The sequence below is a fragment of the Larimichthys crocea genome, chromosome XIII, assembly GCF_000972845.2.
Source record: "Larimichthys crocea isolate SSNF chromosome XIII, L_crocea_2.0, whole genome shotgun sequence".
Taxonomy (NCBI): Eukaryota; Metazoa; Chordata; class Actinopteri; family Sciaenidae; genus Larimichthys; species Larimichthys crocea.
Window position 1 is genome coordinate 38,539,339 of NC_040023.1, and position 576,716 is coordinate 39,116,054.

Here is a 576,716-nt window from a genome sequence, read left to right on the forward strand (position 1 = left end):
GACTTTAAAAAAAAAAAAGATAACTGAGTGAAATATATAGATCCGTTAAAGGGAATGTTTATGTCTCTGAGTTAACTGCATGTTAATTAAACCCCTCCATCATATCACAGCAGCTCATGAATCACATTCCTTTCTAATGAATGCACCTCGCCCTCCCCGCCACTACAGCAAGTATCACACATCTTTTCATTTTACGCGAGGTGAAAAATGTCCAAACTGAAAAAAATGAACAAAACTGCCGCCGACCTACAAAAGATAGCAGCGTGTGGCGATAAGTGTAAAAAAAAAAAAAAAAAATCTCCGATGCTGAAACTTTATTTGAAACGACGCCCTATTTTTCCGAGTGCGGCAGAATACTGTATTTTCCTCCTTCGCCATCTTGGTGTTCGATCGCACAGGCGGAAGCAGCATCTTCGGCGGAGCAACGGCGGGTGTGGTTCGGACTTCCACGGGTGGTTCACCTAGCAGCCGTTTTCCTATTTTCAGCCGAGAGAAAGGAGCAAATCTCCCCCGACAAGAGCCACGGAGGAGCCGCTCGACTCTGGTAACGCTTGTATGTTTACTACATGTATTACACGGCGGGTTAACGGGCGCGTCAACGTTTGCTTCACCTAAAGAAAACCATCTTTCGGTCGGTGGAGGGGGGCTCCGGTGGGGTTTTCTGATTTGGCTGGCAGGTTTTGTACGGGTGGCGCTTTTTGGATCTACTTTTCATACGTCCTGCGTTAGCCCAAGCTAATCAAATCAGAATTAAACATTTTTTTTTTTTGGTAGGGGTCCGCTTTGAAAGTCACGACGCCCCGACAATGAAGCGATTGGAAACATTGCCCACTCCTCACGGTGGTCGTGTTCTCAGGACGAGTCTCGACGGTTTTAGACTTTGCGAGTGAAGCAGCCGAACAGTGTTTGTTTATGTTAGCTAGTTAGCTAACTAGCGGAGAGAGGGGGGGGCTAACCTAGCCGTGCACGTTAGGTTAGCCTAGCGGAGGTGGCTAACGCATGCTAGCGCGTCGGTGTTTTTAATTAACGCCATATGTGTGGTACAGTGTGGTTGGTGTTATTTAGTTTTTTTGTTTTTGATTAGGCAGCCTGTTACGCTCGTAGTCAGACCCACCACGAGAGGAGGAGTCATGGAAGTGATTGCGGGGCGGAGGGTGCCGTTGTGTGGTGTGTGTGTCGTGTGTGTGTGTGTGTGTTTGTGGTGTGGGTGGGTGGGGGGGTAGTTTCTCTCATTGGAAACCCAAGCTGCGAGGTCGGAACTTGGCCGTGGTGAGGGGGGGAGGGGGAGAAATATGCCTTTGATGTTTCTTTGCCGCTGAATGGTGAATTGTGTTCATGCTGGCCTGGAAATACCCACCGCTTTGCTCTCTCGGCTGGAGGTGGAGGCTCGGCATTTCCCCTCCATAGCTCTCTCTCTCTCTCTCTCTCTCTCTCTCTCTCTCTCTACGTTAGCGAGCCAAACAACAAGCAAGTCTTGAAGCTGGCACAGGTAGCGCAGGCAGAAGACATATATATATTTTATCATATTATTGAGACCACGTAGGAGAAACGGTTAGGTTAGGTTTGGCAAACGCAGAACTCAAGGTTGAGTTGTCTTATTTTCCCCCTGTGTACTTTTTTTTTTTTTTTCCTCTCCCCCTTTTTTTTTTTTTTACACAGACATATCTGCTGTGCGGGCTGAGGGCAGGCAAGAACAATGGCTACCCAGTGTAAGTATGAAAAACTTAAGTTTTGTGTTGATATGAAACATTCATAATTGATCCTTTTTCTCTGTCTGTGTGTAAGAGTTTCTCTGTGCATTTAAAAAACACGGATTGCTGTTAATCCTCGAGGTATTGTGGGAATGGGTAAAGTGGGAGCTAGGTGAGCACATGTCACAGTAACCTAAGAGGTTATAATTCGTCCTTTGTTACCTTTTGAGTTTCTCCTTCAGGGGCTAAGGGGGGGAAAAAAACGTGCCTGTGCATTGTCGGAGAAGTCAGATTTCTGATCATTTTCTGAAATTATCAGACATGGAAGAAGTCAAGCTTTGCTTTTTGTTCTGTTCGTTTTCCCAGCTTTTAATGACTCGCTCTAATTTTATGCAGGTTTTACACCCCCTATTTAAATTAACTCAACATTCTGAATGTTTTTAAAGCTTCACCCGTAAAAATGATTATTGGCTATAAGAGAGCAGCTGAATGAACTTTTCTCCTCGTTTAGCGTTCCGTGTGTTTAACCTTTTCTGCCCCTCTTCTTTGTGCAGCTGATCTGATGGAGCTGGACATGGCGATGGGAGACAGCAAGGCTGCAGTGAGCCAGTGGCAGCAGCAGTCCTACCTGGATTCAGGCATTCAGTCTGGAGTCACCACCACAGCACCATCTCTGAGCGGCAAAGGAAACCCTGATGCTGAGGAGGATGATCCAACTCTCTACGACTGGGAGTTCAACCAGCCCTTCACCCCCGAGGCTACAGGTATACAAGATTGATTTGATGATTGATTGTTTGGCCCATTTCTTTAATTATGATATTAATTATCATATCACCTTACTATCAGACATTGAGGGGTATGCAATGACTCGGGCTCAGCGTGTTCGTGCTGCCATGTTCCCTGAGACCTTGGAGGAGGGCATCCAGATCCCACCTACCCAGCTGGATGCTAGCCACCCAACAGCTGTACAGCGCCTGGCAGAGCCCTCTCAGATGCTGAAGCACGCTGTGGTTAACCTTATTAACTATCAAGATGACGCTGAGCTGGCCACTCGTGCCATCCCTGAGCTTACAAAACTGCTCAATGATGAGGACCAGGTGTGTACACAATTGAGTGAATTAACACTCAAACAGTGCAATGGTACTGACTAATTATGGTATCATGGAAGTTATTAGCAATCTCGTTTTCACCCCTTCCTAAACCATCGTCTCTGTCTCAGGTTGTCGTGAATAAAGCAGCTGTAATGGTGCATCAGTTGTCAAAGAAGGAGGCATCGCGCCACGCCCTGATGCGCTCCCCGCAAATGGTTTCGGCTGTTGTTCGTGCCATGCAGAACACCGGTGATGTGGAGACTGCCCGCTGCTCTGCTGGCACCTTGCACAATCTTTCCCACCACCGTGAGGGGCTCCTTGCAATCTTCAAGTCTGGAGGCATCCCTGCTCTGGTCAAGATGCTCGGGTAGGACACTGGAAGACTCGTGGTGCTCTTTACCACCTATGAAATGATCAGTGCACATGCATCCAAATGATCCGAAGCTAGCAACAGAAATGCAGAGAAGCTGTCTTAGAGTGGTTTGTGCCGGGGATTTTGTTTGCAGGAGGATCTCATAGCGGAGAGTGGTCTTGATGAGAGAGTTGTTTGATTTCCTTGCAGCTCAAATTGGTGTTGGTACACAATACTGCACCCTATCAGTGAGTGGTAGGCCCTCATACTATTTAACAGGCTTTAACTGTTTGTTTTCTCTTTGTGTCATGAGTAAAGGCTGGGCACAGTTTTAAAATGCAAAAATGTACAGCTACAGCTATGTGCATTGAACCAACTGCAAATAAAGCTAAAGGCTGGTTATGATATAGCTTTAACCTGATTAACTAACAATGACCTACACAGAGATATTGAATGCTTTGCTCATTTCATTACAAAGTCTTAAGGACGGCGACAAATCATCAACCCTGAATCTTCACCAAACCAGCTACAACCCCAAAGAACAGCATCCTCAACAGCGTGACCAATGTGGAACTTTTAAAATGTCTTCCTTCCTCACTTTACCCTTTGTGTTCTCCATGAAAAGCCAAAGCACACAGCCAAAACAGTTAGCTGGCTTGCAAGTTGTGACTTGTCGGAAGTCGTGTGTGTGTGTGTTTGCACCTGGAATCGCATTACCGCACTGCAGGATTGAAGAGCAGCATGAGAGTGAATGAACTGGCTGATTTTTATTAGACTGCAAGCAGGTGATCATAGATAGCTCTGGGAGCAGGTAGCAATTTGGATTATCTAACCGCCCCGAGTGAAAATTGTTAATCTTTTTAAGTGTAGTGATGGTCTACGTTATGAAGTCACTTCAAAGTTTTCGGTGATTGAGGGTTATTTTTTTTTTTATCTTTGAGCTTAAATGTGTGTCTATCAGCTTTAATTATTCAGCATTCAAGGAAAAGTTAATATTGACAGAGTTGAGCAAAGTGTGTTATGCTGATACTGGTGCTTCAAAGTACCAGCAGTAACTTTCAGATTTCTGCGCCGCACAGTGGTTGTGAGTAGCAGGTTAGTCATTCTTTATGGACGCATGGTTTCCTGTGGTGATGTGTAGTCACCAAGTTTTACTGCCTTAAACATTGTTTTGTAGTTTTTTTTTTCAAGCATTCCTGATGGGTAACAGAATAAAAGCTAGTGTTTTTTGTTGTTTTTTTTGTTTGTTGGTGTCTCCAACCATTGTCCTGACGATGCAAGCTGCTGAGATGAAGGTTTACCATCAAGCAAATGTATAATGTGCAAGCCTGATTGATAAGTCAGCTACTGAGCTGAGTCTTGATGGATACAGATCGTCTTCTGTCACCGCGTGGGTGTGAGAGTTGTTACTGTGTGTATTTGTACCTGAGATGTTAGTTTTTAAAAGGTGGCGGTGGTTTTGACTGTTCAGGTTGTCTGATTGTGGTTTTTTTATTTGGTTGGTGCATTTTTCCAGTTCACCCGTGGACAGTGTTTTGTTCTACGCGATCACCACGCTCCACAACCTGCTGTTGCATCAGGAAGGGGCAAAGATGGCAGTGCGTCTGGCTGGAGGACTGCAGAAAATGGTGGCCCTGTTGTCCAATACCAATGTCAAATTCCTGGCCATCACTACTGACTGCCTGCAGATCCTGGCGTATGGTAACCAAGAAAGCAAGGTATTTAAACATACGCTTATTTATGCATGCACTTACATTAATTGATTCAAAAAGGTCCCTCTGTTTGTAGCGTGTCTAAACACAAACCTGTCTTTGTTTTAGCTGATCATTCTGGCCAGTGGTGGACCCCAGGCCCTGGTCAACATCATGAGGACCTTCACATATGAGAAACTGCTGTGGACCACAAGCAGAGTGCTCAAGGTGCTCTCTGTTTGCTCAAGCAACAAGCCTGCTATCGTAGAGGCTGGTATGTACATACTCATGGTACAGAAATAGAATAGAAACACAATACAGTGAAGGAGCCACAAATTCTTCAGTGTCCCAGTTCTGGGATAGTTACAGGTCTTGGATATATTATGTATTTATTATTAGTAGCAATGGCTTGCTGCTCAGGTGAAAGTCCTTTGATGTAATGAATGTGGTTCTTCTTTGGTGTGTGTGTGTGTAGGAGGCATGCAGGCCTTGGGGCTTCACCTGACAGACCCCAGCCAGCGTCTGGTCCAGAACTGCCTCTGGACTCTGAGGAATCTTTCAGATGCTGCCACTAAACAGGTAAAACACACACACAGTCAGCCACAAATGCTAAGAATCATCATCTGTGTTAATTATAGATTGAGTATTATCTAAAGTACCAAACTTAATAAAACAGATCTACAATCAGGACAAGGCCCTTGCTTTAACTAGTGGACGATCGCCCCCTCGCTCTCTTCCTCCCATGGAGTCAACTTATCACGCAGCTCTATTGCAGAGAGAGAGAGAGAGAGAGAGGTGTCACCTGGTATTACACTGAAGTGCAAACTTAACATTTGTCTTACAAACACTGACGAGTAAAGCGACGGCGAACACAGCTGGTTGGTGCTCATGTCATTCAACACCACGCTGGTTTTGATCGGCTTAGTCATTAATAACAAAACACCAACATAGTACATAAACATAATAAATACAAATTAAGTGTGAAGATATTTATCACTTAAACAATTTAACTAGAGACATACGACACACAGCAGCTTTCGAGTTGTGTTTGGACAGTTTAACTCCTTGCTGATTCAAAGAATCCCATTTAATATAGTATAAAGTATTAATGTTATTATATAATCTAAGGACTGGATAACACAAAATGCTAAATAATTGAGACGGTGTGCATTCCCCTCCTCTGTCCTGTCCTCTGCTCTTCAGGAGGGAATGGAGGGCCTCCTGGGGACCCTGGTCCAGCTGCTGGGCAGTGATGACATCAATGTAGTGACATGTGCTGCTGGCATCCTCTCCAACTTGACCTGCAACAACTATAGTAACAAGCTCATGGTCTGCCAGGTACGTGTTACACACACTAGCTTTTGGAAATGTATCTTTGAGTGTAAGAGACACTTGACATTATCAGCATCACTACGTGTATCCTGATTTTTAAATGTATGCGTTCTAAGGTTGGAGGCATTGAGGCTCTGGTGCGAACAGTGCTTCGAGCTGGCGACAGAGAGGACATCACAGAGCCAGCAGTTTGTGCCCTGCGTCATCTGACCTCCCGCCACCAGGATGCTGAGATGGCCCAGAATGCTGTGCGTCTTCATTATGGCCTGCCCGTGGTGGTCAAACTACTGCACCCTCCGTCCCACTGGCCACTGATCAAGGTCATTAGCAACTTGTGCACTTATACATTTCCCCCAACTGCAAACACAATTCTGGATCAGCCTTGTGCGTTGTGACCTCCATTGATAAACAGGATTTACTTCCAGCTAACTAAAACATTTAATTTTCCTCCCTCTAGGCCACAGTTGGTCTGATCCGTAACCTGGCTCTTTGCCCAGCCAACCACAGTGCTCTGCGGGAGCAGGGAGCCATCCCACGACTGGTCCAACTGCTCGTCAGGGCTCACCAGGACACTCAGAGGCGCACCAGCATGGGAGGCAACCAGCAGCAGTTTGTGGTGTGTAACCCAGCCAACACCTCGACGAGCTTTCCTTATTTGAACGTTTCTACATTTTGGGTATTTGACTTCCCTTTTCCTCCACTCTGAACGCATTCAGGAGGGAGTGCGTATGGAGGAAATCGTGGAAGGCTGCACAGGAGCTTTGCACATCCTGGCCCGGGACGTCCACAACAGAATCGTTATCAGAGGGCTCAACACCATTCCACTCTTTGTCCAGGTAAAACTTATTACTATAGAGACAAATCCTACAGTCACGCATTAGCTGCTTATAAATGTATTTGTCCCAATCTTACCGTTCTCTCTGCTTTATCATCTCCAGTTGCTGTATTCTCCAGTGGAGAATATCCAGCGTGTGGCAGCTGGTGTGCTGTGTGAACTGGCTCAGGACAAGGAAGCCGCAGAGGCGATCGAAGCCGAAGGAGCCACTGCACCCCTCACCGAGCTGCTGCATTCCCGTAACGAGGGCGTCGGTGAGTATACGTGGACACATGTCTGTGTGTCAGTGTGTTTTTACACTCGGTTTACTTGACTTACGATGCTGTGTCATGTCACTTGTAGCAACCTACGCTGCAGCCGTCCTGTTCCGCATGTCTGAGGACAAACCCCAGGACTACAAGAAACGTCTGTCAGTGGAGCTGACCAGCTCTTTGTTCAGAACTGAGCCTATGGCCTGGAATGAGGTACAAACACGCATACAGTCAGCCACGGGTTAGAGTACAACATACACTGTCACAGAATGAATATATGTCAGTATTTTATAGTGATGTGCTATAGAGTTGGGACAAAGACATGCACTCCTGTACGTATGTCAGGCTTTACTCATTACTGTTTTGCCTTTTTATAGACTGGAGACCTGGGACTGGATATGGGAGCTCAGGGAGACCCCCTGGCTTACAGGCAGGATGGTGAGTGTCTGTTTTTATCTCTAATGAAATCCTTACTCAGTTTCTCACCTCTTATTTAATCCTCGTTTGCTTTGTGGAATTTGATCTTTTAAAGCTTCTGATAGTATGGTTTTATGTTGATGGAAAAATAAATACTGAATGTTGTGCATAGGCATAAATATCTCTTGGAATATGAAACTAATTGTATGTCGTCCTGCCTATTCTTTTCTATATGGCTGATCACTGCATTCATTTATTTCCCCCTTTGCCTGTCAGACGGAGCTTACCGGGCTTACCCAGCAGCCTACGGCCAGGACTCCCTTTTGGACCCCATGATGGAAGGTGCTGACTACCATACTGACACTCTGCCTGACCTGGGCCACCACACTGATCCATTGCCAGATCTTGGCCACACCCAGGACCTGATGGACAGCAACCAGCTGGCCTGGTTTGATACCGACCTGTAGGATTGGTAAGACAAACTTGGACAGAAAACTTCCAAGTTAAAAAAATAATAATAAATGTATAAATACCAAGACATTGATTTGAAAATGTTGTCATGTGCTCTTTTTGCAGTTGTATTCGGATAAAACCTGCATTGTGATTGGCCTGTATTGTCTGAGTCAACATTATGATTGGCCTGTAGTTGCTGAAAGTAAAGAAAGGATTAAGGGGTCTTGGAAAGTGCCTGACACAAGGAAAACAAAGATGGTTGCCACAGGAATGTTTAAGCAAGTCGAAGCCAGGGGGGTTAAAGTATCAGAGAGATGTGGAATCACACAATGGAGGTCTTGGAGCAGGTTACCTAAATGGATGAGTGCACATGAGGTGGATCTTAAAAAGTTTGAAACACATATGTTTTAGCCTTGCCTGTATTCTTATCAGTTTTTTGTTTCTATTTTTCTTATTCTATTTTTTTATTTCTTTTTGTATTACTCATTCTCTGTTATGGTACTGACCCAGCTTGCCTTCGCACTAGCCATCTTCATTTTCTCTTCAATGCTAATCATTTGTAATTTTTTCTTTTTTTAAAACGTATATTACATGTAGTGTTAAGTTATAGTGATATTATACAATGTTCCTTTGGTTTATGGCCGAATGTGTAGAACACTAATAATCAGTTGAATTGTACTCTGACTTAAAGTGTAACATTGTGTAGTTTTTTTTTATAATCTCAAAAATGGAGAATTATGCATTCTTAATATGTGCTTGTTTAAGCATAAAATATGTCAGTGTCACAAATGTTCTAAAGAGGGAGATGGGTAAAATTGAGGGTGGGTTGGGGATAAATCTAGAGACAAGTGTTTTATATACAGTATCACTGGTAGGTTAACAACTATTTTGTATGCTATCATTGGATGTCTGATAGAAAAGTCTTTAACTCTATCATTGGTGGTCTAATAAAACCCAGTTTTATGTGCTATCAAGGGTAGCTCAGTTGATGAACCAGTTGTAGTCCTGCTGTGCTTATTTTGGAGACGAGGTTATGACACGGCTGAACAATAAAATGGCATTTTATTTCATTTAGTCTCTGTCCTGTGTCTTCTGTCCATCCATGTGATGCAGTAGTTTCTACCATATGAAGTTGAAATGTCATGTATGGCCTGTGAAATGACCTTCAAGTTGTTCTGTCTTATTTCAACTAAATGATATTCAAGTAGTTTTTCTTCTAGTTTTTGCCACGCTTTATTCATTATCAGCACTCTAATAACACTAATTTAATAGTCAGATAAAATATCAAAACTGCAATACACATTCATTTTAAAATTAGGCAGAATTAGCATAACAAATACCAAAAAAAACTGAGCTGAATTGTGGGGAGAAATGGACGTGACCTAAATATATATCACTAAAATAAGTTCCACTAATACATTTAAGTAGTTGCTCTCCGGCTGATAGGGAGATCAATGATGAAGGTCAAACTCTAAGAAACATTGAGAATTATGGCCTCCACATTTGGTATTGCTAACTACAAGAACATGAATCAAGAACAAATAATTCATTTGGAGGTCAAGTTCTGACATGGAAAACATGAAGCTGCAAGGATGCTTGCTGTTTGAAGAGATCAAAAAGAGCTGTTCGTGTTTTGGATGAGTTCAGCAACATAAGGTGCTCTTGGTTTTGTGTGAGAGAAATATTTACACCAGTGAACACATCCTGCTTCAGTCTCTTCAGCCTCATCACTACCATTAAAGGAGTAATGTGTTGTCTCCTGAGCCTCACCTGCACACAGACTATTTTGGGGATACATAAGGAACATCTAACATTACAATAAGTGTTTTTCATCGTGCAAAAAGGATTTCTACAGCATTAGATAGCACCAGAAGATGTTGAAGAGTAGTTAAGTGATCTTACCACAGCCTATATCTCAAATACAAAGCCTAAAAACAAACCTCGTCTCTGTCATTATCCAGACAACTCTAAAAAGACTAAAAATAATTATATTTCATTCAGTGTTGTTGTGCGGCACCATTTTAATTCAGGTGAATACAGTAGTGATGGTTCCTATATTTTTTCCTGCATTTGAGTATTTTTTTAAACACTTAAGCAGCATTTGACTGAGACGAGCCATCTAAAGATATTTAACTCATTTGATGAGACCCATCTAAAGGGCACATTTATTCATTTCTGACTTTTAGCTTGACACTCTTGTACAAGTTCAGATGAGTGCAATAGCAAAGTAAATTAAATATTGAGATATCTTCAACCCCAAAACAGTCGTCCTCCAAGACGCTGCAGACAAGATGCTCACTTTTACTCAGGCAAGAAAGAGTCAAGACATTTTTACAATGACTGTTCATGAATATTCTCACATGAAACACACATGATCTTTTTTTTTTGCGATTAAATTTTTATTTTCATTTTCATTAGGTCCAACAGAAATATTCCAGGGAATACAATATACAATATTAGTAGGGTAGATTCTCATAGAAAGACAGTTGGGAAAGAACAACAGTAAAAATGATAATAAAAAACAATAACAACAACAAAAAGTAAATTAAAATAAGAAAAAGAAAAAGAAAATATAGGAATAAAAATAAAATTACATACATCATCTACAAAAATACATACATACATTGACAAGACAGAAGGGAGTTGACATCTAGAAGAACTGGATGAGGGGTGAGATGACTTACAGCATGTTTTTTAGAGAGTCAGCAGTGCTACGCCAGGTGTTAAGGGTGTTTTCATTAGCATCATTAATCCGAGCTGTGACATCCAAAAAAGAGAGAATCCAAGACTGAGTAGTCAGAGAATGAGGTGGCTTCCAACGAGATGCAATCAATTTCTTAGCTACTGTCAGACCAGCCAGGATGACTCGCTTTTTGAGTTTAGAAATATTGAGGATTGACAAATTATTTAGAATCAACACACATGTAGTTACAGGTACAGTGTCTTCTATCAAATCAGACAAAGTGGATGCAACAATGCTCCAAAACTGTCTGACAGGAGGACAGTCCTAGAACATGTGAATAAAGGCACCCTGGACTTGCATGATCTTTTTTAAACCTTTAATTTAATTTGTACTTGATGTTTTCTGGTTGATGGACAAGCTGACACCACTAATCTCTGAAGACAGAAAATCTGTTGAGAACAACATCAGAGTCTGTCTATCAACCAACAAATGTTTTGTCAAGGTAGGTTTTTATTCCAAAGGTTCAAATATTTCAAATGATTTTATTTTAATTTATTCCAGAAACAACTGAAGCTCTGTCTCTAAAAACCCTGTGTTGTGTTTTTTTTTTAGATTCCAGTGGTTCCAGATTCACTGGGCAGCAAGAGAAACTACTGGAAACTGGACCCCAGCCAGATCACAGCAAAGATGGTGCGTCGTCACTTCAAAGGAATCCTGCAGCTCTTCCCTGAGTTGGCCTCTAAAGTGGAAATGGAGACCACGAGCAGACCATCAGAGCACTGCTCAGCTCTCCATTCTCCTGAACCTGCAGCCTGTGGAGCTGTTGGAGAGAGACAGTCCATCTGCTCGAACCTCCAGAGCTTCGCCTCTGTCCAGTTTGTTAGTCAGAGCAGAGCAGCAGCCTCGGTCTACACATGGACGAGTTGGGACAAAGAGGAGCTTCACCTGGGACTCAACTGGAAGTTCCCCCATCTGCTCAACAGGAGGCAGCACACACCAGGGACTCACTGCTAATGGAGCTGCTAAGCCCATCAAGAAGAGGATGCATGTGTACACTGAGGCCTCATTCCCCGTCTACACAAGAGCCAGTGCTGCTCCTTATTTCAGCAGTCCACACAGCAGTTACATCACATACTCTGTACCCACATTTACCCACGATGCTCTCCGTTTTTGGCTGTAATGTGTTGACATGCCAGCTTTCTGGAACACTTTATCTTTTTAATAAAATGTAAAAGAAAAAAAAAGATTTTTGTGTTTTCTTCCCCCAGTAAGAGTGCAAAGAAAAAAATGCAAACAAATTCACATTATCCTGATGAAACAAACAAAAATAAAATAAAATAAATAAATAAAATGCAAACGCAGATGACATATGACACCAGGTGTGAAAAAATATTTCAAATTCTTAATTAAATACATCAAATCTTTTATTATCTAACAACAATCCAGATAGTGAATATAACAGTGAAGTTTTGTTACAAAGAAAACACAGAAGAATTTGATTTGCACAAATACAAAAAGGGTTAAATCATTTCCAACAAAAAAAGCTTAAATTAAATAAATGTATAGTTTATCATAATTTACTCTGATTTACATGAGAAATTGTCTGTCTTGTTGAAATGCAATTTTGTTCACAAAGGTTTGACATTAAGATAAGAAGTATTACTGTATGTTATTATTTGTATTTTTAAATTATTATTTTCTATCAGCCTGTTCATTTATGAAACCAAAACCTCATAATTGACACTGAATGTGCAACCTGCAGGCCTAAGAGTAAATGTGTGCACTTTAACTGCATTACAGTTTATTTTTGTCCTAGAGTAAACTTAATACATATGTAACAGATGTGAAAAAGAGTCTGTGCTTCCAAATGAGGTGACAAACACTGGAATGTGGGTGATTAAACAATAACAATGCTCTTAACTGAAGTTTTTAAGTGGAAAGCTTTTGGCAACATTCCAGTGATTTTCACCTCATTTGAGCCCAGACCAGACAAGTAGGAGCATTTCACTGACACACAGTAAACATGTATGTATGTATTATGTGAAGTCTTATCCTAAAATGTTGTTTGGAACCTTTAGATGTGGACACAGGATTGTCTGAAACGCTTTATTATCATGTTGGCTGCTGTGTAGGTCTCTAGAAATCATTCCTCTTGATTATCAATATTGTTATTGTGTATTACATAATGAGAATATAAGAGGAAATGTTTGAGAGTTATATTAACACTTCACTGTCTGGTGTGAGGGGAAAACAAATAATGTATTTTGCAATTTTATATGTAATAATATATTAGAACCTCTCTGTAATAATACCTAAGATAAGAGCTGTCTGGATCAGTGGTAATGAATGATGCATCACTTAGTGTTTTATCAGGATAGTGAGTGAGTTTGTTTGCAGTTTTTCTTCTTCTTTTGCACTTTTACTGGGAAAAACACACAGAAATCATTAGTTTTTACATTTTATTAAAAAAAAAGTGCTGGTTTGTCTGGTATGTCGACACATTACAGCCAAAAACGGAGAGCGTCGTGGGTAAATGTGGGTACAGAGTATGTGATGTAACTGCTGTGTGGACTGCTGAAATAAGGAGCAGCACTGGCTCTTGTGTAGACGGGGAATGAGGCCTCAGTGTACACATGCATCCTCTTCTTGATGGGCTTAGCAGCTCCATTAGCAGTGAGTCCCTGGTGTGTGCTGCCCCCTGTTGAACACATTGGTGAACTTCTAGCTGAAGCTTGAAGGAGGAGAGGCTCCTCAGAGTCCCAGATCAAGCTCCTCTTTGTCCCAACTCGTCCATGTGTAGACCGAGGCTGCTGCTCTGCTCTGACCGGCACATTGGACAGAGGAAAAGCTCTGGAGGTCCGAGCAGAGGGACTGTCTCTCTTCAGGAGGGATTCAATGGAGAAAGGACTGCTGAACTTCACCTCACATCTGATCTGAACAGCTCCACAGGCTGCAGGTTCAGGAGAATGGAGAGCTGAGCAGTGCTCTGATGGTCTGCTCGTGGTCTCCATTTCCACTTTGGAGGCCAACTCAGGGAAGAGCTGCAGGATTCCTTTGAAGTGACGACGCACCATCTTTGCTGTGATCTGGCTGGGGTCCAGTTTCCAGTAGTTTCTCTTGCTGTCCAGTGAATCTGGAACCACTGGAATCTAAAAAAAAACACAACACATGTTTTTTAGAGACAGAGCTTCAGTTGTTTCTGGAATAAAATAAAATAAAATCATTTGAAATATTTGAACCTTTGGAATAAAAACTTACCTTGACAAAACATTTGTTGGTTGATAGACAGACTCTGATGTTGTTCTCAACAGATTTTCTGTCTTCAGAGATTAGTGGTGTCAGCTTGTCCATCAACTAAAAAAAAAAAGAGTAAAAATTTAATTAAACGGTCTTAAAAGAATTATGTGTTTTTCATGCGAGAGTATTCTTGAACAGTCATTGTAAAATGTCTCTTTCTTACCTGAGTAAAAGTGAGCATCTTGTCTGGGGCGTCTTGGAGGACGACAGCGATCTTAGCCAGGTAGGTGGTGCTCTTCCTGAACAGATGCTGCTGAGCTCCAAAGTTCTCCATCCTGTTCTGCATCTTGTTTGTTGGAGAATCAGAAAGTCCCACACACAGAGCAGTGTGATCACAACCTCACTGAGTGCAGATGTGGACCTGAAGTGGTCAGCTGTGGATTTAAGTCCTGTTGGGACAAAAGGACATCAGAGGGTGTGTGCACTGCAGGTTAACGAGGACCTTTTGATAAGTAGATGAGCCATTACTGCTGGAGGTGGAGCCAGTGATCACATTGTGAGACTTCCAATTACTCCCCAAAAATGAAATAACACAAAATCCAAACTTTTTCTAAATATCATATGTTCTATCTGAAGATCAACTAAATGTTAAATCAGCTTTGAAATGTGTTTATTACTCTGGATGAATTTTCGATTTTGTACACCACCTTTACAGAAAGGTGGTGTACAAAATAATATACTCATGTTTAAATCTTAAATCAATGTTTTAAGTGTTACTGCATGTGACATTTATGGTCATTCATGTAAATATTTGTTAGAATCTTACAATAGTCCTAAAATTAAACTTAGATTTTCTTTGTTTTTCTTCATCTTTGTCATGCTTTTTGTATCTGTATCCAGTGAAGTTGTGTGTTTAAATTCAATATAGCAGTGTGGATGTGGTAGTGGGTGATGAGAATTTAAATTATTTCTGTGCTTATGTTGTTACTTTACATTACATAACTCATTATGACATGACTTGCAGATTCTTCATACAGAAAATAACAGTATAAAAAGGATTACTGTCGTAGTCCATTACAGTGCCACTGTCAGTGAGTGTTACTCACTCTAGTTGCTGGTGGACATTTTGTGTAAAGGTCTGATTTCCATCATCTCATTCTATACAGGTAGATTTCGAAGTGGAATTTATAAAACACGAATGTCTGAGAATTAAATAAAAAAGTTTAAGCAGAGGGTCCAAAACAATCTTATACCATTACCATTGTTTGCTTTAACGATGAATCTGAACACCTTTGAATCTTATTTTGAACTAGCCTGAACACATCAAACACCAACACTATGTTTCAACTGGAGTCAAGAGTGTGAGGACTTAAAACAGACTCACATCACAGACAGACTGCTTCAGTATGCCCATACAAACAAATCAACATACCTTCTTGAGAAAAGGTATCCCTTGAGATGAATGAGGATACTACAAAGATGTTAGGCATTCTTCATCACTTAAACAGCATAATATTGCTGTTTTAAATGAACAAGAGAAACCTAAAATAAGTATAAACTATTATTAGTAGACATTGTTTCATTTATCAAGCAACATTTTGACTTTGATATTTTGCAGATGATGTAAAGAATCCATAATAAATATTTAGTGTGCTCCTTCTCAAAGTAGATCACCCTCACAGAACAAAGGCCGTGATGAAAGAGGTGACAATCACAGTTCAAATGGGTGATCACAACAAACACAATGGTTTGACTGGTGTGTAACTGGAAAAGTATTTGGTCACATCTGAGCTTCATTCAAAACATGTTTCAGTTTCATGATAATAGTTTTTATTTCTAAAAAAATGTCTTTGAAATGGTGAAATATGATTAATATTTGTATATTTACTAACACTCGATGATTATATCTTGCCTGAATTCAGAACCAATGAGCCAGCTTCAATTAGTTGTTCTGAAAAGTCAATGTTACTGTGTCAAGAAATCTAAATGTCTAACTCTTCTTTATAAAGTGAATAACTCTTAAACTGTCAAACAATTATGTGCCTCTCTGTGGTGGTCTTATCTTATTCTAATAGATTATGTTTCCATTGCTCATTCACTTCACTCTGAAGGAGTATGATATATTCTGAGGGGAATAGTTATTATAATGGCAGAACACTGGGTCTTTTTTTGATAGTAATGTTTTATCATTTGATAATCTTTCTGAATAAAACACCTTTAAATCTAAGTTGAACCAGGTTCAGCGATATCATCCAGACGCTTTACTGAACCTGCTTCTTGGAACAGACCCCAGAGCAGCTGAGCAGCACAGCTTTAATCAAAGACAAGTGAAATCAGCTGGATGAGTGTTTGGTCAAAATGGAAACCTGCAGACTCACAGCCCTCCATCAGTCGAGTACTAAACTTGTTTTTGCACATGGCATTCAGCACAGGTAATGTGTTGATGCATCTGAATGGGGATCACTGATGTAAATGAGCTTTGTCGTTATGTGGGACAAAAAGGAATGGGTTTGACTTTAATGGAGTAACGTGCAAACTGCTGGAATGTGATTGGATTGCTCACTGGAATGTCGGTGTGTATTGTGGATCATCAGACCAGCATTTGAGCCTTTGAGGGGCTGAAAAACAACATGTTAATGTAGCCTCTTAACTTAAGAAAAAATGTTGAATAAAATAGAAAAGGATAGGTTCAAGTTTGTGAGATTTTTACTGAAGGCAACATTTCACAGTAGCAGAAACTGAATCAGGATCAACATACACCTGCGAACAGTTGAGAATCAGCTGTTTGTTTGCTGCTCCACTAAAAACAACTTCAATGTGAGTATTGCTCTGACTCGGATGGACCAAAAATAACTATAGTGATTTTAACTTTTCAGATCATCACAAGTTAACTATTGGAATATATTCTGATCATTCTGAAACTATAAATCACTTAAAATGATTGGTTTGTAGAACTTATTGGCGCTGCTAAAACATTATAGTTATATGTTGTGTGTGTATAACTGTATAGTAGTTCATTAATCTATTGTGGCTTGGATTGTTCTTACTTGTTCTAATAGATGCATATTATTGCATTACATATCCAATGTTCAATTGCCTTATTTATTACTAACAAGAACAAAGAAGCAGACATGCTGATGAACTTTTGGAAACAAACTATTAATGTGATCACTGGCTCCACCTCCAGCAGTAATGGCTCATCTACTTATCAAAAGGTCCTCATTAACCTGCAGTGCACACACCCTCTGATGTCCTTTTGTCCCAACAGGACTTAAATCCACAGTCCACATCTGCACTCAGTGAGGTTGTGATCACACTGCTCTGTGTGTGGGACTTTCTGATTCTCCAACAAACAAGAAGCAGAACAGGATGGAGAACTTTGGAGCTCAGCTGCCTCTCTTTGTTCCAGCCAGCAGCTCTCAGCAGCATCTGTTCAGGAAGTGCACCACCTACCTGGCTAAGATCGCTGTCGTCCTCCAAGACGCCCCAGACAAGATGCTCACTTTTACTCAGGTAAGAAAGAGTCAAGACATTTTTACAATGACTGTTCAAGAATACTCTTTAATTTAATAATACCGTTTTAATTAAATTTTTACTTGATGTTTTTTAGTTGATGGACAAGCTGGCACCACTAATCTCTGAAGACAGAAAATCTGTTGAGAACAACATCAGAGTCTGTCTATCAGCCAACAAATGTTTTGTCAAGGTAGGTTTTTATTCCAAAGGTTCAAATATTTCAAATGATTTTATTCTATTCCAGAAACAACTGAAGCTCTGTCTCTAAAAACCCTGTGTTGTGTTTTTTTTTTTAGATTCCAGTGGTTCCAGATTCACTGGGCAGCAAGAGAAACTACTGGAAACTGGACCCCAGCCAGATCACAGCAAAGATGGTGCGTCGTCACTTCAAAGGAATCCTGCAGCTCTTCCCTGAGTTGGCCTCTAAAGTGGAAATGGAGACCACGAGCAGACCATCAGAGCACTGCTCAGGTCTCCATTCTCCTGAACCTGCAGCCTGTGGAGCTGTTCAGATCAGATGTGAGGTGAAGTTCAGCAGTCCTTTCTCCATTGAATCCCTCCTGAAGAGAGACAGTCCCTCTGCTCGGACCTCCAGAGCTTTTCCTCTGTCCAATGTGCCGGTCAGAGCAGAGCAGCAGCCTCGGTCTACACATGGACGAGTTGGGACAAAGAGGAGCTTGACCTGGGACTCTGAGGAGCCTCTCCTCCTTCAAGCTTCAGCTAGAAGTTCACCAATGTGTTCAACAGGGGGCAGCACACACCAGGGACTCACTGCTAATGGAGCTGCTAAGCCCATCAAGAAGAGGATGCATGTGTACACTGAGGCCTCATTCCCCGTCTACACAAGAGCCAGTGCTGCTCCTTATTTCAGCAGTCCACACAGCAGTTACATCACATACTCTGTACCCACATTTACCCACGACGCTCTCCGTTTTCGTTTGTAAATATTTTTTCCTACTTCCATATTGCACTTTTATATGTTTTGTTTTTGAGTGAAGTGTACACATTTTTTTTATCAGACACACTTTCAAAAGAATTACAAGGTCCATAATGGGACTCATTGTGTCTAAAATAATTATTTTATTCGTGCCTTTCATTTTGTTGGTAGTTGCCTCATGGTTGAAAGTAGGCTTTTGTCCTGAATACTAGGACATTTTATGCATGTTTTACATGGTTTCTTTGTGTTTGGCGTGAGTATCTGACCATAAGAGGGCAGCATAGTATTTTGAAGTTTAACTTGAAATGCAGTAATTGTCAACATAATCTCTTGTATCAAACTTTGATTAAAGATGGTACTTTTTGCCCAGCATTTTATGTGATGTTTTTGGTAAACATCATACTTGTATTCCTCCTATTATCACCTTGAAACTGAGATCATGCCAAGTTTAGATTATGAAGATCATTGCACCTAATGGTGCATGCCACAATTACATGCACCAAAAACTGCAAACAATTCTGTTACATTAACCACGCTGAAGTTGTACTTCAAACTTTGTTCCCTGAGGCCATTTAGTTGGTGACATAATAACCGAGTTGACTGACCACAGTGGCAAGGTTAAGTTGAGCAAATAGGTAGTAGATGTTTGCTGTTCTATTTGCAGCACATCTGTGCCACAGGGTGCACTGTCTGAACTCTTACCTGCTTTGTCCATCTCAACACCCGAGTGAGCGAATATGAGGCGAGGCACTCACTCCCCTCATCACCACATCTTGCTATCAGGTCACTGGGAAGTCATGAAGGCAGAACAGATGTTAATTTATGAGTCACTCAACACAAGACAGTTGAATTCCACAAACAGGCATGTGTAACAAGTGTAAATGCAAGCTGTGTCGGAGATTACCTGAAATGTTAAAAGCCTGGAGAACACCAGAAGACTCAAAAACCTCAGAATGAATATAGCAAATATGTTGCAAACCAAACTTGAAACCACAAGCCCCCATGTACCATGAGATAATGTAAAGAAAAGATACAGTGCACATTCTCCACCATGTTGAATTTCAGTTGCCAAAGCTATTTTGTGGTTAATATGCTTGAAATTATATGGTGTGCTTCAGTTTGGAAAACACTGGGTTACATTCAGCACTTTTGATTTGTGAAGGAAATAACACACTCACACTGGGTGAGCTGAGGTCATGTTTTGATGTTAATTCCTATTCATTTTATCCCCCTTACTTGACAGCAGTTATCAAGGTCGAGGAATTTCTCACAGATAACATCAGAGCATGTGAGTCTTGTAGTTGAAGGCACACTGTAGGAGGTCTGTCATGAGACAAGAACTTGGCTGGACAGAGGGCAAAGAAGAGGAGTTGGGGTGAGCTCAGCATTTGGCATCGTATGCCCACGACATACTTCCACTCTGTTGGATTACTGGTGGACGACCTAGATTGCGTCGCAGCCCTCCTGCCTTCCATCTCGGCCCCCTCTCTCCCTCCCTCTGCTGACTAGTCAACAGAGATTACACTCAGAGAGCAGAGCCTGGCAGTCAGACAGAACAGCTGAGCATGTGACTGACTGAGTGACACACTGAGGGACGAGAAACAGAAAAACACTTCTCTTCTTTCATATTCTTCAGTGCTTCTCATTTTCCTCCACTCTTCTTTATTCCATACACAGATCCTTTCTATCATCCAGAGCAGCTTCTTTAGGGATATTATATTAAGTCCTATACTGGGATAAAGAAGGCCATAGCCAGGCACAGAGCCTGTTTTGTTATGAATGTTTACAAGCCTCTGAGTTTACTGTGACACAGAGAATTTAATGGAACTGTTGTGAAAATGATATCAGGACTTGGAGCTGACAAGATTTCCTTTAACTGCACAATCAGAGGAAACTGGAGCTTGTTTATCCGTCGGTCTGTCAAGGATTAACGTCAGTTGCTGGTTTGCTGATTGAGTAAACTGTTTCGAGCATTAATCCCCTGAATGCTATATTGTGCAGAGGACCCTAAATGTATTTACTGTACAGGACAGTATTGCTCAGGATGTTTTCCTGACCCTGCCTCTGTATACTGTGTGTGTTTTTATGTTACTAAACAATGGTGTTCTCTTTAAGAACACAAGTGCATGCACAGCACATCTGTTATTTTGATGATTATATCATAATGACTAAACTAGAATTTGCCTGATTGTATTTGGACCTCACCCCAAAACACGTGTATGTGTGTGTGTGTGTGTGTGTGTGTGTGTGTGTGTGTGTGTGTGTGTGTGTGTGTGTGTATGTGAGTGAGCACATGCAAGCTGGCTAATCCTAGACAGTTTCCCTGCAGCTTGTTTACATGTAGTCCAGGATACACCACGGGGGCCCGCTACACTGAGAACAAGTGTACTAAGATTAGCACTCAGACTTCCATTTCCTCTTATTTGTCAGCAGAGTCTCTAGAGTAATGACTTATATATTTACTTTCATTATGATTTACACATGCTCTGTGCTATTATAACAAATAATTACAAATAGAAATACTTAGAAAGACCAGAATTTATCCATTTGGCATATATTTTAAAATAAAATCAAGATCATACATTTTTGGGAATACAGTAGAATAAAACAGTAACACCCAAAAAAAAAAGCCTCCATTACTCATGTAAAAGTCGCAATACCACAAAATGAAGTTACTCAATTTATTTCATGAATCAAATCTATGTGCAGCTTTATATTCCTGTTATGTTCAGTAACTGCTACGTATAGTAAGGATGATTCAGCTTTTTTCTATACTGTGGAGTGGTTTAACCTGTAACACTGCATCGTGTTTTATGTGTAAAGTCTTCATCTCCAAGGTAACTGTAACTATAGCTGTCTGAGAAATGGAGTTTAATATTTCCCAAAGCCTTCAAAGAAACATAAAGTTGAATAGTACAATGACAAATACATTTGAAGTGAGGTTCATGTGAAACCAGGTGTTAGTGAGTGAACTACTACAGGTGTGTTGTGTTTGTTTTTCTTAAAGAGACAGTAGATTATAAAGTCTTAGTGTGAAATCCAGCACATCAGCTCACTCTGTACTCATGCTGTAATGTTCTGAGTGTGAGTACCGGACGGGACTTGCACGTAAGAGGATAAATAAACAACATGTTGGTATCCGTTCACAACAAACGTCAATCGAGGCAGTCACGTCCCCCTCGTCCTCCTCGTCCCGGCCCCGCCCTGCTCCGCCCGAAACTGACGGATCATCATTACAGTCTGCGGGGCTGTGCTGCGTTCAAGTGCTGCACATAAAAAAACGACATAATGCTACTTTAGGTGTATTTTTTTTATGTGTTTTGTTTTGACAGCTCATCCATCCATTTAATACCTATAACTTCTCATTGTTTGCATGGTCATGGATGACTGGAGCCTATCCCAGTTGACACTCAGTGAGAGGTCACATGACTGACACAAACAACTGTTCACACTCACATTCAAACCTTTAGAGTCACCGATTAAACAAACCTGACACAGGAAGGCCCCAGAACCTTCCTGCTGTGAGGTGACAGTCCCTGCACCAGTGACATGAAATAATTGTAACTGTCTAAATAAAAATAAACATTTAATGATGTTAAACTGTAAGATTTGAACTATGAATAGACAGAGTGTGGTATGTAGGTACTAAGTCAAAACATCTGGATTATTCCTCTACCACCCTCCTTTTCCTATTCAGTTGAGTTGCATCATACACAATGTATGAGCCCTTGTAGTGATAATTAGAAAGAACTTAAAAAAGAGCTAGGAAGTTCAAGCCCCCCCAGTCACAGAGATTGTGAAATATCTAATTATACTGTTTTGTTTTTTTATCTGTGTATTTTTGACTTTGTGCATCTCAAAGGGACATCTCAGTGGAATTATTCTTAATAAAATTGATGACCTCTTTAAATACACTAACCACACTTTATACTTTATAGCATTTTTTACAACTTTTATTGACAGTATTGATACATATTTTATGTAGCATGCACTTTGATTTATAACATTAATATTGGGCTATTAAATTAGAGGAACATGCTGTTTGTTTATGCTCATTATAAGGTTAATAGTGAATAATTAACAGCTGGCTTATCATCAACTACTTGCTCGCTAACTATTAACAACAACCCAGACAGTGAAGTAAATAATGCAATATCACAGTGCTCCAATTACGTGTCCAACTTTTCTCATAACATATTGTCAGAAATTGAAAACATGCAGTGTAGTCTGGTTTAGCCCACACCCACCATGCTGAGTTAATCAACTGTAAGTTTTCCTTGGCCTTGAAGGAATCTGTAACTTTGAGGACACACAGCCAGTCAAAACATCCTTCACAAACACACACAGTTAAGCAATAGTTTTCTCTGCATCACCTCTCAGATACCCTTTAAAGCAACAGCTCCCCATTTTGGGGACGCTAATTTCCTTTAATGTCAAATGTTAGATGAGAAAATCAATAACACTTTCATATGTACTCGTTAAGTATATGGATACAGCCAGCAGCTGGTTAGCTTAGCTTCGCATAAAGACTTGAAACAGGGGCAAACAGCAAGCGCTGTCCCTGGGTCTGTCCAAAGGGAACAAAATCTACCAGAAACATTCAAATTTACATTTCATATGTCATTTGTTTATTCCGTACAAACAAAACTTGAAGTTTAAAATAAACATTTTGTGATTTTACAGTGTTTCTGTGCCACATTTTTCCTGGAGAGGAGCAGTAACAGACAACACTAGATAAGTGAGCTTAAAAGATGCTGGGAGGTGGATTTTGTTACCTTTAGACAGAGCCCAGCAAGCTGGTTTTCTCTTTCCATTCTTTCTGCTGAGCTAACCAGCTGCTGACTGTAACATCATATGTAGAGTACGTAACAAAGAGAGTGGTATCAATCTTCTTATATCTCAGGTCTCGGCAAGAAAACAAATCATGCATATTTCCCAAAATGTAAAAAAAAAAAAAAAATCCTTGAAACAAGTACAGGAATATTCTGTATTTTGTGTTTTTCAGAGGCGATGAAAGGTGATGTGATCTTACCCCCAGTCAATAATCTTTCTCATCCTCACTTTGTGTGACTTCTTGCTCACTCTCTCCACCCCGTTCTTATTTTTACTGATGCCTCTCCCTTCATCCACAACCACCACCACCCTTTATATTTCTTTCGTCAGACAACCCCTCACCCCCACCCAATAATCCAAACAGCTGTGTCCACTGTTTATATATAAACCCTGTTGTTCCACAGTACATGAACTAATTTTCCTGTGTGGAGGACGAGTGAAAACAGGGTCCCACCTGCGACACAGCGGGGGCTGTTATCAAAGTTTTCCCTCTGTATGTCACAGGACACAGACCGACCCTTTAATACAGGAAAAAAGCCCATGACCAAGACTTTTTACAGTTAAGGTTGAATTTAACATGGCTCAGTCAGCCAGCTAACGTCCTGTCATCCTGACCTCACATATCTTTCCCAGGAATCAAAACAGAGGCCGGTGAGGTGCAGTTTCCACTTTAGCAACCGGTCCAACTTTATCTGCGCAGGCTGACCATCTACTACTGGAATGTGTTGCTCCTGCCAGGAGTAAATGTAGTAAAATACCTGTGTAATTAGTTGGGAAAGTGTTTAATACCACAGGCACAATTAAATAACAGCATCACTCTGTTGCCATTGTAAACAAATTCAATTTTCATCTCACCGGTATTTATATAAACATTCCTGGGTAGCACCAATTCCAAGCCTGCACACAGCTACAGTAGAGTAACACAGATTTAGACATGGCACATTGTAAAAACCTGCTGAGAGCGCTACTCCAGCTTTGTTCTAATGTGTCATCAGTAACCATGTGCTTTGGCATGTTTACCTCGTCTAAAATTGGCCCTGCTGATAAAGACATTAGTGGTACGGTAGAGAACTTGACGAACAGTGACTGAGGCTCTCGGGGGATTAGGCTAGATGAAGTCTACTCACTGTTTGTTTATCTTCTTCTCTTACGCAACACGGAATGCAGTCAGATGCATGCTGCCCATTCATACAATCTAAGATGCATAAGTGGATGGCGACTATTTCTTTTTATCTGAATGATTTACAGAGTTTTGGACTAGCATGGAAAGGCAACTATGCGTATCAGATTGCCACTTGACTGCATCTCTTATTGAGTCAGACAGCATGAAAACACTTACATTTATTACTGTTCTTGTGTCTTTGCTTTTCTGTGAAAAGTCAGAAGGTTGTTCACGCCTTTTTATGATACTGCGTTTAATAGTTACACAGACTTGTTTGTCTCACTGCTCTGAGAATGTGTCAGCTGACTGTCACTGTGTTTACGTGACTCCAAACAAGTCTGATAAATATGATTCAACTATGACAACGATTGAATTTCTTTATCCTAGTTTACATATTTTTAAGATTCAGATTAAGATCAAGGTGGAGAACGCAGTAAAGACTTGAGGAGCGTGTTCACATTTTGTATGTTTCCACTTAGTTTAACCTTTGCCCCCCCCGGAGCTCACAGACCAAACAAACAATGTTATTAAAACTTCACTGTTTAATGATGACTGTTACACATGAGTAACATTTACCCAGCCTGGTCACTCAGTAACAACCTTATCAACATCAAGAGAAAAGAGGACAGTCTTATCATAGCAGTAACTGCACCTTATTGAGATAATCAATACTGAATGTAGGTCGGGCTGAGAAAAAGCTTCACCTCAGAACCATGCAGGAGTGGTGCTAGTAAACTGACTTTATAGCCAAATAAAAATTTGCAGTTTGTTATTCTGTTGGTTCATGATAAGGTCGGTACGTGCATAAATCCATAAAACACTTGGTACTGACTGCTAGGGTGTAAAAAGATCTCTTTCTAGGACAGAGAATCACAAAAAAAAAATACCATGCTGTTATCTGTAAAAGGAACAAGATATGACTGTTTAGGAAAGCATGAATTAATCAGACATGATGGAAAACACCAAGTGTTTATGTAACACATTTTATGGCCATGTGCTGGTTTACTTTCTTGCTGAAGGTTAAATAAGAAGATATTTGTACATACAAACCCTGCTTGTAATGATTGATCTGAACAGCACAGGCAATGTTGGAAAGTAATGTTTCAACTTCTTTGTTAATTTTACAAAACGTTTATAAAGATTTACCACCGAGGTCAACAGACACCTTCTGTGCTACGTTAATGTTACTCACTTTTCACTAAAAATATGAAAAATATGTAGGCCTTACATGCACATTACATCACTTTACAAACCTTTTACTACGTGACCCCGGACACATTTCATGTCATGTGTGTCTGAATCATCCATTCTTGCACAAGCTTGTTGCATCACTGTGGTAGTCATGAATAGTTGATAATCCACTCTACTGGAAGGCCACACAAAGAGTCTGGGCATGTGTACTGAATAAAGATCAAGAACAAGTGGATATCAGGAAACAGCTCATGATCGTATTATATTTCATGTGAATACATTTGCTGCAGTTTACAGTGAGATCAAACAAACTTCAACTGACTGGCATATGTCAGAGAGAACATACAGAGGGCAGGAGACACTTTCAGCCAGTGCTAATACTGGGTGTACAGTGCAGGACTACTGTATTACTGGAAGAGGCAGATGGAGAAGAAGAAAAGAGGAACAACACAAAAAACATTGCTCAATGAAGAGTTCAAAAGCTGTACCATGTCCTTACACCACCTCATCTAATTTATGTCTTTTTCCTTAACAGCAAGCTCCCTGAAATCACTATACGTATTTTTTACTAAGAATATTGATAGCTTTATTTGTTTTTAGTCGACAAAGCGCCTCACAGGATGAAAATAAGATAATTCAATAAGACTAAATCAATAAGAAGTTACAATCATGCATAAGGTGGGTGAAGCCCATACCTGAGGACTTGAGGAGCTCTGGCTTTGCCTCATAAAGGTAAGGCTGCCAGCTGCTCCCACAAACACTGTAATCAGCCAGGTGAAAGTCCACTAGTTTTGTCAAGCATTGAGACACTCTGCGACCCACATATGCTGCACTGAATCTCCCACAGTTGCTATCTTGGTTTCATAATGATAGCTGGACAGGAGCTGTAGGGTCAAAGGTTTGAACTCACATGCGCACGCACACACACACACACACACACACACACACACACACACACACACACACACACACACACACACACACACACACAGATGTTCATTGTGAAGCCTTTTTTTATTCTTATTAATGGGCAGGTATGTTAGAATTTGTTTGACTTCTATCCATCAGTATCGCTCTCTGTGTTTGGAAATGTACTAAGTGACTGACCTGAAATTTGCATAATGGTTATATTTTTCCTCTCCAATGCGCCTATTGTCCCACGTATTCCTATCTAGGGCCTCACATTACAAGCCCACAGTGCGGCTATTGTATCTTGACAAGGACCTTTCACACACTCATTGCCAATACTAGCACTTATTGGCAAATTCACAGTGTGACAGTCAGACTCTTGCAGGTGTGGAAATTTCCATGGAGAACCCTACACCGTACTACGTGCTTAGTAAGTGAAACAAATGAATCTGGGATCACAAAGAACATGCTTAGAAGATGCTGAGGGATGCATTTATACTCACACACACCTCAGTACTCAGATTACATGTGCTGTGTGCTGTTAAACGGTGTGAAACAAACCCAAAGAGGCCATTCAACACAGGCATTATTTCAGATTAGATATCTATTTGAAGTCACTTATAAAGGGGATTGTTGCAGATAACGTGTCTTTCATGCTTTCTCTCAAAGTAACACCTGCGCAGCAGCTTGCACAGGAGCAAACTGTCTCTGTTGCCGTATTGATTATTGCATCTGTAAGACAAGCTCGGTTTGATTAGACAATAGCAGTGCGCTATCAAGGAAAAGCGGTGTGATCCAAAGAGGAGGGGAAGGGCTTCCCTTTGTACAGACTTATCTCATCTTGGCTTCAAATCAAGGTTGCAGGCCTGGCTGCATTCCTAACCCCTTTGCCTCACACAGTCTCAGCCGATAACGCCTCAAACACATCCTAAATACAAAAATGTCAGCTATTGGAGTGATTGCAAAAACACTGTCATGGATTTGGCAGTTGGAGTGAGATGAATTATAGCTTGGTTTAAAAAAAAAAAAAAAAACTTTCCAAGATTCCTGTCATAGAGGAGAAAGAAGGAACTGTTCTAATGTAAATCCCCACCAGCCAAAAGTGTCACATCAGACAGTGCACACAAAGAGTGTGATACACAAGAATGACATTTGATACATCCCACTTCCAGCTAAATTGTTTCGTCAGCATTCGTGAAAAAAACATGCACCACACCCCATGAATGATATTACAGGAAATATACAGGAGCAGAACTTGTGGATAAAAAGTATCCACAGTAAAGTATCACAGAGAACACTTGGCAGAGTGCTGGTGATAGAGCATGGAGAGGGGGATGTCGAGTAAGTTTCTTCCACCCATGAGTCGCTGTCATCAGCTTCCTTCAACATGCAACCGCTGGAAAGAGTTATCAATCCCACAGCTGCTTGTTGCCCAATAGAGAGAGCAGCGGGGAAAGTGGGCCGGGCTGCACACCCACAAGGCTTTATAAAATTCCCTCATACATCCGCCTTCACGTTATAAACAAAGCGACGCGACTGTCACCGCAAAGAGAGAGAGAGAGAGAGAAAGTTTTTGTGGACTTTTTATTTTCGGGTGTTTTCATCTCAGGACAATCAGAAGTTAAAGCAACAGGTAGGTTTTCATTTACTTTTTTACTTTCTGTTTTTATATATATTCATACCGATTTTTTTAAATAAGAGACTTTCTTTGTTTGCAGTTGTTTATCAGCATGTCTCAGCATGTTGTTATTCTTGTTTGGCAGTTCACTTTTTTTAAAAAAAACAAACAGGCTCCTGTTTCAGTTCATAACTCAAAAACTGAGAAAAAACATTGCACTTATTGAACATGTTTTAATGTGTTTAGTTTTTTATCCACATTAACAGAATGCACAAGGCGCGCACATGTTCATACTACTACTAATGTAAGGTGGGGCACTAGTGTGTGTGTGTGTGTGTGTGTGTGTGTGTGTGTGTGTGTGCCATGCAGGGGATCAGAGATCAGCATGCCTCACACGTGACACACGCACACCCACAGAGAAACAGGAAGCTTTTAGGGAAAAAAAAATACAGGAGCAATTGTAGAACAAATGATCCCATTTCTCCTTTCAAGACTTATTATTAATACAAAACAAAGTGAGGAATGGATGGGAGGGAATAGTGCTTCATCTAAATCAAAATATGAAAAATTAGTGTTTATTAGTTTGAGGGATTGGTGGCAGTCTGCCAAAATATCAGGCATTTCCTCCATTAGTTACTATCAACATATCACTGCATCCCTGACCTGTTTTCCTGCTGTGTTTAGTTCTCCAGTTAATTCCCATGTTGAGACATGAAGAATCAAAACCGGTCTGAGAGATTATGAACCTGATCCCAGGAGATCTGCTGAGCCGAGGTGTTACAGGAGGAGACGTCTCACAATAATGGTGTTTTTGAACAGTGATCCACCAACAGAGACCTCCACATTTTGATATCGACAATCTGAAAATGTAGGTCTGTGTCAGCTTAGACCAGCAGGCCTGCTGCTGCTCTGCTGATATTTCAGACGCAGGGATTTGACAGATTAAGTGAGTTCCCAAAGATTAGGGAAGCAGTCATTGTTTCTATAGATTAAATGCATGGATTTAACACATATGTAGGCAATAGAAAGAAGGATGGCCTGGCCTTGGCTCCCTAAAATTGAGACATATGTTTCTGTGTCAGCGAGCAGGAAAAAAAAAAAAGTTTGAGCTTGTGCTGTTTTGTAACTCAGATGTTCTGGTTTAAAGCAGTGTGTCGTATCTCTGGATTTACTGTGGAAAACAAGCACTAATGCGTTACATCGGCCTTCCTCAGTGCTGTTGTTGTTTTCCCCCTGAAGCTCAAACTACATTATCTCGCTCTCAAGTGGAAACACTGGGTTTTCAAAAAGTCAGCTTTTCAGGAATCAATGCATAAAGCCTGATCCTGACAGTTATGGTCATTGTCAAACAAAGGAGTAATAGATGGATGCAAAGGCTTTATTACAAAGCATGTTGTCATGATTAAATCTTGTTGAGCGAAACCGTACCGGAATTCAAATATTCAACATTCTTTGTTATGCAGATGAATTTTGGGTTCCACGTTTCAGATCATCCAGAGCCTATATCCTCCCCCCCGTTTCCTGTTCATGGTTGCATAACACAGTCTCACTTCTGCCAGGCCAAATCTGCTTCAGTGAACAGTTTGTCTTCTCCCCCCACAGCCTGACATTTTCTGTAAAAAAACAAAACACATGTTTCAACGGGGAATGTGGATGTCAGAACTGGTTTGACTTGGTTAAAGACAATGTGTGAATGTTGCCTATGACACAGAGAGCCAGAGTGAAGCCAGTTTAAAGAAATCCCCCCCGCTGCAACGGCAACATAAAATCCCCGTGAGGAAAAAGATGCACTGCAAAAGCATCACGTCCCGTTTTAATATATTATATCAAACATCTGACAGCTGAGAAATAAAACATAAAACTCTTTATTTTTATGCTTTTCTTTTCATTCTTATGGATGCTGCATCCATGAAATTAGCTTAACATATGGTTACATGAGAAATGTCAAGTCAGCAACACTCATATCTCATTGTCTGTGATGAGAAATCCTGTGAGGTTAAACTAACAGCCCCCCCGCCCGCCTCTCCTCTTGGCCAGGTGAAACATTAGCTCGGCAGGTTGAGCAGTCCGAGGCACACCGCTGCTATAAACAGCAGGTGACCTAGTTGTCTCAGCCTGCTGTCCATCCAGGCTCTTTCTCTCTCGCTCTCTCTCTCTGCTGCCAGCCTGCTAACAGACAGGTAGTGATGGTGGCCAAATGCAGAGGAACTCTGTTTGTTTGTTAATGAGCTCTCTGGGCTGGTTTAATTTAGCCGTGTTTGCAAATAGGTCTGAAAATAGGCTTAGAGGATTCCCTTCTACACTGATGCATGAACTGAATTTTTCTCTTCTTCTGATCTGAATCGCTCTGAGCAGTTTCGTTTCCCAACATCATGAACGTGCCCTCTCTCACACGTCTGTGGAATCTCAACGGGGGCTGATTTCTTGTCCTCTTCAACAAAGCTCCTGCAGTGTGATGGCCGCCATGTTTTTGAAGGCCTCAGCAGAAAAATGAACCTGTTGTTTGATACTCCTCTTCCTCTGTGCTATTGTGAGATCCGGCTGGCTCCGGTCTCTGTTCTCCCAGACAGAGGAGCATGTGTATGTGTTTGTGTCCAGGGCGTATTCTGCCGGACAACCGTCATCTCTACATCTGAAATGTAATGAATCACTTCCTCTAAAAAGATCCCCTCGATCTGACTGCCACGCAGCGGTCCAGTAGGTCCATTCGTTTTCTAGCTGTGAGCTGTAAACAAAAGACAGAGAGCACAAAACAGATGGAAGGAGTCTGGAAAGAGCGCACATGCAACCAGGCAGAAACCAAGACAAACAGAGAAGAGTGACACAGAGCTAGAAAGAGCCAGCTGAGGGATGAAAAGGGGCTGGGGTGTATTGATGGGAACCAGGGTGTCTGTTGCTTCCTGTGTATGTGGGTCAGTGAAGGCAGGGGGAGAGAGGAGGACAGGGTCCTGGTTTTCAGAAGCCACCGGTGCCAGTGGACAAAGAGCCCTCTTAACCGGCTAATTTGATTTGCATGCAGAGCCGCAGCCTGCCCCGCTCTCCTCCAAGACAGCATCATGACCCACAGCACAAGCCGACGCCTGGCTTCTCTGCACACTCCCTCTTTTTCTTTCTTTCCTCTCTACTTGTCTCTTTTTCGTCTTTCATCTTTTCTTGAGTTTTTCTTTATTAGTATTCTTTTTTAAAATATGTTGTATGTATGAAACTGTTATCAGCGAGGGAGTGCTCAAGGTTTTGGTTTTGATTACACAATCAACTCAGGTTGTTTGTGAGACCTTCTGTGCGTCTCTAGGTGTGGCCTATTATGTGGGCAGCATGTTAGCACAGATCAGCACCAGTCTCTGCATGCTCCTGTGTGTGCACCTTTGTGCAAGCATGATCAGGTCGCTTACTTCAGGCCTCTTTTTATTAGCTTTGTGTGAAAAAGAAACACGCCCACCCCAACGTTCACATACAATGTGTCATGTTTTTTTTTGTCTGTAAGTCAGCCTCCTTTGCCACACCTTTGTAAAAGAGGCTTTTAGAGATCCAGTGGGTAAAATGATAAGTTCATTAGTTCATTGAAAAGAACACACACAAATGTTTTTGTGTAATTTGGGAAAGCCATATATTTGCCCACACCTTTTTCCCACACAACTTCTCTGCTCTCTTTGACCGCCAGGCTCAACAAGCTCTTTGAAATGGATGACATTCGGGTTGAGGCCAAACCCCTGCTGGTTGACAGGGAACTGCCGGTATGTATTCTGAACAGAGCCAAGTCAAATAGAGTTTGAAAAGACTTTTCAAACTCTATAGAAATGTGTTTTGACCTACTTGAGTATTGTGTACCTGGAAAGTTGCCTGTACATTACAAACTGGTTACATTCATATAAGAATGAATGAATGAATGCCTCAGCTGTTCACAAAGAAATATATAAAATGATAATTTATTATTATTATTATTATTTCAAAGGAAAATACACCTTAAAATATGCCTGTATCAGCCTCACTGAAGAATGTATAAATCATATCTCTTTCAAACTAGTAAGAAAATGCATAATCAGGTACAATTAGAAATGTATAATTGTTGACCTGGATTTGGATCTGCACTGTAATATCAATGATCACATATCACACTGACCAATAATAAACTTGCCAAAAAAGATGTTTCTAAATCAGCTTATATGCTTAATATTACATTACTGTACATATCAGTTATTTATCAGGTGCTTTTATCCAAAGGTTGGATACCAGCCAAAAAAATCCAAGAATCGTGCAAGTACATCAGCTTCATCAAATATGTCAAATATATCAAGTGCTACATTTAGAAACACAAACAGCAGTATCTAGTACTTTACACATGTTCTTCCAAAATGTTTGACTTAAATGACTTATTTAAAATGTGTAAATGTTTCTGTTAGATGTAAAGGTAGGGTTAGCTGACCTTTGTCCTAAGGGTTACGAGTCCGACAGTTTAATCATTAATCAATTGTGCACAACTACAAAGTTGCACAGGTGAAATTGTACTCGTATGATAGAGGTCATATGGATGTGAAAATACATTCAGTGACAGGATGATGCTCTCAGGATATTAGATTATAGCATGCTACACTGTAATTGCATTAGTTTTATATTTTCATCACTCTGTTTTTTCCTTGCAGGGCTTGAGAGAGGCCGTACAGCAGCTCGTTGTCAAGGTATGTTTGCAGACGCAAGAAATATGATCCAGCATTTATTGTTACCACCAGCTGTAAACCCAGTTTTACTATTCAAAGCTGTGTTGACAGACAGTGGCAGTTACAGATCAAATAATTAGGTTTTATTTCTATATCTTATTATTTCAGCTTGTCTGGTACCATCTAGTGGCTGAAAAAATGAAATACTCTAATCAACAAAGCTGTTGCAGTGGCTCATTTATCTTGGTGATGACCTTTCATCCGCTGTGATTTCATTAGGACTGAAATCTAATTGGGCCTCCACTAATTCAGTCATCTACTGAAAGTGATGAAACACTCTTCGGACTCAGTTTGCAAGATACCAAAGCTACAGTGCATCAATCTTTTCACTTCCCTCCTGACATACACAAATGTTTTGGTTATTATATGAGTGCTGTTGAGTCTGGGGGCCTCTCAGCACCTTGGACAGCGCTCAGACCCTCCAGTATTCAAGTATTGACCTTAACCACAAACATAATGGTTCCAGTCTGTGATATCTGAGCTATCGTAGATCTTCTAGTCAGGCAGTCAGTGGGTGGAGCTCTTTCACAGAGCTATTTGCTTGAACTGACTTACTTGCAAGGCAGGTGTGATATCTCCGTAGTAGTGCCTAAGCTTGCAACAATAAGTAAACAAGGATTACTGTGAGGTGATGATATTGGTGTTTTACTGCTGTCACTGATAGTACGTGCACAATTATACCTTTGAGTTCACCAGGTGCATATACATGCATTCACAAATACAAGTGTGCACAATGAAGGATTATCTGGCCAGTGTAGCTTACATGCTTCAGTGTGTCCTGTAGAGGCAGCGGATGGGTGGAGTGAGGTGAATCCTTAGATGTTTACGGGTACTTACGTCCAGTAAATAGGTTATGCGCCTCCTTGGATGTTCCTCCAGAGCAGGTCCAATGCAGTCAAAGCAGGTTTGAAACCTACTCAATAGGTCATCTAGTACAGTGTGTTAGACCTGCAGGTCAGGGTCACCATGGGGCAGATTTGTGCTTGTTTTCTTCACACGAAGAGTTTAGAATGTTTTTATTTTTTTGTGAAAATATATAAAATATATATAAAAACATTTAACAAGGATATCCACCAAATATTCATCCTTTCAATGGGGACAGGAAGTTACACACAAATACACATTTATCAGGACAACAGACAGCTTCTACCTTGACATAAAACACTATTTATATAATTTGAGGCAATATTTAAGCAGCTTTAGAGATGAAGATTTTATATTGAAAAATATATTATTTCAGGATATATGTTTGTGGATATATATTTAGGAAATGTTGAAAGAAAGTCTCCTTATAGCCATGAAAGACAGTTTACTACTTTGTCAAATTTGTATATTTTATTTTCAGAAATTAATTTGAAATTGTGTCCCTGAAATATTGCTGAATAACGACTGGTGTCTCCCCCTCCCTCCCTCATTCAGCATGTTTTCCCATTGATCATACACCCGTACTCATCATGTTGACTCCATAGCCAATGGCCCTCTGTCTGACATTGGCTGATCCAATTTAGGGATCTTTTCATCTAGAGTTAGCTTGTTGTGACCAGCCTGTGGGCACGATGGGAGGCCGGGAGCTTAGGCCAACTGCTAAGCAGTGGGGGTATAAAATGCAGCTCTCAGAGCAGAGCTAAACAACTTTAGAGGCTTACCAGCATTTGGATCTGTAGCTCAGGGAACCAGTGCGAATACAGTTTTTCACTAGCGAGCAGCATTGGACCCCTCACCTGCAAACATGGTCCTGGAGGATTCGGATGTGGAAATGATTGTTGCTGAGATAGAAGTCAGCGTGAGTAGACTTGAAATGTTTGCACTGAGTAGTTTTCATTGGATTTTATTGGATCGTAGTGTCTGCTGTTGGAGCACTGAGAATCGTTTTCATATTTTTTTTGTTTGGTGGCTTATTGGAAATACTTGGAAGTGGATTGTCTTTAAAGTAGTTTGGCTGTTTTTGTAGCGTGGTTGGAAAGTTGTTTAAAAAATGGGAAGAAAACGAAAGAAAATGTTGATGCAGTTAATTAAATTTCTACAACTAGATGAGGCAATAATTAAACATTTTATGAATGCATGCATTGTAAACTTATTTAGGATGGTAGTGTTCAGGAGTAGTTTTCTTTTCTTTTCTTTAACATTTTGCGATAAGTCTGGTCGTTTCTTTGCACCTGTAGGAACATGATGTGGACACTCCTCAAGGAAGAATCCACTGTACAATGAAGGGGGTTCCCAAGGCCGAAAGACCGGTCATCCTCACCATCCATGATATTGGACTGAACCGTAAGCCTGGCTCTTATTCAGCTCTCCCTAGGTGAAACATCTGTTGTTGTCTCTAAAGCCTGGGGTGTTTTGAATGACTATACCACGTGGTATCAGATCAGATCCCCCTAGCTTTATATTGTTAAGTTTATTACATTACAGTATTAAAACTCTTCTAAACGACAGATTTTTATGATTGTGTCAAATCTTGGAAGATGATGAGACAAATGAGGATATTTGTGCTTATCAGCCAAGGATCACTTAACCACGTCCGCCTCCTTCTTCCAGACAAAACCTGCTGGGACTCGCTCTTCAGCCATGAGGACATGTCAGAGATCATGCAGCACTTTGCTGTTTGTCACGTTGATGCCCCTGGGCAGCAAGAGGGAGCTAACACCTTTTCCACTGGGTGAGCCAAACACACAAACAGACACTTAATGTATGTCAAGCAGTACGACCTTTGACTCGACAGGTAGATCACTGCGGATGTACTTAAGACGACCTAATTTGACTAAGTGTGTTGTTGGGACAGGTGTTTATCTCGTTCAGCCTAATCTCTGCTTTGATGGAAGGACTCAAGTTAACGCTACCTGAACTGAACGTGATATGAAAACAGATGTCTATTACAGGCTATCAACACCAAGGCGCAATATAGACAGACCAGTGATAAGATAGTGTTGTTCTTAAATATTTAACTAAAGGTTTGTAACAATGTCTTTTGTTTTCCAGATATGAGTACCCTTCTATGGACCAACTCTCCGAGACTCTCCCACTGGTGCTGAAGCACTTTGGGTAAGTTGAGCTTCAGTTTTCACACTGACTGTTCACACTCTATTTTAAGATTTTTTCTAACCTGTTGTTCTAACAGTATCCTTGTATGTATGCCTACAGGCTGAAGAGTGTTATTGGAATGGGCATTGGAGCCGGGGCCTACATACTGACCAGATTCGCTGTACGTCTCCCCTCTCAATCAGGCTTAATAATTACAAGTTTAATCATTTTAGGATTAGCAGAGGCAGCTAATGTGTTTCTTCTTTTTGCTGATTTTGGCAATATAATGCTGCTTATTGCTTGAGCCTGCTGAGCCATAAAAGCCTCAGGAATGTTCCAGATCAGCTCAAGACTAACACTGTGCTCTGTAGGAAGTCTCGCTCTGTTGACTCAAGGCTGACAGAGATACAAAGTGTTAACTCTTTGCTGCATCCCTCTCTGTAACTAAATCAAGTGTGCATCACTGCACAAAGTATTTAAATATATTAAAACAAGTACAGAGAGGTAACAGATTATGCCACAAAATCAGAATTTAACAGATGTGCAATCATAAAATCATCAAAAAAATTACATTAATGAGACCAACACCAAGATTTAAAGAAATTGGCCACCTGAACCCAGTTTTTGAACAAATATTTTGTTAAATGCAGCATCATGTGCTTCAGTAATGAATCAAAAAATTTCACATTGTGTGTGTTTTAGCTGGACTACCCGAACATGGTAGAGGGGCTACTGCTCATCAACATCAACCCATGTGCTGAGGGTTGGATGGACTGGGCTGCACACAAGGTAACACATAGCTCACACATCTAGTAACTATTTTTTTGAAACATCACCAGAATCCAACTGGAAACAAAAATATAGATAAATGTAGGTTTTCTGTCTGATTGCAGATCAGTGGCTGGACTCATGCCATGCCGGACATGCTCATCTCCCACCTCTTTGGAAAGGTACAGATTCTATTTGAGTTTCTCTGGATTTGATCCCTGAGTCTCACTACACTGAGTTTGTGTTGTGTTGTTAACAGATTTTGTGTTTGCTCAACACAGGAGGAGATCCACCACAACCAGGACCTGATTGGAACATATCGCCATCACATCCTGAACGACATGAACCAGTTTAACCTGCAACTCTTTGTCAAGTCCTACGAAAGGTAAGTCAACATGCCTTTTTCACTGGTGGTAGATTTTTTAAATGGGTATTCCAGGGCTCGAATGTAAAGAGCAACTTCATATACAAAGAAACTTTTAATAAACAAAAATTGAAATTTGTTGAAGATTTTCTAAAACGTGTCTCTGTTTACAGTCGGAGGGATCTGGAAATTGAGAGGCCGGTCCCTGGAAGCAACGTCAGAACCCTCAAGTGAGTCATCGTCAAACAACAATCATCAGCATATTTAAAAAAAAATCTAAATATCATTTGTAATACATGACGAATGCTGATTTGTAATTGAGCATTTCTTTTACCCAGGTGTCCTTCTCTGCTGGTGGTTGGTGACAGCTCTCCTGCTGTGGAGGCCGTGGTGAGTTGTGACAGAATCTTTTGACGTTCAGGTAGCCATTAAAAACAAGGCTCTAATGCTAATGAGTAGACTTCTACCTGCTGTTAACTGAGCTAACGTGCTGAATGTGTCTTCCATTCACTTCAGTCAGTTTAATATGAGGTAGGCCAGAACAATGTTTGGTACAGAAATCAAGAGACAGGGTAGTTTTTTCCTCTGTTGAAAGTCACTTATTTTAGGGAACATTCCTGATTTAGAAATAGTTGGTGGTTATAATTTATTTATATTTTCCTCCTGCAAAATAGAATCACTATCATATAAAATACTTCACTAAATAGTTTTCTTTGTACCCACAGGTTGAATGCAACACCAAGCTGGACCCAACAAAGACTACCCTGCTCAAGGTAAACACCTGTTTCTCCCTCTCCATCCCGCCCTCTCTGCACCTCCTGTCTCATATCCTCATTCAGATTATAATAGCCTTGATGGAAACGCATAGGCTGATAAGATTCCACTGGCTCAGCATTTACCTGGTGACATATTAACCAAGGGTTAGGACAGCTGAATGCGTCCTCAGTGGCAACGTGCGTATGCATGTCTCCTCTGAGGACGCAATCTGCTGCAGCTGACCTACTTGTGTTGGCCTATGGCAACCTTTTATGATGCGCAACTGAAACCAAATGGCTGTAAGAGCTAAAATGGGTGCCATTTATTGGGGTTAACTGTTAGGTGTGTAGAGGAGCACTGACTGGAGGTAGCAGGGACAAGGTGTTTGGCGTGTTCAAATGGGACACGTGGACCATAATGGGGGGTAATGGTGTGTGTCCACTGCTGTGCGAATGTACAAGCCCAAAACATGCTAAATCCTAATGGCCTCTTTTGTGTTTTCCCTCTTTTTTCCAGATGGCTGACTGTGGAGGCATGCCCCAGGTTGACCAGGTGTGTATGTCTGTGTTTGTGTGACAGAAACAGGAAAAGAAAAGCTTGTCGAGCAGGCTGCACAGGGCTGGATAATCAGTACAGAGGGTCAGGTGGACGGGTGGATGGCATAAGAAGGTTACACTTAAGAGCATTAGCAAGTGGCAGACATGAAGCACAGTTGTCAGGTTGTAATCCTCCACCCTGCGCAGCACCTGTTCATAGCAGCTGTCATATCTCAGACCCTGAGCAGTGAGCTGCTGGATGAGAAATTGAGTCTGTCAATGTTATGTAAACAAGTGTAATAATTAATGACAAGAGGACTAATTATCCCCCTACCCTCCCTTGTGTTTTTTTTTCTCTGCAGCCTGGCAAACTGACAGAAGCTTTCAAATACTTCATTCAGGGCATGGGATACAGTAAGTATTCAAGACATGCAGTCTTTTTTATTTTTGGTGACATGCACTTCTCAGGAATGTTGAGGTTAAATCTGCCACAAACGCCAGACAATTTTCTACAAGACCCTGCCAAAGATGAGTCTTCTGCCACCTTGTGGCGAGAAGAAGTTCTTTGGCCTCGCAGTTCATAGTCTCCTTTTCAACTCTTTCCATTGGTTAATGAATGACCCATGAACTCACTGGGGTGTAACAGCAGTAGAAGAATTGTTTAAGTCGTACCACTCGAGTTAGTCTTACATTCAAAACTGTGCTTTTAAAGCATGTATGTAACAGTAGGTATCAGTAAACTTTACATCAAAGTAAAAATATCCACTATTCATGTAAAGTGACCATTGTCACAGTTACAGAGTTAAATATTGTACCATTAGATTTGGTAGAGTTAGAACTGGTTCTAAATATTTTATATTCTTTTATAATTTTAATTGTAGTTTTCTATGTTAAGTATTGATTTTTAAAGCCTTAATCTTCAAAATAAGTAAAGCAATTCTAGCTCCCAGAAGTTATGGAGTAAAAAGTACATGGATGTTGTGGAGTAGAAGTATTGAGTAACATGAAATTTAAATACTCAAGTAAAGTCCAAGTACCTCAAAAACTTTACCCAAATAATCGTCAGTGAAAATATTTACTAAATCCTCCTCTTCCTCTCCTCTCAGTGCCCTCTGCCAGCATGACCCGCCTGGTCCGCTCTCGCACCGCCTCCGGCTCCAGCGTCACCTCCTTCGACGGCAACCGTTCCCGCTCCCACACTAGCGAGGGGAACCGCTCCCGCTCTCACACCAACGAGGGCAGCCGCAGCCGCAGCCACACGACTGAAAACCAGCACGCACGCTCCCACACAGAAGGCTCCACAGATGGCACGGCCAACAGCAACGTGGACCAAGCCGTGCCCAAGTCCACCGAAGTGTCCTGCTAAGTGAACCTCCACTCTCCAGACACCAAAACCTCTTAAGGTCCCTTCGGCTTGTGCTGCGTTGCCTCTAACTGACACACAGACACACACATTCCTAGGCACATACACACCGATGTGGAGAGGGAATCTAAGATAATATACCTGGAATTGTAAAAACGCACAATGGGCACTCGCCTGCTGACTATTCAGTGCAGCTGAGATGTCCCAATTTGAAAATAGATGTCTTTTTAGTGAGAGGTCAGGGTCAACTGTATGCCTGCTTCTGAGCTCTTTGATCAGGTGAGTGTGTAGTCAGGGGCAACGCAGCATCTGGGGACACCGAAGCAGAGAATGTTGGCGTAAGCTGTGGCTATGAGTAGGCCTACACCAGCTTGTATATGTATCTCACATAATCTCTCATACATATAAAAAATGTTTTAATTTCCATTTCTGCATCCCCTCGTCCTGTTTTTATCCATTTTTACCATATTGACACAGCTTTCTCAAATATACCTGACTGTAAATGACTGTTTTCTGTTCTCACTGTAATTGTTTGATCATTTATTCTTTATTTTCCATATTTGAAGTGTTGTCGTTTGTACGTAGGAGCAGATTTGTAGATGTGGAGGGAGGATGGGGAGGCACTTGGATAAATAAAAATGGCAGTTTGCCTCATAAATTGCTATGTAATTTTGAAAATTAAGGGACAGACTTCAAGTATATCATGTATATACAGCAAATAATATTACTTCATCTTGCCAATGTCCATTATCCTTTTTTCAAAACGTATAAATCTGTTCACTGGTGAAATCCTTTCAGTAAACACATGATGATTTTTAATACATTTCAATGATGCTTTGTCATTAATCAAAACACATTCTGAAACACAAATTCAAAAGCTTTTACATCATATGCTTTATTAATGGATCATGGCTTCAGACAAAAAAAAAGTTTTTTTTCTTCTTTTTTATAATGATTTCTATGCAATCAAGCACAATGGAACAAAGATGTGCCATGGAATTGTTCACTTTTTAGACGTGATGCTCCTATGTGGTTGTGGATTTTTGGGTGAGTGAAGTGATAGGTCCACATGTTAACATGAGGATAGCCATAGAACTTACCTGACACCTCCTACTCCTGTATTTTACTTGCGACATTTTGCTTTGTAGAACAGATACACAGCTTTGTAAAGATGTGATGCACAACTGTCTAATGCTGTAGAAAAGCATTAAAATGACATAACAGTTTGTATTTATTAAAAAAATGACAATAAAAACTTGTAACTGATCTTCCCTGAACCTGTCACTATTTCATATTTGAACACATGGTCCTAAAGGCTTTATCTTTGGCATCTTAGTCCATTTCTGCCTTTTTTAGCACGTATCATAGAGCAGATTTCATAAAATATAAAAGAAATATATATACAGTACAGCCTTTTTTATTTGAGCTGACTTGTGAGTCTAAGACAGACGATGTGAGACGGACAATGTAGAGAACATTGCATGTGTTATTACATATGCAAAAAGCTATATAAATAAATTAAGCCTTCAATATTTCACACACTCACTGGATGAATATTTTTTTCATTGGCATTCTTCAAAGGCACGTCATGCTTTATGAATCCATTCTGGAGACACATATACATTTCATATTTACAGATTTTTCCAATAGGAAAAAAAGACCATAAGAAAATCCCTTGTACATAATCATACACATTACAAATACAAAACAATGCATAAGAAAAAGAAGTCAGAAGAAAAGCAGGATGCTCCCACATGTCAAGAGCATGATTGACACCTGTTAGTCCATGACTTCTGGGTAACCATAGTAACTCTCCAACTCGGCGAAGATGTCATTAGGGTTTTTGCAGCTGAGGTTGCAGAAGCAGGCCTGGACCCACAACATCTTCCAGGTGAATCCTGTCCCATTAGGACACTCAAACTCTACGTCTATGGTTTTGGACTTGTAGGGGATGCAGCAGCGCTCGTCCGTGCAGACGCCACAGTATTTGGGCCTGTACGGCTTCTTGCTTGTGCAACCAGAGATGGTGAGGTTTGAGGGCTGTTCTTCCCTGTAGATGTTCAGACATTTCTTTCCAGGCTGATGAAAGAAGGAAGTGTAAAAATGTAAACGATAAAGTCTGAGAACCTTTTTAACATCCGATCCAACATATGCAACAGAATTGCTACCTTGATATGTTTGGTGATGTCGACCTCACACGGCCGCAGGTTGCAAAGGCGAGACTCTTTGACCAGCTCACACTGCTCGTTGGCGTTAGAGATTCTCAGGGACAGGCCACGTCCACAGGTCTTTGAGCAGGGGCTCCATGAGGTAGTCTGGGTAATGCAGTTCTTGTGCCAGCTCTTGGTCTCAGCTGGGGAAGCTGGATTAACATAGAGAAGGGACATAATTAACATCTAAAAACTGCTATAAATATCAATGTTCAACTTGGATCCATTTATGAATAAAAATGTCATTTGAAGATAAACCCAAAACCCAGAAAAATGTTTCCAAGGTTTTGAGAAACAACAGAAGGATTGTTACATATCCAATCTTTCATCTTGGCCAGGTGCAGGATAGGAGAAAGAAGCTGTATCCTGAATGGCCAAAGTTTTGTTACCATTACCTATTCACAAGCTTGGTTTGGCAGCTATAACCCAAACTTGCAGGATCAAAGTCATACCTAACATATTTGAGCCACATTGTCTTCAGTTCCTAGATTTGTCCTGCAATAATTTACCAGGGGAAACAAAGGCACCCTGCATCCCCCTCTACCATCTCTGTCTTTAATCTCAATCTTTAGGTTGTGTTTACCCAATAATCTGGATCTGATTAGTATCATTATGCAACACAAAGAGATCTTCGTTCACATTATTCCCTTTGCAGCACGGCTGCACTAAATAACTGGAAACTGGACATGATCCAAAAGCAGTGTGAGGGCTTACACAGAAAAGGTTTGGTCTGTCCCTGCTCACACACACCCAGACATCATTATCCTCCTCAAATGCAGCTGCTAGTATGGTATTTATAAAATCCAGTTATATGCATCCACTGTTTTAAATAAGTACTTGTAAATTTGCACTAATTTACTATCAGAAATATCTAAAGACTTATATTTCGCGTTCTCTGCCCTTTTACATGCAATCAACAGCTGTATCGACTCATGAACAAAAACTCCTCCAGATCACAGGAGTCCGTTAAAAACCTCCTGAACCAAAGAATCAGTTTGCATGAAACAATGACACTCCCAGAATAATGAAGATCCCTGATTTATTCCCTGGGATTTTGTGTTCTCTTACAACACTCAAAGCACTCCCTTTGATTTGGCTCGCCTTGATGTTTTCAGTTTTGAGCTGTGTTGCATTTCAGTGAGCTGGAAAGCGAGTTGGGAGTGCAATTAGGAATTTAAAAAAAAAAAAAAAAATCAAGGAGAGTTCTGCAAGATAAAGCCCAACTTCTTCAAACAACAGCAACATATATATCCACGGCATCGTACCATCTACTGCGTGTCGTGGCGCCGTCTTGCGTCCTCTTTTGGGTTCATCACAGATCCATTGCTCACAGCACTGTCCCCGGACTTTGACCCGGCGTGGGGTTTGGCACCACACCCTCGGAGGCTGGGACTCTCTGCACAGCGCCACACAGCCAATGGCACCGTTCACACACACACACTGGTATTTACAGCTGGGCTTAAAGCTCTGGCCATTGCGGTAGATCACACCATCATGCTCACAGCCTGTTCCCACCATATCTGGCAGAAAGGAACGACAAGCAGTCGCATATTACAGAGATGTGCAAAGCAAAATGTGACATTGTAGCATAAATATGACACAATATCAATCTTTTTTTTTTCTTTTGTGTGGAGTGAACACTCAAATCATCATCATCAAAAACATGAAAATAAAAACAAAACAGATCTACAGAATTACCATTTTAAACATAACGTATCATGATTACATTATTACAGCCTGCTTTTTTCCACAACTATAGAGTAATGTACAACCCAAACTTCTGAAAAGTGACACATACTGTACCGTAGGTAAAATTAGATTTAATTTTGGGCTAAGGTTAGAGTTAGGTCTGTGGCAAGTTAATAAGAATATTATTAATATGAAAAGCTTTTTTTGCATGTCCAAGAGTTAAATATTGCTTCCCATGTGTAAACATGAATATGTGGTTTGTAATATTATTCCACACTTGTGGAATAGGCAACTACAGACTACTAAAATAAACAATATTTAGAAGAGGTGAAAGAGTGCACGATGCTGCCTGTGGCATACAGCATTCAAATGCATCAGTATTCTGGTGACAGCTGTCTTGTTACCAGGACGACTGGGTGTTGATATGGCAGTAAACATAGGCTCTACTCAAATACAATCAGGTCACCTGCAGTCTGAACTGCGGTGTGGATGGTTAACTTAAAATACCACACATCAAATAATAAACAAAAATGTTTCCTGCTGTGTGATCTGTTGTTTGTTTTGTCGGTTCCGGTGAGTGACACTTACATGCACACACTCCTTTTTCGTACCTAGGCTTGTCCGAGCTGTAGTCACAGTACAGTCCCTTGTGGTAGTCGCATGTATCTGCCTCGTTGCACACCTCGCCCACCTGCCGGGCGCAGGCTTTGCAGCAGTCGCAGCCATCCATGAGGAGGCTCACGCCTGGCGGACAGGTCGGCGTGACTGCGGGACACTCGCAGGGCCATTTGCAGTACTGCGTCCGGTTGAGCTGGTCCACAGCTGAGGATGTGACAGCTGTGTCAGGCGGCATGGCAGTGGAATTCTGGGAGTAGGCCTGGAGAGAGGAAAGTGGACAAATGAATAACTTACTTAAAAAGAAATGAAATTTAGTGCAGCTATTGTCTTCTCTTTATGCAATTATTTATTCTCTTTGGTTACACAAACTCATAGGCTTCAGAGCTAATAGCTCTGTGTTTATTACATGAAAGGTATTTGACCCCTGTGGTGAGGCAATATTCTCAATATCCTGAATTCTTTCATATCCAGCTCTCTTTGGTAACCTTGTCTTGGAAAGCTGCTGAACCGAACACTTCTGCTTTACTGCCTGCATGGGTGAAATACATGGCAGCCGGTTAAAGTCGGGTCATGCTGTGCAATAAATCAAATAAGACTATAAAAATGAATTAAACACCCAACGGAGATAATCTTGTTAGATCAATCACAACATTAATTCTTGTATGTGCTCAACACTTAACACTGGACGTGTTCCATCCTGATATTAAGAAGCAACTATGCCGAGCTGTTCCAAAAGTGTTGCCAATGAAACTTAATCAACGGCTCCCTTTCAGTGTGTTTTGACTCTTACAAGCTGCTCAGTGTAGCCAAGCTCACACAGTAAAAGAGCTCTGCAGCTCTTAAAAGCAGATGTTCTCACTGAAACTGGCCACATGAGCCACATTAACAGCCTAGAGCTTGGGGGTTAGTGTGGATGCACGTGGAGTCTCAGCACAGGAAACTTTCTGACAACAAATATCACTTTTATAGTGGCCAAATTCAATTCTTTGCTTGTTTTGAGAACATGGTGTGCTTAAGAAAATTCCAGAAGTTGTCTCTGGGTCATTGAGGTTTGTTTCTTAATACTCTCAGACAAAACTGTACACACTTAAACATGTATTTTTGGCAAAATTGCAGAGTGAGTCAATTTGAACTTAACTCGCATGAAGCAATGATGATATAATGATCTTTATCTTTATGATTTAGACACACTGAAGCTGTAGCTGACACCACATCCATCATAGTAACTGCACTGCTCGAGACAGGGAGGCAAACAATAGGTCCAACATTTTCTCATAAATCATAATTTCATCCGTATGCTTGTAACAGCACAGCGATGCACTTTGATAAGGAGCTTTTGATCCATGCAAGACACGCACACACACACACACACACACACACACACACATACTGTACGTGCATGCACATTCAATTAATTGTCGGGAAACATGCTTAATCATCTTATGACGGCTGTACCTTATGTCACATCCCTGAGCTTGTTCTCTGCACTACAGTGGAATTACGGTCATATTAATAACACAGCATGCACAGTGTTGAAAGCTAATGCATGGTTTCCCACAAGACTACTCTCTACAAGCACTCATATAATATGGTCATCTCAAAGTAATCTGATTTTTATCCATTCAGCCGTGAATATTTGTGACACAACCCTTCTAGCTGTCATGTTTTGGTGATGGGCAGTTAATGAAAATGTTTTCTTTGCTGTGAGAGGTGACAAAGACTGATGACTCTCCTTTCCCTGCTGGTTTAATTATTTTCCTCCCGTCACTATCTGGTCACATCAGACGACCTCTGATCTGTGCATGGGTATGAACAAACCTTTCCTCAGGGAAGTGGGAAAACACTTAAAAAATTCCAGGGGGGAGAAAAAGCGTTGCTCGTTTTCCTAAATTCCCCAGCTAAAGGTTGTGACATTTAGGAGAGGCAACGTGACTTGAAACAGTTCAGAATAAACTTTTAAAGATGCAATGAAAGTTTATGTAAACTTCATCACTACATCACATCACATTATTAGCTATATTTATTATTATTATTATTAACAACAACAGTGTGATATAAAGTATTTATATAAGCTCATGTGAATGTTTAGTTTAGTTTGTTAGATTAATAGAGAGAAACATCGACAGTTGCAGAAGCAGTGTCCAACATGTGCAGCTAGTCTCCAACAGCAATTAATAAAGTAGTCATTAGAATAACATGTTACAGTTTAAAATTGTAAAATCAGCGCATATAATAATCAAAAACAAGAACGACCATCCCTGACAGCATGGGAACAAACAGATATACAATTATAACATTATTATATATTATACATATATTCAAGCATCCACTTTCCAGCTTTTGAAAAGTGGATGCCACAGACTAAAGGATGAATCGAGGACTGTGGAAAAAAAAACATGCAACCATATAGCCATATATACATATGTATAACCAGGAGGTGGCACTAAACTCTAACAAATGATAGAAAGTAAAGCTGCCAGCATCTCACACAGTAAATTTAACCCCGGGATGATTGATGACTGAAATGACTTCTCTCCAGGGATATCAGAGGCACTTAGAGGAAACAATGAGGGTCAGGTCAGTCAGGTTTAAAACTGCTCCAAGTCAAGCCCTGACTAATATTTTTGGAGCCACATCTACGGATAACCCTAATGAGTAATAATGGAAACCATGGAATAGGTGGAAGGATGTGCTGGATGATATGATGGATGATAGGAGAAAAAACAGCCACTAAAAAAAAGTTCATGATAAGGTCACTTTGGATTCAGAATTAAACATTAAGTTCATATAGGAACCCAATGTTGATGTCATTACATTCCTTACTTATATTTATAAATTCCTATGGATATATGCTATAAAAAGTCAAAAGAGTAAAAAAAGTAAAAGAAAAGTAAAAAACAAACTAACTCAGACTTATTGTGAAGGGCTGCAAACGTACTGTAAGTCCCTACAGGAACTGTTCATGGTGTAACTAGGTCCACTGACACTTTTACATGGGAAATAGAGATGCATATTTTCAGGATAATATTAATTCACCTCACTGCTCAAGTCTGCAGCTTTAAAATAATAATAATAAAAAAAATCTCTCCTCCATCCCACCTGTTGAATCCCGGCTGCTGTTAGAATCCACAACAGGAGCCAACTCATCACTGGAGAGGAAGTGCAAATACATTGAATCCAGAATTAGTCCCGTGTTAAACGCTCGACGCGGCGCTCTCCGCAGGTGTGCTACATCCTCGTCCCGTCCCTGTCATCTCTGTGTGTATGTGTGTGTTGTGTGTGTCCAGACCGGGACTGACAGCCTGTTAAAGAGTCCGGGCTGACGTAAGGTCTGAAAGGACGAGCCCTGCATATTTCTGACAGGGGACGTTTTTTCTCTCTCTCTCTCTCTCTCTCTCTCTCTCTCTCTCTCTCTCTCTCTCCTTCTCTTTTCCCTCCGCTCCACTTTCACCCGATCCTCCTCCGAGAACTGGCAGCCCCGGTGGTTAGGGCGTGTCTGCAAATCCAGAGACACCGAGGGCCAAGCAGAGGTCCCTTTGTTGCTTGACTCACTGTTGATTCATTTCAAATTAAAGGACAGCCACACGTGCCCATCGCTTATGTGCTTTACATGAGTTATTGCTTGCTTTGACAATTTCTCTTGCTCCATTCCTACCTCATGAGATCAGAGCGTGACAAGATGTCAATGGAAGTGATGAGGGACAAAGCCCTGAGTATTCATTCTGTGCAAAGAAACATTCAAATATCAAGCCAAAAAAAATCGGAGAGTTCAACACTCTCAATTATTCAAATCATGGTATTTTCTAAGTCTTCTTAGTATGAAATTCACTCTTCCCTCTGATTACAGCTGGAATGTACATTTATTCCAGCACTGCAGCCTACTTAAGTTCAAATTTGAGGTACTTGTACTTCCACTTTCTTCTACTTTCTACTTACACTATATTACAATCCGGAGGGACATATTATATGTTTGACTCCTTTAAATGTATCTGTTAGTTTGCAATACAAAACATAATGAACTATGAAAAATAAAACAATGCATCAAGCAACAGTATATAAAACAGTTCAAATCAGCTCCACCTCGACCAGCTACAACCAAAAAGAAATGTTAATTGCACTTAAAATACACAGTGAAAATACTGCAGTACAATATACAATAGTTAAACACTCACTTTTAAATATTATGAGTATGTTACGTGACTTTTTTTTTTCACCCACACTAATATTTTCAATGCAAGACTTCCTGTAATGGAGTATTTTCACAGTGTGGTATAATTACTTTTACTTAAGTAAATGATCTGAATACTTCCTCCGCCAATAACTCTTTAAAGGTACAGCACATGTAAGCGTTTGGGTGATGTTTCATGACAGTTTTATGCGCACACTAGCTGCACATCTGCATGTTACACAACATCATTTAAATCATACTGCCACAGACTCACAGTGCTTTATTGTGCACTGATGGTCTTGCACATGTTGCACATTTGGTTTAGATGTCCCCAAGCCATGACACAACTGTGAAATTAAAGCCAAAAGGTGCCACTTCTTCAACTTTGTTTGCAGTATTGTATTGAACTGAACTGGATCTTGTTGCTTTAATATATATTATTGATTCGAGATTGTTTACTCTCCAGTCGAGTCCCAAAGAGTCGCTGATGTTTCATTTACCGACACCTGATTCTATCTCACTTCATCTGATCTAAACGTGTCTTTAAGGCTACGACCTCTACCTCGAATGACTCAGCCGTAGCTGTTCTAAGAAGTGTTGAAATGATAATTTGCTTTTAGAAGGAGTGAATAAATATACGCTACAGGTTACCTACCTCCTACCTACAGCATCTATTTTAAGACTGGAGCTGTGTCTGGTTCACAGATGTTCAGTTTAAATCAATGATGTCATCTATCTCAAAGTCTGCTACTTTGCTTTCCTTTCATTTTCCTGGAAATTTGAATGTTTTTCTTTGAGGTGACGCAGACGGGGGCCAAAAGAATTCCACTTTACACTGCTATTCAACCATATGGAAAATATCTTTTATTTCAGTCAGGCTGATCCTCTTATGTCACTAAACTCTGTGAGAATTAGCCGCCGTAGGCCACAGAGAAAGAGCGCGCGAGAAATGAGCACTTCGTCAAGGAGAGAGTTGCCCCAGGTCTGAACCCCTATTATTTACAGGCAGTCATCTTATCCCTGTCAGAGAGCTGTCAGCCTCTGAGCTGATCTGAGCATTGCTTCTCTCTGCTCTGACTGGGATGACCTGACCCCTCCACAGCACAATGTATCCACTCTCTCTGTCTCTGTTGTTCTCTTTCTTTGTCCTACTTTAATCCTTTTCCATCCACCTCAGTTCAGTTCAGGTCAATGGTGTATTATTTGTTTATTCCTATTGCTATATTCTGTGCCATCCAAGATTTGTATTGTCATAGTTTTGAGGATCTAATGTGTATGAACTATTAGCTGGGATTAAATATAAAAAAAACCTTTATATAAACCCCCTTGTTTAGTGCAGTTACGACAGCAGCAGTTTTCAAATTTGATCCTGTCCTGTGCTGTTTGAGGATTTAATTAACTTTGATTCCTTTTTCAATAGTTGACTTAAATGATTGCTTGTGTATACAATACTAATTTGTGTTGTACTATTAATACAGTATTTGTTAATTCAGGCTTGCATATGTGAACTTTTCCAGTTGCAGTAAGAGTTTGTATGAGTTGTCTGTTAACTCACAAAGAGCCTATGTGGGCTGAAAACATTATTAATATGGCTCATGTTTCAGTTGCACAAGGTAATATTTTTAAAGACAAAATACACAGAAATACCACAAGTACTCTGTGTGTGCATGCTTGTGCGTGTCCTTGGGTAATAGGTGCTTTTACTTATGTCTGAGGTGGATGTGCACAATAAAAAAAGAGCTAAAATGAAAACCACGTCTCACACCAAAGTGCTTTGCCGTCCTCCACTCAAACAACAGAGAGACAGGAAAGAGAAGTTTCAAACCACAGGTGGTATCATTCACACTCATGTCAGCATCTGTCCTCCATTTTCTGGTCTGATACGATAGCGGTAGTTAGTGTTAACTGCAGAGCTTTACATGGACCAACAGTATACATCATTAGGTGACGTCAATCAAAGAGCTTGCTGCGTGCCAACGCGTCTGTGTTCTCCATGTGTCTGTTGTGGTGCATTTGGCAAAAATATCTCATAATGAAAGCCAGAGGCGACTACTGCTTTGCGCTCACATGAAGTGGATCAGTTTGTCAGCTGACTTGAATTCAGCGTGTTTAATGATTTAGTTGAAGTTTAAAACTGACGGCCGTTTAAAGGAAACGCTAACTGAGAGCAGAAATAAGTAGTGCAAGTAGACAATTCCTTTTTATTGTCTTTAAGCATTTTAGGAAACCAGCAGAAATTTAAGGAAGGCTTCAGGCCAACAAAGAGTTTCACCAAACTGTTTCTCTAACGTTTCGATTAATATGTTAGTTAATAAACTTTAGGGGTGCTGGTTGGTCTATTTTTAACACATAGCATCGCTGTTTTCCTCTGTTTCCAATCTGTCTGTTAAGATAAGCTAATCACCTGTCTTACCTGCTTTTTTAGTTTTTTTGGCATCACCAACTGTTTTTTTTTTTTTAAATATTGCTTTCTGTGTCTGCTGAGGTTTGATCCAGTTTCATTCTGTTCCATCCCAAGCCTTAGAAATAAGAGCCAGAGCAGATAAAGAGAGGACGTTTTTAAGATATAATGTCCCTCACAAGGTTACTTGTGTCCAAAGCAATTCTTCAAACTGTCCAAAAACCCCCCAAAAGAAAAAAAAAGTCACTTCATCATCAACTCAGTGGTATTGATCTTTTCATCTTTAAAGTGTTTTCTTTCATCCTCTTTAGGCCTTGATGATATTCCAGGATACATTCGGTGCAGAGCTGGCAGACGGTTCCCATCAACCATTCATTTATATTAATGTTAAGCTTAAAGTTCCACTTGATTTACATAAACCAAATGTCTGGCTGGAAACATGACAAATGGGATCAAACCTGAGGTCAACATTACTAATCGATAATCCATCCATCCATCCATCCATCCATCCATCCATCCATCCATCCATCCATCCATCCATCCATCTTGCAGTGCTAGGCACGTAGGGGCTGTAGCTGATCCATATAACACCAAAGAAGAAGTTATCTCATGACACTTTCCATATAGAGCAAGTCTAGACCTTATAATATTATTTACAGAGACACAACAATTCCCACCATGAGCAAGCACTTGGCAACGATAGCAAGGAAAAACTTCCGTACAGACTGTGTGAGCTGGACTCTTTGGATGAATCACATTCCCGTATGTGAGGCAGAATGACACACAGCCTGAGTACTGTGCAGTATCCATCCCACATCCCTGATTATGGGAGCTGACCATCTATGACTTTAGCCTTGCATAGCTGGTCAAATCTGCTCATTAAAATGCCCTGAACTCTCAGAGAAGCCTTGAAGTCAAACCATGTTTTGGAAATCTTCAACCTTCAAAGTCAAGTGGAGTCGGTAATCCGCCTTAGAATGGGAGAATGAATTTACAACACCTTGAGGCGACCACAATCTGCTAAGGTGATACATAAAAAAAAAAGATCCTTCATGGTGCACCACCAGTGTGGGAACATTTTTCTGAACATCAAATCATTCCTTTGTATAATAGACTATAAACTGCTTAAAACAACAGCGTGTGTTTTCTCTGAAGCCTGAAATAGCTCAAGAACAAAACAGTTAGCCCTGCTGCAGATACTGTCTGTATTGCAGTGCAGTGATTATTATAATACACTGAGGTGGCTTGAATATCTCTTAAATTAAAAACAAACCCAGCAGTCAAGTATGCTTATTTGTTCTTGTTGACATTTATAAGATTGATCCCACTCTCATGTTTGTACTTAATATATGTTTCCAGTCTGTATGTTAAACTAAGCTAAACACTTGCTGGCCATACCTTCAGAGTTACTGTACAGACATGAGCATGTATAGCAATTTTCTCATCTAATTTTCAGCAACAGAGTGTATTTGCATGTCCCCCGTAAAATCTCTTCCTTTAAACTCGATTGACCTTTGTGAGCCATATGTACGCCTACGTACCAAACTATATGAGTGTCTTGTTGTTTGTGTGTATGTGTGTGTGACAGAAAGGGAACGGCAGGCTGTAGCTCAGACCAGTCCAGTAATTATAATTTCTTTATATAGCTGTGGTATGAGACTCATGGACTCAGGAAAACATCTGCTGGGCTCCACAGATAGAAGAAACCTACATGAACTTGAAGCGGTTTAATAGTTCCTCATGTAGCTTGCTGTGTTGTACAATTTGTTAACACTGTTTCATTGATACATATAAAACTATAACACTGTTGGCCTGTAAAGCAAATGGCACACAGGTACAGTTCAAACAAGGCATATAACAGTCAGTTTTTTTTTTTAAGAATATTTTTTTGGCCTTTTCAAGCTTTATTTTGATAGAGACAGCTGAAGAGTGACAGGAATGTGGGGAGAGAGAGACAGGGAATGACATGCAGGAAAGAGCCACAGGTCGGATTTGAACCCTGGGCGTCCACAGCAAGGACTGAGCCTTCACACATGGGGCGGCTGCTCTACCAACTATGCTAAACACCGCCCCAGCTATTCAAACTTTTGATATATTACATGTAATGCTCTCAGCAAGAGTAAAGGCGTGGTCTACCCGATGGAAATATATACTCATCATTAATGTATTATTCATTTGACAGATTGCACAACTTTGTAAACAATCCTCCACCTTTAATAACTTACAGCTCTTGAAGAAAGATGTTTATAAAAACCAAATTTCCATTCATGCCTTTGTTGTTGTAGTTAAATGGAAAATCCTAACACATGAGGCAAACATTTAGCAAGTCATGACCCTGCCAAAGACAATTTTAGTTTTAGGTCCAATGCTGTCGGCTCTATGAAAACTGGTGTGTTACGCACACATGTACACTCAATTACTGAAAGTGTAAATGCATGCAGTCAATGCCCCATACACAGATCAAGTACACACTGGGGCTAAAATCTGAACAATACTTTGTTTCTGATTAAAATGTTTTATAACAAAGGCTTTTAATGTCTGTCATTATTCTCTCCCCGCAGGATGTTTCCACTGGCTGACAGGAATGATAGATTTATAGTTTTTGTTAATTGCCTACAGTTACCAAACTGCACTAGTACTATCCAGATCAATCTGGATAGTACTAGTCAAACTCGGATGCATTCTTTAGTCCAAGCCATATCTGAAAAAGTAATTTTGTTGTGGTTTTGTCTCTCTGACAGTAAGTTTTAAGACAAACACTTCAGTAGAAGTTAACATAAAATCAGTTTCAGTTCTTAATTTATTTTTCATTTTCGAAACTTGAACTTTTGGTCATTTTTACTTGATCATGACGAGGTAAAACCAAGGAAAGAAAAGAGTAAAGAAGAAAAAAACACCAGGTGATAAAGGACTTGTACAAGGAAGATACATGTTTTGCCAATCATCTGTGTGAATGTAGCTTTGGTGTCCAGGTAACTTAAGTTGAAATTCCTCACCTCATGTCAGGCTTGTCCTGTGATTTTTTTTAGTCCAGGCTCAGGCATGCCTTATCTTAATGTATTGGAAATGCTGGTACTGTGCCAGCCTACAAGCATTATAGCTGTACAAGCATTACAGTTTGGGTGAGTGTCAGAAGATGTCAGTGACTATGTGTCTGTATGAACATGTGTGCCTTGAACACACCCTTCACTAGAGGTTGTGGTTCACATCTCGAGAATTAAGGGGCCTCTAACACACTGGGCCTGCATCAAGCTTTTGTGCTGCTTTGTTCATTTGTTTAGCTTTTGCCAGACGAGAGGTGACATGAAGACAAAGCGAGGGATTTGGGATGCTGCGAGATCCCAACTGCTCTCAAGATCAGGACTTTTAACAAAAGCTGTCTTTTGGAGCATATGTGTGTGAGTGAAACAATAAGCAGCCCAGTGAGGCGTATACATTTCAGCTCAGTATGGCTTTAGCTGTAATTCAAACCAAACACTGGCTCAAGCTCCTTTGTGTAGCTTTTAGGTTTCAAAGACACAAATGTGACTGTTTTTGGATATTTCTTGGATATTAATGGCTGATTTGTTGAGGTGCTCTTATTTCTTGATCGCATGAGCCGAGCCCACTGTAGGAATGCTTTGTCTTAGCGCGTTTATCCTGGTTGACCTGCTATCTCTAAAGGCCTAGCCTCAGGATATGTGATTCTTTTAAAAGCATCCATTTGCAGCCAAGCACAAGGTGCTATCTGACTTACAGATGGGTACACAGCAAAGAGATCTGATGAGGCTTTCAGCAGCTGTTTATCACAATCCCTCTGGATCCTGCATATCCAAATGACTGACAGGGCTAAATGACTTTGAGGTATTCTCAGGCTTTAATGCCAGATCTCTTACATCAGCAACTAATCCCCAGAGCATTCGTGGAATCAGTCACTGACACAGGTATTTACCGTCATTCTGATAAGATCAATGGTTGAAAATGACAAATTTCCAAAATAGCCAAGTTTGATGGTAGATGTAAAGCTACTGTGCATTTCTAAAGTGTATGTCTAATTTTTGATAGGCCTGAAAAGCTGGAGGTCTTAAGGACACACAGAAAAGTAGAAGAAAAAAAAATATTATAAGGCTGCCTTATCTGCTCCATCTGTTGCGAAATTCAAAAGGTTAGGGGGAATCTTGGAGCCATCATGGCTGAACGGATTTTCTCAAAGTGAAATGAGGCCATAAATGGGATTTAGAGCTGAGCACATCACTAGAAGACTCGCCACAGCAGAAAACCACAACGTCCGTCTGGCTTACGCAATCACCTCCAAACCTGCAGGGACCAGTTGAAAGCGAGACGGTATGACAGGGTTTCTTTTGATGCCGTAGACTTGTATTGTATATATAAGAAGCCTGCAAAGCTGTCAGCAATCATTCCAGATAGCTCGAGTCTTTTCCTTTGACCTTTCCTGCTCTGTGAAGTTGGTAATGGGAGAAAATGAGGGCCAATTACACACTGGGATGAAACACAACCTCCACACATTGGACGTGTCTTCAATAGTGTCTGCACTTGACCATGAAATATGTTCCTACACAGCAGTTTAATAGCTAGACAGTAAATCAGTATACTGTTGTGACCCGGGCTCAGACTCTCCTCGGTGCATGTGTCTGCTGACAGGTGAAGTATGGCCTCAAGTGTTTCCTCTTTTATCAGGACAAATTGTTCTAGTCTTTGCTACTGAAAGTAGCTCATAGTTTGTATCACATTAACCTTAAAAAAGTTTGTTTAGTTTTTGATGCACCATCTTGGAGATTAAATATCTTGAAGAGGATGAGGGTGGAGAAGAACACTGCGACAAATAAAATGCGCCCACATTTTGAGCAGAAAATAGCAGTGTAATCACCTTATCCTTGACTCTGATGAAGGAACGCGTGCGAACACTGGTCAGCTCTGGCTCAATACCTTGAACACAGATGACAAGGTGAATTCCAAAGTTAAAAACATCAGGCAGGAATGTCAGGAACGAGGGAATGACAGGAATCACGTTACATGTATTCACTGACAGTTACATTAGCGAGAAACACAAGGAAGCATTTGCTCCCTTGCAGAAATACAGGTAAATGGAAAATGCTGTTTTATTATCAATAGTTAAATCAATTGTAAAACATACAAAGCATCAGCGTGTTGGTGAATGAAACTATTTTGTTTATCTAAAAAGTGTTTAAAGGTGTTTAAATGTCAGCAGAGAAAGTCAAAGGTCATCCAGAGAATAACATCAGTGCACATCCATGAGAAAAGGCCCTCTTTGCTTTAACTCAAAACCTGACAGCTGCTTCTTCCTGCATGTTAAAGCTGTATTATGAGCGGCCATATGAAAGATTTGACATGTTCATGTTAGTTTTTTGTTATTACTGTTACATTAAAAGGACTCATGTGTAGGATTTGGTGGCATCTAGTGGTGTAGATACTGATTGCCACACCCTCACCTTCCTAGCATTAATGAGAAACTACAGTGGCCACGAAATGTGCAGAAAAGTGTGGGGCTACTGTAAGAAAAAATAAAAATAAAAAAGGCAGCTCAGTATAGAAAAGGACAACCAGCATCTGTAGATATAAATGATGATTGATTGATGAATAATTAAACCTTTAAGAAAAAATAGATATATTTGGAAGGATTACTGAAATATTGGCCTAGTTCAAGATAGGCTAATAGTTTAATCTAGCCTATGCAACTTTTTCTAAACACTGTGGCAACAGGAGACAATTACAGGATAACAGAAAGTGCTAAAACTCAGTATAACAATATTGCAAGTAGACCAGAGTCATAAAGTCCACAAACCATCTCAGTAATGTCAGTTATATTGCGATATCTATCAAAAGTCTGCCTGTGGTAGCAAAAACCCAGAGTGTGTTGAACTGAACAAGGGTGTGTTTTACTGCTTATGAATTTAACTTTTTATTTGTGAGAGGAGGAATACGTTCTCACTTTAAAGACAAAAATAAATATGCTTTAACTGTTAAATTATGCCTACACACTCCACAAAAGACATTTATTTCACACATAAAGGACCTTTGAGTCCGGCCAGCTGCATGTGTCTTTATTTTCTGTTCTGTCTCACAGCAAAACACACCAGTGTTTGCGAGCGCATTGAGCTTTGCTCTACAGACATCCTACATCCATGACAGGATCTATATATTTCAGAAAGTCGGCAAGTTTAGACAGCCTTAGTTACGCAGTAAATGGACCGTAAATTTAAGAATTGTTGGCAATTAGTTTTCACAGTTCCATTGAGGATTGTTTCTGAGAAAAGTAATAAAGCAAATGATCTGCCTGGAGTGCTAGCAGGAGCTGAGTGATTTGGAGAACCAGCCAGTGGAAAAATAAGTTCAGAGTGTTTCCTTTATTATGTAACAGTTGCTTGGATTTTTTCTCTTGAAAAGGTACCATCATCAAGGCCCAGTAAATATCATTTCAATGTGTTTGTGTCACATCTTAGTTTTATTAAGCTGAATAAGTAAAGTACTGTTTTTTATGTGAGTGAACAAACTGAACATGTTGCATCTTTAATTCATCATCCCAGAAAGTCTAACCTTCTGTCAAGTGAAGTCAGTTTAACATGGCATCAAGATGACATTATCTGCTCAGGACTGTGAATTATTACATTCCACACGGTCACACGTCACTCATTACATGTTTCCAGTCAGCAAACATGTGCTTACGCCACAGCTGACAATAGAATTAAAGTCTTTATCAGATCTGGCTCTGGGGCTTTTTTAAGATTTACATGTCTTAAAAACAGCAGTGTTCCTGTATGTTTGTAGGGGGTGGATATACTTTCACAGGTGCACAGTGAAAACATGCATCATGAAAATAGCTCACTGGCCTGTAATGACTGGGTAATAGATGATGACGAAGCGGTAAATGGTAAACTCCCATCTGGAGCGTTGAAGAGAGCGATTGCGTCCACTGATGCAGACTCTCATTATGGGCTTGGCAGGGCCCGCTGGCAAGGTAACCGATAGTTACCCTGCTTTGGATGTGAAGGCTGGCATTATCTCTGAAGTGTGCATGTGTCAGCGTGCATGTGGAGGTGGAGGTGGAGGGCGGGGTTGTCAGAATACACAGGTGGGCTTCATGGAATCACTGATAACGGAGCTTGAATGACATCCTGACATTAGAAACACTTTCCCTCTTTGCAGAGCACACCGTTGGGTATTACACTCCAGGGAGTCTTGTTAGTTTAATGGCTCAATTAGTGCAAGACTGCATCTCATCCACTAATGGATGCATGATGTCCAATCTGTCCTGGAATAAGCTTAAGGCATCTTTGGGAATAAAAAAGTCTCTCCACAGATTTTACACATCAAAGTCAGTTTTCTCGACATGGGGAGTACTGCACAGCCAGAGAAAATAGTTAGAATGTCTCCTTTGGCTCTGGAGGGAGCTCACCCAAGTCTGAGAAAATAACCCTGACAAAGTCATCAGTGTTATCTTGGGTTCAGTATGAAGACTAGAAATTTATTTAACAGAATTCCTGAATGTTTGGAGTGTGAAAGACCAACGGCAAACACTCCCAGAGTAACTGGTTTGTCAGAACGACAATAGAGCGAGTTATAAGAGCATCTGGTGTGCCTGTTTACAGTGCAGCCAAACAAACGTATGCTTTTTTATAGTTATTATCGTTGTTAGCTTTAGCGCTAACCACGTTGACAGAAACATTGTGTTTCCTGTGGCTTACTTCGCAATAAAAGCCACACAGTATTTTGCCATTTGAAATGCTTTTAATGTGAACCAGCAGCCGTAGGAAATGTTTGGTCTGCGTGAGCTATGAATGAATAAAACTCAGACATGACTGTAGAGTGCAGAGTAAACAGTGAGACTCATATTCAAAAGACAGTAACTAGATTACATGCAGAACCATTTCCTGTGAATCCCTCATGTATGTAAAGAAATGTTATTCCAGGGTTGGACTAGCATACCCCGCCACAAACAATGAAAACTACTATATGGTGAGTTAATAACAGAGTTCAATATATATTAAATGGCTATTGGTAAAAAGCAAGAAGAGGCTGTTTCTGCGTTATTCAGTACTGAGTTATTTTGCCAAGTGGGTCCAGCCACAGTTCTCTTAAGTACTTCCAATTAACTGGCCTAACTAAGTGCCATCATATGGCTCAGTACTGGATTGTTCTAATGGTGGTCGCGGTTCACAGTGATGTTAGTGATGTAATTCGTATGAGTAATGTTTTCCTTGCATAGCTGAAAAAAACCCAATTAAGTCAGGTCTCATTATTGCAGCAGTCTGGAATTAATGTTTCAAGTCTGGAAAGTTTAAAGGTTGTTGTTGTTGTTGATCCACTGAGGAACTTTGCGTTCACTTCCCGGCCAGAAAAGACTAAACACGGGACGACTTTGCAGCCCTCACAAACTCTGCTGTAATGATGCAGCGGTTTGCAAGTACAGGCTCAGATTTCTTAATGCAGTTTCATCCAATTATGTAACCATTAAAATCACCAAAATGATTCTGCTGAAGTGTGCTTGGGGATAATATGCTATGTTATTATAGTTATTTTGAAATCACTAAATAAGCAAATAACGTCGCTGCCAAAATTCATCAAAAGATTAATCCTGAGGAATATTTGTGAAGGCTCGGAGGAATGTATTAATGGATGTGAGAAGCAGGGAGGGCTGATTACTTGTACAGATGGTTCGGTGGATAAGATGCTCCAGATGCCTGAATAACCCATATACAGTAACCATGTTACATTAATGATTACAGGCTAACTGGTGAAGGATTTTAAGGGTCCTTAATTTAAGTATTTTTGACTCTAAGTGTTCCAAACCTACAAAGTCTGTGGATAAAACTGTGGCTATAAAAGCTGCAGATACATATACATGCACACAGAGCCAAACACACGCCCCGTTCCTGTCTGTGGTTTCGAGTCCAGTGGGGTCAGCCTTACTTCTGTATTTAGATACTGCTCATTACAGTGAGAGAACATAACAACCACATAAGGACTAACTACCGGTGTCCGAGAATGTGGAATGTGTATTGTTTTTAGGAAAAGAGGAACCGTGGAAAGCTTCATTATAACAACACTCACCTCTTGCTTCTACTCCCTGCCAAAGAGCCGTAAAGCCATATGAGCACATCTTGATTTAGACTCGCAGAAAAAATAAATTATGATGGGAATTCCTAACAGTCAGTAATTTTGTAATTTTAGACAGAGGGCGTAGAAGTCACTTCTCCTTGAAATGTTCAAACACATCCCAGCCTCCTACACAGCAGTGGCTGGCAACTGTTGCCCAACATCAGCCACAGACAGAGAGCATCTGTCTTTAGGAGAGGCAGAGAAAGAGTGCGTTGCCCAGAAAAAAGTGCTTACAAATCATTGACCATCTTCAAAGTTGGAACCTTAAATTCCCCAACGCGTGTTATAAACGGACATTGGGACATCAATCATGCAGGCAGCTTTAGCATTTATCCACTTGAGGAAAGTCTATGACAGCTAAAATATCAGCTTCACAACCAGTGTAACACCTGCAAACACCTGCTGCAATGCTTTTATGAGTATTTTGCAAATAAAGAAGTGTCTTGACATGAACAAAGATCTATAAAAACAATGTTCATTCATCTTTTACCAATGCTGGTAATAGTATGTGTCAGCTTAATGCTCACATATGATTTAACTTCCTCTTTTTTCTTAACTGCACTAGCCTATAAGATGTTATTCATGCAATTTGCCAAATAAACACCTGCCTATTCCAATTTAAACAAAGATTATTAATAGAGGCAATTTAGCAATTTAGATTGGAAATAGTCTTGATTAATTACCTTCACGACCTGGGGAAGTACGTTTGTCATCCTGTGTAACAAAGGGTCCATTGAGCAGGAGGTGGATGTGGATGTGGATGGACCCACTAGTTGAGTTTTTCACCCATGTGATGTCTGCTAGTGACTCATTCAAAGGCACACATAGTCCTGGCACAGTTAGTGACAGAAGCCAGGACACTAACAGAAAAAAACATCAACTAAAAAAGTTGTGTTGTCAAGGGGAAAAATATTCCAGACTGACTTGCAGGCCTAAATAGTGTTTATTTGAAAACAAGTTGTGTCAAGAAAGTTTCCTTTTGAATCATTGTTTTATCATTAATTAATGGTGAAATGTAACTTCACACATGTACTCGAGTACTTAGATACAACTGTGGTACTTACTTTACTTGAGTATTTCTATGTTATGCTACTTAATATTTCTACTCCACTACATTTTTACAGCTACAGTTACTAGTTACTTTTCAGATTAAGATTTTACACATACAACATGGGCAGTTTATGGTGTATTGATAAAACTAAACTACACAACTGTGTAGACAGTAGTTCAAATTAGCTCCACAAAATATGAGTAAAAATGATGGTTACACATGAATGCATAAATAACAATTAATACAACTCAACAACTGGTCAAGAGGTCCAGCTCTGTCCTGGACTGCCCCTTGACTCTACAGAGGAAGTGGGGGGAGGATGTTAGCAAAGCTGACATCCATCATGAACAACTCCTCTCACTCACTGCATGAGACTGTGGAGGCCTTAAAAAGCTTCTTCAGCAACAGACTGCTACTCCCACCATGTGAGAAGGAGCGCTACCACATCAGGTCCTTCATTTCAACAGCTGTCAGACACCAGCACGACTTAATAACTTCCTTCAGCATGACATTTTTTCTATATATTTATATTTTTTTTAACTTATGAGTAATTTCTTGAGTATACGAGCAGCTGTAACTAATGAATTTACCTGGTGTGGGATCATTAAACTTATTTCTTAACATTGACATGCATCATTCCCTTAAATAATGATTACCTTACTTTTGATCGTTTAAGTACACTGCAGTGACACATTTGTGGGTAAGTGAGAAAATGTATGTTTTTTTTAATTTTATTTCTTTGTTTTGTAATGTAGCTCAACCAAATCTTTAACAGAAAATTTACAAAAGATCTTTACTTGTAACATTTCCACCACTAAATAAGGTAAATATACTTTGAAACATCCTACAAATGGATAAAACTGGACACCGGAAGTGTTACAAATTCTGTTCTAAAAACTAAACTGTGTGTCCTGTACACCGTCACCACAAGCTACATCTTGACCTTGTATTTATTTTCAGCTAAGGCTGATAAAGACTTCCTTCCTTTTTTGCAGCCACAACAGTTTGAGTTCTGGCATGTGTCACCAGCCACCACCCACCAAACCACAGCAGCAGCTTCATTTCTGCAGCTAGTATAAAAACTGTTCAGTTCACTACATAATGCAGTTTAGTTTAGACATGATGTGACGCACAATTCCTGCACACTTCCTTTACGGAATATTTATCTCAGAACTAACTCTCCTTCTCACAGTACAACAGGAAGCCAGCAAAAGGAACTGACTGCCAGCTCAAAGTTTTCTGCCTCCAACTAATATCTGCCAAGACTTCACAATGACGCAGCTATGAAATGAGTTTATATGACAAACTTATTTATCTACTTCTAAAAGTCCCTGAGGGGTTTCAAGATAAGTTTACTTTAATAATGATCTCTTTTTTTTTGTGTGTTTACTGCACCACCGTCCCACATTCAGAAAAGAAAGGTGGCAGAGGAAAGAGGCCTAATACTCTGCAGCAGTCTAATCCAGATTTTAATATGGAAAATACAGCTAAGTTGTCTTGAGACTAATACAGTGTGGCAGAGAGGAATCTTCTTATGTAAGCAGTGGTCTTTAGATATATACTCAATATATCGTTATCTTAGGGTTGAACTTGATAAATTGTAAACATGGTGAAGGAGGGTGTAATTTCTATCTAGATCAAATCAGGAGAAGCTTGTCAGACTGATATAATACACTGTGCACAAATCATACATTTTTATTCGTGATATCCAGAACTTTGAGTATTTTTTAACTCCACCTCTTTGAAACACGGCTGATTACTCATGTATTCAAACTGTATCAGTGAGGGGAATCAAGTTTAATGACCTTACATTTACCACAACGCCCCCAACCAGGATATTCTGTGTCAGAAAATCAGAGATCTGAAACTGAATGGTTAATGGTTCCTAAATCTGAAACTTCTGCAGTGTCATTATGGGATACTTTCAGATAGCAGATAAACACAATGGCTAAAAATAACACCACCGCACATCCAGTTTCCCCTCTGGAGACCGATAGGTTCATGAGAGATTCACTGAGCCAAATAAGCTATTTAACTAAAATTACATTTACAGTATCTATTAAACTACTATTAAACAACTAATAATTATTTAGATTACTTATTATTTCTTAGATTAATCGATTAGGTATTGTCTGCTCACGTCCGTACAGGAAATATAAAGCTACAGCCAACTAACAGTTAGCTTAGATTCGCACAAACCCTGGAAACAAACAAACAAACAAACAAACAAAAAAAACATTAACAGAAAACACAAGAGTGTGTTACAACAGTAACTCAAGTAGGACACAGTTTCATCTATCTACGAGGGACCGGTAACGTCAGGCACCAGTAATGTACTGGAGTCTTTGCTTGTTGATAACTGGACAAGAAACACGCCAAGAAATACAAAACATATTGTTTATTATTATGGTTTACTGACACAAAATGTCATAAAAGAGTGAGAAATGTCTGTTAAAGTTTCCTAAAGTTCAAGGTGACATCTTCAGATATTGTGTTCTGCCCAACCAAGAGGCAGCAGATTTAATATTATTTAAGACATGGAAGCAAATAATCAATAAAGATATTTAGAGTAAAGAAGCTTGAATAAGGTATTGTCATTCACTTTAAAACCCTCCAACAACTAAAACTGACAGAGAAAAACAAGTTATTGGTTAAAAAAATATGATGATCTCTAATGGAACATTACCAACATAAAACATTATGACCTTTACTCCAGCACCTATGATTCGAAAAACAGAAAAACAATTACAATAGTGCTTTCAGTTAGAGGACTGTTCTTTACTTTCGTGATCTGTTTTTGTGTGTCTCAACAACACTTTTGTGAGCCCTCTTCCTCATTTCATTACAGGAAGTGTGTTCGCTGCATGATGCAGAGCTGTCACCACAGTTTCTGACAGATCATTGCTGTAAACTCTTGTGAACATGGTGCTTCTCTAGTGGCAGTGACTCTGCTGCTTCCACCATGCCCTGTTTGGGCCATCAACTCTCTCAACGAAGTTGATGCCATCACAGCCGGCGAACTACAAGTCCTACAGGTATTTATCTACATTTTACAAAACTAACTCCTTCTACTATACGTACTGCTGATAGTTTCTGTATCGAGTACTGTTATTGCTTCATACCGGTCAACTAAGCTCGCAGTGTGATGTGCTCTAACTTACGTAAGTCGCACAGGATGTGCTGAAATATATTCAATGTAAATGTAATTATGTAATATCCCTTTGCAGTTTGGGAACAGGATTTTGAAATATGTGAGTTCAGTAACGCTAATCATTGGTAGCCTTCAGTACACAGAACTATGTGTTGCAATGGAAAATTGAGTCTGATAGCATCTAACCTCAGCTTCCCCAATCTGCAAAGAAGTCCGTCAGATGATTTTGCTTAATTGTTTGCTTGTAGGAAGTTATAAACTTGATGGTGCAGCAGCAGCAGAGAGACACTTGGTGATATAGAAAGACACAAGATAAGCACATGAGTGGAAAATTAGGACAGAATTCAGGGGTGCATTCACAGTATCTCTTTCTACCTCAGGCTGGAGGATGGGGAACGTGATGCGAGGTGTGAATGCGAAAAAAAATGTCAACACAGATACCTGTGACAGCTCTACAAAGGGTAAGATCTACCTAAGATTTCTGTAATGACAACATTTGTTTTGTTTATTGGTGAGTTAAACAGTGCAAGCATTCTCCACTTCTGTCAGTAACAGCAGTTGCGCAGTAATATTTCCACTACATTCAGCATAGTTCTCAGAATTCTCATTTCCCAAACATTAATTATTTTTATGTTAAAAGTTACGGTAACAGTCTGATGGTATCAGAGATGCTTTGATAAAGTGACATATGATCAAAAATAACAAAATCAGCTGGCAATATTTCCAAGGTTTGGTCTTAAGACATCTTTTCTGAATCACAATGTCTGTGTATCAGTATTTAGCTGTGTTTGCGAATGCTGTAAATATTGTTCTTGGCAGGTTTGGAAGATGACATGGTGGTGGTGCTTCAGGACTATCCATCAGCGGAAATCAGCGAGCCCATCTACAGGATGGGGGAGAAGCTCAGACTTATCGCCCAGTACGATATTTTTCTTGATTAGAAATAGTCCAGTTTTTTTAATCCTTACACACATTTGGTAGATAGAAGCTCTCAACTAACTATGAGGAAATACAGCCTAGAAAAACAAGTTTAGAGAAGCGCTTAGAAAAGGTCAGTGGTTGATTCCTCTTTGTCTGTTTTTGGTGGTCAGGGATGCCTACTGGTGGAGAGTCTGCTCTGTCCAAACAGGAATGGAGAACTACATACCCTACAGCCATGTGGCAAAAGTCTACCATGGGTAAGTCAAATTATAATGACACTATCCTCTTGTAATGACCTACTTTGATTAAGAATATCATATACTGGTACATATTTTTCCACTACCTCTAAGGTCTTTCTTTAACATCAGGGAGTTAACAGGAGATGTTAGTAACACAAGAGATTAATCATCTGTTGTGTGTTGTAATTTCTCTGGCATGAATTTGATCTCACTGCTAAGGTTCAAAGTGCAGCGAGTATTTAATGTGATCTGATGTTTTTTTTGTTTTTTTTTTTGTGTCAGTTGGCTGTTTGAAGGGGTGGAGAGGCAGAGGGCTGAGGTGCTGCTCAGTCTACCTGGGAACAGAGTGGGCTCCTTCCTGGTGCGGGAGAGTGCCAGAGAGAGGGGTGAGTAAAATCAGTTTGTATGGTTGGACTATGGCTTTCTGTAAAGATAAGAATGTCTACAAAAGGAACAAAATGCTTATCAACAAGCAGGCATGTACTAAAATTAGATCAAGATGGAGGTTAAGATGGAGGGCAGGGGAGTAAACAGTACGACAAGGTAATCTACTCAGATCTAAACCATCAAGTGTAAGAAAACAAATTGGGTTCTGGTATTATTATAGTGCTCTGATACCATTATGTGCTTGTTTTCTTGAACAGTGTAGCTTTATGTTATGATAGAAAGTTTAATTTTAAGTGTGTATGATGTGTGTCATACCCTCAGGTCAGTACTCGCTGTCAGTGAAGCACAGGACCATAAAGCACTATCGTATCTTCAGACTGGACAACAGCTGGTATTACATCTCTCCTCGCCTCACTTTCCAGTGCCTTGAAGATATGATTAACCACTACTCTGGTGGGTAAATGCACAAACACTTACATAATTTATCTAGAAAGACATAGGTCTAAAAATAAAAATGACAAACATTAGGACACACAAATAGGTAATCACACACGCAGACGCGCGCACACACACACACACACACACACACACACACACACACACTTAAGCACTGTAATTAATTTATCACGTTCTTAATTTAGAACCATTTCTTATCATCAGTGGTTGAGTCTTCATTTATTTCCTGCTCTGACAGAACATTTTTCAAACAAAACAGGAAATGAGATACAACATATGTATTAGATAATGACCACTGGTGCGTAGACAGTGAGCGTTAGTGTCATTTGCTGTTATAGTGCCATCATGAATTCTTAACTCACCACATCCAAAGTTTGGTAGCAGCAGAGCGTGAGAGTGTGAAAGAAGTTAATGCAAACTACGCACAATTTATTCTGTGTGTGCTTGGAAGTCTTTGAGCAATATCTGATTTTGCCTATGTTGTCATTTTTAGATTTTGCAGATGGCCTATGTTGTGTGTTAACGGCACCATGTCTGTCAGGCATGACCCCAACACCAGCTGCAACCTCTGAAGCTCCACCTGTGGTCATGAGACGCAACTTTGACTGGAAGAAAGTAGAAAGGTACCATCGAAGCATCATCACGATGTTAACTGGCTTTGATCTGTTAGCATGACAATGCAAAAATAATTCTGCCAGATGATAGCCTGTTTTATGTCATCTGTATGACACTCTTTTTTTATCACTTAATCTGCTGATTACTTCCTTGGTGAACAAATTAATTGTTTTGTGTATAAAATGTTGGGAAAAAATGAAAAATGTGATTTCCCAGAGCCCAACATAACTCCAAATTGCTTGTGTTATAACCAGATGAAATTAAAAAAGATGAATTTACTATCATATATGAGAAATACAATCATCAAATTATTGGAACCAGACATGTATAAATCATAAGTATTACGCTTATTAAAATAGTTTATTTAGTTTTTTTAATTAAAAAAAAAAGAAAAAGGAAGAAGTGACAAAGAAATTTGCATCACAAAGATGCTCCGTTTTCATTTCTTTTTCCATTTCCTCTCTTAACAGAGGACAGCTCGTCAGCACAGAGAGCTGCAGTGACAACATGGTGAGCTACGGAGTCAGGAACAGTATCGCTGCCTACCTGTCCTTTTCCGGGAATCAACCAAATGCAGAGACGGGAGCAAAGAACAGAAAGAAAAAGAGTAAATCTGTTTATGCGCTCCCTCAAAGCAGCCTTGGAAACATTGACTATGATGAAGACTTCTAGAAACAGCAGATGGACTCAAAAGACTGGAATACAGTAGAGGGCATCCTTCTCTAAATCCACCACATTTCTAATGTCGACAGTGGGCTGCGCTGAGCCAACATTTGTATTAAGCATCTCAAACTTTGAAGTGTGTTTTAGTTAATAATATGAGCACTTTGAAGTACTTTAACAATAATGCAAATTGCATGACCACTTACACGGTGACTCAGCTGATAAGACAAAACTTGATAGAGTTGAACTGGATGGTGGTACAATCGAACTGTGATGTGCGGCCTGCACAGAAGCTGGAAAAACAGCCTGGCATTATGATAGTAAAAAGAAGACTTGAATGCTGTGGGTACTGTTGGCTTATATCAATGTATATATGAGCATTAGTTATTTTCAAACTATGTTTCTGGGTTTTTAATAAATCCAAGATTGTAAAAAATATTCATCAACTTAAACATGTATAAAAAATGTTGGCATTTGTCACTTTTATTTTCACCTTATTAATATATAATACAAAATCCTTTGGGTCCGGCACGGTAGTGCAGTGGTTAGCCTCACAGCAAGAAGGTTCCTGGTTCAAACCACAGCTGGGGCCTTTCTGTCTGAAGTTTGCATGTTCTTTCCGTGTCTGCGTGGGTTCTCTGCCTACAACAAACTCTTCTTGTTTGTTGTTCCCCATTGGTGGAATGCACTACAGTCGTCCCTCGCTATAACGTGGTTCACTTTTCGCGGACTCGCTGTTTCACTGATTTTTTGTGTGTAATTTTGCATGCTTTTTTTTACAGCGTACTGTACAGTATGAGTGTTTTGCATCCTAAATTGGCTAGGGGAGAAACACACATGTGTTCTTACGGCTTTAAAAACGTGTATAATAATTGTAAAACTTACTTCGCGGATTTCGTTTATTGTGGGTTAATTTTAGAACGTATCCCCCTATACCTTATCGCACTATACCTTGATTATTCCCTTTTCTGTAAGTGGCTTTGGATAAAAGCGTCTGCTGAATGACTAAATGTAAATGTTCTCTCCGGCTTCCTCCCACAGTCCAGAGACATGCACTTAATAGGTTCATTTGTAACTCTAAATTGGCCGTAGGTGTGAATGTGTGTGTGTTGTTTGTCTCTATGATAAGCTGGCAACTTCTTGCCCAAAAGTCAGCTAGGAAAGGCTCCAGCCCCACCATGACGAAAAATGGATGGATGGATAAAACACATTGGCAGTGTTTGTTAACAGTTGCTTATTATAGATTCAGCAGATAGAGAACAACATGAACAATAATTTAGAGTTTACATCTACCTGCTTAGTGCAATATTCGCTCTCCTTTTAGATTTGGTCTCCACCAACTGAAATATCTGGCTCTTTAGCTACTAAATGCTCCACTATGTTCACTAGTCGCTAAATGTGTCTGTGGCTACGTTTACACATAGCCGAGTATGTTGAGAAACGAATATTTCCCTCCCTCCGTTTTCCAAAATAACATCGTGCACATAGCATCGTTTTCAAAAAGGTTTTCGTCTACATCAACCCGCATAACTACAGCATGGAGCGGCATCATAACTACACCAAGCCTATGGGCGGCTGCTTCCATGATCATCGTCATAGCAAAAGGTAAACATTGGTCGCACTTTTGGCGCATCAGCTGCCTAAAACTCTGTTTATCTCAATTTACATGCAAACGCAAGACCGTAGTTTTCCAGAATCTCCACTCTAGCCGGAGTTTTTAGAAAGATTCGTTTTCAGAGGCAAATTCACCGTTTGCGTGTAAAAGATAGGTACAAACGAAGGAAAATGTCTCCTTTTCTCGTTGTCTCGTTTTTAAAAATACCCGTGTACGTGTAAACGGGGCCTGTAAGCTGCAGTGCTGTGAAGGTAGTGTACAGATAGCTTACCAGAGCTTTTGCATTCAAAACAGCTGCCTGCTGTGACTGGACATTTCACCGAGTTGAGGACGGGAAAACCAAAACAAATATAAGTCTAGACGATTTACTAAAATCCAAAGCATGAAGTAGGTTCTGTAAATGGAGTCATTTGATCCATTGTTTATTCCGAAATATTGAATACAGCAGCTTTAAATCTTAAATATTTAGTTCTGAGGAACTTCTAAACTTCACTGCACTTTACTAGATTCACAGATGACTCACAAAGAGGAACAAACAACTTGTGGAAACTTGTGGCTGATATTACACCTATCTACACTGTGTTCCGTTTTACATAGCTTTAGTACTAAAGCCAATATTAGCATTTGTGCACAATGCATGAACTCTCCATTTAGTTACTTGGGCTAACAAAGTGTTACAATATCTCCAAACCTGAATCAATGGTCATAATGAAGTATTGTTCTGTCTTTCCGTGTTATTTGTCATCTTGTTCTGTGGTATGTCAGTAGCTTTAAACAGAACCGTTTGTATTTTTTGAACAACATCCAGGGTTAAGAGCTACAGTGACTACAATGGGCAGAGGTTCTGAGAGTTCCTAAATTTGAATTTCCTCACAAACAACCATCCGGCCAAACTATTGATATTTGTTGAACTTCCTCTGTTAAGCGGTGGCTCATATGACAGACTGACTGAGCAACTGCTATTTAACCTCCATGGGGTCCGAGCAATGCTTTTGCAATCGTGGTAGACCGCACAGATCCCAGAGGGGTAAAAACATGATAAACAACAACATATCTTTTATAACAGCAGGCAAAAAATAAACAATTATCGCCACTACAGAATTATTACCTAAGACCATATACAAATATTTTTATATATGTGCTTCAGCAACTTCCTCTTCTATATTTACAAACTTGATCTAAACATTTTAACCACCAACCCCAGAGAGCGGAGCGTATGTTAAAACATGAACCGAATAAAGAACAGTGTGTGTCGTTATCTATAGCTTTCTGCTCCTTGCTGGTGCAAGTGAGTCAGAAAGTAAAGCATGATAAATATGCCCAAGAATGTGAGAAGAGGCATAGCGGAGTCATTCAGTCAGTGAGGAGTTCCAGCTAAGGACATATTTGGCCTTATAGTTGAATCAAGTGTCTTTATATTATAAAACAACGGTTTCCATGATGACAGTTGCAAGAGATTTACCTGGGTATGAAGTAAGAAACTACAGAAACGTGTATTTTTCAAACTTATCTACAATCTTTGCATTTTCTGTAAACTTCTGGTTAGCATGATTGATTCTGGCCTCTAAAATATTCAAATGAAACAAAGAAAGTAACTCTGCTCACACCTCATAGACAAGCACTGTGTAACAAGGAGTGTAAAGTTAAAAATTGCTCTGTATTCTACAGGTCACAAGCAAAACGGTAGTGAATGATTGGTTTAAACAATCTGTAGCTTGTTAATCATCACCAGTTTCCATCCGTGGATGTGAAATTTCATTGCTGTTGTGTTCACTTCCCTGGGAAAATTCACAGTAAAAACATATACTTTCTAACACCAGTTCCAGGAAGTTGATGTACATCCCCAAAGGTGGCGGCTCTGCCAATCTAATTTATTAGTTTTCATTAAATTCACGAGCGTGGTGGTGCATGGCTAGTTAAGACGAGGTCAGCGCTTTCTTCTCAGTTAAAAAGCAGGATCAAATAACTTGTGTTTCCTGGTTTTAAGGTCTTGTAAAATACCTGCAAGTAACCAATTGTGAGGCACATCAAGCAATGTGTGTGTGTGTGTGCGTTGAGTGGAACAATGAGTGATGCACACACACACACATACGCACATCTGGTAGCCTACTGCTGCACCATGCAGAGACTGCTGTCCAGTCAGCATTACTCAGGCTGCCTCTGCAGACCATGTGGAATCAGTCTAGAAAAAACTGGCGAGAAAATCAGTGGAAGATCATGCTCTTGGTAAATACGCTGTTGATTCATGACTATTTACTGTGATCAACAGTTTAGGCAGATGTGCGTTACCAGTGAGAAACAAAAGGGTGAGGTTCAAGAGTTCATCCCTGTGTCAGATTGAAGACAAAGCTATAGAAAACATGTCATCAAAGGCCACTTATATATTCAAAATAAACTCTCCCTCTGACCGACTCATCCATATTCACATTCAACAAAAAAAACGAACAACTCTTCCCTGAAGTCCAGTGAGAATTTACTGTAACATCAATGCAGATAAGAAAGACAATACTCCATCAACATGCCAATCATCATACATCTGTGTGTGTACGTGACGAAAACAAAGTCTCTCAGTGGGACGAAGAGCGGAAGAATTACACCTCAAACTTTAAAAAAAGAAACAGACACCGTTGTCTTACGAGAAAACCCCATGTTCGACAGAAGGGATCTTAAGTTGAGTCCCTTGTTCTCCATTTGAATCCTGTCTGATGTTACAGTAGATGCAAGAACCAAGAAAAACACTCATGTACATACACAATGTGCTCTGTCCAGAGATTTATTTCCCCCTGAACGAAAACAAAAAGAGAAAGGAGAGTCAAGGCCCATCCGTGTCTCTGTCTCTAAGATGGGATCAAGGCATGGAGAGAAAAAGGGGGATAAGTGACGGAAATTAAGAGATGGAAGGAGATTTCTCATCCTCCAGCCTGTTTTCTGTTAATCAAGTACTTCTAATCTCGCCACATCCTCTCCTCTACTCCCAGACCCAGCTGTCCAAACCTCTGACTTCACCACGTCTTCACTGTATTCTCGCTGGTGATGTTTGCTTTGCTCAATCAAAAACCCCTTTTGTGCTTTTTCCTGCTTTCTCCCATGTTAATTAAAACTTGCTCTCCCTCTCCATCCCACCGCCGTCATCACATGAAACTGTGGTTGTTTCTTGAAATGGAGATCATATTCAGGAACAGCTTATATTGTAGGGTTTCCAGATGTAAAATGACTATATTTGTTGTTTGTCTCATTGTGGATGTAGGTTGGGTGTTAATTTCCTGTCAAATCCCCCCTTCAGACTATGAGCAATTGTTACACGCAGCTTAATTTGGTGCATAAGGTGACGCTCCACTAACTAACTTTAACTCTGGCCACTTCCTCCGCTTCAGAAACAAGGCATGAGAACATGTCCTTTAGTGCTGAACCAAGGGACTCAGCCAATACACACAACCATGTCCAAGGCTGTCCAGAGAGCTACGGGAAAACAAACAAAAACCCAACTCTTACGAAAAAAAAGAAAAGAAAAAAGGTCCAAATGTCCACATCTTTGCCAGGGAATGGAGTGTTCTTATGTGACCTGCCAGGAATCTCTGCTCTCATTCCTGAAGGCATTTCTCATATGTAATGCTGCAGAATGCTGCAGTGACGTTCATTCTGCTCATAAAGTCTCTCCTTTTTTTCATAGTCGGTATTATAAAATAAAAGTTCAAAGAAAAAATGGGCAAGGAAAAGATAGTGACACGCGCTACAGAAAGTGTTGCATGAGTATATGCAAGAGTATGCAGGTTTGTAAAATGACCATTGTAATTTCTGCATAAGGAAACTTTTACTTTGCTTGTAACAGCTTCTTTATTAGCTGGACTTGAGTGAATAGATGTGCCTGGCATTTTCCACTGAGAGCAAGCTAACACCACAATAAAGTTGAACAATAGAGGAACATTTCAACACCTTAATGAAATACTGAGAAGCCTGCTTGAATTGAATGAGGACAACCTGGCAGGGTACTTTTGAAGAAAACAATGATTTGGATTTGGAAGGCTTCGGTCAGGGAGAGGTATGAAGGAGTTTTTCTGGGAAGCAGTTGAAGGATGGATATTTGGATGAAAAGTAACAACCTGGCTGCGCTGTCCCTCAGCCGCCAGCTGAGTTAGAGTTCAGAGCATCCTGCCTGCTGCTGTGCTACAAGCAAACGCGAGAGGTGGAGAGTTCTTCTTTCCAAGCCACGTGGCTTCTTACAAATAATTAACACAAGCACTGTACGGGCACTTTCTAATTAGAAATGCTATTGTTGGTAAACCTAAATAAGCCCAGTTGGTGACTTAATGCACACATCCCTTTCAATGTCTCATAAAAAGGTCTTGTTAAATTTTACTGCTTTGGTGAGAGAAGGCTTGTGGGAGGAATCCAAAGTTAAAACCTCTTAATACCTGTAAATTATTCCATGTGTGTGCATGTGGATTTGGCATCGTACCTGGCAGCGTGCATGTTCTTTCCATTGCCCTCAGCTCCTGTTGAACCCCATTTGTCTCTGGAGAATGACAAGTGGGATGACAGCTATGAACAAATTAGCATCAGGAATGAGTCTGAGGCACGTGGAAGTCAGTGAAATGAAAGAGAAAAGGAGGGTGATGAAGACAAAAGGGCATCAGGTCAAAGGCAGAAGATTGATGTGTTTTTCAGACAGAAAATAATATGTGATTATTGTAACCAGGTCTGCTGGACTAGGTGCTCAAAATAAGTGGAACATTTATTTTTCAACTGACTTGTGACCTATCGGACTAAACATTAAAATGATTCAAACAAACACTGTATTTTACCCTGTAAAAAAAGAAGTTGCCCTTATCAAGTAGAGCATGTAGCACAGTGTCCTAAACTGACAGTCAGCAGTTGAAACAAACCAGTCCAGACCACTTCCTCTTGTTTTCACGCTTCAGAGGTCAAATGGTTCAGAAGTGAAATGACACCATTGTCGCCTGAGAACATTGCTTTATGAAATGATAACTTACGGGACATTAAAGATACTTTTTTAGCCACCATCTATCATGGTTTTATAATGTATTCACACAGCTAAAAATGTCATGGGCTATATGAGCATTTGGGAGTGTAATCTGTCACACATATACTCTTAACACACACACATATTTAAAATACTGATGTCTTTTTTTTTTATCCTCTTTTGAAGCATATCACTGCAGTGCTGGCTCCAGTCATACTCTGTGTCATTCTCTGTGCTCAGGCAAACTACTACATCTTTAAAGGAATGACATTTTGCTACATCAATCTTCAATTTTGTTTTTATTGCAAACCCGTCATCAGAACAAAGGAGCAAAAGTTCAGGGAAGAATAACAATGCTTAGCTGTTCAAGATAACTGTCCTATTTTCATGGTAACTATAAATCTACTGGTAATATAAGCTGGGGCCAAATAAAAAGCTAACTATGATCACTTGTTCAATATTCAGTTTGATCTTCAGCTGTAATTTGTTGTATCCTGTTCAATGTATTGCTACCACTGTGAATGGAGGGTGCACCACTCGATGCAAGCAGTTCTGCGGTGAAATACGTTTCAGCTAAACAGACTGATCATAAAGTTGACTTATACACACCCACATTTCTCAGGCTTCCTCAGGCCTCATTGCCTTTGGAGAGAGGCCAGAAATAATAAGAGACGCTCAGACAATGATTGATCGCTCCTTTGGCTGTTGATTACCACAGAGAAAGCTAATAATAATTTTGACATGGGACCAGCTTATCAGACTCATCTACAGACATGACATTTATAAAACCGAAGCAACAACTAGAATAACTCCAGCAGACTGGCAACATAATTTAAACTTTTTTTAAGGGGAGATTAACAATGTAAACTAAGGCTGTGACACTATAATTGTTGATCAATCCATCACATCATTAAATAAACTCTTGTTAAATTCTTGTCCTATGATACAAAATCACATTTGACAGGCTTTCAAAAGAAACAAGCGTTACCCTGAAATGACACCCAGTGTACATACCAGTAAACCAGGAAGCCTTTAGATGTGCATTTTGGAAGAATATGACTCGACCTGTGCCTCCATGCTATCCAGGAAAAAGTATTTCTAACTGCAGCATACCTCCCTCTGTTTTCCTCGACAATTATTAAATGACGAGGTTCTGAGAGTGAGTCTGGATTGCACGCAATTCCTCTTCTAAACAGCGAATTGCTGAAAGTGTTGCTGATAGCTTGTCTACATGAACCACTTAAGGGAGCATAAATCCCCTTTCTGGCAGTAATTCTCTCCATCTGCATCACAAACAGAAATATTTAATTTGTTATCTAGCTGTGTGCCACAAACCAGGAAATCCTCAGTTCTCTTTTCTGCAGCTTTTGCAGTCTTAATAAGAAGAGGAGTTTTCTACAAGCCACGCAGGCATCATCCTCTTTGGACTTAGAGCTTCTCTCTCCTTATCAGGCTCTCCTCTGGCACGGAGGACCAGCAACAGCAACAAGGTAGACATCATCCATGTGGAAGAAGAGACTACTGGAGCCAAACAGACACAAAGCAGGCCTGCTCGCTTTAGCAGTAGCTGACGTGGAGCATGCATCACACACACACACACACACACACACACACACACACACACACAAGCATGTGCAGCTGGAGACACTCGAGATGCCTGTGTGACGGCCAGCTAGTGAACGTCGACTCTGACTTTTTAAGAGTGGGACACAGAGCAATGTTCCATTCCACTAAGAAGTGGTAAACGGATGGGAATGTACACAGACTGACATAAAGGCAATGACTGATAATCACAGATACAAACACACTTGCAAATACAAACATCCAGGGAGGTCACCTGCTAGTTATCAGGACATACATGCCCAACTTGAAAGGGTCTTGTGTACTGCATGTGACCTGATCCACGTCACATGACAAATCCTGCCTTTTGGTATGAATTTGTTGCTCTAATAGCAGCAACTGTAGAGTTTTCTGTGAGACATTTTTTGGAAAAAGATAAGAGGTGAAGCCGCTGATTCATATTAAAGATGGTCTAGTCGAAATGCCTGATGCAAGATTGCATATCTATGAGATACTCCCATTGTGTCCACTGTTTCCACAATGGTTTTGTGTTACATCTCTAAATTAATTGCAGACCACGGCCTACCACAGACGGAGGAGTCATGGAAAACTCATTACGATGGGTCTTGACAGCAAAAGTTTCCAAGTCTTGGTAGTGTTGAGTAGATACATGGAAAAGTCGTTGTGCCCCCAAAGCTTCAGTTCTCGCTCTTGCATTCCCTTTCTCTCAATTATGTGACCAAGATGAAGTCATCATTTCTTTATCTGCTTTGTGCTGATATCCAAAAAAACTTCCTACAGCATTGTGCAAGTAGTACTTCAAGCCAGATATGTTCGGTATGTGACTGGTGTGGGTCAAAGAGGGGCTACTTGCCAGCTCTAAGGGAGGGGGGACAGTCCTTCATTCCTGCATCCATTCTCTCTCAGACCTTCCCGTTACATAATCCACTGGGATGCAGACTCAACATACTTTTATGTCTATCTGCCATCTGTGAAATTCATTAGAGCCAAGTGAGAGAAAAAAATGACACGTAGTTCAAAATATGGAAACTGATCAGATGATCAAATACGCTTTGAGATGACATATAACACTTATGCCAGGTTGGGACATAACATCTCACATTTTAAGACAAGATATTACTTCAGTTTAAAAATATGGAGATGTACCCACATCATGCGGAGGATTTGAATCCGAACAAACTTTGATGTCATCTGAGGTATTTGCATTTGCAGAGTTAAATCACATCGATTTTCCAGTCTACTGCAGTTATTAGCAGTAGTATGACATCTAGTGGGCAATGTGAAAAATCCCAAGTGACACCACTACAGATTAAACAGCATGAGCATGAGCACATGACTCTGCTACAGGGCTAAAAAGATTCAAAGTGCAAAGAGTCATTTCAGACCCTTAATGACCCCTGCATGTGGTCATTTGTTTAAACATGATGATGATCTTTGACACACTGTTGGGATCCTTGAGACAGGAGCAGGACAGTTAAGTCCCTAATAATTTTGAGTTAATCTAGTTTGTTATTGTTGTTCATGTATCACTAAGAAACCTCACTATTATTTACCAAAAAAAAAAAAGAGAGAAAAGGTGCTTTAGGAATACTGGCATGGCTCAATTAGTCAAAGTCAAACTACCTTTATGATTTAATGTGCTTACCTGTGCAGGAAAAGGAAGAATTAACTCAGTCACTATTTTGGCAGATGAGTAGATCTTTCAAATATCATTGATGCTGCCTCAGTTCAAATTAATTACTCAACTGGAGATGTTAGACAGGATGCTGGAGATAGTAACAGCAGGTAAAGAGTAGACAGTCAACTTCATATTAACAGATCTATGCTGCCCTTTAAAAAAACTTTTTATTGTGTGTTTCTCAAGTAGAGTAAGACTCACTTTTATTCATTCATTCATTCATTCATTCATTCATTCACTTCTTCATTCCCTAAATAAGCGAAAACAATATCCGGAACTCTCCCTCTTTTAAACCTTCGGCTTCATTTGAAGGACGGATCGCCCCGCGTCACATCATATTCTGTCCGTAAGAGCTAAGTAGCTACACGCGCAGCCTCTTTAAAATTTATTTTGTCTTTTTTTTCTGACACCGACCGTGTCTGTGAAAACTGTTCATGGACTGTGTGGAGCAGAAAGAGCCAGAAGCGACGGCGCCGTCAGTTGTGGACAGATACTACACGCGGTGGTACAGAGCAGGTAAATGACGTCATTGCGTGTTAGCTGCTAATGTGGCTAACGTTAGTTAAAAAGTCCAAACCACAGAAGAAGAACACGAGACATGTCTGATATTATTCATTAATATAATATAAACGATGTGTTTGCTTTCAACAATATGTATAAAAAAAATGATTGTTTCATTTAGATATAAAGGGGAAACCGTGTGAGGACCACTGCATCCTGCAGCATTCAAACAGGTAACCAGGTGGAGTTAATGACACATGATGAGTCATTGTTATGAATAATAGTAAACACAGTGCACATTTGTTGTATTGTGTCAGTGTTGTGTTTTCTCACATGAAGACGATAAGAAATATTTGAACACCTGCCATAGAGATTCAATGCAAATCAATCCAATCCACTTTATTTATATAGCACGATTTTAGCAAACACAGGGTTTCCAAAGTGCTGCACAATACGATAGAACACAATGAATAACAATATAGAAACACAACAAAACATCAAGTAGATGAAAGAAAGATAGAAAACAATAAAAATAAAATGAATAAAAGGCACTAGATAAAATAAATGAAAAACAGACAAAAATAAGTACGTAAATAACAAAAAGCATGTATGCACATAAAATCAACCATCTACATGGTGTTAGAAGCCAAAGAGAAGAGGTGGGTTTTAAGAAGGGTTTTAAAATGAGTCAGAGAAGAGGTCTGTCTCACGTGCAGCGGCAATTTGTTTCATAGCTCTGGGGCTGCAACGGCAAATGCTCGATCCCCTCTGAGCTTAAGTCTAGCTTTAGGGACAGTCAAGAGCAGCTGGTCAGCTGACCTGAGAGAACGGCTAGGCATGTAGGGGTGCAGCAGCTCAGAGAGGTAGGGTGGGGCAAGGCAATTCAAGGCCTTAAAAGCAAATAAGAGAACTTTAAAATGAATCCTAAAATGGACAGGCAGCCAGTAGAGTGAAGCTAAAATCGGTGAAATGTGCTCAAATTTGTTTGTGCCAGTTAAAAGACGTGCAGCAGCATTTTGTACCAGCTGAAGATGACTAATCGAGGACCCACTAACCTCCAAATAAAGTGCATTGCAATAATCAAGCCGAGTGGTCACAAAGGCGTGGATTACTGTCTCAAAGTGCTGTCTCTGAAGGACTGGTTTTATTTTTGTCAGCTGCCTTAACTGAAAAAAGCTGGACTTCACCACAGCTTTAATCTGGCTGTCAAATTTAAGATCGGCGTCCACTTTTACCCCTAGATTTTTAACAATTGGGACGCGATAAAACAACACAAAGCACATCTTTCTAAAGTACATCTGGTTACCCGCTATTTTAGTTTTATTTCCATCTGAATATGTTAATACTCTTGTTTTTAAATGTACATTTTAGATTTTAAAGATTTGTGTCACACTCTGTTTAACTTTTTGGGGGCGGCAGTAGCTCAGTCCATAGGGACTTGGCAACCGGAGGGTGGCCAGTTCAGGCACTGCCGAGTTGCCCTTGAGCAAGGCACCGAACCCCCCTCCTCATCACTCCACGCATCTCTCTCCACATCGCATGTCTATGAGCCCTTGTACTGCATGCGTGTGTGTGTGTTCTGGGTTAAAAATGCATGTAAATAAAAATAGAGTGAAAAAAGAATTTCCCCGTTGAGAGATTAATAAAGCATCTCTTCTTCTTCTTCTTTTAATCTAAGCCACACTTAAAGTAACCATACACACTGATGTTGTAAAGGTCCAGTTGTGTAGGATTTAGTGCCAGCAGTGAAGTTGCCAATTGAATCTAAATGAATACTCTCCCTCATCTTCCAAGCATGTGGGAAAAACTCCGGCTGTGAAGTTAACATAAAAAGCAAAAGGGCATATCTAGAGTCAGTGTTTGGTTTGTCTGCTCAGGGCTACTGTAAAAAGTTCAACACGTCTGACTCCATGAAAGAGGACCTGCTCTCTCAGTATATGTAAAGGGCTCATTTTAAGGCAACGAAAACATACATTACTGAAAACATACATAATATTGTATTCACTTCCTACCAAAAGATCTTCCAAAATGTTACACACTGGACCTTTTAACTTTTGGTAATCCTTTTTGAGGGCACATTTTTTTTAATGTGTTTGTTCTCTACAGACTGTGTGTCATCACGTTAGCAGACACTCATCCGATTCTTCAGAATGGGCGGACGATCAAAAGCATCAATTACCAGATCAGTAATGGCTGCAGTCGGCTGAACAATAAAGTGTCTGGGAAGTCCAAGCGGGTAAATTCATAAAACTATGTGCAGAAATTTGTACTTACTACTGTACGGACATTTGAAAATGGTGATCTCTATTTTTCCTGTTACAGGGGGGTCAGTTCCTGACTGATTTTGCACCTCTATGTAGAATAACATGCACAGACGAAACCGAGTACACAGTCTACAGGTGAGACAAGTTTGTTTTTCTAGGCATACATTCCACATGCTGTATTTCAGTCACACAAATTTGTCGTCTTTCTAGCTGCATCCGAGGCCGTCTTCTTGAGGTCAATGAGAGTATTTTAGAAAATCCTGCTCTCTTGCTGGAAAAGGTAAATATAGATTTTTAATGTTACTATCATGTGCACACCTGAATACCATGTGTATGTTTGGCAGTAGTGTATTTCAAATAATTCACAAATCAGTACATTATACATTTGCATAAATATATAAACACACTTTCAATATAGTCAATAGTATCATTTATGGCTGCAGGATTAGATGAGTTTTATTGTCCACATGGGGAAACTGTTTCAATAATGTTTTGTCTGTCAAATTCAAACAGCCGTCCACTGAGGGATACATCGCTGTCATCCTGCCAAAGTTTGAGGAGAGCAAGAGCATAACGGAGAATCTCCTGAGCAAAGAAGAATTTGAGAGTCTCGTCTCTAAACGTACTGTTGCTCAATCACAACCTACTTGACAGAGCAAGAACGTGTTCTTGCCTTAAATCAAAACTCACCTGGTTGGGTGAAGACTAAGGACATTATCCTGGAAAGTGACATTCACCTTCAAAGGGACCATTGCATATAATGCAAGTACTGCACTGTGCCTCTAGAATATTATACAAAGTTTTTCACAGTTTTAGAAATTGAGGAATGTTTCAGTTCAAGTTCTTAATTTATTTGAATTTTCTAATTTGAAAAATGAGGAAAAAGGAAAGCATGACGAAATACTTGAAGACTTGTTTGTTACACACCCTCAACTAATATTCAGTTTGCTTTATTTTTTTAGAATGTCAATAAACACAGACGGTGATTTAAGAAAAAATATTGTTTATTTTTATGTGTCACTTTTAACCTTTCAGTTGTCAAAAGAATACATGGTCCAAAACTAGATCTGATTTCTTCACATCTGTAGCGCCACTATAATACCCAGCATCCTTAGCTGCTCTGACTGTACAAAGCGTCTCTAAAGCTTAATTCATTTCAGTCATTATCACACCCTCACCGAGTTAGTACCAAAGTCATTACCTCAGGATACTTACTGTATATACTGTTTATATATATATATATGTCTATGCTTCAAGTACCATTTTATAGATACCATATACCATTTAATACATACTGGCCTACTAGGCAGCTTCACAATGATAGTCTTCATAACAAGTACACTTCAAGGCTCCATTTGGTGCCAGTTCAGAATTCAGTTTCATTTCATTTGTGAGAAAATGTATAACCGTATACAGAGAATGATTTAATAATACCTCGGACAGTATAAAGTGAGGTCCTGACATCCCAAAAGCATAGCGATGAGCTTTATCTGACTTTTCAGTGGAACCAGGCCCAAATAAAAATCTCCAGTTTTGTACACTGAAGGGATTAAGAGCTTTATAATTTTATACAAGTAGCAAGAAGAAGATGACAGCATCTTCATGAGGACAATCATATTTGGCATTAAATCATCATGATTTTTGCATTCTGTTAACTAACATGGCACATGAGACAACACTCCATAGCAAACTGTATGGGAATTAGATATTAATCATATGTCATGGTTGTCTTTTTAAAATACTTCTTTATCCAAGTGAGATGCTAACTGCAATGCCAGTGATCAAAGACAGGATGTACCACTATGGATAATATTACAGTGTTAACAATACAAACCTATGACACATTGACCATAAACAAACACAAGGTTTTGGCGATGATGGCTTCATGCATGGTGAGTTTTCAGCCATTTCACTGTGTCGTTTTCTTTTTTTCATTAGGCTTAACGTGCGACACGTTTACAGAACACCACAAAGCAATTAGGCTTGTTACACAGAGGCACGTAGTGAAGACAGATGTATGGCTGAGCATCAGCAGGAGCTCTTTCCTGATTTCTGAGCAGTTTATCAACTCAACATCCAGATCAGTGATAAAAGTGACTCTGAAATCAGGTTTGTGTCAGGCCCCTCTCGCTCTTTACAGAGGCTCACTGCAAATGGCAAAGTCATAGTATTGGCTGATTGTCTCCATCTTGTGGACTGGAATGGAACTGGTGCTTCAGGGAACAAGCTACCTTGGGGCACAGAGAGCTTGGATCTGCTTTTTCCTCTGTAAACCTCAACAATTTATCATCCAAAACAGCAAATACAAAACTCTGACTGACCCAGGCAACCATCTTCACCCCATGATTCTAGCCCACCCTCTGGTGGGTGCATGTGGATGAGGGGCGTGAAGTATTTTCTGGATTACACGTCCTCCAGAAAAAGGTGAGGTTGGCTATGTGCTGCTCCAAGGGAGAATAGTGGAAAAGGGAGGTGACTATTTCCTGGATTATTTGCTCTCTAGGAGGTTGAGACCGGCCATGTGCTGCTCCAAAGATTTGACACCAAAGCCGTTGCTATTCTTGCTGTTGAGAGCTCCTTCCTCTTTGACAGGTGTGGATGCATCCTGCCTCTCTCTCCAGTCCTGTGGGGAACCCAGGCTACTCCTCTCAGACTTGTACTGCAAATGAACACAGCACGGAGAGGAAATGAAAATCAAGACCTTGCTATCTTTTGAAACTTCGACCTCTCCTGTTTTATTTTTGTTATCTGGTTTTAATGAAATAAATACACTTATGCTGCTAGAATGAATATTTCATATTAACAATGGATTGCATAACTACTTGCAGTTCCCTTCAGCTTCGGAGTATGGAGTGTTTCATCTTTTAGCTCATTATATTGGTTTTTCCAACTCACAGTGTTGCTGTTTTGCTTCACGCTCACCACTCTAATCAGTGAAGAAACTCCACTGCTTTTTACCAGCCCAGAGACTAGCTGGGGAACACAGTGGAGCATTTAGCAGCTCAACAGTTGTTAAAGACCAAAACAGAAAGCTACATGAGAGTATTAATATATTAGATTAACATTTGCAAAGGGGCCAGAGACATGACTCTAAATGAATCCTAATCAGTCTCTGTGTGTAAATTGTCAACTGTTTACCAAGTAGGTTTCGAAGTGGCCAAAAATCTGTTATTGCCAGTTTAATTATACTTTCTTTGGCTGCAGAAACTTTTCTGAGCTCTCTCTCTCTTTTAGTTTGGATGATTTTCATGTAGATTGTCAAGCTAATGTCAGTCATGGGTCCTGTTTAATAGCTCTCACCTTTCTGTTGAGCTTGTTGCAGAATGGGAGGAGGGAGAGGACCACAGTCAAGATACCTTTAGTTGTCTGAATGGATGAATCCACCTAGAGGCAAAGAAAACAAAATAATATTTTAAAAGGGGTAGCATAGATACACAATCGATACAAATGCACAAGAACATAGAGCAGCCTCAAAATCACACACACCACTATCTAACATTTCCTGCTCAGTGCTCTACTATACCAACGCTTCGGTGGGAACCAATACATATCAAAGAGATGCTCATTAATCAGCAGAGGGGTACACTATTCTTCAACCCGTCCTTTTGATTCCAGCCGACACCTTTATTACAAGGTGACCTAAGGTGGCTCATCCCCGCCCCAAGATACTCATTAATTCCTCACAGCTATTCATTAATCCATCCCGTGTTTAATAATGGCGTTACTCACAGATCACTCAAAGATAATGCTCTGCCAAAGCTAATTAACGCTTTAAGAAGAAACTACAGAAAGTCTGTTCACTGTGATGTTACTAATTTAATTTCTACCAAACTAAACAGACTTTGGGCACAAAAAAATATGATACAGAGACACACAAGCGTAGTAGTATGGGTACCTTCTGGAAGGTGGCAGTCTTGCCTTGTATGGGAGTCTTGGCCCCCATCTGCAGCTGTTGGCACAATGCCACCAGTTTCTCCATCTCTGTCACCACCAAAGACTTTTCCTCATCAACCAGCTGGAACAGAGAAATAGACAGAGTGAGGAAAACATGTCTGTCAGGAAAGCACAAGTTGTTTATGGTGGTGTTATCCGGGGAGTCTGGGTTAATATGTACAGACATTGATAGATATACAGGTCTGGATTTACAATGCTCTTCAAACACAAATCACAACAAGGAAAAGGGAGGGTGGAATAAAATCAGATTTAGTGTTGTTTGATGTAATCCATCAGCAAGCAGCCAGGTCATGATCTACTGCTTAAGTCTGTTATCCAGCTGAGTTAATCCCTACATCTCAGTCACGGGTGCCATCAATCTACTTCAGTTATATGACACCAACGACCTAAAAACACAAGCTCTTTTTTTTAGGGTAGCTCCACTCATGACCGGCAAAAGTACACAAAACCTCAATTAAAAATGCTCAAACTAATTTGCATAAATAGCCTGGTAATTTAAACTCAGGCAACACAGGTGTGCTACAAGTGCATTTGGTGCCAAAAAATTAGTGGCGTAGAGGTGAGGCAGAGGGACTCCATTAGCACCAGTTTGTTTGATGTAATTAATCAGAAAGCTTGAGGCAAGTTGAAGAGCTGGGCGTCCCGATTATGAATTGGCGGTCGCAGTCACCTCCCCCAGCCTCACCCCCTCCGTACATGCACATGTGCACAAACATACAGATCTACAGACGCAGCAGTGACAAATGGCAGTCGTTAATGGCTGTCAAAGAGACCCATTTAATTAAACTTGGAGGAACCGGGTAAGAAGTTTTGTGGAGGGCAAGAGGAAGGAAGGCACTGAGGCCACGTTAGTTTGTTGGATCTCAACTCAGAGAGGAGAGGAAGACGGTGAAAGTGTGTGACAGCCTTAATTTCCTGCTCTCGCTGTGTGATTTATAAGGCAGACCTGGCACTGTGGCATGCCAGAATGGGTGATATGGGTGTGTATGTGTGTGAGAGGTGTAACGTGGGTGGGGGCACAGGTGCCAGTGTGTGTGTGTATGTGTCTGCATACAGATGGGTTTGCAGCTCACGGTGTGCAAATAAATAAATAAATAATTGGCTCCTTTCCTTTTTTGGCTTCATTTTTTTTTAGCTGTTACTTCTAAACTGATTGATATAGTTTCATAACACTTTACTGCAGTCAGAGATTTTAGTACAGAGGACAGAACATGCAGAAATGTTTATATGTATTATTTGTTTTTAATATTCTACTGTATTCATATCATTACTTATATGTGCTATAATGTTTAATGTGTGCTAAATGTGCAAAGATTTTAGATTTATATCAGTGGTTGTGGAGAGAGAGATAGATAGAGAGAGAGAGAGAGAGAGAGACAGAGAGAGAGAGATAGATAGATAGATAGATAGATAGATAGATAGATAGATAGATAGATAGAGAGAGAGAGAGAGAGAGAGAGAGAGAGAGAGAGAGAGAGAGAGAGAGAGAGAAAGAGAGAGAAAAAGAGTTTTATTAGTATATACCTGGGTGGAAAAAATGCGGAGAAATGAGCACAGTTGGAGCCCCTCTTCAGAAAGAACCTTTGGAATGAGTCAGAGAAGACAAAAATAATAAAAAAAAACACACAAATACAAGCAAAACAAGAATTCTTTTAACTTTCAGCAGGAAGCTGTTCCGCAGTTTAACAAAGCCTGTCAGTAAATATTGTAAATATGAGATTTTATTTTTCTCTGCTCTTCTTATCAGGATGCCTTCCCGTCTCTTTCACCTATCGTTCTTCTTCCTCTCTTATCTTTCTTGCTCACCCCAAATGGAATAAATCCCGGCTGACATTTTGGGCCCTCTTTCTACAAATTACGGCACATTATTGGCAATGATCCCAATTCAATAGGATAGACTCCTCCATACAACATTGTTTGTTGTGACCTTCTGTGTCCGACGTGGCACTGTATTGCCATAATGATAAGCCGTAGTTACGCCCTATCAGATCTCCAAGACGGAAGTGAATCAAGGGATTCTGGCATTTACTACTGTAACCTATCGATCTGCCAGTCCAGTACATCTTTGGTTTAATGGAACGAGATGTGCATTCATTTGTAACTTTGATAAAACAGGAAGAAAACAGAGGATATGGATGCACATACCTCTGCTTGATGAAAAAGATCTAGTGTTGTTTTCAGCAGTCCCTCCCCTCTGGAGAATCAATATGGGAAAAACAGAAAATGGGGGGGGGGGGCATGAATGAGGAAGATGGATGGGAACAAAATACATCCACAGCAAATCAACACACACGGTTACTTAGATGAATTGCAACGATTTTATTTTCAGAATGAGTCACAGTCATGTCAACTTTGCCAGTGTCTCAAACTATGCCTGGTGAATATCGATAGCTGGGGGCTCTCATTAACACTAAGCCTCTAAAGGAATAACGTGGATCTTAAGAGGCTTTACAATGCTGAGCTCTGAAATGAATGTAACAGAATCAGCAGGCTGCGGATCTAAAATCAGAGCACGTGTGTGCCCGTGTGGTGCGGTTTGGTTACCTGGTAAACAGGTGCATGTTGTAGGCCATACTGGCCAGGCTCTGACTCTGTCGGACAATGTCGTGCTCCTGCTCCTCCCATTTCTCCACCTCTGTGTCCACGTCTGACGACAGCAGACGAAGCTCCAGACCCAGCTTGGCAATGCTCGTCTGCTCCTGCAAACACAGAAAAACAAAGACTGAAATATAATAGAATTTATAAATGTACATTAGCAAACAAGTTTATTTTCATTCATTTCATTTTCAACACACAGAGGAGTTGTACAATCAGCATAATCCTGCTTCCTGTGGTGGTACAGCGTGTGAAAAACTGCCGGCCAGCAAAATTGCAGCCTATTACCACATGAACACCATCAATTTTGCATGCGAGTGACACCACGTTTCTAGAGATGAATATACTGCTGTCAGAGCAGCGTGCAAGATGTGACGTGATGTATTGTGCTGAAAGCCAGAGGAGTTTATGGTGTATGCTACCTCTGCATCCAACTTGACAGCCTTGGCAGTCTTCAAGTTAGTGAGTGAGTGTTTCTGTGGGAAAAGAGAAGGGCATTAATCAGAGGATTACAAACCATTGGATCATTGATATATTCATGGGGAAGGGTGGTGTGATACTCACTCCAGGTCTGGGAAGCGACAAATAAGGTCTTTTGTCTCCTAGGAGTAGAGAGTTATTGTGATTATTTGAGCACAAGGTCACAAGAGAAATAAATAAATAAGTCAATCATGCAGCTATCCACACTTTTTCCAGGCAATTAGAGTGGCAATTGTGGTCATTTAATAATTATGGTAATGAAACTGTTTTGTTTTTATCACTGTCAACCCCTGACGCATTTTTATCATTCATCATAAACACAAACAGCATGGTTTGCTTTAATGGACTACAGGAACCATCGCGTTCTTGGGGGAGGATTAGGAGGAAATAATAAAAGCAAATCTCTCTCCACAGTGTCCATATTTTTACATTTTAACGCAGCACTTTGGCTTCACAGGAATATAAATGTGTGATGGATGTGATCCTTTCACCCACTGAGCTGCACTTCAAAATATTTACTCCGCTTTATGCGAAAGTCACATTCTTGAGGGCAGCAACATCTTGGAAATATGTCAAAACATCTTTCCTCGGTCTTTAAAATGTCTCAGGCTTACAGCATTTGAATACATGATAACACTTATATAACCTGATATAAACATGCATCTGTGTGAACAAGGACACATTTAAAGCCATTACAAGTATACACACTGAGTATCTAAATGTACTTTGTGTTTAAGTCAGTGTCAGTGAGGATACAAACAGCAGATTTGTAGGCAAGGCTGTCCATGACTTGGACACTTCAGGTAACTGGTACAATGACGAATAAAGAGTGGGCGTACAGAGGAGGAATGAATGCATGGGTGTTTAATGGCATTGACGTTGTCCCTTTTACAAAAAACTTCCCACAGTACATGATGATTAATTTCTAAAAGATGTCCTCACACGGCTATTGAAGTGTTCATAGGAAAAATAATAAATCAAGGTTTTATCAAGCAATTTGATTATTTTAAGCAGCACATTTAGCCTGTATTCACTTCTGTTTCTCTCTTTCTGAAAGGCTTCTTGCTCCTCAAGCATCTGCTGACTGTTCTACTGTCACGACCCACCAAAACGCACACAGGTCAGAAGTGAAACGCACCTCGTCTGCCTTCAAACACGTCATTGATCTCTCTCAGCAGCAGGGCCATGTCGCAGAGCTGCGACTCCCAGGCCTCACAGAACACCTCCAGGTTCTCCTTGGCGATCTTACTGGACGGGTGGAGGGCAAGCGTCTGCGCTGCCGAGATGATCTGAGGTAGAATGTAAAGTAATATTTAAATAAAGTTGGTCGGTTACCAAGACGAGGAACAAAATGTGGTACAATTCAAGCAAACTGTATGTGACATTTTTGTTTGTGTTTGTGGGGAGCCAATCTAAACATGGATGGTGTGATTATTCTCGCTGCACCATTCATGCCATTACACTGTGTAATCAACATTCATTTCATAATTATAAGTTAAAGCAAAAAACTTGTGATCATTTCACTTATGTCTAATATTATCTAATAATATCTATTTAATATTATATGCCCCCTTCCTTTTGGGCTGTGGGTAATAACAGGGCTACGGTTCTCTCTGAATAATCTCCTTTCATCAACAGCAACACAGCGAGACAGTAAACACAGACTTTGCTCTCTCAGGGTTCAGAGCAAAGCCTCAGTTCTACTCTTGCCCCCCATGAAACAAAGGCAGGAAATAAGCAAGCAAGCAAGTTAAATGTTACACATAATTTACTATAGTTTATAATACAGCTTCATCACACAACTTACATTAGTCCGATAGCCTGAAGTAATTAAAGTAACCCAGCAACTACAGCCTGTTTACACTAGTTAAATTAAAAGTGGTTAAACTCCGAAATCACATTATGATTACTTGCCAAACAAAATGCAGACTTCATTAAGAAAAGCTGTATTTGAGAGTTTAGATCAAATTTATATGGTCGGAAAGAATCAATCAACTGAAGGGATTTAATGTGGATAAGTACAGTTCACCACACCTCTGGTGCATAACACATCGTGTGTGTAAACAAGCTCAAGCATGCAACATGTTTGAAACACATGGGACAGTTTAGAATATCTGTCAATCAAGTGTGGGATATAAATCAGTGGAAGTAAGACAACAGTTAGACAACTAAATCTTATAAATATAAATTAAACTCAAACACACACACACACACACACACACACACACCACCACCACCCATCCCCTACAGTGAAGTATTTAATAGCCAATTACCCTCTGGGCCACCTGTCTATTACTTTGGGCACACAGAGAGACATATCACCACCGCCGACCCATACTGCAACGTTATTGATTGGTTGACCTTTGAACTTAGGAGCGGAGTCATTACTGCGGAGTCATGCGGGGCCTGACATTAACACTGCAGGATGGGAACATTCTACATTGCTGGATAATTATTGGCATGGACGGTTTCCAAGAGCAAACATAATTAGATCTGGGATAGGGGGACTAGGTGGACAGCATGTTCTCAGCCATCTTGAATGGAAGTCAGATGTAGGAGGTAGACAGTGGAGACGTGAGATAATTTGTCCATTGTCCCTCCCAAATGCTTCGAAGTAGAATATTACTCAGGTTTGATTTCACTCTCAGACTACTGTGAGACTAGTTTGACTTTGCTGACATATGATTAAAGTGTTGAATGGAACCAAACAGGTCTCAAGTTTAATTAAAGTTGAACCTGAATGTCTTTCTAGATGCGTCATGCCGCCATTTACGCTTCAAGTCAATAATGTCAACTAAAAAATAAATACATTTAAATCTTTGCAAAAAGTGTTTGGAGGGTTAAAGTTACCTGTGGACCAATGACATGGAAGGTCTCCTCAGCATGTATACAGGTGATCTCCAGAGGCTCTGACCCAGACACGTGGCACAGCAGCCGGCACGTCTGAGGGCAAAGATGCAGGAAGGAAAAGAATGATTGACTGGAGATCCTCCTGACATTTAAAAGTTATACTGCAGGAAACGAATCAATCTTAATATTTTGTGCATGTACTACCTTGCTACCAATTTAACTCATACTGGCAAAAACACAGTCATAGGTGATCATTCCTAATTGCATCACAGTGGACAAATTAGATATTTTTAGAGGTTTATACAATAACCTAATCACTGCATAGTCATCTTATCTGGTTGACAAAAACCCTTAGCACAAAACATTTTGTGCTTTTTGTAAATAAACTGAAGCTTATCATTTTCCAAAAAGAGCACCTTTACTCTGACACAGTGTTTATTTGTTAGGGCCACTAGCAAAGACATAACAAAGTCTGCATAGTGTTTTCCTGCTCAGTGTTTGCAGAGCAAAACCGCATGTTGACTTAACTTTGGTTGAAGATTACAAGTGTAGTTCACGTTCTCATTCATCTCAAACTGTATGTTTTTACTCGTTTAAACAAGTGCTTGTGGCATGCCAGCTATTTTGTCTAAGAAGGTAGATTGATAAGTACAGACAAATAAATATAAAATAACAGAAAGAAATATATAACAAACTAAACGTCAGGTTAGCACCTCTACTAGATGGTACTACCACCAAGAACCTCTCCCAGTCCCCTTTGCCCCGTACTACCTCCACCAGCTGCTCCTTCTGCTCGGTAAGCGTGCGTGAATACTCTGCCACTGCCTCCAGGTTCCCCTCGGCGCCTGCAGCTTTGAGAGCCCGTAAAGGCAACGTCTCCCCGTGAACTTTCAGCAAGTCTGAGGCACGGCCGACTGCAACCTTATGGAGCTGCGGGTGAAATCAAAGATTAAATTGCAGAATTTAAAAAAAAGGAGGAAACACAAGACAAAGAAAGGCGAGTGAGAGGCAGGAATGAGGGTGGATTTTAACGGAGGAAGAGCAGAGGTGACACAATGGCCAAGCTGAAGAGTGATGTGAAAAAGAAAAGAGAGAGAGTAATGTCTGGGTGTTTTTGTAACTGAGTACATCTACTGAGACTCAGAGCAGACGGGCAGAGCAGACACACACTGCTACTTACCTCTCGCCTGAGGTCGTTGACGCTCTGGCACGTCTTCAGGATGGCCACCTCCATGTCCTCTGTGGCCTCTTTGGCGTGGATAGACTGCTGCTCCAATGAAACACGAGATAAGAAGACGGGAAGAAAACATGAGGCTACATTCAGGCTACATGCAAATAAAGTGGGTCAACATGCAATTTTGTGTAATCAAACTAAAATGATTTAAACTATTTATTTAACTTAAATACTCTAGAACAATTTTCTTAATTTCATATTTTTAACCCTTAAATCCAGTTGGATAGTATATAACATATGTATATATTCTACTAAGCTTGCCACAATAAGAATCAAGACCACAAACTGGAGTGGGCAGAAGAACCAAGAATATTTGCACATTCAGACACTGTTCTCTGCAATTTGAAAACTTTGCAGTGTTCTGGTCTTTTCAATTCTCCAGATGACCTTCAATTGCAGAGGCTAGATGAGGCACTACTGTACAATGATGTAGCAGCGGTCTGTACTCTGAGCACGCTGAAAAAGTTTAAGAAAAAAAGAAACTGCAACAGAATGACTTGTGTTTCATTCCATCAACTCTGAAGGCCAAGGAGACTGCTGAATGGCAGCAAGACATAGAACAGTATGTGATGTTTCTCTCTCGGCTGAACAAGTCTTATTTTTAAAAAAAAAAAAGGTCATTCAGGTCGGTTATTATACTCCTGTTGTTCCAGGAAGGGACGTGTGAAAATAAAGTGAGTAGGCAAAGTGAATGAGCTGAGGAGTGTTCGAGAGTCTGTCTGTATAGATTTCTGTCTGTGTAGCATGTTTGTGTGTGTCGAGCAGCACTGCATGCCACAGTGTTCCCACTTGTATTATAAAAATGATTAAAAAATTGTTTCCCATCATCTTACACTGACACCCCAATCCAGATCACCTGTTTGCTTGGTTAACTCTTGTTTTGCATCTTATTATCATACTCTGTGTCTCACAGATCAGGCACTCATTATTATTCTTCATATGGTAGCATATGATTATTATTATAATATTCCTGTAGGCGTATGTGTGTCTGTGTAAGCGTGCCTGTTTGCGCAAACATACCGCCTCAACCCAGGCGTGCACCAGCTGCTGAGTGTCCTGGCGTGCCAGCTGGCACAGACCGAGGATGGCCTGCCGCTGCTCATGGCTGGTGTAGGCCGAATCAGTGAAGTCCTCTGTCCTCTCCACGAGTGCCTCCAACTGGTTGCTCATGCTCTGGGGTGACAAGGAGTACAGGTTCTCCCGCAGGCACTCCACACTGGACTGGAAAGGAAGAGTGTAGGGAAATGGGAAGTCATTGAATTTGAAGGAGCATTTTAAGGATTGTCGTGAGAGCAAAAAATTGAGGTGGCAGTGCACAAATGTTTTACTAACCAATGTACCGAGGGAGAAAGCATGATTTATTATCGAATTATCACTATGCACTTGACCTCATCAAGGATTGTGGGATATGGGTTTAGCTTTAGAGTCATCTTGGGCCAACAAAGGTGCACAATATATTCTGCAAACAGAATCTCAAGCACAGAAACATAAAAAAAATATGCATTTCTGTTTTATCCTTTATCCTCTCTTCTTTTTTTAAAACAAATATCTGATTTAAGAGAGGTTATGGTCTCTGCTTATGTGTCCTGCGATGTCAGGTTTACGTAGGCTTTTAGTTAAACTCTATAAAGCCATTCATTAAAAGCAATAAGCATCTCGGGGTCCTTTCATTGAAATACTTTTTTTTCTCAGAAAAGAGAAATTTCTTTCATTTGCCAGCACACAAGAGGAAAGAGAAGATTTGTCATAGTTATGTAGGTAGTATAGATAAGTCTCTGTGTTGATTGTCTAGATTAAGATTTGAAGATTTTCACTTCAGTCATTATTAATATAAACACATTTTAACAGAACATTTTTTAAAGGCTGTACCACAGTGATTTTAAAACTCAGCATGACGCTTCACCCACAAGAGGATCATTACTTAACTCCAGCATCTGTCAGGCGAGCATCGCTAACCTTAAGCCTTTACCGAGATATGTAGCGTCTCCTTCGCTGAGACTCATTTCTGAACCTACCTTAAAGTCCTTGATGCCGTCATAGATGCTGGCAGGAAGGATCTTGTTCTCCCCGCAGCTCCGTGCCTCAGTGACTATCTCGATGACCTGCTCCAGGGCACAGCGCATTCGATGGAACACGGCGTCTTTGTTGATCCGTGCCGACTCACAATCTGGATGCCTCAGGCAAGTCTTTGGAAGGAATTCGAATTGAAATGTCAAAGCTTGCATCCTCCTCTACTCTTGTCAATTTCTACCCTTTTTATACAAGTATCTCAACCCCAATTATTCACCCTCTTACTTGTGATTTGAATATCACCATTGATCGCAGCATTTAAGAAACCTTGAAATCAGATAAACTCGAGAAGGTCCTAAATATTTCAACTGGACATAATCCATAACCCTTGCCCAGAGGTGCAGTGTTGGTGCACCAGCTGTTTACCTTGGAGGCTGTGAGGAGCATCATGGTGCATTTCTCCAGCACTGCTCTGGCTGCTGCCATCCGCGCTTTCTTCTTCTCATCCTTCAAGTCCTGTAGCACAAAGACATACACACCAGATGTTAATGGGTGGTTTTACTTTAGTTGCAAATTCGAAGAACTCTCGAGGTGTCCGAGGGACACGATCATCAAATGCAGCAAATCCCTTTCATGCTGGTATGAGGAGACATGCAAATGTGACTCAGATTCCTCTCCAAGTCACACACATGAAACTTCTGACATTAATTGTCATCTAATGACGGCAATGACTTGCTGCTTCCAAACAGAAATACAGCTTGGATTAGTAGGTAGATATGGGATTTGAATAAGGCAGCTGAATCTACTCCTCTCCCAACACTTTACTATGGATAAAAAGGAAGATGTGATGCCATTATGAGTGCCTCTGTGCTCGCCTGGTTTCAATAGATAAAGATAGTAGATTTTTCTAAAGGGCTGTGTGCTTGTGCATACTGTATGTGCACATGCGAGCACAGGAGTAGAAGAAGAAAAGATGATCCAGAAAACAGGGTGGCAAATGAGTAGAGGAGAACATGATGTGTGTGTCAAAACAGGAGCCCTGAGGAAAATGCAGAAAGTAGGGTGGTCCTCTGTCCCTGTCGAGATATCGCAGCCGTTGCACTTTACATCAGCTTCTGCAGGCAAAGCGCTTTAGTTGCAGAAGCTGAATGTGTGCATCAAAGTAGGATTATCAGTCTTTGACAGAACAAAGCTTAAATGCTTTGGGCAAAAGTTTTGCTTTGCAAATTAACCAGGGTATAGGTGATCCTAAAGCATAGGTCTGCTCATATCGCTGTAAATCGTGACGTACCGTGTTGGATGAGTGTGAGTCATAATTGGCTTGTATGTTTCTTTTATGGATTTGAAAAATTAATAGATACAAACTGAAATAAGAAAACTTCAGTTTGAGAAAAAGACAAGCCTGAGGACACCTTGTTACTTCTAATTATTTGATTTTTTTTGGGAAGTGTAAATATCCACCACCTGCTTGTACATTCAATACCATGTTTAGAAAATCCCAGCTTGTTAGAAGATTACATCTACATGAATAAACAAAATGTGCTCAGTGTTGCATAAATGAGGAAACAAATTACTGCATGTTTTATAAACATCACTATAACCACATGCAGCTTTTTTTTAATTTTTATTTTTTACATACACCACATTTGCATGGCATTTATTGGGAGAAATTTACAGTGTGCTGATAATATTTTTTTTTTTTACACTCTTAAAAACAGAAAAGCAGAGAGTTGGTTTCTTGACATGCTACTCACGTTCTGTCGGTCTCCAGTGAGGTGAGCAAACTCCACCATCTCATTGCCAAACTGGCTGAAAATCTGAACAAATTCCTGGAAGGTGCTGACTCTTTCCAGATGGTCGAGGGTAACCAGGACCTGCGAGGAGTGAAAAGATCAGGGTAATATGGTGAACGGCCTCAACCTGTTTCTGATCATACACTATGTTTACATCCCAGGAGTGACTCGGCAAGAGAACCAAGAATAATTTTTTTTTTAATTATTTTATTTCTGTTTTCTGTAGTAATAATGTCTCACTGTGATGCAGTTATATCAGTGATCTAAAACCAGCAGATTAAGAAGTTCCTAACCTGCACTTTAGTTAATAGTAGTCCATGTGGCTGCTAATTTAGCTGGTGAGGGTAGGCTTGCTGGCAGCGGTAACGTAGTAGCTTTTATCCACCCCAGACAAAGAGAGGGAAGGGATGTAATTGTGTTTGCCAGTAATGGAGAACAGGGAGCTGTCGACTGTCTGTACAAACGAGGCTAACCAGTCATGATTAGGCTCCCTGTTTCCATTCTTGGCTCAGTCTACAGCTACATCTGCATCATACTGTCTGGCTAAGAGCATAGCCAGGTACATTTAAGAGACAGTCTCTTGCTCTGTGTTTTTATGTGGCTGCTAAATGTGCTGCTTCCCTTCAATTACCTTCCGAGTGCTCTTTCAGGGAGCCAGTGCTCATCTATTAGAAAATAAAGGATTCAGGATGGGGTTTGCTAAGGAAGAGAGCGTATGCGTATCCTTAATGGTCGTGTCATCTTACATCTGCATGTCTCACCTTGTTGCGTGATGTTATTATCTGTTTGATGACGATGCGATCAGCTAAGACCAGGACCTTGGTGACTGAGGAGAGCAGCAAGCGGGCAGCTTTCACCATCCCTGTCCTATCGCTGAACACTGTGATACGTCCGTCTGACGGGGTCGGCAAAGCTGATCCCACATCTGTCAGCTGGGCTATGGCATCACCTGCAAGGGTGAGGAGAAGGGTTAGCTTGGTTCAGCCACAGAGCTTGACAGAAGTATTTTGCCTGATATTATCTTGCTTCCTCACTGCATGGATTGCCCACTGGCATCAAACTTCAAAGATGAAAACACATAATTTTGTAACTGTAAGTGGAGGCATTCATACAAAGCTTATGAGATTGCTTTATTATAATGCATAAAAAAAAGAACAATAAAAAACGGAAAAAAAAATTAATTTGGAGAGACGGTGCAAAAGGACTTTCGGTCAGACGTGAGAGTTTCCGGTTAACTGCCAGATAAATCAGGGGTCTCCTCCCAGTTGTACGGACAGACCCAGAACATGCTGGAGGGCGTACATATCCCATCTGGCCTGGGAGCTTTCAGGGATTCCCTGGGAAGAGTTAGAGGATGTGTTGTCGGCCAGAAAGACCTTTAGGCGATTTTGCTTGTGCCTGCTGCCACAGAGATCTGGACCCAGATAAGATAATGGATAATGGATAGATGGATGGTCAATTGATAATTTGCCAAATGCCCTCCAAGTTAGTTCAGACAGTGTGGAGGAATGTTCTTCCAATCTGTCACTTGTCACCTCCAGGAGAGCATGTATTCGTGGACAGGATGAAGCACAATGCTACTATATACAACACAGTGGGCCTGACAGCTATGTCGGCCTGACCTAAACACTTCTGGCATATGCTTTGGGGATTATGCAAGTAGTTTTGGGGGGCAGACAACTGAGCTCCTTATATACAATTGGCAAACATGCTATAGCAAATTTATACACAAAATATGCAAATTTTAAAAAAGCATTTCCACGCAGTCCAACTTTCCTTTTTTCTCTCTTTCTAAGCCTGCGTGTAAAAGCCCTGAAACGGGAAGAATACAGAGTTTTAGCCTGAATACACATCCCCAAAATAGTACCTATCAAGAGTAAAATGCCCAGAGTTAAGAGCAAGAGGGGGTGGGAGAGAAATTGCAGGGAAAGACAGAGCTCAGAAAGGAGGGGGTAGGGGAGATAGCTATGCGGGTCATGCAGCTTGGCTGTCTTTTTGGTTTGACTGGTCCTTAAAAAGAAGCAGCACTGACGAACTGATTGCATCCGACAGGCTGCTTTTCAGTGCCAGCTCCACTAACCAGTTAAAACATCTAGCCCTGACTCACAAAGACTGCTGCCTAACCCCCATGATACTAACAGAGAGGAAAGCAGAGTGAGCCAACTCTACCATCTGAATCCCAGATTATGGATGAGGATAGATTTTTCATTAAACACAAAACAAAGCTATCCCTTAGTTATCTTCTGTATTCACAATCTTTGTATATTTAACTCACAGTGAAAAGCAGTTTTGTTCCTACATGGGAAATCATGCAGCAGGTGTAATGAATTCTGCCTTTTTCTGTATGATAAATTTATTATTCATAAGTGAAAACTTGAAAAGGTGATTCTTGATGTGTCGCTACAGTGCTTGCAGCCAGTCGATCTCAAATGACTCAATGGATTGCAATGTTTGCAGGTGGTTGGCGATAAAAAAAAAAAAAAAAATCGATACAGATATTTATGATCCCCTCAGGATGAATTTTATTAACTTTGGTGATTTGTCAACTTCATCTAATGCCATCATTAGTTTGAAACGACTGATACTTTTTGTGGTTTGTGAGAAAATACCTCCAAAACAATCTCACCAGCCTCAGTTGTACTTTGTGTTGAGCACTAATTTGCAAAGCATGCTAACTTAAATAATTAATAATCAATTGCCTTAAAGACTTTAACCAATCAAAAATGTATAAACCAACAACCCATGTTGTGTGTTCTGTTTCTCTAGAGCTTAACTTTTAGGCCACAAGAGGGCGTACCTCACCTCTGCACTACTACTGGCACAACAATGGAAAGGTCAATTGGAGATGATGAGGCAGATGAAAGTGGCAAAATGTAGTCCAGCATGGGAGCATCTCACTGTAAAGCGGACCATGTAAATATTGTGACCTCATCTTTGAATACAGCTCGAGTACAACATCAGTGTTGTGCCATATGAAAAATGGCACCCAGTGGTGGACGTGGAGCACCAGCGTCCAAACAAACTATCACACCTGCGTTACCTAGAAGAGGCTGTAGTGATGTGTGCATGCAGACATAATAATGCACAAAATTGCAACGTCTCTATAGCAAAATAAAATAAAAACATTGCTGGAGACTTGTTTCTGTATCATTCCACAGTGAAAAGTTGCTGTGCTGGTACTGCACTTAAAGGCAATCATATCCCCTCTTTTTATTTTACCACCTTACTGCTATGCACACCCACTGTATGTGCTCAGATCATTTTGAACTACCATCTCACCTTAAATCTTTCTGAGGGAGAAAGAGAAAGTGAGACAGAAGCACGCAAATGTGAGAATGACACTGAGAGACTGAATGAAAGAGACAGAGATCCAACACAGATTGCCTTCACTGACCTGCCTCATTGGATCTGTCCACCGCTCTGATGATGGGTAGCATCTAATTAAAGTAGTGCTTTCAGCCTGCCTTTATTTCATTCATTATGGCGCACAAGGCTGAAGCCTGCCTGATTAAACTCTCCCTCTGGCTAGGTATTAGAGAAATGTCAATCCTTCACTAACTAGCCCTTTTCTCTCCCAGAGAATTAAAGACTCGAAAAATTCTCTTTTTTTTCATCCCTGAAGATGTCTCCATTATTTCTTTTTAAAAAGATGAGTTATAAATTTCTTCTTTTAAAAAAAAATCAGGACACAATTGTGCAGTGTCCATTAGGAGAAGTGCAAGGGAAAACTGTGTACACCTCCCTAAGAGGAAAGTGGGAACTGGAATAAATTAGTCACAGTGGGGAATCACACATATACTTTACTTGTCCTTGTGCTGCACACGCACACATTTTCACACACACACATTTTCTCATCAGTCTATTCTCCTCCTCCCACTAGCGCTCTCTTTGTCTGAGTTTTAGCCGTCTTTTCAAATCAGTGCCGTGTGAGGATTAAACGCTTTCCTACACAAGCCGGTTCCACCAAAATAAACCTATTATCACAGTGTTGTGTCTAAATTCCTATCCGATGTGATATTGTTTCCGGCCAGTTCTGTGGGAGGCTAAATGAGGTCCTTGTTTTGCCTGATAATAACTAAGTTTCCAGACATAAAGAAGAGTTTCTCCGAGGGGACTACTATCCAAACAAAGTTAAGACAGACAGGACAATACAGGGTTTTGAGTATGTGCGTTTTGAGTGTGTATTTTTAGCAACAGCAAAAGGTTACAACAAAGTGAGACAGAGAGAAGCAAGTTCCTGACAAAACCATCACCTATCGTTTCACAGGTTCAACAAAAGTTGAGAGTGATCCACACATTCTTGTTTCTTCACAGTGGTTGTCACTGTTTTCAACCCGCTACAATCTTTCGTACTTTTGTCTCTCTCACTTGTTTCCATACCTGACATATCCATATGTCCAAACAGATTTGGCCTATTGCATTTACACATGTGGATGTGGACTACACCCTGGACAGTTTGCAAGTCTATCACCCAACCTGAATGTTTTTAGAATGGGGAAAAAACTGCAGAAATGCAGACATGAGAAGAAATTTAAACTCCATATAAAAAGGCCCAGACAGAAAATGAAATTAGGGGTCCTGACCTCAGGTTGAAAAATATTTTTCAACGTAACACAGGAGCAATCTATGTGGCAGTGAATATCAGGAAAACTACTCCTTCAATCTCGCCAACAGCTTGACGCATAAAGTCCTCAAGAGCCTTCTATCAGAATCTATTATAGCTGTGCTTTTCCAAGCCAGTGCTGACACATTCATTCCCTCCTTCTAGACAGGACCCTTGGGTGAAGAAGCACTTTTTTCAATCTTTACTTCCAACCTAATAACAACAATGTCTTTAGATCACTCTGGAGGTCCTCTGGTATAATGCTGTTTGACAGCCAGGCTGTCCAGACAAATCGAAATTTGCTCAAATTTGATAACAGTGCGAAGCCTGCAGGTGATGCCGGGTGCTTTATGAGACTGTCACAGTTTGTCTTAACAAATAAACACTGATGAGAAGACAATAACTTAAGCCTTATTGGGTGACGAGCTAAATCAGCCTCAATGGCAATTTGTGAACATCATTAGGCCACGCTTGTGACAGGAAGATACAGTACCCACTATGAATTTAAAACAAAATAAGTGCCATGGCCTCCAAAAGAGAAGCATGCGACAAAGTGTTGAGTTGAAGCACGCTACCTGCTCTGCGTGCCTCGAAGCAGGCTTGACCCATCTCATTCTTCAGCTCATGGTTTTCTGTGGCGATGGCCTCCCCGACAGCAACAAAACGCCCCACAGCCACACTCACTGCCTGGCCCACCCTGTGTATGGCTGCCAGGGTGCGCTCTGACTTCTTTGGCTTGTCTTTATGGTTGATCAGAGTGGTGATCTGTAGGAATGTGTGGAGAGACAAAAAAAGAGAAAGACAGACATTACTTCCGTTATTCCATTTCATTCAAAGCTTGGAGGAAGATAAATGAATACACAAGTTGCATGTTGCCAATCTAGAATCATGACCTCTTGTTTAACAGTGAAAGTATGCTGTGATTACATCAATATCATAAAACAATATCTTTGATAAGGGACCATGTTGAGTCTGAAGCACACACTCCATTTGCTTATCAGCAGAGAGGAGTTTCCTGCCTGTACAGCTACGGGAGGAGATAACGTTCTGGAAGACGCGGCATGGATAACTTGCTATGCGTGTCAGAAAAGACAGAGAAAGTGAAAGCATATCTACAGCACAAACACACACACAATCTCAAACACACCCAACACAATACTTCACAAAATATGAAAAAAAAAAAAGAGAAGCACCAGATAGGCACACACATCCTCTGTGGCAAATACAAGACCAACAGGAGCCCACGAACACATACACCAAACTCAGGTGGGGCCTCTTAGTGGTAATTGAGGGTATCAATTATGAATGGATAGAGCCAATTATCATCAATTATTTATTGATTGCTTCCACTCTCCTCAGCTGTTATCATTGTGAGTGTGAGTATGCGTGCGTCGAACCATTTGGGTGGTGATTTTAATTGGTCCACAGCTGCAGGTGGTCCAAGTGGGGAATCTTTTACAGTGAAGTCTTTGTGGGCTACAGAACACACGCTGGTTCTGCTGAGCTCAGGCTGAACGACACAGGAATACAACACACTGAAAGAATCTGAATGAAATCCTTTGAAATGTGTTACGTGACTTGACTTTGAAAGTGGACACACTGTTAGAGCTCAGCACCTACCAGGTACAACATGGGCCAGATTGTTAATTGTTGCTTTTAGTTATCTGGGTGGTGGCCTGTGGCTCGCTTTGTAATTAATAAAAATCCAAAGACAGATAGACACTTTATTGATCCTGAGTGAAATTCAAGCATCCAGTAGCAGCATGAGACACAGTTAACACACATTAAAATTAAGCTATACTACAGTAATCCCTAGGCTTGACTAATTGATGTTTTATTTATTTCCATCCATTAAAATGTCAGAAAACAGTGAAAGTGACCATTACAATATCCTAGGTGAGGCAATTAAATGTCTTATTTTGTCCAACCAAAAGGCCAAACCCCCAAATTATTCAATTTACTATAAACGGAAGACCAAGAAAGAAACAATTTCTCACATTTGAAAACCTCAACCATTACATGTTTGCATATTTATTTGAAGGAATCTAATAGAATATCAAAATAGTTGCTGACTCAAACTAAACTCTACATTACAGTTTACAGAGTCATGATTGTTAATGGCAGACCACAAAACGACGACTGTAAACCTGCCACGTGTGCCTCCTGACTTTGAACGCCACAACACTAAATAAGGCTGAGTCAGCAAGCCTCTTGAGTTGCTGTCCTGTGAGACATGACCCACATTAAAACTATACATCACACATCATCCAACACTGACACAAAGTACCACCAAGTTTTCTTTAAACTGATATCATGACATCATGTTTAACACGCCTCAAGTAGATTCACAGAATCAAGCCTGCATGCTCATCAGCATTGCGCACAGCAAATGACTTTCTCTTGAGAAATACTTTTAAAAAATCCCTTCAGTAATAAAAGGTCATATCTGTATCTGCACAGTTCTGTTCAATCACAAAGTAGTTTGTAGTGTTGTTGTATGAAGTTTGTGATGGATTTAAAGAAAAAGTCAAGATATGAACGAACAAAACATGCATTGACTAACATAACTAAATTACTCCCCTATCACTGTAGGAGCCATGAAGGTGCTCAGAAGCATAATAAAAGACTGCAGTTGTATCAATGTGGTCTATGTGTATATGTGAGTATCACAGTGTAAGCTGCTCTGATGAGTAGTTGTTTAAATGGCACAGGCAGGCAGTTGAAATAAACTTTTTTTCTTCTTCTAAACTTTTCTTGCTCTCCATTGTTCTGCAGCAAGACCCTGACCCTAAAAGTACTCATAAAGCCCTCCATTCGCCCACTATTCAGAGCTTGTTGTCTGTCTCAGTATTAGAGCTTCCTTTCCTTGTGAGCCCAGTGTTTTTTTCCACTGACTCACAGAGTAGGCTACTCTTTAGAAAGCACCAACGCTGACTGGCTGGACATTGTGCGGCTCAACAGTGGGAATTAGGGCACCGTGACACATGATTCAGACCTACGTCAGAAAATGGACTGCTGTGCAGGAGACATTCACTTTATACAACAGACCTGATTTCTGTGATGGCAAATATATTTGTCCCTGCTTTTTTTTGGAAACCTGTGCGTCTTTTGTACAACCGAAAGTGTATGTGCAAGGTATTGCACATGCTTTTTTTTAATGTTTGCAGGGTGCATGCATGTGAGAATACAGAGAAAGGCGTGACTTTTACCCCAGAGGACTTGTATAAGCAAATGGTGACACTCAGGAACACTCAGGCTGGCGCTGATCCAGAAGCCAGTGTTCAAGTGGGGAGAGAGCATGAGAGAGGAACCTGTGAGTGTGTGCATGTGTGCATGTGTGCAGGTATACAAACACCAGCTGAGGCTCCCAGCGTGAGGGGAGAGGAAGAGAAAGTGACAGAAAGAGATTGAGAGACAGACACGGGAAAACAAAAGAGGGTCAAAAGTGACACCAAGAGAAGACCTGATAACAGATCTTCCTGTGTGAAAAGCTTTTTCCACACTGCGGCAAACGAGTAGAGGGTGAAGTTAGTTTAACACTGTGCGTCTTTGAAAGACAAACAGTGAAAGAGTCTGTGTGTGAATTACAAAGAGAGACGGGGAGAGAGAGAAGAGAATAACCACTGCCTGGGATATCCTCCATTAGGGATTAGAAGGTGGGTACATTTACAGGCCTGTGCAAACAGGAACAGAGCAGGGTGGAGAGAACATAATATTGATCCAGTGCCATCGCAGAAGAGAGGCCGTTGTGTTTGTGTGCGAATCAAAAGGAACTTGTGTCAGCCTTATTGTTCAGAGACAAAGACAAGTGCACATTTATTCTGCATGTTTGTAAAACACAGGAGAAACTGAAATTCAATTCCTTTTTACAACAGAAGCCACATTCTTAATGGTTAGATCATTATTTAAAGTATCACAATTGCAATTTTTATGCCAAAAATCAATCAAATGGGTTTTCAGTTTCAAAAATTACTGATTTGCCCATTGTCCCAGTTTTTTGCAAGTAATCTAGTGACTCTTGTTTAGCAGATTATTTGACCATAAAGCCTTTGTGTGGTACATTTCAAAAAACAGTCATGTCAAACTTGATACCATATAGCTGTTAGGCTGAAGCTGACAGTCATTCAGACATAAAACCATCAAATTTTGATCTTTATGAATCAAGACTCGACAGTCTAAAAATTGCATAGCTGCTTGTGTTGTATAAGAATAAAATAAATTTGAAATCAAAAGTCAAATCAAACTGTGGATTTCAAGAATTGTGATGCCCCTAGCAAATATCTGATCGATATATATAAGTAAACAAGATTACAAATATTCCCACACATTCAATGCCAACTTTCAGCCCTTCACGTATTTTTGATACTCCATATTCTTGGAGACATTTCAATTGATACCAAAAAAAGTATTGAGGTTCGACACCAAACCTCACTCTTTACAGGCAGCAGCTCAACCATTAAAGTTGCCTTCAGGCCAAAGGTTAGGGGGTGTGCTGTATATTTCACTGCAGTCTACTCATTTAAAATGTCTCTTCTCAGTTTATTTTTCATCTCTATGTTTCACACAAACACACACACACACACACACCCTCACCATGCTGCTGTGCTCTGCTGCACTTCAGCAGTGTTTGAATGCCAATGAGCACTCCCTACAAAGCAGCATCCGGCCCAAAGCCTCCCAAAACCAGTTGAGGATTTACATGAAATGTGTGAAATAAGCACAAATGTCGCTTTAGGTGCAAAGCCAGACATCCAACAGATTTGTTTACTGACAGGCCTAACTGAAAACTTCCCTGACCAAAAAACAAAACAAAACAAAAAAACTCCTCCCTCCTGGTTTGGTTGTGTCAACGGTCCTATAATGGCTTGCACTGAGAAGAGTTTGCTTCAACTCCAATAGTGCTAACCCTAGACCAACCTTCTATTTTTAGTTTTAAGTTTGAAGAAAGTTTTAATAGCCTTGTTAAAGCAACACACCTGTTGATTCCAGCTTGTTACAGGCACTATTGTGCACTTGACATTGAACGAGAGAAAAGCTCGAAAAAATGTCCTATCTTTAAGCAACATTATTTTTGCAATTTAGTGTTTAAGAAGGTAATACCACTGTTGCGGCATCTGCCTTTTAGCTTTTTATTTCAGTTCCAGATTTACTATTATCCAGAGGCTTCTTGTTCGGTCACCCTCTCCTTTTCTCTTCCTAGCTTCCTCCATCAACATACCCTTGGGTCTCTTTGTCCCTGCTGTTATGTCCATAGAGGCTGCCGAGCTCTGTTACATAGTTCCCCATTCACAACACTGGCTCTGCTCCCCATCAGGATTCGTTCACACCCCAGCCCAGGCCTCCCAATACGCCTATCTTAACTGCTAACACTCCCTCAGTGCCCATCTACAGTTGCTGTACATTACTGAGAGTTGAGGACAGAACAATTGGAGGGCATCAGAGGGAAAACCAGAAAACATTTTCTCCATAAAATATGATCCAGTTTCACCAAAATAAGTGAAATAGCTAGTGGTGTGTGACCTTAATTGTGGGTGATCGTACCCGTATACGTACTACACGTCAGTGTAGCATCTTTAAATAATTATTTTAAGGTAGAAAAGTTACATAATGTTGCTTCAAGATTTAAAATAACAGTGTAAAGACCACTTATGCACACACAACTCTGTATATAATCTCTTAAAAAGTAAAATCTCACATTCATTAACACATCAGAGTCTGTCCATCGCCTTCTTGTTACTTTCTCCCCTGGAACACAAGTCAATTCCCTGCCATCCACTTCTCATCTCTTTGTTGTCCATAATTAGGAGGACAATTACAAAGCCATATAAGCCACATCAACAGCTTACTCCAAGCAACACAATGCACGAAGAAAGCCCACCCATTGGTTAGCAGGAAATCTAGACTAACACCTCAAGGACACACTGACCGGCTATAAATCAGAGGGTAACAAAAGCTGGAAACATTTGTGGCTGCCTCCCATGGCTACTGACAAGAGTTTCATTGAATGGCTACGCCGGGAGAAAGTTATCAGAGTCATTCTTTCTCTCTGCATGTTTTCCTCCTCCGTCTGATTCTTGGATTGTGCGGCTGTATAAATGCGTGGATAAATGGGGTGCATTTGTGAAAGGAAAATCCAGTATACTCACAACAAATCAATTCAAAGCCTCTCTCTTCCAGTGGCAAATTTGCGTCATTCTTGTCATTTAATAACTGCAAGAAAATCCTTTCGCAAACAAAAGCAGTGAGATAAAAGTGAGTGCGAACAAGCTCATCCTGGAGGCCTGACTGGGCTTTTATTAAACACACATTGCAGCCATTTATCACAATAATTGCTTGCTTTGGCAAGTGTTATATTCGTCTGCTTATTTTTATAATTTATATCTCTGATTACTTTAGGCTTTACTCGGCATGCTGACGGGAGCAACAGCTCAAAAAGAACTTTTTCTTTTGTCTCCAAAGGAAAAAAAACAAACATTAAAAGAAAGGTTTAGATTAGACACACAATCCTTGTAAAGGAACTCAGATCACATTCAGCCATTGGCAGTCAAGCTCAAGAATTTCCACATGTGTGAATGTTAGGGTGTAAATCAAAGAAGAAACCTTATCAATCCATCTGTAGTAACAGCAGTTCTTTTTTATTTGTCTACTAAAGTGTGTGTGCACCGGCACATGTGCGTGTTTACTGCGGTGCTGTGTGTGTTTGTGTGTGTGCTTGAATAACCATGATGTGTATGTGCAGGAAATTCACTGGACAGTAGTTTGTGCGTGGAGATGGAGAGGAGGAAGAGAGAAACAAAACAGGAGGTGTAATGCTTTGGCCGTGTTTACTATAATGAAAACTGTCTGCATCGTTTTGTGTGAGTTTTAGTGTTTGTCCTCATTAATATCCCGAAGATTTTCTCCATTTGCCGAAACTTTGGTAGCCTCCTGTTTCTGTACACCTCAGGTTGTTCCTCTCATTACACAAACTCTACAGCATATGGATCACTTTGCTAAAATAAACAGGAAAAAGAACACTTCCAGGTCTCATTTCAGCCCATTAGAGAACAAAGGCATCATTGTTGCAGCGAGAACTGCACCCATAAGGACACTGAACGTTTGTCCTATCCATGCTAATTTCTCCTGCAGCTTTATAGTTTTGTAAACGTCACATCTACATCATGTCTTGTTTCTTCCTCACTGTGCATCTAGCACAATACTTCTCCCCTTCTAACTTAAACAGTCTCTGTTTTTGCCTCCTCACTTTCATTCATCTCTCCTCCAGCAGTCTTCTGCGTGTGCAAGTGCTTCAAGTCCCTGGAGCCAAACTCCTGCAGTACAGTACAGCCTGATATGATACAGTAGCAGCTTGTGATGTTTAAGCTGCATCCTTTGGGGTATGCTGTAAAATCATGAACAGCACCAGAACAGCCAAAATAAGAAAGAGTAGAACTACTGCACCATCCAACTCTTACTCAGAGAGCATATGCCTTTTCATTCCCCAGTGGAATAAGTTAATTTCTGGGGCCCCAATGTCAAGAATACAAAGCCCAAACTGGTCCAACTAAATACAGCCAGTTTTGTGGACACAGACTTTACACCAGTTGGTCATTACTGACCAAACTATTAGTAAAACATGCGGGGCCAGCAGCCCATTTAAACTCAATGTGCAATAATAACAATCTAGAAAATGTAAGCTGCACTCATTTTATGCTCCTTAAGCTGCCTAAAGACACAATGGAAAGAGTTACAGAGCCAGGTAATGAGAGCAGAATTTAAGTTCTCTGGTGTACCTGGTTCAATTTAGCATAAAAGCTCCAGCTATGCTGAACCACATCCATATGTAGTCTTGACTGGTTATGCATTCTTTGATAATGCATTCATCTACTCACACACACACACACACACACACACACACACACACACACACACACACACACACACCTGCAGAGACATTCACGCACACTCACCACAAGTCCACTTGAGTTGACATTTTAATCTTTACACAGCTTCTAAAGACTATAAGCTTTGCCACCAAACCAAAACAACTTATACATCTGGGAGAAGTAATAGAAAGAAGCAGTTTGCTGTTTGTTACGTAAGCCTTCAGTTAGTCTTTCTGGATGCAAGCCTGACAGATATATCAGTCGCCTGATATGGCCTATTGCAGACATGTTGATATCAGCATATATGTTATCCAATATGAAAAGAGTGTTTATTTCAGTATATAATGCAGAGCATAAGATTGGGGTTATATAATGGGAGTCACTGCAAAGTTTATCCAACTGTAATTTCCAACACTGTGTCAAGCAGCACAGTGTAGCTCGCCAGCGTTCTAGACAATGCTTGTGATTCCAGCAGAAACAGCTAGCTCTGCTGTGCAGAAAATAGCAGCACGGAGCAGATGAAGCAGGTCGGATATCAAGCACAGAAACAGCATACCTGGTCAATATTCAAAATAAAACACTCTGTGCAGACTCCCCATTGTAAAAAACAGATGGGAAAAGAAAAAGAGAAGAAGCAGCTGTCAACATTGTCAACTAGAACTTGACAATGTACAGTGTACGTTAAATTATTAAACATGTTTAAGTATATTTACTGAAATAAAGTTTTGAAGACAACCTTTTGAGTAACTAGTTCACATAGAATTTCCCACGAAGAAATAGTTTCATTCCAGCTCAAAAATCGATATCATTACTGGTCTCAAAGATCTCATATCAGTCGAGCTCCGGGATGCACAGGTATTTAAAGAGAGTAACCACAGTCTAGATTAGAAAGTAAAAGAGAAAGTATGTCTTATCAGCACAGACAGACTATACTGGTTGTAATGAGCCTGTGGAGGTCAAACAGAAAGCTCCAGCACCCTGCTTCTCTGGAGCATTTCCTAAGGAAAACTGACCTCAGAGCAGACTGATATAGGAGCCCAATTTATGCTCTTCAAACCAGTGATACCAGCCTGACATCATAAGACTGCATCAAACTATCGAAGCCCACTTCCCCTCTCTACTGCTTCCTCATACACGCACACACACACACACACACCTATCTAGCTGAAGCACCAAACTTCCCAGAGATAGAGAGCGCAGTGATTTGGCAGTAGTAGCTGTGGGCCTTTAGGGCGATTGAACACAGATGGTTTTACCCAGCAAGACAGATAATTCCAGAGAAAAGATCACCGTGTGTCTATACGACCACAAGATAACACGGATAATACCGGATGATTGCAAAAGAGAGTCAGAGGGGGGAGAAGGGCACAGAGGAGGTGATGGATGCAGGAAGACGACAGAGGCCAACAGACAGGCAAGCTGACAGCCATGCAGTGAAGCTACTGCCAACAAACTAATTAGCATCCTTGTGTATTTATGCCTATGTGTTTATGTCCCTTTGACACTTCAACTGCAGATGCATGAGGACGCTGCTTTTCTATTAAAGATTTATCTTCTTCGCTCTTATTAACACAGCATTAGTCTTCTGCAGTGAAAGGTTGGCAGGTGAACATAGTGAAGCGCTTCACAGCTACAAAGCCACATTTGTATAAGAGCAAAATGAAAGTGAATGTTGGACTTCCATTCAGCAGGTTGCTCTGTGTAAATGACAAGAGATATGTGAACCTATAAAAGGTGATAATATGCTGCTGTTGCATTCACAGTATTTTTCTGCTTTCCCCAAGTGGAAAAAACAAAAATTAAATCAAATGTATAGAAAATATTGATTTATTCACATTCCAAACTGCTAGTGGAGGAATTTTGCTAGTTACTCAAGATTTGTGTTTTGATGCTCGGGTAATTAAAGAGGAGTAGGTCAGTAGCTGTTAGCAGTAACAGATGTTAATCTATATTTTCATTGTCATGTTTTCATGATTCCATGTCGCTCACAGCTGTGAACCATGTGGCGTTTCTGAGCCACTTTTCACGTTCTGACTGATTGACGCACACAGAAAACATAGTGGATGAGGAAGTGAGTGACATGTGACAAAAGGTTACAGATGAGAGGACGAGCGCATGATGTGAACTTTAGCCCACTCCAGCAGACGTGCGGCCAGAGAGACAGACAAACAGGCTGATACAGATGGAGGTAGACACAGAGAAGTGTTCAGAGACGAAGGCTGACGGACAGTTAAGACAACCTGAACGGCATGCGGGCTAGAAGTTGAATGAGTTTGGATTTTTATCAGATTGTACCCCATTGGAGTTGTGTGGGAAAAGGGCACTGTTTGGCCTTCAAGCTTTGGCTCAGCAATCACAGCTGACATTTGAATATGTGGACGGGCAGATTGAATCCTCAGCAAACATCCGCAAGAGAGTTATAGCTGATGAATAATAACTAGCTGCGTCCCAGTGTGTAACACCAACTCCTCAAGAAGGACAATGACCAACATATCAAGTCTCTTTAGTGACTCTGTTGAGGCCTTTTATTCAAGAGCAAATAAATTACAGTCAGAAATAGCCCAATGCACATTTACTTGTGGACCAGTTACGGCTCGGTATTGTTTGAATTCTTTTTTGATACTTATGCCAATGCAATACTTTATAGTACCTTTTTTTCAGAAAAATTAATGTGTATATATATTCAACCAAAGAAACCAATCTATCAAAAGTTGAAGGCTGTCTAAATACAAGCAGCCACACAAGAACATTACCTACATAAAATAAAACAGTTTAGTTTAAAAAATAAATAAATAATTGAAATCATCAATCATTTGTCTGACAAGTAAACAAGATTACAAAATCTATTCAAAGCATTCAAGGCCAACTTTAAGCTTTTCCGATACTTTCTGCTTTAGGTGCATTTCTGTCAGCACTAAAGGAGTATTGCGATTTTGATTCAATACCTTGGTGCCTGTGAAGGCCATTCACAAAAAAATGTTAATTGCACTTAACAAGCACAAGCAGCCTTAATCGGTTTTCTTTTCTTCCTCTCTATAGGAAACAATTCAAATTTTTTAGGGCTCAGGTAAAGAGCAGGATGAAATACGCCTTCATTCTCACTGTGAACAATCACGTGAAGGATGCCAGAAAGAGGCCACACATAGGCATTGGTGTCTAACTACTATGTTATTGGACACTGTATTGTGGTGCTGGGCTCTGTTCCAAAGCATTATGCCAAGCTGTACAATGAGGCAATGTGTTATGTACAGTGCCGTTTTACTAGGCTGGGTTCCACTACCTACATTATTCAGTGAATAAATCAGTTTGTGTGCACGTAAAAATGATGTAATGGATTCTCTGTCTTCATAAAAACAACTTTTTTAGTGGCAAAATATGGCACTGCTGTAGTAGAGGCATGCGTTCTACAGTATGTGTGTTGCAAGTGAGATCTGACATACGGAAAACATGCTATATATAACACTGGTTTAAACATGTTCTCTGCTCCTCTGACCACCGTGGCATGTCAAGGCTGCGATGTCGGCATAGTTGCAAAGCGCTAGAGCAGAAAAAGACAGCCACTGAAACATAGTTACACACACACACAGCTTTGCAGTCAACAGAGCACAATACCGCTTTTCATTCCTTCTTGCTCACGTAATTCACTGGATAGTAGGTGGGAGGGAGAGAGTGATGGAGACAGAAACAGACAAAGAGAAAGTCAGGGAGGAGGAGGGGGGGGGTCAACCAAGGAGAGGAGAGATGTGCCCCAAACACAACGTGACTGCTGGGTCAAACTCCCTCTGGCTGTCTCAACTGTCCACCTGCCCCTTCTCCAGTGTACCTAGGGATGCATGTAGGAATGTACGGTGGGGGTCAGCATCAGATACAGAGCACCCTGAGGCGCTGGCTCACCTGCTTTTCATGCTGTGTCTTCTCCGTGCCCTAACCATTTACTTTACTGAAGAAATGGATAAAGAGAGGGATTTATATAGACTTATAGATTCACATTAGTATTATTTATTTTCTTTGGCTGCCATGACTAAAGCTGGGTATACATTTTGCATACAGGTGTCAGTACAATACTGTTTCATACTAAAACAATACTTATCTTAGTTTAAGGATTTTATCTTTTCCTGCAAATCTTTTCATTTAACAAATTATGCCACATATCTCAATCCATACACATTTCAATTTAATGTTGTCTTAAATGGAATAGTTTGACATTTTGGGAATTGGGCTCATTTGCTTTCTTGCTGAGAGATCAATACCACTTAAATGTCTACACCAGTGTCAGTATTTATGCTAAGCCTAGCTAACAATATCCTGGCTATAATGTCCTGTTTACCATACAAATGAGAGGGTGGTATCGATCGAAGAGTTTCACAAAATGTTTACAGAAGTAACCATATTAGAAATTTAACTAAACAAAACAAAAACAAAAAGTCCAAATCTAAAATTAGCCTGATTCCTGGATTACACCACAAAGTATCTGATGGAAGAATAAGTGAGAAAGACTGAAGAAGAATCTGACCAGGCATTCATCGCCAACTTTTGATATTTCTCAGCCCAGCTCCAGCCAAGACATTCTTCTTTTTAGTTTTAATCACTATTCTAGTACAGGACTAAGAGGTCAGCTGCTTTCACAGTGCATTTACATGGTCAAGGGAATAACATGATTTGCTAAATATCTATCTGTCCTCTTTGCTGTTAAACCTCTGTAGGTGACCATGACTTTCCCATTAAAGCTGAGGTGGCATCTAACACTTGAGTTGTCAACTGAAATGTTTGCTTCAGGCTCTTCGTATGACTCACAGTGTGGCGTACGTGTCAAATACTGTACTCTTTCTCTCCTGTTCCAGCTTTTGTCGCACCACAGCACAACAGTCAGTGGTGCTGCAGTGTGCATCATCATTTTTTTGTGTGTAAGGAATTCAAGCCTGGTCAGATTAGCTGACTCACCATGGAGCCCCTTGAATATAATGAAAAATGCAGATATGTTTTTACTGAACAAAGCACTTAAACCAATTTAAAAACGAGTGTATCAATCAAATTATTATTAATGCTGACAGTGTAGACTTGCTCTATAACTTTCTTCGTTTGTTGGTTTGCTGAGCCTTCGAAACAATGCCAAAAGTAGACTCATTTGAATTAAATAAATAATACAGCAAGTCTAATGTGGTTGTGTTACTTAAAACAGATTTTAAATCTCTGCTGCCTTCAGTTGCTTCTTCCGCGGGTGATTGTAAAGGGTGGCTGGCTCTACATTACAGCAATCTGATAGACAACCGGTTCAGCCTCCCACGTGTATGCAGAGAAGCCAAGACAAAACGAGAGAATAGATTGTAAGGTTGGCACACGATAGACCAAACCAATAAACTCAGCTCATATTTTCTAAGGGACCGTTCACTGTCAAATGAACGACAAATATAATCCCACTTATTGCCTGGCATTACAGCCTGGCATCGATCCTTGGTGAGCTGCCACGGTTCAAGTGTTCATAGCCTCTCTGAAACCTCTCGGAGACGGATTTCCAAACAGAGCGATGGAAACATGGCACAGGGTTTCCAGATTACATATTTGTGATTGTTTCACATGAAGAGAAGTATTCATCTCCAGGGCACTGCAGCAGACTGGCTTACCACTCATGTGCCATGGCGGAGTAGTGTTTCCACAAAAAGAGTAAAAGTTAAAGGGAAAACAGAACAGGCTGTGCTCTACCTGGTACTCCATCATGGCTGTCTGAAAATAATGGGAAATCTATCAAATCTTAAGTGGGCCCATTGAGGTTGCTGAGCAGAGAGCTCTCCAGAGTCACTCTGACCTGAGCTAGTTGTAGCTTATCATATGACACATGTTGTCAAGCAAAATCAAATCAGTCTTTATTAAAACATCTTTTAACGATACACTTTTGTTCAAATGCTTGGTTCCCAGGTAAATAAAAGCCATACTTGATATTTGAGGGGATACATTACTCATTCAAGTAAATAAATAATGTATTATGGGACCTCACTGACCTGGTTTGTTAGTGCACTGACTGTAACACATAATCTACAGTGTTATCAGTAAGGCTGATATGAGGTGCAGGAAGCCTAGAGGGACCAGCAGCAGCTGATAAGAGAGAATGATAAACCTGGGAGAAAAACAGACGGACAGCTGTGATGGAGAGATAGGCAGGAGAGGGCATACAGTAAATAAGGAAAGAGGGTGGACAGCTGAGACGGAGGGAAACAGAAGGCATGGCTGAGAGGAGTGTCACAGGAAACAACAGCAAAATGAGTCTTTCAAAGTTTTTAGATACTGCAGAGTGTGCTGGTAAATAATTTGCTCTCTATCAGAATAGGACCGAGGGATAGACGAGATGAGGAAGTGTGAGTGAGACTGACCTCTGATTCAATGGGCCTTGCTGGGGGGTAGACAAACAAAACATGGCTTTGGATCAATTTTTGCTCCGTTAACCACGATCCAAGGTTAACTAAGATGGGGAGGGGAGCAGAGGTAATCGATCTCCCCTGTTTGCAGAGCACCAGGCCATGACACAAATTACTGTTGTGGTACACCAACCTTGTTTCTGTTCAAAACCCCTTTTAAGGTCGCTGGTGTGGTGGTGTGGTGAAGTGAATAAAAAAATAATAATCAGATCACAGTTAATCTAATTCCAATATTGAATTAACACAGCACCAAGAGGCACTCAAAAAACTAAGCTCTTTATTACTGAAAAGCTGCATCATGCAGAGGACTCTAAACTGCAGGGTCTCCACTGCTGTGCACAAGCAGCCATTAGATGTTACAGTTGAATTCCTTGCCTATATTTAAAAACAAAAACAAAAAAAAATAGCTTGGCATATAGACTGGAAACAGGTAAACAGCTAGCCTGGTTTAAAAAAAAAAAAACTCACCTATGAGCACCTCTAAAGCTCACAAATGAACAAATTTGATTTTACGGTTTTAATCCATACTACAAACTGGTAAAAACTTTGTAGATTTGCAAAGAGGTTATGTACGGGGCCAGGTAAACAACCAACATATAATGTGTTAATTAGCAAGTATTGATGAGTGGATCAATATTCTCATCTAACTCTCAGAAAGAAAGCAAATAATAGTAATTACCAAAATGTATCATTGTGATTTTGGTCTAAACATAAATAAATTGCATTCTATTGTATTTCTTGTTTCCTATCTTATATGACATGAGTTTAGGGAGTGTGACAAGTCATGATTAAAATCTATACAACATTATAGTAATGCTTAAAACCTCTAATTCTAGCTAAATAACCTCAGAGTCAGTAGTTAAAAGGGATCTTTTCTGTGCTTGTTTTGAGCAAAAGACAAAAACAAGGGAGGTGCTGCTGTCAAATACATAATAAAATGAATAAATCAAACATGTTTCCCCAGGCGTTTCATTAGTGTATATGCTAGAGATGGGCTCAACTTTTTCCTACCAGCGTTTGGGTCATGATAATAGCGATGCGCCTGGAATAGTGGGCATCTGCTGGCAGCTGAAAACCATCTCATACCACATCTCATTTTAAGGGTGTAAGAAATATAACAGAGGCAGTGAACAACCGAAACATGCATCTTCTTGCTTATCTCAAACAGATGTACGATACTGTATATAGCCTAAAAAATCCCAAACATTGAAAATAGCCAGCAGGCAAATCAGATTAACAAGGTCCCAGAGTGTGAAGCAAGTCTGGTCAGCTTCTAACAAATCTAAAACTACCAAACAAAACAGAACAGGAATGCAGACAACACAAACAGACTTTTCTTTATTTGTATCCAACTGTTTTAGATGAATCTGAATGAAACTTTTATCATACTGAAACCAAGACAGTGAGCCTGACAGCAGAGACATCTTTGATCTAAGCAGGTTTTTACAAAACATCCAAGACATAATATCAAAGACATCTCTGGACCAGGCAGTGGGGCAATGCAGATGAGATCCCACCCATTTGGAAATGTACACCGTATGCAGTTACAAATTTCTCTAGGCTACACTGGGCTCTTTGTTCCATAGAAGCCCGGGTTATTTCATATAGACATGTCCTTCATACTTTTGCCTGGGAATAAATCTTTTACAAGGGTATGGCAGTTGTTTAATCTGGCAAGGGAACGTAACAAAAGGAAGCAAAACACAGAAGAAAAATACTGACACATCAAATATTACATCTATATGTGAGGTCTCCAATCTCTTCATCATGAATGCTGGCAACATTCAGGAGAACATTTTCTAACTTTCAGCCTACAGCTTTTGCCTGGATACCGAAGTCATATCTTATTTCACTAATTGAATGAGACTTGCCGGTCCGTAATAGAATATTCATATAATTCTATTAGGCAAGTGGTTACATTTCAGGAAGAGAAGAGGCAACGAAAGCAGCAAACAAAAACATTTCAGCAGAAGGTTTCATTTGAAGACATGTCCCGTTGATGATGTGCATAAACAGACAAACATTTGCAATTAATGAATAACTAAACCGAACAATCTTAAGGTGCATATTCAAAGCTCCACACAGTCAACCATGAAAACAACTTTGAATAATTTTACCTTGTGAGACGCATCAAAATGTACATACTAGACTATAACAACTTTGAGAGCTCTGGAAACCTCAATGTGGTCCTGTGTGCTGTGCCTACTTTGTTCTTGCTATCTGACTCCAAGCTTTGATTGTCCCCCTCCATGATTTCTTTGTGTTCCTGAAACTGGATATGAAAGCACTTGAAAAGAGCATACTCTAGTTGCTGATGAGGCTCTATTGTATTCTTCATTCTGCTCCTCAATTATCTCAGTAAGGATCTCCTGGGCCATCAGTGAAGACTGATGAGTACCTGTGTAAAACCTAAACAGGCGGAACTGTTAATTTGACGAAATGTGTCAGAGAACCAGATCCATCATCACTCAACATCATTAAGATGAAAGTCCAATCCCAAACGAACATGACAATTATAGTGAGCATCCTCACACTGTCATCATCATCAGCTGAGTTTGTAAAACAAGCCTATCCTGAAAGAAAATATCAGTGTCAGAGATTTCTCCAGACTCCAAAGAAAACTGTCTCAATGAAGCAGCAGCCATTGCTCAAGCAACATTTGTACCCGAGTCACTTTCTTGAATGCAACATTGCGTGACGACAACAACCCGTAGGTAGGAACACAACAAGCGAGCCACTGGCAAGTCGCCCCCTTCAGGTTGTCTTCACACTGAGCCCTGTTTAATGACTGGGTAATTATATAAAGTCCTCAACAGGATAATCCTAACTGCTTGCCAACTCAGCCTCGAAAACATTCCATCAGTCATCATGATGGGTAATTACAAGTAATGGACAAATAATAGTGTGCAGTGAACAGTGTGTGAAAGTGGCTTAACCAGGGTCTGTGACAGCCTCCCACAGCGATAGCATGTTCTGCAGAAAAAGAATGACTGCAGTGGCTGTTTTGGGGATGCTGACCTAATGCAGCTGACACAAAGGCACCGGCTTGTTTCTAAAATAATAAGCTTGCTTTTCTTAACTGAAGAAGCAACGTGACAAAGAAAAATGGGCTTTGTTCTTGAGTCGCCAACTGGGGCCCAAATCAAATAAATACACAAGTGTAATTCTCACAGGCTACCTCCAGGAGTTTTCGCCCTCCAAGTTTTTGAGCCAATAAAACATTTCTTACAGATGAAAGGCAGGAGATAAGAAGATAAGATGTTAGACGTGGAGGAAAGTCAATGTGACTGTGAGCTATCCCCAGAGCGAGACAAATCCTCACCCAGAAGGAGGAAAGAAACGGGGTTTCTATGAATGTGGTCTTGAAGGTTTGACATTTGCGAAGAAAGGAACTTTAAAAAGTGAACAACTGCATTAATAAATCAACCAAGTGTGTCAAACCAAACATCAAAACCCTCATTGCAGAGGGATAGTGGCTGAGCAGGATGATTCATTGATGAAAGTGGTGAGCGAACGAAGCGAGGCAAGGTTCAAGCCCTCAGGGTGGGAAAGGCACTAACTAATGCATACCAGCCAGTGTAGAGTGCATTAAGGTCTCACCCTTTGAGACTTTGAACTTTGACCCTTGCGGTGATGCTCTTAAGGAATACAGACACAATTTCAGACAGTACTCACACATATACACATTGTAGGAGCTCGAAATGTGAGCCCACTGAAGGAATGCAGCCCCCCCGACTTCAGACTGCATAATGGCCTGTGTTGTGACACACAGACTCTCTCATACACATTCATTGGGGGCTTAGGGAAAATGCTTTCACTACATTATTGCTATTGCATATCTGAAGTTCCGGTAGGGCTTCATGTGAACCTCAAAAGATATTTATTTTAACCACTGAACAAGCAGTAAGCCAATCTAAACACGAAAATAAAGTCCCACCCATTATAAACTCTCAAATAGTGCCAATCAATGCCTCTCACATTCAAACACAAGTGAAGTTATCATTAGTAGCTCAAAAAACTCTTTTCAGCCCTTCAGATAACAGACACGCTTGAACGTCCAGAACAACCGGAACATTATTTATAGAAGGTGAGTGACTTTAACTTATTTATAGGGGTTGGCGCTGTGTGTGTGCAAGTACACCCACGCTGGGTTGTGTCTTACCGGCTGGCTGGCCCCCAGCTGTCAGCCAGTGGCTCCAATCACCCAGAAATGGTGACGAGATGAGAACACCCTCTCCATACTGATGCATATCGGGTAGTTTCAGGTAATCGATCAGGGATGAGCATCACTATGGTTGGATGATAGGACAAGTACATTGTGCTGAACCTTTTTTTGGGTCTATTTAAATTGCTAAAATAACCGTCTTTGTCTGCCTCATCAGCATTTCAACTGTAAAATGTGACGCAAATGCGCTCTGTAAGCAAACTGGGACATTCTAAAGAGGAATCACAATGCTGCGTCTTTTCCTTGTTACAGTCCTGTTAAAAAAAAAAAAACCTTACTGAAAGATGTCATTTAAAACAACAACGTTAAAACTGTGAAAATCTGGCTACTTTAAATATAACTCCATTCTGCACAGTATGAGAACAAAACCTATTTGTTCAGAAAGCATACCACCTCTGTGTAATCTTATCAGTATCGGGTTAAAATGATTTTGTCCTATTCTTGGCACTAAGTCTTTCTGCAATGTTTAAGATCCTATCTTCTTACAATTGTGCTTTCAACACCACCTTGTCTTCCAAAAACATTTCCCCTGAAGATATGTGACGGTCAGACAAAAGATGGTGAGAATACCATCAAGTATTCTATGTCAAAGAAAGGGGGGAGCAAAATCTGGATGAGCTGGTTACATGCTGTTCCCGTTACTGTTCTTCAGAATAGGCGAATGGTTGAGGATTATGTCTCAGTTTACAGCACAGAAGAAAAAAAAAAGGTAAAAGATCCTATCAGAAATAGTAAGGCTGAACTTTCCAGCTCCGAGAACTACCTGCAGCCACTAGCCAGGGTTTCAGTAGGCAGCAGAATTAATGAGGTGATACAGGGACACTGGATTCTCTGGGGAGATTGAGATTAAAAGTAAGAAAACTGGGGGACTAAATGGAGAGAGATTGGGGAGAAAGTCAGCACAAGGCTGGAGATTGAGAACAAAAGAGCAAAGGAGTAAGGTGTGTGTGTGTGACGAGAAAACAAAATCGTGGAATTGGCTGGAAAGTCCGAGCAACAGAGGAAGGGTGCAAGGCATACAAACAAGGTGCTATAGCTTCTTACATACCGATACTTCCTCACACCCACGCCCTGAACCCACATCGTAAAATAAAAGATTGTCATTGTGGTACGTTTTACTCTCATGGCCTCACATTAAAAGTGATACTGCTGCACAAGGTCAAAAGTGACAAACCTTACAGTGCAGTGTAGGAGATATCTGCTAGTTAAACAGCATTACTCAACAACTGCAGTACAAATAGCACAGATAGAATATATTCTCATTTATGCACCTTAATATCTTGATACCTTGATATAAGTTAAACCATCAGAAGAAGTTAGGGTAATATAGCAAACTTCAAATATTTGAAATTTTTGCATATTAAAAATTAGAAAAGATAAGAAAACGTTTGGTATTCTGCGTTCTCTGTGTCCTTCACACTCTCTTTGTTCTGTCATGTCAAACCTCATCTCTTTAAAAGAACTCATTATCGAGAGGGGAGAGGTTCAAAGACGCTTGAAGAAAGCAATTAACACATACAAGCCAGACTGAAGGATTCCTCTGTGGTACAGTCAGCAATGTTGTTGAAGAAGAGGGAGAGAAGAACAAACATGATGACATGATGAGAGCTTTGGGGTGTACATCAGATATTTCTCTGTTGTATGACCTTAAAACCTTAAGAGACAATTATACTACGAATTTATATGATACTTACATCTAAAACAAAAAACTGTATTTACCAACAGCAAAGTTTCTTTTTCAGTATCATTCCAGATATCCTAATCCAACAGTTCCCAATACTTTTCTCCCCATTCTAGAAAACTTTGTTTTGTTTTTTTAGAAATGTTGCATTTTCTTTATGAAATATTGATGCTATGACAGGCCAGTGGAAGTTTACTAGTCATCCTGATCACGAAGCTTTATGAATTATTGGATTGACCCATTTCATAGAGCAGAAGGTTGTCAAACTGTGAGCAGCACCTCCTCAGGGGGGCGTGGATGGAGAAACGTGAGGCAGAGATACTGCACAAGGTGAAAGGGAAGTATGGTTTGCATCAATCTTCATACACCGAAGAGTCATAAGTCAAACCAATACGACTGCAGACATGATGCACATATTTTTAGACTTAATGTGACTAACACATCATCTCTGAAACTATCAGAACTTGCCTATGAATAATCACGTTTTTACATTGTCATCCGGTGATGGTTGTCTGTCCATCCATGGATAGATTGCAGGAGCTGCTAATAGATAATTAGGCTTTCCTTTAACCTTGCCCAAATGTAAACAAATATAGCCTAAAAAATAGGTCTGTCACCCACAGTTAAATTCTTTATATTTGATTAGAGGGAGGGGGTGTCGGGGGACGTAGCTGGCATGACATGGTTTTCTGCCTTCCCCAGGATTTGCGGAGCCTCCCTTTGCAAAGCCCAGATCCCACATTGTGAACAACTGTCCTCATCAACATCATGTACTAAAGAATGAAATTATCAGACCACCGAGCCAACAAACCGCCAACACAGTGGATACAAACAGTTGCTTGCCAAATACTGATCTGTTTACCTGTGGTTGTCTAGGCAGCAGACAATATAGATATCTCTGGCAATACATGACAAGACGAGTGGGAGGGTACATGCCTACAAGATTACAGTAAGTGGGCTGTCCTTTCACACTTCAGTCCTGACAGCATGTACAGTAACACCTTACATTTCTGTACATCCTTAAATCTCTGTATCTGCTTTCAGTGCCGTAAGCAGGAAGCCAGATAACTATATTTTTGCTGTCTCATCATATTAGGTGCCTCATTCATTCAATGACAGCTACAGAAAGACTGCTGTGCTGTTTTCCTTAAAGTTCACAGATGGCCTGTCTGCAACTGCAGAGTAATTAATGTGAATAAGCATGTCCTTGTCTCTGGCTCTGGGCTTGTGTTTATGCATCTGTTTCAACCCACAGGGTGCTTCCAGGGAGGCTGGACAACACAAAACATGATGCTACATTAAGCAACACATCCCTGCTGATAGGGATCTCTTCCTGTCTGCTCACGCTTATGAGACAGCCGTCTCTTCACAACATAAACTAAGAATATGCTGTAAATGCAGGCTGGTAATGGACCAACCAGCCACTTGAGCCACAAAAGGGAGTGCTACAGTAAGCTTCTAATAGCCCTTTTAGGCCTTTGAGGATACATAGGATAGATAGAATTGCTAATTAATTGAATTTTGTTTTTGGCGGCAACAAAAATCGCAAATGAAAAAAAATCGCATTTGAAAAAGTCAAAATCAACAAATCATTATAGAGATATTGCCTTGGTTTGTCTTCATAAGAACTCACTATCAACAGTTTTCCTTTGGGACTGTTTCTTCAGCTGAAGTCTTTGTGTCTGCCGGATGCATCAAAACCTGGACAAATTAATCTAAACTAACTGCGCGAGCAAAAGCCACTAGAGGACCCCGGTTTATAGAAAACAGGTTCCTGAAATTGCTTTCCATTTTCAGGTGACACAGAATGCAGTACCGGCAACGTGAGCACAGGTAATGCTACTCTGAGGCTGGCTGATAATGGGAAGGATGCTTAATCAATACTTTATCAACCTCCCAGCTACAGCAGCATGTCCTGGTCAGAGGCAAAAGCTTTCCTTGAGTCAATTAAAAGCAAGCGGTTTTTGCTATTAGCCGCAGCCTTCAGATAACTTAAACAGCAGAGGGTGAGATAGCTTTTTTCACCATTTAGTTAACTTGGCTGTCTCTGGGTGACTGATCCCTTCAGGGTGAGTTATTTGGAGGTTTCAGACGCAAATGTGCAATCACTCATGCACATAAACGAAAACACACACATAAATACACAACTTTCTCATCTGGAAGTATATTAGCCAAGGAGAGGTCAATGGATCGACATGTGAGACAGACCCTTTTATCGGCACTTAAAGAGAACAGCAGTCTGTAATGACTCCCCTGATAGCAATAGTGAGAAGAGGCGTAAGAAGGAGGACAAGGGGGAAACACTGGTCATGCAAGCCTTGCATAATGTGTGTTTGTGTGTGTGTGTGTGTGTGTATGTGTCAGAGAGAGTAAGGCTGGGAGGTTTAGAGGAGCGAGTGTAATCACCAAAAGAGAGAATCTGAACTCTCCAAACTGACAAAGTTGGCTGACTAACGCAACCACTTTAATAGAAAACAGAGGGAGCTGAGTGGAATTACATCTCATTTCAATTTGATGACAGAGGGTTGTTGACTGCCTGTGTATACTACCTACCACTGAGTTAGGGCTTGCCTCAGATCCTCATTTACACAACAATAATGTGAGTCAGTCAGGCTCAATGCAATTCATACATCGATGTTTGTACCAAGGGGGATCAGCTGAAACAAAACACTGAACCACAGGCTCTGCCAGTTTCAAACTCAAGCAGAAGAAAGAGAACCGCCGTATGAGAAATTGAATGAGCGAGAATGTTGGTGTGTACATTGGCCACTCTTCAAAATCTTCCACTGATGATGGCAAAACAGGAAAAACCATGGCCTTGTGGTACCAGTGTGACCCACACTGAAAACATGTTATCATCAGACACATTGTCGTTTGGATCGAGGCCTCAAAGCGTAACAAGGTGACAAAAAATGCAGGTGACGACACATGAAACCTCAAACATCGGCACTACGTTCATTTAGTTTCTGTCGACTGTGAGCAAACAATCACACACACCAAAGTATGCAGATACAAAGACGCACGAACCATGCTGGAATCCCCCACCCTTCTACCACAAACACACACTAATACACACAGCAAAGGATTATTTTGTCTCATTCCCGGGAGGTTAGTATATTTTGGTCTGTGAGTGTCTATGCATGCGCATTCTTGCTTGTGGCACACTGTAATCCTCATGTGGTTTCACCTTCATGCCAGGGACCCATTTGTCTTCATTATCATCATACGGCTGGAGGAAGCAGATCTGTTAGGGCTCGTGGCAACAGCAATGCCTCTCTGTCTGAGTGTAAAAAAACAACTTCACTACCTCGACGTTTGTCATGTCACCCCACCAATAGGACCAGGGACAGTGAGAGAGAAATAGTGCCTCATACCTCAATAAAACTCCATTTCCGATATTACCAAAAAGAGGGTTTTAAAATTTGACTGATGGTTATGCTTACAGCGCTCTTAAGTAAGGAGTATGTTTATGGGGTGCTTTTTTTATGTCAGCATTTTGTTTTATGTGGCATTTATGTGACAAAATGCTAATGCTCTGAGCAAAGCACGCCGTCAAACCCTGCGTTGAGCTTTTATTTTTGTAATAAACATGCCATTTTAATCAAGTTTGTGAACAAAATGAACATGGAAAAGCTTTTTTTACTCTGTGTTTTTAGCACATCACAAAGCAAAACTGCAGGCACCACAGAACCCCTGGAACCACGACAAAGTCGACGCTAACAAACTTGGGCAGAGAATGGATTTTCCAGGCCCAATTACTGTATAGTAGAAAATCTTTTAAAGAAACCCCTGGCTTAGCCCTGCAGAGAAACATTGAAGCCGGCATAGCTATGTGATCACAAGACCAGGGTGTCAAAAGTGTTTAAATGTTCACCAACCTGATCAAAGTGTTACATATTAGTCCCTGGCCCTTCATTCATTCCCACACGTCTTTACCTCAAAACAACACCCACACCCTGTCAGCCTTAGGACCACCATGTCCGCACCCAGACAGTGCTGGTGTGTTTTTACTAGGAACACACCTCAATTATAAAAACCTGGGAACAGAACTGCTATTTCACTAATTACCACTTCAAAACAAGACTCCCATCTCAAGGAAAAAGCAGCTAGATTATCGCTAATTGCCTTCCAGCTGACTACGGTGCATATCACAGGTAGGACACTCACAACGGCAGACACATTCACTTAGTTTCCCTACTCTCTGTGTGATGCTCATTACATTTCTGACCACCACCAGAGCAATTCATTACCCTCACTATGCCCCTCACAATGCAGGTCCATTGGTATGGAGATGGCTGTCTCAGAAAAGGTGAAGTAAAGCACAACAGTAAATTCCTAGCTGAGTAGAAAGCTTCTCTTTAAATCAAGTGAGAGCCCCCTCTGGTTCAAAAGGGTGAAGTGAACTGTCAAAATGATGGGGGTGTAGCTAGAAAACATCCACTTTACGAAAACAGAACTAATTCAGATGTAATCTGAATTACCAAAAAATCCAGAGTAATGTGTACACACAAACTCAATAAAACAGGCGAACATACAAGCACAAACAGAGAAACGCTGGGTGGGACTGTGTGCATGTGTCTGGTGTGTGTACGTACTGCAAGGCCGGGAGACTCCCAGGCCTATAATTACACCCTGGTGGGAGTGAAGCTGATAACAGAGGCCTGAGGATATCAACGTCATAGTGAGGAGAGGAGAGGAGAGGGATAATAAAAGAAGGGGATAGTGCACAACATGGCACCTTATCAAACACCAGCTTTTCTCACTAACACTGCTTTTTCATTTCCTCCTTGATGGTTATCTAATGACACCTACAACACATGAGCATGCATACACACACACACACACACACAAAGCTCCATTAGAGGAAAAGCCGAGCAACACAGCCCAGACTGTGCATTTACAAAGACTATAATAATTCAATTATAACCCATGTAAGGCAATACTGATTCTCAAAACCGTCACATAAACTCCTTAACTGAGTTATGTTACTCACATTAAGGATGTAATCTGAGTACCACAGCTGTGTTAAACATGAATCTTTTTAATGACCAAAAGCATAAACAGAGATTAGACAGAGTTGACTCTGTGGACATGTTTCATACACACACACACACTTAACACAGCAAGTGATAGGTTAAAATTGTTCTGTATATACAAAAAACTAAAAACAGCAAAATCCCTTTATTTTCCTGTTATATTCCCATTAGACAGCAGGCTACCACACATACTTCTGGACATTAACTCGACAATCATAGAACTCATGTGTTATTGTGTAAAATTGATGTAAATTACTGGAGAAATCAAGCTACTATAAAAATTGAGGAAAAATGTGTGAAAATGTCAATTATTTTCTCCATTATGCGATTCATCGTCTGTGTTATAGAAAGTCAGAAAACTTTGACTATGAAAATGAATATTCAAAATTCCCGGAGCTGATGGTGACACCTTAAAGTTTTTTGTTTTGTCCAGCTGTTCAACAAAGAAGTTTTATATTATACAAGACAAAGAGAAGCGACTAATATTCCCACTTGAGAAAATGCTTGACTTTGCAGGACTTAAAAAGAAATTATAACAAATGGTTTCAGAAACTTCTAGAAGTACATTTTGTGCATATTCACAGTAATTGAGCAATTTGTGTCCATGTAACCACGCTGGATGAAAAGTGCTCATAGCAGGTAAAACTAATGTACCAGTGAGTGACTGTCCTTCTGATGACATCCACAACAACAACAAAACATAACATATGGAGATAACGGTCCTTGGAAATGTTGATTCTTTCAGCATTGCAGAGCTCTGTTGCTATGGGGACATGCCTCATACTGAGCAAAAAAAAAAAAAGTTAGGAAAGACTGTCCTTGAGGCCCACTCTTCAACCATGGACAGTAATATTCAGAATGGTTACAGTGCACTGCACATTCTTCTATGCTATAGACTGGAGCTCAGCCAATCTTTCTCAGCGGGCAGGAGTGCACCACAAGTTTGCTGCAGCGTAAATATTATTAGGATAACGCAGAGTACAGCAGGTTCACTGTATGCTACATTACAGCAGTGCTTACTAAAAGTACTCCTACAGTAACTGCAGTTGTAACCTTACCTGAATTTGACCCTGCCTTCCTCCTAAACTTTCTTTTTTGGTGTACTTATGAATGATAACCAAAATGACCAGCCCACAGAGAAAGCCCATCCCCTAACAGATGTGCTTTTCTGATAACTAATCCCAGGTCCATTCAGTACAGGATGACCTTATATCTTTCAAATGAGCCAGTGCAGCGAGAGGGAGGAAGCAGGCTTTCAGCGTTCACAGGGGGGGAGGACAGTGTCAGGGACCTTCCATCATGGTATTGTCCAGACTCTGTTAAACCACCAGTGAGGTGCCTTTCTCTTTCACTGTCTCTCAGTGGAAACAACAGAACATCAACGGGTCTCTGGCCCTTAAGCCTCCTGCACAATAAGAGGATGTTAGCATTTCTAAGAGTGGTGGTCATTCTCCTATTCAGGAGATAAAACCCACCTCCCATCCTAGGTGACACACTGGAAACAACATAGAAATATTCTGTAAAATGAATCTGCCATTGTTCCTTAGAATGGAAATTAACAACATAAAATCATTGTTTTTTTGTTTAAAAAAAAAAGAACTAATTACAAAACATCCTAGGAGTGTGGTGCTATATACAAAAAAATCATTAATTAACTCTGTGACTTAAACTGCATGATTTTTAAAGGGACTACTGTTTCAAGTGTGTAAGAGAGGAGTTGTTGAAAGAGTGCAGTGGCCCTAAGTGGGTCTTTCATCTTCTTCTGTTTATTGAAAAACAAAACACGTGCCTCAAAAGTGGCCCAATTAGAGAAGTGGGAGTCACAATGCAGCTTAGGGCTGACACAGAGAGGAGAGGGGAGGAAGGGGGTGTCATACAACTCATGGGAAAAAAAAAAAAGTTTGTGCCCTCTTGAAACAGTGTTGGGGAGAGATCTCCAGTAAAACAAGGGTTTCACATGACAATTATTTCATTGTGTTTTTGGCTGGCTGACCATTCATATAATTGCTCCCATTATCACTTCCCAATTTGGAGCACAAAGTAGACTCTTATGTAATTATGTAATCTGCCAACTTCTGCCTAACAACAACAAAATCACTGTGGCTTCACTCTCACTTCTCTTTCTCTTGTATGTAAAAACATGTTGCTAATCCTTGCTGCGTACAACTTGGCAACAAGTCAGCCGTAATGAATTATTAACCACTGTTGATAACAACAACAATGACAGCAATAACAAACACAACAACTTTCTAGTAAAAACTCCCACACGTGAGACAGCCTTTAAACACAGCACGGGAAGGAAACAGGTAAACACGAGAGGTAAAGTTGGCCTCATGTGTCCGAAACACGACTGCTGTTGTGAAGTCAAAGTGAGTTTTTAAAGTACAATAGGTTCCGAAATAACAATACAACAACTTGTTTTAGGTTTATGAGCCACTCACCTGCGATACTAAAGGAATAAGCGTCTGCTCCACCGAGCGAGTTTTGATTTCCAGACCGGAATCAAAGTTACTGTTGCCGCACGGAGATGAAGCCATTCCCGCCGAGCTCTCCCTGCCTGACACACAATGCACGGCACCTCTTGAGTTCAACCAAGAGCCTTTTTTCTTTCTTTTTTTCCTTTTGCTGTTTCGCAGCTGCAAACTGGTGTAGCGGACTTGCTGTTACACACCGGGGTTTCGCAATTGGTTACACAGTCGTTTATCGAGTGGCTCTCCGCACACGCACACTGTTTTAATCCACTCCGGCTCGGTGGTTGTGCCGCTGCGCCCGCTAATGTCCATGTACTTTACTCAACAGCGGCAGGGAAGCGGACTGCAGCACACCACAGTGGGCAACCACACACACACACACACACACACACACACACACACACACACCTCCAGGTTCTCTCTGCTGATGTGCAGCTCGTTGTGCTTTCCAAAGTGCAGCTCATCAATTTGCACAATGATCGCTTTGATTTTAATCCACCTGCTCACTTCAGCAGCTAACGTTGGTTGGTTCATTCAGGGTAAAAAAAAACAAAAAAAAAACAATGTCAGTCAAGTCAAACAAATTTGGATAAAAAGTATTTGAAATGGAAACATTGGATGGGAACATTTGATTTATAAATTCATGCAAAGCTTTCATGCAAATTACAGAGCATAATGTAGCCTACAGGTGTTTTAGATTAAAAAATTCATAATCCATCCGTTCATGCAGATTTCAGAGGACTTTGCATACAGTGGCCTCCAGAGAGAGAGAGACAGAGACAGAGAGAGAGGAGTGATGCTTTCCTTGAAGCACAACTCTGGTTTGATCCGTGAAACAAAGAATCTCACATTATCCTCTGGAGTCTGAGAATCCCTTATCATCCTCTCCGAATGCACACTAGATATGCCAATCAAACTGGGCCGAACTGAGCCACAACAGCTGCACAGACTGGAAGAAAGTTGCCAACTTTACCTTTTGTCTGTGCGGAGGAAGCATTATTAGATTTAGATTCGGGCCCTTAAGCTATGCAGACTGAAGTGGTTGCAGTGTAAAGTGTTTGTTTTTATGATTTCTGGTTTTGCTTGAAAATTGCTAACAAATATTGTCAAAAATATAACACAGCAGCTGATGTTGTTATGACATCTAAAATAAACTGGAACACGCATATCTAGCTGGATTTTCTTGTCAGACTAAAGGAGAATTATCCTCTGTAGACACATTTTAAATAGAAGTGCTGAAAATCTGTTTACCAAAGCTTAGTGTAGAGCCCGTCAATAAAAACCCATCATTTCAATTAAAGGAGGGTCTGGTGTTGTGGATTAGTGTTTTCTTACTCTGTTTTCTTACTTTTTCATGCTGTATATGGATATAATGCATACAGTACACAAGGGTATAAATCCCCTGCTCCTCATTTAACGAACAGTCAACACACACCCACACCTCTCCCAGTTTCCCCAAGCTACTTTCACATTACAGATCTCATGATCTCAAAATTAAAAAGAAACTCATAAATTGCAAAAGGGATAAACCAAACATCAGCAATGCAATAAGCCTGTGCTAAACTTAGGGTTTTGATGCATGATAAAACAGATTTAATTTTGTTTAAGAGGGTATGTTCCTGAGAGAAATGGCAAGATGACATTTTCTTTCAGACAAAATGATTGACTTGGAGGTTACGGTGACTCATATGAATGTTTTTTCTCTGAATTGGTGTGAGGTTGAGATGATCCAGCATCGTCTGCCCAGCATAAGATCCATAATTTGTACCTAATACCGTTGTTAACTATTATCTGTATCTGGCATCATCGATATGTGTCATTTTTATCTGCACCAGGAGTTTTTTAAATCTTTCTGTCAACGAGAAACCAAAGTTTTATCCTGGCAGTACATTGTTTCTCTACTTATTTTGTGACCCTGCGACTTGTACCCATAATAGGACTCCAAATACTTTGTTGCCGACTGGATCCAAGCCTGACCAAACTATTGCCAAAGTCTCTGTACCCTCAAGTGACTCCAGTAGCTATTTCTAACTTTACAAGTGCAGCCACTGGATGACAAGTAGTGAGTAACACTTCATATTACAAACACACCAGATGGCTGTGAGCAGATATGGCTTATAAGCACTGTGGCACTGTTAGTGAGGGCTTTTGCTTTATCATCAGCCATGGTGGCTGGCTAGGACTCTGTGTCAGCAGTGGAGACAATGGCTGTGTGTGTGTGCGTGTAGATGGGTATGAGTATGTGTGTATGTGTGTGTGTCTGCCGCTCTCAGGCCCAGCCAGTATTTATTTAAAACCCTAGAGCTATGCTTTAGTTTAACCCTCCCTGTTTACATAGGTTTCACTCGACATACACACACACACACACACACACACACACTGCATCATTATGAAGGCATGTAAGCAGTTTGACTGCTATGGCCGGACAAGGCTGTGTTCCACTTTGATGAATGGCTCTACTACTAACTAGATAATATCTGTATGTTTTTTTGTTAATCTGCTCTCAGGCTCTCTTCTAAGCGATACGATGATAACAAGCTCCACTCTGGCTCTGCTTTCATTGTGCTGTATCAACTTCTGCTGGCTTAAATGATTCTGGTCACAGAAGATAAGTTCAAGAGGCAGAATAAGATAAGAAATGTGATACATTCTGTAACATTTCAGTGGAACATAGTTTAGTTATCATTTGGACAAATAGATTCCAATCCACAAGCTCAAACACAATGGCGTGCATATTCTCACTGAGTTTATCGTTTATTTCTAGCTGTGAAACAGGCCAGTTTTTCTAAACAGTATCACATTTGGTCTCAAATATTTGCTCCTTGGCCTGTAATCTCTTTTAGGCACATTGCATTTTGACAGTTTGCCTGAAAAGCCCATAAAAGCAGGAAGTCCCTTTTGTGTATACTCATCTGCACCATCCAAGGGTATTACTCATTAAATAAAAGATGCTAATGCATAGTTTGATTGTGTTGCTAACAGCTGCTACTGTCTCTTTCCGTGCTTTAGAAGTGATGACCCCCCCCCCCCCCCCCCCCCCCCCCCCATCTCTCCCCTCTTCTCCCTCCCTCTCTCCCTCTCTCTCTCCCTCTCTCTCTCTATCTAGCTCATTCTTTCTTGCTGTACAGCTCCTGGGACAGGAACTGCTGAGCCTAAAGAGATAGTGATTTTGCACACTGCAAAATGTAAAATGAGTGCACTCAGTCATATTCCCCTGTTGGATGAGTAGATTGAAAATTTGGGATGCAAAGGAAAGATTGTGGTGGAATGTTTTTTTTTTTTTTCTTCTGCCACTGCATTTTTAAAACGTAAAATCTCAAGAAAACAATTCAAGCATACTTTGCATATGCATATACAGTGTTCTTGACCCTCTTCATACATATTTTATACAATACTATTTTTCTTATGGAGTTTTTCCACCACAATTCACACATCAACATTTGCCTCAAGGGAAGCCATAACCCTGAAAACTTGCACCACAGGTCAGCGTGTCCTAGACAGAGACCTGCAGCTGAACTCACTTACAATGATACAGTGACCCGAGAGGCCCCTGTGAAGGAAAAGAGGTCAAACTGAGGTGAGGTATCCCGGCTGAATATTTTGTGGGCTGCACAGTATTTTTTTTTACTGACCCTAAATGGTTTTCCAGTTTAAAGCTTCAGGAGTTGTTTATAAAGTTGGATGAGTTTAATCCTTGCTGGCTTGCAGGTATTTATGTTAGTATGGAGCCTGCTCATGAAAAATGACACTGCTGCTGGTGCAAATAATACACACCAAATAATTAGAGACTGAACAGAAATCAAACACTAATATGATCAAATGAAAACAAAAACAAAGCAGCAATGCTAATATGGCTTGGGTCATCTGTCATTTACTAGTCTCCCTCTGCCAAGCAGGCACCCTCAGGGACCATGCTAATTTAATTGCACGTAAACAAAACCAGACAGCAGCAAAGTGCCATGCAGACACACATCCCAGTAATCTCGGCTTTTCTGCGTCTCTATTTCTGTTGTTGCATAATCCCGGACACCTCACATATACTCATTACATAAACTGTATCATTATCATTCAGTTTCCATCCAGAACGTCTTTGTCTGAGGCCAGCCTCATTTGTTAGAGATGCTCTTTGCAGTTTATAAAAACAACATAAACACACGGGAATATGTGGAGCTAAATGGACACATTATGCATGAGCTGTGTGTTTATGCACTGAACGTAGGCATGCAAACAGAAACACTCTGGGAATCGAAATTAACAAAAACAATATATTAAACAAAATATATAGTGTTGTATTATACTGAACTATATCATGTATTTATTTATTGTGTGTTATGAGTTTATGAGGGGTATAGCTTGATGAGAGAATTATCAATTATGAATCACTTAGGTGTAGATCAGTTTTGCTGCATTTATCTTATTTTATTTGGTAGTTTAATTATTTTCACTATTTAAATTCACATCATGTGCAGTTCATGGTGAATCCAGGTCTTTTTACACTTCACCTTTTCCTGAAAGCTCAGAAAAAGTATACACAGTGAAGTGCTGAAAAATACTGTTGTTACTGAAAAGTGTAATAGTATAATTATAGAGGCATTACATGCACTATTCTAGCCTGTCTCAACCACAAAGTTAAAATATGCTTGTTTGTAGCGGAATAAGGAAAAAGCATTGAATGAAAAAGACAATTTAAACTCTCTAAGAATATTTAAGTGTTGAAAGAAAAACAGAAGGTCCCTTAATCCCTTAAGCACGAAGTTCATTATAGTTATTGCTTAAATTACTATCCACTCTCCCAAAAAGGCTTCAGAGCTCCTCAGGCACAGTGAGTTATTCAGCTCTTGGTGCCAACATATGGCACAATGAAATGAATTAATAAAACATTTAAGGATGTTATCTACAATGTGAAACGTTTAATTTCCAGCTTTCATAAATCTTTGATACATACAGCAGTGAGGTGGTGATCCTCTTGTATACAGGACAGATTAGTTTGTTAAATTTGGGGTGAGGATCCTGCTTGAGGTCACTATATTAAATAAAAGATAAACTGATATAATCATATCACACTTTCTAAATGAACAAATTAAGTTTCCCTCCACGCTCTTATACAGCCTGCTATATTTGCTCAGATGCTACAACCAAATTACTAATCATAAATCCATACGCTACAAAGCCACCATTGTAGATATGTTAAGAATCTGACCTCCCTGTGACATATTAATTAGCAGGAACCTGGTTTTCAGTCTCTGTAATGAGGGCATCACAGTTGACGCAAAGTGTATCCACAGGCTAAATCAAAGTGCTTTCCCTGGATGACCCCATCATTAGTGGCTATGAGAAACAGCGCTATGTTTCTCCCTGGTACAAAGACATGTTCACAAAACTCACACAAAGGCGTGTCCTTACACTCTTTGGAGTGGAAAATAGGACAGGATATCTCCTAAATAAACTCTCTCTCTCTCTCTCTCTCTCTCTCTCTCTCTCTCTCTCCTGCAGTGACCTATTACATTTGATCAAACTAATCCTGCATTGTGTAAGCAGGTACAGAGATTTCACCACGAGACAAAGATAAATGAATAGCCAGAGCAATACAAAGATAATAGAGATGTTTTTGCACAGACGCAGCTGTTTGGCCACATCCCAGCTTTCGCCTAGCTGCCACTCCTGAGATGAGAGCCATTAGATGCATGGGCATCCTCCACAGAGAGGTCGCCTCACCCTGCCAAGTCTGTCTAAATTCTGTCTGAGGCTGAATGAGGAGGGACAACAATAGCAAAATGACACAATCTATTTTCTACTCAAGTGTTGATGACAGTGCATCTGTTCCGTCTTTGTTACACACATATACCGCAAGTCTGCACAGTCAGAGGCAAGCCAAAAAAGATCCTGACCTCCTCCCCCCCTTCTCCATCCCTTCTCACTTCCTTATTCTATTTGACTCTGTCTGCTGCTCTATCCGGCTCTGTCTGTCTTTGCTACATTGTCATTTATCATATCGTCTCAGGAGTTCACAGATGCCATCACATTTCTTCCCCTAATCATGTCAAGTGGGTGCCGCCAAACTCCTTGTGACAAAAACGTCGCCTCAACCTTTGAAATCTAAAGGGGCCCGGGGGCATTTTTTTTAAACAAGCAAGGTTGTCTGGCTGGCAGCTAGCTCAGCTGTGACCAGTCACCATGAGTCAATGCTTGGCATGGGGATAACTCAGTTCGACACAGCAGTGTGTGTAGCCTGTACACTGTGGCATCTTGATTGTTGATGGAGCAATTTCAAAATAATGCAAAATGTCATGAGCCATTTAGTTGATATGTGGTATATTTATCTGGTTCTCCTCTGGCTTTAGACACAGGTGAAAAATAAAAATGCAGAAGGCAATAACACTCACTCACAATTTAGATGGGACTTATAATAAATTATAACACGATGTGTCTTTGTGGATGCCCTTCACTAGTTATAAACTAGAGGTTGACTGCTGAACTCTGTGCTGACTGCAACAAGTCTTCAACCTGAGGGTATAATTAACTTTCCATTAAATTAAGTTATTAACATCAGCTGTGTGAACTTTGCTAGCTTTGTGTCTGACTAGCCTGCAGTTCACCCAGCAGTGTTTTCTTTAACAGTTACATTGTGGCTAAAACTTGAATTAACCCCCCTGCAAAAGAGTACTTATGTGTCTTAATTCCTGAGGGACTCCAGGCGCAACTGAAGGCTTGAGTGGCTTTTATTCCACAGTGAAAATAAAGCTTCTTTTTCTTACTTTCAATAGATCATTTAGGGTCAATACCTTACGGTTTCATTCCTAAAGCAGAACATTTTTACTTTTAAGTCTCTGCATTTTGGCTTCTTACATAATAAGCACTTATGATGCAGCATAAAGTTTTATAAATGCATGAAAAATGCCTCAGACTTGTGACAGTGAAATATACTGAAAAGCATGAATGTTTATAAATGCATCAAATGTGCTTCATTTTACTTTAACACATACAATAATAACTTATAACACTGCTACACTGTTACAGCACACTATGACATACTATTACAGTTGATTGTTGAGGTGCGTGTATAGGTGAGTACACATGGTCATAATGTATTATAACCCCCATCAATCAACCTATAGTTTTTAAAAGCATCCATAAGATAACTGAACTAATAATTAATTACATAACATCTATAATTGACTGTTATAGTGCATCAGAAAGCATTATGGATGTCTATGAGTGTAGTCATAAAGCATTATAAATGACTATGAATGCCCCCATCATGCACTAAAGATGCGGTCTTCAGTTTAAGCACCATAACCTGATAGATATGCACTTCTGCCATCATAGTCATTCATAGTATTAAAGGTATTAAACCATGTTACATCACTGTATTACTATGTGTATATTGTTCAGTAAATGCATGGGTTATCCACAGTACCAATTACCGACAGTGGACAGATGCAGCAGGGTGCTTTAATGGATGTGGGGACTGACCTTCTGCTATAAAACATCCAAACATCCATCCTGCTGAAATCTCTCCAAATAAAGCACCTCTGCTTTGACCTTTGACTCCCTGTGGGAAGGAAAAGAAGAATATAATCTATTCAGACTAATAAATAATCACGTTGTTATTACCTATTTACCTTCATATCAGAGTGAATTAAAATACATTTACTGGATTTTGTGATTATCTTCCCCCACCTAGTGGACATCACTCAGCAGTGCACTTTAGTCAGTCAGTTAAAACGCTTTAGTGTTTTCATTTAAAACACACACTATAAACAATACACGAACAGATAAATATGTTTATGACTTAATGCGTGCAAACGTTTAAAAACAAACAAACAAACAGACAGACAGTAACGTCTGTGGTTCAACCGTTAAACTGACGGTTGGATGCGGAACGTTTGTTAGCACGTGGCGGTTTAGCTACAGCCACATTCGCAGTGACGCCAAAACTACAACTGTGAAGATGGCTGCGCCCGTGATAGAAACATGCCATGTAGCCTGCTGTGCGAACAGGACCCCTCATGTTGTCTCTTGGAGCCGTGGAGGGACCATCGCCTTCGGGACATGTAACTCGGTGGCTCTGTACGACCCACAGGTATTAAAACGTGTCTTTACTTGTGTTGTAGCATCAGCTGTCGTCGCTAGTTGTCACTGCTAACGATCACCGGGCTTCACATAGTTGTAAATAAAGACGTGTATCTGTTTGTTATCTTTGTAAACACACCTTTTCACTTCAGGAGAGAAGAGTTGTCGCTTTGCTGAATGGACACACGGGCAGAGTGAACACAGTGCGGTGGATTCACAGACAGGACTGTGGTGAGTGTGCAGAGGGAGGAGCTGTCAAACTTAACTTTACTTAAGACTGGATCACTGTTGGAAATGACACTGGATTTCAAGGAGTGATGGGGTGGCAGTAACTCATCCATAGAGACTTGGATTGGGAACCAGGAGGGTGGCCGGTTCAAGTCCAAGCATGGAGCAAAGTATGGTGGTGGATGTTGTGGAGAAACTCCTGAAGTCAAAGGTCAATGGTGAGGTCAGGAGGGAAGAAAGTGTTCAGGAGCCTCTGATGTCTTATGCTGTATTATTTATTGACGCTTGGCCAAGGAGAACTAGAGACACTCTCAAAGTACACCTGAAGTGCTTGAGTCGGTCTCACATTCTGACGAACTCGTGATGGTGTATAATTTTTAAACCCAAAGATCACACCCCAAATACTATACGCCCCAGAATTAGTCAAGGAGAATGTCTTTACTCTTGGAGGTGTTATTGTCAACATATTCTAGTCTGGGGACACAGATGTCCGCTTACGCAGATTGGAACGGCAACAACAAGCTATCTATTATGACTATGAAGGCAGCAACAGGTCTCTTCGACCCTGGCCACCACAGTGAGATATGGTGGCACCTAGTCATAAGACAAACAGTTAATACTGCCGTGGATCACAAGGCTCACACGTGGCCTCAACTACTAAGGATAGAAAATTCCATAACAGTGGACTGGTAGCTGCACAGGTGCCAGTCCACCTCCTGGTGCCTTTGAGCAAGATACCGAACCCCCTCACACAACCGCTCGCAGGGCTCTGCTCTGGGTGGCTGCCCATCACTCCACCGTCTCTCTCCACATTTGCATGTGAACCATGTGTACATAAACACATGTGTTTTCCCCTCGAGGGATTAATAAAAGTATCTTCCTCTTAAGTCTTCTTAATTGTGGCTCTGAAACACTTTATGCAAAGTTTGCGTCAAACATTGTGTAATAATATACACCATGTGGTCAAAAGTATATGGATACCCTTGACATTACACTTGCGTGATTATTAAACATCTCATTCCCAAACCCAATTATTTTTCCGCTTTAAAAGCCACTCTTAAGAGAGAGAGAGAGACAGAGAGAGAGAGCGGCTTTAGACAAGATGCTGGCTGCAGGGACCACAAGAGCTTTAAAGAGGTCAAGCACTGATGCTGAGCGGTAATCCTGACCGCCAGTCCAGTTCATCCCAAAGGGTTGAACAAGGCTGCTTCTGTGCAGCTTGTTAAGGTCTTCCACATCAAACCTGAAAAGCACTGCTGCCACAGATTGTATGTTATAGCATTAAGTTTAACCTTATTCGTAACTAAGTTGGAATGACCATGAAAAACAGCCCTAACGCTAAAGTGCACATTACTTTACTGTGTTGTCGTTGTTGTTGTTGCAGCTCTAGAGAGTCATCTCGTCTCAGGCGGCTCAGACAATCGACTCATCGTCTGGGAAGCTAAAAATGGCAAAGTAAGCCACCTATTTCATCAGACAGACTGTTTCTGACTCGAGGTTTCCTGCCCGTCTTTATAAATATCTTTTTAAAATGTGCTCTGCTATTTCCAGTTCATCCAGTCAGTGGAGTGTAAGGGACATACTGGTCCAGTCTGTGCTGTGGATGCCATCTATGTGGAGGACTCAAAGATCCTGTTGGCCTCCACAGCATCTGACTCTACAGTCAGACTGTGGCTCTGCAGTGAAACCAAAGAAGGTAAGCAACACAGAAAACACAAAAAAGTCTGTGGACTTTTGGTACAGTACATGAAAACTTTATAATACTCATAATAATGCTGGAAGTTGCACCAAAGAGTAGTGTTTTGTACTACTAATTTGGGTGGGACTGATTGTTGTGACCCTTCTCTGTTCACAGTCTGTGAGTTTTGAGCAGTCAATCAAAGAGTGATTCTCCCTTCCAGGCTGTTTCTTTTGAATATTATATTATTATAATAGCACAAAGAGATAAAACTATACAGTGTTAAACATAGAGAAAAATCCAAAAGATTAACATATTCTTGTGTTTGTGTGCCAGTAATCATTTAACAGCCCCTTATGACCTCGTTTTTAGGGGTTCAGATCCTTAAATTAGAAACACTCAGGTAACCTCTAGGATATTGTCATTATTACTTAAAATTTAGTTTTGCAAGAACGGGCAACACTAGTTTTTCTAAGACACAGGACTTTATCTTTATGAGTAACAGAATGACATATTACTTCATAAATAAATAATCTATCTTCATTCATTTACAGTAAGAATATCTGCCCCCTAGTGGCCGGTCAGGGGCAAGGCAATGTTGACAAACATGATCATTTGCCTCATCTCTGCAGTGGGCCAAAACTGTTTAGGATGTATCACATGTATGACATTGTGTCTGTAGTTTAAACTTACTTACACTTATGATAGACTGTCTTTAGTTTAAAGTTCACTTGTCAGAAAAAACAAGAAGAAGTAAAATGCTGCATGTTGTTTGGACAGTAATGTTTTTTTTATTCCTTTATACTCTGAGATGTAAGTTGACAGAATCATAACAGCTTTTTTAAATGTAATCTTGCTCACACTTGTTCATATAATGGAATATCCAATATCAATGGTGGTCCAAGGTGTCATCCATATCTACTTTCCTTTTTTTTCCAGAGCTGTCACCCATAACAGCTTCCCTTTGTTGAAGGTTTTTATCCACCTGTCAGCGCAGATAAACACTGATGCTGCTTGACAGTCATGAAAAGCGTGTGTGTATGCAGACAAGACAAAACAACCTTGGGGTGTATTCCCAGATAAAAATACAATGTATCTATCTATCTATCTTGATGCCTGTATGCTTGGCCTCTACACATAAGGAAAAAAATGTAATTAAAATTACCTTTTGGCAGATATTTCCCACAGAGAGTCAAAAAGTCAGAGGAAGTAGTTGAACACCAGAAGCCATGTTGCTTACCATAATATCTTATAATATCGTATTTTTTAATTATACAGCAGTATTAGTTCTAGTGCATCAGAAAGTTTAATTCCATGTACATGTGTGTTCCTCAGCTGAGTGCCTCCATACCTTATCGTTTGGCAGTGGTTTCATGATGGATGTGTCTCTGGCACTGTTGCCAGGCAGCAGAGGTAAGCCTAAGCTGTTCCTACATAGACACCCTTTAAGTTGTACGCCATGCACACTTGTACACACAGATATTTTCCCTCTCATGCCATCCATCTCAATTTGCACCACTGCTTTAGCGCCTGTAACCGAATGTCATATTCAAAATGCAGCCTGCGTTTGAAGTGTCTCATGTCATTTCGCCTCTCTAGTTTACATCTTTTTTTCGTCAATTTGATGCTGTTCTTCATCCATCCCTTACGTTGCACTCCTGTTTATAAAACCTGCATGTAAATCTATGCAACCTGCCGTGTGTGTGTGTGTGTGTGTGTGTGTGTGTGTGTGTATTTACATCACTCTGCGTAAAACCCTTCTTTTTCTCACAGTTCCCATTCTGGCCTGTGGGGGTGATAACTCTCAGGTGCATCTGTATGTGCAGTCTAACAGACAGGTAAGCTCAACGCTCTGGGGAAGCTCATTCATGTATTCTGTGCCAACTCTTTATTTGAATTTTCAGTGTCTGAGGGCAACATGTGACCTTTTTTAAACTCCTCTGCAACAGCTCCAGAAAGTCATGTCACTGCAAGGACATGAAGACTGGGTTCGTGGACTGGCATGGGCATCTCTAGGTGAGTGCTATTATTTTATGCATGCATGTCTCACTTAAGTCCAAGTCAGATATACATACAATACATACAGGTTTAAAAAAAAAGATAATTGTCCCCCGGGCATCTTCACATTGTCAAATCTGGCCCTCTTTAAAAGAAGTTTGGACAAACCTGCTGTAGATACAGGCTTCTTGAAAGAGACAGATACCATGTGATTGGCCGAATGCATTTTGACCTTCTTAAACCAAAAAGACTAATTCCTCTTATTAGAACATTAAAAAATCTGACTAGACAGTGTCCATTTTTTTGAACCAGTTATTTTGAGTCAGGCTCCAGCATCCAGTGTGCTTGCACACGACAAAACGTGGATGCAATCCAGGCTATACTAATTGTGTAACCCTGTTCAAGGGCACTTCATTACTGCACTGTTCTGACTGTGTAAAAGCTATTTCATCTCCTTAACCAGCCCTCTCCAGCAGTGTCTCTGTCCCACTCAGAGTGTATGACCTACTCAACACTGCCAAGCTACAAGCCAGCAAAGAGATGAGAGATGTTTGTATATATGAAATATCCCCAAAGGAACGACAAAATCCTCTCTCCACTGTGGTAGTAGTTGAATAAATCATTCTATTTTTTTATGACTTGGCAGATGGCAAATTGCTGCACTAGAGGTGCAGTTTGTCATAACTGTTAAACACTGGGGTTCACAGGCATGATGCTATTTTCTGGTTTTGTGTTTCTATCTGTCTCCTGTTTTTGAAAATGATTTTCTCCATCAATCTTAATAGTAGAATAAAATCGGCACTAGTATAAAATCAGCTGGTCATATATTGTCAGCTATGTGCTTTACCCAGTTTATTATCACTTAGAGTAGTGTAATGCTTCTTTCTGCTGTATGGAGGGCAGTCTGTCTATTTTTGGAGAACAGGGTAGGGTCTCTCTTTTTTCCTTGCCAGATTTATTCTATAAAAAAGACATCAAATGGTTATATCAGAAGACGTCTTTCATGTGTCACAAAGATGCGTTTTAAATACAGAGGATTAATCCTGTGTCTGTATCGGGGCTTTATTTTCTTCAGCACCTTCAAAGAGGTTTCTGTCAGCCCACAAACTGATCTGAACACGCACCTTATCATTTGTTCTTTCACAGTCGAACTGTAAGCAAAACACTGAGTGTCACATGCATTGTTTCGGCTTTAAAATGCCAAACCAGCTGTGTGTTAAAACCAGAGCTTACCGGTGGTGCGGCGTGAAAGCGTGCATCATACACAGCTGCCTCCCTCTCTCCTGCACGCGTGTGAGCAGTTTAACCATTTCGTTGGGTTTTGATATTTGCTGGTGCTCTGCAGGAAAAAAATGTTATGATTATGCGTTAATATTGCCTCTTTTGATAAGTTTATTTATGACAGTCAGATATTTGATCTCATGTGGGCTACAGTATAATCTGATTTAATTTATGTGTATTTCCATGATTTTGAATCCAGTGGGGAAACACAAATTACCCGCAGTCTGTGCCCATTCCGCTCATTCAGCTCTAGCACCGGTCGTAACAACTGTTCAAATGTTATCGTGTTTAAAAGCCAACTCGACTGTGCATAAAAGAGGTTAGAGTGAGAGCAGATTTACTGATGGTATTAACGCGTCCTTTGATATATAACTACGCACACTTCGGAACAGCTGTTTGTGGAGGAAATGTATTCCACTCGTCTGGTTGTGCGACACGGCATCATGTAATTACTTTGATTATGACGGCGAGTCAGAAATCTGATCTCATACACACCAGGCTACAACACCATCTGATGTAAATGAGATTTATTTTTCGGCATAAATCATGGTCGAATGAAAATATTGCTGTGCTAAAGCCCTTCAGCAGCCACAGAGCTAGAGCCCGTTCATGGCTCACAAACTCAGTGGAGGAGGCTTTATTTAAAATTAGAGAGAAGCTGTCCTTTCACCTCTTTGTAATGTTTGCCATAAATGTGGTTAGATAATTGGGGGAGGGTGCAAGGGTGAGATTCTCACATTTCCTAAAATGAAATTGAAGATTCAGCCCCTAGCTCTGATAATTTTCATACAGTCCCTGAGGATGTTTTAAAATTTAATGAGCACCACACACTCCCGATACAAGATGTTTCATGAATGAAAAAGTCTACCCCGGTCAATAAGGTCACTAATACAATTAGTTTTGACTTTGAGTTTCAGGCAATTAGCAAACCAGATCATCGCTGTCATCATTGCATCGTGATTGACAAACAATAATGGCCTCCCTCCCACCTCTCCCAGCATTCAGGATGCTTTACATGGTAGCAACAGAGGCATTTCTTTTATTATGCCTGTTTATCTTGGCAGAGGCAAAACTGGGCCAGCGGCCATTGGACTGAACCTGAAATGCATAATGTGACAGACGGGGAGAACTCAGAGATAGTGGCATGTGCTTTGTTTACCACCTGTCTGTGTATATTTTCCCTGTAGTCCTGCTGGTACTGGCCACGCCATAGTCAGCAGCATTTGTTTTTAATGCCTTGATTAGAGTTCTAACAAAGAATTGAATAAAACAGCCTGGATGTGTAGATAACTATTTATGCTGGCATGTACACCAATTAAGGGTATAAGGTGATAATATATCGATGTTTACAGCTTGTTGCACTGACAAGACTGTGTTGCTAAACACCCCAGCTGTAATAGCATAATTGGAATTAACACATTTACGTTTAGTAGAGAAAATAACACAAAGGCAGCTTTGATAAATTAAGTTATCAGGTAGTTTAAGAGTTGATAGAAAATGTCTTTGACTCTGGAAGGTTTTCAGGTTCTCTCTCTGACTCGTTCAGGTGGGGAGCTGTTATTAGCCAGCTGTTCACAGGACTGTCTCATCAGAGTGTGGAGGCTATGCGCCAAGTCTGGGACAGACACCCGTGCAGAGGACGATCACACTATCATCAAAATGAAAGAGGACGTTTTTGAAGTCAAGGAGACAGGTGAGTGGGCCACACAGGCTCAATTTAAAAAAAATAAAAAATAAATAAAACCAAATGAAGAGACATGCTTTTTGATGGTTTAATGGCTCATGGTGGTTAACAACCTCTATAAAGAACATGTGTTTATCCTTAAGATAATAAAAGACGGACTTAACTGTATTACCTGCAGTTAGCAACAAAAATGTATAAAGTTAAAACCTACATAATGAACTAGACACCTTGGTTTGTGACTGCACAAAACTGACATCTTGATAACATTTTTTTTTTCTGGCCTCTCTGTCTTCCTGTTACAGACATGTCCTTGGTGTTTGCTGTGTCCCTTGAGACAGTCCTGGCAGGCCATGAGAACTGGGTCTATGGAATCCACTGGCAGCCTCCTCTCAACAAAGGTACCTTGATTAAAACCCAGGGAACTGATTGGCCATTATTCACAAAATCTGCACCTGCTAAAATGTCTTAGTAGTGTTTGTCAAAACCTTTTCTTTCATAATTAGACATGCATACATTCCTCTAAACATTTTTCATCACTTATTCTGTTTCTGTGGCCTGTGGAAGGAGAGTTGGTTTGCATGCTAAGCTCTCCCTTTGTCCTAAAATACAATTTCTTACAAAAGGCATCACGAGGTGGTCTCAGTTTCAAAGAAATGGAGAAACAAATGTGTGAAAAGTTAATAGCTTAATTGGTTCACAAGGGGAAAGGTTGATGGAAGTGCTGAATTGTCTTATTAAACTCTGCTTGCCTTAAAAGCTTATTACATCACAATCACTTCACACCCATCCCAGCGTTTTGTGTATATCACACATCAGCATGTTTGGATATTTGGGTATCTAAGTTGCTGCACAATTATGCAGCAATTATGCAGTGTGCAATTATTTTGCTCAATGTTGAAATCACATTTTTTGTCTTTACAAACAATATTTTGAAGCCATTAAGCCTTGATAATAATAATTATAACATGACATGATACCATGCATCCTAATAAAAGCCAGTCTCTTCATAAATCCCTACATAACATGCAGTTACACTCCCTTTGCCGGTACTCTCTGAAGGAAAAAATGCTCTGCAGCCTCTGCTGTGTTTGGTAACGTGTAAACACATGTAGGAACCGCTTGGTTTGATGCACCAGAGCAGGCATCTTAAATACAAAGTGTCAGTGTTGTATGCTACCAACTTTCATAAATTGTGGAACTGTGGAAAGCATCATGGTTTCTATGCAGTCTTAGAAATAATCCGTAGAAGGCCAAAAACAGTGACTCTCGAGGTAAATCTGAGGATTTTGAGATGACTAACAAGATAGATTTTTAAACATTATTCTTATTTTTCTGACCAATCCCTAATCTTTGCTATTTTATTGTCAAATGCTGGATAGTGTTGACGATGTATTCTGCTCCTGTATGGTTTGTCCAATGTGTCTTTATCTCCCCCTGCAGACGGTGAGCTGCAACAGCCTCTCAGCCTCCTCTCTGCCTCCATGGACAAAACCATGATCCTCTGGGCTCCCGAGGAGGGATCTGGAGTGTGGGTAGAGCAGGTGAGTGACTTGACTTGAAGTAGGTTGTACACATGGTATCAATCACCCCCTGAGGGAAACACGGGGTTGACACACATACACACAGACCCACACACCAATTTCCCACTCTATTTTTGCTAGCTTCCCTTTCAGTAACTCTTGACATGATCCAGAGCTCGAGCCCTCCCTTAGTATTCTCTCTCCTGCTGTCTGTGCCCCTGCATCGGTCTCCAGTCTCCCTGACATTGAAGTGTCAGGAATAGAAGTGATAGACAGTGATGAAGAGGCTCCAAGCCCGGTGCACCACTGTGAGTTTAGACAAGCCGAGGTTGTCCTCCCCCATCTTCGCTTCTATCACTCACTCACACTGAACCCCCTCTTTTGCAGCCCATTCCCCAACACATCCGACAGGGGATGCAGAAGCTGGTGAAAGACATGCCATAGCCCCTGCCTGCACCGCCTTTATTATTATTTTCTTCCCTCCGCGATCTGTCTTTCCCATTCACACCCCACTCCTGCCTTTCGTCATTTTCTGTCCTCCACCTCCTTTTTTTTTTGCCCCCGCCACTTCCTCTCTTTCCCTCATCTCCCTCTCACATTATCTCTCTCCTTCTTTCCTTTCGCTCTCTCCCTCCACCTCTTCTCTCTCTGAGCTCCCAACAGCTGCTGTTGTGCCAGAATTGGGGCTAAATTTAACACAAGTGTGGATGGCGAAGAAAAAGCAGTCCTCTGCCCATCTGCCCCACAGCTTTTTAAATTTTTTTTTTAATAAATTCTCAGGTGGTTCAGGATTACCTTAGATTACCTTTCCATGTACCTGACAGAAACACAGAAACAGTTACAGAAGTATCAGGCACAAACCACTGACAATGACATGTTCACATATGCAGAATGTATCCCACAGGGCTCATAAATACTCACACACACACACATCCCATTGCACAGAAATGGCTCACCTCGCCCTGGCAGGGACCTTGAGTGTGATCACACTCCGAGATGATGAGCAATATTCCACATTTGATCATTTACATTTTTGCGCCTTTGATCTCATCATTCATCCACAGTGACGAGCAACAAAGACCACAGAAAGGAGCAACCATGAAAATCTTGATTTTCCTCTCTGACAAAAGGACCATGATTAGAGCCTGGAGCTAGTGTGGATGTCACGTATTCTTCTTTTTAAAGATTTTTTTTTTTTTTGCCTTTTCAAGCTTTATTTTGATAGAACAGCTCAAGAGTGACAGGAAATATGGGGAGAAAGATGGGGAATAACACGTGGGTAAGAGCCACAGGTCAGACCCGAACCCTGGGCCCCCGCAGCAAGGACCGAGCCCCCGCACATGGGGCGGCTGCTCCACCAACCGAGCCAAACACCGCCCCATGTGTTCTGCTTTTTAGACAAAGGTGTTCAGCATAAGAAGAAAAGCAGCAGTGTTTGGAAAAAAAGTCTAGTATGGTCAATCTTTCACCACGGCTCAGGCTTTTCTTCTTGATGCCCAAAATAAAAAAAAGAATAAACCCCCTCTCTGAAAATAATGCTCAGTACGAGTCTCTCCTCTAGTTCTGTTCTATTTTTTTCTTTTTTTGTTCAAACAAGAGAGCAAAACCCTTTGAACTGACAGGTTCCCTAGCTACAAAGGAAGCTTAACCTCTGAAGCTCTGTCACACAAACACACATAGACGCACACATGCAACAATGAAATGCCAGCAAATTAAACTGTTTACATTTTGTTCCCATCTTTACACGCTCAACAGAATTACGGGCCTTTGGAGTGTTTTGTGTAATCTGAAAAGGCCTAACAAAGGCAAAGATATTGAAGATTTTGGCACAACAGATTCTGTAGCGCTAAATGACCGGCCATGTGTGTCTTAATTAGCCGATTTTTTTATTTATTTTTTCTTTACAAAGAAGTGCTTCACTTCTTCACACTGATTAGAGTAATTGGTGAGATTTAATGGAGAGCGCGGTTAGCAGTGGGGTAGCCGGGGCCCACCGCTGCGTAAAGCACATCTTACTAACGAGACACACTGGTAATTAACATCTCAGACTGACCGCAGCGGGCCACTACAATGCCTAGAGGGATTGTCACTTTGTCTATGTGTGTTTCTGTGTTTGAGAGATAACCTATTTTCAGACCTCGACTTGTTTACTTTCCTCCAGTTACACTTGACTGTATGGCAGAACAAGAAAAGCCACTGAAAGCAAAATGAGTAGTGAATAGTGTGTATGCACTATCTATTAAAGAAACTTTCTACCCTCTCTGATTGGTGTGGTTGGGTGTATCCTGCGTTGAAACTGTAACCACACCCAACCGTGATGTCCCTCTGTCCTGAAGTCCACCTGCACTTCACTGCAGCCAGGTGAAAAGTTAAACCACAGCAAAAACGTGATGTGCAGTGTATGTTAAGTTACTTTTTAACCTCTTTCAGTAAGAATGAGTTTTAAGAATTCCTTTTATGCAGTGCTTAAATAAGTAGAAAGTAAGGAGAACAGCAAAAAAGCTGCCGTAATTCATATTTTTGCACCAACAATGAATGAAGTTATTATATGTAATGTGAAATGTGTGATCACTACTGTAATCAATCAGGCCAGCACCAAATGGCACATGGTCAAAGTTGTGAAAACCAAAACAGAGTTCAAAGAAGAGTGAATATTCAGTTTCAGCTGCCAGGTATCCAAAAACACAACTTGTTGTGCAGCCCCAAAGTGGTAAAAAAAAAAAACCCAAAAAAACAAATGCAGATTGTTGACTCGATAATCAGATTTTCACCAAAAATGTTAATTTTGTTTCAGTCAATGATTCAGGAACTTTTTCTACATGGAACAAGTGTTGGTTGATTGAGAAAAATCCACAGCAGTAGATACCTACAATAATCTTTAGTTGCAGGACTTGCTTTATGCTCTACATCTCAACATCAAGAGAAATTGAAGATAAGAAGGCCTGAAAAGTTGATTGGAAAACCTGTACTCCACACTTTTTGGGTTTTCTGAGCTCATTCAGCAATCATCACCCTCCTTTCTCTCCTGAGAATGATAAATGCCTTCCCTTCTTTGCTCTCCTTGTTCTATCCCTCCCCCATACCCCCGCTGGCCAGCGATAAGGCACGCTGTTCATCCATATTGTTCCCCCTCTCGTAAACAAGACAGATGACTGCTTTTTGCCTCTGTGAGTTTTTGCATGATTTACGGCAGCCTCTTGTGTGCAGAATTTTAGAAGTAATCTGCTTAATGTTGCATCTCGATCCGTCTCAATCTCACCATCTATGTTTCTACCTGTCTGTCTCTCTCTCTCTCTCTGGATGGCTGGAGGATCATGCCATTCAAAGTGAAGGCATGCCTTTATCGCTGTCATTAGTTCCGCTGTGTTTCAGCCTGCAGACAGGCATTATTTTCAAGGTCATTGATGACCAACGCAAGCTCTCTAAGAGGGCCGGATGATTAAAGACACCACTTTACTGCTACATACAATATACAGACGTAGCGAAGATGTGTATGTGTGTGTATGTGTATGTGTATGTGTGTGTTTGTGTGTGACCTTCCTGTTTGTTTAACATGTAATTGATGCACGTACGTTATTGTGTGTTTCTCCTGCAGTATGCCTCAGGTCACTGCTTCAGCTAAACATGCTCTCACTCTACCTACCTGCTTAAAGATAACAGGCTAAGCTGTACGTGTATCCAGATTTTAATCATTCCAGTGTGAATTTAGCAGTTCTCATATTTCCTAGCAGCCAATGTCCATATCATTTAAAGCACAAGATAATTAAAGATGCGGGAGATATTCCATATATTGTGTGTGTGTGTGTGTGTGTATTTATAGCTGAATCTGGATACAGACCACAGTTCTGGGAGCAGTGTAGTGCTCTCTGGGGTTGGTTCTGCTGCTATCGATTTGAATAGATCTGCCCTCTGGGCCCAGTTTACCTCTCAGGCCTCAGGGCCCGATAAATCTTTTAATTGTCTGAATTCCTCAGGGTAGTGAGAAGTTGGCCTGGTCAACAGAATACTCTGAGTCCTTGGCTAAATAGTTCCTCTTGACTTGTTAAATATTGAAGTATAAACACACGAGTAGTCAAAAACTCTGACTATGACTTCACCTGATAGCTGTGAATATAAATGTCTCTTTATAAAGAAGTATTGAGTCATTGTTTCTTGTGCAACTCAAAATAACATGACATGACATATTTTGTTTCATTTCCACATTATTTCAAGGCCCCTCTCCCAGGATGCATTCCATGTGGCTCGTTTAACATAAATTGTAATTGTACAAAATACATACATACATTAACACACTTGACAGTGGCGCCATAAACACACTTGACAGTGACGCCATCCTGGCGGCTCTCCGGTACTCCTATCCAAATAACCTTAAAGTCCGGATGGACCAATACAACAGCTAGCGACACAGACAAGTATCTCAATGTGTAAACCAAGTACCTCAATGTAAACCATTTGTATATAATAGTACTAATATTAGTATGTAACTATGCATCTATGTGCAGACACCTCACAAGCAACAGGATGAAATATTGTGTTATTTTCTCTGTTTTATTATGTAATTTCTGTTATTTATGGTTATTAATGTCAATGAAAGGATGAATGAATGCAGACTGTACTTCAGTTTTTGTATTTTTGTAGTTTTAGAACCAACCAGTAGATTTTTTTTTTCACATTCTGGCTGTATATTGTTGATTTTTAGTTGTACTCCTCTGTTTCACTTCCTTCGCTACTTTTTTTTTACTTTACATGTACTTGTTTATTTCTTTTCTTTTGTGTTCTTTGAAGATGCTTAATGTGAGTTACAGTGACCTCAGATTGAGTTTAAACAGTACATTTTCATTTGTCAGTATAATTGGTAACTGCATTTAAATCAAAATGGGCTTTCTGCCACGGACAGTGATTTGAATCCGCAAAATTCAATACGGAATTGTCTTGACACACAAAAGCGAAGTGTCTGAGATTGGACAGGTGGTCAGAATCCTAAAGGAGCAATTTTTTATTTTATTTTTTTCTAGCATTTTTCCGAGCTGAGAGGCAGCAATTATGGGTGTTTTTTAGATTGGATTGGTTTTTCAGTGGGAGCTCAGGCCCTGTGGACTCTTCACTGTCTATATGATCTGCCCTGTGAGCATGATGCAAGGGTCACAGGCTCTCACCCAAATCCAATTTATGTAAATCCTTCTGTGTACTTAAGCATCGCCATTTTTCATGATTATTTGTTTAGCTTGATGTGCTGCGCAGCAATTGCTTTCATTTTGCATTAGACAAATGTAGTTTGTCAGAAAAAAACAACACCGTTTATTCAACTCTAATAAGTCCCATTTTGCATAATTTCTCATCTGAGTTGGCAGCTTAATTTGTTGGTTTTTTTCCCCTGTTTCTATCCGCCATTATGAGAGCTGTTAGTTATTAAGTCTTGAAGGGAGACTGAGAACAGATTTGAGAGCCATAACTTTGTCTCCCTGTCTCCTCTTCTTTTCTGTAAATCCGAGCCTGTCGCTTTACACTAAACCCAGGTGTTTTCCACATCGACAGTGTCTGAATGTCACATAGGATGAAAGGAGTTGCCTGTAACTCTCAGAAATAGCAACATTTTTTAAAAATAACCCGTTTTACTCGCTTTTTCTCCGTATGCGACAGTCGATGTTACAGATTACTTTCATCTTTGTCTGCGGCAAGTCAACAAATCTGACCCAGAAATAAATGTTCTTCACCCACCTGATGTCAGATATGAGTGTATTGAAAAGGCAGATGAGTTGATGCTTCTGATCAGTAAAGATGACCCCCACAATATGCTTCTTTTTTTTCTTTTCTCTTTGATGCCAGGTGCGTGTAGGGGAGGTTGGTGGCAACACTCTGGGTTTCTACGGCTGCCAGATGAGTCCAGATGGCTCCATGATCATGGCTCACGCATTTCATGGCGCACTACATCTCTGGTGCAAAGACCAAGACAATGAGGTAACTTGCAAATCAGTATAATGGCAATATTTTTGTAGTGTCTTCAGTTACAAAGCAATATTGTCTCATAAGAAATGTGCACGTTTTACTTGAAGCACTGTAATGTTTAAGTGTGTTTTAAAATGACATTCAATATTAGTCCATTGCTGCACAGCTACACTGTGTGAGAGACAGTGATTAGTATAATTAGTCACACCAAGTCTGCTGTCTGCCACTCAATTTGACTGGCTTAGCATGTGTCTTTGTTGGGTGTCCCTGAGAAATAGTTGGGGTCTGAAGTCACAACGTAAGTTCAGAGATAACTGCATTTCAATTTCTTCTTGGAAGGTGATTTTTAAAGTTCAGCACCAAAGTGAAGCTGTAGGTAACTAATTCAGATGCTTCAAAAGAGATTGAGTTCTCAGACAGCAGCGCCTAAATTATAATCACCCATTCTCATGTAGTTGCCAATCATCATAGACAGCAGTTCTGGGGTTTACCACCATGTGGCAGGGGGTGACAGTATGCAAGTGATGCATATGTTGAGGGACATTTAGAAATCGGAGGTTGAAAGTTGTGAACTGACCATTGTGACCGCCTTCTGACCAGGGGGAGTGGAGGCCTGGGGTTGTGATATCAGGTCACTTCAACGCACTCCAGGACCTGAGCTGGGATCCTGAGGGCGAGTTCATCCTCAGCGTGGGCTCAGACAAGACCACCAGACTCTTCACTCCATGGAGGAAACAAGATGCCAAACAGGTAAAACAGGCAGACAGGAATCATTTAGAAGATATCAAAGTAGAAGAAAATCCGCAAGGTTAATTGTAGCTTAAGATTTTTAGTAATGTTTTATTATGTGCATAACTAAGATTAAATACTGTGGTCTAATAAATGTCTGGAAATCAAAGGTTATTCATCACATTGATGCAAGTATTCTATAAATCCAAGTCATGCAACATTACCCTCAAAGGACTAATAAACCTAAAGATATTAAAGGCATAGTTAACCAGAAAATCCCACAGCCTATTAATTCATTCATTCCTATCAGCAATAATATGAATACACTATCAATGCAACACATATAGATCAGCCCAAGGACACATTTTAAAGATTTGGGGGAAAAAACACTGCTGTTTGTTATTTTGTCTTGACCTTAGGATTTAGACTCCTCTATTTCTTCTGGTCTCTTGTGAGAATGGTAACTTAGTATGCTTCTCTCCTTGTAACACCGGCCAGTTGTATTAACCTTTGTTGGATATAGTCTGCACTCAATATATTTTTTACCTGCTGCAGTTTGCTGAAATATGTTTAGGCGGTATCCCTTGAATTTGAACAAGCTGTCCGATGATAAAGAGTTTCTGAGAACTGATCATAAAAGGAATCAAGACTTGAGGTGCAGGGACTGATTGATCAGTACTGCAGAAAATTCTTTGCCCAGATTCAGCTTAGGTGGAAACATAATCAAGGTTTTCAGACTTCATTACATTATTCAAGACGCCAGTTTGGAATGTTGCCATCACAGTGCTTGTGCCAAAAGAAACTTGGACAATGCTGTGGTTCCTTCCATTTTTTCTCATGAGAACACTTTGCATCCTGAACTAGAAATGTTTTATTTGAGCAGGAAATTCAATGTTGTATTTGGCATGGTTACAAACGGCTTCTTACAGGGCCAAGAATCCACAACATAGTTAGGAGGCTGACTCGGGGTCCTCATGACCAGATCTGTATCTTTACAATATCTCTCTATGTCTTTTTCACCCTACAGGAAACTTGGCATGAAATCTCGCGTCCACAGATCCATGGATATGACATGCAGTGCCTGGCGATGGTCGGGAGGTTTCAGTTCGTGTCTGGAGCCGATGAGAAGGTCCTGCGAGTGTTTCAAGCACCTCGTAATTTTGTGGAGAACTTCGCTAACATCTCTGGGACCTCAAGAGAAAAGCTGTTGGCATCTAGTGTGAGTGCCATGTTAGATTAATATCTGTGATTATATTTTCAAGTCACTTTCATTCCATACTAGAAATCGTTAAGGCATTATATGATCTTTGGAGTGAAATGTTTGCCCTCTGTCCAAAGATCAAATCTCACTAAAACTTTCTTTGTGGTTCTTTGTTTTCCAGCTGTAAAATATGCTGAGTGGACTTTCCCCCACTCTCACGCTGATACATAATTATTGATGTGTGCGTCTCTGTTCTGTTCATTTATCTGCCAGGACTCTGCCAACCTTCCAGAAGGAGCCAGCACACCTGCCCTGGGTCTGTCCAACAAGGCTGTGTTTCAGGGTAAAACACTTGCTCAGCTCTGCATTTGAGTGTTTCAGCAGCCGGGGTTGGGACTTTGAGTTTTGTCTGATAATCAGTTTTCATGCGCTAGTTTCAGAGAGCTTTATTAAATTGAGTGTTTGTAGTAGTTTCATTCCTAATATATAATATGTAATGTACGTATATTCAAATAATCATTGTCATTTCAATTTACAGGTGACCTTGTCCCAAAAACCAGTGAAGAAAAGGAGCAGTTCAGCAGTGTGTCTGATCAATACCAGGAGTCTTACTTCCACTCGCTCATCATGACTGGTACTGTAAACACTGCACTGCAGTTTTCCAACATAACATGGTCATTTCTAAAATTCAGTGGCCGTCTCAGTGAACCCTCATTCAATTTAAACCTCCCTGATGAATAAGTTGATGCGTCCAAACTGCATCCCTGTCTCTTCTACAGTCTGATAGGCTGATTTATATTCCTCATTGCGATCCACTCCGCGGCCTCAGCACCCATTTAAGACTTCCTGTCTGCCTGTCGCTGGATGTTCTTCTAAGAGACAATGATATGCGGCCAGATGGACAGTTAGTTATTACAGCTGTACTCCCACAGTGCCTGGGGTCTGCTGGAGGCTGATGGTATTACAGCAGGAGAGGAGAGGGGATGAGAGGAAAAGGAGTGTGGTGGGTGAGCAGAAGCAACATTCAATAAATATGCAGGAATAAGACAGGACAATGGTAAGAGTTGAGGAACAAAGGCAAAATAGAAAAACTAATTGTTAGAAATGCGCAGATGGGGAATGGTTGAGAGTCAAATGAAGAGAACATAGCATGGAGCTTTAAAACCCCTGGGCGAGAGGGTGTCAAGGGCTGTCATCAGCATGATTGAAACCACTCCTTAATCTGCAATGCTAATTAGAAAGCAGACTTATGTGATTGCAAAGTTTAAGTATCGATGACCCTGGGCCATGCAGAGAGCAACCAAGTGCAGAGACTGTTCTTAAAAATGCATTTTCACTCGTTTGATTGGCTTCCGCAGGCAGGAAGACAGGTGAATAATTAGGCAAAACTGGAAGCTGATGACCAATAACAAAAACACGAGCAGTCTCTCTTTCAATTACAAGCAACGCGATGGGAACGCATGCTTGTGCAGAGCCTGCGGTGTGAGGGAAAGGATTGGCACCGGCTAAGATTTGATCACCCACAAAGCCAGCAGCCGTTAAGAATCGGAGATGAAGCTGCAGTTGTTTCAGAATCGCTTTTTTTGGGGGGGTTTGCAGAGCTGAGGGTTTTATGCAAGCTAAATGCTAAAAGAGGCGGTGTGTGAATGTGAGAGAACATTGTCTCCAGGCGATCAGTCGTGTTCTCACTCTGCCACGTAGCTCGTAGTTCACTCTCTTTTTTTTCCCCTTGTATGCCTGTCGCATACACACAGTCAGTATCCTATCTGTCACTCTTTGGGTTAACAGTACAGGCATTCAAAAGAGGGAAAATTATAATAGCCACTTGGATGTAATCCTCATTTAGTAAATTGGAAACTGGTTGCATTTGAATTTCAAATGACAGCTACGTAAAGGATTTTGAGGTCTGCGGTTAACTGTGTGTGTTTTGTGTGTTTGTGTGCGCATAGAGCCCCCACCAGAGGATCACCTGCTCCAGAACACACTCTGGCCCGAGGTCCAGAAACTGTGAGTATCCAAATGTTTCTCAGCTAACAGCGTATCCAAACCCTCTCGGCTTTTCTTTAGTTTCAGCTACCTGCTGTTCAAACAATATCCAGAGTCCTCAGTCTTTCACTGCATATTTCTGTTTTATTTCCCTATTCAGACATCAGAGTTTCCGTAACGCTCTTAATGAAGCAACATTTCCAGATGGAGTTGTGTGTGTTGTTTGGTTTTGCCCAAAGGGTTTTTATAGCATATGAACATGATGGACTTCCCGAAGCTCTTGGGTTGTCTCCCTCCTTGTGTTCATCAGCCAATCAGGATCCAGCCTCCTGCCATCCCATGAGCCTTTTCTCTATGCTGAATATATCGCCCCCATTTGTGGCCAATGTTAAATCCGTTTACCTGTCAATCCGCCATAAACATGACGTACGGCGTGGCTGTTTATTCAAGGTTGGAGCATTGTGTGTTGAAAAGCATTTTCCTACCTCCATTTGGCTTCACCCTCCTTTTGAATCATTTAGTGCATAATAGAAGCATTAAAATGAGTAAGTGGCCAAATTATTTTCGTGGCATAAATAATACCCTCTCAGTCGTGGCCAAATTGCTGCAGCATCCTGGTTGGGAAGGAAATTCTCTCCTTTTGAGCTGGTGTGATTTCACTTTGCAGACTTTTGTTGACATTTTAAAAACAACCAGGTGATAGTCAGCACGCTAAAAAGTAATTAGGCTGTGAGTGATTAGCTAGAGCGTCATCATTGTCATCTGTCAGCGAGAAAAGGGGACCAGTCATCGCAGATCAGACTCTCACACTCTGTCCGCTTATTTACCTGTCAGCAAGCAACGACGGCTCGAGTCTGGAAGCTCGTCAGGTGACGCTTCGGAATAACAGAATACTTCATTTACTGTCAGGCGCTGGGGAGCGCTGTCTTTTGTCGTTGTCCTCCTCCTTTCATCTGTCTGTTTCACATCCTTGTCTGTCCTTCCACACATTCAGTTCGGCTGTTATCTTGAATCATGTCTGTGATTAATCTTTCTATGCTCGTCTCCTCCAGGTACGGCCACGGCTTTGAGATGTTCTGTCTTGCTTCAGACAGCGCCAGGACAGTGGTGGCCTCTGCATGCAAGGTCAGTCTGATAAGATCGAGGCCAGAGATCATATTACAGTCCAGGTCATAAACCCCTCCTAATATTGTGGAGACAAACACACAGATGTGTGTTTCTTCTGTCTTCCTGTGGGATACAATCCTTCTACCTCATTTTGACTTTTTCTTCCTTCCCACCGTACGTTCCTCCCTTTCATCTCTACTTTTTATCACCTGTTTCTTCCAACTGTTCTTCTCTCCTTCCTCCACACCTCTTCATCCCTTTTTGACATTTTTCCGGTTCTTGGTGTGTAAAACAGAGAATGAACTAGTATGACTTACAAAGTAAAAGACAACAAATGGGTATCAAGATACTTTTTAAAGATATCTCATTGTGTGTTTTTTGTCTCTGTAGATAAACTAATCTACTCTGTCTTTTCCAGGCATCTAAAGCCGAGCATGCGGCAGTCCTTCTGTGGAGTACAGTCACATGGCGTCAGCTGCAGACGCTGCCATGTCACACCCTCACCGTCACCCAGATGGCCTTCTCCCCCGACGCACGGCTCCTATTGGCTGTGTCCCGTGATCGCACCTGGTCTTTATGGAGACGGGACGTGCCGACACCTGAAAATCCTGGTGAGATAGGGGACACTAATTAAGCGCCCACCTTTTTAAAGAGTTGTATTATTCCATTCTCAGGATTTTGTTTTGCGATGCATTTCAGTGAAGGATAAGACAATAGTCCTTCATGGTGCTTTGCAAGTAAATTTAGCTTAATTAAAAATGTGTTTGAGTGAATTTCAAGACAAAGAGACAACATTGGAGCCTCGCTGGCAGACAACAGCAGCTCCCCTAATTCAAATTAATTAAAATAAGGTAAACCCACTGAGCAGATTTGTTCCAAGTCAAGCTGGCCTGATTGGAAGGACTCCCCTAATTAATACTGTGAAGAGCCAAACAAGTGATGCGTTGACTGAAACTAGTCCAAAAAAGGAGCTAATAAAGGAAAGATTATTTATTTATTTAATTTTAAATTCAACCACATCTTTCTCTGCGTATTCATCCAGAATTGGAGTTTCACCAACTTTTCCCTAACAAACTTTTATTATTGGAGGTTATACTTTGGATAATGGGTGCAGCAAAGCATTGAAATGGAGAACAAGAGCGTTTGGATGGACACTAACTGCAGACTACAACAGATGCCTTCCTGCATACTAACCTCATTTACTGCTGGAGGGCTTGCCAGCATAGAAAAGTTGGTAGATTGCAATAAAAGAAACTCATAATGAAAAAGAACGCTATAAACATATTTCTATAGTTGTGCAAAGCTTGTTTGAAGAAATCCAGATATAGTGATTCTGTCGTGGTTTGAGATGAGATGCATACACACTGACAGCCTTTTGTTATTTCAACATCAATCTAAAAGCGTCCTCCATAGCTCTCCATCACTCATTCTGTCTGTTTTGTGCGATCTTTGACCTCATTCAGACTTAACTCAGTGGTGGTGACATTAATGCTTAGAGAAACAGATTTGTTTCTGGAAGGTCACCACTGACAGTATCCACATGGTCTGAGAAATCAGTCTGGACCCGAGCCCTAAATACTCCTGTGGAACTTCCAAGTAGTCTGTGCAGACGGGACAGCTTTTCATATTGTAGCCTTCTGTTTAAGAGGATGTTACAGCACTTTCTTTTTCTTTTATCAGGACTTTGACTTTGATTCAGGATTTCAATATGGTTTGGTAGATATTGGGTAAATGCCTGTCTGATGGGCCGGTCCTGCTCTGAACACAGTACATGTGATTAATCATGTGATCACTTGAGAGTTGCTCTTAAAGGTCACGCTTACACTTCACTCTAAGTAGCTTGATGAATGTGTCTTATTCTCCACATTCAGCAAGTAACTTTGTTATTATACAAACGTAACTCTTAGAAGTCTGATTGGTCAGATGTGAGCTGTCCACATTAAACTGTTATATAAAAGCGCAGCTATAAACACATAAAGTGGAACAAAATCTGTTCACCCCCCCCTGCTGGGCCACAGTTGTAAACATGAACTTGCTCCTGGAGTTTGTTTACATGAGAGAATCTCAGCACCTTGACTCAGACAAAAACCAATCCTGCATCCAAGGTGAGCAGAACACGACGTGTAAGCCCAGAGGATTACCTGGTAACGCATCTCGTGGCTCTTTTGGCAGCTCATAATGGTCTTAATGGGCACTGACAGGGGGCTAACCAGTCCTGCACTCTCATGTTTGCCTGTATAGTGGACTGCACAGAGGCAAGGGTGGTGTTTGTGAGGAGAGATGGGGAGGGTTTGGAGAGGAGAGGAGAGAAGGGGCGGGAGGCGGGGGTCCCGTCTGTTCTGGTTGGCTGCTGAATCACTCAAGGTGATTGTGAAAAACACACACAGACACACACACACACCACACATACACAGTTTCACAGACCAGACCAGGGAAGGTTAAACGAAGTCAGAGCTGATCAAACAAACTGACTCCCTCCATCCTCACCTCTTCTGTGTCGCTCCCTTTCTTCATACCTGTTTTGTCTGAATACACCCTCCTCCCTTCCTCTTCCTTTTCCTCTTCCACCTCCCTCTTCCTCATGGGTCAAGAACCCAGACATCTTCATTAAAGAGACACTGTTACCTTCCTCTCCTCCTCCTTTTTTTTGTGCAGCTGTCTAATCAGGGTAACCTTTTTTACGCGCTGCTCCTTTATCTTCTTGACATATTTTTGCTCGCCGCGTCTCAACTGAACACGTCTCATCTTTCTTTTACTTTGTCTGTCTGTGTCATGCCCCTCGTGGTCCTTTTTTATAAGACTGTTAATGGAAGTGTGTCCCAAACAACCATCCCTTAAATATGTGTGTGCGCAGAGAGACACGACATGGTGGTTAACTCAGACTCTTGTGGGCGACACTGTGGTTTTACGGCTGTGTGTACATGCCCTGCTCGGTTGTGCCTGTGTGTGTTGAGTGCCAGCCGAGAGCAGCACTGCCGTGGACCCGCAGACATGCGGCTGCCAGCAGCATACAAACAAGCTCTCTGGGGAAAACCAATCTGGGGTCTGAAATGACTTAGGCTAGGGAAATAAACAGCAGCAGGTCATAAACCAAAACTGACTGAAATGGAGGGCTGGAATGAGGTTTTCTGTCTTGTTTGGTTGTTTATGTGTCAGTCTGGAGAGCCTCCGTTGCGACAGAACGGCTAGGTAGGGATCTAGACATGCTGATGTCATGCTACAGTAAGCATGACACAAAGTTTTGACTGCCAGCTCGTGTCATCAAAAACGAAAGGTGTGGTGTTCTATAAACGAAATGTGACACAGTACGTGTAGTGTTGTGATTGCTGGTAGTGTTTTCAGCTTGAATTCATTCTTCATAGAATCTCTGTACTTGTTTGTGTTTGTTGGATCCGTGCAGAGCCCCAGTTCTCTCTGTACGCACACACAAGGAAGGACACAGCTGTACACAGCCGAATCATCTGGTCATGTGACTGGAGCCCAGACAGCAAATACTTTGTGACCTCCAGTCGGGACAAGAAGGTAAAAAACAATGTTGCTTTTAGGGTGAAAAACTGATGGTTGCACATTGAGGTAGTTATATAATGAATTCAAATTGTTAATTGCTCATATTTATGTGTGTGTGTCCAGGTGGTAGTGTGGGGCCTGTGCGGATTGGAGGATCCTGAGATTAAACCATGTTCCTCCATCTTGGATGTGGGCGATTCTGCTACCGCTGTGGCTTTCTGCCCTGTACCCTTCTCTGATAACAGGTACACACACACACTTATTACATTATTAAGTTTTCCTAAAATTTTGCATTACAGCAAACCTCACAAACAAGTGTCATCTTACTGACCCACTGGGATAATATTCATTTCATCACCGTCTGTTTCAAACAACTTAGAAATTTGAATCCAGCTGAGCGCTGTACTCTGGGAACATGCTGCAAAGAAGTGAAATATAAAATATTTAAAAGGTCCAGTGGAGAAGAATACATAAAAAATAAATAAATCTGTTTTTGTTTTTAAAAAAAAAAGTGGCACAGTTGCAATCAGCAATGTCAATTTTAAAACATCAGTCCACAAAGTGCATGCATGAAATGTGAGAAGACCGTCCACTGTTTTTTAAGTTGTTATTTTAAGGCACAGAAGAAGTTACCTGCTGTGGCTCAGCACAATCTGTTCTCAAGTATTAAATATATATTTCTGTGTAGACACAATGCAGGAGTCTGATGTTTCATATTAGAATACTCAACACTACACCAACAACTACAATGCATCAATATAGCTTTAGGTCAGGGCATAATGGGCTGCCAGTATTAATATACATGTATTACATTTATCGGTCATAGAATGTCATAAAGTATGGAAATAAACTTCTGGATTCAGATCAGATATTTAAATCTTGGGAATATCTTTAATTTAATTTAGTGAAACTTTGGAATGAAATATGAACATTTTGCACTTATCTTATTTCTATGCCATTCATCACCTTTAAGGTTTGAGAACTGAAAATGAATTGAGTCAGTGAAGGTGTTTTGTTGCCCTCCACAGCTTCCTGCTTGCAGTGGGCCTGGAGTGTGGCAGGATCTTACTGTACAGGTGGAGCCCTGGCCAGGAGCCTGCTGGAGGACACGACTGGAGCAGATGTGGGGAAACAGACATCTCGTATCCTTTACAGCGCGCACGCACAGTTCATCTGAAGTTCAGTTCCTGGTGCAACTTTGAAAGTGTCATAGGGTTGGGGGCAGTGCGGCTTCATTTTGATGGCTGAGAACCAGAGAAGCAGAAGCTTTCTGTTATGTGTTGAAAAGAGGGGAAGGCATGGACAGGTACTGTATATTTCGGTGTGTTGTATAACATGTGGGTGTTTGAGTCATCATCTGTAGAGCTCAGGAAGTGAATTGAACATCTTTAGTGTGTCTTTGTATGAGAAGTTAGTATATATCTTTAACCTCCCTGTTGTGTGTGTGTCTAATAATTCCACGATCGGGTGAGAGGAAGTTTGCGATCTTTGTTTTTGAGCAGGAGAGATACAGTCGTAACACGTGTACTAGGTGTTTGTCTGGATTTAGTTTAATGCTTGTTCAGTCATCCAGAGCATTATCCTGCTGTTTCCCTTCACCACACACCCTTTTGCAGACAAAGCCACTCTCTGGCGGTCAAGAGGCTCCGCTGGAGGCCCAGGACTGGCCGTGCAGGTCGTGACAACAATAACGGGAAGAATGGACAGCCTGACGGGGAGACTGAAATTGAGGAGGAGAGCTCCTGGGTTCAGCTCGCCAGCGCCAGCGCCGACCACTCTGTCAAAATCTTCAACATCAACAAACGGGCTCTTTAGCACTACCAACACTGACACTATTATGTCCCTCACACGCAGAGACACTTGGACTGAGGGCCACAGGCCTGACTGTGGCACCAAGGCCACAGCTGCTCGCTGGCAAGCCATTCACTCTCTGTGACAGCCAGTTAAGTCATGGGTCAGTCGCAGCACAAACCCACAGCACTATGCCCCGCAGTCTGTCTGCACACATCTGAACAGATTTGATGGGTGGAAGCAAGATGGTGAAAACACCATGACCCCAGGGTGGTATTTTGCTTACACACTTCAAAGTGTTTTAGATTCAGAGAAGACGACACTGCTGCTGATCCATACAGATCGCAGAGTTTGACTCAACTCATTATCATCATGCTATTGTCCCTGGTTGTTAAGGATGTCATTAATCGCACGTGTATGGTGTACATTTGTTTTATATTATGATTAATTAAATGTTTTGTATTTCCAAAATTTCAGTTTGTTTTTGGTCTCTTAAAGGTGCTATATGTAAACCTGTGAGACATTTTACGTATGAATTTTATGCTTCGCTTTTTATTACTAATGGGTGAAAAGTTTGTAACAAAAAAATGAGACCTTCCACGGCTTTCTCGGTTGCCTATACCAGTCCATATAGTCCACGAATTTCTAGTTAGCTGAAGCAGAAAAATACTGTCTAATCCAAGGTGGAGCAGGCTGGCTGTGTCAGACGTTAAATTATTAACAATTCACTTTTCGCCGATGTCCAGGATGATGTACAGTTCAGACTAGTTCAACCAAATAGTGTCGGTTTTAAATAATGTTTAGTAGCCTGGAGCAGGAAAAATATCCACTAATTCACATGGAAAATGTGAGCAAAAGCCTGAAAAATTACTATTATTAATGGCCAAAATATAAAGTCTATATATTTTAAATCCTATAATCCTCTTGTGTCTCCTCAGTTTTCTTAGAATGCCACTTTAGGAGCAGCATTCATACAAAAACATGACTATGGTCCATCAGTCAACGCAGGACTGTCAACTTATTGAACACTGCAGCTTTAGATTAAGGTATGTCTGCTTTTGGAGACTGAGTGAGGACCTTAACAGGATTTTCAAGGACAGAGGAAGTCCATGTCCTGGATTTACTACGGGTTCAGCTGAGTGTGCCGTCGTTATATGTCAGCCATAAATTTATCTGCTGAAGATTGTAACTGCTGGCTATAACTCTCTCTCTAATCACGTATCCTGGTATGTATGGAGGCATCAGTCAACCCACGCCACACGCGCTCCTCCAGGAGATGGCTGTTTTTCAAACAGTGAAATGAGGTTTTGGGACAATAGGCAATATATCAAGAGATTTTCCACGTCATATATAACATAATGTAATTATTGAATCATTATCAGTTTCGGTTTAAACATGAATGATCATCTTGCTGGGGATTTTCATCAACACATCTGTGTGCGGGGCCCTCTTAACTCTTTGCTCTGACTAGCATACTAATACATAAGGCATATGCTCTTTCCTCAAATGTCCTCTCCACTGTGACCTTGACCACTCATCTTGATGAGGTTAGATTGCCATAATGTGGTACTGAGGACGGATTAGAAATCCCATCTGAAAATCCTTGAATGCTGCAGATTAATGGGAAGGGAAATGGTTACCAGGTTCACAGGTAATAAAACCACTAACAAAGGTTACTGAGACCTCCAAAACGTTGGTCTAGGAAGGGTTTTGAAAGAGGGAATACGAGTGAATATGTTTTTGTGTCAGTGTTGGGGTTCCCAGGCGAATGGTCACAGAATTTAATGGAAAGTGAAAGCGTTAAAAAAAAAGGTGACATTTAAGTCTTTATAAGATACACAGAGAAAGTGTGTCAGAAACATTATTCGAGCAGAAATATTGTTCTGGGTTTATTGTTGTTGTGCTGTATGTGTGTATGAACGCACTGTTGCTTACTGTAGTTTGTGAATGAGTCATATGTCAGTGTGGGGGTGTATGTATTTTTCTGCCTCGGTGCTTCCTCCAGTATGGTAAGATTTTCTATGCAAACATTACGACTGTTGTGTCAGTTTACAATAAAGTGTGCATAGACAGGTGTGGAGAGCCGATAAGGATCAAAGGTAATCTCATAAAACGCAAACGTCTTTTACTGCTGGCAACTTTCAACAAAACATCCTCAATCACAAAATCCCATTAACACTGTTGCAAATGATAGAAATCAAAGTGCAACTTTGTCAACTTTTTATGGAGTCCGAAATATTTCACATTTTATATTACTGATATTTTATAAGGGTTAGGTTGCTAATATTTGCTATTCAGCGCTAAACACAAAGGCTGTTTAATTAGATTATAGTTACAATGTCGTGGATTACTTGATTACATTTTGGATTACATACCAAAATAATGGAGATTTGGACCAAGTGGCATTTTCCGGTGCTGTGAAATGAAGCCAATGCGGAAGTGCTAAAAACTGTTATTCCTTGAATGGCTGCTTGAGACAGGCTGCAGAAGTGAGTCAATCTCCATAAGCGCCCGTATTAAAATGTCCAACTTCACAGCAGAAATAAACATTTTTGGTCTCCCCGTTCATGACGACTGTGAGGGGCATGAATTTCAGATGATATTAAGGCCTAAAGTTACACATAATTAACAGCTTAACCGCTTGATTGACAGATAAGTGCCGTTACAGATGGCTTAATCGAGCACCCAGGCAGCATTCGAGCTTCAAGTCTGCCAATGGTCCACATCTTTGCCAATTATTTAGAATAGCAGGGAGGCAGAAGAAGCATCAACATGGTGGTGGCCAGTGATGCATATTTCCGGCTTCAAAACGGTGCTTTGGAAACTTACAGGTGAGTCCATTCTTTATACTGTCATTGGCTGCTACATAACACTGCTTCCTAACTGGAAACGATGTGAATGAGGAAACACTTCTTCCCAGGGAAAATGTCCTGCTGCTTGCATCAGTGAACAGGCCGGGTTCTGATTCGGCCTGGTTCTATTTTTGTGAGTGACCTCCAATCTGCTAAAACAAAGTGTGGAGATTCTGGCTATGCAAGACTAGTCAGCAGTCAACAAAGGGCATGTGAAGATTGCTTTAGTTCACTGCCGAGAGTGGGGCAGGGAGTTCTGCCAGAAACGACAAGCTGCACGTCTTATGCTGACCCACAGCACCCTTTTTATAAGGAGGTCCCCAAACAGGGCGAAGCTGTTGGGAATTACAAGTAACTTCACTGTTCTGCGACTATGTAGAATCAAGGTTGACAAGAGGTTGTCGCTGTGACACCACTTGTACTATATCTGGACAATTTTTTCGTGCTCCACTTGCTGGAGTTTGCTCGCCAGCCAGAGTTTTTCAGTACAGCGCGACCTTGTTGTTGCATTCAGACACCATCATAACATAAAGTTAGTGATGTAAAAACTGTCACAGAAGCTCCTATGAAATTCACGCCTTTTTCCCCCCATCCTAATCCTCAAATCAGTGCAGCTTAATATGTGCATGTGTACATGAGTTGGATGATAGCACTGTGGCACATGCACTTCGTTCTCATCTTCAACTAAGCCTTCATTTCTACAATGGAGCCATCACATGTGAAGGAGGATACATAGATCCTTCCCTTCCTCTGACACCCAGGTCAACTTAATCAACCCGCCTTCCATTTGCACAGTATGATCCCGCTGAGACGAGAGAGAAGGTCATGCAGCATTTACACACATCGGAGCGTTTCTTCCTGCAGGAGGAAGTCGGGAAATCTGTGGTATGTTTGAATCAGTAAGCAGCAGCAGAGACACGCTGGATTTAAAAGCTTAGGTTCACTTGAGTCCCTACTGAATTGTATGAACAATTACAGCCGTCACAAGGTTACCAATTGTCCTGCAAAGTCACATAGAATATCTGCAACTTAGTTCGACATTTAAGGAAATAATTACTTGCTTTCTTGCAGAGAGTTAGATAGGAAAATCAATACCAAGAGCAAGAACCCGTAGGTGGTTAGTGTCCAGAGTTTTAAAAAATGTGTCTTCTAGATCCTGTAAAGCTCACTGAATAACTTTCATGTGTTTCTAGCTCCATTGTTACCGTACAGACATGAGAGTGGTATCAAGCTTCAACCCCAATGCTCAGCAAGAAAGTGAATACGCACATTCTCCAAACTTTTGAACAGTTCCTACAAAAACTTGATTTCTTGGTTACCTGTGGGCAGAGGATTCAACTTGTGAACGCATCACACATATCAACGAGTTGTAGTAGATGATGATATGTAATGTGTCATGACAAACTTTGCTGTTGCTTGTTTACACATTAAAATATTTACAGAGCATCATTCCTTTGGAATACAAGTCCAATATTCACTGTTGTGAGGAAACTCCAACATACCAGTGGAGATTCCTAATCGTTTATAGAAAGTTATAAGCCAATAATAGAAAGAACTTTTAGGTGGCCAGATTGTGAAAAATGACTCCGGCAGGTTTTTCCTCCTGCAGGACTATTTGATTTCCTGAGAAAGACCCTGTAATGGACCATTAACTCCTACAACAAAGAAAATATTAGTTTGCTGCGTTTGGCTACAGCACCAGGCGAATGTGTTTAATCTTGGTAAAAGGCTCCTTTTGGCAGTGTCTTGTTGGGTGTTCTTTCTTTCCAGGATATCTACAGTGCCTGTTACTTACAGCCAGATGACAGTAGAGGGTTTGGTCTTAGCCAGCTGCTTCTTCACGAGAACTGAACCACGTCTAGCATCCACATGCTAAATATTTGAAAGTGAGAATAAAGAAAAGCTCTGACGTCACGCACACATATAAATGACACACAACCACAGACGCAAACACACAGTGACACTGTGAGGAACGCACTCACATGCATCTCCTCCATCCTGTTTGGCACCGGGTTCCTCCTAACAGTTCAATTATTTATCGACCTCGACATACAAGGCTTTTCATTACAAATTAATTTTTCCTTTGCACTGCCTGTCTGTGTGAGGGGAGAAGGCAGGCTCACTGTGTGTGGCTTTTGCTAAGCCAATTAAGAACCTTAATGTTGACTGGCCAGTGTATCACAGGGGTGCACTTAGCTTGGTTTCTTTTGCCTTTGGAGTGACAGATCAACAAGACTTTTGACTTAGTGGCAGCATTTCTAAGACTGTAGAGTATGTACATGTGTACATGTTGGACCTGGAAAGCTACTCCACACATGGTGTTTCTTTAACCGCAGATGTCTTCAAGAGCAACAATGCTGACATTCATACAACAAACTAACACAAATTCTAACAAACACTAAACATGATTTTATTTTTTCTGGCTGTCTGTGGTCGTACTCATCAGAGCAGAACATCTGGCAGGTTACTTCATAAACAAATTAACTTATTTCAAAGAAAATGACCTGTAGTTGGAGCGGTTAGACCACAAGATTCACAATGTTTTTATGTTACGGGCTGTTTTTCAGGGAAGACATTTTGAAATCACGGCCATTAATAAAATGAATGATTGCTGAATTCCATTTTGCTGCCTTATTTTAAGGGTCCTGCTATTGTGCATGCTCACTGTCACACATTTAAATGAAACACTTAATGTTCATAATAACACAAAAAACGTCGTACAAAGGCTTATTACAAATATTTCACTGCCTTAATATTTTACTCACTCTTTGGATAAAATGTGTTATCAGCATGCTTCTATTGTTTTTTTTTTGGAGGAATCAAAACTCCCACCTCCACTGTGTGTTGTGCACTTTTGTTTTTTTGTCAGCACAATACTTGAAAATTCTCTTTATATTTGTTGGACAGAAAACAACCTGAGGCTAAGCTAATTGTTGCTAATAGAAAACAGCAAATATATACTTTCCAGTGTCTAACTTATTTAACTAGTTAAGTAGCTGATAAGCTAATTTAATAGAATTTTATAAATATTCACAACTACTTTCAATAATTGCATACATAAACAATAAAACAATTGCAGATGAAATTTGAAATGGGAGGTGTGCTGATCTTAGCATGACAATTTTAGCTCATGAGCAGCAGTGTGGCTTCACCTCACCTGACACAGATTGTACTCAAGGGAAGGGAGAATAAACAAAAAGTGAAATGTTATAACACTGGGTGAATTTATGTCTATTTGAAGCAGTTAACTAACAGATGGTAACACTGAGTCACTCGTTTGTTTTTGGCTGTCACTCGATGCTACTAAAGAGTGACATTCAGCTGACCTTTAAAAGCACACACTGTCGACTGACTTCATCGTTGATTAACTGCCTTTAAATCAACACTGTAAATGTGAACACACATTGGAGAACCACAGGAGGGATGCTACAATATCAAATATGTGCAGACGAAGCAAACGTTGCATCATTTTCAGTCTCACTTTATTTAACGATGATGTGAAAAGTAAAGGCTGTCCATAACATTCAGACAATAAAAGAAGAATGTTATTCAAATCCCCCCCCCCCATAACAACTAATGGCTCCAAAAATGTTCAGGTGTTCCAAGTGTGATACTTATTTTATACAACTTTTTCATATCTATACCTCATCTGTACATAACATAGTTACAGATACTGTAAATTAAAAAAATGACTTCCAAGTATCCCTGTGGCGCATTTGTGAAATATTTCCTATGTAAAAATGAGAATGTACGTAAAGATCTTTTACATATACATATATATAGTTCTCTATTCTTTCTGTAATAAGAAAACAAGTTATTGCCCCTCTTGCATTTAACATAGGTTTTGTTTACTGTTTTAAACTCTTAATTGAACTTAACTCCATGTGATACCACATATCAAACTGACAAAACAGTAACAGTATGGATCTGTGTTTTTTTTTGTTTTTTTTTCACTAAATATATACGTCATATTGTTATATTTTTGGACATGTATGTTTCGTATTCTCCAGAAACCCTGATGATGACACATACAAAGATATAATTATATACGTATATGTCACTTGATCTTCAAACTAAAAAGGTAAAAAGACCTGTTGCAAATACAAACCATCAGCATGACGTTATTTATTACAGGAAATTATGAGCCCTTGACCTACCACAATTGCATTTGAACAATTTTTCATCCATGTTGAAAAAAGGTTAAAAATTAATCATAATAAAAGAAAAGAAAAAAAAAATAATCAGGGCACATTTAAAAAACAGAACCATACCTGATGATCTGCATTTGGCATTTTAGATGGACTAAAAAAGTCATTTTGTAATTTGGTAAATGTCAGGAGTGGGTTATTAGGATTGATCGTTTGCTGCTACTTTCACTTTATTGCCCTCAGTGAATTACTGCTAAACCAGTAGCATAGTCGATATGGTGATGTTGAGTTTGTCTACTGAGAATCTTGGCATTGACGTGTGTGAGCTGATCAGTAGGTTAAGAGAACTTAAATTCATGTTTTTTTTTTTAAGGAAACCAAATTGTAGGTGAGAGGATGAAACAACAGAGTGGATTTGTCACGACAGTTGCAAAAACAGAGGTAACTCTGTGAATTATACATTTCAATTCATGCCGTCTTGAGAAAGCCAAATACCAAATATTCCATACATGGACACCATCATCAGGGTATCAGCAAATTGTACACAATCACATATAATGTAATATATAAAATGTGCAGTTGGTTTTTCTTCTCCTGAAGGAAGAACCAACTCTCTGACAATGTCTCTCACTCACTTGTCAAGTGACCGTGATTCTCTGGTTGGCCAAGGTCCGGGAGAAGCCGTGACTCCTTGGAGGTCTGTGCTCGGGGTTTCCCTGCTCCTGTGCTCAGCAGGGGCTGGAAGGGGAGGAGCTCTCACAGGAAGTCACCTTGATGTGTCCGATAGATAGCAGGTGGATTTCTGCCAGCTTGTCTCCCACTCCGACTCTGTATCCTTTTCAGCTTAAGACTGTTTGACAGTATTTATGATCAGACGCCAGTTTGCGGAGGAATTTCACTCCAGCTGACGTGGAGCTTTCACCAAGTTCTCCCACACTGTCCCATGCATTGAGGCATTGAATTTAAATAAATCTATGACACGTTGTACAATTTACAGATGTGTGGCCAATGTCGTAGTAGTTTCCTGGGTCAGCGCCATTTTCACCCTATTTATGTACTGTGGATCCTGCAGGCTACAATATAAGACAACAGGCACAGCGCTCAACAGACGCCTTAAAAACTAAAAACCAAGACACCAATGGTGAAACATATGCTGAGAACAAATTCGCTTCTCACACTCCATAAAAAGTCAATTTTTTTTTTTTTGTCCGGAGTCCCTGTTTGCTTTTCTCCTGCATGAGGACAGTTTTACCAAAAGAAAAAAGAAAAGAAAAGAAATAAAACAAAGAAAAACAAATGACGACTGTTATTTGCTCAGTGCAGCCTTCTTGGGCCGAGTTCAACAGCACTGAATCTCCATAGCAACTGAGGTATATTCACTGTTGCTATGTGTGAAGTGATTCTTCATGACACTCAATATGAAAGAAAGCCCTGTGTCTGTGCTTTATGCTCTATCACCGTGTGACCAGCGTTGGTGTCACCATCACCATCTTGGAACTGAAAGCTACAGCCGGTTGGGGCTTATTCCACAAGGCTCCCACGTGTTCAACGTCTTCACTACCGCTCGTGGAAATTCAGGTCTTAATCCAAACTAGTTGTAGAACTGGTAGACCTACATCCTTCCCAGCATCACATCTTGAGTTTTATTTCTTCTCCAGAGAAGTCATTTTGTTTCAGTCTTGTGCCCTTTTTGCCATTGACATGAACCCCGTCACCTTTGTCTGTGCTGGTTAGCTGTGATGGACATCTTAACAGTCTATGGAGACCGCTCTGCGGGGATCAATATGACCAGGCCCGTCACTAATGCCTTACTGAAAAGCACCTGACTCATAAGGTGCTCTCTTGCAGTTTTAAGTGTACATCTGAATGTGTGCATTTCTTGGCATATAACACACATAAATAACATCTGTGGAACACTCTTGTGGTGTTTTTTTTTTAGCTCTATTTTCTAACATATGCAGCCTTGGAGACCTGTTTTAAAAGGCATAGCATCAATATTCTGTATAACATGCTTTCTGAGGACATATTATGCAAGTTGTAAACTATGAAAGGCCTATGTAAAGTCTGATGTGAAATCTCTGATGAGACCAGTGGTGCAAATTTAGCAAAGTGAAAAAAAAAAGGAGCCATGTGCATCTTACTCAGAGTTAAAGGAATGGGCCCCTGGTGCCTTCTCATGTTCTGTGACTCACTGACACTTTGATGTCTCTTACTTTGCTGCCCACAAGCTGATTTATCAACAGTTACGCAAACCAATTCACATCTCTTTCATACGTATGTCTAGTTCTTTGTTGGGTGCCATGTTTTCTAAGCTTTCATTTGTAATTTTAACGATTACCTGCCTCTGTTACAAGCTCCACACTTAGAACCCCTTTAATTGTCCATTCACAGCATATACAAAGCTTACAGTACACCAAAGTCAGAAATGTTGATATTTACATGTCTCCACAAGGATGGGAAGGGGACAGGGAGTAAATTGGATGATTTCCTTTGTAGGGTTTTGTAAATTCCATGTCTCCACCCCGGTATCCAGTCACTGAAGCAGTGAAATACTCAAGTTAGATGAGAAGCTCACATGTAGCAGCGAGCACAAACATACAACAGTTAAGGAACAGAAACAGACAACCCCCCCTCTGAAGCAGATAAGGCTACACGTCAGGTCAGGGCTGGTCCACCGCTGTTCTGCTATTCTGGTGTCAGTGTGTTTGTGCATGTGTATGTATTTGTGTATGTTTGTGTTTGTTTGACTGTGCATATGTGTATATGCCTAGGCGAGAGGAGCAGATGAACAAGGGGACATTGCTGTGAATCATGGGAGTTTGTAAGGGTCATCCAGTGCCCACTCTGTCTCCTCCCACCCCTACCTGACTGAGGGTTTCAGTTCTCAAGATTGGCCGGGATGAAGAGGTACGAAGAGTGAAACTCGCCCCCCCGCCCCACCCCTTCCCTTTCTTCTCCCACTGTTATCCTTGTTCTGAGACAAAATACGCACATACGCTGATGATATCAGTCTATTTGTTGTAGAAAAAAGAACCATATATGTCTCCTCTGTAAAGAGCCAGGTGGGGGAGAAAATGAAGCTCACAGGCCAGAGACCATCACCCGGTAGGAGGGGGGCATGTGTCTGTGCCGTGGGCTGGAACCAGGGCTGCCGTTGGGGCTGGTGCAGCTGGCATCAACCCCTCCTATGGAAGGTAAGTAAGCATGGTGCAGGATGGGCAGCTGCAAGGACAATCGACGCTGTATGCTGCAGACAGAGAAGAAAAGTTATAATATTAGAGGTAGAGTAAATACTTTTCTGAATGTTACCATTGCAGATTATGCTCTTTTGTCAGACAAACCATTGATTTCTGATGATTTGTCAGTTACAATCAGTGGGTTTGGTATGGCCCCATTACAGCATTTTATTTATTATACATGAAACAAATAAAAAGTGTACATGCATCGACACATCACATTGTTAATGCTAGACAAAAAATATGGTTAAGACAAGAAAACTTGTTAAGACTTCCACTTCCATACTGTAAGTGCTATGCTCCCATTCACCACTCTGACGTCCACGTCTTTACTTTGTGTCTAGCTACATAAAGGACAAACTTCCTGCACTGGCACTGAACACATTGAATGTAAAGGGACTGAACATAACTACTTGCGATATAGGGATAGACTTTACCTTTACTACATGAGATTAATTCATAAATAAATCATAAATTCCCTATAGTACACAAAGTAGTCCAACTCTGCACCAATATGCCAACTGCTTATCAGTACTAAACACTCTACACACTATTCACACTATTTATTTTTAAGTACTGACAGACACAATTGTTGCTGTTAAAATGTATTAATGTAATCACACCCAGCTACAGTGATAAAACTGGACATCATAGCAGAGGTGCAATTCTTCTAATTGTTTTTCATGTATTCCGCAGCACCCTCAGTCCCTTCTTCACTTCTCCTTACTAAAGCCCTAATCCACCGTGCTTCCCAGCTTCTTGGATCATCTGACAAAAAGAACATTTCATTCTTCCGCCTGCTGTGACAGTTAGCACCCTACCTCGCAAGTGCTAGTGCCACTGTCAGCTGTTGGTGAGAAAATTACATAACCAAATGCCAGTTATGTAAAATATGAAGAGGGGGAGGGGGTGAATTCAAGCTCATTCAGTGATAGACCTAAAAGAATGTCTTAATTAGATGAACTTTTAAATATTAATGATCCTCAAGCTTAGTCAGTTATTCTAATCTGTTCTATTTCTGATGTCTTCTGAAATGTCTTCAAGGTTTCTGTAATTTATATATGACATTGACACTACACTTAACTTTTACATCCCGGTGCATGTCTTCGCATTCATCATGTCACCAAGTGTTACCGTTCGTCCTCCTCTACCTTTAACACTTTCCTCACTCCTTTATACGTGTCTCTTCTTTATCTCCTCGCTGCCTCTTCATCTCTCTTCCCTACATGTGATCAAACATTCATGCGGCATGGGAATAGCTCCGAGTGTTCCTTTACTTCTGTTCTCCTCCCTGTCTATTTTCAGAGCTGCTTCCAATGCGAGCTGTAAATCACTGGTTACATAAGCCTCTGTGAGTCTCTACCTCTTTCTTTCTCTCCTCCTCCTTATCGCTGTCTCTCTTTCCTATCTAAACATCCTTCTCTTTTAATCCATCTTCTCTCTGTAACTGCCCTCTCCTCAATCTCTTACCCCCCGTCTATCTCTTACACTCCATTCATCTGTGCCTCTACATTGTGCATTCCTCTCCTGGTTCTAGTTAAATGAGCGTGAGAAGGAGATCTCTCAATGATGCATGAGGTGTCCCCCCCACCATTGATGAAGTCGACATCCCTCAGCTTTGCTGCCTTATAAATAGCAAATGAATTTAGCTCTGCATTTGTCACTGAGTGTTTTGAGTGTCCAAGACCATCTTCTTTTAAAAGTTGGGACAACAAATCAATTAGCTGCAAATCTAAGTGTGCATACTGTGTTTGACTGTGAGAATTCATGCCGCAGCAAGTCCAGCGTGGTGGGGGAACGCACATACAGGTGGCTATATGTATGTTGATGTGCGTAGGAGAGGAAAGTACAGGGCCGGTCCATGCTTTCACAGGGCTCTGTTGCCAGAGCAACCGCCTGAGAGCTGCTGGTGGTTGCAATACATGTGACGTGTAGTCTGATGAGAAAGCTGACAAGACAGAGGGGAGGGGAAAGAGACAGGGGGGTAGAGGTGCTGAAGAAATGGGAGATCTTACTGTTCAGGTGAGTTGATATCCTCCAGGGGACCTCTGTTTATTCTGGAAGGATCCATGGAGCCCCACTGCGCCTGAGGTTTCTGCTCCAGGTGGTTCTTTAGTATCGACTTCTCTCCATCTGCATTGAAAACACATGTAGGCATCGTGAAAAATATGATAGGCTGTCATACCTATCGCCTGAGACGTTACTTTAAGGGAATTTTCAGACCAGCCTTCAAGGTCCCAACACCTGAGTCTTATCTATTCCTCCAGCTGTTTGGGAGGGAAGAGCAGTTTTGAGAATAGAAAAAGCTTCTTATTTTTTTATGCTGGTACTTTGATCCTGATGTCACGTTAAAATAAATAAAAAAATATGCAGCTACCAAATTAATTTTCAGAATGTTTATATTGATACAAATGTGCCTTTTCACAGCTTACAGTACATTCACATTACAAAAGTAAAACAACCGATAAAAGTACAATCAAAATCAAAGTTGGTTTCTTTTTTATAAAGTGTTATGATATTTATACAAATTACATTTACACCAGTAATTTAAATCAACTTCCAAGTTGTGGAAAGGTTGAGGTGTACTAGAGGCTACTTTTTTGGGTTTAACAGCAACTTTCTCTCTTATCAAGGCGAAAAGAAAACCTTGAGGGGCAGTCTTAGTGATAATGTGATCTGAAAATATGTCAACCAAGTCTGTAAACTAGTCAATTTCCCCCTTTTTAAAAAAAAGAAGACAGGTTGTATAATTTAATCACATCACATATGCAGGGTGATATTTAAAGCAGTGGTAAAAAATAAAACTGACACCTGTGTGGGATAGATTCAGAAAGTGGAAACTGAAAAAAGTGTGAAAGTAAGAAAGACAAAAAGAAGAGACACACAAAAAAAGACTTCCTAACATGATTTATGCATTCTCCGGATGTTGCAAGAGGCAGATAATGAGCCTTATCAGTTTTTTCCAAAATTCTACCTGGAGAGTAATGGAATAATCCTTTTTCCCCCTTTTCTCCAGATGTCCCAGATTTCCAAGCACTTGCTGACCTGATTCACTGATCACAGCACTCCCTGCCCCGATTGGACATCTGAGCTCGCTGAACTATTTTAGAGCACACTAGTCCTCTTTGCATTTTTGAAAAAAGCCTAACCTTGTTGCTCTCGCAGCTGTGTTAAAAGCACAGACTGGGATATTTATACACTTCATTACAGATTCAGATACGTCTTCATTCCACAAAGAAAGTCTTAAGTTGTTGAGTTTCTTTTAAATGTCACTAGACCTTGGGGCCAGTCCAAGAATTTTACTGTACAATAAGAGTTTTGAGTGAAATGTTCAATGTGCAAATGTGTGGAACAAGAATCAATCAAATAAATTAACCTGCCAAATCTCAACATCTGCTCATTATAGTCTCACATTCACTGAGAGAGCAGACAGTAAAACTGTACAAAGAAAAGTAATAATTTACTTAAATTAAATTTAGTCATGAGCCGTATGAAGTCTTACCTGAGTTAAGACTTCATAAGGTTTTTGTTGTTTCAGCAGTGCATGTGCACACGTTCCAAAATGTAAAGGCATTACTGCTGTATGGTTTAAAGAAGCTCAAACAGACGCAGCTATAAACATGACAGAAATAGCTCCTGGGACAGTTAATAACTTTTGAGGTCCAGGAACCAATCTGTCAGAAAGCCACACCTTAACTGTCATCTGCTGGTGTTCGCCAGCTTAGCCATGTGCTGGTACATATTCATGAAGACAGCCAGAGAAAGAGAGAGAGTGAACGAGGGAAAGAGGGGTGGAGTGTTGCTTATCACCCTTTGTGAGTGAGCGTAATCGCTGTTGACACGGCGTTCTCCTCTTCTAACAGCCACTCATTCACGGCCCCCAATACATTTAGACCAGCTCTCTTATGAATACTGATGACTACAGTTAGGAGCCGGCGATGATGATGATGACTGTCAAGCATAAGCAGATTGAGGCTGGGAAAAGTTTATATGCTCGTGATCTTTAAAGGAGGCTTAATGACCTGTGATTTTATTTCCATAATGTGTGTCATGCTGACGTGTGTGAGCAGCACCTAATACGCTGTCTCTCTTTGTCTGAGCTCACTTTCTCAGAACTCTTCCATTATCGTGAATACTTCAACAACCTGGAGACTTATACATTTCTCTCTGAAGTAATAGCTAGACTAGACAAATATAAGCTTAAGAGCAATATATGAGCAGTACAGTAGTCGTTCAGTTTCAATATCACACCAGTGTTTCGTCTTTATCTCACCGACTCTCTCTTTAGCTCTCTCTGGGTTCCTCTCACAGCCTGCTAACTACATTTGTTCTATTGTACTGAGTAGCCGACCATAAAAATGTAGTTTTATTGAAAAATGAAAGACTCTCTAATGGGTAAAGTATTCATATAAATGAAAATGAATCACTGAACTTAAGTTCATTTTTAAAAATCCAGAAATGGATTTCTCATTCTTACTTTGAGAGAGCTAGAAAGGCTCGACTGTTTTACTTCTGTCTGTCGGTTTAAAACATTACTTGATGAAAGGGCAGCAATATGCCTATATCATGATCAGGACAGACATTTTAAGTTACTATGTAAGACAGACTGTTGGTCATATTTTCTTGATACAAAAAAAGTGCCTGGCTATATTTGTCTTTGTTCTCTCTTGACAACCTATGGTAACCAAGACAGCGCATACAAAGATTCGGCCTGAAATAGATGTATTTTTATGAGCCCACACAATTTGAATCTTAGTTCACAAAAGAGAGCTTGATATGAGTTACCATCTGCTGCCTGTACTTTACAGAGATTACTCTCAACAAATGGAAAATGTGTGAATGTGTTTACCTTCTGTATATTACTGGTGTTTGGGTGATATGCCACAAGCTCCTCTTTTGATGATTTCTATGTATGCACAGGTTCTATTTCATTCTTCCTGCCCGCCAGAGGGCGGTGCTTCAGCACTGGATATCTCCTTCTCGCATATGTGCAGGTCGAGTTATTATACCAACAAAGTCACTTGTGACCATGCAATGACGTAGGGCGCACGCCCCAGTATAAACCCCCCACGTCATCACGCAATCTGTTCCTTCTATCTTCTCACAATTGTGGAAAAATCTGACAGCAGATCAGTTTGGCTCGCCGCTGGTAGTCTTGTAACCTGAGGGTTGGTGCTTCGGCCTTACAGTAGCTCATACTTGGCCAGCCTGCTTTCTATATGCCCTTCCTCCAGTTCCGCTCATTTGGGTAACGCTGGAAAGAGTGCAACAGGAGGGCCACAGACTGCTACTGGTGGCCCCCAACTGGCCAGGGCGGCCATGGTTTCCGGTGTTTCTGAAACTACTCCAAGGGGAGCAATGGCACCTCCCAAGGAGACCGGACCTTTTCTCTCAGCTGGAGGGATGTGTATGGCATCCAAATCCGGATCGGCTTCAGCTTTGGGTTTGGCCATTGGGAGCCTGGACCCACTCCTGGCATCCTGTGACCAGTCAGTGATCCACACGGTGTTAAGTTCCAGGGCTCCCTCCACTAGGTTGCTGTATGCTATGCTATGTGGAAGCTTTTCTCTCAGTGGTGCCAGACACAGAGTAAGGTGCCAGAGAACTGCTCAGTGGCCATCATTCTCCGTTTCCTGCAGTCATTATTGGATGCAGGCAGATGTGCATCGATCAATTACATCGGCAAAGCAAGTGGGTGAACTCCACGCCCTGTCAGTGAGCCAGAATGCGTTGGTATCCGGATGGTTCGGCTGTTACTCTCCTACCTAATCCCTCCTTCCTGCCAAAGAGGGTGCCTCCCTTATATGTAAACCAAGCAACTGAGTTGGCAGAGATGGAGATATCCAGTACTGAAGCACCGCCCTCTGGCAGTCATCCAGAATTCATAGAACCATAGTTACATTCGTAACTCTCGTTTTACATTTATGCATTTGAAACTGATAGCCAGTCAGCCTTCACTGAAGAATCTCATGATTCGGTTTTCTGTTTGATATTTTTAGAGGATAAATATAAGAAGGTCAAAATCTCACAGATGGTAGCTTATTTACTGATTCACTACTTCTTCTTGCTCTCTGTGTTCCTTAAAAAGACAAAACTGAGCTGCTCCGTCAACTAACAATAGAGACCTGCTTTTATTTCAAATCTATCCTCATCAGGTTACCATCACAAAATATCAACCGCTCACTTCATATACAGACAATATCTGGCCTAAAACAGGAGAGTGTGTATCTGCTTTGCGTTAATATGTATTCACATGCAAAAAGATGAGAGGCAGAGAAGAAGGAAAGACAAAGCACAACCTAAAATACAAAGAAGCATTTGTCTAATGCTTGAGGGCGTACTTATTAACTGTTATCAGTTCATTGCTTAACTATGAACTTTCACAGATGAGGAACTTCTCAAACAATTCCAACACAACCTGTGTTGAGCACAACCTGCTCCCATTCTGCAGAGCGAGCGCAGCTGTTTTCCTCTTTTACCTTCCCAAACTCAGACAGATCCATTAGACACCCTTGAGAGCGGCTTTGTGCTGGCGTGTGCCATCAGACGTGCTGAATCTTGCTGCTGTATATCACCATCACCCCACGTCTGTTAAAATGGAGCCTAATGCAAAGCAATGCTGCTGGGGTGTAACGATTCACTGATTCAATCTGAGGATCCCGGCTTCATAATGTCTAAGATACATCTGCATCAATCCTAACAGAAGCCGGGTGCGTAAACCGACACAAGCTCTCTCGACTGGAAAAGACAGATAAGACATGTATCTTTATCTTTTAGCATCTTATAGTTTACTCCTTATGTTTCCATTATGCTTATCTTACTCAGTGAAGGTTAAAAGCCCAACCCCCCCAGCCCGTCATCTCTTCTTTAATCTTCTTTCTACTATTTTCTCATGTACATTGTTCAGCCTACAACAAACAACACCCAAAACACCATAAAATTAGGTGCTATTAAGTCCAGTGTTGCTAGAAGTCTGACTACACTATGTGTAAGACTTGCTAAGCAACAGTGGAGTATGCAGGTACTGTAGCTTATCTCGTGACTCATTCTGAGAGACGTCACACACTTGTGCTGTCAGACAGAGTGCTCCTGTGTCCCTTCTTCACCTGCAACTGACAGAAGCTCCAGCGATGGAAAAAAACGTCAAGCTATTCCTTCAAGCTGAATTAAAATTCTTTACTAAAGCCACTGCATACACAAATGTAACATGACAAGGAATTATGATGAGGATTAGTTTTAAATGAACAAATCCTGGCTGTTATGATGGTCATGGAACCGTCATATAAACAATTTCAATGTACATTATTCTCTTGAAAGTGAATATGCACATAAGTGATCCTCTTTACAGCTGTCACATTACCTTATATACACTGAATTTAAAAGAGACAGGACTGAATTACATCATACTGAACTACTCATCCTTGGTTGAATCTGAATGCAACCCAGGCAAACAGCACTCCAGGCAGTGAGTGAGGAAGAAATCATGCACCATCATTATTCGTAATAAATAGAGAAAGCCACCGTCAGCATATCATCGATTCTCCAATGAGAGAAATGCTGCCTTTTCTACTTTTCATCTGTCAGTGAGCAGGTCATTTTTCATTTTCCAGCTAAGTACTGAAAAAAAGGAAAACAGCAAGCTTCTCACCTTTTCCATCCGTAAAGTTGCGTATGCTGAGGATGTTGTTGGCATCCGGGTAATGGTTCTGTTTGATGTAAGGAGTTTTCTCCGGGGTGTCCTGCAGCTGCATGGTTACTTCTTCCAGCTCTTTGTCCAGCTTTTAAAGAAAAGCAAAGACATGATTAGTTGATGTTCAAGTGAATAAAATAGACACACAGACGGTGATTACAGCAGTGATATTAGCCACTGTGTGGGGTTTGATTTATGGCCAACAAACTACTGCAACTCTTTACATTTCAAAACACTAAAGACTGTAAAAGACTGCTGTCTGCCAAAGACATAATAACTTTACATGTCCTCCAAGGGTGTCTGAGTATCTCCTCATTTTCCACAATCATGACCAAAAGCAAGGACACCAGCAGTAATTCATCTCTGAGAGATCTAAGAGAGAGCCGAGGTGATTGCTACAGGATATTTTCAAATGTCAGACAATGTCAGTATAAGTGAATTTTTTAAAGAAATGACTCATACACTGTGGCACAAATACTTCTTAGTGACAGCATCTCTAGTTCGCTCTCCTATCTCTTGAGTTGTTGTAACACTTAACAATTATTTTATTAAGAATTAATTTAATTACTCAGTTAAATGGAGGGAAATGATTTTCTCCTTCTTCCTTCTATTGCTGAAATGTGCTTAATAACTGCAACCTTCAATTCTGTTCAAACGCCTCTCCCTACCCCATGAGTGCATTATAAACGCCGCCACAACTGCACTGATGTCCTGCTTATAAATCATCTGATCAATGGTTAAAACACAAACAACGTGAGCTCAGACCTCTGTTATCCTCATGCGGAGGCGGTGGTTATCAGTTTGAAGCCCGTCCAGACGTGAAGTGTTAGCCTGGTTAACGCTGGTGACTGAGGTGGAGGTCTTGGAGTCTTCCTTTTTCTGGTTCTGGGTGAACTTTAGTCTCCGGTTCTGGGTGGCCGCATCTGGGTTGGTTCTCATAGTGATAAACTGGAAGAGGGGTTATGGGTATTAGTCACAGCTGTACTCTGGGATAAAATTAAATGGACTAAAAAAGCTACACATAACTGTTTGCACAGCATTTTTAGCTTTCAGGACTTATTGAAGTGTGGTGTGTGAATGTGGTGATAATTAAGCACTCAAGCTTTTGGCAAAGCAAAGTTATCCACTCTCGCTCATTCACACAGAAACTGACCTTTGGAACGAATACCAAACAGAGCGTGATGGTGCTGCAAAAGATGATCACCAGTGCCACAATGCAGAATTGAACATTGGGCTGGTCCCTTGTCAGAAAAGAGACAGCAGCACCGATGATGCACATGATGCCCACGTTGTAAACGCTCATCCCAATGTATTTGCTATCATTGAGAGCAGGGATGCTCACGTTCCTGGTCTCCCATGCCAGGAAACAGCCGAACAACTGCCAGGGAAAGAGAGAGAGGCAAAGTATAAGAGAGGTGGTTACACAGATATTTCAGAAAACCAAAGGCAGTATTTGTTTTAGATCATAGAAAATCTGAACTTGTTTCTCTCAGCCAACTGTAGTGATCATCGTCAATATTTAGAACAATGCAGCTTTCTTTTGTTTTGCTAGTCCTAACATCGGATGTTTTCAGAATAAAGTATGGCTTCATAAATCGTAATGTTTTTGGCGTTCAGTGCTCCTTTTTGTTCTTCAAAAAAAACTAAGGAGGAAAAAGTTATTTCACTTAGCTTTAAGAAACCAACAGAAATCAGCTTCATTATATGATGCAGCCTTAAAGAGGAAAAATATATATAATATACACCCTCCCAGCCTTAGGTTTTATGCTTGTAAAATGTTTATTCAGAGTGGGCTGTTTGTTGATTGGACATTAGAGTTGCAGCAGCAGCTTGCTGAATAATTCACTGTGTACTGTGTAAAGTGGTCTGCCTGTTTATTCTAAAGTCTAAATGAGAGCTAGTGGAATGACAAGCAGCAGAATTAAAAGAGCAGTCATCAAGGATTAGTGCGCCTCAGGTGTGTGTGAGTGTGTGTGTGTTTGTGTGTGTGAGGACAGGGATAACTCAAGCCTTAATGCTTCACTTTGCTGTGCTGTCCCCACTCTATGCCGTGTACAGATGTAGGCTCCTGTCAATCACCTGATGCAAACCTTTCCCACTGCTCCACTTCGTTGTTGCAGTCTTCTGATTTCACATCAAAGCCCTTCTGCTTGTTACCCTCCAATTTTCTCATTTCTCATACCGTCAATAGTTATTTTTTACTCAGTATCCTCTACATTCTCCCGATCTGCTCAAAAATGATTTACTGCTCTGTCTCTTCCCTTCTCCTTTGTCTCACCATAAACAAACTTAATTTACAATACCTCCTATTTCAAAACATACTGTGAGGGGGGGTCAGTGCCAAGGTACATCTCATAGGCCCCCCCCATTTGTGAATTAACAGTAATAATACGCAGTACACAGAGCTAAATGTTCAGTGTCTGTATGAATGATATTCAATAATGATGGTTAGAAGACGGTTTTTTATTGTGTATTTGCTGAGCAGTCAGTTTAAAACTAACCTGATATCATCAAGTCTTACAGGAATAGTTGTGACATTTTGGGAAATATGCTTACTCATTCACTTTCACTTTTTTGCCAAGTGTTAGATGAAATGATCCATGTTGCTGTCACATCTGTTAAATATGAAGCTGGAGCCAGCAGCCAGTTAGCTTACTAATAGCATACCATAAAGACTGGAAACACGGGGAAACTGCTAGCTTGGCTCTATCTGAAGGAAATAAAAAAACACCTAAAACAGCACCTGGAAAGTGTCTTCTTTTTGTTCAGTACCAAACTTAAGTGTATAAAGAACGATTGGACACATTTATTGAACCAAGAATCAAAGAGTCAAATATTTTTGTGCTGTACAGGAAGATGAAAAAGAAGGATTTGATATGAAATATTGATTACTATTGCTATTTAGCATTTAACATGAGATAACTGAATAATTACCACAGGGACATAGACTTGGAAATTTGTTATTTTTTATTTCTCTGTCTTTAAAGTAGATACTCAAGGCATATATTTCAGAAATAGCAGCCCCTGTAACATGAACAGAAAGGCATCAAGCCTCATTCGTGCACATTTATGAGGCTGTTACTATTCATCGGCAGATATTAGTGTACATGTGTTCATGTGTACATGATGAAAGTTTGTGTTCTCTCTTATCACCATTAGCAGTCCCTTGTAGGCATAGACGATGCCCAGCCAAATGGTCATGTGGGTGTTTTCACAGTGCTCCAAGAAGGGACGGATGGCAATGTCTCGGCCTTGGGGGTCCGCCTGTTGACAACACAAACACAGGAAGAGAGTTGAATACAGTCCCCCTCAAAAAGTACATTACTTGTTTTGGAGAAACAAATTAGATAGAAGAACAAATATTCAGAAGCGCCAAAAGTACAGTAACAGTGAAACAGGCTTCATTTTCAGACTTCCAGTAAACTAGCTGAAAGAGGAAGAAATCCTGAGTAAGCAAATGAAAAAAAAATGTTTTCTGTTTGCAGGTGTCTGAATTTCACATTCAGGGACAAAAAGTGATGTAGACTGTCTGCTGCTAGTCAGAATGAATGGTGTCAGTGATCAAACATCCAGGTATGTAATCAAACTGTGGGCCACTGGGCTTCTCAAAAGTCAGCTGAAGTTAAATTAATCCGTGCTTAGGACGCTAATGGGCATGACTAATGAAGCTTATTCATTAATGTGATTTACACCTCCTTCTTTCTTTCTTGTTTCTCACTCAGTCTCTGCCACGCTATCTCCCCACTCCATCCCTGACTCTTCATTTCTTCAGCTTTCTTTTCCTTTCCACTTGTCTTTCACTGCAGCTGGTGACACAAGTGACTTACGGTGCAAATTAACATCCGAGGTGGATATTAAAACGCTAAAACACGTCACCTCTCCTCTCTTGCTCACACTCTCTGCTTTAAAAAGCCTTTAATAAGTGTATTAGTTTGCCCTGCATGAATTCATCTGAGGCCACACCAATATATCAACTATGAGACACCTGGGGCAAAGCTGGGCATAATGCCATGCTGCTCACTAGGTATGTGTGTGTCTCTTCAGGATTATTTACAGTAGGGCATGTCTAATGGCTCAGCAGATGGTGTCTGTGTGTGTGTGTGTAGGTGTGCACAGGCATCTACAATATAGGGTCTGATTTGCTGGAATTCAGTTCATCAGCAAATTCCTTTATGGCAAAAAGCATGATGACGAGAGATGAAGAAAGGCAATATACTGAAATATTGGCTTTATTTCCATCCTTGTATCCGTCCTCGTATACGCTACTATACAATACTACACTGAGTACTTCGTTGGATGTGAATGCTCCCATCATTCATAAATACACACCAACGCATACACATCCAGCCATGTACTGCAAAATACCCTTTTCCACTAGTCATTTTGACCTCCATTCAGCCCCCATTAATGGAAATTACAGCTATTCATGCTTTTCTCTATGACCTTGATGGATTGACATTAGTGGTTCTCTATAGAATGATCACTTAAAATGGGAAATTGGTGCTTAAAGAGCCACACTGATTCACCCAACAGAGACGAACAGAAATGGGCCGATGTCGTGTAATTTCTGGATATCCTTGAAGCGTTGTATTATAGCACCATTTTCTAGCTTTAATTCCCATGCCTCTCTCTTTGCTTTGGAAATACAGCTTTCACCACAGTGTTCCTCATCCAGCTTGCACTTGCTATCTTTCGCTTTCAACATTCAATCCCACAAAGGATTACATATGCAGTTACACATCAGACTCTGCACCGACACCCCACAACTCAGATATGGAGTCAAATTTTCCACCATCTGCCGAAGATCTTCATAACCTCTGATGTCTCAAAACAGAGACACATTAAAGAGTGAGAATATCTTCAGTGGCAGTGAGTTCACACACTTGTGACACGTGTGTCAAAGCACGTTAGTAACACCTTCTGAGAGTTCCTGTGGCAATCACGTGGCTCACGTCATTCACATCGTGTGTGTATATTCTGGGACTTAAGTGTTGGTTGTGCAATTTAGGTGAAGGGCCGGTAGAACTGTGTTTCTGCCATAAAAGCCATCAAGGAAGTGGACTCACAGGGAAGTGGGGCAGGAGATGACGCACAAAAAGACTATTTTCTTACAGTTCTTACATGTAAACACAATTAGTTGACATAGTACAGAAAAAGGACCCTGAGAGCCAAGGATGACGTTTTCATCAATAGTTTTCAATCTATTTTAAACTTAAGTAATGTGTTGGGACTGAGCAAAAAGAAAATCATGAGTTATGCATGAGGTGCCCTCGTTTAGCCAAGCCTCTGGGCAGTAGACAGTGGCAGGAATAATCTCTGGTCATAGAAAATAACACAGTTTTATATTTCATTCATTTTCTTTTTTCCAGTCCTTGTAATTTACGTTGTACTTTTAAGAAGTCCAAATTGAATGTCACTGCATTAACATAAAGCATTAGCATCACAAGGTTAATCATGAAGAAATGAATAATTGTATGTTATGTTTACTTTATTGACAGTACTGTATATCTCTTTTGGACAAAGAAATGAAAATATGTGACTGAGCCAATTTCAACTTGTTAATGAGATTCTTCTCAACAGTTGTCATTCTATGATGCGCACTTTCAGACTTTATAAAACAGGCAGTGCATTCTCTATCTAAATGGATGAGTGTCCCTGGTGCTCACATTGGTCTTAATTAATAACTCCATTCTTACAAAATATATTCCCTTCTGTGGTGTTTTAGTGATTGTGCAATCTGTGGCATGTCGCTCTAAAATCTGACTTACTGTGGACTTTTCTGCTGACTGTGAAGGCATCATTTCCATAATCAACACGAGAGGAAGCATCTGTGTTTCTTATGTTTTTCCACTAATTTATTCAGATTTTTCATTTGATTTGTCACCTTCTGTACATTGGTGCTGCCTTTACTCAGTGCAGAGATGTGAAGGAGCAGCAAGAGGTCAGACGTCAGCTTGCTTGCAGAATGATTTATTACAGGCTCTGGGTGTAAATGTACTACATTACAATATGATGTATTAATTGTATGTTCACATTTTGTGTGTAACGGGGTCAGAACACCCCATATCTATTCTTCTGCACAGCTTCACTGCATCTTCATAATTTATCTATATTTATGTTTTTTTGGCTGAGCAGCCTTTCATTCAAACAACATTTCTCCAAAAAAGTCACACTTGTTGCAAATAATTTTGTTCATTCAATATGAGAGACACATTCTGCATCAGTGCTCTTTGCATAGTCACAGCTCCGAGCAAACTTGTGTCACTAACAACAAAATGATAAGACAAAATGAGATATAATGCTTATTAGGCTCGGGTCTCTATCTCAGCAGAGCAGACAGGAGCTCTCGCCTTTTGGAGGGAAGCTGTCTGGGGAGTTGCCAGGCAACAGGGCTGTAGGCGGCAGGAGGCCCCAAAACGGTGGTGATGGCAGCAAAAGTGCCGGTTCACTGTCATTTTTCACAGCATTAGCCCTCTAACGGGATCACTCTTGGAGGGCTGGAGAGGGCACAGTAGTGGCAGATTGTCTATGGAGAGATGGAGGCTAGATGAGGCGATGAAGGGGAGTGATGGAGGGAAGAGGGAGACAAAAATGGAGGGTGGGTTGGCGGGAAGACAGGAGAAAGAAGTATGAATGGAAAGATGGAAGTTGAAGTGAATAGAATAATATAAGGAAAGCAGGATAGATGAGATAGAAGAGAGGTAAGAAAAATAGATGATGTCAATCTTTTTCCTCAAAGAATAACTTAAATTGAAGGAAAGAAGAAATTCCCAAAGGAAGAGATAACTGGAGAGCAGAGGGAAGGACGAGTGAATACATCAGAAAGATCAGCAAAGATTAGTTGACTTAAATTCCAAATATCTGACTGTTCGATGTGTTTGTCTACACACAGAGAAACACACCTTGTGGTTCACAAAGATAGAAACAGACAAACGTTGATTTCTTTCTTCTCCATTGAGCTTATTTCAGCCTATTTACTACACTTAATTTAATAAACTCTCCCAGCATGTTACATGAATGCACTGGAGAAAAGCTCTGACATCTGAGACTTTAGAGTTAGCCTTGACAAATCTAATCAAAATTTACACGATCCTATTCTCAATGTCTATGTTTGACTATTTTGTCTTGCAGGTTTGGTGCTTTGATGCTGTAACAAAGCTTGAGAATGGGATGCTGTTCAGCAATTGACTGTCACGCCTCTAGTTACCATGCAACGATGATGTACTTCTGTGCAAAAATAATAAGAACCATGAACATGGTCAAATGAGTTTCAAGTCTCTGCAAGTTAATATTAATACTGTAGTGAATTAATTAGAAACCATGGGCTTCCTGGAAGGAAGGACAACACATTCAAAAACCTAAAATGTATTATTTGTTTTGGAAAATTACTGCTACAAGATTTGTGGTGAACTCAGAAAACCCTCATTAATTAGGTCGTGCTCCTTCCATGTGCTATTTAAAAATGGAAAAACAAACGGTACTGTAGTGCATATAATCCTGTTTTCCCCTGATTCCACAACTAGCTGGGCTTCATTCTGGATATGGATCCCAGTCTGACAATATGGTGTCCTCTGGCATGGTGGAGAGCAGGGAGAGATCAACTAACAAGCGAGGGAGGAGAGGATGGAGAGCTCACTCACTGTCACCTGCAGCTACTTGTCACAGAGGTGTGCGTAAAAGTGTGTATGACGGTATATGTATCTGTGGGTGCAGATTCTGTGAGCACACATAACGTAATACATGTCTGAGCTTGTATGTGTGTGTGTGTGTATTTGTGTTTGTGTGGGGAAAAAAATGTGTGTATATAGATGAGCTATCAGGCAAACACGGACAGAAACACTCCATCACTCATAGTGGCAATTACAACGGAGGAGATTCCAGCATGGCGAAAGAATGGGAGAGAGAGATGAAGACAAAAGATAGGTGTCGTGGGTGGAGCTTTGACTTTTGTGGCTGTGTAATATTTTGAAAAGTGAAGAAAATGACTGTGATGAAAAATGACAAATGAAGAACAGCCACTGAGAATAATGCAGACGAAGAGAAAATGGGAATCACTGAAGGAAAACAGATTTCATGTCCTCAAGGAATACTGTAAAAGTTTTATCATTAAAACTCTGCATAAAATTACCGTGCTGTGGACTGAATAATTTTCAGTATGCTGAGGCTATTTGAAATCTCTCTCAGAACAGTAAACACTGTCATATGTTGTGTATTAAATCATAACAACACATTGATTTTCTGATTAGTGATTCGTTGCGTTTTGAATGTCAGCAGGCGGCGCCGTGTTTTGACGATGCCCAGGGTACCAACCCCGCCAACTGTTTTCCTGGGCACAGAGACAGCGCAGTCTGATAAAGATGTCACACAAACACAGTATCCTGGGTGGCAGGAACTGTTTTCATACATGCAAATAGAGACATTTTAGCATTTGTCGTACGTCTATGTCAGCCTGTCTTCGCTGTGTGAAGGTAATTAATGTTATTAGGACTTAGATTAAACAATTATTGTATTATGGAAAATCTGGAATGGAAAAAGGGGTTTTAGATGTACCATGTACCACAGTTATTCAAATGCAATTTTAGCTTTATAGGAACGGGGGAAGCAGAAGCAACTGCAAGTATTTAGTATACTGAGAAATGTTACAAGGTTGGAGGTATTTAAAGAATGAATGGGGGTATGTAGAAAAGCCAGGATGAGAGATTTAGAGAGTTGCAGGGGGAGAAAAACACATCAAGAGCACAGAGGGCAAAGAGATTGGAAGATGAAAGGCATCCTGTTGCCACAGTAATTTGTAGGAAATCGTTTGAAAAGCAGCGAGCACCGTTTACATGAGCCCTCTATGAAATTCTGAACAGCAGTAATGGCCTTTAGACAAGCACATAGGAGAAGTGCATAGTGGGTGATTAGCTCAGCTGGTTGGCCAGGGAGGTGGATGCCAAAAAGAAGGAGTTCATTCCCATTTAGAAGATATTTTCTTGTACACTCATCATGCCATTACTGCACATGTCCAGCCATAACCCAGATGGCACTCTGAGTCTAATTTCAAAGTTTAAGACAGCAGCTCTGATTGCCTTATCCTAACCAAAGCAACTCTTGATCCAAATCTTTCAAATTCTTTTAGTTTTTTTGCCCTAAATTATGCATATGATTGTCTGGAACTGTAACTATAATTGCACCCAATTTCAATTTCTTATTCTTTCCTATTTTACCTACAGCCATTAAGTACTCTGTCACTGTGCAATCTGGTTGGACACCACTGGCAGCCAGCAGAAAAGCTGTTGCCAAATTGTTGCTTTTTAACTTTTAAAACACAGAAAGTTCAAATAAACTGAAGAACAGGGAATGTTCAAACAGACCGATCTATTGGCAATCTGTGATGACAGATTGCAGCTTGGTACTTCAGGGCTTTGGGGAAAGAAGTGAAAGGTGACATTTTACCAAAAGCCCAACTATTTAGTGATTAGAAGCAGTAAATAAGCATGCAGCGCTATAATGTAGATGTAAGCAAACATAGGATAAATTATATTTATACTGTAGGTGGCAGCTTGAAATAGCATGTAAACTCAAGGAATCAACCATGCTGAATGATTATGTATTGTCAAATAATTATTTTTGATTGCAGATTGTGGAAATCAAGGAAAATGTGTCATTCTCATACATTGTGTAACGTCACCTGCCTCTCACCTGCTGCAATAAATAGTTCAATGACGCTGACTTTAAAGTCTGACTCCCTGTTTGATAACCTCCCCACTGAGGTGATGATTATTAAAGGTCCTTGTGTCTGCTCTTTCCTGATGCTGGGGTGTATGCATTAACAGCAAAGCACCTGATTCCATCACTTGATGTGGCTCACAAGTTGAACAGCAGATGACGCACATCAGATGACGCACAACAGTCACCTGTCAGGCTCTGAAAAGTTCTGGCTAATAGAAATAGTGTTTCCAAGGAGGATTACAGTGTCTATCCTAACAATGTTTGGCTTTTCAATACTCAACATCTGAATTGTTCCTGTTTCCTCTCAAAATCTTTTCAGGTGTGTTCAGTTTTATAATCAAAATTGAAAATAGACATTATTTTTCTTTTAGAAATTATAGAGGGTTTTGATTATGATAACAGAGGAGAAAGACAGGGAAAACTTTTGTAGCTCCAAACTGAGTGATTTTTAATTTTAAATTGGAGGATTAGGTGTTCCTTTGTGGATTGTGAAAACGCTCCTGCTTTGTAAGATGAATGAACAATTTAATAACCTGTTGAAATATGAAAAAAATACAATGAGGCACAACTGAGATTAGGACTGTTTTTCTTAGCCCATAAAAAAGTTCAATCAAAAACCAAAACAATATCAGACCTACATCTAGGGAACAAGCAAAGTGATGTTAATGAAAGACTCAGGCTAACAGGTTGCCCTATTTTCCTTTTTGTACTTTATTAAGAAGATAAATAAAAGCAATGTGAGAAGAGTTTCACTCATCAATATTTTAAATTATATGTATTGAAATGCACTGTAAAAAATAGAAATGAGAGGAAGGAAAGGAAGAAACATCCAGTGAGGAAGGGTTGGAAGAAGTGAGGGAACTAGGTGTGAGAGAAGGAGCCAAGGGAAAGAGTGAGAGAGGGAGGGAGGGTAAGGGTGGCCTGCCCACCGGCCTAGGCTGACCTACATGCAGAGGGGCCATGGTGGCAGGGCAGCAAGACGCCGCTGGCACTCCAAGCCATGTGGATCTAAGCCATTTCACTTCACTGTGTGTGTGTGTGTGTGTGTGTGTGTGTGTGTGTGTGTGTGTGTGTGTGTGTGTGTGTGTGTGTGTGTGAGAACACCATCTAACTGTACAGGCATGTGTGTGTTTCACTGTAGTGTCCTAGTCACACTGGATGGGTGACCAGGATATTCCGCTCCAGTGCATCTTCAGATATTATTCTGGCTCACTTAAGAGATAGAACGAGGTATGGGCTAGAAGAAAGAGAGGGTAGAGACAAACAAAACAACAAAGATAAAAAGAAATAAATGAAACGTAATTATCAATCTGTAATCTCCATTAAACTACAGAATTCACATCTCAATGTACAGTTATCGTTCCTTCCTCTTCCAAGCTAATAATATAAAATGATCTCTTTTTCTTGAATGTGTCTGTCTGCATATAAATGTGTCTGCTCTCTTGCTTGCTTGAGCATCCACCCCCCCTTTTCTTCCTTTTTTCATACAAGCCTGTGATCCCATTTGAGGACTAATCCGTCTGATAAACCATGGCCCAACGACCTTCTAACCACCACTGGGCCAAATTGGCAGTGGCATGATGAAATTGTGAAAGGATTATTTTCTGTTACTCCACTCTCTGCAAGAAACTGGCACAATAATATTTTGACAAAGAGCTCATTTCATGTTGTTTGGATAACTGGCTGACCTACCAGTGCCCAAAGACTGGAAACAAACTGGAGCTTCTTGCAGGGACATTAACAGCTGGCTCAGTTTTTTTTCATTTCATTCACTGATGATTGTCTCTAACCACAGGAGCCCACCTATCCCTGTTTTCTCTCCTGTTTCCAGTAGCGATTGTGCAGTATGTGTTAGTCTGAACCATTATATTGGTCCTGACGTGTCAGCATATGTGTCACGTCTCACATTTTACCCAAGAGTGACATTTTAGTGCCTTCGCCGGCATCCAATGGCCGTGAAGTGAAAGTCTCATGAATTGTCACACTAGCAAAGAAAACAGAAGAGTGTTGTAATCTCGCTTCAGTGATAAAATGTAATGAAGGGTGGTTCAATTACTGTGCTCCTGACAGCACAGGTAGCCACCACACTGGCCAGCAAGAAGGGGTACTAAAATTGAAAGTTGTTTCAAGTGTTCTGCACCAGAGTTTTGATCACCCTTCTCGTTATTTCCATTATACTTTTCTATGTATACTGAGAGACACAGGTGCAACGTGAGAGCAATCAGTCAAGATATGATTAAATCTCAAGTTGAGGTTTCAAGTTGAGTGGTAAAAGGTGGGGAGATACAAAATTTTTTTTTTCTGCTGAACTGCTTGTACCACAACTTCAAAAGAGGGCGTTTCAAAGTAACGGAGCAGAAGCTACTACCCCATTCACGTGCAAAAACTTGTAAAAAGACAAAGGCACGCACACACACACACACGCATTTAAATGACAAAAACACACTCAAGCTGGTGCTAGCGCCACAGAAGACAGAAATAAGTAGATATGTGCTCACAAAGAATTATTAACTCGCTTACAGTATGCATTCTCACAAAATTACAGCATAATGGCGCACACACGCACAAATACACAAATCTGCATTACAATGAAATATGCACTCAGTGAGATCAACACACACGCACATACACACACACACACACACACACACGAGTGTAGCTCCCTGGGCTCCAGCAGGGAGCTGCCTTAACTGATTTATTAAGAGCTAAACGCGTCATTAGTGTAAGCGGCTAACCCTGAACATTGGGCTCATTAGAATATGCAAATGCTGTGGTATAGCCTGGCAGTCTGCTAGATTGCGAGCTAAGGCTTTCGTTATCATAGGCTCCAACTGCTTTTATGACTGCTATTCTTTAACGTAACTCCCTGTCATAGTGCTAGCTTTCATCAAAGCTCCCATCTGCACACTGTGTAGCTCACGGCTGTATGTTGGGTGTAACTGTAACTGCCTTATGTTGTTGTTGCCACGGTTGCAGAGGAGGTAGGGTACATCATTATGGAAGAGTGTACTGTACAGTGCTGGGGAATTAGGTATTGCTCGGGAGGTAGTATAATGCCAGAGAAGTGGGAATACTATTAATGAGATCTGTGTACTGCTGGGAGGAGGTTACACTTCTTTAGAGGTATAGTAGTACATCACTGCAGAGGCGGTGAAGAACTTTCTCCTCTGAATTTGTACACAGCTGTGGTTAACTTAGGAGGTCTTTGAAGGAAAGTCACAGACAGTCAATTAGCCTTGATGGAAAAGTGTGCTTGCTTGTGCCAACTCCAAAAATGACTTCATCCACTTGATTTTTGCTTGGTTGCCAATAGAAAGCTCTCAGTGGCAAGCTCATATCTTTGTCCCCACGAGAGTTCTACTTCTCTGAAGAAATACAACAAAGCTCAGGTTTTTGTCAAGCTGTTGGTGTTATAATACACAAACACTTCATTTGATTTCTGCTTGTGATGTAGTTTCTTAGCTGTCATACAGTATGTCCATGTCCTTGAATTAATTAATGCTTAGTTTTAAATATCTTAGTACCCGATGTTCATGGTCCTAACTAACTTTTATAACTGTATAGAACTAAATACACACATGCAAATGATTTCATGAAATCAAAAACACAAAGTTCACTGTAAAACAAACAGGATGGAAGATTTAGGCTCTCCAGAATATGCGGAAATGAGAACTCAGTCTACCCATGCCCTTCCTACCCAAGGTAATTTAAACCATCCAGTCCACACAAACACACTCCCTTTAACACCTGGGTGCACTCTTTATCTGCAGGACCATAATCAGGATTTGTAGCCGTGAAGAAGCTCATAAATCCTGGTTGAGTGAAAAATGGAAAGCACCAAGAACCAGGGATAAGCCATCAGATGTGACAAGTTACTCTAACACCTCACCTCACCCTTGGGTGTTTCTCCTTTTTTTGTAAATAGGGTCTTATTCTGGACTCTTTGCCAGCTTGCAGACAGGCCAGTGGTTGATGACTCTACACTTCATCTGCAGGCCGATAGACAGTCCTCTCCAGGACAGATGGACCCTCAGTGTCCCTCTAAATCAACAGTCCCAGAGATTAGTGGAAGTGTTTGTCCAAAGCAAGGAATAACACACATGCAGCACATATTTTATTCCATATTTTTCAACAACAAACACACACACACACATACAGACCTATGTGCACTCTGTCCACAAAAAAAATGATACATGGCATAAATCTCATTTTAATGAAAAAATCCTTCCATATAATTCCTGCTCCAACTTCTGATTGAAGGGCTGAGGATGACATTCATTGGTGACCTTTTCCCTCTTTTTATTTCATCATTCCACTTGCGACACTCCCCCCAACCCATTCTTATTCCTTTTCCCTCTTTTCTCCTCAAGGCAATAACTTTCGATTTGGTTCAATACCAGAACGGCCTTTGGTGCCATGGCCCTTTATTGCGAACCAGTCATAGTAATTATGGACCACAATACGCTGAAATAAAGGCCAGGCATCATTATTTCAGTAATAACCCTTTTTCATTTTACCTGCTTCACTACATTTCCCATCATCCATTGTCAAACAAATGTGTGCCAGAAACTGACTTTACAGCCAAGAAATAATTTCCATTGTTCTCCATTCATTTTCTCTCTTCCTGTTTACACTGTCTGGGACAAGACCACCCTATTATATCATATAATATCTTCCTCAGGAAATTACCGGAAATGATCTGCCATGTTAAACATTAATTGAACAGGCGGACCTACTGTATTTAAATCTGCCACAAGCGAGGGCAATGTGTTCACAGAATGAATTAATTTGCTTGCAGATACTTCCCGCTTCAGTACCTAATAACATCAAATGCAACAGTGATTCAGTACAATAAGAATGCAGACTATAAATGACCCATTTCAACCCTGTAAATATTCATTTTTCTTATCCTTTATGCCAAGGGAGGAAATTGGCTGGGGAAATCCCCACAAGGAACTTCCCTGTTAGAAAAAGCAAACAGCCCGACACCATTATGCTCTGGAAACATGCTGCCATTATGATATGTGATTAGTGATTACGCATGATGCATAATGATAGTTGTAAGAATCTCTGCATTTCTAGCAGAAGGAAACTGCACTGTCCTTTTTAAATTTAAACTGAATTTTATTTTTCAGTTACTTCTACTATACACTAAACACAAAACGACATTTATGACAAAAATGGAAATAAAAAGAAACTAAACTAACTATAAATGAATATAAAAAAATATCTTTCCATTCATGCAGTCTATTTTATCCAGCACTGTTCATGGGTCACAGTCAATGTTTAACCACTGCCCATGTCACCTTTCAACCCGCTCCTAGTATCAGGATTTGAAACAGACAGATGCCTTCTTTTGAATGTCACAAGGTATCAATCCCAGGGACACAATTTTGGGGTCCTTTGGAATCTTGTAGCATAAAACCTCCTCACAAATCTGAATAACCCTGTCCCAGAATATTTGTATTTTTAGACTGTACATGGCCAGAAAATATGTGAGTGATTGGCATTCATCTGCCCACATTCATCTCTGCACCACAATTTACCCAATTGTTTATTATTTAAGTGGGGGTGTAATAAAAACTTCCATCTGACTTCCCTCCAATCTTAGAGCTAGTGGAAGCCAATCACAATTTAAAAGTTATATTGTAATTACCATTAAGTTTTACATATAGTGAATTTCTTTCATTCCATTTTTTTAAACTATTGTACAGTTCATTACCTTCTACTTAAATTTTAGTTTCTGCATCATAGAATATAAATATCTGAAGAGGCTTAAATCTACTCCTTTGAGCTTTTCAAAAGATTTTAAAGCTTTGTCCTCTGCGAGTGTACATACAGCACCGCTGCACCTCCTGTGCACTGATGTTGGCCCCCTTGACATCAGTTTTTAGCTCTTTTTGTAGCCCTAATTGTGTCTTGAGAATCTATGCTCGTTCTGGGGCTCCTTTGGCCTTCAGCAGCTCTGCTGCGATGTTGCTAGCTTTTGCCTTTGAGGTACTTTTATCATGAGTTTTGGGATTTTTCATCTCTTTTATGGCCTTTGGTGTTTTCTTTTCTCCATCATCTATCATTTTCACTGATAAATGTCTTTGAGTTATTCGGTGGGTAAATTGCGATAGAGCGCGGTTTCACTATGCGCAGTTTCACTATGCGTCTAACTACTCCATCAGCCCGCACTATCCTCTTTTGAGGATTTGGTCTCTCTGTCTCTTTCTCTCTACCTCTCTCTCTGTCCCTGCAAACCAAGAGCAGTAATTGAGTCCTTTGAGGCCCTGAGTTGCCATGAGCCCCATGTTGTGGTTGCTTAATTGGCTCTGTTATTCACAAGCAAGCCACAGTGTACTGTACTGATTTAGTGGAAGAAGCCACTAAGAAGAGTATTGTTTGTCTACTTTTCCAAGAAGAGTAGATGGCAATGTCTATACTGAATGCAATTTTAAATCTTATTCTATGCATACAGTATAAGGTTGTCTGTCTTCAATTGTGACTGTGCCTTCTACAGAGCTCATAAACCTTTCTTATTTGTTGTTTCCTTCTCCATTTCTCCATGCCATTGTCATCTTTACCATCTCATCACCTAGCCCTCCTCTTTTCTTATTTTCAGTATCTTTCCATTATCTTCCTCTTTAACTCTCCATGTCAATCTTAAATCTTAATCATAATTCTTAAATTATTTTTCATTATATATTCAGTTTCAAAACTTTTTTTATACATGAAAATCTGCAATTGAGGTAAGAAATGTAATACTATGTCTAATACTCCTCCCAGTTTCAGGAGGTTTGTGAAACAGATGACAATACTGGACATTAATAAAAGAAAAGTGACACAGTTACTGTTACCTTCACTTTACTTAAAATGAGACTTAACTTTGCCCATAATCTTTTCACATAATCTATTTCAACTTTAGTTTGAGATCAAATAAATCTTTAAAACTATGACCATGCTATCTTTTCTTTCTTGAAGCCAAGTTGTGACAGGACCCACTAAGTGACTTGTTAGGATGGATGTTTTATGCAGTGCTAGCTTCATAAACATATAGATGTACAGTATGTGCAATAACAAATGGAAGCTAATAGGAGCAGACAGCATAATAGAGCTGCTGGCCTCAGCTACAGGACAGTTTGGAGAGCTACACTATGCTGCAAAAATGTCCAATTACTGTACATGTATTTGAGGGAATTAGGTTGTATTATCTTGACATGAGGGAAGTGACCAACCTTATGTTAGCCTTTACGTGGTCACTTGCTTCATGAAAGGTCTCTCAGCAGGTGGAGGGACATTAAACCTCATGAAATTATCCCCAGTCACTGGCAGTTCTAAGATATCTTTTTTTTAAAGAGAAGCAACATTCTAAAAAACTAGATTAAAATACACAGTTTTGATAAAACAGCTGTTTTAGAGCCTCCTCTAGGCCTGGCACTACAGTCCCCCTCACATTTCTCTTTCTGTTTGCCTTTCTAACCATGTACTCTCCATCTTTTTCCTGCTTGTCACATCTTTCTACCCTCAATTTCTCTCAGTTAGCCACATGTTTCACTCGTTATGTACTTTTCTCATCTTTTGCTCGTTAATACACTGTCTTGTTTGACTTCTCCCTCCATTCCTATCCTTTCCCCATTCTTTCTATTCTCCAGTCCTAATCCATTGCATGCTGGGTCTAGCCTCTCGCTCGACCTTATGGAGAGACCTAATGATGCAGAAATGCAGCAATGCTGTGCAGGAGCTCCGTGATGCCCTGTGAGAACAGGAAGGAAGCACACAGGCACTTGCATAAAAACACAAACATAGGCACACATACAACATGCCCACTCAGACACAGCTGCAAAGGTGCAACTGCAAATGTACTCCCACATGTCTGCACGCACGTGTCGGGGCAAGTAGTGACAAGAACGTGGCCAGTGTGGCACACTGAGGGCAAGGAAGAGAGTTATATGATAGGAGCATCGATAGCAGCCTGCAGGAGCTGACACAATGAGTTCAACACCATTGGCTCAATATGACAGCCCTGCCAACACCTCGCAGCCTCTGCATGGGAGATACACACACGCATGCCCATACCCACACAAGCATGGGTGAGTCAGACACTCCCAGGGGCATCTCTCCACCTAGCTAAAGCTTGGCTCTGACAAACACAACACCTTATGGTTGGCTACTGGTGCCCAAGGAGAAACAGCAACACAAATACCATCCCTATCTCTTACAGTACACATAGCACAACAATGTCTTAATGCATTTTGTAATTCAGTACAATATACCCACCATTATGTAGGCTTTAAGATGATTTGATGATGATGATGATGAAATTACATTTAGGATCAGGGATTTACATCTTTCATAGTGTTTATCACCAAACTAAACGTCTGTTTGTTTTTAAACACCAGTGTGTGTACAGTACAGGCTGATCGTCCCTCTGCTACTTCAGCAGCAGGCAGGAAATCCATAAGAGCTTAACAGTCAATTACTTCAACTGTCATTGGCCTGACTCCCCAAGGACAGCAACCAGTCACACCCAAGAATGATGCAGCGCCACCAATCACAGCAGAGAAGGATCCCACCTGAGTCATGGAGTTGAGGTATGGTCACAGGAAGGAAAGAGGAGCCAGATCATTTCAGGTGACTGATTGCTGCAATACTGCGATGAGTGTTCTTGCTCTGTTGACATGCACATAAATAGTTAATTAACCTAGCCTGCAAGATCCAAATTATCAATTACATACCACAGTGTCCCTGCTCGCCTAAGGTGGAACAGACTCTGTTTTGCTCTGTGTGGATTGAAAACAGTGCTTGTATTGTATCAGCAAAGATGCTGATATATTGCAAAGAAAAGCACATCCAAGGTAGATGAGGTCACATACATATCTTCTGCTGAATTGCGCCCGAAAATGAAGCTGTCAAAAAATTTCCTGCGTTTCATTTTCAAGTGCTCAAGGTAGAGATTGGTGAAGGGAGCGCGGTTTTCCCTTTGTGAAGTATAACACACACACACACACACACACACACACACACACACACACTAACTCAGTGTTGGACTCTACACATGCACACATGTCCTCTTCATCCAATTTTAGCCCATTTTTTCACTAATCGAATATACAGTATATATACTATAGCTCAAAAAAGAAGCCCATTGGATTTCTTTCACTGATGGCAGCCTTCCCTCTGGTGCAGTTAAAATCACAAAGAGATGCCATGAAAATGCCTATTTTCAGGGATCAAAATACAAGACAAATACTATTATAGCAAGAATATATCCATCTCACAGTAAAGGACTGGATACTGTTACAGTAACACTGTATAGTGTGGTACAGCGTGTCTACACAGCCATAGCCATTTTTTTCACAGGCCTTTCATTCTGTTATGCAGAACAGACATACAAAAAAATAAAATAATAAAATTTCACTGGCACTTACAGTCACATCTTTCTGATTTGTGTCATGTCGCTCTACATCAATCACAGTGAGAGCCTCATTCAAATTTCAGGGATAAAACATAGTGTATGAGGTGGCAGTGAAGCCAGCTGAATGATAGCGCAGATACATTATTTTGTTTAACTACAGTTCAATAGGACAAAAAATACAAGCCTCAGACAATGTTTTAAGCAACTCCCTAATTTAGTCCCATATTTCAGCAGTAATGCTGGTGGTCAAGATGTTACATCTAAAAAGTGTGATAGCCAAAACAGAAGAGGCCAGTATCAGCTTGATGGTGGTTAAAAGGGGTGCTCCAGCAATTTAGCATTGCCCATCAATAAAATTGCTAGTTCTCATTAGAGACAGATCCTGAAGTCCCCATGAAGTAAAAATGGATGTTAAAGTGTTTTATGTCTAGTGCTATACACAGCCTCAGACACCAGCAGGGAATAACGTTAGTTCACCGAGGTGATTAACAGACATTCAGGAAACTGCTAACTAATTGAACTGACTCAACAGTGAGATGCCAGGAGCCTAACCCGGCAAGAAAACCTCCTTGGTAGGCAACCATATTACCTGCCAGACTAGCCACTGCTAGTTTTGGAGGTTGTGTTTGGTCCTGGGTACAACCATGTTCACTGGACACACTCACTATTTGCTATAGTAAACACCATTCAGTTTCCACTACAAGCTATCCTCCCTATCTAACTTTTGTTAGAAATGCAAATATGGGAAGAAAGTAGCACTCTGCTTTCCATTTCTTGGGGAATTAAGAATAATGAAAATTGAAGGACGAGAGGCTGAGGATTTTATTTCTTTGTATGGGTCAAGCTCCAAAAACAATAAATACTACATTTTCCAAAATCCAATCAAAAAACCAACTGTGATGACAACAACATTTAACTCAAGACAAAGGGAAGAATAGAGGGGGGGTAAACGTCTGCATATGTGGAAACGGAGTGATCTTTAAGCACAGAATATAGCATCAACCAGTCGAACAGGCGATAGACGATTAAAGAAAGAAGTCTCAGCAAAGCAGAGCTTGTAATAGCTTCTCTCTCATGTCCCAGCCACATGGAGCTGGCAGTGTGACAGAGATTATTATTATCATCAGATGGTCAGATGGTGGTTGTTTTCAGGCCTCAGCTGGTTTAGTTTGGCCATCGGGATCATCACCAGGTGCTGCCACGTCTTCCCTGGGCACAGACCCACCATTGGAGGGCACTGCAGGGTTGGCGCATTCCCTAGCAGGCAAGGTTGTGACTAGAATAATGTTGGAAGCACAGGACACAATATTTTCTTTCTTTCTTTTCACTTGCAGGACGGTGCCAGATTTAGATCATATCGGAGTTTATCTGAATGAGGGGGAATGAAAAAATGGCAGAAAGAACAAATGGAAGAAAGAGAGAACAAAAAATAAAAACACTTGGACACGCACACTGAGAAATAATGAAAACAGGAAAGAAAGCATGAACAAGGGGAGGAAAAAGACAAGAGTACACAGTCTGTGGACTTTGCTGTTTGAGCACATGTCCTTGAATTAATTTAGTCCAAAATGTAAGAATAGAATTCTGTTCTGATTGAGGCAGATTAATTAAAAACCAAAGCCTTGTTAATTACACCCAGCTATCTCAGACAGATGAGCCCTCTGATGCGTTGTGTATCCCTCTCTGTGACGCTCACCTCAGCTCCTCTGGCGTTGTCCCACTTTAGTTCCATCTCCTTTGTTTCAAGTATATTTGTACATCTGGGATATATGTTCACATTGCAGATAAAATCACCACTCCTACTTTGCTCCTCTATCATGGGAATTGCAGCATTTTAATGCCACTGTCACTATGCATACCTTACTCATACACCACCCATACATATATATAAATTAGTAATGTGTAAGATTTTATACATTTTGTTTCTTTACTATATGCTGTAACAGGCATAATGCAAAGTGCTTCAGCGTTGAGTTGGGACTGCGCTGCAACAAAATGCTACTACTCCCTCGCTGCCACTTCTCATTTCTTTCCTTTTATAGGTGTAATGAAGAACCACGAATCTCTCTCTCTCTGTCTCTCTCTCTGTCTCTCTTGCTCTCTCATCTCCCATCTCTCCGTTTCTCTGCCACCTTATCGATCGCCCAATCCAATCAGGCTCTTGAGGCTACGTGAATCTCATTCTGAGGACATGGCAGCACATTTAATCTGAGCACAAATCAATAGCAGAATGTCTTGTGAAGGAATGCAAACTGTATATGTATTTATATATTGAAAATGTTTGAAATAGATGAATGTGAGCTCATTATAAATCAGGTAAACATAGTAGTAATGCCTCAATTAGCCTGCAGGGCATAACAAAGAGAGACACGACATTACCAGCATATAATTTTAACTAATCTTGGTATATACTTTAAACTAGTCTTCCTTTAACTTCCCTTAAGTAAATGTACTGTACAACTGCCATATTGGGGGATGATTTCATTTGAGAATCAAATCTCCAATCACAAAGAGACAAATTTGTAATTTGCCGTATAGATGAAATGATGGATAGATAAGGTAACAGAGGAAATGCAGTTTTTCCATGGGTGCTTGCAACCTGACACCTCACTGCAGATACAGTGGTCTCTTTATGAAAAATACTGCACTGCTGTTACAGCTATTTTGAAACTGCAGGGCAACTCTTCCATCACTCATTCATGCACGCACACGTGCACACACACCCGCATACATATGCTATATATTTCTCCCAAGGGTTCATAAAGTGCAGGGCAGGGTGAGTCTGCATTTCTACCTTATTGAGAATGAAATATCAATCTGCCGCTGTCAGGTAGAACCCAATATTGCTGTTTCACACCTTCTTTGCTCTCAATCACATAGTGCTACTCTCTCAGTAACTATCGTCGCTCTTTCCAACTCAATCTGGCCCTCCATACCCCTCTGCTCCTGTCTGCTTATAATGACTAATGAATGTATATTAAAGAGGTGCTACAGCTGCAGTAAACATAAGATGCTGTGGCTGTATGGAACTGTTTTTTTTCTTCTTCTCCGCATCAGATTACATCACAGCTATGTGCATAGACACACAGTGTCACGCAGAGACAACAGACCCATCCATTAGGATCACAGCCTAAGAGGCAGACACAAGCAAGTCCAGCAAAATGGACAGGTACACACACACACACACACACACACACACACACACACACACACACACACACACACACACACACACACACACACACAGTTGCATACAAGCAAACACACACAGTGATTTGGTGAAGGGCAGTGAAGCAGTCGATGTTGCACAGTGTGTCAGTCAGGTTAATTACCGGACAGATGGCTGTCAGTGAGGTGAGGTGGCTGTGGATGTGGGGCGGATGGTGGTGTCATGCCTATAAGATAACAGCACCTCTTCTGTAAACATACATAGGTAATGCATTTACATAGGGTCATACCAAATGTGCACGCACACAGGCACAGGCAAACTGACAGCAGATCAATAGAGCAGATTGTGGTTCCAGTGCACAGGAATCTCTTCACTGCTATCTAATCATCTTCAAGCTATTTCCTCTCTGCCATTCCCTCTTTCTTGCTCTTTCTCCCGTTCTTTGCTCCCAACACCCCTTCTGCGTCGCTGCTCTCTCGCTCTCTCACAGTGACACATCTCACCATTCAAATCTCACGCAGAGAGTGCCTGCCTCGCTGCAGCTGATAATGTGCAATGCGCCACAGCGAAGCAATCAGACAATTTAACACAGAAATAAACAAGCAGTTCACACATGACAGGTAATTCATCATTAATGACTGTAATTTACAGCAGTAATCTCTAGCTCTGGGCCCTTATAGTTAAGGTGTCAACATGCTGTTGCTGCCCTATTCCATTGTGACAATCATGCAGTAAAAAAAAGCTGTCAGGCTTAATTTATAGTATTATGCAATGTCAAATGAAGCACTGATGGCTCGGATGGTGTGCTTCTTTTTTGTTTGACTGGAGATTTGGTAACAACTTTCATGCTAATGTTGCAATATCCGAAATCTTTGGACCTCAGTGAGGATGCCGCTGCTATACTAAACGTGGAGGCTTTAGATTTCCCAAAAGGAAAAAAAATAAAAAAAAAAAAAAAAAAAGGATGCCATGTAGCCCTGTAAGTGGCAGTAGTGAAGCTAAGTGGATGGGGTATAGTTCAAGTAGTGCCATATGGTTTACATCCTCCCCCTCCTGTGATACACTTTCTGAGAGTATTGATCCAGGACATTCATAATCTCCCTGTGCTCTTTGTGTTTCCGGAGGTTTTTGCGGATGGCAGAGGTGGCTGTTGACACCGGGGGACAGCAAGGGGGGGGAGGGGGACATATTAAGAGAGCTGAAACCAGGCCCAAGGACAACTTTCAGAATTTTTGACAGAATTCTTGGCATATTAAAAGTAGAAGGACAGCAATTAACAGCAATGAAATATCTCTCTGAGCTCCATCAGATTAAGACTATAAATTTGACTGAGTCTTCTTAAAATGAAGATATCGATGGCTTATCACGGTAACCTGTGTGGCTGCCACTTAGAATGCTACACATCAGATTACCACTTAATTGCAACAATTCCCCCCCCGAATGCTTTCTTCCCATCACCTAAACCACTCCTTATTTTTTACTTAAAGAGCATTATTAATCACGCCTAAAGCACTATTAATGCTTTAACTGCCAAGCGGGCAGAGTGTGCGGGCTTGGTTCTAAAAAAAGATGCATGCTAAGATCAAAGTAAGCAGAAAATTCACAGGGGTCAAATCCAATCACGCCATGCTCCACTCACAATGCCAAAAGAACCCTCTTCTGGGCCCTCTGAAGAGTCAACTTTGGAAGTGACAGGAAACAAAATCGCAGGTTGGGAGAGGAGGAAGAGTGAGTCTAAACAGAGGTGAAATTCACACATGCACAAACACCTAATACATCACTCAGATGGGTCAGAATGGATCTGTCACAACATCACATTACAGACAGAGAGAATGGCAGATTATTTACTACATATATATCCAATGACAACTGACTGACTGAAACTGTGAACCTGCAAAGGAAAATTATCTCCCCGGAGGACAGAGCCGAGCATTTCTCGATGGTCTGACAAACCAAAATGTGAGAGAATCATCACCTCTCGTGATGGCTTAATTTAAAATTAACAGCCACTTGTATAAACTGTACTGTGTGTACAGTGTGTGTTTTTTCCTGGTCTGTCAGTCATGTCATTTAATATTTGCACCCCTGACATTTTTAGTAAATTCTAACAAGTAGTACTTCTCAGTTGCAGTAGTTTTTTGGAGCACATTCTCACATATTCAGCACGTTTTTCCATGCACACATATAGACACCTACACCCACACATTTCCACATACTTTTAACACAAACACAAGTAAGCACCATTACAAACAACAACAGTTTGTTTCATCCAACTCCAATGAGTCAGGGGCGGGATGAGAGACTGGCATAGTGCCAGTTTTTTGCAGCGGCATTGGGTTTAATTATCTGACCTTCCCGTCGACTGGCTCACAGGCTCCCTGCCGATGGCAAATGCTAATCAATGTCACCCTTGGCAGTGTGATGATAAGTAGCCATGACACCCCTTATTCTCTCTCTCTCTCCCACTCTGTCTCTCATCACATATCTTCAACTTCATCTCCCCTAACGTTTCTATCTCAGTAGTTATAGCTGGTATGCTCGCAGCTCTCTCCATTTTTGGCTCCTTCACTCTGCCTGTAGCTCACACCCGCCCCCCTCTCTCATCTTTTCTTCCTTCTCACAAGTTTCTTTTCACTCATCCTTTCTTCACCTTTCTTTTCACTTTTCTTCCCCTCTCTCTCTCTCTCCCTCTCTCTGTCTCCCTTGAGTCTCCTTGAGCCCCCTATCATTCTTTCCCCGTCCTCCTATCTTCAGCCTCCTATACTGTTAGTGTAAAGTCTGCAGTATGCCGAAGGCTCAAGGTCTTGTGTAAAAGAACTCCTCCACTTAACTGAATGTATTTGTATTCCCTGGCTCATAGTGCTGAGGCAGCGCCTGTACTTTGTTCACGCAGTGGTGAAGTGCTCTCATCTCCCCATCACTGTCTGACCTTGGTGGTCTCTTACACCTGACTCCTAGGAGCAGTGGTGTATGTGTGCTTAGTGTGTTTATATCTGTGTGAAACTGGGTGTTATCAGTAATTAACCTCTCTCTGATTGACCCCCTCCTGTCACACCGAGGCACCAAAGTCGCATTGTGGTGAACACAGCACTGCAGAGGCTGTTTGCAGCCTCGGCGCAATGTGACTACGTGCAACACTTTGTGGGTTCACATGAAAAGTGATTAGGAATGAGATGAATGAAAAATGAAATGCCAGCAGATCGTTATACATTAGCACAGTTCTCATCTCGCACAGCTGCTAATTTATTCATTAATCTATCACTTTGGTTTGCAGTTTACAGCATAGTCGAGCTAAATTACATTACGTACAGAACAACACTGGGATCATTCATGGTGTGTTGAAAATTTACGGCTAAAATGAAATGACAACACTTATTACTACTGCTACTTGTGTTGTTTTGGGTATAACATGCTCATTGAGGGGCACACCCGTTTGCAAAAAGAAAGTGGAGGAGGAAGAGGAGAAAACTACTATAAAGGCCTACAGTACTGGATGTGTATATTTATCTATCACAAAGGTAAAACGTTAAATTAAAGTCAAGTCAGTCTGCACTTAAGTTAGTTAAGAACTAAGTTGACTGAGACTCCTGGATGTTGCAAAGGAAAAAAAAAAAACCTCCACCTGGTTCAGTCCCTGGCAGCGGTACTTTTAGATTGGCCAAGAGCGGCATGGCAAGCCATTAAAGGTCATACAGTATCCTTGGCACAGCACCAGTGACTACTGGTACATGGTTGGTCTTTCTATCCTGTCTCATGCTGTCTACCCAAAGAGTGGTAATTAGCAGCAAAAAGGGCTGTGGTGGTTCCAAATAGAAAGGCTGACACATCCTTATTTGTCCACACAAAAGGGAAATTGCTGGCAAAAAAAAGTTAATGAACACTGCTTTGTTAAGGTCCAAAAGTTGGCATGATACTGTTCTATAGTAGTTACATGTTTTTACCATATAGCTGTTATACTTTAACAAAGCAGAGTGCCTTGACTTTTGGAGTCAGGATTAATACAGAATCATGTGTAATAGTGAAATCTAGTATTGCACTTTTTATAGACAAAAGCATATTTGTAAATATTATTCAGGTACCACAAAGGTGACAATCATTTGCCAGTGCTGACTTATAGTGACCTTCAAAGATGCGCAATGAAAAGCACTAACAAGTAATAAGTGGGGAATTGGTTGGCCCGGGTCAAAGGTGGGCCGGACAACTGTGAGGAACATTTGTGGCTAAGTGTACCTCATCATCACCTCACTGCCTCTAGGACCAACAACATCATCATCATCATTATCATTGTCATCTGCCATCATCAGGAGCTGCATCGCAGTCTTGGGTCTTTAACTAATCATGTCTGAGCCCATGGCCAGATGAGATAGAGCTGCCTTTCCCTAAACTGTGTGTGTGTGTGTGTGTGTGTGTGTGTGTGTGTGTGTGTGTGTGTGTGTGTGTGTGTGTGCATGCGTGTCAGCAGCTGAGCCATAATGGAATCCTCAGGGCTGTGGATGAGAGAAGAAGAGGAGGAACATTGATGGATGTGTCTGGTCACTGATGGAGGGTGTCTCTGGTATGAAAGAGAGACAGAGAGAGGGAGGAAGATGGAATGAGAGGAAGAGGCTGCATGAATGGAAGAAATAAATGTGAGAAAGAGACAGGAGGCAAAGGAAAGAGGGAAAAAGAGAAGAGGATGGACAGAATTATGTTGATACAAGGGAAGTTGCATAGTAGAGCTAAGTGTGTGTGTGTGTGTGTGTGTGTGTGTGTGTGTGTGTGTGTGTGTGTGTTTGAGTGAGATCCCAGGAACAACATCAGATAAATGACTAAAACCACACAGACAAACATGGGGTATACACAGGGGTGCACAAAAATACAATAAACTAAACTAAATGAACAAACACTAACAGCATACATTACATGTGTGCATGTATGTGCATGTATGTATGTTATTATATGTATATGGCACAACAGCCAGTGTCCACTTACAGCATACACTGGATAAAGCCTCAGCTGTAACTGCGGGAACTCTTGACACCACTTTTCATTTGGAAGACTTCTAATTGGTCAATTGCATACCCCTCATGCTCAATCAGCTGTTGCCTAGCAACTGCAGTCCGGGGGAGCAGTAGGAGAGGAGCAGGTAGAAAAAAGAGCTAGGCAAAAAGTGAAAGGAGAGCAACAGAAAGGTGCGGGTGATGTTAGAGGTCGGGGGTAATTTAGTTTGTTTGTGCTTATTTTGTTAGAGAGAAAGAAAGATACACAGCGAGGTGAGTGGGGAGAGAGAGGGAGGGAGAAATCATACAACACAGAGAGACGCAGAGAAAGTAAAAGGAGGTAAATATTGCCACCCAATTCCATTTTCGACAGATTCACTTGAACAGGCTCAGCCATGCACAACCACATGTCCAATTTACCAGCTAGAATGTCAACAAACACTGCACCTCTGAAGCAGTCCTTAGAGTGCTTTCCTGCATGATTCGCTGATAACGCTGTCAGCTTACACATACCCTACACGGTTGTCCCTCACAAGACAAATACCAGTGCGTTGCCAAAGTATGGCAAAACGCACTGGTTAAATTTTCTCCACAAAAAAATGATGAAATCCTGTGAAAACTGAGACCTGAGATATCCAGGTTCCCCTGATCTTTGCCTCCCAAAATAGATGGAAGCAAAGATCGAGACAAAAGAAAACAAAAACATAACAAAACGAAAAATGCTTTCAAACTTCTGAACAACTTAATCACTGCTGAGATAAAAATCACTGCAGAGATAAAAAATCCCTGGCTGCAAAGTAAGAGTCTCACTTCAAATATAGAAACAGTGGAGGCGGGACTGCCTTGATGTTGATCCCAACTTTGATTGGGTAGATATTTGGTCCAGCATTCAAGATGCCTCTCACGATCCTGACCACCAGCAAATTAATTTTAACTATCTGTATTGAACTGATTTGAGAAAACACACGTTGCTCCTGATGGGTATGCTGAGTTACTCCTTTACTTTCTTTCACATAATGTGGGAGAACCAGCCAATTGCACATTTCTGGAACCTGGTAGTGCTTAAATTATCTCAGCTGTTGTCTGTGAATGTGCCCACGACCATATTTGTCTTTTTCTTAGATGATTTGTCAGTGTTCATTAAACAACAAAGAAAGCTGCTAAGAAAATGATCCTGACTTGTTGGAAGTCTTATTCTCTCCTTATCTAACACTGGATTCAGTCTTATATACCTGTTACATATCTGGAGCTTTCCACTGCACAAATCAATGATGCTACTTAATTTAAAATGAACAATTCTGTGCCCACACCCTTGAATTACAAATGTGTAATGTGCACTGCCCTATTGATATATAGGCTATTTTTACATAATTCATAATGTCCAAGAAAAGCAACAAAGTATAGACAAAAACATATTCAGCTTCCATTTTCATCAGTTCAAAATGCAGCACTCTTCACTGTATGTAGGTTGAGGTTTTTTGTCCTGTCCAGCCGGAGTAAAGTCGTGACTCCTTGCGCTGGAAAACGGGCATGACTATAAACAGAAGTGGGTATTCCCAGGATAAAACCTGTGACACACTTACTTAGATTACCTTGGAGGACTAAATAACAGGCGGACTTCAGAGGCACCACGCTGCTTTGTGCCCACTACAAAAGCAGGGTAGAATTATGCACAACATGGAGTAGCTAGGAAGAAACACGATTGCAGAGAAGTCTGATATGACTTCAAATCAGAGACACATGTATAATATTGAGATAGATAATGTAGTTTCATATCAGCAAGGTGATTGTTACAACTGAAGCTTCTACATTAGGAGATGGTTGTTAACAACGCAGTTAGAACCACTTGTTTACATGCGCAGCAACACTACAACATAACACAATCTAACAATGCTAACACGAGCAGTAACAATACCTTACTATAACTGTAACAATGCATAGCCATCTGTTTGGGATCGGCAAGATCTCAGGTGCTCATGCAGTGATACAAATCACCAAGAATGTGTGCAGCCTTCCCTTTTGTTCTCCCTCCCTTCCCTCTTTCCTCCAGAGGTGGTCGATGAGAAAAGGCCTAGGTGGGTGGTGGTTATCCCTTAATGACCCAGTTTACTTTGAAAAGGCATTGATCTCCGCTAGTGCTTTACTCAGTGCTAACAAAAGAGCCTCAAAGTCCATCTTAGCAGCATCTTAGTAGTGTCATGTGCTGCATGGATAATGCTGCAGATGACATTGTTCTTCATTGAACAGAATAAATACTTCATGATTCTCAATTCTTCACTGTGTCTCTGTCTTCAGGAATATGATTACTCCTGGAAAAAGCTCTGTGTAATTCAATTCAGACATTGCTTGTTGTACCAGAATCGAAGATAAAATGTAAGAGACCGGGGTGAACTTCATTTCTATATATTCCTTTCCACAGAACACCATCTATATTTATTTGCTATAAGAATAAAATTTCATGAATGAAGAGCCAACTGGATTAAATGGAATGTAAACAGGGCTATCCTTTTCCGCCTGCTTTCACAGAGCAGGCTGATAGTGAAACAGGAGCATCGTGTCCTTCAGATGGCATTCACACAATCAACAGTTGACTGGGACTGCAGTGGAGAACCTGTATGAGAGTGCAGGAGGGAGGGAGAGCAACAACAACACTGTGGGCAGGTGAGTGTGTGTGGGTGTATAGCTGCAGTGTTAAAGGATCACAGGGGTATCTGCACGTCAAGGGCAAAAACGCTACAAATCACATAAATTGCATTCTACATGTATGTTTCCTACGTTTGGATATCCACTGTTTCATTACAGCATGAAAATCAAGTTGGGATTTAATACAGTGATCTGTCACCTTTAGTGCGATACACAAGCATGGTCTTTGTAAAATGGTCAATATGAATTTGGCAGATTAGATTAGACTGTAAAGTGATTTAAATACTGGACTGACATGAACTGAAACCTGTGGCTCAATACTATAAAAGTCAGAATAAGACTGGAGAAAAGCAATTTTTCAAATAAAAAAACTATGATTGATAATTACAATATGCTGGAAGATTAGTATTGAATTTTTGCCTAATCACACCAAAACAAAGCTGCCTACCCCGGTTTTAATGAAAGTTACATAAAGGTTGTAGTAAAAATTCATTCAAAAACAATTCAAGATCTTTGATCCCACATGTGTAAATGCATACTGAATGCCTGACTGTGACCCACATAGAATCCCAGAGGAGCAGGACACTCATCTGTCTGACTAGAAGAACTTTGCTGGCACACGTCTCACTCCCTCTGGCCACACTTGCAACTTTCCCCAATTCACGCTGCCAACTCTCAATCCTGGCTTTAACTGAGAGGACATAGCTGGGTGTCTATCCCTCCCTTTGAAGAGGTGACACGGAATTGGAAAATTGATAGGGCAGGAAAAGAAACAACAGGATGAAGTTAAGAAAAGAAGATGAGGAGAGAGAAGAGAAAGGAAATAGAAAAAAGAGAGAATGTTCCAGGTCAGCCTGAGTCTTGTCTACCGGTACTGCTGTCACAAGCTTGTTTTTTAGATTTTCTCTGCTTTTTCAGTGCACTCCAAAGACTCCAAACGAGCCAAATGAGGTGGGAGCAGGGGGTATGGAATAAGAAGAGGTGTGCAAATAGAAAAGAGGCTGGTAACACAATTCTGATGAACACGGGACAAGAAGGAGTGAAAAGAATAGATGACAAAGGCGGACTAAAAGAGAAAGAAGAGAGAGCGACAGCTCCAAAGAAAGTAAATTGACATGGTGAGGAAATGAAAACACAATAAATAAAAGAGAGAGGATTGAATGTGAGAAAACCTTACACCTGGGGGAGCAGCAGAGCGTGTGTTAGCAGGTCTGTGAGAGGACTTACAAAAAGCTGCCAGCAGAGGTGAGAAGAAGATGATGGACATAAAAGATGGGTGAAAGGAAGAACTTTCTTACATCTAAGAATACATCTAAATAACCCAGTGTTCATGTATTAAGTTTGCTTTGCCTCTAATCCAGTATTAATGCATGTTATTTTCCAGCTATAGTTGAATTGGACTTAACTGTATTAATATCCAAGTGTAAAAACATGCTATGTTTACTTAAATACAACAACAATGCTAATTAAGAGATATAAATTAGTGACTGCATAGTGACCTATAAAATGTGGAGTGGATATGATTACTCAAAGAATAATTGATAGCAGGTGTTTGCTGTCATCTTCTGATGAAATCATTAATAGAAGCTGCAACAGATGCAAAAACTGGCCATCTCATCTGTTATGATGAGCAACAATGACAACAACAATTCCCTGTTTCCACAAATTATGTTGATAACAATGTGTTTTTCCCATCTAATAACAATAGTGTGTGTCAACATACTTTAGATGCATTTTAATGCCGTAGGTTAAACATTTGTATCTGACAACAAGATTTATGTTAGGACCATAATCTTTCCATCTCTACGTCTCCCATTCCCGCTCTCTCTCTCTCTCTCTCTCTCTCTCTCTCTCTCTCTCTCTCCTTGCCTTACTGTGTGCAGGTGTGGATGGCAGAGGCAGCGACGCAGAGGGAAATCTCTGTGAGAGCTCCTGATCGTCTGCATGGAAATGTGCATGCATGGGTGTGTATTTGTAAACACGCCTTTTCTGCTCCAATCAGTCATTGATAATCAGCCCAGTTCATGCATTTGTATAGATGTCTCTGCATGTGTTGCCATCTTGAAGTGGGTGCCCTAACTCGCTATTTTTGTCTCATGGATCAACAGTGCCGCTCTCCGCGTTATGGATGTCAGAAACCATGGCCGTTGCCATGGTGATGCCACACTGCAATATTCTTTTGCAGCCCGCCCGCCGATGCTTGCAGCAGCTTCCAAGCCGGGAAAAAACGATAGAGGAGGGAGGGGAAGCAAGAGGAGGCAAAGGAAAGAGTAGAGTAGAGGGGGTCTGCGGCAGGATCCACCAGAATGCTAATCATCCTTTCTCGATGGTTTGTCCTTCATTATGAAGGAGACAATGCCCAGGACAACAAGAAAGGGCGTTAATAAACACACAGCCAATACATACAAAACCCGTATTCATGCATGAGTGGACACATTCATTCCAGACACCTACATATACAGGCTGAAACATACACACAAGGTCATATTCTTGAACACACACATATAGATAATGCAACAAACACAAAAATGAACAATCCAGACATACACACATTCACAGGCATCAAAACATGTGTGCAGATTGACAGTACAACATGTGCCAGCACTGCAAGCCTTAATCTGACAGCAACCAGCCCTGCTACTGAAACATCCACGCCATTAACAAATGCTCAATTATTAACGAGCCACAAAATGGATCTAATTGCTCACTGCAGCCCAACGTCTCCATCAGCATTCCCTGGACGTTTATGGAGCAGCAGAGTTATTCCTGCTCTCAATAAGCTCTCTGAGGGAGGAAAAAAGACACCGATATGCAGAATATTCCCTGCACTGTTAGGATTTAGGGGTCAGACCAGTGTAAAGAATCGGGGGAAGAAGTGGAGTTGTAATTATAATCTTGCCCAAGTTGCCTTTATTCTTATCAACATTTTTTATTGAATTCAGCATATAAGGTTGTGTTTTATGTGCAGTGCTTACTGAAGAGCAGATCAGAGGCCAGGCTTGGTTTAAAGAGGTTGGAGACAGTGTCAAGGTTAGAAGCCATATCATCTGCATACTGTAATTAAAATGAGACTCAGGGGGTCACTCTTCTCTCATTTTAAAAACTCAAAGACCTAACTCCCTACATGATCTCTGGTCTGTCTTTGCTTTTATTTGGGAGGGTATTAAATCAGTCATGTTTTATGAAGCATTCCACAAGGATCTATTGTCAGGCTCTTCACAGTTTCATCTTCTTGCTAATGCTAATAAAGAATGCAAAGGGGGATGCCCTAGTTTTGCTAATGGTAGCTCATTAAGCTTAGCTTGCTCGATCCAGAGGAGTGGGTTCATCCCTGGTGATACAGAATATTGATTTTGACCATGTTTCCACTAAGTAATTCTTGGTTCTACAGCATGAGAGGGGAGCATTTGAACCAAAATCTAAATTATAGCCAGTCTGTGACCACCATAGGACATAGATATAACTATATGCAGTACCCAGGTCTGTATATACTACAGTACATTTCTTTCCCAAGTACACACTTGCATTGATGATCTGTCTGATGAGTGTCTTTCCACTTTATCTGAATTTTAAAAAACAATGACAGTACAATTCCTGTAAACAATGTGTGAGTACCCTTGTTACTCCTGAGTCAATAAGGAAACCCTCCTGTGTGATGGTTCAAACAAGAAATGTGGACTACCAAGCACTGTGACGGTTCAGTAACACAGCGTTGCCATACTGCATACCCTTGAGCACACTAGGTGGATACAGCTGTGAACATAAGGCCAGTGTAATTCCCAATCCTCCACTGTGGGGAAAGGAAATACAAGGGGTGAGGAGGGGAGATCCTGACAGAGGGAGAGATAGAGAGAGAGAGAGAGAGAGAGAGAGAGAGAGAGAGAGAGAGAAAATGAAAAAGACAACAGACAGAGGGAAGTCACTGGGGAGGGATGGCCAAGCATGATGTGAACTCACAGGAAACTGGGTAACTAATGGCCCTTCTTCTTGCGCCAATTACTGTTAGTCCGTCAGAGCTAGAACTCTTGAGCCCTATGGAGACCATCCACCATGGTCCCATTCCCCAGCCCCTAAGTGGGTGTTCAAATTGAAAATAGCATTGTGTTAAAAAAAAACGTGAGGGGCTACGTTTGATGGGGGCATGTTAATACAGGTAGCATAGGTAAAAATGAAAGTGAATTTCCCCAGTGTGGGATCATTAAAGTCTATCTTATCTTACTGTAAAATGAAATATGATCCAGAAATTGCAGTTTGACTAATGCCATGCCTTGCAGCAGAAATTGATCCCGGCTCAACATTTCTGTCTACATGACCCTGTTTTGTTTTGTTTTTCAGTATCCTTGTGCATCAAGACTTCTGGTGTGCTAACACAGCAGCCTCATTAAAATGAATGAAGAAGGTTGTGTTATTTGATGCAGTGATAATGTCAGTCTGAACCAGACCTAATATTGTTTACAACACTGTGTTTGTCCATAATGTGTTTTAATTTTCCCTTAACTCTCTTTCCTCTTATTTGGGTTGCCTTCTGGTTTCTGGTCCCAACTGACAAGCCTCCAGGCCCTGGGCGCAGAGGAGCTCCCAGCTGCCTGTCCCCCAGCTGAGCCCCAAGGGTCCACTGCTGCTGGTGCTGTAAATCTGGCAGGCTGGGCAGGCATGTGGTGCCTCTGCCTCAGCCCAGGCATGCAGATCCATAACCCCAGGGGGGATGCAGACTCCTACACTGAGTGGTTAATATATTCACAACACTCCCCTGGCCGGGGGCTTAGAGTCTGAAAATACTCCATAAGGACCCGACTGCGCACACTGACAACATTCACAAATGAATATGTTAAGCAAGGCTTTGCTACACCCTTTAGGCAGGCTTAAATATATAAGTGGCTATCATCACAAAGGAAATACGGCTTTGTCTAGAGTTGTACAATTGTGCTAAGTATACCTTCAGAGTACGCCAAAAGGAGCACAAGAATGTAAATAAGTCTGGCGAGATATCATGCATCTCTACACTGGTTTATTCCTCAGAGATCTCCCACAGGAATCGTTTCATCAAGGACTAAGAGAAAAAGGTTGACCTGCTCCCAGCAAAAGCGTTCACATGATTTTCACTTAATTGAAGACATGAAAAAGTAAAAACTGGGTGCAAGACAGTGTCAGCCGCCCTTCCATTCCCCGCAGGACCTTGGCAACAAACAATCAAACAACATGAAAACCCATTCAATACGATCCATAAAAATCAAAACCACCAGTAGACCCTCAGTGACTGCACTGACCTTCTAATAACCTCTGTAGAAGGGTCAATAAGGATCCAACCAATACCGTCAATTTAGAAGAACTTGTGAGCCAGTTCATTGACTTGAAAGAAAACTCATTAGGAAAAAATCTCCACTTAGCAGTATCCATGTTCTGTGGTCTTTAAAGACAGATGATTCAATCTCAGCTGCAGTGGAATAATTGCTCTTGCTTGTCTGCTGGATGCAGCAACAGTAAAGTAAACATAATCTCTCCTTAAAGGGAGAGAATGATACACAGAAATGTAAAACAGGTTTTTCAATAACGATATTGTAACTTCTACACACACATATCCAACAAACAGGTAAAAAAGCCAAACGGCACTGCCATTTTTTTTGTTTTACATAGAGCATATCTACGTACATTTTTTTGTACATAGAGCTGCGGTTCATGCGTAATGTAAAATTCAGAGTCACACACAGATACAGTACCTGTCCCAAATGTACAGTATCCCTCACTGCACCAGCTCTATAACCTGTTTTACCATTACACTGCATTAGTTGCCCTTGGCCTAATGTGTGCCCATCTTTTTGTGTAACAACTTAATAGATTTAGGAATGAATGAGTGCTGCAGCCTCTTAAGTTTAACCAGTGGAACGGTGAACCATCTATTTAATGGCATGAGTTGATATTCTCAAAGCTATTTTAATATTATGCAGCTTGAAATCTTCCTGACTCAAGCGTTTAACCCACCGTCTTTAAGCAGTCTGTTGGACACTAGTGTTAAGCTGTACAGAAAGACAGTGAAGCCATACTGCATAATATTTTATACTTCAGTAATATGAAAAAAAAAACTCTGCCACTAAATCCTCTGTGAAAATAAATATGCAGCAGTGCCTTGCTAATTCACAGTCCGCATAATACCTCTGACAGTAATGTGCTAACCGAAAACACACTTCACACACCATCAACCTCTAATGCCAAAGCTACAGTATGTTCATTTTAGCCAATTGGGCGCTCAGCTAAACTAATCCTGTACCAATCTCAGAGAATCTGAGTTCACTCTAACCAATCACAGCAAAGCAGAGTTCACTTCTACTCTACATCACACCACCTCTCCAGCAAGGAGAAAGTGACGCCAAGTGCCTCTTTTCCAAACGGCCCTGCCAATACCTCACATCCAAGCTGGCAAATGTCCGGCCATGGGATGAACACAGGAGGCAGCAATGGCTCACATCCTGACCCAAAAATAACAAGCACAACAAAGATGCTTGTGCTACAGCCCAAGGCGGACATTTTGTTTGCCTAAACTCCGAAGAATCTGTATCACTGGGAAAATCCCAGCTGAGACCAATTATTTTACATCAACATAAACAATACCACAATCAGACGAGATGAGGGGGGAAAAAAAGCATCACTGACCTCCAAGCTGTACTCTTCTACAGTCCTTTTAAGCGGGTCCACAATCTGCCAGCAAATCAGGATGCACAAGTCGATGAGCAGCATCCCACCAACGATAATCAACAACTTCTGGTCCTTTATGATCTGAAAGGGGAAAAGAAGATGCTTGTATTAGCCCAATAGCACACACCTGCTAATGTTACAGATTAGTATGTCTGTCTGTGCAGGCACTTAAAACAACATTTCTTACTGACCACTGTAATTAATTCATTCCCATCCCATCTCAGGACCTAGAGCCCTGCTGGTTTCATTCTAACCATCTAATCAGGGACTGATTACAATGCATTTATCTGCAATTAACCACCCACTGTGGTCCAAAAGACTAAAACCTGGTTCAGAAATGAATACTAATGCTCTTTTACACTGTATATTTATTTTTTCTCCACTGGTCCAGGACTGAGAACCTCTGTTGGCCATTCAGCTTTGTCACTACTATGCCACTGTGATTTTTGTGCCTTGTGGCAGGAGAATGTGAAAAAGATCCACAAAACAAGAGCCAATGCTTTCTACCACAAAAGCTCCTCTTCTGTACCATGAACTTTAGAGGGATAAAAGCCATGACCTGTTTGTGATCTTTATTTATAATAGCATTTGACTGGCTGGAACGGCAGATCAAAGGAAAGGTCAGGGAACACAGACTGGGCTGTGTTTGGAGAGTATCACATAGCCCAGATGCAGCACAGTGGCCTTGCATGGGTCTACATCCGCCCGTGGGCTCAGGATGAGGTGCATGAGGGGATTGTTTTTTGATCTGGTGTCTTTTGATGGTGTTTGCATTGAACAAATACAGGCATGGCGAAGGGCATTTCTTATAGAAATATTTCAGTGCTGAAGAAGGTAGACGGAGCAGGTGAAATGTCTGCTTAAAAGTCAATGAAGAAACATTTGACGCCAAGATGGACAACATCAAAAATACCTGTATATTAAAGAAAACAACCAATATTCTATTATTCTAAGAAGGAACAAAGATATGTAAGATGTGTGATATTTTAGGGAAATTGCAAAAATAAAGCTTTACACCAACCATCTGCTCAACTGTGATATGTTACTCTGCCAACGGAGTCTACGAGACAAACCATAATGACTCTAAATTACCTGAAGTGTTATGGACTGTTTTCTCTCCCCCCAGAAATATTGGCACTAACTGACATATCATTTGGGTTCTAATGTCGTCATGTCTATTGATGAATTTGATGCCTTTGTATTCTCCATAACTACGCAAACTTTACACACTGACCATGAGAGAAAAATAGTGTGTACTGCTTGAGTTATATGTTTTTGTGAAACTACTGTTATCAGTGTCAACATTGAACCTTCCCGCTCAACTACATACTGTATATTATCTTGTAAAACTGAATTGGTTGTAAAATAAAAAGCAAACTATAATGAACTAATGATCTATTTCCATTTACTGTGCCGACAAGGCCAGAGGCTAGCTGATGCTCTGACATATTTGTGTGTATGTCTATGTAACAGATATACATGTGTGCAAATATAACAAGCTAATGGGTCCTTTATGTTTGTGTAGCTTTGCCCTGTGTGTGTATGTGTGTGTGTGTGTGTGTACACATGTGTATCCAGCAATATGTCACTAAAGAGTACTGAGAATTACCAAGATAAGCAGACCCCCAGGCCTCTGTGTAGCTGCTCCACACTTCTAAATGTGTATGTTTATCTGTGTCTGTGGTGTGTGTTTGTGTGTATTTGGAGACGGAGGACATTGATTGACAGCCCCCCCACCCCCACACACATACACCGTCTCTGGCACGATCTGTTTAAGAAGTGAAGGAGTGCTGGCTGTAGCCCACTGAGTGGAACCCTTATCGAACGCACCCTTGATTTACAATCTGTGCTCTCCCCAGCTTACAGGAAAAAAGATGGAGGGGAGGCTTGGGAGGATGTGGTTCTGGCCCCACTGTTTGAAGAAAAGATGGCTAACACTTGTGCTTGTCCCTCCTGTGAGAGCAGTTGACAGAGATTTCAGGGAACCAACAGCAACTATCACTCTCCTGAACCTAATGCAAGTGCACTTAATCAGTGTGGAGGAAGCATGATGTATGTGTGTGTGTGTGTGTGTGTGTGTGTGTGTGTGTCCTGCAAACAGACCCAGTCCGTGAACCAACAGAGAATACATCTTGAGGTTTAAGTGCTAAAATATGCAGTAGGGATGAATACTGCTTCTAAAGAAACATTTGTTTTGTCCCCATTAGCGAGGGAAAACATGTGAGAGAGGCTGGTCTAAGCACAGATAGTTGGCTATGATGGGTCAGACAAAGATCATGAGCTCAGAGAGACAGTCATGTTTTGTGTTCCTCAAATGATTACTCTGAAAATAAATGAAAGCCCAGGTCCAGGGTTATTCATTTCATAAAAGCTGAAAAAACACGTGGTGGTCTTGTATTGACCCGACCACAGAACTGCAGTGAAAACTTAAACTAAAGTAGAGCTTGGTCATGGTTCTTTTAACCTGTAATCTGGATTCTCTTTATCTTCTTATATCCTTTGCCCTCTTTTTCCAGTGTTCTCCTTTTCTTTTCACAGTGTCCAACCTACTTTCTTTGCCATTTGTGCCACATTGTTTGTCTTGTCCCTTTCTCTGCCCTGCTTTGCCACCCTCCTTCTGTCTCTCCACCCTCCCTTCTGCTACTACTTCCCTACATCTCTCCAACCTCTCTGACTCTTTGATCCATCCCTCTTTCCTCCCTCTCTTCCTTCCCTCTCTCTCTGGCAGGCCACCCACACTTCCTCCAATATGCAAGAGAGTGAGTGAGTGAGTGAGTGAGTGAGTGAGTGAGTGAGTGAGTGAGTGAGTGAGTGAGTGAGTGAGTGAGTGAGAGAGAGAGAGAGCAAGATCTATAAATACAAAAAGGCCAAGCACAGTTACAACACTCGGTGAGCTCAGCACCACTTTATATAACTAGGCCAGTGAAACAGATTGTGTCAGATGTTTAAAAAGCCATTTGTGTTTCTGAATCTTTTTTTCACAGAGAAGATTCTAAAAGCAGGTGCCAGGGGCTGCCAGTCTTTCAGAGTGTTTGTTGAAAAGCAGGAGTGTGAATGCAAGCACCCACACATCAGTGCTGGGCTTTCAAAAGGCAGGTGAAGCTTTCTCGATAGGACTCTAGATGTTTTAATGGAGATGCTTGTGGTTTTATGAACTGGTAGTTATTCTATTCAACATATGTGCATGGCATGATAAGAACTAAAAGGTTCAGAACCAGATTCAACCAGAAAGGATCGTATCTATCTGTAATGGCAATTAACAAGGAGGCATACAAAGTACTGGTGCATCAGTAAAAGGGAAACCTTTAAAAAAAACTCTCTCATATATTCGTTAAAAAACATATAGCACAACAACAGTTTGGTTACCTTCTTCTTCATCTTGACATTTTTGAAGATGGCATGCACCCTCCAAGTCTTGGCAAACATGGCACCAAAAGCTGTTGTGTATCCAACAATGAGGATCCATGTCCGAACCTATCAGACAAACAAGAACACGTGTAATTGCGTCATACGTCTCAAACTGATGATTAAGGCTTAAAACAACGGCTCATCTGACAGGTACAGTGTTCATTCAAAGCAGGACTGTGAAGCATTCTAAATATAAGAAGCTGTCAGATTTATTTTTCATCTCTGAGTGTTGAACTCCGGGAGAACATCCTGGACCATGGAAGCTGTCACACTCCTGAGAGCCATTCATCTTAATGAGAGACAAAATGTGGACCCCTTAATGCTTTTGGCACAAAGGACACCACTGACGTGTTTAGAATTTGAATATAAAACCTAGAAATCCTAAAATAGCTACTGTGCTTTTGTGGGCTGTATGTGTTTGATTGCTGCATGCGATCCACGTGTTTGTTTTCATCTGTATGTTTGAACATTAACACTAACTGCATTTACACATTCACACCTAGCCCTCTTCACGTGCCACTCTCTATCACATCTAGAAAGCAATGAAGCTATGCAGGGACAGAGCACAGAGTAAAGAAGACAGCAAAAAATAAATAAAAATAAATAAATAAAAATACAATTACAGCATCTATTCTCAAGGAGACCAGCACATATTGATTGGTGGTGAATGGATAAACCTCTGTGCTCTTTCACTGAAGAACCTTGTCTGTAGTGACAAGCCCTGTTTCGGTTCTGCAGCAGTGCTTCAGCCAGGTGGTGGCAGCTTGAGACGTGCCCTGCCTCTCATTACTCCGTGCTGGTGAATGTGTATGTGTGTGCCTTCATGTCTGGGAGGGTGGTATCTCAGTGGAAACCAGTTATCACTGTAATCAAAACTCTTTAATTAATCCAGCATCTACATAGTCACACAGTAATGCTACCTGGGGGGAGAGACTTAATGTGCTCCATGCTAGCTAGAGACCAGGAGAGAGATTCAATCAATTTTCACTTACTGTTGGTCACAAAGTGCATGTGATTAAGTGTTTCAGCAGTATTCTCCATTTTTTCGCTCAGTTTACATACACAAAGAAAAAAAATGGATAAAACTATCCATGTCCACAACTATTTTGTTGTGGACACGCAGAGTGGCATTAGTGCTGAATACGATAGGCATCCAATGTCAACTTCTATTCATTATTTTATGTATTAGTGAAGTGTTGTGAGAACTTACAGTGCAGAGGGTCTCAAACTCCTTGTCAGAGACGAAACCTCCATCCAGACCAAACAGGAAGATGGAGGCGTAGGAGAGCATGCCACCGAGGATGATCAGGTTGTTCATGTAGGGACTGGACATTTTTATCAGTCTAGAAGAGAACATCGGTATGGACGAGAGTGAAATATAAAATGCTAATGTGCCGGCAGAGAGTTAAAGGTTAACTGTCATTTTCATGCTTTATCGTTCTTTTATTTCACCATTCAATCTTCTCCGATTATTTCCGTCCTTCACTCATCCCTCTCTTCCTTCTCCCTCAACACCAACCCTTCAATTATTTTCCCACTGCACTGTACGTTTATCTATTTCACCTTCACTAGCTATCCTGATCTAATCCCTGCCTTTATCCGCCTATTCTTAAGGCAGTGCTCCACCAAATGCTGACCTGTGGTTGCGGTTCTTGATGTTGAAGAACAGGAAGGCCCCCGCCATGAGCATGCCCAGTATGGTGATGGTGGACAGGATGCTGTAGAGGGGCACGTTGATGTGGCGGCGCTGTAGACGCACAAATGTACGATCCTTAGGAGGCTCCAAACCTAAGAGAAAGAGAGGAGGTGTCATGCAAAAAAAAAAGAAGAAGTGAGTGGGCTTCAAACATAATGTAAAATTACTTACTCAAATGTTGTTTTTTATTGTACATTATCATTTCCAAAATTACATTTTCACTCTCACAGTTAGATTTCTTTCTTCACTTTGACAACTTTGCCTCTTTCAAATCTCTTTCAACCATAAAAGAGTCACACTGCAGCAGACATCCAGTTATTTGAGACCCATTTCCTGGTCTTCAGTTTCCCTAAGTTGAGTGCATGTCTCTCTATGTATCACAGTCAAGTTATTGTGGTTAGACACTGCACTTTCTTATCTTTTGCTCTATTTTTCTCCTGCCAGTGTGCCAATCGATCGCAATGGCATCATCTTACACATCTCCACTTACTGTGGTCAGGGATGTGGAAACAAGCATCTTAGATGGTACTGATGGTACTAGAGTTTCTGTACACGGGGCAAGGCCGAGAAGATGGAGAAAGAGTGGGAGGCTGGTAGAGGGCAGAATAGCCAGGGGAATTGAACAAATTACAAAGTATGTCAACACAAGCAAACACAGGAGGGGTGAAAAAATGGACTGGTAAATAATTTAGTTGAGAGAGGACAGTTTAGAGTGGCAAAGTCCCTACACTGATAGAGGTTGTGTCTGAGTAAGTCTGAGCATTTATGTGTGCTTGAGGGAGTTTAGGTTCAAGTGAGCAAGTGTACAAAAGTGCTGAGGTGGTAAGTGATGGTCCTTTAACATATATATAAACACACTTAGATACTTCAGGACACCTTTTTCTTCTTCAGTGACTGTTACATCAGTCAGTGTTCACATACAGTAGTCACACACAAATACAAGCACACACACACACACACATCTAGCCTTTTTCATACCTTGGAACCGTATGGAGGTGTTGATGAGGTCCAGCACATCAGCAATTGCGTTGTACTCTCCCACCTTCACTTCCTGGCCCTCTGTTAAAAAAAACACACATGCATAAAATATTGAAATAGTGTCAACATAGTGTCCATACTGGCTGCTGGTTTGTAGGATTTAGTGGCATCCAGCAGAGTAGTTGCAGATTACAGTCCCCTCCCTTCAAAGTGGGCAGGAGAAACTATTGTGGCTGTGAAAAATGCAAACGGGATCCACTCATTCTATGGTAACAAAATCACAATAATTCTTATTCTCAGGTCATTATACACTAATGAAAACATACAATTATATTCTATCTTGGCCAAAAGATCTTAAATGTAAACACTGGATCTTTAAATAAGACTAATATTCTACAGCCGTGCTCTGTAAGACATACCATTGGTTTGTGGCAAATGCTACCACCAGCATGCTAACATAATCACAATAACAATTACAATATGTTTATCAGGTTAGCATGTTAACATTTGCAAAGAAGCACTGATGGTAATGTCATTAGTTTTACAGGCCATGCACAAAAGCATCCGACAAATTTTAAGCTGATGATGGCACTGGATAAAAAGTTATTACAACATGATTGAACAGACCATCAATATAACGAGTGTCTGTCTGCACCAAATTATAGTCGGTGAGAAATTTCAAAACCATAAATGTCAACATTAAGGTGGTGCTAAAAGGAAAAGTCTTGGAATCACCAAAGTCATTGGTAATGTTGTCTGGGAACCAAAATATTCTGTAGATGTTTAGATATTTTAGTCCAGACCAAAGTGGTACTTGTAGGCTGACAATGGCATCCTTTAAACCGCTCATGAGAGTACAATGACATATGCCTGACAATGGCCAACAGTCCAGCCATTGACTTAATGTTAAAACTGGTTTTGGAGTTTAGTTAGTTTGGAGTAGACTAGTCTTATTCTTTGGTGGGTCATGTTAAATCTTTGAGATGGTGAGTTAATTTTGCAATAAAGTGCTGAAATAATAGATCACTGACAAGGGGTTGAAGAGGGTGAAGGGAGTAGAAAAATGTAGCACGAGTGATGCTTATTTGGAAAGGAGCCAAATAAGCATTACTCATGCCACTGTACAACCTCACAGAAACCTTTAAATCACAGGATCTTCCAAAAACCCATTAGTAATAAAAACAGAGATTGCATTTTAAGGCACTCAGTAAAACTATCTTTTAAGATTCTCCATTGGCATCTTTCAGATGCAGCATAATATAGCCACGAAATGTTCTTCCTGTTTTTTAGAGTCTCAATTATCTGTTTATTTTACCTCAAGGAAACCTAAATGGCGATAAAGAGCAGGCACCAGCTGTGACAAAGACTAAAAAAAGCAAATGTAGCAAGAGCAGACTTCAAAATACACACTATGTTAAGAATCTAAACTGATGTAGATAGAAACAATAAAAACATGCAATGGCATCTCTATATGTATATTGCAATACACATTAACTATTTCCTAGATACAATCAAAGGGTGTAAACGCCACAGTCTCTGTGGAGTTCTGCTCAAACCTCAATACACCTATTTCAGGATTTAGTGTTTTCTCTTTTAGAAACAATGATGGATCCCTCAGGTGTAATATTGGAAGGAAGCATGACCTTGTCAGACAAACCTGGGCCTTCACTCATAAAGATTACTCACTTAGAGTGTACACTAGGGAGGAGAGAAGAAAGGGATAGGAAGAGAGGACAGATTATTCTGATTCTTTTTTTGTAAGCACTACAAACAACCTGCAATTTCTTCTGGTGTGCACGCACAAATCTCTCTCTGCTTCTCCCTGTTATCACTCTTATAGCCCCATTGAACTCCTCAGCAGCATTGTCCTTGACTAGGAAAATGACAGATAACATCAGCCATTGCAGCATCATAGGGCACAGCGTTCCACTCTCCTCTCCTCTCCTCTCCTCTCCTCTCCTCTCCGTGAATCACCTCATTTGATCTCCAATTTTGGCATCAAAGCAACAGCAAATGTTGAAAATGTTAGACAGACTTTTTTACTTTTTTACATTTCAAAACAGTACATTTTATGTGTGTGCATACACAATTAGGATTTGTGTTTCTCAAACTTGCCAGTGCTGAACGAGGATCAATAACCATGTTTCCCTTGACCACGTCCTTTGTTAGGATCTAAACAGCAGAAGGGATTGTATATCACCACACTTCCTTTGAGATGCTAAAATACAATCCCAGCACTCTGTCCCCACAGGGAATATTGATGGCTGCAGCAGGCTGGTAAAACTCAACCTGTCGCTCAGCCTTTGCAATGACATTTCGTGCCTTTTTGTTTTATTAGATATTCCAAAAAACATGAAATTCATTGGTAAATGTATTAACCGGACAACTTTTAACTTACAATGTTCTGCTGCTGTACTACTCAATATATTACTCAACAGACCACCAGTATCATACTATATGGAGTACATTATATCAGCGCCGGTCCTGGCCACATTTGCGCCCTGGGCGAAGCCCCCCCCCCCCGAGGCGAACATTTTCTCGTGCGCCCCTGGATGCCTGGATGCGCCGTGCGCCCCGGGATGCTTGCGCCCCCATCGGTCTGTCCGACGCCCCCCTCTGCCTTGTCAACACCCCGCTCCCGGGGCGCCCGCTCCGCTAACTTAATGAGCGGTATCGAAAATTACCGAGGTTTTTTGCTTTTTTGGGCGTTCGTGCGCCCCCCACGGAGAATGCGCCCTGGGCGGCCGCCCACATTGCCCATAGCTAGGACCGGCCCTGCATTATAATGTATCAATGTTGAGTGCCTCACTGTGCATCCACAAAAATTAAACTAAAATGTAACTCAACATTCAGAATTATTAAAAAAACAAAAACAACTCATTTGCTGTTCAGATGATTTCTCAAGGCAGCAATTTTGATCTAATTTTAATTCAGAAGGTCTATGGATGTATTTTTCTGTTTAATAAGGAAAACGAAAGAATATTCACTTTCTTGACAGTTTATAAGTTTATTACTCTAAACCAAGCAAAGTTTATTTCAGCTTCAGCTGGCTTTGAGGCACACTAAGATTTTGTTTTGGTGGATGAGGACAAGGACTTTTTATTTATGACTTGTTTGCAGAAACAACTGCAATAAATGTTGGAGTATAACCACACACAAATCCAATATCAGAAATTTAAATCAGGATAGAAACTAATTTATAATCATTTTCACATGTGTACCATGTTATACATACGAAACACTGTTGTGGATTTGGGTCTCCAGTGGTTTGGCTTTAATGTATTAAAAGTTTAATTACTTATTATACAGATTGGCTTCTGCCAGTGTTATATTATTGCTTCAATTGAACTGATTTTTTTTAGGTTTTTATGTATTTAGTATTATAAATACTGTTGTGAGGATTATTTATCACATGACAATGGATAGAAATGTATATGTTTTCTAAATCTTATCCAGCAAAGTAACTAACTACAGCTGTCAAATACATGTGCTGGTGTACAATATATTCCTTTAACCTTTATCTTAATCTTTAAACCTCAAAATGGTACTGGAGTAAATGTTTCTAGTTCTTTCCATCACTGGTTAGTTTAATGGAAACCTGTAAACTGTTCATCTTTTCAATGCAGTCAGTCTGTGTTAATCATAATTCTCTAAACTGTTCCACTTACAGCTATAATTTTTCTCCAATGCACCTGCAACTCGAGCACAAATGATTTGTCCTCTTTGGAGCACAGACTGATGCTCCCGCTGGTTTGAATGCTCAAAAATCAAAGTGGTGATTGCCAGACATGATTTACAGTATAACTCCTTTATCATGGCGGATCTTTTATCACACACAGTCTGACCCATCTTTGTAGCAGTGTTTGTAAATGTGACTAAAGTAATTTGGACTTCTTTCTATGCTGTTCACATTAATTTGTCTTTGATCGAGTTATCATTTTATTTTGTTTCATGTCAGATCTGTGAAATTTTAACACAGAAAAAGAAATTGCTTTTAAAAACATTGGTGCTACAGTTCAATGATATTCTTGTGAGCTATTGAACTTGAAAAGTCTGTGGGAAGATTATTGCCTGGAGGAAAACTGACAGCAGTGAGGGTGTTGCTGGTTCAAATTCCTACAGGAGATGATAGAAAAAGCAGGAAATTAATCTTTACTTGAGGGTGTTGTAGATAGTAAATCCTATCACTTATCTCTTAAGATCCAAAACATCTTAACCTTTTACTGACATCTATTTTACCTAGTAGTATAAAGATCTAAAAACTGTACTCACAGCACTACAACTGCGATCAAGACCTTCGGTAGGGAGCTATCTTTTATCCCCATGACAGACAGTGGGAATAAGAGCCATTGAGGGCCCTGACTAAGAACGCCTGACAGGGTAAAATGGAGGCTCAGAGGCTGAGGACAGATGATAGGGTCATGTTGAGGGATCATCGCTTTTTGAAATATTCAAGCTGGGGCTGTCCCTCCTCTCCTCTCCACCTAGCTTAGGCTATTGGTGTGTCAAAAGGGTGACAAATTCAAGATCCCTGACAAGTGAGGAGGAAGTGACAGAGTGAAGGTTAAGGAGGGATGGAGGAGATATAATAAAGCTTGGAGAAGATAGTGACAGATAGCTGTGACACAGGGGAGGATTTGGTTGAGGGATGTATGTGTTGGAGACACGATGGACTTAGAGTGAAGAGAAAAACAAATTAGGATAAGATGTGTAATTTCTTCTGAAAATCTCTCTCTCACACACACAGTGTAGACATACTGTACTAGCACACAAGCACTCTCCTCCACTTTTTTCTATTTGAGTACCCTTTAATAATGTTTTGTGTGTGTGTGTGTGTGTGTGTGTGTGTGTGTGTGTGTGTGATAGCACTCTGTCTCTGTTAGTGCTCCTCCTGCTGTTTGGTTTTGTTCTTGCAGGTGACCTACAGGTATAGATACGAGGGTCCCCAGATGTTATACCGTAATGTCGTGCACCTACAGTATATCCTTGGATGTATCCTCAATCTGCCTGTCTGGAGCTGTCCATACTAAATAAGCTGCAAGGGAGTAAAACTATTTTGCTCCCTCTTGTGTAATTAATAGTGTCATTCCATTCACAGTTTGATTAATGTCTGTCTGCACACATATTTCTTTTATTTCCTATTAGTTTAGAGCGTGGCTCACTATATCATAGTATATTGTTAAAACTATATATTATGATATATGAATTTGGACACATCTTTTTTTTTCATTCATCACCCTCTACTCTGACTACAGACTCTTACTTCAGATGTATTTACTGTGTTTACTTATCTTAGTTAAACATAAAATAATATTTTAATTACTATAAATTATATGTGGTCTTCCTTTTTTGTTCCACCCACTGAGCCTGGGCTGTAACAGCATTAGCATACATGCACCAAAAGATTCAGACACACACACCGGCTTGTGTGTAAGCACACACATACTTTACCCTATCTCACACGCAGAGTGTGATGTAAGCAGCCAGAGGGACCGAGCCCCTCTGCAGTGAGGGAGATAAGATGATCGGGCAGAGAGGACTGAACAGCCCCATGCAGCGTGCTACATACAGTCTGGGGAGCCTCGGAGGTGGGAATCCCCTGCACCAAGATGCAATCGCTGGGTTATTCCACTCAGCAGGTCGTGCTGCATCAAAAACATCCTCAGGATGATGCCATGAGGACAGGAGTACTGAGGCATGTTTTTATACAAACCATAGCTGTCCAAACATACATTGTATTACCACAGAGGATATCAAGCACAATAAAGCACCATACGCCTTGCAATTTATGATCTTAGATTCACCTAACCACTACCCACACAGACATAGGTAAACATGCAGCTCCATACAGAAAGGGTTGTGGAGAATTTCTTCTTTGGAAAAATGACTAAATGCCTAAAACTTTTCATGTTTGTGTTTTCCTGACAACCCTGGCAGTCATGTGAATAATGCCTATCCCCTGTTGCAAAACAACTAATGAGATAACTGTGAGGACAAAGCTTCTGACTCCAAAACTGTTAAATCCTTTAGCCTCCCTTTCCCACGTGTATAACTTTGCTGCAAGCTCTTCCTAAGCCGCACTGGTCAGGATCCATTATAGGTACTGGCATATCAACCGTGGCAACCTTCAGACTTGAGAAATATTCTAAGTGGCTTTCCATAAACTGTAATCCTGCAAAATTTCTGAAACATTTTTTCTGGTTTTACTGAACACAGACATTCTGTATTTGTAATTCAACAAATTATAGCAATAACTCAGATCAAGAACAAGCACGGTTGGCTGAAAGTGGGTGTGACTTGCTGAGTTCTTGATACTGAAAAACAGATTGAGCAAAGGTTAAAGTCTCAAATGACAAAACCTGGACAGAAAACCAAGCTAGCACATACCTTGAAACTGGTTGAATTTTATTGTGCCCATTCTCTCTCCGTTCCGAAACATGACTTGGCCCTGAAAAGAAGAGAAAACCAATGTGTCTTTAAACAAACATATACCATACGCAAGTAACATATTCTGCTGAAGAAGATGCAGTATACGCAGTATAGTCAATTTCTGCAGGGAAAAAGACAAAAGAAGCTTAGTTCAACAAAATTTATGCATAGTGCTTTTCCGATACTGGAGTGTTGGCAAGCAAAGGGCAGAGTCTCGGCTCCTGCACATTCTGCATCTCATTTGATCAGAAGTGGCCAAAATTGATCTGTTTATAGAGGTAAACAAAATTATTTTTAGTCCAATTTATTTGCTAATATCTTTGGAACAACATCAGATCAGCAAGGCTGCCGAGTTAAATGTGTTTCCTCACATAGCATTGGTACAAATCTGGGCCCAGATAGTGTTTAAAAAGCAATTCTTTAAGTGTGTCACACATTTGGCAACAGAAAGGCACGTAGTGGTCAGTGAATGTAGTCTATCTCCATATTAGTTCTCAGTATTCATTCCTTGTGTTTCTATCGGTCAAACAACCACCCTAAGACGATGGGAAAATAACAATGGGCAGTCTTTGATTTGAACATAAGCAATTTCAAGCCAGGGAGCTGGCAAACACAGGGAAGGCGGACAATTCAACTTTGTGACAATAAGTAAGACATATTCAAATCAATTTGGCTTCCGTCCCTTTATCTCTCCTATGCATTCTCATTCTTTCTTTTTCTCTTGTTCTATTTTCTCCTTCCCTCCGTCTCTTTATCTCCCTCTCCCTCTTCATCTACCAAGACTGTTCAATTAATTCAGCTCGCCATCTGCTTACAGAGCTCCTTAATTACACATTTAACTGGGTTTACATATTACTGGCTGGCTAACAAAGGTGAGCGCAGAGCAGGAGGGAGATAGATGGATAGAGAGAGAAGGGGGATAAGGACAGGGAGAGAGAGAGGGAGAGCATTTGCATTGGCTGATTAAAAGACAGCTGAGGGGGAAATATGGGGAAGGAAGCTGGAGAGCCAATTTTGCCTCAAAAAGATGGCAAGCTTTGAAGTATCCGAGCAGGACCCCACCCCTCTGTTTGAATCCCAGTCTTTGTGTGGCATCTTTGATGTTTGTCTGAGTGTGCGCGTGAAAGCATGTCTATGCGTATGCACTTAATATGTTGTCGCATTATGCTTATGTGCATGCATGTGTCCCTGGTGATGTGTGGCGTGCGAGCAGAATGAGCCACTCCTGAGACACGGGATCTCCGATGTTACCTTCACCCTGGTGATGTACAACAGATCCTCTGCTGCAGGTATCACACCAGTGTCAATCTGACATGTCAACGCTAACAAGTTTGTCACACACTGTTCTCTCTGCAATATGCTCTGCAATTATGCCTGGAGTGTAAATAGGACATCGCAGTGCACCTCAGTTCAGCTCATTAGGTATTGCATTCAGATAACTGTGGTGTGTAAACAGGGTCAGACAATGTGGATTGAAAACAGGGGAACTTGAATTGAACCCATAATGACTGAGTGTATGTATCCAGGTTTCTAGAGTAGATGCACCATCATGCTCTCAATGTGCATTAGCACTGCCTCCACAATTGCCCTTCACAATGAGCAAAAGTGGAGCTATCACAAACTTAGTGAAATGGCATTTAGTTATTTTAACAGCCCCCCAATTTGTTCTCTCAAGTGTATACACGGTTTGCAGAATATGCAAAGTATATCAAACATATGCAGAGGCACTGACTCTGACATTCTTAATTAGAAATAAATGTCTGTGCTACAAAGATTAAATTAACCTCTTTTGACCAAAATTCAAAGAGCTACTGTAAAGCCTCTTTCCACGAGGTATTATGCTCCTCTGCGGCTGAGGCAACCTCACTGGAGTGTATTGACCCAGACAGGTGTCCCTTGTCTAGTATTCAAAGGACATTCAGACCTGAGTCACAATGGTGGCTGATGGAGCAATCATTGTGTCTAAGCATGTATGTGTGTGTGTCTTTCGAAGACAGGTGGAGGCGGCCAGGTATTACTTTGTGTGTGGAGGTGAGAATACTGTCAGTGACAGGAGTGCTGGGGTCAAATGAGATGTCGGTCTGTGCGCTGCAGGTGTGACATCCTCTGGGTTTTCAAGGGTTTGAGGTGGGAACGCTGTTGATGTGAATAGAACTGTGATGCACACACATATACACACATTAACAGAGAACAACAGATGCACATTACACACCACCTCTTCTCTTTCACCTCAGTGTGTCTGTTTGAGGTGACTGTCAAGCCTCAGGCTGTGCTACTTGCCATTACCGAGAAAGACACCGATACCAACACAATGACCACTGACCACAGATAAAAAAAACTGAGAAACAAACCTATACCCACACACTTGTCATCCCCGATCACAACCTGCTGTGGCTCTTCCCATACAACCCTCCCTGGTGAATTCCAGTGTTCATCATGCTGTGGTTCTAGCAGCTATCTGCACTCACTCTAACCTCTCACAGCTAACGTCAGCCTTCTTCTCTGTAGCCCTGACAGAAGCCAGATCAATACTGCGGAGCCCTCCATGATCACTCTACTGCCATAGCAGCTGCCTCTGCCACGGATTCAGCAGGAGGACTAAGAATGGACACGAGCATGTGTGTGTGTGTGTGTGTGCACATAGCAAACACATAGTGGAAAATCGTGGAATCAGGAAAGACACAAGGCTTAAGTCAGGGTATAATCCTGTATGATCAAGCACACATAACATTTAAAGCGAGGGTAAACAGCCTGAATTTGCCATTTCACTGGTGCAAGCACATGGATTCATTTTATTGGAAACGCGGTGGAAGCAATTCACAATCGAGTTGTGCAATAGCAGCTTTTGAAATCTGAATCAGAAAATAGCATAAAAGATGCATGCTGTGTGGAAGGGAAATTGCCTTTCTATGTCTTTGATCGTCATGTGTGGGTGGAAGTTCTATGTGCTAAGTGTGTGCTACATACAGGGAACACTTTTGATCTCATTTCATGTAATCCCTTAAAAGAACAGCTATAATAGTCGACAGATCTCAAATCTTCTGGTATAAAGATGCATTTAATTATTCTGCAATGCCGCTGTCTTCAAACAACATAATTGTTTACCACGAGCACAATGTCTTTGCACAGAATGTGTTTATTCTATTCAGGATGTGTCAAAATAAAAACATCATTATCAAAGAATTTAGCCACTTAGACAATGTTATGTATGACTGATGTTTGTTTTTTTTCTTCAGGACATCAGCGAAACAAAAGTGTATAAATATATTATAGCTACCCTAAACGCTTCAAAATGACCTGTAGCCATTTCTTCCTTATTTGCAGACTAGGTTTTCAAAACTTATGTTATGTAAAACTAAATATTAACATTGTTTTTATTGCAGCCATGTTAATAGGATTCATTTATCAAGTATATTTACTTAAACCCTACAGTACACTTGTAATGCACAAGTAATGTACTAATACCTCACATAAGTAGTTCTATTTTGTTTCAACTGTCTACTTTTGCTCTGCTACTTTCAGAGAGGACACTCTAAAAAGGTCCTTCTTCTTAACAAGCACTTTTGAATTAAGTAGTTTTGAACATACTGTAATTTTACTTGCTCAATGCGGGACACTGGTATTGCTACAGTTTCTCAAATAAAGGATTGGAGTACCTCCTCCACCACTGATGACAACTTATGTAGGATCAATACAGATATGAAAGCAGAGAAAAACATTGCGAACCTATCCAAACAACCTAACATGACTTCATCATCTTTTGTGTGCCTGAAGTAAAAAAAAAAAAAATGAATGAAAAGTGAATGACATGGCCATAAATATTCCTGCACTGTTTTGCTTTCCAGAGTCTCTGAGGAGAGACTCTGTGTCAGCCTGCTCCTGATCAGAAGCTCTGAGCTGAGAGAGGTGAGAGTAGAGTGGTGAGGAATGACGACCCGGAGGATTTCGTACAGTGCTACAACTCACATATAACCCCGGGGACGTTTGCCCCGAAGGACCTCGCAATAGAACAAGTCAGTAGCCTGTACTGATTTTCTACCAGGCTGTGTTCCTCTCTCTGTTTTTCTCACTTGTTCTGTGTTGACACACTATATTAACAACTGTACCACATCTTTCAATGTTTATGAGAAAATGCAGAGTATTTATTTAACACTGTACCTCCTCAATTCCCCAGTATAGCCACTGTAAACGCAGTTATGGATATGATATGAGTAATGCTCTAATGTACTGTAAGGCCCTGCATGCCCACTGGCTGTCTAGGCTGGGAGCAGCGTGGCATCCTCTAATAATGGAGTGGCCTTTACAGGGGAACAGAAGATATCCTCTAACAGCTCAATAGGAAGTAAGAGTGAGCGTGCACACATACACACACACACAGCTTGTAGCTAGTGTAGCCACAAGGATCAATTTTGAATGCATTGGAGTGAGTCGGCAGAAGCAAATAGCATCACTTTAGGCTTCATACAGGCAAGGATGGCTAAGTAACCTTGTCTGAAAACAAGTTTCCAGCCTTTCAGAGAAGTAATTAATGCCTCCATGTGTTGGACTGACATTTGCCCACTCCATATTATAAATTCATAGAACATATATAATTTACATACTGTTAACATGCATGGACCCTTACAGCTAGACGTTTTAATTTTCCCAAAAAGATGCTTACTCATCAGCATTAACATGTTTTATGGTGTTTTGATTGTGTTGTATATGTAGTATACATATGTATAAGTGTCCTTCTCTCTGTACCTCATCAATATTAACAAAAAAGTGACTAAAATAAGAGTAAGCCATGTCAGACTATGCCCTACTTTTATATAATGTTCATATTTTTAAAAATGGCAATCTGCTCCATAACTTACTGTGACACCAAAGAAGTTGGTCTCGTTCATGACGTCCAGCACCAGTTTTCCCACCTCACGGTCATCTACAGTGAAGTTGTGGTAGGTGTTCTGCCGTTGTTTTACGCGGAGCAGTTCCATCACTCGAGTAAAAGTTTTAGCAATGACCCAGATCCCGTCGTAGGCAAACCCGTGAAACTTGCTGGCCTCAACACCTTTCTGCTGAAGCTCTTGGCTGTACTCCCTCTCATATTCCTTAGGGGTCTGAAAGAGAGGTAAAGAGAGAGTTGAATTAATGTTGGGTTATTTCAAATACACTATTATTAGTGTAACTTCGTCCAGTGAGGAGGAATTATTTTCCACACAATTTGAGATACGAAGATAGGAAGTTACTGGAAACGCTGTTTTGGGATCGATGCTCCTATGCTGGGTAGTGTAAAAAAAACAACAACCCATGATTGATTTTTGTTGAGATTTGTGGTTTAAAAACAAGCATCTAAGATGTCTTTTTGTGGAGAAAGTTCCCTCATGTCTCTACAGATCCACATAAAATGTTAAAATCGTTAAAAAATAGACTTCCAGTGTTGACTATGGTCTGGTCTAAAAACAGAAACCTAAATGAAGTGGAGTGAAGACCCACAACAAATCTGATCCAAAATGTTTCACTATTCACTCACACTTTATTTATCTCAGGCTGCTATAAGTCTTTCTAAAAAACATCAGCATTAAGCTTGAATGTATTGTGAAGGGTTTATTCAGCTAATTAGTACTTTGTCTTCGAGTCTCTTGACTTGATTACTTGTTAACATTACGTTACATCACATTACAGTCTTCTGAAGTACAACACACTCACCCTGCCAGAGATGCCCTTGATCTGCCGAGCACTGAGCGGCTCAAAGTCCACACTGATGTATCCCTCCATGGCTGTAAGCAGCTTCTTGGTGGTGCAGTTGGTAGTGTTGGCCTGCTCCCACCAGTTGCCCTGGTACCAGCCGGGGATAATCCATTGGTATTTACTCCCAAACATGTTCAGGTTATACGCCTGCAAAAGGTAGATGAAATAGAAGTTGAAGTGGGCGAATCAATGTAACAGCACAGTATGATATGTACTCTTACTTAAAGTCAGCTGTGTATCCAAAGCTAGCCTGGCATAAGAGTTTGGGCCTACTGCCAGGTGAGCTTAAAATATACTGCAGCACCAAGCGTACAACATAACATGAGCCCAAAAACAAGACCACAAGCATTAAAGTGAGAAATTAAGCTGCAATTCTATTTTGTCAGGTTTGAGCATATATATAATACCATATCAATCCAATTCAATCATACTGTGTTACATATTTACAGTTTCTGGCACATATTTGCAGATCACATCACGTCCAAACCATCTGTTCAAAGCAGAACTCCACCGACTGTATACCAAACAGGACATTTTCTTGGTACTTGCACAAACACACAATAATAGCCAAGTTGAGTGTACACTGAGGACTTACACAGCAGAAGACTTTGGAGGCCAGGTTCTCGTCAAACTGTCCAATGATGATTCTCACATCGTTATCCTGAAAAAAAGAAAGACATCATATCTTAAAAGATATGAACACTTTTGTATAACACAAAATGTTATAAGATCAAGATTAAATTGACTCACTGTCATTGTACAGTGCAGTGATTACACACTTTTACAGTAATGTTTCAATACATGCTAGGCATTTCTGCTCGTTACCCTGGGACAAAACTTCAGTCAATATAGCCATCACAAACTGCTTTCCAGTTGTCCTTTCTCATCATTCTGCAAGATCACACTCAACAAATCAACAGTCAGCCATGTTGTACTATATTTTGATCATTATGTCTCTTAGTCGCTACAAAGTATGTGCAATCTAAGCAGTGCACCAGTGGCTGAGACGCTAGGGCGACATTAAGTTGCATAGTGTCGATCCATAACAACAGAGACATTAGTGTCAGTGGGCAGAATTGCCTGTCTTGCCAACCAGGCTGGAGAGCACAAATTTACATGCGGAGTCAGAGCCCGTGGCCTGGTGACTGACTCTGTAAATAATTCAGATTGCCGGGGTGGAAGTGCGGCATGTTTCATGGTGGGAAAAAAGATCAGGCTCTGGGGCCAACAGTCTGTCATTTAGTGTATACATGCATATGTATAGTACAAGCACATATGCACACAAGCGGATGTGCGCATAGAGTATGTGTGTGTCAAAACATAGACACACACATTACTGTACAAAACTGCACCAAATCTAATCCAATAATACTGACACAGGCTTGATGAATCTACATCTGGTCAACAAAGCTGGAGGTGATGTGTGATGCATATGGCTCGTGTTCAATATAAGCAATATAAAGCAAATCTGAAGACTGACAGAATCAATTATGTTACTGAGCACTGAATTTAATGGAAGACCTACTTTATTTTGGGGGATTTGTTACCAACAGTCATCTTGTAATAGGATTCTCATCCTTAAACATATTAAGTGTGTTTTCTATGGCAATGTCATGTACTTCAAGTGCTACATGCACTTCCTTAAGTGTTCAGTTCCCTCTTATATCGATTAGGTGAAAATGCTATACATTACAAACAACTGTACAGTAAAACCTTTTAGTAGCAGTGCTGACTTCGCACAATTATAAAACAGCAGAGCCTGAAAACTTGTTCTGCAGCCGATCAGGATTGAACTGTAATGAAAAATTAAAAAGAAAACAAACAAACAAACAAAGAAAAAAATGTTGTGACAAACACACCAGATGTAATCTAAGTGAATCTATAGTCTCCTACTTTTATCCTGGATAATGAGAGACCATTACAAATACAGTTCATGAAGTCGTCCTGCCTCGGGCAGTCTCTACCGTATGTTATGCATCCACAGATCAGAGGGGACAACCTCAATCACTGTCATCTTAATTCCTATTTCTTAAGGCGATTAGACACACTGAGCTACCCAACAGACGAACAGTGTAGCTATTCCTCCAAATAGATTGTTTATACTGGATAGATTAAACAGAGAAATTAGATAGATTAGGTAGGTGTATATAATAGAAAGACAAGACAGACTCATCTATATAGGTTCTTGCACTGTTTATGGGACACACAACACACACACACACACACACACACGCACTAAGGAGGATGAGCGCTTTCAGAAAGCTGAGCAGCTCAATCAAAAAGCTTCTCTGGTGGTTTCTCTTCAGAGCCAAGGTGCATGCTGAGACATTTAAGGGGATCTTTTGTATGAAGCCCTTACTGTTGTTCCACTGCTCTGGCACCATCACAATGTGTATGTGTGTCAAGAATGGCAGGTAGCAACTTTTCTGAGATGTACTCTTGTGTGAATGTGTGTGAATTGCAAGTGGCTACTCAATAACATTGGCCTTTCCTGGACGAAAGGCTCTTAACCCAAATGGCCAACGTCCACAGTCTCAGTATGAATTCTGGCCTGCCTGGCAACGACATGAAAAGACTGTGTAGGCCATGAGTCAGTGTGTTATGTTTGTGAATTACAGACAGACTATAGAGCCCCAAATTACCCTCATTGCTCAAGCTTTTATATAACTATAACAATAATTGTTCCCAAAGAGGGTAGTGTTAAGGGCAGCCGTGACTGCTTTATCTGTGACAGGACTGTTTGTAACTTCATGATTGTGATTTATACGTGATAATGATTTGAGTAATATTGTACCTCATAAGCCCAATCAGGCACTGTTCAGGCTTATTAGGCACACACACACACACACACACACACACAAACATTTTACTAATGATGGTCTTTTATGAGGTTGTGGGAGATGTGATTTGTAGACTGGGCAGTGTGTTGCTTCTCCCCACAAAACCATCCCCCCGTCTGTTTGTGATGATTACTGTTCAGCGAGTGTGCTGTGTGCAGATGTGACAATCAGTGGACAGCTTTGCGTGTGTGTGTGTGTGATCACTAATTGATCCTAGGTGAGCATTAAATGTTATACACACTGCGATGACCACAGATCTCATTGTTATCTGAACTGGAATTCACAGGCTGTTGCATTCAAAATTAAAGTCCCCAAAACAATGTCAGCATGCGCCACAATATGTGAGCATTTCTGACCTTGTCACTGAACTCACACTTAGGGAGAACAAACTGTAGCTGGACGTGAGGAGGACTGTGTGTTCTGAGTTCGCAGTGTGAGACTCATGTTGGAACTTTGGGATTTGGACTAGCAAAGGTGCTTCATCACTTTGAAAAGGAGGCCAGAAAACACTGCAAACTACAGCAACGGCAGCAGCTGTTCTGATGATATTAATAACAGACCATATGAAATAGACAAACTTATAATGATAATATCAGTGCAGAGCCAAAGCTACACAGAACAGCATATCTACAAATTTCATCACCAGCAGTTTTGCACACTGCATCAGTATGTACAATGCCTTTGATTAGGGAGTTAATCAACCATATTTGAGAAGAAAAACTGAAAGTAATGCATGTATAGATGATCAGTAAGGCAAGAAAAGAAATGGACCATCCTCTTCTATGTCATATCTGAGGGGCATGAGTTGTGAAAGCATTATAAATAATTAAATTATAATAAATAATAAAGTGTTTGGGACTTAATTTTAGACTACAGGACTTCAGACATTTTTTCTCATGTGTTTTTTCACTGAATGCAAGCACGCTAAACTGTCTTTCAGGCACAAAAATCTCAAAAAGCCTTTGTCTATAAAACGTCTGGTGGCATTGTTACTCAAACTGAAGATGTATTAACTTGATTGTTACTAAGATTAGAAAGTATGTGTGGTTGCATGTGTGTGTGGGTGTGCCTGCCTTTGTTTTCTGGTGTTGTTTTGTCAGATTGTCCAGTATCTTGGGACAGAAGAGAGAATAAGAGATTAAGATGAAAAAAGCACAAAGTGACAGAGAAATGTAGAAGGCAGCTTCAAGGCCTTGCAGCAGAGATGCCTGTCTGCGTTTTGCATATTCCAGCTGGATCACAGATGTGAGTGCTCTATTTGTGGATCACACAATGACAGCATGACCCCACCCCACCATCCCAACCACCACGCCCCACACACACACACATACATACACACAGAATCGCAAACCAAACTGTACAAAAAAAAAATCTTCACAATGAAATATGTGTCACTCTCTACCTCATCGTATCGCGGAGCTGTCGAGGAGAGAGCAAACCGCTGTTGCAAGATGAGCGGGAAACAGACCATTAGGGTGTCAAAGGACCCCCCTCCCACGTAATGCAAACGTTCTTTAAAGCTTTCCAAGCGACACTGTGATTTGCATATTTAGAGTTGATCAAGGAAGGATGGTGTCAGCTTAAAATGTCAGCCCTCAACATGCAGAGTTACACTTATATTCTAGAAAAAGACAGCTAATCTTCCTGTTGCTTCTCAATCCGTCTGTCTCGTAATCTCCCTGTTGCATTTCTTGCAACCTGATCCATCTTGCATACTGCATGTCATATCTTCCAGTCCGCTCTCTTCACTTCCAACATTTTTACTTTCACTGTGCCACGTGTGTAACTTCCTATCCAGGAATATATTCATACTCACAAACACTGACACCTTTAAGTTGGTGTCAAAGCAGTCAAATTGGTTTTGTTTTGATGGACTGAATTACTTCCCTTGACATTGTTTCTACTGTAAACTGTATGTGGCACTGACTCACAGTGCATATATAACTGGTAAATGAGGCCAAACGCATCTCTGGTTGCCTCTGGAGATAGTTTGGATAATTTAGCCTTCACACTTCACTGCATTACATCTGAGTTTCAAGCATTTTCGCTTCATCCAAGCAAGTTCAAATCAGCCGTGCATGTCAACACTAGGAGTAAATGGTTTTAGTATGTACAGGTCTAACAGCTCAATGTTGGCCTAATAATGGCCTCATTTTGTTCTGTCTCATTTCAAAGCGGAGAGGAGAAGAGTAAAGGAAAAAGAAAAATCCTGCACGTGTGTGTGTGTGTGTGTGTGTGTGTGTGTGTGTATGTGTGTGTCTGTGTGTGTACATATGCTTAAAAGGCCCATCAAACATCCATTAGTCAGAGCAGGTCATTAGGGGTCACTGTACAGACCCTGGAGCCATTACAGTGTCCTCATTATGACTCCAGCAGTCTCACTGAGAACTAACCTCTTCTGCCCAATCAAATTATTCATCATCCAGGATTAACTCTGAATGGAATACAGCCATACACAAATAAAGCAATAAAGAAATTATAACTAAAAGTTGTGACACTGAAATCAATTGAGCCCTACTCATCTGAATAAAACTGACCTTGAATGATTTAGTTAGATAGACTTGTTAAGCGCCCAGGCTGGTTCACTTACCTTGAGCTTCTTGACATTGACACAGGGGTCATTGGAGAAACTTTCTGTATCTGCGATCTGAATGTCTGCTTTCTCCAGCTCATTAGTTAGATCATTCCTCACCTTAGAGAGAAAGACAGAGAGAAAGAAAGAGGCGGCACATGAGCATGAGTGATCATTTACTACTGCACAATTCTCTTCCCTGTAGACCTGAAACGCACCTTTGAAGACGCAGTTTTATTCTCTTTTCAGTCTGCACTAACCGAGTTGTGGGATTGGCGATTTAAGTCATTAAATGTTACAGCAACTAGTAGTGCTCACTGATGTTGCAACTTCTATTGGTTCGAGCACTATAACAGACAAGGTTAGGATCTGGGAGGCATAATCCACTGGCAAGCAACTCCAACTCCACATATTTCCCAGACATAAGGCCATCCTACACTTTCCACATGCCAAAAGCAGTAGTGACAAAGACTGTGGTCTATGAGGAATTGGGGGAAAAAAGCAGGGAGAAAAAAAACCTCCACCGAAAATCATTTGTCCAATCAAAAAAAGATTGCCTGTCAAATCTAAATGGAACAAATGAATCCATGGAGGAGCCATAATCAACACAAACATCACATCCAAACAAACATCATTTCCATTAGATCCCAGAACTCTATTATATGAGCACAAATCCCCAAGAGAAAAACACCCTCTGTAATAGCAAATAGTGATTGTTTGAGCATATACATTTCTACTTGCTTAATTAAAATCTCTCTATGGTATCGAACTGTGACAAGTATAATCTTGTAAATGAAAACCGTTTGAATTAATTTAACAAAAAAGCAATATCATGTATACTGTCACAATAGACCATACCCTTGTATGTTTTTTTTAAATTAGTTTCACCACTGCATACACATTAAAACTTCTAGTTTTTGGATTTGGATACAATATGTATGTAGAATGTGCAGTATGTATAAGCAAAAACCATTGACTGATGCAGGTTATCTAATGTTGTCAAGTGGTGTCCGCATGATGCAGCTGAATCTGAGTGGAAAGACCGAAAGACAAGCATCTTGACATTTCAGCCCGACAGTCATATTGACTACTGAAGACATCAAACTATCATCATTCAGATTTAACTCACTCTGTTCAATGTGGACTTGTAACGTTCACAATATTTATCATGCATTTGTCAGTGATACGTCATGTCTTTCTTAGACTGACACAGGAAAGCACAAAAACATGCTTTAGATGATCTCGAATGGTCATCCAAGGCTTGACAAGAAGCAGATGTATCTGTAGTACTGTAAATATACTAAAAATATACTTAAATATACTTTTAAATTGAATATAATAAAAGCACACACGTGCTCATGGGAAACACACAGACAGTACTACGTTCGTGTGACGCTCAGAACACTGACTACGTGATTATAGGAAAGTACGGGATGGTTGGGTCCAGATCTGGTGATTTGACTATGTAACAGTGATGTAAGAATGGTTATAAAAAGTTGTGAAGAGGTGAAGTAAAGTTACGTTTGGATTCATAAGCAGCTGTCTCTGTGTTGTTATTTCATTAAGTTTTGCGGAGTTTCCTCCACAACAGTATCTGCAGCAGCTCTGCATCTGCTTTGATGATTGATTGATTTAGTGGAATTGTGGGTGATGGGATCAGAGAAGGAGGAGAACGGGAGTAGGTGCCCCACCGTGATGGTGAGCTTTTTATCAGCGGTGAGCGGTTTATCATACCGCCTCTCACTCTCTCTCACCCCTCACAAACACATACTATGATTCATCCCTCTGGCTTCCCTCCTCAAAGCTACACTTTTAAAGAAGGCCTTTTATTTTCCACAGCAGACATTTTGACTCATCATAGTGGAAAAAGCACAGGTGTAACCAACATTAACGATGGCTCCATTCCATTTAGATTGTTCCGGTAAGACACGCTAGTCAGCCAGCATGCACAATACCAGGGCCCTGGCATGGTTACACCTAAATGTAACACGTACTGTATGTTTAACAAGTCAAAATGTCTGCTATGAGAAATATCTACAATTTATATGCTGAGGTTGACACCTCCTCCCTCTCCCTCTCTCCCTCTCTCTCTCTCTCTGGCCAATTTTTATGATGTCCTCCAGCCATGCCCTGCAGCCATCAGGCTTTCCAACCCCACCCAAGAGCTTGGCATCAGGGGACATTATGAGACATCAGAGAGGGTGTGCGCTCACATGTGCATGCCAAGCTCAGTTGGCAGAGACATCATAACTGTGAAAAGATGAAGGCCCTGTGTGTTTGCCCTATATTTGTCTGTAAATGTACGTTGCAGTGTGTGTCATAGCTTATATATTAGATTAGATTTGCATGTCCTGTATCACTTCAAAGACATATTCGTTACTTCCTTGGCAGCTATTTACATGTCTGGGTGAAGTCTAATAATTTAACTATCAGTGTCAAGAAAAGAGAATGTATTTCCTTTCCCCTGAGGAATCTATATCTCCTGTATGTTTGACCCCATTCATTTTTCAAATCAAAACACTAAGCATCACAGAAAACCACACTATCTTGGAGTATTCCTTGATTCACATCTCACTTATTGAAGTCACATTCGTAATCTAACGATGACGCTCAACCAGTAATTGTGTGTTTATATTAAGATCAGACTGTATCTCACCCATACTCTCTTGAGCAAATATCTACATGCAATCATATTTTTAAAAATATCTTACTGTGCTCCAATTTATTCTCTCACCATTAAGGAAATCATCACACCAATAGCAAGACTGCATACAGTAATAGAGCTTCAAAGATCAACCGAACCCCCAGACCCCCAATAAGATGCAAAAAAAATGAAATGAATAGAATGCAACTCATTTATATGCATAGAAACGCTGTGTCTTCAGTGATATTATACCAAAACTATACCATTGCTGCTAATACCGCCATCACTACAATCAGTATTGCCACTGCTGTTTAAATTAGTCATTACAACTATTTTGTGTAATGAACTAGAAGATTGTTGCCATCTAAAAATCAATGAATCTAAACAACCTGAACTTTATTTCCCTCATGTCTCTAAATGTCTGCTGTCATAATCGCCTCCTCTCCTGGTTCCCCCGGAGGGAGCTCTAAATCACTCTGTACATCACTCACTCCTGTACAAACATTCCCTCCAATGTACTGCTCGCTTGAGTTGAAACAACAGGAGGCCTGGGTGGATCAATACAACCAGGTTTTGCTCTTGAGGAACAATTGGCGTGGTGGTCTGGACAAGGTACAATGTCCCGTTCTGTTGAGCTTTGATCTAAAAGGCCTGGCTGCTGCAATGCTAAGAAGGAAACTAGCTTGGACAGCAGCAGGTTAGTTCTGGGTTTGAAGAGGTGTATTGGAGCGAACACACAGGTGGAGGGAAGAACAACCTGTGTACATATCCAATACAAGACACACTGATGATATGTAGACACACAAACATGTCCACAACATAATAAAGGCTGACACACAAAGGCGTTCATGTCTGAGAAAAAAAAAAAAAAGCCCTTGTCACAAGAGATTTTTATTGGTTTGGTTTTGTGTTTCCTCCACTGAGATGGAAAAGGACAAATGCATCTGTGTTCTGGTGGACTGAGTGTATTAGATAGAGTGAGGGAGATGGAGCGGAGGGAGGGTAGATGGATTGAGGGACGGTAGGAGTGGAAAGTGAGCAGCTTTCCTGCATAACAAAAACATCCTCCATTGTCTGGGGCAGCCTGGGAATCCCCAGCAGCAAATACAGAAGGGAAATAATCTGACTGCACTTCTGGGCATGTGCATGAGTACACACACGTACAGATACATAAGTACACACCCACACATGATGGACAAAATGTCAGACACACTTAGTAAAATCTTTCACCCAACATTTAATTCTATCTATATATATGAAGACTCTAGAAGAGGAAGTTTTTCTACTTTGTCTTCTGTTTCACACGCTGTGGCAGGGCGTCATACTTTCTCTGCACTGAGGCACTGTTACTGTAGATGTACCGTATGGAAAAATTAAAAACTCGCTTAGTTAAGTACATACTTTAAGTCTGTCATCAGAGCTTTTTAATATGCATCGGTAGTAACGCAGTGGGCTTGTGTCATCGTTACAAAATCCATCAATCATACAATAATTCCTCTGCACTTAATTGCATATTTTGTAGGGCTGCAAGTAATGATTATTTTCATTATCGCTTATCTGCCGCTTAGTTTCTCATTTCATTGTGATCCATAAAACGTCAGAAAATAGTGAGGGAAAAAAAAGCCCAAGGTGATGTCTTCAAATTTAATTTTTTGATTTTACCAATAAAAAAAATAAAAAAAAAGTTTCTTACTGTGTCACGTAAGACAAAACAGCAACAAAACATAATTTTTTTGTGCTTTTGCTTCATAAATGATCTAAACGATTATTCAGTTATCAAGTGATCTATTTCTCTCTCGATCAGCACATTGTTTCAGCTTTCACATTTTATTATTAAACCTCAGAAATCACACACTGAGTGTGATCTCAAGATAAAGTTGCAAATAAACTTGGGCGGAAAATTTTTAAAAATCACACCCTTTAGGCAAACAGACAGAAAGAGTGAGAGCCTAGTGCATAGTAATGCATAGTAATGCATAGTAAGTGATGATTCAGATTGAACACTGTGAGACAAACAGCGACCAACTGCGGTGGTCCAGCCTAAAATCATTAACACATAATTTCCAAGCATGTTCACCCTTTGCAGTGACAGGTGTGAGTGCGTGTGTGTTATTAGTGTCACATGTGGTAGAGTGTTAGCAGGTGCTTTTAATCATTCCATCTGTCCGACTGAGTGCATGTGTATTTATGCTTTTATAACGTACGTGTGTCCATCTACAAAACAGGGGATGTGATGGTCATACAAATCACCAATAACATCTCAGAGTTCAAGCTATAATGCCAGTCATGTGCTTATACAAAATAGCGTGACAAATGGTGATGCCACAGCCTGGCTCTCGCATGGCTTCCTCTCATGGCCTTACATGCCTTGTACAGTGGCGTGAATGAGTCATTCTGCAGAGGTCCATTACATGGCCACTGGTAATGAACAGCAGCTGGTGGCTCAAGACAAACTGTGAAATGCACGAACAAGGACAAGAACTAAACACTTTTTAGATTGTGAGCAAAGATTGTTGTGAAAAGGGAAAGAGACAGAAAGAGACTGAGAGAGTGTTGTGATAAATATATTGGTGGTCATAGTGTAATCAAACACTTGAGCTCAGAGGGTTCCAGGCAAAGGACAGAGTCCTAATCCTGTTCTCAGTCAGGTCTGTCATCTGACTCACTGGTGATTGCTGTTCCTGGTGAGCCCTGCTTGTCAGGCAATCTCAATAATGTTGATTGCTGTCTGTGTTTGTGTGTGTGTGTGTGCGTGCTAGACACCTCTACATGAGCAAATACCTGGCCTTTACTCATTCTCATTACTCTACAATAAACTATGAAGAGCACCTCCCCCCTACTGTCCATCCACAAACAGGATGTGTGTTTCAATGATGCCTAAAAATAGAAGTGAGAAGCTGGCTTTAGCTTACAGGTTACAGTCCCAGGGGACACCGTATTTTGTGTGTGTGTGTGTGTGTGTGTGTGTGTGTGTGTGTGTGTGCGTGTGTGTGGTGTGCATTCCACTGACTGAATCCTTAACAAGAGTTACATAACATTAACCTTGCGAGCAGTTTCCCTGGGATACAGCGCTGTGGATCAGTAGGAGAGAGAGTATGACAGGGAGAGAAATAGAGATGAAAACACTGTCAATAGTATGCTCTTTATGCAGATGCAAGTGTGTGTGTACACACAGGAATGCTATAGTACAGCACATATTAGGGATGTTCCAAAACAAATGCTACACAGGACACATTAATCATTTAAATAATAGAATTTGGTTTCTACATTTGTTTAATATATCAAAAACCTTTCAAGAAAACATAAAGACAGTCCACTGACTGGACCTTAGGCCAACTCATAATTAATTTTACTGTTCTTATTCTTTGTTTTACCAGCAGTATCCAAACAACATTTACTACTTTGCATCTCACCAACCTTTTGCCCTGCTACATATTATCGTGATTTCCCGATGCACCAAAAACCGTCGTGCTCTGAACTTGACAGAGGATTGTATAAATCGTGAAGTAATGCTTGCATATTTGTAAATCAGGATTAGAGGCCAATCTTGTGACAGGTTGATTGAATCGGGCCGCCCGTCTTCCTACCGTCCTAAGCCCCTTGGCGCTTTCAGGAGGGGAGCGATAAAGGGATTTGGGCTTTCTGAGATTTGCAGCGAGACTTCTTATACCCCCCCACCCGAAACCTCCACCTCCCACCCCCAGCTGCTGAGCAGATTGTTTTCAACCAGTGCCTCGAGGCAAGAGCTTACAATATTTCCCAAATTCACACTTTCAATAGCTCTGCCATGGGTTTTGTACTGCATGTGCTGTGAGTCTGAATTCACCCAAAGCATAAAGGGTAATGTTAATGTCTCCCAGAGATATGTTTGTCTCACGAGTTACCATCCATTTTGGCATTACATGATTTTAACAGTTAATTGTCTGAATTGGGTTGTTTTATCTATTTATGTTATAATAAATGTTTACAGTCAGTATAATAGAGGAGATGGCTTTTTCTTAAAGAATGCAAATGTGTGTCCTCTGGTTTAAATTTAATTCAATGCCAGCAAGATCACAAGAGAGTTAGCTACAAATGCTGACTCAATGCAGATATACTACAGAGGCTGAGGCGGCTGTCTGCTGAATAGCACAGGGACATTTAACTATACTGCAGATGGATTTTGGTAAATAAATAATCTAGCAAATCAGCTTGCATCCGTTTTAGTGGTACAAAAGAGAATTTAGCGATTTCTTCCTTATTGACAGTCAGCCAATTGTTTTTATCCATTACTAAAGACATGAAACAGTGGAAGTGGTAGGAATAAGCTCCAGCTTTTAGTTTTAAAAAATGGTAATCTTCACATTTCCTTAGAATCATGGAGAATCCAACTGTGGAGTTTTACGTGGGTGGAAAACTATTAATTCAGTCAACTATTGGAGAATAGGTCGAATTCAATTGATTGCCACCCACTCGAATTATGTTGGCGTCATCGGAATGATAATTGCAACAAAAAAATGCCAGTCATTGTTCAGTACTGAAAATACTCTAGTCTCTGCATCTGTATTTCTTCATGTACAGAAAACTGAGGCGGCAGTGGCTTCTGATTGAAAACAATCTCTTTGTATCATACCCACTATATCAGGTATATCAGTAGCAGTTCTTATTTTGTGTGCGTGCTCCCTGCAACAACTCACTATACAACCTCAGTTTTCTTTTACAAAACTTTTACATGTCAAAATGCAATCTCTCTAAAGAATGAACAAGAAACACTGACCTCTGAGAACCTCTGAACATCCTGTGTGAGGGTACCCACTCGGCTCCAGTTGTAGTAGTTGAGGAACTTCACTACTGCTGGGTTCACGGCGTTGTCTGATGGGACGGTGCGGAAGAAGTTGGGGTATTTTTTCTTGTCTGCCAGAACTGGGGTTGTTGCTGCAAAGGACAGCTGGAACGATAAAAGACAGGAAAATACTGTGAGCTAACAGTCACAAATAACCCTGCAACAAATTCTCAGATTACTGCTGGTGGCACTTGCACTGTAGGTACAGCAGCACTCTTAAGTACTGTGTCACTGAACCTAGTACACCGGATGACAGATTTCAGGTCTGCCGTTGCTTTGGTCAGTGGCCTTTGACATTTCAGAGATTAAACCATGGCAGTGCAGATGTGTGCACACACTTATTCGTAGTATACAAGTGGGAACAAATCAACTCTTTGAAATTACTTCAAATGTCATCAAAATATCTCGTTCAAAGTGTAACTGTAAATAGATCTGTAAATATTGGGTGGCTATTGATGACCCCTGTATGCATGACCTTTCAAACTGGCATCATGCTGTGTCTGTGTGTCTGCATAAACCCTCACTGACTGCAATATCATTGGAAAAGTTGGCGCATTTGACTTAACCTGATACTGGTCTGGTGAAAGCAGCTAAGATTTTATTGAGCAATTACTACAATGAGAATGACTGCAAATACACTGCTCCTGTTTATCATCTCTCTCACACATATTTTCAACAATAGGTCACTAATTTTCTCCAGAGGCAAAACTTGCAAATTCAGTTTTCATTAAGATTAGTTTTTGCAAGTCCGTACAATGTAACAACCAGCATGAGCTACAGCAGACAAAGATCTGCCACTTTATTGTTTAATTTGCACTTATTTATGTTCGGTTTGTTTCAGTTGTTGACAGCGTTGCACTATTGTATTTGTAGAGCTGGAACTAATATGTGTGCTATGAAAACGACACTGTAGTCTTTTCACATAATGTCAGAGAAGGTACAGAGGTGTAAATATGCATAACTTTGTCAAACAGGTACTGAATATTTAGGCACCAGCAGCTGAGCTGAGATAATAAAAGGCACCATGCTCTATTTTCTGTGTCCTATCTGTGGTAATATAATGAGCGATATGAATCAGTTCAGGGTTAATTACATATTTTGTAGAGATTAAGCAGAACTTGTGATTCACGATAGCGATCAACACAAGGATATTATAATTCAGGCTGAGACCAAGAGGCACCAGTAGATTTCCGAACAGTGTGCTAAAGCCTTGAGGAGTTCAAGCACCTCCTAACTTTAGGATCCCTGTGATCTTCTCATTAAGCCTCTATCCACTTCCAGACGTCGTCACTACTCATTAATCACAGTACTGCTCGTAAAATTATACGCTTGTTGAAACCTGATGGTGTAGGTTAAAAAGAGAGTTACTGATTTAGAATGACAGAAATGTGAAGACTTAACTAAATAAGGATCAGGGGGCATTTATAAGTCAAACATCTTTTATTGATAGCAGGACTGACAGTCCCAGAAATGTATTATATGGTGTAAGATAGCCTGACAGCTCTGATAGTAAAGTCTAACTTGACTTGACAGTATTGGGCCTGTATTGGATTTAAGATTATAAAAGACTCTGCGGTACTTCCATTGAGAGTGTTGTTCTCCAGATGCAGTTTCGAGGTTTGTTTTTCCACCCTCTGCCGAGACATTTTAGTGGATCCCAAATCTACAAAAGTCGTCACCCAACCAGTGGGAAACCCTTCGTTTGGCCCACTAAATCACCACTTTCTGCACAAACCCACAGGGGGTTTGTGTTCACACATCAGCCAGACGGGCTTTTAAAACAACACATGGATTACAGCCATCAATTAAGCAGGAAGAAAGGCCTTTATCTCGCTACCACTGCTAAATCCAAAATCACCCACCAGCCTTAGATGGCTTCAAGGGGTCTTTCCAGCGTTGCCTTAATCTCCGTTTAGCTAAGGCTGTTTGCTACACCCACACTGGGAGATTCATCTATGGATCTTTAATAAGAGCTAGTGATCTTCTCAAACCAAATTGATTGCACCAACCCTCTCACAACTGCACTAGGGAGAGACTTCTTGGCCGAAAAAAGCTCTACAACCTTATAGCCTGGATCGTGGTGCTCTGTAGGAGTTGTTTTTGCTTTTAGCACAATGTTATATGTTTCATCTGTTAGAACACAACACTGAACTGAAAATACAAGAAAGACTACAGAAAACAATATCGACCAATAAACCTGCTGAATTAAAAACTTTATTGAGCTTGATGTACAACAGTACTGGATATCTATTTGGCATTTTGGTTTGAGGGGAAATAATAATAAATTTATAATAATAAATGTAGATGGAACAAATACATAAAATTCAATGGCTTCAAAAATATAAAATCATTAAAATGATAATATAATTTTTATCAGGATGTTTTAGTAATATAAGTGTTTAAAAGCAAGGCTGAGAGAACACCTGGATTGTCAGACACATTGAGAGACCCAATAAAAAAAACAACATGTCACTATAAGTATTCAGTATATCAATTTTTAATGTCTTTAGTCTGGCAGGTAAAACTTGGTCATACAGTAACCCTTTCAGGTTTATTGAAGATGAGACCATCAGATCTGTGTGAGTAAAGACATTGACCTATAACGATCAAATCGGACCATGGAAAGAAGAACCTAATATTTGAGTATTACAGTAATATCCAATTATGACATCTGGCAAGTTTCTCCATATGTTTGATCCAGACCAGTGACAAAAATCCAGAACAGTGACAAAAATGTGTCTTGTTTGGCCATTGAATCCAGGTCAGCTGATGTGACGGGCTCTAGTTTACCAAAGATAAAATGCATGATTTTTCTCAAACAAGCCAAAGTCTGCAGGCCAATTCAAGTCAGCTAGCACAATTATGTCAGGACAGAGTAATAAGACAGCTGAGATGAGAGGGAGATCCAATGTATTATTCAAAGAATAGGCTAGTCTTTATCCAACTCTGAACAGCTTCTTTCAGCCAAAAATAGTTCCATGATATCACACATCTGAAAGTAGTGGCTTATGTAAGAGGGTTTTAAAGAGGGCCAGCCCAAATGGGATGGTCTTCGATGGAGAGCTTTACACCAGTATCACATTTACATATATGGTGTGCACATACACACAGATTATTCACAGGTTAAGGTAACATCACACACACACAACCACACACTCTCTAACCACAGATCCCTCCGATACAGACAAACTACAGCACCTTCGTTTCCCAGGAGTAATTAAACCTGTGGCAATGGGCTCCGGGTAGCTTCTCCCTCTCCTCTCATCACAAGGTCACGGAGGCGCTCAGTAATACAACTGAGAATCTGTCTGGCCCCACAGAGATAACATTTTTGAGATGAATCACTGATACCATCGCAGTGCCGATCTATTCAGACATTCTGTACACTCAGTCACTTATCATATTCCATTTGAAGTGAGTCCAAAAGTTTTTGTTTATGCATGCAGGCAAAAAGTGACCGAAGGGCTCAGAACAGAAAATACAAGGTAAAGAAAGCAAGGTGAGATGTTTACTGCTGATTCATCAGGTATACTATAAATAAGATTTGAATACATGCTTTTCTATGTTCGTGTTATTATCATTTGCTAATTAGCAGTAAACACAAAGCACAGGTGAGGCTGGAGGGGTATTACTATTTTGCAGGTATTACAAACTGAAGTATTGAACAAATTAAATCTTTGCTCTGATTATGTCACTAGAGGAGCTCACCCTGAGGAGAACATGAAAATTAGTGCCAGTTTCGATGAAATCAATCCAATAGTTGTTGAAACATTTCATTCAAAATCAGTGCTGTGTCAACATCGTGGTGGTGCTAAAGGAAAAGTCAGGGGACGATCAAAGTCACTAGGATTTATCATCTGACAGTTACCTGACCGTTAATGCCATGGTAGTCCATCCAATAGGTGCTGAGATAACTCAGTCTGGTGCAAAGTGGTGGGCCAATTGACCGACTGGCAGAGTAATCTTTAGAGTCATGCCACTAGTGTGGCTAAAAATGAGCTCAGTAAATTGACTTTCCATTTGAGAGAAGCTATAACGGCTCCTCACTTAGATGGTTATTAGTGCTCTTTGAGGAGTTAGAGGTTGTGAGCCAGTGGCAGTGTTGAAGGTGCACGACAGTCTTAGATATAAATGTTGATCCCTTATTACCAACATCCACTGCAAAATGTCTTTGTTTATATCTTTCGCAATATACCTCCCTGATTTGTCTTGGGATTAGGAATCAATGGTGCTTAAATTAAAGGCAACAAGCCTTACAACCTATCCTAGTGCATGCAGTTTGAAGGAGAAATGAGGAAGATGCAAGAGTGTGTCTAATCACATTGACGGATCTAATAGCATTGATTGGTCCTAGCGGGACTGCTTCGCAATAGGATCTGCTGGTGCTAATTGTGTGGTTGGCCTTTGAATAATGAAGTGGCTATCATGGAGAGGCTAGATAAAAAATGAATGGTAGGTAAATATCAGCTCACTCACAGTGCTTTGCTCATGCCTGTAATGTTTATTATGTTAAAGGTGTTACTTCACTGACTAATCTGAAACTGTGGGTTTGTAATCTGACAGCATCGTAAACATATTCTACACAAATATAAAGAAAAAGCGGAGTATAGGCCACACACGAAGAGGGGTAAGAGGCAAACACAACTTATTCTACTGTATAATAATTCTTCCAAATGCTTTCAGATAAGGGAAATTGATGTTCTTCTGCCAATGTTCACCACTTATCCAACAGCAAGTACTTAAAAACAAAATGTCACTCTTTGATCAAGTACCTAGGTACAAATATCAATAAGATCATAAGTTTTGTGGAAAGCCATGATCGATATTTCAGTAACACACTAGACAAGCTAGAAAACATCCAAAAATAAACACTGCTCTCCACTTTCAAAATCACTTTAACTGCAGTCTTTGTAACCTTACAAACTATGATATGAATTTCAAAATGTCTCCATGCTGTTATCCTGCTTTGCAAAGCAAGTGAGCTGCAGCATATACTTAAGGGATGTCAACAAGACATGATTAGCAGGTCACACAAAGGTCACAAAGTGAACATCGCTGATGTTCAGTGGCAGACTTGACAAAGAGCTACTCAACAGCGGGTAACTTCAACATGAGGCAATACACAAAATACTTTTCTATGGACATGTTTTGCAACATTATGAAACCCCCCCAAAAGACAAAGATGGTTTCGGTGAATTTCCCAAAGTGTCTATCAAATTAAGGCCCATATTTTCACAGGGTAATCTAGAGAGGTGCTATAAGGGAAACTTCAGCGAGTTAGAAGACTGAAAATAAAGGTTTGATTATCACAAGGGATAGTATCAAACAACTTCAAACGCTCAAACCACCCGTGCCTATTATTTCTACCTCCGCCCACAACAGAACAGATTCAAAGCCCATCCATCCTCACGGAGCCTGGACACCCCGTGCAGAGTAATAGCTAGGTAACGGTAGGGCTGTTGATCAGGAAGCACGGAGGTGGTCCTGGGGTTTATTCAATATTCAAGAGAGGCATTTGGCACACCATGGGAGCACCCAGCTGGAGAAACGGCAGTAAGGGAGAAGCTTTGGACCCCGCACAGACCACATCTAGAACTCATTAGTACCAGGATGGAGGAGGGAGAAAGAGATGAATACTGCAGGTAGATGGTGGAGAAATTGACTGAGAACAAAAAAGAAAACGAGGTAAAGAAGAAAGATGATATAGGAAATCTGTCATAATGTGCTGTGTCTGCATCTGATTATTGATTTTTAAACTGCATATTGAAGCTGGTGTGTGCGGGTTGCACGAGTATAAGCAGACAATGCACACATACAGTATTTATGCATATCTACACATCATACTAAATCATCATATGGCTGGGTCAAGCATGTGTTACTGAAGTCATCTCATTTGAAAGTTGGAGGTTAAGTAGAGAGGAGTAAATCTGCTCGACTCTGCTGCAATTTAACTCTGCGGTGCGACAGTGATGGAGAACATATCACTACATGGATTGACTGTTAGGAGAAAGATCAGATGTACTAATAGCTACACAAAGAACAAAGTGACTTCAGATCCACGCTATGCACAGTGGGATGGAGACCTACACGAGGATGACCAGGTGTGTGTGAGTGTGCAGTCACTATGGTACAACTAAGGACTAACGGACTTAATGGAGTTAACTGTATTCCACTGTTTTTCACATTTAAAACAATAATTTAATTTGTCAGTTTATCTCAGTTTCAGATTATAATAAGGTGTCATCCTGCTACCCCCTACTCGCACAAATGAAATATACCAAGAAATATATGGGATATACTGTATGTGAGAGAAGGCTGCAGCTTTTATTGGACAGTTTTACCCTGGTCACGCACACATACACCTGCACACATGAATGCACACATGAAGGTGGCATCACAATTGATTTTACAAGGTATTGGTTTTTCATTTTTCCTAATGGCTGGGAGCTATTTGAGATGAGACGCATTAGCCTTGTGTGTGTGTGTGTTGTGTGTGTGTGTGTGTGTGTGTGTGTGTGTGTGTGTGTTGTATGTTCTGGGCATCCACGTGAAAGCTGGATGACAGAAAGTGGAGGCCAATAGCGTTGGTGCTGGTAAACAGGCGATATGAGGAGATCTAAACATGAGAAGAATCTCAAGGAATAATTGTGGACCTTTGACATCCCATTATAGTGATTATCGCTGGCACGCCTTCTTTAGAGGAATTAAACAGAGAAACATGAGAAATCAAATCTTGTGCAGTCCTGATACTAATACATAAGGTAATGAAATCCCCCTGCGGCCTTTAAGGTAAAACATTTACTGAGATAGATGGAGATAAAATAGCTGAATGAATAAACCGGATATGTCAGCATTTTAAATACTGGCATATTTGATTTCACAATAATGTAGTGAGTTTAATATCTTACTATAACTATGATGGAAATAACACCTGATGTCTTCTTGCACTTCAGTAGCAAGTGTTAGATCAGGTGCTTAAAGGTCCTGTGTGTAAGGAAAAAAAAGCTCATACTTTAAGATAAAAAAAACAAACAAAACATAACTATTTTTGCTTTCAGGTGATTATTCAACAATAAAAATGACCTCCTAAATGTAAAACACACTTGACCATTTTGACCATTTCATTCATATAAACACACAAGAGACAAAAGACACAATTGTACTGAGGCAGGTCACTGCACATCATCACATACTATAGCCACCAGCCAAAGCCAACTGGCCTTGGACAGGTGAGTGATGTGGTGATCACCTCCTCTCTAAAGCTTATGGCCTGCTGCAGCCCCTGCTCTAATATGTCAATCATCTTATGGCTAATGCCATACATGTACACACCCATTCGTGCACACGGACTGAGTGATGTTCTGTTTGCGCATGCCAGCATTGCACAACACACGACCACATCACTCTTATCTCAGGTCAATCGGTTAGACCTGCATTTCATCCCCTCACTTTCCTTCCTCACATCTGTATCTGGCTTCACTGACTGTCAAGAATGAAGCGCCATCTTGAATGTCAGACCAAATGTTATGAGGAAGAGCCTCACAGGGTCTGTATTACTTTTACATTTGATAGCAGGAGTGGTCCTGCAATAGCAAAACATTTGCACACCCACATCCCTTTGCCTGCTTCCTAACATGCATTTAAACTTGCTGCACAAGGTTTGATGTTCAGACTGGCCATGTCTGAGCATTTGATTGCACATGCACGCTGCCTCTAAACCTGTGCTGTGCAAGCATTCTCTACCTTTCCTACGCTGTGTTCAATGCTTGGATTGCCCCGCACGAGCACTCAATCATACACGCACTGCTGCTGAATCGCTGCTGTGCAGTGCAGAGGCTTTCATTTACTTGCCGCGGGTATTTCATGCGGCATGCATGGACATCTCACCCACACACGCAACGCCTCCTCTTCTAGAGGTCCTCCTCATTCAGTTTGGTCCACACATCATAGACAAGTGTGACAAGTAGCCAAGAACAAGATGTACAAAGAGAAAGTGAGGAAAGAAGAAGCTGAGAAGATGGCAAAGAAGAGTGAGAATTAAAAGACATCAACGGTTCTACTCAAATACAGTACGTGATCTCACACAATAACCCACCCACCAAAGTTTAAAGTCACCTGTCAAACCAACTATTAGGCATCACAATAATACAAACACCAAGATATGAGGCTCAAGTTTAAGGGTTGGGTCTCCAGTTAATTATTAGTGGGCTGGTGGCTGCTCATCACTTGTTAATGCTGTTTAAAGCAGAGGACTCTTCCCTCAAGATGACCACTTAAAGCTACACATCACTGATAGTGGAGTAAGCTTGTGGACTCTATTTGAAGACCAGGGGTGACCTCAGCGCATGCTTGGATTGCCTGTCACACGTGTAAATGAGCTGTAAAGATATGCAAAGCTTGATATGTCTATTAGATGTTCTAAGGTCAAAAGGTAAAGATTAACTCATAACAGTGCATGTCAGCATGTAAATATTCTTGATTTTAATGGCTATTTAGTCATTAACTAAAGTTGTAAATCAAATGAGACACATGGAAGCAGTCACCCTCTCCCCTGCCCCGCCTCACCTTACCAAATAATTCATAAAGGCTTATCTGTCATACAGTATGGCATGTGCTTGGTATGTTAGATGTGGCAGATCCATGGACCATAAATCAATACAATGTGTCAGTTGTCACTGTCATGTCTCTGGGAGTGAGAAGCAGGAAAGATGGAACACCCGCTCCCCTCTCATCACCTCTGCTATGAGGCGAGCTTATGGGACTCGGCCATTCTTCATACGGCCATCTGACGACACGCTGTCCTTGAACGATGGAGATGGGTGGCAGTGAAGCATCGCTATCACAAGCGGTGATCGGGGGGGAAACATTTTCTTATCGATCCAGTTGTGCTAGAGTGTACAGCGGATATTGACAGGATCGGATGTGAAGTGAGAGGAGAGGATGGGACGCCCACTGAAGCTACAGCTTGAGAAGTCAGTTACCAGAGCGCATGTTTGAGGCAAAATTTCATAAATCGATGGTGGCAGATGACCAACAGCAAACCTGCAGCAAGGAGAAATATAACATCTTATTTCATCATAAAGTATAAAACTGACTACCTTTGGGATTCTACACTCTTACAGAGTATCCCTGGATGCTAGGCAAACCTTAGACACAGAAATCAGTGAATACTCAGGAGGAGGTGGGAGGGGGCTGTGAATGATGGTATTCTGCTGCCTAGCTCCATAACTATTCTATTTATAAATTGAGATTTGATACCGTAACCTGAAATCTCACTGTGCTCCCTGCTGCTGCCACTTGGCTGCCTATGAATGATTAATGAGCAGATGCTGAACTGTAGAGACCATTATTGTTCTTTTCTCCCCGCCCTCCCTCTCCTTTCCATCGCTCTCTACACTGATTCCTTCAGGGAGGCAGGGGATTACATTGCATGAGCTAGTATTTTTCTCTGCTTACTTGGCCAGGTTGTAGTAAACACTGCAAAAAATGTCGATGTCCTCACATTCAAAATTAAAGTGATACTCCTGCCAAATTCTTTGGGGCATCAAATACCCCCTGTAGACTTTAAAGGTGGCTGTAAAGACGTTTCTTCTTTATAAGGAATTGCAGCTGTGGTCAGCTTTAAGAGCCTAAAACTTATTTTTCTTAATCAGCTTCTTTCGATGAGTAATGAGATGTATGAACACACTTTTTTCTGCAAAAGTAATTTTAGAAATAGTAATATAGAAATACAGAAACTGTTGGGTAACATGCTTACTCACTATCTTGCTCAGAGTTAAATGAGGAGAACGATACCACTTACACACCTGTATGGTAAATGTGTTAAGTTAGAGCCAGCAGATTAGCTTAGCTAAAGCTCAGTAATTAACATGTAATATCTCAGTTGTTTCATTTGTGAAAAAAACTAAGTGGAAAAATGACACAATGTGCTTTATTAGGGGGTTATGTGTCAGACTACCCTGGCCAAGCACAGTAACTTTCTGGAGTCTGGAGTCGTCACCCCGAGGTTGCCGGGCAACTGGCAAAGAAGTTACTGTGCCTTGCCAAGAAATAGTATCTAACTACCAATTTAGCAGCCTAAACCTAACAACAACTTGGGATGCAGTGGACACAAACTCCTCCCTGCAAACTCTGTGTAGCATAACAATGCCACAGTTCCTGGATTCAATGGACATTTTGACACTTCTTTTTTTTCTGGCATGAAAATTTGTTGCCATTAAAATCCACTGTTGTCAGTGAGGAGAATACGAACTTTTACAGCTACCTGGTTCATGGTTCCCAGGGTTTGAGTGAAATGATTCGGGGATTTATGGTCGGTAGGCAGCCCGCTTTCACCTGCAAATCAGTCCACTAATGCAGAGCTGTACTGCTGTGCTACTTTTAGACTGAAGCATTTCTACTCTAAAGTCCATCAACGTCTTTATAAGAAACATTTAGCCTGGCCTCTAAATGTTTTCCCTTTCCTTCCCTAAAAATGGGAAACCGTTTACTGGAAAAAGATTGACGCTCAGTACAGTATTAAAATATTTGACGAATCACACAGTGTAATATTTATTCTATAATAGGTTATGTATGGGCTGTGCAGGGGAAGCCCACACACAAGCGGTTCATGTTGTGAGTGGGCAAACATTTCACTGGAGACAGCCAGCATTTGCAAATTACTATCTTTTAAGTTGGCAGACATCTAGTTTTCCTCTCTCTCCGTCTCTCCCATTTACTGGAGAAAGCATTTACAGTCCTTACTTATGGGACTCCATCGTTCCCATTTGGTCCAATAATATTCGGATGTGACTCTTTCCCTTGCTTTTCAATTAAATTGTTAATGAAGGCAATGATAAATAAAGCATGGGTACACAGAACAGACACAGCGTGTAGGAGAGAGGGTAAGAAGGGAAAAACACAGCCTTGGTGCCAAAGCAAGACGATGATGCTGGGAACACCCAGATGGTTTCATGAGCAACGTTGTCTTCTCTCATTTCTGTTCTCCTTTACATTCTATGTCTTTTTTTCACTCTCCGAGGGCCGGCAGCATCTCGCTTTGAATGCAAAGCAGAACAAGAAAACGAGATGGGGCTGAAAAGGGAGAGAATGCATGCTGACTGTTTATAAACAGATAAAGCTCAGCAGAATGAAACCAAATACTTTGAATAAGGTGGACGGGTGATTTCTATTTTCTGTTTCCTTTCTATCACATTTTATATCACCTGTAATTCTCTCTGTTTACTCTCAATCTCCCTTTATGTTTCTCTATCTGTGTGTTTACAAATGCACCTGCCTGTATGACCGATCTCAGGGCCAATATTAAGTTTAGTTATTGCTGTAATTGTTGGCAGAAGAACTGTGAGTTTTGTTGAATGAATTTAAATAATGTGTTGCTATTCCACAGTTTGTCCACCAGAGACTACACACACGTTTATTTCTTTAAAATGCCCCATCCTGTATATACATTTTGCTATAACTATAAATATGCATTAGCTAATAAATAAATCAACGCTTAAATCATTATAACAGGTTTTAAACTAGCAAATATTGACATCAGCCTCATAAATCCATTATTGCTGTGGGTCCAATGTCCGCGCCTATGTGTGCATCTGTACGTATGCGTCAGTACCAGAATGCCTTGGTCACTCAAGCAAAGGATTCCATTACAGACGTGAGGCAATAAGCTCGTATCTAATACAGCACTGCTGGGGTTCCAGTGACTTGTCCCAAGTCTGAGAAGAAGTTTGTGGTGGGAGGGTCAATATAATTGGTTATACATCCTTGGAAAAGCTCCCCTGATGTCAATATTACTCATACCACCAAGCCCATTTCCCTCTTTCACTCTCTCTTCTCTCTCCTCCATTCACAAAAAAAGACAATAACATAATCCTGCAGATTTATCACGACTGCTCTCACCCTCTCCTCACTCCTCCTCTCATCTTTCCTTCTCTCTTCATCTCTCTCCATTAGATGGCTAATTTGATTTGCAGGCTATCTCTTCTCCTCTTACAGTGGAGGAAGAGATGGCTTGGAGATATCAGTCAAGACATGAAGAGGCATACAATGCTTTTACATGCAAGCGTTTACCTTGCGTTATTCATACATACTTCACACAGTTAATAATCCTAGAGAATGTCTTAGTATGTAATTCAAAAGTCATTCCCATCTTGCTTGGAGAGGTGGCAGATCAGCATTTTATTATATTATACTGTACTGTATACAGCACCACTGTGTGTATGAGCAGGTAGATTGAGTGACTTTACTTAAACCATAGTGACAGGTGTTAGAGACACCAAAGATAATGACTGTGTTATCTTTGGAAAGTATTCTTATAGCAATTTTTCATTCAGCAAGCCTAAAGTTGTAAATTAATCCATCTGTCTGTGATAAACTGACACCAACAGTGACTTCAAATGCTTTATAATTTTTTTTTCCTACATTTTTTTTTCAGCCAGGAGGTTAGAGTAGAGTGTTGTGTTTGTGTCACCCAAAACTAATGGGATCAACTCTGATGGAAGGATAGTGACTGGATTAAAAATGTTTGGATGACACATGCTGCTCTTAGCTGTGTTTCTGGGAGGTACTGAATTGCCACAGAGAAATATACAACACAGACATCAGATAATGGACAGAGATTGGCTTTGTGCAATTTCTTCTTTTTTTTTATCCATTGCTGACTTGGATTTTTATTCATTAGTGTAATTGTATTATAAAAGAAAAGACTGTAGTCAGTAGGTATACTCTATTAGGGCTAGGTCCATCTCCAGTTCTCCAGTTATTTATTATTATCTGTAATTTACTGGTGTGCTTCTGAAGAACAAGTGAGAGGCTTTGTACTTAGCGACTGACTCATTCAGCGAGTGATAGGACGAACAGCTGTAGAGGATATTTTCACACCAAACTAGTGTTGGTGATTATTAGAACAACGGAAACACCAAACCGAGGAGGTTTTGGTGAGTTTTATTTTCCTGTCTGTCATTTGAATGAAGACTGTTTTCCGATGAGTTAACAAGGCAATTAATTTGGTCTCAGTTTGGTAAAAGAGAGAAACTTAAATTCAGAAGGTATGGTTGTATGTTTCACTTCAGTTTAATCAGGGGAATATGTGTAAGACATTTCCTTTCTTAACATTTTGAAAGTTTACTTTATTATTGGAATATGGATGGATGGATAACTGTAATTATGTAATTTTAGAACATATCTTTTACACCGACATTAATGTATAAAACGTGGAGTCACTCCATCCTACAGTCAATCAATTCACTCAAAATATTACATCACATAACCTTACTATCATAAATCCATGACATTGATACTGTGAGTGGGACACTCTCAAAAGGAAGGAGGAAAGTGTGTGAAAAATTCATACAAATATGGGGGAGCAGACTTAAAACTGTCTCGTATGAGCTGGACACAACATGCACAGATCATACTTCCTCCAGCATATTGCATTTATTAGGAAATAGAGGGAGAGTTGATCTTGTGTGTGTATGTGGAGGTTATCACTCCTTTGAGCTGAGATGAGTCTCACAGAGAGCGCTGCAGGGAATATATTATGCATTACTTAGAAAAGGAGATGTACTGAGAAATAACAACAGATGTTCGAGCACTGATTAGTTGTATTTCTGTGTTGACTGTTGCATCGGAGACATGTTGAAATGTGCAGGCAATTTCAGTAAGATACAGCATGTTTCACATTCCATATGCACTTCATACTCTCTTACACGCAAACAATGCTGTGCTGTATGTAATCAGAAAAAATATTTGGTGTTTTTCCAGATTTCCTTCTACAGCAAACTCTTCAGATCTCTCCAAAAACTCTCCAGACACAGCAGAGGAGACAAGAAGTAGTGGGAAAATATATACACTATGTTTGAAACACAAAAACAAGGTGTGTTTGACAGCTCACTCAGAACCTCTTCTTAACACCTGAAAAGTACTGACTCAGTATTAAGACATGTGAAAAGCATGCATCCACACTACATTACACACACAAACACACACAAGTTGTTTTTTTCTCTAATTAGTGAAAGTAGCCTCTTTAAAAAACTGCTACCACACAGACTCAACATGCTCTCTAATCTACTTACATCCAAGCCATACTTCCATCAGCAGCACAATGTGTGAGGCTGGACACGAGAGCTCTGAAAAAACAGTGCAGTTGAACAAACCACAGGGGAACGAAATTGAATAATCAAATATGGCTCTTCACTTGGCCTTCATTTCCCAACATGTGACCTGCCGTTGGCTTGGTGGATTATTGCTAACAGATTATTCCTCCAGAACCAGAGAGGAGCCGTGCCCCCTGGCTTTGCTCAGCCAGGGACAGCACTCCCCTCTGAGATGAAAATGAGGCAGAGGCTGGATACTCGCCACGTTTTTGTGGTTTCAGTGCAACACCTTCAGTGGAGATCTTTGCTTTAGACGGACATTACATGCACATACATGTAATGTCTGTATGAAATAAAGATATATACTTATGGCTTTTGTACTCCGTAGTACAGTCTTGATTGTCTTGGCCTACACAATATCTCTTTTCTCATGTCTGTTAAACAGAACATTAAGAACATTACATACAATGGAAGGTAGACAAATAAAAGAGAACTATAAAGGTAGTGTGCTGTGGGAAAAAGTAAGAAAGAGATGCACAAAGATGGAGGAGTAAATGAATCTTTAACCATAAACCTTTATGTGCAACAGCAAGATTTACTTGGATTTTATAACTGGCATTGCTTTTATATTCATTACAGACAGATATTACATAACATGCTTTGATGCAACTGCAAAAGGCTTCATTTTCTACTTTTTATCTAGTCCCCATAATACCAGTAACACATTTGGGCAGTCTGAGTTTTCTGGCGAAAAAAGATGAACCCAGTTCCTCTTCCCCTCCCATCCTTTATTTATATATATCTATATCATTTAAACAAATATGTTGATTATGAAACATTGTTGAAAAATAATATTCATATTCCCTCTTACCAAACAAAATTATCTATATGTCATACTACACTACCTAAACGTCACTATGCTACCCTGTCTAGACAACACACACAAACACGTCATGGGTTTTTTTTTGTAGGATATCCCATTTTCTGTGAAGAGTAACTGATCTGTTTTGATATCCTATATTGAGGCATATAGTTCTCTGGTAGTCTGCTTACCTACAGTATGACACACAATCTCTCTCTCTCTCCCTTAAAACAGACTTGATCGATGCTGTCACATTGGTAACAGATAGGTGAGACTGTAAACTGGCATCTTTTTCAGGCGAAAATTCACTTCGGGAATCATCTTTATAGCTAGCCTATTCTGAAGATCTTCTTCCATTTCTCTCAACATCTCACAGCTCCTCTTTTCTCTCTATTCTACTACTCTGGTTTTAGGATACAATTAGAAATGTGAAAGTGAAAAATATATTGCACCAGATCATAAAGAAAAAAAAAGAAACTTATATTGAATGTGTGCATGTTTAGTTGCCAATAATCCAACACATTATGGATTATAATAATAAGAGAAAATGAGAATATTCAATTTTTTAGAACAATATATTTCTTGTCACATATAAATATTGTGATAATACCACACATTCTACATGCATGTGTATGTAACAGAATGTTCATGCAATATACTGCCATTGTATAGTATAGTAGCTGTGTTTGACGAAATTAAGAAATACAAAAAGAACAGAGAGGTGCACATGGACAGCCTTGGCCTTGGACAGAGACAGAGAGAGCAGACATCTGAAGAAACCTTTCCTCCATAAAACATCTCTTCTGGGGGCACTAGGCCACTGAGACTAGTCCGAGTGCACCATTCATCGCAGCCATCTGCTTTAGCCAACACACTGCGATTGCACTTTGCAGTAGTATTGACTTTGTGTTAAATCCAGATCCTCACTGCAAGCACCTTCAACATTCCTCTCCACCTTCTACTGTTTTTTTCTAACATGGTAGCCTAAAAAATATCTTGAGGCAGTGGTTAATAAACAACTCCCAGCCACTAGGCAGACTCCACCAAACTGCTGATGGCATCACCCTTGGGGCGCTTATGAAAACAACTAGAAAAGGCCTCCACTGTAGAAAACCTCTTGCAATGATCCTGATTCAAAAATAGGACACCTGACGTTGATTGGCAGAAACCTTTTATCTAAAAATGATTAGCTAAATTGCATCCAAATGACTCTTTCTTTGCTGTCCATAAATATGTTCTGCATGTTACAAACACTCTGACTAAATACAATTTGTCTGTTTCAGTTGTTATGCGTGACCCCCTGGAGATCACAATAGAGATTGTGTGTTGGTTTGCAAACGTTCGAGCACACGCCCCCCTGCTCTACCACAGGTCAGAACAGCACTATCCGATACCACTCATTGGTTTCAGATGATCTGGTCTACCTAAGTGCCACCTACACACCCATTCACATAATATAGTATCCCATTTCCCAGCTAGATCCTCTTGCATATCTTTGATTTTCATTTTTTCCAGTTTAAGCGTTTTTTTCTATCCTACTGCAACAGTAGAAATGAACCGTAAACTTTAGGTTTTTATCTGTCTATGGTGACATTGTTTCTGACTTGAACTGATGATATACAGTATTCCAAAGGACTTGCTGACACATGCAAACATATGAACACAGGCATCATACATTTATTTACATATGGCAATGCAAAGTTGCATTCAGACTCATTCATGCTTTCGTATCTCTCTCTTCCACAGTCTTGGTGTCTTTCCTCATTTCAGCCCTCCTCGGCATCCTGACTGTATTAGTACCTTTATTTGATATTTGCAAAAATGCATTACTTTTCTGTGCTACGCGTTCCTCACCCTCAGGGGAGGCAAAACTCGCCGGTTTCTCCAGAGAGAAGACAGAATAGCAGATTCCTCTCCACTGCTCAACAGCCGTCCAGTCCTCTGAGCAACAACTCTGCCGCCTCCTTGCTTGTCAGAACACCTCTTTGCCATGCAAATTTCTTTGTTTTGTTTTTTTGTTTTTTTCTGTCACTCTCGCTCTTCCCAAGCATCCTCTCTGAGTAAAAAGTAGTTTGGAAGGAGAAAAAAGGTCTTTTCTCTCCATTTAAAAAAATCTGCCTTTGAAACAGTTTGAGCCCATGCTGATAGAGGAAATGCTACGTCTCAGTGGAATTATGACTACAGGGTCAAATGGTCGGGTTTTAAAATTGGGGGCTTTATACTGGTGTTAGGTATGACTGCATATAGCTGTGACGACTGATTGAGTGGTTATAGCTGGCAATTAAATTGGCACTGATCGCCGCGTGTTTCTGATATTAGGTGTATGTGTGAGTGTGTTTCCAGACAGCAAAACAGCAATGGTCCTTTGGGAGAATATTAGGTTACGTCCACAGTAGTGATGTTTTGAATGCATGAGGATGCTCTCTTTAAGCATCTAACTTTATGAAGCTGTCTCAAATGCTGATACAGACGGACGGTATAGTAGAACTTTGATTTATTGACTTCACATCTGATTTGTGGAAAAGGCATAGGTGTTTATGTGTAAATAATCTGACACATAACACACACAAACAATGCACATTTAGCTTTTTCTCTAAATTCTGATTTGCTGCATGACCGCCAACTTTCCTCTGTCACTGTCACCTCCGTCTCTCCCTCTGAGCATAATTTCTTTTCTCCATACTATTTTATTTTATTCACTCGCCTCCACACTGAGCCAGCTTCCATTCTGTGTTGATTTGTGTGACTGATGGAGCTTTGAGGGGAGTGGAAGCAGCATTCACCTTCCTGGAGCATGGCTGGAGGGTGGTTTGCACCTCCCCTCTGCTACACATAAATGCACACACTAAAAAGCTGGTGCCAAGGTTTTGCACTCGCCTGTGTTAAAACCCAGAAGGAACCCTCAGGTGAGGCTGACATCAATAAGATTCTGCTATGCAGTGGTCATAGGGCCCACAAAGACATGCTATCCAAAACTAAGTCTCACCCCTCAAAGGTGTTATGTGTGTCAACGGGTTATAAAACTGTGTGTAGTAGAAATGAACCTGGCAGCACTAAACAGAACAGCTTCAAACGCTTAGTATTAGTTAGGATGTTTCATTTTTAACCCTAAAGGATAGCTGAAAAATAAAATAACTGTGTTTGGCACTGAATGAAGAAGTACAACAGAACAAACTTAAGTAAATAACTTGGATATGACCCACTTGCCTCTTTCTAGGACAAAGTGTTACTGAAAGGTCTCTCTCTCTCTCTTGCTGTCAGCTATGAAAGAGGTCTCATCTCTCTGATATGCAACTTTTCAAAGCAATATGCAGCAAATAACAAAGGCTCATAACAGCCAAAAGTCATCTGTGTTTACAATGTACCACTAATGTAGTGAAATAGCAAGTTCTTATAGCAGTGTTTGCAAAAGTGCTTTTGGTCTGACCCCTCCACCTATGTTTGCCAGCATCCATTCTGTAACTTGAATAATATAATAATATATTTAAAATTTCCAGAATTATATTTAGATTTATATGTATTTACATCCCTTTGTGTACACAAATTGTTTTCAAGCCCTTCTTTAAGTATTATCATAAAAGAGAATCTGCAGTTGTGCTAAGAAATGCTTGTTAGATGAAGGTCATATGTCTAAAGGTGCGGATAATGAGTGAAAATACACCAACACCATGGCGTGATAGTTTTATCTCCATGTCATCACAAAAGAAACAATCAAATGTCAACCACAACATGCAGCTAATCAGGGAAATGCCTTTTATCTTCCTGTTTAGAAACGAGACCTTCAGTAGGGCTACAGTACCTGCCACACACCTCTCCTCTCTCTCTGCCTTTCTCTCTCTTCTCTATAGTCTGGCCATCATTATAGTGCCATACAATGCTCTGCTGCAAACGTGATTTGGATGACAATACAGTCTGTTCCCACACTCAGCATGCTGGGTATATATCAGCGACTCATCTCCAAGACACAGGCTCCAAGGTCCTTCAATGTGAGACATGCCATTAGGTCGGTCTCTCCCTCTCTCTCTCTTTCTCTCTCTCTCCTTCTGTTTGCTAGAACTCTAAGATGTCATTGCTGTGACTCCACTTCGGTTTCCTGTATGGATGTCATTTCCTTTGATGTTGTTTTGTGAGGAGTATAGAGGTGGATTCGGTAGCCTACACAATGCCGTCTGTATCAATGTCATCTTAGGCTATATAACATCAGGCTGCTTCTTTCACTTAAAAAAAAACAGCAATAGTCTGCTGCATGGGGCCTGAGCTATACCTGTAATAATAACCTGGAACGCGAAACTAATACCTGATTAAGTAATCCTCAGAGAAGCTCTCATCTCCTAGAATCACACTTAAACCCACATGTGAATATGCATTCACCTGAACGTCCTTCAGCCGTGCTTCTTGCCATCTTCTAAATAAGTGGATGCATGCCAACCCTCTAAAAGGTATCCCCCCCTTGATCAACAGTTCAGTTGCCATAAGGGGAGGCAATTGAGCAGAAGGCACCTTGAGCAGTTGGCTATCAGTCACAGTGGTATTAGGAACTTGAAAAAAGGCAAGTTAGGACGACTAAATAACAAGACTGGAAGTGAGCCAAGGTTGTAGCCTGTATTTTGTGTGTAAATTATACTACCCACAGGAATTTATACTCACTTTTGCATCCCAGAGTAATCATTCTTACGTACAGAGAAGACAGAATAAGGAAACAGGGGAGAGAAACTTGCACAAGTACACAAGCTTTTTTTTTTTAAACAACATAGAGTCTACAGTCATGTTAAGCTGCTCTGTGAGGCTGTCACAGCAGTGCTTAAATGCTAAGCTCAGCATGCTAGCACATTCGCATTGACAGTGCTGACGAGGTGTTTAGCAGATATTTTTATGTTTGTACACTGTCTGATAACCATCACTGTGTGTATCAAATTTCATCACTAATGCTTGTCGAGATATTTCTGTTCAGTCCAAAGACCAACTGACCAACCAACAGACAGACCTGCCGTTGCTAGAGCCAGGCAGCATGCTAGGGTGGCTAAATATCAGGTTTCAGAAAGTGTGTCACAAAATATGTTTATGGGTGTACAGTACGTATGCTGATAGAAGTAACTGCTATTCCATAGGTAACTACTATAACCCGACCTCCACTGACCTCCAACCCTAATCCAAGTGGGAAAATGACTTTAACTATGTCAATACTATTTTAGCACTACACAGCACAGATGTGGGTGTTGGTCTTAGAGCCCTGCAACTGAGGGAAAATTAATTACCAAGGGTCTGAGTCAATCAGCCATGGATTTTCAATTACCCTTTGAATGGTGGCCATGAAACAGCTTCAGCTGTGAAATATGCTGTAGAGAGGTCTGAGAAAACAGGAACCGGTCTAGGGATTCATTTCAATGAATCGCTCTCAACACAGGTTGAATTTTTCAAAGATGACATCTGATAGCATCTGGCCTTTCCTGTGGAGGACCACTCCATTGAGCAGAAGCAGAAGAGAGAGAGAAAGAAACAAGAAGTGGCTGAGAACTTGCCATAGGGGTAATGCAAAGCCTGTCCAACTATACAGAAACCTCCCTCCCTCACTTTCATGACCTCCCTCCATCTTACCTTACTCTCTCTGACTTTTCAATTTCCAGAGACCTGCAGGGGCCAAAAGGCGAGCTCAAAGAGGACTGTAAATTTTTAAAATTCCATCTCCTGGGTTGCGAGGGAGACATGGCCAGGGTCTGAGGTGGGCTGGCAGTCAGACAAGTAACATGAAAGACCCCTGAGCATGATGACACCAAAGACTGAATACCACTCAAGCCTTTGGTTTCTGCAGGGCAGGGTTACACTTGAGTAAAATGAGACTGTGCTAAATAGATAATATAAATATTGGAGTGGATAACATGAGTTTCATATATATTGAATATTTTAAACCTGTTTGTGTTCATCTGGTTTTAACAACATTTCTCTAAGGTGAGATGATGGAATAAAACTGCTAGATTCATAGATACATCAGTTAATTAAACAAAAAGACAAAGAATTAGATCATCTGTGTTCTCTGTGATGAAGATGTTCAACAGATTATAGCCCCAATTAGTAGACAAAAGAGACCTAGCTATATGCTGATGAGTACAACTTTACCCCCATAATCTGCAAATATCTGTTTAGAAAAGCAGAGGCGTGTGTTCAAGGGTTCACTGCTTACCCCATAATTATACCAATTAAGCTGATTACTCCCACTGTTCTCTGCCGGTGGGGGAAAAGGAAGTAATGCCACAACAGAGCCTGAAATCAAAGTTTACCTCTGCAGGATAAACACCCGATCCAAGTAAAATATCTATCCAGGCCCCGTTGCTTGCTCTACCCCTCCTAGCCTGACGGATCGATGAAAGCAGGTTGGAGAGTTCAAGGAGGAGGGTGTCGGCATGGATGATGGGGAAGAAGGGGGGAGTTGTTCAGGAAACTGATCGATGGACAGAATAAATATTTCGCACTCACGAGTGACCCATTGTTGTCTTTTAATAGCCTCTATGAATTTTCTCTCTCAAGTTGACTGTGGTAACTCTCACATACTTCCTCATGCTATAAAAATCACTCTGCAATGGATGAAAGGAAGCAGGATGAACCATAAATCAGCACCGTTGGGCCTGTCGATAAAACCATGTAAAGTTTGAATTGGGTTTTTTCATTTTCATGCACCATCAAAAGCGTGTGTGTGTGTGTGTGTGTGTGTGTGTGTAGTGTGTGATTTTTGCAGTGTGTCCTAATGACACCACAGAAAATGTCAAGATTATTATAGGCCAAGTAGTAAGTCTGTTAATGCGTGGTTGGCTCTGGATTTTCTAAAGGGGGTGGGGGGTTAAAAAAAAAAGAAAAAGAAAGTGCCAGTGGTTACTTTCAATTATGTCTTTATTCATATTTAATGTTGTTTATTGGAGTTTAAGGTCAACGGTGGTGTGCTTATGTGCGTTTCCTAACACAGAGGGAGGCAACTGGCACCCTGCTGGTAAGTCTGTGCTGTCTCTTTAAAAATGCACGCCGTTCCGCTGCAGGAAGCGGTGACCCCCCTAGGCCTTAACCTATTGAGCGATAAATATCAGGTAACATGGCCAATGAAATTCCACATCTCATGATCTTCCTTCTCTCTCACAATCTTTTACAGAGATCCTTGTGAATAAACACCACTCCGTCTTCTTTATTTAATGAAATAAATCCATTTAGGATCGGTGCAACTTTGGAGCTCTGCATTGATTTCCTGTGCATATGTGTGCTAATTTTAGCATGGGAACACTGTATATATCATACCGTATATCTATGAGTTGGCTATGATAGATCTGGTTTCAACACACAGATTCATTAAGCAAGACAGGAAGTGGTTTGAAAGGCCGACTGCTGGGGTGTGTGAAGGGAATTTGATATTGTATCAGCATTTCTAAAGATGAATAATTCCCAGATTTTTACTGTGATGAAATTCCAGGGTAGCTGTATTTCATGCCTGATTTCATACGACTAAGACTTGAAAGCACTGTCATCAGTTTATGCAAAAATACAAGTTCTGGTGTTCAGACAAGCACCACAGGACACCTTTGAACTAAAAATTAAGCATCACCCTCTCAACTGCAGGAGATGGTATTAAAAATGGAATTGAATTTACTGAATACAAAGCTTTCAATGGAAAAAAGAATGAATCAATATGCAACATATAAAACAGGAAACATGAAAGCGTGTCATGTAAACCTTTTTGAAAAGTAGGATAATGCACAATTGTTTGTGATTGTTTTATACAGTATTCAGCCTCGAGATGCATCTTCTGTGTTTTGTTTCATCTGGAACATAAATAAAATGAACAGATGTAATTATTCATCAACAAAAATAGCAATGCAGTCCGAGGAGGATTCTATAGTTTCACAAAGCCAGACTAGATCTGGCAAGCTCCATTCACACTGTACAAGATTTAGGTCTGGGGAAAGAACAACAAGACTTTAATCTGTCTGGATGTGATTTTCCAGAAATCCAACCATTAAAACTGGAGACTCTAAATATATAAATAAAGCAGGATTTTGCGACGGCATAATCTATTATTTCCATAAAAGTAACAACAAATAATGTCAGACCAGCAACTTGTGTGTTTACTGGAGTCTGTCAGGTGTAGGAAGTTGCTTTAGATGTGATTCAATTATGATATACTCAATATCATACTCAATACTTCAACAAATGTTTAGTGTTGCATGTAAAATCTAACTTTTACTCCAACTAACCTGCTATTGTTAGACATAAACTCACAAGAAAAACAAGTTTTATCCAGTAAAAGTTGTGCCGATGTCAATCATTATCAAATGGACATGATGTGAAGCAGAAAAGCAAGAGCTAAAAAAAAAGATGGTATGGCCAGAAACACAAACTCACTTTTAATACCACAAGAGTATTTATAAATTTAAAGTTAGTACAAGTTGAGAATGCATCTACCTAGTCAGAGTGTGTGTTGTCGTACAAGGAGATCAGACCATATGCACTTTGTGTGCTCAGTGCTGATGAACACTCTTCCCCACTTTCCCTTTTACCATCTGCCAATCTGTGGAGCTTAGTGGTCATTAGAGAGACCACTGAATGTATAACATGGTGCGAGTGTTCATGAGTCTATCTGCAGGTAAATGTGCACCTATGTACTGTTTGCTGGGTAACCATATACTGTATATGATGTGTGGGTGTGTGTGTGTGTGTGTGACAGACAGAAAGATTTAGGGGTAGACAAATTCCACTCTGTTCTAATGAGCTAGCTGTGTTACTCTCTCTTTGTCTCTCAGGCCCTCCTGCTCACAAACCACTAAAAGGTTTGAATTAAAATTTTAAACAGAGCTGTGCTGTGCAGACTGCATCTCAGGACATTTATATATAAAACACACTTCACATAACCCAAAGCACTCTGAGTCATATACTTTCTCTGCATGTCTATCACGAAACCTCACTGTGTCCTTAAAGCTGGCCAAAAAAATAAAATAAATACAAGCTCTACAGTCATCGGTTTTACTACTGAGTTCCATTTAGTCTTCATCTCTTCTAGTATTGCTGTGTCTTTTTAACATGCCCATGTTACACAGCACTGATCGAGCATCTCACTCTGTAATGTTGTGTGTCTCTATAGCATCAGACGTCAGTGGCTATTTTAGTGGACAATCCTGTATGTATGAGCAGCATTGTGGCTTATAGACACATTACTACAGCAGATTTACTATTTAGGACCCATACTGTCAAACCACATTTGTAGCCGTCCTTAAGATGTACTGTTTAACGTCACACCAGATAAGGGTGTGTTTCGAGCAGCTGCGGTGTTGAAAATGTTCAAAAACATTCCCTGAGTGAAAATAAGCCACAGTATACTGTACACATACTGTACATGATTTGAAAGACAGCATCTTAAAGAAATGGCCTTCTGTATAATAGAAATAATGGGACAGTAAAAAAATAAACCTAAACGCTGGCATTTGAAAACGTCCATTTCCATATTACATGAAGAAACTGCTCAGTCATTTTGAATATCATGGTGTGAATTTACATGTAAATGTGATGCTGTAGCTATGAAACAAAGATAAATCCTTCAAATAAATGTCACGCAGTCACCATATTATAACGCGGCAGCAAGTATGTTATAACTATTCATGAAAGCGGTTTTCTCAGCCATGTGTTTTTCTGCACTCTGAAACAGTACAGGCCTCTATCTCTGCCAGCATAATTAGATTATGGGACTTCCTCGTGCCAAACGCTTCACCATGTCTTCACCAATTATAGCAATTTCTACTTTGTGTGCAAAAAGGTTTCTGAGGCCCTTTGGAGGAAAACCCCTTTTGTTACAGGAGAAACTAAGACAGAGAAAGAGTAAAGAGGGTTAGAAAGAAAAAGGACAGTGAGTGAGAGATTTGACATGGAGTGAGAGCAACATGTTAACATGTTAGGACTAAGACAGGGTGCACATGCATCTCTGCATGTATGGACATGTTCATTTATCCATCTGAACAATTGTTTGTCTGCCTGAATCTGAGCCTGAGTGGCACAGCTGTTCAAAGAGGAGACCAACTGGTAGTGGGATTTGTGATTTGAGAGGAGAGAAGCCTTTTGCCTACTGTTCACCGTCTCTGAAAAGAAAAAACAAGTCTTGGAAATCATGTCAAATTTACCCACTGGACAGACTTTAGGGAAATAAAGAAATCTCCATCTCTAAAATGGCTTCTTCTGAGAAGACAGAAAACTATTTTCACCTACCTCACTGTGTTTTGTGTTTTATGTGTCAACACATAAATTAACAAATTACAAACTTTTTGGATTAAAAAATTCTGTTACTGTCCCTAATTATGCACTCTGGAAGTAAAACAAGGACACTGCTGTTATTATCCAATTTCTAGGTAGAATATGATTAGAATTTAATGGAGAAATTTTGAAAGGGCATCACCCCTGAAGCACTGATCAACAAAATGGAACTGGACCACTTAGAAATCAGCTACGGCTGCTTTCATAACATTATGAATTATGAAAATAAACATATTTACATATGGCTTATACAAGACAGAATCTCCATTTTCTTTCACAATTTTTGTGCATATTTGTTGTGATTATGTCTTAAGAGACTAAGTTGATGTTGCTTGAAGCTGGAGAGACATTATCATTCATCACCACTTATCATACTGGATTCCATTTGCAGCCGCAGACTAAAAGAGACGTATTGAATGACTGCACCAATAGGGAATGAAAATAGCATTGAGCTCAGTATCAACCTCAAGGAGGCTTAACGCTTCCGCATTCTGATGCCCCGATAAAGCGAAAGAGGATCGAGTGAAAAGAGTCACAAAGAGGAAAAGGAACTGAATCAAGCATTTGTGCCCTGGATTTGGTGTTTGTCAAACAAACACTTGGTTGGTTTTAGGTGGATGCAGTTCAATACACTAGAAGTTTAGGCAAGCGTAGTATGATTAATGTTAAACCAGTATTTCTCTACTGCGTCTCGAATATGATGCTTAAACTAGTGTGTCAGTGTGTGCTCATGTTTGTTGTGTGTGTATATATGGTATACACACACATAATCTACTGTGGCATCAGCTTGTATCATCACTGTGCATATGTACGGTTCAGCAGGGAGGGGTGAGAGAAGGAAGACGAGGAGCAATGGAAAAGATGGAAAGCACTCTAATGATCTTAAGAGTCTTTCTCCCTATCCATTTCCTCTCTCTCACCCACTAAGTTTGTCCTCAACTTCTTTATCTCTCCCTCTTTCTCTCTCTCTTCCTCTGTCTCTCTCTCTGAAGGGGAGTTGATGTTTCAGATATTAGTGAGCTGTGTCAGACAGTTAAACTGCCCTTTATCGATCCTTGTTGCTTCACTCTTCCCAAGCAGCCGTTATGGTTTTAATGGCTTGTAATGGAGCCGGGTCCTCTTTGATGTCCAATTGCTCGGCAAATCCGCCCTTGTTTTTGATATCGTTTCAAAGGATCCTCCTAATGCCGGCCTAAGAGAAGCCTGTTTCCGACACAAACTCCTGGGTCGATGAGGTACCCGGCTCTGTGATTCTAAAATGTAACCGTATTGGGGGGGAAAAAAAGCAGAGGAGATGAAGGTAGGTGGGATAGAAGTAGTCTTTTGGGGTTTTGTGAAGGTTCGCTGGCAACATGGTGCTGAAATGTAGATTTGATGAAGCTTCCAACTCCTTCTTACAGCCAAAATTTGAATCATCTAAAATGTCACTGTAAAACAAAAATGTATCTATTATGTGTATTATGTATTATCCAACATTACTATCTGAGTCCCAGATGAAGATAAATCTGAGGGGTTGGGATATAATTAACGGGTATGTTTTTTTTAAAGATTTCCTGTAGTCTTTTAGAAGTGGATAATTTGTTACTACTTTTAAGTTAAACTGGTTTAAACCTGTAGACATACTGTATGTTAGATACATTTATGACTTAAGGTTTACTTTTTTCTATTATCTTGGCACACTATTTTTTGTAATTAACACGTTATATGGCATGGTACAGTTTGGCCTAAATCAACTCCACTGAAACCTTGCTGGGTTTTTTTTTTCCCATTGGCAAAGGTTGTGGCTAGTACTCAGTACCCTTTTGTTTCACCTCAGTTGAGGTCACCTGAACTGAGCTGATACTAAACAGTGGACTACTGATGGTCAGAAAGATCACGGACATCCTGGTCACCATCTGCAAATTGCAAACACAATTTTCTACTTGACTCAACCCAGATTTTGACAAATAGCGGCCTGCAAAACCACACCAGGGTAAATCGCAGACATTCCTGAAGGGCGATCCAACTGCAGCAGAAAACAAAATCAAAAAGAGTATGTGGTACCAAACATCAACTCTATATAAAGATGGCAGTCTTTCTCCCACTATACAAAAATCTAAATGTCTTAGATATGGGTGCTGCCATCTTGCACTAGTGTCATTTGGAGCTGGAGCCTACACAGCAGTGATTGGGGTTGGTATCGATGTCCCACCAGTACATCCGGCCAACTCAATCGTTAGCAGGGCTCAGCTGTCAATCAGGATGTAAATTCCCCTTTTTGTAGAATCAAAAACCTAATTAAAACCAAAGGTATCCAAAAAATGAACAGTTGAACATAAATTGTGTTAGAGATGTACTTCTTTTAGTTTGGCCTATTTCTCATCCACTATAAATGTGGTGACTTTTACTGTAGCCAGCCAGCAGGAGATGACTGAGATGTTTTGGCTTCACTTTTGAGGAGCTGTTATGTCATTTATCTTTATAGACATTTGATGGTACCAAATGTGCGAACAACTGGACCAAGCTGTACCATGCTGTGAAAACACAGCATGCGATTGCTGTGGAGTTCTTACATTGGTTCTTACATATGTGCAGGGGAAACTCTGGTTTAACTTTGTCGATCTGTTTTACCTAATCTTTCCTAAATGAAGGTTCCCTTTTTTCTCTAGTGTGCCTCCAACTTTCCTACACCTTTTCTCTTACAATGACTTTCTGATTTGTTCTCAATGCAAAAATAGCTGTACAATATAATCAAATAGAAAATTAGCTTGATTAGGAAGATGTATTTTGTTATAGCTAAAGCTCTAAGCTCCATTCATTACAATATATTAATTTCAGATAGAGAATCTAGAAACTAAAAGTTGTATACACACAGCTAGTTCTTCAAAGTACTATGGACTGATGATGATCTAAATAAGTAATATCAAGCCTGGAAACCCCAAAAGAGAAGAGAAGGAAACGTAAAAAGAACCAGGTTGTGGGGGCACAAAAACAACAACAACAACAGGGCATAGATTGGGTGTGTAAGATAAAGCCCCTTTGCAGAACATCAAAAAGAAACTTGAACTATTAATGTGTGTAGTTTGTTTATTGCTGCTGGTGGCTGGCAGGTCCTGCACCATCATTAGCGCTGTAAGTATGACACGCTGATTTTCTTTTTACTCGCCCTCCTTCAGGAAACTACGGGGGAACGCTAGTACTCAAATGCAAGGGTGGAATTCAGCATGTATTCATCTTGTATTCCTTTTGAATGTGCCTCATAGACCTTGGTGTCAAAGAGATGTGTCAGTGGTATAAAGAACGAATGAGAAACTGTTTCCATTTGTAGTTTCTACTTCCGTGAGAAGAACAGAAACAGAAAGATGTTATGTCAAAGCTCTTGTTCTCATTGAGTCTAGGAACTAGCATGTTTATTCAGTACGTGACACCAACAGTTGCAACCCATTAACGGCTTGTATTCAACAAACGTTGCTAATTAACTAATTACTGTGTTTCCTGTCAAATGACGCGCATTCAGTGCTGCGAATAGGTACAACAGCATGCTTGAGCTCAGCTTTACAGTACATGCTGGTGTATTCTACAAGTGCAGGCAGCATTCATGACCAAAAAGGTCTGATTAATGCACAGCATAGCATGTAATTAATATTTCCTTCTTTCTCTTTCTGCCTCTTTTATGCCTTCAATGATAAAAGAGAGAATTTGTGACAGACTCGATGAGAAAACACTGAAATTAAGAGGAAGTCTTTCTATTTTTACACATGTGCAGCAGGCTCATTTGTCAGAGAATCAGCTTTGCTTTAAATGTCAACATTCGCCTTGTTTAACTTCATCAGCAGTCTGTCCCAGAAATCTGTAAATGTAATAAACAACCCATAAAAAAGGATGTTGAATCGTCCTCCCACTCACTTTTCAAATGGTACCTCAATGAATATGGATAACATGACAGAATCAAGTCTCTGCCCATTAAAAAGCAACAGTGACATCAAGTGCTTCTCCAGCCTGATTGTAGAATAACAGAAATCCTGAGTTGGATGGGTTCGGGTTTCCCGTTTCCCCTGGGTCTTGCCTAGAAGCTTTGAGACAGTATGAAAATCAGGCCTCTCTTAAGCATCCTGTCTTTTTCCCTATGCTCTTGTTCTGAGACACACTCACAGAGAGACATGCAGATAGAGAGAGAACAAACGTCAGAAATCAATCCATAGGACCGCACCTTGTACGTCTTAAACATACATAAACACACATACAACTAAATATGAATGGTTTTGGGAAGTCATTTCAGGACAGTTTCTATACACTTTAGCTGGCCACAGAAGAAGACCAGCTCACAGCACAAAGACGTGAACCTTAACTTTACTAATAATATTTATACATGATGATCTATTGTGAAGCTCACACCATCCCTGCCCTTGCACTATGAGATTTTAGCCTAAACTTTGAAAGTCATGAAATATTGATATGGTACACAGGAGGATTTGACGTAAGTGAGGCAGAATACTGCAGTGCTAGGCATCACATGTTTTATTGAAGCATCCAATGTAGCACTCACGGAGAGTGAGAGAAAGAAAATGGGGAAAAAGAAGACCATAAAGAGAAAAAGGGAGAATGCTGAACTGCGTAGAGGGAGGGATGCAACTTTGCTGTCCCTAAATTGCCTGGTTTAATGAAGCATCGATGATCAATACAGAAAGAAGAAGAAAAATGGGCTTCATATACAGGTAAACATTAGCTCTATGTCCTGGTCTTGACAATAATACCTTGAAAAGGCACATCCACTTTTTCCTTCCCCTGTCTCTAAAAGATAAATGAATCAGATTTGGTGCTAAAGTTTTGCAAGTTTTACATTTATGGTACAGAACACCTGGAAGTATTGAAACTATGGCAAAGCAAAGCAAGTGAACTAAGGAGGATGATTTTATATTTAATATTTCATAAATGTATAATGATGATCATGATCATGCATCGGTAAAATCTACAAAAAATCTGCTACGATCTGTACAAACATTTTCATACAGAAATAAAAATACTGACATTACACAAAAGCCTTGTACAATGGAAGTCCATTTCTACAAATGATCAATTCTGTAGGAATAACGTTGTCTTGTCTTCTTCTTCTCTACCAAATTACAAGAGGCAAAACGGTTGAGAAGCATAATTTTTCATTACGCACTCAACATGGCTGAAAATGAACAGTGCCACCACTGATAGGCCTAATTGGTGAGCGAGAAGGGGCCAGCAACTGGCGAGAGGGTGGCTATTTCCTGGCACTCAAATGAGCCATTTACAGAAAATAGACACCACTGTGGAGAGGAAAAAGGACCTCTCGTAAGTTAGGAAAAAAGGGTTATAAAAAAGAGAATACAGCATGTTGACTGGGTACAGATACCTGTGCCAGCAGGTATTTAAAAAGCTAGCCAAATGCTTTCTGGAATTATATGATATCATGGTGAGGAGAACACAAGATTAATCACAGACCAAGATGGCTGCCAAGAGGATGGCTTCAACATTCATTGTTTTGCGGAAATAAAAACACAGCAATCAGCGGCATTTGTGGGTGATGGCAGCTCACAAACACAGCTGCGTCTTGCCCCATTTCTTTGAATCCCGATGCTATGCTATTACGTTCTATGTTTGCTGCTGTCTGTTTATTCCTCCATCATTCCCTAAATCTGCTCCTTGCCATCTGTCCATTGGCTTGGTAGCGTTCTTATCCACCATTTTAACTTGGGTAGTCATTTTAGCACATGCACAGCACTGCCTTACAAAAATGTGACTGTACAGCGACAAGCAGAGCTGATCAGGGAAGGAAGTCGACAAAGAAGCTACTTCAACAGCATCACAACATGAATCATAAAATGTCACAAACAGATTAATCTTTTCATATATTACTTACAGAGATGAGCAGTATGCTGTTGGACACTGATCACTATGACATGCCATGTGTGCACAGGTTTTCTCTCTTTCCCTCTCAGGTTTTTCTAGTCATAAATATTTAATAAACATGATGTAACTGCGCTTTGTCTGGCTAACTATTAAGATGCTGAAGGTTTAGAGTGCAAGAGCTTAGTAAGTTATGACTGGTATGTATTATGACCATTACCACACTCTATTATAAGTCAGAAGTTGAGTTTTGGTGTTGAGAGCATCTGTTTTATAAATCTTTAAACAGAATTGGTGCAAAATGTAACCACTTTTGACCAGGAGAAAATTGATAGAAATGGTAGACCTCAAGACCTCAAGGAACACCATCGTAAAATTTATATTGCAGTTTGGTATCAAAAACCTGAGCTGGAACTTTTGAAAATGGCCATGTCAGTTCCAGTACATCCCCACAATTTAGCTTAACTTTGGCGTGTTCCTGACAAGCTAGCATGACATGAATTTCACTCTAGCTTTAAAAGTGACTACAGCCTCCTAAACAGTAATGTCCGCCGTAGAGGCCAATGTCCATTTAAGGTAGAAGAGTTTAAATATTGTTTGCATTGTTCACATGTAAAGGTAAATGTACTTTATTTATACAGCCCTTTACAACAGTTCTTTCGGTGTACCAAAGTGCTTTACAGCAGGTAATAAATAACAAGAACAATAAGTAAAACAAATGAATTAAAAGCAATAAAGCTACCGAATACTAGCCTAACAACTGTGACCTCTGTCTTGCAGGACAAAGCCACCCATCAAGAGTCTCCCAGTCTGGAACTAACTGGAAGTTAATGGAGCTTTCCAGTTCTTCCCTCTTCTCCTTTCTTTCTGCCTCTTTTCCTCCTTCCTCAATCCTCTCAATTTATATTACTAGTATTTGCATCGTTGTATCACCCCCTAACCATAACCTTTATTAGGGAGGTTTCAAGATACATTTCTTTTAAGATATTGTTCCACCAGCTAGGAATAATGAAGATGTAGACTATTGGCTTTCTGGTACATAAATCCCAGCACCAATGTCCCCCCTCGAAAACCTGTTCTGCTTTAAGTATGAGTATGTGGATTCACGTGTATGCATAAATCGTAATGAAGGGATGTGCAGTGGAAGTTTATTTTTGTTGAGCCTTTCAAAGCTGACTTCATTAGGCATCAACACTGATTGAAAGCTATTTTTATGGGCGTATGATTAAGCTTTTTTCAGGAGTGCTTGTTCTCTCAGCCATCTGTACTGTAGATTGTATCTGTGAGCTCCCTGTTTTGATGTGGAAATGATGAGCTTGTTGAGCCTGGTCCATGAAATCACCATGAAATATTCTCTATTGCCTTCCACACCAACTCAAGTCTTGCAGACAGGGTGCCAGGGCTGGGTAATAAATATGCAGGGTGACAGAATTCACAGTTTTAAAAACAGATCCCCGCTAATGTGACACGCTAAACGTTGCAGGGTACGGGATTCAAAACGTCCCATCATCTCGCTTTCCCTCTCTCTTTCTCTCTTTTTTGTTGGTTCAGAAATCGCCCTTCACTCTCTCTCTTCATTAAAATGCATTATTCCAGTTTGGAGCAATGGCTAACTATATCCCACAATAGCTGTCGTCAAAGCAGATTGTTCTCAGAAGTCCCTTTTAAATTTTCCTAGACATATTGTATAGACACACAAGGTAAAAAATCGACACACACATAATAGAAACACATGAACATCAGGCTCAGAGATGGAGCAGGGACGCTCAGGCCCACAATCAAGCTGGCAAGTGTGAGGAGCAACCAAACAGAGAGGTACCACCTTATGGTGCATCTATGCTCCATCGAACAATCAAAACTATCTGGTGTGTTGCTTACATTCACTGATATGTCTTTCTGCAGACTTTCAGTGCACAGTATAGTTCCTTGGTGAGTCATACTCTGATGAGGATGTAGCTCAGGTCTGCAAAGACATCTTGGATCTAAGAAAACAGTAACCCAAGATTCTGATATTGTACCACAGCAGAAATATAACAACACATACAAGTATTAGCACTCAGCCAATATGAGAACTTAGCTCCCCTATAGACATCTCTTTCAACATCATTAGAGCACATTGCACCTACATGCCTGCTGGCCTAAAAAAGCTATTTATTTATTGCTTGTGGCATCAACGTTGACAGTCACCCTTGGCACTTAATGTGTGTTTTCTTAAGGCATTTCCTTCAAGCAGAGGTGTTTTCCTACTTATTCCCGTAACATTTTCCCATTCAAACACTTGCTCGCTCATATTCAGCGAGTGTTAGAATGTGTTTTTGGGATGAGACTGGCATGAATTTGTTGGTGTTGGTCTGTGTATTAATAGTGAAAAGAGTCTGGTTGGTAAAGTGCTCTAGGGAACACATTGTACCAGGCAGAGTGGTCTGCAGAGCAGAAGGTTGCTACTCCACTTCTCACAGGTGATCACAGCCAAACAAGCCAATAAATAGAGAAGAGAGTATACACATATACGAGTACAGACAGTGACAAACAGATACTTCAGAGCACTTAAAATTTAACTATGGATTGAACCCGTCTTTCTAGACTAGATCATTACCACCGAGAGGAAGTGAACAGAGAAACAAAAAAATGGTCATCCATTCATTCCCTCATCCTGTCGATCTTTTCACTCTTGAGTGACCCTGACAAGACAAAGCGAGCAAAAAGGAACATGAAAAACAGCAGATTTAATTACAAGCGGAAGAAATATGCCACGTAATGTGACATTCAATTCAAAATGCAGCCTCTTGAATTATGCTATCTCCTCCGAGCATGAGCTACACTTCTTTCTTATCTGTGCCTGATAACCTTTGTAGGGATCGCAGCAAATCGAATGTGTTCTTTGGAAGGAGGTGTTTCCCCTCTTTGGTGCTGCAGCACAGCAACACAGTCAAAGAAACTGTAAGAAATGACTCAGGGGGTCAAAAGTTTACCAGATGCAAGAATGACTTGTGTTTAATGCCCACAGCGAGCAATCATAATGCTCTACCAAGTTAATGGCAGCAAATGGCATTTAGCAGGGAAGAGTGTAATTGAATAGTAAAATCTATTCCATAAATGTCTTGTAGCTAATTAACATTAACTGGGCTGAGTAGTAACACAGTTATTAGCGCATATCAATGACAAAACGCCACAAAAATATATATCAATGCATGACATGACACAGCATTTCGCCCCAAGGAGAAACCTTCAGTCTATTTTATAGCTTGATAATGTGTTTTTCATTAAACACAAATCCAAATGCTTATGAGAGGTTGAGCCCAAATTTATTAACAACTGATTTCAAGTGCTGTACTGTACAATGGGTTTAAGCCATTTTGACTCTGTCTCTGATTGTAAAATGAAGGAGGATTCTGCGGATTAGAGCAACGGCAATTAGACATTTACCCTGGCAAGGTTAATTAGGGATTAAGCCATGAGTTGGGACCCCTGTGAAAGTCCAGGACCTATTCTGTGCACCACAATTCTAAGGAACAAGATTTTTTGTAAACTCAATTAAGCAGGAAAATCGGGTTTCCTGACAGTAACACACACAAAGAAGAAACCTAACTGTCAGACAACACAGCACTCAGGGTTTACAAACACTGTACATAGGCACCATACGCATGCATGATGACATATAAAGTACAAACCCTACCTGCACCAGATTCCAGCCCTCCAAGGACTCTGCAATGATGGAGGTCACAGAGGGACAGACGCCACCGAAGATCATCAGGTGTTTGGGACCGTAGCATATAGCATCAAAGAAGGCCCTCAGCCCCTTGGCGTTGTCACACTGCAGATATAGAGAGAGGCAGAGGAGAGAGACATGAGAAAAAAGAGAGAAAAAGGACATATTATATATATATAAATATTTGTAAAGGCAGGAAAGAAGAAGGACATATTATGAATTTAGCATGAGAGGTAGAAGTTATCAAGAATATTCCCACCTATTTTGGGCTACCATGTAGCTGGCACACAAGAGAATAATTTGAATGTTAACTCTGCTTTGTAAACCCCATCTAAATCTTAAATCAAAACATACAGCCTTTATTATCCTTTTCAGCAAATACAGGTTATACAGCTAGACAAATTACAGATTTTCCTCAGTTTGTTCATGTCAGGAGAGTAAAATTTGTAGAGTCTTTGATAGTTTCAGATGACAGAAGAAGAAGTAGGGCTCTCCTTCATACCCCAAATCAATGAATGAATCTATAATTAGCAACAATACAAGAAAAACTGTTCACTGTCATTTAGGGTCATTACGCTGTGATGGATGCATTACAAAAACAGGATGCTGACTCGTTTACTGTACACTGTTTATGAAAAACGATGTGACATTTAAAAGAACATTTAACTTGTTATACTCCCTGTGCACTCTGGCACATGTTAACGCACAGTAATTGTAGCTTTGTGCGTGCGTGCTTTGAAACCATCATGTAAAACATAATGTATCTCACAGGCTGCAAGAGCGGGCCCCCGCTCTGATCCAGTGCTGCAGAATGCAGCCATTTCCCATCACTATGGCAACCGGAGGAAAAGAGCGTGCAAAAAGGGAGAGAGAAATAAGCGAAGGAGAAAAAAAAAAACTGTGTAGGTTCCTATTGATTGCTACATGAACTGGTTTTGCTGTGATTCCCTGATTTCCACCGTTTGTAATGATATTCCTATCAGCAGTAAACACTTCCCCCTCAGTCTTTTATTATTGCCACTCAATTCAGGATGTGTTCCTGTGTGCAGCTGACAGATATATGGACTGACTGACTGAATGGCAGGTGGTGTGTGCGCGTTTGTGAGTGTTTGCGCCTTCTGACAATGTCCATCTCATCTGGAGAGTTATTTGACCTTGTTAGCCATCAGCCGGCAACTGAATGAGATTTCCCGCTGAACAACAGCACAGTTGGCCCTCCACAGCACAGATTGAAAAACTGAAAATCGAATGTGGAGGAATGAGACTCCTAACCGGACATGTAGCACTCTATGTTGCGATCTGTTGGTAACTTCATTAAGAGCAGGGCGAGTGCCGTGCCCACAGGGTTGACATGTGTTTACACATCTTGTGTTGTTTTGTCTGTTCGGTTGTTTGAAGAGGAGAATGATATGGCCAGAGACTGCTGTATAACTCGCGAGCTGCTTTGCACTCACCCATCCACAGTCACATTTAATCATGTGCTAATATTTAAGTGATCAGACTTCTTTTTGTGTGAACGCCTTTGAATTTTTGAAGTAGAAGACCACTTACTGGTTAAAAAAAAAATACGGTTTTGCCCTGTGTGCGTAAATTCGTGTCAGTAGTGAACAATGTATGCTGTAATGCCAGTCAAAAATAGACTAGATTGCGGATATGCCTCAGGTGAAATGAGAGGGAGAAGATGTGATTAGACACAGTGGGGATTCCTTATCCTGGCCACACAGCTGAATAAAACAGCAGGCTATTAAAGAAGATCTTCCATTTGCATATTCTCATTATTCATTTCTCTCCAGCTGGCCATAGCAAGGTGGGTTGGTAGGATTGCAACTCTCAATTGGTTACCATGCAACAGAGAAAAAATGTGGGCAACTAAACTTGTCAGTGTGAGTACAATAGAGCTTGGTGATATTGGATGTTTAGGCTGATTTATTAGAGAGTGACAATGTAGTGTAGGTGGTAAAGAATGGTTATGTACCTCACTCCCTCTGTAACAAATAAAAACAGTTTCACAGCATTTTAAATCCAACAGCACACAGTCTACATGTGTGGATACGTGTATGTGTTTGTGTGCACGTGCAAGCAATATTAAGCCAACCTCAGAGTGTCTGTGTCCAAACTTTGACCAGGTGTCTCCATATTTTTAGACGGGATAAACCTTGCCTTTAGCAAAACATTCTTAAGCCTTATCAGATTTTATTTTAGGAAACTAAAAAACAGCTTTGCTTTAAACCTAAAAAAAAAAAAAAAAACTTTCAACGTGGAATGAGACGGACCCACAAGTATATGTAATTAAACCAAAGCATAATTTGCTGATTATCTTCTTGATGAATTAATTCATTTGGTCATCAAACAGTGAAAAATCCACATGAAATACTTCTGACACAAACCTCACCATTACTAAGTTTAATACGACGCGAGACAAAGAAAAGCAGCACATGTTTTACTTGATAAATGATTCTAATAAAATAAATGACTGATTTATCGATTATCAAAATAATTGCCAATTATTTTTTTCTTTTAGTCGTCTAATCAATTCAATTAATTGTGTCAGCTCCATATTTGTAATTTCTCAGATGGCTATGGAATCACTCAAGTGAACTGCAGTAAGTAATTAAAAATCACCGAAAATGGAAACAGGAAGGACAACAGCAAGAGAGAGCAAAGCTTCGACTGAAGTTAAAAAAAAAAAGAAAAGCTATCTCGTTCTTTTTTCTCCCGTTCTCTGTTCTGTTCCCCCCCGCTTCATTCATCCTCTCCTACTTTTGCCGGGCACACATGCACACAATCTGTTATGACTGCTCACAGAGCTTTGACTGGTGTGTTGTCATGCCAACAGTGTAACTATTCACACTTTGTGCACTAGATGAAGCAGGAGGCCGTGGCAGGGCCTGGTGTAGCGATGGTTATATTTAGCCTCTCATTAGGTAGCACAACCACTCAGGCATTAATCAATACTTATTCAGCTATGGAGACTCTGTAAAGTTTAATGCCAGGTAGACAAAGTGGAAAAGAGATGGTGGATTATAATGGAACAGATAGTAAAGGTGGTAGTGGGAGAAAGGGGGAGAAACAAGCAGTTGAATAGAGGGAGAGAAAGACAGGAGTAAAGAGGTATTAGCCTGACATTGAGGGTGCACTATAATAAAGCCAAGTCAACCAGTGCTATAAACCTGCCCTCCATTATAACCCCACAATAGAGTAATTCATGACTGTGAGATTGATTCAGTGGCTCTCTGTGATGCTCAGCAGCTGCACAGTGCCCAGAGATTTGCCTACAGTCCATCAATTATGAAGAAAATACATTTATAATATCAAATCTTTTTCCAGTACACAGGTAACTCCCTCTTTCTATTTATTTCTTTTACTTTGCTCTCGCTTATTCAACAGCACTGAGACATTTATGTCTTTTTCAAGGATTCACTAGCAGTCACTGAGAGGGGGTTTCGGTACAGGCTGTACCTTACATCCCAGCTTTCCCAGAGAAATATGTTCTAAACAAGGCATAAAGGGACACAAATATGAAAACACCAAGCGGTTCTGAGAAAAAAATGGTACAATGAGGAAGGCAGAGCAGCACTTAACTCCCAAGTCAAGCAGCAAGAAATACTACGGTACTTTATTTCCCTCTTCCCCTTTCTGAAATCTAATTCCCGGCATTTGGAGGCCATTTGGAGCAGATCGATGGGGTTAACGCCCGTAGTAATCTGTTTGACCGCCTTGGGAGACGGCCAAGGAAGGTGTGTGTGTGCGTGCGTGTGAGAGAATTGGTGGAGTGAGGGCTGATGGCGGAAGAACTTGGAGATGGAAACTTAAGGGAAGCATACAACCCTGTCTAATGTCGAGGATCCATAATCATACACACAGAAAAATCTGAACAGAGTTTTACTTCAGCAGCTGGATTTAGACACAGTTACAATATAGAAATTATATTACTGTTTTTATTTTTGGAAAATGTCTCCTCCTCAGTTTGACATTTCAGTGCAGTGAGTTTGCACCACTACTCTTACCATTTAGAGGATATTACTGATGGGACAGCTGGCCAAGGAGGTGTTTACTTCAGATGCTCCTCAATACGTTATCTCCATTAGCTCGCCTTCACTCTGACCTTTACACAAAGCTACTGAGATTCATCCTTATTGATATGTCATTAGACACTGACATTAACCATACTGTTATTGTGTTCCTGATTAACCACACTCAATTAGGCTAAATGTGAGGAAACAGCTGCCCTGGAATGTCAGAATATAAGGATCTTCTTTTTTACCCATTATTTACAGAATTCTTATGAAAAAAAATATATAATAGAGGCAAAAATCTTATCTCCCTATTATATAACGTCTTGGATGGTATTTCTTTAAAAAGGTCAGCATGCATCAATGCTCCTTTTTTCTGAAAATAACTTTAAAGCACATTTCGGCAACAATAAGTCAGTGCAGAGGACTAAAACACACAAAATCCAAAATCTTTGCCAAAGTGTGAGGCAACTTTAACAGCTTTTCATCGGAAAGGCTTCATGAATTAAGCTCCTATGACAAATCTATGACTATGTAGCCAAACTCAACTCATAATTTGGGTACAATATTTTTTTAGGCTTACCCAATACATAAACCCAAAGCACTAGGCAACAATTAACAAATATATTGAATATTTCCTGAGATAAATGAACCCTCTCTACACGGGGTCAGCCACAGAACAGCATGCCCAGAGAGCCTCTCCTCCACTAACATGTGGGTTTTTGAACCAAAGCCCCCCATTCCAACACTATATGTGGAACAACCTCATGGAGAGACTGCTGGAGTTTGTCCCTGTACTGTATGTGTGCGTGTGCATCTGTGTGTGCGTTTGTGCGTGCACACGCGTGTTATATTGTGACAAGAACAAGAGCTGATCAGAGCACCAGGCTGGAGCTAACCATGATGAAATGCCTTGTTAGCGCTGCAAACAGAGGCAGCTGCACCTGTCCCTCGTCTAATGGCAAATTACTGCACCCAAATCAGCAACCTGAGGCCCAATACTGCACACACACACACACACACACACACACACACACACACACACATATATGTGTATACGTGCGAGTATCTGGGAGAGAACAACAGAGAAAAACAGTGAGGGGAGAGCCGGATCTGATGTCCGAAGCAATCTGCACTTCACACACTGCGTTTATTCATGACAAGGCCAACAGCACAGGTGAACAAAATCCTCAAGAAATACCACCACAGAAAATATGCCTTTACGACTGGATGCGTGCATGTTATTGCCTTGTCTATCTGTATCAGGATAATGTGATGTCATTTATAACACAGTTGTAAATCCGTCCAATAAACAGGACAACCAGCTTTATTTCTTTTAGAAGAATTTTTGTGCACTAGATAAAGCACAGTCTTTAGCCAGAAGATTTTACTTGTAATGCTTCACTGAGGATACGTGCATTATCAGAATATTTATCCAAAAAAAATAAAAATAAGAGGGGAACAACCAAAACACCACACCACAAAATATCATTTGAATTCTTGTACTTGGTACTGTATACATATACATAAAGTTTGAAAAACAACAATACTTCCAAGAGCTACAAATATTTGTCAATGTAAACCAAATGTTCCTGCAAGTTCACCAACACAAGTTCCCTATACATCCAGCCTGCCCTCATTTGTATTCAGATTTAACATGTCCTGATGTTTGGGGCTTCCATGCAGCAGCAGTGCTGGTCTCCTCTCACTACGTACATCTGCCTCCTGCATGCACTCCTCATTGAATTACTTCCACATCTCCAAGCCAGGAGAGGAAATGTGAGCCAGGCTGAATCCAGCGATTGCTAAAACATATGCTTGGTATTGTAAACCCCATAGAGTCAGCAGAGTGCAGCCGATAGGTCAGATCTAAAAGAAGGATTATCTATTTCCCCGTGTACAAAACCAACTAATCCTCTAAACTCTGTCATGGCTGTCAATACCAACTACAATCAGGAGAGGAAGAACAAGGAGGAGCTGTGGTGTGTGAATCAGTCTGCAACAGTTAAGTAAAGTTTCACTATTTTAGTGTACAGGCAAAGCAACTGCACTAAATTTAATTATCCCAACTGTATATCAATAGGAATTTGATAAAGAGGGCTCCCTTGAGTTTATTGGGTCATTCATCTGTCAATTAAGGTCAACGGCTGATGACTGAACTTCTCACACAGCAGTGGCAGCCTTTTCTCGCTGGCTACCATCCTCAGACACAGAGACATAAGATCTTTAAGAAGCTAGAGCGATTTGTTCCCCATCAATGAGCCCCTTGGCAATTGAGAGGTCCATTGGGGTGTAACGTAACCACCCACCATGCCTTTTCTCTCTCTTTCTAAATGACCAGGGAGACGTGGCTGACAGGTAATTCACACACTTAAGGAGCCAATGTAAAAAGCAATAGCCAAAGCTTTAAGTGAGATACTTGGAAAAGATCAGCAAGAAAGAGAGGAAGGGAGGACGAGGAGGTGAGGAGGATGCAGAGTTGTGTATGCAGCAAGCATCAAAGCTCCTTGTGGTAACATTTAGACAGTGGGCCCTGGTGTATACGAGGAGAGTACACATTGATTGAGAGAGAGTGGATGGAGTAAAATTGAGAGCAGAAAGGAGTGATGGGCTTTTTTTCTTTTTTTTTTTTATTCCCTTCACATTGCATGTCTGAAACAAGTAGAGAGAAAAAAGAAATCAAGGAAGCCAACTCTTTTCTTGGAAGAGACTGGCCTTTAAAATTCACTGTGACGGACTGACTGGGCTCCTCAAGCTGATGGCTGGTTGCCCCCTCCTCTCTCTCTCCACCTCTCCCTGCAGTCTGACTCTTGTTATGGCACTCACTCTATCACTCACTTTCTGGAGAGCTCAGATGGTGACCAGGATAACCATGATGGCATGTTGGATACCTCTTCGGTGGTGACAAGTCACTCTCTCTCCTTTTCACTTTCTGTCTCTGTCACACACAGACACACAAGTCTCCCCCCTGTGCTCATGCTTATTCCCAGACACACACATACACTAGATACATGGTCAAATCTGTGCCAAAACACAATCATGGACAAATAGATGCACATCAGCTCACTCACGGATCTGAGATAAGCTCAAATTGGCCAGTGGTACTAAAATCACAGCGAACACATTGCACCTTTATTAGCAATCTGCGCTGTGCAGGAAGCAGACGCTGTGTTAAGCCTATTACAGGTTGTTGTGCTTTTGACAAGGCCCGACAACAGCTGGAACATGTTGCGCTAACCAGTGAGGGGGACAGACCAAGGTGTAATCCCACTGAAACGAGCCAATGGCTCCCTGACGAAGCACTGGAGAAGGAGAGGAGAGGAGATCTGAATGGATTGCAGTTGTTATTCACCTGATGGTAGGCCTTTCAGACATGAGCTGTCATAGCAAAAAAACACAGGTGTTACTAATAATGTGTCCCAGCAAGACATCACAAGTGTGACAATGAACCAGCCTGTACACTACCAGGACCCCGAAGCAGCTAAATGGAATTCAGCCATAACTGGATTTTTTACAGCAGTGCCAAAATGTCTCTCATGAAAAAAGGCTTGCATAAAACAAAAAGGGGAATTTTGTTTTCATTTCATCTGAAATTGAGTTCATGTTAGCTGTTGCCTGTTTGTGGTAGCTGTCAGTGGTAACGACCATATGCATCCTGCCAATGTTAGTCCAAAGCTGGGGTTTCTAGGAGCACTTAACTTAACGTTTATCATGTTGACCGCAGCAATAACATGACAAAAGCTCTTAGGTTGTTTTTAGCAAAGCTGCTGCATGAATGTCAGCCTGGTCCAGACTGAAGATCCGAACAACTGTAGATGGATTGGCACAAAATTTGCCATTTTGCCATCCAGAGCGTGAAACTGTAAGAGTTCCTCATGAATGATAATTGCGGCCTGAAAAGAAATAGCTTGTTTTTATACCTGCCCGACAGAATTTGACCACAAGGGTCCAATGAGTTCATTTTTAACTTCGCCGCAGAGTGGTCCCAACTGGTGTAACCGCTGTATACTTGTACATGATAAAGACTGAGAAAGCGGAGGGGGGGTACTGTAGACAGCGAGTGGGAAGAAAAGCGAGGGAGAGAGCCCATTATCAAGTTAATTGTTTCTTGGCCCTGAAGGCCCTCCACTCTCTCCCATGGATGAATCCAGTTAAGCACGACAGGAAAAACAGAAAGAAGTGGGACGAAGAATGAATGAATGAATTTGGTTAATGGTACTGTAGTAAATTAGTGCAGCACTGACTTAATCGAGTCAGAGTCAGAGAGAGAAACTTCTGCAGGTCTGTTAGTAATTCTTCTTCAAGTTGTCTCGATTTGGGGAGTTATGGTATCTGCTACTACAAAATGCACTGTGGTCGATTTTGACTCAAGGCATTCCTCATAAAAACATTTTCTTCTGTTTTATCACTGACAGCACGACCCCAAATGAACTCAAAATGAAAAATTGCTACCCTTCAAAATACTTGTTAGATTATCTTCCAGTTTTTCTCAACTGAAACAGCCTATAAACTGAATAATAAGGGAGCACATAAAACCCCTCGTATATTTCTTGTCAATTAGGGATATTAAAGCTTTATGGACAACAAATGTGTGAAAGTTTAAACCCAATCCATCCTTCCTGTCTTTCTACCACCTCTCTCCTTCTCAATCTTCCAGTCTTCTTCTCCTAACACAAACAGACAAGTCCTGCTGGATATCGCTGACCATCTGCTTTATAAGAATTCACATTTTAAAGTCCCTGCCTTCACTTTTTATAAACCCTCTGCAGCTTGTTTGCTTCATATAATGCTGTCTGCAAGAGTGGAGACCATCAGTCAGATCCAGGTTAGGAGGAAAGACAGATGAGACCATTTCAGATTATAGCTGAAACATGCACAGACTAGACCTTGACAGCCTGCATCAACTCTGTTGCCCAATAGAGCAGTGGAACAAAATGCTGATTTTCCAAGAGTGCAGGTGTGTGTGTGTGTGTGTGTGTGTGTGTGTGTGTGTGTGTGTGTGTGTGTGTGTGTGTGTGTGTGTGTGTGTGTCTGTCGCCTTTGTTGGAGACAGTGCTACTTCTTGTGAATTAAGACAACATGTGGGACGGGACACATGATGAAATACTCAAGGGTTACACAGAGTTTGTATCATCTTGTCCTGCTGGAACCAGCAAAGTGTCAGGCTAGCTCATTCCCCATTTCTAGTCTGTGGTCTGGTATTGAATAGAGAGATATGAAAGTGTTATTAATCTTCTCTTTTAACTCTCAGCAAAAGGGCAAACAGGTGTACAAACAATCCCTGTAAAACATTATGCAGCTTTTCATAGGTCTCCATGACTAGTTAACTGCTTTTGATACAGTAAAATAAATTCCCTGAAGGCTGAATATAGATGATGGTCATGGTCAAACTGATGAAATGAGACACCACGCTTCATCACAATGAAGTTTCACTGTGACCTGTCAATCATTTTGGCGACATGTTTTCATTAATATCTAACATGCAACACGTAATGGGAGCTGATTTTAGATTCGGTTTGACATTGTCTCTTGGAAGGGCACTTTTCCCACCACAATCATCACACATGTCACGTTTGTGCCCGTGAGTTCAGATGACATTGCCTGTGGTCCCTTCCACTATTGGTTATCTAATAACGGCCATTTAGAGAGTGGGAAAAAGCAGATATTGCGGTTGACATTTACTCAGGTCTGAAAGGACAAACTCTGGCAGATTACTCATATTTTCTCTAAATCAGAAGGCCCATCTATTGACAACTTTTTATGACGAGGCGGAGTGGAGTGCAGCACCTGTCTTTATTCCACACGAGACAGATGGGAGTCTGGGAAGTGTAGGCATGGTGGACTGTTCAAAAAACTGCCTGTCATATTGGGTGAGTGGGTGCATGGACATCTGTGTGTGTGTGTGTGTGTGCTAAGTAGATAAAGCAGCACACAGTTCAGGCTGCCCCTCTCCGCAGCCTAGGGATTCTTCTGTCCACGCACATCAATCTTGTTACAGCAGAACGCCGCCTCCCAGGAATCCTGGCCTGGTCTCTGTTTGGATTTAGGACCTCTCTTTCATTTTCTAAATGTCTCTTCCTCTCTCCCTATCCACTACTTCTTCCTCTATTTGATCAACATCATCACTCTCTCCCTCTGATTTCTTCATTCATACTCTCTCTGTCTCGCAGTGACTCGCACCTCTCTTTCTCCCCAGTAACTTGCTCTTGTCTCCTCTGCAGGAGGTTTAAAGTTATTGCGGGTCATGGCTGTAAGCGTTGCATCATTAACACATCTTCTCTGGATGTTAACGTTGCAGTTTTCTGCTCAATCCAATTAATGTCTTCGTTAATCACCTAAAGGATGCTTTGAAAGGGTGGACTTCCATAATACGGCAAGCAAATGTGCTTATCAATCATTAACATTAGCTGAAAACTGATTAGATAGTCAGTCACAGCAGAGCACAGAGGGTTGCTGTTGAAAATAAATGGATAATGATATCCAAGTGAAATGAAAAGAAGCAGAAAATATGTATATTTCCGTATGGGGAGTATTATTATTACTTATTTGTAACAAAAGCGTGAAAATGCTTCCCCTTGGGACTACTGTAATTCGCCCAAATTAACAAACATGCATGTTTTACAAATCTGAGCTGTTGCTTTGACTTATGAAGCCCCCAAACAACTTGACTCCTCACAGCGTCTCTTTGGATGTTTTTCAGAAGTCCAATAATTACTCTGTGTGCTTGCTTTAGACCAGCACTGATTCACATCAACTGGGAGGTCCACTACCACCAGCACACATAAACTCACTGTCACCAACACATGCAGATGCACACACTCACACTCTCTCACACACACACACACACACACACACACACACACACACACACCATGTACCCTGGGATTCATCAACCAGCCCATATTTAACCAGGCCGGGGGCCATGCCAACAGTGTCCACAAACAATCATCAATCACCAGTAGCTACAAGCACACCACACACGGACACACACACACACGGACGGACACACACACACACACACACACACACACACACACACACACACACACACCATCCAACCAGGTGGTCGACTCTTGTCTCACAATAGCTAATTTCCGGGCCAAATAAACACTCCAGTTGAAGGCATTGACTGTGAGTGCTTGTCGTTTTTAATGAATCGCTTATTGACTGGTCTGTATTGAGTTGACTGGAAAGACATAGGAGCAATAAGAAAGAGCCCCCCACTCGCCTCTCTCTCTCTCTCTCTCTCTCTCTCTCTCTCTCTCTCACTCTCACCCTACAGAGTGACGGTAAAGCAGGAATGTGACAGCCCCGGCAATCGGACAATGCCGTCTCGTTTGAGAAGCTGACGTACAACGCTGTGTTGCCATAGCTACTGAGAAAGAGAGAGAGAGAGGAAAGAAGGCGATGGAGAGAGGAGGGAGAGAAGGGGCTAGACTGCAAAGGAAAATTAATTTGTGTACAAGGCCATGTCGCAAAGAAAATTGCATTTTTCCCTTAGATGGGGACAGAGGGAGACGCCGTGTTAGTCCAGTGCTTGTGTGGATAAAAGTGAACGTGCTTGTCTGTGTGTGTGTGCATGTACAGTCGGACAGATGCCATCTCAGTGGAGTTTTGTGGGATGTCAGAAGGCTCTTTTACATTACATTACAGGCTTTTAAAAATAAAACAGAGTGAAAGGCTTAAAATAAGATGCAGCCTATGGAGCAAGACACACACACTGATGCAAAGTGAGGAGAGGGGAAAAAAAAAAAAGCTCTCTGATTAATTTACTGTGTGCGTCTGTGTGTGTGTCACGTCCCTCGTACACAAACACCAGCAGGCAGAAAAGAACATGTGATGGAGAGCACTCTGCATGCACTACTGTGACACTGACACACACACACACACACACACAGGGTGAGAGAAAGATTTTTCTCTTTTTGTGGCATGACGAGTCGTCTGAATTCCACGGCTCTCTAAGTAGGTCATGCAGCCTTTTCAGAGTTCCACTCCTCCCCACGCTGCATCAAAAATGCATAAATCCCTGCACATTCTCCCTGCTAGCAGCTTCCCAGGCCTGCTAAAGCACATCTTTAGTGATTCTAATCCCATCAAAGGTGGTTCTGCTGGTATGTAAACAGAACATGGGATAAAAAAAAATAAAACTGCCTTCACTAGTTACATTAATGCTCGCTCTTTCGTGGCTGGGTGTGGTGGGGTTGAGGGGGATGCTCCTGATTGTTCGTGAGGTGATAGTGCAGCAATCCACTTAAGGAACAGGTGCCAGTATTGATGGTGGGGGCGAGGTGGATGCAAGGTACGAGAGCTATGTTTGGCTCAAGTTTGGTTAAAATAAAAAGTGAGCAGAGTGTTTTGTTCCCAACAACAAAGCTTGGCTGGTTGGTGATGCTATCTCCAAAGATACACTACACTGTCAGATGAGTCGAACGGGGGAGGTACAAAGTGAACGCAGGTGAGATAAGCGCTGGCAAGCCTCCGGACAATGGAGGAGCAATCAAGTGATGGTGCCTTCGCGCAGTGTGAAAATGTTACAATAGATCTTCACCAGGCCCTTTTGTAAGGGCTGTGGCGTGGTATCTTTTCATTGTTTTTCAGTCTTTAAATGTACTGTATCAAAACCAAGCTGTCTTCATTATCCTAGAGCCAAGAATGAAATCAGCAACGTAAAAAAAACGACTTCACAAAATGACTTGTAAGAGCTCTGAAACCTTTGCTCTCTTAATTTATGACATTGAAATATGGGCATTTTATCTGTGCTTGGGGCACAGGACAGCTATGTTTTGTGTCAGCCCAAAGTTCTCCCGCTCACACTCTGGGTATTAAGTTCTTTCATAGATGAATAATTGAGTAGATCACAATAATAGTCTTCCTCCATTACATTCCAATCTCTGACCACTGAGCCGCCCATGGGACCACAAGTGACAGTCATCACCAGTGACTCTTTGCGACTGCATCACCTGTCACGGCTGAGTATGTGTGTGTGTGTATGTGTCTGTGCATGTGTGCTTGAATAATTTAAAAGAAAGCAAAGTACCCATTCTGAATTACATGTAAGAAAACCACATAAAGGAAAGCTCTGAATTAACGACTGAATAAGCATTATATAATGTTAATCAATTTATTCAGTCTATTTATAATTCTCTTCAACATCTGGAATCTTTGCCACTGTCTGAAAATGTAGACTCTTGCCCTAAAGCCGTTCTAATGTCCTGCAATATAATATATTACACAAAGATCGTTATGGATTTTTTTTTTTTTTTTTGTCCTGCTTGAGATTCAGCAGCAGATGAGACTTACATCTCTTGTGGTTAGTCATTTTTGCCTGGTCTGACCTATTGGATCAAAACTGAGTAAATCAAAGCTCGAGGTACACACTCACCAAGCTCTGATTTATGCTCAGGATACACATCCATTTAAAAAAAGGAAAGATGAAAGTGCAAAGTTTGCTGCACATACTGATCAGCTTGACCTCTCAAAGATGCATTTCTTTTAAACTGCAGCAAAACAATCTGAAATCTGTCACCACTTCAGAGGAAACAATCACAATCTTCTGTCAAAGTTAGGATGAAAGTCGAAAACTTTATTTTGCTGCTATCCTCTGGGAGTGCATATGTCAGGATGTCAGAATGTAATATTAATGAAGACCACAAATGCGGTCAATAAGAATAGAGTATATGAGGCTATCCTTAAAGACAGCCCAAAAGCCAGTATTGAAACCCGCCTCATAAATAAATCAACTAGTGTCAGCCACCTTCAGTTTCTCAACCAGCAGACTGCAGGACTGTATATTGTTGAAAGGTTGTGTGTGTGTGTGTGTGTGTGTGTGTGTGTGTGTGTGTGAGGGGAAATGGGGAACAATCAGCACAAACACTGTCTCTAAAACGTAAGCATGGTATACTCTGTGGAGAATGTGACAACAAACTGAACATATATTCACTCTCCCTTTAAAATGGTACTAATGTACACACTAAAATAGATTCAGAATGTACAACTGTTTAGCATTGGTACTGTAGAAATGATAGATTAACCAATTTCAGTATTCAGAACGTCACAGTTTAGTAACCGTAAAGGCTACATTGAGTCTTTCTGTCACTTACAATCGGTGAAGTAGCAGTAAGTTAAAAGTTGATGTTTCACTACAACGTAATACAATAGCAACCAAACAGGAAAAGTTGTATTGCACATCATCATATCATCAAAATCTAGAATTGTTGCATCCCTACAGGAAGTACAGAGGTTCTTTCACACATCTCTTTCATGGGGAGAGGATTTCAAATTTACTTATCTTATGTGAGTTAAAAAAAAAAAGAAAGAAAGAAAAAAAAGAAAACAGACACTGACGTTCCACCTAGAGTATTTTTTACATAAACCTTTACAATGTGATAGTGTGAATCATTCACAAAGTACCAGTATCAAACCCCCTGGTTTGTCATGACTATAATTAAAAAGGCCTCTTTGATGAGCAGCAAAATATCCTCAAGCAAGTCCGGTCCGAGTGGTAGAGTACATTCACGGGTACATTACTTTTATCACAAAACATTTTCATAATGAGAGCAATAGTGACATTTTACTTCTTCCATATTACAGCATTGCAGAGCATCACCCTGAAAAACATCCACAGACCAGTCCTATGCCTCTTGAAGCCCGACCACAATGAAATCAAAATGTATTTCCATCTTAGGAAGAAGTTAGAGACATGTAGTCTAATTCCAAGGTTGTTTTGGCCTGCAGGGGTTGGGATAGGAGTCTTCTTCAGTTTGAATCTCCCAAACTTTTAGAGCACAGGCAGCTGAACTTAATGAGTGCTGTTGAGCTCCGGTAAGCATGGTCTACCAGGCAGTTACAGAACACCTCACTCTTTCTCCTCCTCACCTTTCTCTTCTGACTCTACAATGCCCAATGGCTTCTTTTCTCTCCCAGAGAACCAACAGCCTCTCACACGCAACGCATCGTACAAAAACCGAGAAGCAACATTGAAATAACTACACCTCCAGGGCCTCAACGCGGTGCTCTGCTGCCCCTTTGTGCACGCCATCTCTGACTGACTGTGTGATTCAGTTTGTGCGCACGTGTGTATTTAAAATGTACTGCTGTTTACTCAAGTGAGAAAATCCGGAAATCCTCAACAACGCAGCTGCCCAAGGGTTCACTCCTAATTGCTCCCACCACAAGTAGGCCAAAGCAGTTCATCTGAAATTGACAAAACAAAAGACGAAGACAAAGTGGAAGTGTACCACCACTGGCAGCCGGGGTTCTTATATCTCAATTTAATCCTCAGAAGACTTCAGAGCTCTACATAGAGATGTGTTTAAAAGCCTCAGGCAGCTGTAATGAGCCTAAGTGACATGCCACATAAATAGTGGGTAGACAAACAAGAATAACCATTATGATACGAAAAATAATGAACAAGAAAATAACAGGTTAAAAGCAAAGGAAAGAAGATAAGACGGGAAAACAACACTACATAAAAATATATATTTTCTTCTGCCCACCTGACTGCTTGTGTGTATGCGTGCTTACACTGTATTCAGTGTATGTATGTGTGTGTCTGGTCCCCTCTCCGACAGGCAGTAATGAATAAAATAACAGTGTAGGAAGATGAACTACTTCCTCTGTGAACTCATCAGGCAGACATTGGCATGCACCACTGCCTCCAAGATGGCTGAATCTGTGCCCCCCTCTTTGTGAATACTGTCTGCTACAGCTGGCAGTAGGAAAGCACGCTGCAGGTGAGAATATGGAGGAATATGTTATAGAGCAAAGAAGATGTCCATATGAATTTGCTGCATGGTAGATATGAAGAGGTATTGCTGTATTGGTGTTGTTGTTTTTCCCCCAACAGGCTATGGTGTGGAAAATAAATCTGCACTGCTCAGAAAAACAGCTTTGGTACAAAGAATGATATTCTTTGTGATGTTTTCCTGTGTGAATGGCTCCTCCAATTCAAATGAAGTAAACTTACTCAGGAGAATTAAGTCTTGCTTACTGATCCGATTAAACTATTCCTAGTTTGTTTGTAGTTATAACTAGCTTGAAAAGTGAATCAAATTAAAACAAAACCAAAAGAATATGAGCCAATTCAGGAAGTATAAGCTTCAGCACAAAACATCAGAGGGAATAACTGACGGTCAGCTATGACAATAAACGTGGATTGCTGTGATGGAGGCAAAGGAGTGTGACTCTGGAGGTTCTTCTTTCATGTGTTTGATGTGTCTCCTGGAGGATGGCAATGCCCCGGGGGAGCAGGCCAGGCCAGAAGGCCTTTGATGAGGCCCCTCCACTGGCTGTGATCGGATAAAACTGCTCCCCTCTCATTCACCTGCCCCTGGAGATGATGCTATAACTCTGATAATAGAATGGATCTGTTGAATACTAGAGACATTCAGTGCTGTTGTATTGAAGCCTGAGCTTACTCTTTTGCGGGAATATTTATAAGGTAGACAAGAATTCAGAGCAATATGCCCAGGCAAATAATGTTTATTTGGGATTTTTATGTCTGTATAACTCTCTTTCACTGGCACAGGCACAACACAATAACTGAATATCCTGTTTCATCTTTCCTTCTAATGTTGAATCAGATCTACCAAGGGGTGCTTCACTAGACAAAGATCAAACATAAGGACTCTTTGACGACATTACAATGACAGTGGAAACTTTTAAAACCTCATATATGGTCTCCAGAGTTTCGTCGTATTAGAGGCACATAGCTGTTAACAAACACACAGGCGGAGAAATCATTTAAAATGTACTCTCCGACAGAAAAGGCAGTGTGAGGGCGGGATGGAGGGACAGAAATAAAGGAGGGAGAAAAAAAAGATGATGGTAAAGTTCAGGAATGACAAATGTGGAGTGCGCAAGAGAGGGAGACACAAATTGCGGAAGGAAGCGTGACGGATAGAAAAGGAGAGAGCGTGTGAATAGGAGGAAGAAAGAAAGTGAGTGAGAAAACGAGCAAAAGGGAGGAGGTAGAAAAGTTCCATAACTGCTGCGATGATGTGGGTGGAAGGCAGCGCGTGGGCAGATTCATGGGAGAGAAAGAATGCAGAGGGAACTGGCTCATGATTCTCTCTCTCTCTCTCTCTCTCTCTCTCTTTCTCTTTCTCTCTCTCTCTCTGACATCAGCTCATGCACAGAGATGCAGAATGAGCATGAGACTGTTCTCTTTTCATGTCTCCACGTTCCCGCACACAGCCACAAACTGCTGGTAGATAATGAGGGCTGCAGTCATTGGGGGGGAGAACAAGGGGTAACTATGCCTGTGTTCGTGTGAATTGTGTACACGTGTGTGTGAGTCAATTGCTTTCACAGAACAAAGAGTCCTGTCAATCACAGAGGAGCGATCCCGCCCCTTACTTACAGTCTGTTTCATCATTGGTGGGAATGATGAGATACAGAGCTCGGTGGCAAGCGTTCCGATGAGATCGTACCACGTTCCCACATAAACACACATCAGCTCATTCACTCTCTACATGCACGCACACACGCTCAAACCATTTGATGTTTCTGCGTGTCTTCACTGGTCGCCAAGGAAATGGGTTTTTCACTCACATCCCGTACGGTCAGCCTGCAGTACGTTGCCATGGCAACAGAAAACCTGATGAAGGGGTTAACTGCCTCACCGGTGTTCGGGAGAAAGGTTTTCATGTGGTGGTATTTGCAGATTTGAACTGGACCACCGCCAAAATCAATGCGTGCGTTTGTGCAGGTGTTAAGCGTGTATATCTGACGTAGCGCTCACCTACGTGTTTCTGCTTCTTTTCTTGTCTGCATGTTTATTCGTGTGTGTGTGTGTGTGTGTGTGTGTGTGTGTGTGTGTGTGGCTGACGAGGGGTAGGGGGAGAACATGAGTGAGAATGAATGAGAGCAAAATCACTGACTGCTCTTGTCTCCATGGTTGCAGAAGTTCAGTATATTTTTAAACGAACCAATTCATCATAAATCTGTATTGAGTGTGTCACACACTCTCCCACTGTGCTCGTTGCAAATAACCAGAAAGGTTTCAAACGCTCTGAGGCACTGCAATTAGATGCATGACTATCATTATGTAGCCCACTCCACACACACGATCACACACAAGCATATGCGCACACATAGATCAATAAGCTTCCTTTGTATGCATGAAAATGAATTGTATACCTGCCTCGCTACTTGAGATCATGGACTAAAAAAACTGAACTTAAAGAAGATGTTGATGTGTGATGTCACTCCTCAAAAGTAAAATTACAGTGGTACAGTGGGTAAGTAAAAGGCCTGCAGTGTGCATCGAGTAATCATTAAAAAAAATTTAAAATCACCATAAATGGCCTGAAACTGGCCTAAACTCACTAATCAAGATGTAATTTCCTCTGAAGTTGCCAAACAAATGATCAAACATATTAGAAATGTTAGGAATAAACATTGTGATTGCTGAGTTTCACAGTCTACATCTCATTTGCATTGAACACAAAAAGTAACCCAGTCCACAACAAAGTAGATAATAATAATAAATCCAATGAGGTGTGATATTCAGTATCAGTGACGTGTGAAAGAATATGAATGCAATGGCTAATATGAGGTTTGTTTTGTCAGTGTAAAATGAAAAAAGACACAGTGTGGTGAGTGGTGAAGGTATCGGCACTCTGGAGTCTAAGGTAGGCTCGCTTAAATAACTTAGGAACAAAGGCCAGGTGTTCTCAGTTACTCCTAAGGAGCACCAAGCCAAGTAGAACACACACACACACACACACACACACTACACTAAGGCAGAGAACACTGGGGCCGTCACAGTAGCAGGTTATCCGGTGACTTATGGCCACTTGTGGCAAAACTATTTGACACAATTGAGATGTTGATTGATTTAGTATCATTTACAAATATAAATTCAGACAAGGAAAGTTAATTTTAGAAATATCAATTCAGTCTGTTAACCCAAGCGCTTTGTCTAACTTGTCCAAACACTGAACTTTTCCCAGTGTTTAAACAATCCTTCAACACTACCTTCCAAACCCCAGCAACTGCAGTCTGTTGGCCAACAAAACCTGTAAACACACTGTTGCAGCCATCTCCCTTTTGTTAGCTAGCCAGAAGGGGAATATTATAGCTGTTGACTAAGTAAACCATTTTTAAACCCCTAAACATACAATCGGAAAAAAGATAAATAAATGAGTTCTGAATCAGTGATTTCTTACCCATGAACTATGTAAATGTTAAAACCATGAATTCCCCAATCAGATTTCTAATGATTTTGTTTCCAAAGTGTTGATTTATAAAGAACATAGGTGTATATACAAAATAGTTTACACCTTAAGTGTAATAATAAATCATTAACACCTTATGTGAAAGCTGAAGACAGCAGGAGAAATCTGTAGTTTAGTGTTTTGCTATTCTTTTTTACAAGCCATGATTCATTTTTAGCACACACAGTTATGGCATTTGTGACACCTGTGTGGTTGTTTTGTTGTTGTTGCAGGGTAAAAGTGGTGAAAAATGCTGATTCTGTGGTTTGTTGCTGAGAATATTAGTCACACACACAGAAGTTTACTGGTCTTCAGGGGTCAACTACCAACACTTCTTCAGGATTACTGCTGACATTGTGCACGGTTCAATGAGAACAAGTTCAGAGATGGGTTTTTTTTAATGATTTCGAGCTTTTGTTTTATTTTTTGCTTGTTCCACACTGACTAATTTGGATTGCTCTTTTTTTCATTAGTATCATCTGAGCTGAGAGTCCATGGAGACTGATAGCCTTTCATGGTTGCTTTCATTCTACAAAGACCATTCATTTTGTTTCTAATTCTGAACAATGCTGCATGATGGGTGTATAATTACTAATGGCAATCTTACTTCACTGTAACCGTATGATGACTATTCATGTGATACTTTTGGCTATTGGTAAAATGTGCCAAAAAGATAGATGCAGTATAATAGACTGTTAGAGCAAGCATTACTGCATTAGCACTGCATAAATAATTTTTTCAGCAGTTCAGACACAGATTTTATCCAATGCCAATTTGATAGCAAGCAATTTTAGTACTATAAATTGTTCTATTTTGCAGTATAAATTATAGTATAACTGAATTAATAAGAAATTCAAAGTCTGGGGATACTTCAAACAAACAATTTGTGTGTATGTGCTTAAATGCCTCCTATTTCCTGTTAATGTTATTCAGTTCATTAGCGTTAGACAATCAGACGACTGCTAACGCAGCACACAAGCTTCATTTCTGGTTCACAGAGCATTTATGTTTTCTAGCCTCCTTCAGTGTTATAAATTGTCACCAAGGCTGGTCTCAGTGAAAAAGCAAAGCCTCAGGCACATCTGTACGCTGTATATCTGACCAAACCGTGCACACACAAGTTCAGATGCTGGAAGAGGTTGTCTAATACAATATATAGCTAATCTGGCTGAGAGCGTTGATGAGCTTAGGGAGGGACTGATGATGTGTGTTTGGACACAGGGCCTAATGCTTCAAGGCTGCAGGACATGTTGGTCTAGTGCTCATTTGCATCAAATGTGACTACTGCACACTGCACTTGTTACAAATCAGCAAGTAGGTCTCAAAAGCTTTTCTCAGGGGAGCTACAAGTAGATGCAGGACTCATTATGTGAGGCCATACAAACGCACACTGAGGCAAAGGGAGGGATCGATAACAATCTCTTCTTTCACAGATCATCACAAATACAAATGTTTCAAGTGAGTGTGTTGGTGCATAAGCGCATGTACCTGCAGAAAATGAGCCTCTCCGCCTCCTATGATATGTAGCCAGCGTATTTTGTTTCCTTTGGTTTCTTCCAAATCTTTCAGCAAGACCGATGTCACCTGTCACTTTTGTTTTCTCATGGTCATGACAGCCAAATCTCAACATTAGGAGAACGATATAACAGAAAATAGACAGAAGACAATGAATCAGGGCACAGGCGAATGATTCATGGTCTATAATCCAGATGTTACTTGTAAATACAGCAGAATGGCCTCGGGATTTTCACAGCAGGAAATCAGAAAATGTGTAGAAAGAAAAATGATGCTGTCGTCTACAGATGCATGAAACTGACTTAAAGAAAAAAACATATCGTCCACCTGTGAATGTGCCTTTAAGCCTTCAATGCCCTTACACTAGGTGGGGAAGGTATACAGCAAAGAGGTGAACCAATTACAGTGAATGACACTGAAAAACAGACAACAAACCAATTTAAGCTTGTCCTTTCTTTTCAGATAAGGACAGAGATAAATCCTGACAGTGATGTGTCCTGACATCCCCAAAAAGTAACCTGCATCTGTCTGTATGTGCACATCTGTGTGTGTGCACATATGTGTGTGTGTGTGGTTTATTCATTTGGTGGTGAATCACTCAGCTCTGGGGGTCCTGGTTGACTTCCTTTTACCCTGCCAACTCTCAGTGATCTTTGCCTCCACTCTTTCTCCCTCTCCCTTCGCTTCCTGCCCTTCATGTCTCTGCTGTCACAAGAAAACACACTGAATTCTACAGAAACATTTCAGGAATTAGAAAAAGACATTTTTAGACGCGGCTTAAAATCACAGCCATAAAAGAGGATGCACAGGAATGGATTTGACAACTGCTAGACTAAATGCATTTTGCAGCAGCAGACACATTAAATGTGTTTGGTTTTGACTGTTGGAATAACACTAGTAATAAGGGTCGTGTCTTGTTTAGGAGGGGTACTCTCTATGAACCATTCTGTGAACCTAACAATCTGCACAAAGAGACATTTCTTCACTCCTCTGTAGCCCCTTTGGAGCAGCCTTTTTGTGGCTTCGTCACAACCAACTGACTGCCCCATTCCGACACTGCTAGTGAAACAGGATGTTTTATCAGGCAGGTCCAGTGGGGACTTGTACTGTCTGCCCTCTGATCTGTGTTCCCATCAGTTGGGCCAAGCTGCTGGACTAATGGGCATCTGGGCAGATATTAGAGCATTGTGCTCTACAGTTCCTTGCTAACTTAATGAGAAAACACTAGTCCTCCTGACAGAGGAGGCCGGGAGAAAAACAACGAGGGGAGTGGAGGAGAAACAGCGGAACGTTAATTAGAGAAGGGAGGAAGAAAAATGTAGAAATGGAAAGCGACACAATGAGATGATTAAGATGAAGATACTAATATTCAGATCAGAATAAGCGATATGAAAGAGGACGTGACTGACTCGAACAAATCAACCAAGACATGATACCAACTTATTCAAACAGCCAAGATAATCTGCTAATATCTACCTCTCTAACTATACCATGACTTGTGTGCAGCTATACCTAGTACAACAAACAGAACCCAAACCCAATATCTCGCTCTGGCTGGCCTTAAATCCGACTATCCTCTTCAAGCTGAGTTGGTCAGGTCTGATGAATAAACCAGTGCTGTTACTCTAAGCCCAAGAGAAGACCATGCATTACTGCTGTTAAATGTTAAATGCCTCGCAGAAGAAGCCTGGACTATAAAAGCAGCAGCAGCAGCAGCACTTGGATGTGTAGGAGAGAGGAGGGGGAGCTGGCTGCGTTTGCTCTTCCTCTCCTCGGCACAAGTGTCAGCTGCGCTCCCCGTCTTTTAAGCCACTGGTGTGGAACGGGGCCCTGCTTGTTGGAGGTTTGAGCAGCGTGGGAGAGGAGTGTGTGTGAGTGTGTATGAGTGTCTGTGTGTGCGTGTAGGTGGAAAGGGTTTGAGGGTTGTGCGTGCCTGATTCTGAATGTGTATTTGTGTGCGTGTGTGTGTGCGCGTGTGTGCTTCAACAGCTCAACAGCCTCAGCTGCCAGGAATGAGCCCCTCCGGCTGGGAACAGGTGTGTGTACGATCTTCAAAACTCTTCTTCTGTCTTTATATTTAGTTTTTTTCCTCTCTCTTCCTCTTTCCTCGTCTTCTCCCTCCCTCCCGCTATGTGGCTCTAAGATTCTGACTGAGTTAATGAAACTTAGAACCAAAGCTTAGTAGAAACACACTCGCCACCCTCCTGATACCTGTCATGTTTAAGCACTGCAGGAGAGATCTTCTACTGTCTTCCATACACACACAAACACACAACACCACACACACAGCAAACTTATGATTGCAGGCACACACACACAAATACACACTTTAGTAGCAATCCCAGCTCATTAGAGCTTTCCTCTCTCCTAGCCCTGCAGGTTAAAAACACTTCATATTAGCCATTCTTCAAACAGCCATGCTGGAGAGGGATAGGGGAGAAAACTTACACATTTCCATTATTCATGTTTTTATGCATGCCGCAATTTGCACTTCCAGCATATTGCATGGAGAGAGAACATATATTGTATGTTCTTTAAACACACACATGGGTTTAGATGAAAGAGAAAGTCAAGTGACGGCACAAAGAGCTACTGACATTATGTATGTGGAAGGTATTAGTTGATGGGAAAAGAAAGCCCAATTAGATATCAGTGCTGCTACAGGGTATGGACGAGTGTGTATGTGTACAAACATGCGTGTTGTTTAAGTGCGCACACATTCCAATGTGCCTATCAGAGAGTCAGGGGTAAAGCGGAGAAAGAGAATTAAGAGATGACGTAAAGAGAAGAAGTCGAAACAGAAGAGATGCTATATTTACACTGCAATGCACGCAAGCGCTGCTAGCCAGGCTGAAGAATGAGCTTTAAAATGTGAGCTATAAATAAACTGTACCACTACTGTACTTATGGCAGTTGAGAGCCAAATGAATAGGCTTGACCAAGCAAGACAAATAGGGCTGTCAAATGAGGAGGGGGGGGGGGGGCCTTTGACTGTAGCTTTTTACAGCTACAGATCCCAGAGGGAGAAAACCCCGGGAATATCCTTACACGTTACGTAAAGAAATCCCCTCTGATATCGCGCGAGCTGTTCATCACTGTATGGATTTGAAATGTTGCAAAAGGTGTGTGAGCTTAAGCTGCTCAGCCTACGTTTTGTTGTTGTAATCGAGGACCCTCTACACAGTTCAGACCTGAACAACTGAAATCCATCAACAAAAGCAGGTCATAATAATAACTTGCTAATGGATAAATCTGTAGCTGACTTTGCGTTTCAGGTTGAAAACAAAAGTGCTGGTATTTGTCATTCATGGTGTTGTGACATTTAGTTTCTTGAGTGGCGCAGAATAAAAGTGTTATTTTTTTATTTATTTTTTTGTTCTAATAATTCTGCAAAATCTAAATTGATTAACCTGAAGCATTAATCCTAATTCCAGTAAAACAGGGAAAAAACTGTAGCAATTGGCAACAAAGAGGCAAAAAGTATACCACCAGTTGGTTGCGACAATATAAGCTGGTTGACAATTGTAGTCTGTAGCATTAAGTCATATCTCAGCTGTGTGAAAGGGAGCTGTGAGTCAGCGTGGTATCAACAGCTTCATTAAAAAAGAGCAGGACATTGCGACCTCCACTAACCCACCAGGTTCATCCATCATTACCAAACTCCATCTCAACGGCTTTAAATTAATGCGCACAACCTCCAGTCAATCAAGAGAGAACCGGCCTTTTCTTCCTTGTGTTTTGCAGCATTTTTTCATCTCCTCAATGCTTCCACACAATTCTTCCTTCTAATCAACTCCGCTCTGCTCCCTCCTCCCTCTCTCTCTCTGCCTTCTTGTCTCTAGCCACCCTGTTCCGTCATCTCATCTCTTGAGCTGTTCTCTCTCTCTTTCATTCTGAACCATAACCCTTAATCTCGCCAAGAGCCAAATCAGCAGATTAGATAGAGAGCAGTTTCCTAGCAGTTTAATGCTCCGTTCAGAGAAAGTTAGAAGCAGATTAAATCGAAGAAATCTCTTTTTCTCCTCCCTTTTCAATCCTGGCACAGGAGCGCATACATGCAACAAGCAACGCTAAATCTTGCTTGTTGATTAAAATATCACATTCTAAAACATCTTGGATGTGGTGTGATTTTTCAGTGCATAAACAAAGTCTATCCCGAAACTGTACTTATTATTTTCAGCTGATATTTGTTGACTCCGGAATCCAGACTATCGTTATTCGCATATGAGATGCATTTATTTAAAGGACATTTTTGGTAATTTATTCATTTAAATGTATGTTTTGAAATAATTCATTGCGTCTTCAGGCAACGACAGAAGCTGAGACTAAACTGTTAAAAGAAATGTGGTAAAAGATGTAAAATATTCATAGATAGATATTAAATTTGCAACTTGAATTTACTCCTTAGCTTAAATAAACAATGCTTTCCATACACACTGTAGCATTTATTGCTCAATAAATAATGTAGAGTTTACAGAAATTCCTAACAGTCCATTTGCCACAACATAAAAAATAATACTGGAAAATCTATTGCTGCCACCACCCCCCTCCAGCTGCGACACATGTGAATAAAAGAAGCATTACCTTAAGACATTGATTATGTAGGTATGTTGATCAATAGTGCAACAAGTTTAATGCATAGTGGATTGAGAACGAGACAAATATTTACAAGAGTGGTGGTGTCCTGCTGTGATGAAAAGGCTTGCTTCCACTTGAGGGTTAATCAATCTGTTACACAATAATCAGGGGACATGACAGCACCAGGGTCCCTGGCTTAAACACAAGCATCCGTGGGTGCATAACAATGATGCGTGACAGAATATTTCCTCCAGGCTTCCGTACGCTGCACACAGCAGACATCCATCACAACCAAGCAGAGGGTAGAGGTGGTGGAGACGAGGGGAAAGAGTGATGGGGAGGAAGAAATTAAAGAGGGAACAAGGGAGGTTGTAATACAAGTGCGGGGGTGTGGACTGCTGGTTTCCTTGAGGATCAAACAGCAGGCATGAAGGGTGATGGAGAAACGGTGGTCTCTCAAAGAAATGTGGGTTGTGTGGCACGGCTTCGTGTTTATGGGTAAGAAAGGCAGGTGTTTCTATGGGAACGTCTGCATGTTACTGCATGCACTGCGCACACTGACATGACATTACATTAAAGAGAGCATGAACACACACAGCAAGGTTTCCTCTGGGGATAAAAAAAAAACAAAAAACGTCTCTATTCTCTTAATTTTTCTTGTCCCTGATCCCATTGTGTCTCCACTGCTCTACATTTATAACACATTTTTAGATATTTCTCGACTGAATCTGAAATGCAGAAATAATTCATTTACATACTGAATGTATTCCCCCTTTTCTGTAACGCTGATCCTCCATGTATCCGGTTTCCTTTGATCTAACTTGAGATGTCTCTTGATCTAAATGAGACTGGACATCGTTTAGAAAGGACCACCCCTGGTAAAACAGTCCCACATTCACAGCCCACTTCAAAGAAGAAAATGTTTTCTTTTCTAGTATCAATACATACAGTATCAATACTGCATATAAATTAATCAAACTGTTCAAGGCAACGAACAGTGTTCTATACTGTTGTGAATTACATTTTCACATGTACAAAAACTACTCATAACTTTATTTTAAATGACACTGCTTGAAATCATTAACTCCTCTGAAAGACAGTTATTGAATTCTCACCCAGCCTTACGGTGAACAGAATTGATCCTGGAAACTCCAAAACTCCAAACTCATTTGTTCTTTTTGAAGAATGTGTCATAAATAGTTTCATTTTTTGAAAAGGTTATTACTTAAAGTGTCTTTTCTTTTTTCAGCTGCAGATGAATACACTTTTGATTATGGCTGTATGTGGTGGTCACTCAGTGGTGCAATGGTGTGGCTCGTGTTTTATAATCATTTAAAAAAAGACAGTGATGAAGGTGGCAGAGAAGAATAAGATATTTTGGATTTTGGCTACAAGGGCAATACTTGGCGGTAGGATCAGTTTGTTTAGTTTTGGTCTTTTCATGGATTTGCTGACAATAAGAAAAATATTTGTCACGTCTTTTAATAGTCCCCAAATGGCACATTTTGGAAGCACTGAGATGTGGAGCTACCCATCCAGCCAACCTTAGTAACTAGGTATGATCAGCTTTGGACAGAGAAGGGACTGAAAATCCAATGACTATTGTAACAGAGCCAAAATTCCTCTGAAGGGATAGGATGACCTGCCAGAAGAACATCCATATCTGAAGTGCTCCAACCAACAAACCTTTTTAGTGGAACAGCTACGAAGAAGCTGGTCCAGTTTCCCAAATGACAGAAACTGAACTGTGACCTGGATGCATAATGCTAAACCGTGCATATGAACTGGGCAATACTGTACCATCTCTATCGTGAAGCACGGTTATGACATCATGTTCTGTGGGGGATTTTTTTGCAGTCAGGATTGATTGAGTCAAGGATGGAGTCAAATGCAAAATGGGCCTCCCTAGAACAATGCAGGGGTGGCTTCCAGATATTCACTTAATCTGTGTGACACATTTTGTGAGTGTGTGCAGTGAAGGATTGTAAAGCCAAAAGCCAAGATCCAGTTGTAACCTTAGTGACAACCTTGAAAGAAGTACTGAATAAAATGTCCTATTTAAAGTAGATTTTTCAGAATTATTTTCATACACTTGCAGAAAAAATGTGTTTGTCGTTGTCACTATAGGTTCTGTATACATACAGTCCATGCAGTATGTATGCTTCTCCTTCGCTCTCCCTCTCCCTCTATGTGACACACACACGCACAGAGTGTGCGCTACTACTCTGATTGTTGGTGGCAGATCTTTCTCTCTGCGTTTCATTTTTTCCCTTTGATAAAGCCTGGGGAAGAAGCGCCAGCGCCGCAGCCGTTCTGCTCACCCAGCCCCCACACCCACAGATCCCGGTGGGTGGTGTTTTCCTCGCCCGCCTGCCACTCGCCCGCTGCCGTGCCAAGCGCGACATGTGACAGTAGCAGCACATGGCCTCCCAGCACCCCCGCACCTCCCCCCTCCTCCACCCCAATCCTCTGCAGGCTTGTTTCCCCCGACTGTCTGAGAACACCCCGCAACAAGCTTGGCACACTTGTCATGTTCCTTCTCGCTCCTCAGCCAGCAACCCCAAATGACTATCTCGGAGGCACATGCACACATACGCATAGACAGTGCAATTAACTCACATAATGACACACACACAGAAATGTAGGTGCATGAGCATAAAGCTAACTCTTTGCAGATTACACACATGGAGAAATGTTGTGCCTCTGTCTGACTTTCAAAGCACACACCTTTTTGCTGCACTGCTATCACGTCATTAGAAGGGGGCAAACATGCCAGGTTGTGTTTGTACAGGCATGGTCTAGCTGTACTTCCTTCCTCCCTTTATCAAAATCCTCTTTCCTACATCGCTTCGCCTTCTTTCTCCTCCTCTGTGTTTTTCTGCTTATTGCTCCACCACACTGTTCTGTCCCCCCCCCCTCTCTTCACGATTGTTTTTTTAACCACAGTCTCACTCTCTTATTCAGCCTATAAATTATTCAAGTGAACTCCCATAAAGAATGTGTCAGATCTCGTCAACTGCTGGTAATTTATACAGAGAACAAACATGTATGTCATCAAAATGTCCAGGGACCTTTGGATACACTTCCTATGAACGTGGGGATTATTTTGTGAGGGACGGAATGTATGTGTAAATAAAATATAATTTCCTTAGTGAGTTGAGTAGGATCTGAGCACTGAAGACATTGGGTCTCCAGTGTCTAACCAGCTGCGTTAATATTTCAATTACCCTCATGAATAAATGAATTAAAAAGACGCTAACATTATTCTTGGTCTGCCTTTGTTGTGGTGGGAGGAAGCTGTGACATGACACTTCTGCTGAAGACTTCTTCTTTAATATGTTCAGGCTGGTGAGCTGTAGTTTCTCAGTCATTTGGGAGATATGGATGGGAATATTCTTTTAAAGCACAAGTTTAGATTTTTTTTAAAGAAATGCCTAGAGGGCCATAACATACAACGGATGATAAATTTCTATCTTTTCAGAAGTAATGATTATCGACATGTTTTTGTGCTTCACTGATTCTTTACCGCAGGTATCATCAACATTTTTTTTACCACTATCAAGGGTCACGTCTAAACTCAGGCTTTTACGTCAAACCTTGACTAATCAATAGTTCAGTCAATATAAGATTTGCATAGAAATCAATGGCTAACACGGCTTTCAGCAAATGGGATCAGGGTAGTTTTACAGAATTTTCATTTAATATAAATTTTCAATACAAACTGATTATAATTAGTACAATAAAATAATTTCAGGATTCCTCATTTTATTCTTCTTTCTTCTAGTATTACTCCCCTCCTCTCAGCTTTGCCTCCATAAATTGTAGCTTGTAACACTTTTTCCATCTGTCACAGCTTATTCTGGGTAGCATCAGAGAAGACCTTTCTCTTTCAGACGTCGCTGACATTTACATTTGCCTTCTATCTAAGAAAGAGGGATGGTCGTGACCCCGCGGTCCCTTTGCCAATGCCGTTGTCACACATTCTGCCTTAAGAAACAACCGAGCTACCACTGATTCCCTCTGTTGATGCAATGTTACCGACAGCATGAGTGGGAGAAACGAACATGCAGACAACATGATTTAATACAGCAACAGTTGAAACAATATTGTAGCCATAATGTTTTTAGAGTAATTTTTCATTTTTTTTTTTTTTTTGCTGCTTGTCAGGGAATAAGAGCATATCTGCTCAAAATAAATGAATTATAAACATAGCACTATAACTAATCATTTTGTTCAACCAGTATTTTCTATTGTTTTTATTTGTTAACCTTGAGAAATGAAATAAAATTTATCATAAATAAAAAAATTTAAAAATCACAAAATTGTATCACAAATTTAATAGAAATCTTCCACAAATTGTAAAAAAACAAACAAAACAAAAAAACAAGAGAGAAGCCAAATGATATTAAGCACACAGATCAGAGAAAACAGGTCCACACAATGAGAGATCTAGCAAGCTGAAGATGTCGGCATGAAGGCCTTCTGGAAATCAATAGACGCTCCCCTGTGTGTAAGAGCAAGTCAACAGAGCAGAGAGCAGCACAGAGTTAGGGCATACAGATAATATTTATGTAGAGGGAAGCTGCCAAAAACCACCGGGGACCATGTATAATTCTGATTCATAAATCTTAAAAGCAGTGATCTAGTAAATATGAGGTATGTTCATTTATTCAATAAGAATACATCCAGCAACAGGTCAACACTGGAGAATTGTTTAGTATGCCACCTTTTAATATTCATGCACACATCCCCGGGATTGTGTGTCTTATTCTTTTTTAAGTTCAGAGGATGTCTCTGAGCACACAAAAACACGCTCATCCTTTCACGTCTGCATACCTTTGTATGTGGACTGAGCGCGAGGGTCTGTAATCACAGCTGTGACATTACGTAGGGCAGATCGCAAGAGTCCGTGTCATTAGTTGTGTTTCCATTAATACGGTTAACAACATCTACGATGGATGTCTCTGGTACATACAATTAGCAGGTTTACCAACCTCATGAATAAATGCACAGTGCGTGCACACCGCCAACTCTAATTGATGTCCCCTTTCCACACAATTTACATACATTAGAAAGCACAGCACAGCCAAAGGACCTTCTGCACATTTGTCTGCCAAGGCCAAAAGATAGAAACGCAATTGCACTAAACCAGGCACATAAAAACGGCTTAAAACATACATTTTAGCCTCATTTCTGTTTTTCTTTTCTATTTTTTCCCCCCGGGAGAGCCTTATGGTTTTAATGGCTATGCTAATTGCTAGTGTTCCATTGGAATACTAATAAGGGTAGTAATTAGTGTAACATGGACTGTAGCTCAGTTTGGACAAGAGTTGGTTTTCCCTTTTAAAAAGCCTGTAAAATGGAAATGAAATCCACGCCAGGGAGTGGACATTTAAAACTAGCTTTGGGGCTGTTTGGCAGATGCTTAATGCTAACAAACTTTAGACTTTAAACTGCTGCAACACCAAGAACTTCACAGTTGGCGGAACTTTATTGGAGTCCTTTCTGTCAGATCGAAAAACAACTAGCCTAACACTGTCCAGGCAAATAGACAGCTTGTTTACAATTACATCAACGCACGGTTGTGATAGCTCTGTCTATGTGAATATAAATGTTGATATGAATACGCCTTAGGAGTAATGTCCTCCATCTGTCCAGATGGCCCTTGGAATTATCTGCTTTACGTGGGATAATGAAATTTCACTCACTATCCAACTGCTTTAAATTGAATTAACGTGATAGGCATCATTCCTTCTCACAGCTTGGGGTGTCATCAGTTCAACCGGCGCTCCCCATTCATTGGGCACATCAATCACAGACAACTGAGGCAATAAAATCTCACAAAAGCCCAATAACGATCAGGGTACAAAAAGAAGGAATGATACATAGCAGGGATGTTCTTGCTACACTGTAAAATGGGGGTCTCCCCCTAAACGCAGGCTGCCATTTTAAAGACAAACTGCCTATCACTTTCTTATTGCTGCAAGAGCTCAATATACTGTATACATTACTTTGGCGACCTAATTGCTTTATCTATCTTGTATAGTGTGTTGAAGTGGCCTAATATGGTTGGTGATGTTCATTCCCTAGATAGTCTTTTACCTTGGAATTTCAAACATAATGAAAGGGGTACATAAAAGATGGCTGGCAGAGGAAGTGGTGGCCGGTATCTTTTGGCAGCAGCAGTGGTGAAAACTCCCAGGAGTGCATTTCTCAAATATCCCACTGTGGCCATGAAACATCACATTATGGAAAAATCTAGTGAAAATATAATTTAACTGAGGGTATGTAAGAGATGAAATTCAGGTGCAGTTGGATCTATATTGTCATCAAGCTGCCCGTTTTTAAGAAACGGCAAAAGGGTGGCATCAATTGTTGGAGGTTTCCCAAAAAGAAAGAATAAAACAGGCATTCCGCCATCACCCTGTTTTTAGCCATGAAATCAATACACACAGTTGGGCTACATGAACAGAGGAGCAGATTTTTGGCAAAGACTGTCGTGCATTTGGATGAAGGCAAGAAATCAGCATGAAAGTAAGAGCATCTAATCATGTAAATAGTGTTATCCCAAGATAAGACCGTCTGAGATGAGGATTATTAGATTATATTAGATTATACTAAATATATCCCCACAGTCTCTATTCAACATGTCAATTATGATCCAAGATTTCCAGATTTCACGCTTTAAGAATTTTTTGGAAATCAATGCAACGGAAATGGCTGTTAATTAGCTTGGTCTTTTGATGTACATAACTCAGATAAAACTTTCATTCCAAACATATTTCAAGCATCTTGATGTGATGATCCACACAAAGAGTCAAATGTCCTGAAGTGACATCTGTCCAAGTCCCCATAATCTAAACATAAACTGTCAGGGCACTAGATGTTGTGAAGTTAGTTTTTTTTTTTTTTTGCTTATGTTGTCAGAATCCTACAAAAAACAAACAAATGTTTTCAAGTTACTAATAACTTTTGTTCAAAGAATGTAGGTTTTTCTCAACACCGACAAAAACTGTAGGTCAGAAAGAGTATTTCATCACGCTCATCCTCTTCACGTAATGAAATACAGATTGCTTTCCATAGTGTGTATTGTGGGGTCCTGTTGTGTCTTGAGATAGTAATTTATTTGTGGTTTATTTGTGAATATTAATTTACATGCTGCAAGTTTGATTAAATTGCCATCAAGCGCTCAAGCTGACAGCACCTTAATGGTATGGCCTCAGACTGCTGATCAATGTGAAGCCCAGGTGGCAATGAAGGAACACAGTATAACCTGTGGTTTGTGACAGGAGCGTACAAGGACGCTGGAGAGGACAGAGAAAGTGGAGATGCTATCCCTGGATTAATGTTCAAATGATATTTGCCTACTATTACTAGTACTACTAACAGCAACAAGGGGGCAGCTTTGGTCTTTTCAATCTCACACATGCTGTTAACCAGAATAGGCCTGATGTCAATAAAACTTCAACAAACGCTTGAAGGACCCTGCATCTCATGGGGATTGTATCTACAGTGGTAGTTTTGTACACACATTTAAAAAACAAGTCTGCTCCAGCAGTTTCTTGCCTGGTCTTCAGATCAGCTGCCACGAGCTTGTAACCCAACTGGCCCCATGTCAAGCTTTTTGTGTATAACCATGAGAGATAACAGTCCTCCGGGGAGAAGCAGGCCCTGTGTATGCATGAGTTTGTATACGTGTGTGTGTGTGTGTGTGTGTGTGTGTGTGTGTGTGTGCGCGCACAAAGCAAGCGAATGACTAGTAAAAGGAGACAGAGCAACCAAGTCATAAGAGTACTCTCTTCTCCTCATAAAGAAAGCAATAAAAGGCGCCTGCCTTACAGTAACAGTTCATTAGTCAGACAGGCAGCCGCGGGTCCCTCCAATCAGGACCCCACCCCATTTATCAGCCACAGTCTGACGCCGGCTCTGTAACACTAACTACTCTTTACAGCCACAATTCCTGCTCTATAGCCTATAACATGGTTTGTTTAGAGATGTATTAACTAAAGAGATGAAATGACTTCATTACAACATGTAGAGCAGCTGAGAGCAACATTTACAGTGTAGCTACTTCTGTGTGTGATGGATTCAGTAAAGATGTATGTGTGTTTACCAAATGTAGTTGGGACTGCTCAAAACAAAATGCAACCCATTGGCAAAGCACAATGACACTAATACAACATAACAAAGCACAATTTTATCTGTTTTGTCATCCATTTATCCAGCTAGCCGTCCATGGAAATACACACAATGCACACACACACACACACACACATACATGCGTGCACAAAGATTAGGACTCAGCGGATAGAGTTTGGTTGCAAATGATCTCTTATCATCATTGCACAGCCTTTTGTGATCACATGTAACATGATTGCCTGCTTTGGATGGGCATGACAGATGTGTGTACCACTGTTACCGTGCATGGGAACTTAGGGAGTGTGGCAGGGAGTGTGTGTGTGTGTGTGTGTGTGTGTGTGTGTGTGTGTGTGCGTGGAGGTTGCATCTGTGATTCTACTGTCTGTTGTTATCGCTCTTGGCACACAATGGGCTCACCAACTGCTTTCCACTAACAGCCCCTAGCAATCACGGATGGGGAAGTGGTAACCACTATGAGCGGGCGGCAAATGGACAAAGGTCTGATGTGTATCAGAGACTGCTGGAGCAGAGAGCTGCAGTGTGCCACATGGACGCATGCTGGGGCCCACTACCAGCAACAAATCACAATAGTTACACTTTCAGACAATCATTGTACATACAGTCAGTGTGTAGCCAGTGAAAGCAGGAAAATACTGTAAAAAAAACAAAACAAACAAAAAAAAAAAAAACACAGAGGGTTACGGTGTTTGACGACCGCAAAATCTAAATGGCACATACACACCAGAAGAGGAAAAGCAAAACATGAACTGACAGTTTGTTTCCTCACACCTGGATGAGCACAAAAAGCATGAGACATTGCTCAAGGAAGCTTTAATGTATTGAATCTAACAGGCTATTTTGGTAAAATAATAACTGAAGGCTGTGCTTCTGACAGGTGTTCCATGAAGGTCCTCTTCTGTGTGACTGAAACTGTATAATCGCTCCTTCAGCTGAGCATCTCTTTCTAGAAAAGGACAGCACTGAACAAACATGTTTTCATGTAGGAATCCTGTGTGTAAAACAGACTATAAATGTGTGTTATAGTTGGAATGTCTAAAATGTACCAATCATGCCATTGTTTGAGGTAATAAAATATTAGATTTCACACAAAAGTACTTACTTTTGAAACTGCTGCTCTGTTGAGGCTGTTGGGAAAATCGAATGCAGAATTTCGTACATGAATATATATGTTGAATTTGTATCAAACACACCTACAGTAGATCCAACCAATAGTGTGTGGACGTGGGTGTCTAAGTAAGCTGCAATATAACATCAGTTGAGCACAGAAAAGGATTTTCAAATATAGTAGAGTCACCATCTGTTTTCATATTACTGTAATAGAGAAAGCTGTGTAGTCTAAATGAGAGAATTCTCCTCCATAATTTGACAAAAAAAAAAATATGTAAATGCTTTTTTCCCAAAGCCAGCTTAGGTTGGGCAGCTCTATGCCCTGGCGTCTTCTGTTCACTGGCACAATGGGTATGAATGTCCATTTACATGGTTTATGTGGTTGGGTCTTTATGTGGTTGTGTGTATGTGTGTGGGTGGATGAATGTGAGCGAGGGGGAGAAAGACTGCTGAAATTGGTGATGGTCACGGTGAGAAAGACAGAGACAAGGCAAGAAAGGCCATTATTCTTCTGTGGCACCAACCTGACTCTCCACACATCCCCCAGCTGCGGCCATGACAACCAACCTGCCCTCTGGGAACAGGTGTTAAGTGCCATTGACCCCTGGGAACAGGATGCACACATGCTATAATCATACACATTGCACAGCTGGAATCATGGAAATGCGCGTGCGTGCACACACACACACACACACACACAGTCACTGGACCGCAGAACATACTCATGCAGGTCCAATACACATATGTGTCTATGTGCACGCAGGTCCTAAGAAGCAGACGATGGCTGGCTTCTCTTTCTTTTTTTGGCCAAGAATTACATGAGCTTTAATGTAATTACAGGACTGACAAGGACAGACTGTCTCTGCTTATTGCTCTGTGCTGGGCCCCCTTGAGAGCGACAGACAGGAGCGTGCACAGAGTACTTGTCCAATCTCTAATGACAACGGCACACCCTTTCCACAATAATCCTTTCATTTCTGTCCACTCATGGGAGAGGTACAGGGAGGCAGGGAGGTGAATGTGGTGTCTGTGTGTGCGTGTGTGAAGGGGTGGAGGCATAATGAATAATGAAAGGAGCAGGCAGTAATGGAGTGAGGGGGTAAAATTTTAAGGATTACAGTATAATAATGGCTGACAAAGGCAAAATTGAGTAGAAAATGAGTCATCCTTTGAAAAGGTCATCTGGTGTAGCAGGAATGTGGTCAGAATCTGCTTTGTCTAAAGGTGAAAGCTCAAACAACATTAGAAGAGGAGCAATATTAAGCATTTGGAGCCCGTCTCACACATACAACCTCCTTCTCTCTTCTTTCTGTGTCTCTCACGCTTACACAAATACGCAGCCTTTTAGTGATGGAAATTCTCCAGACGTGCAACAGCAGGGCACCTCCCTTGGGGTTGGTAACCATAAGCACACAAACACATATTCTCCTGGACCTTGTCTGCAGAAAACTGAGCTCAGTAAACAGACCAAACATCACGAATATCATTTTTGAAATTATTTACCGACCAAAACAAAAATACTGAATAAATCCCGATGCTCACAGCACATTTGGGAGTTAGAAAGAGTGATTTTTCAGTAGTTTGTAGCGAAACAAGCTATAGCAGCGGATAAACATTCACTGTGTTAATTGTCTGTGCAAATGGCTTGGCTGGGGATCAATGGCAGCTTTATAGATGCACCAGCAGTAGCAGCCAGACGGACTGACTTAGTGTTGCACTCAACATGGCAGCAGCCATCTTGTCAGTATTTTCAGCAGCACTGAATAAAGATGGGAGATTTTCATCCTCATCCCCGCTCTCGTCTGTCGCTACTTTAAAGTGCCATTTTCAATGTTTTTTCCTACAGTTTATCTGCCTCACATTCCATCTCTCCACTCTGCACCTTCCCTTAACTCGTCCCCCCCACCCCACTTCATCCATCCTCCTGCCGCGTTTCTGTCTCCTGGGTGATTTCCCAGTGGGTGTCCTTCCCTCAGCACCACAGTACAGCCATGTGAATCAGAGAGTAACTGTTTGTTTAATGTTAATGGCAGCCAGATGCCTGGTTCACCACCTTTTTGGAGTCACTGTGCATCTCGATGACAGCCTTAGAGTCTTAGAGAGAAGAAAAACGATGAGGAGGGAGCATGCCAACAGATGTCTCATCATAACATCTGCCGGGAAAACACAATAGGATGGCAGAAAGAAAGAAGATTAAAATTTGACAATGACAAATTCATTTGAAACTTAATTGATTATCACAAACTGAATTCATTAAAGCTTTTACTACACAACCGTATCGTCTGGTTGTAATTAAGACACAATGAATTCAGGGCAAACATATGCGGCATTTTGGATACTGTATTCATCTATTCAGGTGAGGGTAATGCTAGAATGTATGTAAGTCCAGTGGCAAACTATTATTAGCATTTTTGTAGCAGCGGTTGCACTCTTGCTGACACTGTACATACTGCTATTTTCTGCTAATTTGTCATTCACTTAACACCACCTAAGTGACGGTGCTGACCACAGCACAGTCCACTGATAACACTATGAACAAGTCTGCACTGACAACAGGCCACTTGACTGTGTATTATTTCCCTCAATGAGATAACAAAGAGCTAAATTAGATTCCAGACCAGTTGCACTAAGGCAGATTTAACAATGCAGAAAAGCCACATCGACGGGGAGAGAATAAAAAAGACGTGCAGTAATGACAGTGACACCCTTAACCACAGCATTCTGTTTTGCTGAATTTTTGCAAGCAGCGTGTGGTAGTCTGTGGTTTTTAACAATATCAGTGTGGGGTGATTGAGTCCATCTCGAAGAATCACATTCACCAGCCACTGAGATATTCACATAAATACCTCCGCCCACACATCCAGGGCACAGACTATTTCCCATCCTTGATCAGTACTTAAGCACAAACACACATTTTGACTGCCTTGCAAGCAAACCAACGGACTTGCTCAAGGTACTTTTGAAATTGAATTCAGCCGTTGCCTCTCTTGTGCGATTAGCCCTTGACTTGGCGAGCACACTGGGTCCTGAGGGGTGACTGCGCAGACCAGAGATAATGGCGAACACTCTCTCTTGCTCTATCAAATTAGCAACATACATGAGATTCAGTAACACATACCGTAATCTACTCCAGGAAAATGCAAGGTAGAGACAGCTAAAAGGCTAATTTGTTTTTGTCACATTTGAACTCACCTATTGAATTTAAGTGCTTGGAGCCACCAATATTATATCAAATAAAGCGTTGTGTTATTAACACCAGCAAGAAGATGTTGCCCTGTGGTCAGTTTGGAGTAATGTAGCAGAGAAAAGGGGCAGTCAAACTTGACTTATTTCTCTTTCTAGAAAGCTGCAGGACAAACCCCAGGATAAACAGGAAAGAAAGGTCAAGGGTTCAGGTCTATTATGGTTAAAGCACTGCTGAACAAGTGATGGGCACAAGGAATAATTAATATTGAATCCAATACTAGTGAGAATGCACAAAGCCCATGAGGTCTACTGTGTCTTATTCTGTACAATTACTAAATAAAATAAATCAGTTTCTACCATTTTGTTGCCTTTGATGCAACTCCCATTCACAAATTTCCATCACATTAGATTTATTTAAAATTGTAGTATATCGTATAGTGGCACAGAACAGATCAAAATGATTTGTTTCTAGTTAGATATACTGTAGTTTTAGACTATATATAGTGAGATGGATGGATGAAGGCAACTGGTGTTAAGGCAATCTGATGACGCTATGACTCCACTTCTACTGAAGCTGAACATGTCTAACTGCTCAACTGACCACACTGTCCTGACCTCAGGCAGCGCTGCAGGGGTGCCAACTGAAAACAGCAATGACCATACAGGGGAGTGTATGTACTGTGTGTGTGGAGGGAGGAGACAGAGGTGTGTGTAGAGTGCTGAAAGTACATGAAAACATACTGTGTGTGCATCAACATACTGACATGCATTTATGTGCCGTTATTATGTGTGTGTTTGTGTATCACGGGATCTGTTCTAAAGCCAGCTTCAGGGCATGCAAGAGCCTCTTTTATCAGGAAAGTTCATGTTTATGGTTGTCTTGCTCGAGCCCTGCAGGCCACTGGCAGCCCGACTCAGAAAAAGGTCAGCAATTAGTGCTCAAATTTAGTAACTTCGTTAAATTGTGACCCATGTTTTGCATGAATCAGTTTAAAAAAAAACATTAAAATGATATAAATGAAATACTTTTATGAACCTGTAAAATGATATCATTGACACAACAACACAAGATCTTGGGAGACCTTAACTGATCTAATGTGGATACCTCATTTTTTCACATATCCATTAAACGATGTAGCCTCAGAGAAACAACGTGAATGGCATTACATTATGATCCAATAAGAATTAAGAGGCTGGCCATTTCCTCTTCCTGCACAGAAGATGATATAATCCTATTTCAGGATCTCTCATCTCATAGCCCTACACATCTCGTTCTCTCTCGCCTCTCTCTCTCTCTCTCTCCCTCTCTCTCTCTCTCCGACTCTCCCCTGAGATCCTGTTCATTCTATGAGAAGGCCTGCTGCACATTGATCCCCACTATCTGTGTCGGGTCAGTGGATACAGCCACACTCAGCACTTTCTGTATGCCTAGAGAGTATCCAGGCTGTGACAGGCTGCTTTTCCCTACTATCCCTGAATATTCGCCCTCTCCTAGGAGCAGTGACAGGCAATCTTTGCTGACCCTCTTGGGTCACCGCCTCAGCGCTGAATAGATGTCAGATATTTAGATAATATGTGGCGTACAATATGACACCCTGACATATAAGATGTCCAAAGGCGCTGCTTCATTTGGCCCATGTCAGATGGTTTTACACAAAAGCCCAAAGGTGAGTTACAGTGTGTGAATCAGAAAGATCAGTAAAAGGCACTTTCTGAATAAATATCTAAATGACACGTGGCTAAAACAAGGCGAAAAACCATCCCACTTTGCCATAAGACCTATGCTCAGCAGCATCCTGACCTCCAATGTCTTTTCACAACAAACCTAACTTCTTCTGACAAAATGACAAAATGTCTATTATACGCTCAAGAGGGTGTTCTTCCTTCTGTGAACAAGTATACTGTATGGCGGTTTCAGGCTTGCATATGCACAAATGTGACATGTTGCATCTAGTCCTCAGAGGGGAGCAGGAGTAACAGTTCATATCTGTGTGCAGTATCTCTACACATAGGTCATTGCTAACATAGTCTCAGGAGGCCCATAATATTGCATGGATGGACAAGCATATACTATAAATATCTGCATACTGTATCTGGTGCACTGGACATGGACGAGATCAGCATCTCCAACTGCAGACTGTGCGTCTTTGTGGTTGTATTGATTTGACTTTAAAAATACATCTTCACTCTTCATCTGATTGCTAGAACAGAGGAAACGTGATAGCAAAGGAGCATATTCCCTAAAAGTACATAATTAAACTGAAGATTTCTATCAAGAAGAGTGGAATGATCTTTTGAAAGTGAACACAGAAAAGACTCCAAGAGTTGATATCAAATTCATTGTTGCCTTAGATGAGATTATACACCTCTTGCCATCACAAATAAAATAAACTGACAACGAAAGGTGTTGTATAACTTTATAGGTAAAACTCTAACAACCGTCTGAATGAAGAATGATCTTATTTAAATTCTAAACTCACAATGTGTATAAGTGGCTGGGTCTTGTACTCCAGCTTGGTTAAAGGTGAGTCAGTTTATTGCATGCACTGCAGTAACATTAACACAACACCAAATCTGAAGTCACCTATTAGGAGATCACTCAAGTAAGGCAGCGGACACACTACAGGGTCAATTATTCAATGTATTTTTCAATGAGGGCTTTGTGGGTTTGTTTTTAAATCAATCTAAACAAATTACGTGTTAGTTCTCATTCTCTCAAACTTGATTCTTTGAAAAAGTGACAGTCCTAATGGATGAAATTCAAGTGGCCTAATAAAAGGATTTTGACTTTCTTTGTCCTCTTTTCTCCACCACTTCCCTCAATTTGTGACACGACAGACCTGTTTCAAAGATGTATCTCTTAAAACTGTCCTTGTGCTGTGGTGTCATTTAGCTCAGTTGTTAGAGCAACCGCCCCATGTACAAAGGCTCAGTCCTTGCTGCAGCAGCCCAGGCAGAGATGTTTTCACACAACGGTATGTAACTACTTTTATATTGCAGTCGTATGGTGCATACCTGACATACCACAACAATGAATTTTACTGTTAACTGTTCTGCTAAAAAAGTGATCTTTTTCTAAATGGCTTCTCTCAAGGGCCTGTCACACATCCTATAAGCCGGCGAACTAGCGTAGCTTAGCCTAGAACGTTCTCACTGCCCAAAGTCTCCCTTCCATCCTCTTCCAGTGCTTCCTGTCCTCTCCAAAGCTTTGATCAGCTAAGCCTGCAGAGTTACAGTATCATTCCTCGGTTACACTAAAACCCACACTCACAAATCTAGAGCTGCGGTGAAGTCTCCAACTCCTGCTCCAGCACTAAGCCTCCCAGTTGATATAATCCATCCTGCTTCTTTGCTACCTGCAATGCTCTGGTTTTAAAGCAAGGATGTATTCTCGTCTGCAAATGCCTCAGCCTGCCACAATGCCTATATTATTGAAACAACTTAGGAGTCTGGCTTTGGCCTGATCATACTAGTTCCCACCCCAGCCTGTATTAGATCTCATCTCCAGGCATTCCACGTCAGGACATCTGCTGTGTTTCTACTAACTGCTTCTCCAATCAACAGCCAACTACCTCATTCTAACAGCACAGCCTCCGCTCCCGGCCTTTTACTGTGGGACAGCCCCCCAGTGCCTCATCAGCAGCAGCACCATCACCCAGCTCTGCACCACCAGGGGATGGACTGGGCCTGCCCTGTCTACCCATTGCTCCACCAACAGGGGATAAAGGGATAAAGAGCCTCTGCTCAGGGACTGATTACTTACATCTGCCAGGCTAAATCCCAGTGCCCGCACATACACACACGCACACACACATACAAGTGTGCACAAACACAACACAGGCACACACTGGGCCTGCTGCTAGCTGCAGCATACTTACTGATGCATGTATTGTTTTCTGACATAAGCATGTGGTATGTGAGGAAGCTGTGCGGATGTGTGTGTTCAGGACTTTTATTCATGTGTAAGTAAAAGATTATAGGTCAATAAATGCATAATGAACACGTGTATCGTTGCATTGCTAACTTCATATTATTGCTCCTATAAACAAGCTCCAAAAGCAGTAGAGTCAACACAACAGCAATAAACCTGTCCTGGGCAAAGGTCCTATCCACCTGTAAGTGTTGAGACACACTTCAGACCACTTCATCTGATATATGCAAACAATAATAGTTTCTCATATTTTAAGATGTTATTGAAATCATGTTTCTGCCACTAAAGACATTGACGCTTTCTTTATTATTCTCTGTAAATATACAATATAATAACAATATTCTGTTGCAGTATGCTGCCATTTGCACTTCACAGTGCTCTCTGTGGTCCCTTGTTGACTTTAACCATGCCAGGCTGTGCCAGATGATTTGCAATAGCTTGTAAATATACTCTAAGTTGGTAGGCAGGGTTCTTTTTTCAAAGACATATTAAAGCCAGAGCTAATAAGCTACCACTGGGCAAAGTATTTCATTAACACAATTAATGTAGTATAGTAAGACTTTAATGTATGTAATGTTTGCCACTAATAGAATAATGAAAAAAGACAAGTGTTGACTAAATATTATATTTATAAGCAAAACTAAGTAATTGTTACTGAGGAAAAAACACAGTTTTATTGCAGGCATAGGACATTTTTATTTTGACCTTTCCAAAAACATGATCAGAGCCTGGATTTTCAGATGGCCTGTATAAAAAAAACAAATGTCAAATACCACGGGATTGGCAGTGGCACAGTGTAATAGAGTTTAGCCTTTGACCGCAAAGTCATCAAATTGCATGGTTCTCATGAGTTCCTATTGATTGCCGGTATTAGAAAGCTGGCATCACTATCAGACATTCCCCGTGTGCGGATGTCAGGCTGGCCCACTGACCTCCTGCTTCCAGCTCATCTTTCCCTCATGGGGAATAGAAAGGGGAAAAAAATCATAACGCTCATAAGAGCATATTAATCCCATGGTCTGAGCACATGGTGCCTGCGAGGGCTTACCTTTATCAACACAGATGTGTGTGCTCTTTCACATGGACACACACCTGTGCTTACACGGTATACAGACTGGGGCTATGCAGGGAAACCAAATGAATTACTGCTATCTAAGGCACAAAGGAGAATCTATCATGAGATGTTGTAATAAGACAAATTTGGATCAGACTCACTATTATATGTTTGTTTATTTATTTAAGTAGAAAATCAATGTCATCTTATACGATAGATTAAGATAGAACATCCTTACGTGTTGGCATGGCAACTGTATGATGCAGCAGCTTTAAACTCATCAATGACACTGTGTCCTCTGAAGCATGTAAATCACTAAAAGCTTAAAAGGCCACTATAAGTACTGCTGACTGATTCAAATAATTCGAGTGTAAACAAATTATGGAGAAGACGCCCACATTGTCAACGCTTGCAGAGATTTAGTGATGAAAAAACTTCAAGAGGACTTCAACTGGAGTGGTATATTGTTGTTGTTACTGGTATCAAATAAACAGATGTTAATTTGGAGCTTGGACTCTGTGAGAAGCAGCTCTTTTCAAGGGTGCAAGAAGTCAGAAGGAATCGTACATCCAATTACCGCCATCTTCAGGCACGATGAGAAGCAGCCCTTTAATCGTTAAGAGACACTACTTCGTGACTAAAAATCGTTACAACGCAAGGACAGCTCAAGTCATGCACACATCTTATAAAATTGAAGATGCAATGTAGCGTTTTAATTCAAATTCAATAGGGTGACAGCGAGGAATGACTTTTTTTAATCACCACACAGCCTTGTCATTCGGTTTCATCCTGAGATTGCGGTAACCATTAAAGCGTCCAGCATAGGAAGAGCAAGAGTGAAGTGCCGGGTAATGCAGTGCCTTACGATCCTGGTTACATTTAAATACATCAATATTAGGAGACAGCAACGAGATGGACGAGGATGGGGAAGAAGCGCTAACACTGTAGGAAAGAAGCGATAGGCCTGCCAATTGACTTTTGCGCAATGGAAACGACGATTCCGCACACACACAAAACATAACAGAACACAGCGTTTCCCCGCGGACGCACAGCGTGTGGAGCGCTGCGGGGCAAGGCGCGCGCCACACACACACACACACACACACACACACACACACACACACACACACACACACACACACACACACACACACTGTTTTAAGCACACCTGAGAGAACTAGGAGCAGTAGCAGCTCAGTGAAGGGGTTTATTTACCTCGGTGTCGTAGATTTTGGTGATGAGTGAGAACGAGTACTTCCTGGACTCCCGTATGTGCTGGATGGCCAGTTGGACCGCCGGCTCGATCCCTTGGCTGATGCTGCTCATCAAGGCCGATTCGTTCATTGGCATAAGAACCATGATGGGCAAGTTTTCCCCGTCCCTGGCGAACCAGCTGTTGTCCTGTCCGTGTTTGGTGCGGTCGTTACACACCTTGGCCAGGGCAGGGTGAAATAGCAAAACTGAGAGGAGCAGGCATCCCGTCGGGAGAAACATCTCCCAGCCGCTGCAGTCCCTCCGGGCTGGAGCCATGCGACCGTGCAGGGTGACCAAATGAGATCCCACCGTACCCTCACTGGTTGGGCATCGCAAATTCGGGCTCGTCCGGGATGCTCAGACGCCCGCCCGTCAATGAAATCGTATTTCAAAACAGAGCAGACACGAAAGCCGCAGCAGCCCCTGCAGTGGGCAAACTGGTCGTGTGGATTATGACTGCAAACTGGGAAAAATGTTACTACTCTATAACGGCGCCTCTGTAAGAATATTCCAAGGACGCAGAGATTCGCGTTGCAGAAGGAGAGCTATTGCCTCTCGATGTCCGTCATCCAAACGATCTCCTGTCAAAACAGCCCTCCAATTCAGCCCTCCTTTTCACCTTTAATTTGATTTAATCACTTATCTTAGAAGCACACGAATGTCCTGAAGGATGCCCCGAAAACAAGGTGAAGACCCCCGTAAGTGTAGACAGAAATCAGTCACTTTCGATGACAGTTGATGCGGATACAAAAAATCACCTCCGAAGTAAATTCCCAGCCAAGAGATGGCAACTGTGGGCATCCCAGACGCCAAACGCAGAATGTGACAAATTGCACAGACAAGGAAGCGATACGGGAACAGACTAAAAACAAACAGAGCTGATGCTGAAAGCTCGACCACAGAGGTCCGAGGGGGAGATGTCGAGAGAGTCTGCCTTGACAGCCTGTGGGACTGGGATGCTCATCTCCGATGGTGCGTCAGAGAAGCGCCGAAGCATTTGCTGCTGCTGCTGCTGCTCACCGCGCGCGCAAGAGGGAGCACTGAATGTGGAGGAGGAGAGGAAACGAGGGAGGGAAGGGGGGAGGAAGAGGTGGAGGGGGAGGAGGAGGAGGCGAGGGAGAGAACAGCCTGGTGGAAAGGCTGCATAGGCTTCATGCAGGACGGGCTCATCAGCGGATTGACAGCCAATGGTGATTTACTGTGTTTTTATGTTACAGGAGGCAGACAACGTTGCAGACATGCATGCGGGCATGGTAGTTAAAATATATAGGGCTGCAGTATATACACGTGTAAACCATTGTTATGTTACGCGTCATACAATAGTCATATGAAACGATGTGTACTTTTAGTGTCACGTTATAAATGTTTATGCCAAGGGTTGGTGAGATTATTCCCACAGACAGATGGGCTTTGATTCCCCATGTAGCCGGTTCTGTTGACGTGTCCTTGAGCACGATAAGACAACAAGCTGTGTGCGGATTCCCACTATAGGACCAATAAAGAATAAATAAGTATTGAAAATATCCGAAGTGAACATATGTGAAGAGACTGGGATTATTTTTGGACGTGCTTTGATTTAGTAGTCTCATAAAGAGCCAAAGAGCAGACTGTGAAGTTAGGTTCACACATGCCCAGGCGTCCTTGTTTGGGGGGCTCCCAAAAAACTTAATTAAGTAAGACAGTAAGTAAGAGAGGATTATTACATTCGACTATCATGGTTATCAGTTTAACTTTTTCCACTGTAAAACCCTAAAATATTCAGGAAACACTGGATCCTAAGCAATGAATCCAGCAAAATTTCAGCACCATGGACAGTGAAGAGCCTGGGTGCTGTCCATGGTGCTGTACTGTTCCAGACAGCAGCGCTTTGCAGCAGTGCAGCTGTAATTGTCCTCAGCTCTTGTTGACATGTGTACATTAGCCCATTACCTGCATTTCCCTGGAGCACGGTATACACATTTTAAATTTATGTCTCTGTACACAAGGATTACTTTCTCCCGCGGCCCTAAGGTTAAAAAACAGGCAATTATTGCAATAGTTTGCAACACAATGCATGGTATTGTTAAACTTGCGTGGGAAGTGAACAGAATATTCTGCCAGGGGGTAACGGTTCGGCACATGCGGGAGAAATATGAAAGCCTTTCAAGTCATCACTTGCATCTGTATTTCAAAACAGAGGCACATCGAGTTTGACTCAAACAATTATATCACAGACACAATTACAATAAGCATCAAAGAGAAGGGCACGAATAAAAGTAGTGTAAAAGAGTGTAATGTTGTTTTCAGTTCAGGATTAATATGGCACAGGGCATGAAGATCACCTTGTGAATACAGGTGTCAGCTATAGATGCATCACTCCACAACTGCCCACACCGCAGAGTGAAAGCAACTTGCCTATGGTGAGATTTTTAAGTCTAATGTGCAACACAGGTGACATGTTGCAGGTCTTCGTTTTCAGAGATGATGCCGTCTATAAGAATTTGCAATACTATACTAAGAATTTCATTTTTTTTCCCAGAGAAATTTACTCTGTAAGCTAGGCCTGCTATCAGAAAATGGGAATTGTGAAATAACCTTTGCACAGCAAATAGTCTTAATCACAATATGATTTTCACCTATCCTCTCACACAACCAATTTCCTCAATCTTCATTAGGGGCTTAAAGCATAAAGCTGTCATGGATGATATGGCAGAGCTGACCCTACTGGCTTCTTAAAACACAGGTCATTTATCACAAGACGAAGCAGCTCCATACACACAACACACAAAGGAACAACCCTGGAGGATAGCCAAAATATCTAGGTCTCTGACTCTCTTTGACAAGCACATCCTTTATGTGAAAGATTTTCTCAAATCAGACATCTTAACTCCTTAAGGAATACAACATATCGGAGTAGTCTTGTTATTTCTGGCTGATTACCGACTTGACCCACGTTTTGATCTGTGATGTCAGAGATAACTGGTGTTTAATTTATGTGACATGGCTAGGAAGGTTTGCCGTGCACAGACAGCATCAACGTACAGTAAGCAAAATGCTCAAATAAATAAAGAAGTGACGCAAATCAAAAACATGCTCCACTTTTATTCAGAATGGTCCAGATGAAGAAGTAGGTCAAGTTGTCGGCCCATCTGTTTGTTTCACAGAAGATAACATCCCACCCTGCTCAAAAACATTTCTCCCAACACCCAGAAAGCAGAGAGTTAGCAATGTGTCAGCAAATTAAACTTTAATGCAGCCCAGTGTGTAAGATTTTGTGTGCTTTATTTAGAGAATGTGACAGAAATGTGCATAAATATAATATGCATAACTATGTATTTTTTTCAGTGTGTAATCCCCTGAAAATAAGAATCTTTATCATTAAATGACACTAAATCCTATACACTGGTCCTTTAAATGTAATGTGAGGAAGTCACATTGGCTGAGAAATACCCTGAAAATCTGTGTCTTAATTAGCACATACAATGGATTTATTATAACCTACAGACATTTACAGGTACAATCAATCAGCACCTCTAAATTGACCCTGTTTGGGGGTTTTTCTAGTGTGGAAATGCTACGTGTCCAGCTAATGATTGTTGCAGATGCCCAAATGAAAATGTCCATTTCGTTTCAGATTATGAATCATTCATTAAGCTTTCAATCATGGCTCTGCAATCTGCCCGTCCTCACTAAACAAGATGTCAAGCCAATATATCACCACTAATTGGAACATACTTGTGTGGTATGAAGGGCACACAGTGAAATAATTATGCAGATGTTGGTACTTGAGCAATCAGAGATGAAATTTTATGTTATGACTGTAGATTCATTGACCATGCTCAGTGATGCAGCAACTTAGATGAAAGCTTTCCGGTAGTGTGAATGTGTTATTTGACTATATCAAATTCTTCTGTCTGAAAATCAGGAACAGACTAACAAATGGCCAGGTTTTAAGCAACTGTACATGCCAAACACCTGACACTTAATGCTGAAGAGACTCACAAATGCAGCATCCAATCCACACACACGTACACACGCAAAGCTGGCTGACATGTCCCCATTTAATAGAGATTAATGGGGTGGCCTGAGGACATCCCTCACCAAAACTCTGACAATACGCCACAAGATGCTCTATGAATTTTAAATGCCAGGTATTCAGAACAGGACGAATGAAAAATGATATTTCCAATGCTCTCATATTTCATAGCTCAGATGCTTGTGTTCACCAGTGGAATATCCATGTACGTCTTTTGTGACTTGTTTACAAAATGAGCGGGGAACTGGATGGCCTGATGGAAAATTAATCAACTTCATGACACTTTCATGGAAACACATTCGCTAACGTTTTTTTTTCTTAAAACTACACTTGATCACACCGCTCTGCTGTTTTGATTAATATTTCCAGAGAGCGTATGTGAAGGAGCAATGGAAAGGTTAGCTCATTTATCCATCTATCCCATCACTAATTCACTATTTAGCCGCAATTGGATGCTATTTTGAGGTCCGTTTATATCTATAAGTCATCAAGGCTTATTTTGATCTGGTAACACATTCCACATATATAGGCATAAAAAACGGCAGCATGAAAAGGCTTTGCTGTGATCTTCTTAGCACAAAGACACAGTATATATATATATATATATTTATCCCAGCGCAATACCTTAGTTCAGAGTTATCTCACACATGACTGATCTCAACAGTCCACCCAAAGGACATCGGACTCTATCTTGAAATGGCGCAGGCAAGTAACTCTACTATACAGCAGGGAACATTTTATTATGAATCTCTGAGATGCTTCTTTCCCTTGTTCTCGACACGCTTGCCCTGCCTGTTACAGTGGCAGCTATTTGAATAATTGGTTTCAGAATCTGGAGTCACAGTCCTGCGAATTCCATGCATACCAACAAGTTGAGGAGCGATTCTTCAACTGGGCGTGTTCCACGCACGGCGGTGGAGAATGCATGTTTTATGAGCCTAGAAAACATGAAAACACTGCAGACTGTCGACTAGGAAATTTACCCTTGTGATAAGGAAGATGGATGACCGGCTTGGCCCCTGTTGGAGTGCTCGACACTCAAACTTCCTAATGAAAGTTTTGATCTAAAGAGGTTTGTGTAACTCATTTAGTGAAATATACTTTGTGACACAAATCATGGATAAAATGGATAAAACTGGTGAGAATTTCGCTAGTCAAACCTAAACTGTTTTTGCAACATCGGTGGGATATCATGCCTCAGCATTTATCCTGCTTTACCAGATGTTTTAGTAACTGGAGGTCAATGCCTCAGAATGAGTTTTTTTTTTTTACTAATGTATTAATGGCATGCAGACTGTAACAACTAAGAGAACGTATTTATTAATAAAGGACCTGACCTAAAAATGCCCCTAACGACCTAAGATCCTAACAACCACATCAATTCACCAATCACTGGCTATCTGCAAATACAAGACCACACAAAACACTACATTGTGTTTTGTGATCTATTATCACAAATGAAAAACAGCAGGACACAGCTTTCTTTCGGGCTGTTGAGATGAAAAGAAACCAGGGCAACAAGTAGAGAGTGAAAAAAAAAAGTGGAATGTATTTTTTTTTTTTTTTTACTTTTTCAGGGTGGTTATAGGATAGTCAAGTTCATTTGAGGTTTACTTTCAATGGGTGCCTATCAGGTGAGGTTACCAAAAATCAATGATCCAATAAGAAAAAAAAGGGTATACCTTACCTTAAAAGTTGGGAAAAGTAGCATGAAGAAGCTGAAAATGATCTCTGCTGCCCACGAAGTCCTGATGAGAGGTCTAATCAGGCAAATGATGTGAAAACACCTGTGTGGGTGGACCATGGATGTGTAGTGCCTGCCTGATGGTCCAGTACTTCAGCTCCTTTTGTACATAACATCATGAGACAATAAACATGATGTGCATCTGAACTGAATAAACACCAATATATAAAAAAATATTTTTTTTCAAAAAGCAGCAATGAGGTCACTGTTTTCTATAACTAATGGATTTTCAAGTACCATTTTGGGTTCAAAAGAGATGGGATTGGTAGCAGTGATTAACTAGTATGTTCATTTTCAACTTTTTTTGGCACTACTGCTACTGTACTACTACTGTTACGGCGGCTCCTACCATGACAGAATATATATATATATATATATAAGATATATATATATATATATATATATATATATATATATTATTATAGGAGGAGAGAGAGAGAGAGAGAGGAGAGAGAGAGAGAGAGAGAGGAGAGAGGAGAGAGAGTAGTCGAGGTCAACACAGGTTCCCAATGACACATAATTAAGGTTCATTCCATTACTGCCGCAGCACCACAGCAGCTAAACTTAATTAAATCATTGGTAACACGTTTGCTTACACTACTGTTTAATGTCAAATGGCTAAAGCTATCCACTTATTAACTGGTTGCTACATACATCTATATATTATATATATATATAATATATATATATATATATATATATATTATATATCTATATATATAGATACACACACACACACACACACACACACACACACACGTACAAAACGTAATTTAATAATACGTCGTTTTTGTCGCCTGCTTGATAACATTAAGGTTTAATACAATTGCTTGGCCGAAACTAAAATACTACTTACTACTATTAAGCGTACTTATTAAATCGTAAAAATGATAAACTAAACATTTGCAGCTAACGTTACAGTTACCTAACTTGTGCCTTATCTCTTTCTTGTAAAGTTAGCTTCGGTTTCTCTACGCTAAGCTGTAATTTACACTTCGCTTGACAACTTTTACCTTTTTTTTAAAAGACATTTCCCCAATCGTCAAAAACTCTTCTATCCAGCTGGAATGGAAATGACTCCGTGGACTGCTCAGTGAAGAAGGTTTTTACCACACAAATACAGTTGTGACGCCTTTGTTTTGGTGTGATGGTTTCCGGAAGTGACAATCATCTTGTCATCTTGTAGGACGCATCCTTTGCAGGGTAGGAAGCATTTCTGTGGGCCCCACTCACTAACTTTGCTGTTCATTCAGCTCTATATCAAAATATCAAAATATATAGATATATTATCATTTTTACAATAAGAGGTTTTTATATTATTTTTCATGTACACGTTTGATTAAAGGTAGGTGGAGGTGTTACTTCAGGCATTTGTTTGGCTTAAGAAACAGACACAATTTAGTGACACTAGTACGATTTTCTTTATTGCGCTGCAAATATATTTTTACATTCAGACTAGGTAAAAGAGCCTTTGAGGAATCTGGAAATGTCTTCAAAACAGCAGTAAGCGCTGTCTGTGACCTACAGGGCGGTTTCAGAGTGTGGCTGGTATTTATCTTTAGGAAAAACAGATGCTTGGCTGTGTGACTCGAATTTAATTATCATTTCAAGTCTCACTTGAAAAAACATGAAAGGCACAAATTGTGGCTAGTCCGATGATAGACAGACATAAGGCATCACAAACAAAATGAGCTGTTAGACAGACAGCACCGCAGCAGGGTGTACCCAGGAATCCAAGGCTCACTATTGTGTCAGAATGGACAGAAAATACTCACTGCATGTTTCTCATTTAAAGGATGTCCTCTGCTGTGCAGCCTAGAGAGATAATCTTGAATGGGCATGCTACATTTGTCCTGGTCAGAAGAGGTTATCATAGCCTTTCTTATTCCATTCTGAAATTAAATCAAGAATATGAGAAGAGACTGTGTAAAGTAGGCCACTGCCTTCAAAAGAGCTTCGGCTGCGGCTGTGCTGTGGGAGGACACTATTTTGATTACTGTCAAGTCTTAGTAATAGCAAGAACTATGTCTTACATAATCACACTTACAATGAATGTTTCCCACGTCATCTACAGCATCGCTGCTCTACAGCAAGGCTGATCATTTTAGCGACATTTCCACATGTCTGTAGGTTGAATATAACACTTCTCTGACAAGGAATCAGAAGATATATCCACAATTTAAGTGGGATTAATAATACACACTGAAAGACAACCACAGTCTGTTGTCATGTTATTGTTTTTTTAGACTTGTAGAATTATATGCAGACACTTGGAAATCTAGAAGCAATGAAGTACATATACACCAGTTTTCAGATTTAGGAACATAGAAGTTTTATAACCTGGGCTCTACTCAGTTTTCAGACATGCTTAGAGGTAGAGACAAGATGGTACGATCCAGTGGCATACAGCGTAACCTCAGGTTTAAAGAGGTTCAGTCTAAAGTCGGAAGTGACAATATGTCAAAGTGTCGTCTCTGTTTTAGTGGTCGGATGTCAGATCGTGAGCTCGATAATTAGGGCCCGGGGTGGCGAGAGAGCATGGTAAACGAGCTAGTAGGAAAGCTGGAGTCACGCTATCACACATTAGCCCCAAACTATTAATAAAAACTGTCAGTCTAATTAGTGGGTATGAAGAGATACATACACACAAAAGCAAGCACAAATATACCGACTTACACAAACAAACATTTTCACAGGCACACACACAAAAACACACACAAGGCTAGGGCTCTCAGATGCAGACTCTCACACTCATCACATGCATGGCCATTCTTCCACACACAAAATCTTGTCCAAACTGTCGGTCAAAGTGATAATACAGACACTTTCAGGAGAGTGAAAGGAAGACAGAGAGGGCAGACAGAGCAGAGAGTTCAAAGGAGGAATTGAGGAGAAATTAGATAGAGTGATAAAGAATAAGCTGCACACACACACACACACACACACACAAAAGAAAAAGGCGCAGAAAAAGAAATCTCCAGGCATTTCTCTGGGTCAAGTTAGTGACAGACGTTTGATGCATGTGCACGTGCTATCCCACAGCACACGTGCTCAGAGATGGAAGGGTTGGACGGCAGCTTTCCAAGACCTCCCACCTCAGCTCACCCCACCAGTATTAATTATACACAACCCTTTTCCATCCACCAAGACAAAAAGGTGCACGCCCTTAAGAGCTCCAAAGCCATTGGATGATTTATATATGTGTGACCTAGCTGGTGTTGCTCTCCATGATAAAGATCGCTGCACAGGGTGAATGAAGAGCACTCGGTGATGTAGTTTCTATTTCTCTACACTGGTGATTCTACTAATGGACACAGGAGCTCTCTCCCACTCTGAGCTCCAATGTGTGTATTGATCAGTGATTGCTTGTGGAATGCTGACATAGTAATGACTCAGCAATGTAAACTGTGGAGTGCAGTGTCAAGTCCATGTGTACTTGTGCAGAAATACAGCTTGGTTTCAGAATTCTTGGATGTGTTTATTTATTTATTCAAATGCAGGACATCCCAGAGCCAGGCCACAGAGTGCTGCAGTCATATCTGGGTTACAATCATGGCAATAATGATGATAACGATGAAGATGCAAGTGGTATGATTTTTGCTTTGGGTGCGAGACATACCGGGTTCAAATCCCAGATGAGCCCAACTGATTACCAGCTAATCAGTGGTAGGCTCTATTGAATGGGTCATACCTAACTCAACATCCTACCCAATTCCTGACACAGGTTGTGGTCATCTCTGTATTACTGTAACATCCTCCTGATGGGCCTCCAAACCTGCACAGTTTAGGATGATCCAGAATGCAGCGGCATGCCTGGTTTTCAATCAACCCAAAAGGACATGTTACTGGCTACCTGAAGCAGCCATTATTAAATTCAAATCATTAATGCTTGCCTACAAAGTAGTCTCCTGTACTACACACACCTACATGATTGCCTGTTATGTTCCTCCAATGAATGACGCCTGGCTCTGCCACCTGTTCGCTCAAGGCAATCCAGACTCTTCTCCTCTGTTGTTCCCTGTTGGTGGAACGCATTACCAGTTCCTACCAGAGCAGGGGTGTCCCTCTCTGCCTTCAAAAAACTTCTGAAGACCCATCTCTTCAAAGATTACCTGCTCTCCTAAGACTACCAACAACTGGACATGCTAAATCTAGCCCCTTCCAGAACTGTCGTAGTGACTTATTGCTGCACTAACATGTCCTAGTCACAATGTACCTTGATTGTTTCCCTTCTTCCCTTTTTGTTATGGATAAAAGTGTTAGCTAAATGACTGAATGTGCATGTAAATGTAATCCATGAGTTGTTCCTGGACATAGGATAGGAGGCTGTTCAGGAGTATTTTGAGTTTTTAAGGTCACCTGAGATTTGTTCTTTAACAGCAGTTGGCTGCTCCAAAACACAAAATGCTGCCTTTTCTGAGATAAACCTCCTTCCTATGCTCCTATAGTCACCTTAAACACTTTTTCCAGTTCACTTTTCATGGCGCTCAAGCACACTATGCTGTTGACCACAGAGCTATAACTCTATATGCAAACATACATATAGAATACATGTAAAACATGGGTATCCTTATACCCTCTCATTTATGCATGGAAATGGATAAAAATGCATACGGACAAATACACATACGTTCCCCTCCTCCTCACACACACACACACACACACACACACACTAGCTTGCACACTAACAAGCACACACACCCAGACACATACACACAACGTTTACCATAATTGAAAAAGACACAGAGATAGATGGATACACAGTAAACCCACACTCTCTAACACAGCCTTGTATCATACATTATGCAGTCTCAATCATGGTGTCAAGACAATGAAATGAAATCAATATATCTAATATCATGATATCACACAGATATGTTAACCAAATCCTCCCTGAACATTAATACAAGCACAGGCGAGAACAGTATGTTCAGTTTTATAATAGGCCAACAGCTGCTGTTTGAGCACATTATTCACAATAGTAAGGGAACATGCAAAATATTTTTGCAGGCAAATGGCTTAACAAATGAAAGCCATGAATGATAGATAAAGAAGTCAGTGCTTTATTCATATTTGATAGCTGGGCTTAAGATGCATTACCCAACCAACACAACACGGCACAAGCTGACAGTCCCAGAAATAATGAGCTTGAAGGAGCATCTGTGATGGCAGAGGTGTGTGTGTATGTGTGTGTGAGAAGATTATGCTGGACAGTGACTTAGAAATGCTGTGCTACACTGTGACAGGAGGACAGCTGTTGTCCCCTTCGCCTCGTCTTTTCATGTGGTCCACCAAAAGACGAAAAAGAGGTTCAACATTTAAAGACAGCCGACTCATAACTTGAACCGAATGTAGTTGAATTGCTTCTTCCACCACGCAAAGTCACAAACCAACTGCTCACCACTACATTCCTACCCATGTGAACACACACACCTGTTGAGCACAAGGTTTCTGTCTTCTGTGTGTGTGTGCGTGGCCCCTAGTGCCCATTAAGGCCCCCCACCCCACCTCTTTGTCTGCCAGTCAGGCAGGCATCAGATCAGCTGATGTGGCTGGATCGATAAGCAGGCAGGCAGACTCTCTTCATTAGGAGTCCCTGGGGCCAGGCCACCTGCCACTCATTCACCAGCTCCTCTCTGGCAAGAGTTTCATAGTCTGCCTCTGGCTCTACTCAATAGATTTTGTGTCTCCATGTCTTTCGTTTCCTCTACCATGTTGGTAGAGAAAGACTACATACTGTACCTGCCACACTGCTGACACCCATCAAGACCTATTCTATTCAGGCATCCAGTAGAATTTCTCCACTAGAAATGGATATGATGAGGTGTCTCTCTGCGAGAAACGGTGTGCAATAACCACGCCATTCCCACTCAGAAATCCAGAGGCATAAAGAAGCAATGATGAAAGCAGTGAATGAGAAAACAAAAATATAAAACTGGGGGACAGCTGAGGACAGGAGTTATGTCTTTATTGTGGAAGCATCTACAGGTGTTGAGCTACTTAATACATCCAAAGAGAAGAGTAATGGAAAGGTGTGTGTTCATGTGTCTTCCTCTGTCAGTGACTCGTGTGATTGAATTCCACCGTCTTGTACATCAGTTATAAGATATATGAGAAACCTTTCACTGTACTAATAAACTACAATTTAGAGATTCAGGTTATAAATATGTATGGTGGGTGAAAATCATCTTTCTTTATGTCAGAGACTGTAACCTAGATTGTGTATGTAAGGTCACATTTTTGATGAATTTATAATCACAACACAGAAAATGAAATTAATAGGGACCACGTTTGTTTGTGCAGTACGTTTAAAAAATCCAAATGTTTAAGGCCAATCGTAATTTTAAGTAGTAATCAAAGAGCTGCTGTTTGAAGCAGTTTGGAAGTAACCTAGCCAACCGTGCTGGCACATTCAACTTCCCCCCCTTCAACATTGCACAAAGGTCTAATAGCTGTGGCACTTGAGCTTGATGAAAGCAGGGTGATGAAAGCAGAGTTAGGCAGTAAGAGGAGTTGGCCCCTGCTCACTGCCACTCCTCCACATGTCTGCAGGCTCAGTACCAGCAAGCAGGCTAAATGAGCACAGTCCTACATGCATCATTTCCATACCACTACCCACTGAGCACTGCTCACCTGTCAGTTTCGGGTGCTATTATTCAAAGAACTGAGTATTTATTCAGAGCAGTGTGGGCACTTGGAGTTTAGCTTTCCTGGGTGAAAAGAGGGCTGTCATATGTATTTTGTTGTGCTTTTAGCAGATGTTCCTTTGCAGGGAAGCTTCTGTTTTATGCTCCTTTTCATTTATCATATCAATACAGGAGGGCAGAACAAGTCAAATACATGGCACAGTATTCACCAACCCTGCAGAACATATGCTCACCACAGTAAATACAGTATTTAAATGATGTGCTTATGTGGCCCAGTGTTATAATAGGTACATCATAGTTTGTTTACATACTGTAGTTGTATGGGACTTCAATATGTACAGTATATAAGTATGACCTAGCAGATACACAGTGACCTGCCCCCATTGACCCAAGTGGATTGTGGATCCACACTCAACAGAAGGGCCCAGAGGCAGGGGGGCTGGAGCGTACCACTGAGATCCACCCAGCAGGGGTAGGCGACGTTAGCAACCACAAGCAATTAGCGCATCATCTGACAGTGTGAGTCTTCTGCATCTTGTCTCTCTGCTGAGAGATTTCCGGAGCCCTGCGATGTTGAGCCTTATCGATCCCCACACTGGAAAGGTCAGTGACTTGGCTCACTGCCGGAAACCCCCTCTTACCCCCTACGCCCACGCCCCATGTTCTGGCATTCACTGGAACTCTGCGCCCACAATGCTTTGCTGCCCATCCAGGCTGGCACCGTGTGGCAGAAGAGGCAGTGCGTGCGGCAAAGGAATACCCTGCTGCTTGTGTAGGGAAACATATACTTAACCTTTCAATCTTTACCAAGCTTTATTCAGTGTAGCTGCAACAAGGGACCTTGAAGACTGTGTTGTTGGTTATAATAACACTAATATCATCTCTTAGAAAGTCCTCTGTAATCAAATAGTACATTTCTTGAAGGGAGGAATGAAGGAATAATTCGACATTTTGGGAAATATGCTTAGTTAGAGAACCAAGATGGACGGATGGTCATCTAACTCAAACTCTTGACAATAAGCACGCTTCTCAAAATGTCAAACTACTCATTTAACTTTAGAAACAGCAGCTTAACAGAACAAACTCTCAACACAGTTGAGGTCCACTTTACTTGTCATTTCCAAAGCTTTCAGGAAAATCTAATGGCCTTTTTCTGCTTCACTTTTCCCAGCTCAACTCCATCTGCTCACCAAGACCATAAGTTTCTGCATAACTAGTATAACTACATGCAGAGATGTTCCTTGATGAATATTATTTATCAATAAAGTAAAGCATCAGCTCAATGACTTAGATGATTAATACCATGTGGATGCTGCATCAATCTAAGTTACATTTCTATTGGCAGGGTAGCTGGTTGTCTGTCTGACCAAGCACATCATCTTCACATCGGTAATGAATTATGCAAAGGCAGGGATAGCTTGTTTTTTTTTTCCTAGACTTGGCGACTGCTAAAGAACTCTAAGTGCTGCCTCTCTCTTTAAAGAACATTAGCCAGTACTCAGATGCTTCAGCATTGAGCCTGACTGCTTCCTGCTACTTTTTTCCTTGTTTCTTGTCCAGTGCCTCTGCACCAACAGATAAGATTAATAGACTATGGTAATTAATTCTCTGGCAGTAAAATGGTATTTATGAAAACATTTTCATTCAGAATGAGTTTAGAATATGATAACACATGCTGCTGAGTAAAAAAAAAAAGCACGGACAATGGACTACTGAGACTGGTGTGTGAGGTTGTATTAGGGATATAAATTCATGCATGCTTGTGTGTATACTGTAAATGTGGAAGACCATCACAATTAACACAGCTGACACTGCCTCTGTAATGTGATGAGGCGTTTAATTCACACATGACTACACCCAGACAGCAAAGGGATCTGTTCATTTGACCTGCATCACTACCCCCCTTAAGTGAAAAAGACCCCCAAGAGAAGGCAGAATTCAATTTAATCATACACTGTGAAAAGCAATGTCAATGTCTTTAGCACTCCAAATCAGGAGTGCGTCAAGGTGTAGGACTTATTTCATCTCCTGGGAGAGTAATGCGAAAACAGCATCAGGCAGCAAGATCTCATTCTGACATTTCTGAACAGCAAAGATTAAGTCTCCACTGTGTTCATAAACAACACATGCTAGGAATCTACTCATATATCAACACGCAATTTGACTGATGTATTAAAAGTTTGCAGTAGTGGGCCTAACATCTCCGGCCTTACACCTGGCTTGAGGTAGCCCTGGCCCCAAAGATGAGGCATGTTAGGTTACAGATTATGGTAGTTTGATATTTAGTTTTCGAATCTGCAAGATCTGCAATCTAGAACCGAATCTGCCTGCCAGCACCTCTAAAGCTCCCGAATTATTATGTTATTCCATCTATTCATCCAGTTCCTTCCATTTATCCAGGTTTGGGTCGCGGTGGGAGCAGGGCGTTCCAGACATCCTTCTCCCCAGCAACGCATTCCATATCTTCCTAGGGGATCCCAGGTGTTCCAAGGCCAGGTGGGCTATATAATAAGCACCTCTGGGTCTGTCCTAGGTTCTTCTACCACTTGGATGTGCCAGGAACACCTCCAAAGGAAGTGTTCTCTTAATCAGATACCCACACCACCCCTATCTCTCAGGCAGAGCCCATCCACCCTGTGCAGGAGGCTCATTTTTGCTGCTTCACGTATCTGGGATCTTATTCTTTCAGTCACTACCCAAAAAGCTCATGACCTTAGGTGAGGGTTAGAATGTAGATGGACTGGAAAATCGAGAGCTTTGCCTTCCAGCTCAGCTCCCTCTTCCCAACAATGGTCTAGTACAACATCTGCAGTACTGCAGATGCCACATCAATACACCAGTTGATCTCACGCTCCATTTTCCCATCACTCATGAACAAGGCTCCGGGATACTTGAACTCCTTCACTTGGGGCAGCAACTAGCTTCCAACCCGGAGGGAATATTCCACATGGCCTCCTCAGACTTGGAGGTGCTTGGCTCTTATCCCGGACACTTCACATTGACGTTATTGCTTATTTGTTTATTCTGTAAAAGGAACTGTAAAATTCACAATTTGTGGTTAAACAGGGTGTTAATAAGTAAGACTTTCTAAAAATTTCTTGGCCGGGCAAAGCAATTTACTCAAACCTTGACATTGTTAGTGAGTTTTACAGGTGCTTGTAGCTGGATTTTGTTGACAGAGCAAATCCAATCCAATCTTTATGCCAAGCAACATACTGTATTTAGGCATACTATTCCTTTAACACATATGCCTTATGTGAAGCAGGATGTAAAAGTCTGATGGTCTCACAGAAACAGAAACACAGTTTAATTCAACCTACATCATTTGTAAAGTACCACTGCATGGAAACTACTCTCCCAATTTTACTATTCATGACCTGAAACTTCAAAACAGCTCAAGGCCACTATGTAGACCTGAATATAAAACATGTGTCGGAAAGGATTAGTAATATCTCAAAACCTGAGGTACACTTGACTAAACTGAACTAAGGCTGATCGAATGTCTTAAAAACACAATGTGTGAGGAAAAATAAATCAACCACGTCTCATTTTGTCCAAAGGAAATACATACAGTATATTTCCCTGAGGGAAGAGGCAGTCCATTTAGCAAGCAATCAAGTAATCTGATGAAGTGAAATGAATGGGAGTGGGGAGGAATGGTTAATCGCCTGTGGAAGCATTTTATCTCGTAGGAACACATTAAAGAAGTATTCTGTCAATGTAGGCTATGTTGGTGGAGGCTGTGAAATATCACAGTCTGCCAGAGTGTGAATCAATGTGACTCTCGTGTTCTTTTTGGCAAAGTACATCATTTCTACCAAATATGACTTGCTGTTAGACAGATTTCAAAACTGCACCTGACAGGGAAAGGAAATAAAGTATGAAGGAATAGCAGTAGAGAATCTGAAGGAAAACATCAACATATAGGAAAATGTACACAAAATAAGAAACCACAGTACAGAGTGTTATCTCGATTCCTATTTATATCCCAATCCATGTCATATACATTAGAAATAACATATATTTCTAAGCTTTGCCATGTCCATTAGCCGTGGAAGAGGAAAGACTGACAGTTTTGAGCAGACAAGTGTGATATGTGCTGTGACTGTTCTCCTTTCTCGCAATGGAAATGCTTCTCATAATTAAATAGGCTACATCGGCAGTGTCACCATAAATATCACACAAGATCTGCATTCTGCAATTCTGGCGTATTACACCAAACAAAAGTCTTATAGTGTAAAATGTGCCTTGTGCCCTTTTTTAGTCCATTTTTTGCATACAAAACAAAGCCTTTAAACTACTGTAGATGAGGCACTGTTCAGCAAGCTCACAAGTCAGTTGATCCAATTATTAAATCTGCTTTTGTGTAAATAAAGACCAGCATCCCAGTCTTCAGTGGAACCTGTTTCACATCATGCAGAGAACCATGATTCCAGTAATTATTTCCCCAGGTTTATAAATAATCAATTTAGTCCACATTTTGTGTTTTGCTGACAAAAATATGCTGTAGTCTGAACAGCCTTGCTACCATCTCCGTGAACTGAGACACAGCAATCCTGTGAGCCAAATGCTAAGACTATCATGTTCACGACAACAATGCTAACATGCTGTTGCTCAGCAGGTGCAACATTTACCATATTCCCCATCTTAGTTTGCAGGTTAGAATTATGCTAACATTTGCTAATTAGTCAAGTACTAGTCCAAGTACAGCCAAGGCTGGTGTGTCCAGTTATGGTAGATCGGGATCATGAAGACGCTTCCTCTGCCTATCGATACCAAATGTTATGGCAACCCACCCAATAGTTGTTGAGATAACTCAATCTTGACCAAAGTGATGGACCATCCAACCAACAATGCCATCCTCATAGGTGATAGAGAGAAGGATCGGGTAGTGCCAACTTACATAATTGCTTAAGGATTCATAGATAGACAATCACCAGTGTTGTCATGTGAAATATCAAAGTAATAATTTTTGTAAGAAAGGGTCTATTTATCTAATATGATGCATTTATTTAGCAAATAATTTGGTGGCATCCCATAGAGTTACTCTGAAGACCCCCCTAGAGGTTGCAGACCCCCTGTTGAAGATCCATGCTGAATAAAAATTATGTTCATCTGAACATATCCCATCTGTGTCATTTTGATGGTTTAAAAAAAAAAAAGTCAAGAACAGCAGAAATAAGCGTGATGGATGATCCAAAACCACCTGTTGTATTCCCCAGTCTGCAACAGAGCGCCTGTGGTCAGAATCATCTGTGTAGCAAGTCTGAGCAAGTGACAAGTGACTCATTATCAAGGACTAGTCCACTGATGTCATTAACAAAACTATGGTCTACTAATTAAACACAACAGTGACAGTAATTGAAAAGGGTGAGATAGCATCCACGATCACTGACATAATCAAAGTTTAGTCCCTTCTACTTGTTTTGATGAGTCACACTTAGGTCCAAACTGCTCGCACTGAGAATGGGATCATATCTTTTAACGAGTGAATGAAAATAAAAGTTTGGCAAATGATCAATTTACTGTAGCAATGCTTTTGCTGTGTGCAGAACTTTTGAACTCAAATTTTTTGGATGAATTGCAAAAGGTGAGAAGTAAAATCATATCATATTTTGGAAATCCAAGACAATTTTGCCTGACAGCTCTTGGTAAAGTCCAACTCTGCTGAGAAAAAAAAAAGGCAAATAAGCAACAAAGAAGCAGCCTTTGATGCTGTATTGGCTGGTTTCACAGACATGGATTAGATAAGCCTGATGCTCCACTGGAGTAGGCTTTCAGCTCAGAAAGGCTTTAAGTCGAGGCACGTCTGTGAAATTGGCCCCTTAAGTATTTGCAGAAAGTCGGAGTGCATCATTTGTATCAGATTATTCTTTCTATGCTCGCTGTGTTCGAGTGCTATTGTGGTATTTGTGTTTCGCATCACTGCTCTACAAATGCATGTTTTTGTGGCACCATAAAAACCTTAAATTCATATCTAACGTTAACAACGTTTGCTGCCATCTCTCTATCTTGATTTTCTTCACAACAAAATCCATCAAATGTTGGCCTTCTTTTCACAGTTGCTCTTACAATTCTGGCAAGGCTGCTATTTTTACTTTTTCCCTGGTTCCTGACAAAAAAAAAACAGAATCCTATAAAAACGAATAGTTCTGCCAAATAGAAATGACACATATGATCGATAAAATAAAATTGCAGTACTGCTCAGACACAGGCGATAAACTGTAGAATAGCTTGTTTAAGGTTATTTTAGCTCATTTACAGTCTTCATGGAGGCTTTGCGGCTTTCTTCACGACATGATCCACCTAATCAGCTGCCAGGCAGTGGCAGTGCATAGGAAATGCAATGCTATCTCTGTATCTAGGCCTCACATGTTTATTGCACCGTCTGGAGTCCCTCTTGAAAGTGAAAGTGTGTCATCTAATGTATGCAGCCAACAGCTACTGCTCCTGAGCTGTTCTGGGTATTGGGGATTACATAAACTAAAACAGACATGCAGTGTGGAAATGGTCTCCTGTCAGAGTGTGTGTGTGAGTGTGTGTGTGAGTGTGTATGTGTGTGTGTGTGTGTGTGTGTGTGTGTGTGTGTGTGTGTGTGTGTGTGTGTGTGTGTGTGTGTGTGTGTGTGTGTGTGTGTGTGTGTGTGTACTGCTCCTCCTATGGTTCCTCTCGCTCCCTGACAACTGAAGCCTGAGCATCTCCAAAGACTTGCACCATGGGGAGCCTTGTTTTGCATTATCATTAAAGACGCATATGGGGTGTGGGAGACTGTTGTGCTGCATGTGTGCCACGACGGATAAAAAAAAAAAAAAAACTAGGGCCACACTGTGTGCCACATACAGAATTTCTCTGCATGCATTCACTGAATTTCAGGTTATTTTAAAGCCCCATTTTGTACTACGAATGTAACAGAAAAGCACCCAAAAGATTAGGTGCTACAGACAGCGCCATCACAGCCATCGACAGTGCTTCTCATTTTCCTTGGAAGCAGGCGAGTGTTGTCTAGGCAGCGTTTGTCAGAATGTGAAGATTTCTGGCAAGTTTTCCCATCAGAGCATGTCATCCTGTGCGAGAGAAACCAGCTCGTCTCACGCAGAGCACAAATGTTCCATGCTATAAATTTAAGCAGTGTGGTCAACTTTAACAGCAGAAATTAAAAGAGGGGTTTATATTTTCTCATATAATAAGATGGTAAGATGTGTTTTGTTGTTGTATTTTTACTAATAATCATATTAAAAGAAATCTTAGGTTTAATTCACTGTGCCATTGTCACAAAGACAAGGCCCACACACAAATTTAGAATCCCATGAAACAAACAGCAGAGCATCATCAATGAGTAATTGAGAGAGGCTGCAGGGCACAGCATCAACACCAGGGGGAACAGGGCGACTTGGCACGGGGCCGCGACATTTCACCATCTCACCCAGCAGCTGGTGATCAAACCAATCAGATATGGTTGGTAAAATTCACCCCTCCCCTTAGTCCCCCCATTCTATTTCTCATTTTCCTTCTCTCATTACCCTCCGAGCGTCTTGATTCACGTCTCCATCACAGTTAAATGTGGGTGATAGCCTTGTTTTTTTTTTCCTTTTTTTACCCCTCCATCTTGAATGCCGATGAGTCACAGTTTAATGGATATGCAATGGTGCACAGAGAGATCAGAAGCTGTTTTGTAAGTTTTGATGCATACAGTATGTTAAAAACATGAAACTCGGTATTAAAAATAAAGACATGCAGAAGAACAGGCAGAAACGCAAATCCAGCATTACATGTGTGTTTACTTCCTTTGACCATTGACAACAGTTAAACTGATACATTTTGACATCAGATTTTTTGATCCATTTATTGGATCCAATTAGTACAAACATATTGTTAAATCAGATTCTTCACTTTCCTAACAACAATGTAAGGCCACTGGTGGTTCTGACAGCATTAATACACCAAACACGGTGTTAAATTCCAGCATGAGTGTCAGTGTGCATGTTTATCACTTAAGCAACTAAAATGTCTCCTCTGGGTATTGCTTACCACCAAACAGAAGGTGGTTGCATGCTACTGCACGGTCCATTACTGTTGGTAACTGTACGTTCAGCCACTTTACAGGTTCATGTCCTCCAACAGATCTCCAGGAATATCACTGTTTACGACACAGATTTGGTTGATATAAAAGCCCTATATGACCTGCCAGAAAGATATGGTCCCCGACTGGCAAATATCAACTTTACTGCAGCTGCGTGTACCGTATCACATTAGCATACAATATAACGGTAGTGTAAATTTGTTTTACTATGTAGGACATGTCTGGAATAACAAATGGCCCTTGGGGATAATAAATAACCCTTTTTAATAATGGAATATAATATTTATACTGAACAAAGACACAAACTGATGGAAATAGAAAAGCTGTCACTTCTTAAGTGTTTAATACATAAAGTATGAGCACTGCATTAAAAGGGCAATTTCACCTGTTCCCTCGCTCATGGATGATACTCAGTGAAGCAGCTTTTCTTACTCTTAAATCATAACAGGAAAAGTCGATTGGAGTCTGAGGGCTTGCCAGGGACCATGCACGCCTCAATAGCAACATGTACCTAAACCATTCTTAAACATATGGAGCTCTTCTATCAAGATCAAGATCAAGCAGCGCCACTGTATCGCCAAAAAAACATTCACAAAATCCAGAGACGGCTCCCTCTCCCCGCCGACCGTAATCTTCCTAATGGCCATTTGGTTCATTCTACTTATCACAACGCATTATCTGCACAATCATATGCCACTTATAAAAGACTGTTTACAGACTACTGGGAACTTCCCAAAATATGTTCCTTCATGCTACACAGTACAGCTATCTCATGTAGATATATGTTCAGACAGGAAAGTACCATCCAATGAAGGTGTTATCATGTTCCTACAACCTTCAGACATTACGGTACGTTCAATATATTTGGCAAACGAATGGATTTTGACTCTACTCTGCTGTGATACTGACAAAAAAAAAACTTTTACCATCTCCCATTCATCTTATTGTGAGTATTCTGAATCAATAGCAAAAAATCTATTTTTGGTCAGATTGTCCCCTCACATCAGTTCCTAACAGAACTCCATTGAGACCAACGGGCCGACAGCTTGTGAAGGTTAATGGTGAGGAAGAGGTCACAAATTGCTTCATTCAGTCTCCTCCATTATCTGCTTCTGCTGTCAAAAACTGTACTCTTGATGACTTCCGTTCATAAATCAAACCTCGAGCACACGGGTAACAAGTGCTCATCTGAGGGTTTTTTTTTTTTTTTTTTTGAGTGGTACCAAGTCCAAAAGATAATTCCTTCAATGAAGACCTCTGACATCGTGAGGGAGAGGCGGTGATAAAGATTTGGGAGAGAACCAGAAAATCAATCAGGACACCATCTGGCATCCCAGCACTCTGGAGACGCCAACAACTGTCTACGCCTCCGCCATGTTTCCCTCTGTCCCTCTGCATAGCCTGAGGGACCAACCACACAAGTGACCACAGCTCTGAAGAGGAGTCTATAGCTGTCGGGTTCTGATGGAAACACAGGGAGCGTGCACAAATCAGTACAGGCCACCAGAGTAATGCATGCACACTCGAGGGAATACCTTACTTGTCTGTGCGAAGCGTATTCTCAGCAGGGGAGCATACATGCTACTCTTTCTCACAACTGCTGGTCTCATTCTGTCTCGTGCTTTTATGTGACAATATATACATTCGGTATAAAAGCATCTTTCTCAGGATCCAAACCTGAAGAGATTTCTTAAAATAGAATTTTTTGTGTGTGTGTCAAGGCACTTTCTGTAGGCTACAAATGGAGTAGAGTAAGGACGGCTATCTTATTCTATGTGATTTCAGTCTTGATGCATCTGGATTTTGAATAAATTCACGCTTATTAATGACGATATCCGAGATATGTCTGCAGTCACATGATGAAACAGCACGGCGATTCACTCTCATCTAGAAAACACTTTTTTTTTTTTAAATAAACATAGTTGACACAGCATGAAGTAAATCCATCAAATATGGCTATGATTTAGTCTGTTGAAGCTTATCGTTTCAAGAGCACAAAACAGAGGCGAGTTGAAAAACAACGGTTACAAAAAACGACTACAAAAATAGCAAAATGACACACGTCATCTTTACCTCTGTTCAATTTGCATTGCAAAATGACTCAAAGCAGAGCGCAATAAGAGTTTCTCCTGTTATCAGTAGTTAGGTGATTAAGTTGAAGAGGTACTAGGTACTTGCTTTAATGCCTGTGATCACTTTTTTTCTAAGCCTTTCTAAGTATGTAAGTAGCAAGCACTCAAAATGTCCTGAAAAGGTTCTGAAAAAAAAATAAAAAAATACCTGAAGATTTTGTCCCACTTCCTCTTGACAAATAGAGAACACTATAAAAAAGAAGGAAGCTGCAGAGAGGAGCGCTGGCCCCCTCTACAGGAGAAGATGTGAAGCATTTAAAAAAAACCTCCTGATGCGACGCTGTGACTGTGATGTCTGCCACTAGCTCGTTTGTTGATGGAGGTATGAAGCAGTTGTTTCATTCATTGTGTGTGTGTGTGTGTGTGTGTGCGTGTGTGCAAGTAAGTGCGCTAAATTCATCTGATCCTCAAAGATTTGCGCCAGTAGTCGAGTGTGTAAATGAAAAGAAAAACGTCAGCATGTGTGCAGGTCACTAATTCTCAAGCATCTCTCCTTAGATTAGAAAAACAAAATACATATCGCAGTAGGCTCCTGTCTCCCAGCAACAGCATCCAAGAAAGATAATCACTCCCATATATATTTACAAAGTACTTCATCAGTATAATTTTCTATTGGTCCATTATATCCAGCTGGCACAGAACTGTGCAAAGGTTTAAGTTAGGAAGGGAGCATAGAAGCTTCCTTCTTTGGGCTCCTTTTGGGGCAAGGCAAACATAATAATAATAATAATCAGAATAATTCTAAAATTCAACCCACCGATAACCTCTTCTATTGGTCCTGAATAAAATCTATATTTTCCTGATACCATTATGTTCTCTCCTCAAAGTACCACTTTTGGTAGGGGCTGTTAGAGCACGGTTGAAGCGAGGGCGCTGGTGTCCCGTTGTCTGTCTTGTCCACTGCCTGAACACACTTCTGGCTCATCACATGGTAGATGCTCCCGTCCTGAAAACCAGTTGGAGAGTATGCATAAAATTATGGGACTAAAACACAATATTTATATGCTGGTTAATCACTTAAAGGTTAAAAAACAAATTTAAAAATAAGAATTGGTGTTATGGAAAACATGTCCAAGTGACAAAAACAGCTTTATTTTCTCAATCACCGGTTTAAGAGCAGCAAAGCTCACTGCGGGAACACAGATTTTCTACCCTGATTGATTTGTTGATTAGTTCCTCCTTTTTTGCATCTTTGTTCGCTCCCTCCACTCTACTGTCCGATTCCCCTCGCTGTTCTGCCGCTCGCACCCCTTGTTACATCCATTCTGTCCTTCTCGGATCCATTTACATTTAGACAGCGTGGTTTAGCTACTGACATCTGCGTGCGGAGCGACTACACTGATCACATGCTAAACAACTCGCTTGCATTTTGCACTGAATACCCAGCTCCCTGGCACGCTGTGATTTACAGTTTAGTATCAGCCACACTGGCACTCATCGCCTGCTGCTGGAGTAGCTCGCAGATGTGCTTCATATGACTTTGACTGTGGCATGAATTAGATTTTGCTCTTCGTTCCCTCAGCTTCACAATCCAGTAATGACACTTTTACATTATTATGGGATGTATTCATATTTTAGCCTGCTCTGAGTGGGGGGAAAAGAAACGGACTCAATCGCGTGTACAAGTGGAGGATCTGAAAGGGCAAGAGACGTCAGCAAGAGGAGAGGTTTGAAGGTGACTGGATGGGTGTCGAGTTGGAACACAGCATATTAGTGGCGATACAAAAAGCAAAGTAATACATAATGTAGAACCTAAAAAAAAACAACTCATTCCACTTTCACTGCCACCGGGTCACTTCCTGTCTCATTACTCCTTCGCCACTGTCTGACCACACGCACCGCTTCTCTGGTTAGATTTAGATTTTAATAGATACAGACGCTAAAAACAGAAATGTGCTCCCTACCTCTCGGAGGACAAATTTCTGGTCTGCAGGTACAGGTTGCCCTCGTTTTCGACACAGCTGGACAGTCAGGTAGGTGCTGATGTTGTCACCCATAATGCATCCAGCAGGTTCCCTCGTGTTGTAGCGGATCTCGCCGTCCGTGGAGTATTCAAAGAACTGCGGGAAGAGACTGGTTTCAGCCTAAATATTCGTCGAATGTCATATAAAAGATGAACAGAGACATTTTGTTTTGTTGCAGAAGAAACAGATTTAAAGATTTTATGCATCTAGCTGTCTTTTTCTTTTTCAACAGAAGGATGTCATTTCACTGTCGGAGGACGTGTACGCGCATGTAAACGTGTCACACACAGGAAGTGTGCCGAGAGTTGACATGCACTACTGGTGTGTGCGCAGACTATAAATAAAAGTGTGAAATTAATATGATTCTGCAACATGCAGGGTGCTCTCATAAGGCAGACAACACGAGCACTGCTGAATCTACTTCCTACAGAGAGTGTTTCCACAGAGGGCTGCTGGAATGACAATGGTAAGTTTCACTATTGTACTATTGTAGCATTATTGTAAAGCACAGCAGTATAACAGGTGTTGGGAAACACACCGTCCTTTGTATCAACGAGCCCATCATATCATTTTTCAACCTGAGATAGAAAAACCGGTCCACTATCCCCAGATTTGTAAGATCAGAACTACAAACCCTTGTGATTTACTGTAAAATGAGGTGATCGTATTACTTTGAGGAAGTCTCAGTAGAGGTAAATAGAAAACAGGGAGTCGCGGAGGATAAGGAGGGTAATAAAAAGGGCAGCTGAATCAAAATGAGGCGGGTCAGTAGGCGGAAATATAGGGACTCACATCTAAAGGAATGTAGCTTGTAGAAAGTAGCCTTTTGTGTTTTGTGATTCAACGGAAAAACATCAACAATTGAATGCGAGACTATTCTTCGTGAATGAAACAGATCAAATTGTCTATTAAGAGTTCTCGATGTTAGGACGACCATTACACAACAGACTGCAATCATTTTAAGTCTTATGGCTTGAAAGAGTGACGTCCATTACCTGATTCTGACCCATGCCGTGACACGGGTAGAGGATGACCCTTTGGCCTACCACCATGTGTTCATCTGTAGGGTTGTAGTCAAAACAATAGCTGGTCTTGCCACGGTTCTTCAGCTATGATGAGCAGAAAGCAGTCGCACATCAATAGATGAAACATAACTCATACATGGGTGAGGAAGTGAATGCCAAATTTTATGTTACTGTCAGAAAGTAACTTTTAACTTCTTCTCATGACTCTTTCGTCAGCGCTCCTCAGCTTGATTCAATTCAATCAAACTGGTGAGAATCGTTCAATTCATGCTCGTGCATAATTAACATGCATCGAAATTAACCAGATGCGTTCTCACCATTCCAAACATGCCCGGCTTATCCTCTGGGACGTGAATGTCGGGGTAAACGTTATCCAGATACCACTTGAAGTTCTTACAGCCCAGCTTCTCTCTAAGCTTCCTCCGCTCTGTCACGTCTCCAAAGGCCTCCTAGAAACAAAGACCACAAATGATAGTTCCGTTATTTTAGTTTCTACCTTTCTGCCTCCAAACAACAACAACAACAAACAAAACAAGCTCAAAAGAAGAAGAGAACTGCTGAAATATGGATATTACATGAGGTAAGTGTCAATCAATGGCATCTCATATTTTAGACTGTGTGTGTGTACGCTCACACAGCTGCAGTGTCAGAGGACGTGTTCATAACGTAGTCCTGTGTTGAAATGGTATACAATAGCACCATCTATAGTTGTTCTTTAACTCTGCACAATTACTTCCCTAATAATACAATGCCCTCGAACAAACAGAAGAACACTCCCACATGCTAGTCAAACAAAAACCTGTCTGTGTGCCTGTTTGAAAATGCAAAACAAAATGTGTGTGCTTATGTCAACAAACTGCACACAGTTACACACACACACACACACACACACACACACACACACACACACAACTGAGTCAGAGTGCAGGAAAGAACATGGTCTCTACTTTTATATGAGCATATGCTCACCACACGTTCCCCTGCTGGAGGAAGAGTTCAGCAGCACTGCAGGATGATGGATGCTGGTGATTGTCCAAACACAGCTTTAATTGGCCCTTTATCAATTTATTTGCTCATCGTGATTACTATAGTATTTGTGGCCAATTAGGGTCAAAATTAGGGTCCAGAACCAGCGCAGTTGCTATTTAAATGCCAATGAATAGCAAAAAGTAAGAGTAAGAGGCAGTCCAATGACAATTCAGAGTATGGATTAAAATTTAAAAAAGGAGCAACGAGAGGCCAATCAGGTGCACATAAGAAGTCACAGAGGTCACTCTGATGATGCACCTGTTCTATTTTGAATCTAGTTGATTTAGGTTTCACACTACCTTATTACTTATTAACCAAGAGTTGTAAGCACAACTCATGTGGACTCATCGGTAACTCGACAACATGACAGTGTGTCTGTGACATAGTCATGCTGCGAATACCCCAAAATGAAAATGTAATCACCTCACAGAAATATTCAAATTTAGCCTAGATTGTGGGCATGGAACCAAATCAGGACAAGAGGCGAAAGTCTAGTTTAGTCATACCGAACCTCGAGTACTAGGTTGACTGATCCTGAAGGGACAAAAAGGGGAACTATTAAGATATTCAGTAAGAATATCTTGACAGACAACAACATGGATTCGTAATCTCTTTATAGGGCTCGACAAAATCTGCACATGGTTATCTGAAGCTCCTTAAATTGTGGAAATTCAGGCAGATTAATTAGCGCCCGTCTACCTTTATTTCTCAGAAGAAAAGGAGCGGCGGTGTTTGTTTAGAGGCTTCGGTGTATTGAGTTTGACGTGCCACTGCGAGGCTGGCAAGCCTAACTCCTTTCAGGGAGATGAGCGCCACCTGATCTGTGTTTAGAGAGCTTCTCTTCTTAACTACACCGTCGCACACTGGCTTGGCCCCTCCCAGGCATGCACACGCACACAAAGGCAGGGCACCCCGTGGGTTAGCGCTGCTCTCACCCTGTCAAGGACAGGTGGGTGACACCCGTTGGCACCGAGTGACATGGAAAGGTGGTAATCACACACCGGAACGCCCTGACACCCCTGTCACCTTGGGTGTCTGCTGCTCATGTATCCCAAGTGTCACTTAATCAGGGGAGCTTTTACGCCACCGCAGGAGCGCAGTGTGTTAACGTGTGCGTGTCATTTTGTGCGCGTGCGTGTGTGACTGAGAGTGTGAGATCTAGTGATTAATCAGTCTTACAGTTTTGGGATGACTGCAGCTGTAAAACAAAAAAACAAAAAAAACACAGCCTTCACAATACTCCATACAGGAAACAAATTGTTTAGTCGTTAACACGCTTGCTTAAAAAATTGTTTTAATTATGTTTCATACCACCAGGGCGCACACACACACACACACACACACACACACCATCTGTGTACACTCACCAGGCGCGCGTGGGGGCTTCGATGGTAGTAGACCTCTTTGTATTCATCCATCCAGACCTCAGCGGCTCTCACACTGTTTGCCAGAGCTTTGCTTCGTGAGTAAGGGGCCTTTTTAGGGAACACGTGACCCACGTGGGAGCATGGGTGGATTTCCAGGCTGCCCCCACACTGCCAAATCTAAGAGGACATCACCACCACCACCACCACGAGGATTTGGTTAGTCTTTCAGCCGTGATTCAATCAGGGCAACACAAAGCACAGCCTTGTTGTGGAGGAGTTTGGAAACAGAAAAGCTGTTGTGTTGTTGAAGGGGAAATACTTTTGGTTTCTTCCCTTTGGGAAATTGCGGTTACCGGAGAAAAGGGATGTTCAAATTCTTCGCTGCAATTAAAGCATTCGTTAGTTGTAATTCTTTTAGGGTGTTTTTCACAGAGAATGAAGAATCGTCGCAAGATGCAGCTCTTGGTTAATGTAAACCAGATTGTGTCTCTTTAGTGCTGCAGGGCCTCAAGCTCTTCTATTCTATGTTAATATGAAAACAGTACATGAATGTGCCTATTTTGCATGAAGCTACATGCAGAAAACATGAACACACACACACACATAATTTCTTACCCTAAAGGAGAACTCCAGGTTCTCTCCTCCCCACACCTCCATCCCTGTGTCGTATGTCCCCAGATAATGGAAGTAGCTTTTTTTCACAGCGAACAGACCACCTGCCATAGTGGGAGACCTGAGTAGGAAGAAAAGTGACAGTAGGGGCATAAGTATTAATTTTATGCCTTGTGTTCTCGTGCTTTTTTCTCAACAACATACCCACACACACACACACACCTGATGACATCAGTGGGCGAGTGACGGCGTTTCTGTTCATACGGCGGGACGGTGTGCCAGGTAAATACCAACCGCCAATCAAAGCCCCCGATCTGAGGTTCACCAGAGTTCCCTAAATACTGGAAGGTGTTCCAGTCGATCACATCGATGACTGGACACACCACCGCCGTTGGCTCCTCTTTGATTCTGTTGGAGAGAGGAGGCAAAAAGCTGTTGACGGGGAGAAGCAGAGCTACAGAGCAAGAAAATTGTTCATCTTAAATGTCAACATTTTGTGTTGCCCTCGCTCCAAAGAGAGCCCAGTTACTCGGCATATTGACTGAGTCCGATACATAACAGCACTCCTTTAGCTGGCTGGCAGAGGTTCAGTGTTAGACCACAAGGCCACACTTTGACAAAGTCCTTAAATTCTCCTGCTGAGAGCTTTCTAACCTGTGGAGCAGCGGCTCTAACCAGCCATTATGACACTCGCAGTGACAGTCCAGGAAGGTCAGCACATCACCCGTGGTGATGGACGCCCCCAGCAACCGAGCCCGAACCAACCCTTCCCTCTTGGTGGCTCGGATCAGACGCACCTTCCTCAAACTCGAGATGTAAATCTCCAGCGGCTCCTTCAGATGCGCTTCGAGAAATGAAACAAGTAAAGACATAAACCACACACCTGATGAATGCGTTTGTGTGTGTGTGTGTGCGTGCATTAAGGACGTGTTTGTGTTGCTCAAAATGGTTTCTATCGTTAAATGAATAAAATGGGACAAGGACAACACAACAATTACAATCAGCTAACAGATTGTTGATTAAAAGAAAGGAAGGAAAATGGTGTTTAAGAGTGTTTGAAACACAGTTATCATCAGCCGGTGTCTTGTCACTAAAACACTGCAGTACTTGGATGGATTTCGATAATAAAACAGGCTTTGGCGAGTTATCTCATTAATCTGTGGCTCTGAAACAGGCAGTCAGCACACCCTAGGCGGCGATTTGATCATTTCGTTGGGTGTGCTGATGTACGAGACAGTCGTCAAGCATTATCTGTACTTTACAAAGCTACTACAACATCTGTTTCCCTCGGCTTATCCTCTGAAATGAACGATTGGGAAATCACCACGACTGAAACTGGAGCATCACTCCTTGTGGTTTATTTAATCATCACTGTGTATATGTAGCCAATGTTAGCGCAGAGGGTGAGGCAGGCATTGCTTCATTTATCGTGTCATGTGCCAAAAGATTTAGAACCACTCCCTTTAAGTGTCTCAGCTCATTACTTTGTGTCTGGGCACTGCAAAGATGATGACACTGGATACATACAAACAAGTTACTATGTACTCAGTGCCCTGACATATGAAATTGATATCTGGAAGTCTATCTGTATTTAATTTCTCTTCAGTTTCACTACCTGTCTCTTTGACTTCCCTAACTGCAAACACGTCTAGTCCATCTTCCTCCCGTTTCTAGCTGACAACCCGGTCACTGCCACATGTCCACGCGTTGCCTCCTTGCATCGCGCCTCTGACAATCCGTTCTGACAGCCTCGCCTGCCCACGGCCCCCTCTGCCTGTCCATCACTCCCATCAGTCTGTCTCAGCATCCTTCTATCAAGTCCGTGCCCATACCTGCGTCGCTGTAGTCATCCACCAACACCACCTCGTTCAGCAGGATGTCAGGCGAAGTCTCCAGCACGCTGTGGACCGTCCTCACCAGGGTGGACCAGCCCTCGTTGTAAAAGGCGATAACCACGGAGGTTGTCGGCAGGGATCTGTAGTCATACTTCAGTTCTCTACAGCTGCAATGGAAGGAACTATTTAGTTGCCTGGAGGCAGACTGACAGGTGGGTGAGGTTGGTTGACTGACATTCTGGCAACATAGTCAACATAACTTATTAATAGGTATTTAAATGTCTGAGAGTAGCTGGATTTAAGGGTTTAAAACCCAGTTCCACTTTATTATAGTGAGATAATAGTAGTTTATTTCTATATTTTTCTTGTTACTCACAGTGGGTTCCAGATCTCTGGCATCCTGCGGTGAAGTGACACTCTGTCACTGACATAAGTGTTAATCTGGTGCTTTTGGATACTTTCCTCCTCCCTTTTCTTCTCTTCTCCGTTCAGATTCAGTTTGACGGCTCTGCCCAGCTCACCCAGGGCATTTAAATCCAAGGGGGGCTTCTCATAAACGGGTTTCTTAAGCTGCTCATTATCCAATTCTTGCTCCCCGGGGGCTTCTCGTCGATTTGTCCCATTCAGGTCTCCGGAGCTGTGTCTGAAAAGTATCAAATATCCAACTAACGTGACGCCAAAGAGGCAAAAAAGTAACTTAGGTCGGCTCCTTCGTCCGCAGACTGCCATCGTGTCGCTTCCTTCCTCGGTGCTGCACCGTCAGCTTGATGTTTCATGCCCCGTGACGAGCCGCTCTCCGCTGGCACCGCTGACCTTTCTCAGTCCGCCCGGCCTCGACACGTTTCCGCTCGAAAGAGTTCAGGTTTAGCCCGCATACTTCCACACACGGTTAAAGTGACTTCATTCCCACTAACAAATGTCATAACACGAACAAAGTCGTGAGTTTTGCTTACTTATTCTCCCTTTTCTTCTTGACGTCTTTTTGTTGACGTCTTTAAGGAGAGGGACACTCCTCCCTAACGGTGTCTCCTGGATAAAGGTGACGGGATTAAACTCGGATTAAACCAGTTATCTGCTCGGATTTAGCTCGCTGCTACCTAACCTGTAGGCTCCCACTGGGGACTAAACAAATCTAGGTCACGTCCAAAAAGCCCCCGCGTCCGCTGCTTCGGTTAGTTTTCAGCTATGAAATGTTATAATGAAATAATTAAATCTCTTCGCTAACCCGTTTAATCCGGAGTTACCTGCAGTTGTAAACACGCAGCATGAAGTTTGCCTCCCGGTTACTTAAACTTGACGAAGTTTGAGCCAGCTGTCAAGTTAGCCGAGCAAACAGCGACGTTTCCGGTTTACGAATGCCAAAGTAAAACTCCGTAATTTAAAGTATAATATAGTTAACATTATTTCACCTGCAGATTTTGCCAAAGTTTTTGGAGCAATCCCATCTGGTGTTTGCATGTCATTTAGATCTCAACCTAGAGTGGAAACCCAACATTTGTCCCCCGCTGTCCTTGTTAGATACCCCTGTAGGGAAAGCTTGTTTGTCTGGTAACCATGGTAATAACAACAAATTCATTAGATTCCTGTTCAAAAGTCACTACAGTCCCATATGTGGTCTCATACTGTAATAAATTCATGGAATACACTGACTGGAGGAAGATCTGGCTCTTACCCAACCGATATATGTTAACTAATAAAGTGAGAGGAGTTTCATTTAAAATAATTCATAGATGTTATCCATCCAATGATCATATTGTTAGAAGATTCAAAAAAGACATTGATGTGAAATGCACTTTCTGTTCTGAACATATTGAAACAGTTACTCATTTATTTTGGCACTGCTCCTTTGTCCAAAGTCTGTGGACTGATATCTGTAACTTTATTGCTAAAAATGTTGATAATGATTTTAAGTTGTTTTGGAGGGATGTACTGTTTGGGCTCTTGGACTTGAACAAAAATAGAGTAAGATTAACATTAACATTATTTATGTCCCGGGGTAAAAACAAAATGCCATAAAATGGTCTTGAGGGATATATTAGAATACATACAACGTCATGTTATCTGCTACAAAAGCAACAAGTTTGAAACCATTAATTAAATCATCATCGTCTATTCCAACCATAATATCTAGTCACTTTTCATGTAGTTTTGTATAGTTTGCGATATGTGATCAAAAAGGGTATTTGCTATAAACAAATCAATGTTAAAACTGGTTGAGAGAAAGTGTCTGCTTCTGGTTAAGTTGGATGTTTGATGGGCCACAAACCGCCGCGCTTTTAACTTGAAGGCGAAATAGTTCAACCGGAAGTTGAATGTATTATCACATGCAACTTGACTTGAAGTTAGTGTCTCGCTCGGTAAATCTTTCAGAGGAAACAAATATTGTGGCCCCAGGTTTTTATTCACCAACAGACCTGACTTTCAGGAAATGTTTTTCCAAATGTCAGATGCAGTTACAGTTTATTCATAGACATTTTTCCGGGTTAATAACCGTTTATATTTCCTATAACCTCTTTAGTGACCCTGGACCGAGTTTAGAAATCATTTACCTTGCTGGTCCTATTTCATATGCAGCCAGTTGTCACTCATATGAAACTGATATGAAAACTCTTGACACCAAAGATGAAATCTGACACAAAATGTATGTTTAAGCAAATTAAAATGTTAAATAATTAAGGCGATCATTCAGGGGCGAGAAGGTAATTTGAGTGGCATAGTATTTGATCGAGTACCCATATTGTGAAAACTACAAAGAGACACGGGAAGGCAACAAGTCAGCCGGAGTGTTGTAATATGCCACGGTTCACTGGGCTCGTCGTGTCTGTCAGAGACACAATATTAATGTTAATGCATGAGGGCGTTTTCATTTAGGGCCGGATGATGGATAACATTTTCCATGCAACAGATATTTGGAGGTGCAAATGTATTAACTGCTGAAAATAAAACAGTGGTAAGCTGCAGATGCACCTTTGGACTATTATCCTCCCTGTTTGACTTCCCTACAGATAAAACATGTAGTAGTACACAGAGTTTATGCAGGAATCCTGAGGTTAAATTTAATACCATTTAATACCTTTTTAAAACCTCAATGCAACTTGCTTCTAGTATAGCAAAAACAGGATCGATAAATGGGAGGGAACACGCACAGTTACTGTCAATCCCTTAGTTATTTACATTTACATTTAGTCATTTAGCTGGGACTTGGTTGGTGCGTTGTACTGGGCACACTAGCAGCACAGAATTTGATATTAAAGGTCCAGTGTGTAGAATTTAGTTGCATCTAGTGGACTAATCACTGCATTGAAATCTCCTCACATCACCCTCGCCTACCTAGCGTAAAGGAGAAACAACACTCGAAAGGCCCTGTTTACAGTCAGTATTTACTTTGTCTGTTCTGGGCTACTGTAGAAACATGGTGTTTCAACATGGCGGCCTCCATGGAAGAGGACCCGCTCCCACTGTAGATATAAAAGGTTTATTTTAAAGTAACAAAAACAAAAAAAGATTGGGTTCCAGATTCAGGTGATTATACGTGCATAAAATCATAGTTATGAGTATTATTTTTCATGACTGCCTTATTCTTAAAATGGATGTACCAATTTCAGGGGCGCTGCAAGGAATTTTGGGCCCCATGACAAAAAAAATCAAATTAGGCCCCCTCTGCGCAGCTGTTGTCACCACATCTCTAGGACCTAACTATCCCATCAAAAGCTTTACATAACTCTAATTAAAGGCTTGCAACTAGTACTAGTACAATATTTACTGCTGGTGATTTGTACATGCATACAGTATGTAGTGCAGTTCACTATTTGATGCAAGATTAAAAGACACCATAAATTTTTATTTAACTTTTACTGCCCAAAACATGTAAAAACAAAGAGATAATTAATTTCATTATTATATTTGAAATATATACACTCAATGATGATGGTTTAATAATTTTATATTGGTGTTTACCTATTTTTGGGGCCTATTTTCTGGGGCCCCTGTCAGTCGCGGGCCCTTGGAATTGTCCTACAACAGGAGACTCTCTGTGTCAGATGGGCTCTCACATGTTGACTAAACTTAACAAACCGAGTCTCAAAATGACATCACAGCTCTGTGACGAGTCCATGTTATACGCTGTAAATAATTCCACTGGCTGTGTGACAATCTGCCAGTAAAAACATCGACCCCCTCCTCGGATATACATTGGTCTCTGTGAACTCTAAATGACGGAAATAGCGACAGAGAACTCTAATGCATGAACTACACAGAACAATCCTGAGTCTACCGCTGAGTGGAAAATAGGTCTACTTCGATAACAAATCATGTGCTATTCTTTAAAAAAAAAAAAAAAAAAAAAAAAACTCGCAATCAGACATTTAATACTTTTCAAGGGCCTTCATTTTCACAAAGTTGATTTACCTTTTAATACTTTTTAATACCCCGTGGACACCCTGAGTACAATTATGATTTCTATTTTAACTTTGACATTTCCCATCTCTAATAACACACCATTCTAACATTTCAAACGCCCACGCGAAACTAGTGACAATACACTTAATTGCATTTTAATTGATCATACTATAACACAGTAGGGAAGTGGTGGATCTTGTTTCTGACACCACGTCACACTGTGTAACTTTGTGCTTCTTCTGAAGATAATAATCTTACTGTACAGCTAAAGCATGTGACAGTCAATGGACGGACCATTGATGCCTCTGTGGAACGAACAGAAGAACTTTTTAATGGATGGCATTGATCCCAACTAAGCTATAATTAAGTGACTTCAGAGAACATAAAAATCTGACAGGATCAACCAGTTTCTTGTTTCGAGTAAAGATTTAAAGGAATCTTTCTCTTAATTACACCTCCTGTATAGTCAGTGTCAGTCCCCACACAATAGATCAAACTAACAGCTGTTTGTTGAAGATTAACTTCACTGCAGCAGGTCACAAAAGGACTGCTGCAGTCAACAATCACCACACATTGTTTCTAGCATAAATACAGATCCATGCAGTGTGATTCAGTTTGTTTCCAGATAAACTAAAGCAAACAACTGATCCTCTGGAAATATGACTGACGTCCTTTGTGTTCTTCCTCTTTTGGTACTCTTTTCCTTGACCTCATTACTTAGCATCACCCAGCTTTGGCCCTCTGAATGACATTTCTTTTATCAACAGCTTCCTCACTTGATCTCCCCTTTAACCATCAAATTAATAATGAAACAATATAATTCAACTAATCCCTGGAAACTGACTGTCAGGTATCCAAACTATGAAAATAAGAAATGTGTAAAACACATAAAAACATGAATATGATCTATCCACATACAGTACTTCAGGGTTAGTAATGTTGTTGTTAAACCTCCTAGTCACCATCTTCCTGGATGCAGGAAATAATTTAGGGTAATTTTATGGATTAAAATATCTTGATTAGCAATATTTACTAAATTAAATATGGAGCAAGGACAGTGGAAACAAACCATATGCTATTTGTTGTAGTGGATTCCACCAGATGTTTTCAAAGCAGGAGGTGGTCCTCCACAGTGAGTAGAACTGAAGAAATGTTACATGAATCATAAAATTATCACATAGAGGGGCCTAAATGTGTGCAATTCGGTTAAAGAGATGCTTTTATATTACAATATTTTTGAGGATTTTGAAACAAATAAATGCTTTAGCGGAGAGCTTTTGTGAGAGTGTCTATGGGATCAAATTAGCCTAATCAGGCAGGAACTGAGCCACCTTTTTTCTTTCCAAGCTTTGGCTGACTGGAGGCTCACAGTCACAGATGTAATTTTAATGATTTTAATGAATGAAAATATACATCTCACATCATTAATTTAAATTCTTCTCCTGGCACTGACACTGTGGCCAGTTTGTGGACTAAGGCCGGCCGTTAGTAGTCAGTGTTATCTGCTTTCCTACCAGTGGGTGGTGCCAAATGATAGTGAATATTGTAATATTTGTTTGAAGGCAGTGAGGATTAGGATGTTGTGGCAGTTTGTCAGTAGATGCTACAGTAAATTCAGTAGATTCACGTCTGTTTCATGTTGTCAACGTGTCACACAATAAAAAGTCACGGGAATGAACCTGCCACGGTTTCCTGTAAGTGGCACTGCTTTTAACCGTAAACAGCCAAGATAAGATAAAAAGCTTTTGCTGTCACATTACAGTTTATCTGTCGAACATACTGTGTGCAGAGCTGAGATATGAACAAAACAAACGACAAAGTGCATCTGTGGTTAGTTTCTTTATTCTTTCAGTTATCCCAACAGCTTTAATCAACCATGAAACATCCACCCCGTGTCAGTTACCATCTCCTTCATATCAAGTAATCATCACCCCTTTTGCATTATCAGTAGTTTTAAAAGTGCTTTACAATAGCACTGTCCCACTCTGGTCCCTTAAACAAACACTATATACAAAAGGTAACACAAAACAAGATTCCTCTTACATGTTCATCCACTGTACCCATTGACTAGTATGAATATCTCATATTCATGATGTCGTAGGACCACAGACGGCAAACATTGCTCAGTGATAAGCAGTCTTCAGCAAATACAGCTGCTATTCAACAAACATTTCAGTTACGTCTCTTGGTTCTTGAATCCCAGTAGAAACACCGACAGGGTCGTCAGTGGAAAAAACAACACAGGAATATTTTTTCTTTTATGCCGTTTCAAGTACAGTTCACACACAGGAGTCTTAACAAAACAGTCTGGCACAGCCAAGTTTAAGGATTAAATTAAACAGGCGCTACCTTTAAGGCTTTCCGTGTCTAAATAAAATTAAGTGCATCGAGCCAGTGTGTTCAGATTTTAGCATTTGGAAATGTTCTCAATACATTTGACATTCACTGGCACATTTCATTTAGGCACAAACGAGTTCTTTTAGGATGACAACCTTTTTCAAAAGGCACAGTGACGGATGCGTTTCGAAAGGTATTCTTAATTTTATACAACAGGGAAGAATAGATTACAACATGTCAAGCCCTCTGGGGCAAATTGCACTTAGTATAAATGCTTAGCGAATGCTTCAAGTCTTGTTCAGGCAGCATTTTACCAAGCCGGGTGACAGGATTGAGGAGCAGTGTAGTGTGACTGCAGCGCTCTCCCTCTCCCCGTTGTCCTCTCACATGATGGAGCATGTTAGGAAGTAGCTGGTTTGGGGCACAAATGCTGCTGACCTTTACATTCCTTGCGCGTCTTCTTTGAGCAGCCCATATATATGTTGGTTATTTTTTTGCCAACCCAAAAAACAAAACAAAAAAGCATGAGGATTTAAAACTAATAATAATTCATATGAATTCAAGATACCGTTTTGTAGTGCACGATTTTGCATATAGCTTTTTTTTTTTCTTCTTTTTTCTTCTTTTTCCCTTAGAAAACGTCTCCGATCTCGTAGAAAGGCACTTCGTTCTTGCACTGGACAGTCAAAACCAGTTTTGCTTTCAAGTCGTTGCATTAGATGAAAGAACACATGACAATAATGACACTTCAGATGTGCGCTGGACTCTGTTTTGGTTGCAGAGGCACTTGGATGAAAGCAACACAAAAAGTGAAAGTCTCAAGTTCAAGCTGGTCTGCTTCAAAAAAAAAAAAAAAAAAGACAAATAAACCTCTCTCTGTAATTCTCATTCCCTCCGTTGCAATCTGCACTTATTTAGTCATTCACATGGGTATAAAAGAGCCGCATTGGGTGAATCATTGGCTTAAAGTGACTTTTCACCACCTTTTATTTGCTCTCCCATTCCCATTCAAATGGAGTGCGGGCTTGGAGAGTTAGAGAATGGGGGGCAGCGACAAAGACATCCATTCTCTAGTAATTGCACTATGGTAAAACAAGGTCACTTGAGGTTTCATGCTACTTTCTCTCTCTTCCTCCTCCTACCACTCAAACTTCCACTGCTGGTTTTTGTCTCCCGGGGTACACCGCCTCATCTGGGTATCCGTGCGGCCCTCTGCCGTGCGGTAGGCTGTCACACACATGTCTGAGTGAGGGTGGTAGATGGTCCCGTCCTGAAGGGGGTTTAAGAATAAAGTTTGGATTAGAGGTAGGAATGCAAGATCAGGGGTAATGGGTACGTGTGGCGTGTACCTACCTTTTTGAACTCCCAGACGATACCGCGGGGTTTGACATCCCCATCATTAGGACAGTGCCTCATCCCGATGGAGGTCTGCCCTTCGATTACCTCAGCACACAGCTCTGTCACCGAGTTGAAACGGATCTCCTTTTGTGATGTGTACTCAAAGTACTGCGGCAGAGGACGCAAATGGTTATTTGCTCTGTATATATAGAATTTATGTGTTTTTTTTCTGCTGTGAAATCGAAACTACTTTGGAAAGAAACCCAACTGGAAAAGCAGCAGTTGCTGCTGTGCCTCCTTTCTATTGTTTTGGTACATCCCTCTTTCACCCGTAATCTCTCTGCTTTATTAGGAAAGTCTTTCAACAAGCACAATAGTGCAATTTGGCATGTTTTTTCTCCCTCCCTGCTAGGATTACTGGTTGTTTTTCTCTTACTCTCCTGTGGGATCATGTCCTGGCTAAGCTACCATTGCATGACGTGTCTGCATGTGTGTGTCAAGGGATCTCATCAGTAAAGACTTGGCCCTCTCAATCAACCAGACGCGAACACAAGCCCAACTCTCGCTCCTCCTCGGGTGTTATTTCAATATCCAGGCCCGTTGGGACAAAAGATGCAACACTCCCTGGGCTACCCTTTAAACGGAGGGTCAGGTAATCAATCTTCATACTTGCCCATCCTTCTCTTCACATCTCATACATCTTTCAGATGCATCTGGGCCCGTAATGGTTGTTTCTAATAAAAGACTCACTTGGGGCCCTTGTGTCTGGCTTCAAACTTATTTACCCAGGCTGTGCCATTCACTCTGGCTATGAGGCTCATGTATCTTTTAAATGGAACGTGGGTTCTTATGTGGGCCGCGAAGAGGAAGCAGGAGGGAGGCAGTGAAGGGCCCTCAGGTTTTTGTTTCAGCTGGGAGCTATTCAAACATTGATTTTCAGTCACACATGGTGCTTTTTGTGACTGCGGACACCTGATGCGGTGCATCAGTGGGGTAATCAGAGATATCAAGCAGGTTAGAGATTCACAGAAAGGAGCTCTGCCTATTGTCTGACTGCGACATTAAATATACATCCTCACAGACAAATAATCTGCAGGTCCCTAAACCATCCATCACTGGAGCTGGCAGGCATTCAGTTTAAGTACCAGTAATTCAATTGGACGATATTTTTGGGTATATGTGGACACAATACCAAACTTACTTTTGCCCCTCATTACATTCAACTCATGCTGGGCACCAGCAGAGAGAAATTTTCTGGTGTGAATCAACTGTGGCAGCTCGTTTTAGGGGTTAGCAGAAAGCATTGACATTTCGAGATACATCTCCCACTGGGCCTGGAGAGGTTGTGAGATTGTGACAGGAGAGAATATGTGCACCAGAGAGAGAGAGAGAGAGATGGAGAAAGACAACTGTGAAATTCTTAATGTACCTGGTTGCCTCCCTGGCCGTGGCAGCCAAACAGAGAAAGGTGTGCACCTGTGGGACTGTGCTCTGGAGCGTTGTAGTCCAGACACTCTGACTGTATGCCTGAGCTCCGCACCTGGCAGGACAAGGACAATACATGTCAATTAATAAATAAATAAAATTAAAAAAGCTGCATTTTATTAATTCTCTTGTTGGTTAATTCTCTAGAATGTAAGGTCACATACAGAACAGCACCAGTGAAGCTGGTAGATCCAGTCCCCTCCAAAATATCACTTTGAAACAAAAACACATTTTCACTTTCTCAAGATTTCAAATGAAAATGTCAATATTTATAGGTGTATGTCATTGTTGGCACTTGCCGTTTCAACTGGACAATGCCCTCATTATGTACCACTGACTTCACTGCTGTCAAGGTGAAACAAGTGGCAACAAGGCAAGAGGATGGATGTTTAGACGTTAAGTCCTTAGAAATCCTTCAGGGATTACTCCTTTTTCCTCAGACGCAGTGGCTACATCGTGGTGGCGAGATTGAATCATTTGTGAGCCAACCAAGAATTTTTGGAAACGCATTTAACAATGAAATACTCCACCAGGTGCCTGGATTAGAATTGTCTTGATCCCAGTCCAAATGGGTTTCAAAGCCTTTGTTTGTCTTAGTTCAGCCTCCTCGCTTTAAACAGGAATCCCCAGTTTCATGCCTCCTCCTCCCAGTTTTAGACTCAAAAGAAATGGATTTAAGGAAGAAAAGACACAATGGCCATTTTGTGTTTGACTTCAGTAACTAGGATGGTGCAAAGAACCACACAATCTGCATTTATTGTAAATAAAATACTCATGCTCAACTTGTAAATACTGAGTACAAAAATGGATAGCGGACACTCACAGCCCCGTGCCAGCCCACTCTGTCTTCAGGTACATGTAGGTCAGGGTAAATATTCTTCAGATACCAGTCAAAACTGTTGCATTTCAGCCTGTCTCTCAGCAGTAGCCGCTCTGAAATATCTCCATAAGTCTCCTGTAAAGAAAGCACACAATAAATCAGTCAGTAATTAACTTCCAGGGGAGGATGCAATATTTTACTAAGGATACATCAAAGCAGTCACACCATGAAAGTCAATATTTGCATCCTGGTTATAAGGACATGTGTAAGACACTCCACAACCATGACCTAATAACTGAACCAGGAAGCAAACTAGCAGGTGTTCGGTCACACCTAGATAGCTGTGTTTGTTTTAGTAAGAAACGCCGCCTTAAGCAAGTCAGACCGATGACATCTCCTGAGGGTAGAATATTACAACCTGTTACGACCTGTTCAGCCAGCATTGTAAGGCTGAAATTCACTGCAAATGTTGGTGAGATAAACAATGGAAGAATTCAGTGTTCTCAAATAAACTAAGAAATAAATAAATAAGTATATGAATACAATCCTTTGTGAAAACTCTTAAAAGAGTTCTACAAAAATCCAGGGCCCAAAACATTCATTAAAAATGAATGCTGGGGTTCTTGTGAAAAACAGGCAGGTGTGGTAACGGTTTCTAACGGTAAATCTGGAAGACAGCCAAGTGGATGTTTGAACCTCATAAAACTATCCGATCAATAAGTAACTAAACTAAAGAATTTCAACTATTCCAACACAATATCGTTGTCTTCATTTCTGCAGTATGCTTACATATTATGACAGCACCATATTAGATCTGAGCTGGTGAACTGGTCTGGCAGTGATGTGTTCAATCTCCTCCTGACCAGGTAATTTATTGTTTGATCAAAGATCCCTGACATTAATAATGTACTTTTTTTTTAGATAGGTGAAACTGAGATACATGAATCTTTGATGATGCCCAATACTCAGAACCTGAGAGGCACACAGCACAATCGTGCACGCCCTCTCACACATATGCCTGACCCAGTCAGACAGACAGTGTTTCATCATATGTTGACACCTAGCCAGGTGAATCATATATGAAACATCTAAATATAACATCAAAGGTGAGCTGCTCTCTTCACAATGTTAACATGGTGCTGCTAGGCACATAGCATCACTGAATGGCTTTAGTCTACTACCAGCTGAATGAAACAAGTGTGTAACAGGCTAACCGAGGCAGAGCTCAGAGCAGAATATGATTCAGGGAGTGTTCTACAGCTTGCAGCATGCCTTTCATTTGTTACCGTCTTACCTTTCTGGCTGGAGGATTCCTGTTGTAGAAGTGTTGTTTATAAGAGTCCATCCAAACTTCTGCAGCTCGTACGGTATTCTGGAGAAAGTTGGGCCGTGCATAAGGGGCCTTTTTAGGGAACACATGGCCCACGTGAGAGCAGGGGTGAATCTCTAGGCTGCCCCCACACTGCCACACCTAACATACAACAGAGGAAGTTTTTTTAAAAGTTTCCCTTAACCAGGGGAAATCAAGATTTAAGACTTATCAAAACATCAGCAATTACACGGTTATCATTAACCAAATGCATTGTCTACTGTACACCACATGTTGAAATGATTTATGACCCCGAGTAGCGCACTTTGGCACTTGGACCTGTCCTATGTCCATAAGTGACATATTTCAAACTGATAAGCAAGAGTTAAATCTGTTTGATGGGATTAGTGCTTGTGCACAGATCAAATAGCTCATAAGCTTCAGTGCATCCAAACCATAAAACAAACAGAGTGATAGTGTTTGTGGTGATTGGTGCTATGCTAGAAATCCGATCTGTGTTCTCTGAACCTTCGGTCTCAGCATGAAAATTCAACCTTCGTGTGACTGCGTTTGAGAACAGCTCTGATTTATGGTGTAAATTTGTCTTGTATAATTGCTTGATCTTCCACCACCGAAAGACCAAAGGGGAAAAAACACCATGCTTAAAGAATGAAAGGTTGTTAACGCTGCATTTTTTTTTGAATACTTGGCTGAGCTATGCTCCAATTACACATGGCAAAATCATTACCATATATCCATAGCCAAATAGCCATTAAATGACAGCCCCTTCCATCTTAATTCACCAGGCACTTTACCCCCGCACCATATCTTCTTAGCACTCCAAAAACAGCGTTGAGAACCAATTCACTAAACATAAATTATGTATGTCAAAAAGTCCCTGTGAGAGGCATTTTTATTTTCACATGCATAACCCATCACTCAGAGGAACGGCTCATTCGTCTTCACGCTGAAAACCACATACACACTATAAATCATGGACACACAATTTACATAGCCTACCCTTGAATGCTCCTGCTACAAATTCACACATAGCCTAAAATCTGTGCCAATCTGATTGACGCAGACAAGTGAAAAGAGACACCAACGTCACAACAAGACATCAGCCAATATCAGGGTGCTGTTTCAGGCCAACTGCGATCTGACACTGACATGTGTCTCTTTCACATCAATTACCCACTGACTGTTTGCTGTTAGATGGATAAATCAAAGGATCGGGGGTCATGAAAAGGTCCTCTCTGGTAATGAAATGCCAATAAACCTCAATTCAATTCATCAGTGTTTATCTGTACTCTTTTTCACAGTAGCAAGTGAGCTGAGTCAATGGATGTTCTGTCTGACTAAGAGATTTTGGTAAGGAAGCCAGTTAGATTAGTCACTCTTTCCCAACACTTTAAAAAGCTGCGCTCTGGTCTCATATTGCAAAGTGGCACCGTGGTAAAGTAGTGACTCTGTGGTCCACACTGAAGGAGAACTGAACTCACCCTGAAGGAGAGCTCCAGGTTTTCTCCTCCCCACACCTCCATGCCCATGTCATATGTTCCCAGGTACTCAAAGTAGGCCTTGCTCACTGCAAATAATCCACCTGCCATTGTTGGAGACCTGGGAGAAAGAATAAAAATGAGATGACTATATAATGGTAATTTTCAATCCTACATTCCCACAGAAGTAATTTAGCCTTTTTCTGATCCAGTGCAAATGTAGCTATCAGGTGTTAATGTCAATTAGAAGATGTGCACTTCCGTATCAAAAGTGGCTGTTAAAGAGTAACTACACGCCAGCTATTGTGTAGGGGTGGCTCTGACCACAGTCATTCCTGTGCAGATGCACAATGCAAAGCTGCAAACTCATGCATCGCAGTGATCACAGCAAAAGATTACATGGAATGCAATGGACTTTTGACTTTCAATCATAGCCAGTGCAACAACACTTTTCTTCCATGCAAGATTTTAGTAGCAGCTTCAGCTTGAAGCAGCATGATTAAGTAGTTGATAAAAATGTCATGGATTGTACTGCCATTTCTGTGAGAGTCTGCATCGTTTCTGAGAGCAATATGGGAGTGTCAAATCTAAAAGGAGGTTTGATAATTAGGGAGCAACATGTGTTCACAGTATGGACTTAGAAATTAAATTCTTTTAGACTCCCCTATTGATCCCAGTGTGTAACAAAGCAGTCAGATTTTCTCAGGATGTAATAGAAGTGGAAATGTAGTAAGTACTAATAAAGTAACATAACACGTGCATTACAAATCAGCCATGAGAGGTGAATTACAATTTTGAGAGCAGAGCTCTACACTGACACTGGTGCCAATCAGATAAAGTGATAGTAGTACTGAAGTATCATGCGGTCACCTGATGGGGTCAATGCGAGACTTGCGCCTCTTGCGTTCCACTTCGGGGACGGAGTGCCACTGAAAGGTGAGTCTCCAGTCAAAACCTCCGATCATTGGCTCATCCGTCTGCATGTAAAACTCAAAAGTGTTCCAGTCAATGGTGTCAATCACAGGGCACACGATGGTACTGGCATTCTCACCGATCCTAAACACAAAGCATGGTCACGAAATGTAGATATCTTTGGGTTTGGTATTTGAGAAAGCTCTTACTCATCTCAAGTCAACCCACCTTTCCAAGAGAGGCTCAATCCAGCCAGGGACACACTCGCAGTGGCAATCAAGGAATGTCAGCACGTCACCCGTGGCATAGGTGGCTCCAATGAGACGTGCCCGGACCAGACCTTCCCTTTTGTTGGTGCGTATTAGCCGCACACGCTGCAGATTACTGATGTAGTCAGCCAATTGGGATTTCAAGTAGCCTAATTTTTTATAAACACACACACAAATGGACATAATCATCATTTGTACAATTAAATTAAGTATTATTTCCATGTCCTACGCCTAACTTCTCTTTCTTTAAAGCTGCCTTGGTCAATTTTTGGCCACAAGAGGACAACAAAAAAATCAGATACACGGCTACTGCCATATTAGTGGCTTATGAGGCTGGTCCTAACTTATGTTAGACATAAAGCCACACTGGTATTCATTTGGAGCTGTGTTTCTGGACACCACATGAATATACAGTAAGTCCAGTTTCCTCTGTTGTGGTCATCTTCATCTCCGGGATGATGAGTGTGGCTCAGACTCAACTAAAAAGTCAATTTGCAAGCTACAAAACCAAAACAATTAGTTAAAATGGGGTCAAAATGGGGTTTATTATACATTTATCTTGTGAGTAGGAGTCATTTGACTCAAGGTTATTATAAAGAATGTTGATTATAAACATTACATTAAAACATTCGCTCATGAATCAGTCACTACTTTACTTCAGTATCAGATGTGGCGTGAGTACACCGTTTACCTGAGGTCAACACAAGTCTTGGTATGTTATACTCTGTTCAACCAAGACGGAAACATGAGAGAAAGCTGTCTGTCCTCCGGTCACTGTCTGTCTGCAGTAACCCTTCTGGTTGAGGAGTGGCGTGTCTAGCATTCCATTTGGTCGGGGTGGTCAGAGGAGAGGAAATTATGTCATGGGAACTCATCGCACACTGAAGTAATCATTATAATGTAATGTCTCCGATACAGAGAGACTAGACTAGCTGGGACAGAATACTAATTGCATTAAGACAGACAGACAGACAGACATCAAGCTAAAGGTATATCCAGTTTCTGAAGTATCAGTGTTGGCACGGGTCTGCAGAAATCAGTTCACATTCTGTTTGCTGGTGAAGATCATGTGATGCGGTTGAAAGTTTCATAATGTGTCACGTAGAAGCTGACAGTGTACTTCTTGTTTTTCAATTAAATATAAAATATCCAGGAAATAAGAGTCTGTTATTAGAAAGAAACTTTACTTTGCCAAGAATTCTCTCTATTTCTAATGATTGTAGCAGTTTTACCAGATTTCCTACATTTCAACCTTTAAAAATGACTAAAACAAAGCCGCTTCCAGTAACTCTACACCTTATTCCATCATTAAAGGAAAGTGTCTGGACTTGTTTCTGAGGATGTTCTTCTAATTGCTTTGGGAACGTATCCAGAGGCGTTATCTATTCACTGCTCCGTAGATAGAATCTTTTCTCTATATATAGCAGTGTCCTGCTTGACTCATTCTCCTGTATGCTGTCAATGTGGAAAAAAAAAAAGAAATCAAAGCACAGCTGAGGTTTGGCTTTGTTAAACTAGGCCAAGACTGTCAGCCCAGCATGAAAAACATATTTCTGACACTTTTATTTTTACACACAAAAAAAATAACACTTTTTTTTTTTTATTATTAGTGTGGAGGGTCAGACCTCTGTCACTGTAGTCATCAATGAGGATGATCTCTTTCAACAGGATGGCAGGTGTGGTCTCCAGGACACTGTGAATAGTCCTCAACAGAGTGGACCAGGCCTCATTGTAGAAAGCTATGATCACAGAAGTGGTGGGTAAACGCCGGTATTCAAACTTCTTACTTCGGCATCTGAGATATGTTTGTGTGTATGAGTTTGGGGGGAGGGGGAGACAGACAGAGATGTCATTTGCATCAGTACACATGAACATTATACATATTTATGTCGAAAACAACAGCATCCAAAATGAACTCATAGAAGCAAGAAATTATGCTTTCATACTGTCAGAGAGGTTTCAGCAACTATGGTGGAAGAGAAGAGAGAGGGGGGGGTTGTCTGGTCTTAATCCAGATGGCAGTCATTAAAACAATAAAGAGACGCAGAAATATGGATGGGGGTGGGGAGGGTATCACACCAGTGAGCAACATACCACAGCAGTGCTCTGGGAGAGACCACAGAAACTTGAACAAACAGAGACGAACAGAACAGAACAGAACAGAACAGAGTGAGGGGACAGGAAACTTAACAGTTACAGCTTATGGGAATGAGAACACTATGAGAAACACGAGGAAGAAAAATGGTTTTTTTGTTGTTGCTGTGAGCTCTATTTTCATGAAGTGGCATACAACACAGAGAGAGTGTAACCACTGGCACAGGATGAATTAATTCTGGTCATTTTGTAGCCAGAGGTTCAACCCACAACTATGATACTGTTGGAAGTAAGTTTTACCCTAACATTAGTCACAACCAATTAACAACTATGTCCACAGGGTTGAAACACTGTCCTGATGGAGAGAACAGTGCAAAGTGAATCTGCTCTTGTCCCGGGAGGAAACTGTGTAACTATGGAGTAGGTGTAGAACTAAAACAAGCGTGTACCCAGCACCACCCATCGCCTTAAAATAAATTAGCTCAAGAGGAAATCACACGTTTACTTCCAGTGTTGCTCGGCAAGAAGCCAAACAAAATTGCTCTTGGGACAGTTTGACAACAACGGAGAGGGGGGGACACATTCATTATAGGTTAACTCAGATCTGTGAATGGTGCAATCCACAAATGACCTCCATTCACACCTCAGCTTTATATGTATAGTCATAAAAAATGTTATATTCAACCATCAAAGTAAAACTAGCTGATATATTGTTATCAGTAGAATCTGTTCATGCAAAGTAGCACAGAGCAGCACTGTGCACCTCTGTTAAGTCATGGACAGGTGGGCAGGGCGCTAAAAGCAAATGAGTTCTGCATGCCACTTCAGCCCCGCTGACTCTTTCCAGTCACTAAAAGGTAGCAGGCAAAGGGAAGAAAATGTCACTCTGCCAGCGCAGAGATCCATCATGTAAACGCATAAAAGTGTCAGTCTGTACGATTCAGTAACTCTGTTTTAAAATTTCCACCAAAAGCTGGAGGACTGATGATGATATCTCTTGTTTGAATGTTATCTGTGCGGTGTTTGACTTTCGAGCTTATCCTGAGAAGCACAAAGCATCTTATCGATGTACCTTCGGATATGCAGGAGTCTCGCTGGTAAAACGGTTTATTCCACTGTGAGATCAATTTTTCTGTGTCTGTAGTTTTAAGTCTAATAAGAGATGATTTACCATGATGTGTTTAATACCAGAAATATCGAAAATGTCCTTAGGTGTAACAATGAATTCAGCTCTAAAGGAAATCTACAATTAACTGGGACACTTTATATAAAACAAAAAAAGGCTTCTAAGCAAACGATGGTTCTCTCGCCACACTCACAGATACCACATCTGGGTTTGATTACAATTGGAGCCAGTAAAAGATTGGGCAAAGGCGGAAGGAGAAACTACTCATAAAAGATGTCGCACTCTGCGTTTCATCACAGAGGCTGAGCTGGGAACAGCTGTGGACAACAGCTCTGGATGGAATAAATCCATCTAGGCGGAGAGCTGCTTACACCAGGTTTAATCAGCCCTGCAATGCATCATGAGAGCCTTCATCGTCGTTTCAAACTGTCAGTGGGAAACTGATTCCAGTTAAGAGCTCAACTTAATCTCTACTGAGTAATTTATCCCTGGCAACGCTGCAGCACAGCTATCAGCCCCACGCAGCGTTCAAGGCCAAAGATACATATATGTTTGGAAAAAGGAAAATAGCAAGCAACAAAGAAATAAGTGATTTGCGAGAAAGCAATTTGAGGCAACCGTTACAGTCCATTAGTCACCTTCTGACTAGTGGCACATTCCTCTGTAGGATCCCTTTTCGCTCTACTCACTCATTCATCCTGTGATCCTGGATGTGCCGGTGGAGGGAAATCTTATCACTGACATAGATATTGATGGCATAGCGCTCCACACTGTCCTGCTCCTGTTTCTTTTCCTCAGGGCTGAGGTTGACGTGTGAGGCCCGACCCCACTCCCCCAATGCATTGTTGTCTGGCGCTGACTTAATGTAGAGGGGCCGAGCCAACTGCGCATCAGCCCCGCTCTCCCCTATGGGAAGCTGTCTTTCCAGAACATTGTGATCCTCGTCTTCCTCTTCTACAGATGAAGAAGAGGGGAAAGAGGAGCGTGCTAACAGAAGGTAGCCCAGCCACAGAAGCCAGAGCAGGAAGCCAGCCTTGGCCAGCACGCCCAGTTTTCGAGAGAAACGCCCCCTCATGACAGAAGGCCCCGTGACCGGCTGAGCTTCAGGGTGCCCTACAGGACACAAGCCTCTGGAGAACAGAAAAGAGACACAGAATGACAAAAAACATGATCATTAAGATTTTTTAATATCACGTCAGAAACATCAAATGGAGAGGAAACATGTACGTTTTTGTGAGAAAGATCCAACAAGTAACTACCACTGACAGGAGGTGATTTAGAAGATTGAGACTCTCCTCATTAGAATAAGGTTTAATCAAGTAACAAACCCATTCACAATTAAGTGAAGTTATTCACCTAAACACCAAAAAAAAAAAAAAAGTGTTTCTCTCTGAATTCACAAGTGCCCCAAAGGACACAGCTCCAATAGACCAGACCAGTACTAATCAACGGCAACATCATAAATATAATCGCATGCTCAAGGCTGCATTAAGATGCTCATTAAACACAAATTGCAAAGATGGGAGAGGCTAAATTATGGCTTACAGTACAGTAATGCGCTGAATAAATTGAGTCTGTGAGAGACGTGTTAACCTGATGAACTTCATTACAACGGTGCAGTTTTAGTCACGCTGCATCAGAGTGAATCTTAAATAGGGAGGCGTTTTTTTCCACAAACTGTGCCGCTGTGACTTTTTCAAAGCTTTCACACGTCATGCAAGATTCAATTCACACTTGTCAGAACCATTACTATGAAAACCTCTAAAGGCTTTTGTCCGCAATGTTTCCCCCCTGAAATGTATCACCTTTATCTACCACTGAAGTATTTTCTGGAAAGTCTTAACTTGGTGAATCACATCAGTCAGTTGAGCTTTTGCAATGTCCCACAATGTAGCAATCAGCAACACCTTTTGTACGGCAGGCCCAGATTTTGCACAATTTATCTACATTAAAGATTACACAGATCTAAAAGAAAATAGTATGATAGATCTAAGCTATCCTTTTATTTATACTTAGATTAAGAATAAGGCATTTTTAAGGCTTCCTCATTTTAAAATTTCCATTCCGGACTCAGCCAAAAAAAAAAAGGAGCTGCCAAAAAACCTGGGTGAAATATTTTCAAGACGATAGATCTCTTTTTCCGGTTTAAAAATAGGATTAGCTTTGGTTTGTAGATACACAATCACCGCAATTTAGACGTTTTTGTCTGGCAGATCAGCTTAGCATGCCAGGATTTGAAAGAGCGCTGCGGTAAAAAACAGACCACTTAGCTATGTTGACACTGAATTGACTCTAATCACATAATTGTGTTGCATTAATATTAGAGCAGGGTGCCATTTACACTCGTGCCAGCCAGTGTCAGACAGGCTCAAGACTGATGTTGCAAACACACACACACACACACACACACACACACACACACACACACACACACACACACACACTAACACGGCGTTTCCCTCCTCATCTTCATACCAGAGAACAATGATGGTTAATTCTTAAGACTGCCAGCACTGTGAGAACAGCTTGACGTTATGTAGCTTCAGAGGAAACGCTCTCTCAAAAAAAAAAGTGTGTGCTATTTCTATATATATATAATATATATACACAGTATATATGTGTATTTGTATATGGTACCGATTCAGAGTGAGGGGAAACTCACTTTCCACTTCCTTCAAGGCAGCAGCACAGCCCTTTCAGTCCAGTCTGGGCAGTGGCCAGAGGACTCGGGAGTCTTGAGGTTACAAAATGGAGACGCTTGCAGACAAAACCCCTCTTTATTAGCTGTCCATCACACCTTCCACTCTCTCTGAATCTGATAGCCTTAATGGGGAGAGCTGTTTGGAACAAACAGGAGGGGACAGGGCCTAAGATGTAGTTTTAAATCCTGCCCCACTGTTTTGGCTGAGAGGGAATGAAAGAAAGACAAAAAAAAAAAAAGTGGGTGAGGGATAAGGTTTGTTTCCCAAGCTGTAATCTGTGGTGCATGTTTCACCCCGTCACGCTTGATAGGACTTTAAAAACAGAGAATGAAAAAGATGGGTCCATAATTCATAATTGATGTTATACATAAGAAACAGGCTTGATGTTGGGAGTCACTTGCTTCTCACATGTCAGAAGTGGAGTGGCAACTATGTGGCAACTATAAGACGGTCGCTCTTTATGATCAAACTGGAATGAGCAGGTTGAACCGCATAGTGGGCATTATGCGGCTCATTTCCTCATCTGGCAGTCAGGAGAGAATAGCTGTAAACAGACAGTATGTAATATCCAACAAGCAACAGGTGAGGGAACAAAACTACTCTCCTTCATAACATGCTGGTGCTTTTTCAGTCTGTACAAAGACCTGCAGGACAGAAACACTGTGCTCTCTCTCTCTCTCTCTCACTCTCTAAACACAAACATCTCTTTGCTGGTTATATTCTGTGTACTCTGCATTACGATGTGTATGACACACCCCAGACAAATCCAAACAGACCTGTGAGCTTTGACTTCTCTCGCTTCACTTGAACACAGGGATGCCAAAAATGCTCCAGCAAATCTCAGAGAGTTCTCCATATTTATACCTAAATGAATGAGCCCTGTGAAATGAATGAGGCCTATTACAGATCTGACTTTTATTTTCAGTTTGGTTTTTGTTTTGTTACCCCAGTCTAATGGGAGAAAAGTGAAGGTTTCACAGGTGTCAGGAGATTCAGAAGAGATTGCAGAGACAAGCTGTCACGGGTGTAACTTGTAGTGAAAACACACAGTTCAGCAACAGGTCTACTCGTCTGTCAAATTAAACCAACGCTCGGATTATAATTTGTTTTATAACCAGCAGAGAGGATTAACTAACGTGAGTGGTTAGCGCAGCAGTGACTCAGAAAAAAAAATATATAAAGACAAATCTCAACTCCTTCAAAGAGGCAACAACAACAACGACCATTTAAAACAAATTATATATTTTTTTTTACGTTGGCTCCGCCGCGCCGACTGACTGACTGACTTAACTGGTAAACAAGAAAGGAAGTGAGGAATGCATATTAAGTTACCCACAGCGCTAACGAGCAGACTGCACTTTGAACACAACCTACATGACAGCTACAAAAAAAGGACGTTTCTCTCAGAAAAAGTACGAGAGGTGTTAGTTAGGAGTTTACCTTGACAACAAGTTACATGTCTCGGAGTTTCTTCGAGGTTGCTAAGGCCGTTGTTTGTCAGCCTGACTACGCTCGTCTCCCAGTTAAACCTCTGGCTTGCAGATGTCAGCATACCCACATCCTCTCCTCCACGTTGGGCTTCTGACCCGCTCGTCCAAGCGTACACTGATACGACGCAGCTTCCGGTGTTTGCCTTTCATAATAAAAGCACGACGGGGAAAGCTCCCTTTAACGGTTGATAAGATACAATAAAGCTAATATATGTGAACATTTAAATATATTTATGTAAACTCTTTCTCCCCCCTGGCGTAGAATATACATGAATGTTTTTGTAATGTTTTGTATATGATCTGTGTTCCTTTGTTTGTGAAACAAAGTTCTAATAAAAAATAAATAAATAAATAAATAAAGATACAATAAAGCACAAAGAGAGATATAATTATGAATACTAAACATACTATAAATACACATTTAATAGTTTGACTCCCTACGAGAAGGCAAAACTATAAAATGAACTTAAATTAACGGTTTTAAAAATCACATAAAGTTAATACATTACATTAATACAAGTTAAAACATTAGCTTATCTCTCCATATACAATTAACTTCCCCATACAAAAAGTAAAACCAGAAAAAAACTTTATTCTACCTTACTTCCGGTGTTGGCAGCGTCCTCTTCAGTGAGCTTGACGCAGCACTTCATGCTAACCACTGTTAGCTGTCATTTGTCTCGATTTGCCTCAAGCTATAATTACTGCTCTAAAGATTTTTCATGACTTAATCAGTGAGTGTGGTCTGTGTGCCAAGTGACAAAGGTAAAACGTAACCTTCAAAGTGCAGCGGTGAACTTGAAAACTTCCACACTGAGAGTTTTGGAGAGTTTTAAGTGAACAAAAGCTGTGAAATACTACAGAAATATTCAGGACTGCCACATATCCTGTATTTAAACCGAGTATCTGAGATGCTCTCATCAAGTTTGAAAGCAAGAGGAGGGTGTGTCACATGGCGTGCCCTTTAAACATTTCACTATTAGTTGAAGTTCATCCTTTTTTATATACATTCTTAGATCTGTTGATTCATTAATAGCTAATCTGCATCATGTTTATGAGCTGAAAGTGTGTAGGCCATTGTACAGAGTGTCTTTATTTGTGCGCTCTAGAGACACGTGGATTGGCAACAAAATAAATCCGCACAATAAACAAGCCATTAAATGGGTTTTAAAAACTGCTTTTACTGATACTTGTCATTTAGGCTATTCTTCAATTGTGCTTGCAGAACATGGATCAAAAGCTTTAAATAATGAATTAAGTTTATTTAATGGATTGATTTCTAGGGTACAGAGAAATCAATCAGGAAAATTGGGCATGAGAGATTTGTTTTTCTTTTTTTTTAAGACTGCAGACTTCGGATGAGTTTCAGATCTTTAAGCGTTCAAAGTTTGTGATGTAATGGCTGTCGTTACATGACGTAGTTTTACTCGAGATTTGACAAAAATTTAAAGTCACAAAGTGTCTTAAACCCTGTCTTGATGTCCACAAGAATGCTGAAAGGATCTATTCGTCCACTGCATGAATGGACAATGTGCCACACACACACACACACACACACACACACACACACACACACATACACAAACAGCCCTTCCCTCTGTGTGTTTGCCATTATAGGCTTGGTTTGTTTTCCCATAGTCTGTAGGTCCTGCTCAGGCCGGACCACACTTGCGTAGAGTGTGCATTGCAGCCTGTTGTTAGGCAGACACCTGCACCTCTTGGTAACTTGCCAATGTCTTTCCTTCTCCTTTCCTCCTCCCTTTCTTCTCCACAGTTGAAACCAATTGACACCTCTTTCTGTGAGGCCGATGTGCCCCCATCCGGAACTAAAAAGGGTCCCGTTTCCGTGATAGGGATCTAGAGCTTTCACAGCTACAAGGAGGGCTCTTTTATGGGTCTGGCGTTTTCAACCTTTCCTCCATTCAAACTATTAATTATTTTACACATGGAAACAAAGCCCCGCGCAACAAGAACTGACAAGGGTTCAGTTTCATGATGGGCATCTACAGCTTTCACAGCTACTGTACAACGAGGGCTCTTGTAGAGGTCCTGCATTTTCAACCTTTCCTCCATTCAAACTATTGATTATTTCACACATGAACAAGCCCTGTTTGCTCTTCATTCCCAAGTGAGTGGTGAGAGTGATTTTACTTATGTAGAATCAAGTTTTTCTACTGACCTACAGTACATGTGGATTGTCGTTAAGGCTCTATCTTAACCCTGATGGATCTTTGTCATACTAGGTTGCTCTAGAATGAAAAAGTCACCTATTTATTAAGAGGGTTTATTGAAATCCAGATTAAATCCAGTATTTCTGTCCCTTTTTAAACAGGCCTGTGGAGGCTCTTGAGTTATGCAGCTGACTAAGCCTATCACTGTACCTTCTTGACAATCTGCAGTAGGACTCAGCTCAGCAGCTGCAGAGCTCATGATTTAGATCTCTCTCATTTGAGTGATTTAAAGAACACGAGTCAAGCGGATTTGAACAATGGTCAGTATTTGACCTGGTGGCTTAAACACTAAGAGCAGATAAAAGCAGTTCAAGTAAAGAGCGCCATCTAGTGACTTGCATAGTACATAACCTGTTTAATTACACTTTACCTAGCATATCAGTAATGCCCTACAAAAAAAAAATAAAAAACGGATCCAAGTTGGTTGCAGAACTGAACAAAAACAAAGGGAAGGTGCCCTTAAATAGCTTGTTGGTTAAATCTCTCTGGAGCCAATTTGACCCAAACTGACCAAAAGAAATGTGTCCTGCTCTCTGTTCTAAGTCACCCCTGCTCTGTCTCCCTCTCCATTCGGGAACAAATACTAGAACAAAGTGAAACATCTACCCATTTTTATGAGACTATAGCACAGTCCTTTAATCTATTTGGATAAAGGGTTCATAGCTTGAGCTGGAAAATGCATTTAGGATTGATGTATAACCTTCCAGGATTCTGGTTTGTGCCTCTCATTAATGAATCACAGTTTATTTGAGCAAGTCTCTAAATTTGGAAGCAAAGAGCTGACATGCATGCTGTGTTTGTCAAAGGGCTAATAAAGTGCTACAGACCTACACAACAGTGATGCAAGCAATGTGTGTCTGGGCCTTTTTACTTCTTTGCAACTCAATTACAAGCTCTATTCACATCTGACCTGACTTAACTGTTGTACCAATGATTTCATTTGCTGTGTGTCCTTTGTGCTTGATGTTCATTTACTCTGTTCATGCAATAAATCATAGTGAATAGAGGTCACATTGTGGGACCAGGCTCCTTTAATTTAATGGAGATGGATTCTGGCCCACACTCTCCCTTAGCTTATTAGCTCCCTATAGAGCAGAAGTCACAATGACCTTCAGCTCTAAGCAGTGAATATGCTTATCAATTAGTGATTCTGATAGTGAAGGTTAGACCTCTTTTAAGACCTTAGTCACAATATGAATTGATGGCCTATTATTTCATGGGCCAGTCAGACCCTTCTTATTGAACCATGGGTCCTGGGTGAGAATCTGTCTGAGATGCAGCATTATGCTCACAATACTGGTTAATATTTTACATATTATCCCACAGAGAGGTTGGCAAGTCTGCAGTCTGCTTTTGGAAGTGGGTGTATACATGAGTGGTTTTGACTGAGACAGAGAGAGAGAGAGAAAGAGAGAGAGAAACACAGTGACAAAGAAAATGTTCTGGACAAGCAAGAAAGAGTATGTTTGATCTTTATGACCAAAAGGACGTGATAGATGGGGGACAGCGTTAAAAAACAACAAAACATTCTGCTCAGCTCCTGTTGTTAATCTGACAGTGTTCACCTTGTAAAGAGAGAGAGTTGTGCGCAGCATTTACAGTGTGCTGAACAGTCAGAGATAAGACAATCGCCATTGTCCCTTTTGATTCTGCAGCAGAGAGATTGCTGTTTGACTGTTTGAGTGCCATCTAAGACATCTCATTATACAAAGCCATTCACAGACTTTGGCTGAAGAATAACACCAGAATGACACCATTAGCATCATAAAGTACCGGGTTGTATTTTTATGTGCAAGATCATATTTAAAGGAAGTAAATGACTAAAGTTCAATGACTGAAACTGAATCACATGTCACCGTTGCAGGCGCCGCTACAAAGTTGAGTCATACTGGGTTTCAGTTTGTGACTATTCCTCATTGTTGTCGCAGAGGATTTGGCCTTTTTGGAGTGCTATTAGTTGTCTCATGACATCAAAGTGCCGTTTTGAGAAATGTTCTGTGGCTGACCAACGCTGTGAATGTAAAAGTGTTTCTAATTGCCCTTTTTCACTGAAGACATTTTGACATGTCACAGTTGGAAAAACACACGTGTAAACAGTAAAATAAATGACGATTGGTTTCCATTTAGCTGCTCTTGATTCAGGGTCCTGTCATTGTGCATGCTGTTATCTGTCATGGCCTTCTTTCTGAATAGAACAGAGCCATTGTTATCAATAACCCTTGTTCTTTTCTTTGCAAGTCAAAATGTCTGCTGTGAAAAACACCTGTCATACTGTCATATGGCAGGCTGTCCTGAAAGCAGTGAAACAAGGCCCGCTTAAGTTTTTCTTTCCTTTTCTGTGACACTCTAAAGTAAGAATCGTGATTTAGGACAGTGTGCTAAACTTCATTCTCTCTCTCTCTCTCTCTCTCTCTCTCTCTCTCTCTCTCTCTCTCTCTCTCTCCCTCTCTGCATGCTAATTGTGTTGAGGACAAGTGTCTTATTCACTTAAGTGGTTACCAACCAAGGCTGATGTGTGTACTTGTCCTTTTGATACAGTGTGTATGTTCAATAACCATACCAATGTTGCAGGACAAAGCGCCATCCACTTGTTTATGCAGCTCAAGTAGACCCGGAGCAGAACGTATCATCAGCATTACAGAGCGAAAAGGGTGAGATGAGCAGGAGCCGGAGAGGCAGAGAGAGAGAGAGGGAGGGAAGAAGGTTGGTGGTGGTGGTGGTGGAGGGGGGGAGGTTGTCTATGTGCCAATCAGCCCACTCAGCAGTCAGTCCTCGCCAGCCAGGAGGCCCAATGGGAGTGTCTAAAAGACACACACACACACACACACACACACACACATGCACACAAACATCCACCTCCTCACTTTTCTCCAATCTCTCATCCAGCACCAGACTCCCCAGGCCTGTCCCTCCGTTGTCCAGGCAACACATCACATTCAGTCCAGTGAGCATCTAACTTGTTTGTTTCTGATTCACAATTGGAGAGGAGAAGGTGACAAGAAAGAGACGGGGAGAGAGAGGGACAGAAAAGGGTAAAGAGGGAGGTAAAAAAAAAAAAAAAATCAGTGGAGAGGAGGGTGGCATGCAAACGAAGCTGCTTCACCAGAACAGGCACAAAGTTCTGAGTGCCAGGCAGGAAGCCAGGTCTGCTCCTTTGAAACGGGATCTGTTCAAAACCGAGCACAACTGTCAAATTGCTGTAATTGCCTCCTTCTTAAATGAATGTGGCAGATGATGCTGATGGTTTCTTCAGGGGGGGGTGTTGTGACAAAGAATCTTTTCTCTCTCTTTCTCACTCTTTTTTTTTCTTTTCGATCATCATTTGGGTAGCAAACACCCAAAGGAGTGAGTTGTTCATATATCAGCCTCATTTGTAGGGAAACAGTGTAATATTTGTAATTAGGAGCAAGATAGATAATCATCATAGGGAATTATCGCACAGCTGCCAAAGATAAAAGTGCATGTGTCTAGACTTTGAATAATAAATTGCTGTTGCTTATTCTTCAAAGGAACTCCCACACCAGGCAAATCAGTATCTGAACTTCTCTGACTCTACTTATTTTAGTTTGAAATATTTACATTACAAATAGCTGCGAAACGTAGCATGGCAGAAGGTAGTTGGTGAAACAAATTGTGTCGGCAAGGTCAAACCAATCAGCAGTTAAGAGCAGGGGAGGAGAGATGTTCAATCATGAGGTAAACACAGAAACACAATTCCCTCCATCCCAGCTGTGAGCATAAGCACAAACACACACACATGTAGGTAAACAGAAACATAACCCACATCAGACGCTATCAATCCAGCTGTATGAATCACAGCCAAGCAGCACAGGGACCCATTGATGGGGCCCCTGCTGAGCTTTAGGGCCCCTTGTTTCCCTCTGTTTGCTCCTGATAACACTGCTGGAATTGTTCCTCAGCCACCCTTCATATTAATCAAAAGCCCTGGGACAATACAATTGTTCCGAGTCGGTCCACACATACTGGTGCTTTCATGGCCACTGGCCTCATAAAAGCATCCTCACCCCACCACCGGCAAATAATGTACATCATCAGCGGCTGCAGCACCAAAGTGCTACTCCCAAGTGAGCGACTTGCAACTGGCGGTGCATGACTGAGGATTTTTAATATCTTCCTTTCCACTCCCGTTCTCACTGCCATCTCACTGCAGCTTCTTATCAGGTTTAGATTTGATAAAGTCCCTGAATATACTTTACACCTTTTGTCCAGAGCTTGTTTTAAGGATGTTTTTTTTTTTTTTTGTAAGTTTAAATGTACTGTGAGGTCAATCTTTTCACATACATGGGGATAAACTGAAAATGTGTTGATAATGGAATGGGAAAGTAAATTGAAAGAGAAACCTTACTTTACCCCTGCAGATCTTTTGGAACCTGAGCACATTAAATTCACATTTCACTGATGTATTACAATCGTTAGCACTTTCAATGGAAAAGCAGACTCTATTGAAAACACATTATCCCAGGCAGTCATGAAATGTACCAATTCATCACTTTAGTTTTTGTCTTCTTACCCCCCCCCCCCCCCCCTATTTTTAAATCTCTGGCCCTTTAAGGGACACCCTCATAATTGGCCTCACATCATTTCTGAGTGAATGCGACAGGGTGTCAACATTTACGTGCTCCCTGTCGCATCCAGTGTGATTCCCTCATTGGATGTACATTGCAGTCTCAGGATTACTGCATGTGCTAAAGGCTTGATTCATGTCCACCCAGTGGGGGAACTCTTTACCCTTTAAAGTTTTGTGCAAATCCAGAATGAATGAATAAACCATAATGACAATGCGCTGGTGGGAGCTGGGAGCTGAAAGTGAACACCTGTCACTGTCAGCAGTCTGCGGCTCCCTGCCACTGACTTGCTGATTCACAGAAGGTCACCTTGTGTCTGTAGGACCTGAGCAGGGGACTGGCAGCTGATAACTCAGCACTGGACTATACTCCCACTGAGGATAGAGAGGGGCACACTTATCATAACTGACCCCTATCTGCTGTCAACTGGAGATTCATTTCTCATCTTTGGAAGCTCGTATCACTCCCTCTGTCCTCTGTCTCTCCTCCTGTGTTCTGTCCTGTCCTGCATCCCTCTGCCCGCTTTCACATTTGCTACCTCAGGAACTTTTTGTCCATTTTTTACACTTCATCTCAGTCTGATTCCATCTCCTGCTTTACAGTTTTTTTTTTTAGATCACTTTCCCCTGTTTCTCTCTCTTTCTCCTTGTTTTGACTCTGCCTGCCTGTCTCTGAATGATAACTTTCAATTTGTCTGTTTTTCTCTTCTCCATCTCACTTGTAATATTGTCAGAGTAACTTGGTTACGCTTGGCTATCATTTCCCCTTTCCTCTGCCTATCTTTATACACACACTTCCAACACATACACAGAAACACACACTCCTCTCCCAACCCTGCAGCCCTTGAGCTGGGACAGTGGTTCTCATGGGAGCTGACAGAGATACAGTAGTCATCCAATCCAACACAGGGGATGAGCGGATGAGAAAGAACGTTTCCCTCTGATCCCGTTTCTTCCTATCAGTGGGTGCTGTGAATATTACATCAGCTCAGGTTTTTATTTACTTTGCATAAATTGCTTCAGCTTGGGAAATGAAGTTCAAGTCTATTTATTTCCTCCGCAATGAGACATCCCCTGAAAAGTGCTGTGATTTTTTAATCTGTCTCCAAATAACTAAAAAAGCAGCGTGGGATCGATTTCACCTCAGGTGTCAAAACATTGATGAAATACAGAATTTCATTAAAATCAAAGACAACCCCCCCCCCCCCCCCCCAAACTACAGGCCATCAGCCCGGTGAGGCTTATAGTATGTTGACGTTTGCATTATCAAAGCCACACTCCAACAGCTTACAAGTGCTTCCAGAGGCCATCACAAAATGTCTGACTGCCTGTTCCTGCGACATGGCTCAGTAGGTTTACAGGAAATCTGTGATCCGAATCTCTCCATCAGCTCAATGAACCTCTCAAGGGCATCCCCCAGTGCAAGGACCCCCTCACATACACACACACACATGCACATGCACATACACATACACACACACACACACACACACACACACACACACACACACACACACACACACACACACACACACACCACACAGGGGCATATAGACACAATGTGTGCATAAGGTAGAATAAATTATGTAAATATTGAATGAGAAAGGACTTGAGGATTTGAATAAACCATATTCCCGTTAAACTGATGGATGAAGGTGGACCATATAAGGTTTGCACATCATTTGTTAGCATGTGTTAACACCGCTATGATACAGACCAACTCTCAATGCAGTAAAAGCTCACATCAGTGTGTGCAGAACTATACTATAATGTAGAATCTGTTTTAATTATGTGTTTCTATTGTCTATCCCTTGTAAGTACAGTAAGTAAAGCTGATACTACACCACTGAAGAAGGCACACATTGTAATGCCGGTGACGGATGTTTTGCATGCTGATGCTGCAATGGGTGAAAATGTCTTTTATTCATTCTTCCTCTCAAACTGATTATTCTATTTCAGGGTGACTGGGACTGAATCTATGCATGCATTGGGATTCTTTATCTGTTTGCTCCACTTCAGTAATAATAAGTCCACTCCTGTTGAAAAAAACTGGATGAACGCAAAGAAGAGAAGATTGAAAATTGAACCCTGTACTAATTACTGTGACTCCACTGGGATATTTAACGAATATCTTAAAGTCTTCTGGGTATCTACAATCTCGCTGACCTCCACCGTCAGAATATCAAACAGAACTTTTTTTTTTTTTTCCTGAACACTTGCACAAAGTTTTTGTTTCTATTGCCTGATGTGTCACTGTCACTCGGCCTGTCTGAAACTCTTTGAGAAGTGGCAGCTGTCTCTGAAGTGCTGCCTCGCTCAGTTTTAATAAATCATCCTCAGTCACTCTATTCTTCACTCTCTCCCTCTCTATCCCCCCGTCTCCCTAGCATTGTCCTTTTCACTACTTATCTAAGCCTGCTGCCTTTCCCCCCTCGCCGCTCTCTATCTCTGTTATGCCATTCTCTTTCCCTCCCTTTACTTTCCCCTTTCTGCATGTCTGTATTTATCTCCCCCAGCTGCCAATCTCTTCGTCCCTCTCCTACCATCTCCAACTCCCCCGCTTTTATACTTAGCTTCCTCTTCCCTCCCTTTCACTCTCTCTCCTTTCCGGTCTCTCTTTAGAAGCTCTTATCATTTATGAGTTGCTTAAAAAGAGCCACTTCCTCTGTCATCTCCTCTGGGAATGCTGGTACACTGGGCCTGTTTTAAAAGCGCTGGGTTCTTGGATGGGGTCAGGTACTGTGGGTTTCTCACTTTGTGATTACAGAGTTGTGGTATAATTAATGGAGAAGCACCTCTTGCACACATTCTCTGCCCTGTCTTCACTATGTTTTCTCTTATTGCTCGCAGTCTCTCCTTCTTTGGCCACCTCACCTTTTACAATAGGCAGCAGAACACAACCCGCATTATGACCTTGTGAATGTGATTTATACAGCCAGTGGAATAAACTGAGAAATTGATTGCGCTGCCACATACTCGATCTCGTAAATGAGCCTGATGCATATTGGTAATCTTTTATCACAGTGAGCAAGCCTGACTTTATGAGGCCTTGGTGTCCACTCTTTGTCTTTGACTATATGTAATACGTAAATAATTGATTATAGGCATCCAGCCATACTATCGTTTATTCCTTTGCCTATACCTGTACGTCAGTATGAATGACTGCACATAAATCACAGCTGATTAGGTAAGAACGGTTAAATGTGACACGTGTTATATGCTCATCCTTCTTGCTCTCTAATTTTATTTTCTCTATACTCTATTTCACCACAAGTCATTATCAGACAAACATCAATCTTTTAACCTGGTGTCGTGACATTCAGCCCAGGGTGCCTTCCATGTCACACGCTGCACACATATCCAATCTAATACAAAGTGACAAGACACCTGTAACTAGAGGACTTTGCTCTTGGCTCCCACCCACTCCTGATCGGTCTTCAGTCTCTGTCTTCATCTCTCCTGCTGTGAACTGAATAAATTCCTTGACTTGATATTGTTGCTGTAGCATTTCCATACCAACTAGGCCGTTAGGGGTGGTGGGTGTGGGTGTGTGTGGAGGGGGGGGAGTTTAAACTGCAGTAGCAAGAGGGATAGCTCTCTCTCTCTCTCTCAATCTGTAACTGCTGATTGCAGACACAAAGTGCACTAGTGTGGAAAAATATGCGGCACAGCAAATCCTTGTTAAGACCCAGCAATCTGTTAGATCTCACACTGATCTGTCCTGTGCACTTCTCCGGGTCTAAGATGCAAATGTTTCATTTAGCTAATTAGATGCTTTATAAAATGAAGTTTGTAAAATTGTTTGTGTGGATTTTAAGGTATTAATTGTTTCTTTATGGACAACAGACTGAGGGGATTCACAATGTCAAGGGATGGCAGCAGGCAAAACTCACTGTATTATCATATCATTAAAGGAAAAACAGAGATATTGGGAATTGGGAAATAGCTAATCTGACTCTGTCCAAAGGTAACAAAAGCTACCAGTACTTTTAAAGTTAGCAAAATTAACATGTTATATCTTGTATGTAAAAAAAACAGAATGAATGAATAAACACTCTCATGTCTGTATTTGAAGCTAGTGAAGAAACAGCTAACTCTGTCTGTGAGCAACTGCTCCTGGCCAGCAAATAGTCCTTCACATAATTTAATTTAGACTAGTACCAGATCACCCAAACAAGAAAATTAGTGCTTTAGAGGTGCTGGTCTGCTAATTTTGTTAGTTCTGGAAAGAGCCAGGCTCGTTGTTTCCATTCTTCATGCTAAGCTAGTCTCCTTTTTAATGCACAGGCATTAGAGTGGCATCAACTGTCCCTTCTAACTCTAGGCAAGAAGGTGAAAAATCTTATTCAGTCTTCAAACCAAAACGAGATCATGCATTTAGTGTCAGCTTTACATATTCAAACCTTCCAAAATTGGAAAAGGAAATTCAAACTTTAAACTTTAAACTAAAGTTAAGTGGTTGTGGTTCGATCTTGTACAAGGGCATGAAAAGGTGTATACCACCAATCTTAACGTGTGATTTCAGATTTATTTCACTTTAAGCCTTAAGCCTACTTTAAGTTCAGGTCATGGAACACTCCAGGTGGTATGTCACAAAAATACGTGGCGGTGCTCAGGGCCATATACTGGTAAATAAATAACATTGCTTGTGAGACATCTGCACCAGCATGGGGTATACACAGTCAGCCAATATCAACTCACAGCATTCAGCGCACAGCCTCCTTTCAATCTCTCTGGTAAACAATCTGCGTGGGGGGAGATTGAAAAACAGCGAGCACACGCATCCAGATTTACATTCCAATCAAGTGACACCCCTGTCAGAAAATGGCTTCATTTTCTAAAGTGTGTACTACTCTAAAGTGCATATACACACACGCACACACATGCACACACAGACACACACTCCATTATTACAAAGATGCACACATACAAAATAAGCACACCTGGTGTGCACAAACACACTTTCTTTCTACTCTTTTCTGTGAGATGCACATAGTGATTTCTGGCCAAGTCTGAGTTGTTGGAGCGACAATGCAAGGTGAGCAGCCACATCTGGTAGCGGGAGGCACTGTACTGCATCACTGTCCTCTTCCATGCTCCCTCTAACCCCTTATCCCCACTCCTGTTACTGAGATGTGAACAAAGACAAAGGCTATCTCTTGTCACTCTACGACCTCTTCATCTATGCTATTCGTTGGGAACCTGGAGGGTAAAATGAGAAGGCATTTATAGGGATCAGACAGCCCACGCGTGCCTCTCCGGCACCTCCCTGGCTTGCCTAGAGGTACATCACTGTTGACCTTGTCAAGAGCTATTGCTTCTCAATGAATGTTTGCTCCCTGGGAAAGTCAGAAGTGCTGCTTCATTTGATGCGAGACAAGGCTCATTAAAATCCTATTTGGCTTGCCTTGTGTTTATGGTTTCAAAAGAATAATAATCCTCACTGGTGTCAACTTTAAATATCACAGAACAAATGTCACAAGGGAGCTGGAGGCTGCTGTGCTATATGCTTGACAAGACATGACCTAAAGCGAGTATTAAATCCTAACTGGAAACACTGAGCACACCCCATTATAGTCAATAACAAATAATACTTGAATCCTGCTGTTATCTTTACAAATACAAGACAAATAACATTTTTACTTAAGTACTTTATTGCCTTGTGAGAGGACAATATGTCAATTTTAAAAATTATACATTATACTTAGAATGATAGTGATAATGTACAAGCGAGCTGTAAAGTGAGGAGCAGGGTCGACAGGTCCAAGGTTGGTGAAATCCATCTGTTCTGGGAGCTCAGTCCAGCAGCGGTGGGCGGACAGACTTGCGGAGAGGCAGACAGGCAGATCCACTGGCTGCAACACAAGACACGAGCGGGGAGGAGAGGCAGGACCCATGTCCTGTGTTGCAGCCCCTGGCCCAGCCAACAGGTCACCTTCAGCTCAGGCTGACAACAGCTGATCCACTGTGAAGAGGAAGACAGAGAGACAAAGAGGAAGGAAATGAGGGAGAGAGGGAAGAGGGGCCGAAAGAGAGATAAAGTCAATTACAATAGATTCTGTGTGTGAGACAGTGAGAGCAGATGGGCGAAAACAACAAGAAGAAGAGAGTGACAGACAGTGTCGGGCCAAGAGAATGAGATGGGGAGCGGACAGGAAAATGAACGAGAAGTGTAATAGAATGAAGGAAAATACTAATGGAGAGCGAATGAGAGCGAGGAAGAGAACGCCAAAAGGGCGATGCACCTCGATAGACACCACATTTATCACCTGGCCAATGAAAATAGCCTTTTTCACCTTGCGAGGAGGGGGTTGGCCTTCTGAGCTACATCTCATCCTCGACACTGAGAAAAAAAAAAAAAACGCTCCTCTGGCCCAAATTGCTTGACTAGAAGGTTAATGACTACGAGTGCCACGGGTCCACAGAAAAAGGATCTGTCTGCAATGTCCTTATATAGAACCCCTGTGGCAGAATTGGAGCGTGTCATTGGGAATAAATGTAATCATTATCATATTTGTGCATTGTGTATTGAAAAGAAATAAAAATGGGTTGGGGTGATTTGGACATAAAAAATTAGAAATGCGTGCAAACAAACTGGTGTTTATGCTTTCTGTGGATCTCATGGGGAAGCTGTTTGTCATCAAAGAGGCAGAAGGCATGCAATCAATTCCCAAACCACCCCCTAGCCTCTGTTATTCTCTCTCATTTTCTACTTGTCTCTCTCAGGGAATCTGCCATGTAACAGGCATTAAAAGGTCAAAGCTGAGTGAACTCTAAGCTGCGTGTATCATAAACAAAGATCTGAAAATGTCATGGCTTCAACAAAAAAAAAAAATTCTGACGTGGTTCATTCTTCAATCCATCAGTCCTTACACCAGCCCCACTGGTTAAACCAGACTTCATTTTTTGTGATGCAGTACGGTTACATGTGATTCTTTCTCTCACCTAGTTCCTTGTATGAAAATGGGTTCAACCTAGATTTGAGACTACAGGGATATCAACTCAGAGGACAGATGAAAGGAGCTGAAGGACGAAGAAAACGAAAAAGTAGACGAGGGCCAGGGGCAGAATTCAATTCATTCATTTAACCCTTTTCCCTATTCAGAATAAAAAACTTGTACAAGAGAATACATTTTTTTTAAAGTAAGACACAGTTGGGATATTGAATAGATTCTGGGTCAGAGTGAAGTCTTTGAAAGCTTTGAAAGCTTTAGAGATAACAATGTGAGATGGAATGGCACAGATATTTTATCAGAGAGGAGAGAAAAATGCTGCCTAACACCTGAGGATGATACTTTGAAGCATGCTATCAAGAATAGCTGATCTCCTACATCAAATGTATGAGGCATTACAGGGCATTGGCTCCTTTTGTGATCAAAGTCACAGTGCATTCCTACCTTCATACAGGACATTGACAAATATAGTGACTAACAATGGATTGCATACTACTAGAAACTGCTCAAGGCAACTTGGCTGCGGTTAGAAAGAGGCCACCCAGATTCTACATGAAATTGTTTCCGTGAATTGCCTTTCATTACCACTGCAACAATGGGTTTTGACAGAACTGAAATGACTTTGCCCGACGAAAATGGTGCAGACATAGTGTGCAATTAATGGGATTTGTAATTGAAGTATTGATGTTGAGTAATAAGTCCCACTTATTCTCTATAATCAGGACAATGATCACATGGAGTGTAATGGATATGTGCTGTGCATCCCTTTCCAAAAACTTATCATTTGAAAAGATCCTCCCTCCATTCAAAGATTCACACAATAGACAACTTAACAATGGTGCATTGTGCCAGTTGTAACAATAGTGTGGCTCCTCTGATCAGCGTGTGACATGGAGGCAGATTTTAGTTTGCTGGCAGAGCGTAAGAAGAGCATGATTCCTACACTCACAATGCTGGTGACCCAACTTCTTTATGTTTATTAATATAACTGTTATAAACATAGTCTTAATGAGCCAGTCTACAGAGCAGCAGCATTCGCTCAAGCTTTCATTATCACATAAGGCCAAAAACATCACAGGATCCATCCATAATGTGACAGGGCTGGCGGTATAAAACTCCATGTGCACAGGCATGCATTCATTTGCATGTGTATGCACACATGTACATTAAATATGTCTGCATGCTTGAGATTGTTGAGTCTGCAAATTGGCTCTGCAACAATCAGTTAGCTGTCTTGGATTTGGCTTAAGAGGAGGAAGAAAAGTCTTGTCTGGCAGCCACTTTAGGCACGAGGCTGTGTGCCCATTCATTTACTTAATAAGCAAGGCCACGGGGAGCCAACAAACAAAGCACCACCATCATACACCATAGTCTCAGACATAAGTCTCTCATAACTCTTTTGACTTTTAAGCCTGACATAAACATAATAAACAAACACTAGAGAAAAAAGATCATGGACCAGACATTTATAGGTATACCCACGGTATAGGTATACCTATTTGGTATCTGTCAAACAAAGCAGTTGTTTTCCCAGCACATCTATTCAAAACAAATGCGCAGAGGCTTACTAAAACTCACTTAACCGTGAAATTTGTGTACACCTATAAAGCTTTTCGATGCTTCTCAGAGCACGTCTTTAAAATCCAATCATCTCTCGTTTTATTCTGAAACACACATAATGGAAGAAAGCTTTACTATTCCTCACTATTCCTCTCCTTGTTATTCTCCGGGGATACACAACCTTTAACAGAGACCTTAGCTGGTCCCTCCACTGGGTCCTTTTCCTGCGTGTCTTGTGAAAGAGCCACTGTTCTCTTGGGTTCTGGATGCCGGGATCATTCTGATCCAAACACTGTTTGTAGAGCTAACATCTTTGTTCTCTTCAACCTGATTATGCATGGTGTGGTAAAGTAGTCTGCACCAACAGCTCTGTTTCCCAAGCACACACCCTAGTCAGTACATGTACAATGTACAAAAGCTCACTCTTCCTTGCTCAGAGACACACAAACACACATCTTTCCATTGCCTGAAAATGGACTCAGATACTGAGACCTATTAAGAGTTTTGCTCTAAGGCATTGGTGGAAAAAAAAAACTGTGATAAAAGAGGAATACGTAACAAGGTCAAATAACAAGATCGCCTCCTTTTGAGTTCTCAGATGCTCCTCCATCAAAAAGTACAGTACATGCAGCTATTTTGTTGAAAATAGTGTATGAGAAAAATTAATTCTCTTGGCCTGTACATATGCAGCTTCCTGGAACAGTTGAGTGACTCAGCCATCCTCACAAATAATTTTCATGGAGGGAGTAATCACTTCAAATGTTGAATACAAAATTATATTTATCTTTTGGAGTAGCTTTGTGACACGGCATTTCAAAGCATTTCGGGCTACTGATTGTGAATGAAGTGGAATGTGCTGTCTTTGACATAATGTGTTAATGAATGCTATGAACTCTCGGCGAAGCCGTGTAAAGACAACTTTCGACCTACGCACAGGCAAAAATCCTCAAAAAGTGATGCTGTGATGCTGGGTTTTCTCCTACTCTGTGTTCCTGCATCAGACTATTAATCCACACTGTGATTGGACGAATGAAGTGATAAATGCCTCACAAGCAGGGAGTGCTTGAAGAGTACTTACTACCTGAATGATGCATTAAAAATATAAATGCCTCCATAACTACAAAGAAGAGGTGTGGTAAATGCGTAGACGTGCACATGTGTGCACAAGCATTCATGTTTGCGCCGAGGCACAGGACGAAAGATGGATGCTGTAGCTGCTAGAAAGTAGGAAATAAGCTCAGGATTAACAAGATGTTTACAAATATAGCCAGTTATCAGGACACAGCATAAAAAGTGACTCAGTGAATGACCTTATCGCTATTAATTATTAATTCAAGTGCATAATTACACTCATTACAGAAAATAGACTCAGCAATGTTCCAGCTGGAGATGTGTGAAGTCGGGGAGCTTTGCATGGGAATGACCTCAGATAGCAACAACAGACCAGTGCATATGTGCGATTCATATCAGTATGCAGCAGAAAACTGATTGAAGTGGACCCTCGAGTTGTTATAGCTGCACGACTGTGAGAGGTCATCACAAAGATGTACAACACACTCAACTGACTGTAATCACACGCACTTAAGCACACAAACGCGCACAGCAGTACAGTGCATTGTGTCTTTTCTCCTGAGCTTTCTCAGCACTATTGGAGTTGGTGTTGCGTTTCAGAAGTGATAGCTGGCTCGATGGCTGCTGCTGCTGCTGCTGCTGCTGGGATTGGCTTTTCCCTGCAGATGCTGACAGCACACTTTGGGATGTCTATGCTCCCATGTGAGGTTCTCCATAAGGTGAAAGAAGAGTCCACCAGACGTGTCTGACCACAGCACAATTGAGACAGGTGTGGTCCTCCATGGTTCAATGAGCAGTGCATTAATACACAGACAGGGCTGCAGGTTTCATCATCTGGGAGCCAGTGCAGAGCACGGCACTTTGGCAATTGTGGGGCTTCAATTCCCACTGGTGAAAACTGGGGCTAAAAATGTGAAATGTGAAAAAGTGTGAACTCAATAGTAAAAGCATCTATTGAATTGCTAATGTTACTGTGTGGGAGATCAATTTCCTTACACTTCCAGGCAGCCTTCAAAGACTTACTAACTGCCTAATAGTTACGTGATTGATCTCCATGGGCTTCAGGTTTCCTGTGCCCTGCAGAAAAAGCAGGCTCATTTGTAAATGTGCAGATGAGTGAAGTATTTTACTCTTTATTCTCCTGTCATGCATTTTTGGCTCATCACTGCAAGAACATTAATTTATAGCAGTTTACTGTGAAACCTCGCAGTGAGTGAATAGGAAAAGCATCCAGCCTACCTTTCCGTCACTGTCCTGGAGCTTTTTCATTTCAGACGCGGTGAGGATGTAGTCTCACTTTGAGCACCATATCAACCTCGCTGCCTGCCTGTCTGCCTGTCTGTCTTTCTGTCTGACTCTCCCCTCAGAATCGAGTCAATTTAGTCACTGGTAGTGAGCTAAAAATCCGTTTATCCGCGGACTACACGTACACACGGAGCTGCACCGCTTGGCTATTTCAATCTTGTGTGGAGGCGCCTGCCTGACAGCGCCTGATAAAGTGAAGATTTACTCGCGGACAAAGTGAGGAGCAATCCCTCACACTTTAGCTTACTCCATCAGTTTCTGTACGCTCTATACTGGCCCGGTGATTTAATATCTCTTCAGTGTCTGCTGGCAGCCCCCCCCTCTACCCTCCCTCTGCCCTCCGCACGCACGCATTGCAAAGAAAGAAGTAGAATATAACCTGTAAAAAAAACAACAAAGTATTAGAAGACGTCATGCGCTCCACAGCAGCAGGATGTTAACCCACATAAAATATTCAGTGTAATTAAACTGTAATGGATACAAATAGACTATAAAAAAACATGGAATTATAAACTCACTATAAAAAGGGGAATATCGTATTGTATTATTTAATTCTAATGCTCTGTATACTCCATATTCTACTTGAGTGTGCCAAAGTTTCAAAAGGAACAAAATAGGATGAAAATAAATAAATTATACATTTGAAAGGATAAGGTCAGAGGCTATTTTATCTTAACTCTGTTCACGTAAAACCATGACAAATTGTGAGAGGCTGTGATAATTCTAAATTGTCTGCCTTAGACTAAAATTGCCGCATTTTTCATACATGAGAGAGATTAACCTACCGTCGGGGCAGGGTGGTTATTCCAGGAAAAGATGTGCGTAAAACGCACCGGTCCGGCGATCAGCCCTTGGAGACGAGTAGAACAGGATTTGTATTGTTGTCAGTGCAGAATGAAATCCCCTCTTGTGTCGAACAAAACCTCTTTGTAACTTATGTCTTGTCATTTGGCGTCTCTGTTCCACGCGGGCGTGTGTCTGAACGGGCTGCTTCTTTTGATATCCGCACCCCCAGAGAGGGTACCCATCGTTACGCACTCGGTAGGCTCTTCCTCCCTGCTGATGCTGCTTCAAAATATCCAATTTCACACTGTAGCTCTCTTTCTCCCAGCAGAATTCCCTTTTAGACTCGATACAATAATGTCACTGCTGGATACTGCAGGAGTTTTACAGACTCAAGCAATACCCCGACGGGAGTGTTTGACGGATGGCATAGGTTAATGTGCTCTTGGACTCAAGAAACCTGGCTTGTTAGTGCTCTGATATGCGCAGAATACAGCAATAATGATGTCAACAGACACCACTGTCGTCTAACATCGGCAATTCTTACTGTCCAATAAGATCTAAGGAATGATGACATCAAAGCATATCTGTTCAATAGAGCTGCGTTGCGCTAAATTAACCTTGACATTTTTGCCAATCTCAAAAATGCATTTAGCGTGTGAGTTACTGTAGGTACCATTACTATCTTATATATTATCACTCAGTTATAAACTATTGACTCCAGAGTGGGGCTCTCAATAGCCTAATTCCTGATACCTGAGCCTTAAACAAGCTTTTTAAAAGTTCATTTTAAATTTAATTCATTTTCAGTGTGAAGGAACTACACATTATACTTTTTATATTATTTTAATATCTCTATTACTGTGTTTAGGTTTTTTTTTTTAAAGAAGTATGATAGGATGAGTTGTTACAATAAACACTCCTAAGCCCTTGGACCTTACAGTCGCTTCGCAGAGTGTACTCGGCTTCCCACAATGCACCGCGAACAGCGTCAGAATATCGCGACCCAACGTGGTTTTTCCGCCGCGTAGCAACCAGCGGCTCAGTTTTATCTTTATTTAGATTAAAAACAATACATTTAAACTCTTACCAGCCGTCGCAGCTACACTTGTGGTGTGTGTGTGTGAATATATTTTAACCTCTACGTCACTTAAAGGTTTGTCGGAGGAAGTTTAAACGCGGAGCAGCAGCAGCAGTGGTGGTGGTGTTGGTGTCCTGCGTGAAAATGATTCCCGGAGAAGGAGCAGCAGCCAAGTTTCTGCTCGACGCTTCTCGGCTGTATAACGAAACATGTCCGGAGCTGTCGAGGTTCTTCATGTAAGGAACTTTGTTTTAAATCTTACACGACTGTCACTTTCACAGTCGAGCCTTTTACTTTCTGTCCTTTATTGTTGTAATAGTAGCGTGTAGGCGCTAGGTGGAGGAGCTCGACCAGTGTTAACGCGTGACTTCCTGCCAATAATGACAACTGACTGAAGGTAGCGACGTTTGTATTTATTTTCTAACATTAGGTTGTCTCAGAGAAGTGTCTGAGTGCTTCTAATGGTCCAGATGAAAAATATATAAATGTATCGGTACCGTTATATTAACTTTGTAGATGTAGTACAAAGAGGAACAGGGATTTCTGTCAGGAAGCATTAACACTTGGCCAACCTTCTCAGATCTACTACAAAACAGGCGATGGAAAATAAGTGACTTTACATCTTTACCCAATTTTAATCTCAGCTTGGCTTCCATATGCAAAATATTAGTGCAGAAATAAGTGGAAATGTCTATAGTGACACACAGTAGATGAGATTTCCAATTAAACAAAGCACAACTGTTGACCAGTCAGTGATTTTTAGACCATATGTAGTATATTTATATGCATATGAGTGAAATATGTACACATGGAACTGATAAGTCTATAGTATTTCCTTCCAAATAGCGATACAACTGACTGTACAGTTGTTTTTACAGTATCCTATTATTTTACCACACATCTGTGCATCTTAAATCTGACTTATGTGTCTGACTCCTTTTTTAAATTTGCCCATGTGAGGACTAAGTGATGATCGTCAAACTTATTGGTCTTATCATTGCATTTTTTTTAAAATCTCCATTAAAAACTACCTCTTTGTGAGTACGATCTGGCCGTTGTCTTGTCTTGTGATGCCACAATCAAAATGTTGCCAGCAATGAGCCGTTTGTGTCCATTGGCTGCTCGTGTGCAGGTATAATCGCTATGTTTGTGCAGCATAGATAGTGCTGCTGATGAATTCAGGATAACAGAGTTTCAGGGTGAAGTTGGTTTTGTCGGTGAGGGAACAGCACCTTCCTAATTAGCATAAAAATGAAAGAAAAAAAAAACAATCATTCCAATCATCTGCGGAGGAGAGCCAGACAGTCTGTAAGCCTCGCATCTTTTGCATGATTGTCAAAAGGACCCACACTGAGCACCAAGTCATTCTCAATGTACCAACTGTCTTTATCTAATTAGCTTTCTGTCGTCTAGTCTTTTCATTCCGATAAAACACAATCGTAATTAATGCCAGTATTTGCTTTATCATTTACAGTTCACTGCTTCAGGTTTCTTGCTTTGACAAAATACTTATTTATTCCATTTCTTTTTGCTGGTGTATGCCACACAGTGGTGATTGCCTTGTGATAGTGAAAGCCAAAAGTAATTTCAGGAGAAAACCTCTTAAGTTTTCATGGATACAACTTATCAATGTTTATTTATTTATGTTATTTTCTACATTGTAGATTAACACTGAAGACAAAATATGTTTTACATTTTCTTCAAAGTAGCCAGCTTTTTGCTTTGATGGCAGCTTTGCACAGCCTCGGCATTCTCTCAGTCAGCTTCATGAGGTACTCACTCGGAAATATTGTTACCATATATGCCGAGCACTTGCTGGCTGCTTTTTCTTCATTTTACAAACTAACTCATCCCAGACTATTTCAGTTGTGTTAGTTCAGTTGTATGTGGAAGCCAGGTCATCTGATAGAGCACTCTATCACTCTCCTTCTCGGTCAAATAGCCCTTACATCGCCTGTTAGTGTGTTTTGGGTCTAACGCAGCTCCTCCATGCTTCATGGTAGATACCATCCGTTCACTTTCTCAGCATCTCACAAAGTGTCAAATTTGACTCATCAGACTAAAGTACAGATGTCCACTCTACTAATGTCCATTGCTTGCGTTTCTTGGCCCAAACAATTATCGTCTTCTTGTTGGTTTCCCTCAGTCGTGTTTTCTTTTTAGCAAATTAAACACGACCTGATTCACACAGTTTCCTCCAAACAGTTGATGTTGAGATATGCCTGCTACACCTGTGAACTCCCTGAAGCATTTATGTGGGCTCTAATCTGAGGTGTTGTTAATTGCCGATTTCTGAGGCTGGGAACTATAATGAACTTATCTTCTGCAGCAGAGGCAACTCTTGGTCTTCCTTTCCTCTGGTGGTCCTCATGAGAGCCACTTTCATCATAAAGTTACATGGTTTTCCTGACTGCAGTTGATGACACATTTAAAGTTCTTGTATTTTTCAGTTTGATTGACCTTTATGTCTTAAATAAACCTTTCTTGCCATGATATGGATTACTACAGCAGTTAAATAGAGTTATTTACTGTATTTCAACACAGTATGCCAACTTCTGAACATTAGGAATGCAAGAAGAAGAAATTCCAGAAATTAACTTTTGACAAGACACACTTGTTGAAAACCAGGTGAGTACCTCATGAAGCTGACTGAGAGTTTGCCAAGAGTGCGCAAAGCTGTCATCAAAGCAAAAGCTGGCTACTTTGAAGAATCTAAAATATAAAACATGTTTTGCTAACCACATAATTTCAGATGTGTTATATCATAGTTTTGATGTCTTATTAATCTACAATGTAGAAAGTAACCAAAAAAAAGAAAAAACATAGTGTGTCCAACCTTTCATTGCTACAGTCGTTTATATGTATATTAATGCACTTAAAGTGTGTAAAAGTGCCTGTGTGGACTCTTGTGGCTCATGTTTGAGTTGGGTTCCAGCCACGTCCCCGTATCCTCCGGCTTGTTTTCACTTTCACCTGAGCCAGGAAATTTGTGGGCAGAACCAGGAATGGAAACAAAAACAGAGGTTTTTACAGTGAAACCCCAAATCAGGGTTGTTTTACGCATGTGTGTGTATGAACCCACTGCTACTTTAACGCATTGATCTGTTCCCCAGATTCCCTGGCTTATGATGAGTTGTGGTTGAAGAGAACATTTTGACCACATTTAACTATGACCAGCTGTCCAGCAGGCAAGACATGAATCTGAATGTTTGAACCAGTGGCTGTAAGACCTGGCTTGTTTCATGCCAAAGTGGTTGGCAGAGAAAACACAATTAGCAGTGACATCCAAAATTTACACCATGTGAGATGATTGACCTCTGGATTTGATGTTCAGTGAGACATCAAATGGGAGGCACACTAAGGGAAGATGACTGTCAAGGTTTAATTTGTCATATAGAGGTGTTGGACACACAGTTAATCAGTTAACTGAGAGGAAAGAAGAGTGTTTTTTATCAGCATCCACTCAAATAGCTGGCATACTTGGTCAGTGAGTGTTGATGATGTTTTTAGTCCTAATGAACCGCAACTGTGTCTCTGTTTTGTTCTTGGGGTTTCCGGTGTCTTTATTATGGTTTTGGTCATGCGTCACTGGAGTGTTTGTTTCGTTGGTGCATGTCAATACTCCTACACATTACTACACGTATCTGTTGGAGATCGTGTTACTGCCTTCTGCCGCTGTCTTCACCTTCTGTCAGGCTGAGGATGACTGAATGTGTATATGTGTATGTTTGGATCAGGCTTACAATTGATTTTGATGTATTATTGTCACTCTTGTTTTCAGTAAAAAATGATTAGTATTGACTTTTAGTAAAAGCCTTTATAAAATAATTTCAGCCAAATGTGTGTGTAGGGTTGGAGTATATTTAGTGAATGTGACTGATTCATGTGTGTTTTTGCCCTTATATGTGAACTGAGGTCACTAGTAGAGCTGTTTTCCAGTAAATTCATCATCATGGTCGTTTGTCTGGTAAGTGGAGCCTGGCTGAGGGTTTGTATAACCAAAATATGCAGGATGTCTGCTGGACAAACAATGTCACAGTGACTTTTGTTTTAAACAGCCTGAAGTGCTTAGCAATAAATATTCTTTTTTTTTTCACCAGCATATTGTCTATGCTGATACTGATATACTGTGAGAGATAATCCCATATCAGCCAGTGGTATTGAAAACTGATGTGTTACTGGAAGTGTGTGTTGGCAGGCAGTGATTGAAACTGAGTAGGGCTTCAACTGTTATATTTATTATTATTTGTCAATTATCCAAGGTGTACCCCGCATCTGGCAGCAGCTGGGATATAATATTTGCCCTTTAATAGTTGTCGAAATATTTCCATAGACAGTATTAAACATGGATGTCGTATCCATGATGTCACTCATGGGACCCCCAGGTTTCTGAAAAACGGTTTGAGGCTCAGAATGTTGTGGCTCTGACCACCACCATCTTGGCAGTCTGCTGCCTCCGGACTAATCTAAGAATGGGCAAAGACGTGGAACATGGGTGGAGCTGTGGTGGGGAAACAAAGCAGCCCCACTCTTAACGATGCATAACTTTAAGTCTTAATATAATTTGAAAAGGTGAGTTATATAGAAATTCAGACTCAGGAAAAAATAGCTATAGAGACGAAAACTATTTTTTGTACTAGGCTGTAAACATGTTTCTTTCTGCTGTGAATTCGTGAAAATCAGCTTGTTTTTTAGGAACCCTCAATGGGCTCTTTGAGGAACTGCATATCCATCTGCTGCTTGGATATTTTGTGTAAAATCCTCAACCTCCTGGTGGCGCTAGAGGAAAAGTAAGCCAATCACCTGAAAATCAGGATTCATTATCTGGGAATCATGATCACCTGACAAACACTAGTAGGAGTTGAGATATGTATCTCCAGATAAAAAATCGGGGCATCCCAAAGTTATAAGAATTCATCTTCTGGGGACCATACCTTTCTGTATCTCATGACAATTCATTCAACAACTGTTGAGTGAGATCAGTCTGGACCAAAGTGGACTGACTGAAGGAATGACTGTCCACTACTTACATGATTAATTGATTATCAATAGTTGCCATTTGATTGATAGTTGATATTTTGGCAGTTACTACTTTAGATTTCAGTAACTATTCATCTCCTGACTATGATCTGACAGTCATTCATTATCAAAACTCTCTGCTACTACAGCTTTCCATCCCACTGCCATTTCTCCTGATGGTAGAAATACAATGTTCATAGTCGTTTTCATTTTGCGCACTTTGCCTCAGGCAGCACTTTTGTCTCTAATTACATTATTACATTATAGGCAACACATAATGCCCTCTACCCTTCTGAATCTTCCTCTCTCTCTGTTGATCGCATCTCCCAGTTGTCAGCAGTTCATGTGTATGGCCCATATCTTCACTGTTCATCACCACAACTAAGCGTGCACTTAAAAGGAGATGCATGACAAGTATGTTAATAAGATTGTGGAAGAGGGCCCTGCGGTGTACAGTTTCTGAGAGTCAGGGGAGCAGCGGGAAGCCTGAACCAAGACTTCACTTGAGTCATCAGTGGTCTACTCATAGCCTTGTCAGAGATTTTTTTTTAGTACTGCAAAACTATGAAGAATGTTTCTTTTTTTATGTAGTCAGAATGTATTTGTCGTCGGTGTCAAGTGTGCTTAATGATTATTGATTTTCAAGAGTGCAGCAGCCAACTTCAAGAAATGTTTTTAAAACCTGCTGACTTTCTAAAGTTGACTTTTATATCAGCCAAGAATGATGAAAAAGGCTTTTTTTTTTAACAACTAACAAAATGTTTCGGGAAATGTTCAAAGGCCGTGAGTCATTATCAGTCTTCTGCAGTGTCACATTCCACCGCGCTGGCATCGAACAACTTCTCTTCATTTCCAGTATTGTCTGACAGGGCTTCTATATAATCTGACAGTCTGATCCAGTCGCTGATTATTAAATTGCGTGGGATCAAGGGACAGTGACTCAGACTGTGGGTTGAGTGGTGGCACATATGCTGCAAATCTTTCTCCACTATGCCATGCATCCATCCAGCTGCATCCAAACTATATAAGGCACCATTTAACATAATGGGTGGTTGAGAATGCAGGTGGAGAGCGTCAACAAACCGCTGTCGCCAGACGTTGCGGTAGCCTCCAGCGGGTCATCTCCAGATTAAAGTCAACACCACTACCCCGCCCCCGAAGAGCGGCCTCCCACCACCCATCTCTCTGTTGCTGCCTCTCTTCTGCCACACGTGCAGCCAGACAGGAAATTTCCCTTCATCGATTTAAGCCAGGGGCTAATTTTAGTGGGACTTAGCAGTGGCTTTGTTAAAATGTTTGCACAGATATCTCATTGCGAGCCTTCCAACATTGGAGGCAGCCTAGCGGTCACAGAGGCAGCGATGTGGAGAGGGACGGGGGGAGGGGGGGGGGCTATTGAAATGGTTTGGAGTGTTGCCCTATATTGTTAGGAAGAGACCTGTTTGCTTTTCCAGTTGCATTTTTTCCACTACACATAATGGGATGGGCTGCCTGCGACAAACTTTTTGTTTTCCAAAGTGGTGTTTCCATCTTGTAATGGGTTTATTTGCATGAATTTATTTCAGCAGAACTGCCTGTTTCTTTCACTAAATTAATTAAATTGAAAACCATGCAGAACAAAATTAGTACAAATGCTCTTTCCTAATCTCTTTAGCTCTTAACTTGTTTATTTCATTGTTCCGGTGCGCCACTGTTCTAATGCAAAGGGCATGTTGGAATAAATGAATATGCATGTTGAATTACTTATGAATGCTCTTGTTCAGTATTTTAGAGAACCAAAAAATTATATAAGAGATGCTGTAATTGTAAGTTTTACTTGCTGCTGATTAATTTTACTCTTATTTCTTCAAAATGTCTGATCTTGTCTCCTCTTTTTCTTCCCTAGGCAGTATGCTGTGAAATCCAATGGTAAGTTAATAGACCTGAACATCCTTGAAGAATCTTTTTATTTACATTTCTTGTAATGTTTTAGTTTCAGTGATTCCCTAGAGCGTATCATAGCCACATGGAGCAGAATTCAGTAGTAAGTAGGACCATGTCACCAGCTTGTCAAGGTTGATAAACCTCACTAAACCCTCCGCCAAACACACTGAGTCAGCCAGCTGTCTAAAACAGACTGCCCGGTGGGATCAAACACGCACAATCATACACACATGTCTATGCCAGCTAGAGCCACATCAATAGGTAATGGTCCCATTTAGTAACGCCGTTCAGGTTTTTCTTCTCCAAATAACATGAGACCTGGTCCCTGATAGAGTTACATGGTGTTTATTCAGAGTGTGACAACTTAATTGCTTGTTCCAAAAACTAATAATTTGACATGGCCTTAAGAAATCTAGCTGAGAGAGAATAAACTGAAAAAATTGAATGTTAAAGTGTTTTTTTGATTATAGAAATATGGGATGTTTTAATGAGCACAGTATCAGCTAAGAATCTGCATGCAGGTGTTAAAATGACATTGAAAAACAACATTGATCTTTTTAATTGCCTGTCTTAAACCGACATCTCTTTGCTTAATGTCGTAGTTTAACGGGATATAAAACTGTCAGCAGAATTCTCATTCTCACCCTCACGTACCCTCTCTGTTACCCGGGAATTGTGTTATTAATGTGCATGATCGTACGAGAATATTTGCTGATAGGTTCTGTCTGTGCTCTTTTCAGAAACCTCGAAGAAGAGATTCTCGATCCTGTCAAACAACATGTCGGCGTGTCCGTCCTGTTATCAGTTGCTGCGTCCTGACAATCACCGGGTGCGGCTGCGGCCGAAGCAGCGTCCACCAGCACGAGTGCAGAGCGTCCTGCGCAGGAAGGCCAGGGGCAAACGACTCAGCCTGGTGCAGAAATATCTGCTGCACCGCTTCCAAAACTCCTCCTCAGTACTGGTGAGAAGTCAAAACACTACAACCCTGCATGCTGGGATGTGTATTGTATTGTACTGCACTGCAGCATATTGTCCTTGCAGAAAACCACCTGGGGCTTTTGCTGAATTGTGTCCTCAGCTATAGTGGTGAACTAAGGAGATGTATCGACAAGCAGGGTGGTGCAGTGGTTTTAATAGCCTGATTTTAGAAGGATTTTTGGGACAGATGCTGATATTATTTTTTAATAATAATACCTACTGGAAAACTGTGTGATGTCATAGTTTATAATTTACCTCAAACATTAGTTTGCATTAAGTCAACCTGGTGAAGAGGCAAGAGACAAAAGAATTTCTCTGTGATGATCAAAAATGTATCACATCATTATTTATTATAACAAGTCTTACATTGCCTATTTATTTTAGTTGATGTTGTTATTTAGATGAATGAATTCATTGGTATTCATTCCACAGAAAGTGCCTGGTTTCATTATGGTGCTCCACTCATCATTACAGTCTTTACAGTGGTCCCATTAAGCTTAACTATAAGAGAGCTACTGTTGCCAGACTGTGTTTTGTCAACACTCACCCTGCCCAATCCCACAGCTGCCTAAATTGCTATAGTGGTCTTCTTTGTCTGTTCTCTTAATGGATGGCATGGAGAAAATGGAAAGCTTATTTTGGCCAGCACGCATCCATTCTACTGATAAGCCCATTTAGATGAGGAAACCGGTGGTGGAGCTTGTGGCAATAGGGTCATTTCCCCCTCTCTCGCATCAGAGAGAAGTGATAGAAGAGAACCACCAAAGAGCACCTCTGGTGATCTGACATCAGCCTAATGAAGAGCAGCTCTAGTGAAATTGCTGCTGCCTCATTAAAATCTGGTTGGCTTCATTTAGTATGCAGGTATTCACCGCACGAAGCACTCTGAACTCACTCTCCACTATATATCTGTTGACTCTGAGGGCAAAGAGGAAGACAGAGCTGGAGAGAGAGTGCAGTAATAAAGAAAGAAACGGTGGTGAGAGAAGTGGAGGAGAATAACACATGAGGCTGAAACATAAAGATTGGAAAAATAAAGGAAGGACAGCAGATAAGAAAGGTGAACAAAAGAAGTCAAATAATGGACTGCAGGAGAAAAGGTTGTCATCTTGTAACATTTTTGTATGTAGCAGTGTCTGCTCCGTCCTGTTCTACTTCTGTGGACCAGTGAAGGTCAGATCCAGGGTCGGATAGTGAAGTCATCTGGAGAAAGCAATTTGAGAGAATATTCACATGAAAGAGATTATTGTAAAATCATAGAGGTCTTCATTGAATTCAGGTACAATTAATAAAAAAAAAATGAAGCTGCCCACAAATTGTTTTAAAATATAAGGATGTAGCTTCAGTCAATAACAATGAGGGCAATATTCATAAATGAAAGCTGCACTGACGTAAACCTTACTAGGTAACCAGAGGTCATTGCCGGGCTTCAAGATGTGCGCTTCTGAACCACAGTGGTGAGTCCGGGCATGGGCTACGGGCATAGTTTAATATGTGTGTGACACCGTGTGAAAAGTCAAAATAACAATTGTGGTTGCTAGGAACGATTCATCGAGTGCCTCGAGTAACTCGAGAAAGTAATTAATCAATGGAATATTCGATAGAATACTTGATTACCAAAATATTTGATAGATGCAGCCCTACATCAGTTATATCAGAACTGGAGAGCAGACAGATGCTCCGGGCATGTCCCTCCGGGAGGCGGCCCCGGGGAAGACCCAGGACACGCTGGAGGGACTATGTCTCTCGGCTGGCCTGGGAACGCCTTGGGGTCCCCCTGGGAGAGCTGGACGAAGTGGCTGGGGAGAGGGAAGTCTGGGCCTCTCTGCTGAAGCTGCTGCCCCACGACCCGACTTAAACGGAAAAGCGGGAGAAGACGAGACGAGAGACGAGAGCAGATACTTAATTGAAATTGAAACTGTTTAATAATGAGAATTAGACTAGGATAAGTGGCAAATAATGTTTGACAGGTTTGTATTAATTGTCTATTTCCCTCACACTCTCAACTATGTCTATACTACTTTTCTTTCTATGAAATCATCTACAATATGATACTAAAGCAGAGTCATACCTTAATTTATAAAGGACCGGCTGGTACCATAGATGTTTGCTCATTACCAATTTACACATTACTGAAGTGTTTACTAGCTAACTAACTCAATAATTTTTAATGGTGCAATGTGATTTAGTAAATTACTAGCACTACTTGTTGATAGATTTATGAACAACTGGTGCAACCCAATCCTGGAATTCAAATCTCTAAACTTAAACCTGTGCTGTTCTGCTGCGTAAGCCCATATAACACCCTTAGTCAAACATAACTATGTTGTGTTTAGAAAGCCTCTCCTAAAGACAGTCATGACTGTGCATCTCTCGTCTCTCTTCTCCTCCCATCTGTTTTGGTGACTTTGGTCCCATCTACTCTCGTGACTTCCTTGTAAACCAATATACCCTGACCATGTCCTCCAAAGTATTTTTAGCCCCTGTTTTCACGGTCACTCTACTGTCATTTACTGGAGGTTCAAGGGGCAACAAGTCAAGCCACGTATGTGAGATACGCATGTGGCATACACCTGCGCTCGACAGAAGGGCGATAGCGAGGCGATACCCTTAAAATGCAGAGTGGTGGAGTGGGGAGATAAGAGGATGAATTTAGACTGCTTTGCTTTCTTTGCCTCTCCTGGCTTCGTGCTGATGAACAGAGCACAACAACAATGACAGGGAGAAGGGCTCAGCATGAGCCTGAATAAAGAGATTAGCGTCCACTCATCACCTCTTTAAACATAGATGCATGGCGTTATAGTTAGGATAACAGCAGAGTCAGACTGAAGAAGAAGTGTTTTTTAAATGCCATTTTGGCCTTTTTCAGAAGATGCTGCTGCCTGAGTGAGATATAGTGACACACGCCCTTAATTTCTTTCTGTTTGCGTTTCATCATTTTATTGTTTTATTTCAGCGTGCCAAAGTGTTAAATATTGTCCTCTTAGTGTCAGTTACGTGACGTCCGCAGGAAGCAGTGGAGGAGTTATTGGAGAAATAAACGAGCCATGCTGTGGTATGAATTTATTGTCATATTCATTGCCTGTGCATGGACATTTATTCAAAACAAAGTGCGAGTATTTCAGATGAAGTTATCTGTGTTCTCTTGTATTTTCACTACTCTTCCAAGTGTCAAAACAATTCTGGGATCTTGCTCCGGATGAGCAGCATTGTGGGACACTTATTTTATGTTTAAGTACCTGTGGTGAGTGAAATATTTAGTCATCCAAACAATATGCATATACTGCATACTACTATAATGTACAGTCACTTTCTATACTGATCCTTTATACCATACTGTAAATATATACTTTGACTTTTGCACTGTCCTTGTCTTGACAAATTATAAGCATGAAAAGACGCAGTATTTATACTCCAGGGTATAAATCCCCTTCATTTCACACCATATTGCTCTCCCTTTAGGATGGATGTATGAGCAGCCCAAGGGGTGGATGCCAGTGCATGATATGCTTTCCTAAGCTCTGTGAAGTTGTGTCTTAGAGGTTTTATAAATCAGGTACGTTTATGCATGCCAGACAGGTTATCTAGCAATGGATATGGAAATAAGTTGGATTGTTGCCCCACAAGAGAGGCAGGAACCCTAAATGGAGCGAAGGATAGTACATTCTCCTCTGTCTTCTTTCTTCTGTCCTCCCTCCTTGAGCCTAGATTTATACTTCCCAGGAGAGTTGTTTGTTGGGAGAAAGGAAAATTTCCGTCCTGGACACATACCACCATGTTTTTTGGGGGTAAATTTATGCCCAGTGCCTAAACTCAAAAGTCACTTACTAGGAAGTGATTATGCTTGCTAGTTCACCAGAATTATTCTGTGCATAGCCAGGTTTACTGAATGTGCAGTTGCAATGGCATTTTCGGAAAACAACACTTGTCTTACTCTGAAAACAACACTCGCCTCCAGTATAAAAGATTAACCAGGCTTGAAAAAACAAAGTGACAAAACACAAGTGGTTGAAAAATCCCTCCCTTTCCCAGAAGAGCTATTTGTTCCTGACATGAGTCCAACCTCTCTTTGTAATTTATGTCACCGCTTCTTCTTCTTCACCTCACCGACCACCTCTCATCCCATCTCATTATTCTGTTTTTTTTCTTGCACTCTCCTATCCTTTTTCTCTTGCGTTTGACCTCAACTCATCTACCTGACCGCCCCCTGCGACCGTGCATTATCGTCATCTTTCTTCTACTATCCGTCCATTCTTGGCCGTCTCTTCACAACATCCCTCTGTCATATTTATCTTTACTGCAGTAATGTCGCCCGGGAATGTGCCGCTTGAGGAGATGACAGGAAACAGGAGACAGCAATGTCTGGCTGGTGCTTAGCCTGTTTGCTCTCAGGGAACAGGAAAAGCTCCACTGAAGGTTTTGACAACCTCAAGGGTGTGCAGCGAGTGACAGGATGACAAGAGGGGGATGTGTTGGGGAACAGAAAGGCCAGAAGGGAATCTTCAACAGTGGCAGTGGCCTTGAGCTTTTTAGATACAAACAGAAGAGATTTGGGGAAATGGAAACACACACTCACGTGTGTAGATTTAGCAAAGTGTGTACTGATGTATTTTAAACCTGTTAACACACATGTACAGTAGGAACTACATTCAATGCTGACTGGATTAATGACTGACATCCTCTGGAAACCTTGGAAATACGCACAGTGTAACAGTTTCTGCTCCTCGCTGTCATCAGGTTTGTATCCCAGCTCACAGGCTGGAAAAAGCCCACATAGAGAACTTGATGCTGCACCATAGCAGCATGTCAGTTCTCAATTAGCCTCCATGCCGCTCCTCATTTTGTTTCCTCACCACTATTCAAAGTCTATTGTGGAACTTGGCAATCCCTGCTGTAGGCTCAACCGTAAATTGGCACGGGTGTCAAGGTTTGGAAGCCGCCACTGTTCAGTTTTTGGATCGTCAGTTACCAGCATTTAAAATATATTGCTCCTGTAATCGATTCTGTCAGCCCATGTGCATTCACTTGCATGTCTATTATAAACCCACACATGTGCCATTAGTTACCCCTAATAGCCACAGAGGAGCTCCAAATCCAGATCTGTCTCTAAGCTGTATTGTTAATTCTTCACCCCCAAAACTCCACCTGCGCGCCGCTCAGAGCAGTTGCACCCTGAAGCTCAGCTGGTCCATCCAGTGGCCAGATGCATAAAACGGTTTGTCTAAAACTGTGTGTACACATAAATACAGACAGATGCATTGTTTTCATCAGGTTTATAAACTCAGTGGTACAACTGGTTCTGTTTTATAAATATTAATCATTGTGGAACTTGTGCTCAAGCCAATTTGATTGGATTTGAGTTGATTAATAGATGGAGAAACACTCTTGTACAGCCATTTGCATTTTAATGCTTGTGCCACAACAACACAAGACATAGTGGCCAGCTAATATTTCTTACTTATTTCAACAACAAGAAGCCCAACTCAGCATTGTTGCCTTTTAGCCTATTAAACTCTCCAGCAACAAAACCCAGTCTAAGATTTACGCTTGTCTGGCGGCCTCTCACTCAGTCACTCTCCTTTTCTCTTCCGAGCCTCCTCTGTCACTGCCCTCTTTGGTCTCTTCACCCTGAGCTATGTCCGTTAAAGCTGCTAAGCTGGGTTATATTGCCCGCTCACTCCCCCGGTGATCTGAGCTCACAGTCTGGGCAGCCCCGACTAACAAACTGAGCTAACAGCAGCTATCATTTACAACAGTTTACTGGCCCTCCAACTCTGTAAATCACCAAGAGATGAGGCGGAGTAGATGGAGGACATCAGAGGGAACACCAGAAAATGAGTGAAAGTGTTACGTACTTCTAACTGGAGATTGTACCCAGAGCACAAAGGTACATGCAAGAACAGGCGCACAGTGAGAAAGGCACCATTCACCTAATTACACAGCAGTGTAGCAACAAAATCTTATCTTTTAAATTTAAGATATTTTATGGTATCAAAGCTGCACAGTACATGGTGCTTTAAGGCTAAGTTTTTTTTTATTTACACCAAACCATAACAGAGTTCCCTGGATAAAGCTTCCACAGAGAACATCTGGGGATGTCAAGAAGCATTTACTATCCGTTATCTGAAAGAACCATATCAAACATTTTTTCGCATTGAGATATGGCTGATTGAATGTGTTCCAGATGTCGTCTTTCAGCATTCAGCAACTCATATAATTTACTGAAAAATATAACCCAAAGCTTCATGGCTTACATATTATTTTATACAGTCTGGATAACTAAATAAATCCTCAACTGTGAGATGAATCATTTAAAACGTTGATACATTTCCTCTGGCCTTTGCTCTTGTTTGTTTTCAGGCAGAATTTCTGTCATCACGCAGGATGAAATGTGACCTTTATCATCAGCAACAGAGACAGAAAGACGGAGAGAAACAGATATGACATCTTTTTTAAATGGCACCGTGTAGCAGCTCTGCATTCAGATCGGGTGTCTGTGTATTTACCGGGCAGCCTATGACTAAGTGGCTGCCTGCACCATAACAGCTTGCCTAGTATTGATCCCCCAACTGCTCTTCTGCTTTTGGCTTTATTGTGTTGTATCGATGTGTTCTCAAATGACTTTCACACACATCGCACACAGATGTTTGCGCTTTTGAGTGCAGGCACACACAGCCATTTTGAAAACTCTGTCACGCTCCGTACATTCAGCACTTTTGTCAGACTTGCATTCAATTCATAGTCTCTTTTAGGTGCCTAATTCTGTCGCTCACTCTGTTACTCTACTCATCTTCCCCCTCTTGGGTGGTATCGTACTGCCTAGGTCAAATTAATCAACCCAAGCCGACCTCAGGCAGCAGAGAGGAAGACAGGAAGGGAGGTATTTATGGAGCAGGTGCTATGAATAGAAATGTCCATCTGCAGAATTGATTTATGTGGGTCTGTGTGTGTGTTTCTGTGTCTGTGTATCTGTGTCATTTCATTATTTCACATGCAATCTTTCCTCTAATTCTCCGAACCAGTGTTGCATGTATGAATAAGCTCAGACCCACATGGCCACACACGGTGGCATAAATATATGTTTCAGGCAAAAAATGTATATGTCAGTGTGTCACAGTATTTGGTTACACAACTGGGCATAGCATCAAGTTGCAACATCTCATAGAAAGTTGGCACGTTTGTGAGTTATCTGCCCTCCGTTTGCACTGCAGAAGGTTGGTTTATTCTGCATTCATAAAGGCATAGAGGCTGTTAGCTATCTGTCTGGCGTGTCTGTTTTTGTGTTTATAGGATGAAGGTAGCAGGTGCTGACATTCCATGCACCATGTATGAGTGCTAGAGCTAAACAGCCGTGATTTATGTGTGTGGGATCAAGGTTAAGTGTAACTGCAACTGTGGCTGTCTGTGTCAGCTCGCGTTTCATTTTAAACAAAGACAAGCATCCATAGGGTCTTGCATCGAAACTCTCTTTTTGTTTAGATGGGAGAAGGAGAAAATGTCAAGGCTGACGCAGTGTGGAAATATACAGTGTGTACTGTATATACGCAGGTTAGAGGCAGGGCTATTTATTCTTGTATGGTGGTTTAATATTGTAATCACAAGTCATACTTTCTGACCATATGGTCAACCTAGATTTTGCAGAAATTAAACTTTCTGCAAAACCCCCCCCCCACATCCTTAATATCCCCTGCAGCTGTGTATAGATGGTTGTTTATCCCCTTCCTATCCTGAAGCGCAGACAAGTCGCCCTTGCCATATGCTTCACTGGCCCCTGTGTAGGTCTGTCTGCTGCCAGGATCAACAGCCCAGGATGAGGAAATCAAATCTCTCTGTGGCACCGGTTCATGTGTCTCTCCAAGTGCATACGCTACATGTCAAAGGATTAGAGTAAATTAGACATGTAAAGGGAGGGATTTAATTTTAGGTTATCGGGACTTGTCGTCACTATGCAGCAATCATACCCTCATTGTTGTTTTGAGGAGTGGAGACACTATGTTGACATCTTGGTCTGCTAAAGTTCTCTCCACTATGCTTTTCTACATGCACACGCACATCCTCACTGGTTGGAGCCTGTCATATCAGTGTCTCAGTGTGGGCCAGCAGAGCAGATGATGGTAATGGTAACTAGGGGACAAGAGGATAAACAGCATGAGGTCACTTCAGTCAGCTGTCTGTTTGTGTTTGAGCCACTCCACTATGAGATACTCAGTCTTGTCTTGTGACGGTGGGTTTTTCCCCCCTTGGAAATCATTGATAGTCAAGTTTAAATCAGGATTATGGAGCCTGTCACCTAAGTGTCCCCATCACTTACAGTATGTGTTATGGTGACATTTAGAACGGAGGGACAAATAGTTTTTGTTTGAGTGTTTGCTACCAGTTTAACAGGCGGCAGCGATGGGAAAGTTCTAAATACCAAAAGAGCAAATGCAGTGTGAAATATAATAAGGCTGCTCATCTCAACACTTCCAAATATGTTCACACGGATAGATAGTGTGATGTGATGAAAATTCGTAATAGGTGCATCATTAAAGAAGAGTGTGTCTTATCACTGTCTGTCCACGTTATCGAGGTGTTATTGATGTGAAGATGGCTGCTTCTTTATTTTTACTACAGCTGTGCAAATATGATTTGGATGAAACTGTGAGTATAGTGGTTTTCTGGTCCCACTCTCTATCAATGACTGTCAAAAAAATTACTAGTAGGAAGCAAGTGTTGATTTCTCTAAAGCAAAAACGCTGTTAGAAACGTTCAGGGAAGGACAAGGAGCACATTTCAGGCTTTTACCTACAAAATCAATGCAGTCTGTTTCCAAAGCATTAGAAGCAACATTAGAAATTCAATATTGGGCTTGGGACACTGAATACAGCAGAGAGCCACTGGAGACCACAATTCTCCTTATATAACCAGAATTAGGTGCTAGTATAAAAACCTTGCCATGTCAGTAATATTCATGCATTTTCTTGTCTGACACAAAGGAAACTGCAAGAAAGTGTGTTTCTGAACACATTTGAATAGCTGTACAATCATCCTTATTGTATTAAAAACACTGTTTATCTGCATCATCAGTGTCGCTGCTTTGAGCTGTTACAACTGCGACGATTGCAATCATAATCGGCGTGAGCTTTGCTAACTTAAAAAAAAAAAAGGTGCCGGTTATTTCGAGTTCAGTGGAGATAACGAGTTTGATGAAAAGGCTTTTACTGTTGAATGTTCTCTTTACATGTGAAGCATCAATTGCTGAAATGGAGGCTTGCCTATTTAGATGTTAGTAAGGAAATGGTTTTTATACCACTTATATGATCATAATAACTCAGGAACTACACAGGAAACAAGAAAACTTTATGTTCATGCCTATTTCTGAGAGTAGACGGTGTGGTGTTTAGACTGCAGAACAACTTGCTGTGTCAATTTGGAAATTGTTGAGCAAAAACAGCTTTTTTAATGGTCAGTACAATTGTTTCACTGAAATTGTATTAGACACTCATTTCATGGCGTTCGCTTTTATAGGCAGTGAAAATGAAATCCGCACACTGGCCTGTGTTTTTGATTACCTCCATATTCAGCTATACCTTTACAGCATGAGGACATTACTTCAAATAACACCAGTCAAAACTATGACCAGCAAATTTCTTATGATGATCAAAAACAGTTTGCATAGTATTGTCCCACAGCTTTTAATTCAATGTCTTAGCCTTTGACTTTTCACAAGTCACATGTTACACTCTCTGGATTCTAACAATATCTTTCAAGCATACCTTTTCTGTGTTTGAACATGTTAAGATGAAGTCCTTCTTTTTTATCCTATACAGTAAATTTTGTTTGCAAAACAGGATGTGTTTAGATTCAGTTTGCCGTTAAGCATCACCACTGACAAACAGAGTGACGACTGACCCGAAGATTTGTCGACCCTTTTCACAGTGCATTGGTCAGTCCTCCCATTGAGCCACACCCCTATGCAAAGATGGGTGGGTTACTTGCTGGTCTGTATAAAGCCAGACATGCAGGCTCATGTAGTAAACACACGGTCACATAGAAAGAAAGAGGAACTCTGTACTCCTTCGAAACCCAACACACTCCAACAGACACCTGTCAGAATCTGAAATGGCTACCTTCGTCTCGGTGAGTTTTCCATCTCATCAGCATTCAGGACTGTCAGCAGCTCGGCTCAGACTTGCTGACCTCTGCAGTGGTGGTCTGTTCTGACCAGTTTTAACCTGCAATTCTGGATGTTTTGTGTCATTAATGGGATTTATGTTACTGAAGGCTGGGAGGAACGCTGAAGAAGAGTCCTTAATGGGCATTAAATGTCACTTAATACTTTGTACTGCATTTTCTAAAGTGACTAAAGTGTTCTCCAGGGAGGAAAGGAAAACTTGCTCTCTCGTTCAAGAGGTTTTTCCTGTACTTTAATCTTTTTACTTCAGAAAGAAAAGAAATAAACTTCTCTCTGCGGCTTGTCTTGCACTTAGGGTCATCTTATCACATGGATTATGTTGTTATCTCTGAATTATCATCAGCACTTCATCTGTCATTGGTGTCTTAGTTGCGAATACTGGACAGAAACTGGATAGAGCATCGGCTGAGCGCTGTAAATAGAAAAAAAAATATTGTTGTAATTACTGACTTAAGTATTTATTCCTTATTGATCACAACACCCTACATGCACCCTGTGACAGGCATGGACTGTTGTTTGTCACAGTCTAGTTACAACTAGTTATACCTTGTTGATCAGGACACAAGACAGTGATAGGGATGTCAATTTTGCTCTTCAATCTTGAGGATCTCGAATTCATGAACCGACAGTTGAGTGTCATAACTCTCACGAGTGTCTGCATGCTTTGCCTTATATAGAGTCTTGCATAATCCGTGCCAGGAAAATGCTTCAGATTTGTCACATGAGGCGCAGTAAAGTCAACTGAAGTGCCAAAAAGTAACCGTAGTTAAAAGGTTAATCTCTATAAACTGAAAGGGCTGGCCAATGGCTCTTATAGCACCCATACCCTGAATAGGTGAAACTGCATGGCAACAGCCCCACCTTGCCCTCTTATAGGCTAAGTCAATGTTTCCTGTCCTGCTTTAACTATTCCAGTTATTTTCATATCTGTACAAACATTCAAAGGTAAGATAATCTCATGGATGTTTGGCAGGGCCAATGGGAAGAGCCTCAGCTGTTAAGTGGATCATCCCATGCCATGAATTTGCTTTCTGGACCTCATTGTGAGCTATTCCTCAGCTGTGAGACGGCAATAGATGTCTGTGACATCTGTGAGGCTCTGGGCTGGCCTGTGGTGGCCTTGGGTACATGAGCACTTCTTATTACAGCCCCTTTGCCTTGACACAACCGCCGCTAGTCCTGCTCTCTGTGTCCCTGGTGTCATTCTGTCACTGCAGTCGATGTTCAGACAAAGTCACAACAAACTCCTGTGTGTGTATCCCAGAGAAAGACAGACAGCTGAGGCTGTACTGAGTTCGATGAAAAATAACTGAAATGACAAAAGCTTCATCCTCCCTCACTCAGATTTACATGAGTTGGTAGATAGATTGGTGTTATATAACAGTACTTTCAAGGACCTTTTAGAAAAACTGCAGAATGTTTTTGAAAGGTATTCCTACAGGAATGTACGCCTTCACCTCAAAACCTTGTTATGCATGAGAGGAATATAGATGCTGGACATGCAATATTAATGAATATGTTCCTTTTCTCTTCTCTCCTCATCCCAGATGGCCACCTGCCACACTTGCAATACGACATCCAGACACAAAGGAATGAACAGGGAATTTCTAACTACCCTCGCTAAGACCCACAGCACACCAGGGAGTGCGGTCAAACACAAGACCCCACAGTCCACCAGCAGAACTAACATGACCACCCCCAAGACTCCTGGAAAAGACAAGACTCCTGTTCATACACCTAGGTAAGTTATTTTAAGTCGGTTGGTATTGATACCCTCTGAGCTAAAATTTAAGACGCAACCTTCCTTGACTAAACTTTATGGGTGTCACAGACACCCGAGATGATGATGTGTCAGGCGTGTTAGCAGTTGAATGATTATGTTTCTATTTATTCAGCATTAAGAGTAAGAGATCTGGAACTAGCTGTATGGGTAAATACGTGTTGGTATCCATGCTTACCAGATCATATACTTGTTGACAGCACACTTTTAATATTTCCTGCCAACCAACAACTCTTTCCATCACTCTTGCTCCCTCCAGGTCCTCCACCTCCTCCAACACTTCAGGGTCAGGTTCGTCTTCCTCCAAGCCCCCCTCTAAACCAAAGAATTGGGTCGTCCAGCGTCTCAGCAAGATACTTATGAGAGAAGACACCCAGGGCAGCAAGAAGGGAGGATTGAAAGATTTTCTCTCCTCACTTTGAATATCTCTGAAATCCACCTTGTCTTTATATATAACAAGGGGTTAGACCCGTGTTGTAACCTGTTTACACCAAAGGCTAAGGGGTAACTTAAGAAAGTAACTTCAGTGTCTGAGCCGGTGTGGGAAGGGTTACAGTTTGCCCACCAACAAAGCTATTGCTGGGCTGTTTGGAATGGCGCTCCTGGTATCCTTTATGCAACAACTGGGGCCACTGGGCTTATTTCAACCTTTGCATCTTCTGCTGAACCAGTCAGTGGGAAGTGCTTTTTTGTCTAATTTAGCATATGCCTCTTGGGATGCTATGTTTTAGTGGAATGTTTCAGGAATTATTCAGTATTTATCAAGTGGCTGGAAACATCTGAGAAAGCCCACCTTTGTTCTGTGGTGGCGTATGTGGCATGACAAGTTGGTTTACATGCCAATGTCTGTCTCCATTTTAGATTTGTTTTTTTTCTAAAGTTACAATTAAACATGAATATATATATTAAATAATTTGATAAACATACTGCTTGATGTCAAAACTTTTGTATTTACTCACCTTTTTTTTTTTTGGCCCTCCTCACTGCGGAGACGTGTCAGTGTGAAGTAATTTGTTATGGCATTGGCTAAACATGACAGATTGACATATGTATATATGTTGTTGGCACTGTTGCATTTTTGTATGTGCATATAAATGATTTTGAATCTGTGCACAGTCACAAATGAATATATTTGTAATAATCTAGAACGGGACTCAGTTGTTGTTTACATTGAATAGGCACATGCCTAAAACCTTATAGACAATCAGTATTGTCAAGTCTTTACATTTTAGTATGTAATGTTTTCTTTAGCAAAGTGTTTTTGTAAAGTTACTCTTTTCATCTTTTTGTCAAGAGCAGAACTATAAATATATCTACTGCATTTTGTACTGCCTGATTACCTAAATGTTTTCCATTAGCTGTTCAATGTACAGTATGTGTTTTAAATCCTGAAATACCTCACATTTGTATTCCACCTACACCCTAATTCTCTGAAATAAAAACCTTTTCAGTCTGTGAAACTACCGGTTATTCTTACTCTCCGAGAACATCAGAATGCTGCAACTTCAGCCTTGCAGATGTCTATGTCTTTGCAGATATGAATGTAAAATATGCCATTAATTCATCTGCATTTAATGAGGATGTTTTATGGAGTCTTTACACTTAACCTAGCTCATCTGCTGGCTTTCTGTTAAGTTTAAGATAAGATAAGATAGACTGTAATGATCCCGCAGTGGTTAAATTCTCTTAATAACTCGTATACACAAGGTGGATAAGAAATAACTCAAATAACAAAACTGTACAGCTTTTCAATTTAAAACATATTGTACATATATTTATATTGTCTGTATTCTTTAGTACTTTTTTTTAATCTTCCATATATTTTTTACTTAATGTTTATTATGCACCATAAACACTAATGAATAAATAAACACTCATAAAGACAAATTCCTTGTACTGTATGTGAAAACCTACTCGGCAATAAACCTGATCCTGAAACATGGTAAAAAAAAATTTAAAAAATAAGTTTAAGGACATAAAATAAAATAAAGATGCATGCATATTAAAATAAAATAAACTGGAACTAATTAATTTACATGTAAACAAATAGAGATTACACATATTTACACAAGTTAGTGTTATATATAGTATGTTAGGTATAAGCCATATATGTACATAAAGGTGTGATTTAGTGCTTTAAGTTATTATTATTATTATTCTTATATTATTATTATTATATTATTATACTGAGAAGCAGCACTTCATGTGTTACTGCGCATGTCCTGCAGGTGGCGCTGGACTTTAACCAATCAGACTGCACAGGAAGTCCAGCAGCCCCAGAGAAATGCTCGCTAGCAGCTAGTTAGCACGTTGGCTGTCGTTGCATAGCGGCAATAGTTCACAAATTGCGCTTTTAATGCGGCATTATCCGTGAGTTCAGGATTATTTTTCCGAGGCGACAGTTTGTCTGTATCAAGTCAATGTCGGGCAGGAAGAGAACAAGAGAGAAGGAAGAGAGACGAGAGCACAAGAGACACAAGACATCCAAACAGGATTTGGAGAAACTCAAAACACACGCGAAGAAACTCAGCCAAGAAGTGCAAACACTGAAACACGTCGAGACATTGTGAGTAATACAAGGGAGAGCTTGTCTGTTTAAACCCACAAACTTAAGCATGAATCTGTTTTCTCACCTCTTAGCGCCTAACGTTGTGTTAGCTGAGTTTTAAAATAGTTGTTTCTGTGTGTTTACTTAATAATTAACGTCACTGTGTTTGATGCAGCTATGAGAAACCTCCTCCAGGATTCATAAAGGTATTCTTACTCACGCTATAAAGCTTTTAAACAAACACACACATGGTTGTTCTTCTTTGGATGAGAGTTCAGTGGTGACAGCTTGTTGTTGTTGTTGTTGCAGGAGCATGAAGACAAACCGGAGGACTGTATTCCTGCTGAACCAGGCAATGAAGAGGCCAGGAGCTTCCTGGCACACGCTCCCACCAGGGGCCTGTGGATGCCCCTCGGGAAGGAGGTGAAGGTGATGCAGTGTGAGTACAGTCACACTAATGCATCATTAGTATCATATCAACTTTGGTTAAGCCATATGAGAGACACATGCACGGCTTATTGTTGTGTCTGCAAAGGTCTATAATCTACTAATACAGACTGTGGTCGATGCCCTCCTGCCGGGCCTCCCAGCCTTGCACAGTGAAACCTCTCCAGATGATCCACAACGCAGCGGTGTGCCTGGTTTTCAATCAATTAAACCAAAAGGGCAGATGTTACCCTCCCCTGCTTATCGAGCTCCACTGTCTACCTGTAGCAGCTCGCATTAAATTACAAAGTAGTCTCCAGTACTGCACCCACCTACTTGGATGTCCTCATGCAGGCGTATTTTACCTCGCATCCTTTGCTCTCCTCCAGTGAGCGACACCCGGCTCTGCCACCCAATCCAGACTCTTCTCCTCTGTTGTGCCCCCGTTGGTGGAACGCCTCAACCAGTTCCTACCAGAGCAGGGGCGTCTCTCTACTACACCTTCAACAAACTCCTGAAGACTCAGCTCTTCAGAGATTACCTCCTCTCCTAACATTAACAACAACTGGACATGCTAAATCTATCCCCTCTAGAACTGTCACAGTACTTATTGCTGCACTAAAACGTCCTAGTCGAACTGTACCATCAATGTCTCCCTTGTTTGTAAGTCACTTTGGGTAAAAGTTTCAGCTAAAAGACTGAATGTAAATGTAATCTTAACCCGGCTATTCCCAAACCCCCATGGGACACTTCACATAGCTGCAGAATCTTTAATTATACACTTTTGTATAAGAGAAGAATATCTGTCCTATGAGGCAGCCCCTCGCTGTCACTTTTGATCTTTTAATAGTTTTGTTTAGTCTGATCTGTCTGTGGAGTGTCTACAAGTTCTGAAAATGTCTTAAATTGCCCGAGACTATTTGAATTTGTGGACTCAAACAGTTTCAAACACATTTGAATGTCTTAAATGTGGCTTTTACTCTGAATTGAGTGCTATAATTCCAGAAAAAAGTTGCTGAGTTATTGTAATTTAAACTTCTCCTTCTCGTGGGCGCACAGTTGCGTTCATTTCTCATATTCTAGAAAGTTTTGACCTATGCTGAGCCTTTTTGGAAGCACTGAGAGTTCATTATGATGTATAGATTGAACAGCAGCACCTATAGTTCAAGAACTGTAGGTGGGAGTAAACTACCACCATGTGTGGGCAGCGGTCTTGAGAGGTGATAGATGAAACCACAAGAACTTAACAATTAACACCGCGTCTATTGTTTCTCTGACGAAGATGACGGGCTAGGGATTAATAATGGTGTTGTGGAGACTACCTTCTGTGTTTTCGGTCAGACAAAGGCTGTCATTATATTCAGTGTCCATTCTTTTTTTCCGGCCCACTCCTTTTTATAATGCACGAACAGCCAGGGACTTAGAGAGTCAGCACACACACACACACACAGGCTCTGTCCACAAGTTGGTATTTGTTCTGCAGAATGTGAGCATGACTCGCTGTGCTCAAACCTTTGAGGAAATGTTTCAAAATGTTATCCTGTTTAAAGGGACAGAGAGACAGCACAGTGAATGATATGGACATGAAAAACCTAAACAAACCATTGCGCATACAACTACTCTTGAAGGATAAACAGAGAATTGGTGTGGTCTCACTTCACGAGAGTCAAGTTATGCATGGTAGCAACTCTGCCACTTAACATGAAGAAGATTAAGTCAGTGTGAAGTTTTGACACAAAACATCACTTATTTTCAGAGAAGCGATGATTTATAATGACGTGTGTCTCTTATTATTCACACATTTTGCAACACGTCACCACACCCCACACGAGCAAAGCTGTTTGATTGTGTGACTCCAAGTTGCTATATGCTCCTGTGAAAGTTAACTTAACCCTTTATCGGGCAAGGAACCAAAAAAGGTAACTTTCCCGGGCTTTAAAAAGGTTTCTCAATGAAGAAGCAGAATCACGTGATTTTTCTCCAGCCAATCGGCAAAGGTCAGGCTACGTCACAGGTAGCGTTGCTATGGCCTCTACTGGATCCCACACTAACCCTGACCCTTTTTGCACTGTGTCGTGTGTGTGATATTTTGAAATAAGTGTTCTATAAGACATACTGTATGTCTGGGACTGTATATAATAACTTCTTTGACTTTGATTTGCAGACTAAAAATGCAGCAAAAGAAAAAAATCTTCTTATATCCACCAATAACACTCCAGGGTTGAGATTTTAAATTTCCAAGTATTTCAATGAGTGCCCTATAAAAGGTTTCCTCAACCTTCTCTCACTACCACAGCTTTCAACTGCAAATCAGAGCCTGCGTGTGCGTGTGTGTGTGTGTGTGTGTTTGAAATCTTTCGAAGGAGCCAGTAAGTGGACCTTGAGTTGAGATTATTTTGTCAAACTCCTGCCCTTTTTTTTAATTTATTTTTTAATAAGAAAGCTAAATTATGAACCAATTTCTCCAATACCTCCAGGCCAATACACAGATTGATATTTGTTTTTTGTTTTTTGCTGCAGGTTGGAGATGCAAGCGCTACGGCCACAGGACAGGAGATAGGGAGTGTCCGTTCTTCATCAAAGGCAACCAGAAACTGGAGCAGTTCAGGGTGGTGAGTTTGTTCACCGTTCAGAGAAAAATGAGCCCACCCATAGTTGTTTAGAGAAGACATCATATATCATAATAGTGTACAGTTACAGAAGGTAGGCTCGGGTTGTGGTAAGGTCAAGGGGGCTCCGACAGAGACAAGTTTGTGTCTGAGACCTTCTGCTGAGGTTAACAAGAGAGTCCGGACACATTGAGTTTACACTGAGGAACATGTGTGCAGCAGACTTCTTCACACAGTCTGTTCCGTTGTGCCTGTAATGGAACAATGGCTACTGCAGGGACACGCAGCCCCTGCAATGATTACCATAAATGCAACTGTATCATATTTTCCTACCTTGTATTGTCACAGGGAGCTTTTAAAAAAGTGCTGACAGAACACTAGAATCAGTACAATGGTTGGAATGTGTTGAGCGGGGATAATTTCCTGGGTCTAACGTGAATAGTAACACTACTCATTGTAAGTAGGAATGATTTTTCTTCATAGTAGCTAATTGAGGGTTGTGCTTTCTTATTCTTTTAGGCTCATGAAGACCCGATGTACGACGTCATTCGGGAAAACAAAAGGAATGAAAAAGAAACCAGGTCTGTACGTTCATTTTTTTGGAGACATGCACGCTGTTCATACTCTTTGCTGTAACTTCCCTGAACCCGGGTTATTTTTTACAGACAGTTTTGAGGCTGCTCTCAGACAGTTAGGTCAGACACTTGAGAACCTGCAGTTTTTCACAGTTTTTTCCCCAGCCGAGCGGGACAATCTCAGATGACCTGGAAATTCTCTCATGGCGGCTGGTTCTCTGTGCCGGTTTCTAGCAAATAATGTTTGACACCAGGATGTTTGAATCTGAGGCCTGCTTACTGTGAAGGCTCACTGTAGGTGTGTGCGCGTGCGTGCATTGCAGAGAAGCAGCACACGTGTCGCTTGTTTGTGTTTGTGCATACATCACAAAAAGGTTATTCAAAGGCCAGTGGCACTTTGAAGTCTCAGCCACGGGTCTGTGACACATTCATTTTGGCATCTTTGAGAGGGAAGTAAAACAATCCAACCTCCTCCAGCGAGCTTATTTCCAATTGCATAAGTCTCAAGCTGTTGTTAAGATAGCTTCTTATCATAAGGTGATCATTTCTGCCAATATTTCATGACAAAAATGTAGTAATTAGTTGGTTATTAGTTATTAATTAGCTATTAGTTTTTAGGGTGTTACAGCCGTAAGAAGATATTAATATCGCCATGCGTGTTCATTGAAAGTTTAAACTTAGATATGAGACTTGACTTGATCTACATTCCAAAAATGGCTCATTTAGCATTGCTCATCTAATTGTTCTAACTTTTATGTTTATTTCTATTCATTTGTAGTTTTCTATTTAAGTGGATATTAATGTTAATGGTATATGGACTTGTATTTGTATAGCCCATATGGTCTACCAGTTTAAGCTTTTACAACACTTGTCACATTCACACATTCATACACTGACTGCTGACTGCTCATCAAGAGTAATATAGCACTTCTTATCCAAAGCACTCACAGTGATTCTAAGCTCGCCTACACACACACTGACGACACACAGCGCCTTGCCCAATATCGGACAGAGTCAGGTGTATCCAGGTTGTCCCATTTGTTGGATGTTATATGAAAGTACTGATGTAATAGTTTTAGGTGTTGGAGATTTGATTCCTCTTTTTTCTAGGTAATTAAAGCCTGTGACTTTAATATAAAGATGTGTTCTTCCTCATTGTGAATTTGATGCTTGACGAAGGTTTGTGACTGAAGCGTTGTGTCTCTAAGAAACTCAGTTCTGACAGTTTTCAGGATAAGAAACTTTAATTACCAAAGTCCTTGCGGAGAGGGTCGAGAATTTATCATTTTTTTCCTTAGCTGCAGGTTATGAAGCACCTTCATGGTGGAGTTCACTTTGAGGACTAGAAGTACGCTTAAAGGAATAGTGTGACATCCAGAGTGTTCAGATGATCATTCTGCTCAGTGAGATCAACCTCACTATAATGAGGCCTGATGGACACTTCACAGGAGCATGGCAACCTTTTCTCAGGGAAACACTTTCATGGCTGAATAGTTAATACTTTCTACACATCCTTATGACTTGTATGTTTCTGATGTTGTCACTCCTCTGAGCTAATTAAAAGGCACGTGGCCTCCAATACTCTCCATCAAATCTGCTTTTTTTCCGTCCTTTCTGACAAATGTTTGAGAATTCATTGAGCAGCATGGTGCTTCCTCCTTTCTGTGATGTGTTGACATTATAATCATCCTTCTTGAACTTTATGCTGATGTGGGGATATCATAGGTATATATTTATCTGAGGTAGTTAGGGAGCAGTTGGACCTGAAATCTCTGTAGTTAGTAACTACCTTTATTATAGACTGTCCTCTGGACGGTCAAAACCTTCCAGAGTGTACAGGGTCAACTTTTTTCCCCTCATTAATCTTTGGCCACAAAATTAATTAAGGTTAAACTGAATTAGTTGTCCTTGTTTGTACTAAAATTTTAAAAAGTCACCTGAGCTTGAGCCTTGTATTTAAGTGACCCCATCATCCTGGTGTGTCCCAGTGTCCACATCTGTAGTGTTAATAGGTACTTGGGCATGAGTTGGCAAGTACTGCAAATATTTAACTCAAGAAGGCTCTTGGCTAACTCCACAGTCCGGAAATGCTGGCACTAGGACAGTGTCTTGCTCAAGGACACTTCAGATGCTTGCCAACCCCAAGCATCCGAGTCTGCATCAGTTGTGTTCTCCTGTCTGTACTTGACTCTAATCCCCACCTCCTCCCATCTTCTCTTCTCCTCCCTGCCCTTCCTGTTTCCAGGATCCAGCAGCTGCAGCAGCTGCTTCAGGACACCACCTCCTCCGATTCAGACAGCTCGTCCTCGTCCTCTTCCTCTTCTGACCAGCATCGCAGCAAGAAAAGGAAAAAGAAAAAGGACAAAAAGAAGAAAGACAAGAAGAAGAGGAAAGGGAAACGGAAACACAAGTCCTCCAAAACCAGTGACTGTTCAGATTCAGATTGAGTGCTTGGAGCTTGCTGATATACAGTATACTTGTATACTACACGCTTTAAACATAAAAATAGACTGTGAATGAAGTAGCAACAATGGTAGAGCTCAATAAGAACTGCACTCCAGAGATCTTTTGTAAGTCTTTTCTCTGCAGGCCTTAAAACTGTAAATCCACTGTGCATGCTGTTTGATTCTCTCCAGTGTGACAAACTGCAGTTACATCCTCTCTGTTAGATCGCACAGCGCAGGGTCAAATGAAGCAGCTGCTAAAATAAGTGTGTATATGCGCCTTGGTGCAAATGCGTGTCAAAAAGCATTAGCTGCACGGGTAATGAACCGAAAGTGATATGAAATGATCCCACTGGTGTAAGAGATCTTTTACTGGGTCTAATAAGATTGCATGTCAGCAAAGACAGGGTGTCATTAAGAGATTGTACTTTCCACCATTTTTTTTTATTTTTCTTCCTGCCATCTCGCCGCTTTTAAATACTTTGATTGTAGAGTGTTAAACGCAGAGAGGAGGGGGAAAAAAAGTCCAAATTAAACGTTGGAGTACAGTTAGAATTTGTCTTCCACACAAGCTTGAATGTTTGAATGCTTGTGACTGTACATAAATATTTTGAATTATTTGAGGTTGGAATATGCTTATTTGCTCACAAGCCACAGAGATGGGGAAAGAATGTATGTGAATGTGTTCCCTCATTCTGAGAATAAAGATGGCTCTCTTTCTCCAACGTTTGCTCGGCTCTAAGCTGCAAAAACAAAGATGTTAACATTCACGTCCTTGACTCAATGTGTGTAACGCTATTTTTCATGCAGCTTTTGAAGGTGATGCAGCGAAACGCCACGCACAGAAGTCTGATCGTTAAAAAGTACACGACGCAGTGCTGCCTTGACCTTCCTAAGAGCCGAGGAACGTTTTTCTTTTCATCTTGTCCTGCCAGTAGTCTGAGGATACCTGAGAGGGTGTCTCAAAAATGATTTCACACTCTGTGACCTACACAACGCAGAGGCGACTCGAAATCGTGTTGCCGCCAACTTCACATGAGACGTGCCCTATAGGGGACATACAAAGAAGTCTGGTGCTTCTCTCCTTCACAAGCAGCACATTTCGAAGAGGAATCCCTGTGGAAATGCACTAGAAACATTCCCTCTTCCTAATGACCCTGATAGAGAGACAATTACAGTAGACCTACAGGGAGCAAACAAACTAGATTTCCATTTAGATTTGTGTCATAAGGCTTTTGGAGTAGCTCCAATGCTGTAGGGAGTGTATGTGTTTATTAGAAGTTACAATTCCATCAAAGAGTGACACATTATAAAGCCATGAGAGCTTTTTAGTTTGAGCTCTTAGTTATTGTCTAATATTCTCTCTGTAGCAACTGTGTCCATCCGTTTTCTGGCACTTTGACTAGTAACCTAAGATAAATCTGCCTCATTGAAACAGTCTGTTCCACGTTGACTTTTCTGTCTCCCTCTCTCTGAGTAGAACAATGAATCTCCCAGATGAGATTCAGTCACAAGCTGCTCAGAGGGAGGTTGTGCCACGTAGAGTGAATCTGGTCAGCGGAGAGTGTTTATTGAAGCACTATGTCTTCCTGGACAGGGGACAGGTCAGATTGAGTGCCAGGCCAGACTTACTGAGCAGATTGTGTTCAACATATTTTGCAGAAAACTAGATAATTAAATCTTTATGACTAGAACTCTGCACTCATGGATAATATTCATGTTTTGTCTGAAGGGAAAGATGCAGTCATTTCTCTTTTTTTGGGGGGGGGGGGGGGGGGGGGGGGGGGGGGGGGGGGGGGGGGGGGAGGTGAGATTATCTTCACACCAGATGTGCGGACGTTCAGCCAGTTGTTGTGAAACAAGGTGTGACCAAAGCCAAGTAAGTGAGTTACACAACCAGGTAAAAGTGGCAACTGAAGTTAACGCGTAAAAGGGGAAACAATCTAAGCCTTAACCATGTGAGATGCAAAACAAGAGTGACTCTGCATTTTACTGGATGCAGAGGTACATTGTACTGCATTGTGAGTCTGCACTTTTATTGAATGCACCATGCTGTTTTTTTTAAACTGTGTGGGCTGGCTTAAACCCACTCCACTGCCTCTTTGCTGTCTCAGATGAAAAAGATTACATCTTCTGTGAGCCCTCTGAAGTAGTTTTGACTGCTTTGAAGCTGACGACAGGGATGCAGAAGTCACAGTAACACAATAAGAGAAAAATAGAGTAGTCTTTGTTTGTTTGTCCATGTGGACTGCAATTTAAAGGTTTAAACATTCCAAATCTAATCCACCCTTCAGGGGTTAAAACAAAGAATCATCTCAACAAAGTGTTTGACTAAAGTCTGTATACAATCAAAATATAATTTTAAACAGATACCTCGAAACACGTGTCCTGCTACACTGAATTGTTGAGTCAAATAATCAGTCTGCTTTCTGTTATTTTTGGATCGGACGTGCTCGGTTCCACTTCCCTTGTGTGTAGTCAAATTAACAATTTAGTAGAGGGACACTGGCTGCCATTTAAATAGGCAGAGGCTTGTATCCTGTGTTTTTCACAGAGAGAAAAACAAACAGACAGAGAGAGAGAGAGAGATTTGGGTGTGTCGCTCCAGATTATTTATTACGATGGACAGGGCTCCTGTATTAATCCTCCCCCTGCTGCTCCTGCTGAGTGGAAAAAAGGATGAGCTACAGGACTGTCTGCCGTGCACTATCCTCTCTTATTCTCACTCATAAACTTACACTCTGGCTTTAATGTTGCAAACAGTCTGAAATCACTGACAGAATTAAAGAGAAGTGGCCTCATGTGGCCTGCTGCTACAGTGTTGTCTTCTACAATGCCATCCAATAAAACTATAGCATTATGTTGTGTAGGACCACTGCTGAACTATATCAAACTGGTTCCCAACATAATGTAATATAAGAAGGTCATGATCCCATCCTCCAAACTGCTGTGTGTTTGGAGGCCAGCGAGAGTTCAATAACCATGAATTATTGAAATCACTGTTCCCATTAGCCTTCCCCCCATGGCTGCAAGATTGGAGGCAGTCGCGTCTTTGTGTCCTAACATATAGAGAGATCCTCTCCATTGTCTGTTTATTCAGATATAACTTCATGTAAATCTCCTTGATTCACTAGTCTATTTGTTTGCACAGTGCAGGTAAGACTACTGTCCACTAGGGGAGCTCAGGGTCAGTTAAACATTGTTTTTAGCAAATTAAAAACTAAAAAATATATATTCTTTAAATTAGCTGTATCAAATTGCAAATTGCATTAAATAACATGTATTTGGTGGAATCAAAACTGTGCTTAGTCACTGTTCACCTCAGTTAACACATGGTTTCTGTGTTAGTCAGCTCAGTACTATATTAACTAGTGCTCAGAAGTTTGGTTTATTGACTTACTAGTTTGTTTAATTAAGAAAAGTAAATATTCTTTATTAATATTTTATTAATTTTATATAATTTCACTCTCCTAAAATCCAATCTATGTGTCTTTTTATGTTGCCTTACATTTGATCGATTTTGTTTAAAAAAAGTGTCACTTCATGTTTTAATGTAAAAAAAAAAAAAAAAGCTTTTGAATATGACAATACAATACACAGAACTTAAATGTTCAAGAAAACAGGCCAGGAATTCAAATGTTCACATTTTTAATGACACATTACTATATTATGGCAACAAAAACAGATTTTTTTATGTCTCCATAACCAACCACAATGTGTCAGTATGTGTACAGGCTGAACATCAGGGGATGGGTGACATCACTCATTCACACCTGTTCCTGATTGGAGGTTATAACTGACTTTAAAAGTATCATATCATATATATATATATACAGTATATATTTTTTTTTCACGCCTGTATCAAATGTCGCTCTTAAATTCACACATTAAGGAAGTCAAAATGCTCCTTTTGCTCTTTAACAAAAAACCCAGAGCTGATAAAGAAACATGTTATTGAGTTTAAATGTGATTTGGTGTCAGCGTCCAGTCAGTGAGCGCCAGCTCGGCTGTGTCTGGTATCATCGAGGCAGCCAGCAGACGGCAGAAGAAAAGAGGAAGTGGAAACATCAGCACTATCTCTACGACAGAGGAGAGAGAGAGAAAACACACTGAGTGACACACACACAGTCACAACACACACACACACACACACACACACACACACGCACGCACTAACTCCGGACATCAGCGCTTTAGTGGAAGAAGTGTCCTCGCCTCGTCAGGTTTGTCAAAGCTTTCTTCTCCCGCAGACGTGTCGCTGCTCAGCGGTTATTTTGGCTTCACTTGTCCGGCGTTTTGTGCTCAATGTTTGGTGTTGGCTGCGCCTCAGCGAGCCTCTCTCTGTCTCTGTTGCATTGAAGCGAGATAATGCTGTGTTTCTCTTTTCCATCTCCCTGCCTTGTCTTTTGACTTTTGTGAAGGATCTTTTGGGCGCTGTTCTTTATTATTATTATTATTTATTATTATTATTATTATTATTATTATTGACATGCATGTCTGATGGAAGCATCGCAGCTCTCTCCGCTCACACACATTGGATTCATATGCAGCTTAATGTTCACTGCAGTTCATTCTTCATGCTGTGTGTGTGTGTGTGTGTGTGTGTGTGTGTGTGTGTGTGTTTTGTTTTTTTACTTCTCTTTTGGGGGAAACAAGTGCGTGTTCAAAAGCTGCAAGTTGTGTGTTTTGCAGCAGCTCCACTGAGTCAGAAGAAGCCGAGGCTGCTGCTGCTGCTGCTGCTCCCGGCTTGTTTGTTCAGTGCATGCTGTTCGCTTGATGCCAACAACACACACACAAAAAAAGTGGTGCGTTTATAGATGCCTCCGTTTTTTTTTCTCTCTCTCTCTTCACCCCCCCACTGCTAATTAAAGAGCTGCTTTAATGCTGTGCGGTGTGTAACTCCAGCCCAGCATGCTGGCCACACCGTGTGGGCCTGTGATTAGGAGAAGAGAGAGAGGGTTAGACAGCAAATGCACTGTTGGAGCTTCCCTACTTCTCCTCCATGAGATGAGGAACAAAGATTATAATCTGTCAATTTAACTCAGCCAATGAAAGAGTTCATGCATTTTTCTGAGGTCTGGAACTTTAAAATACCTTCCCTCTTTTCAAAGCTTTATGTAGGAGGTTCCCAAAAGTTGTTTCATGTTAATTCATCAGTTTTCCCCTCAAAAACAAAGCAATGACGACCTGCATCCCCTCAACACACATTGCATAATGTCTTTTTTTCTTCTTCTTCTGGGATTTAATAATTCACAATGTTTCTGCACAACCCCTGACTCTCAGGTATGGAACCATCACATTAGATGTCTGTTTGAAAAGATTTTTGGAGATTTTGTTGTTTTCATTTTAACAGAAATTCAGAAATATTAATACTTGGATCAGTGATTCCCAAGCAGCAATTAGTAACTGCATCCCAGGGGGTGTTTTTGCAGTTCCCAGGGGGTACATGGAAGTCGCTCAACTGATTAAAAAAAAAAAAAAAAAAAGTGGCTCGGGAGAAAATAAACATGCAAATAGGATTACAAATTGGTGTAATGTTGACTTTATTTTCTATATTTATTACCACAATAACCTAACAGCAATTACAGACGCAGCGTCCCACCAACCGGTTGAGTCAAATGGAGCTGCATTTGAGAGAATATTGAAAAAAGTAAATAAGTAGATTAGTTGCTAATTCCAGGATTACGATGTCACATGTGCAGCTACTGTGTTTTCTCTGTAGAAATACTCTGTAGCACAAACTAACCCACCCATCGAGCCTCTCCTATAATGCTGTGGAGCACTGTGTGTTTCTCTTTATACCTTTTTTTAAGTCCTACAGTAGTCCTCAAAGGGCTCCTGGTCATCCCCAATTTGAGAACCGTTGCCGCATATTTCCACAGTGATCAGAGTAAACATTACACTGGCACCATGGCTCACAGCGTGCCTCAGCTCTCTCCTCCTCACATCAGCTGTGTTATGGCCCAGGGGCTGCCTTCCTCTCTTGGTCCCTCTGGCCCTCCAGGTGGCTTCTGATAGAGTGAGAGCCCATTTACTTGCCCTGTTAGCCACTAAAGATGTCCCTGTTGTGATGGAGCCACACGCATGTCAGTGTTATCGTGTCAGCTCCACATTAAATGCAGACAAACATAGCCTAGATGCAGGAACAAAGGGACATGTGCAGCCTTTTCTCAAACTCAGACATACAGGCAGTCCTCAAGAGCTTGATAGTGAGGGATGTTTGGGGTGGCAATTTTGGTTTCAAGTACCATTCTGGGAGCAGCAGCGAAGTAGAAAGTTAGAGGTTATTGTCTGGTTGCTGTAGTTGTTCTTTGTTTTATTGGATGTGATATTTGAGTTTCTACATACTTTGACTGAGAGACTCTGTGTTGCATTGTGAGGTTTTGGCCTATATGTGCACTATGTCTATGTAGCTGTGGTCGACAGCGGGTTAGAGATTGATGTTTGGTTTTAGGTTCAGGTCTGGCACGGGCTTTAGCAGTCAAGGAACGCAATTTTCAACTCATGCTTCGGAACAAACCACTAACTTCAGCGCACTCTCCCATTAAACTGGTATGTGAAGTTTAGTGCGTGTACAGCTTTGGCCAGTAGCTGTCCAGTTCAGAACTGAAGCGTGCCAGAAGCCTTATATTTCAGTTTTACAGCCACCTGAGGGACCTATATGTCAAAAGGAATGCACGTACACATACGAAAACAAGTTTTATTAGCCATAGAAAACCTCCATTTCTTGTTAGCTCGCTGCCTTGCCCAAATAAATATTTCTTTATCCCAACGGGCTCCTAAAAATCACCGATAGAAGTGGAGTACTGCAGCACAGGAGTGAATGAAAAGTGAGAAGGTAAAATACTGCAGCATTGACTTGTACGATCAGTCATAAGCCAAATAAACTGATGAAATTAAACTTTAGTGCTTTGATTTTTTGTTTTGTTTTAAATAACGAAACATAATCCGGGAAATCAGATTAGTGCAAAGAGGAAGAGATGGAGAGGCAGCTTGGGAGTACTTTTTGGGAGAGGATGGGTTCCTGCCCTCGCTTATTGAGTTGCATCACCTACAAGATCCTGATGTGCATCTGTTTGACACGGCCTACCGTTTGGCATCCTCTCACCACCTCCTGAAGTGCAACCTTGCCAGTTTCTGAGCTGTGTTTCTGCCTGTCAGAGCCCCCTCCGCCCCCCCTTGCAGCTTGTTATCTTTCTCTCATTAGCTTACTCTCTTACACTCCTTTTCACACACACATCTTCACACTGTCTTACTGTCTCGCTCATTTTAGCTTCTCCCTACCCCCCACCACCATCCTTGCACCTTCTTCTCATCTGCTCACTCCACATTGCAGCACAGCCCTCGCTACTTTCTTACTCTGTGTACTTTCTTCCTCAGGGAAATGGAGGTATGTAAATTGTTTTCTCCTTGATGGATGGCCTGCTTGTTATCTGTCCATCTTAATGAACTCCCCCCCCCACCTTTTTTCCTCCTAAAAGCTCAGGATTGCAGCATTAAAGTAAAACTTCAGGGCCTGTCGCTTTTTATGTCTTTTTGTGCTAAACAGTCATTGAGAAGAATTGCCTATAGAAAAAAATAACACATTACTGTACTGGTATCCTTGCTTGCAGTACACACTGGTGCACCTGTCCTTCAGCGGCTTGAGGTTAGATTAATTTGCTGTTCCAAATGAGATGAATGTTGCCTTGCATAATTGCTCCCTGTGGTACGAAGTTAATTAAAACAGCAGGTAGGTACTGAAGGTGCGATGGGAAGGTGCCAGACAGACAGACAGACATAGGTGGGTGAGGAGAGATCTGCCATGTTCTGCTCTTTAGTTTAATGATTGTCGCCTCGGGCTAAATTCAGAGCCAGGCAACCCTTTTTGATTTGTGAAAAAAAAACAAAAAAATCAATAAATAAGAGAAGCTGAAAAACTTGTTTTGAAATTGTTTTATGACGAACTGTGATCTCCAAACAGTTGCATAAGGGAATGCACTCATAGGATTTTGACCTATTATTCTGCGTTTCTATAACTGTATATGTTGTCTCCCTTGGGCTTTAGTCCATACATTCTTAGAATATGCATTGGTTTAAGCAGAGAGCATCCGCAGGCAGGTTTTTTAGTCCAAGTCTAGACTTTATGTGGAGTGAAGCAGCCCTAGATGACCCAGAAACTGATACAGTTCCCTCAGCGTGCTCGCTCTGCCCGCTGCATTCCAGCTGTGGTACTGCCGCAGAGCTCTGTAAATATTAGGTGAGAGGTTAGCCAGCTCTCTTGCTCCATGTGTATGTTTGTGGTATTTAGCATCTCTCAGCTAAGAGACTGTTCAGCCTTTTGAGCCTACTGACCCAGTAGGATAAAAGGTTATATAGCCTCTCAGTCTAACCAGTATATCCCTACTCCTGTGTGATGGCTTTGAGCTGACTTTCCATTTTCGAGTTGAGTACTTTGTGAAGATTGCCCAGATGTGAGCAGGTGTTTGCTAGTCTGTATACAGATGTTGTAGTAGGATTGTGTGTATGTGTCAGTGGCGTTGATGTCACAGTGTATGATTTATAGCATGCGTGAACATGTGATGCAGAAATCTGCAGATTTTCAGTGCTGTGTTGCTGTGTCAGTTTTTATTTCTCTCCAAGGCTGGCCTGCGTCATTTTTGCAGTACCCACATGCTGGTGTTTCAGGAGCTAAACACAGGTTTTCTTCAGCTGTAACCTAATTATAGCTGTGTGTGTGTTTGTGTGTGTGTGTGTCTCAGCCTTTTAGGTGGCGTGTAATCGTATGGGTCATTGCCTGATCTCTGTTTGCTGCTCATACATGGGTGGTTGCTGTCACGTTGCCCTGCCTGTCCATCTCTTCATCCACCCATCCATCTGTGCATCTCTTCATCCATGAATCCATCCATACATACATCCCTTTGCCTTTTGTCCTCTCTCTGCCTGTCCGTGAAAATATGATCAGGTGGTCTACCAATCCTTGTTCAGGCGCGCATGGGTCATTGCTAAATCCTTCCATGATCTCAGTGGCTTAGGAAGGTTCACAGGTGTGAGTGTGAATCCCTATAGGCCCTACAATGTGCTCTTACCCTGACAGTCTTATTCACTTCTGTCTTCAGTCAGTTAGTGAAGGTGCCCTGGTTTTTCAGCACTGTGCTGATATTTACAGGGATGTTGACCCATTAGTTCATTGATGTTTTTGTCTGATGTGGTAATTGGAGTTTTCTGTTGAATGCTAAATCTGGGATGGATTGAAATCTTTCTGGAAAGTGTGTGTTGATCACTGCCACAGTGTTATTTGTAATGTTTCCCAACGGTGTATTGGACAGAAAGTTAACACCAAAATGTATCAGATTATAAGGGCAGGCAATAGGTCTCATGGTGTCACGTCCCCTGGAGCATTTATTCTGTCTTTTATGATGCTTGCTTGGTGGGAAATAAATTTCAAATGTCACTTTTTTAAAAATTTTGTTTCAGCAAACAGAAAAGACCTGCACATGTGCTTCAGTGTACTGTGTATATACAAGTGAAAAAGCATGGGACAACCAAACTAGGAAATTAGATTCATTGCTCTACTTCACTTACATTATAGTATTGTCTAATGCACATAAACTGGCATAATCATAACTATCATAACATAATCATCAACTGTTTTTAACAATTTCTGGCTAATTAATTTGAATTTCTTCTTATATCTGATGTAAATTAGCACGTCTCGGCTCAGCTTGTAGTAAGTAAACACTAGAAGCAAGTTAATAAAATAAAATAATAAAATAAAAGCCATTAAAATCTTATGGTTAAGGTAGGTTAAGATATATAAATAGACAGACAGCTAAACAAATAAATAAATAAATAAATAAAAGTGAAATTGGTGTAACAGATTAAAATATATAAACAGAAATTTCCAGTACTATGTGTGTGTCAGGCTAAGCAGTTATAAAGATGGAATTAAAGAGTACTTTAGTAAAGTCCTCAATGGTTTAGGGCTGTCCTGCAAACTCAGCAAGTGCTTGAGGGCTCTTGGAGCCCTTTATATGCCCTTTCTCTAAATGCTCTTTGAACCTTTCCTTGAAGGAATTACTCACATTTCATTGTGTTAAAATGTTAAAAATGTGGCTGACAAGGAACGGAAATTGAAAACCCAAGAACAACATGTTTTAAAACATGATCCCATTAAATTTTGTTTTAATCGAATTGATAAAGCAGCATTTCTGATGAAAGATAAAGCAGCAGTGTACACATTAGAGAGTTTGGAGTTCAAGGGTGGACACTGGGATTGGCACCAAGGTCAGTTCAATCTCTCAAATCAAGTATTATATGCAGTAAACCACTACAAGGAGACATGGGGAGGGTGAGATTAAAGGAAGATAGTTTTCAAGTAAAGGAAAAGCCTGTCTGGTCACATACACACACACCCCTATGTATACACACAAAGATACAGACAAGATCAAAGAGTCACGATGCTGAAGCCAGGGTCCAAACAGAGGATGGCCCCATGTCGTCTCTCTGTGTCTCACAGGCACACACACAACAATGATCTTGTCAATGCCATTCCTTGATGACAGCGGACAGCACATGCGGATGACTGGAGGTTCAGCCGGAAAGGTGGACCGGAAATAAAACTAGCCTGTTGTCTTGGTGGATAAAGGGATGGGTGGAGAGGTGACACTGTTTCTAAGAAACCTATAAACTTCTTCTTTTTTTTACCTTTGACATTATTTATTTTATATCTTGTGCTCTCTGTCTCTCTCTGATGATTATGGACTCTAGTGTTCTTAGATTTATTGATTTGGTTTTGAAAATGACTCGCTTAAGACTTGATTTATTTCTCACAGTGACTGGAAGGGAAACAAAAATAAAGTGCAGCACATGGTCTGAAGACACTGGCAAAATATATTCATGTGTAGGTAATCTTTTGAGTTTGCTGCCTCACAATGTTTCACTACAAAAACATCTTTATAGATGTTCATTCACTTCAGTACTCTTCCCATTAGTTTGCTTATGGCTGCAGCAAGCTCATGTTCATTTTAAGAATATTTCTGTATGGAGGACTTGAGGGTAGACGAACAGAGAGGGGCAGTTGTCAGACAGCAGCTGCTGTGTGCTGTTTTAATAAGGAGTCTTAAGAATGACCACCACAACTCTGAAATGAAGATCTAAATGAGAGTTTATTTTTGTTCAAAATCACATATATCGGTAGGAAATGGAGACTGTAGTGCAGTAAAGCCAGGAGGGCGGTGTGTGTCGTTCCCACTGAAGATCTCGCAGCACAATAACACATAGCATGATGTGTTGCATAATTAATGTATGGGCTCAGATTAAGGATTTGAACCCATTCTGTCACGATGCAGACCACAGCGACGTCAACGTGCCACAGCAGTGTTTTTTCCGCAGGACGAGGCCCCCTCTAGAGAGAGGAGCCTGAGGAGGAGTGGAGGGTCTCTTATAACATGCCAAGGTCACCGGCTTGCTCGTTCTCCCTGGCTGGGGAACTGCAAGCCTTGGGTTGAAGGTGTGTTGCTTTATGTCTGAGCTGCCTCTAAGTGTCTGAATAAATCAAAACAGAAGGACATTCGGGAAACAAGACACTTTGATATCTCCCTTTCACACTCTTGCTTTGCTCCCAGTCTGCCTGTCTTCATGTCTCCCCTGGAAGACCTAACTAGCTGATACCTTGTATCATTTCGTCCTGCATTCTCATCCGTCTGTCGCTGTTTCTGCCTCCTCCGAAGCCTTTACTTCTATGTTCTAAGATCTTTTCATCTAAACAACAGCATATACAAATCGCCCAGTGTCTGGCCCTCGCTGACCACACTTTGACCAGCTGTAGCAGTGTGCGAAAGGGCATCTGGAATAGATTGACCTGCATAAAAGACTCCAGTGCTACTTCTTTTGAGTTTTGAGTTTCTGTTGGCTTCAACCAGCCAGTAGAAACAAGCTGTAATCACCCTCACACCCTGACGCTGCCTTTGATCACCTGTTGGCAACAAGTAAATATGATCTGTGGCAGGGTAATTTAGCTGTAAAACACCCGTTACATGAAGAAGACTTATTTTAGGGCCCACCAAAGCCTCACTCCGGGGTATGTAAGAACAACAGGTGAAGCTGTTCATATTTCATATTTTCTGGAGGAGCAATGTTTCAACTTGCCCTTATCCGCAGTCAAATCATTGAGTCTGTGTTGTGTCTACAGTGTTTTAAAGGCATGAAACTTTAGTTTCTGATGATTTCCAGAGTTGTTTGCCTTATCAGACATGGCATACCAAAACACACACAGGACCTTTTTACTTGTCTCGTTGCAGCCTGATGTCACAGTGCAGTAAGAAGTAGAGCCTTTCTTGTGTGAAGACACCCACAGGACAACCGGTTTGAGTTGTTCCTGTTCTGTGCTTATCACTGTTTTTGCTTCTTGTCATTCCTGCCAGCTATGTTGTTGTGTCTATAGATACAGGTTTTCTTGCCACCTGAAAACGGGTATCAAGGAATGTTTTGTTCGTTTGTCTCTCAGACTCAGTTTGTACCACTGTGTTGAGCTTGGGATTCAGTTGCTGTTTGTGGCCTGAGCAGATTCCCCATCTGTAAACCACCTGCCTTATCCTGTGTCAAACTGGCTGGTCTGTTGCTGGCCACACATCAGTGTCTTCCATTTCCTGTGGATGGCACACATTGTCAGTGTGCTTACCCTTTATCATATTCCCGGCTATGTTAAAAACTAAAGAATAACACGGTACAGCTCAGCTCAGTTGAGCTCAGTGTGGCTCTACTGAGAGAAGAGAGGTATTGTAATGGTGGACTAGCTGGGTTCAATGTTGCCTTCGGGGCTTGTTGCTGTGTCTGTTCTTTTGTTGTCTGGAGGCGAAGCTTAACACTCTGTGTTTGTGTGTATGTGTGCATGTCCAACTTGTGTGGCTGCATTTTCCAGCTCAGACAGCGCTGAGGAAAAAGGCACAGGAAATACCAATGCATTTATACAATAGCTGGAGAGCTACCGGATGTATGACAGTCTTGAAGACGTGGTGAAAGTTTGTTACACACAGCAGCAGCAGGTTTCAGAAGCAGATTTTTAGATGTACACGCCTCTTCTAAACTGAAGGTAGTAGGTGAGCCACTTCCTGGCAATATCTGCATGTGAAGCGATCCATTTCCTGTTGACAAGCGTGAGCAGAAAGGTCAAGACGTTGAGGCAGGCACAACCCCTCACCCTGATGTAATGTGGTTAGTCGTTAATGTTTTTCAGTATCAATTACAGGGCAGGCTGACAAGTGAAACATGTCCTGTCTGATGTCTGTTTCCATATATTCAGCGAATTGATGTATGGGGGGCCTGCTATTCACAGATTACATCATCCAATGACATCGTACCCACAGCAATGAAAGCCTGGCCTGAGGAATGCCCTCCACTAGTGTTTTTCTTTCCCTCTTCCTTCCCCCCACTTTCCCTGTCTCTCTCTTTCTTTTACATAAATGTGGGTTACATGCAGTTAACCCATAAAAGGAAAAGCTGAAATTCTTTGAATCCTATGCCCCAGACCAGAAATAGCTCAACTTCAGCCTCATTTCAACTTTCATTGCTGCCACTGTCCCACAAGCGAAGCCCCCACCCACAGTTTTACTATAACTTGACAATAATAAGGCAGCCACTAGCAAAGCCCCAATGAATGGCTTCGTAGGACTCCGGTTAGGCACGCAAGGGGATGAAAGTGTTTTAGCAGTGGCCAGTCACCACACTGCTAGGGTGGAGGCTGAGCTGGCACCGACACCGGCTCGTGACTGACCAGGCAGGCAGGTCTGGAGGCTGTCAGTGGGTAAACACAGGGAGGGGGAGGGCATGGGTGTAGCATATGGTTTTAAAAAACCCTCAAAAACATGGGGGATAAATAAATAATAGGAGAGCTGTAGAGAGTGGGAGGCTGAGGGCAGAGTTTATGGGTTAGCAAATTAATGGGTGAGCCAAAAGATTGGGCACGGGGCATCTGTCAGGAGAGGGGAGGGCATTGTGGTGAAAGGGTGTGGCATGCATGGAGTGGAGGTTGGGCAAAAAGTCTCAGACGGCTGGAATGAGCCAGAGAACAATAACAAGCATCTGTGGGACTCAAGAAGGCAAGAAAGACCGAAATAAATGGAAAATACTTTGAAACTCAGCCCTAGTGTATTATTCGAAGTAAGCATGAGTTCATGTGTTGTGGCTGCGTGCAGTGGTGTGATACTGATGAGCCGTTGGTGGTGGTGATGAATAACATTGCACCTCCAACAGAGCAGTCAGTCAGCCAGTATGGCGGATAGGCCAAGATCACCCAGCAGGGAGGAAGGGTGTGTTCTGGTGAAGCCAGGCCCCTGAAGCCATCTAAGACATGTGTGCCATTGGGGTTTGTTTGTGTGTGAACATGGAATTAAGGATAACTTGATGTATAGCCACAGCTGGGGGGGGGGGGGGTTTCATTGCCGTGGGAGGGGACGGAGAGACAGCTGGCAGAGCAAAGGGTGAGCGTAACGACGAGTGAGTGTGACAGCCACAGTGACTCCTTTGTTCCCACTCACTTGTGCCAGTCACAGCGAGTAGATGGCTGATCTGTGAAGTGACTGAGTCCTTTCACGGCACCTAGACCAGATACACAGCTCTAGCTTTACACTAGCCCCTTCCTCAACGTGTGCATGCGTGTGACTCTATAGCAGAGCTGGCAACGGCAGCAGGAGATTTCCACAAGAGAGCCCATAACCATCTTCCATAATGTCAGCTCCTGTAGAGCGCTTATTACACTCGTGATGATAGTCATCAGCTGCTAACATAATTGTAGCGCCAGCAACATTGAACAGTAGCCTGTTCGCTATATGCTTAGGTAATGAGTGTTGTTGAGGGCCTGTGCTCGCTCCTGAGTTATGGTTTAATAAGAGGAGTAATTTTTGCTCTGGTGGAGAGGAGCGCGGTATGTGTGCAGCAGTCCTGTGTGGCTTGTGGAGGAAACGCTGCATGCGTTCAGTTTATCGAGGTGCAAGGTCACTTGAGACAGCTTATTCCTTTTTCTTTTATTGAACCCGTCTGGTGTGTGTGTTCACATGGGCATTTATCTTTCCCAGCACGTTAATTTTCGCTCCTCAGAAAGCCAGTAGCCTTTTAAATAATAGACCAATAGATGGAGGATGTACTCTATAGCTTACTCCTCGCTACTATTAAAAGGTGCTCTCTTTCTCTAAAAGCTCTACAATAAAGCGTTCAGTCTCTCACCAACATTTAGCTTTTCTTTTTTTTTTTTTTTTTTTTTTTAGGAGTTCAATAAGCCTTTTCAGCGCCTGACTTCTTCCTCTGAGTATCTGAACCATTTAATTCAAGTAGGACAAGTAAAAATAGCCACAAATCAATCCCAAATGTTCTCGGGCTCTTCGCATTTCTCGATCTAGGCTAGTACAACCCAACAGGGGATAGAGTGACACGGCATTCAAAGCTAGGCAGAATGACTGGCAGACTGGCACTTTAGAGGAGGGCATGTTCATTAAAAATGTGACTGGTGCCAGTGAATCGGGGCCTTGACACACTTTAAAAGCCATTAAAGAGGCAGCGGCAGATTATGGTTTGTTGAGTTATGATGATGATCTGACCTTTTGGTTATTACATGCTTCGGTAGAGATGGTAATCCTCTGAGCTATTGAGTTGAGCTAAGTGGACACCATGTTTCCATTAAGAGATGTATATGATGTGCAGTGCGGCAGCAGCAGTTCATGGCGGACTAAATTATCGATAGCACTGAACTGTCACATACTGTAAAAGTGTTGCGTGACTTCACAAGGGAGATGAGATGAAAAAACAGCTGAGGAACAATCTGATTTCATCAGCAGGCGGGCAAAGAGCAATCATAGATCTTCAGATTATTTTATTATGTAGGCTGCATTCGTACCTTTTTTTTTTTTTTTTAAAGATCAACTACAAGCATATTACACAAGCCAACCTCTTGGAAACATTCAGGATTTTTTTTTTAATAAAGCCAGTGTTCACATCAAATAAAAATACATTAACCTTTTATAATAAAACACTCACAAATTACCACCAGTATTTGCTCATTTATAATATCAAAAGGGCAATCAGTCTGACTCTAAAGCAAGTGTGTCACCTGCAGTATTGAAATTCTTAGCATCAGCTCACTTTAGCCATAATGAGTACTTAAAGTTGGCCCACATACTGATATTATTCTTGCCTCAGCCCGAATATTAATGGAATTGATTTCCATACCTTTACGCCATCTCATTCTTACATGAAAATGATTCAGCAGTATTTTCAGGGAACGCCACACAAACTCTGCCAATCTCTCCCTAATTTAAAGTGTGTTGGACAGCATGACAAGCTTTGCACAAGCAGAACGGGCAGACACAAAATTTAAGTCGTGTGTGTGGGTGGGAGAGATTAAGCAAAAACAGTTCAGAAAACAAACTAAACGAAATGAGTCAGACTCCAAGAAAACTTGCTGGTTATTCTTTAGTAAAAAAAAAAAACTAAATTATCCAGCTCTATTTCTGACAAAACCGTTATTATGACATCACATTTGCATATTTCTATCGTTACGTTACCAAAAGATAGTTGATCATGGCATCCTATCATGATCACACCTCACAACGTTTCCAAGAATCATGAGAGAAAACTGTCATTTCCTTTCTAATATGCATAACTAGTGCTAGCGGCAGTGATTAATGTTTGTGTGGACAGTCATACGATATTGACTCTGTCCTACAAGGCATCAAGTGTATGAGAAACTCTCTGTGCACTGGAGTTTCATGGGAAAATCTGCAATGCAATGCAAACTCTTTGGCAGAACATACACCGTCTTCCTGTGTATATGGCTGTATGTGTTTCTCTGATAGGAAATCGTATGAAAGCAATCCTGGTTGTGTATGTTTGTCTAAACGCTGAGCAAAATGAAAAGCCGGGCCTTGGTGGCTCAGCAATCATTTGCAATGGAAATTCCCTGACCCGGGACGCCCAATCCTTCACATCCCATTTAACTCGATGGAGCACATGCCAGCCCTGCAAGCACTGTGAGCAGAGGGAGTTAAGCTCCTGTAATGTAACAAAGCAGGTCTGAAAAAGCTTTCTAGTCATCAGTGAACCAGTAGCCTTTTAGTTTTAAACCCCACTGTCGTCATGACGAACGCTTTCTGTAGTACTCTATAACCAGGAAATGCTTAGTATCTGTATTTGTTCAGGAAACGACAGCTGGTGGCTCCCTCAAATGTACCCCAAATCATAATACATGATCTTTGTGTTTTCACAAAGCTGTCGTTTTGCCAAATTTGCCAAAACACCCTTTTTTCATAACATTCATATTAGCTGTTTCCAGGGTGGATTTTGTTTGGGAAAATGTGTTTTGCTTACTGTTGCGTCATTTGGATGTTTGACTTTCACTGTGCAGGATGATGCATGTACAGAGTCTGACACCAGAAGGCTGTTTTCACATTTATCTGCTGAAGGGGGAAAGTTTCGTCTGTGCTCACCTTGAGTCTATATTTGAGATGTGTACTGTAGGTACGGGCAGGATTTTGTGACCCAACGACTAGTTTGGGTGCCAGTTGTGATCCAGTACAGTACGTAAGTTTCACAAGTGCGGAAATGTTCAGCACACACACACACTGTGAAGCAGGAGACATCTGAATAAACGAAGAGTATTTACATATTCATAGATTCTGTTTTCTTTCCTGCTTTCTTTCTCATCATTTAAGTCATCTCTGTAAGCCTTGACAGAGTGATCCTGCAGCCTCCTGAACAAGTACAATGAGTTCTACATCATCGTGTTCATGTTCTTATATTTTTTTTCCTTCTGTTTTTTGTGACCAATTTTCAGTTTCATTACCCTATCATGATTGATAGGCACATGACAGAGAGGACATTTGAAAGCACGCACTTGGTTTTCTCTACATATTGCTAGGTGTTGTATAAATGAGGCCGTGAAACTTGATATTTTCTGAACCTCAAATGAACTATAACGATTAAACTGTCAAATATGTACAACTCTTGTAGGTCACAATGCATAATAGGCCTGGTATATCCGCATAGGAAACAATATACTTACTCTATCTGTGTTAGGTCATTTTATTTAACTAAATAGGAACCAACACATATCATGACTCATTTCCAGTAATTATCATGTCCAGTCATACTGCCCAAGCTTTTGGACAGTAAGGTTCTCTGTTCTCTCTCAAATGAGTGAAACTAAGCCTTTAGCTACAGTATTGTTATTGCATAATCCCCATCGCTCTATTCTTGGACTTACACACACATATCATGCCTGGTCGGCAGAGTGCACTGCTCTTTCTTTTTTTTTTTGTGGGTTCGTGGGCAAGTAACTTCCCGTAGCATCTGTCCGTTTGGTTATCAATTAGCAGACAGAAAACACACTGTCATTATCTTCCTCATGACCAACACTAATCCAGTTAAGGGATGGAAGATCCCTCAAAAGCTGCATTTGGTCAGCTCGGATGTGATAAGCACTGTCTGTGTTTTGTGAATGAGAATGAGGGACTGTTAGAGGCAGTTTATGTTTTGGCCTGCATATACACTTGTGGTTGTGTGAGCATCTTCTCCATTATAACCTTTTGTCTGGTACTTTTTTTTCCCCCTCGCTGTCTGCGGTGTAATTTTAGCACTTTGGGGAAGTGAGATTTCAGTGCTTTTTTTTTTCATTTCTCAATTCTCTGTATAATTGAAAGACGCTCGACCCTGCTGAACTGAACAGTAGGGGCCAGTTGAAACATTTTGAATGAGTTTGGATTTTTAAGACTTTTTTTTTTTAGGAGTCTGAGCTTTTGATTTCCTGACTGCTGTTTTTTGTAAAGATTATTTTTCAGTTCTGTAACAGAGTTTGTATGAGCCGGACTAGCAGGCATGTGGTGAATAAAACATACCCATCATGATGCTGTGCTGGGGAAGAGTTATTGATTTCCCCTGTAGTAACACGGTTTGATTAGTTACACAATGTGGAAACTGGAGCTAATCATAACTTAATATCTTCATACATTGATCTTCTTTCGATGAAATCCTGGCTTCATAACCTGAACTGTGTCCATTGTTTTATAGACAAAAGGCAGTTCATGTTTATGTGGTTGTTTGCCTTCTCTGAAATGCACCCACTTCTGATGAATGACAGTGTGTGCGTGTGTGTGTGTGTGCGCGTCTGTCTGTGTGTGTGTGTGTGTGTGTGTGTGTGTGTGTGTGTGCGTCTGTCTGTGTGTGTGTGTGTGTGTGTGTGTGTGTGTGTGTGTGTGTGTGTGTGTGTGTGTGTGTGTGTGTGTGTGTGTGTGTGTGTGTGTGTGTGTGTGTGTGCGTGTGTGTGTGTGAGAGAGAGAGATGCTTGGATGCGCTTGCTGTTCTGCTGGAGTAGTCAAGGTCATTTTATGATGGAGGCGTTTTTCTGTTTTGTGAATGAAGAACGCTGTGTTGGTCCCTCCTGGTGTTATAATGCCTCCCGCCTCCTCCAACACACACACGCGCACGCACGCACGCACGCACGCACGCACACATACATAAACATAAAGGCTTCACAACTAGACAATGGGACTATAGACCTGTTTCCATGACTTCCCTCTTTGACCAACCAAAAAGCAACATTCAAACATTCATCCCTGCCTCGGTCACGTGACCTGCAGAGTTTTTGTGTGGTCCCTACCCATCACCACACACACACACACACACACACACACACACACACACACACACCTATAGTGAACTTTTTTAGGATGGCCTGTTCCTTGAAGCGTGGCCCCACAGGCTCCGATCATTGTTGTCTGCAGTGATCAGTCATGGGGAAGCCCCCCCCCCCCTGCTTTTGAAGAGTTGCACTTTGATGTTTTGGTTTTTCAAATCACAAACTGTTATGTCTTTGGGAAAAAGGCACACCTTTTGTTGTGTTTCTTTTGACTCTCATGATTCATGCTCCAGATTTTATCACTTGTTTGACATTTCATTGACATTGAAAAAAGCTCTTCAGCTTTGCTTTTGATGACAAAGAAGGGAAAGTTTAAGATCCCTGGCTCTTCATTCTGTTGTACCTCACAGGTGGCAATATTAAGAGATAGTACTGTGATGTGTGTTTTTTTTTTTAACATAGTAGTAGTTTTTTTTTTTTTTATAATCATTTGTTTTGTTGCATATGATTATAATGAGTTTTGATTTAATAAAAGTTCAAGTTTGACATTTTGAGAAACCCATTCACTTTCTTGTTCAGAGTCCAATGACAAGATTGATACCACCCTCATGTCTGTCTGTTCAATATAAGACTACAGGCAACAGCAGGTTAGCATTAAAACTGAAAGAGGGAAACAGCTAGCCTTGCTCTGTCCAAATGCAAAACAAATCCAGCACCGCCAAAGCTCACAAATTAACATGTTATATTTTGTTTGTTCATTCCGCACAAAAACTGAGGCGTAAAAACAAGTTGTGGTTTTGTGGTGGTTTTTGAGTCGGACTGTTTCTTGGCTAGAGAAATATCATGTTAATCAGTGAGGTTAAGAGTTGTCTGTAGCCTTACATTGAATGAACAGATAAGAAACTGTATTAAGTACTAAGTCTGAAACTGAGAAAATACTACTATATTTATTTTCCTGTCTACATTCTTGTATATGAAATTAATTTCTAAGATAATGTTTGAAAGTTTGAGTAATGGTGTCTGTACTGAAGTAATACCGCAATGACCTTTTGGTCCATAGTCTGCATGCTAATTCGATCCATACACTGTTGTTTTTTTCACTATTATGATGACACAATACCGATTCCAGCCTGTCCCTTCAGGCATCCAGGCTCTGCTTTCCAGCTTCGTCCTAATAGTCCAGCTATGTAAGTTGATTACACCAAAGACCCCATGGGCCTGCAGCCAGACCAGCCACTGTGGAGTCTTCTGGGGACACACATAGCATAGTTGACATTCTTATCTTCCTAACCCGCATTTCTAGCTGAGGCAATTTAAGGTTTGGAAACCGCCGTTATCAGCCTCAGAATTTAATCTGAGGTTCGTAAAAGCCTTCTGGAGAAGATAAGAATGAACGAGTGGTCGAGTGTGGTGTCTTTTATGGTAACTCTAGCTGTATATGTGATGTAGAAAATCTGTATTCTTAATGTAGTGGACCACTAAAATAGATAATGTCTATTTGCTCATTGCACAAGTCAGCATGTACACAGTTTAGTTCATTGGGTTTCTCTCATCACAACTAGGATCCAACAATCCTTGCAATGTTAATGTTTTCTTTTGCTGCATGAAAGTGTTGGGATCGATTTTCAAAGACATGACTGAATCAGGCAGTATTTCCATAGCTCAGTCCTCCTATATTTGTCAGTTTGGAAGAAATACACTGTGGAGAGTTGATGGTTGACCTGGACAGGCTGCTTCTAACAGGGCTGAGAAGCCTGAGAGCAGAAGGTCACACTGTCAGTGACTCACTATGCCCTTGGGCTCTCTCACACTCACACTCACACACACAAACACACTCTTCCTAACTGGCAGTGAAAAGGCTTCCAGGGTAAACACCTAATTGTGCTCCTCTTTTCTGTTTTTAAGCTCTCACCGCCGACCTTGATGCTGACTGATATTGAGTTATGTAAGGGGGGGAGGATGGCATGTTATTTTTAAATCTAAAGAGAAAAGAGATTGTGTTTGAACAGAGCGCATAGCCTATTGTGTTTCAGTTAGCGTGGTGATGGAGGGGAAAAAACAACATGTGTAATAGTCGCCTTATATAACACTCTTGAATACACAAGCTGTGAGTGCAGAGGATTAAAATATACACACTGGGGTATTTTAATGGTACAGGTAATTCATAAGCACTTAAATATCCCAAAATAGTGATGAACCTCATTAGTGAACACAATATTTGCCTGCTCACTTGTTTTGTAACTCAGATGTTAGATGCTTTAAGCACCCAAAATCCAAATTAATCAAGTAATTTATTCATATAAAACGCCTGAGTAGAAGTAATGTGTTAAAAAATAAATATGCACACAAGACCAACCAATTTATGAATCTTGATTTTCTTGTATTCAAAGTTGCTCTGAGGAATATAGAGTCAGATAATTAATTTATGATTTTGTTAGGTACACAGTTCGTGTGAATATGTTTCTGATGTGCAGTGCTGGAGCTCTGCTGACATTGGCACATATGGTGTGAGGAAATCTAGTTGATAAACAAAAACCTTTTTGTAAAACTTGCCATCTTTGAATGAACCATCCCACTAAACTGGGCACTATGTAAGCATAATGTTCACAGCACGACCAGTATAAGCTACACACCATGCAGGTTTACTTCATTTCCCTCTGATGTGTGTGAAACTACTGTGATACAAGCGAGGAGTTAGTTGCACATCAGCCTCTGTGACCAGTTTCCAATCATTTTTATCATTATTATCATTATTATTATTATTATTATTATTATTATTGTTGTTATTATAAACTATCACAGGCAATAATTAGAGGATACTTGCACAACCTGTGGGCAGGGAGACCCAACTAATAGTGTAACTTGACTTGACATTTCACACAGTAAGATAGACCCAGGAGTGTTTTGGTCCAATTAAGTAGCTGCTGTCGCTAGTGGGCTGTGTACCTATTAACTTTGCCTCTGTGGTCTTCACTGCCAGCTGTGGCTGTTTACTCCATATAAAAGGTGTGATTTGTATTCTATTTTACAGAGAGAAGTCTACTCTTAACTCTTTTTAATTGTTTTTTTTAATCCATAAAATAAAGTTGGGCACAGTACATGTACTGTATTTCTGGAAAACTCTAAGGCCATGTTCTCTTCCTACAGTGTTTGAATTTACATTTCTGTAATGAAATCATGCGTTACAGAATGTTTTGATGCTTTGCAGACCAGTCTGGCCAGCATGCACATACAGCGATATGCATTGGTGATGTTGATCTGGACTCCAAGCTGCAATTTGATGAAGGAAGGACGGAGGAAGAAATCTGTTGTTATTACATATGGCCCATGATAATTATGTTACAGGTCATTCCCCAGTGAAACTAATTAGACACTTCCAAGCAGGAAGTAATGTCTTATTGTGGGAATACTGGGATTTCTACAGGCTTGTGTTTATTCATCTGTATAAAGGCAACTAGCATGTGTTCACTTAGCAGTTGTTATGTGCTCAAGGCCAAAGGAGACACTTACTACCCTGTTGGAGAGCTTGTGTTGTTTTAGGGAGCAGGATATTTTGTGATCATACATCCATTTGTGAGGCGTTGTTTTGCAAGGTGATGTGCAGTTTGGAAGCTAAAATGTGGCCCAGCTTTCTGTTGCCACACAGACCACTGCATGTTGAAATGCTCGGATCGTAACGACTCGATTTCGACGACTACACATGCTACTCCGCTTCAAGTGGAATAAATTTGGATGCTCTTTTGAATAATAGATGATCCCCTGAGGTGTTGCGGAATTATCTTTGCCTGACGACCTCCTCTGCGAGCAGATTGTGGGAATGTGCGGATTAATTTTTTTTAAAATTGGGAGAGAAAACCTGTGGAAAACGGTTATGAAACACTAATTGGCCAAATGACATAAAATCCTGTCTGATATCATTATTATTCAATGACCTCTGCATTCACATTTTACCTTTTTCGGTTTTCAGTAGATGCTCTAATCTAGAGACATTTAGAGCTAGAGTGTAACCATGAGCTTTCATTTCTGAATCAACAGCATTAAATGTAAATGGAAGTAATGTGGGCCAGGGTCACTGGTAATAGTCTCACTTGAATAGTCCAAACAATAACAACAAAGAATTATTTTGATAATTAGTCAGAACTGTCTGTTGTTAAGATTTAATGGTTTCTAACTAGCAAAGGCTCGAAGCGTTTCCTATAAGCCTTATTACTATTACTACTTAACTATTTTGGCTGTCGCTTAATTATTAACAGACAAGAGTGTTTTTTTATTGTATTTTATTATACCTAATAGTCAAAATGGGTGAAAAAGATTAAATTGGGATTTTAATAACCTAAGATAGAATATGTCTTCAGTGCACTGTACTCCACATTACATACAGTATATAAGTTTGTACACTAGTTTTACAGCAACACAATTTTTTTCTTCTGTCTTGTAAACAAAACAGTTGCCTCAAGATTTCCTCCATGCAAGTCAATGATATCTGATTTTCAGAAATGTAAGCCTTTATGCTTGTTAGTAGTAATTATGTTGAACATTTCTCTTTCAAACACTGCTTCAACAGAACCAGCCATGCATACTAAGACTGAATAGCTCGTGATTGGAACAACAAACAGCTTAGACAGACAGTTTACGTCAGGATAACACTCTCAAGCTACTATCTGCTGCTCCTCGATCGACTAATAAAAGATGTGTTTTTTTTCTAATTCTGCTTATATAAAACCAGAATGATTACAAACCACTTATTAGCAGTTCCAGCAGATACTACCTTTGGCTTATAATCCACGCAGAGGCTTGAAAGTTGGCTCTTGGCAGCTTGTTCATGAAGAAAAACAGCTGAGTTGAATTGTGAATTCTCAGAGTAGATACCATTAGAGTCTTTCATTTATTTGTATATATATATAACCTCTCAAAAATATGGCAAGCTGGACTATGTCTTTGATAAAGTCAAAAGAAGCAGCATTCCTCAGCAGTGTTGCACCAAAACACACAGAGCATGAATTTTGACTGGAGCAGCCAGTGGAGGGAATGAGATTTTGAAAGCTTGTAGACAAACAGCATCCTGGATGGGTCAGTGGTGCTGCGAAAGAGAGAGAATACAGGCCGGGTATTCACGAGGGAACTGAGACAGTTTTAGATAGATTATTAAAGCTTTCGACATGGAGTTAGGCCAAATCCCTTGTGAGGTTTCTGACTCAGCAGAGTTCAGTTTCTCTGACAGACAGTTATGTGTAGATCACAAATGTTCTTAGTCTAGCAGGGAATCATTAGTGACAAAGGTCCTCTGAACTTTTTCACTTCCTCAGGTCTCCATGGCACTTAGTTTTGGCTTCAACTAAATGACTAACCACATGACAGCTCGACCCATGCAGAGCCCTCTCTTAACTCAGTGAGGATATGAAATGTTTCTATTAGCTTGTTGTTTTTCCGGTTGCTGTGTTGAAATTTTTTCCTACTTGGATACTTGCCTTTGCAAGGCTCTATGGGAGTTTGTGTCAGAACTGAAAGTTCTGGATGTTTGCATTTATGAGGCTCTTATGAACCAAAATTGACCTCAGCCTGGGTGGAGTAAACATCTGTTTTTTGTGTGACACTTGCACAGATGGCCCGTTTGAGCGCACAGTCTAAAATGAAGATGTCATCGCCCCCTGTTCAAACAAAAAAATGTTTCATTTGGGTATTTTGCCTCTTCCCTCATGATCACTGGCCTTTTGTGACAGAGTAAACCGTTTGACTCACTCTGCTGGCGCTCGTTGAAGTCTGTTCAGTGGTGAGTGGGGGAGAAGTGAAAGTGTGCACTATATTTGTAGTAATCATCTATTCAGTGTCGGCCTTTGTACAACAGTATTAAATGTAACATTAATTCTCACTCGGCTGTAAAGCGATAAGACTTGTGACACAAAAAATGTGAGACTTCTCCTTTTTGGCCTTTTGCCACATGGTGTGTGTCATGTCTCTCTTAGATTAGCGGTCGATAACATGTTTTTTTTTAGTTCATAGAACATTTTGGGAAATACACTTATTTTCTTTCCCACCAAGAGTCCAGCAAATTAAAGGCAAGCCTAGCTCTGTCCAAAGGTAACCAAATCTACCTACCTAAATGACACATTATATCTTGTTTATTTAATTTCTACAAAACCTAAAGTGTTAATACAACAGGAAGTCACTGCTCCCAGCCAAGAAATTGTCCCTTTAAACTATAATGCACCATCTTTACTGTTTTAGTGCAGATTAAATGAACAAGATGGTGATGAGTGAGCTTCAGAGTTGCTGGTAGATGGCTAGCTTTAATGCTCCACATCAATGAACTGGAGCACACTAATAAGATATTTATGAGATATAATTATCCTTAATTAATCCAATCATCATCATTTAATGTGGATGATGTGGATGCATGGTATTGATTTCTTTAACTTTAGACTCCAGCTATTCCGTCTTCCTCGCTGTCATCTTTGAATTTTGCCGCTTTTTTTCGCTGACAGACCTGTTTCCTCTTTTCTCGACAAACGCCTACTTCCTCCTTCTGTCTGTCTCTCTCAGCACTCTCTTGGTCGCTCTTTTGCCTGAGGTGAAACACTGCACAAACCGTTGTGAAGTCTTTGTCTGTGGATTGTGATGCTGAAGGCACCTCACTTGTAGGCATTGACAAAAGTTACCTTAAAAAAAATAGCTGCCTCCTCTCTCCACTTTAAGCAGTTGTTTGCACAAGAAGCAGGTTAATTGAGAGAAGATCGACCAACTACCGTTGGTTGTCAAGTTTTCCGGGTGAGTCTTCATGGTGTTTTTTTTTTTACTCCGTCTTCACGCTACACAGGATGCGGTAGGCCTCAGGGTGCGGCTCTGTGCCCTCCTGCCTCCTCTTCTCCTTGTGTGTCACCAGTGGACACGTACATTGTGATTAGATGTTTGCAGGCTGGAGTTTTGAATGTCTTGGTACATACTGTGCATGCATCTGAGATGGGGCTCTGTGTTGGTTCTCCACATCTAACCGGAGAAGAATGGAAATGTCAAAGAACGGATGTGTTTTAAGACAGTTGATCGTTGTGGCCTCGGGAGGATGGAAATGTGGTGTCAGTAGTTTATGATTTTGGAAAGGCTAAAGAAAGGCCATACTTACACAGCTGATAAATCTGCTGCATTTTAAAGTAATTACTTGGCAATAGTACTTCTTTCACAATACACAACATGGATTAGCTGTATGCCTGTAGAGCTAATTTTGCCTTGTACTTTCCTCCAGCAAGTGTCTTCTTTTTTTTTTTTTTTTTTTTTTTTGGTCTCTAAATGTTCCAGTGTTTTGATTATCTGGGTTGAAGAATGCCATCCAAGTACCTCTAATTGTTCCTGACTCACTTGTTTACCTCAAATTGCTGGCTTGCTCTGCTCGCAACACACTATTTAGGATATGCTTGCACCTTGCTCAGCAATACACTGTAGCTCCATGCTTCACTTGTTCTCCTGTGTGTGCAGATTTATGTATCTAGACAAACATGCAGTCGATTTTTAGCTGTATAGAGTGTAAGTGCAAGAGTTGACTTTTAAAGATCTCACATCTCAGTCAGAGGTTGGTTTTCTGCTGCTGAGAGTTGTTACGAGCCGCTGGCACCGACATTTGACAGGATATCCTGGTTGCAGCAGTTTAGCGTGGACCAGGGCGGGTTTGTGACACAAACGTGCTGAGAGGCACACAGAGAGAAGTCATGTTTGTTGTGATGCCTGTCAGTCCAATGTCCAAACTGTGGAGGATGTTGCACTAAATTAAGAAAAGAAAACTAAAAGAAAACATGTCCTCACTTGAATTTTTGCCCCAAATGTTTTTTTGGTATATTGCTTTATATACAAATCTTAAGTCTCTTAGGACATAGCACTTCCTCCTTTGGTTGAATCTAGAAGTCATATTTCTAAACCCTGACCCTAGCCTTCCCCCTTTTCCTTTTGTCTTCTTCCTTTTATTTGCAGCTGTTTTGTCAGCCCTTTGTCTTAAAGTCAGCAGCTTTTCCTGTGAGCTGGGTATGGGTGTTGGGGAGGGATTGGGCATAACACAGCAGCTTTCTATAAGATTCTCAGTTTCAGGATACTCTTTCTGTTATGTGTTTCTCTTGGAAACATGGTGTGTTTTCGTTTCAATATTCTACATCAGTGATAGGGTGAGGGGTACCTGCAATCCAGTCTAGAGTTGCCAGGGGGTAAGCGGAAGGATTGAGGAGTACTCTTCGATAGAAGAAAAAGAGAAAATATCCACAATTTATAACTCAAACTGAACAATGTTGCAATTAAGACTCTAAAATCAGCACACAGTTGGCTAGTAATAATGTATAAAGTGTTTGAAATAGATGATATAAACCGATGGAACAGCTGAAAGTAGCTGTGGTTAAAAATAATGAATGGTAAAATAGTAAGGTAAAAGTTGAGGAGAAATTGTTGATACATTAAGCTCTTGCCAGTGGTGTAACTACAAACTTAACCAAACCAATCTAAAGACTGAAAGTTCAGATAAATGAAAAATGTACATCTGTTATATACACTTTTATATATAATAAATACTTATAAAGTAATTTAAATGAACTGGTTTAGAACTTCATAGCCCCTAAATAAATCTTGTTTTTGCTGAGGTTTAACTTACTTGTTTGAACTCACATGTATAGGTGTAGTCCAGGGTGTATCAGTAAAACATGGCATCACTGTTGGGTGTGATTGAAGTTACAAAAGAGCACCCTTTGACCCCACCAACCATCAGTGTTGCATGATGTGGTTAAGGGTGAAACAGGCAATAAACACTCCTTTTCAGATTGGAGTTAAGTTACTCAGTGTGTGTGTGTGTGTGTGTGTGTGTGTGTGTGTGTGTGTGTGTGTGTGTGTGTGTGTGTGTGTGTGTGTGTGTTTCTGACATGCACACACCTCTTCTCAAGGGTGTAACATGACCATCCTGTGGCCAGTGTGTAGGTGTGTGAAGGCTTCTTGCTCGGAGCAACAATAACTCGGTCCTCTGCACCATGTCAGTGGCCTTTTGTCTCAGCTCTCAGATAAAAGATGGTGCTCTTTTTGTAGGCTGACACACACACACACACACACACACAGAGAGAGGCCCCTGTGGCGAGGCGGGCCCTTTGTGGAGTCATCAAATGAAGAGCTAGAAAGGCTCCTTTTGAAATCCACCCAGCACATAGGTTAATACAGACACACCCACACACAGGCACAGACACAGATGTTCACAGATGCAATTGTTGAGTATGTACCCTCTCCCACACTAAAAATAATTTTGTTAAACTTTGGTGCACAGACACTCTGAGCACATGAGAGCCTTAGCGGCTAGATGTGGAAATTTTAAGAGGATTCATATTTACAGTCTAAAAAAAGAGCTTTTGATTGACAGAGGGACTTCATGCTATGTGTTGGTAATATTTTGTCCCCTAAATTTGATTATATGCTGTTGCTATTTATAACAATAATTCATTAAAATGTTTCCAGGCTTGGCTTGGACCAGATGCCTCTGTGGTCTCTTGTAGGAGGTTGAGGTTGCATCAAATGTATCTTCATTTTTTGAAAAGTAAAAAAATAAATTCATGTCAGCAGGGGAGATATGTAACCAAACATTAACTTTTATGAAGAAGAAGGAGCTGGATATAAATGGCTGCTTATTAAAAGGAGGATTCACTACAGAGTTTAGTTTAGAACAACAAATCAAAAGTATCTCAGCTCATCAATCACTGACAACACTGGCAACTATTTAAATCTGTTTTATATCAACTCGTTCTGAAAAAGATCAGTTGAAAATGTTAGAATAAATCTGCGAAGAAGATGGTGATCCATGGTGATTCAGCTTATCAGCTTCAGCATTTGGATCAAGGAGCTCGTTATATAAATAAGAATATCAGATTTTAATAGCTCCAACCAAAAAAACTTGATCTGGAGTCACACAGTTCTCACAGAAGATTAATTAATGTAAGCGATGGAAGATGGATGAAAGCCTGGGAAAAGAAGATGGTTGTTATAAAGTTGACGTGACAGAAGAAGGTAGGAGGAGAGGCATGTATGCATCACATGTCAAAACTACTCAGCGGGAGCCCATGGGAGGTCTGACATGTACTGTTTAGCCGGTATCAGACTGCTTCAAATGAAGTGTCAATTAAATGCAAAAGCCTGAGGTCAAATCACCTTGACATCATTTTGAAAAAAAAAAAAAAGAGGGTTGACAGCTTAGTACATGTGTTATTGAGGTTATATATATATTTATATAAAGTGTTTCATCAGGTCTGAGTGTTAGTTGGTCACACTGACATTAACTGCTGCCTCATGTTCTTTCACACCATAATAAAAGTCCCAGGAGGAGCTGGCTTTATTTAGATCATCTTCCCCTTGATATTCATGCCCCCACTCACACTGCTTGTCTCCCTTCTCTCTCTCCATCAGCAGATGATGGAGTTTTAATTAAACTTACTTCAAAGTGTTCCTATTCCTTAAATACAGCAAATAGGCGTCTTTGTTTTTTCACAACGATATGAAGAGATGTTTTTAATTAAAATTCTATGTAAGCTGTTATATGCGATTTAGAAAGTGGTGTTGATGGATTCTTTAGCAAAGCTGTAAATGAAGTGAGACAGATGCCACAAATTGCATCGTTGCACCTCCGGTAATAGATCTATTCATTTTATTTTTATGAAACAGCATTTTACACGCAACAGCGCAACATTTCTGCACACTCAGCTTTTTATTTCTCTATCTTGGAAAAGTTGTAATTGAAGTATTTGGCTTTCTCTCTCTAACCCGGTTTCTTTTTGCCTTGTTTTCTCCTCTCACATCTATCACTCTTTTTTTCTACACTTTATTCCATTGATCTTGATTTTAACTCTAATTCCATTAGTTCATGTTCACCGTCTGTGGCTGTCTTCCTTTAATCTCGGTTACCTCTCAAATCCTCCCTCCCTCTCTGCCTCCTCATGTTCACTTGTATTTCTCACCTTTTGTTGCACGCATCTTCTCTGTTTCCCTTTCTCTTTCTCCTCTCTGTACAGACAATGTGTCCCCTTGCATTACACATCATGAATTATAAAAGTGAAATCCAGCACTCTTCTGCTGCCCAACAAATCACAGGCCCTCTCTCCTCTTCTGTTTCCTCTCCTCTTACCCTCTCTCCCCTCTTTATTGATGGTTTTGTTCCTTAATTTCGACCTCTGGCAGCAGATCAAATCACAGGTTTCCGTGGGTAACATGAGATTTAGTTTTTTCCCCCCACTCTTTTGGAGCTAATCCTGAGGAATTTTGGCCACTGTAACCCAGCGGCACATGCCTCTCTGGTTACAGCAGGTGGGCGAGTGCTTGAAGACAGATTAACTGCACACATAGACATCCACAGATTACAATACCTTGTTGGAGTAGAGCCCAGTTAGACTTTTGGTTTGATGGTTTTGGCAGCATATTATGCATACAGTACATTAGTGCAATTAAACCAATGAAAGGAAATGTGTGTCAAATGAATGAAAGAGTCTTTTTAATGTTTTTCATTGCCTGATTTATGGTCTTTTTGGTTAAATTCTGCCGAATAATGTTCTGAGTAGAGACAGACTTGCCAAGAAGTGGGGAAGAGATTGATGAAAGCATGAAACGTTGGATGCGGCGAGCAGAATTAATGAACAGAGGATAAGAGGAGAGGAATGAAATAAAGAAGCAGGGTCACATCCTGAGTGTTCTTCTGCAAATAAAAAAGATGGAGTGAACTATGTGTCCCGTTAAGCCTTTTTAACCCTCTGGCAAAGCGAAAAATAAACACACTCACTCATACTCAACTAAACCAGGTTTGCAGCATCACCTGCTCTGACATGATGAGCTGTGATGATGACTTGTAAAAAAATATATGAAGACAAACATACTAGTGTAACACCGTATTGCTTTGAAGTTGTTCCCCCCGGAGGAGTCTGTATGTGTCATTTTGCAGGAAAAACATGTTGATCAAATGAATGCTGGACTGTTTGTTGCCCTGCTCATGGTGTGCTGGTGTGTTGAACTGCTGTGTCTCTCAATTACATTTGAGCCCATTTTCAAGGGATTTACTGTGGCTGTCAGCAATGAGATAGGTGTGTGTCCTGGTGTGCGTGTGTGTCTCCAATCAATAAGGCTCAAGGCCATCCATCTCTGAGTCATCGTAGTTCTCGGAAGATGATGAGAAGGTGCTCGGAATACACACATAGCCTACAGACACACACACTAGTGTTTACTGGAAGTCAAGTCCAATCCTCAGTCAGAGTGATAGGCTTGTATTTTGACTTCACAGAAAGACAAACTTTCCACTCTCTATTTGAAAGTATAAATCCTGTTTATTACATTTTGGTTCTTTTTTTTTTTTTTTTAGAACTTTGATGAGTGTTTCTCTCATAACCGACAGAAATGGCCAACCTAATTGCTGAAATGTGGTAACACAGAAACGTTGCTATGACAAAGTCTGGGAGGGCAGCAAAAAATAAGCAGTTCTGACAGCCAGACGAGCTATAAGTTTAACCATTTTAACCAAAACCACTTTATTTGCTGGTGAACCCGGAAGGATTTAATTAAGACCGTTGATAATAATCACACATTGTACAGAAAAATGAGTTGAACCGTCTAAAGTCAGGCCGTACATTTTAAAGGATGTTTCTATGTTATGTTTTTGACATTAACAGAGGTTAAACAAATATATTTTAGTAGTATCCCTTGAATTTGTGACCAACATATATACTGAGCAGGATACTTTCTAGTTGAAAAGTAAAATTGTAAGTGCCGTCTGCTGAGTGATGGTGTCAAACCACATCCAACATATTTGGCAAGCTGCTGTTTAACGTCACTCATTGACAAACATAAAGAGATTCTGCTAAGATAAGCTAATATTGACTGACATACCGTACCAGATAGCTTGCTGATCTGGATTAAAGTCTACAACAGACAGTTCACCATTCACCATGCTCGCCGACATGCCAACATTTACTAATTAGCACAAAGTGCAACTGAGGCTGAACATCCACATTGAGATATTTCACCCAAAACCACAAATGCAAACCACATGTTGGGGAACATGAATGCCTGTACAAAATTCCATTGCAATGCATCCAATAGTTGTTGACATATTTCAGTCTGGACCAAAGACTTTTTAAATCCCTGCAGTCACAGCGCTATAGCATGGCTAAACATCCTGACAAGAGTGGCAGCTTTATAGCTTTTCCTTGACTGCAGCAGTCAGTATTGAGAAGTATGGTAATCTCTGCATAGATGACTAACATGCTATTGTCTGTAGGATATATCTGAATGAGTGACTCATTCACACATACTGTGTGCATGTACAGTAAGGCTGGTCTTTCTGAGACACATTCTTCAATCTAGCAGGACCCTGCTGCTGATATTCTTTTGAATTCTTTCAGTAATTAGACTATTAAGTATAATGTGTGCAGTTTATGTATCTGTCTCAGTGTTTTATCTCTGTTTTGCTCTCTCCACATCTCATTTGCCGGCTTGCTTATCCAAGAATGGGAACCAGACATGAAATTTTCTCTGCATAAGGTTACCGAGGGGAGAGGCAGGCAGAGGGGGCTGGGAAACAGAGAGATATACAGCTGCAAGGCGAAGTGTCTCAGAAAGTATTTAACATGCGTTAAGAAAAAAACACTCTAATCTTCAATGAACATACTCGTTCATATTTCAGTGCTGAAATTCAAAGCAGAGGGGTGGAGTGAGTCATATCTTGGGGAGTTGTGACAAACGTGACTTGAGTATGACACGCACTTTGGAAAGAAAGACGCATCCACATCTCGAGCTATTGATGCAGCGGTTGCCATGGCAACGGGCCCTTGAATAAAGCCTATGTGGATCATTATGTGGTGACTCACACACAACACCAGGCCACTCTTATTACGTAAACTATCTTTAAATCAAAATATAAATAAAATAAATTAATACAAGCTCATCAAACACACACACATACTCCAGGAGACTCAGACATCCACACTAAAAAACACATTTCATCACTCACTATTCTGCACACATGCTGTTTATATCAACACTCACTATTCTGCTCAATAGTTCTCTCACAGGAATTAATCTGAGCCTGTCCTTATGAATTATGGATTGAGATTAAATATGTAAACAGGCTTCTCCACCAGGAACCAGGATGATCCAAGCTTTCTAGACAGGCTAGAAAGGTGAATTATTGATGCCTTCCTTAGTCAGTTTTGGGGATATCTATGGTGCATTTTCTATTTGATAACTGTGCAGTGGTGGGTTTCATTAGACCCCCTGCAAGCACACAGAAGTAGCTTTACCCAGCTCCTCCTGTGTGGTTTGGCGTGACACCAGATTTGACTGGTTTTCCACCATGGGGTTTCTATCTGGCTTATTTTAGAAAGCTGCAGGGTTTCAGGTCAATCCAGCTGCCTGTCCCTCCGTCAGATATCCAGCTTTTTATTTTGTGCCCTCATAGGAGTCCTCCGCAGTGACAGACGCCAGGGAGGAGCCGCCCCCAAGATTATATGTTCAAAATCTGAGTGTGTGTTCTCATGAAAGTGGGAGTGAGGATTGTGTGTTTGTTGCTATGCCAGGGTGCGCATGGTGATAAGTACAGATTGATTGTCTGTGTGTTTCAATTGTGTTTTGACCTGCGTCTCACTGGAAACTAAATGTCAAACAAATAGTCTTATCTCACATTTTCACTCAGTTCCTCCTTGTCCTCTCTTTCCTTTGCCTTCGCCTCCAGTTTTTAAGAGAGGGAGTTTCAAGACTGAATAAAAATTTAATTAAAAAAGAAATTTAGAGAAACACTATGGGTGTTTATGGCCGATAAACTCCACACTTATATAGCAGACTGTAGGTTAACAACTTATAGTCTCTATAACCTAACTATAGCCTGACTGATACCCAGGTTTTGAGGCTGATACCAATATTGATAATTGAGAATTTAAAAATAGAATAAAGATTTTTGTTATGGAGTTCTTAAAGATCCTTTAAATGTTTTTGTTACTTTAAAATTAACTTTTTATATGTTCAGATGATGCAGGTCGTCTTCCCCAGAACCTGCCATGTTCTCCCCTGACTCTAGAAACTGTAGTTTAAAGATGTACTATGTAATGAAAGGACTGTTTCTGAAATACTTCAAGCACGTATTTTTTATACATCTCACTACTGCATTTTCTTGTTGCATATCGCCCGACATACATGCAGTAGTCTATATTTGGCACTGATGAATGGCCAATTTTTCTCAGACTTGACAAAGCTTAATTAGAAGCACAGAAGACACAACACAACAAACGTTTCAAAGTCTGCTTGATGCTCCCCATGATGTAAAATTAGAGGAATACCCTTTAAAGCTATTGGAATTTGTCAGAGGAAGAAGCTCTGCTTAAGCTGCCGCTGTTGAATCCTTCATGCTTACTGGCTATTGTGGCTAAAGCTACTTCACAGGCCCTCACTTCAGCAAGAGAGATGGAGCTGCTTTATCTGTCAAACTGCAGGAACTCTTGCACTTTCATCACTGAGAAAATGTCTCAGAGGAGTCACAAACTTCACTCTGGAAGTCATTGCAAGATGCTGCTGGGTGGTTTATGTCTTTTTGTAGTATCTAAATGACTGAACTGAGGCATGTTCCCAGTGAAACAAAGTGGGTCTTTGTAACTTTTAGATTTACTTACCTGCTGTGACCTCATTAGCAGTTAAACTTTTATTTTTTTATTTAACCTTGTGAGTGTATCAGCCCCACCGGCACACCCTTATGTTCTGTGTGTCAGCAACTGCAAATTAAATTAGGCTACTGCTGAAAAAATTCTCATAGGACAAATACAAAAATCTGCTTGTCCGCTTTAGTTTGTACAAGTGGGTGTTAGAAGCTGAACTGCGTATTTGAATACAATTTTAAGCAGCGGTATCTGCAAGAATTTGCATGATGCTTAGTTTTTAAGGTCAACCATGACACAAACAGGGGAGCGTGTTCTAGCTGTGGGCTAGAAAGTAGAGATGTCAGATATTGCATCTGTGGTTTCTATACCTCAGCAGCGCTGAAGATGGACCCTCATGCATTACAGCTGGGCAGCCTGACCTCAGATGGTTTTGGGGTATGCTAATTTAAGGGGCCAGCGTGTTTTGCACAACTTTGCGTGTGTCTGCCCAAAGTATACACACTAGACTCAAATAACAGTAAACTGATGTAAGTAGGTCAGTTGACTCATTTTCTCTAACCCTTTATGTTGTATGAAACCGTCTGAGCTGTTCAGTAGCTTCTACGGCTGATGTGAACTCTTCATTGTGGCACATGTACTCACGTCTTTTGTATTTTTCAGCACTGCCCTTATTGACCCTTTTTCTTTAGTCATATGTGATATCATTTGAAGCTAATGCAAGCAAACATAATCTTAAGTAAGCAAACTTTGTTCTTGAATAACATGCCCCATTTTCTGTCTTTCTTTCCCCATCCACTCCGTCATATCTCTCTCCACCCGCTCCTCTCTCTTCACTCTTGTCCTGCAGGTTTGGATGAGCTACCTCCAGTAGTAGTGACAGAGGTGTGAGGCACCGGGACCCACACCCTCCCCACCACCCTTCAACCATGCCGCCACCAGCAGACATCGTCAAGGTGGCCATTGAGTGGCCAAAGGCCTTTCCCAAGCTCATGGAGATAGACCAGGTAGGTGTTTGAGCTGAGAATAGAGTTATCTTAATATCAACACATGTGTCTGCCCTTTAAATCCATGGAGACCTGACAGACAAAATCAGGTTTCTCAATCTTGCATGAACAAGGTGCATGTTTTGTCTGAGCACACTACTGTACAGTAATCTGCTGTGTATACAATGAAATCTGTTTGTCGGTGTGTGTGCGTGTGTGTGTGGTGGCGTCTGGAGTGGGTGGGTGGATCTGATCAGGCCATAATAGGTCTTTGCATTGTATCCAACAATTACACTAATTACACAAAGACATTAAAGACATTACTTTGAATGTGGTGATGGAGGCTAAATCAACACCATAATTATGAAAGACATGAACCAAAATCAGTCCAGCATTGTCACAAATGTAGGTAGGATGCCACACATTTCATAACTTACTTAATGTTTGTTGTAAATCATGGCCAAAATGTTGGACTTGAACATTTTCAAGAAAATTAGTGTGATTTTCAATTAAATTTCTGCTATTTCTGGCATGAAATCATTCTGCTGATTTCCTGATCACTGGTTTGAATATGTGAGCCTTCACACGGCTCGAGTATAAACCCAGATACAAACCATACTGAATGCCCGCAATCATTAGGGACTAACAAAACAGTGGATGACATGCTAATGAAATAATTAGCACAAACAATGACTACCTCGTGCAGGGAGATGACATGTTTGCTGTTGCGTCGTCTGATTGCACATACAGTGTGTGAAATGGCCTGTTCTGTGTGTGTGTATGTGTGTGTGTGACTCATGGTTAGGCTAATGATTGTACAAGCTATGAGTCACTGTGACAACTGGAACTATGATTGCCCTTCTCAATGGATAAATCGCTGAATGAAATATTCAAACTACAGAGTATATGCGACTTAAGGCCTTTTAAGCATTTACATGTCAATTTAAGGATGGAGTTTTTCTGTTTAATGACCCCTTATCAGCACGGCTGCCGCAGTGTGAACTGTAAAACGTCTTTAGCTCTTTCTCTCATCTTCACTTCTTGAAGCCACCTCTCCTCCTCCCCTTCCTCCGCTTTCCTGTGATTCTCTTATCTGTCCCTGTCATCGTTCTCTTGTTCCTCCTATCTCTTGCCTCCTCCTCCTTGTCCTTCTTTACTTTCTCTCCTGTTTGTTCCCCCTCTCACTCCTCCTCCCTGTCTTTTGTTGTAACGGTGAAAACTTGCGCTGTGCCTCCTCCTCTCTTGTCTTCCACCGTCAACCCCCACCTCTTCCTCCTCCCTCTGCATCTCCTGTGTACAATAGGCCCTGCAGCAGCATATGGCTGTCTGAGTCATGCGATGGGGAGTGGGTTTCAGCTGCTCACGCTGTCTTGAGACTGAGAGAGAGTGCGTGTGTACATGGATGCAAATTTGTGCGTGTATTTTTTGTTTGTTTACGTGGGTATAACTCTGCATAAGTGAAATTGTGTGTGGGTGTGTTTGTGTGGCAACATGCATACTTGTTACTATTCATGCATTTGTGTGTGTGCTTCTGTGTTGACAGTTCTGTGTATGTGTGTATCCTTGTATCCCTCTGTATGAGGGTTCATGTACTTTTCTCCATATTTCTGTCTGTGTGTGTGTGTGTGTGTGTGCGTGCGTGTGCGTGTGCGTGTGCGAGTCACACTGTGATTCTGTATCTTTCCAAATATCTTCAGTGCCTCATGGGCACAAAAGTCCAACATTTATGTTGGAACGCTGGGAAATTAGTACAAATGCAGACAACTGTAGTAAGTGTTCAAATGTTATTGTTAGAAATGCAAGAGAGAGCAGGAGGAGAAAAAAGTGGAGGGGCTGCTGAGAAGTCAAACCAAAGGGAAACGAGCTGTGATGATTTTTTTGTATGATTATGATTTAGTAACTTTAAGCACAGTGTGGTGTGAGGCAGTGTTAAATTGATTTTGAAAAGTGTTACTAAATTAATTTTTGGCCACAAGAGGTCAACTGTTGCTTATTTACACCTCCAGCACTTACAGAGCAACATTAGCATTCATTTGGACACGTTTGTGTTCACCTAATGAAATTTAAGTGTTATAGTACTGTTTTCGTCCCCACTGACCGGAAATATGTGGTTCTTGAAATACTAAATGCGCCACTGTGCTCACCAGCTAGTCACCAACTTTGTCTGTCTACTGTTTGTAGCTGGGCAGGTAGTATGCCGTGGGTTTTTCATTGTGAAAAGCTGTCTGAGCACTGACAGTGAATCCAATCCCACAGTGAAAACTATGAACCGAGAAAGATGCTGAAATAACGTGTAGAGATGAGGGAAACCCCTGGGTGATAGTTGGAGGATAATAATTTATGGGTTCTTTACCTTTTTGTATTCCATTTTTACTCACCTGTTTTACAGCTGTGCATTAGTTTATACAGATTACCATATAGGGAAATATTGTCTTGGTCATATTTTAATGTTTATTTGTTTTGTTGATAATATAATATGCTTAATTTTTTAGACTTTTTATAGACTGAAAAGTAATGAAGCGGTTTCAGATTAATTAATTATAATTTGGTGGTATACACTATAGTGCCAAGGATAAACTGTGTGTTACTGCATCAGTTGAATCAGCTAGTTCAATCAGACGGGGACATAATGTGTAAGCAATCCCAAATAAAAATGTATGCCCTCTAAGGGGATATTTTAGTGCATACATAATGACTCCATAATAGCAGCAAAATGAAAATGTTTAAGAAGTGGAAAAGGATCCTTATGTGTATCCTTATAATCCTTATGTGTAATAATAGTTTCAAATATCTGTAATGAATGTTCAGACAATGAGACATCAGTCCTAGCTGGTGAAGTTGGCCTGTTGTCAGTGAGCTCGGAATAAAAAAAGATTATGTCTACTGGTTATCCTGCCAATTATAAAGGAGAGTGTCAGATAACAGGAGCTCAAGAGCTGACTCCCTAAACATCATATTCAGTCTAATATTATGTTTCATTATACTGTAGATGTGGTTCAGACAGGGAAATGTGAGGGAGTAGAGGAAGAGTAGATAGGATAGTAGAGGTCCTGTAACTCCTGGATGATGAAAGCATAAAAGCAACATGTATTTATACCTCAAGGGTAATAAGATAAAAGGTGCAGAGTGAGGATACTGGAAGAGGAGAGGAGAAAGGAGTTGTAGAAGCGATAACTGGGGAAACACAGTCTTAATTTGTTGATTGATTCATTTGTAGATTAGTGTAGTATTAGAGTAGTTGGTTTAAAGTTTTAATGAATTACAAACTGAAAACATCTCAAAAGAAATTTGAATGCACAGCTCACAACTGTATCAAATTCCTGACCAGACATTAATGACTAAAAATCAATAATTAATTTGATAGAATAGTCCACATAAAATTTGCTTCACAAAAGAAAAAGATCTGAGATCTGCACCGGCCATAGAGAAGCTAGACATTTAAACACTCCTAAAATGTTATGCATTACATGTGGTAATATACTGTCACCTTTTAATATTGTTTAAATGTATTAGTTTATTGATAATACAATTCAAAACTGTAACAAGCTTTGATGGTGTATGAGAGAAGGAATTGCTCAAAGCAATGCACAAGTGGTTTAGTGTGTTTTGAAATATTGCAGCCGCTTGCTTCATCATTTCTTTGATGATTGAGCATATTAATGTTTTGCTTGCATAAACCAGGATTATTCAGGTAGTGTTCTTTTTTTTTTTTGCATGTTTGTAAAGCATATTTTTGCATACTTTTGTTATGTTATCAATATTTTATCATCAGAGGAGGATATTACATATATATATTTTCCACAGGACATGCTGATACATTGTTTTTGTCTTTAGCATTTACTTTAATGCAGCATTAAAAACTCCTGAATGTCTGTTTAAAACCAACAGATGCCCTGTTGTAGTACTGACAGCAGTGGCGAACAAACAGATATTACATTAATACTGACTGACACTGTGTGCACACACTCCTTATACTTGTCACCACTCTCCAGCTCTCTCTCTCACCATTATCATCCACTCTCCTCCACGCTGTGTTTGCTGTTGTTTTCCCTTCATCTTATTCAATTTGCTTATTTCTCACTTTTTTATCTTCTGTTCTCCCTTTTGTTCACATAACAGCCCACACTCTCTTTCTGTCACCCCTCTGCCTTTCTTTCCCTGTCATATATGCCCACCATCCTGCCAGCATTATCTCCTCTCTGAAAGTCCTCCATCACTACAGCTTGTGCTCTTTGAAGCAGCCTCTCTCGCTGCTCAGGGTAAATCTCAGCAGAGTAGCAATTCCATCATATCATCCACAATGTTCTGTACATTGTGACTATATAGAAATGCTCACCAAATTGCTGTGCGTGTATTTAAGTGTGAATGGTTGCATCTGTGTGATTTTGCGCTCATGCTGTTCCCCGTGTGTTTTTGATAATAATGCTCGACACAGTGGTGATAAGAGGCCCCTTAAACATCCTTAAAACACTTTCTTGGTTCTTTACATAGGCTCGTTGATAAGACTGTGGCTAAAAAGGTCACCTAGCCTAGTATATACTATATTCAGACCCTCTACATAAGTAAAAAGAGGTTTTACTGTACTTTACTATAATGATTGAGCATTGTAAAAAGATGGGGCACTCACAGAAGACAGAATAAACAAAACAATGCTGTAAATGATTTTAGTCCCTGACTTTTAGTTTTGAGTATGCTCAAATGACGTACCGATATTATAACAATACTTTTTTTTTTTTATCTGACTTTTTTTTTTTCTAACTTCATTAGTGCCTTGGTGTTTTCCTAAATGCAATATAATTCAAACTTCTTAATTTAGATTCCTAAATGTTTAAATTTAAATGAGAAATGTTTTCTGTATGTAAAAACTCAAGTCTCAAACCCAAACTGAGATAACCCTGATGACAGCATTATAGTTATCTTTTCAAATTTTGAGAGAGAGATTTTGCAACCATGAACTTGCTACTCCTCCTCACATGTTAAATTGGTGGATTACCCCTTTGATAAAAAAAAGAAAAGCAAAAAAGTTGGCATTTAATGCTAAATCAGATTAACAGCCTAAGAATTCACTTGAGTATCATTGACACAGACATTAATGCTGTTCAAACAATAACAAGTCTTAACATTTCATCAATAACAAAACATAACATATTTTTTTATTTATTACTATATCCACCAAATCAATAGATATAGTAATAGAGTAAAAGGTATGTGGAGCAGATATATTAAGTAGCAAAAAATAAAGTAAAAGTACCTCTAAATCTATTGTTGAATAGTACTTGAGGAAAGATGATTAGTTACATTGCACAGCTGCTGATCTGGAAGCAATTTCACACATGATGATGACAAAAGAAAAGACAGACATGGTCAGTGCTCCCTCTCACCAGTCAAACAGTTAAATATAGATTCCTGAAGAACAGTCTCTCATTGTGCCAGTCCTGTAATATAAAGTAATTGCAGCTCACTGTGAGTTGACTGTTGTTTTAGAAACTCAAGTTTGGACTGTGGACTCTAAATGTAGTTTTGTCTTTCTCCACAGAAAAAGCCTCTCTCAGCCATCATTAAAGAAGTATGCGAGGGGTAAGTCTGCTTCATTGTGTGTCCGTGCACAAATGCGTTTTGGGTTTAAAGCAATTCTCTTAGGGCTCCTCGGTATCTACACTTAAATCCTAATAGCTGTATTTTAATACCAATTATGCAATGTGTTTTTTCCTCTCCTTCCAATGACTTTTAGGTGGTCCTTGGGGAACCATGAAAACTTTGCTCTGCAGATTGCTGACGCGACAAATTTCTACATCACAGAAAAGGTTTGTCTGTTTTATAACTCCAGGCTGCAGTGCTTAAAGCTTAGGGTAAGAAAAAAATATCTCAAGGACTCACTAACTTCTGTTTTCATCTTCTCTACAGAATCGCAATGACATTAAGAACGGCTCAATCCTGCGTCTGACCACCTCTCCTGTAAGTTAACTTATAAATACATAAAAACACACTGATCATTGTGAATGCACAGAAAGAAAACTTTATCTTTATTATCCCAACGCACCTCATATGCCTTCAGCATGTGTCTTTTTGCCTTCTGACATCAGTGCATCTTCCTCCTCCTCCCTCTGTCCACTCCAGTACCAGACTGCAGTCCAACTTCATGAACGGATCCAATCGTCCAGCATGGATGCCAAGCTGGAGGCTCTGAAGGACCTGGCAAATGCGTCCCGCGACATCACCTTCGCCCAAGAGTTCATCAACCTGGACGGCATCTCCCTGCTCACTCAGATGGTGGAAAGTGGGACTGAGTAAGTCAGCTGTCTGTCCATCTCTTTTGCTGTTTTGGATTTCCTCTGTCGCTGCTGTCTACTCATCACCTCAGACAGTTTCTCATTCCTCTTTGTATGATGAATTTTATAGGCAAGATGGGGAACAGTAGAAGGTTGGAAGAAATATACATTTTTAGTGTTTTCCTGAAGCCACAAAGCTATTAAATTTAAAATATTCCATTTGTAACCACAGGATTTCTACGCCTACACATCTATTTTACGGGTTTTAGGAGTATGGCACCTACACAGGTCTAAGGTCAGTGAGAGCCCAGGGGGTCTTTGGAGTTGCACTGTACATTCTGATTGGTTCAAAGTTCAAAGCAGCTGAGTTACTTGCTCTCTGTTCATTAACACTCCTTAAATCATTGTGTTAAGCTGGATTTATGCAGCATCTAGCCTTTGTTGTGCAATCTTAGTGGGTTAGTTCAGCATACTTTCACTGCAACACTAGATAAATGTGTCATTATCAGACTATGTTGTTGACACATTACATTCATCTTACATCTACAGCCGAAGTAATGTTTACACTCTGTCACTACCTTGGTGATAGTGTTGAAAGCAAAGGCCGTCCAATGAAAGTAATCAGCAATATTCAGCAGCATTAGAAGGTTGTCCATGTAGTATCTCTGTGGTAGCATAGTTAAGCTACAGATTAGCTACAGAGCAAGACTGTAACCCCCTAACATGCTCTGAAGGTGTCACCAAAGTGCTGAAAAGAGAAGAGCTGGCTTGTGAAGAACATGCCTGGGGGCACCTGTTCGCCTTTGCTGATCATGATGGTGATATTACACACAGCTGAGATGAGAGCTCTGCACTAGTGTTTGACTGTTCAGCAGATCCAAAGACTCACTGTGTGGAGGCCCCCCTGGAGACCGTCGCAACTGAAGGTTAAAGTGAGGACGCTTTCGCTGAGGTGGAATTTCTCAGCCGTGATACCAATGGGAGGTGTGTGTGTGTGTGTGTCCCAGTAGCACATTGTGTGAGTGCACAGCTCCAGCTGGAATAAAAACTCCAGAGAAAAGTCACAGTCAGAGTACAAACACACACACACACACACACGTGCACACAAGCAGACATACTGTGCAAACTGTCAGAGAGGGCAGCAGTAGCTAGCCGACCGGGACACTCTTGTTTTCTGCCTCATGCTACTCTCATTATTTATCCCTTTTACCAAGCAAGAGAAACGATGGATAGAATTGTTTGCCTGCATGAGGAGTTGGCTCTGACACAGTCATGTTGTAACCGCACGCTCAAACAAGGTCAAAAATATGCTGTTACTGCAGCGCAGTCCAAAATCCAACACTTTCATCCTCCTGATTGTTTTGTATGTGCATAAAGGGTCAGATTCCGGTCAGATATTTAATGTCTTCTGCTCAGCAGAAACCACGTAATGATCTCCTATTTCAGGGTAGGAGACATCAGAGTCTCTAGCATTAGTGCACTCACTTTCACTGTTTGACAGGAAATCATTGAAACCTCTTATGCTTTTGCATGAGATGTTAAAACGAGCAAATATTGGACACTGTTTGATCTTAGTGCAAGGAGCCGTCACAGTAGCACCGATGTTGACTCCACTCTCCTTCTGGCCATTTTATTCAGTATGTTTCCTCGTGAATTACCTTCACATCCGTTATTCAGTAGTTTAAAAGTGGCCTCTGCGTGCATGTTTGTGTGTGTGAAAGAGACCGAGTGGTTCTGCTGCATTTCCATCTGAATAGAAGGAACTTATGAAATACAAACACAGAGATAGGTAGCAGTGTCTGACACACACACACACACACACACACACACACACACACACACACACTCACTCACTCATTAGTGTGCTCGCCAGCCAACTTGGTCAACTGTAATTATTCAAGAGCCTCAGTGCTGCAGACTCTTGAGGGCAGAACGGTGCTGTGATCTAATGTTTCTTCCAGAGATGTACTGTATTAATGTGGAAATCAGTTGGCTGACTGCTGCTGTTGCTGAAGCTGCCCACACAAACTCCACAAGTCAAAGGCAGATACCGCCCTCTACTGACCAAAACATGGAAGAACTGATTCTGAATGTAGGGACACAGAATGTGCAGTGCAACTTCAAGCAGCTTATTAAGAGGTATTATTATGTTCAGAAACAATGGGAAGAGAGATTTTAGTTGTTGTTGTTTTAAAAAGTGACTTTACATAAATTAAAAAAAAAGCATATTTTCTAACTTACCTCTAGTGATATCTAGCCATGCATGACAGTTGGGTTGTATTTGCCCCAAATCAAGATATGGGTCTTTAAGAGTTCTGCTGTCACCCCACTCATAGAGTTTTTTTCAAGGACATTTCAATTATAAAACAAAATGTATGACAATATAAAGATGTGCAGTCTGCAGCAGAAACTTGACTCGGGGTACATCGCATCCAATGAAGCAGAATAGAGTGTTTTGTTCTATTTCTTTGGTACATACAGTGGAGCTGTTACTCAAGACATTTGAAGTGTGAAAAGTTTTTTCTTGTAAAGTGAAAATGTTGTTTGATCATTTCTGTGCGTTGTCATCTCTGCCCAAGCTTGCTGCGTGACTGTAAGGTTAGCAGCAAACTGCTTTTTCAACTGTCTCTGCTTGGCATGCTTTAAATGTTTGATAAATAGGCTTCCTGGTTTGCACTATAAGTCAATGTATACATAAACGTGTATGTTGAATGAAAGACTGACATTTAATTTCAGTTTGCTTGTGTCTTATACAATAAGAAACTGTTTTTATGATGTGTGATTTGATTTGATTCTGGTGCCTTCTTTCAGGGACATTTACGCATTATTGAGTCACCGGATTGTGATGTGTGTTGTTCCCTTCTCTGTGCTGGCAAAGATTGAAAGGTTTAGTTGTTTGTTTGTTTCCCACCTTTGACACCAAAGTTTCTCAAATCTTTGCAGGCGCTATCAGAAACTACAGAAGATAATGAAGCCCTGGTAAGCCCCTCCCCTTTCCCCTCAGCCGGGTAACGTCATTGGCTCTGTGCTCTTCCTAACCTGCTGGCCGAGTCTGCATGATTAAGACTCTGGTTACAGTGCCTTATGGGAAATTATATATATGTATAACACAGCCACTTCCAGGCTTCCATCTTCCAAAATCAGTGTCACACTTTTTGATTTTTTGCATGTGGTTTTGGGCAAGAGACTCAAACGAATTCCTAATTCTTGAATACAGACTGAAAGAAGGCCAAGATTTATTTCTAAGAAACAAAATAAGAAATCTATTAAACCGATGATTTTTGGATTTCCAAGTATTATTACTTCTAGTACAAGTCAGGACCCTGAATTAATGAATCTTGGTGTTCTTTACAAAATGGTGCTGCTCAGGGTGAGGGGATTGTCTGCGGGCTCGCTGTGAGCCAGCTACTTTTCTTACTTTCTCTTCAACATTATTAGCCAATAGCCTCCATCACCACAAGAACATCATCCATCCATCATCAGGGTTTCTTTCACTCTATGTGCTATAAATAATCTGTCCTCTACTCTCAGTATTCTACAATTTCATGTAGCATTTTGTAGTTGACTACAGTGTGTCATCTAAATGCCCAGTACCATCTGCAAAAGCATTCTCGCCCTTCAGCTGCGGGTTACTAATCGTCCATTTGACTGTTCACTAATCACCTACCATGCAGCAACACTGATCCATGATGCTCTCTCACTATATCTTTGTAGGAAGATTTGTGTCCTGAAAGCCCACATCTTCAACTTTCATATCATTTTTTTGTTTTTTGCTGGACTTTATGCTGTGCACCACCTTCAAACTAACTAACTAACTGAAAACTAACTTTTAAAATTCACTCATGAGAAATTGCATCAGATTATTGCTTAGTTTTTCTCAAAGTTTGGTTACAACATGTAGAGATATAACATGTTTTTGTCTGGGTTACAGCACCATGGGTTTGTATATTTTTATGTCAGCTTCATAAAACTAGAACAGTAGTATAAATGGTGCACAGACAAAAGCGTCAGTGCAGGGTGGTTTTGTAAAGCCAATCTTAAGCAGTAGAGGTCAGTATTGTAAAACCTTATGGTGAAGCCATAAAACATTTTATAGATTTTTAATCGCAGAAATAACTTCAAACTGCCTATTTTATCATGAGTTGTGTGCAGGTTAAAACTTTTATATTCCACTATGATTTCTAAATTTTTCAGTAAGTACTTCCAGCAGTAATATGTCTTGAATATAACAGCTGTTTAATGTGTTTCCTGCTTTGGCCTCCTGTGATTCTTTCAGAGTGATTTATTTCTCCAGATATTTGTGTAACTGCATGACTTCACTCTATTATGTAGCTTTCTGGTCCTGATTGAAAACCACACTGTGCTGCCCGGCTCCTGCTGGCCTTCTGATGGCCCCTGCTGTTTCTCGAAAGGCCAGTCTGTCTGCACGGCATCGCAAACCTCTGTTCCATTTCTTCCTCTCTCTCTCTCTATGTCTGTTTTGTTTTAGTTTTTTTCTGTCTTTCTCCAGCAAGCCTGGTTGCAGCATTGCGTTCTTCTGTCCCCTCTCCTGCTCTCCACCACCTCTCTCTCTGTCTTTGCTGACCGCTCATTCTTCGTTATGTTCCAAGCCATCTGGGCTTTGCAGCTACATACCGGTCCAAGCCATCTGCTGGAGAGAAGTTTCCTATGGTGTGTGTTTCTGTGTGTGTGTGTTGTCTTGTAGTTTTGGCGACCTGCTGTCCTTCACTCTGACGGCCTTTGTGGAGCTGATGGACCACGGCATTGTCTCCTGGGACACTTTCTCTGTAGCCTTCATCAAGAAGGTCGGCCAAGAAAACATCTTATTTAACAGGGCAGGGACTTAAGAGGGACGAGCATTAATAATACTGCAGTTATACTGTATATTTGGTGTAAAGCTTTTGATTTAAGAATCACTTTTTGAGCTTTGAGACCCTCCCAAAAGAAAAGTAGTGAGGATACGTGTTATATTACAACAAGATGAGTTACAAATAACAAGGACATCTGCAGTATGGGTTGCTGACTTCCCATCAACTTAACAAAATGTATGAAAAATGTATGTTATGTAGTTGATCACAACTGTGTTACATTATAATGCATATATTTTGACACATAATTAGTTGTTTGTGTATATAGAAAATGGAAATAATTAAAAGTGTATATTGGCTGTTTTACCTTTTTATATTTATTTACTCGCATGTCAAAATGAAGTTGTCCTCCATTACTCTCTACAACTACATGTACATACTACATATCTTTTGAGAAACATAAACATTTTTTTGGTGTTTTCTGTCAATTATTTTATCTCCTCCTCTGTCTCTCCTGCAGATTGCCAGCTTTGTAAACAAGGCGGCCCTAGACACGGCAGTGCTGCAGCGGTCCCTGGCCATCCTAGAGTCCATGGTGCTCAACAGTCAGGATCTTTACCACAAGGTGGCGCAAGAGATCACCATTGGACAGCTCATCCCACATCTTCAAGGGTAAGTGGATCATTAAACTGTGTGTATGAACATGAATTGGACTGATTCATTTTTGTACAAACGATCAGTGTCTCTTACACAGTGATAAATGCATTTCAAACCACATGGGAAGGCGGTCATGAGTTGTTTTATTTGTTATTTTCCAATTTCAGGACTGATCAAGATATTCAGACCTACACTATTGCTGTCATCAATGCTCTATTCCTCAAAGCTCCCGAGGAGAAGAGACAGGTGAGGCTGTGGTGTGCACACACAGCACTTTCACCCTGTATTGTTTCATGATGCAGTGAGTTTTACGTGCTACGTTCACATGTTATCACATCAGCATTTTTGTACCGTGTACTTTGTGTGTATATTTGTGTCTAAGAATTCTCATGTCTTTATCTTACATCTCCAGTTTTGTAAATAGTAAAATCCAGTAGAACAGAAGTGATTTAGTGTGAAAGCCCAACAAACGTCCTCTTTCCCTACTCCTCCTTCCATTGGGTCCTCTGTGCAGAAGTGATGTTTTGCGCACAACCCTGCCCTCATTCCTCTACCTTTTCACTTTCTCTCTCTCTCTCATACTCGCTCTCTCACCTATGTCACACTTTGCCCTGTAGCTAATCACATGATCCCTTGCATCAGCACCATAGGGTCCAGCGATGTGCTGTGACATTAATAATAAATGATGCTAACCCACAGCCTTTCTCCTATGCAGCACACACAGTTGAAGACAGCTTCACACAAATAAGCTTCACAGCACAACCGCATACAGACCGTAGCACGCTCAGATATTGCAGTGCTTCTTTTTCTGACAGGGATCTGCTCAAATCAGATTCATGTGGTTGGTTTGCATCACTTTTGAGCAACTTTATCTGGTTATTTTAGGTGATAAGTGAACAATGTCTTCCAGTCTTAGGTGCATGCACTGTGGTCATATAAGTTTATAGCTTATAGATAGTTTAATCTCTGCGGGGAGTGTGCCGTTATGGGGCAGCACCTGTTCACGCAATTCACAATTTTTAAACATGAGAGGAGCTAATGACTCTTTTTGGTCCTCAGTTTGCGCTGCGTGTGTCTTTAAAGGGCATAAGACAATGTGTGTGTGAGTGTGTTAAAGACTCGACCATCAGTAAAGCTTTTCTTATTATCCGCCCAGTCTCGATATTCTGCTGACTCCGATGCCTCCCCCCCTCTCCCTCCACAAACTGCACCACTGACAGAAACTGAATTTAACGTCCTCTCCGATTCTTTTTTTTCTTCTCTCTCTACATTCACTCACTCACCCTCTCTGTCTTTCTGTCTCTGACTTTGTTTCCTCACTGCGCACGATATGGTAGTTTGATGAGCACATTGTGGACATCCTAAATTGTCCCCTGACAGTAAGTGCACCCTTGATTAGCACACTTTGTAGTTTGCACTGTAGAAGACATCAGTTAGTGCATTTAGTATCCCTTTTTAAGATTAAGTTCTTTTTTGGGATGGCTTTCTTATTTTTCACGGCCTATCGCTGCAGTGTGCCGTGGCAATTTTTGTTTACTTTCCCCGCTTTCATTCCTCATTATATCATAGAAAACCCTATACATGTGTTGTATTTTGCTGGTGTATTATTGTGTCTCATCTTTCTCATTCTCTTTTTTTCTCTTCCTAAATTCTGTCTCTGTTCTCTCTATCACTATTTCTCCCTCATTTTCTTTCTCCCTCTACAGGAAATGGCCCATATTCTTGCCCAGAAACAGCTGCGCTCCATCATTCTCAGTGTAAGTCTAACCATGCCCTTCCCCTCTTCACCTCTCCAGTGTATCTTTCCTTCTTTGTCTCTCTTTATCTCTTTTCGGGTTTATGCCTCTGCAGCAGAGTGATATCAGAAAAGAAAATGACACCTGCCATGTCTGCCACTGTCTCACATTGCTGGTTATTATCTACTGTACTTACTGTCTCACACCTGTTCTCCTTTTCTCTTTTTCATCCTCTCCCTTGTGTTAAATCTCATTTCTGCTTCTCCTGTTCTCTCGTCTGACTTATGCTTTCTAATCCTCCTCATTCACTCCCAAATCCTCTTATTCTCCTTTTTGTTATCTCGTACCGCCTTCCTCCAAAATCCGTGTCTCGTCTTTCTCACCCAAAAAACCCATCCTCTCTCCTTCACCCTCTTTTCACATCTAACCTCTCCACTCCCTTGTCTGACTAAATCTCCCTTACCCTTCTAATCCTGCTCCCCCTCCCCTCCTCTGTTTGCAGAACGTGATCCGGAGCACCACACCCATCAACGATGAGATGGCTCACCAGCTGTACGTGCTGCAGGTGCTCACCTTCAACCTGCTGGAGGACCGCATGATGACCAAAATGGATCCCCAGGACCAGGTGGGGGGACGGTGAATGATGCAGACAGAAATGTGTGACAAATGGAGGAATAGATGCCAAAAAAGGGAAAGGATGTCACATTGTTATCTTCAAAACAAGTTAAAACCTTTAATAAGACACAGATTTAGTAGACTGGTAAGTGGAAGTGGGTGAAATCCACTTTGTTCAGCCTACGGTGGTTAGCTGTAGTCTGGGCGAGTTTTTGAAGTTCTTTGAACAGCTTGTGTATTACTAAAATACACACTAAAGAAACTTATAATAGATGCAGTAACATAAGAAAAAGAAGAACAACAAGACTGATTGTTATTTTTTTTAAAGTTAGCATTAAATGTTAAAAACAGCACTTTATTACAGACATATAAGTAATATGATATGTAACAACTTAAAGGATAAGTCTGGTGATATTCTACATATATGTTGTTGTCGATAAATTCCATTTCTGTCCATTTCTCAAAACTCTTTAACTTTCCCATCCTCTGATCTCATGCTTTCAGCCCTGCATTCATTTGTTCATACTCAAGCTGTTAATCTTTTAAAAAGGGTTACAAATATACAGTTGCTATTTTGGAAAAGCCTGAGTAACAGCTGGGCACTGTAGTTTTTAGCAGACGCTACTCAGTCATGAGTTTTTAAATATTTTCAGCTGCGTATTGACACATTTTGTGCTTCTGCAAGAATTTCTAACAGCAAGATGAGTTTATGTGGGATTTACACACAAAAAAATTACAGTACAACTCTATGTAACTAAAGAACAACATACATAAAGATTTGGTTACACAGATGGTATTTGCTGGTAGAATTAATTCATTGTTGGTTTTGGGATTTTCATGGGCTTAAGAAAGATATAATATAATATATATAAAGTTACCAGGCTTTTTTTAGAATGAGACACTGGCAAGTCAGAATAACTGTAGCCAACATTACACCTCAGAGCATACAGTACAGGTGTGCAAAGAACTATCCCCCCAAACAACATTTTCAGTAAAAAAGCAGAGGTACATCTTGTAGAGGAATACTCCACCAGGACCATCAAGCATGATGCAGCTTCCGGGAGTAAACAATCATTAATCTTTTATTCGGTAACTTGTGGGCAGTTTGGGCCTGGTCCAGGTTTCTTAAAAACCAGTTATTTTAGGTTGGCCAAGTAATAAAAACAGTGTAGAGAAATGGCTGTTAGCCAGATTGCCTTGGGCACTGCAGGACCCCAGACAACGGAGATGAGGCTGAAGCATTCTTAAATTATAAAATGGTGAATGGAAGAATAGACAGATGGATTTATGAGCAGCACTTTAATATTCTTCTCTGCATGCGCAGGCTCAGAGGGACATCATCTTTGAGCTGCGGAGGATCGCCTTCGATGTGGAGTGTGAGCCCAACAGTGGCAGCATCGAAAAACGCAAGTCCATGTACACCCGCGACTACAAGAAGCTCGGCTTTATTGTAAGTTTGGCACGTGTTCCATAGGGCCTCATAAATACACTCTGATCTACTACTACTACTACACACACAGACACACACACACATAAAAACACAAACACACACACACACACTGCCAGCTAACAAGAAAATGCTCATTCTGCAGAAAAATGGCCCATGTGACATGACACTATTAGATTGATACTGGTGCACGAATGCATAAGCAGCATTTACTCTTTTAGTTGCTTACGTTGGAGCTACTTTTTATGACTATACATGATGTTAGATATTTTAGTTCAGCAGTTCTAACCTGTGTGGTTAAGCTCCTTTTAAAGGGTCACAAGGTAAATCTGAGTGGTCGCAAGATGATAAATGTGGTAGGAAAGGAAAAAATAAATAATCCTGCTTTATAGGTGTGTCTGTATTTCACTCTTGAGCCTCAGTCTGAAAAGTTTATAGGGCACATCTCTCTTGTGCAGTTGATGACAACTTTGTGAAACATTTGACAAGGAGCACCTATTTCTGCACACGCCAAAACAAATTGGGAACCAGTGCTTTATTATATAAACATGTATTGTATTTTAAGGTAATGTATGGTAAGATAGACTTTAATGATCCCGCACTGGAAAAATGTATTTGTCACAGCAGCTCGTATACACAAGGTTCATAAGTGATTAATTACATATTAAAAAGATGTCATGCTGAAGGAAGTCATGAAGTCATGCTGGTGTTAAAGAGTCTGACAGCTGTGAATGAAGGACCTGTGGTAGCTCTCCTTCTTACATGGTGGGAATCGCAGTCTGTTGCTGAAGGAGCTGTTTAAGGCCTCCACAGTCTCATGCAGGGGGTGACAGGAGTTGTTCATGATGGATGCCAGCTTTGCCAACACCTAGGTATTTGTACTGTATGTTCCCACCATCTTAAAATCCAATCCCTGGATGTTCATCGGTGTGAAAACTAATATTTCATATGCAATCTTAATCTGGAAAATAAAGATTAATGTAGTGGACAGAAAATAGAGAAAATGTATAGATTCAACTAAGGTACAAATACCTCACATTGAGTTAACTATAGTAAATGTACTTTTGAAGTTTGAAATGTGTTTTTTTCAGTCACTTCTCTTTTACTCGTCCTATAATAATGTTTTTCATCTGTAGGGGCTTTTTCTCATTCACACTTTCCCTAAAACAGACTACTTTTTTTCTTTCCCTACCTTCAAGCATGCATATTTATAATGAACTGCATATGTAGATATGTGTGTGTGTGTGTGACTTTGTGTTGCAGGCAGTGTTCTAACTATAGCATAAGAACTTGAAGAAAAACCCACTGTGGCTCAGTGTAAGCCCAGAGCTGTTTCGGGGTTCTTCCCATCCACACTCCCACTGCAGTGTGCTCAGTAAAGATAAGGACAATTGGACTGCCCTGTCTCCACTAGTGTGGAGAAAACCAACCCTAAAATCCTTAGTCTGCTTTCCATGCTAGACAGCTTACAGACACACCCACATAGACACACAAACATGCTGTACACACACACATACACAGGCCATAATTCTCTAGATAGACCTTATCACTGCTGAGGTAATTTGTTTTCCGTCTAATACCGTCAGGTTCTTCAAGCAGGGATTGCTGCACATGTCCCTATGAGGGTATTTCTTTAAGATATGCATGTGCCTGCCTGGGTGTCTGTGTATGTTTTAAGCCTATAAGTATGCTTCCTGTCAGGCAGAATTACAAAGGTGATGAGATAGATCTTAGTCTCTCCATACCTCTTTCATCGTCTACTTTACTTCGTCTGCTTTACTTCCTCCTCTTCCAGTCACTTTCCTTTTTCAACATCCTATCTCACCTCTTAAAGTCAAGATGAGCCTCAGAGTGAAGTGTTTGCATGTGTATCCATAGATTTAATCATTAGTTGACTGAATTCTCCACAATATCTGGGAGGAATTACGTATGCTAGTGTGACAGCACAGGCGGTATCTATCTTCATATCTCATACAATATTTAGATGCTATGGGAGGTGGTCGTGTAGAAGCTGGAGAAGCAGACTTGTTAGTGCAGTTTTTGGAAAAAAAAAAAAAAGGTTTTGTTAGGTGGGGATTTGGGGTATTTGTGTTTTTAAAGTAATCTACACTAAAAATTGTGTATACTTGAATTTGCTTTTGGCCATTTTGCAAAACATAGACATTCATTTTTTGCCGTATCTTCCAGTTAGTTTCTATTAATTTCATTACGTTTTGAAAAACAATTTCAGAGACTTGAAAGTTTCTTGAAAATGGCAAAAAAAAATTATCTCCACACATCTCCACCATTTCAATTAGGTGGGATCAAACCAAATCTGCACAGTCCTTAATAAATAATAACCTTCTTTTCTAAACTTTAAATTTGATTGTTGCTAATTATTTAATTATTTTTGTATTTATGTTATCAACTGGTAGTCCTTGAACCCTGAGCTGCTTCCCCACAGCAGAAAACTGGTTGCACTTTGCAACTCCCAGTGTCATAGCCTGGCCGTTGCTTTTTGCTGGGGGAAAAAAAGAGCATATTCATTGGATTATACCTAAAAGAATAAAGGATAAAAAAGGATTTGGTAGTGTGTATTTAGGTCCATGTCTCACCCTCTTCTTCTTCCTCTGTCTCTCAGAACCATGTCAACCCAGCTGTGGATTTCACCCAGATTCCTCCAGGCATGTTGGCTCTGGATAACATGTTGTATTTCGCCAAGCACCACCAGGACGCCTACATCAGGGTAAGCATGCACGTACACTTTGATATGCAGCTATACCCCATGTAGAGACACTTACAAAAAAAACTTCTCAGTGATTTCAGTGGTGTTATATTTCTCATCGTCACCTCCGCTTCCTACCAAACCTTCTTCCCTCCAGCTCATTCACTTGTTTGTAGTTTTTGGCTCATTTTCAAGTTTTCTTGCAGTTAGAACTGAATTTCATGAAGTTGGTCTGGACAGACATTGGTGCAGAACAATTTGAGCATTTTTATCATTTTCACATGATGATTAACATGATTTTATAATCCTGAATAATATAATATACTATTTGATACAGAATAACTGCAGCGATTGTCAGTAATGGGATGATATTTACTCATTTAATAGTTTGCTCGAGTTTTTCTTTCCTTTCTTTCAGTTTGGTTTGAACCATTTTATGGCAGCTGTCCAGCACGAATATAAAATGTGTATTTGTATCAACTGCACGCATGCAGCAGTTTGTGTATACTGCATCATAATGTTGGCGTGTAACTCTTATAGTCTCTGGACCTGAAAGTGAGAAAAGCGATGCCTTAGTAGTGCCAACTCAGCCCTTATCAGTCGACCAGAGGAAGAAACACTGCTTCCAATTTCCCAAATTAAACTGTCACCAGATAAAATGATTGGGGCATTGATGGCCTCATTTATGGCGCACTGCCACCGTCCACATAATTAGAGTGAATTTTTCTTTTTGCTGTTGAGGTTTCATTTATGTTTTTTGGCTTCCAAGCAGATAGTTGAGAGGGTCAGATCAGATCAAATAATGAGTAATACTTCCAACCATAATGGAAATGTTTACATGAATATGACCTTCAGTGTGATAAGCCAGAAACTTTAAATTCATGCAAATATATTTACATATTCTTATAACCACAAAACTTTCTAAGAGTGCATACCCATCTGCCAAGGCTTCAAAATACTCTGTTATTTCTAACATCAGATGATTAGATGTCTTTAAAGCCTGTGGGATTCAAACTATTCTGTCATTGGCAACTTGTAGCTGTAGTGTCAAAAGAACATAGCATCCAGTGACACTGAGAATGAATGAGATGAAAGCAATGCAACGTAATATAACAGAAAGATTCTTTACATAGATACATCTGGAACAAGATCTATTCACTATTTTAAATATTACTATTATTAATGTCCAGGAATATTATGATTTTGTACAAGAATGAGCAGACCCAAATTTCAGACTTATAACCACTGATTCAAGATGAGAAGAGTCCTGATACTTCCTGTCTGGCTTATTTGATGACATTTATCTTTGTTTCCAGATCGTCCTGGAGAACAGCAGTCGAGAAGACAAGCACGAGTGTCCGTTTGGCCGCAGCAGCATCGAGCTGACCAAGATGCTCTGTGAGATCCTGAAAGTGGGCGAGCTTCGTAAGTCTAAATAACACACGCACACTCCGCTGTACACCTGGTAGTAGTTCTTTATCTAACTTCACTTTCCTCACAATATCTTCAGAATGAGCTTAATACAGTAAGCAGTGGAAGAAAATAGCTCAGGGACAACTTTACCCCCAGAGATGCAGATACTTATGTACACAAAAATACAAATACACACACACATTCTCACAAGTACACATATTCCCTCCCTGTTAAGATGAAAGCAGCCATTATGTTCAGTAATTGTGCTGCTGGGAGTTCATTATTTAGTGATGCACCTCGCCCCCATCGAGCCCCTTTCAGCCTAATATACCGCCTCTGGGAGGCACACTGCGCTGAGAAAGAGATGCTGTGCCCACGTCCACACCAAATTGATGTGCCCTTTTCATTTGTATTTACTTGTTTAAATGGGCGAGTTGGTCTCAGTTCCGCTCCAGACTGACCCCTGCTGCTCCCTGTAGGGAGGGAGACGACATTCGTAGCTCAATTTAAAAGTGATGTGCCCTTTTCATCTGTCTTTTTTTTTTCATAGAGGATTTAGACCTGCCTGCATTGCAGGGCTCTTCACTCTTGTGTGCTGATTATTGCGACAACCCTGCGCTGTAGTCCCCGAAAAAGTGGTGTCCACTCATATACCGCCGAGAAACTTTTGCCAAATTCTCTCATTTGTCCTTAACATTATTGATAAAAGACTAGTTTTCAATACGAGATAAGAAGGGACAGGAATGCTTTTTTTAATCATTTCTAAGCATATTGTAATTTTCCTGTCCTTTTTTTTAATATGCTCTTATCTCTGCCAGACCCTGCTCTAATGCAAAATGTCTCCACCTTCCTCCCTGTCCTCATTAAATTCTGAGCACATTCAACAAAGGCAAATGGATTTATATATTTCATTCCACCCAGAAAGTGTCTACATACATGCTTTTATTACACAAATGTAGCTACCTGACAGGCGTGCCTTGACCTGGAGAGACGGGGTGGGTGAGTAGAGGGTTTTAGTCCAACTTGGGGGACAGATGACAGGTGGAAGATCAGGTCTCCAATGGTGCTACGTGACACACGAACACACATACTCAGCTTTTAGTTTTTTTTTACTTAATTTAGTGTTCTTGTGGCTCTTTTTTCTCTGTATGTTTGTGTGTATCTTTTTGTGCCTGTGATGGTTTTGGTCTCATGGCTTTATCTTTGTATTTTTTAGTGTCTCATTAGTTTTTATCCAAGTGTGCATCACTGTACATGCCCTTTTAATCTTTTCTCTTCGAGGACTGAAAGTGCTTCACTTTAGTGCATATCGCTTTGACCTCATTCACAGCAAAATGCAGATTAAGCAACTGAACCAAAATAGGGAAACATCTTAATTTCTAAGGCTTTTAAAAGTTATGCAATAGAGCTAAAATCCCATGGATGAATGCCAGACTATCATTACGAATAAGACTTTTGTTTTTGAGAGACTTTCTTGTTCAGATAAACAGAGCTGTGCAGGATTTCATATAACTTACTCAAAAGCTGTGAACTGAAAATACAGCCAGACGGACAAACTGTGCCTCAACATATTATGGTTTCCATGATAAACATTCTTAGAACCTTTTCCATTAGCAAATCTCACTGCATTAATATTAAAATGAATATTATATCCTGTAAGACTTAATATTTGGAGTTGAATCCCAGCAGTGACCTTGACTCATAGTTCTGGGCCTTTTTATTCCCATTGGCTGTATATTCTCCTCTTTACTGAGGCTGTGAGCCGGGGAGCCTGAACCTACTATTAATATTTATGATGTGGTATAGGGTATTTATGTGTGTGTGTGTGTGTGTGTGTGTGTGTGTGTGTGTGTTTGTGTAAAATTGAGGGACAAACAAGGATTGGTAAGGTGCATCTATAACCTGCAGAAAGTGACCAATCTGTATGACATACTGTCTGCTGCCATAATAAGAGCATATGCACTTGCATGACAGGATTCCAATAAACACAAGTAGGTCATCTTTGGGCACACAGTTAAAAGATATATAGACAAAGGCAATAAAATAAAACAAATCCCTTGCATGAAATCACTGGGGACAGAAGAGGAAAGACAACATTTTTGATATATTTATATTTCCTGTGTCCCAAATCCTAATGCTCCCATCCATCTTTGTCACAACTCCAGTAAATATTTGCACAGACTCGCACCCTCAGAGCATTATATGCATCTTATCCTTATGGGAGGAAGCCACTGTGTCCCTGAGCACTCATAAGCTGCATTGCATCTTCTCTTGTAGAAAGCTAAGTGCATTTTCATACACACCCCATTAGCCCTGTGTATATTAACATGCACTAATGAATGTACGAGTAAGATGAATGTAACATGGGGCAAGCAGGTGTTGTAAATGCTTAGTAGGTAACGGCCGGTCATTAGAAAAAGTGTGTTAGTGTGTGTGCGCGACATAGGGACATGAGTGTACGTTTTCCCAGAGGAAGGCAGTGAGAGAAATGAGTCTCAGCCCTGCGCAGATTGTCATCGTTCAGTTGACCTTTCAACAGAGAAACAATGAAATGTCTGACACTAATGAGGATGTTGGAAGGTGTGTCTGTGTCTCTAACGTTTTATCAATTTTGATAGTGTGGTATTTGAGTCAGAATAATATTTCACCAAAACATGAAGTGTAACAATGACATTTCAAACTGTTTTTTTTTATTCTATGTATGAAGTACTAAAATCATTTTTAGATGGCAGGCTGACATATGTCAATAACCATCAGCTGGATTGCCATGTACAGATATCCTAACCCAACCAATCTGGTGTTCCCCCCTTTTCCTCTAGCACCAGCATGATGATGACAATTGTGCATGTTAGTAAAAAGACTTCGCTAGAACCTACGGCCATTTTCACAGCAGCCATTTTAACTTGTCATAGTAGGAAAAGCACCAGTCTTACCAACTTATACACATGTCTGTGGCGAACTTTGGTGATCCTCTGACTTTTCATTCAGTGTCACCATCAGGTCAAAATATCCTGTGCTTCATGACCAAATACCTGCAAAACTACTGACTTCAGCCTTAGTTACACTTCAAGAGCTTCCCTTTAGTTTTTTTTTTGTTTTACTTTTCCCCGTGTCTTCTCCACATCCCTTTGTGGATAAAGGCAGAAGAAAGAGACAGCAGATTAATGCTGATGGCAGTGACATCTTAGTGGCTCATTTGCTCTCTTCATCTGTGTGAAATGCCAGTAGGGCTCCGACAGAGGCCAGACGCTCTCTTGTTTTCTCACGGGGTTGAAACGCCGAGGGATTTTAGGTTTGCCGGTAGCTGTTGAAGTTGCTTGTCTATCTTCCCCGCTCTTCAGACTCCTTTTCCAGCTAAATTTTTCTCACTTTTCATTCTCTCCCCCCTCTGTGGGCTAAAGAACATCTGTCCCTCTCAGACTTCTAATCCTTGCTTTGATGCTTGATGCTTTGATTTTCACTTTCTATCCAATGAATTTCTTCCATTCTACTTTTTAATGCTGTACCTGTTTTGAGAGGTTTTCTCTTTTCTATGCAGATGTGGTCTGCAGAAAAGAGGTGTGGAAACTTGTTTGGTTGAATTAGCTGTCAAGATCCTACACAATTCATAACACTCTGTTTCCTCTCCCTTACCTTCTTCCATTAATTCTGTTTCCCTCTCTCACACTTGCATTTGTCGTCACCCTGCTTCAGCTCCAAAAAGATTAATTGTCCCACCTTGTTTCTGCTGCAACACAGAGCTTAATGGAATCTGTGTTGTTGAGGTGCCAAGCCATGACTTTTCAGACTCTCCTGTTTAAGCTGGCCCATGGAATATTTATGAAGTTATTTAGAAAGGGCCAGGCATGGTGAGTAATGGCCCTGCTTGGTGATTCACGGTGTGGCATCTCGTTGCTGAGATGGAGAGCTGGGTGGCGAGCCGTGGCAGGTCCGGGCATGGACACACACACACACACACATCACTAACAGACACACATTAAACTTAAAAAAAAGGGACCAGCTCGGTACAAGCAGACACACACACAGAGCCAGGTCTGGGCAGGCTCCAGACTGACAGTCACATGATGTCCTTATATTTGTAACTGTGTCTTCCATCAGAGAGCCGTCAGCCAAGGTCAGCACAAAAGGCCATGTTCAGCACCATAGACAGCTCCATCTTAGCTCATGAGCAAAGTACGCCAACGCAATACATCATGTAGAATATTTGGATTGATTGTTCCTCCTCAAGGATAGTATTAAGTTTTATATCTTCCTATTTAGTTGCTTAGTTATGAGGCTGGCATCAGAAAATGTTTTTAAGACAGAACTGTAAAGTCAGAAGAAAGGATGACTCAATTTCACTCTGCAACCCAAGAGTGAGCTTAATTAGGTGCTATATATGGTATAATTACACATCAAGTTTGCCAGTCTAATAAAAGCTGTTGTTTTTGTGTAATAATTATAAATAAATAAGATCAAAACTGGCTTGATAGTGATAATCGTGTGCTTATGGCTTCTTTGTTTCTATAAACGGTGTTGCCTCCAGGCAAAAAGAGGATGTTGTCTCCTCTGGTTTCTTTTCAGTTTGTTGGTTTTCTCTTCAGCTTTTCAGATAATTGCGAATAATACCGTATGTTAGATGATTATTCATTATTATATCTCATTACCTGCCATTACAAGAACATGTAAAGCTTGGTCTGGGCTGGAAAGAATACTCAATAATCCCGTATGAAGTGAACCTACAACCCATCTTGGGTCATAAGTAATCCTAGCTAAGAGCAGGTAACAAGCTTATCCCTGTGTCCTATGAAGGCACTGATGTAATTTGTATGTCTTTATGTTGTAGATGTGTGTGAGTGTGTGTGTGTGTGTGTGTGCACACCTCGGTGGCTGTAGCATGTGTGTGTATAGAGTATGTCCAAACCCAGCAGGTGATTCTGAGTCATCCAAACTCATTAACTGGACAACTCCCCCTCTAATGACATTCCTGAGTTTCCTGCTGTGCTTCAATAAAAATAACAACAACAACAACAACAACAACAACACACACACAGTGCCACAGTGTGAGACTGAAATGCTGTGATGTGTTTGTACTGCTAAAATGCTTTAATCTAAGTGGACAGAAAATGAAATAATTGTTCATTTGTTATTAATTATTGCTATTATTTTTAAAAATGTTTTTAGTTTAGAATAACTACAACTATAGACATGTTGTATGCACACACTTTAAAGGACTGTGTGTAGGATTTAGTGGTGTAGTTCCTCTGGTGTCCACAAAATGCATATCTAGAGCCAGTGTTAGGTTTGTCCATTCTGGGCTACTGTAGAAAAATAGTGGTTCATCATGGCAGACTCTGTGGAAGAGGACCTGCGACCTCTGTAGATGTACAGTAAAAGACTAATTTCTTAGGTAACAAAAACATATTGATTCTTATTTTCAGATAATTATACACTAACGATGCATATCACATTTCTGCCATATTCTGTAAATGGAGCCACATACTACATACACAAAGAAACTCATCATTTTGATACGTTAAGAGAAGGTGCTCTATTTAATAAATTAATTAACTGTAGATGCTTTATTGCACAGGCCTTCAACATGCATAATCAAATATGCCTGACTTGACATGTTTGTGCATGAGAGATGTGGAAGCGGTGAATTCAACCAAATTGAGGTCAAAACATAATTTGTGTAGCTCATAATGAGCATACTGCATGTCTGTGGAGACGTACGTTGCTCTGCAGGATCGATCTGATTCATTTTACAGATTTTTTTTTTATTTTTATTTTTTTCAAAACTATGAAAATGAATGAATGAATTCATTTGCATATAGATCTGGTTCTGCAACTAAAATCTAAAAACTTTCAAGCCTGTAGAGGGTTAGTTTTTCAAACTCGTCAGACATTAAGTATCATTTTATTAGGATTAATTACATTTCTGACCCACTGAGAGAGACGTTTTTCTAACATGGTGACAAGTCATTACATTACCAAGCAATTAATATGACACATTAGCAGTTGCTCAGGGCAAAATATGAACAAGAGTATGACTTTCTAAGAGTTTGTCTAATAAATCTTAGGGTTAATTTTCTGTATGTGTTCTTAAATGACTGTCGAGTTTTATGAAACATGAGGGAAGGACAGGCTGAATTATAGTGTATTAAATTTACCTTTCATGATATGTTCATGTCCTGTCTCATTTATCAGTTTCAGTGGGTTCCCTCTGTAAGCAGTTGGTCCCCACTATTGAAGTATCAGTGGGATGAGAATTTATGTCCAAGATCAAACATTAGCATGTAACATTAGTGTTAGCTGAACATTAGCTTGGAAACTGATCCCATTTGAAATGACTCGTTAAGTCTCAAGGTTTTAGCTGCTAATCCGTCCCGTAAGTCTCCCTCGATGAATCATCGACAAAGTGGATGATGGCGGCAGGAGGAAAGGCCAAGCCTAGAATTCCAAGTATCCCTCAAGTCGTGACACGAGGATCTATTTGGCAGTCAGCAACCACTTCACACAGTTGTCAGTTTCAGCCTTGTGTTAAAGGGGGAGCGCTCTTCAGGGTTTTCCGCTTCATAGCCTCGGGCATATACCAGCAAAAGGTTTTTAAATTGGAGTGCACAAATAACAACAAACTTGACATATGGGTGCTTGAGAATCTCAAGTTTTGAGCATCCTTGGAGTTTTCCAGACACTCTTGTCCCCTGTCAGCTCTCAGCAACCCTTGGTGGACTTGAAGCAGTGCAGTGAATGAAACGCAACCCAACAGATGACAGTGCTGCCACTCTCATTTTTACTTGCATGTTTTCTCCAAGGAGCTGCATGGATGTAATTTACCATCAAACTCTCTCCGACCTATCACCCTCTCTTATGTCCTCAAACTTTTTTTCCCCAGAAACTATACACCGTGTTCTCAACAAACTGAAGTTGTTCTCCCAAAAGGGCCCTCGCTAGCAGGCCTTGTCAAAGGTGAAATCAAAATAGCCTTTCACTATATGCACACACACAAAAACACATACACACACAAACCGTGTAGCTCTTTAAAGTCCTTGCTGAGGAAGCTAAATCACTATAGAACAAATGCAGAGCAGATCAAATCTGCATACATGCATTACAAATTTATTTTTGCAAACTACATAATTATTATTTTTTGTGGTCATAAACTTAAAGGAGGTGTGATTGATTTGAACCATTTAGTAATATTTTGTCTTTAAAAGCTTCAGATGTCTGAGGGAAAGAGTTCAAATTCTTCTGCATGTAGCCAAGACCTGTCCCCTAATAAACACAGCTGAGGAGAGATCTGCAGCAGTTTTTACAAAAGTACATTAAGTCAAATTTTCAAAGTTAAACTGGTTTATTATGATACTGCTTCTCTGCGTTTTCAAAGCTTAATTATCATGCACATACAGTCTGTGCTTGTGTGCTTTCATGCACATGGACACATATGTGCATGTAAGCTGGAGAATCTTCCATTGTTTTGTTATGATTAAATAAGTCTGTTTCTGCATTTGGGCAAACTCAGACAGATAGTGTGTTTTCTGTGTGTAAATATAAATCCATCTGATTCGATTTTCCTTCAAAAGAATCTGACATAAGTTGGATATTATAGTCTGTAATGTAGCCCACATATCTGATGTATTGAGATTTGAAAGATACAAGTTTTGTGTTTTTAACAAATGCAACCTAGGGCGTCTCTGACTTAATAGAAAACTCCCAGCTAGACGCAGTCTGCACAAGCCTGATTGTATTTGGGAAAATATGAGCCTGTGAAAGCAGATGTGCTGCTAAATTTGTTGGATTGATGGATTCGCTTCATGCCTCCCTTAGTCTCATTTTCTCTTCCCTCCGTCTGCTGCTATCCTTCTGTTCTCTAATGCATCTTGACCATTGTTGTGGACTCTGCATGCTAAACTGGTTTTGTCACGTAATTAGAAACTAGGAAAAAAAGGCTTAGACTTTTTCCATTTTCATCCTTATTGAATCAAGTTTCTTCATATGCTTTTCTTCCTCCCTGGAATGAAATACTTGATGTAGATAAATCAAATCAAAATAAAAAAATAAAATAAAAAGCGAATTCAATACTCTGGACAAATAGTCTACTTTGTGCAACAATACACAGCTCTCACGCTCGCTATGCCTATTTTTATCTTGCATTTCACTTGAACCAGTGACCTCTTTCTCCTGGCATCTATGCTTAACGATCATTAGTTTCAGTGTACAGATACTTGAACTGGAAGAGCAAGTACAACCCAACAGCCCTGCTGGTGTGAACTATCATTTCACAGAACTCAAGTACTAAATGTAGTTGTGATTCCAGCATTGCTAGCCAATTTGATATCTGTTTGGCCAAATAAACATCTGTGAGTCTTCTCTGTCCTCATGTGTTGATCCCATGGATGATGTTTTTGTAACTTTCTTTTTTTTTTTTTTGTATTTTTGACACATTTTTTGCAATGCAGTGTAGAATGATCTTACCCCAAGCAGTCCATGTAACAGATGTTTCCCAATTGGAGCATAACAGTGAAATGACAGTAAATAGATTGGATTTCTTTGATGTATAACATTACTATAGCCTCATGTGCATTACCAGGTACCGCACTGACGCTGTGCTGGTGTTTGAGTAGTACACAGTCAGCCTGCTAAGTCATCCAGCCAGCCGTGGTTTGCATCTCTGTGTACCTGCTGCCTTGGCATCCTGCACAAACACGCAAACAGTGACTGGACCGGAAAGATGGTGCTGACGCTGCTCGCTGGACACGCACGTGCACGCACGCACACACGCACACACCCACTCCCCTTGTCACAGTTGGACATCAGGGCATGCTGGTATTGTAATTAGAGTGAGGATGACACTTTTCGCTGTGTATTCATCATGTGGCATAGCTGCAAGGTGACTCTGGGGGTCGTTTCGCTTACTTTGTGCACACTCATGGACACACATACACACAAACAAATACACACTGGACCTTGACAGATGTCAGGGTGGCATTCAGCCCTCATGTCTCTGTTTCTCTGTCGCACACATACGCAAAGATTCAACAAACACACAACTGCACGCACATACACTTTTAACACACCCGCTTAGTCACCTCTCTCTTCTGCAGAACTCATCCGTGCAGCGGCCAGTTGAGTAATTAGTTCGTAGTTGACGTCACAGAGCCCTGAGAGGCCTCACGTTGAATGGACTTTGATAAGAGTGTGACAGGCGACAGCTGTCCCACACTCAGTCACGCTTTATTCACATACACACATACACATAAACCAGAGTTGCACATTCACTTCAGAGAGATGACAGTGACCTCTGACCTCAGCTCTCCCAGCAGATGGATGGATGCAAAGAAAGGAGAAAAGAAATCTGTACAGCCTTTGAGTTGTCTTGCTGTCATGATGATACTGTGTTGATGTTTTGAACATCAGTGTACCGATGTGTCTAATTTAGTCTGAAACCAATGACTTGGAACTCATCTCTGCCTACAGAGCTTATGACGCATTCACGTCATCAGACTGCAATCACGAGCAACCGAGGCAGAAAAACTGTCTCCAAAGTTTTAAATCGGACTTAGAAATAGTTTGAATTTCTCCCACTTGACTATAAGTCTTAAAAAAGTGTGAAAATACTGCAAAACTAACATTGCTGGCAGTTACATCTACCTAATTCCACTATTGACATCAATGGAATCGATTGAACTCTTTTAAAAGAAGATATACAACATTTGTTTGCATCTGGTTTCAATGTCAACTGTTTGAAAACAATTGAATGATGTGACTAGGCTAGTAGCGAGTTTCCCGTTTCATCCCTCTGATATTTTGTGATCGCAGCTTAGTGAGGACAAGAGATTCTTATTCTGCACCAGAAACATTGTGTCCAAACTTCTTGAGTTTTTGCATTTGGTTACACTTTAACTGAACAGGTTTTTTGACCCTTGAGAAAATTAAATTTATTCTGAATACTTGGTTAGTCAGTGGGACTAATAGAGCTAACCATAGACTAACCTTATGTTTCTATTTTGAAGTTTGCTAAAACAACACAGCTGTTAATTCCAGTTTGTTACAGGTGTTGAAACCTGTTTCTTTTGAAATCTGCACAGATTTTGATGCTAAACTTTTACCAGTGACTGCCAATTTGTTATATTCTTATTTAACTGTTATTTAAGGAGGCATCTTTGTCTTTTTCTGCTCTTCAGCTCTCGGCCTAGTTGAACCATTGTACAGTGTTTTGTTCTCCATGTACAAAACATAAAATGGGATTTAAAAAATGTTTCAAATAAAATGGAATACTGGACCTTTGGTTTTGGACTGTTGATGAGGCAAAACAAACATTTTCAAGATGTTGCCTCATGCACATTTTGAAGACAACTAATAAAAAATTTCCGCTGTCCCTCTTCTGAAGCAAAACACATACTATCTGTCGTGTCCAGGGGAAAGTAGTGTAGTAGTTCTTGTTCTTCGGTGTTGCAACAAGGGCATCCAGTAGTACAACCAAATTATATCTGTTATATATATTTGCTATCATTTTGTAGTGACATATGATCGCAAAGTAGTGCACCATAAAGTATCAAGTTCTGTTGATCCATGTGGGCATATGGTCCAGTATAACCTAAACTGGTCATTGCAGTATCCTGTAACCTACTTTATGGGTGGTACAGGCACTGAACATCTGGCTGTGCAGATGGATGAAAAGCATACAGGACAAAGACAACTCATTACACCCCATTTTCCATCCATCTAAATAGTCTGCTGCGGACCCATATGCTTGGCCAAAAAGAGTCATAAATTGTGACTTAAATTGAGAGAGTGTTCATATCTACCCTGCTCTTTCGTGGCATGTCATCGAGCTACAAGCAGAGTTCATTGTGTGTGTGTGTCTGTGTGTCCGTCCCTGGATGTGTGACTCATCCATCGAAGTGTCAGACTCCTCAGGCGCTTGATGTGTCCAGTCACCCACCCCATCTCTATGGCCATGTTAGCCTGCCTGTGGGAGAGAAGGTTGTTTCTCAGTGGAAGGGAGGAATAAAGAAAAGGTCTTACATAACCTGTTTCAACCAATTAAGCATCCAGATCACAGTGGTTCACAAGTGTTTCTTAGCCTGATTTGGCATGATGTATATCTTTATTTGCACATAGAAAAAGAGGATTTAAAATATTGACAATGGTGGAGGAAGAAAATGAAGAAAGTGTTGGTAGAATTCAGCTAAAAGGAAGAAATCTCCAGCTACATTGCTCTCTCTCTGGTCACTTCCCAATGATGTTACAGACCTACCTACCACACCAGCCAACTTTACACTGTGTGTTTCATTTTGTTTTCCATCATGGAAAATCATCCCTTGATTATTCTGTATCACTTTCTCCTCTGTTTTTTACTTAAGCTTTATTGAGTAATGCTTTAACTCTCTCCCATTACCCGACAGTGTGATTCTATAGCAGCTATATCATCATTGTGGCTTCAGGCTCAGACACATTAGTGCTGATGCATTGCTTTAGTAAAAATACATAAATAAATAAACCAAGGCTGGTAAGGCTTAAAGCGATAGTTACCTAATCACAGTAACATGACTTTGCACTCACACAGTGCCATCTCCGCTCAGGCAGAAAGTTTTAAGTGCATTTGTGCAGCGCCGGGAATGATTCAGTCATGACATTTCGGCTCGCTAGAAAGCAACTGCGTTGTTAAAGCATTGTACTACATTGTTGAGCTCCATGTTTTCTGCAAAAACTATATGTTAAAACAGTTCTTACTCCTCAGACTCAATGAAATATAGTCCATTCTATAAGTATTGGGATAATATTGTTTTCTTCTGTATTTGAGTGCATTTGTTTTAAATTGAAGAGCAACTATGATGTTAAAGTGCTGCTAATTTGAGGGTCTTTGCATTCACATTTAAAAGTCCAGCAATCAGATTTAGGGAGCTTCATTTATACAATATGAGGTTTTTATATCCAAAGACACAGTGGGTTCACGTGTTTCTACAGTAGCCCAGAATGGACAAAGTAAGATGGAGCTTTTTGCACATTTCACAGCCACCATGGTTTCTCCTTCACTCTAGGAAGAGGAAATCATGATCATCAGATGTAGAAATCATGGGCCTCTTTATACAAACACTCAAGAGTGAAAATGTAACATCTATGAGTCATTTGAAATCTATCGTGCTGGAGTGGAATGAAAATACTGCTAATACAAACTTTATGTTTGAGACTATATTTCGATTTTCCCCTTAACTACTTTCATCTCAGGAGTAAGCTAAACTGCAGAGCAGCTGCTCCCAGATTTCCCCCCTCTTAAATTATTTCCTCAGCATGGATGAATTATGTTTGTTTGAAATATTTAGTGATCCGCACTGTGTAACAATTTGGGTGAGTTTGCAATGTGAGTAAAATGCTGAACACTGTTTGCGAATTATTTTGAGCATCAACATGGTATAGTGTTTTTGTGCCTCAATCCTGTGCTGTTTCTGGTCCTGCTGAGCCCGACGAGAGGTAATAAAACTGTCTGAGACTCAGCATGCCGTGCAAAACCTCAGGATGGAGAAATTTCTTCAAAGCCACATGAGACTGCTCACTGTCTGTATCTCCCAAATACGCCTTGACATGTAATTCCCCTCACCTTGCCACCTCAGGGCTGTTAGTCCTATCAATAAACAGCCCATTTTGCTCAGAGGTCACTCCAAACTTCTACCTTCCCAACAACTTTTACCATCTGGTCAAAAGGATATTTGATTGAGGAAGTATTTTATTATCACACTCACACTTTCTTTTTTTTTTCTGCTTCCTGTTTTATTTCTTTTTTTGGGTCTCTGAGGACAATGCATTGTTGACTAAGCAGCCAGTCAGCATCTGTTTTGGCTCACCTCCATTAGTTTCTTGATTGACTGGAGGCACACCTCAAGGGTTTCTCCATCTCGCCCTCCCCTTAATCTCCCATCCATCGCTCCAAATCAAGGCTCAGGTCACTGTGCCCGTAGGCTGCGGGCATCACTCATTATACTGTGAAGTTTCAATTGCTGCCTGACCCCTTCCACCCAATTTCATGGCTGCTTCTGGTGGGCTAGTGCCCCCGCTGCTCTGCTCTGAAACTCTTTAAATGAACCAACCTTTTGCTCAAGGCCGCCACTCTTCTCAGCAAGACGACGCGAGGGAAACGAATTTAGTTCAAATGAATGTCAAGCCTTGTTATTCTACCTCTTGGTTAATATGGTTTGGGCACTCAAGAGCCCTGGTGTTTCTTCTTTTCTCTCATTCTTATTTCAAACACACTCTTGCACAAATAGTAGGGATTGAAGTGCTTCAGTACACTGCTAATAAAGAAAATAAACCACCTCTGGCTTTGGAAATGAAAAATCTCAACTTAATCCAGTTGCAACAGTGTTTGCTGGTCGCAATTTGTCTCTGAGGGATATTCTGTGTTTGAAGAATTTCAATAACACTGCCTTGCTTCGTTGTATACTATATCTCATACAGTGGTTCTTTCTATGAAAGCTAAGTGATGTTTACTTGCAGTCACTGTGTGTGTGGGGCCGCTTGTCCCTGTTGTTGTGCATAGGTCAGGTGTTTAGGTCCAGGCTAGTGACGACATTCCTTTGGGCCCAATTACATATAAATTAAATGCCACCATACGGCATGAGTCACTCAACTGAGGAGAAAAGTGCACTGCACCCATAAGAGCATTATTCATGGCACTAGCTACAAGTGATTACAGTTTTTCATTAATTAAACGCAAAGAAATGTGTCTTATGTCACCAAGAAATGGATGGTTGTTGCTCACTAACAGGCTTCAGTCATTGGTATCCGCTTTCATTTAAACTGCAGCTATACTTTAGGTGACAGCTTTTCTCTCTCTTGTGCCCACAGCCAGCGAAAACTGCCATGACTTCCATCCCATGTTCTTCACCCACGATCGCTCCTTTGAGGAATTCTTCTGCATCTGCATCCAGCTGCTCAACAAAACCTGGAAGGAGATGAGAGCCACGAGTGAAGACTTCAACAAGGTACGCTGCATGTGTGTGTGTGTGTGTTTATGGGAAATGAAGAAGAGGATGGGATGCTATACTAATTTTAACTAGGTTTGGAGTGCATTCACACTGGACAAGTGACAAAATTAAGTGCGCGGAGTCCAGCTGGAAACACATTATAGATACAGAGGAGACAGCTCCAGGAACATCTTAAAGTTTCCAAATTAATTTGAAATTGGCAGAGGTTCCCAGTTTGTTTTTTTAATGTCAAGTTGATTTGTGATTTGCGACACATCTCATGTATTTGATTAATTAAAAACATTAAAAGAACTGAACTCATTAAGATGCGACATCATAATAATTCATGACATGAATTTCTTTTGATATGCAAAATATGACTTATACATGTACTGGAAAAACATTTTTTTTCATATTTGATGGGAAACGACCTATTTACTTATTTAACTGGAACCGTTCATTGCATACACATAGGCAGTGCAACAGATATAACATATACTGTAGATATATACAAATATGTATGTAGATCTCTATAAAGATATGTATATGTTTAGCTGAAGCTCATTTGCAGCTCTGTCCCTGATTAAACTTTGAAATCAAGGCTCAAACACCCAAACAACATAATAGTGACATTGTGTATGTGCATGAAGATAATATGCTTACGTTTAAGTACAATGTATTTTTATGTCTCGACAGGGAAAGTCTGAGTCATTTATAGATTGAAAATTGTTGAAGAGTTTGGCAATGGTGCCAAGCGAACTGATCTTTTATCTACAGTATTACGTTTCAGATTTTTTTTTCTTTGTATAATAATATTATAGGCTTGATTACTGGTCACACAGTAGGATATGATAATACATTTGAGCTGCGGTGACAGATATATATGATTTTATCATAAGAAAACCGTTTTTATAGTATTGGACATTTTCTAATGCGGTGTCAAACTTGAGTTTGGAGTCTCATACTGCATTTTTATAAAATGGGGGAGTTTTGCGATTATATGGTGTATTTCATACAGAATTGTGGCACAGTCGGATTTGTGTCATGCTTCATTGACTTTCTGTTGTAGACACTGGCAGGAAGCAGAGTCACACAGCTCACTCTTAATTACAACAGTGTTAATCATATCTCAAATGATGTTAGTTATTAGAATGGCATTGCCAAGATTCCCATGCAAATATCAAGCCTGATTAAGGTGCATAGACATGGAAATGTTTTTTTCCTGTTTGCACAGATGAACATGCTTTAGGCGCTCCCTTTTTAAGGGGGCAGATTGAGAGAGGGAACTGCATACACATCTCCGGGGCTTTTTAGATTTTGAATGTTTCCTACATTGTTTTTTTCCCCCTTGCTGATATGAAACATTAGCTGCCTCTCTTGGCTGAGCCACTGATTAAGCTACTACATCTTCATTTGGAGCTCACTGGAGTCTGGATGAAGATGAAAAATGTCCTGTAAGCTGGCTAATGTTGAGTCGGCTCACACAGGAAATATATGCGTGTGTGTGTGTGTAGTGCCAGACGGTGATAGTAATGAGGTGTTTATGACAGATATTGTATGTTGTCTATTTGTCTATCTGGGCATCCGATGTAACAGATGCCGTATCCCTTTTCCATGATTTGTGAAACAAATTAGCATCTTATGGAGTCAAACACCAAACAGATGACCTACAAGCCTCCCTTAAAAGAGTGATTTATCGTAGTCCAGATTCTTTCCTCATATTTATTGGTGTTGACCAACACTCAAATGGTTTCCCCACACATGAATGAGCCAGTCCATGGCTCTACACTTGCTCCGATATGCTTGGTCCAACATGTCACACTACTAAGGTGATTCTGTAATTGCTCATTCAGCCTCCAGCATCCTCAAAATACATTTTCAAGAATTTGCACATCGTATTTTTGTTTGTGAATGAAGTGATGGTTCCTGTGCATAAATGAAGTGATGCTGCAGTTGCATCATCTTCTGTCATTTCGCTTTGAGTTAAATGATGGAAGACAGCGCTGTGGGTTTCATAAGCCACCCGGTCATTACTAACAGAAGTTGGCACTTGGATGCAAGGCTGTGAATAAAGTCTGGCTCTCAACTTTCACAAAAGAAATAACAGAGATATCAAACATTTATTTGCTGTTGTTGTTGGTACCATGTTTTGATCTGCTGTGAGAGGCTATAAATGAAGAATCAGAACATATTGTAGTCGAGATGAAAAATCTAGTCATCCTGTGTAGCCGCTGTTGAATAAATGTTAACTCCAGTCTATTGAAGTCCTCATCACCATCTGTGTTTTCACATTTTCTCCTCATTAACAAAAACCTTTCGGCTGCGGAATGATTCAGAGCATTATGATTTTGTTTTTATGTATTCAAGGCTTAAAAAAAAAATGAAATGTTGTGTTTGTCTGATGGTCTAAACCTTGTAATAATGAACTGAAACTTTGAGTTTTTTAATGATAGATGTAGCAGAAGTTATGCCACCATCTCTAATAGGCTTGGAATGACTACCGCATCTTATGTGCAGCTGTATTTCTAGTTCATCTTGTGGAATAATTCAACACACATACCGTACACACACTTCCCCTAGGAAGCGATCTTATTATCCAGTCCCATCCTTCACACCCTTCCCTTGAAGGCAAGAGTCAGTTTCGATTGAGTTGGGATAGATGATGCTTTCCTTCCTTCTCCTCTCCTCTCTCCTCAACCTCATCTTTCATCACAAGGCACCTTGGGAGTTTGAAATTCAGCAGCAGCTTGTCGATAGTAAGTCTGTTTGGTCTCGAGGGCTTCCTATCAGCTAAATGGTGCGTGTTGAGCTCTGCGCTCTCAGCCTCTAATGCTAAGTCTCAGTTTGTATCTGCCATGAACTTCGAAACACTCTGAAGACATCAACCCCTCTGATGATGTCTGAAAACTGTCATTTTCTACCCAATTCTGTCTGAGTTGTTTATCTGTAACTGAAACCGCCATTGACTGCACATTTCATGAAACCGAATGGCAAGACGATCAAGAGAAAGATGTACACATGGGAACGCTCAGTGTAAATCCCACTAAATCCTGAGCATCAGTTTGAGCAGATAGAAGTGATAAAATATTGGTAATGAGTAGAAGAAAATCAGTCTGATATTAAAGTGACTTATGGAGTCAAGAAAGTGAGTAATTAAATGAGGCGTTGAAGAAAAATGTAAAACAAATCAACATTTACAGTGAAACAAAAGTGTCTTTAGCTTTCCTTCTGTGATATACTGTATGAATGAATGAATGAAATAATTACCAAACTTTCTTGGGAATGTAACAAGCACCTCTGGCACTTTGGATTTGTCACATTTGTTTATATAATATTAATCGTATAAGCCCCAAAGATTAGACATTACATTAAAATATCTTACAGGAAGAGAAAAGAGAAGGATTTATTATATAAAAAAAGTTTTTTTATGTGTATATATTTTGCATATACCAGGAGATAACTGAAGAATTAAATGATGTATGCAGAATTATAACTTGGAAAACTTTTTATTTCACTGTGTCTATAAGGGATAGGAACTCTTTTGGATGAATAAAATATACGTGGGATGTAATAAAATCAAATGAAACTTCAAAGTCTGCCTTTCCACAAATGGTAAGTACATGTTCGCAGTTTTGGAGGAATAATATTAATAAGAATACTGATTTGTACAAAGTGCTGCCTCGACTAATGATGGGTTGTGCAGGCGTAACTGTCTCAAGGGGCCAGGATCAGTTATACATAATTATGCTGTATATCCCACTTTCACTGATTTGAAGCACAGTTATTGTCCTTTATACTACCACCAATTGGTCATTTAAACTGGACTATTGAACTTTCTAGTTGAGCCACACCATCAGTCATGTAATCGGTTATTGGTGTCACGGTTGACTAAAGAATTTATAGGTTGTGGTGTCTTGAACATAAATGAGCTCTAAGTAGTCATCCTTTAATCGTATGATAGTCACAGTGATATTCACAAATATGCTTTGGTGTCTGATGAACACAACATCTGTGAGGTGACATTTATGTGAGAAATTACAACAGTGCTGGACAAATAATCTGACAGATTTCTAAATTAATTAATTTAACTAATTGATACTATATTCATAAAAATGCACTTTGCTGAGACCAGCCCTGCTTTCAAGAACAATAATTCTGTGTTGTAAAAGGACTAGTCTGTAAATATAACGTGTAAATGTAATGCTCCTCCTATTCGTACAATATAAAAGGATGTGTCCTCTCTTGGGCGTGTGGAAGGATAATAAGCTGTGTCGAGGATGAATCTGAGGGTGTCCACTTCATAATTCTGCTAGTGTACGGTTAGATTTCCTCACAGCTTCCACAATCGCCGTCCGACGCTGATGGCACTGAGCTTTCTGAGGTGTGGAATATTAAAACACCTCGCTCAGGTTTTATCAATGTTTGGGTGTCAGCCGTATTGTGGCATGCAAATGTGTGTGCATTTCTTAAATGTTGAACACACTCTCAGCCGCTGGCTCTTCATGGCTGACTGAACACACACACACACACACACACACACACACACACACACACACACACACACACACACACACACACACACACACACACACACGTACACACACACACAAATACACGCAGGCTCTTACTGGAATTTATGCTCATTTAAGACAAAGGCACAGAGGTTTAAATGAAGCACTTAAGCACCCACACACACCATGCTGGATTCACTACACACACTGTCTTGTTTGCTTTCTCAATGTGTTTAGTAAAGGATGTGTTTATAGAGAACAAGAGGTGTGTGTGTGTGCGTGTGTATGCTGTGTGTACATGCTGTGTGTGTGTGTGTTTTAATGGAGGCAAGTCTGATGCTCCCAGGGCACGGCTACGGCCATCAGGCAACCGTTTCCCCTGTTTCCATAGCAACTCCTGTCCAATTACCGCGGCTGCGCTGCGCTACTCTAGCTCTGTTTTTTTTTGGTAAGATGGAGTCACTTCTCCACTGCATGTGTACAGGCTTGGTGTTTATGCACATCAGTGCTTTGGGTGCGTCTATCTGAGACTGTGTCTTGTACAGCTGCCTGTCGTCTCTTCATCCAAACGTCTGTGCTGAGAGCTTCTCCTCCTCCACCTCCCCCACCACATAAGAAAAAGCCTCCATCTCTCTTTGAAAAAAAAAAATCCCTTACTGATGTAGCGGCTTGCAGCCCCCTCCCCTCCTTTTTCTGCTCCTTTCCCTCCCTCCCTCTTCGTCTAAACCTCTCTCTCCCCACACACACACACATACACACACACACTCACACTTATCATGTGATCCACTTCCTGCACCACCATTGGCGTCTCTGATCGTGGCGTGTGTCCAATCATGGCATAAGCCCGGAGATCAACATAAGCGAAGCAGTGCAGCCTGGCTGATGCTCTTAGAGTCACAGAGGGAGGGAGGAAGGCAGATAGAGAGGTGTACAGAAATATCATAGAGGGGTACAGAGTTAAAGAAGAAACAGGGAGAGTTTGTTGTTTTTGTTTTATTTAAAGGGAATATGCTAAAAGAGAGAAGCAAACAGGAAACCTGAAGGAACAAATAGCCAAGACAGGAAAAAGGGAAAAAGGCAGAAGGAGGAGGTGCACGAGCTGTGTTGACAGACGAGTCTTCCCTTATTGTGGCTAAAGCTAACAGTCCACAATCAGATAGACCGTTCTTCCAAGGAGCCATCTGCTTCCTCCCTCCACCCTTCCATCCACCCCTGTCTCCCACTCGCCGCTAAAAAACTCCTTCTCTGGCAAAAACACGAGGATTCACCAGTCACTGTGGAGAGTATCACACCACACTTGGAACCATGGAGGTGACATGTAAGTACTGAGAATGGAAACGATGGAAAAGAGAGAGTGGTTCTCAATTAGCACGGATGGATGGAGCAAGGGGAGGTGGTAGTAAAGGAGGAAGAGGGACTGTTTGTGTTGTTGCCTGGCTGCGGAGGAGGACGAGGAGGGGAGGGGAGGAGGATGGAGAGGCGAAGAAAAGGCAGGGTGAGATGGAGAAGATAGGACAGGGGAGCAGCGGAAGAGAAAGAGGAGGGACAGATGGGGCTGTGTAGACTCGGCGAGGCGTAAGCAGGTTAGACAAGGACCTAGAGCCTTTTCATTAACACACACACACACACACACACACACACACACACACACACAAACATAATCTGCTAAATTGCAATTTCACCCCGTCTCACAAACACACATCTACAGTACATGCATACGTACACACATCTCCTATTCACCTACCCCCCATCACACTCCAGGCATTATCATATGCCAGTGTACAGTGTGTTTGTGCGCGTGTGTGTGTGTGTGTGTGTGTGTGTGTGGTGGGGGGTTGGGCTTTGTTGTTGTGAATGGGATTACTCCACATCACCAACACCCACCGTTTGTCACCAGAGGAATTCAATGCCCCTACTACTGATCTCCTCCACTCCACGCTGTCTCTGTCAGCCTTGGATGAGCTTCAACCAGTGTTTTAGCCAGAGGGGTTTGACACAGGATTAGAGTGAGGTCAGTACCAGACTGTAGAGCAGGAGTCTGAAATACTGCCAGAACCTGATTTCATTAGTTTCGGACAATACACAGTCCAAATGTGTACACTTACTGTGCTTTCAAACCTGGCTTTGTATGAAGGAACTATGTCTTGGCTACCAGGCGGCTTACTATAATGAATTATGCTTTTGATAAGTGATGAATCATGAGTCATTCATCGAGAAAATATGTCAAACATTGGCTTGTTTCAGCCTCCTAAATGTAAATGCTTTTTCTTATCATTAATTGAATGCGGTGCAGTGAAAATATTAACTTGGACTTTTTCCTGACATTTTATAACCAAATAATAATTGTTCAAAAAAGTTGGATAAGAAGTCTGATCCCATTTTTATATCAGTTTGTTTAATATGGACTGGTGACAGGCGACAATTAGCTTAGCATAAAGACATGAAACAGGAAGTTTGTCCAAAGGTGAAAGAATCCACTTACCAGAACCTCATTAGTTAACATTATCTTGTGCCAAAGTGTAAAAATGACACACTGTGATTTTAGGGGTCATATTTTTGGAAGCCAGACGAGCTGTTTCCAGTCTTAATGCTAAGCTAAGCTAACTGCCTCCCGGCTCCAGGTTCGTATTGAAAAGAAGAGAGATGACGTCAATGTTCTCACTGAACAAGCGTATTTCCAAGATGTCAAAGTAACTATTCCTTCCAAATTACCATTAGTTGCAACATTACTTTTAATGATCCCCTAAATGGTGAGTTCAATCAGTCTGTGTCTGTATAGGATCGGTGTCATGTAAAAGTGCCCTTGAGCAAAAGACCTTGAACTTGGTCACCCATTTTAAAGTAAACACTTAAAAAACAAAAAGCACCTTTGTAAAGCAAAGCCTTTTTTATTGGTGTTTGACATTTCTCTTCTGGCCAAGGGTGATACAGAGGGAAGTAGATAATCTGCTTTGTCCAACGATGTTGAAGTCTGACCTGTCCCATGTGGGATTATTCATGTGGCAATCCTCCAAAGCCAGCAGCAGCAGCAGCAGCAGCAGCACATCAACCCTCTCATCAGCATCTAACATCACTGTGTGTAGCTGCTATTAAAGAACATTTTTCGACTTTAGCTGTGATTGTAGCTTTATTTAAGGCCGCTGACCGCAAATCAATTATGGACACTTAATGCAAATCAATGCAAATGATTTCTGGCTCTGTTGTTTAGCAACAGGACGCTCCCTCCACTTCGCCAGAAGGTTAGAACATGCACGCATACATGATTAATGAAATGGGTGCAGGTGTGTCCAGTCAGAAGTGATGTGACAATAATAATGTGAGTGCAGGTGCCAAAGGTTTTGGGTTGATGCCATGTTTGGATTCCAGGAAGCAGCTTTGGGACAGTTGGTGAAAGCGCTGCACACGCTGCCATATGCCAACAACTGTGACTGCTGCTGTCGTGCTTTGCATGAAACGGTGCATCCATGACTCGTATCAGAACACATTAAACCCGCCCCTCCCCCACTCCTCTCCTGCAACGAGACCTGCTGTTTTCTTATTCCATACTGCTTTTATCTACCTCTCCGCCTAAATCTTCCTATACCTCTTTCCTTTCCCCCACTCCCTCCGATAGCTTACAGCTCTTTCTCTCCCTCCTCTGCTCTCCCTCTCTCTTTTCCTCCTCCTCATTTTTGTCTCTCGACCCCCCCCCCCCCCCCCCTCTATTGTTGAATTCAGACAGGCTATTTATATCTTTCTGCCTGGCTGCCTCACCTCCCACTCCCTTAACAAGGTTTGCTTTATTGTTTTTGCACGTGTATGCGCACTCGGACAGTGCCTGAATGTGTGTTTGTATATGTGTCGCAACAAACTGGTTCTACAAGAGTCCTTGTAGGGGTGTGTATGTCTTTTGAGTTTGTTTTTGTTTGTATCTGTGTTGTCCTCATGGTTTGGATATGAATGTGTAGCAAGAGCAGAGTTGTGAATGCTGAGCTTTCTATCTCTGCAGAGACTTGTTTTCTTTTTTTTTTTTCTTTCTGTGCATTAGTTTTTCATGTGTTTGTGTTTTTTGTCTATGTGCCCAAAGGGGGAGGGTCTCTGATCTCAGACAGCGTTGGCCCACTCACAGTGAGAATATCGAAGCGAAGCTCTCTAATCAGACCAGTGTTATCATCATCTATAAGCATCAAACCGTCAGAGTTGCGTGAGCAGAGATGCAGAGCTAACATTTTTGTTTTGTTGTCTATCAGCATAATGATACAGTTGTCTCATCTTCACAGCAGCTCGCTGGAAATCAGCAGGGGAAAAATAAAACAGTTTTCTTGTCTTTTGATTTAGTAATTTATCAATTTTTCATCTGTTTGTTTATTGATATGTGTGTATATATGTTGCATTTTCTGATGCAAACATAGGCTGTGTGTGTGTATGTGATCGTTTCGTGCACAGCGGTCTTCACATTATGTACTTTAGATTCCTTGAAGACAGTGAAAAGTCTCCACAAAGGCTCTGGTGTGTGGGCGTGTCTTATTGTGGATACATGCTGGGATATGGCTGCTGCAGGCCTTATCATTAGTATCACATAATAATCCAGTTTTGATGTATCGCTGCTTGAATCTTAAATTGAGGCAATTCATCTGTCAGTGTGAGGGTGATGACACGTGTAAGGAAGGGGGACAAAACACAGATATCTTACTGTGTACTGTGCAATTTTCTGTGTGGGTATGGACCACTTTCCTTCTCACAACAACAAAAAAGGCAAGAGGTATAAATTAAATTACTCTGTTTGACTCTTGCCTCAGTCTGCCTAATGGCAATGTCAGACCAATTGTGTGAGAGTGAAAATTTGGCAAGAGGTAGCACAGCACATAATTATACAAAGCAGCTAACTGGGATGCTAAGGACTACATACTTACTGCTATAAATAAAGAAAGTATTACTTTTCACACCTAGTACCTTTGTTCTCTCTAATATTTTCTGCTTCGCTTGAGTTTTTTTTTTTTAGTCAAGTCCCCGTAGGAAAGAGCAAAGAGTTGCATAACTTCAGGAATTCAGAGATGCACGAAATGAAAATTTCCATCTTTATTGTTAACTGTAGATTTGTTGCCACCGTTACTGTGGATGCCACTTTCTGTTGATCATTGCACATTGTGGAAATCAGTGTATTTACTGCAAAACCTGGTGGAAACACTGCCTGCGCAGCTCTGTCCATACCAAAACATGTTTTTCTCTTTCTCTGTGTGTTCACATTTGCTGTGAAAGCCCCGTAACGCTTTGCATTATTTATGGGGAAGTTATCTGACTTTTTCCAGACAACCTTAGTCAGGAACAAAAAGGCATTAGAACTGTTTTGTTTTTCAGACAATATCTCATCTCTTGCAGTGATGCATTTAGAGTGGACTCGAGGAATGATGTGTTATCTCGTATAATAAAATAATACCTGTTCTGATGTCCTTGAATAGATCAAGTTTAATCACAACCAATTTACTCATCCCTCTGGGACAGTTAATGCAGAATGTTCATATTTCCTGCAACAACAGTATCATAATAAAACACTCATTAATGCAATGCTGCGCACAAGCCAAGGTCAGCACTTGGCTTTCATCAGCATTTCTTGATTCACAGTAAGTGGCGATTTCCCAGGCGACTTTGCTTTCCAGTCATCCATATGGGCCGCACTGCACCTCATATTGAGCTGGTTGTTGAAAAGAGCTCCTCTGACAGTTTGTCTGGGCGTGCAGTGCTAGCACTCTAAATATGGCAACAACAACAGCTAGCAGCAACAGCCAGCGTCAACCCTGCATCACTCATGCGGAAGGAAGAATAAGATTGATGAGGGGAGGTCTCCAGATCAGTTTTTTTGTGTGTGCATACATGGGAACATTGGGAATATACATGGATAGGTTTTGTTTTGTGTGTGTTTGTGCTTGTTCATACCGTGAAATGTGTGTACGAGAATTAAATTAGTATATCTGCAGTATAAGCGTGTACATTGAGAGAGTGTATATCCGTCTCGCCTACAATACAGTACTGTATGTGCTGTTCCCTGTGGTGCAGTAATGCTGTCAAACAGGTCCCTACGGCATTCACTAAAAGAGAAAAGAGCTGCTTTTCACTGCACTTTAAAGCTGCATTTACCCCTTACCACTTACTTTATTTTATTGAGATACCCAGATACAGTGAGTCCTTACATTGGAGCCGTGGGGTGCAGATACATAATTGAAATTTTAATGGATGAAAGTAGTGCCTTTCCACTTAGTTGCTCTCAGCAGACTTAACATAGAGCCGTGACAGGGTTGTCAGGAGAGTCTAACAAGAAAAACTGAATATACTAAATATAATCTGGGAATCTGGCTGTTGAGCATCATCGGTTCTTCACCCTCTATAAAATGGCACCTCGTATAGTACATTAAGATTCAGCAGTATGGTGTGAAAGATCATTATCAGGGTTGCAAATAACCCTTATTTCACTATCAATTTATTTTGTGTAAAAAATAATAATAAAAAATGCCAGAAACTAGTGAAAAATATTTCATTCCAGTGTGATCATTCATTTTGTTCAACCAGCTGTCCAAAAACCAAAGATATTCTACTTACAATGAAATAAAATAGAAAAAAGCATCTTATCCTCACATACAAGAAGTGTAAAACCAGTAAACATAACTAGGCATTTTTCTGTGGAAAATTATTAAAACAATATGGTTACAGATAGCTGTTGTTCATACAGCACATTTTGTGATCCGTCACATTTGACAACCCTCATCCTTGCTGATGGCAGTGTGAACATACACATGGAGACAAGGTTTGCCCCATGTTGTTGTTGTTGCCTGAATGTCATCTCATCTGAAATTACAAATGTCCCTGCAACCATCACAACTATGAAGCTGACAACAGCGCTGACACACAAAGCAGCATGGACTGTTGTTTCAGAACAAGACTTTTGTAGTCCAAGCCAGTGGGAAGCATTTGAAGCACTACACTGTGTTATGACCGGTGCGTGCGTGCGTGCGTGTGTGCCTGTCAAATAGAGATCTGTGTTTCGTTGTGCCTGCCCAAAAGTCCTCTTGCACAAATCATGAAGGTGACTGAGAGCAAAATCCAGCACAGTTGGCATTGTTGGCATAGATTAGTGTCACTATTGTTTCATAAAAAGAAACTAGATGTAAACAATGTCTGGTTTCTTACAGAGAGTGCACAAACAAGACTTGTTTTAAACTTGTCAATACTTGATTTGATCCAGTGTTGGCACAAACAATGCTGGAGGAAATCCCAGTTGTTTAATATATTAGGTTATATAATAATTTAACAGTGACAAGAGCAGCTTTGCCTTAAATTTGGTATGAAAGCTATGAATCTTCAAACAGAGCTTTGTCATTTTTTCAGTCCTGTCAACTTCCAAAACACATTTTTGCATATTTACTGGATACATTTTTATCAGCTTCTAAATTTAATACAATCCGTACCAGCACTCCTCTGTCTACACTGCCTGATAAGAGACAGGCATCTTTTTTATGTTCATCTCTGTGGCATTGTTTTATTTTGAATTACATCATGGTCAAGTTTGATGGAGATAATTATTAATTGAACACAAAACACGGTGGCAGGAAGGAGAAATGGATTCTCTGTATTCTCTACTTACTGCTGCATTTTTTTTTAAAAACCTGACGTGTACTTTTTGTTGACTCTAAAGTGTGTGTGAATGCTTCCGTTTGTGCAAGCAGGCATGTTTTGTCTAGTTCAAAGCTTTAAATGCAGAAACACACACGCGACTCTCCCATCATCACCATGCGAGATTGACTTTTTGATTGCTTTCAGGGAGTATCACCAAAGTCATTATTCTGTGATTACCGGCTTATTATTTGCCCACCAAAGCGCCTCTCCTGCACAATCTCCAGATTTCACCGCCCAGGCTTGAGTGGCGGGTGAGCATTTGAATGACAGCTGGTAAATGATGTCATTAGCATCCTCTTAGGCAAATGGAGCAACAGCAACAGTCGATTGGTCGGCAAGAGGGGGACGGTAATTTGCTACGGCTGATGCGTTGCCGATGATGGATGGCAGGGCGACTTTAGGAACGAGGAACTGCCCGACTGTCCTGTTTGAGGAGAGACTGAAGGGAGGAAACAAGGAGTGTGAGGATGAAGTACTGTGGCGGATGCGTCAGTGTGGGCAGCTCTGCATTACATGTACTAGATGGCTCATGGGATAGCGTTTAATTACTTTTGCTGACACTTGCTCTGCTGTCTGACTTCCCTTTCCAAAGAGCTACAAGAAAGAATGATGGCCTGTTGTCTGGAAGAGATTAGGGAGTGTGAGAGGGAATGTAGAGAAAGACAGAAATAAAGGTGGACAAGATAGAGGAGATAAATCTTGGATCAACAGCTTTGACTAAATGGAAAGAAGAGCACAAGATGAGCAATTCTGCACTTGGATCATCTAGACTGCAGCTAAAATGACACCTGTACAAAACTGAGCCTAAATTTACCGAGAGTGAGCTTGGTGTGCCCAGTTTGTTTCGGCACTGACGTCATCTCACCTCTACCAAGGTGCTCTCTGAGCAATCAGTGGATGAAAAAGAGGAATGAAGATAAAATATTCATAATGCCCCTCTGCCCTGTTGTGAAAAGACCATGTGTTCGTATTAAATGTGATGAATATTCGCAGTGTTAATTAGCATGAGTGCAGCCACATGGGCCAACAGAATTGTTTTCCTGCCGGAGACATGACTGCAAACAAGGCATATTAATGAACATTCCCCAGGGACGGCTCTGCTGAGGCACCCGGGCTGGATGGCAGTCGGTCTCCAGAGATCAGGATGAGGTTGGGAAGTGGGCTGCAGGTGACGATGAGATCTGCCCTAAAAAGCTCCTAAAAAACAAAATATAGAGGTTTCCTGTTGTTTTTGTGATTTCAGGGGACAATTTGGGGTTCTTGGGGTGCTGCAAAATATCAACTTCAAAATGAAGATATCAAAGTATACTCTTTGCTATACTTTCATATAATTTCCTTTTGCTTTTAAATAGCTTCATAAGGGAAGACTGTTCCTGCTAGACACACTGACAGACCATTTGTAATCTTAATGGGAAAATAAATTAATTTGAGGCTTAATTATCTGGATTATAGGCGTGTGTACGTGTGTGTGTGGATTTATGATAGGTGATTCCATGAAGTTGTGATTAAAAGTAGTGGAGAGGAGTGATGAATCTCTTTATAGCATGAGTGCAAGCTGTGGCTTCATCCATTTGTCTGCACATTTTTCAGATCACGCAGGACTAGGAAGCGGCTGAATGAAAGGCCAGTCCTGGGGGGTTGTAAATCTGCTGTAAGCCGGACACCTGTGTCCCCCCAACCATGAAAATATGGCATGCATATTACAGGGAGTCACAGATGAGGACTGAATATAGAAAAGAGCCTTTCATGGAGATGACAAAAATATGTATGCTAGCCATTTCAGCCGAGAGAAGAATGGACAGCTGTCTTCACGAGTCAAGTAGGTTTTCAAATACAAGGGCTTGGTGTTTGGTGCATAACAAACATGAAGGAAGGAAGATAAACATCAAGTAGTAGAAGCTATAAATACATTAGTAGTAGTATGCAAAATATTTCATTGTGCAATATATTTATCAAAACGTAGTAATCCAATGATGTTATCAAACACCAACACACAAGAATGTGAAAGGCTAGACACATAAATATATTAAGTCCTCCATCTTATAATGTCCACCACAAGCCTACGTCTCCGCTCAGAGTCTCAGAAGTATTGACTGATGTGGGGGAAGTGTTGACCCTCGCCCTCTAGTGGTCAATATTATACTGGTGTTTACATTCTGGGTTACTATCTTACGCTACTGAAAAATGGCCATGTCCAGGAGTGTTAGAACAGAAGATGTAAAGACTGGGATTGTAATGACTTCATACTGCACCACAGGACAGGACAGTCACTTTCTGAGCAGTGCATACAGTTTATCTATAAATGATGATAATGTCATTTTTCTGTAGCAGTCACCCGCATGTTAACAATCATATTATGAGGTTGGTATTCTAAACACATGGACTTTATCCCAGAACAGATCTTCTTTTCAAACAACTAAGATCTTGATCTCGAATTTTGTATGCGTCTGTCAAAAGGGATTTGAAGATTGTGGCTGTGCTGAGTCACTGACGGTCCTGCATCAACTTTAATGCCAGTTAGATTTAGATCACACAAGAGAAGGCCAAATGTGCACTGATGTGGGTCTGTGTCTGAGCTTTGTAGATAAATCTACATGGTAGCACAGGCTCAAAATCAGCACTTCAAGTGATTCTTGAAATTGATCAACAGAGGATTACAATGGGTTGTCATATCTGATCGCTAATATGTGATAAAACTCGTCAGCTGGTGCCATAAAGCCACATGTTTGTGCCTCTAAATAACTCCCCATTTGATCCAACCCTTGCAGTTTTTGTTATAATTTTCTGAGGTCAATTTGTTGTCCATTTGTTAGAAAATACACAGTGATTACTGCCTCTGAACATATTTGCATTCTAAAAGCTAATCCCTGGATTAAATTGTGTAATCAGTACAAAAATGTTGTTGTTTTTTTCCACATTATTTTGTGGTGGGAGTAATAGCTTAAGGACCTATCAGATAAGGAATTAAAAATTGGTTAATTCCTTACAGTGTGCAGTGCCAGCATCTCAAAAGGGGACTTTGAGCCCAGACCCCTTGTTAATGCATCTTTACGCAGCAAATGCGATGCTAATTCAAGAGGATTATCCTCGATATCCTTTGTTGTCTTGAGTTTTTTAGATGTTCTGGTGCTGGGCAGAGTTTTATGTAATTTATATTTCATTTTCAGCAAGTCAAATCTTTTATTTTTAGTGCTCTCACTCCTATCTTAGTCTGACTAGTGAGAGTTCAGAGGTTAGCAAGTTGATGGGTAATCGCCTTGCAGTACACACAATATTATATAAGTCTATGTTTGGGTTCTTGACTCACTGGGTTTTGGTTTTGGCACGATTGTTAAGGTTGAGGAGCCCGGATCAAGCAGAATGTGCTTTTCTGTGTATGTGTAAGCACATACATCCACACAAAACATCATCCTTTACTCTCATTATAATTGAGCTGACGTAGCGTGAAGAAGTGTGTTTGCAGAGGCTGGGAATACTTGAGCATTTGATCAATAAGGCGAGCAGAGAAAAGAGAAATAGAGTAAAATCAAAGAGACAAGAAGATGATCTCTTTCTTCTTATCACCTCAGTATGATCTGATCCAGTAAATCAGCATCTGCAGGCTCTGAGGTGGCAGCTAACAAGGCTGATCCATAATCAGGGCTGCATCATCTGTAGAAACTTGAACCGCATTGCTCAACCTGGCCAGAGAAAAGTACATTTTATTCTGGCCAAATATCACACAGTGTGTCAGTGTCTCAGCAGGATTTACAGGCTCACATCAACACGAGCTCTGTCAGCTACGCTCAGTTTTGACAGGAAACCGCTGTTGCAGGTGATGGTCTGTTGTGTTTGAACAATTTCAGCACATTAGGAAATTACATTTGCTCTCAGACAAGTCCCCCATGTGTGTAGGCTGAATAACTTCACAAATAAAGAATCAATCTTTGAGTTATATTCGTGCTCGAATTCTAATTATGCAGAATGCAAATGAGAGAGCGAAGTTAAATGGAAGCAGCTGTCATCGAAGATCTCATTTTCCGGAGGCTCAAATGTAAGAATGAGGAGGTTTTATACTTTGGAAAGAATCAGTGCTTTATTAACTGTTTTAAAAATCAGTGTAGTCCTGTCATAGCTCAAACTCGGGCTTTAAATCTATTGCTCCATCTTAATAACCATTTATTTTATTAATAGCTCTTTCTACTCCATCTGAGTCGCTATTCTAAACTAATTGGTACTTCAAGAGACAGAAAAAAAAACCATGGTTTTGTCTTGCTTATATTTCACTTAGACCAGGTTTTTATGAAAATGTCTAACACGTGTCCTTTTGTTCATTTTCATAATTTCCTGCTTTTATTCCTTTTTATTTGCATAAACGTAGGATGTTTTTTTCTCAGTCCGTGTTAGTCGAGAAGACTGATATTGTTTTTCTATCGCTCACTTCTAATGATTTTATTTTCAGAGCACAAATGTGTGTATGTGCGCAGCTCAACCTATTATTGTCTCCTGACAGCAATGTATACACACTGGCCAAAATTGATCTAGACATGCATGATGTATTTAATGAGTTGTTGTGGTGTGCTGTCCTATTGTAGTGTTACATCCGTTGGGCACAAAGACCCCTCGAGTGGGATTGATGACTTGGAACACCACTCATGTCATGCTTCTGCAGGCTCAGCCAGACTAATGGTATTAGCTAGCTGGGGTATTATAGGCAAGTTCTGTCATGCATTTCACTGACGCATGATACTGGGGCTAACAGCTGACTAGCCACTGTTGAATTATTCTGCTTTGCTCTCTTCCTCTTAAGGCTCAATGCACCAGACTGGATTACAGCTCCAGTTCTGAAAAAACCCATCATTAATCCTGTTGGGAACTGAATAGAAGTTTAAATGCCCCCAAAATAGGGAGTGAGTTAGCTTTGACTTCACTGACTTTGTCTGTGGTTAAACACACACTCTACAATCGCTCTGTATCACTCCTGCATCAATGCCAGTCTCACCCCGTCCTCCTCTGCCTCTTCTCCTCTGCAGGTAATGCAGGTGGTGAGGGAGCAGATCATGCGAGCACTCACTCTCAAGCCTAATTCCCTGGATCAGTTCAAGAGTCGCCTGCAGAACCTGAGCTACACAGAGATCCTGAAGATACGCCAGTCCGAAAGAATGAATCAGGAAGACTTCCAGTCCCGCCCCATCCTGTGAGTCAACCAATAAATAATCAGTATGATCCTGCACACATTTGTCAAAGGGTTATCTTGGTTGTCTGAAGAGTCTAAGAAAAGCTTGTTGGGGAGTCAAGACGGTGAATTTAATGTGAATAATACTCACATTTTCTTCATGCAGACTGTAGGTCTGTAAAAAGAAAAGTAAGACATTTTCTGCAGAGTTGGAGGAATTGGATGGTCCTCTTGTTAAATGCATTTTCTCCTCATCTACCTGTTAAGAACTCAAATGAGGATGTAATTTGCATCCACAAAAAAGACCCATGGTCATTAATATGCTTGTAATTGCTTCTTTATTCCCCTTTCCATTTGTCAACCAAATGCCAGCTATTGGCCTAAAGCAGGTAGCACCCGTGCTCTCCTCATGATTGAAAATATGCATTAAATTCAAATTGTCTTCAAATGGCATTCCCAGTGAATGCTCCATTAACAGCCCTCCAGCTCACTAAGCATGGAGAGCTAGTCTCTAATAGATCATTCATTGACTGATCATGGATGCAGGCCCTGTAATGGAGAACATTGTTTTGTCCGGCCTGTATTTAATGGAGTAGCCAGCACTATTGAAAAATCGTTTCACAGAGAGAGCTTGTCCCTCTGAACAATAATCAATGCTGAGCCAAGGGCTTATTGAATCGATATTGGAAGGGTAGAGACCAAATTTTAGCAGCCAATTAATCCTCGGGGAGAAAGCAGAACAAAAGTGAAGGAAGCTGCAGAGAAATATGCAAAGACTACTGATAATGCAGCTTTTTATTCAAGATTCAAGATCTTTAGTTATCTCATTCGTGTTTAGAATTAGATTAGAAACACTTTTTATCACCTAGAACACAATGGATTTTAATATTTGTTCCCTGTATTACCGAGGAGTACAGCAGAACAGCAGCAGTTCACACCCAAATCTCAGGCTGTTGTTAAAAAGATTCTGGGAGAAAAAGGCAAAATGTAATTGGATTGATTGAATTAGTTGCTGAAATTGAAAGGCGCATTTTAGGATTTTATCACAAAATGTTGGAAAGCAATGAACATCACAGACTGATGAGTCTCTCTTCAACAGCGCAAGACTGCCTGAGGGTGGAATTTTCCTCTAATCAATACAGTACAGTCATGACTTGTAAACATAATGAGCGGAGCATGTCGGACCACAGATTTAAATGGGCTCTGTATTAGCTGCTGTATTGCCGCCAGTTTTCTGCCATCAGTTATTATAGAGAATGACTTTAGACCTCAAAAGAAGGTGAGGAGGATTATCATTATGGCGTCAGATCAAAGCTGTGTGTCCTGAGTGTCATTTTTACTCCTGTAAGCAGGTCTTGGATTTTGCTATGTTTAGTAAAAATGCTTTTTTTGCACTGTATGTGGAAAGTTTTATATTTACTGAAAGTCGCTTACACCAATAAACAACATAGACGTTACATAAATGTCAGTGCATAAATGTTTCACCAGGAAATTAGGAGGAACACTTCACATATTTCAGTGATATACTCTACCACTAGTGTAGGTACTGTACATTTTCTACAAAGCTGGAAATTAGTTTTTGTGCCTCATTTCTTTCATCCTTTGAACACATTTTACCTTGCAGAGGTGCTTCCTATATACAGGTCCATCAGTGCAATACCTCAGCCCTTTAATTCAGTTGTCTGTGATTGTCTGCACTCGCCAGAAAGAATCAGTTTAAACTGAAACCGGAGCTACTTCCTCAGACAAAAACCGCCTCACTTGTGTCGGAAGAAAAGCACACGAGGCGGTAAAGCCTATCATCAACCATCCTTCATCTAACAAGCCATTCCCCCTCCACTCGCTGATTCTTTTTTTAAACATGTCAGGCTATATGTCCAACCACAGATCTATGTAATGACTAGGGTCGCTGATGAGGCAAACACATAAACAGCGAGGGTGAGCAGGGAGACCGATAAAGGGAGACAAGAGTCCGAAGGAGAGAAGGAGGAAGAGAAAGGACAACAATCTGATTAAGAACGTCAGCATGGAGAAATGCTAGAAATATACAGCTTTTATTTGTCTAAAAAACCTGAAATCCTGTCAAAAGTCTGCATATATCCAGAATGTGAAATGAACAAAAAGGTAAAATGGAAGAGAAAAGGCTCCAGTACCATGACGCGAAATGAAAGATGGGGAGCAGCAGCACTGCTCAGGCAGATAATATGCATAATTCATGTGTGCTTCACATTCATATGCAACACAGACAGACAGACAGACATGTAGATGCATGAATAAATGACAGCAAGTGCTGAAGATTCCTATGATCAGCCCTTTCTCCTGTACATGTACATGTGTGTTTGGTATTTTCTGTTCTTCCTGACAGTTACAATCCAGGGATTTTTGTCAGGTGAATTTTGCCAGAAAACTTAAAAAATGTAAAAGAATTTACTTCCAGGTCTAAAAGCATCTTGTTAGGTCACAGTTGCATGCTTGCCAGATCTAAAAGGTTGCAGTTTACAGTATTAAGATGATTCTCTTAAATTCACTAATGTACATGTGTGTTTATTTTGTTTTTCTACAGGGAGCTGAGAGAGAAGATCCAGCCTGAGATCATGGAGTTAATCAAACAGCAGAGGCTCAACAGGTTGTGTGAGGGAACCTGCTTCAGGAAAATCAGCAGTCGCAGGAGGCAAGGTGAGAACGCACACACACGCACACACACACACACAGCCATGAACATGCAGACAGCAGCAGATCATAACAAGACAAACCACTGCTGTATCCAATTCTTTAGCTTCTTCTGTCTCCCCCCGTCTGTTTCTTATCCCTCCTCTCTGCCCCCTGCTCATCTCCTCCTTATTCCCTTTGCGTTATGAAAACCCCACAGGAGATATGATATCACAGGAGATCTTTGAAGCTCTGGACTGCTGTGGAGCTGCTGTCATGATGGTTCACACAAATTTTGCTGGCTCTGTCAACATTCGAGGCAGTGACATATAGCGGCACGTCGCCGCCGCTTACCCAAACACATGCAAAAATCCAGAACACGTCTCTGTGTCTTGAGATGCACAAACATCCTTCCCTTCCTCTTGCCCCTGCATGCACAGATATTTGGCATGCAAAGAAATACAAAGATGCATAAAGCTAAAAGCAGGGTAAACACACATTTATGCACACTTGTCAAGGTAAATTCTACCTTTGTGAAAATAGATGAAAGAATGACAAAAGAGCAGACTGTGGTAACCCCAAGGCTCTGCAGTATGGAGGGTGTAGTGGAAATGGTAACACAGTGCAGTTTTTGCCGAGACATGACACAGGTCAGTTTATGTGTAAGCATGTTACATGTTGAAGGCTGCAACTGTTAGGATGTCGGATTTGACTGTGATGTCCTGATATGTTCAGTTTTTGGAAGCAAAGTCACCCTAGAGACATGACTTTTGACTTAATTTATTGTGAGGATTGATGGTTTTTTCCTTCCTCAGTGGTGCGGTGAAAAGAGGAAAAAGGATAGAAAGTGAAAACTCTAGCCCCGAGCTCTGGTAGGAGCCACAAGAGAGAAAGGAGAGGAGGGAGGAAGAGAGAGCAGTGGCAGCGTTTAGCCTGTATAATATACTGCTCCTCAGTCAAAGAGGCTTTAATCTGGTTGAAACCTGATCCCTTCAATCTTCTGTCCTCCCTCTTGCACTTTCCTTCACCCCCTCTCTGTCAAACAAATGCGTGAAATAAAAAAAACCCAGTGACAAGCTCAGGTTGTAGGTTTGGTTTATTGTTATTGCATTACTGTCCTCAGCTTCCCTGCAGGAGCTGTACTTCCAAATAAGTCAAATTTAAATTGGGAACAACCGGGTGGATTTCTCTCTACTCACCCTGATATATTCCAACATTTAAAAGCCTGATGTGAGCTGTCATCCAGATGTTGTCAAAGCTGGATTACAGAAATAAAAATATATAAATGTAGAAATTGAAAGATGTGAATAGCATCAACCCAGATTTTGGTATCTGATCGTCTTCGCTGCTTGTGGTCAGTTGATTTATGCCTGTCTGCCTTTTATGCAGTGACATGCTGTGAACAGTCCCATATTAGCATATCATGTTTATACTTCAGAGATCGTATGATGCTTGTCAAAGGAATTGAGGACACATGCACATATGTGCACACAGACTTAACGCAGAAACAAAACCATTAGGCATTCAGGAGCAGCACACCCGCACAGCTGTATATAAAACAGTTCATGAGCCTCACTGGATTTAATTTGGCGCACCACCCTGTAGGGTTACACCAGCTTTAATCTGCTGCAAATGCACGCTGACTGTAGAGGAGTCTCCCGCCTGCTACAAGCTAGCTGTAGTTTGCCTCTGAGGACATGAAGGAGTCAAGGACATGCTGTTTCTCCACAATACTTTGGTTTTGCTTTCGTGTCTACTCTCATCTCTCTTCCCTCCACCCATACATGTTAATCCTTTCCTCCCTCTCCGCTCCGTGCTTTTGTTCTCATGCTGGTACTTGCAGCACATCCATGTGCTGACAATGTGAAGAGCACTTTGTCTTTCAGAACTCGGGCAGGCAAGAATAAAAGGAGCCCTGTAGCAAGTTTAATTCATGCTTGGTGTTCACATGAAATTAGGCGATAAATCAAAAACAAGGGAGTTTAATGCATAAGACTGAAACTTGCTTTATTAATGCAATTTCTTTCTTGTCTTTTGTTCATTCTTCACAACTTTTACAATGCCTATTCTTCTTACAAATGTTAACTCTCTATCTACTGTCATGTGCCGCATCTTTTACATACTTCAAACGTGCTCCCTCTCCCCTTCTCCCTCAGCGTCTTACACAACTATTTCACAGTCCTCCAGCCTGCAGGGACTCAAGTATCTACATCAAATATTAATTTAGCTGACTTCAGTGCAGATGACTCTTCCCTCTCGCTACCTTCCAAAGTGCCAGTCTACCCATTACAAGGGGATGTTTCTCTCTAAAAGCTCAAGTTGATGGTGTTTTGATGTTTGAAAGAAAGAGCACTATACCTGTGCAATCTTTTAAGTGCTGGGTGCTGGCAGGTAACAGCACTCAGGGCTCAGGAGAGTGTACCTTGTGTAAATGCTGCACTAAAGCAAAACTAAAATTGGAAATTTGGCCTGATTCTGTTGAATCTCACTGTATCGTTCACCCACGTCCTGGCAGCTGACTTAGATTAAGACAATTATAGTTTAAGTGATACAAGAATGAAATTCAATCCTAAAGAGAGATGCATTGTCTTCAAGCCAAAGGACGAACATATGTGCTTGTATACAGACACACATACACACACACACACAAATCAGTCACGCTATCTGTTAAGCTGAACAGTTGAAAGCGTCCTCTCCCGCCCCTCGCCCCTCCCCTCGACAGCTGCCACACATCTCGAGCTGCTCACTCGTGGATGGGTGCCACGGTGCACCAGCCTGGCACCGCCAACTGTCTATTTTCAGCAATTAGGATTTGGACTGTGCCACCCATGCACACGCCAGCCAGACCTCCCCAGTCTGTGCCCGCTCACTGCCAGCTCTGCTTGGTGCCCACCTTGGCAGGGAACCACTAAAGAACACCAGGCCGGCCACAGAGGCTGGCCATGAAGGCAGTGACCAGCGGTTTACAGATACAGCTGGTAGTTACAGGCCTCCACTCCTGGATGACTACACAAGCCAAGAGGAAAAGGCATTAAACGTGATCAGTTTCAGTTAGTTACTTGTTTTGTATAAAAAAAAATGCACCTGTGACCACATCCTACACGTACATTTTAACCATTGTGGTGTAAAAACTATTTGGATGTTATGTTGTTAACAGAGACTGTTATTCAAAGTAAAACATGCTGTAACACCAAGCATCTTTTTCATTTAACTGTCTCTAGTTTCTGTAGGTAAAGTAGACACTTCCTTCGTTTCATTCCAACAGTTAATGTTTCATTTTTGCCTCATTTAAGACAGAGAAAAAAAACCTTTTGTGCTCCTGGCTGAGTGTGCATATTGTTGTTGAATCATTGTTAAAATGGTGAAGGCCAACTGTCTGTTTTGTTGCCCATCAAGATCCCTCCCTCATGCAGAGCATCATAGCCCATCTGTGGATTTTCCTAAAGGCTGTTTCCTCTTTTTTTTATGTCACAGTTTTTTTTGCCATTCTAATTGTCTCTCCTGTTAATGACTCATGCAATCCCATATAATCGTATGCCAGCCGGTGACATTTTTCATAACTCCTGTAAATCTCTCCCTTTTCCTCCCCTCTGTCTTCATTTCTCCTCATTTTTTCTTCCAGATAAGTTTTGGTATTGTCGTCTGTCTCCGAACCATAAAGTCCTGCACTATGGAGATTTGGAAGAGAGCCCTCAGGGTGAAGTGCCCCACGACTCTTTGCAGGACAAACGTGAGTGTTAAGTAAAATTATTGCCAGTCTTTACCCAGTATTGTCACACAGTAGTATATAGTATGTATGGGCAGTGACAAGCAACTGTCATTGACACTGACTGTTCTCTTTAGTTAGTGCTAGCACCAGTTTTACTTACAGTGCACTCACAGTGACAGATCTAGGGAGAATTTTAACTTTTAATCACTTCAATAAACTTAGCCAACCATCTGGGATGACACAGTTGTCACAGGGATGCTGTTGTTGACTTCACGTCTGTCCTTTCTGCAGTGCCTGTGGCTGATATCAAAGCTGTTATCACCGGCAAAGACTGTCCTCACATGAAGGAGAAGGGAGCCCTGAAGCAAAACAAGGTGTGTGTGTGTGTGTGTGTCTGTGTGTGTGTCTGTGTGTCTGTGCTTTTGTGTGCACACGTGTGTGTACATGTGCATACATGTGGGTTGGTGTCTAACCGGGCGAGAGAATGTGTTTCCGTATGTATGAGCATTGCATAACATGATGTCAGTTACATAAATTTGCTTTGGGAAATAACACAATAACTTGCGTCTGAGTGCTCAGCACAGAGAGACGTATCCATCAGCCGCCTTGTCTAGAAAATAAATCACAGAGTAGCCGTTTAAGCTGCAGACACAAATCACACAAGAGCCACCAAAAACATGCTGACATCTTTTCTTTGCTGTTTAAATTTGAAAGTAACACATTGGTGTGCCCACTGCGGTGCCTTAACCAGGATGAAAGAGCCATCTCGTCTGCGTCTGTGTACACATCAGCCCGTTCTCTCCTGCACTTTGCCTTCCGCAAACCATCACCCCTCACACCACCACCGCCACACCCACCTACCCACGGGACTCTGATATATTGGATCATGGATAAATAGCCTTGAAGACAAAGGAGCATGCCTCCTCCCCGCTTTGTCTCCTTTATTACCTTGTCGATGAGCGCAGGTCTAGGAGAATGACCTGAGGGGGGTCTCTGGGCCGTCGAGCAGGCCTTTTCCCAGCCTTGTGAATGAGAACATGAGCACATTTCATTACTCACTGTTACAAGGCCAGCCAAAGTCACCTCTACGGGCTTTAGAGCAGAGCTGACATGTGGACCATTTGTGTGCCACTGCCACAGTGGTGGGACTGCGAGGAGGCAAGCAGTGTTTCCAAAATCCTTCCAAATTTATTCATCCTAAGTATTTTTTGATAAATGCTTCCATACACATACAGTGTGTCTCCCATAAGCATGCACTCAAAGCCATATTTGCCTTGTTTTAAACTCTTGCAATGCCTTAAGACATTCATGTTATTTAGAAAACAAGTGTACTGACCTGGAAGTGCCGTTTGCCTTTCATCTGTGCTGCATTTTGCATCTCATTGCTGTAGTACAGCTTTCTGTTTTATGTACATGCAGGAACATGACTGGGGGATATTTGATAAGTGTGTGTTTACGAACATCCATGCAGTTTGTGATGGGTCTGTTTTGTGTGAAAAATGCAGATTTGTGCAGCTGTATTAAAATAATGGTGTGGTGGTGAAAGGAAGATTAAATGAAGCATTATTTAATTGAAGTCTCGGTGATGGCGGACAAAGTACTGCAAGAAAGGGAAGCTGCAATTTAATTAACAATTTAAAAAACAGCAACTAAAAGGGAGCCCTGATAAATTAACACAATAATGGGCAACACCAAATAATGAGCAGAGTTGTGTCTTTGTTTGAACTTTAACTTCTAACAAAGCTGTTAATGCACTTACACATTTACAACATGCTCAGTGTCAGGATCACGGAGTCCTCTGTACAACCTTTTGTTTTGTGTCTTTTTAAGGTTTTTCCATCTCTTCATCTTGATATGTGGTTTTAAAAACTCTCACAGTATTAGTATTAGTAATAGATGTACAATTAAGGTTTCCTAAATTGAATTTTAGCTGTATTGAGTCTTTGTACAGCATTATATCATCCTTTCTCTTCCAAGCCTCCTGGTCTGAGACAAAGCCCACCACTGAACTGCATCATTTAAGCTCTCCCTCTGTGTAATTACCTGCTGCCTTAGTAAATTTGACTCTAATTTCACACAAATTGCAAGCAAGCGTTTAATGAATTACTTTCATGTATCTGGCTCTCAGTTGCCCTGTTCTGTCCTCACAATGCATTCAATTAATTTCCTACAGTAGCCCAAAGTGGATATTGAGGTGAAATTGTACCATCATTTTTCAGTATCTGTGGTCATCCCAGGTATTTCTTTTAAGTTCCACCTCGCTGTTACGCGATGAGTTGATATGCAGCTGATGTAACAGACCGTGAGGAGGAGAGGAGAGGAAGATTTGACTGGTATGACAGCATTGTGGTGTAAATCTCACCTTTCTCCTTTTTTTTTTTCTTGCACCCTTTTCCTTGTTCTTCTTTTACCTCTCCATCCCACCGCCTCCACTCTGTCACTGTCTGAATCTCCTGCTCTGTCTTTGCACCATTTTCTCCTCCTCACCGTTCCCTCTCTGCTATTCACTCTGTCCTCTCTGCAGGAGGTGTTAGAGCTGGCCTTCTCTGTCCTCTATGAGTCGGACGAGTATTTAAACTTTATTGCTCCTGACAAGCATGAGGTAAGCCAACAGTGATTGTTGACTGTGTCAGACCGAATGGATATGTGTGATCATGAAGAATGAAGAGAGACGTTTTGTGTATGCAAGTGGAGAGGTCGGATACATACTTCATCACTACAGCATATTTAAGTGGTTCATTTGACAGAAACACATTGGAATAAATGTGTGTATAGTGTTTTTACAACCTATCTCTGGTACAAATGATCAATAAATCAAGATTAGATTAACTGCATAATAAACTATAAAAGAAAACTATAGTACCCCTAAGCAGAGCTATAGACTTAAAACTTGAACTCATGCCAGACTAAAGTGAGACCTGACTTTGATTTGGCTGCTTTGAAGGTTAAAAGTGTCTGTTCTCTCACCACAACATATTGTGGTTTAACAACACATGTTGACAACATTTCTAATCATGCATCATGTTACCCTCATGCACATGCCTTATACAAACTGAAACACAAAAAAAACCTTTTAGTGGTCAAAAAACTCCACAGGGTACCTTAATCTTATTTAGAACCTGAAATCAACAATAAAACAATCAAATAAATTATAAGACAGCTGTAGCAAGTCTTTATATAGCTACACCCTCTGGATATATATTATTGCAATCTCAGTGGCTTTGTTAGGAGTTGGTCTCAGTCACTTTTAAAGGATTAACAGGCTTAAAAGGAAAATATGAAAATGCTGCTTTATTTTAATGGCTTTTAAAAGCAATCAGAGACATTCAGAAGTTTGCATGATGAGTTGGGTGGTGGATAAAATCACTTATCATGGTGTATGTAACTTTATTAATAATGATATAGTACATTTTGTTCCATTAAACACTTTTCATTGTCACAACATTGTCCATAATGACCTAATGCACGATTGCAGTTTAGCTTAGCATGGTATAGATGGTTATTATATTTTCTTGACAGTGTATTTGTCATGATATTATCCGATGCTATTTGCATATGACTTTTTAAAACAGCTCTGCTTATAACTATAATATCTGGCAACAAATAAAGGTGTTCTTGTTTGCTTTTTTGCTTTTTTTTTTCTTGTGTAAAAGTACACATTGGAGACAGATGTCTAATACTTTATGACTTCCTCTAAGGATAAATCTCATTATCTTGTGTTGAATCCAAAAAACTTTTTTGTACATATTTTTTTAAACTTAGAAGTTTGTATTTAGGACAAGAGAGAAGAAGGTGTCCCTGCTCTTTTTCTCCTGAGTCAGAGTGTACACAAATCTTCCTCCCTTGGTGGTTGGCTTCTTTTATGCCTGCATGTCTCTGTAGCAGGTGGAGTCAACAGCTTGCTTTGAGTTTGAAATATGTCATGCTTAATTATAGTAGGTTTTGGAAGTTTTTAGTTTGTGGTTTTAGCTTCAGTTTCTTCCTGCCCATTCCGATTTATTTTAATTTTGAATCTACCTCTATCTATATCTCTGCAGTACTGCGTCTGGACAGATGGTCTCAACGCCCTCCTCGGTAAGGAGATGACCAGTGATTACACCAAATCTGACATGGACACCCTCCTCTCCATGGAGATGAAGCTCCGTCTCTTGGATCTAGAGAACATCCAGATTCCCGAGGCCCCGCCCCCGATTCCCAAAGAACCTAGCAACTATGACTTTGTTTATGACTGTAACTAGACGAACGACCCCACAAGCCCCGAACCCAAACCCACCCAGCACCTACTGTACTCACTGGACCAATCCCCTTTTCTTACAAACTGGAACATAAAAAAAAAAAACAACAACAACAACAACAAATAAAACCATATAATATAAAAAATGAACTGTGATTGAAAGAAAAAAGGATTTATTGAACTATTTTCCTCTTGCTTCTTGCTAGACCTTTATAAGAGAGAAAATGGTGCATATTAATAGGCTCGCTGCACTTGAGGGACTCGGGGTCATCAGGTTGCCATGGAGAAGAGAAACCAGGAAGCATTTGTTTGGCCTGTCGTTGGTCGTCCTGCGTCTTCTTCCTCACTCTCCTCCTGTGTCAGATGTTTTGAAACATTTACTTCTCGGCCGAGGCGCCCGCTGTCATTTTGCTTGAAGATCGTTGTAGACAAACGCTTAGAAATTCTATTTGATTCAGCTTCCTTGTTGTCCTTTCTTTATGTTTACTTTATTATTTTTCCTCAGGGCTTTTGTGGGGGGAGGGATGATGATTGTGTAGTCCAGGAGCAGGGAGGGACGGGGGTTTTGTGTTCTGTCATCAGCTTTCCAGCAGTATTTCCTGTCACATTCTTACTTACAGTATTTGTGGCAGCTAAATGTTTCCCAAGAGGCTAAAAGGAAGGATGAAGTACATTTTAAGACAAATACTTCATGAAAATAGTCTCTTTATATCAACTCTGTCCTGCTACACATATGCTGAAGACTGTTAGAATAAGTCGATCCTCAAAATCAAGGCATTGTATTGCAGTAGAAAGCCTTTCTTTTAAATATTCTTAATGTAAATGTTAATATCCCACCGCTGCTTTTTGCATATTGTACACACCTACACAGTGGCTTTGCCAAAAACGACCGTAAAAGCAGCACCATTGTGAAACACACACACAAACACACACTCGTCTCTCCCTTATTTGAGTCTCTCTTGTTGTAATGACTGCTGTACACAACATTCCTAAGCAATATTTGAGCTTTTTTTTGTTTATCATTTGTAAGATGGTCATAATTTAGTGATTTTAAAATTGTGAAACTGCCAAGTAGTTGGTATTACAAAGAGGATGTTAGTGTTTTGGTCAAGGAAAGTTGTCTTTTTTGTGTGTTCAGGACTATATGGCCACAAAAATTGAAAGTTTATGTATTTTTTTAATTTAAAAAGAAATCATGGTTGTTATTTCTAGTATGATTTATATATTTTCCCCTTCCTATTTAATATCTTCAGATGTTTTTTTTCTTTAGGATTTTTCAAAGCCCCTCAAAACTGCTGTTTACATTAAAGATTTAAGAACCGTATCTACTCTTTCCTTCTGTTCCTTTCTTCATTCATGAAACACAGACACAAGGATCATGCCAGTGTTTTGTATGCAGGTGGAAGACTGGTGCTTGATTAAGAGCGAACAATTAAACACAGAAATTTGGTGTCTTTGTTTCGCTAGTTACAGTTGTTATTGTCATAACTAATCTCAAACAAAAGCTAGACATTCAATGCACATATACTGTATGAAACAATCCCATATGGACCAATCTACACTGAATGTAGATTGCGCTGAAATTATCTTGTCGACAATGCAATGAACTAAGCCTACTGAAATATACCACATGAAATGAAAAAATAAATAAATGTTGAAAAGAATGATTTTGTACAAATATCTGTAACAACAAGCCAATATGATATGTTTCAAGTTCCCTTAACCTCTAAACTTCACTCTTCTTTTATCAATGACTGACTGGTGCATCAGAGAGAACAACTTGAATAGACCTCTTGCACCCGTCTAATGTTTTGATAATACATTTATTTAAAATGTTTCAGTCTACATAACCAACTTTAACCTTAATAAATTCCCTGCAACACCAGATAAACCCAAAACCTGAACAAAAAATCAACTGAAACCAAAATATTGAATAAAAACATACATATTGACATTTTTACACTTATCAGCCCCTGTGGTGTACTTTTAATACTTTATGCACATTACATACCCATTTCGTGTACCCACAACTGTGCATTCAACCAGTCAGTAAACACAACAACAACGAGGACTCATGCAGCACTGACTGGTACATGCTGAAATTATTGGCTGGTCACTGAAGGTGCTCGTAATCACCAGCGGCAGAATAAAGCAAAGTACATTTACTTAATTATAAAGGAAACTACCCAACAGTTTATATAAGGAAAGCTGAAATTATTACATTATTAATCAGTTTCTTGATTGACAGAAAATTGTTTCATGGTTCCAGCTTGACACATGATTGAATTATTTTCATTTTAGTTCAAAATTAGCTCCACTTCAACTAAATACAACATTAAATTGTTGTGCACACATTGGTGGATAATATGATATATAATAGTATAACACTCACAGTGGCCATTCTTCTGCATTGAGTACTTTTAATACTTGTACATTTTTCTAATTATACTGTTAACTAAGTAAAGGATCTAAATACTTCCACCACTGCTCATCACACACACCACATGATTGGATGGGTGGGAGATATTGTGCACAGCACCTTCTCCTCTCTCTCTCTCTCAACTCCAGGTTGATCTCTTCTGTCCAGCTTAAATAGTCTGCAGGAGTGGCACTGGCCTCAGCGGACCGGGACAAAATTTAATGGTATTTGATGAAAATGCCTCTGTAGCCTCTGTTGTATCACCAGAGCTGTCATTTCTGAAAAGACACCGCTCTGTGCACAAACACTTTTAAATCTCTCATGTATTCAGGCTCAAACATCCTCCTACATCTTTATCAAATCTACATTTCCTCTATACAAATTACATTTTCTACCTGTCAAAGAGGGATAACATTGCTATATGAAAAGGTAATATTAGTTTTGACTCAGACAATTTGCCCAACATCTCAATAATACAGTAAATGCAGCAGAACTTGCATGTAAATTGTTCTCAGATTGATCACTGTGAAGGCCACCATCATCCCTAAATATTTATGTAGAAAACAATCCGTCAAATGCTTATGATTTATGATCTACCTTTGTTTCGTGTGGAATATGTTTGCCTTGCTGTGTGTGTGTGCCTGTCCTTGGTTTAGGTGCCTCGGTTTTCCCATTACATGCCTGGCTGTGTCACAGGATATTTATTTGCCTGCACATAGGTCATAGCATTCCCTTACTCCTCCGTGTGTGACACCATTTCCTGCTTGACGGCTCTATATACCAACCAACACAGGGACATCCACTGAGCTCCGTCTTCAGGGAAAGATTGTTCACTCACGAATGGATTCTGATGCCCCCATGCTCATTAGAAATGTAAGTCAGAGCCTAACAGCAGCTGTCTCACACTCTCTTGGGCAAAAACGAAAATACTCTCTCTTGACTGCCACAAAGTCTTTGAAATACTCACACACTGAGCATGCAGATGTTTCAACAGTCACGCTTAAATGGGACCATTCCTGGGAGGAGAAGCTGTGGTGTGTTGTGAGCCAAGCAAAGCCAGTCTGTGAAGTGGATTAGTCACTTGAGCTGATGGCCCTGATGAAACTGTATTAGCCACTTGTTAGTAAGGTCAGAAGAGAAAAAGAAGAAGAAGACAAATGCAAAGCGAGGACAAATCAACAGAAACGAGTTGCAATAAACAAATAAAAAAACTATATAATTAATAAATAGATCAAACCCCAGTGTACTGTATGTACATCACAAAACAGAAATATAACTTTACAATGCTCTCCACTACCAAGAAATAAACATTAAGGAACATTCTGCCCTCAACCATTTGAAACTTACACAATTTGTTTTATTCATTTAGAATATAAGTTTCTTAAATTCTGTGTAAAGTAAGAATAAAAATGTGTACTGAGTTTGTCAGACTAAAATAGAAAGTGTTTTTAACCACCCAGCCAAATTTGAATTAATAAAAATATCAACAAGTTTATGAAATTAGGTGTCAAAATCGGGTAAAAATGAGCAGCTCAGCTCCAGGACTGTGGGGGTGTGTCCACTGATGTGCTGAAGCCTCAGTGTGTCATCGAGCCACCCTTTAGAACTGCCAAAAAAAAAAAACCTGGACTGAAAACTGGTGAAAAACAGTTTTATAACAGCGTTCTATGAAGTATTTTCACATGTTTCAGCAACTATTTTCCAACATGTTCAATGTATTTTGAAAGAAATCTCAGAATCGCCTTCACGCGGAATTTAAATACAGACTCTGGAGGTAGGCCAAGTTGTCCTTTAATCAGATGATGGTGGTTTAATCTCTGATTCCTCCATTCTACATGTCAGAAAAGAAGATGCTGCAAATCAGTTGCCATTGGTGTATGAATGGTTACCCCCTTAAAAAACTGATGGGCGGTTGGTGCCTGGCATGGAAGATGCAGTGTATGAATAAATGTGAACGGGTGAATGAGATATGTAGTGTAAAAGCACCTTGAGTGTCTGGAAGACTAGAAATGAACTGCTATATAAGTACAGTCCATTTTACATTTATACTTAATGAAAAAATGTGAATTAAATATGCATATAGGAATTTGGTTAAATTGGAAATTAAATTGACAAAATCAGTCACATTTAAATTGAAGAACAAATAACAGCATCTGCTTGAAATGTATAGCAACACAGAAGCCACATACCTGCTGACATTTGTCAGAGGAAGAGTCTATAAATATCATGATGACGTAATGCTAAAACGGCTGACAACTGCAGGACTACTACCATGCAAGGTGTTTCTTTTATTTTGTCCCCTCCCTGTAAACAGTTGTGTGTGCATGAGTGTGTTCATACATGTAGCTGTTAAAAGCTGAAAAAAATCTAGCAAAGTATCTATTTTTATGCACTTACCATATCTTGATTCCCTGGGGTGCTCATTGCCATCATGTGTTTGTGTGTTTCAATGCACACGGGCCTGTGAAAGACAGGGGAGGAAAGGACTTGGCTGGCCTCATTACAAGTTCCCAGAGATTTAACGCAGAGTGTGTGACAGCAGCCGGAGGGGCTTCAGCCAGCAGGGTGCAGCTCCTCTCCTCATCCAGCAGGACACACTAATCACATCAGATTAAGGCTGGAACTGATTATACGGGAACACTCTCTTCCAGAGCGGGCTATCTCAGACAAGTTGGCATGGCATCCAGAATTGTCTGCCTTCTGCCCTCTGTTAATGTCCACTTGATAGTGTTTGGAGGGTCACTTTGGCCATACACACAACAAAAAACACTTTCTATCAAAGTGATAGTTTCAATTAAAACTACTGACTTTGAGGGCTGCTTCCAACTCAGAAAACCTGTTTTTGTGATATGGACCTTTAACTTTTCTCAAACTTGGATTAGTTCTTGCCCCGCTTGCTGCTGTTGTCTTGCGTGTATATCTATCAGACTTCAGGTCAGGAAGCTTGTGATCTTTTAAAGATTTTATGCCACATCATCAAAGTGTCTTCAAAGTAGAGAAGGATTAAAGGTGAAACCAATACAAACAAAGAAACTATACTTATTATTTCTCGTCTTTTGTTATTGAACGTGGTGCCATAGTTCAGTCGTTCCCTGAGGGTGTTATTGACAAAATGCCATCTTACTGTCACCAAGTAAATCACAAATCTAATGGTACCAAAAGAAACACCTTAAGAAAAAATGTGCAACAGCTTTTCTAAGTTCTCTTGCTCATCATTTGTATTGACTTGTTTTCTCAGCGTTTTCTCTGAGTCTCTCATTACTGGAGACATTTGTCCAATGTGGACCCATTAGAGGCCACAAATAGGAGCTCTGCTACACTGATCCTATTGATTACTGGAGGGACAGTAATCAATATCCCTTGTACATTATTATTCACCTGACCAAAGAGCAACAATCGTCAGTCAGTGTGGAACACACTGAAGGATGCTGGTTGCAGCAATTTCTGATGTGACTGACACCTCCAGGTGCTAAGTCTGGATAGAAAAGACAGTTATTGATTAATAACTCAGATTTAAATCCCATAGATCACAGATGCATCACTGTTTGTGTATATTTTCTATAGCTTCTGGTTGGAAGCAATGTGGTCGTACATGAACATGACATTTTCTGGTTAGAACATTTTTGGTTATTTCACAGTTCGGTGGGCGGGACTGGAAAAAGGTGATGTCTGAGCACCAATAAGAGTTTTGAATGGAAGTCTGATGACAGTTGACAGATTGTTTGCTTTGGTCCCAGGCTACCATCTGTCATGTTTAATCAAACTACATCTATGCAGTCCTGATGAAGCAGAGCTGATTTCTTTAGTTTTAACTCCTAATGAAAAAGCCCTTGGGAGGTTTTCAGACTTAGCATATTTACCATATGGCCATGAATATTTAAGGTAATAAAGAAGCACTTAAAGATAATAGATACACTACCGGTCAAAAGTTTTAGAACACCGAAATTTTCCCAGTTCTTTAAATTGAAATTCAAGCAGTTCAAGTCCAATGAATAGCTTGTTCATGGAACAAGAAAAGGGTTAATAACTTAAAGCTGTTCTGCAGCAATGGAGGTTGGTCAATCCTTTAAAGTCGGTGCTAGAGATTTCCACAGATGTCCCGACATGTTTTGATTACTTACAAATCCCTCTGTCTGCATAAAAGTAGTGTAGGGTAGTGTACAATGTGGTACCATACTCTTGTGGGCATTATTTGAACAGTATTGTACTGCAGAAAGTAGTGTGTTGCTATAAAAATGGCGAGAAAAAGGCAATTAACAATGAAAAAGAGACAGACCATCACAACACTTAAAAATGTAGGTCTTTCCTACAGAGAAATTGTGAAGAAACTCAAGGTGTCAGTGAATACAGTCTCCTTATGTCATGGACCAAAACAATTTTTGTAACAGGCTGTTTATTGCTGCTGTGATGTTGGACATTTTAATAAGGGGGGTTATGGAGATCGACTCGTTCTGTAGTGTATTTTCAAACCTTTAAACCGGGACCTCCAGTGCACGTTCATGCACATGTATGTGCTCATACATGCACTATAGGAATTTTAACCAGGATCATCGGGTACAGTTATTTCAGCTCTTAGCACACCTACCTTGCATTCAACACCTGACACTATGTACGCTGCATTTTTCGTTGCCAGGTGCTTAAGGAAGGAGTGAGCCACCTGGTGCTCTTTAAAAAAGACCAACTTTCTCCGGCATGACAGCTAACTGTTAGCATACTGACAGGTTCTGTCAGAAAGACCCACAAGCCCGTGACTCATAGGCTAACAACAGCCTTGGCAATGACATTGAGTGACACACATACAGACAAATGCAGTGTTCAGATACGTAGTGAATTTTGTGTTTTTATATAGTGGTAGGTAATATTGACTGTGAGAGTACATTAGAAACATCTATGTAAGCACTGAAAACAACATTTTTATATATATATACATTAAAATTATTATTTTAATTGTGGTGAAAACTGGGACAGTTTGGTTGTGAATGTTTGGTTGTGCAATGAGACAAAAGATGTCAAAGTTTCAACTACCAGTGAAACACTGATCAGCCTGGTGTTACGCTCTACTTATATAGACTGTATTCTAATGATAATTAGGTGATTAAATTCTAAGAGTAATACTTGTGTAACTGCATGTTAACAGCTTAAACTTAAAGGCTTAAACTACTTAATAGGTAGGTTTCCTTTCTGAATAGAGGAAGATGAGCAGTCGCTGTGCCAGTTCCTCCAGCTGTAGCGCCTGGGGCCCTGCACCAGGATTAGCAGGATGAAATGATTGCATTAACCCAGACAAAGATCATCCCAGCAGAGTGGGAAAATGTGATTCAGATAAACGGATACAACTCTGAAATTGATTCCCATGTCCACCCCAACAGTTGCTTAATCTCAGCTATCTCAGTGATGAATCTGAAAGTCTTATCTCCACTGGTGTTAGTGTGGTGATTGATTGAAGAGACTGCTGCAGTCAGTCAGTGTTTACAAGACTTATACAAGCACACCAGGACTAATGCATTTCTAATAGGCTGCAGGAGGAGCAGCCTGCCAAGATGCATTCACTCCACACAACGGGGAAACTGTTGTAGATTAGAGCTGATCAAGTTTATTTGTAGCACTAATTGCCACATAAACAAGCTCTAAAGAGACAAAACTTGAGGTTTTAAGTCAATTTTTGACATTCAAAAAAAAAACCCCAACAATTTCACCAAGTCTATTTAGCAGCTGTTTTCAATGTGTAGAATGTTTTCCATTCTGGCTTAAAAGCTACACTTTAAACTTAATTCTTGACCTTGGAAAACAAACTTTCTCAAAAATATTAATATTTATGACATTAAATAGCCTGAATCTTTCATCTTTGTTGACGTTTGAATAAGATATCAAAAAGTAAATATCAAAAACTATGCGAACTGGGGAAATTCTTTATCCAGAAGTTATAATTATTCGAAAGAACAATGCTGTATTTCTCCAATGGCTTCGTTTTTTCTTTCTTTCGTTTTTTTGGTACATCTTTTATCATATTCCTGAACACCAGGAAACATGCCTGTCAAGAAGAAACAACTTCTAACAGAGCTAAAACGGTCTCACAGTCACCTGTCTTCTCTGCCTCTCGCTCATTTTTTTGTATTATTTAAAGTATATACATTTAAGTCAAATCCCAGCATGGTATTTTCTTTTTTGATGTCCTCCTTATGTCACTATCTCCCCTGTTCCCGCTTAAAAACACACACACACCCATACACACACACACACACACACACAAGAAACTTCTGTTCTATTTTGGTGAATAGCAGTCTCAGCAAGTGAACATGTCGTATGCAAGTCTTTTGTTCTCCTCTGCATCGCTCAGGATCTAATTCTGGTGAAGGTTGACACCTCTTGATGTTGTAAAATGGACGGGTACTTTGTTGTAAACCGGAGCCCATGAATCATTTGGGATGGCTTTGAAAAGCAAGAGCACCACTGAGGAGGGGGAGGTGATGAAGAAGAGACTTTTTAATGTGGCAACAATTGAGCTGAACTTTGCCTCGGGTGTCGGTTTTTGGACCGTGAGGTTTGCTCCTCTAATTGCTCCTGAGTTTTCAAAAGTCACCATATGTTCGGGGGTGTCTGGCTTTCATAAAGAAGACATGTGGGGGGAAATGAAAGATGGATGATGATGTACTGAGGACCACAGGGGATTCTGTTTGATGCCACAATAAATCTTTTAGATTTCCCCACTGCAGGCACCACCCAAGGCTGCACCAAATGAAACAACATGCCTGCTGGACAGAGGGACTGTCCTCCAGCCAGGTGACCTCCCAAGTGGTGCTGTCCCTGGAGATGTTGAGCAGAGTTTCCCATATCGTAATCACACAATCAATATTTCTGTCACAAATCCAACTTTTTTTTCGCACATCCAACAGACAGTTGCATGCTTCTCCTCAATGTCCTAGATGTCATTTCTGGTTGTTTTTCTGTCTGTTTGTGTATTCTAGAAGAATTACCTGCAGTGACAATTCTTCATGTTTGTCTCATCACAGGTGTGTGAGGAAAAAGTGACAGTGATAGATCGATAACGGAGGAGAGAGAAAAATCTCCCATTGAGCCATTTTTTTTCAAGCTGCATTGTGTGGGATTGACACAAGACTAATGCAAGCCAAATCCAGCCCAGTGCGTCTATATTTACCACTGCAGAACCTGCCAGTGCCAGTGTGTGTAGGATGACAGCAGGCATAGCGCTTCAATAGGAAAATATTGTCAAGATGACTCGCTGCAACAGCCAAGGAACAGGCTCAAGACTACTGTTGCAATCTCAGGTAAGACTCACAGCTGTTTAAGATGCCCCTGGACCCTTCAGTCAAGAGTTATTGAGACCACAAACTTTCAGGTAAAAAAAAACAACTGAAAAAACGATAGGATAGGAGAGAAAGATAGGAAGACTTTAAAATCTATTAAAAGTTGTTTCTTTTCTTTCAACTTTCCTCTACATTGCTCCAGTTAATTCCTGCCAAGGGAACAACACACACAATCTTTGAAGTTTCTTTTTCCTCTCTAAAATATAGGTCAGTTTGGTACTTTTTAATTTAAATTTCTGCTGCTTCAGTTGTTAAAAAAGAAGGAAGGAAGTATGAACATTGTGGCTGAGGTTCAAAAAGCTTTTGTAGACTAGGTGTGGTGATCTACAACCATTAGAGCACAAAAAAGCACAAGTCTGTGAAGTGCCATCATGGTTATGCCCATCTTTTTGCATAGAAAAGTAATGGTTTGCTATACTGGTGCAATACGTTTTAAACATACATGTACATATAAGTATTGACCTGACAATTTATGTTCTATTGCTTAGTTTCTGCAAATATAATCTTAATTGTGACTGTTAAGTACTGTCTGTTGTCATATATAAATGTCATCTGAACTTAAATGGATGCAGAGAGGGACTTAAACGGGAGATTACTCTGAAAGGTTAAAAAATAGAAAAAAACAAAATAGTAACTATATATCAGGACAGAAGTTATTTTATTTGAAATGTCACTGGATATAAATGTCACTAGACTGAAGCTTTCTACTGTCGCTGAAGACAACAGTGAAGGTTTTATGTAATACTTAAAGATATTAATATAACATGATGTTTGAAAACCTAAAAAAAGGTCTTTAGGTTCATAGAAATTAATGGATTAAAGATCTTCCCGCTTGTGTAATTTTGCTTACTTACATGTGTATGTATGTATATGTGTAGCTCTAGCAGTAATTGTAAAGATTAAATCTAAATCAAAATGTGAAGGCAAATATTCATCCGGCCCTCACATTTACTCTGAAGTCAATATTATTTGGGCAGGTCGTTCTGGTTTTTATTACAGCAAGTTTAAAATGTCCTCCTCTATTTAAACCCAGTCACTCTAATTGCTCTTCTTCTCATCTCTGACAACTTTAACCCTCCTCAATTTATATTTATATGTGAAGCCATTAAAATAGATTGATTATTCCTTGTTAAATTAATAATGTTTGTCAAATGCTATCACAAATTACTGCCTATTAGTCTAAGGAGGTTTAATAATGTAATAGCACACAGAGCAGCAGTATAAGAAATATTATTAACATTATGTATAATAACTATTTGAGAAGGTTGGATCTAAATCCAGAGCAAATATGCTTGAGTAATGGAGTGGATGAACAGCAGACATTGAAACACTCAGTCCTCCTGTGTTTTTCCAGCTTTGACGAGTCAAATTGTCCTCCTCACACTGACGACACACACACACACAAAACACACAGACACACACACACACACAAACAGGTGTTTTCACTTTGTCTAATTAGACCTCTTCTCAGTATTGTGTGAGGCGTGTTCAGACTCTTCATCTCAGGTTAACTCACACTCTCATTAGTTATTGAAGTTTGTTGACCTCGTGTAATTTCCAGCATGGAGCCGCCCAACTTGAGCAGACGAGTAATTAGCAAGAGTGAACACGCACGTGTGTGGGTGTGCTGGAAGAGGACGTTAAAAAAAAATTATTCAGGTTGAGCTCAGTAAGAAAAATGTATTGTCTCCATCCAGTGGCTGTAAACAGGAAACAATGAAAGCGATGCTGCAGGCAAGATTTGTACAAAGATTTCATGTTTAATTCTTAACATTTGGTAAATTATACTCCATATATATGTACAGTAATTACATTTTAAGTAGGAAACAATTAAACATTAATTTACATCGTCTTCAAAGCCCTGGAACTGTTTGTTAAATTATTAATTCATCATAGATTTTACTAACTGATATCAAATTAACAAAGCAGGTGTGTGAAAACATGTTTGATCACGCCAAAGTCACACGTTGTCCAGGTTTAAATGTGACTGACTGAAGAGATTTTCCATCTCCAGCACCGCCAAACGCTTCATACCTAAAATAAAAGACAAAATAAAGTTGTGAAACACAGTTTATTTATAATAATGTCATGTCTAAAACAGTTAAGTGAGCAGATTGGATATATTTGCATTTAAGCTATTTATTCCTTCACTTGACACATGACAGATGAGTCAGCAGCTCTATGATATTCATTTATTTATTTTGCGTTAACACTTATCCTTATCAGGGGTCTGAGCTACCGTAAAAAATTATATAACTGTGCAACTTCTTAGCTCAGCTATAATTCTAGTGATTTCACAAAATGCACAACAAAGTAATTTAACTTGATAAAAAAAACATGCTGAATACTTTGAGAACGGTTCTAATAATGATTTATATTCCTCTGGTGCTGCTACCTGGGAACAGCTTTGAAACACCAATTTGTCAAATGTTTTTCATTTCCTCCTGTAGGTGAAACTCTAAATGGCTCATTATATGCTTGATAAATTTCATATCCAACTGAAGAGATATTTTTCTTCCAAAATAAATGGACAGCTGCAAAGATTTTCTTTCATATACTCCTGTAGATTAAGCAGGTTTTGTTACAGTGGTTTCATATCTCCACTTTAGTATCATTTTGTATTGCTGTGACTGTTGCAGTCTTAGTGTCCTCGTACTCACAGTTTTGTGTATCTGTTCCAGTCGGCTTTGCTGAGAGACGGTCTGGTCACGGCCAGGGCGGAGTTCACATGAGCTGAACACAGTAGCAGACCCGGCTGGCTGGAGGCTGAATGCACCCGTACACAGTCCTCCTACACACACATGGTAGTTTACATAAAAATTTCACAACATTATTAGTCATTAAGAGTAGTAAAAAAAAAATAGGATAAGCTAGCTTTAAATCATTATGAAAGTAACAGAAACAATCTGAATACAACAGCATTTAGATTTTTATACCATTATTGTCACTTACGTTGGCTCTCCTGTAGTTGTTCTTGATGTTATTAATATCTTGCTGCAGACGCTCGAGCTGCTCCGGGCTGAGCTCTTCATACCCACTCTGGATGGAGGACATGTAGGCAGGTGGGAGTGAGCCACCAGGGTCACGGGCAGAAGCCCTTGTTAAGTCATGGGTCATGGAGTTTGGTCCAGAGACACACAGGGAGTTCTGTTAATGGAGGCAGAGGAGAGGAAATGAACAGACACAAAAATTAGGAGAGAAATAACTTTTTCTAAACCGTTAAATCACATCACTGCATTGAAAATAACATAAATACACAGGCCTGTGTTAATATTTATGCATACTGTAAGTATATATCTTGATGCATATTAATATCACTGCAGAAGACTGAAGTCAGTTCTCCTGTAGGTGTTCTCTACTTTGCTTTTTTTTTTTTTTAGACATGTCTACATTCAGAGTTTGTTCCTAACTGTGCCCAGTTAACTCAAGATTTGCCCACAAGAATTTGCTGCAAGTTGAAGAACTTCAGTCTGTAGCAGGTCTACCAGATAAATAATACCTGCTTAGAGCTTTAAAGCATCTTAAAGGTCTTTACTGTTTGTGCTCTGCTAGGCTAAACACATCCAGACTAATGCACAGACATGATACTGATATCAAACCTTTCATCTCACTCTTAGATAGAAAGTAAATAAGCATAATGTATTAGCTGGTGATGAACATAATATGTATGTTGGTAATTAAACATAAATAAAACAGAAAAGACTTTCTCACACTGCTCACCACTCCTGAAATTGGGGAATACCCCATCTCTGACTCGTAGGAGCTTCCAAAGTATAGTCTCCAGATGTTCCCACGATGATGTTCGTCTTCTATTTGAAGCTCGTTGCGCTCCAGGAGGACCATAGACTGGTCCAGCCCTACGCCTGTGTCCCCGTCCCCCACCGAATCATCTGAGCCACTACTGTTGTTCGGGAAGATCATGGAAGACAGGCTCATGTCGCTTTCTGAGCCAGAGGTCAGCTCCTGATTATGACACAGAAAACACGACAAAAACATGAACTGGCTTTGCTGTGTTATTGCAGTTTAAGACCTCTCAGGTTAAGCTCATTCTGCCTCTGGTAACTGTATAACTTATTCATATATCCTTGTCACCAGAGTTGGGGATAATTTGAATTATGTTATAAACATATTCTGAATGGAAGATGTAGAGCAACTCACACATGCTGAGATGCATACAGATCCTCATTTAATTAGCCCTGAGGGACAAAAAACTGCGCTTGGCAGCTTCATAAATAATTTGAAAATGGACTGGCCAACACTTCTCTGCCTTCCTGCCTTTAGCCCAAGGCCACCCCCATTTCAACAAAATAAGCTCTGCAGTGACTTGTCCTTTGAGTATAATAGACTTACATGCGGGGTGCTGGAGCTCAGACTGTTGTGGACAGCCTCCAGCTGGGCGTTGTAGAGCAGGGCCTTCAGGTCTGCCCCGGTGAACTGCTCTGCCGCTGCTGCCAGCTGCTCCAGGTCCACATCAGCAGCCAAGGTGATGCCGGTGCTCAGAGCCTTCAGGATCTCAACACGGGCCTCCTGGAAATGTGACAAAGCAAGAAACAGTTCAGTTGTTGAACATTTATTTTGTTTGTTTTAAAAGCTCTCTGAATGTTTAAATAGCTAAATTACAGTATATGGTGTGGTGTTATAAAATGATGATTACAAGTGATTGACTGATTTTAATTCAACAGACCAGGTCAGGAGGGGGGCAATAGAGGGACTTGTCAAGTCGTCCAGGTCTCAGCAGGGCCGGGTCGATCAGATCTGGACGGCTGGTGGCTGCGAGCACATATACACCTACAAACGCAAACATGAGGGACTGTTATGTATTTAAATTAAGGGAATAATTCGTTATTTTGGAAAATACCTGGACGCATATTCACGTTCTTGCAAAGAGTTGGAATTAAGAGATCAAATCAATCTAATATCTCTCATATATATCAGCACTTCTAAAGTTCACCATATACTAATTACCAAGCTAGCAGTTTCCAACTAACCTGCTACTAGCTCCATATTTCTCTTCCCATCCAACTTGACAAGAAAGCAATGAGCTTCTCCCAAAATGTCTTACGTTCTTTTAAAAGCATGACTGCAGCACTTCTAGGTAAAATGTGCCAATAGAAAATGTGTCCTTGGCTCTTTAAAGACACATTCTGTGTAGTATGCTGCTGTGTGACCTACCTTGCAGTCCCTCCACCCCATCCAGCTGGGTGAGGAGCTGGTTGACCACACGGTCGGTGACACCTGTGCTGTCGTGACCCCTCCTCGGGGCCAGAGAGTCAAACTCATCAAAGAACAGGATGCACGGTTTGGCAGCTTGCGCCCTGGAGCAAAAAGAAAAGAAAATTATTTAATCTCCAAGAATGGCTGTTAGTGGAGTTTACAGTTTCTATTTTACTTCATTACTATAACAATTGATGCTCATTATAACTATTACAACTATTGAGATGTCCAAAGTGTGTAAATGTTCACTAACCTCTGGAAGACATCACGGACTCCCTGCTCACTAGCTCCAATGTACTTGCTGAGAAGTTCAGGTCCCTAGAGAGAAATAAATATTCTGCGTTACTGAAGATACAGGTAGCTCTGATTAAGAAAGAAAGACTGTCAGAGCCAGCCTACCTTAATGCTGATGAAGTTCATGCCACTGTCTTTGGCCACAGCTCTGGCCAGCATGGTCTTCCCTGTACCAGGAGCTCCATACAGCAATATTCCTGAGCGATGGCGGATAGGGAGTTTGGAGAACAGGATGGGATACTGCAACAAACAAAAGAAACACAATCAATGATTGTCATTGTTTATATTTTAATTTTATTTCTGTTGATCTCTCCTCTTAAAAAGACTAAAGTCCAAAGTGTAAGACTTGTATATAATTGTGTTTTCTGTCCCAAAGGCCTAATTTTCCAGGACCTGGTAAAGGGTGGGTTGGCACTAAACAACAGCAGCAGAGAGGCTGAAGAATATGAGGGCTGGCAGCATCAAAAATTACATGATAAAAATAGATTGAATCAAACCCTCCAGCCACCAGACAACCTTGTGTGTTTTAAGATAACTGCGGAGCACACAAGAAGTGTTAGGAACAAAAACTAAATCACAAATAATGAAAATAAATAATTGGAAAATGACAAAAAATACCAAAACAAATTGATTTCAATCAGATTAATTAGCTAAAAACTAATAATACAAAATCAGAATGTATCACCTGTCATACATCATATAAACAAGGTAATTGTTGAACTTGAGTTAAACTGAATGGTAGAAATACAGTGAGGCATATTAAATGAAAGCGTCTTCAGATCAATTAGTGTTCAGTTTCATTGTCTGCATTCATCACTTTACTGATATCACCCACACTTGTGTTGAGACTTTAACAGCAAATACCAATCAGGGTGTTAAAATGATAAATAATAAATGCATTATCATCACAGTCACTTTTATTATTTAATTCTAATGACTTCTATTTCTCTTGTATATCACCATTTTCCTTCCATCTGACTGAATAAATACACTTGGATGACTTGTGATTAGTTACACTGACCTTAGCAGGGAGCAGTATGGTGTCCATCAGCTGCTGTCGCACCTCCTTCAGCCCCCCCACCTTCTCCAGCCCAAATCCACTTGGGGTGTGGAGGTCTACACCCCACAGCGAGGGAGGCGTAAATCCCTTGAGAGCCTGCACGAAGTCCCTCCCCGACAGACACATGCCTGAGAGCCAAATAAATAATGTAGAAGTGGCACAATCAACAAGCATTGGCTTAATTAGAGACACGAGGAACACGAGGAAAAACACTTGATATAATTCTATAATTTGTGGTGTAGTGTAACCAAAGCCTTTGGTACCCTGATCACTGTGTCCTCGTTGTGCAGTGTTGGCATGGATGGCACGCTCCAACAGTAGTGCTAGGTCTTGGGGCGTGTATCCCTCTGTATCCTTGGCAACAGCTGTCAGGTCTAGAGTCTGTAAGGTCTCTTCAGACAAGCTGCTTTTCCCGAGGATCAGACAGCGCAGGATTTCTGCTCTTTGAGCCTACAAACAATAACAAACAAAATACCTGTTGTTTTTTTTTTTGCTTTTCATCTGCTAGTGTGTGCATGTCTGTGTGTGTACTTGTGTTTTGACCTGATCCGCTGGCCGGATGCGGGCGAAGCCCTGAATGAAGTGGGACCCCTGCACCTCGGTCAGGGAGGGGTGGAGTGAATGCTCACTCTGGCTGGTGATGATCAGACACACCAGGCTGGAGTGAACCACCACCTCATCCACCACATCCTTCAGACCTGCATCCACAAACGGACAAATGAAGTCAGCATCAAGGCCTGTCATAATTATTATTAAACAACAGGCGTGAAAAATAATAATGATGGTTTACTCTGTGCTATGTGCTGCTGCAGCAGCACCTCAGGACCATGCTCATGTTCTGTTGAGATTGGTGTCCCTGTAATATGGTCCAGGTCATCGAGTAGAACAACTGAAGGCTGACTCCACTCTGCCTGTTCAAAGATATCCTGCAGCATCTGTCTCACTGTTTCTGCCCGTTTGCCTGAAAAGAAACGTCACAATTTCTACATTCATAAATACATTCAACTAGTTTCAAAATGATTCAATATATGTTGATGGATCATCTGTTAACCTTGTAGTTTTTTGCAGTCCACCACCTCCACATGTGCATCCAGATGTTCTCTAGCTTTTCCACAGAGGGCTTGGGAGAGAGTACTCTTCCCACTTCCCTGTGAGGACACGTAACAACACAGTATATGTTACAAAGTGTATAAACTAACATTGTTAAGGATAAAAATGCTTTCAAATCTGAAATTATTTTGCTGCCTGCCAGAAAAGTTCAGGCTGACAAAATAGTAGTTAGATATATAAATCTCTGTGCTGTAAGCAGTATTACTATCACTATGTAAAGAAATACCTTAGCACCAGTGATGAGTAGAGCTCCTCCTTGGAGACCTCGTCCAGTGGTACAAAGCTCTCGTGAGAGGGGACTACCCAGAAGGCTGTGGGAGATGAACTCAAATCCAGTCCTACTGAGCTCATCAATCCCTCTAGGGACAGACAGAGGAGTGAGAGTTATAGAGGAAGAGAAATACTGAAAAAGGATTGAACCAAACACAGGCTCACAAATTGCTACACACTTACCCAAGACTACTGAGGGAGGGCAGCTGCGGTTTGGGTGTTTCAGCTATAGATGTCACTGCTGGCATGGCCATTGGCTCTCGGACTACCTGTAGATGACATATAGTGTCAAGTGTGAGACTTTTAAAACCACTGAGGGTTTCAGAGATTTTGTTTTATCCATTACACACAGAAAAATCTGTTTTTCTAAAGCAATTTACATGACATGCATGTACCTGTATGTCCTCCTTCTGGATAACAGCAGGTGCTAGTAAAAACAGCTGGTCTGGAGGGTCACTCTCTGCTTCCGGTTTCAGCACAGTTAAAGCAAACTCTAACTTTGCTAGAAAAAAATAACAAAATTGGAGAGCAGTGATGTTTTACTGCAGCAGGAAGTACTGTAATTTTAATATGCCTATTGTGTGATATTTAGCCTCTGGTGGTATTCAGTGTATTATTGATTTTTTTTTTATCATACTGCTCATTTGCAGATTTGTAAAATAAATCACCATCAGTTCCATGTAGGAGGACGCTGCCAGACCGTGCAGTCAGACAGGCTAAAGGTTCATGACTCTGAGTGTGCAGCCAGCCAAGGAAAGCTGTCTGGATCGCCTCATCATCCTCCTCCTCAGACTGAAGAGAAAATGTCAAAGATCACATGGACATAAGGGATTTGAGAAACAACAGTAATAAAATCCCTTTAAACGACACACTGTAACCGCATACAGCTACCCCGGCACTCACCGCTGGTTTCAGGGGCTGCAGACGAATAGAGGAGGCTATTTTGATAGTTGACTTGACTGGCTTAATTCTCACTGTTGAATGCGGGATGATATTCAACCTGGTGGCGAGTGGCTGAGGCATCTGAAAATCAAAATTTATATAAGAGATACAAAGAATGAGAGGACAGAGCTACAATAAAAGTTACTCTTAGGTTAGAATAGATAAATAAAACAACTATTCCTCAGGATACTCACCCATACTCTTCCACTATGGATCTCTCCCCTGCTTCTCTGTTTGCCTGCCAGCATCTCAGTACCATGGCACACCACCCTGACCACCATGATTTCCTCTTCTTTCATCTCCTCTTCTCCATCCGCAGTAGCAGCAGCTTTAGTAACTCCTGAGTTCTTCTTTTTCTCCATGGCCTGCTTGGTTCTGTCCCTCGTTTCTTTAGGGCAGGGAACTTTGGACAGAAGGCCATAAGTCACTGGAGACTGAACTCCAGTTGGCCCAGTATTCAACTTGTGGCTCAGAGGAAATAAGTGAATAACGCCAGTTGCAACCTGGCTTATAGTGCAAAGAGAGTCTGGAGGTGCACCACACACTCTGTAGACAGAGTCAGTGATGAGGGCAGGGATGTCCGGTACAGGTGGTAGCTCTTTAACCGGGTCATAACTACCCTTTATCATATAGCGTAGCAGGCTCTTCAGGTCAGCTATGCCACCCCACTGGTGACTTTGAGGAATGGGGGACATACTTTTCAATGATGGTCCTGAGAGGGAGGAATGATCCATATTTTGCTGGCTGTGAAAATGCTGCTTCTCGCTGACTCTCAGTGGAGAACCACTGAGCTCACCAATTCCAGCACGGCTCTTGGGAGAGACAACTAGTTCCGTGAACTGCTCCAGGCGACCATAGGGCACGGATGGGGAAAGCAAGGCTGCACAGAGAGACAAAAGGAGTTGAAAGTAAGTAACTAATTCGAACCACAAAGTTCTTTTAGAATTATTACATTAGTGCATGCTCAGTATTTGCCATTTGCTACTGAAAGATGATAATTAATGCTGACCTATTTGGATGTAGATGACTGTGTGGTTGTCCACCCACACGGGAAACACAGCATCCTTGAAAACAACTCTGATCTGATCCAACAGCTGCTGCTCCAGTGCGGCACTGTGGAGCTCCTAAGGGTGAAAGTCAGATGATGATAATATTGTCTGACGTAGTTTGGGGTCACAAGTGCTATTTACTCATTGATTAGTATATTTAAACTGACTTCATTTAACTTTTATCTTAGTACATTTTTAGACAAGAAATTTGACTTTTACTCGAGTAAAATATATTCATATACTCAAATTACAAATTACTGTAAGTCACTTTAATCACCCACCAAGATTTCCCAGTCGTCAGATGACAGAGGCTCCACAAACACTTGATGCACTGATGAGACCTGGTGACATGGTCTCAGAAAACCCTGGGGGGGAACCACACAACCAGTCAGTCAATACAAACACCTATGTCAATGTCACCAGTAATTATTTTAAACAGAAGACTGTGAGGGTGTGTCATATACAGATTAGCAGCACAGAATAAATTGTTCACTGTAGAGCAGTACCTGCTCTCCATCTTTCAGGCCCAACTTTTCTCCCAGTTGTCGACACAACTCCACTTTATAGCTGTCCAGACTGGAGGAGGTTCGTGTTTGAGTCCAGCTGAGGAACACTGAAGATCCATTTCCCCAAGACAACTCCAAAGCCTGGTTCTGAAGACATACACACACACACACAAACACAGAAACATTTTTTGGATTTTTTCATCAAATGTATGTATCACAATTATCCTTTTTCTGGCAGCAAGTTCTTCTCATTTAAATCTTTTACACAGCTTAGACTTATGAATAACAACAGAACCAACCAGTTGATTCCTGTGTAAATCTGTCAGACTGGAGGGCTGAGCCAATAATTCTCTACACCAACCAGCCAAACAGAAGAAGTATTGTACAATTGTACAAGTGTTCACAGATTTTTTTTTTTGGCCTTTTTTGATAGTACAGCTGAAGATAGACAGGAAGCAGGGGGCAGAGAGAGGGGAGTGACACGTAGTAAATTAGCCGTCCGATGCGAGATTTGAACCGGGGCCGGCTGCAGCGAGGACTATAGCCTCCACACATGGGGCGGCCGCTTAACCCACTACGCTACCGACCGCCCCTGATCACAGATTCTTAAAGTGATAATAGATCACAGTGAAACAATAATACAAGACCACACAGTAATATATAAGGATGCGCACACAGTACAGCACACACGACCTCAGCCGTGCCCTGAACTCGTCCCTCATACTGCTCCCATCTGGTCGCAGATACAGGCCCTGGCCTGTGAACAAGCACAAGCAGGAGTTTTGTCCCTTCTGCCATAGCATCTCTCAACAAAACACCCCAGTAACCAGAGCTATGGGTATGGGATAAGGGTGAATAAATGTTGTGTATCGTGTCTATTTTTGTGTTTAATGCATCTGTGTATTCGTGTATACATGTGAGGATTTGTACAGACTGTGGCAACAAATTTCCATGTAAGGATCATAAAGTAATCATAAAGTATCTATCCATCTGTCTATGCAATTACATTTACCTATTTACCCTGTTTAATCTGAAATGTAATTTCTTGTCAGTGACTGCAAGGGGACCACTACAAAAATGGTTAAGCCCAGACTGAATAATAAAGGAAACAGGAAATGAGCATACCACAGACAGTTGTTACTAGTTACCATTGTCTGAATTGTTATTGCTGCACTGACAAAACTCAAATCTGGCACTGTACATCAAATCAAGAGCAAGACATGTTATGGAGTCATGTGTCACTAAGACCTGAGTGACATGAGGACTCCAGTCATAGTTAGTCATTTTGTAATGTAAACAATGAGATGTAACTTTGACAGCAAGGTCTCGTATTACCAGCAAAAACAGAAACGAAAAGGACACTATAATAAACAATATTTACACAGACAGGCCATGTTATCTTTATCTTTATAGCGTTGTTTCACCAAAACAAACTTCTACTTACATTACCTGACACTGACAGCATGATGGCTGGCTAAGCTAACTCACCTCGTTCAAGGAAAGATGCGACGTCAGCTTGGAGGGGAGGTGAAGGAAGCAGTTTTTTGTGTTGCTGAAAACAACAGTGACGGGTTGAATGCCCTGGTTACTGAACATAATGTTCACATAGCCCGACTAACTCTGTAAATGCAAAGCAGGATGCACTGCTCACGTTAAATTGTGCAACAAACTCATAGTTGATCGATGCGCGCTGTGCCCAGCAGCTAGACCAAAGCAGCCGATACCGAGCTGAGCGACTTTTCAAAATAAAATGTTACACATGGCCACGCAATAGACGTACTCGATATTATTTTTTTAAACAACATCTTTATTGAACTTTTTTTTTACTTTTCACAAACAAAACATGTTTATAACAAACAACAACAAAACAGGAGGATGACAGCAGGGGAACTTGTCCTCAAGCAAAGCCAAGATCAGAGTTCTGTACGTCACTATAAGCAGTACAAATACACAAAAATATACCAACAAACAAACTAAACAGTGAAACAAAAAAAGTTGTGAGACCATGGTACACAACAAAAACAGTCTGTGACATTATACAGTAAAATGAAAACCCATTGGAGACAGCATCTACATCCCATATTTCTGAATAGTGCAGCATCACTAACACTCAAGCAAGTTACAGTCCGTATAAGCTCACAAGTCAGTAATGTATTCATATAATGTGAATGTGTGTATGTATGGCAGCCATAAAAATAAATTGTAAAATACATGACTTTTACATTTTGACCTATATGTCAGATATTATATCATATCAAAAACAACCCTGTGCCATCCAGCCAGTGATGGAGGTTTACAATCAATCCACTTTTTCTTGCACAGAAAGTAAAAATATAAAGAAGTCTTTATTCAAGTCAACGAGCTCTTATTTTGAAATGTTTCAACAGGAAAGCTGTTTCCAGAAAGATGGCGGCACCTGTCAGTAACAGCTCAGGCTGTTGGGGAGTCCCAGAGGTTTATAAACACCATGAGCAGCGCAAAGTTTGCATTTCACGACCAAAATATAGAGAAGGCAGGAACGCGAAAGCTGTTAAGGTGAGAATATGCGAAGTATCAGCGAGAAAACACAATATATATCTGCTATGAGAGCTAGAGTGTAAATACACCAAGACGATATTTGGATGAAATACATTGAGCAGGTGTCCTCCTATTTGTCCTCAGGTGTACACCATCAACTTAGAGTCTCGTTACCTGATGGTCCAAGGGGTCCCAGCCATTGGAGTGATGACGGAGCTGATCCAGCTGTGTGCCCTGTACGGAGCCGTGGAGGAGTACAGACCCCTGGACGAGTACCCGGCTGAGGAGTTCACGGAGGTCTACCTCGTCAAGTTCCAGAAACTCACCAGTGCCAGGTTCAAGGATGTAACTTACTGTTATTTTAAAAGAAAAACCCTTCAATGAGAAGACTGGATTCAAAGTATCAAAGTTTAAGTTGAATGTATTATTCTTGTACAAGAAGGAGCGTTTAACACAAAAGGGGTTACAGTAAAAAGGCTCCCTGAGGAGATCTAACAGTTGGTTCCTATACAATTTTTAAAAATGAGCTGTCTCGGACACCTCCCACCTGATACAGATAATATCATAACATTCCTTTTTGGTTTTCTGCTCAGTAATGAGCATTATATTTTATATCCAAATGGTACTCCCCTAGCCTGTCTCTCCTTACCTTGTACTACTGTTTTATAATTATGTCTCCCTGCCAACCTCAGTACATCAGAGGCCAAATAAGGGAAGTGCAGGAGACATGCACACTATATGAATTAAAACATCTGAACCCAGCATAATCCTAATTTTTATAACACTTACCCAAATCATTACACTGCAGAGGCAATGTAAGAAATCATCGCTGACCTGATTTTTTCCTAAATGTTTTGTGTTACAGAGCAGCCAAACGACGCATGGATGAGAAGAGTTTCTATGGTGGTGTGCTGCACGTGTGCTACGTCCCAGAATATGAGACAGTGGAAGACACCAGGCTGAAGCTGCAGGACAGGAGGAGATATATACTCAGGGCTGTTCATAATAAAGGTACAGTTAAAACCAACTATAGAGCCTTACATCTTATCTTTGTTTTGCACTCTTTTGAAGCGCTCATATTTTTATGTTTTGTCTGATCTTTTGTCAGTTTTAAATTAAAAATGTAGTCAGACTGCTTTTTCTCTATTATTGTTACAAAGCAAAAGAAAAGGAGCAGAAAGAGACAGCAGAAAAGGAGCCCACTATGTCATCAGACACAGCCACCACATCAGAGAGGATCGTCATGAGACATGATAAAGCCTCTGATGATGATAATACAGGGGAAGCTTCAAACGTCAGCAAACATCCAAGCTTTCCTCCTCTGCCATTACCTCCCCGGGAATATAATTACTATGGACATAAAACTCAGCATGGGACTGTATCAACAGAGGACAAAATGGGGACATTACATAATGCCATCATTGTCACAAAACAGCAGCCAGCGCCAAGTTCAAGCTCCAGCCAGACCTCTTCAGACGGACACAAAGGCGCAAAACACAGACTGACCTCAAAACCTTCTGCGGTCAGATTTGTCCCACGGAGCACAAATTTAGAGAATAGGAAGCGCAAAATGGATGAGGGGCACTCACTGACCGATGCTACTAGAAATGATGAGCCACTTATTGGGCCAAAGCTACCAGAGCCACCTAAACTAGACATGGAGGATGAGTCGCTGAACACAACTGTAAGCCTGATCAGGAACACAATGAAACAGGTAGCCCATAATCTGGTATTTTGATAGAATAAAACAATTTCTTCATTGTAGTCTTAATGTCTTTATTTATGTCAGTAAAATCTGTTTTGTGACCTTTCTCAGGTGGAATCTGTTCCTGACCTCAAACCAGTGGAGAAAAAGGTGAAACCACGTCGTCGGATATGATCATGTGACCTGTCTCGATGCTGGATTTTATGCAGAGATTACTGCTGCTGCTTTGGAAAATGACTGGTCAAACCGTTTCTGTTGACAGCTTGTTTTTATTTCAGTAGAAATAAAAAAATTGCATCACAATGCAATCAGTTATTAACATTTTTATTAAAGATTTACATATCTAAAAATCCACATGAATGTGATGTCTTCATTGTTCCAATTGTTTCTGAAATACATTCTGGTCAAATGCCTCTATACTCTGAAAACAGATGAAAATAAAATGGAAGATTAAGAATTACTGACTTAGAAATGTAAGTTATTGTAGTTTCATTATTAATTGTTTAATTTGTGATTACCGTCATGTCAGGTAGGCAGGTTCCAAAAGCCTCAAGTAACAGATTCTCCTCTCTCACCGCCTTTTCAAAGTCTTCAAAAGATATTCTGCCATCATGGTCCTGGTCCTAAGAAAATAAATAACTGTGATTTTCTTGCAAGTTTAGAGGTGGAGCAGCAAGCGTCATGCAGAAATAAATGAAAGTATAGCCACTGAAACGAAAAGGCCAGTAGCATCCATCCCCTCACCATCTTCTTGAGTGTGATTTCCACCAGGTCTTTGAGTCCTTCATCAGGATCCTCCTCTGTGGGCTGTCTGATGAGGCTGTTCTTCAGCATGGGAATTATCTCCTCTCTGGAGATGTAACGGTCACCGTTCAAGTCATACACATCAAAGCAGTCTGAGTCATGCAAAGAGAGAAGAGTTATTACTGGGATGACAGCTGCAGCTGTAACTCTTGATTTTTTTATATGTGTGTTGAGAACTTACACTTTATTTTTTCACCCAAGGTTCCTCGAAGGAAAACAGACAGTCCCTCGATCCACTCTCTCATACTGATGAAGCCGTCTTTGTCTTTGTCAAATGTCCTGAAGACTGGAGGACAGATAAGATATTCATGTGCAGGTTACCAAGCTCACAATACTCAAATACATTTTAACTGTTATTTATGACATCAAGAAATCATATAAATAATAAAGAATATATAGATAATACATATATAGAGATAGAAAGATTTATATAAAGGGCAGTATCATATAGGCGAGTAAGGGGTATACATATATAGAGAGAATATAGAGTAGATATATTAGATATATATGAGGTATGGACAGAATAACCGAAGCTCCATCCAGGATCAACGTCGCGGCACCTCATCCGCGAACAGGTTGTGCAGTATGGTCCTGAACGCCCCCCTGTCCAGACCATGTGCGCTCTTAAGGAAGAGGGCGGCTCCCCAAGAAGCTCGTTAAACTCCCGGATAAGACACTCGATTTCTGTTTTATTGACTGAAACAGTACTTACATAATCGTTTTATAGTACCGTAGTAGCTGGTAGCGTCAATTAAAAACAATATGATAAACCGCAGCGATCTAGCTTAGCATTAGATAAGTTAAAACAGGATACTCACAGTGCTCCACTTCTTTTGAGAGTGTTTCTGCGAGAGTTGGATCAACTTTGTTTCATAGCAGACATTTCTGATGTTTTTTTTAAGATGTGCGACACCGGCAGAGTCACAGGAGCGATGTTTACATCAGTCACCATGGTAACCGCTTCAGCATAACCGCATGAGAGCACGCGGGGCTGCAGCCCTCTCCACTGTAACACAAAAGTGGATCATGCACACATTTATGAAAAACTTGAAGTCGTTAGCCGCCAGTTTAACTTAAAGTGCCAGTCATGTTTTCACTAAATTGAAATTCTCAGTCATATTTTTTGCAAAAGTCTAAAGATTGCGGATTTCTTCCAGGAATGTGACCACACATGCACAGTGTATATAATATATATATATATATATATATATATATAAATATATATATAATATAATTATAATATATATATATATATATATATTAGAGATAATATATATAAAATCAATCAATCAATCAATCAATCAATCACAACTGATTTTCACTTGAATTAAATTATATTATATTAAGTGTTCATAAAAAAGTATCATAAAAAGTAATAGTGTTACCTAATTCCCTAACCCTCCTAATCTCAAACCAAAAACTTTATTTTTATTCTAAAAGTGTGATTCCTCTCTTTCCAAGGTAACTCTCAAAATCTTTAAATCTATCTCTTTATTCCATTCACCTATATTTAAAATATGAAGCGAAGGTCAACTGAGTTTGGCTTTCAGAGCCACTCATTTGAGGAGAATATTGAGTATAAACTAAATTTAAAATGGAAATAAAATTCGCATTTTAATCAAGGTTCATGTAAGAGTTTACTAACAAGGTCTTTGAATCACAGCAAACAGGAGCTTAGCCCTGACTTTTAAGCAGTTTAACTCTGCATTATCAGTCAGATGAAGTCAAGAGTATGGGGAGAAATATTTACCACCTGAATTCTATTAAAGGCCATGAGTTGATGCTCAAAACTATACTGGTTGACAAACAAGTGTATTGAAATGAATCACAACTTTTAATGGTAACCGGTCATGTGTTTTCCCTGTTACATAGGCAACCATTTTGTAAAGTAAAGGCAGATTTCAGTCATGCCAAGTGAACCTCTTCATAACACGTTCTTCATGCTTAAACTCATTTCACCTGTGTGTACAGCCATGTGTTCTGTCATCACAGTGTAGCTGTAGAGTTTCTCTCCTATATGATGGATGGTGGAACCCTTTCAAACAAACAGTGTAGCTTCACAGCTGTGTGGATCTTCGTGTGTCGCTAGATGTGGACTGTGGCTGAATTTAGAAAGGACAGCTGCAGAATAATCTGACAAAACTGCTACCACTACTGCAACTGCTTGACTAAGAGTTTCCTTCAGCCTTTCTGTGGTCAGCTGATGACTTTCTGTCTTCATTTTTTGGGTCATGAGTTTGTAGCACAGTCATGTCTGAGAAAATGCAGGTTGCCATCCCCTTTAAAGTGCTGGAATCAGAGTCATCCATATCCGGTAGCTGTTGTCTTCCTGGACTCCACTCTGCCAACAACAATTTCAATGAAAAGCACACATCCTAACATTTGAATTATGTATATATTGTATATCACTGGGTAAATTCACTTCTTGTTTGAGTCCATACTGGTCACTGTCTGGTTGTAAGGACTTCCTCTGCAGCCGTTTACAGATAAACAGCCTCAGCTACTGAATGTGAGACATCTTACACGTCTGTCAACCCTGACCTGTAGCTCATTGGTCACGATTTGTGTCAATGTGTAAAGCTGCACAGAAATTGAATGTGACTACATAGGGGGCTACTTTCAGCTTGAATCAGTTATTTTAAGATCGCCATCTGCTGGACAGGAGTTCTGACTTATGCTAAATGCACGAAAGATAAATTAGAGGATGGAAACCTGATGTGAAAGCTTTGATGTAAAAAAAACAAAACAAATGACAGGACATGTTCTTGTGCTTTGTAATTTGCCTGAGAAGTATAAAGTGTACGTATAATGTCTGACCACAAGGTGGTAGTCAGCTCATCCATAAAAAGTAACCCCTAACAAACTAATATTTTCCTGTTCTTTTAAGGTGATTCAGCCTAGTTTTCTGGTATGTTAAAGAATTCAGAGGGTCTGGCAAACAAGTTAGTGGTTATTAATTTTTTTTTAATTATCCCTTCATCTTTGTCCCCTTAAAAGAAGAACACTGGATGATTCATCAGTTCAGGTTTGATGTTTAATTAATAAACTGCAATGGATTACAAATGCACTTAACTAAACCAAAACATACAAGTAAAACATTTGAAATGAAGACAGGTTTGGTTTTAAAACTAAATATTTCTTCTACACCAGTAATTTACAATATTGCACCACTACTGCTTCCTCTCTGTGTGTGTTTGCATGAAAAACAAGAATAAACAGTGTATGCATATATCATTGAGAGGTTAAATGTGCTGAGGCTGTCCTTTTAGTCCAGCCATGAACATGCATATCAATGTGTGTTTATTTATTTTTTTCATAGTGTGTTACTCAGACCGATGTGCAAGGTTAGTTCTGATCGGTAGTGCTGTGTCGATCCAGTGGTTTGGGTTTTCGATCATGGAGGCCCACACAGCAACCTCTTCATCTGTGGAGTCCATCCAGGTGACGGCCTCCCCATAACTCTGACCTGCCATTCAAAAAACACACAAATATTCTGATGCTTTTTCTAATGAAGCCATGGAAACAGTCATAAGAACTGATTATTATTCCTTTATGCACTGTATTTCATATTAAAATGCAAGACATGATGCCTGACAGACAAATTGAGAATCACAGCCCCTAAGCTGAAACAAGAACTAATCCATAAAGTCTACAGTAGTGCTCACTGTAAACAGATTTTGGCATAAAGCTGTAGTATTTGGAGGGCAAGACAGACTTCTATAGACTGGACCTCAAAGCTGTCACTTCCCACCACCCTACTTGCATCATCTTCCTTCAAGAAACCCACAAACAGGTTGCTGCTCTGTCAGTGGTTTTGCTCTTGAGAGCTACACACTCCTTGTCAAGCACAATAACAACAACTACAAGCAAAATGACACAATCAATATCAAGTAAAACGGCTTCACAACAACAAATAAATTATCTGACATCACACATGTTTTTCACATTGCTCACATGTACAACTTTGTTAGAGATACCTAGCCATCTGTCATTTTTTTGGCAGATTTCAACAGTCATCAACACAACATGGGATATTTAACAAAACACAATAACACAGAGACACTGGTAACCTAGAAAAGAACTCGCTCTGATGACATGACCATCCGAAATGCCTGAAATGCCAACAGAACAAAATGCAGTTCCATTACTGGACTGAAATACTGTCACCATACCACTCCAAAACATCACTGTAGATAAAGCATAGAACTGCTTTTATAGCACCATCCACAAAATGAATGATAAAACACGCCAACCAGTCAAGCAACCCCTTTAATGTTACATCCTGTGATGCAGAAACTGCTGCCCTCCTACAAGTCTATGACATGTCAGAAGACCTATGTAGCACTGAATCTGTAATCACAACTCATTGCAGAAAATGGCAAGAGATGTTGGCAAAGCTGCATTTTAAAATGAGCTGCTGGCGCTTTTATTCATCACTTGTAAACCCTTTGTCAAGTATCCAGTCACTCATATTGGTCCTAATCCCCTATCTGGATGCTTAATTTATCATCTTTCACAAAGGGCATAGCTGGAATTAGAAAGAGCCCCCCACAAATGACCAATCTTTCTTTTTTCCACTTTTGTATGAAAGCAGAAAAACACACAGGTTATCAATATTTGCATAAAATCTGTTTTCAGATTTTTCAGTATGCATCTACGTGTGTGCCATCACTAGCTATTCCTACTACTAATATGTGTTGTAAGTGAGCGTTTTAACCAAAGATCCACATTCCACTTTGCTGCTTATCATCCGACTATGCGAAAGATTTCACATAGGCTAATGTAATCCCTGTGGGTCACTACTCCTGGAAAATGGTTTATATTTATAGAAGCAAAAACAGCTATATTTTTATTTTTGGAACAAAAACACAAAGCTGCAATCTGTGTGACCGTTTTTACGGTCTATTAGCATTGGCTTACCACCAAAGTGTGTCACCCAACCGCAAAAACAGGAATCTGTTACAGTAAAAAAAAGCCTCCAGCTTGTTTAACTTTGTACAGAATATAAAAGACTTATAATAATAGAGTTTTGTGTTTGTGTGTGTACCTGTACTAATAAGGACAATAGCGTGGAGAGACACTCACCAGTTCCACTGCTCAGACGAATCCCTCCTAGCTTATGAGTCTTTAACCCTCCCATTTCGCGATGCCAGACAGTCAGCTCAGCACAGGCCTCTCTCAGGTCACTGGTGTGGAAGCCATCATACACCATGGTGTGGTTGTATGTAGGACTGATAGAGTGCTTCACCATCCGTGTCTTCTGACCACTCTGCCGACTAGCATCAGGGAGTATATAGCTGATGGGGTGTAGATAAATATTAATATTTTGGGTATATACACACATTAGATGTTCAAATTAAACATTTCAAGGTTATTTGTATAAGTTGAGGAAAACATGAAATATTTGTGTCCTGCCATCTGTGTACTAGAGCTGATTTAACTTGATTGATTATTGACCACTTGGGGGCAGCACATCAAGCTGTAAACACATTGATGTACTAGAAAATTTCTCAAGAAATTTCATGTGTGCCTAAAGCTGGCCACGTCCCGCCCATACATTATTACTGACCCTGCTCAGCAAGTACAGTGTTAATACAGCAGGCTGTATCACTGTATCATTTTGAAGGGACTCTTATTTTGAAAGACTTTTATCTTGTCTGTCTGTCTGTGAGAGAGACGGACAAAATGGCATACATTTAAAATGTAGCATTCACAGTTATTGATATTAGACAGAGACTTCACTAATTATGAAATTATCCTGCCAAAGATGTTAGAAAACATTTCCTAATTGACACACCCAGCAGATTTGGAGTCATGCTTCTGGCACATATCCACTCCTCTTTAGCTCTATTCTGGTCTCCAGCAACTCCAGAGGGAAACATCTGTCACTTTAGCTCCTAAATGCTTTATTATTTTCACCATCTAGTCGCTAATTGCCTGCTGTTTGGTGCTGAGCACGTAGCATGCAGTGGGTTTATTAGAGCGTTTTTGCTGAAAACAGCTGCCTGCTGCAGCTAAAAATGAGGACATACCTTCTAACAAAGGAGTCTACAGGCCCCCCTTTAGTGGTCAGGAGACCTTTAGCCTCCCGAAGCCAGATGTGAAGCTCTCCTGTCAGAGGCAGACCACCACCTTAACACACACACACGGACACATGTATGAGAGACGTGATTAAGACAGGACATAACTTGCATCTGTGATGTGTGTGCTCTGCTCACCCTCAAATCCATCTGGGATGAACTTAATTGAGAGCACAATGGTCCCACGACAGCTGATAGATTCTGGACTCAGATGAACCTGTGATGGTGGGCAAAAGAAGGGGGCCGAAATGAGAAAAAGATTAAGGCAGAGAAAGAGATGCAGGAAGAAAGAGAAAGAAACCACAGGAAAAGGAGGCAGACGTGTGGAAGCAAGCAAAGATTAAGGTTACATAAAACCGTAGTTGAAATTCACAGCATGTCTTCGTCTCCCTTCAGCTCTCCCAGACACAAGAGACACTCCTCCCTGTATTCTGTGTCTCCAACAAAGCTGCCAAAACTGCTGTCACACAGACACTCAGATACTAGGCAAATGTAGAAGCAGGCAGCATCGTGTCTTGGTAAATATTTGTCTGCGAGTATTCAAACCCACATGCTAATTTATGTGGCTACATGATTTGTGTGTTTGCATGCAAATCCCTTATTGTCTGATCTCTCCCCTACCCGTGGCTGCAGGTCTTGCCACAGTGGCTGAGTGTAGGTCCAGTCCCAGAGACCCAGAGACACCTCCACCTCCCCTAGAAACACGTTCCTTCCAAGGTGCTCTGCATGCCACACAGACATGTTCAAGGTCCGACTCCGCAGCTCTCCGATATGCAATTTGTACTGTAAGATAATCAAAGTCAGACAACACATGAAAGGATGGAAGGGGCAAGTGTGGGCCAAAGAATAACATGTTTCGTGCAACCATAAGCTAGAAGAAGTAAACATTACATTTGGTCATTTATGAAAAGTATATCTTTAGGACTATGACTGCAGTGCATGTTGCAGGACATGTGAAGGAGAGCTGAGGGACAAATGACAGATGGGCTTTTCTGCAATGACTTTATGTAATATGTAAATGAGAGTATGTCTCACTCGGAGCGTCTGGTCATAGACTGGGTTTAGTGTCTTCTTCTTCACTGACGTTTTCTTCTTACTCTGACTCGACTTGTCCGGAAGGAGATAGGTTTTTACATATCTGTGAAAAATACGCATACAGACATTTTTGACTGATGTTGTATGTAATGCTGTTGCTATAGGATGCACATTCACATGCACAGTCACTTACGGGTCAGAGCGGTTCTTGCGTGCGGCAGCGATGTCCTCGCAGCAAAACACTTTAACATGCAGCTCCTCCTTCTGGGTGTCGTAAACCAATGAGAATTGGATACGGCCCCTCACCTCCACCAGTCCAAAATCCCCCGAGCTGAACAGACTCATCATGCTTCCACTGAGCTGTAACACAGACACGCAGAGAACAGATCAGCTCCTGCGTCATTGTCCAGAGCTGAGTCATCTTGCGTTGCTGGATTGGACAATTAATCAAAGATGTGTGTGTGTGTGTGTGTGTGTGTGTGTGTGTGTGTGTGTGTGTGTGTGTGTGTGTGTGTGTGTGTGTACCGTATAGCTTGAATGAAGGCTGCCAGTGGAGCTGGTTTTCAGAGAAGCTGTATAAGGCTCTGTCAGGCTGCTGCCTAGAGAGTCAGTGTCCCCATTGTGACTGTCAAGGTATTCCTAAACGCACACACAAACACACACACAGTCACACAAACACACACACACACACACACACACACACACCACTATTTCAGATACAGCATCACCACTGATCATCTATCAATACTCTTAAGCTACAGTATACACATCCCCAATAAAATCTGTTGACAAATTACAATTCATATATGTTGAAAATCAGAATATTACAGAACATTTGGACCTGAACAAAGAAACAGTCAAATGAGTCACATCTTACAAGTCTCCCCATATTTGGGACACGCTGTTTCAATACCTGTCCAGTTCTATTTGAATGAAAGTGAAATGGTCCACATATTTCCCGTGGAACATTCTCACCAAACTAAATTCCTTTGTCAAATTTAATAATTTAAAGTGTCTTCGCTTCATGTCGGCATAGATTAGATCCACCACCTAGCACCTATTTAAAAAGAAAACATGTCACTTTTAGAGCTGGTTCACATGTTATTTCCTTAACGTCTTTAAAGCAGATGATATTCTGTTGAATCTGCCTCTCTCATTCCCCCATGTTTAGCTCAGTCTAAATCTTATCTAAATCTAAACAACGAACAAGAAAGTGGAGTTGTTCTGAAGTGTGGCAATCAGTGCTGCTTGAAAAAATTATCCTCCATCCTGCTATTCTGCTGCTTCTCATAAGAATGATGACCCTCCCCAGCCACCTGAGGGTAAGAGAAGGAGGAGTAGAGAGTTGACCAGTGGGGTCAGTCAATGTCTGCTCTTAGAGGAATCAATATATGCTCGTGGCTGCCTGTTATAAAAGGGTCCAAATGGTCAGTGTTGCTGACTACCCTCCGTGAGCACACCCTAGCAGATGCATCACACTGATGGAGGGGGAAGTAGTGACAGAGGCATCCAGTCAGGATGACCCCCAGACAAGGGGTTAAACACAACTGGCATGTGGAGGCAGCATACATGGCAGGCAGCGAGAATCCCAGTTGATAATGGGCACCGTTAAAGGAGGGAGGAAGACCGAGGCCAAACATTGGCCCATTAAGGGAACCATGGGTAAATGCTGATCGACTCAGCGTGGTGCATGTGCAGCCCCAGACATAGAAGGGCCTCACAGACCTATTATTGCTCAGTCGTGTGTGGCTGAACACCCTTTGTCACTCTAAGAAATTGGAGGCTGGTGCACAAGGCTGTGTAAATAGTTAACATACATTAGAGTTCACCAAACAAGTTTTTCCACCAACTCCATGCACTACCAATCAAGAAAGAGTGTAAGGTTTCCTGTGTTGAGTCAAAGTAAGCCAAAGTTTCAATTTTGCAACCATACTCCCCTAGAGCCACTGGATTGGCAAGGATTGGATGGCAAGTCTGCATCATTTATAGTCTGAACTAGGATGATATTTGATCATCTCCAAACCTCCAACTTTTGTTTTTGACTAATGAAAACATTCTTGGAAAACACTTTTGCTTTTTTTTTTTTAAAGATTTTTTTTGGCCTTTTATGATGCTACAGCCAAAGATAGACAGGAAGCAGAGAGAGGGGGAACGACGCGCAGTAAATGGCCGTCCGATGCGGGATTCGAACCGGGGCCAGCTGCAGCGAGGACTGTAGCCTCTACACACGGGGCGGCCGCTTAACCCACTACGCTACCGACTGCCCCAACACTTTTGCTTTTATCCATCTTGCCAAGATTTTCACCTCTAATAGCACAATACCATGGCCCCTACTGAACTGATAGGTTAAGAGATGCTAACATGACAACAACATTGTTCATGAGTACATTTTTCAGTCAACACGTGAAATCTACCTTGCATGAAATCCGTTTTTTGGAAGGGTTGTGTTTCATTCTTCAGTCATACAATGCATAATACCTTCCATACACAAGCTTACTGCTACAATAATATGAAATATGTTAATAGTAGTCCCTTTCAGATTTGAATGCACCTCCAACACAGGATGTGTACTTAGCTACATCACGGTTTCATGTCCTACTTTCTTATACTATTGCATGTAAAAGCCAAATTATAATATATGCATTGACTCAGATATTGACTTGATGTCAGTGGAGTGTTGTTGAATGGGTAATCTGTGAATGTGGGAGTGTGTTACAATTACCTCAGGTTCCTCAGAGTGGCCATTACTTCTCCTTTCCATCTCTATGAGCAGAAATATGAGTTAATAATAATAAGGAACAAGAGCGGCAGAAACAGAAGAAGAAACAGCTAGAGAAGGTACAGAGGCATTGGAAAATAGGCTTTCATACCTTTGGATGATGTGGATGAACTATTTCTATACGTGAGTTTCTGAAATTGGAGTTGAATATTTAAAGTTATATGATATTTTTCAAGCATAGAAAAAAGTAACAAGCATGCACACACAGACCTGTGCTATGGGACTTTTTGTTCTGGGTGTAGGTGTAGGTATCAAACCTCCTTCGCACCTGAAAACACATAAAGATATCAGGATTTTCCCACCAGCTACACACACTGAAATGTTTTGTTTCTGACAGACTTCCTCACTAACCCTCCACTCTCATCATCTTTGCTGTCCTTCAGTCTTCTCTCAGCCTCAGGCAAGGTGTTGTTGTTGTGGGAGGTTTCCTCTGTCTCGCCATTGAACAGTCCAGTCAGGGGCACATCTGTTACCATGGCAACAACCACAAAACCATCACTGGGATATCCCCATAACAGTACGAAAACAGACCCACAGGCCTGTAATAGTAGCACTGCATTAACTAAAAACAGACCTCTGGTCTTTGTCTTCCTGTGGCGTATGGTGGCGTGGACGAGAGCGCTGGCTGACCAGGTGTGGTGGCGTTTTCTGCACTGCTCGTGGAACCACTCCCCAGACAGGTAACGCAGACGTACTGGATCTTTCTCTTTCTCCTGGAGGTTCCTATGACATTGATACAGAGCAAAGTTTAACAGCAAACAATCTATTCTGTTGGCAAAAGTCAGTTAATATCGGCCAGGTCACAAAGTAAACAGTCACTGTCATCACTTGGAACTCCAGTGTCTAAAAGACGTATCTGATGTGTGTCAATTCTACTAATACGAAAAACACACAATCTGACATGCAACAGGATGTTTCATACACTTTTCTTTTTGTGCATGCACCACCCTGACTCACAGTAGAGTTGAAACAATTAGTCAATTAACCAATCCACATAAATATTGAAAAACAATTTGGATTATTGATTTATTGTGGGGTCTGAGCAATTGCCTGTGACTACAAAAGCAATTTTTATAGGGCCGCTGACAGGGTTAACCCCATAGGGTTCAATCAGCTACCAAGGAAAAAAACATTTCTGGTTTTAGCTTCTCAAATATGGCGATCTTACGCTCTGCGAAATTGTGATGGGCATTTCCTACTATGTGTTGATGATTTATAGAAAGAATCACTTCATAGATTGAAAATTAGGACAGACCCCAAGGATTAAGGGGACAACAGACTATTAGATCTTATATACTAAATCAGAGGTTCTATGGGGCTCTCTGACCATGATTTCAGTGATCAGAAGGATCTGTAGCTGTACAAACATTTCTCATATACAGGAGCTGCAGAAATAATTTGATCGTGTAGTTCTGTGACTTCTCCCACTGAGGCAAGGCTGAATTACTAACCAAGCCCCAGAACCCCAAGGGCCCCAAAAGCCCCAAGATTCACAGTGTGACAGTTGATATAAAATAATTTAACTGATTAAAGTTTCTTTGCTAACACTGACATATTGCTGTTACATATCACCACATTTCAAATGACCACACAGCAAACCTGCACTCAGTAAAACCTTTTATAAGCATTTTTCAACTTTAAACAACAAAATACAGACACAGACCCTGAATAAATAAATAACGTGTCCCCTTTAGCTGGAAGGGTCACAAAATCTCTGGTCCTTTCATTTGTTACTGGACTGGACAAAATTATCACCTAAAAAGGATAAATAGTCACCTCTGACCTTACACGTCCTTCATCAAGACGGCGCAACTCCGAGTCACGTTGTAAGACCTGCAGGATCGTGGTCTGCTCGTCTTCTGTCAGGTGACTCAAGTCAAGAGAAGAGTCAGCCTGCTTTTCCTCCATCCCTGAGTGACAAGTGAAACCACAATCCTTAAACAGGCACCCCAATAATTTAAAAAACGCTACATAAAAAGTATGTCTAGTCTAGTGTAACACTGCTCGTGTTGTTCTTGCTAAACCCAGCATTTCCCAGCATGTTTTGCCCTTTGTCCCTGTCAAATCTATCTACCTGCTGTCATGTGGCACGTCAATACTTTTTGATCAGGTACTTTTGGGTTGCATGTTGGGTTGTTTCAGTCAAATAATCCTTGAGGCCTGAAGAGGGACATGTGTCCAGTTTCTCTCAAGAAACAAGCAACAAAATGTCTAAAAAAACCATTTTGTGTAGTGTATGCATGTAGTTTGGATTATTTCTTACGCTGTAAATTCTCAGAATCTCTCCTCAGGTTTATCTTGTCCCAACCCCCAGCCTGCTGTGTCTGGTAGACTCTTCCTGTCTGCTTCTATGTTTACTTTCACCTCTCCTGTTCCAAATGCTCTTTACTAGAGTCGATGTACAATATTAAAATCTCCAACGTCTTCAAATTAAATAAATGTTAATAACGCTATTCAAGCTGCAATTATCTGGTTTGACAGCCTGGCGCACGACAATATAATCATTTCTGTCTTTGGATGTGTGTGTTTTGGGGTTGGGTGACGGGATGTGAGGGCGTGTGTGTTCACTGCCTTGAAGCTACTTACCTTTCAGTAATTAAAGCATGCGCACAACGATTCTCCTGCCCAAGCGGTTAGGAGTTTGGCAAACAGGATATCATGCAACGAGTACTCTATAGCTTTTACAGCCGGGCACCTAAACAACACAAAAAATGATGATAATGTAGCGTGACATATATAGATATACAAATATGGAGAGATAACAATAATTATATGCCTGTAGTTAAGTTTGGAATAATGTACTAATCTAAAAATGGATTGAAATGTAACTTTTACGCAGCGTAAAATGTGTTTAAATGATACAAATAATAGGTAACTGAAGTGTCTAATCATATCTATTAATATGAAGCTTCCCCTTTTAGGAAAATTCGGCCCATGCTGTACTTTCCTCATTTTGAACACCGCGAGAGAGAGGACACCTGTCGCCACCTTTCCCCTTTTTGCGATCAAAAGTTGGACACACATTTATGGATAAAATACGCAGAGAGAAAAACAATAAAAACTCCAAACTGTGTTACCTTACTTTACAGCTTCCGCCAGTTCCATTCGTTCAAAAGTTAGGTAAAGAGTTGTCCTGTGTGCGGTGTGTCTGGGTGTGTGTGTGTGTGAGTGTGTGTGTGTGTATCGAAGTCTGTGTGCAGAGTAAACGCAGTGAACACGCCCTCCAGAGTTAGTCCGTACAGGGGCTATGGTCAGCTGGGAGCCGAAGAGGAACAAACAGAAAACACACGGAGAACGTGTGTGTGTGTATGTGTGTGTTTGTTTAACTGTGTGATATGACTTGACACACACGCACACGGATGTTTTAGCAAATGGCAGGGTGGAGGTGGGATGTGACTTTCCTTCTTGTAGCTGTCCACACCTGTTAAACACACACTTGGCCTCACACTGAGGCTGCTGCACCTACTACTGCACACGCGCACACATACACAAACATGTACTTTGCTTGTTTTAAAGCAGGAGAGAAAATAACAAGCAGTACATGTCTCAACTTTTAAGTAAAGGCTTGTGCTAGTGTGTGTGTGTGTGTGTGTGTGTGTGTGTGTGTGTGTGTGCAAGATGTCCCTTTCTCTCACTGGAAGTGTGTTTGTGTGTGAAAGGGGGAGGGTGAATTCAGAGTGAATAAGACCTGTATTCATTCCTGTCCTTTGTCAACAGATTTGGATGACGGCCATAGTCTGCCCCGTTGCGGAACTTTTTTTGTGTGGGCTTATTCAAGCTTGCAGGTCCTGGCTCAGACAGCAAACAGTGCATCCAACCGTCCAACCATCCATCCATCCATCCCCTAAAGGCCCCTACCAGAGCTCTGTCCCTGTTGCATGCTGGGAATCCCTGCTGGCACCCAGATATGTAAAGATTAATAGGTAATTCTTATCTGGTGATACTGGGTCACACCCAGGTTACAGCTCACTCACTCACTCACTGCTAGTACGGGCAAATATGCATTGACCACATAGCCTACTGTATAATCTCTCACTGTGATTAGCTGTCACCAACTGCTCATTTGCATGCAAGAAAGCAGAGATGACACACACACACAGACAAACACACGTGTGTTTAACTGTAGTTTATTCGGCTGCCAGCCTTTTTAAGCATTTTCATTCAAATGGCATCACAAAAAAAATAAATCAAACGTCTTTATATTTATCAACTTAACCAGTAAAAAGGGTCACATCACATCTTTTTGAAATGTTATGAAAGGGTTAAAGCTGATATGTATGTTATATATGAATGTGAGTAGTCAAAACAGAAATCTCCTCTATGATAATTAATTTATAATATCTATATTATAAAAAAAAGACTCTGAACTATGAACAAGAAACACAAAACACACTCAAATCAGAGGAGTGCTGTTAAAGCCATTCTAAAGGTAGTCATAAAGCTTATACTACTACTACTATTACTACTGGGCCCTGTTTGATTGTAACGTTTAATTTTCTATGTGTCCAGGACCACCCAGCTAAATGATCTAACTCACTGCAAGTTGACAAATGAAAGCAATAAATAACATACATAAATAGATGTCTGGTCTCAATAAAATAGAAAGTTATACAGCTCTACAAGAAAAACAAACATATTCTTAGATGATGGACAAAATATTTTAAAGCTGATCTCCAGGGTCTCATTTTGGTCTATTTTTATTCTATTTTAGTTCTTTAAAAAGTTTGAAATGCCTGTTATGACCTTGTCTGACCTACTGTTTACATGAGATTATATCACACTTTCCCACAGCCACACTGTACTATTTACACAGTTGAAACATTGATACAGCTAGTTACTTTTTGTTTGCAAGAGGACAAACACCTAACAAACACGTAATGCGGATTTATAGTGGGTTTGGTCACAAAGTCCTGAGAAAATGAGATCTTTTTGTCCCTCGTTTGCCAAATTGGATCAATACCAACAGCTGAAATGTCTCTGAAATATAAAGACTATACAAACACAGTGAACACATGCAAATACACTCGTTACACAATGAAGTATTCTCAGAAAAATATCCTCTTAATTAACACGCCCATCCCCGAGGGGTACACATGGGGACCAAACCAAAGATGACAGGGGCTCAAAAAAAACAAAAAACTCTTGTCGTCACAACTCGATGAGTCACTGCTCTGCTCTCCTCCGCCCTCGTCTCTTTGTCCTTCACACATTTCGTCCTCACTGTGGCTGCTCTCTGTGTGAAGACAGACAGGACTTTGATATGGGCAGATGGGGTTTGTGAGCAGTAATCACAACACAATGTAAAGGCATGTTAAAGGTGAGCCTTTTGTATAATGGGTGCTGGTGATCACTCCTGCCACTAGAGGTTCCTGTTGCACCAACAGACCATTGCTTAACACAGTGACACGCAGACACATGATTGAACTGATACAGTCACTCTAAATTTTTTGTTCTCTCACACCTACATGCACAAACTCACATGGGGTCGTAGGTGCTCTGCTCTTTGGCTTTGAGGAAGCGCATGGCGAAGAAGCCGCCCGCCTGCACACACAGCACCAATATGATGCCTCCGATGAAACTGGACATGTCAAACTTGGCCTGGGAGAACTGTATGTCTATTTGAACTGGAGGGGAAATAAAGCAAGAGTTTGACAGTGAAATTACATGAAAGCAGGAAAGGGAGGCAGAAAAGAAGAGAAAGCACTGACTGAGTGGCTTAGGGGAACACTTTACTCAGCTCTTATGGGAATTATAAATGTCTGACGCAAGAGAGTAGGAAGGGGTGGAAGAGGATGCTGGAGTAGAGACGATACAATGTACCTGTGTCATCGTCAATGTCTGCATTAGCCTGATTCTCTACAGCTGGGGAAAAAACATACAAAAGAAATAAGAGTTACTGAGGTTGCAGACAAATATGTTGTGCTTATTTTGGAGTGTATTATTTGCTACCTGCGCACACTTCAGACACTCTAGTCCAGCTGCAGTTCATGGCAACGTCTCCTGAGTTGCTGCCATCATCAGTTACACACGTACCTGTGTCATTACCTGAGACAGAAAGAGCAAGCATTTTAGTGTGTGTGTGTGTGTGTGTGTGTGTGTGTGTTACTGTGTGTGTGTGTGTGTGTGTGTGTATCGTTTGTGTTCCTGGCATACTAAATAATTCAGTCATCTTGTACAAACCAGGGAAGCTTATGTTACAGCAGCTTTGATGATTGAGTTACTATCAGAGGTCAGGGGTGTGTGTGTGTGTGTGTGTGTGTGTGTGTGTGTGTGTGTGTGTGTGTGTGTGTGCACTCGTCACCACCTGGACAAAGCTTCCAGACGCAGCCTGTCAAGTTGAGCACGGACGGCCCAACGCACAGGTCACATGACTCGGCTTGAGAGCAATCTGTAGGAGGGACAAAACTGGCAGTCAATTGGAAATGTCACTCAAAACCAATTGATTGGCCAATAAACAATTATCTGCCCACAGAAACATTTTAACAGTTTAATTATCACAAGATGTCCCACGAGGACGATGGACAACAGGAGTATAGGCAAAAGGCAAAATTCAAGAGAAAAGACAGCAGATTCTCAGTTACCTCTCACATTTTTTACTTATTGTCATTTTTATACTGGAAACAAGGAGATGACAAGTGTAGAAGTCTCACCAATGGGTTTCTGACAAGACTAAAATACACTTAGATGATCATAAAATAAGAAAAATAAATGTAAGATATCTGAAAAGACTCATACCTGCCTGAGAATACACAAAGGGCACCACTGCAAGAAGCAGCAGTGTGGAGCAGAGGACCTTCAAAACCAGCCGCTGCATCCTGACAGCCACAGAGCACCAACACCTGCAATGACAGCTGGAAACTTTGGTGCTTGGAAAGGAATTAGTATCAACAAAAAAAATACTTTCTCGATAAAAAATACCTCCTCAAAAGGGTATCCGATAGTTGCAAATAGAGACACAGCTCCTGGCTGATGCACAGAGGGAAAGATAGAAAGGCAGGAGACACAGAGATCTGTGTAACATGAGCGACACCCAAACTTGGTCTCCTGGCAACTAACTGGCCCACCTCAACCCTCCTGAAACACACACCAGTTTGGACAGAGTGACACCTGTTTAGTTCAGCTGGCAGTGCACGCGCACACACCTACATTCACACTTATGTCCTGACAAACAACATAAACATTAGTGGGACTAATGGGAATACTAATGCATAAGGTGTCAGATTAGGAAAGAACACAAAGGCATTGAGGTTTAAATAATCTTCAAGCAAGCTTTTTCGCCATATTTATTTTGTATTTTCTTATTTTTTCTTATCTTTATACTGGCTGTATTTTCTAGGATAGTGGGTCCCAACCTGATAACCAGGACTCCTTAAGTGGTATCAAGATAAACCTGAGAGGTCACAAGATAATTTAAAGGTCCAGTGTAAAAGATTAGGAGGCTCTATTTTCAGGATATGGCAGAAATGGATTCATGACTATGCTTTCATTAGTGCACCAGAAAATAAGAATCGTTGTGTTTTTGTTACCTTAGAATGAGACGCTGGTGTTCTTCTTCCACAGTGTTTCACCACCATGCTTCTACAGAAGCCCAGAGCAGACAAATGGCTGAACACTGGCTCTAGATAGGACCTTTCATTTTACATTGTTCACCCATTACACAGCCAAAGTTGCTCCTCAATTACAATACAAAGGAGAGGGTGAGGCAGAGGGTTGCAATCAGCGACTACACCTCTTAACTTAAAGAGTTTACAGCCATGTTAACAAGTCTATGAGGTGGTACATTGGCACAGTGGGGCTTTGAGCTAAATGCTAACATGCTCACTCACACTGCTAATAATATTTACTTAAAAACATGTTAACCATCTTTGCTTTGTATGTTAGCATGTTAAAATTTGCTAATTACCATGAAACTTAAAGTGCAGCTGAGGCTGATGGGAAGTTTTACATAGGGTGACTGTGGCTCAGGAGGAGGATCATCCAGAGGATTGTGCCATTGGTTTATATAAATGGAATTAGTTAGTTTGTGATGGGTAGTTGGCACCTTGCATGGCAGCCTCTTTATGTGGTGTAAAGTCAGAAATGTGCTATGTAAATCTAAATGTAAGTCAATTTAGCATGTATTTTGTCAAAAAAAAAAAAGTAATATAGAAGTTTCAAATTTGACTTGACAATATTGTTGGAGGATAAATCAGGGGATCTTTTTTTTCTTACAATTTATTATCTGGTCATCATGAATGTTTGACCAAAATTTCATGGTAATCCATCCAGTATTTGTTGAGATATTTAACTGTGGACAAAGGTGGTGGACTGACTGACAAATAGACATCACAACTGCTAGAGTACCACCACTACAAATAAGTAAAAATATATCCCTGTTAGTCAGATATTTCTTCAATCATGTTTTATTTTGTGAAATACTGAATACTTTCACCTATCTATGCTCTAAAATCCTTGAAATGTAACAACCTGAAAAGGAAAAATCTCTCTTTAGTTACATTCATCTGTTTGATTCAAGGCCATAATCTTCAGTAGCTTCTTTTTTACGAGCCAAACACAGTACAGATGATGATAACTGTTCTGGGAAATAACTAGAACCAGTGGGAAATGATTTGAGTGTTTTCCCTGTGAAGACTCTAACAATTAACAATTTATCTGCACTATCAGGTTACTCATTTTAATTAGTGTCTGACAGCTCTAAATATACTGTAGGTGTGAACACAATGACGTTGGAGTGGGAGGTAGAGATGGTCATAACCCATGTGAGTAAGTACAGTAGACAGGCTGTACGTCAACAGTCTATTATCACCTCAAATGTGTCACTGACTGTGATGAGATGCCGACGAATCACTGTCAAAGCTCTCAACCACATTTGATTTGACAACTCAGACAAGTTTGAAGTCTATATATAAAGCAAGATAATAAATAATTAGGCCCTACTGCAATATTTAAGTGTGAGATAAGAGTGAATGGGGAAAGTATAATCTCATTGTATATCAATAACAGGCACAACTATCAAGACATATTTTTAATCTGAAGTCTGAACAAGGCTATTATTGATATTGATTGACAAAACTGGCTGATTTATCACTTTGTGGGGTTTAGATGCTCCATAACTCCCAGTTTTTGCCCTGTGCACAAACACAAAAATCCACCAGGACAAAAAGTACAAGTGCTCTGACCTTCAGAGTGTTGCTTTGTAATGTAGATGCTCTGAGTCATACAGTGGCACCGGGCCAAACCCTTAAAATCAAATACACTGAGCCCAGAATCACGACACATTTTTCAGCTTTATGCAGAGAATTCTCCCATCACCACATCCTCCTCCTCCTCTCACACCGACGTGGCTCATGTACTCCCACATCTCATATGCTCTCTCACACATTGTCTGGGTATACATCTGTGCAGCTCTACAGGGTGGCTGGCTGGTTTGTGTATCGGCGTGCTATATAAACCATCACAGAGGGGTATTCCGCAGTCCTGTCGAACACGATTTCCCCCTCCACTGATGCTCCCACTGCTGGCAAAAATCGATACACCCGCGACAAATAAAGCTATAATGCTGCAGCCAGGAGCGAGATCGACTTGTTAGTAGTACAAATGCACATACATATGATGTAACAATCAATCCACTGCAATGTGTCGTGTTTAGACAGGAGAAATCACCTGGAAATAGTCCCCATAAATATCCCTTTAATGTGTTTTTATGTGATTTATATATCACCAACATTTGTCCTGAAAAATAGGACGCAGACAAAGTGGTTCTTCAGGTAAGAGAGCTGTAATTTAGAAGGTGACAAGTGTTGCACTTCAGATCCTCTAAGTGACGTAGGAGGGGTTTATCGGTAGGAAGCGTGTCCTAATATGGCTCGAGCAGGATGAGATTCCCTCCCACCTACCCATCTCACCCACTCACCAACCCACCACCACCCATCTCCCCTTGGCGCATTGATATGCGTGACCACGTAGACAACTGTTCTCAGCTCATTCTGCAGCGCCCACGCTCGCCATCAAACCGGGGAAGCCATGAATTCCCTGCTGCTCTTGTTATGATCCTGCAGGTGTCAAGGGCCTGTGTTTGCGCCACAGGACACTTACATCAAAAGACAACTCAATATAGCAGATAACAAGCAAAATAAAGGGCATTAATGAAACCCCTCGACATTATAGCACACATCTTCATGTCTGAATTGTTTGCATACAGGCCTGTAAGATCTTTGCATGATTTTAAGGTAAAGTTGATCACTTTATGTAATACCAATATCATCCCTAATAGACCTAAGAGTAAGAATAAGAATAAGAATGATAGAAGGTTTGGGGGTATGAAGTATGAAAAGGGGCAATTATGTTATAAAGCTAGATGTTAGTGGACAGTTTTCACTTGGAGGTGATAGATTATTGGTCCTCCGATATCTCCCCATGAGTCATCCTAATGCGTTTCAGCACCGCGGACAGCGCCCGCCCCGAGTTACTCTGTCCCCTCGGCTTCACACACACCTCCGAGCCTCTGAGCCCGGCCCCATACAAAACAATATCCACCCATTCAATCAGACCCCTGGGTCTTATTGAGAAAATGCGCGCGCGCGTGAGTGTGTGAGAAAGAGAGGGGAGGGAGGGGGTGTCCATTGGTGGTCGTCATTATTTACCAGAAATGAGAGCGAGAGTGAACCGCAGTGGGAGGGGCACCAGAGATGCCGCATTTTTCTGAATGAAATTACTCCATTTACACACACACACACACCCCTCTCTCTCCTTACTCTCACCGCATCCTCTATGCTGGCACCTGATTGGTCGAGCCTCCCAGTCTCTGACGTCAGGCAGCCTCTCTTGTGGATGAGACCGCGCGCAAGAGCATCCATTCTGCCTCCCATGAGCGCTCCGAAAAGATTGAAGAAGAAGAGATGCGAGAAACGGCAAGTGAGAGTTTGGCGCAACTTTGATGAAGACAGAAGCAGCACGGAGCGTTGTCAAACACTGGGACTGTCCTCTTTAATTAAACTGGTACCCAGCATCAGTGCAGACACCATCACCACATCTCCATCCTTTGGATCTTACAAGAGGAGAGAGCACATCTGTTTCCCGGAAAGGAAATCGCGGTTTATAAGGTAAGATGGATACTCCATGGTATGCATGTGTGTGTGTTTGCGCCATGCGTGCATGTTCATGTGTGCGCGCATGTGTTGGGGACATCCTGTCTGGTGCAGTGATCCTGCAACTGTATTATACAAGAGGGACCTCCTCACTCTGAGACGTGACACGGGGGATGGGGGGCTCCTCCAGCTGAAAGACAAATAATCTTAAAATAACATTAATGGGTTGGACAGTTGGTATTTGCTGTGCATGCACAGTACATTTTGTTATGTACCAAAGAGAGCGCGGATAACATACCGGAGAGCATGAGCACAGGCGAATTCCTTAAATAACCTTATTGTGTCCTAATTAAGAGCAACTGGGTCTGTCAATCAAGATGTGAGGCAGTGCATGGTGCGTGTACAAACTGTCCGAGCTTCAAACAGTGCAGTGTGCCTGGAGATCAACATCATCTTTGGGCATTAACTAAAAGGAAAACAGGCTCATTAACATAATCTGGAAGTGAGTTAAACAGATTTAATCAGTCACATCAGCAATTCTAAATTTAAGGTGTTTTGATGCTCATAAAAGGAGTGCAGGATCAAACTAAATGGTGGGCAGCGAGAGCCAATGAAAGCCCAGATTTAGTGACGTTGTAAAAGAAGAAGAAAGCTTAAGTTCAATCTTAACCCTAATGATGCATTCATCTTTAGATAACTATCTATCGCGTTATATAGGCTCCATATTGACTGACTGTGATTTGCGTGACTTCCCGTAAGACTATAGATGTCGACGTCACAGACATTTCAGGAACCAGCGGGATTATTATATAACATTTATTTATTTAAGAACATATTTATGGCAACAAAAAAAGACTAATTGATTTAAATTGCAATTTAAAATGAGATCTTAAAAAGCATGTTTTCCTAGAATGATGCTAGGAATCTAGAGTTTATATTCCTTGCATATTTAATGTACTGTAAAATAAAAGTTTATATTATTATTATTATTATTAATTATTATTATATTATTATTATGCTTATTATTAGCTTATCTATGAGAGCAGCTGGGCACAACACTGGTTTGGGCTGTAAATACAATTATATGTGGCTTATTAGTCTCATACATAAATACTGAATCTTTATGTATTGTCCAAATACTAACTAAATACATATATTTTATACTTTGTATAATATAATTATAGTGTAATATATACTTTGTATAATAAAAAACAATACAGGATCATGTAACAAACAATAGAGGCAACAGAGTGCAGGGCATAATCACAACTTCCACTTGATGTACTCACAGTTATCGTCTACTTTAGATTACTAGAGTATAACATCTTAACATCTTAACTTCTCCATCACCACATTAAGTTCTCTTCTGACACATCCGGCCTCCAGCAGCTCCACATGCTGAAACCACAGCCGGTGAAAGAAAGGCTGTTTAATGGACAGATGGAGATGCTAATGACCCATTAGAGCTAATGCCAATTTGTCTTTTCTTTTTTTTCTCTCTCTCTTAGGTTGTGTTTGTGTGCCTGCTGATCAGCCATGAGCCTCAACGCCTCAGAGCTGGGCTGGGATGAGTCCTCAGGTGCAGACCCCTTCTTCCCTCTGGACCAACTGGATAGCACATCTCCATATCAAGTCCCGCCCCTCACAGTGTGGGGTGTCGCCCTGTGTGTTTCAGGAACTCTGATTGCCACTGAAAATGCAATAGTTGTCACCACCATCTTGGCCACCCCATCTCTTCGTGCCCCTGTTTTCCTGCTGCTGGCTAGCCTCGGAATGGCCGATCTCTTGGCAGGTGTTGCTTTGGTCCTGCACTTCCTCTTTCTCTTCTGTGTGGAGCCAAGTGATTGGTCAGAATTGTTAACCTCAGGACTGTTGGTAACATCCCTGATTGCCTCACTCTGTAGCCTGATGGGTGTTGCTTTGGACAGATACCTGTCTTTAAGCCACGCCCTCACCTATGGTTCAAGCCAATCACGACACAGAGCCGCCATCCTCCTGCTGCTGGTCTGGTTGGGTGCATGTATCATTGGGGCCGGACCTGCAATGGGATGGCACTGTCTGGGAGAGCCAAATTCCTGTTCTGTAGCACGACCTCTGACCCGGACATACCTATCTCTGCTGTGTGGTGGCTTCCTCGTGGTTGTTATGGTAACCCTGCAGTTGTATGCTGGGATCTGCCGTGTGGCAAGGAGGCATGCACATGCCATCGCTACCCAGAGGCATTTTCTCCCTGCCAACCAATCATATGCAAGCAAGCACAGCAGCGGTAGGGGCTTCTCTCGCCTGATCCTGGTGCTCAGTGTGTTTGTGGGCTGCTGGATGCCTTTTTCCCTCTGGGGACTGCTGGGAGACGCGTCCAGCCCTCCTCTGTACACCTATGCCACCCTGGTGCCAGCAGCAGGCAGCTCACTGCTGAACCCAATACTCTACAGTCTGAGAAACAAAGACATTCGCAAGGTGCTGCTCCAGGCCTGCTGCCCACACAGATACACACAGAACACACACACACACTACCCTGTCGACGTGTAGACTGCCAAACTTCGCCAGACTCAAACCACCACAAAACCTATGCCAGACATATCACTGTTTGTGTGCCAAGATACACACATTGCTGCATTGACTGTCATCCAAATCCAGAACGTGAAGTCTCAAACCCCCACACACACACACAAACACACACTCCCACACACTCTCGCTGAGTGATGAAGTCCTTCTGCGAATCAGAATGTTCTGAACTGTCCTGGCTGCCAGCCACCTTGGGACTAAAGAAGAAACATACTGTCTTGTATGTACTTTGTGCCTCATTCTCAGCAAATTGTAGATCCACTGGATCCCCAGACTGACACAATCACAGGGATGCTATATATATATCCCTACTCATAAAAGTGGATTTAATGACCATTGGCACTTTAAGGCAAGAAGAAGGGACGGGTTTTAAATGTACGCCTATCACAGTGTAATGACATATGTGATCCAAAGCCCAATTTTATTTACTTGAATGTCTAAAAAACACAATGTTTGAGAACTGAGATTCTATTTTGCACATGCTGTTAAAGGCAATTTAAAAAGTACTGACCATATGTTCGTGTTGCACAGCCTTTTTGAAATGAATATTTTATACTGATGAATAATAAATATGCTTTTTTTCTACTGTGTGACATCAGCACTCTTCTCTTTACTGCTGTCGAAGCTTTTAGTGGGTTTGTCTCCATCTCTCACTGGCACAGACCACTGCTCTCTATTCCTGGATCTTAAATTATTTGGTGGCTAAAGAAATCTTCATTAACATCACTCTGCGCCCACTGCATCCTTTAAAAACTTACAAAGCAGCCTTGGTAAGATGATATAATGATTATGCAAGTGGTTTTCCTCGCCTCCTACTCATTTTTTAGAACATTAATCCTGTCGGTTCATCCTCACACTCCCTACAAAGTCAGCACCGGGCACTGTGAAAACGTCTCCAGCACTGTCATGAAGAGGATGAGTCATGGATAAAGCATGAGGAGTCTTATGCCAAGGCTTGACATTCTTGGAAACTTGTTATTTAATACAATCACAGCACTCACACTAGTCATTCTCACAGAAAAGAGATCCAAACAATCACTATAATTCACTCTATTTTTTATTGAAATAACTATTATCATTTGGAAAATTAAGGCAGAGAGGAAGCAGAACTTTGGCTAAACATACTGTGATAGCAATTGTGCTTTAGGACAAAAATAAAAAAAGGCACTTGAAAAAATCCACACTAAAAACACATCCATCAGTTTTAAGTTTGACTCATCAATGGCAGCTTTTAATATTTTTGGAAGAAGCTGATCAGTGATCAGTGGGGATACCCAAAATAAACCTGCACTGATACTTAAATGCAGTATTAAAAAAAGGCACTTATCGGGCAGCAGGATAAGGCAAAAGGCTGCCTGATTATACACAGTGATTAAAGCATTGGAGCCTAGTTCATCCCCAGAAAAGATCAAAATAAAAACTGCAGGAAGAAATATGCAACAGAGCTGAAACACAGTACAAAATGAGTCACGATAATTGTGTTAAATGTCTGCATATGTTGTGTATGTGATATCATCAAACACCACAGGTGTCTGCCATGAGTCAATACATCCCCCGACACACTGAATAATTCATTCATGAATTTGTTTAGAAGCTACAACCATGTCTCATCCACAAATCAATTGTTCCCATGACAACCACAAAAGTGAGGAAAGGAAATATAAACTGTACTTTAAACAGGACTGCAATAATTATCTTCAGTAGATATGATTCAATATGTAACAAACTTTACATCTATATCATATGATCTTAAAATGAGCGAGAATGTTTTGACGTCAACATATTTTTTCTGTCCAATGATTACATACAAATACTGTGGATACAAGTGGCTGAGTGCTTGTGTGTGTGTGTGTGTGTGTGTACACTCACTCTCCATTACCCTTTGCCATAATACACTAAATCAGATAAAATCAGACATTTGGCCAGCAGCAAAGGGCATCTGAGTCTAATAGACACTAAGATTAAGACAGAGGTGATGTGTTTACGCACAGAAACAGATGAGACGTGCACCACATCACACAACACCCTTACATCAATAACACACTGTGTCATCCAGTGAAAGTAATGCCACAAGTAGTGACAACAAAGCACACTCACACTCTTACTCGATCTTTGGACTTTTGCACCTCTGTTAGGAATAATTTTGGATAAATAGACAGAAATAGGTCAAGGAATGTGATTCGTAATAGCTCACTCGCACGTACAGACACAGAACGTGGACCCCTGCTTCACTGGTTCTTAAGAATGTAATCTGAATGGAAATGCTCTGATGTCGTTTACAGCTGAGGAAAGATACAAAGTTGGTAGTGAGCGTGAAAACAAATGGCTATCATTCGGACCACTCGTCATCGTCAAACTCTGAAGAGTCGTCCTCGCTGTCACTGCACTCTACAGCGATACGACGGGACAGGATGGCGGCCACATCGTTGCCAAAGTTGTCCTTCTTCTCCTGCTCACGCTGTGCCTCCACCTTACGCAGGTTGAAACCTAAAGGAAGGGAAGGGGGGGGTAATAGGGACAGTTACAGTGAGTGTGTGCACCTGATAACATCTGTAGTGTATCGGTATAAAAAGGTGCTTTAAGCAATGTAATCTATTAAATTAAAGGTGTTCTCATCATTGATTACCAAAGCTACATCTTGTGGTAATAAGGGAGTTAGCAGATGGTTGAGGTTTCTCTTTTTGGCTTTTATTCTGAATTTCTATATGCCACTTTGATGAAAGGAAAGCTTTTCATGTCATTAAAACTGTAACTTAAAGACAAAGCTATGTTTCACACCTAACCTGTGATGGAAGATGAGCGAGTCCCTGATTTGTTTGTACGTCACACACGCTCACAAACGTGGCAATGTTACCAAAAATTTCACTAATCAACAGCTGGTGGTAGTAACACACCAAGAAACACTGTGCGCCAGCAGCGGTCAGGAAGACTAGTTAGGACTCATGGTTACACAATAATGGTTACAATAGGTTAGTGTCACTTCTATATTATTGCACATTATATCATCAGATAAATATTACCAATGCCTGCCTGCAACATGTAAGCAGCAATTTAATGTAGCCGGTGGAAGTAGAGACAATTTCAGCTATTCTATATACTGTTTACCTTTATTTACTAAAAAATGTACTTTCCCATTTTTTAATTTAACTTAATTTGAAAAGTATCCTGTAACTTCAACTGTCGAACAATCCGAACATACTTGCCCCTGAAATGTAGTAGAAGTATAATGCAGCTCAGAAAAATGAACCTCAGAAATGTACTTTATAGTATAGTATAAATGTAGATTAGTTTTAACCACTGTACATAGCCAACAGTGGAACCACAGTGAAATGTAGTCTCTCATATAATATCATATATTTTACAACAATGGGTAGAATTTACAGCTTTATGTTAGTAACAGCTAGAAGGTGTCATTTCTAAATGTAGGTTTTGCATTTAATCATGAGACCTAATGACTGAAAGTTTCACTACTGCTAGGCAAATTGTAATTAGTATACTATTTAGTAGACTATTATTTTACTTGTCCTAGTATTTTTCAGCCAATTCATCCAATCAGCAGTGAGGGCCGTAATTATCTGTTTGGCATTGATGGGTTTCCTGTTACCTTGTCGGATGGCCTGCAGCAGGTCACTGCGAGCGTCACCAGCCGGCTCTGGCTGAGGTTTGGGAGCGGAGCTGGGTGCCCCGCCACCAGAGGGAGGAGGAGGAGCAGAGTTGATAAGAGATGGGGGAGGAGGAGGGCCAGGGGGAGGTGGAGGAGGAGGAGGAGGTGGTGGACCACCACCTGCAGGCATAGGCGGTGGAGGAGGAGGAACAGAGGCCATATCGGGTGGAGGAGGGGGAGCAGGTGGGGAGGGATAAGCGGAGGGAGCGGTGGAGAACGGAGGAGGGGAAGGTGGGCTGTCGAAGCCAGGGGGAGGTGGAGGGACCCCAAAGCCAGAGGGTGGAGGAGGGGGTGGAGGTGCAGGAGGAGGGGAGAGGTTGGGGCGAGAGTTGGGCGGAGGAGAGGCTATGGGGGGTGCGGGAGGTGGGTGGCTTGGACTCAGCACGCTGACTCGCTTGGGGGCTGGTGCTCCGTACTGTCCGTCATTATACCTGCGGGAGGCAGAGGGGAAGTCAGAGATGAGGAGGAGTTAAATAATGGATCCTTCATTTGCCTCCATCAGCCTTTAATTTTTCTGCAGCTGCAATCTCAGCAGTTCATGGTCATTAAAGAATCACAGATGGAAACGGAACAGTGGGGCTACAATCTATTTTGGTTCTGATGGACCCTGTAATCTCGAGACGCTGCGTTTTTGACTGCAGCGCAGCTGTACAGTTCATGTGGAGCTGTACATTCAGCACATGCTGGCAGCGGCAGCAGTGCGTGCTTATATGCAAGGTGCTACTTACGACATGTCAGGAGGTGGAGGAGGCAAGAAGTCATTGTCAGGCGGAGAAAGAGGGGAGCCGGGTTCATAAGCATAGGAGCCTGTACTCTGCTCAAGGCCTTCGGAAGTGAAGCCATCTCCAGATCCAATACTGCCATTCAGACCCTCAGAAGAATTCCTTAAAGCAAATGATATACGTCATTATCAACCCAGAATAAAAGGTGACAGCTCGACTCTCTGAAACCTAGCTAGCTCTGTGTGTGATCTTGATCATAACACTGAGCATCTGCAGATATAAAAAGCAGTTGCGGGTCATGTACTGTTTGATTACGAGAAACTACCCTGTAACGATTCAAGAGGAAGTATCACAAGCACAAGAAAAGCCACATGAGCGGTGACTGCTTCGCACATCTTCACACTTCTATTTAACAACTTGATAAAAAAAAAAAAAGTTTTTCTTCCCATCAGTCATTTCTTATGTCTTAAGTTATAAAAAAGCCACTTTTTACTTTATTTTAGCATAATACTTCTAAACAGTAACAGAGTCGCTTCTACAAATATGATTCTAATCTGCTCTATTAATTCAGAGATTGTTTTAGATTTATGTACTTATTATTATAAATTGTTTGACCCTTTATTTGATCATTATATGACACATCAAATAGCATAAAATCAACCCTATGCTTGGCGTGACACATTTATTTACTGCAATCTGCTAATGAGCCAGTGTTACACCCAACCCCCAGAACATTTATGGACAGGACATGCCAACCATATCACTGTGTACAGATTCGGTGATAAGACGGGGAGAACAGAGTTTACCACGTGAGAGCCCACTGGCTGCTTTTACTGTATTAATTACAGAGAAAAATAACAAATGCCTCACTTTTTTTTTTTACTAATTCAAAAGACTCCTGGGCTTGTGGATGACCACAACTCTGCCCACACTCCATTAATCTGTGGAGACTTTCACCACACTTCTCCCAACTTACATCAAATCATTCTTTGGCACCACAAACTCCGCCCCCATCTTACGGCGTTCCCATTCCTCCTTCCTGGTCTTGATCTTCCGAGGATTGAGCGTCCGCTGGTTCAGATGGTCTTTCTTCTCCTTCTACTCCGAAATGAAACAGAGAAAAGGAGTCAGGGAGGATTGGAAATAAATGCCTTCAACTGATCTGACCAAT

At 40.9% G+C, this 576,716-nt stretch overlaps 22 protein-coding genes and 2 long non-coding RNA genes across 40 annotated transcripts in view; 12 read left to right on the forward strand and 12 right to left on the reverse strand.

Moving 5' to 3' along the window:
* The first annotated feature begins 356 nt into the window (after positions 1 to 356).
* LOC104922057 (catenin beta-1) lies at positions 357 to 9,187 on the forward strand. 3 transcript variants are annotated; one of them, XM_027286220.1, is made up of 17 exons: positions 357 to 553; positions 1,660 to 1,709; positions 2,246 to 2,455; positions 2,538 to 2,788; positions 2,911 to 3,149; positions 4,651 to 4,852; positions 4,955 to 5,099; positions 5,301 to 5,404; positions 6,029 to 6,163; positions 6,274 to 6,477; positions 6,615 to 6,773; positions 6,874 to 6,993; positions 7,096 to 7,246; positions 7,335 to 7,456; positions 7,621 to 7,681; positions 7,937 to 8,132; positions 8,237 to 9,187. In XM_027286220.1, the coding sequence occupies exons 2-16, from the start codon at positions 1,697 to 1,699 to the stop codon at positions 8,125 to 8,127; spliced, it is 2,307 nt and encodes a 768-aa protein (XP_027142021.1). In that variant the 5' UTR covers positions 357 to 553; positions 1,660 to 1,696; the 3' UTR covers positions 8,128 to 8,132; positions 8,237 to 9,187. The 3 variants fall into 3 exon arrangements, with proteins under 3 accessions (XP_027142021.1, XP_027142020.1, XP_027142022.1); XM_027286219.1 differs by having other exon boundaries at positions 357 to 544; XM_027286221.1 differs by lacking the exon at positions 357 to 553 and adding an exon at positions 1,465 to 1,489.
* A 4,088-nt stretch (positions 9,188 to 13,275) lies between these two features.
* Positions 13,276 to 14,470, reverse strand: LOC113747498 (forkhead box protein H1-like). Its single transcript, XM_027287474.1, has 3 exons — positions 14,257 to 14,470; positions 14,055 to 14,150; positions 13,276 to 13,945 (listed from the first exon to the last, which is right to left on the reverse strand). The coding sequence occupies exons 1-3, from the start codon at positions 14,377 to 14,379 to the stop codon at positions 13,298 to 13,300; spliced, it is 867 nt and encodes a 288-aa protein (XP_027143275.1). The 5' UTR covers positions 14,380 to 14,470; the 3' UTR covers positions 13,276 to 13,297.
* Positions 14,471 to 16,335: 1,865 nt separating this feature from the next.
* LOC113747496 (forkhead box protein G1-like) lies at positions 16,336 to 18,858 on the forward strand. 4 transcript variants are annotated; one of them, XM_027287470.1, is made up of 5 exons: positions 16,337 to 16,465; positions 16,763 to 16,850; positions 17,302 to 17,546; positions 17,644 to 17,739; positions 17,846 to 18,858. In XM_027287470.1, the coding sequence occupies exons 3-5, from the start codon at positions 17,403 to 17,405 to the stop codon at positions 18,491 to 18,493; spliced, it is 888 nt and encodes a 295-aa protein (XP_027143271.1). In that variant the 5' UTR covers positions 16,337 to 16,465; positions 16,763 to 16,850; positions 17,302 to 17,402; the 3' UTR covers positions 18,494 to 18,858. The 4 variants fall into 4 exon arrangements, with proteins under 4 accessions (XP_027143274.1, XP_027143271.1, XP_027143273.1 ...); XM_027287472.1 differs by having other exon boundaries at positions 16,343 to 16,465; positions 16,766 to 16,850; XM_027287471.1 differs by lacking the exon at positions 16,337 to 16,465 and adding an exon at positions 16,472 to 16,606.
* Positions 18,859 to 28,063: 9,205 nt separating this feature from the next.
* On the forward strand, positions 28,064 to 40,985 carry ndrg1a (N-myc downstream regulated 1a). The gene is made up of 16 exons (XM_010734773.3): positions 28,064 to 28,214; positions 31,861 to 31,933; positions 32,840 to 32,875; positions 35,077 to 35,182; positions 35,450 to 35,570; positions 35,891 to 35,953; positions 36,053 to 36,113; positions 36,635 to 36,721; positions 36,826 to 36,882; positions 36,982 to 37,085; positions 37,238 to 37,294; positions 37,403 to 37,454; positions 37,790 to 37,837; positions 38,337 to 38,372; positions 38,719 to 38,770; positions 39,463 to 40,985. The coding sequence occupies exons 2-16, from the start codon at positions 31,880 to 31,882 to the stop codon at positions 39,720 to 39,722; spliced, it is 1,194 nt and encodes a 397-aa protein (XP_010733075.1). The 5' UTR covers positions 28,064 to 28,214; positions 31,861 to 31,879; the 3' UTR covers positions 39,723 to 40,985.
* On the reverse strand, positions 40,599 to 47,626 carry ccn4a (cellular communication network factor 4a). Its single transcript, XM_010734772.3, has 5 exons — positions 47,336 to 47,626; positions 44,207 to 44,495; positions 43,195 to 43,449; positions 41,888 to 42,081; positions 40,599 to 41,798 (listed from the first exon to the last, which is right to left on the reverse strand). Exons 1-5 carry the CDS (start codon positions 47,381 to 47,383, stop codon positions 41,499 to 41,501), a joined length of 1,086 nt encoding a protein of 361 aa, XP_010733074.1. The 5' UTR covers positions 47,384 to 47,626; the 3' UTR covers positions 40,599 to 41,498.
* A 16,220-nt stretch (positions 47,627 to 63,846) lies between these two features.
* Positions 63,847 to 67,872, forward strand: sla1a (Src like adaptor 1a). The gene is made up of 8 exons (XM_010734775.3): positions 63,847 to 64,008; positions 64,505 to 64,585; positions 64,944 to 65,043; positions 65,216 to 65,302; positions 65,567 to 65,670; positions 65,993 to 66,124; positions 66,621 to 66,750; positions 67,213 to 67,872. The coding sequence occupies exons 2-8, from the start codon at positions 64,513 to 64,515 to the stop codon at positions 67,412 to 67,414; spliced, it is 828 nt and encodes a 275-aa protein (XP_010733077.1). The 5' UTR covers positions 63,847 to 64,008; positions 64,505 to 64,512; the 3' UTR covers positions 67,415 to 67,872.
* A 9,678-nt stretch (positions 67,873 to 77,550) lies between these two features.
* On the forward strand, positions 77,551 to 81,023 carry abitram (actin binding transcription modulator). Its single transcript, XM_010734777.3, has 6 exons — positions 77,551 to 77,776; positions 77,943 to 77,994; positions 79,868 to 79,997; positions 80,084 to 80,160; positions 80,236 to 80,305; positions 80,539 to 81,023. Exons 1-6 carry the CDS (start codon positions 77,695 to 77,697, stop codon positions 80,674 to 80,676), a joined length of 549 nt encoding a protein of 182 aa, XP_010733079.2. The 5' UTR covers positions 77,551 to 77,694; the 3' UTR covers positions 80,677 to 81,023.
* On the reverse strand, positions 81,012 to 127,695 carry ctnnal1 (catenin (cadherin-associated protein), alpha-like 1). Its single transcript, XM_019264348.2, has 19 exons — positions 127,203 to 127,695; positions 100,120 to 100,309; positions 95,703 to 95,890; positions 94,903 to 95,022; positions 93,575 to 93,664; positions 93,154 to 93,324; positions 92,159 to 92,359; positions 91,085 to 91,171; positions 90,676 to 90,834; positions 89,905 to 89,997; positions 88,193 to 88,343; positions 87,139 to 87,176; positions 86,997 to 87,050; positions 86,524 to 86,678; positions 86,125 to 86,173; positions 85,504 to 85,560; positions 83,921 to 84,040; positions 83,326 to 83,409; positions 81,012 to 82,684 (listed from the first exon to the last, which is right to left on the reverse strand). The coding sequence occupies exons 1-19, from the start codon at positions 127,296 to 127,298 to the stop codon at positions 82,514 to 82,516; spliced, it is 2,274 nt and encodes a 757-aa protein (XP_019119893.1). The 5' UTR covers positions 127,299 to 127,695; the 3' UTR covers positions 81,012 to 82,513.
* A 7,313-nt stretch (positions 127,696 to 135,008) lies between these two features.
* On the forward strand, positions 135,009 to 161,772 carry elp2 (elongator acetyltransferase complex subunit 2). The gene is made up of 22 exons (XM_019264166.2): positions 135,009 to 135,315; positions 135,458 to 135,536; positions 136,918 to 136,988; positions 137,085 to 137,229; positions 138,547 to 138,624; positions 138,985 to 139,049; positions 139,161 to 139,227; positions 142,037 to 142,183; positions 142,477 to 142,572; positions 143,615 to 143,715; positions 149,521 to 149,652; positions 150,241 to 150,390; positions 151,397 to 151,588; positions 151,844 to 151,913; positions 152,109 to 152,204; positions 153,520 to 153,577; positions 154,609 to 154,681; positions 155,082 to 155,274; positions 158,064 to 158,185; positions 158,294 to 158,415; positions 159,199 to 159,312; positions 159,787 to 161,772. Exons 1-22 carry the CDS (start codon positions 135,184 to 135,186, stop codon positions 159,983 to 159,985), a joined length of 2,502 nt encoding a protein of 833 aa, XP_019119711.1. The 5' UTR covers positions 135,009 to 135,183; the 3' UTR covers positions 159,986 to 161,772.
* Positions 161,773 to 166,755: 4,983 nt separating this feature from the next.
* Positions 166,756 to 331,345, reverse strand: gabbr2 (gamma-aminobutyric acid (GABA) B receptor, 2). Of its 3 annotated transcripts, none has more exons than XM_027287102.1 (20): positions 331,189 to 331,345; positions 330,115 to 330,276; positions 280,364 to 280,501; positions 245,536 to 245,706; positions 238,154 to 238,255; positions 233,319 to 233,384; positions 232,682 to 232,870; positions 231,850 to 232,092; positions 226,952 to 227,012; positions 220,565 to 220,645; positions 219,528 to 219,678; positions 219,101 to 219,233; positions 217,849 to 217,956; positions 214,441 to 214,563; positions 181,041 to 181,151; positions 179,041 to 179,265; positions 178,653 to 178,835; positions 177,846 to 177,975; positions 172,213 to 172,330; positions 166,756 to 170,208 (listed from the first exon to the last, which is right to left on the reverse strand). In XM_027287102.1, the coding sequence occupies exons 2-20, from the start codon at positions 330,229 to 330,231 to the stop codon at positions 170,043 to 170,045; spliced, it is 2,616 nt and encodes an 871-aa protein (XP_027142903.1). In that variant the 5' UTR covers positions 330,232 to 330,276; positions 331,189 to 331,345; the 3' UTR covers positions 166,756 to 170,042. The 3 variants fall into 3 exon arrangements, with proteins under 3 accessions (XP_027142903.1, XP_027142902.1, XP_010733080.1); XM_027287101.1 differs by having other exon boundaries at positions 330,115 to 330,271; positions 331,185 to 331,345; XM_010734778.3 differs by lacking the exons at positions 330,115 to 330,276; positions 331,189 to 331,345 and adding an exon at positions 324,374 to 325,463.
* Positions 208,735 to 210,178, forward strand: LOC113747388 (uncharacterized). The gene is made up of 3 exons (XR_003463624.1): positions 208,735 to 208,910; positions 209,676 to 209,756; positions 209,901 to 210,178. It is a non-coding gene; the product is annotated as an uncharacterized LOC113747388 (long non-coding RNA).
* A 13,231-nt stretch (positions 331,346 to 344,576) lies between the features above and the next one.
* Positions 344,577 to 356,400, reverse strand: galnt12 (UDP-N-acetyl-alpha-D-galactosamine:polypeptide N-acetylgalactosaminyltransferase 12). 2 transcript variants are annotated; one of them, XM_027287093.1, is made up of 11 exons: positions 355,816 to 356,400; positions 355,239 to 355,709; positions 354,860 to 355,029; positions 353,682 to 353,871; positions 353,250 to 353,435; positions 353,031 to 353,148; positions 352,416 to 352,592; positions 350,337 to 350,468; positions 349,990 to 350,103; positions 348,935 to 349,090; positions 344,577 to 347,976 (listed from the first exon to the last, which is right to left on the reverse strand). In XM_027287093.1, the coding sequence occupies exons 2-11, from the start codon at positions 355,589 to 355,591 to the stop codon at positions 347,839 to 347,841; spliced, it is 1,734 nt and encodes a 577-aa protein (XP_027142894.1). In that variant the 5' UTR covers positions 355,592 to 355,709; positions 355,816 to 356,400; the 3' UTR covers positions 344,577 to 347,838. The 2 variants fall into 2 exon arrangements, with proteins under 2 accessions (XP_027142894.1, XP_010733081.3); XM_010734779.3 differs by having other exon boundaries at positions 355,239 to 356,400.
* Positions 356,401 to 361,086: 4,686 nt separating this feature from the next.
* Positions 361,087 to 376,776, reverse strand: poc1bl (POC1 centriolar protein homolog B (Chlamydomonas), like). The gene is made up of 11 exons (XM_010734780.3): positions 376,592 to 376,776; positions 373,139 to 373,579; positions 370,855 to 371,024; positions 369,189 to 369,378; positions 368,919 to 369,104; positions 368,052 to 368,169; positions 366,535 to 366,711; positions 365,244 to 365,375; positions 364,365 to 364,475; positions 362,951 to 363,103; positions 361,087 to 362,867 (listed from the first exon to the last, which is right to left on the reverse strand). Exons 2-11 carry the CDS (start codon positions 373,522 to 373,524, stop codon positions 362,736 to 362,738), a joined length of 1,755 nt encoding a protein of 584 aa, XP_010733082.2. The 5' UTR covers positions 373,525 to 373,579; positions 376,592 to 376,776; the 3' UTR covers positions 361,087 to 362,735.
* A 12,317-nt stretch (positions 376,777 to 389,093) lies between these two features.
* Positions 389,094 to 395,866, reverse strand: LOC113747234 (uncharacterized). The gene is made up of 2 exons (XR_003463465.1): positions 395,132 to 395,866; positions 389,094 to 389,422 (listed from the first exon to the last, which is right to left on the reverse strand). It is a non-coding gene; the product is annotated as an uncharacterized LOC113747234 (long non-coding RNA).
* A 247-nt stretch (positions 395,867 to 396,113) lies between these two features.
* rmp24 (ribonuclease MRP subunit p24) lies at positions 396,114 to 417,544 on the forward strand. Of its 2 annotated transcripts, none has more exons than XM_010734781.3 (5): positions 396,114 to 396,446; positions 403,115 to 403,137; positions 403,893 to 404,113; positions 415,852 to 416,045; positions 416,344 to 417,544. In XM_010734781.3, exons 1-5 carry the CDS (start codon positions 396,355 to 396,357, stop codon positions 416,504 to 416,506), a joined length of 693 nt encoding a protein of 230 aa, XP_010733083.1. In that variant the 5' UTR covers positions 396,114 to 396,354; the 3' UTR covers positions 416,507 to 417,544. The 2 variants fall into 2 exon arrangements, with proteins under 2 accessions (XP_010733083.1, XP_019119717.1); XM_019264172.2 differs by having other exon boundaries at positions 396,116 to 396,446; positions 403,119 to 403,137.
* Positions 417,545 to 418,317: 773 nt separating this feature from the next.
* Positions 418,318 to 425,416, forward strand: rp9 (RP9 pre-mRNA splicing factor). The gene is made up of 6 exons (XM_010734782.3): positions 418,318 to 418,650; positions 418,808 to 418,838; positions 418,942 to 419,071; positions 421,579 to 421,670; positions 422,187 to 422,248; positions 424,488 to 425,416. Exons 1-6 carry the CDS (start codon positions 418,505 to 418,507, stop codon positions 424,687 to 424,689), a joined length of 663 nt encoding a protein of 220 aa, XP_010733084.1. The 5' UTR covers positions 418,318 to 418,504; the 3' UTR covers positions 424,690 to 425,416.
* A 3,257-nt stretch (positions 425,417 to 428,673) lies between these two features.
* On the forward strand, positions 428,674 to 523,722 carry elmo1 (engulfment and cell motility 1 (ced-12 homolog, C. elegans)). 6 transcript variants are annotated; one of them, XM_019264254.2, is made up of 23 exons: positions 428,674 to 428,909; positions 460,763 to 460,919; positions 466,435 to 466,475; positions 466,630 to 466,702; positions 466,803 to 466,853; positions 467,016 to 467,185; positions 470,111 to 470,146; positions 471,873 to 471,972; positions 472,496 to 472,647; positions 472,800 to 472,878; positions 473,970 to 474,011; positions 474,339 to 474,389; positions 474,871 to 474,993; positions 476,308 to 476,433; positions 479,051 to 479,155; positions 480,451 to 480,559; positions 494,375 to 494,511; positions 511,664 to 511,827; positions 514,370 to 514,482; positions 518,078 to 518,185; positions 518,456 to 518,538; positions 520,689 to 520,766; positions 522,202 to 523,722. In XM_019264254.2, the coding sequence occupies exons 2-23, from the start codon at positions 460,842 to 460,844 to the stop codon at positions 522,400 to 522,402; spliced, it is 2,220 nt and encodes a 739-aa protein (XP_019119799.1). In that variant the 5' UTR covers positions 428,674 to 428,909; positions 460,763 to 460,841; the 3' UTR covers positions 522,403 to 523,722. The 6 variants fall into 6 exon arrangements, with proteins under 6 accessions (XP_019119799.1, XP_019119800.1, XP_027142109.1 ...); XM_019264255.2 differs by lacking the exon at positions 428,674 to 428,909 and adding an exon at positions 450,824 to 451,054; XM_027286308.1 differs by lacking the exons at positions 428,674 to 428,909; positions 470,111 to 470,146 and adding an exon at positions 450,824 to 451,054.
* A 10,160-nt stretch (positions 523,723 to 533,882) lies between these two features.
* On the reverse strand, positions 533,883 to 544,312 carry pex1 (peroxisomal biogenesis factor 1). Of its 2 annotated transcripts, none has more exons than XM_010734789.3 (24): positions 544,076 to 544,312; positions 542,588 to 542,734; positions 542,363 to 542,446; positions 542,042 to 542,156; positions 541,227 to 541,912; positions 540,994 to 541,113; positions 540,759 to 540,882; positions 540,486 to 540,592; positions 540,274 to 540,359; positions 540,047 to 540,179; positions 539,762 to 539,858; positions 539,501 to 539,671; positions 539,254 to 539,408; positions 538,974 to 539,160; positions 538,672 to 538,838; positions 537,756 to 537,890; positions 537,610 to 537,674; positions 537,315 to 537,457; positions 536,827 to 536,930; positions 536,493 to 536,669; positions 535,863 to 536,105; positions 535,095 to 535,289; positions 534,803 to 534,933; positions 533,883 to 534,176 (listed from the first exon to the last, which is right to left on the reverse strand). In XM_010734789.3, the coding sequence occupies exons 1-24, from the start codon at positions 544,181 to 544,183 to the stop codon at positions 534,092 to 534,094; spliced, it is 3,765 nt and encodes a 1,254-aa protein (XP_010733091.2). In that variant the 5' UTR covers positions 544,184 to 544,312; the 3' UTR covers positions 533,883 to 534,091. The 2 variants fall into 2 exon arrangements, with proteins under 2 accessions (XP_010733091.2, XP_010733089.2); XM_010734787.3 differs by having other exon boundaries at positions 535,854 to 536,105.
* Positions 544,313 to 544,970: 658 nt separating this feature from the next.
* rbm48 (RNA binding motif protein 48) lies at positions 544,971 to 547,061 on the forward strand. Its single transcript, XM_010734845.3, has 5 exons — positions 544,971 to 545,122; positions 545,249 to 545,439; positions 545,970 to 546,115; positions 546,265 to 546,818; positions 546,921 to 547,061. Exons 1-5 carry the CDS (start codon positions 544,994 to 544,996, stop codon positions 546,981 to 546,983), a joined length of 1,083 nt encoding a protein of 360 aa, XP_010733147.2. The 5' UTR covers positions 544,971 to 544,993; the 3' UTR covers positions 546,984 to 547,061.
* A 56-nt stretch (positions 547,062 to 547,117) lies between these two features.
* clxn (calaxin) lies at positions 547,118 to 547,921 on the reverse strand. The gene is made up of 4 exons (XM_027286048.1): positions 547,795 to 547,921; positions 547,554 to 547,705; positions 547,328 to 547,432; positions 547,118 to 547,230 (listed from the first exon to the last, which is right to left on the reverse strand). The coding sequence occupies exons 1-4, from the start codon at positions 547,856 to 547,858 to the stop codon at positions 547,180 to 547,182; spliced, it is 372 nt and encodes a 123-aa protein (XP_027141849.1). The 5' UTR covers positions 547,859 to 547,921; the 3' UTR covers positions 547,118 to 547,179.
* Positions 547,922 to 550,629: 2,708 nt separating this feature from the next.
* Positions 550,630 to 560,844, reverse strand: sytl1 (synaptotagmin-like 1). 2 transcript variants are annotated; one of them, XM_019264183.2, is made up of 16 exons: positions 560,590 to 560,844; positions 560,094 to 560,202; positions 559,291 to 559,417; positions 558,082 to 558,230; positions 557,859 to 557,973; positions 557,718 to 557,775; positions 557,599 to 557,638; positions 557,451 to 557,491; positions 555,254 to 555,367; positions 554,922 to 555,088; positions 554,729 to 554,831; positions 554,315 to 554,476; positions 553,832 to 553,910; positions 553,646 to 553,745; positions 552,699 to 552,910; positions 550,630 to 551,079 (listed from the first exon to the last, which is right to left on the reverse strand). In XM_019264183.2, exons 3-16 carry the CDS (start codon positions 559,413 to 559,415, stop codon positions 550,937 to 550,939), a joined length of 1,608 nt encoding a protein of 535 aa, XP_019119728.1. In that variant the 5' UTR covers positions 559,416 to 559,417; positions 560,094 to 560,202; positions 560,590 to 560,844; the 3' UTR covers positions 550,630 to 550,936. The 2 variants fall into 2 exon arrangements, with proteins under 2 accessions (XP_019119728.1, XP_010733093.2); XM_010734791.3 differs by having other exon boundaries at positions 560,585 to 560,844.
* A 1,139-nt stretch (positions 560,845 to 561,983) lies between these two features.
* On the reverse strand, positions 561,984 to 564,529 carry cd164l2 (CD164 sialomucin-like 2). The gene is made up of 7 exons (XM_019264219.2): positions 564,426 to 564,529; positions 564,243 to 564,358; positions 563,812 to 563,895; positions 563,457 to 563,552; positions 563,328 to 563,369; positions 562,987 to 563,131; positions 561,984 to 562,740 (listed from the first exon to the last, which is right to left on the reverse strand). The coding sequence occupies exons 2-7, from the start codon at positions 564,319 to 564,321 to the stop codon at positions 562,725 to 562,727; spliced, it is 462 nt and encodes a 153-aa protein (XP_019119764.1). The 5' UTR covers positions 564,322 to 564,358; positions 564,426 to 564,529; the 3' UTR covers positions 561,984 to 562,724.
* A 3,746-nt stretch (positions 564,530 to 568,275) lies between these two features.
* On the forward strand, positions 568,276 to 571,167 carry gpr3 (G protein-coupled receptor 3). The gene is made up of 2 exons (XM_010734792.3): positions 568,276 to 568,609; positions 570,103 to 571,167. Exon 2 carries the CDS (start codon positions 570,131 to 570,133, stop codon positions 571,121 to 571,123), a length of 993 nt encoding a protein of 330 aa, XP_010733094.2. The 5' UTR covers positions 568,276 to 568,609; positions 570,103 to 570,130; the 3' UTR covers positions 571,124 to 571,167.
* A 1,031-nt stretch (positions 571,168 to 572,198) lies between these two features.
* wasf2 (WASP family member 2) overlaps positions 572,199 to 576,716 on the reverse strand; it is an 8,430-nt gene continuing 3,912 nt past the window's right edge. The window contains exons 6-9 of the mRNA XM_019264354.2: positions 576,522 to 576,643; positions 575,552 to 575,707; positions 574,764 to 575,254; positions 572,199 to 573,646 (exon numbers count right to left, since the gene is read on the reverse strand). Of these exons, the coding sequence (XP_019119899.1) occupies positions 573,489 to 573,646; positions 574,764 to 575,254; positions 575,552 to 575,707; positions 576,522 to 576,643 (927 nt within the window). The 3' untranslated portion in view covers positions 572,199 to 573,488. The remainder of the gene's footprint in view (positions 573,647 to 574,763; positions 575,255 to 575,551; positions 575,708 to 576,521; positions 576,644 to 576,716) is intronic.

Coding starts and splice junctions, on each gene's coding strand:
- LOC104922057 (XM_027286220.1), top strand. Junction 2,789..2,910: donor TGCTCAATGATGAGGACCAG/GTGTGTACACAA, acceptor TCTCTGTCTCAG/GTTGTCGTGAATAAAGCAGC. Junction 7,682..7,936: donor CCTGGCTTACAGGCAGGATG/GTGAGTGTCTGT, acceptor TTTGCCTGTCAG/ACGGAGCTTACCGGGCTTAC.
- LOC113747498 (XM_027287474.1), bottom strand. CDS start 14,379: ATGCAGAACAGGATGGAGAACTTTGGAGCTCAGCAGCATCTGTTCAGG. Junction 14,151..14,256: donor AGATGCTCACTTTTACTCAG/GTAAGAAAGAGA, acceptor TTTTTTTTTTAG/TTGATGGACAAGCTGACACC. Junction 13,946..14,054: donor CCAACAAATGTTTTGTCAAG/GTAAGTTTTTAT, acceptor GTTTTTTTTTAG/ATTCCAGTGGTTCCAGATTC.
- LOC113747496 (XM_027287473.1), top strand. CDS start 17,403: ATGGAGAACTTTGGAGCTCAGCTGCCTCTCTTTGTTCCAGCCAGCAGC. Junction 17,547..17,643: donor AGATGCTCACTTTTACTCAG/GTAAGAAAGAGT, acceptor GATGTTTTTTAG/TTGATGGACAAGCTGGCACC. Junction 17,740..17,845: donor CCAACAAATGTTTTGTCAAG/GTAGGTTTTTAT, acceptor TTTTTTTTTTAG/ATTCCAGTGGTTCCAGATTC.
- ndrg1a (XM_010734773.3), top strand. CDS start 31,880: ATGGATGACATTCGGGTTGAGGCCAAACCCCTGCTGGTTGACAGGGAA. Junction 36,883..36,981: donor TCTCCCACCTCTTTGGAAAG/GTACAGATTCTA, acceptor TGCTCAACACAG/GAGGAGATCCACCACAACCA. Junction 38,373..38,718: donor GCATGCCCCAGGTTGACCAG/GTGTGTATGTCT, acceptor TTTTCTCTGCAG/CCTGGCAAACTGACAGAAGC.
- ccn4a (XM_010734772.3), bottom strand. CDS start 47,383: ATGAGTTGGCTCCTGTTGTGGATTCTAACAGCAGCCGGGATTCAACAG. Junction 43,450..44,206: donor CGAAAAAGGAGTGTGTGCAT/GTAAGTGTCACT, acceptor CCTTTCTGCCAG/ATATGGTGGGAACAGGCTGT. Junction 42,082..43,194: donor GCCACGACACGCAGTAGATG/GTACGATGCCGT, acceptor ATGTTAATCCAG/CTTCCCCAGCTGAGACCAAG.
- sla1a (XM_010734775.3), top strand. CDS start 64,513: ATGGGGAACGTGATGCGAGGTGTGAATGCGAAAAAAAATGTCAACACA. Junction 65,044..65,215: donor AAGCTCAGACTTATCGCCCA/GTACGATATTTT, acceptor TTTGGTGGTCAG/GGATGCCTACTGGTGGAGAG. Junction 65,303..65,566: donor GTGGCAAAAGTCTACCATGG/GTAAGTCAAATT, acceptor TTTTTGTGTCAG/TTGGCTGTTTGAAGGGGTGG.
- abitram (XM_010734777.3), top strand. CDS start 77,695: ATGGACTGTGTGGAGCAGAAAGAGCCAGAAGCGACGGCGCCGTCAGTT. Junction 77,995..79,867: donor ATCCTGCAGCATTCAAACAG/GTAACCAGGTGG, acceptor TGTTCTCTACAG/ACTGTGTGTCATCACGTTAG. Junction 80,306..80,538: donor CTGCTCTCTTGCTGGAAAAG/GTAAATATAGAT, acceptor AAATTCAAACAG/CCGTCCACTGAGGGATACAT.
- ctnnal1 (XM_019264348.2), bottom strand. CDS start 127,298: ATGGCTTCATCTCCGTGCGGCAACAGTAACTTTGATTCCGGTCTGGAA. Junction 87,177..88,192: donor CGTGTTTGAAGGCAGACGAG/GTGCGTTTCACT, acceptor CTCTACTCCTAG/GAGACAAAAGACCTTATTTG. Junction 84,041..85,503: donor TCCGCATTTTTTCCACCCAG/GTATATACTAAT, acceptor TCTCTGTTCCAG/CTGGTTGATGAGGAAAAGTC.
- elp2 (XM_019264166.2), top strand. CDS start 135,184: ATGGCTGCGCCCGTGATAGAAACATGCCATGTAGCCTGCTGTGCGAAC. Junction 138,625..138,984: donor ACTGTTGCCAGGCAGCAGAG/GTAAGCCTAAGC, acceptor TTTTTCTCACAG/TTCCCATTCTGGCCTGTGGG. Junction 143,716..149,520: donor CTGGAGTGTGGGTAGAGCAG/GTGAGTGACTTG, acceptor CTTTGATGCCAG/GTGCGTGTAGGGGAGGTTGG.
- gabbr2 (XM_010734778.3), bottom strand. CDS start 324,688: ATGGCTCCAGCCCGGAGGGACTGCAGCGGCTGGGAGATGTTTCTCCCG. Junction 245,707..280,363: donor AGGGCTGGAATCTGGTGCAG/GTAGGGTTTGTA, acceptor TTATCGTTCCAG/CTGTCCTTTGCAGCAACAAC. Junction 238,256..245,535: donor ATGTTCAGAGGTTCTCAGAG/GTCAGTGTTTCT, acceptor TTTCTCTCTAAG/GTGAGGAATGATCTAACTAA.
- galnt12 (XM_027287093.1), bottom strand. CDS start 355,591: ATGGCAGTCTGCGGACGAAGGAGCCGACCTAAGTTACTTTTTTGCCTC. Junction 353,872..354,859: donor GGATGACTACAGCGACGCAG/GTATGGGCACGG, acceptor CATTTCTCGAAG/CGCATCTGAAGGAGCCGCTG. Junction 352,593..353,030: donor ACCTGGAGTTCTCCTTTAGG/GTAAGAAATTAT, acceptor ATGTCCTCTTAG/ATTTGGCAGTGTGGGGGCAG.
- poc1bl (XM_010734780.3), bottom strand. CDS start 373,524: ATGAGGGGGCGTTTCTCTCGAAAACTGGGCGTGCTGGCCAAGGCTGGC. Junction 368,170..368,918: donor TCTCGCATTGACCCCATCAG/GTGACCGCATGA, acceptor TCTTTCTCCCAG/GTCTCCAACAATGGCAGGTG. Junction 362,868..362,950: donor TCGTCTGGGAGTTCAAAAAG/GTAGGTACACGC, acceptor AACCCCCTTCAG/GACGGGACCATCTACCACCC.
- rmp24 (XM_010734781.3), top strand. CDS start 396,355: ATGATTCCCGGAGAAGGAGCAGCAGCCAAGTTTCTGCTCGACGCTTCT. Junction 396,447..403,114: donor GAGCTGTCGAGGTTCTTCAT/GTAAGGAACTTT, acceptor TTTCTTCCCTAG/GCAGTATGCTGTGAAATCCA. Junction 404,114..415,851: donor AAAACTCCTCCTCAGTACTG/GTGAGAAGTCAA, acceptor TCCTCATCCCAG/ATGGCCACCTGCCACACTTG.
- rp9 (XM_010734782.3), top strand. CDS start 418,505: ATGTCGGGCAGGAAGAGAACAAGAGAGAAGGAAGAGAGACGAGAGCAC. Junction 418,839..418,941: donor CTCCTCCAGGATTCATAAAG/GTATTCTTACTC, acceptor TTGTTGTTGCAG/GAGCATGAAGACAAACCGGA. Junction 419,072..421,578: donor GGAGGTGAAGGTGATGCAGT/GTGAGTACAGTC, acceptor TTTTTGCTGCAG/GTTGGAGATGCAAGCGCTAC.
- elmo1 (XM_019264254.2), top strand. CDS start 460,842: ATGCCGCCACCAGCAGACATCGTCAAGGTGGCCATTGAGTGGCCAAAG. Junction 474,390..474,870: donor TGCGCTCCATCATTCTCAGT/GTAAGTCTAACC, acceptor CTCTGTTTGCAG/AACGTGATCCGGAGCACCAC. Junction 480,560..494,374: donor CCTGAAAGTGGGCGAGCTTC/GTAAGTCTAAAT, acceptor TTGTGCCCACAG/CCAGCGAAAACTGCCATGAC.
- pex1 (XM_010734787.3), bottom strand. CDS start 544,183: ATGTTCAGTAACCAGGGCATTCAACCCGTCACTGTTGTTTTCAGCAAC. Junction 541,913..542,041: donor AGTCATCTACATCCAAATAG/GTCAGCATTAAT, acceptor CTCTCTGTGCAG/CCTTGCTTTCCCCATCCGTG. Junction 536,931..537,314: donor TGGGGTGGAGGGACTGCAAG/GTAGGTCACACA, acceptor TTGCGTTTGTAG/GTGTATATGTGCTCGCAGCC.
- rbm48 (XM_010734845.3), top strand. CDS start 544,994: ATGGCGGCACCTGTCAGTAACAGCTCAGGCTGTTGGGGAGTCCCAGAG. Junction 545,440..545,969: donor CAGAAACTCACCAGTGCCAG/GTTCAAGGATGT, acceptor TTTGTGTTACAG/AGCAGCCAAACGACGCATGG. Junction 546,116..546,264: donor CAGGGCTGTTCATAATAAAG/GTACAGTTAAAA, acceptor ATTGTTACAAAG/CAAAAGAAAAGGAGCAGAAA.
- clxn (XM_027286048.1), bottom strand. CDS start 547,858: ATGAGAGAGTGGATCGAGGGACTGTCTGTTTTCCTTCGAGGAACCTTG. Junction 547,706..547,794: donor CTTGGGTGAAAAAATAAAGT/GTAAGTTCTCAA, acceptor TGCATGACTCAG/ACTGCTTTGATGTGTATGAC. Junction 547,231..547,327: donor CCTGCCTACCTGACATGACG/GTAATCACAAAT, acceptor ATCTGTTTTCAG/AGTATAGAGGCATTTGACCA.
- sytl1 (XM_019264183.2), bottom strand. CDS start 559,415: ATGGAGGAAAAGCAGGCTGACTCTTCTCTTGACTTGAGTCACCTGACA. Junction 554,477..554,728: donor TCTATGACCAGACGCTCCGA/GTGAGACATACT, acceptor ATTATCTTACAG/TACAAATTGCATATCGGAGA. Junction 551,080..552,698: donor TCGTCTGAGCAGTGGAACTG/GTGAGTGTCTCT, acceptor TTTGAATGGCAG/GTCAGAGTTATGGGGAGGCC.
- cd164l2 (XM_019264219.2), bottom strand. CDS start 564,321: ATGCAGCGGCTGGTTTTGAAGGTCCTCTGCTCCACACTGCTGCTTCTT. Junction 563,896..564,242: donor CTTTGTGTATTCTCAGGCAG/GTATGAGTCTTT, acceptor TCCCTCCTACAG/ATTGCTCTCAAGCCGAGTCA. Junction 563,553..563,811: donor CGTCTGGAAGCTTTGTCCAG/GTGGTGACGAGT, acceptor TTTCTGTCTCAG/GTAATGACACAGGTACGTGT.
- gpr3 (XM_010734792.3), top strand. CDS start 570,131: ATGAGCCTCAACGCCTCAGAGCTGGGCTGGGATGAGTCCTCAGGTGCA.